Below are 576716 nucleotides of genomic sequence, written 5' to 3'. Positions count from 1 at the left end.
CCTGACCTTGTGATCCACCCGCCTTGGCCTCCCAAAGTGCTGGGATTACAGGCATGAGCCACTGCGCCCGGCAGACTTCCTCATTTTTAAAGTCAGTTTGAGTTGCACATTCCATTAATTGCATCAACATCAAGCTTTTATTAAGTAACTACCGCTGGGCACAGTGGCTCATGCCTGTAATCCCAGTCCGTTAGGAAGCTGAGGCGAGTGGATTGCTTGAGTTCAGGCGTCTAAGACTAGCCTGGGCAATATGACAAAACACTGTCTCTATAAAAAATAAAAAAACTAGCCAGGTGTGGTGGCACAAGCCCGTGGTCCCAGCTATTCAGGAGGCTGAAGTGGGAGGATTTCTTGAGCCAAGGAGGTCAAGGCTGCAGTGAACCAAGATGACACCACTGCACTTCAGCCTGCGCAACAGAATGAGAGCCTGTCACAAAAAAATAAAAATAAAAACAACTACTGTGTCAGGGACAATATTAGGCAGAGAGAATATAAAAATGAAGAAGACAGCCAATTGGCTCAAATATAAAAATGAAGAAAACAGCCAATTATCTCAACATAAAGTTTTTATTCTAAAGGAAGACATGAATACCTAAAGAAATAATTATGATATGTGCTATGAGCAAGACAGGTGTAATGTGAGCCTAATAGAAGAAGCATTCCTTTTGCCTATCTGGGACATTGAATCTGTTTCCCATAGTAGATTCCTCAAGGGCAGAGAATAAAATCATTTTCTTCTTCTCATTCTCAAAATTTGGCATAATTCCTTACACACAGCTGTTCAATAATATTTAATTAATATAGTATACTTATCAAAAGGATCAATTTTACTAAGTTCTCTAATGTGCGTGTTGATTTTTAGAGGGTAAAGTTGAGTCCAAACGCAATGCACAAATTCATTAATATTTCTACCTAGTTTGCCAGAAGTCTCCAGCTGCATCCAGCATGTATATGTGTATTTGGTGTATCCCCAAAATACGTTTAACATACCTTAAAATATAAAATACAGATAGGATTTAAACTGAAAATCACTAATCAAAGTGAAAAGACAAAATTAAAGTAAAAAGGAGGAAAGTGAAGAAATAGGAAAAAGGAGACATTCCAAAACGTCTTGGAAAATCTGAAAGCGGATGACGCCAGTTTGTTTTGTAAAGATAAAAATGCTTAATTACAAAGCTTGGAGTGAGAGACAAACTAAAAGCAAAATTACTAATTGTCTGTGCTTAAAGCGTCCTTTTCATTGCTCCCAACACACCCAACAGAAAATAGCTCACGCCCAGTGGATTCATCCATCATACTGTCAGTACATCTTGAAATCAACAGGCATTCCTAAGGAGATACATGGGCCACAGCTCCTTCATTCCGGTTATTTCCTTGGGTCCTGTAGTCCCAATATTTTGGGACAGAGTGAAGCAACAACTCTTTTCCCTGAGCTAAAACCTCCCAGTAGGTCATAATACATTTTTTTGAAAGATTTGGATGGAGAATCTTGTCAGACAAGGCTCCACCTGCCTGGATTAAGGCAACCACTCTCACCTCTAAAAAATTCTCACCTTCCAAAAAATTACCAAATTGTGTGAAAACCTGTTCTAAAGTTTCAACAACTGTGATTTACATTTCTAAGAAAGAAGGTATTTTTAAGGTTGCATACATTTTTTTTAAAGACTAGATTGCTGATAATTATGACTCTTGGATTGCAAATGAGACAAACACAACTTAAATGAGCTAAAGTAAAAAAAGTAAATGAATGTCTTAGAAGTTCAAATATAGCTGTATCCAGGGGCCAAACCAATATTGGCACTTCTCATCTTCTGTGTTTCCACTCTGCTCCCATGTGTTAGTTTTCTATTTATTTTTTTATTTTTATTTTTATTTATTTATTTATTTATTTTGAGACAGAGTCTAGCTCTGTCACCCAGGCTGGAGTGCAGTGGCGCAATCTCGGCTCACATCTACCTCCGCCTCCCAGGTTCCCGTGATTCTCCTGCCTCTACCTCCTGAGTAGCTGGGATTACAGGTAGCCGCCACCACGCCTGGCTAATTTTTGTATTTTTAGTAGAGACAGGGTTTGACCATGTTGGTCAGGCTGGTCTCAAACTCCCGACCTCGTGATCCACCCGCCTCGGCCTCCCAAAGTGCTGGGATTACAGGCGTGAGCCACCACGCCCTGCCTATTTTTATTTTTATTTTTATTTTCAAGACAGCATCTCACTGTGTCGCCCAGGCTGGAGTGCAGTGGCTTGATCTCAGCTCATTGCAAGCCCCGCCTCCCGGGTTCACACCATTCTCCTGTCTCAGCCTCCCGAGTAGCTGGGACTACAGGCGTCCACCACCATGCCCGGCTAATTTTTTGTATTTTTAGTAGAGACGGGGTTTCACTGTGTTAGCCAGGATGGTCTCAATCTCCTGACCTCGTGCTCCACCCGCCTCAGCCTCCCAAAGTACTGGGATTACAGACACGAGCCACTGCGCCCGGCCTAGTTTTCTCTTAATATAAGGCAGACTCCGTGTGGCTTAGGACAATTACTATGTGTGGTTGCATGCTGCATTCTAATGTAGCAACTTCTGCAGTGGAATCTTCCACCATTATCCATCCATCAGTTCAGCCAAGTCTCTGATTGGCCCTGCTTGGATCAATTGCCAACACCTGAACCAATCCCGGTATTGAGACGAAGAAGTTACCATGACTGGTCAAGCCTGAATCATGTGCTGTGATTAATAGCGAAATAAGTGAAGCCTGGAAATTGTAGCCCATCAGAATCACAGGATGTAGAGGAAAGACACTTCCTGAAAAGAAAGGATGCTGAACAAAAACAACAACAAAAAAGACCCACTACGTAGGAAAGCACAGAGTCACGATCTCTGGGGTAAATCATATTACCCCTAGAAGTGTTTAGGCAAATGTTTAAGGGGCCTGTGACAATGAGTGCTCTTCCAATTGGAGCGGGTTGAGGAGTGAGTTGGAGAAACAGTGGCCTTCTGCCCTAGAACTAGTAACCCCGCACCATGGGAAGTTGTGTCGTCTGAACCTTACAGTCTGCCTGCCCCATAGATCAACGCTTCTGTTTTGTTGTTGCCTCAGGTAACATGGTTAGCTCCTAGTCTATCATCTGTAAGAAAGGATAGGTGGGTCCTAAAAGGCATGCAGTTCTTTTCAACAGTACTTTTTGAAATCCTGGGAAGATGGGAGTTATGGCATATGCTCCAGTGAGCCTGTTAAGATTACTCATGATGACTCTAGGCTATGTTTGGAACTCCTTCTAAACCGAATAAACAGATGGCCAGCAGTGGCTAAACCTGAAAGTAGTTTGAAAAATGCTGAGAATCAATTGCTTTAATGCTCTCTGAGCTTAAAGGTCCTGCAAAAATGACTGGACAATATTTATTAGGAAACATGTTCCTTCTGGAATAAATTCAGCTCAAGGAGAACAGATGTGCTGTAATATTCTGAGACATGAATTCAACGTGATGTGAAAAAGAATTACATCCCTATCACAGAAGTCTTGAGGCATAGTTAATTGATGATGATTACTTCAGGAATATTCTGAGTCAAGACTTCACCAAAAAACAGAAATATTTTTCTCATTAACTTCCTAATAGCACATGTTAGTCACAAGAAATTCACAGGAATGGGCATGCTATATCTTGGAAAAAAGACCAATCTGGGAATATGCTTGAGCCAGAAACTGCAAAATGGATGGGAAAGGCAAGTTTCAGAGTATTGAATCCTAGAAACTATGCCAATAAGATTTTCTGAGGGCCAAAAAGGACAGCGAATCTGCCAGTCCAGCTGTGAGAACGCAGCTGTGAGATTTCTGAAGGAAATGATGAAGGAGAAGGCAAGCTCATAAAGTAGACACATCACCAAGCTGGGAGCAGTATTAACACACCGCAGGATGGAAACCAGTGCCTAAAATACCGATTTAAGATGATTCTGGCAAGTTAGAGACTTGAATCTAAGGGGGAAGAAAAAGAATAAATTTCAACAAGCCTAGTCACAAATTGGTGCCAAATGAGAATATACAGGACCAATATCAGGTTGTAGGCAGAAGGCGAGCAGCAATGGAAGAACATAGACTACACTCTAAATAATAGGTTATAAGAAGTAGGGATTACCTTGTCCAACTAATTCACTTTACAGGTGAAAAAAAGAAAGCCTTGCCCAGAGAGAATGTTTCAAGTGTTTCAATTATTTCTCACTATTTCACAAATTACTCCAAAAAATACTGTCTTAAATAAATGATTTGTTCACAATTCTTCAATTTGTGCAGGGCTTGGCAAGGAGAGCTTGTCACCGCTCCACATGGCGGCAGCTGGGATGGCGCAGCTATGACCAGACAATCTACTTCCAAGATGGCCTCATTCATAGCCAGGCCAGTGGATGCTAGCTGTCCATTGGAAGATCGGCTGAGGCTGTTGGCCAGGGACTTTGTTCTCCACCACATGGCTTCTCCATGTGGCTAGGTTGGGCTCGTGGAGAGGCCATGTGGAGGACAACTGCTCACAGCATGGCAGTCTTAGGATGGACATATTACATGGCAGCTGGCTTCCCCCAGAAAGCTGCTAGGTCTTCTTAAGGCTTAAGCCTTCCTGTGTGTTCTATTGGTTAAAGCAGGCCTCACAGCCAGTCCAGATTCAAGAGAAGACCACAGAGGGATATGAGTATCAGGAGACGTGGTTCAATCTGCTGCAGAGGAGATGTGACTTGTGCAAAGTTAATTACATGCTACTGTCAATTACAGGAAAATTTTATAACAAAAACTTTTTTCTTTCAAAAAAAGAAGAAATAGGAGAGTGGGCAGAAATAGTAAAAATAATCCTATTATAAGAAACATGGTCAAATCCCAGCTTCACAATATAAAAGAAACCTGGAAATCCTGGAGATAAGGTAGAAGAGAGCAATGATTATAACTGAAAGACAGGAAAATAAAACAGAATGAATTCTTATTTTTATTTTTATTTTTTTGACGACAGAGCAAGACTCTGTTGTCCAGGCTGGAGTGCAGTGGCACAATCCTGGCTCACTGCAAACATTGCCTCCCTGGTTCAAGTGATCCTCCCGCCTCAGCCTCCCGAGTAGCTAGAACTACAGGACTGCGCTACCTCGCCCAGCTAATTTTTTGTATTTTTAGTAGAGATGGGGTCTCATTATGTTGCCCAGGCTGGTCTCAAACTCCTGAGCTCATGCAATCTGCCCACCTCAGCCTCCCAAAGTGCTAGGATTATAGGCATGAGCCACTGCACCCGGCTGAAAATTTTTTAAAAAATAAAATTGTATAGCCTGGCGTGGTAGTGCATGCCTATAGTCCCAGCTACTTAGGAGGCTGAGCAGGGAGGAGATCACTTGAGCCTGGGAGTTGGAGGCTGCAGTGAGCCGAGATCACACCACTGCACTGCAGCCTGGGCAACAGAGCAAAACCCTGTCCCCGTCTTCAAAAAAATAAAAAAATAATAATAATAAAATAAAATTGTATAGCCTGGAGAGTGACTTAATAATTAAGCAAATTAATAATTAAGTCACTGGAAAGTAACTTAATAATGATCCTCAAAGCCTGTAGATGAACAGTCCCTATCAATTCCTATTCTCTAAGAAGAACAGAAAAGGAGGGTGTCTACTGAAATTGATTATGTAGGATTTAGGTTGAAAGAATTTCCTGGAAAAAAGGATGTATCAGAAAAAGGAGAATATAAAACTTTCTTTCCAAAAATCTTTAAGAGGCTGGGCACGGTGACTCATATCTGTAATCCCAGCACTTTGGGAGGCCAAGGCAGGTAGATCACTTGAGGCCAGGAGTTTGAGACCAGCCTGGCCAACATGGTGAAACTCTGTTTCTACTAAAAATACAAAAATTAGCCTGGTGTGGTGGTGTGTGCCTGTAATCCCAGCTACTTGGGTAGTTGAGGCGGGAGAATCGCTTGAATCTATGAGGTGGAGGTCGCAGTGAGTCGAGATTACACCACCGCACTCCAGCGTGGGCAGGCAGAGTGAGACCCTGTCTCAAAAAATAAATAAGTAAATAAAAATTTAAAAATAAAAATGCTTAAGAGAGGTTACAGTTAAATATATAGGAAAGAGGCCGGGCGCGGTGGCTCATGCCTGTAATCCCAGCACTTTGGGAGGTCGAGGCGGGCAGATCACGAGGTCAAGAGATCGAGACCATCCTGGCCAACATGATGAAACCCCGTCTCTACTAAAAATACAAAACTTAGCTGGGCGTGGTGACGGGCACCTATAGTCCCCGTTACTCGGGAGGCTGAGGCAAGAGAATGGCTTGAAGCCAGGAGGCAGAGGTTGGCACTCCAGCCTGGCAACAGAACGAGACTCTCTCTCAAAAAAAAAAAAAAAAAAAAAAAAAATATATATATATATATGAAAGCATTATCTGCCCTTCGAAGAATGGAAGCCTCCATGATGACTTTTATGAAGCTGTGAAGTTCCTAGAAAGTGGTGACACTATCTATAGTCAGTTGTCTACACCTACCCACCTGCATTATTATTCATCCTTTTATGCCCTCGACCTTGTCCCTGCCCTAAACCCCATCGAGGATTGGAGGTTCCTTGAAGGCAAAGATCATGTCTTGATCTTCTAATCTCAGAGCCTACAACTTGCTATCAACAGAGTATGGACTCAACAAAGCATTTAGATACCTTTGCCCATGCTAACTGATTAGATGCTAAGCATAGTGATTAAATAATTGTCCAAGTATTTAGTTCAATTGATATTTACTGTGCATTGACTCTGTGCCAGGTACTATGCTATATGCAATGAGATACTGTGGCCAGCAAAACAAACATAGTGTCCTTATAGTATAGTTTAAAAAAAAAAAAAAAACAAAGCCTGTAATCCCAGTTACTTGGGTGCAGCAGCTTGTGCCTATAATCCCAGCACTTTGGGAGGCCAAGGAGGGCAGATCACCTGAGGTCAGGAGTTCGAGACCAGCCTGGCCAACATGGTGAAACTGCGTCTCTACTAAAACTATAAAAATTACCCGGGCATGCTGGCAGGAACCTGTAATCCCAGCTACATATATATACATATATATATAACACACATGTATATATATCACGATATAGTTTTTTAAGGAAAACTATAGAATAACATGAGTGATTAAAATAGGAGACTGGCCGGGTGTGGTGGCTCACGCTTGTAATCCCAGCATGTTGGGAGGCTGAGCGGGTGGATCACCTGAGGTCAGGAGTTCGAGACCAACCTGGCCAACATGGTGAAACTCCGTCTCTGCTAAAAATACAAAAATTAGCCAGGCGTGGTGGTGGGCACCTGTAATCCCAGCTACTCGGGAGACTGAGGCAGGAGAATTGCTGGAACCCAGGAGGCACAGGTTGTAGTGAGCCAAGATCATGCCACTGCACTGCAGCCCAGCCAACAACAGGAAAATCCATGTCAAAAAAAATAATAATAATAAGAGGACTAATTTATCTGGGGAGATTGAATAGTAAGTAATTAGTAATTAATTAATTAATAGTAAGTAATTAGAGGCTCTGGGGTTGGACTGGCGGCAAGGGTTTTTTTTGGGGGGTTTTTTTTGTGTGTTTTTTGAGATGGAGTCTCGCTCTGTCATCCAGGCTGGAGTGCAGTGGCGTGATCTTGGCTCACTGCAACCTCCGCCTCCCCAGTTCAAGCATTTCTCCTGCCTCAGCCTCCTAAGTAGCTGGGATTGCAGGCGTGTGCCACCACACCTGGGTAATTTTTGTATTTTTAGTAGAGAAGACGTTTCACCATGTTGGTCATGCTGGTCTCGAACTCCTGACCTCATGATCAGCCTGCCTCGGCCTCCCAGAGTACTGGAATTACAGGCGTGAGCCACTGCACCCAGACCAACTGCAAGTTTCTTAACCCTGAACACTGAGTTTTTTTATCCGTAAAATGGGGATAAAAATAATATCTATCTTGTAAAAGTGTTACAAAATTAAGTCCATGGTATGTCTATTAAACTCATTTTGATTTTTAATTTTTTTTTTCTTTTTTTGAGTCTGGGCGTGGTGGCTCACACCTGTAATCCCAGCACTTTGGGAAGCCAAGGCGGGCAGATCACTTGAGGTCAGAAGTTCAAGACCAGCCTGGCCAACACGGTGAAACCCTGTCTCCACTAAAAATACAAAAATTAGCCGGGCGTAGTGCTGTGTGCCTGCAGTCCCAGCTATTCAGGAGGCTGAGGCAGGAGAATCACTCAAATCCGGGAGGTGGAGGTTGCCATGAACTGAGATGGCACCACTGCACTCCAGCTTGGGTGACATAGCGATACTCTGTCTCAAAAAATAAAAAATAACATAAATTTCTTTTTCGAGCTGTTCTATTTGTAAGGATTGACTTTTTCATAAAGATCTTCCTCTAGGAAGACTGACTTTGGTTTTACCTTAGAGCTCGTCAAAAAAAAAAAGAGAGAAATTTTGCTCTTTGTTTTTGAATGAAATTTTCTCTTATTATTTTATTTTTAATGTTTGTGGGTACATAGTAGATGTAAATACTTATGGGGTATGTGAGTTATTTTGATACAGACATGCAAAGCATAACAATTACATCAGGGTAAATGGGGTATCCATCACCAAGCATTTATCCTTTGTGTTACAAACAATCCAATGATACTCTTTTTGTTATTTTTAAATGTGCAATTAAATTATTTCTTTGTTTTTAATAGGCTAAAATGTATTCTATTTCACAATTGCCATATAGGTCAACTGGACCCTTATAAAAGCTAAGATAAATTATGAGATGTTAGTGATCTTGTTTTTCTCACATTTTGAAATATTTTACTGTTTTATTATCCTAGGAATTCGTTCACCATTTCTGATCAGTTTTTCTCAACTATGATTTTTTAAAAAACTAAAATAATAAGAAAATGGAAGAATTGTGGAATTGCTTAGAAGGATGATACAATAGTGAAATAAATTACCACTAATACATTAATTTCTAATTGTACTAACAAAGTATTAAGTCGTCTTTCAAGGAGGTATAAAAGATAAATGAAAAACTATCTGCATTTTTTTTCAGCTTTTGTTAAACACAGTCGAGAGATCTGAGTGTACAAGTGAAGTTCAGGAGATGAGAGAATTCAGAAAGGAGGAAGTAACACTTCATGTGATACACAAATATAACGACGACAGAAAAATGGTGAATAAATAACTAAGGTTTAGGAAACATTCCTCTTGATAATCTTGTGATCCCTCAGCTAGATTAAATGCACAGAAAACACTTATAATTTTCTTATTCCCCCAACCCTGGCTGTGCTGGGCTCACAGTATGTTTTTAATAAAGACTTGATTGACCATTTGAAAGGAATGTATTGAAATCAGTCCTTAATGTCAATAAAATGGAACGGATAGAGGCATGAATCTTGCAGTCCAATTAACCTGGGTTCTCATTCCTGCTCTGCACTCACTAGATGTTTGACCTTAAGCAACTTCCCCCTCTGAGCCGCAGTTTCATCATCTGTAAAAGAGGGTCAATAATATTATTAGCCTTGCCTGGGCGCAGTGGTTCGCGCCTATAATCCCAGCCCTTTGGGAGGCTGAGGAGGGCAAATCACCCGAGGTCAGGAGTTCGAGACCAGCCTGGCCAACATGGTGAAACCCCGTCTCTACTAAAAATACAAAAATTACCTGGGCATGGTGGCAGGAGCCTGTAATCCCAGCTACTCAGGAGGCTGAGGCATGAGAACTGCTTGAACTTGGGAGCTAGAGGTTGCAGTGAGCCAAGATTGTGCCACCGCACTCCAGCCTGGGTGACAGAGTGAGACTCTATCTCAAAAAAAAAATTTAATCAGCCTCTTAAGACTGAGAAGATACTTAAATGACATAATGCAGGTAAAATACTTAGTACAGAACTCAATAAGTGCTAACCTCTATTATTCATATTAGTATCATTTTTTCTAGTTAACAGATATTTTTCATCAGCATAGCAGTCAAATACAAAACCAAATGTCAACAGCAATAACAAAATAGTCTCACATGATTATTCTTCCTAGAGCAGGAGCCAAGTTTTTATTTAATATTATGACTTCTGATGGTGTTACATTTGTTAGGGGGATGAATTAAAAGCCTCGGCCTGGCTTTTCCCTTAAGCTGGGAAAGAGAGTTCCTCAGGAATCATTGAATGACACTGAATTCGATCTCATAAAAGCAAAAGGGAAGATTAAAATTTTCATTATCATGTGTAAAGGGATTAGCACTCATACTACAGGAAAACACCACCAAATTTGAAACTTTTTCAGGGCCAACTCGACATAACGTATGTACAACAGAAATGTAATAATATTCTTTTCAACTAGTATCAGATCTGTTTCCCAAGCTTTGTTTTTACTTGCCCATGCTTAATAAAAACAGAGCTTGGGAAACAATACCAGGTCTTTTCAAGACATCTGCTAAGTGAGAATAACAATATTAATAATTATAGTAGTGATAGCTAACATATAATAAACCATAAGTATTTCACATTTTCTCATCGAATTATCATACTGATACAGACTACATCCATTTTTAAGAGAAATAAAAGACACATAATGGTTTTAAACTCTGAGAAGCTGATCCCAAAAATCAGAACGGTGCGTGAGATAGGCATTGTGATAACCACTCAGAGGGGTCTTCAATGAAGGACGTGTTACCCAGCTGCTAGTTCTGTTGGCAGACAGCCTTACCCTGTGTTAGCAACTCGATTAGCCTTCAGCTGTCACATACTCACTTCCCAGCTTGCCTCAGAAGCAGAGAGCAACCTTGCCCAAAGTCACACCCTTTCCAGGGTGGCCCATATCCAACGACTGGATGATGAGAGAATAGAAAGATTTGACCATCTAAGGCCAATTTAGGACAACCCCAAAGGGCTATTCTAGCTTCAGAGCTTCTTGTGGGATTGGCCGAGACTGTGGCTGGTGTGCATCACAGCTGGATTTATCCCTCTGCTCCCTCCCCGTCGTGATCCCAAGGGCACTCCTTAATAAACATCCTGCATGCTAAACTCTGAGTCTGTGGCTGGGGAGCCCAATTTGCAACAATGCAAGTACACTACCAACAAAAGGTCATCTGGAGTCACACAAAATACATCACGTTGTTAATAATTTACATTACTAAATTTAGTCATCATGAAATACTGAATCTCAAAAAAGCTACATTATTCTTAGTCTTATTCTCCACACTTCTACAGCCTGCAGATTGGAGGAAAGATGGCCATGGAATATCTGTGCTTTTGATGCATAGAATACAGTGCTAGTTCCAGCATAGAGTTGTAGGTGAATATTGAGAAACAAAATTTGTCAGGCTAAAGGTGATAACTGATATTCTTAATCAAGATACAATCAAAATATAGAAAAGTAGTATCTTCTCCAGGAATAAAGAACAAATGCAAGAATATGCTGCAAGGGGGGAAATTTTAATTAGAGAAATGGTAAAAATAAAAAGGGAGGCCAGGTGCAGTGGCTCATGCCTATAATTCCAGCACTTTGGGAGGCTGAGGCAGGCGGATCACTTGAACCCAGGAGTTCGAGACCAGCCTGGCCAGCATGGTGAAACCCTATCTCTACAAAGAATACAAAAAATTAGCCTCATATGGTGGCACGTGTCTGCAATCCTAGCTACTCAGGAGGCTGAGCTGGGGGGATCACTTGAAGCCGGGAGGTTGAGGCTACAGTGAGCCAAGCTGAGATCGCACCACTGCACTCCAGCCCAGATGACAGAGTGAGACCCTGTTTCAATATTAAAAAAAAAAGGAAAGATATGACCCTTTCCTTACCTCAACTCCCATTTAATTCCCCAAAGGAAATAACTGTTGTACATTGTTTCCAGACCTTTCTCCATGAGTATTTGTGTATACGCTTCAACATAAATTTTTTATAAAAATGAAATTTACTATATGTATTGCTTGGCAACCCACATTATGGAAGGCAATCTGCTTTACTCAAAGCCTACTGATTTAAATGTTAATCACATCTAAAATACACCTTTACAGCAACATCTAGACTGGTAACCAAACATCTGGACACCCTAACCAACTTGACACATAAAATTAACCATCACAGGTCTACCCCTGGTCAATTTGGCACCCATAGACAGCTATTTAAACTCTACTTAATCTCCAAATAAAGATAGTAACAAGATTTTACTTCTTCCTAACCTGATACAACTATCTTGTATACAACTGAAATTGTACTAACTCTCTCCCTAGAGAAGAGGATACAAAGCCTTTGGGTGATATGCACTTATCTTGATACAATGTAACTTAAATTCTACAATGCAAAGTCAATACATCCTATGCTGTATAATAAGTGGATAAGAGAGGGGAAGAAAACAAAGATAGTTGTGTATATACATACACATATATACACACACACACATGCATAAACATATACATAATAAAGGAAGAAATACTCATGACACAGTTCTCATTTCTGTAACTGGTCACATGGTCAGAGCTGATTTTTATAACTACCTTCTTCCAAGACTTGTTCCGTGTTTCCTTTGCCTTTAGCAAGCACCTCAGCTGGCTGTGGCTCTTCAGCTAGTGGAGTGACTCAAACGTTCATTTCTGCAGGGTCTAGGGCATTAGTAGTCCTGCTGGATTGAGCTGTTGTAGTTTCCCATTGACCTTAATCACAGGACATGGTGATACTAAGGGGCACCCTAAGAGATCTCCCATATTCCAGACATACTCCTCCTCACCTCTACTGTGATCCATTTTCCCCTTGGTAGTGAGGATCAGTTACTCCAGCCAGCGCAGTTAACTCCTTTGCCTTTTGATTCAGAGGTCTGAGGAGTCCGCAGTGGCCAGGTAGCCATCTTAACTTCCGGTTCAATGAAATCATTATTGTGTCTCCTAGTGGAAGCATTTATCCCTTTGGAACTAGGATTTCTAGGCCAGCAGAGAAGGTCATGGAAACAGGAATAAAAAATTTTGCCAGTGGATCATTAGAGGTAATGGTAAGTGGCAGCACTCCCATTTTCACCCCTTGATACCTGGCCTCATGAATCCAGGCTATGGGAGAACAGCATCATATATTGGACACTGATTCAGAGCATGCACAGCCTCCTGCAGAACCTTGTCCCAGCCCAGCAAAGTACTGCCACCTGGCTGGTACTGTAACCAAGTCTTCAAAAGGCCATTCTACTGTTCTACCAAGCTGAGTGCTTCAGAATGATGGAGAACATGGTAAGAATCCCTTGAGCATGGGCCCATTGTGACACTTTGTTTGCTTTGAGGTGAGTTCTTTGGGCAGAAGCAATGCTGTATAAAGCACTATGATGCTGGGGTGAAGAGGAATTCTGTAAGTCCACAGATGGTAGTTTTGGCTGAAGCATTGCATGCAGGGAAGGCGAAGCCATATCCCAAGTAAGTGTCTATTCCAGTAAGAGCAAAATGCTGCCTCTTCCATGATGGAAGCAGTCCAAGGTAATCAATCTACCACCAGGTGGCTGGCTGATCACCCCAGGAAATGGTGCCACATCAGGGACTCAGTGTTGGTCTCTACTGCCGGCAGATTGAGCACTCAGCAGTGGCCATAACTGTCAGCCTTGAAAAGTGGAAGTCTATGCTGCTGAGCCCATGCTTACCTCCAGCCTTGCCACGAAGGCCACTATTTTCATGCACCCACCTGCCTCAACCTCCCAAGTAGCTGGGACTACAGGGACATGCCATCATGCCCAGCTAAGATTTTCTGTTTTGTTTTCATCTTTGGTAGAGATGGGGTCTCACAGAGACTGACCTCACGCAATCCTCCTGCCTCAGACTCCCAAAGCACTAGGATTAGAGACATGAGCCACAGTGCCCAGCCTCTAGTTTCTTTTATGAAGGACTTCTAAGTTTCATATTTTAGTGGTTGGTTATATTTCACTTGACTGAGCTGAGACTAGCTGTTTCACACACGGGCAGCTAAAGCGTCTACCACTATTTACAGTTCATTGAGTTAGTGGAGATTTCATCTCTAACACAGCAAAACTCCAGGCAAAGTGCCCTAAATCTTTGTCAATTTCAAAAGAAACCAATCCCTAGCCAGAAGGAATCTCTTCTTTGGTAGGTCTTCTATAAGCAGTGGTTGCTTGTTACTTATAATAACTTGCAAGTAAGCCATCTTGTGAAAAATGGCCTATTTCTCAAAAACAACTTAAATTCCATCATCTGAGATTTTATTTGGGGTCTATAAAGCCTTTAAGTTTACTTCAAAGAAATGTCTTAAAATGCAAATTCCTGGAAGAATTAACCCCTTAAGAGAGTAGCTATCATCTTCGTTAAACAACTTAGAAATGAGATGCAGGATTTGGGCAAGAAGATAAAACCAGGAGGGAAGAGGGCATAGGGCCAAAAACTTTTTTGGTCAATTTTATAATTTTACCTATAATCTACCGTGGTAGGATTTCAGGTAAACATAAACTTCTACTACAAGTTAGGCTTGGATATTAATTTTTCCTCTAAATACTTCAAAATATTGACCCGATAACTCAAGATAATATCTTTTATTTTTTATCTTTTATTTTTCTTTTTTTGAGATGGAGTCTCACCCTATTGCCCAGGCTGGAGTGCAATGGCGCGATCTCGGCTCACTGCAACCTCTGCCTCCCGGGTTCAAGTGATTCTCCTGTCTCAGTCTCTTGAGTAGCTGAGACTGCAGGCACCTGCCACCACGCCTGGCTAATTTTCATATTTTTAGTAGAGACAAAGTTTCACCATGTTGGCCAGGCTGGTCTCGAACTCCTGACCTCAAGTGATCCACCTGCCTTGGCCTCCCAAAGTGCTGGGATTACAGGTATGAGTCACTGCCCCCGGCACTAACTTTCATCCTTATCATGTTCTTGCTTTTCTTCAGTTTTACTCCTCATAAGTATATCCTTAAATAATATAGTTTAGTTTTGCCTACTTTTGACCTTTCTTGAATAGAATCATACTGTATGTATGCTGTTATTTCCTTTGCTTCATGTTGTTGCTGGCAACTGTAGTTTGTTTTCATTTCTGTATAATTTTCCATTTCATTTTTATTAATTATTTTTTTGAGACAAGGTCTCACCCTGTCACCCGGGCTAGAGAGTAGTGGCGTGATCATAGGTCACTGCAGCCTCAAACTCCTGGGCTCAAGTAACCCTCCCACCTCAGCCTCCCAAAGTGCTAGCATTACATGCATGAGCTATCATGCCCAGCCTCCCCATTTTATAAATATATCACAATTTATTCCTGCCTTGTACAGCTAATGGATATTTATGATGTTTCCATTTTGGAGCTACAATGAACAATGCTGTTATGAACACTGTAAAACACAAACTGTAATAAACATAAGCACACAGTATATACTTAGGAGTGGAATTATTGTGTCATAGGATATGCTTATCTGCAACCTCATTTGTTAATGCAAACTAATTTCCAAAGTGTTATGCCAATGTCCACTGCCACTAGAAGTATATGAGAGCTCCTACTGCTTCCTATCCTGGCCAAACTTTGATACTGTCAGACTTTCCAATTTTTGCAAATCTAGTGGGTGTATAAAAGTATCTGAAGGTTTGTGATTTGTTTTTTTTTTGTGTGTGTATGGTGTTTTTTTTTTTTTTGAGACAGAGTTTCACTCTTGTCGCCCAGGCTGGAGTGCAGTGGCACAATCTCAGCTCATTGTAACCTCTCTCTCTGGGTTCAGGTGATTCTCCTGCCTCAGCCTCCCAAGTAGTTGGGAGTGGCGCTCACCACCACACCCGGCTAATTATTGTATTTTTTAGTAGAGACAGGGTTTCAGCATATTGGCCAGACTGGTCTTGAACTCCTGACCTCAGGTGATCCACCCGCCTCAGCCTCCCAAAGTGCTGGAATCACAGGCATGAACTACCATGCCCAGTCCTTTGATTTGTTGTTTGTTCATTTGTTTTGGAAACAGGGTCTCGTTCTGTCATCTAGGCTGGAGTGCAGTGGCATGAACACAGTTTACTGTAGCCTCAACCTCCCAGGCTCAAGTGATCCTCCCACCTCAGCCTCTTGAGTAGCTGGGACTATAGGTGTGTGCACCACCATGCCTGGCTTTTTGTTTTGTTTTGTTTTGTAGCGATGAGGTCTCGCTATGTTCCCCAGGCTGGAATTGAATCCTGAGCTCAAGTGATCCTTTGACCTCAGCCTCCCAAAGTGCTGGGCTTACAGGACTGAGCCACTATGCCCAGCTGTGACTTGTTTAATAAATCATTTCTTACCCTTGAAGTACTTTCCTATATTATCACCTGAAATCTTTATAGGCCAGGCATGGTGGCTTGCGCCTGTAATCCCAACACTTTGGGAGGCTGAGGTGGGCAGTTCACTTGAGGTCAGCCTGGCCAACATGGTGAAACCTTGTGATATGGTTTGACTGTGTCCCCACCAAAATCTCATCTTAAATTCCCACATATTGTGGGAGGGACTCAGTGGGAGGTAACTGAATCACAGGAGCAAGTCCTTCCCATACTGTTCTTGAGACAGTGAATAAGTCTCACAAGATCTGACGGTTATATAACAGGAGGGAGTTTCCCTTGCACAAGCTCTCTCTTTGCCTGCTGCCATCCATGTAAGATGTGACTTGCTCCTCCCTGCCTTCCACCACGATTGTGAGGCTTCCCTCACTACACGGAACTGTACGTCCATTAAACCTCTTTCTTTTGTAAATTGGCCAGTCTTGGGCATGTCTTTATCAACAGCATGAAAATAAACTACCTTGTCTCTACCAAAAAATACAAAAATTAGCCAGGCATGCTGGTGCATGGCCAACAGCTAACCATAATAATGATATACAATAAAATATTTGTTAACACTGCCAAATAGCATTTTGTTCCCATTTTAAAGTGGTTGCAGTCCCAGCTACTCAGGAGACAGGTGCATGAGAATTGCTTGAATTCAGGAGACTGAGGTTGCAGTGAGCCGAGATTGCACCACTGCACTCCTGCCTAGGCAACAGAGTGAGACTCTGTCTCAAAAAAAAAAAAAAAAGCTTTATAGTTTTGACTTTCACATACCTGGAATTAATTTTTGTCTATGGTGTAAGGTTGAAGTCAGTTCAATGTTTCCCCGTATAGATACCCAATTGTTCCTGCACCACTTATTGTGAAAAGAACAAGAAGAAACTCTTCAAGGTTGTTTTTTATTTTCTTTCAGACACAGGAAATCTCTGGCCCTTGATTCAATTATTTGCAGCTCATAGAGAGGGTAATGAGAAGGAGTTCCATTTATTCCAATAGCTGCTAAAACCCAGAAGGGTTATTTTTGACATTGTCAGTCATAATAATCTAAAAAGAGGCTAAATGTAGAAATAGACTTTTCTATAAAAAATTGAGATCCACACTTGAGCTCAAGAGTTCAAGACCAAGCTGGGCAACATAATGAGACCCTTGCTCTACAAAAAAAAAAAAAAACCCTCAAGTCCAGCATTCCTTATTTTTTGAGATGGAGTTTTGCTCTTGTTGCCCAGGCTGGTGTGCAAAGGCGCAATCTCGGCTCACTGCAACTTCCACCTCCCAAGTTCAAGCGATTCTCCTGCCTCAGCCTCCCAAGTAGCTGGGATTACAGGCGTGTGCCACTATGCCTGGCTAATTGTGTATTTTTAGTGGAGACAAGATTTCTCCATGTTGGTCAGTCTGGTCTCAAACTCTCGACCTCAGGTGATCCGCCCACCTCAGCCTCCCAAAGTGCTGGGATTACAGGTGTGAGCCACCACGCCCAGCTCAAAAAGTTTTTAAAACAGCCAGGTGTGATGGCATGTGCCTGTAGTCCCCGCTACTCAACAGGCTAAGGTGAGAGAATCCCTTGAGCCCAGAAGTTTGAGGCTGCAGTTAGCCACAATCATGCCACTATACTCTAGCCTGGGTGACAGAGAAAGACTCCAACTCAAAAACAACAATAACAACAACAATGACAACCAAAAAAAAAAAAAAAACCCTCAAGTCCAGCATTCCTTATTTTTTGAGACGGAGTCTCACTCTGTCACCCAGGCTAGAGATGGGGTTTCACCATGTTGCCCAGGCTGGTCTCAAATTCCTGGGCTCAAGCGATCTACCCACCTCGGCCTCCCAAAGTGCTGGCTGGGTGAGATGGCTCACACCTGTAATCCCAGCAGTTTGGGAGGCCGAGGTAGACAGATCACTTGAGGCCAGGAGTTGGAGACCAGCCTGGCCATCATGGCGAAACCCCATCTCTATTAAAAATACAAAAATTAGGGCTGGGTACGGTGGCTCACACCTGTAATCCCAGCACTTTGGGAGGCCAAGGCGCGCAGATCATAAGATCAGGAGTTTGAGACCAGCCTGGCCAATATGGTGAAACCCTGTCTCTACTAAAAATACAAAAATTAGCCGGGCGTGATGGTGCACACCTGTAGTCCCAGCTACTCGGGAGGCTGAGGCAGAGGTTGCAGTGAGCCGAGATCCCACACTGCACTCCAGCCTGGGCAACAGACCAAGACTCCATCTCAAAAAAAAAAAAAAAATTTGGCCGGCATGGTTACTGGCACCTGTAATCCCAGCTACTTGGGAGGCTGAGGCAGGAGAATCACTTGAACCTGGGAGGCAAAGGTTGCAGTGGGCTGAAATCACTCCACTGCACTCCAACTTGGGCAACAGACCTCTCAAAATAAAAAAAGAAAAAAGAAAATTAATGGGCTTAATTATACTGAAAATGGGAAAATGGATAAAAATATTTCTGGGCTTATCACTTTAAGCCTACTCAAATTCAACAAACACTTAAGAAGTAAAACATATTATAACACTTGTTTTATGCTTAAGGTTGTATTAATACTTGTTTGATTCTGTACTTGTTTATTTTCACATTCTTTGCAAATAAGTTAAGTTTTGACTCTCAGGGTTTTGGCAGATTGAGGGTCTATCTTTGTCTCATAGACTTCGTCCTATCGTCATGGTATCTTCCTATTTGAATCTCCTCTACAAATGCCCCATGGTTTTACAATCGAAGAGCTCAATATTTAGCCAAAATTTGCCTGATCCCTATTACCTCCACTCACTGAACATTGTCTACTCAGAAGGCCCATCCTAAAGAAGCCTGATCTTTCTTTCTTTTCTTCACTCCTCTAGTCTTGCCTTTTTTAGACTCAACAATTCCAAGATCATTTAGTTCTTCCTTGATGTCCTAACATCATGGCCCCTTATTATTCTTGCTCTTCTGAAGGAATAGGTTGATGTTATGAGTCATAACATTGACCAGCAGAAAGCAGAATAAACTATCAACTTCCTTATTACTGTTGTAATACCTTCATTAACGTACTTGCCCTGGTGAAAGCCACTTTCCATTGCTATTTCTGTATGCAATCAACAGCTAGCCATAATAATAATATAAAATAAAATTTCTGTTAACACTGCCAAAGAGCATTTGTTCCCATGTTTAAAGTGGTTGAGTCTAATATTTTATATATATCTCTCTCAAAAAATAACCTCAATTATGTTGCTTATGTACTTAGAGATGATTCCAAATATATTAAAACACACGCACACACACATGCACACATATACATATTTGAAAGAAACTAGAACCACCTCTAATAAAGTATGTATCTAAGAGAGGTCTTATTATTATTATTATTTTTTGAGACAGAATTTCACTCTTGTCGTCCAGGTTGGAGTGCAATGGCATGATCTCAGCTCACTACAACCTCCGCCTCCTGAGTTCAAGTGATTCTCCTGCCTCAGCCTCCCAAGTAGCTGGAATTACAGGTGCTTGCCACCACGCCCGGCTAATTTTTGTATTTTTTAGTAGAGACGGGGTTCACCATGTTGGCCAGGCTGGTCTTGAACTCCTCACCTCAGGTGATCCACCCACCTCGGCCTCCCAAAGTGCTGAGATTATAGGCATGCGCCACCATGCCCAACCCTAAGAGAGTTTTATATCTTACCCTTTAACACTCAGAGGTAGAGATACTTTGGTCACTTTATTTTCTTCATTATTCTTTTCTCATAAGTAGAATGAGGAAAATTTCATGTCTCTGCTTATTCACAGTTCTCAGCATGTGATGGGACAACACCTTTGCCCCTGGATTTTTTCCTAGTGTAGCCAGTCATTATTTTGAAATCATTTCTTTATTTAAACCATAGGGTTTTATTTGTTTTGTTTTTTTCCTTTTTGAAGATTTATGACTAACAATCCAAAAACTCAACTATGCCTAGCAAAATCTCATTATCTCATTTCCCAACGGGTACTTGTGAGCCCTGCCCCACCAGCAGCCAGGCTCCACAAGAACTCTGTTTTAAAGCAGTTCCACATGGATGCCTATTTCTCCCCTGTGTTGTGTATGGCTGGGAATCACCTCTTTAAAAAGCACAACACCATGATGAATGTGCATTTTTCATTAAAACGTGACCTGTTTCCAGGCTGGTATCTCTGCTCCACATTCAACCAACCCTTTGGCCAAATGCACACCCACATATTTTGGTTATTCTTTTGCCCTAAAACTGCACCCAGAGCCTGGGCTCTGCACAAAGGATTAATGGGGATGGGGGAATGTGTGTGCAAGTAAGAAGCCAATCTAGCCACCGCACATCCTCATCTGACGCTTGTTCAGCCCACAAAATTACGGGACAACTATCAGCCAAGTGGAGTATATGGTTTACTTTAAATCTTAAAGCTTTTGGCTGGGTGTGGTGGCTCATGCCTGTAATCCTAGCACTTTGGTAGGCTGAGGAGAGTGGATCACTTGGGCTCAGGAGTTCAAGACCAGCCTGGCCAACATGGTGAAACTCCATCTCTACTAAAAATACAAAATACAAAAATTAGCCAGGTGTGGTGGTGCACGCCTGTAATCCCAGTTACTCAGGAGGCTGAGGCAGGAGAATCGCTTGAACCCAGGAGGCAGAGGTTGCAGTAAGCTGAGATTGTGCCACCGCACGCCAGCCTAGGGAACAACAAAGCAAGACTCCATTTCAAAAAAAAAAAAGTGTAGGTATTGGTATGAATATATCTTGAATTCTTAAAAACTACTGACATAACGAAGATACTACAGATCAATGACTAGACATTATTCTCTCATAAAATCTCCCAAGTTAAAAATCCTCAGCCAAATTTTCATTTTGTGTATGGAGTTAAATGTTCATAAAGATGACTAAAGAAGCCTCATCTGCTTTTGCCTAATGAGTTCAGAGAACATATAGAGAGAGAACTGCTCTCCATAAGCAAAGGTGTAACATTCCTCCCAATCCCTGTGCTGTACCCCAGGGCTATTTGTCACCCAGACTGGAAGGAACCAGCACCTTCAAACATGCTGCCATAGAACCCAGGGAATTCCTTTGACCAAACACTGAGGAGTCCCTATTCCTGCCTCCATATTGTGGCCATTTCTCCAAATGTCCTGTTGGTGACCTTGATGAGTTTCTCGTCCTTCACAAAATCATGTGCTTAGAATAGCTGATTGCTACTGATTGCCTCTCCCAAGTACTTGAAAACAGAATTGAGTTTTCTCTCCACCTCCTCACCCCACACAATTAGACAGGAATAAAACCTAAAAATTGGCCGAGCATGGTGGCTCATGCCTGTAATCCCAGCACTTTGGGAGGCTGAGGTGGGCAAATCACCTGAGGTCAGGAGTTCGAGACCAGCCTGATCAACATGGAGAAACGCCATCTCTACTCAAAATACAAAATCAGCCGGACATGGTGGTGCATGCCTGTAATCCCAGCTACTTGGGAGACTGAGGAAGGAGACTCACTTAAACCCGGGAGGCGGAGGTTGCAGTGAGCCAAGATCGCGCCATTGCACTCTAGCCTGGGCAACAGGAACAAAACTCCATCTCAAGAAAAACAAAACAAGACAAAACAAAAACCTAAAAATTGATTCATAAATGTGACAGAGGTGAGAATGAAATTACTTTGTAATTCTTGATTCCTATGCTTTTCCCCAAGGATGGGTTAACACAGATCGAACTTTGTAAGAAAGCAATTTCAACCATAGTGAATCTCTACAACATTGGCAGAAAGATATAGTTAAAATAATGCTACCAAAAAAATAACTAAAGTAAAGGACAAATGCAATTCCTTTATGGTTTTCCTCTCCTAACTCAGAAGAAATCCAGTGCAGCTTCAGTTCACTGTGACTCTCTCTTTTTTTTTCTTTTTCTTTTTTTTTTTTTTGAGGTGGAGTTTCACTCTTGCTGCCCAGGCTGGAGTGCAGTGGCACTGTTTTGGCTCACTGCAACCTCCACCTCCTGGGTTCAAGTGATTATCCTGCCTTCGTCTCCTAGTAGCTTGGATTACAGGGATGTGCCACCATGCCTGGCTAATTTTTTGTATTTTTAGTAGAGATGGGGTTTCACCGTGTTGGCCAGACTGGTCTCGAACTCCTGATCTCAAACTCCTGATCTCAGGTGATCCACCTGTCTCGGCCTCCCAAAGTGGTGGGACTACGGGCATGAGCCAATGCACCCGGCTCTAGTCTCTTATTAGATGTTGAGTTCCCCCATTTCTTTGGGAAAAGCATCCTAATTATTAATCTACAATCATCTTATACTAAAGGCACAGTACCAATCGCACCATAGCAGGGTTCCTAAAAGGTCAGCCCTAGCTGAGGAAGTCTGAGCCCTACAAAAGAGTTTTCAACGTTTGTCTTTTCCTTAGCAATCAGACACTGGTTGTTTACATTTTAAATAGTTTTCACTAATGTTTTTCATATTTTTAATGTAAATGGACACGTTTTGAAGATTAGTGAATACGGATGGGATGCAGAATTAATAAATGCTTGCCTTTTTTCAGTTAATAGAGCAGAAGAGACCACTGCTTTGCTGAAAAGTATTATCCCAGAGCACCCCCTTATGGTAAAATGCACTAAGGAAGTAAATCCACAGGAAAAAAAAAATCAGAAAGTGTTCTGATCTCAGAAGACAGATGCTGCTTTTCTACTCTTAAGAACTTTTCACCTTTTTTTTTTTTAGAAACAGGGTCTCACTCTGTCACCCAAACTGGAGTGCAGTGGTGTGATCATAGCTCACTGCAGCCTCGAATTCCTGGACTCAAGGGATCCTCCTGCCTCAGCCTCCTGAGTAGCTGGAACTATAGGTGCACGCCACCGTGCCTGGCTAACTTTTTCTGGGGGGGGGGGGGGGGGGTAGAGATGGGGTATTGTTTTTCAGGCTAGTCTTGAACTCCTGGCCTCAAGCAATCCTCCCACCTAGGCCTCCCAAATCACTGGGATTATAGGCATGAGCCACTGTGCCTGGGCTGAACCGTATACTCTAGATCCACTCAATATGGCAAACCTCAACTAACCTAGTTGTTAAATGCCTGATGAGCTTAATTCCCAGATGGATTTCTTCTACCACCAGCTGGACTTGAAGCATTTTGTAAAGTGTAATTTTTTATTAAACCATTCATACCCACTTAACTCCTCTTGGATGCCACTTCATAGCCAGCTCATGTTATGAACACTGTATGAACTGTTATTCACTAGTAACAGTAAGCTGCTATTCACTAAATAGGATCACTGATTTCTATTGTTAAAATCACGAATGGCCATAGCTGTAAACATGGTTCTCTGGAGGATTTTTGCTGCAGCTGGAAAGACAAAAAAAGAGATAATTCTGACCCAAGCAGCAAACGTCTATAATAATTTAGCACATCAAGAAATTAACACATAGCTTCTTTTTTCCTGTTACATTTTAACACATTGTTTAGACTTTTCAAGTGTTCTGTATGGCTTGAGAATAAATCTCTATGTTCTTGTCTTAGATATTCAAAAAAGGCATCAAATGTAAGCGTGCTTGGACAGCAACTAGTATGATAGAACTTGGTTTACTAGCATATTTAAGTGCTAATAAAGATAATAATATTAGATATTAAGTTCCCCTATTTCTTTGAGAAAAGCATCCTAATTATTAATCTACATTCACCTTATAGTGAAGGCACAGTATCAATCCCACCGTAGCAGGGTTCCTGAAAGGTCAGCCCTAGCTGAGGAAGTCTGAGTCCTACAGAGTTAAATGTGGTCTACATGTTAAGTAGGGGATCAACACCAGCAGTGGTGACTTGAAAAACAGGCTCACAGGTACAAGACTAAATACCAGGACACAGGGGACCAGGGCAGGAGGGACTGTTATTAGACAAAAGGCCCAAACCAAATGTCCAAACCAGGCCAGGCGCGGTGGCTCATGTCTGCAATCCCAGCACTCTGGAAGACCAAAGCCGGTGGATCACCTGAGGTCAGGAGTTCGAGACCAGTCTGGCCGACATGGCAAAACCCCCAACTCTACTAAAAATACAAAAAGTAGCCGGGCATGGTGGCCCATGCCTGTAATCCCAGCTACTTGGGAGGCTGAGGTGGGAGAATTGCCTGAACCCAGGAGGCGGAGGTTGCAGTTAGCCAAGATCGTATCACTGCACTCCAGCCTGGGCAACAGAGCGAGACTCCATCTTAAAAAAAAAAAAAGTCCAAACCAGCTGTTCCCCACTGTAAGAATGAGCCAGTTGCTGCCAGGGTTTGGTTCCTCATGACCAGAGCTGGAGCAGGGTATCTTCCTCAAAGCATCTAGGAGTAAGAACATTCTGAAAGGTAAAAGTCCAAGTTCTTAAAGAGTTCTAAGAATTCATTTGGGGTAATCAAGATCAGTGCAAGTTCAAATGGCAGGAAACATTACCTAGAGCAAGAAAAGGAACCAGGGTGGACACAGCCTGGGCAATATACGTGAATGGATCTTGTCTTTTTTTCTGGTTGTTGAGTTGGGTTGGATAAAAGGTACCGAGTTAGGGTGGGAGAGAAAAACAAAGACAGAGACTAAAAGATTAAGAAACTTTCATTTCCTTATAATCTCATTGCCCCACCTACATACACGTAGACACACTATGACGCACAGTGCCTTGCACACAGAAGATACTCAATAAAGAGTTGGTGACTGGGTGCGGTGGCTCACGCCTGTAATCCCAGCACTTTGGGAAGCTGAGGTGGGCAGATCACCTGAGGTCAGGAGTTCCAGATCAGCCTGGCCGACATGCTAAAACCCCATCTCTACTAAAACTAAAAAATTAGCCAAGCATGGTGGCAGGCACCTGTAATCCCAGCTACTCGGGAGGCTGAGGCAGGAGAGTCGCTTGAACCTGGGAGGTGGAGGTTGCAGTGAGCCTAGATCACGACATTGAACTCCAGCCTGGGAACAAGAGCTAAACTCCATCTCAAAATAAATAAATAAATAAAAATAAAAACAGAGTTGTTAAATTGTATTTTATTTGTTTGAGACAGGATCTCACTCTGTCACCCAGGCTGGAGTGCAATGGCGCCATCTTGGCTCACTGCAGCCTCTACCCCTCAGGCTTAAGCGATCCTCCTACCTCAGCCTCCCGAGTAACTGGGACCACTGGCAGGGGCCACCACACCCAGCTATTTTTTTGTATTTTTCGTAGACAGGGTTTCGCCATGTTGCCCAGGCTGGTCTTCAGCTCCTGAGCTCAAGCAATCAGCCCACCTCGGCCTCCCAAAGTGCTGGGATTACAGGCGTGAGCCACTGTGTCCGGCCACATTTTTAAAAATATCTTAAAACAAAAGTCAGTATCACTGGCCAGACACGGTGGCTCACGCCTGTAATCCCAGCACTTTGTGGGACCAAGGTGGGTGGATCACTTGAGCTCAGAATTTCAAGACCAGCTTGGCCAACATGGTGAAACCTCGTCTCTATTAAAAATGCAAAAATTGGCCAGGCACGGTGACTCACACCTGTAATCCCAGCACTTTGGGAGGCCGAGGCAGGCGGATCACCAGGTCAGGAGATCGAGACCATTCTGGCTAACACGGTGAAACCCTGTCTCTACTAAAAATACAAAACCTTAGCCAGGCACGGTAGCGGCACCTGTAGTCCCAGCTACTCTGGAGACTGAGGCAGGGGAATGGCGTGAACCCGGGAGGCGGAGCTTGCAGTGAGCCGAGATAGCACCACTGCACTCCAGCCTGTGCGACAGAGCGAGACTCTGTCTAAAAACAAACAAACAAACAAACAAAAATACAAAAATTAGCCGGGAGTGGTGGTGCACACTTATAATCCTTGAGCCCAGGAGGTGGAGGTTGCAGTGAGCTGAGATAGCACCACTGCACTCCAGCCTAGGCGACAGAGCGACACTCCGTCTCAAAAAAAAAAAAAAAAAAAAAGTCAGTATCCCCTAAATTTCCATCATTGACTTTCTTATCTTGTCACTGAGTGATCTCTCACCTTCACTAGTATTTTTCAAGTACCTCTCTTACACTAATGACAAAATCTCTATCTTCAATTCTAACCTCTTGCCTATTAGGTTCACCTGGATAACCTAGCAGTAACCAGATTTACCCTCTTCCAAACAGAATCCATTAACTTTAGTTGTGACTTCCTCCTCCAGACCCTCTCAAGTATTTGTGAATCACTCATTCATCCAGTTAGAAATTTGGAAGTCAGGCCAGGTGCAGTAGCTCACACCTATAATCCCAGCACTTTGGGAGGCCGAGGTGAGCAGATCACCTGAGGTCAGGAGCTCTAGACCATTCTGGCCAATATGACAAAACCCTGTCTCTAAAAAATACAAAAATTAGCCGGCATGGTGGTACTCTCTAAAAAATACAAAAATTAGCTGGGCATGCTGATGCGTGCCTGTAATCCCAGCTACTCTGGAGGCTGAGGCAAGAGAATCGCTTGAACCTGGGAGTTGGAGGTTGCAGTGAGCTGAGATCACGCCACTGCACTCCAGCCTAGGCAACAGAGCGAGATTCCATCTCCAAAAAACAGAAAAGATATCAGATCTCCCAGATGTACACAGTTTGACCATTCACTTATGGCAGTACTTGTTTTCTACATGATTCATGATGTATTCTGTACAAGTGCCAGTGTCATTACTACATCATTGCTGGTTAGCTTTTATTTGAGACAGGGACTTTCTCTGTCACCCAGGCTGGAGTGCAGTGGCACGATCACAGCTTACTGTAGCCTCAACCTCTGGAGGTCAAGCAATCCTCCCATCTCAGCCTCTGAGTGGCTGGGACTACAGGTGCAAGTCACCATATTCAGATAATTTTTAAATTTATTGTAGAGATGGAGTCTTGCTATGTTTCTCTGGCTGGTCTCCAACTCCTGGCCTCAAGGGATCCTCCCATCTCAGCTTCCAGCCCTCCTCCCCATCCCAGTCACAATCTGCATCACTTGGGGACTTTCCCAAAAGGCAAATGTTTATGTTGCTTTCCCACTTAAAATCCTTCACTAGCTCCTATCAGTTATAAGAAAAAAAACCCTAGATGCTGTAGCATAGCATAAAATCCCAGTCTGGCCTTTTTTTTCATTCATGCATCTATCCAACAAATATTTCTTTTTGCATAAACATTATATTACATAAATATTTATACGAGAGCATCTTTTGTGCTCCAGACACTGTGCTGATCACTGGGGATAAAATGCTGAACCAAGGCCAGGCGCGGTGACTCCTGCCTGTAATCCCAGCACTTTGGCAGGCCAAGGCAGGTGGAACACCTGAGGTCAGGAGTTCAAGACCAGCCTGACCAATATGGTGAAACCCCATCTCTACGAAAATACAAAAATTAGCTGGGCATGGTGGTGTCCACCTGTAATCCCAGAGACTCAGGAGATTGAGGCAGGAGAATCACTTGAATCCTGGAGGTGGAGGTTGCAGTGAGCTGAGATCGTGCCACTCCAGCCTGGGCAACAGAGTGAGATTCTGGCTCAAAAAGAAAAAAAAAATGCTGAACCAAACAGACCTGGTTTTTGCCCTTGTAGTTCTCATAGCCTACTATGTCCTGGAAAGGAATGGAAAACTGTCTTAGGGGGCTTTACACCTTGGTTCAGAGCTGAAGGATGAGTGGCGCATCAGCCAAAGAAAGGAGGGGGATGTTCCAAGCAGAGGGAACAGCATATGCAAAGGCTCAGAAAAGAGGTGATCTTGATGTGAGAAGAGGAGAAAGAATTAGGACTGGAAAGGTAGGCAAGGATAGAATCATAAAGGCCTGGAACTCAGCTAAAGGTGTCTGGAGTTAGTCCTAAAGGTCATTCAGTAGGTTTAACTGAGAGAATAACTTAATCAGATTTGTGTTTCAGAAAGTCACTCTAGCGGTTCAATGGAGAATGGCTTGTGGATGAGAGGCAAGACTGAAAGCCTGTGAACAGATATTTAAAGGTAGAACCAATAAGACCTGGTGATAGAGTGGATGGAGGAGGGAGGAGTGAGGAAGAGACAGAAGGCAGCTTGAATGGCCTCCAGGTTTCTGACTTCAACAACTCAGGATGTGGTGCTACCATTCTTCAAGATGGGAACCGAGGAGGAAGATGTTATTTTGGGCATGGTGGAGAGATGATGAATCCAATTTTGGACATATTAGTTTTAGGTTTGAGGCGCCTATGGAGTCATCCAAATGAAGATGTCAAGTGTTTTATACAAAGGTCTAAAGTTCAAAAAAACCCATCTAGACTAGAGATAATAAATTTGAAAGTCATAGTCTCAACTACTCGAGAGGCTGAGGTGGAAGGATCATTTGAGCCCAGGAGTTGAGGCCAGCCTGGGCGACAGAGCAAAATTCTGTCTCTTTGGAGGGGGTGGGGGGAGAGAGAGAATCAGCTATTTTTTATTTATTTTTATTTATTTCTTATTTTTTGAGACAGGGTATCACTCTGTTGCCCAGGCTGGAGTACAGCGGCACGATCTCAACTCACTATAACCTTCACCTCCTGGGTTCCAGAGACTCTCATGCCTCATCCCATAGCTGGGACCACAGTGTGCGCCACCACCCTGCTAATGTTTGTATTTTTAGTAGAGACGGGGTTTCACCGTGTTGGCCAGGCTGGTCTCAAACTCCTATACTCAAGCAATCTGCCCATTTTGGCCTCCCACAGTGCTGGGATTACAGATGTGAGCCACGGTGCTCAGCCTAAGAGTCAGTTACTATTGATTTGAATAAGAATGCCAAAAAGAGTACAAAGAATGAAATAAAGACAAAGATCAATACAAGATTAAAGCTGGGCAGAGAAAAGAGAAACAAAGAAAATTGATTTAGACTGGAGATAGGAATTTGGAAGTCAGCATAGAGATGGTAATGGAAGCAGTCAGGTAAGCATATGAGTGACGGCCCTCAGAAAGAGTGTACAGAAAGCAGAGAGAGGAGCTACACACAGCCCTAAGCTACAGGAAGAACTCAGAAGTAGGTAGAAGAGAAGCCCTCAAAAGAAACTGAAGTAGGCTGGGTGTGGTGGCTCATGCCTGTAATCCCAGCACTTTGGGAGGCCGAGGTGGGCCAATCACAAGGTCAAGAGATCAAGACCATCCTGGCCAACATAGTGAAACCCTGTCTCTACTAAAAACACAAAAAATTAGCTGGGCGAGGTGGTGCGAGCCTGTAGTCCCAGCTACTCGGGAGGTTGAGACAGGAGAATCACTTGAACCTGGGAGGCGGAGGTTGCAGTGAGCCAAGATGGCACCATTACACTCCAGCCTAGCGACAGAGAGAGAGTCTGTCTAAAATTAAAAAAAAAAAAAAAAAAAGAAAGAAAGAAAGAAAAGAAAAGAAAAAAGAAATTGAAGTCATTGCAGTGGCTCATGCTTGTGCTCCCAGCACTTCAGGAGGCCAAGGCGGGAGGATCCCTTCAGCCCAGGAGGCCAAGACCAGCCTGGGTAACATAGGGAGACCCTGTCTCAAAAAAAAAAAAAACATTTAAGTAGCAGGCATGGTGGTGTGTGCCTATAGTCCCAGTTACTTGGGAGGCTGAGGCAGGAGGATCACTTAAGCCGGGAGGTTGAGGCTGCAGTGAGCTGTCATTATGCCACTGCACTCTAACCTGAGTGACAGAGTGAGACCCTGTCTCAAAGAAGAAAAAAAAGAGAGAAAGACTGAGAAGTAAATGGAAATATAGAAAGAAACCAAGAGAACTTTATCTCTGAACACGCCTACATTGTACTGATTCTAGCCATACAGAGCTGCTTGTGGTTCCTTGGCTGTTTCATTCCTCCACTATGCTTTTGACAGGGTACTCCCTCAATCTAATAAATACAAACACCTAGTCTTTCCCCCAGCATGTTTTTCTTTTTTTCTCTTTTTCTTTTTTGAAACAGAGTCTCACTCTGTTGCCCACGCTGGAGTGCAGTGGCATGATCTCCGCTCACTGCAACCTCCAACCCCAGGGTTCAAGCAATTCTCCTGCCTCAGCCTCCCAAACAGCGCGGGATTACAGGCACGCGCCACAATACCCAGCTAACTTTTGTATTTTTAGTAGAGACAGGGTCTCACCATGTTGGCCAGGCTGGTCTCAAACTCCTGACCTCAAGTGATCCACCTACCTCAGCCTCCCAAAGTGCTAGGATTATAGGTGTGAGCCACCACACCCAGCCTCCCTCCAGTATTTTTTTAAAGACATTTCAACAATGACCTGTGTTGTCCATTAAAGTAGCCACTAGCTGCACGTGGCTACTGCATACTTCAAATGTGGCTAGTACAACTGAGGAACTGAATTTTTAATTTATTTGAATGAATTTAAATTTAAATAGCCACATATGGCTAGTGGTTACTCTACTGGACAACGCAATAGCCTACAGAAATGTTCATTCCTTTCTGATGCTGCCTCTCCCCCTTATCTCTCCCCAGGTAATCACGGCATTCCCGTGTCCCTATAGCACTTGATTGAAGAGCCTGTGAGAATTCATCAAATCGTATGCAATAATTTATTTGCTGGACATGATACTAAAAATAAAACTACCTCTCAGACTTTTTATGAAGATTAAAATAAATGTTTAGCCCTCAGCTGGAACTTTAATAATATTAGCTTCCTTCTCTTCCTCCCACCTAAAGTCCCATCACTCAGAACATAAAATGTGGAATATTCACTCCACTGCTTTTACCTAAAATGTACATCATGACTTCAAATTATTCTTACTACCTATTATTCCAAAGAGACCACTTCTTGTCCCCCAAAATCAGTTCAGTGGGTTGGTGTATTCATAAACTAATCCTTGGTCTTTCTTTAGAGAAATGTTAGTTCCAGGGTACTCAGAGTCTCTTGAAGCCACTTTGAAACAATGATGAATCTTGCTTCATTCAAATGTAGCCCCCTCAACTGCCGCAGACGTTGCATTGAAGCTGACCTTTTGCATACAAATAAACTTCAGGGTCCAGGATAACTGAACAGCAGATCTAATTTCAATAATCTGTCCCTCCACCCACAATGACAGCTCCTTATTCCAGAATTTTCTATAAACTACCAGGAAAGTCCACTAGAGGTCACTCTACTGCCACATGCAATGAATGGAAATTTCAGAGCTCCACTTCCTCTAAAAAGGCTACGGATTAACAGTGTTGGTGTTGATGTTCTAGGAAAGTATGAGAGCCAGTTGGAGAGTAATTACATATTCCCATGCCATGGCACACAGTGCTCCCAGATTTTCTGACATATGAGGCTGAAAGTGCTTATGAAAATTATGGAAAACTGAGAGGAAATCAGATTATTCCATCTCAAAAGCCACATTCACTACTGATGCCTTCACACTAGATGAGATCCCAGAACTCCAGAAGTATGCTAGCGCAGGCAGGAATCCTAATGTGCAGACAGTACATTCGTGGGTATCAGAAGGTCTGTGAGCCTCTAAAATTGTGTGCATTTTGCTGAGGACAGAAAGATCCTCGAAAAGGTTTAAAAGATGAGAAGGTCTGTGAACCTCTAAAATTGTGTGCATTCTGCTGAGGACAGAAAGATCCTCAAAAAGGTTTAAAAGAAAAGGGAGAAATCTGATTCAGGGCCATCTGACTCAGAGCCACCGTTGGAAGAGAACTTTTTTTTCTTAATCTTTTCTGACACCAAAGAAAATTCAAGGAAAAATCTGGACTGAGAAATCCCTCCAACTCTAAAACATCTTGTTAGTCAGAGACAGATCAAGGTACTGGTAAGCCCCAGTTTGTTTTTTGTGTTTTTTTAGAAAGAGGCTGAATGGCAGAACTGAAAGGCTAGCAAAGCCTCAGCATTCACCACCAAGCTAAAAGGAACAGAATAAATGATAATTGTCAGCAGTTAAGACAGAAAACAAAAGGAAGATAAATGAGAATGGCTCACCAGGACCTGAAACCCTAGGCACTTGGGACAAATGGGGATCATTGACATAGAAAAAGGGGTGGGACCCCCCAGTGTGATGCAGATTTGTTTGAGGCTGGGTGACCAGCCCCAGACACAGGAGTCCTCACTGGCCAGCCCTCCCCTCCCCCGCAGCCCAGCGCGAGCTCACAATTTCTCATCCTTCCGATGGCAGTCGGCTCCTAGGGACTTAAACTGATCAAAATGGAAAGCTTGGGGTGAGCAGAGCCTGCCACCACCCCGAAGCCTGATAGTTCAGAACAGTCTAAACTGAGTGGACAGGCAATGTTGAAGGGAAAGAGAAATCGGGGAACTGCGATATATTTCTGTTCCTTTAGAAATGGAAGGTTTGGGCTTTAATGTGAACTTAAGCCATTTGGGGGAAGTTTGGAGTTTAGGATGATTTGAAGAATAAAGGCCTTTGTTTTTGACTGACTGTTATTTCAGATCTTACCCATCTATCAATTAAATCTGACTTATTAACAGTATCTGGCAAAAAAATCTGTCCATTTAAGGATGGTGTAAGGTATCCTTGTACCTAACTATTCTCCCTAACCTTTTGGGAAAATGACCATATCCTTTTGCCTTAGCACTGGTCCCCCTCAGAACTTGTAAGGCTGCTTTTTTTTTTTTTTTTTTTTTGAGCCAGAGTCTTGTCTCACTCTGTCACCCAGGCTTGAGAGCAACGAAGTGATCTTGGCTCACTGCAACCTACGGGTTCAAGCGAGTCTCCGGCCTCAGCCTCCTGAGTAGCTGGGATTACAGGTGCACACCACCATGCCAGGCTAATTTTTGTATTTTTAGTAGAGACGAGATTTCACCATGTTGGTCAGGCTGGTCTTGAACTCCTGACCTTGTTACCCGTCCGCCTCAGCCTCCCAAAGTGCTAGGATTACAGGTGTGAGCCTCTGAGCCCAGCCAAGAACTTGCAGGGCTTAAGGAGAGAATTGTGTTTTCTATTATGTCTTAAAAGCCAGCAAACTGTAAATCCTAGAGGGGAATCATTTTCAGGAAACTAGAGACGTAGTCCTATCCCGGCCCGCTGGATCGTCACTGCAGGCCCTGGAAGAGGGGGTGGGAATTTGGGGAACAAGAGATACCAGAAATGGAGACAAGACAGTGCTCTGATCAAGTCTCTTTTAATGGCGGTAATGCAGTGCCTTATATACACTTGGAGGGGAAGGGGTTGGGCCAAGGCGAAAATGATCTCATCGCGGAGGGTGTGGCCAGATAGGTATTGGTTTCTCTGGTCGAACGTCATGTGGCGCCTGCGCTGTCAGGTAGCAATTTTCGCGGGAGCGGGAAAAATAGGTGAAGAAGAAGCAGGAAGAGCGCCATCTTTTATGAGGTATTAATACAGGGGAAAAGGCAAAGATAGGGAGGAGGTGTAAGGTGGAAATGAATAAAGCTCAGGCGTTTTTAATCGTCAATTATTATTCGCTATGGCCGGGGCGTGCAGCTCCGGACATAGTCCAGCCTCGGAGTAGCTTGCCATCCATACAGTCTTAAAAGTACTATCAATTTCTCTTTAAATCAAAGGATCAAACAGGCACCACTGTAAGGACTTGGGGCAAAATGAGCCCAATTGATGCTTCTTTTCAAGCAAGTAACATCTAGCAAACTATACAAGCAAATAGGAACAAAATCAAGAGACTATAAAACTCATTCCAGCTCCAAAACTAGTTCTGTGGCCTTCTGAAGTTTCTTAACTTTACCACAAATACGCCATGTGATCTGACACGCAGCATATTACAGTGAAAAAAGCAAGGACTTAAAGCCAAGGCATTCATCATGGGAATTTTTACTTTGTAGCTGAGTGATTTTAAAGAGTTATCTAACCACAGATTCCTCATCTGTAAAATGGGGATAATAAAATCTAAGTTGTAAGGAGTAGGGACATTGTAAATGTCCAACAAATAGGGTGTGTGCATATCTATATGTGTAAATTACCTCAGCCTCCCTCTGAGATGAGAGAGTGAGATAAAATACAATGTACTAGCCCAGGCACAGTGGCTCATATATGTATGTAATCACAGCACTTTGGGAGGTTGAGTCAGGAGGATCGCTTGAGCCCAGGAGCTCCAGACCAGCCTGAGCAACATGGCGAAACTCTGTTCCTACAAAAAATTCAAAAATTAGCTGGGCATGGTGATGGGCCACTGTGGTCCCAGCTACTCAGGAGGCTGAGGTGGGAGAGGATCTCTTGAGCCCAGGAGGTCAAGGCTGCAGCTGCAGTGAGCCATGATCGCACCACTGAGCTCCAGCCTGAGCGGCAGACAGAGCAAGACTCTGTCTAAAAAAGAGGAGGCTGGAGTGCGGTGGCTCAGGCCTGTAATCCCAGCACTTTGGGGAGAGAGCAGTGGGGATGATGAGGTCAGGAGAGATGTTGAGACCATCCTGGCTAACAAACCCGTCTCTACTAAAATATAAAAAAAAAAAAATTAGCCAGTGGTGGTGGTGCCTGTAGTCTCCCAGCTACTCAGGGAGGCTGAGGCAGGAGAATAAGCGTGGGCACACGGTAGCTGAGATCCCTTTCCACTGCCTCCAGCCTGGGCGACAGAGCAGACTCTGTCTCAAAAAAAAAAAAAAGGGCCAGTAGCCAGTTGTCAAGCCTGTAATCCCAGCAGCACTTTGGGAGGCGAGGCGGGTGGATCACAAAGTCAGGAGATCAAGACCATCCTGGCTAACACGGTGAAACCCGTCTCTACTAAAAATACAAAAACTAGCCAGAAGTGAGGTGGCCAGGCGCCTGCCTCAGTCCCAGCTCTTGAGGAGGGAGGCTGGGGCAGGAGAATGGCGTGAATCCGGGAGGCAGAGCTTGCAGTGAGCTGAGATCTGGCCACTGCACTCCAGCCTGGGCGACAGAGCCAGACTCCGTCTCAAAAAAAAAAAAAAGTATTATTAAAAATAACTACTGTATTAAGAATGTAATTTATAAATTCATAATAATAGAAAGCATACAGATTCACTTTGGCTATCACACACAACGAAAATTGGCTAAGTCTTATTTCAGATCTATTGAAATTGTTCTTTTAACCACTTGCAGGGTCAGTAAGAAGTGGCTGGAAGATTAATTTCCACTGAACAATAGGAAAAGTTACCAACAGTGGTTCTAAAACAGAAGGGCTGCTTCAGGAAACTGTGAGTTTCTTGTTACAAGGGTAGGACAGTATAGTGGGAAAGAAATGAGAGGGGCTCAAAATGTCCTGATCAACTACAGACCTGTACTTTATCAGGCCTCTTCCAGTCCTAGAAACACTGTGCTAGAGAATTTCAGAAGGAAATTCTACTTCAAAATGTTTCACCACTTTTGGCTGGGCATGGTGGCTCACACCTGTAATCCTAACACTTTGGGAGGCCGAGGCAGGAGGATCATTTGAGCCCAGGAGTTCAAGACCAGCCTGGACAATATAGTGAGATCCAAAATGGGCGTGGTGGCTCACACCTGTAATCCCAGCACTTTGGGAGGTTGAGCCAGGTGGATTGCAAGGTCAAAAGCTCGAGACCATCCTGGCCAACACGGTGAAACCCCAGCTCCACTTTTATTTATTTATTTATTTATTTAGAGACAGAGTTTCACTCTTGTTGCTCAGGCCAGAGTGCAATAGCGCAATCTCGGCTCACCGCAACCTTCACCTCCCAAGTTCAAGCAATTCTCCTGCCTCAGCCTTTCAAGTAGCTGGGATTACACGCATGCGCCACCTCGCCTGGCTAATTTTGTATTTTTAATAGAGACAGGATTTCTCCATGTTGGTCAGGCTGGTCTCAAATTCTCGACCTCAGGAGATCCGCCTGCCTCGGCCTCCCAAAGTGCTGGGATTACAGGCCTGAGCCACTGCACCCAGCCCCATCTCTATTAAAAATACAAAAATAAATTAGCTGGGCATGGTGGCGCATGTCTGTAGTCCCAGCGTGAGTGGCTGAGGCAGGAGAATCACTTGAACCCACGAGGGCGGAGGTTGCAGTGAGCCAAGATCGCACCACTGCACTCCAGCCTGGTGACAGAGCTAAACTCTGTCTCAAAAAAAAAAAAAAAAAAAACACACACACACACACACACACATTTTTTCCAAAGCTGGGTGAGGTGGTGCACGCCTGTGGTCCCCAGCTAATGGGGAGGCTGAGGCAGGAGGATCACTTGAGCCCAGGAGGTCAAGGCTGCAGTGAGTCATGATTGCGCCACTGCACTCCAGCCTGGGTGACAGAGACCCAAAAAAAAAAAAGTAAGAGCTTATGAAATAATAGCTACCATTAACACAGTCGCTCCTTATGGCTCCTTATGTACAAGTGATAGGTTTTGAATACAGCCCTTTTGAAATATTTAAAAGTAAAATTTTAGGATCATAAAGTGTGGAAATGACTAAAAGAGAATTTTTAAAGAACATTAATCCTCTCTAAACTGATTAAAGAAAATATTTGGTGTATTTCCTACAAGTATTTTTTCTCGCATACTTTCACCTACTGGGGATCACACGTTTACAGTTTGGTAGAATGAAAACCAGAGTGTACATTTGTGAGATTATTTGACATTTCTTCCAGTATCATAAGAGGAGCTGTTCCCACAGATACCACCTTGACAACCACGGCTTTCTCTCTCCACTATTTATTATCCTTTGTCTTTGGGAATTTATTATCTATTGAGTAAGGACATGCCCTGTGATCCCTAGCTTCTTAAATGTGAATTTTCTCACTTTCAAGTGTATATCACTTTCCCTACGAGCCTCAAGAAGTACCCTCTCCTTATGCAATTCAACTTCTCTTTCTCCTTTCTCTCCAATATCCAAGGTACTGGATTCAGTTCAACTCCACAATGCAGCCCTATAGAATCTCTCCCCTGGATGCAGAGTGTGATATTTAGAGATGGGATTTCTTCCTTCAAGCATTTCCTTTTTTTTTTTTTTTTTTTTTTTAAAGACAGTCTTACTGTGTCACCCAGGCTGGAGTGCAGTGACACGATGTCAGCTCACTGTAACCCCCACCTCCGCAGTTCAAGCAATTCTCCTGCCTCAGCCTCCTGAGTAGCTGGAACCACAGGTGTGCACCTCCACCCCCAGCTAATTTTTGTATTTTTAGTAGAGGTGGGGTTTCACCATGTTTGCCAGACTCATCTCAAACTCCTGACCTCAAGTGATCCATCTGCCTTGGCTTCTCAAAGTGTTGGAATTATAGATGTAAGCCACCACACCCAGCACTCAACATTTTTTAACTATACAGATTATATGCAGCTTCACAAATATAATTTCCCATTTGTCCACATACTAGCTATATGACAAATGGAACTTTAATCTGGAGAGTCAAGAAATTGGCCAGGCACATTGCAAAGTCAGCATTTTGGGAAGCCAAAGAGGGAGGATCACTTAAGGTCAGGAGTCTGAGACAAACTTGGGCAATACAGGGAGAACCTTTCTCCACAAAAATGTAAATTATTAGTGGGGCACAATAGTATGCACCTGTAGTCCCAGCTACTTGGGAGGCTGAGGCAGGAGGATCACTTAAGCCCAGGAGTCAGAGGCTGTGATGAGCTGTGATTGTGCCACTGCACTCCAGCCTGGGTGATAGAACAAGACTCTCTCTCTAAAAAAAAAAAAAAAAAAAACCAAAGGAGGCTGGGAGTGGTGGCTCATGTAATTCCAGCACTTTGGAGGCTGAGGCTGGCGGCTCACAAGGTCAGGAGTTTGAGGCCAGCCTGGCCAACATAGTGAAATCCAGTCTCTACTAAAAATTTAAAAATTAACCAGGCATGGTGGTGCGCACCTGTAGTCTCAGCTATTTGGGAGGCTGAGGCAGGAGAATTGCACGAACTCGGGAGGTGCCACTGCACTCCAGCTTGGGCGACACAGCGAGACTTCATCTCCAACTATACAAATTCCACTTGATGAATCCAACACACTATTCTGTCTGATTTAGTCAGTCATGTTTAAATACTTTATTTTCACAAGTAGAGAAATTGGGGGGTGAGAAGTTGTAATAACTATTCCTCAAAAAAGTCACTTCCATGCCATCTATAAGGTAAACTGTAAAAGAACAATGGCTGGTCATGAGAAGACTTGCTTTCTAATTCCAGATCTGATGCTTGCTGTGTAGCTTCAGACAAGTCACTTAATACCTTAATTTCCTCAGCTATGTAATACTCGGTATGAAGAAAGAGGATCTATATGAAAATCCTTTGAGAGGTAGAAATTGCTCTGCAATGAAAAACATCATTACTAATGCATAATTCTTCCTTTCCTCATTCTATTTATATTGGACTAATGCCATTAATATGTCTTTGAGATAACTCATAATTCTCTCTTCCCTCCATTGATTCATTCATGAAATGACTGAAGGCATTTCGGTAGATAAATAAAAGACAAGTGACAATAATCTGTTACAGGATTAAAGCCAAATGGCTGTGAAAAAAAGGGTACCTTAAATGATCAAATCAAAAACTATACATTTTCTATTTGTAAGACAAATACTGAGTCTTTATGGGTTTTCAGATCCATTGGTTAAAAAACAAAGTAGTGGTATAACATACTCAAGAGGTTTAATATAACATTAATGAAGGCTAACAACCATGAAAACCATTTATCTTTGTATTTGAACCACCAATTTCAGATGAAATTTAAAACACTCAATTCCTAATTGTTAGCACTGACATGCTAACAAAAAACTTAAGGAAATATTTTGTAGCTAGATCACACCATTGTTACACATTTGCTTGAGAAAACAAAGTATGTATGTAACTAAAGTATGTAACTAAATCCTACCTTATCATTACCATGGCTTCAATAAGATCCACTCTGCCAAAAATTGAACAATTTATCATATATAGTTTAATTTGAAATCTATATTGTCATCTGTCAAATTCTGATGACTATACTTCTTGATGTAGTGTATGTGGTTAGAGCATTCTCTGAATAAATCCAAGGTTGCATTGCCATTCTTACAGGAGTCTGATAACTTGAAAAGGAAAAAAAAAAAAATCAGTGGCATATCACAACTTGCTATCTAGCCACCTTCTGGTGAAAGTGATTCAAAGGTAACCAGATAATTGTAAATGGACAGCCTGGGTAGAAAAATTACTTGAAATGATTTTCCAAATGTACAGTACTTCCCGAAACTACAGATAAATGGAATAAAACAAACTCTACTTAATCTAAACATAAACAACATAGCATGCTGTGATCCAATGAGAAAAAAGCTTTTTCTTCTTTTCCATTGCAAAATCTAACATTTCCCAGAGCAGATTCTGTTCTGGTGTGTGAATTTGAACCAGTTAATTAAATTTTGAGCATGTTTCCTCAACTGTAAAATGGGATAATAATACCGATCTCCTTAGGGTTGCTGTGGAAATTCCAGTAAGCAGTGAAGGAAAGCTGACTGCTAAGTAAAAGCAGTAATAATTATAGTAGGAGCAGCAGCCACAGTTCACATCCTGTCCTGATGCATCGAGGATGATGTATGGTCTGACGGTGAAAATGAAGAGAATGTTTCAAGAAGAAGAGCATGATCAACGTTGGCAAATACTGAAGTAAAATCAGTGACTTTTGAATTTGACAAGAAAGGAATTGTTGGTAGCATTGTTTCAAGAGAACATTTCCAAAGCAGTAAGAGGGGAAGCCTCAATGTAGGTAGCTAAGAAAGAAACAAACGTAAAGAAAATGGAGGCAGCAGGTATAAACCGGAGGTTTTCAACATTTTGTATTCACCAATAACTATTATCGAGTCATGATTTTAAAATATCAGAGAAAGGCTGGGTGCAGTGGCTCACGCCTGTAATCCCAGCACTTTGGGAAGCCGAGGCGGGCAGGTCACTTGAGGTCAGGAGTTGGAGATCAGCCTGGCCAACATGGTGAAACCCTGTCTCTACTAAAAATACAAAAAATGAGCCAGACGTGGTGGCATACTGCTGCAGTCCCAGCTACTTGGGAAGCTGAGGCAGGAGAATCAGCTGAACCCAGGAGATGGAGGCTGCGGTGGGCTGAGATTGCACCACTGCACTCTAGCCTGGGTGACAGAGTGAGATTCTGTCTCAAAAAAAATTAAAAAATTAAAAAATTTAAAAAAGAGAAAAAAATGTATGTTTCTAGGCTTTTTATTAAAGTTCTCGTTTACAGAAAGTTACAGTATTGAGAAAAACACGACTGAGACAGTCTTATTGCCATGGCTGTAAGTCATAAACAAGAAAAATGTTCCATTAGTGGTTGACAATATATATAACTATTGAGGATATATTTTACTATCATGATTTCTACAGAGCCCATTGATAATTAATACAAACTGGTAAGTGAAGTGGGCAGGGGGAGGCAAGCCATATCTCTAAGTAGACTGGAGATGGAAAGAGAATGCATTTGTAGTGACTGATGAAACACCGTATGCCCACTACATTACTGCTATACCACTGAAATCTGCTGATACAGTTTTCTCATTGATAACGTAAGGAAGAAGAGAAATAATGTGGTTGAGACAGGAAGCGATCAGCCAAGCAATTTCTTTCAAGGTATGGATAAATATGCATGCTTGAAAGCCGAAGGTAAGGGTCCAGCGAACAGGAAGAGAACACAGAGAAAAGGAAGGGGATCTACTTGAGGTGATGTCTGCGGGTAAGGCGGGGGGAGAAGAGGAAGGGGGAAAGCTTAGCAACAAAGTATCTCATGTATTAAGACAGCATAAGTCTTTATTCAGTAACAGTAGCAACTCCGTGTATTCAGTACCATTGCCATATTAAAACGGTGTCAAATATCTGTCTTATACGTAGTAACGGGTAGTGCTTAAAAGGTAATTCACATTTTTAAAAAGTCTGTTTTAGGCCGGGCGCGGTGGCTCAAGCCTGTAATCCCAGCACTTTGGGAGGCCGAGGCGGGTGGATCACGAGGTCAGGAGATCGAGACTATCCTGGCTAACATGGTGAAACCCCGTCTCTACTAAAAATACAAAAAACTAGCCGGGCGTGGTGGCGGGCGCCTGTAGTCTCAGCTACTTGGGAGGCTGAGGCGGGAGAATGGCATGAACCCGGGAGGCGGAGCTTGCAGTGAGCCGAGATCACGCCACTGCACTCCAGCCTGGGAGCACAGCGAGACTCCGTCTCAAAAAAAAAAAAAAGAAAAAAAAAGTCTGTTTTATCATCAGAACATATGTAATTCACATTTGATTTTTACTGGTGTCAGTATAAGTCATAAATTAAGTAGTAACATCATTTATTCACCTTTTGGACTTAAAAATATACCTCAAATTCATGGGGCTTTCATAGTTTGCAAAACCTTTCACAGAATCCTCACAACTTTGTGAATCTGCAGAGTGAGTTGAGTCTCCCAGGCTGGAGTGCAGTACCACTCCACATCCGGGTTCAAGCAATTCTCCTACACCAGCCTCCCAAGTAACTGGGATTACAGACGTATGCCACCAAGCCCAGCTAATTTTTGCATTTTTAGTCGAGATGGGGTTTCGCTATATTGGTCAGGCTGGTCTCAAAATCCTGACCTCATGTAATCTGCCTGCCTCGGCCTCCCAAAGTGCTGGGATTACAGGCGTGAGCCACCGCGACTGGCCTATAATTTTCATATTAAGATAAAGAAATTGAGAATCATAAAGGTTAAATGACATGTGTGAGGTTACACAGCTAGTAAATAGGACAGCCAATATGCAAATCCACTGCTTTGAAATATCCACTCATTCTTCCTCTCTCCATTCCTCCAGCAATAAACTCTGATTTTCCCCACTTCAGCTAGCACCCCTGATAGAGAAGATGAAAACAGTAAGATATCAGTAAGACATAAAAATCAGGTTATTCCCACTAGTCAGAAAATAGACTTAGATTTTAGCCTGTAAAACAAGCTTCATTGATTCAAGACTAAAATGTAAATTATCTCCGACTGCACTATATCCACAGGCTTAGCAAAGGGATCAACCAGAATCAAATAGAGTGAATCTGCATTTATGTATTAAGTCTCTACCCTGTGTAATATATCTATCAACATGTAAAGTTATCTCTGAAAGTTTTAAATATATTTTTTTAACATATATATTAAATTGGCTGGGTGCAGTGGCTCACGCCTGTAATCCCAGCACTTTGGGAGGCCGAGGCGAGTGGATCACCTGAGGTCAGGAGTTCGAGATCAGCCTGGGCAGTACGGTGAAACCCCGTCTCTACTAAAAATACAAAATTAGCTGAGCATGGTGATACTTGCCTGTAATCTCAGCTACTCGGGAGGCTGAGGCAGGAGAATCTCTTGAACCTGGGAGGCAGAGAATGCGGTGAGCCGAGATCACGCCATGCACTCCAGCCTTTGCAACAAGAATAAATCTCCGTCTTACCAAAAAATATATATATATATATTAAATTATATATATGTTTAATTTGCCAATACTTTATTTTGAATTTTTGTATCATTATTGTCGAGTAAATTGGTATATAATTTACTTTTCTGGAAGCTGTATTTGGCCTTTTAAATTAGGCCAGGCATAGTGGTTCATGCCTATAATCCCAGTTACTCGGGAGGCTGAGGCAGGGAGAATCGCTTGAATGCAGGAGACGGAGGTTGCAGTGAGCTGAGATTGCACCACTGCACTCCAGCCTGGGTGACAGAGCAAGACTCCATCTCAAAAAATAAAATAAATAAATAAATTAATTAATTAAATGTACACGAGTTTCTTCATGTGAATTAGGAAGCTCTTTTACCTCACTCTATTATTTGTATTTGTGTAGCTTAGAAACGTCCATGCTTTGGCCGGCAGAAGATCTTTTCTGGCATTCTTTGATTCTTCTTCTGTTTATGATTTATATATTGATGTCCTCCTACATTTGTGGCTCTAAGCTTTTCACTCATGATTTCCATTAATAGGTTTCCTTTGTCTTTGCTATTCTTTTTTTTTTTCTTTTTCAACTTGTATTTTAGATTCAGTGGGTACATGTACAGGTTTGTTACCAGCGTATATTGCGTGATGCTGAGGTTTGGGGTACAAATGATCCCATCACCCAGGCACTGAGCACAGTAACCAACAATTGAGTTTTCAGTCCTTTCCTCCTCACACCCTCCCCCATCTAGGAGTCCCCATGTCTACTGTTGCCATTTTTTTTTTCTTTTCTTTTTTTTTTTTGAGACAGGGTCTCCCTCTGTCACCCATGCTGGAATGCCGTGGCATGATCTCAGCTCACTGCAACCTCCAACTCCCATGTTCAAGCGATTCTCCCACCTCAGCCTCCGGAGTAGCTGGGATTACAGATGTGCACTACCACAGCTCGGCTAATTTTTGTATTTTTAGTAGAGACAGGGTTTCACCATGTTGGTCAGGCTGGTCTTGAACTCCTGACCTCAGGTGATCCGCCTGCCTCAGCCTCCCAAAGTGCTAGGCTTACAGATGTGAGCCACCGCACCCAGCCTTACTGTTGCCATCTTTACGTGAATGAGTACCTGACGTTTAGCTCCCACTTATAAGTGAGAATATGCAGTATTTGATTTTGTTCCTGAATTAATTCACTTAGGATAAAAATAATTTGAAGAAAGAAAAATACGCATATTCAAATTTAACCATGGCTCTGTAACATGTTTAATAAGCGAATTTTCACATAAATGATAATTTATAGAGGATTGTAATCCTAAATGCATCTGTTGAAACTTAAAAAGCAGTTAGATGACATAATTAAGTCGGGGGGTAGTTTTACCCATAAAATGTTTGTCTATAAATTAAATCATGAATATGGCTTTGAGGAGTAAGTAGGCAATCTTACTCTGACTTGTCAGTTGCTTACTTATTGATAGCAAGCTATGGAGAAGCATAAATGTATTCAAGGATGCACAAATCAGAGTTATGACTTAAGCATCAAAGTTCTCCCAAAAGACAGGTTCGTGAACAAATTCCTTCCCCTTTATTAACACCTACGTCACTATTTGCTAGGTACCGTATACATACTGTCTCATCAAATTTTTTACCATACTCCTGGCTAAACAGATACAGAACTCAAGCCATATGTGAGAAAACTGAGCCTCAGAGAAGTTAAATAACTTGGTCTATTAAAACTTACTTTACCTAACAACAGAATTTGAGATTACCTCAAAACTTTCTACTGAACCATTCTGCCCCCACCCAAAGCACCTTACAAGGATGACTGCTTCAGAGCCAAGAATGACCCTGTTGTAAGAAGATACAGCTTGTTTTTTGGGATTCTATTATTTTAGTACATTTTTGGGGTAAATTTGAGCTTGAAAAAAGAAAATAGGACTGGGCGCAATGGCTCATACCTTTAATTCCAGCACTTTGGCAAGCCAACGTGGGCGGATCACTTGAGCCCAAGTTCAAGACCAGCTTGGGCAACATAGTGAGACCTAGTGTCTACAAAAAATACATAAAAAGAAAAATTAGCCAGGCACGGTGACATAAACCTGTGGTCCCAGCTACTTGGGAGGCTGAGGTGGGAGGATTGCTTGAGCCTGGGAGATCGAGGCTACAGTGAGCTATAATCACACCACTGCACTCCGGCCCAGGCAACAGAGATCCTGTCTAAAAAAAAAAAGAAAAAGAAAAAGAAAAAGAAAAGAAAAGAAAAGAGGAAACAGATTTGCAGCTATCATGCTACCACTATTGTAGGGCTTGCCAACTATGGATTTGGGGGAGATACCCCTAAAGCAAATCTGTATGTATAAATGAATTCAAGTACTTTTCACCAAGATATACTCAGGTATGTGGGAAAAGTAATTGGAATTGGAAGAAAAAAGTAAGAGAAATTAGTAATTGAGATTCAAATATGCATACATTACTTTTTTCCTATCTTTCAGGTTCATGGGAAGACAAGAGAGCCTCTGTAGAAATGTTTGGAAAATATATAATTCAGACTTTTAAAAAAAAATACCTGCCTAAATAAATGGTCACTGACATGTTCAGGGCAGATCTATTGAGAAGCAGAGATTCTGAGTGTACTAGACTGTAAGCAACCTAAAGACAGTCTTAATCCTCTTTCTACAGTATCTGGTAAATTACCAGGCAAGGTGGGGCACAGTGGCTCATTCCTGTAATCCTAGTCCTTTGGGAGGCTGAGGGAAAGGACTATTTGAGGCCAGGAATTTGAGACCTGCCTGGGCAACACAGTGAGACTAAGAATCTATCTCTACAAAGAATTTAAAAGTTAGCCAGTTCCACACCTGTGTTCTACAGGTGCACACCTGTAGTCCCAGCTACTTGGGAGGCTGAAGAGGGAGGATTGTTTGAGCTCAGTGAGATATGATCATACCACTGCAATCCAGCATGGGCAAAAGAGTGAGGCTCTGTCTCTTTAAAAAAAAAAAAAAAAAATTACTGGCTGGGCGCAGTGGCGGATGCCTGTAATCCCAGCACTTTGGGAAGCTGAGGTGGGCAGATCACCTGAGGTCGGGAGTCGGGAGTTTGAGACTAGCCTGACCAACATGGGGAAACCCCGTCTCTACTAAAAACACAAAATTAGCCAGGCGTGGTGGTGCATGCCTGTAATCCTAACTACTCGGGAGGCTGAGGCAGGAGAATCGCTGGAACCCAGGAGGCAGAAGTTGTGGTGAGCATAGATAGTGCCATTGCACTCCAATCTGGGCAACAAGAGTGAGACTCCATCTCAAAAAAAAAAAAGACTAGGCAAATAGAATGTACTCAACAAATACTTGTGGCTGGGCACAGTGGCTCATGCCTGTGATCTCACTTCAGGAGGCTGAAGTGGGAGGATCACTTGAGGCTAAGAGTTTGGGACCAGCTTGAACAACTTTGGGAGATCCCAACTCTACAAAAAACTTAACATTTAGCCGAGTATGGTGGTGCATGCTTGTATTCCCAGCTACTTAGAAGGCTGAGGCAGAAGGATCATTTGAGCCCAGGAGCTCAAGGCTACAGTGAGCTATGATCATGTCACTGCACTCCAGCCTAGGTGACAGAGTAAGATCCTGTCTCTTAAAAAAAAAAAAAAGGGAAAAAATGAAATAGGAAATACAGCAATGCCAAGTCATGTAGGCCCTTGTAGGCCACTGTAAAGGCTTTGAGATAAAAAGCATTTGGTCGGGTGTGGTAACTCACGCCTGTAATCCCAGTACTTTGAGAGTTCGAGGTGGGTGGATCACAAGGTCAGGAGTTCGAGACCAGCCTGGCCAACATGGTGAAACTCCGTCTCCACTAAAAATACAAAATAATCAGCCGGGCGTGGTGGCACATGCCTGTAATGCCAGCTACACGGGAGGCTGAGGCAGGAGAATTGCTTGAATCCGGGAGGCAGAGGTTGCAGTGAGCCGAGATCGCACCACTGCACTCCAGGCTGGGTGACAGAGCGAGACTCCATCTCAAAAGAAAAAAAAAAAAAAGGTTTTGGAGGATTTTAGGGGGAGGAGTGACATGAAAATGCCTACTGTATTGAAAACAGAATGTTGATAGATGGTGTCCAAGGACAAGAGAGGGAGAATATCACAGTACCTCTGATGATCATGGGACATCACCATACCTCTTATCTGGATTACTGTGATAACTTCCTACCAAAAAAAAAAAAATTAGCCAGGCACAGTGGTATGCACCTATATTCCCAGCTACTTGGGAGGCTGAGGTGCCGCCGCCGCCGCCGCTGCCGCCGCCGCTACTGTAACTTCTTAAATTATCACAGTAATCCAGGTAAGAGGTATGGTGCCTTGGACCAAGATGGAAGTGATGAGAAGTAATTGAGTTTTGGGTGTATTCTGAAAGTAAAGCTAACAGGATTTGCTGACCAGTTGAATATAAAGTGTGTGAAAAGGAAAAGCTGGGATTTTGGCCTGAGGATGGAGTTGCCATTTACTGAGATGGAGAAGACTCTAGGAGGAACAAATTTGGGTGGAAATGCCAATACCTTTTTGTTAAATACATGTAAGAGTTTAGTGAGCTACCATAACAAAGTCCCACAGATTGGGTGGCATAAACAATAGAAATTGGCCGGGCACAGTGGCTCACGCCTGTAATTCCAGCACCTTGGGAGGCCAAGGGCAGCAGATCATGGGGTCAGGAGATCGAGACCATCCCGGCTAATACGGCGAAACCCCGTCTGTACTAAAAATACAAAAAATTAGCCAGGCGTGGTGGCGGGCACCTGTAGTCCCAGCTACTCGGGAGGCTGAGGCAGGAGAATGGCGTGAACCCGGGAGGCGGAGCTTGCAGTGAGTTGAGATCGTGCCACTGCACTCTAGCCTGGATGACAGAGCGAGACTCTGTCTCAAAAAAATAAAATAAAATAAAAAATAAAAATAAAAATAAATTTATTTTCTCATAGTTCTGGAGGCTAGAAGTCCAAGGAGGTGTCAACAAGTTTGGTTTCTTCTGGAGCCTCTCTCCTTGGCTCTCAGATGGCCACCTTTTTACTGTGTCCTCACGTGGCCTTTCTTCCTCTGTGCTCACAAGCCCCTTGTATCTCCTTTTTGTGTCCAAACTTCCTCCTCTTAGAAGGACACCGGTCAGGCTGGATTAGGGTCCATCCTAAGGGCCTCATTGTAACTTACTCACCTTTTTAAAAGACCCTGTCTCCAAATATTTTTAAATCTCGCATCCTGAAGTACTGGGAGTTTGGGCTTTACGTATGAATTGTGAGGGACAAAATTCAGTCATAATATTAAGTGGGTTATGTGAATCAGTCTGAGGTACTCGTTAAGATATCCAAATGGAATTGTAGAGTAAGCTTTTGAATTGATGAATCTGGAGTTCCTGGGAGATGTCTAGGCTGAAAATAGTGTTCAAGTGATGGCTGTATAGATGGTATTTAAGATCCTAAGACTGGAAGAGGTCATCAGTGATTTCATTGATCACTGTGAGCGGAGATAGTGAAGAGAAAAACATTTAATAACTAAATACTGTAAGAATGTCTAAATGTCATAACATCTAATAAACAGCAAACTTTGTTATGACATTTAGGCCTTCTTACAACCAGGAGCAATTTTGCAGTGGCTAGTATTTGAGGAACCTAGCCAAGGATACCCCAGAAGAAGAGGGAGGAGGAAAATCAGAGGAGTGTGGTATGCTGGAAACCAAGGGAAGAAAGTATTTCCAAGAGGGCGTAATTATGTGTCAAAACATTTGTCACATTGTGGATTTACAATGTGGAGTTCATTACTGACCTCCACGAAGTAGTTTTGATAGCATTTTGATGATGAGAGAGGGTTCAAGAGAGAATGGGAGGAGAGGGAAGCAGAGAATGTAGAAATTAATTGAAAGGGGGCCGGGCACGGTGGCTCACACCTGTAATCCTAGCACTTTGGGAGGCCAAGGAGGGCAGATCATGAGGTCAGGAGTTCGAAACCAGCCTGTCCAATATGGTAAAACCCTGTCTCTACTAAAAAATACAAAAATTAGCTGGGCATGGTCGAACACACCTGTAATCCCAGCTACTTGGGAGGCTGAGGCAGAAGAATTGCTTGAACCTGGGAGAGAGGTTGCAGTGAGCTGAGATTGCACAACTGCACTCCAGTGTGGGCAACAGAGTAAGACTACACCTCAAAATAATAATAATAATAATAATAATAATAAATTAATTGGAAGGGATAGTGAGGGGTGTGTGTGTGTGTGTTTAAACATTTGTTTGCTGTTGGTAATGAGTCAGTAGAGAGGGAATATTTGATAATACAGAAGAAAAAAGGAAATTGCTCAAATAACATCTCTGAATAAGTAAAAAAATGTGGGATCTAGCACAAAATGGGAGAACTGGCCTTAAAAAGAAGCATAACTGGAAGTGGTGGCCTATAATCCTAGCACTTTGGGAGGCTGAGGCGGGCAGATCATCTGAGGTCAGGAGTTCAAGACCAGCCTGGTCAACATGGTAAAACTCTGTCTCTACTAAAACTACAAAAATTAGCTGGGCATGCTGGTGGGCGCCTGTAATCCCAGCTACTCGGGAGGCTGAGGCAGGAGAATTGCTGGAACTGGGAGGCAGAGGTTCCAGTAAGCCAAGATTGAGCCACTGCACTCCGGCCTGGGCGACAGAGCAAGACTCTGTCTCAAAAAAATAAAAATAAAAATAATTAGCCAGGTATGGTGGCATGTGCCTGTGATCCCAGCTACTTGGGGTGCTGAGATGGGAGAATCACTTGAGCCCTGGAGACGGAGGTTGCAGTGAGCTGAGACTGCACCACTGTACTCCAGCCTGGATGTCTCAAACCAAGAAAAAAAGAAGCATGGACAGTTAATGCATAGTAACAGCAGGATGGAAGGCTGAGTAGAAGACCAGAGAAGCAAGTAGTGAATATATGTGGGGATAGATGCCCTCTTGCTTCAATTTTCAAAATGAAGAAAGCCTATCACCTGAGCGTGAGGCTGAGAGAAGAACTGTGCAAATGTTGGTGAACGACTTGAAAGTATGAAATAGTCATCTAAGAAAACAGAAGAATACGTAAACTAGAGGTGTACAGGAAGATTTCCAGGCAGCACGATGGGTTCACTTAAAGTGGGATCAGTCATCACATCATGGTCGTTTTTCTCTAGCTTCATCAGCCTGCTTGGATGGAGCTATAGAGCAGGTGGGAGAGTTGAATTTAAAGAGGATACATGTTTGTCAAGAGAAAGGCACAAGGGAGTTGATGTATGTGTGAGAGTCATTGTAATAATGGATCATGGAAGTTAAACATACATATCACTCTCATAACATTTTCCACACTGTGCTAAAATTATTGTGCCTTTCCCACTGTTCCCAAAGCAGAAGCTGTGGCTCTTTGGTCCCTTAATCCACAGTTCACAAGCCAGGGATGAATGCACAAAATCCACCCCACAGTTGTGTTTTGTTTGACACGTAGAGTGATGGGGGAAAAAAATGGAGCAAATATTTGAAAAATAGTAAGTTTGACATCGATGAATTTATTTACATGAGCTTTTTCAGGGCATTAATACTTACACAATGTATACACAGTCACACCCAGACTGATTCACTCATTTAAATCACCTGCCTGTAGCCGAGTGTGGTGTCACATGCCTGTGTCCCAGCTGCTCAGGAGGCTGAGGAGGGAGGATCACTTGAGCCTGGGAGTTCAAGGCTGCAGTGAGCTATGATCATGCCACAGCACTCTAGCCTGGGTGACAGAGTAAGACCCTGTCTCTAAAAAAATAAAATCAATCATCTGCTTGGCACTGAACGAAAATTCAAATGGTTGGTTTTGCCAAAGAGAGGGGGTTAAAAAAAAAAAAAAAGTCTGGAGAACAAGATGATTGACAGGTTCGTATAAATTTTCCTAGGGTGGGCTCTAGGAAGGAACATATATTTTGACATGTGTAAATGCATAAAACTCCACCTCAGATAACTTTCACAGGAGGCTGCTCTTTTCCCAAAGCACAGAATTGATCACAGAGTCATTTCTCCCAGAGAACTGTTAGGTTGTTAGGTTTTCAGAAGATATTTAAAATGTTTAACTTCGAGACGGGTGGATCAGTTGAGGCCAGGAGTTCGAGAGCAGCCTGGCCAACGTGGCAAAACCTCATCTCTACTAAAAATGCAAAAATTACTGTAATCTCAGCACTTTGGGAGGCCAAGGTGATTGGATCACCTGAGGTCAGGAGTTCCAGATCAGCCTGGCCAACACGGTAGAACCCCGTCTCTACTAAAAATACAGAAATTAACTGGGTGTGGTGGCGGGAACCTGTAATCCCAGGTACTCAGGAGGCTGAGGCACAAGAATCGCTTGAACCTGGGAGGTAGAGGTTGCAGTGAGCCGAGATCGCACCACTGCACTCCAGCTTAGGTGACAGAGCAAGACTCTGTCTCAAAACAAACAAACAAACAAACTACAAAAATTAGCTGGACGTGGTGGGGTGCACCTGTAGTCCGAGCTACTTGGGAAGCTGAAGCAGAAGAATCGCTTGAACCCAGGAGGTGGAGGTTGCAGTGAGCCAAGATCACACCATTGCACTCCAGCCTGGGCGACAGAGTGAGACCGTCTCAAAATAAAAATAAAATAAAATGTTTAACTTCTTGAGCACAGGTAGTCCTAGATTAAAAGTTTCACATCTCACTCAGATCCCTCTTTCTATTTCTCCAAAGACACAGTGAGTGCCCCACTCTTGATCTGGCCTCCAACAGGCAGCCTACTACCCATACACCTTTCTCACCCTTCCTTTTCCCTCCCAATCACAATTTAACAACATGCTTCCAACTTTCTTCAGGACATGATAAACTTACCTAACTCACTAATTTGTACTCAGGTATTAGCACTAATAAGAGCTCACTAAGCCGGGCGCGGTGGCTCAAGCCTGTAATCCCAGCACTTTGGGAGGCCGAGACGGGCGGATCACGAGGTCAGGAGATCGAGACCATCCTGGCTAACACGGTGAAACTCCGTCTCTACTAAAAAATACAAAAAAAACTAGCCGGGCGAGGTGGCGGGCGCCTGTAGTCCCAGCTACTCGGGAGGCTGAGGCAGGAGAATGGCGGGAACCCGGGAGGCGGAGCTTGCAGTGAGCTGAGATCCGGCCACAGCACTCCAGCCTGGGTGACAGAGCAAGACTCAGTCTCAAAAAAAAAAAAAAAAAGAGCTCACTAAATTATCTCCTCCCAGATTTTCATTTTACCCTGAGACCTTAAGTTGTTTAGTAATATGGGCATTTTTGACCCCAAAAACCGAACCAAGGACATTTGGTCTCTCCTGGCATCCCATCACACCAACACAACAAAGGGCTATTGTGTAGGTTCTCTTGCAGGAGTAAGTCTAATCTTAATTACATGTAGACTGATATTTAACAAAACAATAAGGGGAAAATTATTCACTATGAGGCTAGGCAAAATTATAATTGTCTTGCACAGTTTAATTTTGTGACTAATGATAAGACCACGTTCATGTCTTAATTTTTTTTTTTTTTTTGAGACAGAATTTTGCTCTTGTCACCCAGGCTGGAATGCAGTGGCACGATCTCGGCTCACTGCAACCTCTGCCTCCCGGGTTCAAGTGATTTTCCTGCCTCAGCCTTCTGAGTAACTGGGCTTACAAGTGCCCACCACCACGCCCGGCAAATTTTTGTATTTTTAGTAGAGACGGGATTTCGCCATGTTGGCCAGGCTTGTCTCAAACTCCTGACCTCACGTGATCCACCCACGTCAGCCTCCCAAAGTGCTGGGATTATAGGTGTGAGCCACCGCACCCGGCCCTTTTATCTTAAATTAATTAATTAATTTATTTATTTTGAGACAGAGTCTCACTCTGTCACCTAGGCTGGAGTGCAATGGCACAATCTCGGCTCACTGCAACATCTGCCTCCCAGGTTCAAGTGATTCTCCTATCTCAGCCTCCCTAGTAGCTGGGATTACAGGCGTGTGCCATCACGCCCAGCTAATTTTTTGTATTTTAGTAGAGATGGGGTTTCACCATGTTGCCCAGGCTGGTCTCGAACTCCTGAACTCAAGCAATTCACCCACCCCGGCCTCCCAAAGTGCTAGGATTACAGGCGTGAGCCACCGCACCCGGCCCTTATCTTAAATTTAATATGATGTTATGGGCATAAGCAAATAAATATTTAAGTCATCCCTTATTACTACCATTGATTTTTAAGAAAAGATTATTTCATAGGCATTTAATGGTGAATTTATAGAAGTTTCCTTCTATGATCATTCCTGTGGCATTTTGGAGTTTTCATCCAAATAGACAAAATAAAACTTTATACTCGTGAAAAACATCCCATTACATGTCATATTTCAAGCTTTTTTTCCCCTATAATGCTTGATTCATCCTTCATTATTTTTTTAAAGATTAGGAGCCACATATTTAGGACATTTAAAAAATCCAAGGACCAGACAGAGTGGCTCACGCCTGTAATTCCAGCACTTTGGGAGGCCAAGGTGGGTGAATCACCTGAGGTCAGGAGTTTGAGACCAGCCTGGCCAACATGGTGAAACCCCGTCTCTACTAAAAATAAAAAAATTAGCTGGGTGTGGTGGCAGGTGCCCTGTAATCTCAGCTACTCAGGAGGCTGAGGCAGGAGAATCACTTGAACCTGGGAGGTAGAGGTTGCAGTGAGCCGAGATCGTGTCATTGCACTCCAGCCTGGGCGACAAGAGTGAGACTCCATCTCAAAAAAATCCAAGAAATTCATATCAAGTATTCATTATGCTTAATTCTTTAAACACTAATTTCAAAACCAAAAATAAAATGAAATAGATAGGGACTATCTACCTTACACACAACCTCCCTTCCCCCAGAGAGTTTCCCTTAGAAATGTGGCTTTCAAGGCTGGGTGCAGTGGCTCACGCCTGTAATCCCAGCGCTTTGGAAAGCCCACATGGGTGGATCATTTGAGCTCAAGAGTCCAAGACTAGCCTTGGCAACATAGTGAAACCCCATCTGTACAAAAAATACAAAAATTAGCTGGGTGTAGTGGCATGTACCTGTAGTCCTAGCTACTTGGGAGGCACAGGTGTGAGGATTGGTTGAGCCTGGGAGGTCAAGGCTGCAGTGAGCTGAGATCATGCCACTGCACTCTTGGGTGGCAGAAAAAAAAAAAATGTGTTTTTTCTAGGAGTTAATCACTGGTTAGCTAAGGAAAAGGGGCTTACAGACACTATTTACAGATTACTAAATCAATGATTGCTACCACGAGGTACTTTGACGTAAAAAGAAGCAACCTTAAGATGGCAGAGAAAAACAGGTTGATCATCCTAGCTCTTACACATGAAGAATTGTTAGCTCTTTTCATTGTACGCATACATCCTGAAGAGACAGTTTGTGGTTTCCTTTAAATGATGCAATATCACACTGCATTGAGGTGGTTTTCTATTTACTTTTCTTATCTTTTACAACCCAGGAGCGACACTGCAGGATTTCAATTTCCAAATGGTTTGGCAAGATGTAAATAATTATACAAACAACTACAGTTATCCATCTACACTTTCCTCATTCTACTATTTTTTTTAAAAAAAGAAATGGGGTTAAAAACACGTATACAGTATAAAAATAAAACTTTGGTACCCCAATAATCTCTCCCCCATGAAAAGTTACTAGTATCTTTTTGGCATGGTTTACTAAAACTTTAAGAGTTGAAATTTCTACCTCTAGTGCCATTCCTTTTCTCCCTCTGCCTTTCCAGATCCTTTCCCTCCCTACTATGAGACAGGGAAGCTAAAATATTATTGCCATGTTTCTCAGAGTAATAGAATTAATTTTAACCTTTATAGCACTTGTCCTTGAATTGACTATTACTTTAGTACAGAAGTAAAACTTGATTTAAGGGAATACTGCTTATCTATTCTGAGTGAGGTTCTGTATTAATTGCTATAGGGGTTATAAATATGAACAAAAGTCTGTTCCTGACTTCACAAAACTTTACAGGGTAATAGTAACCCTAAGAGAGAAATAATGATAAACACACTGACTTTTCTCCTTATAGTTTAGGCAGTTTCCATGGGCAAAACCTCATTTGATCCTTAAAACATTATTGTGAAGAAGATAGAATGGATACTATTTTCCAAACTCTACAAATGAGATAGAAATTTTTTAAATCCTGAAAGGATTGCAAATAACTAGACAAATTATTATAGCGAAATGAATTGTAATTATATATGTGCGTATGTGTATATATGTGTGTGCGTACGTGTATATATATGTGTGTGCGTGTGTGTATAGTGTGTGTGCGTGTGTATTCTGCTCTCATCACCTCCCATAGCTTATCCTTGGAAAGAAAGTACCTTGGCTTAGGAAAATATCTATCCTACTGATCTGTCACAATGTTTAAAATGTCATTTTAGAAATTCCATACTCTGGATGTCTACAGGAGGTTCCATTAGAACAGATTAGAACAGTCTTAGAGAGAAATGAAAACAAAAATACTAAACACTAATAATACAAAGTAGATAACTTAACTTCATAACTGAGCTCCTTAGATAATGACAGGTTGGGGCCAGGCATGGTGGCTCATGCTTGTAACCCCAGCACTTTGGGGGGCCGAGGCACTAGGATTGCTTGAGGCCAGGAGTATGAGACCAGCCTGGGTAACATAGGGAGAACCGCTCCCCCAACCCCCACATCTCTACAAAAAATCAATTAGCCAGAAGTTGTGTCGCATGCCTGTGGTCCCAGTTACACAGGAAGCTGAGGTGGGAGGATTGCTTGAGCCTGAGAGGTCAAGGCTGCAGTGAGCCATGATCACGCTACTGCACTCCAGCCTAGTGACAAAACCCTGTCTCTATTTTAAAAATAAATAAAAAGAGAGAGATAATGGAAGGATGGGGTACCTGTCCTGAACAAAACGGGAAAAGTTTTAATGGGAAGGAAGAGAGAAAGACTGCAGTAAAGCCCTGGACACAACAGCCTGAGGATCCCTATAAAAGTGAGCCTACAGTAGGCCAGGCATGGTGGCTCATGCCTATAATCCCAGCACTTGGGGAGGCCGAGGTGGGCGGATCACAAGGTCAGGAGTGGGAAACCAGCCTAACCAACATGGTGAAACCCCGTCTCTACTAAAAATACAAAAATTAGCCTGGCGCGGTGGTGCATACCTGTAATCCCAGGTACTCAGGAGGCTGAGGCAGGGGAATTGCTTGAACCCAGTAGGTGGAGGTTGCAGTGAGCTGAGATCGCGCCACGGCACTCCAGCCTGGGTGACAGAGTGAAACTCTGTCTCAAAAAAAAAAAAAAAAAGAAAAGAAAAGAAAAGAAAAAAGAAAAACTGAGTATAGGGTGGAGGTGGAGTGAACGTTTAAAAGGGGGAGAAATGGATTCACTTCACAATTTTGCTTCCATTAATACCTAAACCCTGGGGCTCAGGGTTTCAGTTTCCAGTAGGCCTACATTGGAAATTCACCTCCAAGGTACAAGTTTCCCTGACAGACCACCAAATAAACAATGATCTTTTAAAAACAAATCAACTTTGGTACCATCTACTCAGCTGGCATTTACCTTCCTTACCTGCTACCACCCTCATTCTTAAAGAAAAAAAGGCGAATTCTAAAGCCCCTGCTACTCACTTTCCTCCAGTAAGACTGTAGCTTACATCTGCTGTTCTTTTTTCCATACTACTCTCTCAAATCCTTTCTTTCATATTTGCCAGAAGTTTAAGGTCGTTTGGGTTCCTCTCATTTAAAAAGTTCAATTGAAGTGTGTTGCTACACCTTAATCAAAAGTCTATGGCTGAGTTCTTTAGCGTTTCTTTACCCACTTCCTCTGTTCAATCCTTCATCTCCTCATAACCATTGAAATGAATGCTATGAATATCTCAATCTCTTAGCATGGTGCCAGGCATGTAGGTGTTCAAAAAAATGTTAAACGAATCTTAGTTATTAGGTAAGAGCATTGTCTGTAAAACTGAAAAGTCTTAAAAGCAGATTCCTAAAATTTAATAAGCTCATAAATTCTTCAGTCTGCAATTAGGATTCCTGAAATATTCTTTGATTCATGAAAGACTGGACTAGGAAATTCTAAAAATCGACATAAAGCATAAAAAGCCACTCTGAGGTTAATGAAATTTATAATGTTTTGTCTTCTTTTAATTCATTCATACTTTTCTCTCAGGATACAAAGGGCAAAACTAGTCTGTGTAGTACCTCAGAATTGAGTAGTTACACACTCATTAGGTTTCAGAATCATTAAAATTTTATCTTATTTAGGATACTGCTTACCTTGGAAGGGCAAATTGCCATTTCTTTCCATCTGGGCATCAGGGAAACAAAGGAAATCCCCCTAAACATCACTTCCACACCCCTATATTATGCTAAGGAACTTCCAGTTGATTCATTAGGCATTTCAGCAGTGTTTTTGGCCGGTACTAGGAACTGTGGAGAGGTATAGAAAGGGAGCAAGTGCACAGTCCCGGCCCCCAGAGAGGTTACGATGCAAATAGAAGCAGGCTCAGAACTCGGAACAAAAGCAGTGACTGCATAATAATGCACTGCTGGGGGTGGGGGATGGGAATCTGCATGCCCGGCTGTGACTTCAGGAAAGCAGTTTCCAGGTGGTGAGAGTTTAAGCCAGACCTGAAAGGAGTTGATTTGTAATGATTTGCAGGGGGCCACTGGAGGCAGCGGCCAGTACTTTTCACTTAGGAGATCAGCATCTGCCCTGATGGAAAGTGGGCAATCCTACAGGGACCTCTGAGTTGTCCAAAGGCCGACCTGGAGAAAGACTGATTTTGAGGTTTTAACAGGTAAGTTTGGGGACATCACTGATGAAGGTGGGCAGGGGAGGAGGATTTTTTCTTTTTTTTAATGTTACAGTAAAAAGCTTAGATTCGATGACATGGGTAAAAAACAAATAGGAAAATGTAAGGAGAAGAATGATTATGATTGCTATGTAAAAATGAAATTGCAATAGAGAGGATCTGGAGCTCAGGAAAGGAGCTAGAGCATGGTATAACTTAGGCCTAGGTAGTGAAGATCATGAATAAAATGGTAGCTGAGGAAATTTCAAAGTTGAAAAAGTAGTAATAAGTATGAAGAAAAAGCTAAACTACAAACATCTGCTCTTTAATTACTAACACTAGTAATGAGAATTTCTTGTCTCCAGCCTCTTCCCTTCCCACTCCTCACCTCTTCCTAGCTTACATCATTGTATTAAGGCATTTTATTGAAGATACTATTCAGCACTCTCCACCTATGCTTTACACAGCTTGCCTCTGCTTTTCTTCCCATTCCACTCTTTCTCTTCATTTATTCACATCATTTTAGTCCTTAAAAGACCCCGCCCAATTACTAGACCAGAGGGAGGCAACTAAGACTCTTCATATCTCCCAAACGACCTTCCAGAATGGTTTTATGGCATTATAATAGGAATGAAAGAGTTTTGATTTTTCTATTATTAATATTTTACTTTCAAGGAATTACAGGAAAAACCATATTGCATGCCAGAAATACTTAAATTTTAAATATTTCATCTTAAGAGATGCCCTTATGTAATGCTTTTAACGCATTTGAGAAATTCAGGTAGTGGGCAAAAGTACAAGATAGAGGTTAGATGTTTTGAGTGGGAGAAGTGCACTGGGGTCATTATTGAATCAGAATTATTATGCACTTAAATATATAGAAAAAAGAACGAAATGAGTATTAAACTACCCAAATTCATCCCTTTAATCTTTATTTGCATGACTACATTTTATGCAGTTGTAACCTTCACGTACATATTTGGTATTTTTCAAACACGAATTGATTAGACATTGTTGCTATTTTGTTATCTATATTGTTAACATAAGAACTTCCTGTGTTACTATATCAGATGGTTTTTTTTTTCTTTTTTCTTTTTTTTGAGACAGAGTTTCCCTTTTGTTGCCCAGGCTTGAGTGCAATGGCGGACCTCGGCTCACCACAAACTCCGCCTCCTGGGTTCAAGCGATTCTCCCGCCTTAGCCTACCGAGTAGCTGGGATTACATGCGCCCGCCACCACGCCCAGATAATTTTTGTAGTTTTAGTAGAGACAGGGTTTCACTATGTTGGCCAGGCTGGTCTCGAACTCCAGACCTCAGGTGATCCACCCGCCTCAGCCTCCCAAAGTGCTGGGATTACAGGCGTGAGCCACTGCGCCTGGCCTCTATGTCGGATCTTAATTAGCCATTTCCTGTTAGAATCCTGCCCCGCTCCTTCTCGCCTTTTCCAGTGTTTGGATAATATGCTGTGAATATCTTTGTGCACTCATTTCTTTATTCAGGTCACACCACTGAAACATACTCCCCAGAATAAAATTGATGATGAAAAGATAGGAACAATTTTATAGCTTGTCTTACATATTGCAAGATTTTGCACTGCACTGATGTATTGTTAACTCTGCATGTTTGTCTTCTTTTTAAGCTCTCCTTGAAGAGTTTTTAAATTTTCAGTATACTCCACAGGGTGGCCAAAGTAGAACTGGCTCGTCATTGAGTATAGGTTCAGTTAAAAACAAAAATCTGGCTCAGAGTTGAGCACAAAGAATCCAATAAGTATAAATGGGTTAATTTTCAGGTACCTTAGCCTTGACTAGTTCCTGTTTTCCAGATGTCCCCTCCTTTTCCTTTTCGATATCTACTTCATTATTTAAACGGGCAATTTCGGCTTAGGCAGTTCTGGATAGCGGTGCCCCTCCTGTATCCGTTCTGGAACCTCTCTCGCCCTTCTGCTGTGCGAGGAAACCCAATTCACAGCCGTCATCCCCACTGAAGTTACACCCAGGGGTCGCTTCAAGAGGGAAACGTTTTCTGTAAGAATTTCTATGCCAGTAAATTGGGGAAGGTTTTAAAGATAACGGAATTTGCCACGCGTTTCTGCCAAACAATTCGACGTTGTGTAAATCGCAGAAATTCCGGCAAGGACTAACGACGTCCGTGGATGATTCTGCGGCTCACAGGCACACAGGACACTCAGGGTTTACCCTCCCGGGTTCCGACGGCACGACAGGTGCGAAGCCCGCCGGGGGAGGCAGTGCTTGTTGTCGGCGCAGACCCACGTGCGGCGCTGGGGACCGTCTGTGGCCCAGATCCCCCCACGAGGCGCGGAAGGCGGCCGCCGGCAGGTTCTCGGTGCCCGCGCAGAGCCGGCCCGGGGGCGGGGCTGTGGGAGGGGCGGGGCCTGCCGCGCGTCACTGCTGTCGTAGCCGCCGGACCGGGTCGCCGCGGCCGCCGAACCGGGGGGCGGGGGGCCGGGGGCCGGGGTGAGCGCTAAGATGGCCGCCCCGGCTCGGGCTGGTGAGTGTGAGCGAGGGCGCGGGCCGGGGTGACTGGCGGAGTGAGGACCCCTGCGGGAGCGGACGTGCGACGGCAGCCCCCGGGCCGGGAGGCACCTGGGAGAGTATTCCCGCCGCGCAAGGCGCTGGGGTCCTGAGGGAGGGAGAGAGAGACGGGGGCTACGGGGGCTGCGGGCGCGCGGCGGCGACGGGTCCGGCGAATTTTGAAGTGGCCCCCTGGGAAGTTTCGGTGGGTTCTGCGGTGCTCGGCCCCGTCCCGGCGGCCGCCTCACGAGTGCCCGGAGATGCGGCGGCCAGGGGCAGCGGGCTGGAGCGGGCGAGCTGGGGGAGAACCGGCGCGGGCGGGGGCTTCGAGGACGCGGAGGGGCTTCGCGCTGACCCCGGCACGAGCGTCGCGGAGAGGCTGGCGCGGGCTGGGTGCTGTGTGGAGCACGCACTGCCCGGGTCCAGCCGCATCCTTCCCGCTGCCCGGATTACAGCGAGGGGATGCTCGAAGCCCCGGGGCGCTTCGGGAGGGCGGTTGCGGCGCTCGGTTTACCGGCGTCTTGCCCGTCTCCTCTCCATCGATCGATCCCCGCGCTGCCGGCACCTGCTGCCGCTTAAAGATCTCAGTGCTTGAAAATCAGCTTCCTAAAGCCATTCCCGATGGCCTTCGATGGGAAAGAATGCCATATGGCTGAATTCATTATGGGGGATAAGAAATATGTCAGTGTGGGCGGAGGGGAACCTGTTAATACGTTCAAATTTAAGAGTAGGTAAGACACTATTCCCCGCCCCCATGAAAAAAGAAAGTGAAATATAGTAATTGTTTCAAATGCAAGTTTGAGCTGTTGTTAAATTCTACTGATAGCTGGATAATTTCTCGCATTTTTTATACTGCAAGCAAAACCATTTAGGAACCTTGGGAGGTTCACTTTCTCCTCAGACCAGTCCCCAAGTCCCCCACTCCCGCCACCTTTTAAGCCTTAATTGTATCTGGGCAAGTAACGGGGATTGTGAGATTTGCATGGAAATAAGACCTTCAGGTCCTGCACTTGAATTCTTTATTATCTGTTAAGTAGCTGCCTGTGGGGGTGAAGTAGGGCTGGTGACTTTTGGGGCCTGGGATTCCATTTTGAGTTGTGTTCACAACGAGCATTTGGTGTAAACAAGGAAAAAGAATGGGCTGTTCACTGTGGTGAAATTCGGAAAGCCAAATAGAAGTTAAGCACATGCTTATAGAATATTTCATAATCTCAATGAGATTCAATATTCAGTTGCCTTGAAAGAGATGAAAGTTTGTATTCTTGGAACTCTAATCGTTTTGTCCTTAATTTAGCATCTTGGGATATTTTAAAGAGCGTTTAAATGTTTTGGCACATTCAAGTTTTCTCTCCCCATTCTAGCTTTTTTCACACTAGCCATTAGTTTTGCATAGGTTCGATGTCAGATTTTTCAGTCCAGTAGTTATCACTGTGGACTATCCAAATTCAAATGTAGAGATATTCTAATATTGAACAGTTAGTCCAGTGCATACAGTTTAGAAAGTTGAAATATTTTGACTACTTCGTGTTTTTCTTCCCAAATGTTAATTGTTTGAGATTTTTTTAGCTTAAAAAATTTTAAGTGATAAATGAACCCGCATTTAGTATACTATACAATGGTACACCTTTTGGAATATTTAAAATGTAGAATCTGTTGAAGATTTGGGTTAGATATTTGAAATAAATTTTCTAGCCAGTTGTCTTTCTCCCTTTTCTACAGATTTATCTTTTCTGTACTACAAAAAAAGAAAATGTCATATACACTCTACCAAACTTCTCCTCTACACACTTGAATCTTACTATTACAGCGTTTTGGTTGTGCATAGAGAATTTTTCTGCTCATTGGGTTGAGGGCAGAGGCTGTGTTTTATATGTGTATCTTTAGTAGCTGACTAACTGCTTAACGTGGAGGAAAAACCGCTGTGTAAATTTGCTGAATTGGGGTTTTGAATGGTAGAGGATACAGAAATTTGGCTTCTTGTTAGCCAAAAAAACAAAAAAACAAAACACGTGCTTCGAAGTCTCTGTCTTTCCTGCAGTGTTAGGCAGAACAAACGTGGGTGCCAGATTCTAATGGAGTTGTCTGGTCCAGGGAGATTAGCGAGAGGCTGGGGCAGGGGCTCAGGAGTCTAATCAAGATAGGCAGGCCGGGCGCGGTGGCTCAAGCCTGTAATCCCAGCACTTTGGGAGGCCGAGACGGGCGGATCACGAGGTCAGGAGATCAAGACCATCCTGGCTAACACAGTGAAACCCCGTCTCTACTAAAAAAAAAATACAAAAAACTAGCCGGGCGAGGTGGTGGGCGCCTGTAGTCCCAGCTACTCGGGAGGCTGAGACAGGAGAATGGCGTAAACCTGGGAGGCGGAGCTTGCAGTGAGCTGAGATCCGGCCACTGCACTCCAGCCTGGGCTATAGAGCGAGACTCCGTCTCAAAAAAAAAAAAAAAAAAAAAAAAAAAAAAGATAGGCAATAAATCGTGTGCCCGAATAATTCTCTGAATTCAGTAACGGGGGACAGTTTTGCTATTAGGCCCAGCCTAAATAGGTGACAAATAGCTGAAATACAGAAGGATTCTACAAATAATGGCCTTATGGCTAAAAGATCATTGTAAAAGTTGTAACTGATATTCACAGCAATTTTAGACACCATAAAAAAGTTTATTAGGAAGAATTCATTTTTGATGGAGTTTTACACGTCATAGGAAAAAGGTAATTTGTAGTCTAACAATATACTTGCTAAATCAGCTCATAGATGTGCTAGAATGACATAGTCTAGGCATTTTACGCACAGAGTATTTGAATTCAATTTTTCAGACCCATGGTAGGATACTCAGTATTACTCTGAATGTTTCTCTCATTGTTACAAAGTTAGCTGCAGTAGATTGACGTGTAAATATGTTGATGTGACACGATGAGAAATGTTTTGGAACAAAATTACTTGTTAAGTAGGGATGGGGGTGAGAAATTCAAATAATCTGGAGACAGAAACTGCTTTCAGTAGCTTTATCTTACAACATGTTCAACTAGATTCAATCTTTGCTTCAGGAGAGGTATGTTAGAGACGTGAGGAAGGCCCAAGGGAAAAGGGTGTCCTTTATTGTTTAATGAGGAGTTTCAAGCGAGATCAGGGTAATTATAGATTCTAGATCTCTAAAGGAAGAAAGAATAACCAGGGCCTTTCTAGGGATAAAGGAAAGGAAATACATCATGATTGACATGGAGAGGTGCCAAAGCACACAATGGACATAATAGCATACCTAAGAGGGAGTAGGGAGGGTTTGAGAGCCCATTGTGTTCATTCGCTCAGTAATTTGTTCATTCAAAAATATTGAACCCCTTTCTGTGTACCAAGCACTGTGCTTGACCCTTGGCGTTTTACAAACTTTTCTTAAGAGGACAGAATACTATGGTGGTTCCGTGAAGTAAATGGAAAATGGAAAACTGCTTGTACGAGTGGGTAAGATTTACCCTAATTACTACAAACTATTGATAAAGTTGTTTTCATTCTTATCCAAATGCATTGTGGTGGTTAGTAATTCCTAAGACCTACTTCCTACTGAAATTACCATTTCCTTCTATCTTTTATTATGGAAAATAACAAATCATACAACTTTTAATAGCCTGTAGAGGATCTGTTTAGTTTGTTACTGTTTAAAGAAAAATGTTTTGTTACAAAAATTGTCTTCATTAAAATAGTCAACATATTCTCCCTCTGGGAGATTTCAATTTTTTTTTTTTTTTTAATGAGATGGTTACTGTGACACTTTTATTTTTAAATGTATTCTATTTTATGCCCAGTGGTACTTACATTTCTTCTTTAATAGAGTTAGAATGTATATGTGTTCGTGTAAAATATGAATGCCCGTTTCTTATGAAAATAGTTTATATCCCAATTATGAAGTTTTAAAAATTAAACATTCATAGTAAGATTTGTTAAAAACATCTTTTTTTTTTTTTTTTTTGGAGACAGTCTCACTCTGTTGCCCAGGCTGGAGCAGTGGCGCAGCCATTCTCTTGCCTCAGCCTCCCGGGTAGCTGGGACTACAGGCCCCCGCCACCACGCCCGGCTAATTTTTTCTATTTTTAGTAGAGACGGGGTTTCACCGTGTTAGCCAGGATTGTCTCGATCTGCTTACCTTGTGATCCACCCGCCTCGGCCTCCCAGAGTGCTGGGATTACAGGCTTGAGCCACCGTGCCTGGCCAAAAACATCTTAACAAAAGATGTTTGGGAAGTGGTTAGTCATATATGAGAGTAGAAAAGTATTTATTGTGGCCAGGCGTGGTGGCTCACGCCTGTAATCCCAGCACTTTGGGAGGCCGAGGTGGGTGGATCACGAGGTCAGGAGATCGAGACTATCCTAGCTAGCACAGTGAAATCCAGTCTCTGCTAAAAATACAAAAAACTTAGCTGGGCGTGGTGGCGGGCGCCTGTAGTCCCAGCTACTCAGGAGGCTGGGGCAGGAGAATGGCGTGAACCCGGGAGGTGGAGCTTGCAGTGAGCGGGAGATCGCACCACTGCCCTCCAGCCTGGGCGACGGAAAAAAAAAAAAAAAGTACTTACTGTTCCAAAGTTTAAAGGCTTTTATGTGCCATGTTAAGAAGTTTAGATTTAACTTGTGGTCTTTCAAGACTTTAAACAATCTTAATATTTATAAAATCGTTGCTATTTTAGAAATACCTTAATTTTTGTAAAATTGTGGTTATAAGACACTAAGACATATAAAATGTAAATATCGTATGATGATTATTTGACTAAGTATGAGCTATGGCGGGAGGAAGCTTCTTAATAGTGAATGAAAATGTTATTTCAGTGTCTATTCAGATTTTGACATATAGATTATTTTTTTCTTTGTTTTTCCACACTATACAGATGTATAGAATAATTCTTTTTAGGAATGTATTTCAGCCATTTCCCTCATTCTGTCACTTTATTAAATAGTAATTTAATTTGGCTTTTTTTGTGTGTGTTTATTCTTCATGGTAATTTCCTGACTTTCATTAAAATATTTTTTAAAGAAGGGATCCGAAAATTGAGCTACTAATTACACCAATTAGATCTATATTACATTATTCATACCATTGACCTTTGGTACCTGATATCCTCTTGTAAGAACCTCCAGGGCTTACAGCTGTATAGTCCCTTTCCATGCTTTCTTTCCAAGTATCTTCATAAACTGAGGTCAAAAGGGAGTGGCCGGCTGAAAAGTTTATTATGTCAAAGATAACTAAAATTTACAGTGGAATGTCATTTGTTTTTGTTTTGTTTGGTTTTTGTTTTTTTGTTTGTTTGTTTTTGAGACGGGGTCTCCCTCTGTCTCCCTGGCTGGAGTGCAGTGGCGCAATCTCGGCTCACTGCAAGATCCACCTCCTGGGTTCACGCCATTCTCCTGCCTCAGCCTCCCTAGTAGCTGGGACTACAGGCACTCGCCACCACACCTGGCTAATTTTTTTTGTATTTTTAGTAGAGACAGGGTTTCATCGTGTTAGCCAGGATGGTCTGGATCTCCTGACCTTGTGATCCGCCCGCCTCAGCCTCCCAAAGTGCTGGGATTACAGGCATGAGCCACTGCGCCTGGCCCGGAATGTTCGTTTTTGTGGTAAAAAAAAATTTAGCTACCCCTCTGATTTTTCAGTAATTCTTTCAGTAGCTTTCAAGTAGCTGGGGACTATAGTCACGCACTGCCACGTGTGGATTTTTTAAATTATTTGAATAGAGATGAGATCTCACTATATTACTGCAAAAACATCTCTCTTGTCTTTTTCTTCTTTTTTTGTAGAGACAGGGTCTTGCTATGTTGCGCAGTTTGGGACTTACTATTTTCTTTTCTTTTTTTTTTTTGAGATGGAGCCTTACTCTGTCACCCAGGCTGGACTCCTGCAGTGGCGCAATCTCGGATCACTGCAACCACCACCGCCTCCTGGGTTCAAGTGATTCTCCTGACTCAGCCTTCTAAGTAACTGGGACTACAGTTGCGTGCCCTCACACCCGGCTAATTTTTGTATTTTTAGTAGAGACAGGATTTCACCATGTTGGTCAGGCTGGTCTCGAACTCCTGACCTCAAGTGATCCACCTGCCTCAGCCTCTCAAAGTGCTGGAATTACAGCCATGAGCCACAGCGCCAGGCAGGACTTTACTATTTTCTTTTTCTTTTTTTTTTTTTGAGATGGAGTCTCGCTCTGTTGCCCAGGCTGGAGTGCAGTGACCCAATCTTGGCTCACTGCAAGCTCTGCCTCCCAGGTTCACACCATTCTCCTGCCTCTGCCTCCCGAGTAGCTAGGACTACAGGCACCTGCCACCACACCCGGCTAATTTTTTATATTTTTTAGTAAAGACGGGGTTTCACCGTGTTAGCTAGGATGGTCTCAATCTCCTGACCTCGTGATTCACCCTCCTCGGCTTCCCAAAGTGCTGGGATTACAGGCGTGAGCCACCATGCCTAGCCGATGACTTACTATTTTCAACCTGTTTTTTTTGTTTGTTTTTTTGAGATGGAGTCTTGCTCTGCCACCCAGGCTGGAGTGCAGTGGCTCACTGCAACCTCTGCCTCCAGGGTTCAAGCGATTCTCCTGCTTCAGCCTCCCGAGTAGCTGGGATTATGGGTGCCCACCACCACAACTGGCTAATTTTTGTATTTTTAGTAGAGACAGGGTTTTCACCATGTTGGCCAGGATGGTCTCGAACTCCTCAGGTGATCTGCCCACCTTGGCTTCCCAAAGTGCTGGGATTACAGGCGTGAGCCACCGTGCCTGGCCTCTTTTCAACCTCTGATTCAAATATTATAAAGAGGATGACCTGCAGTTAATACTAGTTGGTTGCTCCAAGAATATGGTAGCCTGAAAAAATATAGCTATACATCTATACAATCTTCATAAAGCCATGAGAGAATTTTTAGGTTAAAAGATGATGTTTGAGGCTGGGCACGGTGGCTCACGCCTATAATCCCAGCACTTTGGGAGGCTGAGGCGGGTGGATCACGAGGTCAGGAGATCGAGACCATCCTGGGTAACATGGTGAAACCCCGTCTCTACTAAAAAATACGAAAAATTAGCTGGGCTTGGTGGCGGGCGCCTGTAGTCCCAGCTACTCGGGAGGCTGAGGCAGGAGAATGGCGTGAACCCAGGAGGCAGAGCTTAGTGAGCCGAGATCGCTAGCCACTGCACTCCAGCCTTGGCAATAGAGCAAGACTCCGCCTCCCCAAAAAAAGATGATGTTTGGGATATAGTCTTTTTCCCTGGACTATATGATTTCCACCTAATAGGTGGTAGAGTAATACCAAGGATTCACATTCTTAAGTAAGTGATATAATGTTAGTAATAATCCAAAGTCCTTAGAGTTGTTCCATATCCCATGTCCCATTCACAACCCCAAGCACTTGGAAATAAGTGATGACCACCTGGAGACCAGAAGCCTGAGACCAGCCCAAGCAAAACCGACGAAACCCCATCCTCTGGGCTGTGCATATACCTTAGCCAGGCATTGTGGCACACGCCTGTAATCCCAGCTACTTGGGAGGCTGAAGTGGGAGGATCACTTGAGCCTGCAACAACAGGTTGCAGTGAGCTGAGATCATACCACTGCAGTCCAGCCTGGGCAACAGAGTGAGACCCTGTCTCAAAAAAAAAAAAAAAAAAATAGAGAAGATATTGTTTTTGACCAAAGAGTTTATGAAGGAGTTGGACCTTGGAGGATGAAGATGAGTTCTGAAAATTAGCTGGGGCTGACTTTTTGGCTGGCGTGCATGACAGGTAGAAGGGTAATAAGGTGAAGATAGGTTAGAATCTGATTGTGGAGGATTTTGAAAGGAAGACTGACAGATGTATATGTTTTTATTGAAATATTTGTCAAACTGTTATGAAATTAGTTGCAATCAGTAGTTTTTAAATGAAGCAGGAAATAGCATACTTTTTTTATTTTGTTTTTTTTTTTGAGACAAGGTCTTGCTTTTTTGCTGAGGCTGCAGTGCAGTGGCACCATCATGGCTTGCTGCAGCCTCGACCTCTCCAGGCTCAAGTGATCCTCCCACCTCAGCCTCCAGAGTAGCTGGGCTTATAGGCACACGCAACTGTGCCAGGTAATTTTTGCATATTTTGTTTCACTATGTTGTCCAGGCTGGTCTCGAACTCCTGAGCTCAAGCAATCTGCCCACCTCGTCCTCCCAAATTGCTAGGACTTTATATTCTGAGTGTGAGCAACTGTGCCCAGCCATAATTCATTATTCTTTTTTTTTTTTTTTTGGAACAGAGTTTCACTCTGTTGCCCAGGCTGGAGTGCAGTGGCGTGGTCTTGTGATCTCGGCTCACTGCAACTTCTGCCTCCCAGGTTCAAGCAATTCTGCCTCAGCCTCCTGAGCAGCAGCTGGGATTATAGGTGCCTGCCACCATGTTCGGTTAATTTTTTGTATTTTTAGTAGAGGCGGGTTTCACCATGTTGGCCAGGCTGGTCTTGAACTCCTGACCTCAAATGGTCTACCCACCTTGGCCTCCCAAAGTGCTGAGATTACAGGCGTGAGCCACCACGCCTGGCCCAGAATACATTATTCTTTTTGTTTGTTTGTTTGTTTTGAGACAGAGTCTTGCTCTGTTGCCCAGGCTAAAGTTCAGTGGCATGATTTCGGCTCATTGCCAGCTCCACCTCCCGGGGTCACGCCATTCTCCTGCCTCAGCCTCCCGAGTAGCTGGGACTACAGGCGCCTGCCACCACACCCGGCTAATTTTTTGTATTTTTAGTAGAGATGGGATTTCACCATGTTAGCAAGGATGGTCTCGATCTCCTGACCTCGTGATCTGCCTACCTCGGCCTCCCAAAGCGCTGGGATTACAGGCATGAGCCACCGCACCCGGCACGTTGTTCTTTTAAGGATTGTTTGTAAAGCATTTGTTCCAGAGTGTGTGTGTTATGTGTGTACACCTATTTACTGGGGTGTGAGGTAAAATTTTTGAGTCTCAAAGTTCAAAAGCCTCTGCATTATTGAACTACAGGGAACCATTGGAGGATTTTAAGTACAAGAGTTAAAGGTTCACACAAGCTGAGGGAGCAGAGAGTGGGTTATTATTGTGCCTATTAGGCACAGAGTTTAAGCTTTGCAAGATGCAAAGAGTTATGGAATGGATGGTTGTGCAACAAAGTAAATGTATGTAACACTACTATACTATACAGTTAAAAGTGGTGAAGATACATTTTTGTTATGTGTATTTTACTAGAATTTTTAAAAAATAAAACATTTTTTAAATTGCTACTTCTGTATGGTGAGATCAGGGGGAATTTGTTTTCTTCTCTTTCCCAATTTTTCTGTAATGAATATATTTTGCTTTCATAATGAGGAAATTAAAATTATAATTTTTTCATCAAAAAAGAGTTAAAGGCTCAGAGCAAACTTGAAGGTTAATTTGGTGGGATAGTATGGAGGAGAGAGCCCAGATGATGAGAGACCAGTTTGGAGGCTACCAAAATATTGTGCTCCAGGAACAATATAATAAAATCCATGAGAGTGATAGCTGTGGAAATGAAAAGTAATAGAGACTTAGGGAACAATAACCCTAAGTATATAGGAATAGAAAAGATGGGAGGGAAAGCAGGGTTTGGTGGCTCATGCCTGTAATCCCAGCACTTTGGGAGGCCGAGGGTGGGTGGATCACCTGGGTCAGGAGTTCGAGACCAGCCTGGCCAACATAGTGAAACCCCATCTGTACTAAAAATACAAAATTCGCCTTGCATGGTGGTGCATGCCTGTAATCCCAGCTACTTGGGAGGCTGAGGCAGGAGAATCACTTGACCCCGGGAGGCAGAGGTTGCAGTGAGCCAAGATCATGCCATTACGCTCCAGCCTTGGCAAAAAGAGTGAAACTTCAGTCAAAAAAAAAAAAAAGGTGGAAGGGAAGAGTAAAGAAAATCCTTAAGATTTCTAGCCTAGGTCCTAGAATGATAATATAGTATCTGTTAGAGAAAAATACCAGATAAAAAGCTAATTTGGGAAGGTAAGATACATAGGTAAGCTGACTTTGGGTTTTGCCTGAGACTGGTTCAGAAAGGTCAGGGCTAAGGATAAAGTCTGGGTAGTCAACTATCCAGAACTGATGATCAGACCTCTGTTGGAACCTCTGTAGGATGAGTTCGTTATCAGAAGAGGTTTGAAGAGCTACAAAAATACAACAGGAAGATATTATACTACATGCTAAACTCTGGGTTGTAGGTTACAAACGGCTATAATTTGAGTAGATAGAAATTAATTTCAGAGAGTCCTCACTGTGGTGAGTATAAGCAGTTTTATGCTGTCAAACTATAACAAGTTAAATATATTACCTATGATCTTATTTGATTTTGGAGTTTGATATAAACCATTGATTAAAAACCATTTAGAAGATCATCTGTTTCTCTCCTAATCATTTTAGCTTTTTGTTTAGTAAATGCTTCAATGATATAATAATTCTACATAAAATTAGTTTTCAATAAGTCAAATATAGTTATTTAACTTTAGAGATTTGCTGAAAGGAATTTTTAAAATGCATGCTCAGTCATAGGTATGAAAAGTATGAAGAGCTTGAATGGCTTTCTTTGAACAAATTAATTTTTTTATTGTCTTTTTGCACTGAAGAATGATAAAAAGCTTTTAGAATATTTGTAAATACATCTATTTTTAAAAATGAAAATAGTATACTTGGTGTTTAAAAAGCCATTTCATTGACAAGTCACACTGGTGGAAAAATAAAAAGCAGAAAAAGAAGCCATTTGATAGCTACTAATTTGGATTTCAAGTGTGAAACAGTTTTTAAATGCATGAGAATGATAGCGCAGATAGTTTTAATCCTTATAGATTCCATTCCAAGCATGCTATTTGTACGGTGCTATTATATTGGTACAGGTAATATTTTGTCAGAATCTGCATGAGGGATATAAAAATGTTTTGTCAGGTAATACCTCTTTGAAATGAATACCTCTTTAAAATGAATATGCTGCCAAAAATCATACATCCAATCTGCTGATGCCAGAGCTAATGCATAGTTCACAGCGGTGGATTAGCAAATGAAAAGAGGTGCTCTGAACCCAGTAGAGGAAAATAGAAAGTGTCAAGAAAATACTACCATCCTCCTTTCTTTCATCCAAGCTCTTAGATCTTTGTGTGGTGAGGCCCCTTTGGGGATACCCTAGTAACTGTCTGAGCTTCAGCTCCAGGCAGGAGTGCAAACTGGAGATCTCTGGGGACAGCAGCCTGGCTCTGCAGCTCCTGCTTTCCTCTGTGCCGTTGCCTCTGTTGTCCACCCCCTACTGATTTCTTTTGTAAGTAGACAGGGTAAGTGGGCCCCCTACCCTAAAATATTAATCTCGTGATCTGTCATTCCACTATGCTGGTTTCACGTCTTTCTATTTTTAAAAAGGTCTTATCTTTGAGAGACCCCCTTTTAAAATGCAAATACCCCTGGGAGAGGTCAGACCTTAGTTCTTAGCTAACATCTTGATTATCTCTTAGCACCTTGGTTGGTCTTAGTACACGTTTGGCTGAGAAGAAGGAATCCCTGGCTAAAAGTGATCAACTAGAAGGAAACTAGCATTTATAATAATAATTTATTATTATTTTATTACTATTGGCAGCTAAGATGTACTGAGGGCCATATTATTAAGTGCCAGGAGTTGTTCTAAGTTAATTCCCTGAACAACCCTATTGGTATTATTACCACTATTACTTTACAGATAAGAAAACTGAGGTATCTAGCACATAGTTTATGGCCACATAGTAAATCCTGTCAAGTGTTAAACTCGGGTATATAGATTCCAGGGTGTGCTCACTAACCGTTTTACTGTAATACCTCTCTTCTACCGTGATGTCTCTCAGATGACATCTAATCAAGATTTCACCCTTTTCACAATTTTGTATAAATAGAATGATGTGTTTAATTATAGATGCCACTTCTTTTGAAGGTCAAGTACTTTATTATCTAAATAGATTTTTTAGCAACAGCTTCAATGAAACAAGCACTTTTTTTGTATTCAAGGGAATTTATTTGCAGAGTAGAGAAAGGAGTAAAGAGGCTAGTGTACAATTTAACACATACATAACGCTATCTGAGTTGCTTTTCTTTAAAACGTTATTTTTACAATTTTGAAAGTATAGATTAATAAAGAAAGTACAGAATTTGCAGTCCCATTACCCAGAGATAACCTCAGAATAAATGTATGTATTATCACCAGACTTTTTTCTATTGAGCCTTTTCTGAAGGTGTTAACTCATTCTACATCTTTAAAATTTTGGAATGAAATGATCTTTTTTGAGAGTAAATGCTGGCATTTCCTTCTTCATCTCTGCAAGGATGTTGAACTAATAATTATTTTTGGCCTGGCATGGTGGCTCACGCCTGTAATCCCAGCACTTTAGGAGGCCAAGGCAGGCGGATCATGAGGTCAGGAGCGCAAGACCAGCCTGACCAACATGGTGAAACCCCATCTCTACTAAAAATACAAAAATTAGCTGGACATGGTGACGTGTGCCTGTAATCTCAGCTACTCGGGAGGTTGAGGCAGGAGAATCGCTTGAACCCGGGGGGTGGAGATTGCAGTGAGCCAAGATAGCGCCACTGCATTCCAGCCTGGGCAACAGAGTGAGACTTCGTCTCAAAAAATAAAATAAAAATTATTTTCTATGATTTACCAGAAACGTGTTTAACTAAATTTTCTCTGCGTTCTTTATTTTATCCATTTTGAATCAAAGGTAATATAGAGCCCTAGATTCTTTCCTTAACCTCCAAATTGAGTAAGTTCTCTCAACCAATGTTTATTAAGCACTAATTCTACCTCTGCCCCTTCTTCAAAACTGCTATACTCCTGCAGCTTTAATTTCCTTATAATTTCTGGACTGTTAGTCTCTCTTAACCACTCATCCCTTCTCCAGAGCTCTTTGTAATTCAGATTCCTCTGTAACCCACAGATCTGATCGTATCATTCTCCTCTACAGATTTCTTCAGTGGCTCTATGTTGCTCATAGGCCCTAGAAGCAAGCTTGGGGATGATTAGGGCAAGTAATTCTCTGAGTCCCAGGTACCAGCAAGTGGCTCTAGAAGGGGAGTTGCTGGTGTGTGCAGACTTCAGGTGGCCACATGTCCTTGGCCTTGCTGACTACACATTAATGGAGGAGGACTACAGCAAGGAACCCCTAAAGTGGTTATTTAGGTCTAGATGCAGACCGTGCTACTGTGTGTTGAGAGTAGACCATTCATGGCGGTAAGGACAGAAGTGCAGAGAACATCTGGGAGCCTTACTGCAGTAATCCAGGTAGGACTTGATTGTAGATTGGATCAGGTTGGTGGCAGTAGAGGCACTAAGTAAGTCAGATTCTCAGTATATTTTGAAGGTAGAGTCAACCATTTTTCCTGAAGGATAGATTTAGAGAGAGAGAGAGTCAAGGATGACTCCAAGGTTTCTTGCCTCAGTACAGAAAGGTATGGGATAGTGGAATATATTAATCACTGATGTCTCAATTTTACCATTAGCAACTATTGTCAAATCCTAGGTGTTCTAATAAAATAGCATATTTGACCCGATTTTAAACCTCTGGAAATTTTGAGAGAGAGAAGTAAATTTAAAATGTGCACTTAAAACGTGTGTGAACATGGGGGCCGGGCACAGTGGCTCATGTCTGTAATCCTAGCACTTTGGGAGGCTGAGGAGGGTGGATCAGTTGAGGCCAGGAGTTCCAGCCTGGGCAACATGGTGAAACTATGTCTCTACCAAAAATACAAAAATTAGCCAGGCGTAATGGCACATGCCTGTGGTCTCAGCTACCGGCAATGTTGAGGTGGGAGAATCGCTTGAACCTAGGAGGTGGAGGTTGCAGTGAGCTGAGACTGCACCACTGCAGTCCAGCCTAGGTGACATAACAAGACCCTGTCTCAAAAAAAAAAAAAAAAAAAAGAAAAAAAGAAAAGAAAAGAAAAAGAAAAAAAAGAAAGAAATGTGAACATGTGAGAGTTGGGACTGGTCAGTACCTGATACCTAAAAATTAAGGAACGATTATGAGATTTTACAAAAACAGGTGGGAAGGAACCAAATATCAACTGCTTTTGCAGTTTTCCTGAGGCCTGGAGGTGGCACTTGCAGGTACCATTGAAATTCACAGTTTCAACTGCCCTAAAAATTTAATGCCTTGGTCATGATACGTAGAGTGTTTTTAGTGTTCCGTAACTAGGTCTCCACTCAAACCCTGAAATTTGTCTTTGATTTGTATTAAATCAATGAAAAAGGTGTTTTGTGATCACGACTTTTTAAATAAGATTTCTGTTCATTACATGTAAATAACTTAGAGCAGAAGTGTTCCTGACTTTAACTGATAAAGGAACAAGTTCTGTGTCAAAAATCACGTAAGCTTCTTTTTTTTTTAAATAAGCTTATAATTTCAGATAGGCTTAGGCCTGCTAGAATGTGATAAAAGCTTATTGCTACCCTCTTCATATTCTTCTTTTTTTTCTCTTTATTTCCTTGTATGTTCCTGAGAATATTCAAATACAAAAGCACTTTCTCCTCTTCTGTCTTTCTCTTTCCCTAAAGCCATCTGTCAAGTCTGTTCAGCCTCAGAGTATGTTATAGAGCTATGAATTAAAGGCAATTATTGATTTACCCAATGGAAAAAAATAAGTTTAATGGTAATTAAATAGAATATCTAATATTATTTATTTAAATAGGGTAATTTGTTCGCTGTAGCTACAATTAAAACTACCATTTACTGAGCATTTACCGTGTGTCAGATAAATATTATCTCTCAGTTCTTCAACAATTCAATTGAAGTTGGTATGGTTTAGAGAAGTTAAAACATTTGCTCAAAATCATACATTTAACAGTGTGTGGCAAAGGTACAATTCAAACCTACGTTTTTCTGCCTTAAAACTCAGCCTTTCTTATTTGATTATGCTTTATTAACTCTGCATAGGGCTCAGAATGTTTATAAATATTAGTGAGATATATTTGGGTCTTGCCAACCCCAGTCTTTAAGAAAAGGGGCCAGGCACAGTGGTTCATGCTTGCAATCCCAGTACTTTGGGAGGCCAGGGTGGATAGATGACCTGAGCTCAGGAGTTCAAGACCAGCCTGGGCAACATGACGAAACCCTGTCTCTAGTAAAAATACGAAAAACAAATTAGCTGTACATGGTGGTGCATGCCTATAATCCCAGCTACTTGGAGGCCAAGACACAATAATCATGGGAGCCCAGGAGGCAGAGGTTGCAGTGAGCTGAGATTGCACCACTGCACTCTATCCTGGGCCACAGAGCAAGACTCTGTCTCAAAACAAAACAAAACGAAAAAGAAATGTAGTTTTGGAAACTGCCCTCAGACTACTGGGTAAAAAGGATAGATCTTAAGCTATTTCAGTGGAAAGTGATTACTACCCATTTTTCACCACTAGATGGTGGCAGAAAGTTAAAAACAAAAGTTAAAGGTGACTCATTAGAGAAAGTGAAGTGTCTGTGCTTTCAGAGCAAGGTGGATGTGAGATTAGGGAAGTCTAGAGCAAGGGAAATGTGAGAACTGCCAATGGTATTTTAACAGCCTGGAAATTGGGAGCAAAGGACACAAACCTTTATTATGCTTGGGAAAAATATGAAAAATATTGGCGTCTTGTTTTTATTAATACTTGACATTGTTCTGTTTAGTTTTCAGATGCTTCAAGTGTTGTGAACAGAGACTTGTTTGGATTATGCGTTTCTCAGCTAGACTAAATAAATGCTAACAATGGATAAGTGCAAACATGTTGGGCAGCTGCGGCTTGCTCAAGACCATTCCAGCCTCAACCCTCAGAAATGGCACTGTGTGGACTGCAACACGACCGAGTCCATTTGGGCTTGCCTTAGCTGCTCCCATGTTGCCTGTGGAAGATATATTGAAGAGCACGCACTCAAGCACTTTCAAGAAAGCAGTCATCCTGTTGCATTGGAGGTGAATGAGATGTATGTTTTTTGTTACCTTTGTGACGATTATGTTCTGAATGATAATGCAACTGGAGACCTGAAGTTACTACGGAGTACATTAAGTGCAATCAAAAGTCAAAATTATCACTGCATGACTCGTAGTGGGATGGTTTTACGGTCCATGGGTACAAGTGATGATTCTTATTTCTTATATGACGGTGCCCAATCTCTGCTTCAAAATGAAGATCAAATGTATACTGCTCTTTGGCACAGGAGAAGGATATTAATGGGTAAAATCTTTCGAACATGGTTTGAACAATCACCCATTGGAAGAAAAAAGCAAGAAGAACAATTTCAGGAAAAATTAGTAGTAAAAAGAGAAGTAAAGCGAAGACGGCAAGAATTAGAGTATCAAGTTAAAGCAGAATTGGAAAGTATGCCTCCAAGAAAGAGTTTACGTTTACAAGGGCTCGCTCAGTCGACCATAATAGAAATAGTTCCTGTTCAGGTGCCAGCACAAATGCCAGCGTCAACAGCAAAAGACAAAGTACTCTCTACCTCAGAAGATGAAAGATCTCAAAAAATCAATGACTCCTCAGTTAAACGAAAGCCAATAGTAACTCCTGGTGTAACAGGATTGAGAAATTTGGGGAATACTTGCTATATGAATTCTGTTCTTCAGGTGTTGAGTCATTTACTTATTTTTCGACAATGTTTTTTAAAGCTTGATCTGAACCAATGGCTGGCTGTGACTGCTAGTGAGAAGAAAAGATCTTTCTGTAAGCATCCACCAGTCACAGATACAGTATATCAAATGAATGAATGTCAAGAAAAAGATACAGGTTTTGTTCGCTCCAGACAATCAAGTCTGTCATCAGGACTAAGTGGTGGAGCATCAAAAAGTAGAAAGATGGAACTTATTCAGCCAAGGGAGCCAACTTCACAGTACCTTTCTCTTTGTCATGAATTGCATACTTTGTTCCAAGTCATGTGGTCTGGAAAGTGGGCGTTGGTCTCACCATTTGCTATGCTACACTCAGTGTGGAGACTCATTCCTGCCTTTCGTGGTTACGCCCAACAAGATGCTCAGGAATTTCTTTGTGAACTTTTAGATAAAATACAACATGAATTAGAGACAACCGGTACCAGTTTACCAGCTCTTATCCCCACTTCTCAAAGGAAACTCATCAAACAAGTTCTGAATGTTGTAAATAACATTTTTCATGGACAACTTCTTAGTCAGGTATGGATTTTTTTTAATCTTATTTTCATCATTGGGAGTTCATAAAGTGTAGCCTATAAAAAGGCATATTCTATGTACATCTAGTGTGTTAAGCTAGTACGATTTTCAGGTCAAAATAGATTGTTTTTATAAATATGTGTAGAGAAATCAGCTCACTCATTTACAATTCCTTCTTTCATGAATCATTGGAAGTAGTTTTACATCCATGGTATCAAAAGCTTTTGGAGGGAGGGAGAAATCAGGAGACGGAGCTCTCTAGGTTACCAGTATTACATTCATTATCTGAGGGATTGAGAAGAGGAGGGTTTAATCCCAGAGGGAACAGATTTAAAGATGCTGCTATACTGGGAATGGAAATGGTGCACATGGCCTGGCGCGGGGGCTCATGCCTGTAATCCCAGCACTTTGGAAGGCCATGGCAGGTGAATCACCTGAGGTCAGGAGTTCAAGACCAGCCTGACTAACATGGTGAAACCCCGTCTCTACTAAAAATACAAAAGTTTGCTGAGTGTGGTGGCAGACGCCTGTAATCTCAGCTACTTGGGAGGCTGAGTCAGGAGAATCACTTGAACCCAGGAGGTGGAGGTTGCAATGAGCTGAGACTGTGCCATGGCACTCCAGCCTGGGTGACAGAGCGAGACTCTGTCTCAGAAAAAAAAAAATAAAGAAATAAAGGAAAGAAAGAAAGAAAATGGTGCATACTTGAGCAATTTCAGGGACCAAGGAGTAGCCCTGGAGGACTTCCTATAAAACCAAAGGGTCATGGTCTGAAAGCTTTAACAATAGGTAGGGAAATTTTAAGGTAAACAAAAGTGATTCCATCTAGAATAATTTTAAATGATTTTCTTTTATTTTAATTACTGCTCAAAAGTTTCCTTTGTCATGATAAGGTAGACTACAAAACCAGAATCTTCTAAGTAAAGGTTCTCTATGCTGAGTGGACTTATTGGTGAAATATTAATAGACATAAGGCTCTCTACTTTCCCATAACACACAGATTTAAACAAATTTTTTTTTATAACTGAAGCTATTAGGCTTTTAGGTCATTTCCTTCCCCCTGCACACCTGCCTCTGTTCTTCAGTTCAACTTTCATTGTAATAAGTCCATCTTTTGTTTTTATAGCATACTTTCCTAGAATGTTGTTTAAATATTTCAGATGTAATTCTTCTTAAGGAATATCTATGAAGTTTATTTTTCAGTGTTTCAGAAATGCAAAGACTTTGAGTTAATTAGCAAATAAGAATTGTACTTGTGTTAACATGCAATTTTACTTCTCCATCTTTCTCTGTCATTTCCTTTTTATGCAAAAGTTTTAAAATACACTATTACAGAATGCAACATGTAGTTACAGGAAACCTATATAATATAGGAAATCTATATAGAAGAAAAGAAAAATCATTCTCTAATCCTATAACCCCACAATCCATAGGTAAAACTATCAATATTTTGGTATATTTTCTTCTAGTCTTTTTTTCTCCTGCACATATATACATATTTTTTCCCATAATTGATCATTTTGCATTTACCTGCTTTTCCCATTTAATATTGTAATGATTTTCCAGTAATTAAAAATATTTCATCATTCTTTTCAAAACATTTCAATGTTCATAATTTTTTGTGTTTTTTTGGTATATTTCTGCTGTTTAACATAATTTTTTTTTGAGAGAGTCTCACTCTGTTGCCCAGGCTGGAGTGCAGTGGTACAATCTTGGCTCACTGCAAGCTCCGCCTCCTGGGTTCACACCATTCTCCTGCCTCAGCCTCCCGAGTAGCTGGGACTACAGGCGTCCACCACCATGCCTGGCAAATTTTTTTGTATTTTTAGTAGAGATGGGGTTTCACCGTGTTAGCCAGGATGGTCTCGATCTCCTGACCTTGTGATCCGCCCGCCTCAGCCTCCCAAAGTGCTGGGCTTACAGGCATGAGCCATCGTGCCTGGCCACATTGTATGTTTATACCATAACTTAGTTAACCATTCCCTTATTGTTGACTGTTGTTAATTTTTTTCATTATTATAATGTCATCAATTAACTTTTTGATTTCCTTATGACAGAGTCCTGGAAGTTGACTTTGTCAGAGTAAGACTTCTGGATACTTGGTGACAAAGTTCTTTCCAGAAAGTGATTTTCTTTTCTATATATATATATATATTTCCAGTAGTATGAGAGTGGCTCTGTGCTTGTTTTTTCCATTATAAATGAATTTTGAAATTAATAAAAATTATTGTACCAGCTTTTTGCTTCTCTTTCTTTAATACACTCTTATGGAACTGGTTCTCAGGAGATTTAAGACAATTGGTTGCTGTAATGGCTTTTCCTTTTTATTTATTTATTTTTTATAGAGACAAGGTCTCACTGTGTTGCCCAGGCTGGTCTCAAACTCCTGGGCTCAAGCGGTCCTCCCGCTTTGGCCTCTCAAAGTGCTGGGATTACAGGCATGAGCCACTACACTCAGACTGGGATAGCTTTTTGTGTGTTTTTGCTTTTGTTTTTGTTTTTGTTTAATTCGAGAAAATCCTCAAAATGTCTGGCCCTGGCACTACTGAGTCTTAGACTATAAACACCAGGAGAGTTCTTTGTGTCAATTTGTGAAATCTAAAATCTATATTAGAACTGGCTTCTTTATTTCGTTGCCTGTGCCAGAGCAATAGCTTGTATGAAAGAGGTTCTTTATAATATTTCATATCATATGTGAATTGTTAGTTCGTGGAGTCTGTCTTCAGTTATGTGCAGTATTTGTTGGTATTAAATCCTGCGGAATGTTTCACTGAAGTTACTACTCATTTCCTTTCCGGTTGCTACGTTACCTGTGTAAGTTGTTAAAACAGCTCCATGGTTTTTGTGTTTTCTGTGTTTGGATGGAGATTTTAATGTGATGTTTGCTTCAAATAGGAGTATGACATCATCATTTATGTCATATGTCTTGTCTTTTGAAATTATCAGTTGTCAGGGTCTCAAAATCTGCCTAATGAAAAGATAGTATTTTACTTGTAATATGGTTAAGATTGGATTGGGTTAAGAGATTGTAGTATTTGGGTTTAGGAAGAAAAATCAGCAAAAGATGGAGAGGCCGGGCATGGTGACTCATGCCTGTAATCCTAGCACTTTGGCAGGCCTAGGTGAGCGGATCACCTAAAGTCAGGAGTTCAAGACCATCCTGGCCAACATGGCGAAAGCCCGTCTTTACTAAAAACAGAAAAATTAGCTGGGTTTGTGATAGCTGCGCCTGTAGTCCAGCTACTCAGGAGGCTGAGGCAGGAGAATCACTTGAACTTGAGAGCCGGAGGTTGCAGTGAGCCGAGATTGCGCCATTGCACCCTAGCACTGGGGACAGAGCGAGACTCCATCTCAAAATAAAAAAGATGAAGGAGAAACAGTGAGGAACCTCAAGCCTAATGACATAAATACATTAAATTTAATGCATGTGAATATACATCATATGTATGTTTCTATGTATACATATACATACTGTGTTTCTATTCAGTGTGTCCACAGTTTGGATTTTTGCCTAAATTTAATGCCCTTAGAGCTTTTTGAATGCCCAGTAGTTAAAGCAACCAATTCATGATGGCTCTGATACCAGTCTTTTGGAAGGAAAAATCATAAGGAAAGATTTCCTGACAACAATATAAGGCAGATTATTCAGAATTCTAATGGTGCATTTTCATGAGAAAAGCTTATTTACTGGCAATGATCTCTAGTGAAAAGAGTTAATGTTTTGACGGAAAGATTATAATCTTAGGAACTCATTCTCATTTGCAGGTTACATGTCTTGCATGTGACAACAAATCCAATACCATAGAACCTTTCTGGGACTTGTCATTGGAGTTTCCAGAAAGATATCAATGCAGTGGAAAAGATATTGCGTCTCAGCCATGTCTGGTTACTGAAATGTTGGCCAAATTTACAGAAACTGAAGCTTTAGAAGGAAAAATCTACGTATGTGACCAGTGTAACTGTGAGTAAAGACGGTGTGTTCTCGGTGCTTTCCTAGGAATGATAAAGAGAAACGCAGATGAGAGGAAGCTGAAAGAAATCTTTAGCAGTTATGAAAATGAACTTTTTTTCAGTTTGTCAAAAGAAACAGACATTTTCACTTATAATTGGCGTTTATGAACTATGCATTTGTTTGGCCATACTGATGGAATTTAAATTGTTTCTGATCCTGTAGACAATTTTGGGGAGAGAAGATTCATGACAAGTTTAAATATGATATGTGGAGCAGAATAAAATAGCAAAGAGGAATAATGAAACGAAAGCATGGCATGTAGTGTGAATGAAACACTTGTTTTATGAGCTTTTTCTTGCTACGTATCAAAATGATATGTAGATAAATGTATGTGTGTGTGTCTATACACATAAAATAGGAAATACCATATGCAGGACTCCTGCTGTGGAGATTGGCTTCGTCAAAACAAAGATTTATTCAAAACCATGCCCTGTCTGTTCTGTGTTAGTTATTCCCAGTGTCTGTAGGTACAGGTGAGATGCTGTCAAGGTGCTTACATTCTTAATGGAGGAGGCGAATAGACAGGATCCACTGTGATAAGTGCTCTAATAGAGGAGCGCATGGGAACCTGACACTGGGGGTGAAACAGCCACTTCAGTTCAAGAGAAGCGTTCTCGGCCAGGTGCAGTGGCTCACGTAATCCTAGCACGTTGGGAGGCCGAGGCGGGCAGATCACCCGAGGTCAGGAGTTCAAGACCACCCTGGCCAATGTGGTGAAACCCCGTCTCTACTAAAAATACAAAAATTAGCTGGGCATGGTGGCACACACTTGTAATCCCAGCTACTCGGGAGGCTGAGACAGGAGAATTGCTTGAACCCAGGAGGCAGAGGTTGCAGTGAGCTGAGATTGCGCCACCTCACTCCAGCCTGAGCAAGAGTGAAACTCTGTCTCAAACAAAACAAAACAGAAAAGAAGCATCTTCCTCCAAGGAAATGGTGTGTAAAACCACATCAGATCTGCTGTGTTGGCCAGGTGTGGTGGCTCACACCTGTAATCCTAACACTTTGGGAGACCAAGGCAAGTGGATCACTTGAGGTCAAGACCAGCCTGGGCAACATGGCGAAACCCCATCTCTACTAAAAATACAGAAATTAGCCGGATGTGGTGGAGTGTGTCCATAATCCCAGCTACTTGGGAGGCTGAGGCAGGAGAATCTCTTGAACCCAGAAGGCAGAGATTGCAGTGAGCCGAGATCGTGCCACTGCACTCCAACCTGGGTAACAGAACAAGACGCTGTCTCAAAAAACACACACACACACACACACAGATCTGCTGTGTCTTACCTCCTCTGTCAATGTATATATATATAGTGGGAGTTAAGCTATGAGGATACAAAGGCGTAAGAATGATCCAGTGTGGGCTGGGCATGGTGGCTTACACCTGTAATCCCAGCACTTTGAGAGGCTGAGGTGGGTGGATCACCTGAGGTCAGGAGTTCGAGACCAGCCTGGCCAACATGGTGAAACCCCATCTCTACTAAAAATACAAAAATTAGCCAGGCATGGTGGCGGGCGCCTGTCATCCCAGCTACTCCAGAGGCCAAGGCAGGAGAATCACTTGAACCCGGGAGGTGGAGGTTGCAGTGAGCCGAGATCATGCCATTCCACTCCAGCGTGGGCGACAGAGCGAGACGCCGTCTCAAAAAAAAAAAAAAAAAAAAAAAAAATAATAATAATAATAATAATAACAATGATCCAGTGGACTTTACAGATTCAGGGGAAAGGGTGGGAGGGAGTAAGGGATAAAACACTACACATTGGGTACAGTGTGCACTGCTCAGGTGATGGGCACACCAAAATCTCAGAAATCACCACTAAGTAACTTATTTATGTAACCAAATACCACCTGTTCACCACAAACCTATTGAAATTCAAAAAAAGAATAAGATATACTTACAGGCCGGGCGCGGTGGCTCAAGCCTGTAATCCCAGCACTTTGGGAGGCCAAGACGGGCGGATCACGAGGTCAGGAGATCGAGACCATCCTGGCTGACACGGTGAAGCTTTCCGTCTCTACTAAAATACAAAACTTAGCAGGGTGAGGTGGCCCGAGCCTGTAGTCCCAGCTACTCCGGAGGCTAGCAGAACAGGAGAATGGTAAGCCAGGGAGGTGGAGCTTGCAGTAGAGAGCTGAGATCCCGGCCACTGCACTCCAGCCTGAAGCGACCAAGAACCAGACTCCAGTCTCAAAAAAAAAAAAGATATACTTACATAGTATCTTACTATTTATATATATATAATATAAACATATGGTGTAGTATAGTATACTATATAGTAAACTATACTATGGTTTATACTAGTTTATACTATACTATATATATTTTTTCAGGTATTCTGCCTAATTTCCCTATCTCGCAAATAGATTCTAAGGCTTTAGATACTAAACTTTTAAGGTAAACAAAAAATAGGATATTCCCACATTGAAGAAATGTTTTATCAATTGATGGTTTCCTGGAATGACTTTAACACTTTTTTCTGAGTGCTGTCTAATGTAAACACATAAAGTAACCTTAAATTTATAAGGTGTTTTTTTTTTTTTTTTAAATAAAACTTTGTCAAAGTTGTTATGATGAAGTATTATTTTTTCTTGGACATAAATGTGATGAGTCCCACATGCTCTCCTCACCAAATTTGGGGGGTGATGTTATGAATGCAGAATATTGTTTTGTAGCAAATTTCTATGTGTTTACTAACGCTACCAAATACAGGCCTAAAAGAGCTACTTTAACACAGCAATGAAAATGTTTACAATTATACGCTGAGGAGTTGACATCCCCTATCTGGCTACCCTTGGACCAGATGTGCTAGGAGACAATCCAGAGGTAGGTCCAGGACATTCACCAGCAGCCAGATACCTGGATCGCAGGGTTAGACACCTGGAAGAAAGACCAGCGAAGATGGCTTAGAGCTCAGCTTCATGGTCGACTGAGCCTGCTTCCCACATGAGAAGCAGCTGCTGCCATGGCTGGAGTCGGAGCTCGTGTGCAAGTTGAAGGATAGCTCCTGGGCATCAGGAACAAACTGTATCCGATGGCCCAGCTGCAGGACAGTCCATAGGTGGACCTCTAGGGAAGCAGAAGGGACAAGAAGAATCCTGAGTTCCAACTGTCTAAGATCTGGTGCTGAAAGAGCAAAAGCAAAACGCTTGAGTGAGGGAGGCCTCAGAGCTGGTAAAGTCCTGCTTTCCTAAGCCATTGGCCAGGGCTGGGGTGGTCCCCAGGAAAAGTGGAGGGATGTTCTGGGTAATCAGGACCTTCCTCTGGGTTTCTGACTAGCCTTAGTATATGAACTGACCACACACATTTTTTTTTCTTATTTCTTTTTTAAATCTTTTGACCACAGACTTTTAAATTAAGAGTTTGGGGCCAGGCACGGTGGCTCACGCCTGTAATCCTAGCACTTTGGGAGGCCGAGGCGGGCGGATCACGAGGTCAGGAGATCGAGACCATCCTGGGTAACACGAAGAAACCCCATCTCTACTAAAAATACAAAATTAGCCGGGAGTGGAGGTGCATGCCTGTAATCCTGGTTACTCGGGAGGCTGAAGCAGGAGAATCGCTTGAACCCGGGAGGCGGAGGTTGTGGTGAGCCGAGATCGCGCCATTGCACTCCAGCCTGGGCGACGAGCGAAAACTCCATCTCAAAAGAAAAAAAGTTTGGGAAATGTGTATTAAAATGTTTACAGAATGTTGTAACTTTTCCTATTAATTGGTATGGCCAGTTCCATTTAAGAATACTATTATGGCCGGGTGCAGTGGCTCATGTCTGTAATCCCAGCACTTTGGGAGGCCGAGGCAGGTGGATCACGAGGTCAGAAGTTCGAGACCAGCCTGGCCAACATAGTGAAACCCTGTCTCTACTGAAAATATAAAAATTAGACGGGCGTGGTGGCATGCATCTATAGTCCCAGTTACTCAGGAGGCTGAGGCAGGAGAATTGCTTGAACCCAGGAAGCGGAGGTTGTGGTGAGCTGAGATCGCGCCAGTGCACTCCAGCCTGGGCAACGAGTGAGACTCTGTCTCTAAATAAATAAGTAAATAAAAATACTATGGCAGTATACTTTGTTCTATTACATTATATGCAAGATTATTATTAAATCATGTGCTTGATTACAGATCTAACTTGACTAGCTCATAAGTTTTTTGTTTAATTGTGGATCATGAGTTTCTCGAGGGCAAAACCCGTGTCTGTATCTCTAGCACAGCACAATGCCTAGAACACAGTAGATACTTTTCATTTCTGACTTAATTAAAAGAAGGTTCACTCAGCTTTTCCCTGCATCTTTAAATTAAATTTGATTTTTATTCTTTCTTTGATGTTACAGCAAAGCGTAGAAGGTTTTCCTCCAAACCAGTTGTACTCACAGAAGCCCAGAAACAACTTATGATATGCCACCTACCTCAGGTTCTCAGACTGCACCTCAAACGATTCAGGTCTGTAGCAGGACCAGTCGCAAAGTGATCATTCCTTGTGCTTATGATGCTTCAAAACTTAAAGAATGCATGTAATAATTTTTTCCCCTTTAATCACCTTTCTGACAAATGAATTAACTTTTAATACCATATACTTGGCTAGTAATGACTTAGATTTGCTTATTTATTTATTTACTTTGAGACCGAGTCTCACTCTGTCACCCAGGCTGGAGATGGGGTTTTACCATGTTGCCCAGGCTGGTCTCAAACTCCTGGGCTCAAGCAATTCACTCACCTTGGCCTCCTAAAGTGCTGGCTGGGCAAGGTGGCTCACGCCTGTAATCCCAGCACTTTGGGAGGCCAAGGGCAGGTGGATCACCTGAGGTCAGGAGTTCGAGACCAGCCTGGCCAACATGGTGAAACCCTGTCTCTACTAAAAATGCAAAAATGTAGCCGGGCGTGGTGGCGCATGCCTGTAATCCTAGCTGCTTGGGAGGCTGAGTCACGAGAATATCTTGAACCTAGGAGACGGAGGTTGCAGTGAGCCGATACCATGCCGTTGCACTCCAGCCTGGGCAACAAAGTGAGACTCCGTCTCAAACATACATACGTACATACATGCATCCATAAACATAAACATAAGAATAAAAATACAAAAATTAGCCAGGCATGGTGACGCATGCCTGTAATTCCAGTTACTTGGGAGGCTGAGGCAGGAGAATCACTTGAACCGTGGAGGCAGAGGTTGCAGTGAGCCAACATCATGCCATTGCCCTCTAGCCTGAGCGACAGAGCAAGACTCTGTCTCAAAAAAAAAAAAAAAGAAGAAGAAAAATGTTGAAATTACAGACGTGAGCCACCGCGCCTGGCAGAATATTTCTAATACCGTAGACGTCTCCTGTGCGTGCCTGTCAGTCTTGTTCCTTTCCCCTCTGCGGAAGCAAACCATTAGGAATTTTAGGTATAATATTATCTTATTGTTCTTCATCAGTTTATTGTATTTCTTTCTTTCTTTTTTTTTTTTTTTTTTGGTAGAGACAGGGTTTTGCCATATTGCCCAGGCTCATCTGGGAACTCCTGAGCTCAGGCAGTCTGCCCGCCTCAGCTTCCCAATGTGCTGGGATTACAGGCGTGGGCCACGGCACCTGGCTGAGAGATATTGGAAAAACCGAACTCAGTTTCTCCTACCATACTCTTACAACAGAGAATACAAATGTGACCTCTGCTTACCAAAATGTGTAGGAGATTTCTCCCCACCAAGCAGGTCATCAGCTCTGCAGTGAGCGCGAGCTGGGTATCCTCTTATTCAGCTCATTTCCAACCCTGTCTACCTGGAGGTAGCATCAGACCCCACAGATTGAGAGCTCAGTCCCACCAGACTAACCCCCACTTCTGACACCAGTCATAACTCTAGGTTTGTGGAAATTCTGACCAACCTGTTGGCTATACATTTAATGGGATTCTCACAAGCCACGCTCCCCTCGTTTGATCAATTTGCTAGAGCGCCCCACAGAACTCAGGGAAACTTTCGTGTTTACCCTTTTATTACAAAGGAGAGTTTCAAGGATCCATATGAACAGCCAGACGGAAGTCATGTGTAGGGCATGACTTGTGGGAAGGGGCGTATAGGTTCCACACCCTCCCTGGGGGTGCCGCCCTCCAGGGACCTCAGCATGGATAGCTCTCTGGAAGCTCCAGAAGCCCATCCTTTTGGGGTTTTATGGAGGCTTCAGTACATAGGCATGACTGATAACATCATTCAGCCCCATTCCCTTTGGGGGTTGGGGACGGTATTTGGAAGGAAGCCGAAAGTCCCAATCCTCTAGTCATTCCCGGGTCTTTCCTGTGACTTGCCCACATGCTGAAGCTATCTAGGGGTTGCCAGCCACTAGTTGTCTCATTAGCATACAAAAGACACTTTTTTTTTTTTTGAGCCAGAGTTTAGCTCTTGCTGCCCAGGCTGGAGTGCAATGGCACAATCTCAGCTCACTGCAACCTCCGCCTCCTGGGTTCAAGTGATTATCCTGCCTCAGCCTCCCCAGTAGCTGGGATTATGGGCATGCGCCACCATGCCTGGCTAATTTTTGTATTTTTAGTAGAGACGGGGTTTCACCATGTTGGCCAGGCTAGTCTTGAACTCCTGACCTCAGGTGATCCGCCCACCTCAGCCTCCCAAAGTGCTGGGATTACAAGCGTGAGTCACCGCACCCAGCCAAGACACTCCAGAGATTCCAAGAATTTTAGGAGATCTATCTTAGGAAACTGGAAGGAAAACCAAATATATTTTTCACAACCACACAGAGAGTTTGGAATATGACTTATGGTCCAGCAGATAACATAATTTGCATGGTTCATCTTTAGTTCCATGCCATTTTACACTGGACTAAGCATTTTCACATTTTCTTTTTCCATCATAAAACTGTGTTCCTCTCTCTCCGTTCTCTACCTGCTGTTATTTGTCTGAAGTTCATGTTTTAGTACTTTACTACTATATTTTTATCTATGTCTGCCTTGTCTCTGTACCATACTACCACAAACCGGATTATAATCTCTTGAACTACCACGTTACATTATTTTCCCCTCATAGGACCAACTCATTATGTGTATTGATAAACACATTGCTTGCCATGCTGAGATCCAGTAAGGGGAAGTATGAGCAACAGACTGAGAAAATGACAGGATAAGGGTGTTCTTTCAGTTCTGTCACCAGTGGGTGGTTGTGCTGACTTACACACAGCAAGGGGACACAGTTCCTGTTGTTTTAGTCTGAAAATCTCTGAAGTATTCTGAGGAATTAGAGGTGCCCTGTTTTGTTTTCCTCCATACCTTGCCAAGAAAGATCCAGATTGTAGCTCCCATCTGGGATACCCTCTTCATATCCTGGCAAGACAATAAGGAATTAAAAACCCTTTGGTGGGGCTGGGCACAGTGGCTCACACCTGTAATCCCAGCGCTTTGGAATCCAAGGCAGGCGAATCACTTGCGGTCAGGAGTTCAAGACCAGCCTGGCCAACATGGTGAAGTCCTGTCTCTACTAAAAATACAAAAATTAGCCAGGCATGATGGCGCACACCTGCAGTCCCAGCAGGAGAATGGCTTGAACCTGAGAGGCAGAGGCTGCAGTAAGCCAAGATCGCGCCACTGCACTCCAGCTTGTGTAACAGAGCGAGACTCCATCTTTAAAACAACGAAAAACAAAAAAACCCCAACCCTTTTGTGGCCTTCACTTTTACCTGTTAGGGGGTAAATGCCCCCATAAGGCAATACTTTCTCAAAAGTTAATTTTTTTTCCCTACATTATCATCTAACTACAAGAAGGCAAAATAAGCCAAAACTTCTCCGTTTATAGCCAACTTCAGCATTGAAATAATTTTATATTACATATGCTACTTTGTATTCCATACTGCCTGGGGTCATCTGTTACAAGTGTCTAGACCTAGTACATGGTTATTTTCCCTTAATTGTGTTGATAATTTCACACTGGTTTGTTCACAGGTGGTCAGGACGTAATAACCGAGAGAAGATTGGTGTTCATGTTGGCTTTGAGGAAATCTTAAACATGGAGCCCTATTGCTGCAGGGAGACCCTGAAATCCCTCAGACCAGAATGCTTTATCTATGACTTGTCTGCGGTGGTGATGCACCATGGGAAAGGATTTGGCTCAGGGCACTACACTGCCTACTGCTATAATTCTGAAGGAGGTATAGATAAGAAAAAGTATTTTATCTTGGGTTGGACTTGGAGGCTGGAGTTCAGGCTTTAACGATTTCTAAATTGACTACTAAATCATAAACAAAACTACTTGACCACTTACTTTCTTAGGGAGAATACCTCTGCAGATACTAAAACATGAGAGTTGATGCATGAAATATTTTCTGTAGGTTTTGCAGTACTTTTGACTAAGGGCTGGAAGAATATAATAATGAGGATAGTCTTGTTGCCAACTAAAAGTCAGAATGTTAACTTTTCTTAAAGACACACTTCAAAAAGCAGATCGTATGTTTACTGGTTTACTTCAGTTAATTTTGTTAAAGAAATAGCGCACCTAATGAACTGGGGGATCACAGATATTTGGAACAAGCACTGTTCAAGTTTAACATACAAAACTCACTTTTCCGTTTTCTAGGGTAGTCTAGTTCTAGCAAAAGTGATGGGATTGAGATTTCATTTTTTACTCCCCCCTCCCCACCTTTTTTTTTTTTGAGATGAAGTCTCGCTCTGTCACCCAGGCTGGAGTGCAGTGGCACGATCTTGGCCCACTGCGACCTCTGCCTCCCAGGTTCAAGCAGTTCTCCTGCCTCAGCCTCCCTAGTAGCTGGGACTACAGGCATGTGCCACCATACCCGGATAATTTTTTTTTTTTTTTTTTGAGACGGAGTCTGGCTCTGTTGCCCAGGCTGGAGTGCAGTGGCCGGATCTCAGCTCACTGCAAGCTCCGCCTCCCAGGTTCACGCCATTCTCCTGCCTCAGCCTCCCGAGTAGCTGGGAGTACAGGCGCCGCCACCTCGCCCGGCTAATTTTTTTTGTATTTTAGTAGAGACCGGGTTTCACCGTGTTAGCCAGGATGGTCTCGATCTCCTGACCTCGTGATCCGCCCGTCTCGGCCTCCCAAAGTGCTGGGATTACAGGCTTGAGCCACTGCACCCGGCCACACCCGGATAATTTTTTGTATTTTCAGTAGAGACGGGGTTTCACCGTGTTAACCAGGATAGTCTTGAACTCCTGACCTTGTGATCCGCCCGCCTCTGCCTCCCAAAATGCTGGGATTACAGAGGAGCCACCACACCCAGCCTTACTTTCCCTTTTGATACTTACTGTTGAACAAAGAATGAACTTCCAACTCCCCACCCCCACCCAACACACCCCAAACAGAAATAGGTGAGGACAAGAAGCCCGATAATCCACCAACGTAACTCCACACTGAACTACCAAAAACTACCAAGTTAGTTGTACACTATTGGCTTTTTTTGTTTGTTTTTGAGACGGAGTCTCACTCTTTCCCCCCGGCTAGAGTGCAGCAGCATGATCTTGGCTCACTGCAACCTCAGCCTCCCGAGTAGCTGGGATTGCAGGTGTGCACCACCACGCCTGGCTAATTTTTATATTTTTAGTAGAGACGGGGTTTCACCATGTTGGACAGGCTGGTCTTGAACTCCTGGCCATAAGTGATCTGACAGCCTTGGTCTCCCAAAATGCTGGGATTACAGGCATGAGCCATCATGCCCGACCCAATTTGCTTTTTAATACAGATTGAGTATACCTTGTCTAAAATGCTTGGGACCATATGTGTTTTGAATTTTGGATTTTTTTGCATAGACATTATGAGGTATTGTAGGGATGGGACCCATATACACCTTGTACACATTGCCTAAAGATAATTTTCTACAACACTTTAAATAATGCAAGTTTCGTAAGTTTGTGTACATTGAGCAATCAGCAAACAAAGGTGTCACTGTCTCAGACAGTCTGGTGGTTTGGCATCAGCATAATTCCTGGCTGATTTATATGCTAATGATAAGCAGTCATTAGCATACTTATGTGCATGTAATGTACATAAGTGCATTATACTTATGTGCACATAAGTTTCACAGTAAAAAAAGACATTAATACAGTGGAAAAAAATGTGTTCAGGGTTACTTATGACACCACGTTGGCACAAAAAGTTTTGGTTTTGGATTCTTTTTTTTTTTTTGAGACAGCCTATCACCCAGGCTGGAGGGCAGCTGCACAATCCTTGCTCACTGCAACCTCCACCTCCCAGGTTCAAGCCATTCTATTCTCTTGCTTCAGCCTCCTGAGTAGCTGGGAGTACAGACACGCACCACCACGCCCAGCTAATTTTTGTAATTTTTAGTAGAGACAGGGTTTCGCCATGTTGGCCAGACTGGTCTCTAACTCCTGGCCTCAGGTGATCCACCTGCCTCAGCCTCCCAAAGTACTGGGATTACAGGCGTGAGCCACTGCGCCCGGCCAGATTTTGGAATTAGGGATGATCATCCTGTATGATTAGTGGCAAAAGCATTAACTGGTAGATTTACACAAGGAATAAATAGTGTCAGGTACTCTAATCAGTCACATGCTGTGTAAACTTAAGCTACTTCTAGATTAAAGGTAGATAATTCCAAGGTAACACTACCCAATCTATATTTCTTGTTAAAGAAAAATGAATTGGCTAGAAAATTATTTTCCCTTCAGAAAAAGCTTCTCACTCAATTCCTACTAGAATTTTATAAAGTCCCTTCATAAGTGTATTTCTGTGCTTCACTCTAGGGTTCTGGGTACACTGCAATGATTCCAAGCTAAGCATGTGCACTATGGATGAAGTATGCAAGGCGCAAGCTTATATCTTGTTTTATACCCAACGAGTCACTGAGAATGGACATTCTAAACTTTTGCCTCCAGAGCTCCTGTTCGGGAGCCAACATCCCAATGAAGACGCTGATACCTCGTCTAATGAAATCCTTAGCTGATCCAAAGACAATGGGGTTTTCTTCCTGTGATTTATATATATACTTTTAAAAAGACTGATGTACCATTTTAAACTTTTCTTATGAATCAGTGTATATACTACATTTATACATTTTATATCTAACTACAATTTTTTTTTTTTTTTTTTTTTTACAAAGTATAAATGTGTATATCAACTGAAGGTAACTACTTTTTTCAAATATTTGGAGTTTTAAACTTTTGGTGTTTACCTCAGACTGATGTTACCTCTTTTATATTTTTATGTCTTAATTGGCTCGGATCATGAATTTGTGCAATCTTCTACCAACAAAGTTCGAGTGGCATCATTTTATATACATGTGTTATCTTTTTCAGGTATTTTCTATACAAATTCTTAATAGATGGAAAATTAGACTTTGCTTGGTCACTAATAGTCTTTCTTTCATTTGTATATTGAAGTTACCTTGCCCGTTGGAGTTATTGAAGTGACATGTCAAGTTATCACCTAAATATTCTTCAGTCACACTCACTGGTATTTCTGAGGCTTTGTGTGTTAACAGGCCTTGTAATAGACATTATTTTGGTTAATGTAACCCCAAAATTGTTTTAGTAATTGCTCTTTATTTTTGGCATAGTCAAACTATAAATGAAAATGGCAGCTTTACAAATAGTATATTTAAGTGACCTTTGGAACTATGGACATGAAAAAATGATGCCTGGGATTTATGATTTTTGTCTGGCAGCAAACAGGTTTGTCCAGAAGTCTAAAAATTAAGCAGTCATAAAAAGTCTGAATTTAGCAAACCAGTATATGATGTTATTCAAATAGTTTACCTTGGGAATGAGTTCATTTTATAATGTCTGATGACATTAGATCTCTTAAAACTTTATATGTATTTTTTAGTTCAAAGGAATAAAGAGTCTTGAAGAGAAAAAATTACAGGGCAAAAAAGTGTTCAAAATTGGCAACTGGACTATTATGTCTAGCATCTCATTCTCCTAAATAACTAAAGTTTGATTTACTCTTGCTAGGATTATGTGACTACTAGGTAGGAGCCTCTTAAAACACTGGCCCTGAGCATTAAAAAAATTAAAAGCTATCTAAACTTGCAAAAAAAAAAAAAAAAAAAAAAAAAAAGCCGTGAGTCACTCTTTTTGTTCTTCTCTGATAATCTCACTGGATTTCTTTAAAGTCCTGTTGCTGCTAACTTTATCTTGTTTGGAGAGGGCAGAATCAACTAATCTGCAGACCAGCTATGTATCTAAGCTCTGTTAACCACAGGAAGATCATGTATCCTTTTTTTATAAGTGGGTTTATTTGCAGGTTGAAGTCTTAGTGAAAGATAATATCCTGTAGAATGCTGTTCACCAGTAGTGATCATCTGTAAGTACAAACTTGAAAGAGATCTCTACCAGTAAATAACAAGTCATCTGGGTTAGCTGAAGTGCAATGAGACTTTTATCACTGAACAGACAAATCATTTGTGCCAAAAACACATCTGGAATATTAAATGGCTGTGTTTAAAATTGTTCATAATACCTATGCAAGTCGTTACCTCAACTGTTACACACTTAATACCTCATTAAAAATTTACGTGGTCAAGATACCAGCATCTACTCTTTCCTAGTTTCAAGGACTATTTTTAACATGTTATACATTTTAGCACGTCATTTTAATGGAATTATTGTAAAAACTCCTGAACTATTTGTAATGGTATCATTGCTTGTACTTATTTCAATATAAAAATATACAAGAGGCCGGGCGCCATGGCTCATGCCTGTAATGTAATCCCAGCAGTTTGGGAGGCCGAGGCGGGTGGATCACAAGGTCAGGAGATCGAGACCATCCTGGCTAACACAGTGAAACCCCATCTCTACTAAAAATACAAACAGAAAACATTAGCCAGGTGTAGTAGCACGCATCTGTAGTCCAGCTACTCGGGAGGCTGAGGCAGGAGAATAGCTTGAACCCAGTTGCAGTGAGCTGAGATCACGCCACTGCACTCCAGCCTGAGTGACAGAGCGAGATTCTGTCTGAAAAAAAAAAAAAAAAGAGAAAGTGACTTAACCCTTTACTTTTTAATCCCTTAAAACTAACACCTATGGGGGGAGGCTTGGAGAAGGAGGATATTATTGGGGGATATGGGAAATCTGTTAGTACTTTCCACTAAATTTTAGTGTGAAAAATATCTCAAAATACCAACAATAAAATTAAAACCTAAATAAACAGAAACTTAGATTTCTTACTATGTATCTTAAATCTCAGTGTGGATGTCTACATTCTGCTAAGTTGATCTAACAAAAAACAACATGTTTTAGTTGTAAAATAATTTACTAAAGGCACTATTGTTAAACATCAAACTAATAATTTGTTGCCAATAAGGTACATCGTTGTAAACATAACAAAATTTTAAGAGATACATGGCTAATAAGCAAACAATACAATTTAAGTGACGGCTTTCCTATTTACAAGATCGCGTCCCTTCCAGCCATTACAAGGGCATACAGTGATGCCACTGTTCCCAACAGTTACCTGGGAAGGGAGCTTGGAGCTCCTAATTGGTTTGAGATCATGACTGCCAAGATCTTTAAAAGCTCCAAAAGTCTTCACTCATAAAGGTCAATTCTAAAATTCCCGGGTTTAGAAATCAAGATTCTTGCTTTATGCTTCCGCATCAAAAGATATGGACTCAACCCCAAAGGAGAGAGCTGGAGGGCCCAGCCCTGACAGTATGTCCAGGCATGAACTGGCGAGCTCTGCTGCCAGCCACAGCATCACAGAAAATGGAGAAGTTAGTCAAATGTGGCTATTAAACATTAGCACCATAATAAATATAGCTCATACAGCTAAAACCTAGATTGTTTCCCCACAAGATAACATTCATTTATAGCTCTAATGCTGAAAGAACAGCTTTTTAATGTAACAGATGATCTAGGTACAGAAGTCATAGGTTTCTCTTCCTAAGATAAAAATGTTTAACAAAATACAAACTAAACAGCATCCCAGAGGCAATAAAATCTCATTGTACTGAAACATACACAAATTAAGGCTACCTTGGTATATAAACGATTTAGAAATTATGATGGAACATTCCCATAAAATTATTTACATATAAGAATTCAAGCAATTTGTTAAAGAATCAGTAGTGGGCCTCAGTTCAAACAAATTAATATTATGATTGTTACATTCAACTTAATACACTTAGCCGCTATAAGGAAAGTAACTGTCACCTCACTTCCTGAAATACCACCAGTAATGTTAAAAATCCAAACCTGTCAAAGGGCGACGTACTACAGCATTTGCCTCATGAATGAAAAAGTCCAATAATTTCAACTTAATTTTTCTAACTAGAACAAGATCCAAACATGGGAGTTTTTTTTTTCTTCTTTCCTTTTGTGGCTTTGATGCCCTTTTGGTTTTCTGAGCAAGCTCAATACACTCCCTGATAAAAAGGATCTAAACGTTGAGATTTTCACCAAATCAAGGTTTCGAGTTGGCACAATGTTCCTAAGTCAAGTTTCAATTAGCACATCTTTCCAATGTCAGGGGAAAAAAACACAAGGACTACTATGTCCTATAAAGAATGGTGAAATATTCCTAAAGCTGTGTATTTATGAAGAAAAGGTGTTTGTCCCTCTTTATGCATGTGTAGATCTTGTTTTAGCCACTATGCCACCAAAGTCTCAGTGTAGAGGTCTACATTTCAGATACATGTCTCTGCATTTGCCTACATTAAGTTTAGCTATTTATCCTGTCCAGAATTATAACCACAAACATTGAGATGTAGCTCTCAGATCTGAAAATGTCTTTATTTTTTAGAAAATGGATTCCAGGAAGGTTAAAAAGCAACACCAGAGGGTATAGGTGCAGAACTGGATGTAGTCATTCAAAGCATTCAAGTAAGAATATGGCAATATAAATATCCAAAAAGTATCTCTTAGGTATTCAAAACAAAACGTATAAGTCATTCCTAACTAACTTGAGCTTTATAGCATTGTCCTAGACAGGAAGGGGAAAAACAGTTAGCATTTAAAAGTCCTGAAAGCTTTTTCGTTGGTTAATTACATTAGATGGTTTGCCTTTGATCAAATTCCTTCTTTTTTAAATATGGATAAAAGTATTACATGGGTCCACTGTTAAAACAGACAACATGTTGCAAATTAATTCTGGTATAATGTTTTCCAACAAAGCTTAGAAAATAAAGGTGTTGAGGTGGCTTTGGACTAAGTTTAATAGTCATCTCCTCTGCTGACAACTTCTTTACATGTTGGACGCAACAGGATGGTATGTTCAAATTGCGCTGTATATGATCCTTTAATGTCACATAATGGTGGATATGGATCTACAATGCCCAAGTCACACAGATTCTTCAGAGCCATCAAGTATTTACTTTCTCCCAAGCGATCCAGCCATCTGCGGCAGAAGGCAAGGGTGCCAAAGTTTTCATTGATGACATTTAATAAGTGTTTTGTTCTTGGAAGCCTAAGAGGAGAAAATCCAAAATTAATTGTTGGCAAAAGAGTTACGAACTGATTTCCCTCATTAAGAAAAGCCCAGACCTTAGCTGTGTCTTAGCAGTTGAAGTCCAAAAACTTTTATTTAAAGTTGCTCTTTCAACAATCAAAAGCCAGAATGTATAATAGGCCATACCTAATTATAGATGGCAGCTGAATAGGACACCAGCTGGAAGCCATCTATCTTATAGTGTTTACATGTCTATGTGTGTTATATTCCCCAGTACAGACCTAACTACAGGGTATTACGGGAATTTCCTTTTGTGTGCAGCAAGCTCAAAGACCTGCATATAAAAGATGTAAATCCAGACTTCAATCATCTTCAAATGTTAAAAAAATTCAATGTAAATTGAAAGACATTGTAAATGGAAGTTTACCAATGGGAAAATATTAAACCAAAAACCTAGAAATGCTAGCAAAATAATCTCTGATATTTATGATTATCAGAAACCAGACTTGAAGACAGCACGTTGTGTGTGTGTGTGTGTGTGTGTAATTTTTATCTCAGTTAAAATGTTTAAAAGGCTATTTTTTTTTCTTACTGTTGGGCTACAGAACTCTACATTTAATGAATATACTATTTTGTATGCATGCCACTTTTTTAAAAAATGCTGTTAATTCAGAAGAGATGCTCATTAGCCACATAAATTCCACTGGCTCCTCTCTCACCTTATTGGCACATGTCCAACATCAAAATTTTTCATGTAATGTGAACATTCCATATCATCATGAACAACACCTTTTCCTGTACTACCAAAGGTTTCAATTGCATATACTTCTCCTTCCTGAAAAATAAGGGTCAAGGGGAGAGAAAGAAGAAAAATTCAGAACGAATCACAATTACCATCTCGCTCTCTCTTTTTGAGACAGAGTCTCTCTCTGTTGCCAGGCTAGAGTGCAGTGGTGTGATCTTGCCTCACTGCAACCTCCGCTTCCCAGGTTCAAGCGATTCTCCTGCCTCAGCCTCCCGAGTAGGTGGGACTACAGGCACGTGCCACCATACCTGGCTAATTTTTGTATTTTTAGTAGAGACGACGTTTCACTATGTTGGCCAGATTGGTTTCAACCTCCTGACCTCAGGTGATCTGCCTGCGTTGGTCTCTCAAAGTGTTGGGATTAACAGGCCTGAGGCACCGAGCCCAGCCTACAATTACCATCTCTTGAAGTTTCTACCTGATTAAACAGCAACATGAAGTAGCCCCTGGCAGTCCTTATCTAACCTTGCCTTGCTTTAGCTCCTTTGCACTTTTTGGTCCTTCTGCTTCCCCCTACGAACTTTGTTCACAATTCCACCCCTAGAGCCTACTATAAAGAGACTGACACCTAGGAATGCTACATAAATATTCATCAAATGTTGAACAAACAATCCTTTCACAGACCCAATTTCCACAACTGATTTAGTGCCAACTATATACAATTTGCAAATTCAAATGGCCCAATTCCTGACAGTGTGAATATGGATGATAAGCTAATTCTGGTCAGTATAATTATATATTTAACTATCACGACCTTCTGCTTGGAAGAAAAAAATGTCTTCCATGGAAGTAAAATGTTAGTGACACACATACCTCCATTCTTGTTGCCTCCCCTCCTTTCACAATCGGCACTGTTTTTCCAGCATGTATTCTATATTGCCCAATTGAATGTCCATTTAGATTACGGATTGGTTTCACTGTTATAAAAAATAGGGAAATAAAAGTTATTCAGGATCTCAAGAAGAAAAAACAGATCTTTTACATTTTGGTACAGAGTTCAAGCATTTATTCAAAAACCAGATATGGCTTTACTAAATAACCTTACATTAAGGTAGTTAAATATAAACTGGAATCTAGTAGAATATAAAATGTAGTTAGTTGCAGTGTTATTAATACTAGAAGTAGGCCAGGTGCAGTGGCTCATGCCTGTAATCCCAGCACTTTGGGTGGCCGAGGCAAGCGGATCACCTGAGGTCAGGAGTTCGGGACCAGCCTGGCCAACACGGCGAAACCCTGTCTCTACTACAAATACAAAAATTAGCTGGGTGTGGTGGTGGGGGCCCGTAATTCCAGCTACTCAGGAGGCTGAGGCAGGAGAATCACTTGAACCCGGGAAGCGGAGGCTGCAGTGAGCTGAGATCATGCCACTGCACTGCAGCCTGGGCGACAGCGACTCGGTCTCAAAAAAAACAAAAATGCCAGAAGTAAGGGAGGATGGAAGAAAGAATTACAGGATTAAGGGCATAAGGAAGGTCATCTAAGGAGGTACTGTTAACAACAAAGAAAATGCCAAGTACACAACTTATTAGAAGCATAAAAAATACATATTTGTATTGTTATGGACCAAAAGATAATGTGAAAGATACTATTAAGATGACAGTATTACAGAACTTTATATCAACATTTCAAACATTCAAAAAGAAAATCTATGTGGCTGAGACACAATAATTAAGAAATAGAAATAAGAAATAAGAAAGAAAATCTAAACATCCCACTGTCCTGAGAGCAATGACAGAATAGACAAATTGTGGCATATTCACATGAGGGAATAACATTCAACAATAAAAACAAAAAGCTAGGAATACATTTAACAACTGGAATAAAACTTCTAGCTTTTTTATTCTAGTTGTTTTAAAACAACTGATAAAATAAGCAGAAAAAGGCACAATTACATACATACTGTACAATTCCACATATATATAATAGTTCAAAATTAGGCAATAAAACTAGTTTAGGGATGCATAATTAGGTAGTAAAGACAAAGAAAAGCAAATGCAAATCCTTTCATACTTACAGTGCTGATAAGCTAAATATATTTTAAAATTCAGACATCATTACTATTTCTCTAAGACCTGGCGAACTGACCCCACAAGCCAAGATGGTGGCTCACTAGAGGCAGGCTGCTGTTTGGAAAGCAGTGTATTGGTTCTACGGTTTGAATGTGTCCCCCAAAGTTCATGTATTGGGAACTTCATCCCCATTGTGATGGTGTTGGAAGGTGGGACATAATGCGAGAAGTTTGGGCCATGGAGGCACCACTCTCATCAATGAATTCACGCCATTATCTCAGGAGTGGGTTCCTTGTGAAGGATGAGTTTGACCACTTCTTGCTCTCTCTCTCTCAAGCTTCTTATTGCCCTTCTGCCTAATGCCATGGGATGATGCAGCAAGAAGACCCTCACCAGATGCCAGTCCCTTAATCTTCCCAGCCTCCAACACTGTAAGAAATCAATTTCTGTTCTTTATAAATTACCTAGTCTCAGGTATTCTGCTGTAGCAGCACAAAACGGACTATGAAAATGAGACTGAGTGTCTTCTGGAATGCTGGCAATATTCAATTTCTTGAGGAGTGAGGTTATGTAGCTTCTGCAATTGAGAAGTTGAGTATTTACGCTTTGTGCATTTTGTGTTAATATTTCAAATTTTATAAAAGGGCTAAAAACAGCCAGGTGCAGTGGCTCACGCCTGTAATCCCAACACTTTGGGAGGCCAAGGCAGGACGATCACTTGAAGTCAGGAGTTCAAGACCAGTCTGGCCAACATAGTGAAACCCCATCTCTACTACAAATATAAAACTTAGCTGGGCATGGTGACACACACCTCTAGTCCCAGCTATTTGGGAGGCTGAGGCAGGAGAGTCACCTGAACCCGGGAAGCAGAGGCTGCAGTGAAATGAGATCGTACCACTGTACTCCAGTCTGGGCAACAGTCTCAAAAAAAAAAAAAAAAAAAGAAAGAAAAAAGAAAAAAGGTGGGGAGGGCCTTAAAAAAATGTAGGTCTATAGCGCTGGAATCCTCAGTATGAGCTACCTTTCTTCTAGAGCAGAATTAAGTAGTCTGAAGCAATGAACAAGTATGCTACAAACTCAGTGGGGTAGCAAGAAAAACAAATCAATTCGCTCTTCACAACAACCTTCCTATATAAATATGTCAAAGTTGTCAGACTCAAACAGAGCTAGGGAAAGCCATGAAGAGACGGTTCTCATGCTTATATGCCTGATAATGAAAATGACTGAAAACCATAACCTTGCACAAAGCCCACTGCAACCTCACACAAAAAAATACTTCTGCAAGGACATCTGCCCAACAGCTGCCTGCCCAACCTCCAACTGGCGTCACTCTTCTTATTAATCTTTGGAGCCAAGGATAATTATTTCAAAACAATTATGTCATCCTCATTTTCATCTTTAAAAACCTCTGTCTTCCTTAACTCCCTGAATATGCACAAGTTTACTATGGCATTCCCACTGCAATGCTCTATTCCCAAACATCATTTTCTTTTAGGGAGCCTGTGTTTGTTATTCACGTTGACAAGTAACAAGCTTATTTTAAAATTCAAACTTTGCAAACTGACCCTTACAAGCCAATCAATTTTTTTAAAGATGATTTTATTTTATTTTATTTTATATTTTATTTATTTTATCTTATCTTATCTTATCTTATTTTATGATGGAGTCTCGCTCTGTCGCCCAGGCTGGAGTGCAGTGGCCGGATCTCAGCTCACTGCAAGCTCCGCCTCCCGGGTTTACACCATTCTCCTGCCTCAGCCTCCCGAGTAGCTGGGACTACAGGCGCCCGCCACCTCGCCCGGCTAGTTTTTTATATTTTTTAGTAAAGAGAGGGTTTCACCGTGTTAGCCAGGATAGTCTCGATCTCCTGACCTCGTGATCCGCCTCGTGATCCGTCTCGGCCTCCCAAAGTGCTGGGATTATAGGCCCACCGCGCCCGGCGCCAATAAAATTTTTTAAGAAAGTTTCTTAGCCATACCAACCTAATATGTTAGTTGCACAGAAGAATGAACCACCAGGTCTGGCAGACTCTCTCAAGAAGGGCTGGGCACGGTGGCTCATGCCTGTAATCCCAACACTTCAGGAGGCCAAGGCGGGTGGATCACCTGAGGTCTAGAGTTTGAGATTGAAAGGACACAAAGATAGATGTGTACCCGCCCCCCCGCCCGCTACACCCTTTGTTCTGCTCTCTAATTTTTGCACATACCAGAGATTTCGTAAGTTCTGTGAGTACCTGTTTTTCTGCACGTACCAGAGATTTTGTAAGTTCTGAGGCAAGGTCACAAGACGTGTTTAAGTAAGATAAACTCTTGCTGCCATAAACCTGCTCTCCCGCCTCAAAGGTTGAACCGAAATATCAGAAATGGCGGGAACCAATCATAGTTAGCCAAATCGCCTTGTTCAAACACTAGCCAATCATATATCTGATTTGTATAATAACTCTATGCCCACTTTTCTTAGACTATATAACACTGCTCGGAGCTCAGTGGGGAGCTCTCCTGCCCGTCTCGTTTCGCGAGCGAGGGAGAGTTCCAGGTTCGAACCTGTAATAAAGATCCTTGCTGCTTAGCTTTGACTCTGGACTCTGGTGGTCTTCTTCGGGGAATAAACGGTCTGGGCATAACAAGATCAGCCTAGCCAACATGACGAAATCCCGTCTCTACTAAAAATACAAAAAGCAGCCGACTGTGGTGGCACACATCTGTAATCCCAGCTACTCAGGAGGCTGAGGCAGGAGAATGGATTGAATGGCTTGAACCTGGGAGGCAGAGGTTGCAGTGAGCCAAGATCACGCCACTGCCCTCCAGCCCGGGTGACAGAGCAAGACTCCACCTCAAAAAAAAAAAAAAAAATTAGCCAGGCATGGTGGCAGGCGCCTGTAATCCCAGCTAATGGGGAGGCTGAGGCAGAATTGCTTGAACCCAGGAGGCAAAGGTTGCAGTGAGCCGAGATTGCACCATTGCACCCCAGCCTGAGCAACAGAGCAAGATTCTGTCTCAAAAAAAAAAAAAAAAAAAATGTATAAGTCTGGTAATAAATTTCAGTATTTAGACATAAAAGAGGACTGTTACGTTGGTGGTAACTGTCTATATAGAAGGCACGGTCAGGTTCCAGAGGAAGAATCACTTCTGCTCTTGGTAGAAACACATAATGGGCAATAGGAAATGCAAAGAATGCTGAACGGTGTGAATTTACTGAGTAAGGGGCAAGAAAACAACACGAGAGTCTCCACTCAGAGTCTACAAAGAGAGACAGAATTCTGTTAAAGGAAATATAGAAAATATTCTATAAAGAAGTTATTAGAACAGGGTCACAGAGAAAAATGACCACAGATGAGGGAGGAGGATGGTGGCTGGGGGATGATCAGACAGACCTGGGAGCTGGAGGAGGACTGGACTGACAGAGATTAACGTACAGCACCAGAAAGCACAGGGGACTCTGGGAGTATATACCTGAGGTAGTCACTGGTAAAGACTAGAAAGCAAAGGGACTTGGGAATTAAAGTGATACACAAGGAACTGGCCTCCAAATTCTGAATGTGATTCCAAAAAACCACAGGCTAGGAGCAGTGGCTCACACCTGTTATCCCTGCACTTCGGGAGGCTGAGGCGGGAGGATCGCTTGAGCTCAGCAGTTCAAAATCAGACTGAGCAACACAGTTAGACTTCGTCTCTACAAAAAAATTAAAAATCAGCCAGGCACGGTGGCCCTACCCGGGAGGGCTAAAGTGGGAGGATCGCTTAAGCCTGGGAGGTTGAAACTACAGTGAGCCTTGGTTGTACCACTGCGCTACAGCCTGGATGACAGAGCAAGACCCTGTCTTTAAAAAACAAACAAAACCGGCCGGGCGCGGTGGCTCAAGCCTGTAATCCCAGCACTTTGGGAGGCCGAGATGGGCAGATCACGAGGTCAGGAGATCGAGACCATCCTGGCTAACACAGTGAAACCCCGTCTCTACTAAAAAAAATACAAAAAACTAGCCGGGCGACGTGGCAGGCGCCTGTAGTCCCAGCTACTCGGGAGGCTGAGGCAGGAGAATGGCGTAAACCCGGGAGGCGGAGCTTGCAGTGAGCTGAGATCCGGCCACTGCACTCCAGCCTGGGCGACAGAGCCAGACTCCGTCTCAAAAAAAAAACAAAAAAAAAAACAAAAAAAAAAACAACAAACAAAACAAAAAAAAACAACAAAAAAATCACAATGAGTCATCCTCAATGGCAAGAGACCTGGCTTCTCTCAGCCTTGATTTGACTAGTCACAGAAAACTGGCTGCGCTTTTTGGTTGCCCCAGGATATTTCCTTAGGTGTTTTCTTATCAGCTAACAGTGTGGCTTGGCAATAGTTTCCAGTTAGTTACAACAGTACTCCTACCATGCTCTAAGCAGGTCATTTCCCCTGTCTTCTTTCCTTGAATTCCCAAGACAGAAACATGAAGCAGCTGACTCAAAGAAAGCACTCGACAATAGTTTGTAAAATCAATTTCAAAATAAGATATATTAAAAGAATATACCTTGATATGTCTTCCCATCTATTTCAACTTCATAGGACTCCATAACTTCTTGGATGGCCTCACCAACATCACACAGACGAACATCAATTCCAGCACACTAAAAAAAGTGTAACATATGCTTTATTATTCAAAGTGCAAAATTTTCATAGCAACTTAATTTTGTAACATTTAAAAATAAGGGACAATCAAAAACTGCTTTGTACATAGTAATTTCCTGTTTAAAATACTGTGCAGAGGATTATGGGAGGACAGTGAAGTATTAAGCACCAGGAATCTGCTTCCCTAAATAGATAACAACTACACTGACAAAATCTGTCTAATGTAACTACTTGGGAACTTTGGAGTCTACTGAAGCCTTGCAACTTCCAGGGGAATAATGGGATGGTCAAGTGTGGTTAACTTCCATCCATTTCAGCTCTTAGCACAGTAGCAGCACTACTACACACTGTTCCATAAGCTCGTGGTTGGCTCATATTCCTGAAGCAACATGCACACAGCTTGGGGGTATGTGAGTGGGCAAAATAGTCTATGTCCTAAACATCAGGGATCTGTGCTTCGATACCTAGTTGCTGCTTCTGGTCACATAGGCCCAGATATAGAAGTGGCCACTGTTGTTGCATCTCCCTTCATAGTTGCAAACCTCGCCCCTACACACCCCTGTGACTGAAGTGACTTTCAGATTTAAATGGTGAGCACCCCTTTCCCCTCCACTCCCTCACACTCAGCATGGCCTCCAGCCCACACTCATTTTTATTTTTCTCCCCCTTCAGGGCCCAGATATTAAAGACTAGGTCATTCAAAAACAACTGCATGTACGAGAAAATTGTAAAAGTGGGCGCACATGCCCAGGGAAAGACCTGAGAAAACCTGAAGTTTACACCTCAGGTGGATGCTTGGCAGAGACTGGCTACAAGAATCAAAAACAAAAAAACCAACACAAAAAATCTAAAAGAAATGCTGGGGAAGGGGGAATATCTGATTTTCAGAATTACCACATTACACTGAAATATGCAGTGTTCAACATAAAGTCACAAGGCATATAAGGAAATAAGAACACCCATCAAAGGAAAATAATAAATTGACAGAAACTATCCTTGAAAAAAAAACCTGATGGCAGATCTACTACTAGACAAAGCCTTCAAAACAACTCTTCTAAAGATGCTTAAAAAATTAAAGGAAGACATTGAGAGAGCCAAAAAAAAAAGTATGAACAAAATGAAAATATCAAAAAAGAATAGAAAACCTAAAAGAAAAAAAAAATTCTAGAGCTGAAAAGTACAGTAACTGAAATGAAAAATTCACAAGAATTCAAAAGTATTTGAGCAGGCAAAAAAAAAAAAAGAAAGAACCAGCAAACCTGAAGATAAGGACAAGGGAAATCACCAAGTCTAAGAATAAAAAAGATTAAAGTGAACAGAACCTCAGGGACCTGCATATCAAGTAGACCGATATATGTATTATGGAAATTTTCAGAAGGAGAAAGGCAAACAATATTTGAAAAAGTAATGGCTGGAAACTCCCCAAATTTGATGAAATACAAGAATATAACATCCAAGAAGTTCAAAGAACTCCAAAAAAGATGAACTCAAAGAAACACACACACACAAAAACATGATAATCAAACTTGCTAAAGGACAGAGGGAAACCTGAAAGCAACAAGAAAGAAGTGATTCACTATATAGGAGGGATGCTCACTTAGACTTCAAGCACATTTCACACTAGAAACTTTGGAGGCTAGAAGGCAGCAGTGCAACATATTCAAAGTGCTAACTAAAAGAAAAAAGCTGTCACCCATGAATCGTATCTGGGAAAACTGTCCTTCAAAAGTGAGAAAGAAATCAGGCTAGGCGTGGTGGCTCACGTTTGTAATCCCAGCACGTCGGAAGGCCAAGGTGGGAGGATCACTTGAACCCAGGAGTTCAAGACCAGCCTGGCCAACAAAGTGAGACCCCATCTCTACAAAAAAGTTTTAAAAATTAGCAAGGTATTGTGGCACATGCCAGCTACTTGGGGAACTGAGGTGGAAGGATTTCCTGAGCCCAGGAGGTCGAGGCTGCAGTGAGCCATGATCATACCACTGCGCTCTAGCCTGGGCAACAGAGCAAGACCCTATTTCAATTTGAAAAAAAATATATTATCAAAAAAAAGTGAGGGAGAAATTATGATTCCCAGATAAAAGCTGATGGAGTTAATTACTACTAGACTGGGCCTGCAAGAAGTGCTCAAGAAATGCCCTGCAAAGGATACTACATAGTAACTTGAAGCCATATGAATTTTTAAAGTCTCAATGAAGTAAAATAAATAGTCAATTGTAACAACTAATATTATTCTAACAGTAGTCTGCAAACACTGTTTTCCACATGACTTAAGGAACTAATACATTTAAAAAAAAAATTTTTTTTTTTTTTGAGACGGAGTCTCGCTCTGTTGCCAAGCTAGAGTGCAGTGGCGCAATCTTGGCTCACTGCAACCTCTGTCTCTCTCCTGGGTTCAAGTCATTCTCCTGCCTCAGCCTCCTGAGTAGCTGGGACTACAGGCACGCCACCGTGCCCAGCTAATTTTTGTACTTTCAGTAGAGACAGGGTTTCACCATGTTGGCCAGAATGGTCTCGATCTCTTGACCTTGTGATCCGCCTGCCTCAGCCTCCCAAAGTTCTGGGATTACAGGTGTGAGCCACCATGCCCAGCCAAAATTATTTTTATTCTAAAAGCTAGTATTATTATAACTTTGGTTTACAATTCCATATTCTATTTTCTATATAACTCAAGAGACTAGTTCATTTAGAAGAATTATTAGGCCGGACACAGTGGCTCATGCCTGTAATCTCAACACTTTGGAAAGACAAACTGGCAGGATGGCTTGGGACCAGGAGTTCCAGACCAGCCTGGGCAATATAGCAACACCCTGTATCTAAAAAAATTCTAAATGTTATTTTATTTTTACAATTAGCTGGGTGTAGTGGTACACGCCTGTGGTCCCGGCTACTTGGGAGCTGAGGCAGGAGGTCTGCTTGAGCCCAGAAGGCCAAGGCTGCAGTGAACTGTGTTCATACCACTGTACTCCAGCCTGGGTAACAAGGGAGACCTGTCTCAAAAAAAAAATCCTGACAAAGGAAAACCTTGAACCTGATGGCTTCCACTGGTTAATTCTAACATTTAAAGAACTAATACCACTCCTCAAACTTTTCTAAAAACCTGAAGAGAATACTTTCTAAGTCATTACATGAAACCAGCATTACTCTGATACCAAAGCCAGGCAAAGACACTATAAGAAAATTACAGGCCAATATTCTTATGAACGCTGATGCAAAATCCTTAATAAAATATTAGCAAACCAAATTTAATTGCATATTAAAAGGAACACACACCATGACTTAGTGGGATTTATTCCTGAAATTCAAAGATGGTTCAACATAAGAAAAACAGATCTAATACACACATTAACAGAGTGAAGAAAAATAACCATATGACTGCCTGAATTGATGCAGAAAAAGCATGACAAAATTCAACACCCTTTCACAATGCAAGGCTCAATGAATTAAGAACAGAAGTAAACCACCTCAACATAATAAAAGCCATCTATGAAAAACCTACAGCTAACATCATACTCAATGGTCAAAGATGGAAAGCTTTCCTCTAAGATCACAAACAAGGCAAGGAAGGCTATCCACTTTTGCCGTTTTTACTCAACATAGGTCAGAACAATCAGGCAAGAAAAATTAAAAGGCATCTAAATTGGGATGGAAGTAAAACTATCTCTGTTCACAGATTATATGATCTTACCTGTGGAAAACCCTAAAGATTCCACACAAAAGTAGTATCAGAATAAATTAATTCAACCAAGTACAGGATACAAAGTCAAAACATAAAAATCATTTGCATTTCTACATACTAACAATGAACAATCTGAAAAGGAAATTACAAAAATAATTGCATTAACAATAGCTCAAAAAAAAAAAAAAAAACCACTTAGGAATTAACCCCAAGAAGGTGAAACACATTGAAACACATGTACAATGAAAACTATAAAATATTGCTGAAATAAAGACATAAATGGAAACACATCTGATAAGGTTTGACTCTGTGTCCCCAACCAAATCTCATCTCAAATTGTAATCCCCACATGCTGAGAGAGGGAGGTGACAGGATCATGGGCGTGGTTCCCCCATGTTGTTCTCATGATAGGAAGTTCTCATGAGACCTGATAGTTTTATATGCGTCTGGCATTTCCCCTGCTTGCAGTTCTCTCTCCTGCTGCCATGTGAAGAAGGTCCTTGCTTTCCCTTTGCCTTCTGCCATGATTCTAAGTTTCCTGAGGCCTCCTCAGTCAGGTGGAACTGTGGATAATTAAACTTCTTTCCTTTATGAATTACCCAGTCTCAGGTATTTCTTTATAGCAGTGTGAAAATGGATTAACATAACATCTCATGTCTATGAATTAGAAGACTTAATATCGTTAAAATGTCAATACCATCTGAAGCCATCTACACATTCAACACAATCCCTATCAAAATCCATTTGGTGGTTTTTGTAGGAAAAAAAAATGCTAAATTTATATGGAATCCCAAGACATCTTAGATAGCCAAACAATTTTGAAAAAGAACAAAGATGAAGAATTTACACTTCTCAATTTCAAGACTTACAACAAAGCTACAGTAATCAAAACAGTGCGGACATCAGGCGCCAATAGTTCGTGCCTGTAATCCCAGCACTCTGGGAGGCTGAGGTAGGAGGACTGCTTGAGGCCAGGAGTTCAAGACCAACCTGAGCTTGTCTCTATAAAAAACAAATAAAATTGATGGGTATGGTGGCATGAGCCTGTAGTCCCAACTACTTATGAGGATGAAGTAGGAGAACTGCTTAAACCCAGGAGGTACAGGTTGCAGCAAGCCAACATCACGCCATTGTGCTCCAGCTTGGGTGACAGAGCAAGACCCTGTCTCAAAACCAAAACCAAACCAAACCGAAAAAACCCAGTGTGGTACTGGCATAAAGACAGACATATAATCCAATAAAATAAAATGAAGAGTCCAGAAATAAACCTCACTTACAAAGACAAATGATTTTTTTTTTTTTTTGGACAAGGTCTTGCTTTGTCACCTAGGCTGGAATGTAGTGGCGTAATCTTGTCTCACTGAGGCCTCAACCTCCCGGGGCTCACGAGATCCTCCCATCACAGCCTCCTGAGTAGGTGGGACCACAAGGTGCACCATCACACCTGACTAATTTGTTTAATTTTTGGTAGAGATGGGGTCTTGCTATCTTGCCCAGGCTGGACTTCAACTACTGAGATCAAATGATCCTCCCACCTCAGCCTTCAAAAGGGCTGAGATTATAGGCATGATGCACTGTGCCTGGCCCAGATGAGCTTTGACAAGGGTGTCAAGACCATTCAAAAGCAAGAGAACAGTCTTAACAAATGGTGCTGGGAAAACTGGACATTCACATGCAAAAGAATGAATGTGGACTCTTACTTAACACCATATAAAAAATTAACTCAAAATGGATCAAAGACCTAAGTTGAAGACCTGAAACTATAAATACCTTAAAAGGAAATGGAGTAAATGCTTCATGACATTAGATTTAGCAATGATTTACTGGATATGACACCTAAGGCACAAGCAACAAAAGAAAAAATAGACAAACTGGGCTTCATGAAAACATTTTATGCTTCAAAACACAGTATCTGGAGTAAAAAGGTAACCTACAAAATGAGAAAAAATATCTTCAAATACTATATCTGATACAGGACTAACATCCAGAATCTATACAGAATTCCTAAAACTCAACAACAAACGAATCAATTAAAAAATTTTGGCAAAGAGCTGGGCACGGTGGCTCATGCCTGCAATCCCAGCACTTTGGGAGGCCGAGGTGAGGGGATAGCTTGAGCCCAGGAATTCAAGATGCTCCTGTGCAACACACCAAGACCCCCAATTTGAACCTTTTTTGAGACGGAGTCTCGCTCTGTCGCCCAGGCTGGGGTGCAGTGGTGCGATCTTGGCTCACTGCAAGTTCCACCTCCTGGGTTCACGCCATTCTCCTGCCTTGGCCTCCCGAATAGCTGGGACTACAGGCGCCCACCACCACACCCGGCTATTTTTTTTTTTTTTTGTATTTTTAGTAGAGATGGGGTTTCACTGTGTTAGCCAGGATGGTCTCGATTTCCTGACCTCATGATCCACCCACCTTGGCCTCCCAAAGTGCTGGGATTACAGGTGTGAGCCACCGCACTGGGTTTTTTTTTTTTTTAATTAAAAAATAAATAAATAAAAATGGGCAAAAAACTTGAATAGATATTTCTCCAAAGATATTTAAAAAACAAACAAACAAAAAAACTACCCAGAAAATAGTAAGTGTTGGCGAGGAAACAGAAAAACTGGAACCCTTCCTTGTGTACTGTTGGTGAGAATGAAAATGGTACAGCCACCGTGGAAAGCAGTAGAGAAGATACTCAGAAAGTTTAAAAAGATATAATTACCAGATGATTCCTAAATCCACTTCTGGGTATATACCCAAGAACTGAAAACAGACCTTGAAGAGGTATCTGTACACCCATATTCATAGCAGCAATATTCACAATAGCTAAAACATGGGAGCAATCCAAGTGTCCATCACTGGATGAATGGATGAAGAAAAATGCGGTATATACACACAATAGATTTTTTTTTTTTTTTTTTTTTTTTTTTTTTTTTTTTTTTGAGACGGAGTCTCGCTCTGTCACCCAGGCTGGAGTGCAGTGGCCGGATCTCAGCTCACTGCAAGCTCCGCCTCCCGGGTTCACGTCATTCTCCTGCCTCAGCCTCCCGAGTAGCTGGGACTACAGGCGCCCGCCACTCGCCCGGCTAGTTTTTTGTATTTTTTAGTAGAGACGGGGTTTCACCGTGTTAGCCAGGATGGTCTCGATCTCCTGACCTTGTGATCCGCCCGTCTCGGCCTCCCAAAGTGCTGGGATTACAGGCTTGAGCCACCGCGCCCGGCCCACAATAGATTATTTAGCCTTAAGTAAATTCTGACATATGCTACAACATAGGTGAACCTTGAGTATATTGTGCTAAGTGAAATAAACCAGTCACAAAATAACAAATACTATATGAGGTACTTGCTAGTCAAAATCATATATAGTAGAATGGTGGTTGCCAGCATAGGGGGAGAAAAGGAAATTGGGAGTTACTGTTTAATGAGTATAGAGTTTCAGTTTTACAACATGAAGAGTAAACAGAGCTGAATGGTGATGATGGCTGCACAATATTATGAATGTACTTAATACTAACGAACAATATACTTAAATATGGTTGGGCGCAGTGGCTCATGCCTGTAATCCCAGCACTTTGGGAGGCCAAGGCGGGCAGATCACTTGAGGTCAGGAGTTCGAGACCAGCCTCGCCAACGTGGTGAAACCCCATCTCCACTAGAAATAAAAAATTAGCCATGCGTGGTGGTGCGTGCCTGTAATCCCAGCTACTTGGGAGGCTGAGGCAGGAGTATCACTTGAGCCCGGAAGGCAGAAGTTGCAGTGGGCCGAGACTGTGCCACTGTACTCCAGCCTGGGCAACAGAGTAAGACCCATCTCAAAAAAAAAGAAAAAAGTTAATATGGTAAATTTTCTGTAATGTCTATTTTAACTGCACTTTTCTCCAATAAAAAAAAAAAAAAAAAATTGGGTGGGTGGGGAAAACCTGGGCTGTACCAGAGCTTGGTGGACAGAGAGGGATGAATCAGTTGAGCACAGAGGATTTTGGTGGCTACGAAACACTCTGGATGGGCCGGGCGCAGTGGCTCACACCTGTAATCCCAGCACTTTGGGAGGCCGAGGCGGGCAGATCATGAGGTCAGGAGATCGAGACCATCCTGTCTAACACAGTGAAACCCCGTCTCCACTAAAAATACAAAAAATTAGCCGGGCGTGGTGGCGGGTGCCTGTAGTCCCACCTACTCAGGAGGCTAAGGCACGAGAATCGCTTGAACTTGGGAGGCAGAGCTTGCAGTGATCTGAGATCGTGCCACTGCACTCCAGCCTGGGCGACAGAGAGACACTCCGTCTCAAAAAAAAAAAAAAAAGAAAAAAGAAAATACTCTGTATGATACTATAATGGTAGATGCATTTATATTTGTCAAACCCCTTAGAATGTATATTACTAAGAATGAACCCTAATGTAAACTATGAACTTTGAATAATTGTGATGTGGTCAATGTTGGTTCAAATGGTTTTAACAAATACACCTATGTGGTGGGGATGCTAACAATGGAGGAAGTTGGGGAGGGGTGGGAAATCACTGTACTTTCTGCTCAATTTTGCTATGAACCTAAAATTGCTCTAAAAAAGAACCACAAAAAAACCATTGCCAACTGACAGGCAAAAATAGATCCAAACTCTGTTTTAATAAAGTTTAGCAAAGTTCAAGGGTAACAAACAAAAAAACAAACAAAGAACAACCTTTGGTACACAATCATACAATTACCCGCTTAAAACCATAAGGGCAATGGATCAGTTTTATTTGTCTTAATTACCCAAAGACCTTAAACAGGCCTTAAAAGTGCTTAAATGCTGTTAAGTGTTTAAAAGACCTTAAAGTGCTCAAAATACTTGGAATGAAATGGTGCTTTAATAAAAGTTCACATACCTTTATTCCAGTGTTAGTAGCATCTTTTACAGCTTTTAATAATGTATCATATTTGGGATTAAAAGTGACAGTAAAAGCACAGTCAATAATCCTACCTGAAAGAGAAAATTCCTTTTAATTTTACTTATCAGCTAGTCAATTTATCTACTTTACAGCATTTAATCTATTAATCTTGCTAGTTTAACATAAAAATAGAATGAAGGCTCAAATGAAGGCTGCACTCCAAATACCCACAGATCATTCATAATCAAAGAGACAAAATGTAGAAGTATATAGAGGATTCAGAATAGAAAGAATTACAGGGTTAGTATATATTACTCCAAGACAGCACCAGTTCAGTGCTCACCCTGGCAGTTATACAAACATATAAACAGAAACAAAACAAATACAAGAAAAGACTAGGGAAATGAGAAATAGCAACGCAGGGCAGAGAGAGTATACGGGGCTCTGAATATAGTATTAATTTTCCAAGGTAATGAAACCTTAGGTAAGTATTTATTCTAAGCTTGCTTTCTCACTTGTAAGAAAGATAACAAGGTGCTTACCTAATCGGGTTTTGGCGAGAATTCAAAAAAGCAAACATGTATATAAAGGCTGATAAACTTAAATATTCTGAATAAATGTTATTATTTGAATAAAAGAGGTATGAAACAATGACCTGAAGATAGTATAATGTCTTTCATGCCTTGATACAAAAGGTAATAAACCTTAACCACCCAACAGTTTTCATTTTATTCCACTTAGTAGTATGCTTTCAAGTAAATCTCACAACTGCCTCTCTCTCCTTGTAAGTGCACTAATTTTTTTTTTAATCTGCCTCAACACACCTTTACTAATGAAGGGAGGAAGCAAAAACAAAATTTGGGAGTTCAGTATTTATCACTCCATTTAACAGAGACAAAAACTAGCTTTTCAGGAGCAGGCTGGGGTAGGAATTTTCTGCAAGAATTTACCACTTATATGTGTTCCAAAGTCTATTTTACAGATGTCATCATACTGTAATACTGTTGTGTCACCAGCATTGGGAGTATAATGGGCAGCACAATTATTGAGAGAACATCCAGTAGGAAATGCCAAGCCTGCATTTAATCCATTCTCTTTTATTAACTTGCGTGAACAGTCTTCCAACTTTTCACTAAAACAAAAAAGCAAAAGGAACTTGTTTACTTTTACATTCTTACTTTTATATATAATACCATACAGTTAATACCATAACTGTTCATCATACAGTTCTTACTTTCATCAAACATTCTTACTTTTATATATAATACCATACAGTTCATCAAGTCCAGAAAGTTTACCGAAAACCTTACTTTCTGAGAATGATCTGAGCACTTTCTGAATATAAATAACAGTTCTCTGATGCTATGAAAATAGCTTATCTTTAGAAGCCAAGGAATTTGATTCTGTTAGAAACAGAGAAAACACACTCCACTTTTAACTAAATTTACTAGAAAATAAGAGTATAACTTAGACCAATTTAAATGCTGATCTTATTTGTTCATGTTGTATATTTTTTAAATTGTAGGAATCAGAGAATTACATGTTATACTAATCATTTATCAAAAGGAAAAACTAGAGAAATAATTACTTGGTTTTGTTACTGTATTATCATCATGTTCTGTGTTTGGGCAATTGCTCCAATACTTTTTTATTTCTTAGTATGAATTATTAGATAGCAAAATAACATTTCCAGACAGAAAATAATCAGTAATGACTGCACACAAAATAGGGTGGCTGAGGTGCCAATGTGTACTCCTCTTCATGCTTTTCTCATAGTGACACTAAAATAATCTAGAAGACATTTCTATAACCTTTACTTAAAGATTTAGCAAAGTGGTAATGAAAGCCAAACATTATAATTGGAGAGTTTGTACTTATAAACATGTTTTTATCATGTTCTTACAAAAAAATATTCCTTTTACCAGATTTCTATCATTGTCATCCCAGGCTTGATCCAGCTCATTACGTATTTTCTAACTTGTCGATGTGCTTCTGCAGCTTCTCGAAAATCATTCCAAATCTCTTCACTTGCCTGATCTAATGCTTTCTTTTCTTCACTTGTAGTTCTCCAAGCAGCTGTTCGCCTTGAGTGGGCATAGCATACTATTAGTCATAAAACAGCAGAACAAGCATAAAAGCTGAGGGAGATACAACTATACTAAGTAATAAGACAGTTCAAATAAAAATACATTACATATTCAGTTTATGTCAACAAAGTTTCTGAAATACAAAGAGAAGTATTGCAACCAACCCAAATGAAACTAAAATCATTTTAAGACTCTAAGGGAGGAAAAAAATCCTCCTGTGAGATTTCATTCAGTCAGAGGAACTAACACCCTGACAACACAAAAAGATAACAAAAGAATCAGAAAAGTCTGAAGAGTCCTAGAATCAGAGTAGGTAGGAGTCATCCTTCCACTTGAGGTCTTATATACTTTAGAGACTTCAAAGGAGCACAACAACAATTTGCATTTAATTTTGCCAACAGGGTAACTAATAACCGAAGAAACTGACTTGGAAATCTGCACATACTTCCTCAAAACACGTATTACATGCATGTGCTGGGTTTTTCTAATTGTATATATAAATATAAGAGGTATTCTTCCTTGAAAGACATGGCTCACATTTTAAAACTGCCAGTGCTAACGAACTTCTTTTTTAAGAGACAAGGGTCTTACTCTGTCACCCACGCAGATGCAGTGATGTGATCATAGCTCACTACATCCTCAAACTCCTAGGTTCTTCCTGCCTCAGCTTCCCAAGCAGCTGGGAGTATACAGGTGCATACCACCACACCCAGCTAATTTTAAAAAACTTTTTATTTAAAGAAATGGGGTTGCTATTTTGTCCAGGCTGATCTCGAACTCCTGCCCTGAAGTGATCCCCCTGCCTCAGCCTCCTGAGTGGCTCGGATTATAGGCGTGAGTCACCCCATCTGATAGAAATTTTTATTCAGTATCTGGGAATGAGATCCATGACTCCCTGTAAGCAGGAAAAACATTAACTGCTTTAAAACGATATATTTTTTAAAAATCTAAACAACTTTCACACTTTCTTAAATACTGAATATACAGTTTGCAACTTAGTGATCACCAAGTATAAATTACACAAGTGTAAAAGTGATAACTTCAAGGTACTGCTATTTGCCTCCTCTGTTTTGTAAATAAAATTTTATTGCAACATGTGCCCACTCATTTATGTACTGTCTACAGCTATTTTCATGCTATAATGGCAAAGCTAAGTAACACTCAAGGCCTAAAATATTTACTACATGCCTTTCGAAGAAAAAGTTCACTCAACTCTGCCCTAAACTACAGACCCTGGCCAAGGTGGGAGGATCACTTGAGGCTAGTAGTTCAAGACCAACCTGACTCTGTCTCTGACTCTGTCTCTACCAAAAAAAAAATTAGCTGGGCATTGGGCTTATCCCTGTAATCCCAGCTACTCAGGAGTCTGAGGCAGGAGGATCACTTGAGCCCAGAAGTTCAAGGACACAGTGAGCTATGATTGCACCACTATACCCCAGCCTGGACAACAGACCAAGACCCTGTCTTTAAAAACATAAAATAAAAAATAAAAATAAATAATAAAGAAAAAAGAAACGGAATTAAAGAAATTCTTTTGCTCAAAGTCTCGAGTTCAAATAGAAAGTTATTAACAATACAAGAAACGTAGTGTCAGGGTCTATAATTCCAGACTCCCCAAAAATTCCTTATAAGTGGACTAAAAAATTTTTTTTAAATCTGCCTCACACCTTTACTAAGAATATTATTTTCCTACATTTGATCTTATTTTGTTCAGTCAATTAAACAAAAGTATAGCAATTAAAGCCAGGCACAGTGACTTACTCCTATAATACCAACAGTTTGGGAGGCCAAAGTGGGAGGATTGCTTGAGGACAACAGTTCGAGACAATCGAGGGTGACACAGTGAGACCCTGTCTCTACCAAAATATATACATACACACATATATATACACATGTGTGTGTGTGTGTGTGTATATACACATATAAACATAAACACACACACACACACAATAGGCCAGGTGCAGTGGCTCATGCCTAAAATCCCAGCCATTTGGTAGGCTGAGGCAGGAGGACTGTTTGAGCCCAGAAGTTCAAGGCCAGCCTGAGCAACATAGCAAGACTCCATTTCTACAAAAAGAAAAAACAATTTTAGCCAGGCGAGGTGGTACATGCCTGTAATTCCAGTTACTTGGGAGATGGGGTGGGAGGATCACTTGAGCCCCAGAGGTCAAGGCTGTACTGAGCTATGATCTCACCACTGCACTCCAGCCTGGGTGACAGAATGAGACCCTATCTCAAAAAACAGTAATGGCCGGGCGTGGTCGTTCACATCTGTATCCTAGCACTTTGGGAGGCCAAGGGGGGCAGACTGCATGAGCTCAAGAGTTCGAGACCAGTCTGGGCAACAAAGCAAAACCCTGTTTCTACTAAAAATACAAAAAGTTACCCAGGCATGACAGTGCATGCCTGTAGTCCCAGCCACTCGGGAGGCTCAGGCACAAGAACTGTTTGAGCCTGGGAGGCAGAGGTTGCAGTGAGCCAAGACTGCACCACTGCACTCCGGCCTGGGCGACAGAGTGAGGCCCTGTTTCAAAAAAATAATAAAAACAATTAAAATGTATGCGTATATCACATAAAGTCCTTCCTTTAAAAACTGGTACTTAAAGGGTAAGAAATAAAGCACATTTTAACTCTGACTACAAGAAGGAACTATAGTTGATTCCCAGTTGATAGAGAAAATTCTTACAGAATAATATCACCTAATAAATGTAGAAGGAATGAAAGAATTAAAAATCCACCATTTTGCCGTTACCAATGAAATAACCCATAAAAGCAAGGATCATCAATGGATATTAAAAGAATTAAGTGAAAAGTTGTTAAGAAAAGGATATTCCTTTCTTCTCAAGTTTGCATAAACTAAATAGGAAGAAAAGGAAGGAAGATAGATACTCCAAATGATACCAAAGTAGCCCCACAGATTACTTGGAAACTGCAAAAAGCAAAAAGTACCTTTAAAGGGGGGGAAAAAAAAAGAGTTGGCCATCACATTAATCAAGAGGTAAAACACAATAAAACAGTAGGATAGCCTGACATTACATCTAATATAGCAGAATATGGTACAATGTGAAGATCATAATCACTTATTTTATACCTCTGTCAAAAATGTTTAACCTAAATCTAATCTAAGCCCATTAACACCTAATTCCGGTTTACAGAAAACACAGAAATAGAGAAAAAAGTTCAACATCCCACAAGGAAACAATCGGAGAAATCCCACAACATGAGACGTTCTACAACTGCCTGATTGCTTCAAAGAGATGGGGCACTGAAGAGAAAAGAGAAAAAGGTGAGGCCTCTAACCATATGCAATGAGAACCTCAAGTGGATCCTGGTTTTAGAAAGTAAACAAACATTACTATAACTATTAAAAATTTGTTTCAAAACTACTTAGGAGGGTAAGATGGGAGGATAACTTGAGCCTAGAAATTGTAAACCAGCCTGGACAATACAGCAACACTCCATCTCAAAAAAAAAAAAAAAAAAAAAAGGTTTCAAGCTATGTGTGAGAAGAGTTCACAACAGTCGTGTGGATACACTCAAAACAACTACCCACAAGTTAATAATTACAAGAGGAAAAAATTAGTAACAATACACTTGAGAAACTGGCTAATACTTTAAACAAACGGTAAAAATCAAACATCACCAATAAGGAACAAATTGACATTGTATGTCTCTAGATATAACACCCTGAAAAGGATACTGTATATACATTACCTAGTATTACAGCCAAAAATGCAGTCTGATCTCAAATGGCCCAGAAAAAAAAATACTATGTCGGGTGTGGTGGCACACGCCTGTAATCCCAACACTTTGGAAGGCCAATGCAGGAGGACTGCTTGAGCCCAGAAGTTCCAGGCTACAGTGGGCTATGATCACACCACTGTATTCCAGTCTGGCTGACAGAGTGAGACCTTGTCTCAAAACAAAACAAAAAAAGAAAAAAAACTATATATATACAGACTCACCAGTTTAACATTTTTCACATTTGCCTTGTATCTGTCTTCCAAGGAGAAAATGGAATGTTATTTGTATATGACAATATGCATACTTGTTATATTTCACTGAGATAAAGAATAAAACAATGTGGCAAAACAAAGGAAATCTAGGTGAAAGGTATCTGGGAATTCTTTGTACTATGCTTGTAGCTTTTCTGGAAGTATAAAATTATTTCAAAATAAGAAGTTTTTTGAGTTTTTTCTGAGAGAGAGTTTCGCTCTTGTTGCCCAGGCTGGAGTACAATGGTGTGATCTCCAGTACACCACAACCTCCTCCTCCTCCCAGGTTCAACAGATTCTCCTGCCTCAGCCTTCCAATTAGCTGGGATTACAGGCATGCACCACCACGCCCAATTAATTTTGTACAAAATAAGAAGTTTTTAAAAATACACTTAACCTAGAGTAGTTTCAAAGGTGAGTTATTTGTGATAATTCATTCACTTTCCAATAAAAGTTTATTAATAAAACAATGAAGGAAAGATACAAACTATATCAAATCTGTAAGAATACTGAATCTGATCTATTTGCAAATAGTCAAAACTGGTTATATGAATGTAAAAAGTATTGAGTTTTATTAAAAAGCAAACACACCATACTATCTTATACCTATTCTGTATTTCTCCAGGATAACATACAATACTGCAATATTTAAGACAATTACTTTGAAAAGTATTGTAACATGTAATTAATATCTTCCCTTATTATTTCAAAAACAGAAGTTATTCTTATTTAACTTCAATAGAAGCTGAGAGTAAGGAAAAGGAAGTTTTTGAGGTTTACAAAAATCTCATTTTTTTCATGCATTAAATACCACTTCAAATGTTCCACAATATTCACATTGTTGAAAGTATTAACAATCTGTTAACAAGTATAAGAAATCAATGGCTTTCCTCCACTCTAGAGAAACAGAAATGGGATTAAAATATTTAATTCACATCACTAACAAAAACCATAAAACACTTAAGAATAAATTTAAAAAGGGCTAGAACCTACCTGGAAAAAAAAATTGAATTAAGTGAAAAAAAGTATCAAAAACATTCCATGACATTGGATAAGACAAGGTGATAAAACTGTCAATTTTCAGAAACTAATACATAAATATAAATGCAATTCTGATGAGAATTCTAACAAGGACATTTGTTTGTGTTTGTGTGTGTGTGTGTGTGTGTGTGTGTGTAAGACTACATGACTGAGAGTAGCTAGGTATTAAAGAGAATTGTTTGGGATATCAAATTAAAATGGTATTAGCATAAGAAACAGATCAGTGGAGCAGAGTAAATAATCCAGAAACTGATTCCATTACATACATGGGAATACAGCATGTGACAAAGGCAGTCATTCAATTCAGTAGGAGGGATTATTTAATAAACAATAAACTGACTCTGCACTGGAAAGAAAAATAAAATTAGTGTTCCCAACCTTACACAAAAAATTCCAGATTAAAGATGTCATAAAACACAAAATAGGTGTTCAAGAAAATCTAAGAGACTACTGGGAACTCGGAAGTATTAAACATGGACATATAATGCATTTAAACATTTACTTCTGGAAGAGCAAAAGATATCATAAACAAAGCCAACGATCAAAAGATGCACGAAATCACTAGTAGTATAAGAACTGGAAATTATTAATATATTCTTTGATTAATCAATCTCACTCCTAAAAAATTATTTCAGAATATAACTACCAGTATATGAGAGAGAGAGAGAGAGAAAAATACACTATATATCCAGCTACCTATTTACCTAAGGAGGTTTACTGCAGAACGGTTTATAGTGGCAATATTATTGCAGACAAAAGCAATGGCCATCAGCTAGAGAATGGTGGAATAAAGTGCGGTACACTCACACCATGGAATATTATGAAGCCATTCAAGATAATAATATAACTATTCTAACTGACTTGGAGGAACTTCCAAGGGTTAGCCCTGAATGAGAAAAGATGGAGGAAAGTGTGCCTATGATTCCATTTTTGTAAAACAAACAATGATCAAACATTCCCTTACATAAACAGACAGATGTATACATACATGAGCATAGAAAAAAATATGGAAGGCTACCTGCTAGGTGGTTAACATGGGTCTGGAAGGAAGGAAAAGAAGAGGGAACAAGCAAAAAAAAAAAAAAAAAAAAAATTAAGAGATTGTATTTAAAAATAAATGTGATCATATCATGTGTACTATAAGAATTTATTAATGTAAAATTATCTGTATCTGTGGCATTTTAAAAATAGGTGCTTTTAAGATAGGGACAACTGGCCGGGCGCGGTGGCTCAAGCCTGTAATCCCAGCACTTTGGGAGGCCGAGGCGGGTGGATCACGAGGTCAGGAGATCGAGACCATCCTGGCTAACATGGTGAAACCCCGTCTCTACTAAAAATACAAAAAACTAGCCGGGCGTGGTGGCGGGCGCCTGTAGTCCCAGCTACTCGGAGGCTGAGGCGGGAGAATGGCGTGAACCCGGGAGGTGGAGCTTGCAATGAGCCGAGATCTGGCCACTGCACTCCAGCCTGGGTGACAGAGCGAGACTCCATCTCAAAAAAAAAAAAAAAAAAAAAAAGATAGGGACAACTGATGATTTCAAATTCAAAGAAAAGAAGCCCATGCCATATAATTCCAAAATTTCACAGACTTATTCCCTAAGAACATTCATAACTGGAAATGAGGGAGCAGGTGGTAATGTAACAACAGTATGTTCTTTCTTCTTTTCTTTTTTACACTTAAAAAAAAATAATGGTGTCTTTATAGGCCAAGAAAACAAGAGCTACAGTAGAAGCTTTCTTAACCAATGACTGCAACCACTGGATTAAACAATACTCTTAATTCCCTCTGTAAAACATACTGATCAATGTCCACGGTATTATAAATACTGTGGGTGACAGGTTATTACTCTAAATAACAGGAACTAGGCTTGCTTTATGTTTACTACGCATCTACTCTTCCAAGTGCTATGTATATGTATCATTCCTCACCATGACCCCGCAGAGTACCCATTTTATGGATGAGGAGATAAAAGCACAGATGTGATAATTACTTGCCCAAGTCACAAAGCTAATAAACATTAGAACTGGGATTCAAATGCAGATAGTTTGGTCCCAGCTTCCATGCTCTCAATATGTCTGCATAATGCCACTTCTGCTAACCATGTGAAATGTATCCTTACAGAACACCTTGAAGAATCAGGTGAATTTGTTCCCAAGACTGTTTAAGTCATCTGTACTTGTTATGGTAATGATGTGATTTAATAATGTTATATTGACGGGGCGCGGTGGCTCACCCCTGTAATCCCAGCACTTAGGGGAGGCCAAGGCAGGCAGATCACCTGAGGTTGGGAGTTCAAGACCAGCCTGACCAACATGGAGGAACTCCGTCTCTACTAAAAATATAACATTAGCCAGGCGGGTGGTGCATGCCTGTAATCCCAGCTACTGGGAGGCTGGAGCAGGAGAATCGCTTGAACCCAAGAGGCAGACGTTGCAGTGAGCCAAGATCCCAGCACTGCACTCCAGCCTGGGCAACAACAGTGAAACTCCGCCTCAAAAAAAAAATAATAATAATATTTAAAAAACTGTTTCCATGAAAACTACCCTGATAAATCTCAATAAGGGTAAGTCATCAAAAAATACTTCTGTCAAATTAAGTGTAGGTAAGAACTATCAAAAGGTTTCAGGGAAAAAAAGTAAAGATATAGTAGACATCAACCCTTGTGTCACTCAGAAACCCCAAATGGAATTGTAGATAACGCATTATGAATACATATGAGGGGGGGAAGTACTAATCCACATCCAAATTTCAAGAGAGGTGAAAAACAAATTTAAGTTAACCTTTATCTACAAGAATTTTTATTTTGTGATCCTCAGTTTAATACACTTTTTAAATGACCAATAACCTGCTATTGGTCCCAATCATTTTGGATAAGAGGGCTTCTACTGTATCTTCTTTATGACAAATTTATAAGCATTTATTAAAGTAGTGGAGCAAAGTTCTGAGAAATGTCAAATCTGCTTTATTGCTAAGCTATAACTGTCAAAAATTAAACTGGAAGTGATTTGATGATCCTTACCCATCTTGTGTGGGTGGGTATTCGCATTCTTGTCCTTTGGGAAATACACCATTAGGATACAGGTCACATATTGGAACTGAGGGAGGGTCTGTTTGAACTTTTGCTGTGAGATACAAATAAAGCATTAACTTCTGTAGTTAAAAATAAAATTAAGCACTTATTAGAGTTTTCTCAGTTCCTAATGGTGGTTATATGTTCTGATTTTAAGGAACCTCCTCCTTGCTGTCACAGTTAAAAGCAGAAGATACTTCACGCTGGCTACCTCCTCACTGATTTATTGCTGCTTGGGAAAAAGAAATTTTTAACTCCTCAGAACTCCACTATGTATTTAAACAGTACGTGCCTTGGCAAAACGCACACTTCTAATGTTTTCATCTTCATTCACTATACTAGAGATGGAATAGCATAGAGAGGTTGGCTTTCACAAGTACAAACCAAAGTAATAAGAAGTCCTATAGCAATAAAATGAAAATATAAACCTAATATATATTAATAAAATAAGAAAAACTATTATTTCAAGAGTATATTAGGTATAAAAGTTAAGAGCATACATAATCAATTCTGGTTTTCTGAAATCTTGATTTTTGTCCAAGTATTTTATCACTCCAACTTTATCTCATCTACAAATCTGATAAAGATGCCTTTTATATTGTGCATAAATTACATGGTAAGGGACTTAAAAAGATCATTAGAGAAAAAATATACAATTTGTAATCAGAATATCAAAGTTAAAGTCTAGTCTTTACCACTTATTAGCTGTGACTTGAACAAATGGCTAAATAGTACGAATCCTCAGTTTCTTCATCTACAAAATGAACAATCAGATGAAATCCTGGATAACCTTTGAAAATTATAATGTATTACATCCAAGTCATTATATAAAACTGTGAATTATCTGTAATAACCTGTACTATAGTTATCATTAACTATCATTTATAATTTTCCCACTCTATAGATGAGGAAAATGAGGGCAGTGAACTGCCCATGATTATACTATTTGGCTTGTTCCAGAAATGATTCAAGAAGTCTACCAGGATATAAAAAATAAACAAATAAGAGACATTCAAAGTAAATTAGTAAAAACCAAAACAAGAACATAAAATAGTACCTGAAATGAGGCCAATATAAAAACCACAAATTTGGCTCTAAGCCCTTTAGTAGCCAACATTAAAAAATATATATATATTATTTGCACAGGCCACAGTGGTTCTGAGAGGAAACAGACTGATACTCAGAAAAAAACACAATTATCCTTGATACTAAGCAGAAAAAAAAAAGGAGTACATCATAAAGAAATATAACGAACAGTACATTCAGCAACATCCTCAGAGGAAGCACAACAAAGGTTAATGGCATCATACTTAAACATCTGTCAGAAGAATTCTATCAAGGGCAAATATAAAACAGTCTTCTAACAACACTCCTCCCTGCTGGTCTGCCTTCAGAAGGGTGCAATTTTAGAGTATTTGGAGAAATAAGTATCTCTTTTTTTTTTTTTTTTTTAAGAAATAGGTATCTTCCGGTAGCCAGTGGCTCAAGCCTGAATCCCAGCACTTTGGGAGGCGCGAGGCAGTAGGATCACAAGATCAGGAGATCAGAGACCATCCTGGTTAACAGGAATTGAAACCGTCTCTCTTAAAATACAAAAAAAAAAAAACAGCCGGGGAGGAGGTGAAGTGAGGAGGCGCCTGTAGTCCCAGCTACTCAGGAGGACTGAGCCAGGAGATGGTAAGCCGGTGAGGAGGAGCCGCAGTGAGCTGAGATCTGGCCACTGCACTCCAACCTGGGCAAGAGCTAGACTCCGTCTCAAAAAAAAAAAAAAAAAAGAAAAAGAAATAGGTATCTCTTAATTCATTCTCAGGTATGCTATTTCCTCTTAGCCAAACACAATAATTTTTTTAATGAAAAGAATCGGACATTACAGCCCCTGGAAGATTCCTGGAATGCAATTATCCTGTGCTCATCAAATAGAGACTCATGGGCACTCACAGGCTACAAGAATAGTTGACATCCTCTTCTTAGAGTAGAAGGATCTAGTAATGATGGATGCCTGAACGCAAAGAAGGCTATCCCACCTCCACCTGGAGACCAGGGGAATCACCATCAAGCCCCCAGAATTCTGATTCATAAAATTTTAGCCTGAAAAATTTTAAAGGAAGGCATAACCAGACATTCAGTGGTCTACAACAGCCCAAATGGCATCCAAGATTAAAACTTACATGTTGTCATTCTCAACCCAACCTTTCTTCCTCAACACTATGAAATCTCCCTTTAGTCTCCCTAATGTATTTTCAGGCCCCGATGATGTTTGGTTGTGGCACTTACAGAAACTCAAAACAAGTAGGATATTTTATACAAATCTGATAGTACAATATAAAAATTATTGTTAATAATAAAGTCTCACCATATGCACACATTTTAAATAATGGGACTCCTCATTAAATACTCATCAAGAATCTCATAATTTAAAAACTGGAAGGTAAATTACAAACAACATTTACCCTATCACCACAGTGGCACCACTTTGGCCATTCTTGACAGAATTTTTCTTTAAATTATGCAAGTTCTAAATCACAAAACTTTTAGAAACTCATCCCTAACTTGCAGTAAAATGCAACCAATTCATATTGATATCCCTTAGCTGAGTTAATAGCTAAAGAAAATACAGGATTGTCAAACCAGTTATTTTCTAAATAATTACTAGTTTCACTAAATTCTGCTTCTATTAAGCCTAAGTTTATTTCCCTAACATATCTTAGGACCTTAAGAAACTTCAAACCTACTCTTCAAACCTGTCAGTGAATAACCACTTCTTTTTTTCTTTTGAAACAGAGTCTCACTCTGTTGCTCAGGCTGCAGCGCAGTGGCATGATCTCAGCTTACTGCAACCTCGGCCTCTTGGGTTCCAGCGATTCTCCTGCCTCAGCCTCCCGAGTAGCTGGGATTACAGGTGTGAGCCACCGCGCCCGGCCGAATAACCACTTCTAATATATCAATTAACATTAACTTAAGACACTAACGTCCTCTCTTCTTCTTCTTCTTTTTCTTCTTCTTTCCAGTTGCTCCATCTCCATCGGCATCTCCATCTAAGAAAAGACATTTCAAGTATGTGTTCATTTAAACCTCATAAGCAGAAGGGCAAAGAAAGTACAAGAAGACAAGTATTTGTTCTATTCAATAAATGAATAAACATTAGTTTATCTTGTTTACATTTATTCTTTCACTGAAATAAGACATAGGCAGCAGCTGCCAGGTGTGGTGGCACACGCCTATAGTCCCAGCTGCTAGGGAAGCTGAGGTGGGAGGATCACTTGAGCCCAGGAGTTGGAATCCAGCTTGGGCAACATAGTGACACTCCATCTCTATAAAAAATTTAGAAACAGGAAGCAATAGTTTAGCAAGTGGGAGGTAACGTGATCTAGGACTTACGCAGGTTGAACTATATGAAAATGCCAATACTTGACCATTTTTGACTTACAAAATTGCCATTTCTTTTCTTTTCTTTTCTTTTTTTTTTTTTTTTTTGAGACAGGGTGTAGCTCTGTTGCCCAGGCTGGAGTGCAATGGCACAATCTCAGCTCACTGCAACCTCCGCCTCCCAGGTTTGAGTGATTCTCGTGTCTCAGCCTCCCAAGTATCTGGGATTACAGGTACATGCCACCATGCCTGGCTAATTTTTTGTATTTTTTTAGTAGAGATGGAGTTTTGCCATGTTGACCAGGCTGGTCTTGAACTCCTGACCTCAAGTGATTCGCCAGCCTTGGCCTCCCAAGTCCTGGGATTATAGGCATGAGTCACCATACCCAGCCTCAAAATCACCATTTCTTATGTTCAATCTTATGAAATTATCAGAAACCTAGCAAGCAGAAGAGAACAGCAGAAATACAAATATTAGGCTAGGTACAGGGGTTCACACCTGTAATCCTAGCACTTTGGGAGGCTGAGGTAGGTGGATCACTAGAGCCCAGGAGTTTGAGACCAGTCTGGACAACATGGTGAAACCCTGTCTCTACTAAAGTACAAAAAAAATTATCCAGGTGTGGTGGTATGCACCCATAGTCCCAGCTACTTGAAAAGCTGAGATGTGGGAGGATCACCTGAGCCAGGGAAGTCAAGGCTGCAGTGAGCTGAGATCCAGCCACTGCATGCCAGCCTGGGTGATGGGAAGGAAATCTTGTAACCTACCAACAACAAACCCAAAACACAAATATTGCTGACTTACTCATTATGGATTTTTAGATCCAAAAATCTAACAAAAAGCACCAAAAAAAAAAAAAAAAAAAAACAAAAATTATAATATAATTCACATATCATGCACTATTATGTTAACAGTAACTTTCTTCATTCTATTAAGTGTTTGTTGGGTTCTTAAGTGCCAGGCAATAGGGACAGAAAAATAAGACAGTTTCTGTTCTAGAGAAACAATAGTTTTTTCCAGACTAAAATTGGTTATGTATCTTGAAGTATTTGTTTTAGGTTGTGACTAGTGTATGTAGCACTATACTAGTGTATGTAGCACAACCTAAAACAAACACTTCAAGATACATAACCAATATTAAACACACACTAAAAAAATCTTTCCATCTGTGTGACCCTGGGCAAGTTATTTAGTCTCTCTCTACCCTGGTTTCTTCATCTTTAAAATGGAACAAAAAGGTCCTTCATGGATACTTCCATCCTTTTGAGGCTAATTACCTTATTTAATGTCCAATGTCTGTATTCAGTACAGAAAAACAGCCACCATTTATAGACCTTTGTGCCAGGATGGCAGAAGAGCCAGGATCTGAATATTAATCTGTACATGTTTATAGTTCCAACCATTATACCATGTTGCAATTTGTGCTTTTACATGTCTTTTCTTCATAGTATCCCAGCATATTCTTCATAGGCAGAGATGGTTGTTTTTATTTGTTTTTCTGTGACAGGGTCTCCCTCTATTGCCCAAGCTGGAGTGTAGTGGCAGGATCACAGCCCACTGCAGCCTCAATCTCCCAGACTCAGGAAATCCTCCCACCTCAGCCTCCTGAATAGCTGAGACTACAGGCACGCACCACTATACCCGGCTCATGTTTTTTAATCTTTTGCAGAGACAAGGTCTCACTAAGTTGCCCAGACTGGTCTCGAATCGCATTTCAGCCTCCCAAAGTGCTGAGATTATAGGCATGAGCCACCAGGCCCAGCCAGCAGAGGCTGTGTATGTTTATTTGTATTACTACTATGCCCAAATCAATTCATATCTGTTGAATGACAACTGGAAATCCATACTACCAAAAAAAAAAAAAAAGTCTCAAGCTTTTAAGCTTTGCCTTGCACTATCTAGAAACATTAACTCTAAATGAACCATAGACCTAAACGTACCAGCTAAAAATTTACAAAACTTCTTGGAGAGAACAGAGAACATCTTTGTGACCTTAGAGACAGCAATGACTTAACTTTTTAGACAGGACACAAAAAGCACTACCCATAAATTTAAAAAATAGAAAATTAAAACTGTCCTATAAGCAATACCATTAACCAGGTGAACAGCCATCCCATAGAAATATCTGTAAAACATATTATCTGATAAAGAACTTGCATCCAGAATATACAATGAACTATTACAATTCAATAGGATGACAAATAACCCAATAAAACATGGACAAAAGACGTGAACAAACACTTTACCAAAGAAAAAGGAAAGAGCAAATAAAAACATGAAAAGATGCTCAGTATCATTAGGGAAGTGCAAATTAAAACCACAATGACAAAGCACTACATACCCGTTATCAAAGACTAAAATTTTAAAACAGACACATACCAAGTCCTTACAAGGATACAAACAACCTGAAACTCTCAACCACTGCTGAGAGGAATGCAAAACAGCACAGCCACTTTGGAAACCAGACAGCTTCTTATGAGTTTAAACACATACTTACCATGACAGGCAACCCAGTCCTATTTACCCAAGAGAAATGAAAACATATCTACACATAGACTCATATGCAAATGTTCATAGTAACTTCATTCACAATAGACCAAAACTGTAAACACCCCAAATATTGTTCAATGTAAAAGGGTAAACATATCAGGAATACCACTCAGCAATAAAAACGAATGTGCTATTGATATATGCACAACTCAATGACTGTCAAAAGTACTATGCTATGTAAAACAAGCCAAACACACAAAAAACTACATACCAAATAATTCCATTTACAGGATACTCCAGGAAAGGCCAAAACTAGGATCAGAAAATGTATCAGTGATTGCCAAGGGTTAGGTATAGTGCAAGAGAACCGACTACAAGAGACACAACTTTTTCCTGGAGATGGAAATGTTACATGGAAATGGTCTGTATTTTAGGTTGTGGTAGTAGTTACACAACTGCATACTTTGTCAAAACTCGCCAAACTATACACTTAAAAAGGGTGACAAAGTGCTGTTATCACAGCACTTTGGGAGGCTGAGGCGGGTGGATCACTTGAGGCCAGGAGTTCGAGACCTGCCTGGCCAACATGGTGAAACCCTGTCTCTACTAAAAATATAAAAATTAGCCGGGACTGGTGGCGAGCACCTGTAATCCCAGCTACTTGGGAGGCTGAGGCAAGAGAATTGCTGGAACCCAGAAGGCAGAGGTTGCAGTGAGCTGAGATTGTGCTACTGCACTGCAGCCTGGACAACAGAGTGAGACTCTATCTCAAAAATAAAAAAAAAAAGAAGTGACTATTATTTTAGGGAAATTATATGTTAATGAGCCGGACTCAAAATGTATTGAATGAATTGCCTCCAGCACATTGTCAGATGCCCACAGGGTCAACTTTTTATACCAATACCCCAGTTTCCAATTCAGCACATCTAAAATTAAACTTAGTACCCTCTGCCTGCAAATCTCTCCCCCAATGTCTAACTGGCTCTTTCCCAACTTCACTATTTCAGCCAACAGCAGCAACATTCTGCCATCCAAGCTCAAACTCTCAGAGTCCACTAATGCCTTACTCCTGCTCCCAGAATGCAAGTCTCCAAGTCTTTTGAATTCTGCTTCCACAGTACGGTTCAATGGATCCATCCTCTCCATGCCTATTTATGACTACCAGTTTACATCTTCATTACCATATGCCTGGGCTATTTCTAAGAGGCCTCCAAAATGATCTCCTCCTTGCCTTTCCTACACACTTCCTTCTCCTAAACAACCCTGTGTATCAATAAAGCCTAAATTATTATTTCATAACATTCTTTTTTGTTTAGAGACAGGGTCTCACTATGTTACCCAGGTTGGAATGCAGTGGCCAGTCACAGGCGTTTTCATAGCACATTGAAGCCCCCATACTCAAAGATCCTCCCATCCCAGCCTCCCAAGTAGCTGGGATTATAGGCACCAGCCACTGTGCTTGGCTCATAACATTTCTTAAAAATCCTCCAAGGTGGCCGGGCGCGGTGGCTCTCGCCTGTAATCCCAGCACTTTGGGAGGCTGAGGTGGGCGGATCACGAGGTCAGGAGATCAAGACCATCCATCCTGGCTAACATGGTGAAACCCCATCTCTACTAAAAATACAAAAAATTAGCCGGGCATGGTGGCAGGCGCCTGTAGTCCCAGCTACTCGGGAGGCTGAGGCAGGAGAATGGGGTGAACCCGGGAGGCGGAGTTTGCAGTAAGCCGAGATCACGCCACTGCACTCCAGCCTGGGCAACAGAGCAAGACTCCGTCTCAAAAAACAAAACAAAACAAAAAACCTCCAAGGCTCCCTCAGTCAATCACCTCATATGGCAAGCTTGTATTATCACAATGCTTCAAATGCTTTCTTAACATTACCCCAACCCAAAATAGTTTTTTATTTGGTTTTACTCCAGTTTTATTCCTTCCAATGAGCCTTCCTTCAGCATTCAGCCCACAATTATACCACCAAATTTCAATAAATTTTATTACAGGTACCCAAATACCCTCTCACCTCTAGGTTTTGTCTGTCTACCATATCCTTAGTTTTCTTTTTTTCTTATTTTTTGAGACATAGTTTCACTCTTGTTGCCCAGGCTGAAGTGCAATGGCGCAATCTCCACTGGCAGCAACCTCCACCTCCCAGGTTCAAGCGATTCTCCCGCCTCAGCCTCCCGACTAGCTGGGATTACAGGCACCCACCACCACACCCGGCTAATTTTTTGTATTTTTAGTAGAGACAGGGTTTCACCATGTTGGTAAGGCTGGTCTTGAATTACTGACCTCAGGTGATCCACCCACCTTGGCCTCCCAAAGTGCTGGGATTACAGGCGAGAGCTGATGCACTTGGTCTCGTTTTCCATTAGGAGAAAGACTTTGAAACACTACCTTTCAATTTCCTCAAAGACTTAACAACAGGTAAGTAGTATAGACTGACTCTGATTACTGAAATAACTACAAATACTCCTAAAATCCTCTTTAACACATTGAAGATTTCCAACCTGACAGGCAACTTTGCAGAGATGTAACAGAACAAGATACACTTTAAGATTAGCACTGTGATTTTTTTTGGGGGGGGGCGGGGTGGGGGGTGGTTAGAAATGGGGTATCACTATGTTGCCCAGGCTTGTCTGGATTACAGGCATAAACCATCATACCCAGCTAGTATTTTTTAACTAGCCTTATAGGCCCAGGAAGCATTATGATATTGTATACATAGTGGGTCTACAGCAACCTATTATATTGCCTTGAATTTACAAAACATTTTCTTGTGAAGAGCTCAAAATAAGTTCATAATCTAAAGCATAAGCCAATGTAGAATGGAGGTTTAAGGAAGAGGAAAAGCTAATAATTCCCTTGAATCTTGGCACTTTTTTCCACCAAATGTTCACTATAAGCTTCTTGAAGGCAGAGTACATATCACTCTAAAGGAAAACAACTACTCTACATTACCCTAACACAATAATTAAAGTACAGCCCCAACTAACAGTTAAAGACCTAACCCCAGGCTGGTGGTGCTTGAGGTGGAGCAGATGTTCTCAGCAGTAGGCAACTACAAATAAAAAGAATGGGAAAGCCCCATTTTTCCTCTGCCAAAAGAGGGTGGAAAAAAGTAAGTTTTCTTACCTGTCTCTTCCTCCACTGTTTTACTGATAACATCAATTAGCAGCTGCTGTCTTAAAAAAAATGTTTATTGTACCCAAACACCCACAAGGAGTTAGGGTCAAGGAATTTACAATAAAACTTAGTGCACTCCTATATGATCCTTTGCAAATGAAAACAGGTAATTTTGGTATAGAGAGTAAAAGGAACAGGCTGGACACAGTGGCTTAGGCCTGTAATCCCACCACTTTGGGAGGCCGAGGTGGGCAGATTACTTGAGGTCAGGAGTTCGAGACCAACCCGGCTAACATGGTAAAACCCCATTTCTGCTAAAGATACAAAAAAATTAGCTGGGCATGGTGGCAGACATCTGTAATCTCAGCTACTTGGGAGGCTGAGGCAGGTTGAGCCTGGGAGGTTGCAGTGATCCGAGATCACACCACTGCGCTCCAGCCTGTGTGACAGAGCGAGACTAAGTCTCAAAAAGAAAAAAAAAAAGAGACAGAGAGAGAGTAAAAGGAACAAACGTGCAGTCAGGCACTAGGTTTGAAATTCTGGCTCTATTCTACGCATAGTAGCTGTGTCACTTTGGGTAAATCATGTAACTACCCCTTCCCTATCTGTAAAATGAGATGGCTGGGTAAAGCCATGAGAGGCTGGGTAAAGTCAAAATAAATAGGAAAAGATAGTTCATTACTAAAAAACAAAATGAATATATAAGCACAAGTAGGTTACTTTGCTTGACTTTGTGAGGTTAAAATGTGAATGTATGTGAATATAACCTAGGAAAGTATTTAGTACATAGTAATTCTTCAATAACTATTAGTTAAATAATCCCTCAATCTTACTAATACTCACTACTTTGCCTTCTACCAAGTATATTTTTAAAACTTGAGATCTGTCCTATCCGAACAGCTAATTAACACACTGAACTTTTTCAAGACTTATTAATAAACACCTTTTCCTTTTTAATCTGTGATATTAACTGAGGCTCTAACAAGTGATATAGAGAAAAGACTATATGGGTAAATTTTGATGAAGGAATATCACATTTTCTAGCTTTTCTTTTCTTTTCTTTTTTTGAGACAGTCTCACTCTGTTGGCCAGGCTGGAGTGTAGTGGTGCAATCTCAGCTCACTGCAACCTCCATCTCCCGGGCTCAAGCAATTCTCCTCCCTCAGCTTCCCAAGTAGCTGGGATTACAGGTGTGTGTCACCACGCCTGGCTAAATTTTTTTTTGTATTTTTAGAAGAGATGGGATTTTCACCATGTTGGCCAGGCTGGTCTTGAACTACTGACCTCAGGTAATCCGCCCACCTCGACCTCCCAAAGTGCTGGGATTACAGTATCACACCACGTCCAGCTACATTTTCTAGCTTTTCTAACCACAAAGATCAAATTAACCATTTACCGTCATCATCTTCATCTCTTTCTTTATCTTCCAATGCTTGTCTTTCCAACTGTCTTGCTACTTCATCCACTGAGGCTCCTGATTCTTTATCAGGTTCCTGTTCCCCTGCTGATCAAAATAAAATAGCAGAAATCGAATCTAATACAGACACTTTCCCACCAGAATATGCTCTAATGATCTTGGAAAACTTACAAATCCTTTCCTCAGGAAACAAAAACAGAAACATTATTGTGAACATAACAGAATTCGTTTAATGACAAAAATCTTCCATACGTACACAGTACTATCCATTCATTAATTTACTCAACAAAATATCCATTACACACACTAGCAGCTAAAAGATAAACAAAAGTGTGAACTGGTCTCTATCCTCAAGTAGTTTAACTTGTAATAGTGGTCAGCTATTAGACTCAACAAATACTTAAATACCAGATAGGTAATAGCAGCCTGGTTTCATGAAGAAGAATATCACGATGGGCTGGGTGAAGTCAAAATAAATAGGCAAAGATAGTCCATTACTAAAAAAGTAAAATGCTCAAATATCTAAGCACAAGACCAGGCCCCTGCTCTGGAAGTGATTATAACCTACCTATAGGAGCAATATGTTACATGTATTAACAGTAATAGTATCAGGTAGCACGAAATGAAGTGACATTCTGGCTACTGGAGAGAATTCATATTAAGAAATACAACTGTTAAAAATACATTAGGATCAGTCAGCTGAACACCTTACGAGACGAAAAGCAGTGTTTGAATTTCACTCGAAATCCAGGAACAGCCACCAGAGTAATAAATTTTGCTCTGGAAGAGTTCCAGCAATGCTACAACTCTCCTTCCATTCCCATCTAATCAAAATTTCAGAAAGATGAAGATTAGCTCTCTTTGACCTCTCTCAATTCCATCTTAATCGCCTCCGACTTCTCCATTTTTCTGTTTCTCTGGGGATTTTAATTAGAAACAAGTAAAAATAATTTTTCTTAAGATGAAGGAACTTGTGCAGCAAAAACAGACTTCTGAAAACATTTAAGTTCCTAGCTCATAATATCCAACTGTAAACTCTCAGCAGTTCTCCTTGCCTTACCAGTGGATTTAGAGGTTAAGACCTGAGAAGTTCCATTCTGAGCCACAGAACATCCTATCTGCACTGCGTGCAAGTGGCATCTAAATTCAGGTCTCAAGGCCCTAAAGGTTGGCGATGCTATGGGATTAGGTAGGTGAAAATTCGTATCACCACCACAAATTCTGCAATTAATGACACGAGTGCGCGGGCATACACAGATGTACAAACACCCCAAAAGTGCAGGCTGCAACAACCACCTCAACGTGAACCGGGATAGTGGGGGGAGGTGTGCTTTCCATTTTATTTGCCCACCCCACCCCCACCCCCAAAGAAAATATGTTCTAGCTTGCTCCAGCAAACCAGCAAAGACGCGGCAATACGGGTCAGAATTGGATTTTTGAGGCGGCGGCCAAATCGCGCAAAAGATGGTAGGGCTGTGCTCTGTGCACAATCTCAAGACCGTGCCACAATATGCGTGGGAGCTGAGTTCTGGTAATACAGGGGCTCAGGCCCAGAGACCCCAGAGGTACCACACGCCAACCTCTGGCACTTTTTTCTCCCCCACCAGCTCTCTAGTCCCACAGGAGGAGATGACGCCTCTTCTCAGACTGGGAATCTACAGCCCGGCTTTGCCACTCTGTCAGGCCTAAGAATCAGTCTAGTCTGGGGCTCCGGAGCCCCGTCCCGGCCCCCTCAACGGGCCTGAGCCAAACCGTTCAGCCATTCCCGGAGGGGACTGGGAAAACATAAAACTCTCTTTACCTGCAGAAGCCCCTTTGCTCTTCTTCTTCTTTCGTCTTTTTTTCTTGGCTGCTTCCTCAGCCGTAGAGGCAGCTCCTTCTTCCCTGTCGTCTGGATCCAGGTCGCCATTCAGGTGGCTCCCGGAGGCCGCTGCCTCTTCCACACCCGCCATGTTGCCCGAGAGAGCGCGAGGGAATGAGACAGAGCGGCGAGGGCCCGCTCCTTCTCCACCGCCTACACCAACCACGCCGGAAGCGGCTCTCGATGGTAAGGTCGCAGGGAATGCTGGGACGGCGGACGACTCAGCTGAGGGTGTCGAGCTAGCTTCGGGCCGGGCGTGCTGGAGTCTCGGCTTGGAGCCCCTCCTGGCGGGAGTTGACTGGGGCCAGACTCGACTGCTTCGTCCGGTGCCTCGGGCATTCCCAGTGCAAATCTGCTTGCGCAGGGTGAAGTTTAAAGGGGAGCTTGAGCTCTAGAGTCAGCTGGAGATGCCTGTGGAGGGGGGCAACCCGCAGGAGCAAGCGGCGTCTCTGCTGGAACGGAAATATTTTATATTTGCGTTTTTATAAATCACACAGGCAGTGGGGAAACGGGCTAAGAAATGTGTTCACTTGTACACTTTCCTATTGTCTTGACTCCACATATCTCTTAAATCTAAGATTTAATCAAATCTGCGTTGACATTCCCAATCACAGCTCTCCTGGAGGCTCTGTAGGCACTGGAGAGAATTTTGGAAGCTGGAGTTCCGTATCAGTTTCTTGTACTACTCAACCCCGGACGGTTCAAGATGGATGGGATCCCGTCACACTCCGCTCACTTTCCAATTCAGGACAAGAATGACAGGTTCTGACACACGGGGACACGGTATCTCTCATTAATGCAAAAGATCACACTCCATTTTCTCTGTTTCCGGTCACCTTTCTTTTGGATTTAGGACGTTTCACCAGAAACTAATTGAATTTTGCCCATTTCTTTAATTCTTATGTTTTGAGCCTCATGTTCAAACCGCAGTTTGAGATTTAGTTTGTGGCGTAAGTGGACTGTGATTGGCTGCCTGCACCAACTCCTCAATTTCTCCTGAATATGGCTTTGTCCACCTAGAGAGTTTAGGTGTTTTCATTAGTTTTAAACTAGGCACCAAGCTTCATGGGCATCAAAAATGTCTTTAAGAGCCTTCTTGCCAATGGGTTTACAGTAAACCTCACACAGGCTCTGACCGCAGCTGCATAAATTTACATTCTCTGTCTTAAAGGTTCAGGCTGCACCTATCCAATAATACTAATAAAAACTGCTTCTCTTATTCTTGTGCATATCTTTATTTATCTCTCTAAATCTATCCCTATTTAGATTTTAAATTGTTTTCCCTACTTGATTGCTAGCAATGTAAAAGTTGGTAAACCGGCCGGGCCCTGTGGCTCACGCCTGTAATCCCAGCACTTTGGGAGGCCGAGGCAGTCAGGAGTTCGAGACCAGTCTGGCCAATATGGTGAAACCCCGTCTCTACTAAAAATACAAAAATTAGCCAGGCGTGATGGCAAGCGCCTGTAGTCCCAGCTACTAGGGAGGCTGAGGCAGGAGAATCGCCTGAACCCAGGGAGAGGTTGCAGTGAGCCAAGATTGTGCCACTGCACTCCAGCCTGGGCGGCAAAGCAAGACTCCGTCTCAAAAAAAATAATAAAATAAAATAAACATAAAAAGTTGGTAAACCAAACATAATACCACAACAATAAAAATAGAAGTAGCTGCCATGTGTCCAAAATCCTTTAAAATGCCCAGCAAGATCCAGCCATACCTACTTATCCAGTGTCTCCACTCTCTTACTATTATAGCTCCAGCTCTCAAAGCTCTTTCTGACCTTGGAGCATTTCAAACTCACTGTTACTTTTGTCTGGGCTGCTCTTTGCTTGGCTGACATATTCACTCATTCTCTCATCCATCCATTTGTTGAATGCCTATTATAAATCCAGATCTGGCAATATTTAGAGAGCAAAAACAGAGATGATCCTTGTCATCATAAAGCCAGTTAACAAAAATAGACATCAAGCAATGATGCTAATAAAAGCAAATTTACAACTGCTGCTATGAGAGCATATTACAAAGGGACTTGCCTAGGTAGGATGGCCCGGTAGGGTTTCCTGAGGAAGTAGCAATTAGGCTGAGATCTGAAGGATAAATAGGCAAAGGGGAGAGGAAAGGTTTAGAGAGTTTTTTTTTTTTTTTTTTTGAGACAAGAGTCTCACTCTGTCAGCCAGGCTGGAGTGCAGTGGCCTGATCTCAGCTCACTGCCACCTCCGCCTCCCAGGTTCAAGATTCTCCTGCCTCAGCCTCCCGAATAGCTGGGATTACAGGTGCCCACCACCACGCCCAGCTAATTTTTGTAGAGACAGGGTTTCACCAAGTTGGCCAGGCTGGTCTCAAACGCCTGATCTCAGGTGATCCACCTGCCTCAACCTCCCATAGTGTTGGGATTACAGGCATGAGCCATTGCACCTGGCAGAGTGTTCTTGGCAAAGGGAAGGTAAAGAAAAAATAATTGTGTTTAAAGAGGAGACATGGATTCTAATATTAGAATGGTCATTTGGCTATAATTTTGTGACTCTGGACAGCTCACATCTCTTTGAACCTTGGTTTTCTCGTCTGTAAAACACTAGGGAGTATAACACATTTAAAGAACTAAAAAACATTTAGTATGGCTGGAATGCAAAAAGGTGGAGAAGGGAGTGAGTGTGATGAGATGGGACTAGAAAGGTAAGAGCCTTGGAGGAAGGAAAGGGTAGGAGAGCTGACAGAGCCTTTTAGATCATACTAAGGGCTTTATACTTTGTCCTAAGAACAATATAAATCTCTTAAGTATTTTATTTTACTTTTTTATTTATTTTTGAGACAGGGTCTCATTCTGTTGCTCAGGCTGGAATGCAGTGGCATGATATCGGCTCACTGCAACCTCTACCTCCTGGGTTCAAGCAGTTATCCCACCTCAGTCTCCCAAGTAGCTGGGACTACAGGCACATGCCACCACACCCAGTTAATTTTTGTATTTTTTGGTAGAGACAGTGTTTCACCATGTTGGTCAGGCTGGTCTCAAACTCCTGACCTCAGGTGATCCACCTACTTATCTTAAGTATTTTATTTTTATTTTTTATTTTTTTCTGAGATGGAGTCTTGCTCTGTCACCCAGGCTGGAGTGCAGTGGTACTATCTCTGCTCACTGCAACTTCCATCTCCCGGATTCAAGCAATTCTCCCACCTCAGCCTCCTGAGTAGTTGGGTCTACAGGCACGCGCCACCAGGCCCAGCTAATTTTTGTATCTTTAGTAGAGACAGGGTTTCACTATGTTGGCCAGGCTGGTCTCGAACTCTTGACCTCAGGTGATCCACCCTCCTCAGCCTCCAAAAGTGCTGGGATTACAGGGATGAGCCACCGTGTCCAGGTCCCTTAAGTATTTTAATGGTGAGGAGACAGTTAACCTGATCTGATGAGATTTGCAATTAACATGATTAGATTTTGAAAAGATCACGATAGGCCGGGCGTGGTGGCTCATGCCTGTAATCCCAGCACTTTGGGAGGCCGAGGGGGGTGGATCATGAGGTTATGAGATCCAGACCATCCTGGCTAACATGGTGAAATTCCCGTCTCTACTAAAAATAAAAAAAATTAGCCGGACGTGGTTGTGGGCGCCTGTAGTCCCAGCTACTCAGGAGGCTGAGGCAGGAGAAAGGCGTGAACCCGGGAGGCAGAGCTTGCAGTGAGCCAAGATCACACCACTGCGCTCCAGCCTGGGTGACAGCGAGACTCCGTCTCAAAAAAAAAAAAAGATCACCATGACTGCAGTGTACAGAGTAGAGTTGAGGGTGGCCAGAATGAAAGCAGGGAGATCAGTTTAGTGGCTTGAAAGGGAATGATGATGGGTATGACCAAAAAAATGAATAGATTTAAGAGATATATGGGAGATAAAATGGGTAAGACTTGGTTAGGAATTGTATAAGGGATTTGAGAGAGAAGATACCAAGGAAGCCCCTTAGGTGTGTGCTGGTGAAACTGTATTGACTGGTAATGTAATGTCAATGACAGCGATAGGAAAACATTTCAGATTTGAAAGGGAAGATTATGTGTTAGATGTGAGACATGCTGAATCTGAGGTGTCTCGGGGCATTAAACTGGAGCTGTGAAGAAGGTGGATAACTATAAGGAACTGGAGATCAAAAGAATAGTTGAGGCTGGGCCCCGTGGCTCACGCCTGTAATCCCAGCACTTTCAGAGGCCAAGGCAGGCAGATCACGAGGTTAGGAGATCGAGACCATCCTGTCTAACATGGTGAAACCCTGTCTCTACTAAAAATACAAAAAATTGAGCTGGGCATGGTGGCGGGCACCTGTAATCCCAGCTACTCAGAAGACTGAGGAAAATTGCTCGAACCTGGGAGGCAGAGGTTGTAGTGAGCCAAGATCCCGCCACTGCACTCCAGCCTGGGTGACAGAGCAAGACTCTGTCTCAAAAAAAAAAAAAAAAAAAAAAAAATGCTGCTAGTCCAAATTGAGTTATACCATAATTTAGAATACACACTGAATTACAAAAACTAAATACAAAAATACTAAAGTCTCTTAATAATGTTATATTTATTACTTGTTGAAATGATAATTTTTATATAGGGTTAAATAAAAACATCATTATGATTGATTGTTACCTGTTTCTTTTTACTTTTTAAAATGTGGCTACTAGAAATTTTAAAATTACGTGAGTGACTATTGGACAATGTAAATTGTCAACCTAAAAAAAAAGACACTAGAGGCTAGGCATGGTTTCTGACACCTGTAATCCCAGCACTCTAGGAAGATCACTTGAAGCCAGGAGTCAGAGACCAGCCTGGGTTACCAAGCAAGACCCCTCTCTACAAGGAATTAAAAAATTATCTGGGCGTGGTGGCATGTGCCTGTAGTCCCAGCTACTCGGAGGCTAAGGTGGGAGGATTGCTTGACCCCGGGGAAGTCAAGGCTGCCATGAATTATGATCACACTGTTACAGAAGGGCTGGGTTCCCAGCTAAACCCCACCCTTCAGCCTGGAACCATGGCCCTAAGTGAAAACAGCTGACCCCATTTTTCTGCCCAAATGTTGCTTTTTTGGCCTGCCCCACCCCTATCCTGTGCCCATAAAAGACTTCAGCTGACAAAGCAACACAAGCGGCTGAGTGGCAAGAAAAGAAACAACTAAGTGTCAGAGAGTAGATGCAGCTAACTTTGGACGTACAGCTTCAGAGAGGGGCCTGGCCAGAGATGGGTGGGCTTCAGGGAAAGATCATCTTCCCATCCCTTTGCAGCCTCCCTTTCCGCTGAGAGCCACCCACCACTCAATAAAGTCTTCTGCATTCATTACCTTTCAACTGGTTCATGTGACCTGATTCTTCCTGGACGCCAGACAAGAATCAGGAAGCTCCTGAGAGCACAGGGGCTGCCACCCTGACCCTCCACTGAGCTGATCGGCACTTGGCCATCCCTGGGCGTCAGAGCAGAAAGAGCATTGGTTGTAATATGCTTGAATGCTGCTGCGGGGCCCACCTAGAGCCTCCTCCCACCAGAAAAGAGTGACTGGCTGGTTCCAGCGTTAGTTCACTCTGGTTCCCACACTCGCTCCCTCGCACACTCCCTCCCATGAGGAGTGGCCAGCAGTGGGCTTAGTGAAACCAGCCACTCCACTTCCCACCCACCAAGGGGGTCAAGGGAACTATCCTGTCTCATCACCACTGCACTCCAGCCTCGATGACAGAGTGAGACCTTGTCTCAAAAAAAAAAAAAAAAAAGAAAGAAAGAAAAAAGAAAAAACGGCCGGGTGCGGTGGCTCATGCCTGTAATCCTAGTAAGCACTTTGGGAGGCCAAGGCAGGTGGATCATTTGAGGTCAGGAGTTCGAGACTAGCCTGGCCAACATGGTGAAGCCCTGTCTCTATTAAAAATACAAAAATTGGCCAGGCGTGGTGGCTCACGCCTGTAATCCCAGCACTTTGGGAGGCCGAGGTGGGTGGATCACGAGGTCAGGAGATCGAGACCATCCTGGCTAACACGGTGAAACCCCGTCTCTACTAAAAATGCAAAAACTTAGCTGGACGTGGTGGCGGGCGCCTGTAGTCCCAGCTACTTGGGAGGCTGAGGCAGGAGAATGGCGTGAACCCGGGAGGCGGAGCTTGCAGTGAGCCGAGACCGCACCACTGCACTCCAGCGTGGGCGACTGAGCGAGACTCCGCCTCAAAAAAAACCAAAAAAACAAAAATTAGTCGGACATGGTGGCACCTGCTTGTAGCCCCCAGCTACTCGGTAGGCTGAGGCAGGAGAATTGCTTGAACCCACAAGGCAGAGATTGCAGAGGGCCGAGATCGCACCACTGCACTCCAGCCTGGGTGACAGAGTGGGACTGTCTCTCAAAAAAAAAAAGCAAGAGAAAATTATCTCTAAACCTGTTGGGTTTATTTGAGAATAGAAATAAGGATTATAATCCAGAATGCTGGAAATGGCAAGCCTCCAGTGCACTCAGTGAGGGAAGGGGAGCTTTTATTAACAAAAAAGAAATTTATATAAACTGCTTAGAAATAGATCATTGTTTCTAGAGGCTCAAAGCCAGAGTTGTCAGTTCATTGGTGGAGATGCCTTACTGCGTAAGTGTTCTGAGAACATTTTACCTGAATTACAGCAGTCCTAAAAAAATGTCTAGTGATAGGCGGGGCGCCGTGGCTCACGCCTGTAATCCCAGCACCTTGAGAGGCCGAGGTGGGTGGATCACAAGGTCAGGAGATCGAGACCATCCTGGCTAACACGGTGAAACCCCATCTCTAATAAAAATAAAAAAAATTAGCCGGAGGTGGTTGCAGGTGCCTGTAGTCCCAGCTACTTGGGAGGCTGAGGTGGGAGAACAGCATGAACCTGGGAGGCGGAGCTCTAGTGAGCTGAGATCACTCCACTGCACTCCAGCCTGGGAGACAGAATGAGACCCCATCTCAAAAAAAAAAAAAAGAAAAAGAAAAAAGTCTAGTGATAAACCTTATCAAATCAGGAGATGCTTGAAAGATGCAAAAGAGCTTTTTGAATGTCCTTGGAAACAATTCTTAGACATGTAAGCATAGGCCTCCTCTCCTTTCAACCTTCCTGGCCCTATTTTGTCTGCGTCTGACAAAAGCGATTTCATTTTGGCATCTGCAACCTTCACAAAGTCGAGAGTAAGAAGTATGTAAGTTGTCAAAATCAAAATGGAGTCACTAGTGTTAAAAAAAAAAAAAAAAAAAAAAAAAACCTCAGACAAAAAGAGCTGAGGAAGGCTATAGAAAGAGGATTCTCACACTTGTATGCCTAATAACAAAAACTATCACAAAAGACTTCGCAAACACCACAACCTTGCATAAAGGCCCTCCCAACTGTACACAAAAGATACTTCTACAAGGACATCTACCTAGCAACTGCCTGTATGACTTTGGACTGGCATCACTTTTGTTATTGATCTTTGTAGCCAAGGATAATTATCTCAAAACAATTATCCTTCTCATTTTTCCTTTAAATATCTTTATCTTTCTTCAAACCTCCCTGGATATGCACATAATTTACCACATATGTTTTTCTCTTACAGAGACTCTCTCTGTTATTTAGATTGACAGAAAAAAAGTGAACCTGAGACCAAGCCTTGGGGAACATTTAATGAATGAGTTGGGGCAGATGAACCTTCAAAGACGACTGACGAGGTAACCAGAGAGGAAGGAAGAGATCAGGAGGCATTTATTATTAGAGAAGCCAAGGGAAGACCTTCTCAAGAAGGAGGGCATAATTAACTGTGTTAAGCGCAGCTAAGAGGTCACATAGAGGACTGTTGTACATAGTAATTTGGATGCCATTGGTGACCTTAGCAAGAGCTATTTAGATAGAGAGATGGAAACCAGACTAAAGAGTGTTGAGGAGGGTGGGCATGGTGGCTCACACCTGTAATCCCAGCACTTTGGGAGGCCAAGGCAGGTGGATCACAAGGTCAAGAGTTCAAGACCAGCCTGGCCAACATGGTGAAACCCCGCCTCTACTAAAAATACAAAAATTAGTCAGGCATGGTGGTGGGCGCCTGTAATCTCAGCTTCGGGAGGCTGAGGCACAGAATTGCTTGAACCCAGGAGGCGGAGGTTGCAGTGAGCAGGGATCGCGCCATAGCACTCTAGCCTGGGCAACAGAGGCAGACTCTGTCACAAAAAAAAAAAAAAGTGTTGAGGAATGAGTTGGGGAGTGGGGAAATAGAGAACCTCCCCATCCTTTAAGTTTCAGCTTAAGTGCCCCTTTTTCAGGGAATCCTTCCATAATTTTCTAAATCAGGTCCTCCTCTCACAACCTTTCATTGAATTCTTAACTTTTTTTTCATGGTACTTATCACAATGTGTAATGAATTTATTTATGTGGTTGTTTGTTTTATGGCTGTCTCCCCAGGAGCCCTGCATATTACATTTCTCTTTCCTTTTCTTTCTTTCTTTTCTTTTTTTTTTTTTTTTTTTTTTTTTTGAGACAGGGGGTCTCACTCTGCCATCCAGGCTGCAGCGTAGTGGTACAATCACAGCTCACTGCAGCCTCAACCTCCTAGGCTCAAGTGATTTCCACCTCAGCCTCCTGAGTACTAGGACTGTAGGTACATGACACCACACCCGGCTAATTTTTTTTTTTTTCTGTATTTGAGATGATGTTTCAACACTTTGCCCAGGCTGGTATTGAACCCCTGAACTCAAGCAATCTGCCCACCTTGGCCTCCAAGTACTGGGATTAAAGGCATAAGCCACTGCACCCAGCTCCTGCATATTTTCTTCACTATCACCAGCACCTGCCTAAAATCTAAGGCATAGTAGGAGCTCAGTAAATACTCACTATATAAATAGCACTTAAGCACCCAGCATATTATATTCATTATCTCATTTAATCCATTTTTGAGTTGAGGAAATTACAGAGAGAGTTTAGGCAACTTGCCCCAGGTAGTACAGCAAGTGAATAGTGGAGTCAAAATCCAAAGCCAGGTTATCAGATACCAACAGTTTAATGATTTTGAATTATACTGTCCCGGTTGAAATTTCAAATCAATTCAGTAAACATTTATTGAGGTTGCAGTGAGCCAACATCACACCACTGCACTCCAGCCTGGGCAACAGAGACTCTATCTCAAAACAAACAAACAAACAAACAAAAACAAAAAATGTTTTTTGCCTGTAGTCCCAGCTACTCAGGAGGCTGAAGCAGAAGAATTGCAGACTGGGAGTAATTTTGCTTTGTGAAAAACACAAAACTGAATAAGATAGAAGTCCGTACCCTCAAGAAAGTTTAGAATTCAATGAGACAGTTGTGTAAATAAATAAAATAAGATGCTAACACTTTCCTCATTTATTAATTCTTTTCTATTCTAAAATAGTCTATCACAAAGATGAGGGATTTTTCTTTTTTCTTTTTTTTTGAGACAGCGTCTCACACTGTCACCCACGCTGGAGTGCAGTGGTGCAATCTCACTCAACTGCAACCTCTGCCTCCCAGGTTCAAGCAATTCTCATGCCTCAGCCTCCCAAGTAGCTGGGATTACAGATGTGAGCCATCGTGCCCAGACAGCTGAGGAATTTCTCAAGGGTTCTAAAAGATCTTCAGACTCAGGGCAAGGATGTGGCTGGTCAACCTCAGGACAAATGTCAAAACTTTGGGGGGCTGAGGCAGGAGGATCACTTGAGTTCAGGAGTTCCAACCCAGCCTGGGCAACATAGCAAGACCTCATCCCTACTAACAAAAAAAAAAAAAAGAAGAAGAAGAAGGAGGAGGAGGAGGAGAAGGGGAAGGGGAAGAAGAAATTAACTAGGCATAGTGGTGAGTGCCTGTAGTCCCAGCTACTCTGGAGGCTGAACCAGGAGAATGACTTGAGCCTAGGAGATAGAGGCTGAGGTGAGCTATGATCGTGCCATTACACTCCAGCCTAGGCAATCTGTCTCAAAAATAAAAGAAAGAAAATAAAAAGCCAAATATATTTAAAGAACTGTCTTCTGCGATTATGGTACTTTTTATTTTTTGAAGTTAAATAGTCATTTTACATTATTAGTATAAAACGACAGTGAGAATAGACACCGTTTTTCAGTGCCTTGACAACATTTTTTAAAAGGCAACACTGTGTTAGTTCTCAAAACCACTTTTTAAACCTTTCTTAATAGTGACATCCCTAAGTCTGATGATCTCTATTCTAAATAAATAATTGGAGATGGGAGAGCCTAGTGTTATGAGAGAACTGCCAAATTATTGCTGATAACAATATTGATGGGAACTTATGCAAAAGCTGTGGTTAGGGGTCTAAGAGGAGAGGTTGCATCACAGAAACTGCTTTTTTTTTTTTTTTTTTTTTGAGACAGAGTCTTGCTCTGTCACCCAGGCTGGAGTGCAGTGGCACAATCTCAGCTCACTGCAACTTCCGCCTCCCGGGTTCAAGCAATTCCCCTGCCTCAGCCTCCTGAGTAGCTGGGACTACAGGCAAGAAACCTTTTTTTTTTTTTTTTTTGAGATGGAGTCTCACTCTGTTGCCCAGGCCGGTGTGCAGTGCAGTGCTGCGATCTCGGCTCACTACAACCTCCGCCTCCCGGGTTCAAGTGATTCTCCTGCCTCAGCCTCCCGAGTAGCTGGGATTACAGGCACCCACCACCACGCCTGGCTAATTTTTGTATTTTTACTAGAGATGGGGTTTCACCATGTTGGCCAGGCTGGTCTGGAATTCCTGACTTCAAGTGATCCACTTGCCTCGGCCTCCCAAAGTGCTGGGATTACAGGCGTGAGCCACCGCACCCGGCCTCCATAGAAACATTTCTAAAGTAGTATTAAGAGAACTTAATAGTGCATTGAGCAGAGAGAGAGAGGAGTTGAGGATGAGACCCAGGTTTCTGGCTTGGGTTTCTGGGTGGAGAGGGATACCACTGCCTGAGATAGAGAATGAAGGGGGAGGGGTAGGTTTTGGAAGAAGTGGAATGGAAGATAAGCTTTGGGCATTCTAAATTTGAGATGCCTGCAGGGCACCCAGGCAAAGATATCGGGTAGTCAGTTAGAAATGTGCATCTGGAGATACAGACCCGGGAGTAATTAGGCCCTCCATGTGGCAGAGGCTATGAACGAGGTCATTCAGGAAGACAGGAAAGGGACCAAAATCAAAACATAACCCACAAGGACTCTCATGTTTTGGGGATTTTGTTTGTTTGTGGGGAGAGTGGGAATTTCTGTTAAGGACATGACAAAGGAATGGTAAGACAAGAAGGAGAAAATGCTTTAGAGAATAATCACATGAAGGTTAGGAGATAAAATGCTTCATGAAATAGTTTGATCAGCTATGTCAACTGTTGTAGAAAGATCAAGTAGTACAAAGTCTCACAACAGACTGTTGACTTCAGATGGAGCAATTTTGTTAGGGGGCATCAAAACAGACTACATAGGAGAGATTGTGATGCACTTTCCCAGACACCAACTCAAGGGACAAAGTGTGAAAGTTGTCAGAATCATAAGGGAGTCACTTGTGTTAAAAACCCTGACAAGGCCGGGGATAGTGGTGCACATCTGTAATCCCAGCACTTTGGGAGGCCAAGGCGGGCATATCGTTTGAGTCCACGATTCAAGACCAGCCTAGGCAGCATGGTAAAACCCTATTTATACAAAACAGAAAAATTAGCCGGCATGGTGGCACATGCCTGTAGTCCCAGCTACTTGGGAGGCTGAGAAGGATGGCTTGAGCCTAGGAAGTGAAAGGTCAATGAGCTATGATTGTGCCACTGCACTCCAGCCTTGGTGACAAAGTAAGACTTTGTCTCAAAAAAAAAAAAAAAAACAACAAAAAAACCAAACAACAAAACCCTGACGAATAGAGTCTCAGAAAGCCATGAAGGCAGGATTCTCATGCACAAATGTCTGATAACAAGAATTACAGTAAGAGACTGCAAAAATGACAACCTTGCACAAAGGCCATAGCAATCTTGCAATACAAAACATTTCTGTGAGGACACCTGTCCAGCAACTGCTTGTCCAAACTCTGACTGGCTTCACCCTCGTTATTGATCCTTTTAGTCAGTGATACTCCTCATTTTTCCTTTAAAAAACTTCTCTTCCTAGGCTTGGCACATTGGCTCACGCCTGTAATCCCAGCACTTTGAGAGGCCAAGGAGGGTGGATCACCTGAGGTTAGGAGTTCGAGACCAGCCAGGCCAACATGGTGAAACCCCGTCTCTACTAAAAATACAAAAAATAGCTGAGCGTGGTGGTGGGCACCTGTAATCCCAGATTCTCAGGAGGCTGAGGCAGGAGATTTGCTGGAACCTGGGAGGTGAAGGTTGCAGTGAACTGAGGTCGCGCCATTGCATTCTAGCCTGGGTGACAGAGCAAGACTCCATCTCAAATAATAATAATAAATACAAAGCTTGTCTCCCTTTACTTCCTTGAAATACACTTTCTTTCTCAATCATAGTTGTATCCAATAACATCCTAAATTACTTATTTTTTTGTTTTCCATTCAAAGTGGCAGAACTAGAACTACATTACTTATTAATCTTATAATTTATCTCCTTTTGTAGTTAAAGTTAGATACCTAATAGTAGAAATTTACCTTCCCCGTAACCTTTACATGATGTCCATGTTTTGAGGTTTAGGCTTTGGGGAAAACATATATGGTTCAAAGCAATATTCTTATGCCCAAGATATCAGGAGTATCATTACCCACGTGAAAGTTTTCTTTCTTTTTCTTTTTCTTTTCTTTTCTTTTTTTTTTTTTTTTGAGACAAGCTCTTGTTCTGTTACCCAGGCTGAAGTACAGTGGCATGATCTTGGTTCACTGCAGCCTCTACCTCTTGGTTTCAAGCAATCCTCATGCCTCAGCCTCCCAAGCAGCTAGGATTACAGGCACATGCCACCACACCTAGTTAATTTTAGTATTTTTTAGTAGAGACAGGGTTTCACCATGTTGGCCAGGCTAGTCTCTAACTGCTGACCTCAAGCGATCCTCCTGCCTCAGCCTCCCAAAGGGCTGGGATTACAGGCGTGAGTCACCACACCCAGCCCTCTGCAAATTTTCAAGGCCTTATTGGTCAGGGCCATGTAGGATTTAATATCAAGTGTTCACGAAAGAAAGCTTAGAGCTAGATAAAATACTTTGCCTAGACTCATGGAGTCTTTCCCTGAGTATATTTCTGGAGTTCCTTCTCTCTCTCGCTCTCTTTTTTTTTTTTTTGAGACAGAATCTCACTCTATCACTCACTCTGTCACTGTAGTGCAATGGCGCAATCTTGGCTCACTGCAGCCTAAGCCTCCTGGGCTAAAGCAATCCTCCCACCTCGGCCTCCCGAGTAGCTGGGATTATAGGCGCATGCCACTGCAATCAGCTATTTTTTTTTTTGAGACAGAGTCTCATTCTGTCACCCAGACTGGAGTACAGTAGTGACACTGCAACCTCCGTGGCTCACTGCAACCTCCACCTCCCAGGTTCAAGCAATTCTCTGCCTCAGCCTCCTGAGTAGCTGGGATTAGAGGTGTACGCTACCACACCTGGCTAATTTTCCTATTTTTAGTAGAGATGGGATTTTACCATGTTGGTCAGGCTGGTCTCAAACGCCTGACCTCAAGCAATGTGCCTGCCTTGACCTGAGAAAGTGCTGGGATTACAGGTCTGAGCCACTGCACCTGGCCTGGAGTTTCTTTTCTGTGCAGTTTCTTTCTCTCTGATATGTCTCCTCAGCTCAGAGATACCACCATGCAGGAAAGTGTTTCCACACAAAGTGCTGAAGTGATTGTGAATCTTGCATCATTTCCCTGTCATCTAGTATCACAGTTCTGTGCTTCCTATTGACCGATGTCTAAAAGGACTTATTTCTTTTTCCAAGTTTGACAGCTGCGTGTAATGGGAAGTCTTGTCCAGTATCAGTCCTTTTCCTACATCAAGGCTGAAAGTGGAAGTACTTCCACATTGCAGGCTTTCTGTCAACATCTGATGAGCTTTGCTTGCCAGTTTTTATCTGTATTTATTTATTTATTGAGATGAAGTCTCACTCTGTCACCCAGGCTGGAGTGCAATGGCATGATCTCAGCTCACTTCAACCTCTGCCTCCCAGGTTCAAGTGTTTCTCCCACCTCAGCCTCCCGAGTAGCTGGGATTACAAGTGCTCACCACCATGCCTGGCTAATTTTTGTATTTTTAGTAGAGACAGGGTTTCATCATCTTGGCCAGGCTGGTCTCGAACTCCTGACCTCAAGTGATCCACCCCCCCTTCAGCCTCCCAAAGTGCTGGGATTACAAGCATGAGTCACTGTGCCCAGCCCAGTTTTTTATTTTTAAATGATGCAATAGAAACCTGACTGGGAACTCAGTATTTGTAGGCAGAGCTTTGTCAATTAGGAGGTTTGCTTTAGTGTGAATGGATGAAAAGTAGACCATATACTTTGGAAAATAGACATTGTTGGATACTTACCCAGAATTCATTTTTAGTTTTTCCTTTGCTAACATAATCCTTCTTTGGGTTCAGGTGTTCACGCTTTTCTGCCTAGCTAGGTGAACCTGTTCTTAACTCAAGGGTAAATCCTGATTTGGCTAAACTAATACACGAGAATTCCAATTCCTCTTGCCAGTGGTTTGCTTAGGCATCGGCTTGTGTTGCAATTTTGGTCAATGAAACATGGAGGGCCAGGTATGGTGACTTACACCTGTAATCCCAGCGCTTTGGGAGGCTAAGGTGAGAGGATCTCTTGAGCTCAGGCATTCGAGACCAGCCTGGGCAATATAGCGAGACACAGGCTCTGCAAAAAATTCTTAAAACATTAGCTGGGTAGTGGCACAAACCTGTAATCCCAGCTACTCAGGAGGCTGAGATGGGACGATCACTTGAACTCGGGAGGTAGAGGTTTCAGTGAGCCAAGATTGCACCACTGCACTCCAGCCTGCGTGACAAAGCGAGACGCCCTGTCTCAAAACACAGGGAGTAAAACCATTGGGAACTTCTGGAAAAAGGTTTTTAAATTAAAAAAAAAAAAAAAAGACAAAAGAAAATATAGTTTCTTTTCTTCTGTAGATGTTTTCAAGTCTACGAATAATCCCTGGGGATATGAAGAGCACAGGACAGAGAGGTGGAATGATGCTGGGCCCTTGATGGTGTCATTCAGCCATTGAATTAGAAAATCCTCGTCACTCTACATTCAAACATGTAATGTATCACATCTCCACATTTTTAGAATTAGAGATTTCTGATACCTATAAATAAAGTCATCCTAAGTGATACAAACTCCAGAATACACAGGACTTGGTGCTTAAATGTGAACTTCCTTTCTAATTTCCATAATGCTTCCAGATCATGTGTTCAATTTCTTAGAAGATAACTCTATTTTTTTAGTTTGTTGTTGTTGTTGTTGTATTTTTTCCTAGAAGATGGAGAAACACCAAAACTACAGACATTATACTTGTAAGAGTAGACTTGTTGACTTAATTCTTGATACGAACTTTAAGTTAATTCTTCCTTTTTAAGCCCCAGGTCCCACTCTCTTGCTTGCTTAGTGTTTCCAAGTCCTAAATTTCTCAAGAGGTTTTGCAGGGCTAATTGAGTCCCTTTTCAAAGCATCTTATTCTACTGACTTCTTGGCTGTGCTTTCTCCACACTATTTCATGATTTTTCTCTCCTTCATCAAATTTCAGTCAGAACTTTTATAACTCTTGTCCCCGGAAGCCCTGCTCCTATCTTATGTATTGTGGATTGATTTTTTTTAAAAAAAAAATCCTTTAGTATCATTTTAATAAGGTCCAGGCGAGAGGTGAGGCCAGCTGGACTTCCTGGGCCAAGTGGGGACTTTGGGAAGTTTCCTGTCTTACAAGAGGTTTGTAAAATGCACCAATCAGGAACTTTCCTGTCTTACAACAGGTTTGTAAAATGCACCAATCAGTGCTCTCTAAAATGCACCAATCAGCACTCTGTAAAATGCACCAATCAGCAGGAGCCTAAAAGAGGCCAATTATGAGGAGGATTGAAAAAAGGGCACTCTGATAGGACAGAAACGGAACATGGGAGGGGACAAATAAAGGAATAAAAGCCAGCCACCCCAGCCAGCAGCGGCAATCTGCTCAGTTCCCCATTCATGCTGTGGAAGCTTTGTCCTCTTGCTCTTCACAATAAATCTTGCTACCCCTCACTCTTTGGGTCCGTGCCGTTCTTTAAGAGCTATAACACTCACGGCAAAAGTCTGCAGCTTCATTCTTGAAGTCAGCAAGACCACGAACCCACTGGCAGGAACCAACTCCAGACACATCTTGTGGGCCCATCTGAGATATTGCCATGCGGTGAGTACCATCAGACCCCTTTCGCTTGCTATTCTGTCCTATTTTTCCTTAGAAATCAGGGACTAAACACTGGGCATCTGTCAGCCAGTTAAAAGCAACTAGCTTGGCTGCTGGACTTAAGACATGGGTGTTAGACTTTCTGGGAAAGGGCTCTCTAACAACCCCTGACTCTTTGGAGTCGGGAGTATTGGTTTGCCTGCAACCAGCTTCTGCTTTTCCTGCACTTCTGGGCTGAGCCGAGGGTTGACAGAGAGGAAAGCCATTCAGCTCCGGGGTCTGGACAAAAAGTTGGTTGATCCTGTAGCCATGAGCGGAACTCTCCAAGTTATGTCACCCAAGCGAGACTCACCCATCTATCGCCCATCTATCCTATCTATCCTGACCCTTGCCTCCTGGGTCCTAATGCCTGTCAGACAAACTTCCTCTCTCTTTTCCGAGGCTAGTCCTGATTCTAAAAAACACTCCCTGTCCCTGGTGTTCCTCTAGTTTCTCCTATAAGGATGATTTCTAATATAAATGTCGGGACTCTGCTCCCTTTTTTAGGCACCTGGGCTCACCAATCAGAAAGACATAATTTTTGCCCGAAGGAGGGGTACTATCTGGAATTTTAGGATCCCTTATCATTCTAGCAGGCCTAACAAAGGTTATTCCCGAAGCTAGGATATGGGGAGCCTCAGAAATTACAGACTCCAAAATTGTGGGGATGTCCTTCCTATTCATATGATGAGAACTGAGGACAAAAGGTGTCATTCTTCCAACCCTGGAGATCCCTTCCCTCCCTCAGGGTATGGCCCTCCACTTCATTTTGAGGCATATCATCTTTATAGCACAAGGATAAGGTCAATACCAACAGGAGAAAATGCTTAGGACTTTAACAGGTTTTTGAGAACGCATCGGTAAGGGCCACTAAATCCGACCTTCCTCGGTCCTCTTTGTGGTCTAGGAGGAAATCTAGTGTTTTCACTGTTGCTTCGGTGGGCACAACCATTCTGAACAGCAAAGTCCAGGGACCGTTGTGGGTTCTTGGGCGGGGGGACAAAAAGCAGATCAAAACCAGGGGTGGTTTTTTCTTTCAGATGGGAAACATTCAGGCATCAACAAGCTCACCCTTGAAATGCATCCTAAGCCATTGGGACCAATTTGACCTGCAAACCCTGAAAAAGAAGGGCTTCATTTTTTCTGCACTACAGTCTGGCCCCAATATTCTCTCTCTGATGGGAAAAAATGGCCACCTGAGGGAAGTATAAATTACAATGCTTTCCGGCAGCTTGACCTTTTCTGTAAGAGGGAAGGCAAATGGAGTGAAATAACTTATGTCCAAGCTTTCTTTTCACTGAAGGATAATCCACAACTATGCAAAGCTTGTGATTTATATTCCACAGGAGGGCCTCTCAGCTTACCTCCATATCCTAGCCTCCCTACAGCTCCCCTTCCTATTAATGATAAGCCTCCTCTAATTTCCCCCACCCAGAAGGAAACAATCAAAGAAATCTCCAGGGGACCACAAAACCCCTCGGGCTATCGGTTATGGCCCCTTCAAGCTGTAGCGGGAGGGGAAATTGGCCCAATCCGGGTACACGTCTTCTTCTCCCTCTCTGATTTAAAGCAGATCAAGGTAGACCTGGGGAAGTTTTCAGATGATCCTGATAGGTATATAGATGTCCTATAGGTTCTAGGGCAAACCTTCGACCTCATTTGGAGAGATGTCATGCTATTGTTAGATCAAACCCTGGCCTTTAATGAAAAGAATGTGACTTTAGCTGTAGCCCGAGAGTTTGGAGATACCTGGTATCTTAGTCAAGTAAATGATAGAATGACAGCTAAAGAAAGGGACAAATTCCCTACTGGTCAGCAAGCCGTCCACAGTATGGAACCCCACTGGGACCTAGACTCAGATCATGGGGACTGGAGTCGTAAACATCTGTTTACCTGTGTTCTAGAAGGACTAAGGAAAATTAGGAAAAAGCCCATGAATTATTCAGTGATGTCCACCATAACTCAGGGAAAGGAAGAAAATCCTTTTGCCTTCTTCGAGTGACTACAGGAGGCCTTAAAAAATATACTCCCCTGTCACCCAACTCCCTTCAGGGTCAATTGATCCTAAAAGATAAGTTTATTACCCAATCAGTCACAGATATCAGGAGAAAGCTCCAAAAGCTAGCCCTGGGCCCTGAACAAAATTTGGAGGCATTATTAAACCTGGCAACCTCGGTGTTCTATAATAGGAACCAAGAGGAACAGGCTGAAAAGGAAAAGCAAGATCAGAGAAAGGCCGCAGCCTTAGTCATGGCCCTCAGACAAACAAACTTTGGTGGTTCAGAGAGGCCAGAAAACAGAGCAGGCCAATCACCTGGTAGGGCTTGTTTTCAGTGTGGTTTGCAAGGACACTTTAAAAAAGATTGTCCAATAAGGAACAAGCTGCCCCCTCGCCCATGTCCACTATGCCAAGGCAATCACTAGAAGGCACACTGCCCCAGAGGACAAAGGTTCTCCGGGCCAGAAGTCCCCAACCAGATGCTCCAACAACAGGACTCAGGGTGCCTGGGGCAAGCGCCAGCTCATGTCATCACCCTCACTGAGCCCTGGCTAAGTTTAACCACTGAGGGCCAGGAAATTGACTTCCTCCTGGACACTAGCGTGACCTTCTCAGTGTTAATCTTCTGCCCCAGACGGTGACCCCAAGGTCTGTTACTATCCAAGGAATCTTGGGACAGCCTGTAACCAGGTATTTCTCCCACCTCTTTAGTTGTAATTGGGAGACTTTGCTCTTTTCACATGCCTTTCTTGTTATGCCTTAAAGTCCCACATCCTTATTAGGGAGGGACATATTGGCCAAAGCTGGAGCTATTATCTATATGAATATGGGGAACAAGTTACCCATTTGCTGTCCCCTTCTTGAGGACGGAATCAACCTGAAGTCTGGGCATTGGAAGGACAATTCGGAAGGGCAAAAAAATGTTCGCCCAGTCCAAATCAGGCTAACAGACCCTACCACTTTTCCTTATCAAAGGCAATATCCCTTAAGGCCTGAACTCATAAAGGATTACAGGACATTGTTAGACATTTAAAAGTTCAAGACTTAGTAAGAAAATGCAGCAGTCCCTGCAACACCTCAATTCTAGGAGTACAAAAACTGAATGGTCAGTGGAGACTAGTGCAAGATCTTAGACTCATCAGTGAGGCAGTAATTCCTCTATATCCAGTTGTATCCAACCCTTATACCCTGCTCTCTCAAATACCAGAGGAAGCAGAATGGTTCACTGTTCTGGACCTCAAGGATGCCACCTTCTGCATTTCCCTGCATTCTAACTCCCAGTTTCTCTTTGCCTTTGAGGATCCCACAGACCATACGTCCCAACTTACGTAGACAGTCTTACCTCAAGGGTTTAGGGATAGCCCTCATCTATTTGGTCAGGCACTGGCCCAAGATCTAGGCCACTTCTCAAGTCCAGGCACTCTGGTCCTTCAGTATGTGGGATTTACTTTTGGCTACCAGTTTGGAAGCCTCATGCCAGCAGGCTACTCTAGATCTCTTGAACTTTCTAGCTAAGCAAGGGTACAAGGCATCTAAATTGAACACCCAGATATGCCTACAATAAGTCAAATATTTAGGCCTAAACTTAGCCAGAGGAACCAGGGCCCTCAGCAAAGAACGAATACAGCCTATACTGGCTTGTCCTTGCCCTAAGACATTAAAAGAGTTGCGGGGGTTCCTTGGGATCACCAGCTTTTGCCGACTATGGGCTGGATACAGTGAGATGGCCAGGCTACTCTATACTCTAATTAAGGAGAATTAGAGGGCAAATATTCATCTAGTAGAATGGGAACCAGAGGCAGAAACAGCCTTCAAAACCTTAAAGCAGGCCCTAGTACAAGCTCCAGCCTTAAGCCTTCCCACAGGACAAAACTTCTCTTTATACGTTACCGAGAGAGCGGGAATGGCTCTCAGAGTCCTTACTCAGACTCGTGGGACAACACCACAACCAGTGGCCTACCTAAGTAAGGAAACTGATGTAGTAGCAAAAGGCTGGCTTCACTTTTTACAGGTAGTTGTGGCGGTGGCCAACTTAGTATCAGAGGCTATCAAAATAATACAAGGAAAGGATCTCACCGTCTGGACTACTCATAATGTAAATAGCATACTAGGTGCCAAAGGAAATTTATGGCTGTCAGACAACTGCCTGCTTAGATACCAGGTGCTACTCCTTGAGGAACCAGTGCTTCAAATACGCACGTGTGTGGCCCTCAACCCTGCTACTTTTCTCCCAGAGGATGGGGAACCAATCAAGCATGACTGCCAACAAATCGTAGCCCAGACTTATGCCACCCGAGAGGATCTCTTAGAAGTCCCTTTAGCTAATCCTGACCTTAACCTATAGACCTATGGAAGTTCATTTGTGGAGAATGGGATACAAAGGGCAGGTTATGCCATAGTTAGTGATGTAACAGTACTGGAAAGTAGGCCTCTTCCCCCAGGGACCAGCACCCAGTTAGCAGAACTAGTGGCACTTACCCAAGCCTTAGAACTGGGAAAGGAAAAAAGAATAAATGTGTATACAGATATCAAGTATGCTTATCTAATCCTACATGCCCATGCTGCAATATGGAAAGAAAGGGAGTTCCTAATCTATGGGGGAATCCCCATTAAATACCACAAGGGAATCATGGAGTTATTGCACACAGTGCTAAAACCCAAGGAGGTCGCAGTCTTACACTGCCGAAGCCATCAAAAAGGTGAAGGAGAAAAGGCAGAAGGAAACCGTCGGGCAGATGCTGAGGCCAAAATTGCCGCCAGGCAGAACCTCCCATTAGAAATACCTATGGAAGGACCCTTGGTATGGAACAACCCCCTCTAAGAGATTTAGCCCCAGTATTCCCCAACCAAAACAGAATGGGGACTTTCACAGGGGCATAGTTTTCTCCCCTTGCAGTGGTTAACGACAGAAGAGGGAAAGGTACTCATACCTGAAGCCAGCCAGTGGAAAATACTTAAGACCCTCCACCAAACTTTTCATATGGGTATTGCGAGCACTCATCAAATGGCCAAATCCCTATTTACAGGGCCAGATCTCCTCCAGACCATCTGACAAGTAGTAAAGGCCTGTGAGGTGTGCCAAAGGAATAATCCCTTGGTCCATCGTAAGGCCCCTCTGGGGGAACAAAGAATAGGGCACTATCCTGGAGAGGACTGGCAGTTAGACTTTACCCATATGCCTAAGTCAAGCAGATTTCAATACTTGTTGGTCTGTGTTGATACCTTTACAAATTGGATAGAAGCCTTCCCTTGCAAGAAGGAGAAGGCTCAGGAAGTGGTTACAGTCCTAATTCATGAAATAATTCCTAGATTTGGGCTTCCCTAAAGCTTACAAAGCAACAATGGTTCGGCTTTTAAAGCCACGGTAACTCAGGGAATTTCCAGGGCGCTAGGGATACAATATCACCTTTACTGCACCTGGAGGCCACAATCCTCGGGGAAGGTCGAGAAGGCAAATGAAACACTCAAGAGGCACTTAAGGAAACTAACACAAGAAACTCATCTCCCATGGCCTACTGTGTTGTCCATGGCCTTGCAGAGAATCTGAAATTACGGCTCAGTTCATATGAAATGCTGTATGGACAACCTTTTCTCACAAATGACCTCCTACTTGATCAGGAAATAGCCAACTTGGTCAAGGATATAACTTCCTTGGCAAAATAGCAACAAAACCCTAAAAACCTACCCGAAGGATGTCGCAGAGACAAGGGAACAGAATTGTTCCAACCGGGAGATCTAGTGTTGGTCAAGTACCTCCCCTCTACCTCCCCATCGATGAATTCCTTGCGGGAAGGACCATACTCAGTAATCCTCTGTACCCCCACTGCAGTTAAGGTGGCAGGAGTGGAATCTTGGATTCACCACACCCACATTAAACTTTGGACACCCCCTGAAGGACCTGTGGGACCGTCAGCTCAGGAGTTCCAAGATCAGCCAGACCAGCCGCAATACACCTGCGAACCATTAGAGGACTTGCATCTCCTATTTCAGAAGTAAACATCCCAGACTAAAAAGGCCCCTATAGCTGATCCTGAGGAAAAACCCCTTCCTACTTAAAAAGATAAGTGGACTGGGCGCGGTGGCTCACGCCTGTAATCCCAGCACTTTGGGAGGCCGAGAGGGGCGGATCACGAGGTCAGGAGATCGAAACCATCCTGGCAAACACGGTGAAACCCCGTCTCTACTAAAAAAAAATACAAAAATTAGCCGGGCGCGTTGGTGGGCACCTGTAGTCCCATCTACATGAGAGGCTGAGGCAGGAGAATGGCATGAACCTGGGAGGCGGAGCTTGCAGTGAGTGGAGATCACGCCACTGCACTCCAGCCTGGGCAACAGAGCGAGACTCCATCTCAAAAAAAAAAAAAAAAAAGATAAGTGAAAACCTACATAATCTTTAACACTTCTCCTTTCCCCTTTAATGGAATCCTTTTACTGTTTTATCACATTGTTAAGCAGTATACTAACCATACTCTTTGCAGTAGGACCATATACTGTAGCTTCTGCCGGGACAAAAATCCTAATCACATCAACCTTTTTCTATCATCCTTCCCTCTAACAGCAATTTACTCCTACTTTTAACTCAGATTGAATAAAATGACCTCATCTTCCTGGGGACCCTCTTTACCTTCCTACTAACTCTTTGCCTATCTATCCCTCCTGCTTCCTTGGATACCCCACATAGCCACCCCTCCCCTTCTACTAGCTCCTAATTACCTCTACAAGAGTCTCAACTTAACCCGCTCTCTGTTAAACCAGTCCAATCCTTCCCTGGCAAACGACTGTTGGCTTTGTATCTCTCTATCAGCCACTGCTTACGTTGCCACTCCCATTCCCGCAAAAAAAAAAAAAAAAAAAAAAAAAAAAGTTGTTTTACTAACTTAACCTACCACCCCCGTTATGAAAGAAGAGACCCTTTACAACTTCTAAATATGTAATCATTAGCCGACTTACTCATCTCTGATAGGACCAAAATTACTCTAATAGGATGTACAATCTAGCTTTTACGTCCTTACGTTTCCAACCTCACCTATTACACGAGCAATGAAAAGTCCATACACGGCCCTGTAACCACGAATACTGTCTTAACTTTCCAGGCCCCTTTATGCATCCAACGCAACCTGTTATCAGGCCTGCCCCTGGGGCGCCTACTATCCCATCAGTGTAATTACACCCTACAACTTCAAGCCCCAACTGATCATAGCAACTTCTGAGTCACCCAAACACCTCCATTCAGACGGCTTGTTCGCTTCTCAGGGCTTCCAAAAATCACCTCCTCCCTGCTTAACGAACAGTCCAGGTTTTGTAATGGCAAACATACTCCCTGCATGACCATTCACTCCTGGACCCCCTACAGCAGCGCCCCCACCACTAGTGAATGCCTTCTCATCCCCTCTTTCAATCACTCTCTCAAATGGTTCCTAGTAGATACAAAATGGTTTTTTTCTCCAATGGGAAAATAGAACACAGGGAGCCACTCAGTTTGCTCCTAACACCTCTTTCCAGCCACTCACTAGAGCTACCTTAGCAGGTACTCTAAGAGTATGAGAAAATGAAAACAACAAACTCACACACCTTTTTAACATACACAACCAGTTCTGTCTACCCAGCCAAGGCATATTCTTCTTACGTGGAACTTCAACCTATATCTGCCTCCCCACCAACTGGACAGGCACCTGCACCTTAGGCTTCCTAAGTCCCAACATTGACATTGCCACAGGAAATCAGACCCTATCAGTGCCCCTCAAAGCTCAAGTCTGTCAGCACAGGGTCATACAACTAATACCCCTACTTATAGGGTTAGGAATGGCCACAGCTACAGGAACCGGAATAGCCAGTTTATCTACTTCATTATCCTACTACCACACACTCTCAAAGGATTTCTCAGACAGTTGGCAGGAAACAACAAAATCTATCCTTACTCTACAATCCCAAATAGACTCTTTGGCAGCAGTGACGCCAAAACCACTGAGGCCTAGACCTCCTCACTGCTGAGACTCTGCACCTTCTTAGGGGAAGAGTGTTGTTTTTACACTAACCAGTCAGGGATAGTATGAGACACCGCCTGGCATTTACAGGAAAAGGCTTCTGAAATCAGACAAGGCCTTTCAAACTCTTATGCCAACCTCTGGAGTTGGGCAACATGGCTTCTCCCCTTTTTAGGTCCCGTGCCAGCCATCTTACTATTACTCACCTTCGGGCCCTGTATTTTTAACCTCCTTGTCAAATTTGTTTCTTCCAGGATTGAGGCCATCAAGCTACAGATGGTCTGACAAATGGAACCCCAAATGACCGCAACTCACAACTTCTACCAAGGACCCCTGTACCGACCCACTGGCTCTTTGACTGGCCTAGAGAGTTCCCCTCTGGAGGACATTACAACTGCAGGGCCCCTTCTTCGCCCCTATCCAGCAGGAAGTAGCTGGAGTGGTCATTGTCCATTTCCCAACAGCAGTTGGGGTGTCCTGTTTAGAGGGGGCATTGAGAGGTGAGGCCACCTGGACTTCCTGGGTCGAGTGGGAACTTGGGGAACTTTCCTGTCTTACAAGAGGTTTGTAAAATGCCCCAATCAGTGTTCTGTAAAATGCACCAATCAGCAGGATTCTAAAAGTAGCCAATCATGGGGAGGATTGAAAAAAGGCACTCTGACAGGACAGAAACGGAACATGGGAGGGGACAAATAAGGGAAGAAAAGCTGGCCACCCCAGCCAGCAGCAGCAACTCACTCAGGTCCCCTTCCAAACTGTGGAAGCTTTGTTTTTTTGCTCTTCACAGTGAATCTTGCTACCACTCACTCTTTGGTTCTGTGCCATCTTTAAGAGGTGTGACACTCACTGCGAAGGTCCGCAGCTTCATTCTTGAATTCAGTGAGACCACGAACCCACTGGCAGGAACCAACTCCAGACACACTGGGAGCAACAAGAAAGTTACGTGTGCTCAGTTCAAGTTTCTCATGCTCTCTTTTTGTAGAAACTGGGGTCTCACTATATTGTCCAGGCTGGTCTTGAACTCCTCACCTCAAGCAATCCTCCCACCTTGGCCTCCCAAAGTGTTGGAATTGTAGAGAGCCATGGCATCGGCCTTCAAGTTTCTCTTTTTCTTTTCTTTTTTTTTTTTTTTTCTGAGATGGAGTCATATTGGGATTCAATCAGGCTGGTGGGAAAAATATTAGTTATGATAGCCACAAAACCTTTTTGGAAGGCCTGAGGGTTTTCATATGACTTCAGTAATAGACCAAGCTGAAAGCAGCCTGGTCCCATTACCTTTAGTTAAATAAATTAGAGTAGTAAACAGCGGGATGTGGGGAAGTTATCTAGTTAACTTGTTTACTCATGTGGTCTTAAGCCTTTGATGTATGCTTTTTACTGGGGATGTCCACAATGTCAATTACCCTCTAACTGTGTTGAGTCAAGCTTTTGTTAACTAATCTTAATGAATTAATGCAAGCCTGCCGAGTTGATAGAGGCTGGGCCCCACTGAAAAACCTCTCTTGGTGTGCAGGCGGTCAGAGTTATCTGTGTGTCAGTGCACGTGCTATTCATCTGTCGTTTGGGCCAGGGTAATGCCCTCTTGTGGGGAGCAATACCTCAATTGGTGCCCCGTGTGAGGAAAGTCAGAGGTCTGCAGAAACAGACCCCCCCACAGTTGGAGCCCCTTGTAAGGCAACCTGTGAAGGAGGTGTGAGGAATGCGACGGACCCCTGATGGTGAAGAAGGACCGCGCGGTCAAGTCAGTGAGTAATCAGTAAGTTGTTGGTGCCCACTCTAGGTTACCAAGTTCTGGGGGAAGTTGGTTCAAGTTGAGTTTTCATTATGGGACAACAGTTATCAGCTCAACACAAAGTATATAGAAGTGTTAAAAGATTGTTGCTTAAGGCTACTGGAGCATCAGTTTCACAGGCTCAATTAAGGGACATAATAATACAAACTGCTGTAATCCCAAACCCATGGTTCCCAGAAGGAAGGACAGACGTAGAACTCTGGAACAAGTAGGGAGAAGTCTTAAACAACATCAGGCACAAAGGCAACAGGTCCCAGTAAAATCTCTAACGTTATGGTATTTCATTAGAGCAGCCCTGGCTCAGTTACACACAGAAGTGCCTAAAAAGGGGAAGGAGGAGGAAACGTCACTTGCCTTATCACCTCCTCTTCCCTGGGCCCTAGTATCACTGGGCGGAAATAACAAAGAGGAAACAGAGATTTTACCTGAGCCTCCTCCTCCAATAGATAAAAAAAAAAAAAAAAAAAATCAGGGATAGGCTACAGCTATCAGTCCCTATCTTAAGCAGGCCAAATTAAAAGGAGAGCTTTTAGCCTGCCCGGTAATGCAACATTAATGAGGCAATCAGGGACATAAAGAAACAAGAAAAAGCATTAGAGGCCGGAGCCGCAGGGCGAAGCGGGGAGTAGAGGGATGGAAAGGCTCAGCAGTAAGGAAGCTCGCAAACACGGAGCTGGGGGATGCTCCTGGGAGCTGGGCCTGCCAGGCGGCAGTAGCAGCGGGGAGCCAGGCCCAGTGCCGCTAAGTTAGCCTGTTGGGGTGGGGCAGCAGGCCGGAGCGCAAGAGTCCGCCCAGCTGGGGACAGCCGCGCCCTACGCAGGGGAAGGGGGCGGCACAAGCGAAAGAAGTGGCACAAACTCAAAGCGGCCGCTGCCTCAGGGCCCGCAGGCTCAGCTCTCTAGCTCGCTAGGCAGCCCAGGGCAAGATATTGTGTGTCCCTTGTATACAAAGGATTTTCCAGATTATAATTCTCTGCTAAGATTTAAGTAAAATGTGGCCGGGCGCGATGGCTCACGCCTGTAATCCTAGCACTTTGGGAGGCCCAGGTGGGCGGATCAAGAGGTCAGCAGATCCAGAGACCATCCTGGCTAACACGGTGAAAACCCGTCTCTACTAAAAATACAAAAAATTAGCCTGGCGTGGCGGCGTGCTCCGGTAGTCCCAGCTGCTGGGGAGGCTGAAGCAGGCGAATGGTGTGAACCCAGTCTGGGGGACGGAGCAAGACTCCGACCCGGAAGAAGAAAAAAAAAAAAAGTAAAACGTAAGAATTTGAAAAACCTGTTTCTGATCATGGCCACTGTTATCTCTCTCCTACCCTTAATGTGATTTTCTCAAAAACCAATTTAAGTAAAACAGTAAACTCTAAAGGGAGAGACATTACAAAAGGTCCATGAGTTAGTTTAGGAGCAATTAAAAGCAAACTTTGCTCCCCAGTAGAAAAAGGTTTCCTAATTGCAAGGTTATTCATTTTTTATTTATGTATTTATGTATTTATTTATTTTTTGAGACGGAGTCTTGCTCTGTCACCCAGGCTGGAGTACAGTGGCTGGATCTCAGCTCACTGCAAGCTCCGCCTCCCGGGTTTACGCCATTCTCCTGCCTCAGCCTCCCGAGTAACTGGGACTACAGGTGCCCGCCACCTCGCCCCGCTAGTTTTTTGTTTTTTTGGGTTTTTTTTGTATTTTTTTAGTAGAGACCGGGTTTCACCGTGTTAGCCAGGATGGTCTCGATCTCCTGACCTCGTGATCTACCCAAGGTTATTCATTTTATGGGTAACATTCTACTACCAGCCCTTGGAATTTACCTATTTTCATCATTCCCAAAAAGTCTGGTAAATGTTTTAGCTACAAAAATAGTTCAGTCCCCAATACCTAATGCTTTAACACTTGACTGATGGGTCTGGTAAACATGGAAAAGCGGCAGTCTGGTGGAGACCACACGATTCAATCACTCTATCTGGGTTTACTAGCACTCAGAGCTGAGATTGGGGCTCTGATTTTGGGCTTAGAAACTTTTTCCACTTAGCCCATAAATATAGTTAGTGATTCTGCATACTCTATTTCTTACAAAACCTTGAAACAGCTTTAATTAAGTTCACTTTGGAGCCAGCCCTGTTTGCCCTTTTTCTTCATCTTCAGTAATTGCTAGATCAATATATACGTCCTATTTTTTTTTTTTTTTTTTGAGACCGAGTCTTGCTCTGTCCCCCAGGCTGGAGTGCAGTGGCACGATCTCTGCTCACTGCAAGCTCCGCCTCCCGGGTTCACGCCATTCTCCCGCCTCAGCCTCCCGAGTAGCTGGGACTACAGGCGCCCACCACCAGACCCGGCTAATTTTTTTGTATTTTTAGTAGAGACGGGGTTTCACCATGTTAGCCAGGATGGTCTCGATCTCCTGACCTCGTGATCTGCCCGCCTCGGCCTCTGAAAGTGCTGGGATTACAGGCTTGAGCCACTGCGCCCGGCCCACAACCTATTTCTATTACATACATTCGAGCCCACAGCTCTCCCTGGCCCACTGGCTTATGGCAATGATCAAGCATACCTTCAGGTTATGACATTCCTGCTAGACCAAGCCACCCAATTGCATCAATTTTCCCACCAAAATTGGAGAAACTTATCTAAACAATTTCAACTTGCCCAGAGGCTGGCTAGACAAATTATCCTACAATGTCCAGATTGCCAGCTCACAGGCATGTCCCCTCCTTCAACAGGTGTTAACCCTAGAGGATCAGAACCTAATCAGTTGTGGCAAACAAATGTTACACACATCTCTGAATTTAGGAAACTAAGATATGTGCATGTATCCATCGATACTGAGAGGTGAAGCCAGCTGGTCTTCCTGGGTCCAGTGGGGACTTGGAGAACTTTTCTGTCTTACAAGAGGATTGTAAAATGCACCAATCAGCACTCTGTAGCTAGGATCGTAAAACGCACCAATCAGCACTCTGTAGCTAGCAAGAGGATTGTAAAATGCACCAATCAGTGCTTTGTAAAATGCACCAATAAGTGCTCTTTAAAACATACCAATCGATGCTCTGTAAAACGCACCAATCAGCAGGAGTCTAAAAGTAGCCACTTGCAGGGAGGATTGATAAAAGGGCACTCTGATAGGACAGAAACTGATCATGGGAGGGGACAAATAAGGGAATAAAAGCTGGCCACCCCCCCAGCCAGCAGTGGTAACCTGCTGGGGTCCCCTTCCATGCTGTGGAACCTTTGTTCTTTTGCTCTTCACAATAAACCTTGCTGCTGCTCACTCATTGGGTCCGTGCCGCCTTTAAGAGCTGTAACACTCACCATGAAGGTCCACAGCTTCATTCTTGAAGTCAGCAAGACCATGAACCCACCGGAAGGAACCAACTCCAGACACACTACCAACACTCATTTAATTAGTGCACATGCTTTGCCTGGAGAGTCTACTCGATATGTCACTAAACATCTTCTTTTAACTTTTGCATTTATGGGGCACCCCACAAAAATTAAGACTGATAATGGTCCAGCTTATACCAGCTCACAATTTCAATAATTTTGTCACATGTGGAATATCCAACATTCCACAGGCATCGTATATAACCTCCAAGTACAGGCAATAGTAGAACGAGCACACTTCACCCTTAAAAATATGCTCAAAAAACAGAAAAAAGGGAATATAGGTAAGTACCCTGCAACACTACTGGCATGAGCCTTATTCAACCTTAATTTTAAAAATTTAGATGACAAATTTCAATCAGCTGTAGAAAAGCACTTTGCTAAAACCTCTCAAGGCATAAAACCTGCAGTTTTATGGAAAGACGTAAACAGTAATAAATGGTGTGGTTCGAGTGAATTATTAACATGAGGAGGAAAGTATGCTTGTGTCCACACCTAGAGAGAGAAATAAAAGGAAAGAATGAGTAAGAAAAAGACTAGAAAAGACAGAGATCGGAGAAAGACACACAAAGAAGGACTGAGGAGAGAAAGTAAGAAGAAGGGAAAGAATATTAAGAAAGTTATAGATATAATAATGCACCTTTAGTAAGGAAGGTTATAAAACACAGAAAGGTAAGGCATGTTGAAGATTGTGAAAGTCGTGAAAAATGTTATAAAAAGGAATTTATGCAGGAAATGTGTGATTTTTGTTTTGAAGGTCTAAAGTTTTAAAATGTTAATTGTAAAAATATTCTGTGTGTTGCCGCGCGCGGTGGCTCAAGCCTGTAATCCCAGCACTTTGGGAGGCCGAGACGGGTGGATCACGAGGTCAGGAGATCGAGACCATCCTGGCTAACACGGTGAAACCCTGTCTCTACTAAAAAATACAAAAAAACTAGCCGGGCGACATGGCGGGCGCCTGTAGTCCCAGCTACTCGGGAGGCTGAGGCAGGAGAATGGCGTAAACCCAGGAGGCGGAGCTTGCAGTGAGCGGAGATCCGGCCACTGCACTCCAGCCTGGGCGACAGAGCGAGACTCCGTCATAAAAAAAAAAAAAAAAAAAAAAAAAAAAATTCTATGTGTAAACATATTGACTAAAGTTAAAAAAGTATCATCCGGTTTTTCTGTAAACTAGACATTAAAATAAAGCACAAGTTTTTCTTAAAGCACTCACCTGCTCTTTAAAGAATGTAAAAAGTCTCTTAGCACAGGCACCACCCCTAGGAGGCTAAACCAGATAATTTATTCATTTTTAATTCTCTCACTTTGCCTACTACATGTAGCTGCTACATTCTATTAAGCTCATCTCTTAAATCTGCCTTTTTTCAGCCCTGTTATCTAAGCAGTTACTCCCTTTCCAGCTTCTAACGACGTCACTGCCTGGCTGGAAGGAGTTAACATGCCCCCAGTGGGGTTCCTTAATAATGGCACACATCAAACTAAGATGCCAAGTAACACTACAGGTCACTCTTTGACTAGAGAAGAATGTTGCTGATTGTACTCACGATTGTTTTGTGTTGTTAATCCTAGAATGCAAAGCCAGAATAAGAGCAGTGACCGTCTTGTCTGACAAACCTATGGCTGCACATGTCTGCACTCTCCGATCAAAAAACTTGATGTAGAAAACAAAAAAGGGGGAGATGTTGGGATTCGATCAGGCTGGTGGGAAAAATATTAGTTATGATAGCCACAAAACCCTTTTGGAAGGACTGAGGGTTTTCATATGACTTCGGTAATAGATCAAGCTGAAGGCGGCCTGGTCTCATTACCTTTAGTTAAATAAATTAAGAGTAGTCAACAACGGGATGTGAGGAAGTTATCTAGTTAACTTGTTTACTCATGTGGTCTTAAGCCTTAAGCCTTTGATGTATGCTTTTGACTCAGGAAGTCCACAATGTCAATTAGCCTCTAATGGTGTTGACTCAAGTTTTTGTTAACTAATCTTAATGAATAAATGCAAGGCTCCCGAGCTGATAGAGGCCAGCTGCAGTGACAAACCTCTCTTGGAGTGCAGACGGTCAGACACTCAGCAGGACTGGCAACACAAAATATCTGTGTGTCAGTATCCTTTTTATTCATCCGTCGTTTGGGTCAGGGCCTGCGGGCAGACCCCCGCAGCTAATGCCCTCTTGTGAGGAGCAATACCTCAGAGTCTCACTTTGTCACCCAGGCTGGCGTGCAGTGGTGGGATCTTAGTTCACTACAACCTCTGCCTCCCGGTTCAAGCGATTCTCCTGCCTCAGGCTCCTGAGTAGCTGGGATTACAGGCGTCTGCCACCATGCCTGGCTAATTTTTGTATTTTTAGTAGAGACAGGGTTTCACTATGTTGGTCAGGCTGGTCTCAAACTCCTTACCTCAAGTGATCCACCCACCTTGGCCTTCCAAAGTGCTGGGATTACAGGCGTGAGCTACTGCACCCCGTCAAGTTTCTCTTGATCCAGAAATTCCAAGCTTACGCTTTTGGTGACTGAGGATCACTAAGACAAAAGGCATGAATGGAATCAACTGGTCTTGAGGTTCTGCATAGAACCCTGGTATAAAGCTGTTTGGGGATCAGAACCAACAGATCTCTAATATTCTTTGGTCTGAAAACTGGCAGCAGCTGGTGAGACAAAGGTAGGTAATTTTTAAGGTGCTCAGATGTTTTCGAGGAGCTGATCTTTGGCACTTCATATCTCTAGGTGGGTATGGGTGGAAGCTGGAACTGGCCGAGATTCTTCGGTACTCTTTTAAAACAGTTATGATAATTTGCATGTAAGGTTCACCATTTTAAAGTTTACAATTCTGTGGTTTTAGTATATTACAGGTCATACAACCATCACTACTACCTAATTACACAACATTTTCATCAACCCAAAAAGAAACCTTTTACTGATTAGCAGTGACTCTCCGTTTCTCCCTCCCTCAATCCCTGGAAACCACTTATTTACTTTCTGTCTCAATGGATTTGCCTATTCTGTATATTTCACATAAATGGAGTCATGCAATTTGTGGCTTTGTCTGCTTCCTTTCACTTAGCATAATGTTTTCAAAGTTCATCTACATTGCAGCATATATCAATACTCCTTTCTGTTTTGAGGCTGAATATATTCTGTTGTGGCCAGGCATGGTGGCTCACGCCTATAATCCCAGCACCTTGGGAGGCCAAGGCAGGCAGATTTGTTTGAGCTCAGGAGTTCAAGACCAGCATGGGCAACATGGTGAGACCCTGTCTCTACAAAAAAACACAAAAATTACCTGGGCATGGTGGTGCACACCTATAGTTGCAGCTACTCGGAGGGCTGAGTTGGAAGGATCACTTGAGGCTGGGAAGTTGAGGCTGCAGTGAGCCGAGATCGTGCCACCACACTACAGCCTGGGGGACAGAGCGAGACCATATCTCAAAAAGAAGTAAAAAATATGTATTCAATTATATGGATATGCCACATTTTGTTTATCCACTCATCAGTTGATGAACATTCAGGTTGTTTCTACTTTTTGACTTTTGAATGATATTCCTATGAACATTCCTGTGCAACTTTTGTTGTGGACATCTTTTCATTTCTCTTGGGTATCTATATAAGAGTACCATTGCTAGGTATCTTCATCTGTTTGGGCTGCTGTTAACGAAATGCCTTAGACTGGGTAATATATAAAGAACAGAAATTTATTTTCTCACAGTTCTGGAAACTGGGAAGTCCAAGGTCAAGTCACCAGCAGATTCAATGTTTGATGAGGGCTGAGAATAGTGGCTCACGCCTGTAATCCCAATACTTTGGGAGGCCGAGGCGGGAGTTTGAAACCAGCCTGGCCAACATGGTGAAACCCTATCTCTACTAAAAATACAAAAATTAGCCAGGAGTGGTGGTGCATGACTGTAATCTCAGCTACTTGGGAGGCTGAGGCAAGATAATCAGTTGAACCTGGGAAGCAGAGGTTGCAGTGAGCTGAGATTGTGCCACTGCACTCCAGCCTGGGTGACAGAGTGAGACTCCATCACACACGCACACACACAAAAAAAGTTTGATGAGGGCTTACTCTTCTTCAAACATGACACCTCGTGCTGTGTCCTCACATGGCAGAAAAGGCAAGGGGGATCCCCCAAGCCTCTTTTATAAGGCACTGATCCCCCTCATGATGGCTCTGCCCTAATGATTTAATCACCTTAAGGCTCCAGTTGTACTACGACATTGGCAATTAAGTTTCAACATATGAATTTTGAAGGAATACATTCAGACCATAGCACGGTTGATAAACCGCCAGACTGTTTTCAAAAGCAACTGCATGATATTACATTCCCACCAGCAGTGTATGAGGCTTCTAATTTCTCCATATCCTCATCAACGCTGTTTATTGTCTGTCTTTTTCATTATAACTATCCTACTGGGTATGAAGTGGTATCTCATTGTGGTTTTGATTTGCATTTATCTAGTGATTCATGCCATTAAGCATCTCTTCATGTGTTAGTGACCATTTGTATATATTCTTTTTTTTTTGAGATAGAGTTTTGCTCTTTCACCCAGGCTGGAGTGAAGTGATGCGATCTTGGTTCACTGCAACCTCCGCCCTCCAGATTCAAGCAATTCTCCTGCCTCAGCCTCATGAGGAGATGGGATTACAGGCACCCGCTACCATGCCTGGCTGATTTTTGTACTTTTAGTAGAGACGGGTTTTCGCCATGTTGGCCGGGCTGGTCTTGAACTCCTGACCTCAGGTGATCTGATCCACCCGCCTTGGCCTTTCAAAGTGCTAGGATTACAGGCGTGAGCCACCGTGCCTGGCCCATTTGTATATATTCTTGGTAGAAGTATCTAACCAAATCATTTGCCCATTTTTACATTTTACATTGGCTTGTCTTTTTTTTTGAGACAGGATCTCTTTCTGTTGCCCAGGCTGGAGTCCAGTGGTGCAATCACTGTTCATTGCAGCCTCTACCTCCCAAGGCTCAAGAGATCCTCCCACCTCAGCCTCCTGAGTAGCTGGGACAACAGGCATGCGCCACCACGCCTGGCTAATTTTTAATTTTTTTGTAGACAGGTGGTGGGGGGACAGGGGAGCTCTCACTATGTTTACTAGGCTGGTCGTGAACTCTTGGGCTCAAGTGATCCTCCCACCTCATCCTCCCAAAGTGTTGGGATTAGAGACATGCACCATGGGGTCAACTCTTTTTTAAAAACTCAAATGTTAAAAATGAGCACTAGTAGCAAAAGCTCCCTCCCCAGAATGGTGCACTCCATCTTCCATGGCTCTCTGATTCTGGCAGGTTTCACTTCCTTCCCTGCCCACCTTAAAGTTGACCTCACTGGCAAGGAGCTCGACTTCCATCCGCATTATCTCAGTACCCATAGGTTTGCATTTATATTCTGTTGATTTTTTTTTGTTCATATCTTCTGAAGCAGTCTCTGGCCACAACTGACTGCCTGGACTATCTTTCTCCTGCCATACCAATGAGTATTTTCCTTTTGTCCTCTGGTTACAAAGTGGCGTAAGTTTTCCATGGTCTGCCCTAACACTATTTTTCCTATAAGCCCTATTAATTTCAGTGCACACCATTTTGCAGGATGTGATGTTTTTCATGAATGCATACAGCATATTATTGCACAGATGCTTAAATTTACATTTTAATCGGCATTTTGGAGATATGGGATTCATGCAAAGTGGAATCTTCAGTTACAATGGCAAGACAATGAGATAGGGAACTTTATTTGTTTATTTGAGACAATCTGGTTCTCTTGCCCAGAGTGTAGTGCAGTGGTGCCATCTTGGCTCACTGCACCCTCCGCCTCCCAGGCTCAAGCCATCCTCCTATTTCAGCATCCCGAGTAGCTGAGACTACAGACATGTGCCACCATGCCTGTCTAATTTTTGTATTTTTTTGGTAGAGATGGGGTTTTACCATGTTGCTCAGGCTGGTTTTGAACTCCTGAACTCAAGTGATTTGCCCCTGCTTGGCCTTCCAAAATGTTGGGATTACAGGTGTGAGCCATAGCGCCTGGCTGAGAAATTTATTTTATTTATTTTTCCCTCTCTAAAGGTAGAAAAATTTAGATAAACAGAAGCTTTAGGTGTCCCTTCAATTTCATTTTAAAGCTCTTCCCAGGCCAGGCATGGTGGCTCATGCCTGTAATCACAGCATCTTGGGAGGCCAAGGCAGGAGGATAGCTTCAGGCCAAGATTTTGAGACCAGCCTGGGGAACAAATAGAGATTCTGTCTGTACAATGAGCACATATGCTAAAGTTGGAATGATTCAGAGAAGATTAGCATGGGCCCTGCACAAGGATGACACACAAATTCATGAAGCATTCCATTAAAAAGTAAATAAATAAAAGAAAAAAATAAAGTGTTCTCCTACTCCTCTTTAAGGAAGGGCTAGTTTAGTCTGAGCCTTAAAATTTTCTTTTTTTTTTTTCTTTTTTTAAACTTTTTTGGTATATTCACAGGAAATGATTATTATTAATAATCAAATAATTATTTTTCATTTGTTTTTTTTGTTTTTGTTTTTTTTTGAGACAGATTCTTGCTCTGTTGCCTAGGCTGGAGTGCAGTGGTGCAATCTCGGCTCACCACAACCTCCATCTCCCAGGTTCAAGCGATTTTCATACCTCAGTTTCCTGAATAGCTTACAGGCACACACCACCATACCTGGTTAATTTTTTGTATTTTTAGTAGAGATGGGGTTTCGCCATGTTGTCCACGCTGGTCTCGAACTCCTGAGCTCAGGCAATCTGCCCACCTCAGCCTCCCAAAGTGCTAGGATTACAGGCATGAGCCACCGCACCCGGCCAATAATCACAATAGTTAATAAGCCTCAGTTCACCATGTGTCCCAATCCTCATATTGTTGCTGCTGCCCCATCCTCCACTGTGTGGTCACTGCAGATCCCTAAGGCCATTTAGCTCTGGTTTAGCCAGCCCCAGAGTTCCTCTCCAATCACAGTCATGTGCTTTTCACAACCTGCTTAGTAAAATGTGTCCCTTTTTATTGTCTTTTTCATTATAACTATGCTAGTGGCTATGAAGTGCTTAGTAAAATGTGTCCCTTTGGTTAGGACTTTGCAAGCTTGAGTGTTCTCAGAATCCCGCGGAGGGCTTGCCCACACATAGATTCCGGGTGCCACCTGCAGAGATTCTAACATTAGGTCTGGGTAAGGCCTGAGGATTTGCATCTCTAACAAGGTCCCAGGTGATGCTGATGCTGCTGGTCCAGGGACCACATTTTGAATGTCACTGCTTTAATGATCCCGCCATCATCAGTGCCACCCATCCTCACAGACACCAGTTCCTCTTTTAACAAACCTTTTTTTTTGTTTTTTGTTTTTTGTTTTTTAGCCATTGCGCAGTGTTCTCAACCAGGGGCGATTTTGATCCCCAGGGAACCATCGGCAATGTCAGGAGACATTTTTTGTTGTCACAAAGGGGTGAGAGATTATGTTATGGTATCTGGCTTCTACAATGCACAAGGCAGAGAATTATCCACAGAGAATTATCTGGTCCAAATGGCAGTAGTGCTGGGGTTGAGACAGTCTCTATTAATATGCCATTATTGCTTTGTTTGCCAATAGCTTTGAGTTCTGATTGTTTCTATGGCAAGTCAATAGCATATGAAATAAAGATGGAGATAAAGGAACAGTGGCATCCCTCTCACCCCAATGTTTTTATACTTCAATGAAAATAAAACATTTGGCTGGACATGGTGGCTCATGCCTGTAATCCCAGTGCTTGGGAGGCTGAGGTGGGAGGATTGTTTGAGGCCAGGAATTTGAGATCAGCCTGGGCAACATAGTGAGACCTCAATTTTTTTTTTTTTTTTGAGACAAGGTCTCACTCTGTCACCCAGGCTGGAGTGCAGTGGCACAATCACAGCTCACTGAAGCCTTGACAACCTCCCAGGCTCAATTGATCCTCTGTCTCAGCCTCATGAGTAGCTGGGAATACAGGTGTGCGCCACCACGCCTGGCTAATTTTTGTATTTTTTGGGAAGACACAGGTCTCACTGTGTTGCCCAGGCTGGTCTTGAACTCCTGGTGTCAAGCAATCAGCCTGCCTCAGCCTCCCAAAGTGCTGAGATTACAGGCATGAGCCTTGGCACCTGGCTGAGACCTCATCTCTATTTAAAAAAAAAGAAGAAAAGAGTTAAACTTTCAAACTATCAAGTACTTTGAAATATCATCTATGAACATGCTCATTTGTCTTCAGATTTTCAATTGCTCTGTCTCAGGTCTCAAGGCAGAACGAAGGAATTTACCAAAGCCAAGCCAAGCCCTTGGACGCTGGGCCCATCTATTTCTTTGATCAGGTAATAATACTGCTCCTTCTCATCAAATTATAATTTACTTTTTAAAAATCAATTTGCTTTTGACCAGTGTTTTCCCCTATATTTTACTCAGAACATTTTGTTTTATTTTAGTTAAAACCTGAACAGAAAGATGGGAAAAGATAACCTGTGAAGAAAGTTATCCCACCCAAAATGCACCCCACTAGCCGGGTATAGGTAAAACGTTTGGAATTACTCTTTAATTGTTGGTGTTCCTTTACATCTTCAGAGGCTCGTAAGATGCTCAAGACCAATAGTTTCCCGTTCCCTCATCCCCGGAAAACCTATACCGAGGGGTTGCCATTTCAGATTTGACCATGATGTCATTCAGAGAGCTTTATTTAAGTCAGGCCAGTGGTTAATTTAAACATAATTGTTCATATTAACCAGTCATCCTGGTTTGCCAGCTATTTTGCAACAAACCCAGCGCTTCTCGTGCCTCAGGGAGTTTGCACTAATGTTCCTTCTGCTTTCTGCACAACTTTCTCCCTATTCCATTTAGCTCGTTTCTTAAATATTACCATTGCAGTACGACTCTATTTTAGATTTCTTTTCTTTGTTTTTTTTTTTTTTTTTTTGAGACAGAGTCTTTTTCTGTTGCCCCGGCTGGAGTGCAGTGGCGCAATCTTGGCTCACTGTAGCCTCCACCTCCTAGGTTTAAGGAATTCTCCTGCCTCAGCCTCCCGAGTAGCTGGGACTACAGGTGCACACCACCACGCCTGGCTAATTTTTTGTATTTTTAGTAGAGATGGGGTTTCACCATGTTGGCCAGGCTGGTCTTGAACTCCTGACCTCAAGTGATCTGCCCACTTCAGCCTCCCAAAGTGCTGGGATTATAGGTGTGAGCCACTGCATCCGGCCTCTATTTTAGATTTCTGTCCTGCTCCATGTGGCACTCCCATATCTATTCCTAACTTAATTTTTCTATTGCACTTATCACTTTCTAGTATTCTAAGTGATATACCTATTTATTTGTTCACCCTCTCTCCTCTTATGAGAGTATAAGTTTCACAAGGGCAGTATATATACATTTTTCATGTACTTGACCACTTCTCTATCCCCAGTCCCCAAAAACAGTGCTTGGCATATAGAATGCTCTTAATAAAGATTCTTTATTAACCACCATAGAATTGTATCAAGCCCACAAAAATGAATGAAATAAAGAGTTCCACATTTTTTAACCCTCTAGTTACTATTAGGTTGGCGCAAAAGTAACTGCGGTTTCAGACCATGAATTTTAAATCATTATAACTAGGCTCGCACACATCTTAGTTAATCAAAATAGGAACCATTACAATTTAACACATTTTTGCCAACAAGAAATAGGTTTGTTAAAACCTGTAGCGTAAAAATCCTTGCTTTGGAATTTGATGAACTCTTGGAAAGCATTTTCTGCATCCTGCTGGTTGTGAAAGCATTTTCCCTGCAAAACGTTATCGAGATGCTTGAAGAAGTCGGTTGGCTAGAGGTCAGGCGAATATGGCGGATGAGGCACAATGTCTAGCCCAATTCATTCAACTTTTGAAGCATTGGTTGTGCAATATGCGGTCGGGTGCTGTCGTGAAGAAGAATTGGGCCCTTTCAGTTGACCAATACCAGCTGCAGGTGCTGCAGTTTTCTGTGCGTCTCATGGATTTGCTGAGAATACTTCTCAGATGTAACAATTTCGCCAGGATTCAGAAAGCTGTAGTGGATCAGACCAGCAGCAGACCACCAAACAGTGACCATGATCTTTTCTCGGTGCAAATTTGGCTTTGGGAAGTGCTTTGGAGCTTCTTCGTGGTCTAACCACTGAGATGGTCATTGCCGGTTGCTGTATACAATCCACTTTTCATCACACATCACAATCCGATCTAGAAAAGGTTTGTTGTTGTTGTGTAGAGTAAGAGAAGGTGATGCTTCAAAAAGATTTTTAAATTTTCACTCAGCTCATGAGACACCTACTCATCAAGTTTTTCACCTTTCCAATCTGCTTCAAATGCTGAACAACCATAGAATCGTAGACACTGAGTTCTTTGGCAATTTCTCGTGTACTTGCAAGAGGGCCGTCTTCAGTGATTGTTCTCAGTTGGTCGTTGTCAACTTCCAACGGCTGGCCACTACACTCCTCATCTTCAAGGCTCTTTTCTCCTTTGCAAAACTTCTTGAATCCTCATGGCACTATATATTCATTAGCATTCCTGGGCTAAATGCATTGTTGCTATTTCGAGTTGTCTCTGCTGCTTTATGACCCATTTTGAACTTGAATACGAAAATCGCTCAGATTTGCTTTTTGCGTAACTTCATTTCCATAGTCTAAAATAAACACAAAATAAATGGCAAGTAATAAGTCATTAGCAAAAAAAGAAAAAAAAAGAGCAAGAAATACCCATTAAAATGATGTATAACATAACCACTTTTATTTAATAATGTATTCCAATTTCAAATGGCAAATTCCAACAATGCCAAAACCGCAATTACTTTTGCACTCACTTGTACAATTTCTTTACTTGTGAAGGGAAAACTAAAATACTCAAACCTGTCTTAGAACATATATCACAAAAGTATATCAGATTAAATGGGGCTGGGCACAGTGGCTCATGCCTGTAATCTCAGCACTTTGGGAAGCTGAGGGGGGTGGATCACGAGGTCAGGAGATCGAGACCATCCTGACTAACACGGTGAAACCCAATCTCTACTAAAAATACAAAAACTTAGCCAGGCCTGGTGGCAGGTGCTTGTAGTCTGAGCTACTCAGGAGGCTGAGAGGCAGGAGAATGGCATGAACCCAGGAGGTGGAGCTTGCAGTGAGCAGAGATTGTGCCACTGCACTCCAGCCTGGGTGACAGAGCCAGACTCCATCTAAAAAAAAAAAAAAAGATTAAATGTTGTCAGTTGTATCAGTGAATTGTCCAACAGGGGCAATTTTGTCCCACAAGGGACATTTGGCAATGCCTGCAGACATTTTTGGTAGTCACAACTGCTGGTTGCTATTGTCATCATAGGCAGAGACCAGGGATGCTGCTCCACATCCTACAGTGCACAGGACAGCACCCCACACTAGAGAATTGTGTGGTCCAAAATGTCAATAGTGCCAGAGTTGACAAACCTGCTTTACACTAATCTGTATTTGGGTTTTTTGGAACCTGCCATACCTTTCCTCAAAATCACTGCAACGATGGGCGTGGTGGCTCGCACCTGAATTCCCAGTGCTTCGGGAAGCTGAGGCAGGAGCATTGCTTGAGACCAGCCTGAGTAACATAGCAAGACCCCATCACTATTTTAAAAAATTAAAAATGAAAACCACTGCAATTTGCTTCTGTTTTTCTGTTTTTGTTTTTATTTTTATTTCGAGCGGTTCGAGCGATTCTCCTGCCTCGGCCTCCCCAGTAGCTGGGATTACAGGCACTTGCCACCACACCGAGTGAAGTTTTGTATTTTTAGTAGAGACAGGGTATTGCCATGTTGACCAGGCTGGTCTCAAACTCCTGACCTCAAGTGATCTGCCTGACTCGGCCTCCCAAAGTGCTGGGATTACAGGCGTGAGCCGCTGTGCCCAGCCCCTAATTTCTTTTTAAACAACAATTCAGCATAACTCGATCATTTTGCGTTTACATTGCTTGGCTTATCATTGACCCTCAATCTATGGGGTCAGCTTATATGAGCAGTAAGCAGGTCTGTGTATCCTAGAACTCCAGGGGCGTGCTGGATGCCATGTTTCTCATTTGATGCCCTCCTTAGGTCTTGAGCATTGCTTCTGCCCGCTCTGCTTGGAGACACCCCATTTCTTGTACTGATTGTCCTGCCGTTGCCATTGCACTAAGAATAAAATCCACACTTCTTACCTTGACCTGCAAGCCCTTCTGAGATTTCCTCCCCTTGCCTGCCTTCTGACTTCCTTGCAGGCAGTTTTCCCTTCCACTCCCTGCTCCCCAACTGTTCTGGCCTCTCTGTTTTTATTTTTGTTTGTTTTATTGTTTTATTTTTATTTATTTATTTATTTATTTTTTATCAACCAAGCTCATTGCTGCCTCAGATTCTTCTTCCTTCTTCCTTCCTTCCTCCTCTTCCTCCTCCTCCTCCTCCTCTTCCTGCTTCTTTTAATAATAGAGACAGGGTCTCACTATGTTGCCCAAGTTGGTCTCAAACTCCTGGGCTCAAGTGATCCTCCTGCCTCAGCCTCCCAAAGTGCTGGGATTATAGGTGTGAGCCACCGTGCCCGGCCTGCTTCACATTCTTTACATTTACTATGTGCTCTGCTTTGGATGTTTTCCACTATTTTATGGTCGGCTCCTCCTCCTCATCATCATTTGGGTCTCAGCTCAAAGGTGGCCTCCTCAGAGAGGGTGTCCCTGACTCCCAGTGCAAAGAAGCCAGACATTCATAGCTCCATCACTCTATTACAGTGACCTGTTTTATTTTCATCATTGTAGTTATCACTATCTGTAATTTTTTATTTTCCTTCCTTTTCTTTTCCCTCTCTCTCCCTCCATGCTTTTCTTCCTGTTTTTCCCTAACTGGTCCATGTAGGCAGAGATCTGCCCTCTTCACTCTGTCTCTGCAGAAGCTAGAACTGCGCCTGATGAATATTCATGGAATGAATGAATCATTCCTCTATATGTGCTAAGCCTAGAGAAGTGAGACTACTTTAAGACTGGGCCAGTCTTCATTCTTCTTCAAGTCCTTCATTGATGATTTTCTCTTGTTAAAAGATTGTTAAGTCTGGTTTTGAACTGGACAGTCCATTATTTGAGCACTCTATCTGAAAAATTAGCTGGCATATAAATATTATTTTTAAAAGTGCACATTAAATTTCTTAACCTTAAAACCCTCTGAAGGAGGTATACTTATTAGCCCCATTTTACATATGATAAAAGTAAGGCAATTGGCCCGACACACAGTGGCTCATGCCTGTAATTCTAGCACTTTGGGTAGCCAAAGAGGAGGGATTGCTTGAGCCGAGGAGTTTAAGAGCAGCCTGGGCAACATAGTGAGACCTTGTCTCTACCAAAAATAAAAATTAAAAATTAAAAAAATTAGCCAGGCACGATGGTACCAGCCTGTGGTCCCAACTATTTGGGAGGATCACTTGAGCCCAGGAGGTCAAGGCTACAGTGATCTGAGATCACACCACTGCACTCCAGCCTGGGTGACAGTGAGACCTTGTCTCAAAAAACAAACAACGACAAAAAGAAAAGAAGATGGAGGCAATTAATAAATAGTATCTGTTACTATTATTATTGTAAAAAGCACAGCCTTTACCACTGTATCTGAGTAATAGTTATACATGCATATTTTTAGGATGTTACAAATAATATACCATAAAATGGAGATAACACAATAAATGCCACATGGCATTAGCATTAGCGTTTGGTGAAATGATGTTCATGAGGGCAACTTTCAAATCTATAAAGAGATATACAGGCCAGGTGCAGTGGCTCATGCTTGTAATCCCAGCACTTTGGGAGGCCGAGGTGGGTGGAACACTTGTGGCCAGGAGTCCGAGACCAGCCTGGCCAACATGGCGAAACCTCGTCTCTACTAAAAATACAAAAATTAGCCTGTAATCCTAGCTACTGGGGTGGCTGAGGCACGAGAATCACTCGAACCCAGGAGGCAGAGGTTGCAATGAGCCATGATCATGCCACTGCACACCAGCCTGAACAACAGAGCTAGGCCCAGTCTCAGAAAAAAAAAAAAAAAAAAGGGACAGCAAGAATTTTTCATCTTTATAAATTTTTCATCTCTATGAAAAATTTTAAAACTTAGCCAGGTGTGGTGGCATGCACCTGTAGTCCCAACTAGTCTGGAGGCTGAGATGGAAGGATCACTTGAGCCCTGGAGTTTGAGGTTACAGTGAGCTATGATTGCACCACTGCACTCCAGCCTGGGCAGCACAGTGAGACCGTTTCTCAAAAAAAAAAAAAAAAAAAAAAAAGTACAAATAAATAAATACGTATTTCTTAAATGGGCTTTCTGTCTTTTAAATGTCAACATGAATATATAACCAATGCCCAATTGTCAAAGATTTAAGATTTACATTTAGAATTCCTTTTTTTATTTTAGAGGTGGGGTCTTGCTATGTTCCCCAGGCTGAACTCAAACTCTGGGGCTCAAGCAGTCCTCCTGCCTCAACCTCCTGAATATCTGAGACTACAGGCACATGCCAATGCACCCAGCTGTCATTTAGACTTCTTATGCTAACTCAAATACTTTTTGTTCTTTACACATTTTCTCTTTTATTTCACATTAAACACTTAGTTGGAAAACCAGTGTTGTTTTTCAAAGTATGCTAATGGAGCCATCATTTAGAAGAAAAAGACAAGTAGCTTTTTAGTGATGTGCACCATTTTATCAAAATTTTATTCAGGTGATGAAACTCCATCAAATGTCGAAATGTTTCACCACATTGGCTTGTGAAAGAAAACACTTTGAAATAGTGACGACTGGGGCAGCTGCCTTATTTAGAATTCTTTGAACAACTGGTTTGGAGAACATTTCAAAGGAGAGGTCATTTAAAGTTCTCTTGTTCATGCCTCAGGCGGTGCAGTGAAATCTTTTTTTTTTTTTTTTTTTCTTTTGAGGTGCAGTCTTGCTCTTTCGCCCAGGTTGGAGTGCAGTGGCACGATCTCGGCTCACTGCAAGCTCCGCCTCCCAGGTTCACGCAATTCTCCTGCCTCAGTCTCCCGAGTAGCTGGGACTACAGGTGCCCACCACCTCGCCTGGCTAATTTTTTGTATTTTTAGTAGAGATGGGGTTTCACCGTGTTAGCCAGGATGGTCTCCATCTCCTGACCTGGTGATCCACCCACCTCGGCCTCCCAAAGTGCTGGGATTACAGGCGTGAGGCACCGCGCCCGGCCGTGAAATCAGTTTTGGTTCCTTGTGCAATAGGCATTTGTTGAATGAATGAATGATAACAGTCGTCAGATTACGGATTTTAAGCTCCAGAAAAGAGAAGGACTGGCCGGGCGTGGTGGCACATGCCTATAATCTCAGCACTTTGGGAAGCCGAGGCAGACAGATCACTTGAAGTCAGGTTTGAGACCAGCCTGGCCAATATGGTGAAACCCCAGCTCTACTAAAAATACAAAAATTAGCTGGGCGAGCTGGCGCATGCCTGTAGTCCCAGCTACTCGGGAGGCTGAGAAAGGAGAATCGCTTGAGCCTGGGAGGCGGAGATTGCAGTGAGCTGATTGTGCCACGGCACTCCGGCCTGGGTGACAGAGCTAGACGCCATCTCAAAAAGTAAATAAAAGAGAGAAGGACCATGTTGTCCTTTCCTTGTAATTCATGTAGTGCAGTGCTCCCACCATGCTATCTTGATGACTGCTATAGTTTAGATGTTTGTCCCCTCCAAACTTCATGTTAAAATTTAATCTCCAGTGTCAGAGATAGGACCTAATGGGAGGTGTTTGCGTCGTCGGGGCAGATCCTTCATGAGTAGACTAATGACCTCCTTTGAGGGTGAGTGTGTTCCCACTCTATTAGTTCCTATGAGAGCTGGCTGTTAAAAACAGCCTAACACCTCCCCACTCTCTCTCTTGCTTCTTCTCTCATCATCTGATCTCTGCATACACAGGCTTCCCTTTGCCTTCTACCAGGAGAGGAAGCAGCCTTAGGTTCTCACCAGATGAAAGTGCCCAATTGTAAACTTTCCAGCCATCAGAATCATGAGCAAATAAACCTTTACTCTCCATAAATTACCCAGCCTTAGGTATTCCTTTATAGCAACACAAAATGGACTAAGATAATTACCTTCCTAGATTTTATTTATTCATTTATTTGAGACAGAGTCACTCTGTCACCCAGGCTGGAGTACAGTGGCGCTATCTCAGCTCACTGCAACCTCCACCTCCTGTGTTCAAGCAATTCTCCTGCCTCAGCCTCCTGAGTAGCTGGGATTACAGGTGCCTGCCATCACTCCTGGCTCATTTTTGTGTTTTTTGTAGAGACAGGGTTTTGCCACGTTGGCCAGGCTGATCTCGAACTCCTGACCTCAAGCGATCTGCCTGCCTCAACCTCCCAAAGTGCTGGGATTACAGGTGTGAGCTAACGTGCCGGCACCTTTCTAGATTTTATTGTGTCTAGAGGCTCAGGAGATACCGTTGATGCCGTTCAGTAAAATATATGCTTGGGATGTAAATGTTCTGTATCCAACTCATGGCTCTTGTCTTGAAGGAGAATTGTATCAGAGCAAGGCTTGATCTCACTAAATTCAGCTATCTGGTCCTAAATCATTCATTCTTTCTAGTACTTTTTTTTTTTTTCTGCCAACACTTGAAAATGTGAGACTATTCTACTACTTGTTGAGCAAATATGTGCTAGAGAAACAGCAGTGAACAAGATAAAGCCTGCTTCATGGAGACTTCATTGGAATAAAGGGAAACACATAAACAAGTAAATATAGGGCAACAAGTAGTGATATGTGCAGTGAAATAAAGCAGGATTAAGGAAATGGGACTGATGCTTTTTTATATACGGTGTTCAAATTGCCTTATTCCTACAGTAATATTTGAATGAAACTTGCTGGCTGTGAGGGCGTATGGGATGTGTGGGAAGGATGTGTCCTTGGTATGTTTGAGGACAGCAAGGGGGCCAGTGTGGCTGAAGCATAATGTGTTGAGAGAGGATAGTGGAATATATAATAAAAATCAGAGGAAGGGGAGAGGGTCAGATTATGAAAGACCTCAGAGACCACTGTTATACAAGTTTTTGTTGTTGTTGTTTTTGTTTTTTGTTGTTTTTTTTTTTTGAGACGGAGTCTCACTCTGTCACCCAGGCTGGAGTGCAGTGGCACAATCTTGGCTCACTGCAACTTCCACCTCCCGGGTTCAAGTGATTGTCCTGCCTCAGCCTCCTGAGTAGCTGGGATTACAGGCGCATGCCACTATGCCCGGCTAATTTTTATATTTTTAGTAGAGATAGGATTTCACCATGATGACCAGGTTGGTCTCAAACTCCTGACCTTAAGTGATCCACCCACCTCAGCCTCCCAAAATGCTGGGATTACAAACTGGGATTAGAGTCTGAGCAGAGAGGGGCATGACTTAATCTGAGTAAAGACCTGGCTGCTGTGTTGAGATTCCATTTTAAAGAGTGGAGAAATGGTCAGAATAAAGACTAAGCATGAGGCTATCTACAATAATGATCCTTGAAGGGTGATGGTAGGTCAGCCAATAGTGAAATAAGGTAACGAGATTGATTTCAGATATAGTTTACTGATTTGACTAGGGGATGGATATAGGGTGCGAGAGAAAGAGAGGAGTCAAAGAAAATTCCAGAGCTTTTGGCCTGAGCAATTGGAAGAATTATTGAAATAAATAAGAACTAAAGGAAAACTCATTTGAGGAGGAAAACCAAGAGTTCAGTTTTGAACACATTGATTATTTAAATATGAGATACCTGTAAGATACATTATATAGGAAGTAGGATATTTAAGTCTGGAGTGCAGATGAGATGTCAAAGCTGAAAATATACATTTGTGAGTTGTCAGATGGTTTTTAAAACCAGTGAATTGGCCAGGTGCAGTGATTCATGCCCATAATTCCAGCACTTTGGGAGGCCGAGGCAGGTGGATGGCTTGAGGCCAGGAGTCCGAGACCAGTCTGACCAACATGGTGAAACTCTGTCTCTGCTAAAAATACAAAAATTACCCAGGTGTGGTGGTGCACATCTGTAATCCCAGCTACTCGGGAGGCTGAGGCAGGAGAATCGCTTGAACCTGGGAGGCAACGGTTGCAGTGCCGCTGCACTCAAGCCTGGTTGACAGAGTGAGATGCCATCTCAACAACAACAACAACAACAACAAAGCCAGTGAATTGGAGAAGATCATCCAGGGAGTATAGGTAGAGAGAAGAAAAGAAAAGAGGTGTGACAGGGAGAAGTTGACCCATGGGTGAAAGCAGGGAAGAGCTGGAGAAGGAGTAACCAGTGAGGGAAGAAAACCAAGAGAAAGTGGTGCCCAGTAAACCAAGGGAGGAAAGAATTTCGATTGTGTCAAATGCTGTATGGGGATTGTATTATGAGTTGGGGGCTGAATAGTGACCTTTGGACGATGCATTATAAAGGACTCTAGTGACCTTAAAAGAGGTTTATCTGTGAAGTGGTAGAAAAGAATAGAGTGGGATGAAGAGAGAATGAGAGCAACTTTCAGAGTTTTCTCGTATACCACTTCACACCTGTTAGGATGGCTATTATTTTAAAACAAAACAAAACAACAAGTATTGGTGAGGATGTGGGGAAGTTGGAACCCTTGAGCATTGCTGGTGGAAATTTAAAATGGTGCAGTTGTTGTGGGAAAGAATAGGGCGGACCCTCAAAAAAATTCAACGTAGAGGCCAGGCGCAGGGGCTTACACCTGTAATCCCAGCACTTTGGGAGGCCGAGGTGGGCATCACTTGAGGTCAGGAGTTTGAGGCCAGCCTGGTCAACATGGCAAAACTCTGTCTCTATTAAAAATCAAAAATACAAAAATTAGCCAGGTACTTGGGAGGCTGAGGCAAGAGAATTGCTTGAACCCGGGAAGCAGAGGTTCCAGTGAGCCAAGACTGCGCCACTGCACTCCAGCCTGGGCGACAGAGTGAGACTCCATCTCAAAAAGAAAAGGAAAAAAAAACTAAACATAGAATTACCACATGATCTAACAATTTCACTTCTAGGTATAAACTCAAAAGAAGTGAAAGCAAAGACTCAAAACAGATGTTGTACACCCACGATCACAGCAGCTTTATTCATGATAGCCAAAAGGCGGAAGCAACCCAGGGTCCATCGACAGTTGAATAGATAAACAAAATGTGGTGTATCCATACAATGGATGATTACTCACTTTTAAAAAGGAAGGAAATTTTACAACATGCTACAACATGGGTGAACCTTGAAGACATTATGCTAAGCAAAATAAGCCAGTCACAAATGGACAAATGTCATATGATTCCTCTCATATGAAGTCCACAGAGTAGTTAAATTCATAGAAACAGGAAGTAGAATGGCGATTGTCAGAGGCTGGAGGAAACGGGGAATGGAGAGTTAGTATTTAATGCGTGCAGAGTTTTCATTTCGCAAGATGAAAATGGTCTGGGGGTGGATGCCGGTGATGGTTGTTCAACAATATGGATGGACTTAATGCTATAGAACTGTATGTTTTAAAATGGTTAACATGGTAAACTTACTGTTGTGTATATTTGACCACAATTTTTTTTTTTAAAGAGGGAGCAAACAGCCTGGCCAACATGGTGAAGCCCCATCTCTACCAGAAGTACAAAAATTAGCTGGGTGTGGTGGCAGGCGCCTGTAATTTCAGCTACTCGGGAGGCCGAGGTGTGAGAGTCACTTGAACTCAAGAGGCAGAGGTTGCAGTGAGCCGAGATCGTACCATTGCACTCCAGCCTGGGCAATAACAGCGAGACTCTGTCAAAAAAAAAAAAAAAAAAAAAGTTCCTAAAAGGTTATGGAGGAAGGAACTGAAGAAATTTGTAGAAGGAGATTGCTGGTAATGCATCTAAGGGAGGGTCAGCTGGAGTCTCACCTTCCTTTAGCCTCTGCATTCCAGATTCAGACCCTGTGCATCTAAGGGCCCAGAAGTGGCTCTTATCAAAGACAAAGGTAATCAGGACCTGGGATATGGACTCGAACTAACCAAAATATTTGTGGGACTGGGAAAGGCCTGTGGGTGCCAAGTCATGAATTAATTTCTAATTGTTTTGAAAAAATCTCTAAGGAGGCACGGTACTTACATATCACTGGGTCGGCAGCGCGTTCTCTCTCCTGGGGTAGGCCAGATCTTCATCGCAATCACTTTGGCAGCAGAGTTAAACATTCAGAATTCAGAGGGCCATATCAAAAGTCAACCGCTTTGGCATGAGGAGTTCCAAAACAATCCCTTGAGTGGAACTCTCAGGATAGCAGTGGCCATGGAGTCTGTTCCCTTTTTTAGAAATTTCACATTGGCATAAATACTAGTGCAAAGTACTAGTATAGATACAGCATAGCTCTTTATCTCTCTAGATGTGTTAATGCCACTGCCTGTCACAGCCTTAACATAACGACAGGAGGAACCAACTTAAATGGTATTTCTACTGTACAGGAATGCAGTCCATCCTTTTTTTTTTTTTTTTTTGTGAGACAGAGTCTCACTCTGTCACCCAGGCTGGAGTGCAGTGGCATGATCTCCACTCACTGCAACCTCCACCTCCCAGGTTCAAGCGATTCTCCTGTCTCAGCCTCTCAAGTAGCTGGGACTACAGGCGCACACCACCATACCCAGCTAATTTTTGTATTTTTAGTAGAGACAGGGTTTCACCATGTTGGCCAGGATGATCTCAATCTCTTGACCTCGTGATCTGCCCGTCTCGGTCTCCCAAAGTACTGGGATTACAGGTACAGCCCATACTTTTTAAAAATAAAACTTCCTTAAAAATTTTTTTGAGACAAGGTATTGTTCACCTTGTCTCAAAGGTCACCCAGGCTGGAGTACAGTGGCACAATCATAGTTCACTGTAACCTAGAACTCCTGGGCTCAAGCAATCCTTCCACCCCAGCCTCCCCAGTAGCTGAGACTACAGACGCACACCACCACACTCAGCTAATAAAATTTTTTTTTTTTCAAATGGGGTCTTGCTGTGTTGCCCAGGCTGGTCTTGAACTCCTGGGCTCAAGCAATCCTCCCATTTCAGCCTCCCAAAGTGCCAGAATTACAGGCATGAGCCACCATGCCCAGACCCATTTTTAAAGGGAAACCTGGAATGTAAATGTTTGCAGCATACTCCTAGTCCTCAAATGCTGGCAATAAATCCAATTTAAAAAAAATACTGTGTATACTTCACTAGACAGGCCAAACAAAATATATCTCAGGCGCCAGGTGCAGTAGCTCATGCCTGTAATCACAGTACTTTGGGAGGCCAAGGCAGGAGGATTGCTTGAGCCCAGGAGCTCAAGACCAGCCTGTGCAATGCAGTGAGTTTTTTTCTATAAAAAAGCAAAAATTAGCTGGGCATAGTGGCCTGTGCATTTAGTCCCAGCTACTCAAGAGGCTGAGGTGAGAGGATCGCTTGAGCCCAGCAGTTTGAGGCTATAATGAGTCATGATCTCACTACTGCACTCCAGCCTGGGTGACAGAGCCAGATCCTGTTTCAAATATATCCAATTATATATATATAAAATCTCAGGGATGGGTCCTGCCCTGGGGCTACTGGTTACTGAACTCTGGCCTAGAGCTACCCAGTTTATAGGATAGACAAAAACTTGTCCACTGTCACAAGTCCCTAGTGTTTAGGCTGGTATTTTTCTAAATTCATTTGACAACCTGAGTCCATTTTTCTTTCTTTTTTTTTTTTTTTTTTTTGAGATGGAGTCTCGCTCTGTCACCCAGGCTGGAGTGCAGTGGCCGGATCTCAGCTCACTGCAAGCTCCGCCTCCCGGGTTTAGGCCATTCTCCTGCCTCAGCCTCCCGAGTAGCTGGGACTACAGGCAACTGCCACCTCGCCCGGCTAGTTTTTTGTATTTTTTTTAGTAGAGACTGGGTTTCACCGTGTTAGCCAGGATGGTCTCGATCTCCTGACCTCGTGATCCACCCGTCTCGGCCTCCCAAAGTGCTGGGATTACAGGCTTGAGCCACCGCGCCCAGCCTCATTTTTCATATTTAACTACACTCTAGAAAAATGCTAAGAAAACTGAAGAGGCCCAGATCAGTGCCCCTCACTAAGACACTAATTTTTTTAAAATTAGTTTTGCTGAAAATGAGAAGTTTTTATCCTAGAAATAAATATAACATTTCCTCTTCAATAAAAAGAGAGATAAAAAGATTTACCATATGGGATTGTTGAAACACCTAGTCCAATGACAATCAGTTGTTATTAAACATTTTAGATCAATCACAGTTATTTAAGTAATACATAACTGAGTTTTGCACTCACATATATAGAATGCTATGTAATGGAGATAATGTAGCACTATCTAATAGGGTTATTGTGAGGGTGAGATAAGGTGGTATATGTGAAAATTCTTTGTAACTATAAAGTGATAAATACATTTATTGTGTTGCTATAGTAGTTAACAAGGATTGCCTGTCTTTTAAAAACCAGTATATAGCCAGATTTGGTGGCTCATACCTATAATCCCAGCCCTTTAGGAGGCGAGGCAGGAGGATCGCTTGAGGCCAGGAGTTGAAGACAGCATGAGCAACGTAGTGAGGTCTTGTCTCTATAAAAAAAAAAGTGTTTTTTTAATCAGCCAGGGGTGGTGGCCCATGCCTGTAGTTCCAGCTTCTTGGGAGGCTGAGGTGGGAGGATTGCTTGAGCCTGAGAGGTCAAGGCTGCAGTGAGCTATGATCACAGCCTGGGTGAAAGAGCAAGACCTTGTTTCAAAAAAAAAAAAAAAAAGAAAACCCAAACAGTATATAAAATTAAATATACATACATACAGATGTACAACATCTGTATGAATGTCTGTGTGTGCGTATGAATATATGGAGTAGGTCAAATAATATGTATATTTTAATTCATCAAAATGATTTTCCTTCATTTTATTCTTTTATCATTTTAAATTAATAGTGGATTTTGATAGCAATAAACAGATGATATTTTATAACCTCACTTCTGCTCAATTTTTCTTTCCATTCTTCATTATGACTTTTTTTTCTCTTCTTTTCTTTCTTTTCTTTTTGTTTTTTGAGGCAGGGTGTTACTCTGTCGCCCAGGCTGGAGTGCAGTGGCATGATCATGGCTCCCTGCAGCCTCAACCTCCCAGGCTCAATTGATCCTCCCACCTCTACCTCCCGAGTAGCTGGGACTACAGGTATGTGCCAGCACACCCGGCTAATTTTTTGTATTTTTAAAGTAGAGACGGGGTTTTGCCGTGTTGGCCAGGCTGCTCCCAAACTCCTGGCCTCAAATTATCTGCCTACCTCGGCCTCCCAAAGTGTTGGGATAACAGGTTTGAGCCACTGCACCTAGCCCAGCCCCCTGCTTTTTAGCTTTTTGTTGTTTCTGTTTACATATTATTGTACTGTCTGTGTCTTGAAAAGTTGTTGTAGTTATTATTTTTGACCAGTTCACCTTTTAGTCTTTCTACTTAAGATATGAGTAGTTTATATACCACGTTTATAGTGTTATAATATTCTGTGTTTCTGTGTACTTACTGTGACCAGTGAGTTTGTATCTTCCGATGATTTCTTATTGCTCATTAACATTCTTTTCTTTCAAAGGATGAAATAAACTTCCTTCGGCAAAGGATTGAAGAACGCCCTTTGGCATTTCTTGTAGGACAGGTCTGGTGTTGATGAAATCCTTCAGCTTTTGTTTGTCTGGGAACGTCTTTATTTCTCTTTTCTGTTTGAAGGGTATTTTTGCCAGACATACTATTCTAGGGTAAAATTTTTTTCCTTCAGCAATTCAAATGTCATGCCACTCTCTCCTGGCCTGTCAGGCTTCCACTGAAAAGTTTGCTGTCAAACATATTGGAGCTCCGTTGTATGCTATTTGTTTCTTTTCTCTTGTGACTTTCAGGATCTTTTATTTATCCTTGACCCAAAGGTCAAGGATAAATTCCTTTGATTGTTAAATTCCTTGAGGTAGTCTTCTTTCGGTTAAATCTACTTGGTGTTTTATAACCTTCTGATACTTGAATATTGGTATCTTTCTTGAGGGTTCGGAAGTTCTCTGTTATTACCTCTTTGAATAAATTTTCTTTCTTTCTTTCTTTCTTTCTTTCCTTCCTTCCTTCCTTCCTTCCTTCCTTCCTTCCTTCCTTCCTTCCTTCCTTCCTTCCTTCCTTCCTTCTTTCTCTCTCTCTCTCTCTTTCCTTCCTTCCTTCCTTCCTTCTTTCTTTCTCTCTCTCTCTCTGTCTCTCTTTCTTTCTTTCTTTCTTTTTTTTTTTTTTTTTTTGAGACGGAGTCTCACTGTGTCTCCCAGGCTGGAGTGCAGTGGCGCGATCTCGGCTCACTGCAAGCTCCGCCCCCCCGGGTTCACGCCATTCTCCCGCCTCAGCCTCCCAAGTAGCTGGGACTACAGGCGCCCGCTACCGCGCCCGGCTAGTTTTTTTTTTGTATTTTTAGTGGAGACGGGGTTTCACCATGTTAGCCAGGATAGTCTCGATCTCCTGACCTTGTGATCCACCCGCCTCGGCCTCCCAAAGTGCTGGGATTACAGGCTTGAGCCACCGCGCCCGGCCATTCTTTCTTTTTTTTTTTAAGAGAGAGTCTCACTCTGTCACCCAGGCTGGGGTGCAGTGGCACAATCTCGGCTCACTGCAACCTCCACCTCCCGGGTTCAAGCAATTCTCCTGTCTCAGCCTCCTGAGTAGCTGGGACTACAGGCGCACACAACCACACCTGACTAATTTTTGCCTTTTAAAAAAAAAAATTTTTGCATTTTTAATAGAGACAGGGTTTTACCATGTGGGTCAGGCTGGTCTCGAACTCCTGATCTCGTGATCTACCCTTCTTGGCCTCCCAGCATGCTGGGATTAAAAGCATGAGGCACTGCACCTCACCCCTCTTTGAATAAGTTTTCTACTTCTATTTCTCTTTCTGCCGCCTCTTTAAAGACAATAACTTTAGATTTGCCATTTTGAGGCTTTTTTCTAGATCTTGTAGGTGTGCTTTGTTCTTTTTCAATCCTTTTTCTTTTATTTCTTATGACTGTATATTTTCAAATAGCCTGTCCTTGAGCTTACTAATTCTTTCTTCTGCTTGATCAGTTCTGCTATTAAGAGGCTGATGTATTCTTCAGTATGTCAATTGCATGTTTGTTTTGAGACAAGGTCTCTCTATGTTGCCCAGGCTAGTCTTGAACTCCTAGGCTGAAATGATTCTCCCACTTCAGCTTCCCAAAGTGCTGAATTACAGGCATGAGCCACCATACCCAGCAAATCAAATGCATTTTTCCACTCCAGAATTTCTGTTTGATTATTTTTAATTATTTCAATCTATTTGTTAAATTGATCTGATAAGATTCTAAATTCCTTCTCTGTGTTATCTTGAATTTCATTGAATTTTGCCAAAACAGCTATTTTTAAAAATTTAAATTTTATTTCATTTATTATTTTTTTTATTTTTTTGAAACAGAGTCTCACACTGTCACCCAGGCTGGAATGCAGTAGTATAATGACAACTTACTGCAGCCTTAAACTCTGGGCTCAAGCAATGTACCCCACTGAATACCTGGGACTACACAGGTGAGCCACCACACCTGGATAATTTTTTTTTTTTTTTTTTTTTTTGTGAGACGGAGTCTTACTCTGTCACCCAGGCTTGAGTGCAATGGAGCGATCTTGGCTCACCACAACCTCCACCTCCCAGGTTCAAGTGAATCTCCTGCCTCAGCCTCCCAAGTAGCTGGGATTACAGGCACCTACTGCCACACCTGGTTAATTTGTGTGTGTGTGTGTGTGTGTGTGTATTTTTAGTAGAGACAGGGTTTTACCATATTGGTTAGGCTGTCTGGAACTCCTGAACTCAGGTAATCCACTTGCCTTGGCCTCCCAAAGTGCTGGGATTACAGGCGTGAGCCACCGCACCTGGTCAATTTTTTATTTTTTTATAGAGACAGGGTCTCACTATATTGCCCAGGCCGATCTGGAATTCCTGGACGCAAGTGATCCTCCCACCTTGGCCTCTCAAAGTTCTGGGATTACAAGCATGAGCCACCACACCAGGCAAACACAGCTATTTTGAATTCTCTGTCTGAAAGGTCACGTATCTCTGTCTCTCTAGGATTGGTCCCTGGTACCTTCTTTAGTTTATGTAGTGAGGTCCTGGATGGCCTTGACGCTTGTGGATGTTTGTTGTCTGGGCATTAAAGAGTTGGGTATTTATTTCAGTCTTCTCAGTCTCAGTTTATTTGTACCCGTCCTCCTTCTTGGGAAGGCTTTCCAGGTATTCAGAGGCACTCGGGTGGTGTGATCTAAGTTGGTCACTGCAGCTATATCTGCATTAGGGGGCACTCTGTGCCCAATAACACTGTGGCTCTCACAGACTTGTAGAGGTACCACCTTGGTGGTCTTGGATAAGATCTGAAAGAATTCTCTGGGTTACCAGGCAGAGACTCTTGTTCTCTTGCCTTACTTTCTCCCAAACAAATGGAGTCTCTCTCTCTCTCTGTGCTGAGCTTCCTAGAGCTGGGGGAGGGGTAACACAATCATTCCTGTGGACCACTGAGACTGTGCTGGGTCAGACCTGAAGCCAGCACAGCACTGGGTCTTGACTAAGGCCCACTGTAACCACTACCCAGCTACCACCTATGTTCGCTCAAGGCCCTAGGGCTCTATAATCAGCAGGTAGCAAAGCCAGCTAAGCGTGTGTCCATCCTTTCAGGGCAGTAAGTTGCCCTGGGCCCCAGGTGGCTCCGGAAATGTCATCTAGTAGACAGAACCTGGAGCTGAAAACCTTAGAAATCTACCTGGTACTCAAGTCTACTGCAGCTGGGCTGGCACCAAAACCATAAGACAAAGTCCTACCCACTCTGCCCTCCTCTTTCCGTAGGCAGAAGAGTCTCTCTCCATAGCCACCACTGTCACAGGCTGCGGGGAGTGGTGCCAGGCTACCACCAGTATTCGCTTAAGGCCCAGAGGCTCTTCAGTCAGCTTATGGTGAATGCTGCCAGGCCTGGGACTCACCCTTCAGGGCAGTGGGCTTCCCTCTGGCCCACAGCAGGTTCAGAAATGCTGTCTAAGAGCCAAGGCCTAGAACCAGGGGCCCCAAGAGCCCAGTTGGTGCTCTACCCCACTGTGGCCAAGCTGGTACCTAACCTGCAAGACAAAGTTCCATTTCCTCTTCCCTCTGCTTTTCTTAAGTAGAAAGAGTCTGTTCTCATAGCCACCACAGCTGAGAATGTGCTGGGTCACACCTGAAGACAGCATTTCTCAGAATCTCACCCAAAGCCCGTGGTATGTACCATCTGGCTACTACTATTGATTATTCAGGACCCAAGTGCTCTTTAGTTAGCAGGTGACGAATCCTGCAAGTACTGGGTCCTTCCCTTCAAGGCAGCAGTTTCTCTTCTGGCCCAAGATGTGTCTAGAAATGTCACCCAGTATCTAGGGCCTGGAATGGGGCCCTCGTGACCCTGTCTAGTGCCCTCTCCTACTGTGGCTGAGATGGTATCCAAGTTGCATGGCAAAGTCCTCTTTATACTCTTCTCTTTCCTCCCAGGTGAAAGGAAGGAGTCGCTCCTGGAGCTGTAAGCTGTGCTGCCTGGGTTTGGGGTAGGGGTAGTACAAGCACTCCCCTGGCTACCCTGGCTGTTGTCTCACTAGATTGAGTGCCTCCCAATTCCACAGGCTCTGAGCCCAGCACAGCACAAGGATTTGCCTAGGAGTTGCAGTCCTTGTGGGCTAGACTGCATTTCAAATTTATTTAGTACCCCTGAGCACTTTGGCCTGTAGCAGTGAGACTTGCCAGAATTCAAATTCCACCTGCTGGGATGGACAATTCCTCTCTGGCTAGGGCTGGTCTAAATGCTCCCTCCATGGTCATTGGCTGAGTTCTGCCCAATGTTGTATTCAGCTGTGACAGGGCAGCACTAAGTTCCAATGCAAAGTGCCATAGTCATTGCATTCTCCCTCCCCCAGGCACACAGGTTCTCTGCGCCACATGGCCACTGACAGGGGATGGGGTAGGGGCAGGGTTGGTGATTCGACTCTTTCTGATGCTCTTCAGTGTCTCTGTCAGTGATATGAAGTTAAAACCAGGTACTGTGATTGCTCACCTGATTTTTGATTCTTATGAAGGTGTTTTTTTTTTTTTTTTGACACGGTCTCACTCTGTCGCCAGGCTGGAGTGCAGTGGTGAGATCTTGGCTCACTACAACCTCCGCCTCCCAGGTTCAAGTGATTCTCCTGCCTTAGCCTCCCGCATAGCTGGGACTACAGACGCATGCCACCATGCCCAGGTAATTTTTGTATTTTTAGTAGAGATGGGGTTTCACCATGTTGGCCGGGATGGTCTTGATCTGTTGACCTCATGATCCGCCCACCTCTGCCTCCCAAAGTGCTGGGATTACAGGCATGAGCCACAGGCATGAGCCATGGTTCCCAGCCTGAATGTGCTTTTATATTTAGATAGTTGTTAAATTTGGTGTTACTGTGGGGAAGACAATCAGTGGAGATTTCTATTTGGCCATCTTCCTTCACCTCCTAGCCAAGTTAGCTTTTTGGTAGACATTTGCTTAGTATTTTTACTACCAGGTATGCATATATATCACTTGAGATCATTACACATATACAATTGTGTCTACTTTTTTTTTTTTTTTTTTGAGTCTCGCTCTGTTGCCCAGGCTGGAGTGCAGTGGCGCAGTCTCGGCTCACTGCAAGCTCCGCCTCCTAGGTGCATGCCATTCTCCTGCCTCAGCCTCCTGAGTAGCTGGGACTACAGGTGCCCGCCACCTCGCCCAGCTAATTTTTTATATTTCTAGTAGAGATGGGGTTTCACCATATTAGCCAGGATGGTCTTGATCTCCTGACCTCGTGATCTGCCTGCTTCGGTCTCCCAAAGAGCTGGGATTACAGGCATGAGCCACTGCGCCTGGTCTTTCTTTCTTTTTTTTTTTTTTTTGAGATGGAGTCTCACTCTGTTGCCCAAGCTAAAGTGCAGTGGCACAATTTTGGCTCACTGCAACCTCTGCTTCCTGGATTCAAGCAATTCTCCTGCCTCAGCCTCCAGAGCAGGTAGGATTAAGGATTACAGGCACATGCCACCATGCCCAGCTAATTTTTGTATTTTTAGTAGAGACAGGGTTTCACCATGTTGGTCAAGCTGGTCTCCAACTCCTGACCTCATGTGATCCACCGACCTCAGCCTCCCAAAGTGCTGGGATTACAGGCATGAGCCACCGTGCCCAGTTGTAATTGTGTATACTTTTTATATAATATTATAACATAATATCATATATTATATAAATATATTCTCAAATTATTAAAAGCAATTTAAAAAATAATTTTTTATGACTGCCCATTGTATGAGTATGGTATTATTTACTTAGCTATATCCCTATGCACTGTTAGGTTCTTTTAAATTTTTTCTCGTATCAAAACATGTTACAGTAAGCAATATTGTGCATAGATGTTATAAATCTTTTTATTATATTTTAAGATGAATTCCTAGAAGTTGTATTCCTAGGTTAAAGAGTATAAAAGCTCACATTTTGTTTTACAGTAATAAAAAGAAAACAAAGTTAAAAGAACGAAAGAAAGCAAGACTAACTACAGTAGCTGCATCTATGAAAGAAGATGAATTCCACTCACCAAGCATCTCACAACCTCCTCGTGTGTCCAAGTTTCCTTCAAAACTTAGATTCTCCAAAAGATGCCTGCAAAATAACCTATTTGAAGAATACAAACTCATTGCTCCCGAAACACTGTGTGAACCTGGGCAGACATTGCAGCAATGCTGAGCTTGACATTACTTTCCCTGAGGGAATTATAAATCTCATAAATTACAGTTGGAAAGATCTGACTGAAGATGCTTATGTGTGTGCATCCGAAAATTCAATGTGGATGCAAGACCATGCTCTGCAAGGAGGTTGCAATTCCATGACCATAGTTAAGTTGCTAGAACACAAAATCAGCAGGGGTTCAAGAGAAGAATGTCATCAGCAAAATCATCTACTTCAAAGCAAAAGAAGACCACCATGTTGCATCAACTAAATCTATGGAAAAAATAGGTAAGTAGAATTTACTGGTTAGATTTATAAATAAGGCTTCAGGATGAATGAATAAAAGCAGCAAGTAAGTGAGATATTGATAAAACATTATATTAGTGCTATTTGATTTGTGTTGATCACTTTAATAAGTCATTAGCGAATGTTAGAAGAAAGATACCAGAATTCATAGTGCTTTCAGCTAGATAAAGCATCAATTAGGCTTTTACTAGATTCCATGTGATAGGAAGTTTCTGCCTCAGGGTATCCTTGAGATTCTCCTACAGTAGTATGGTCCAATAGAAATACAATGCTGGCTACGTACATTTTTTTAGGGGTTGGGGGGCAGGGTCTTGCTCTGTTGCCCAGGCTGGAGTGAAGTGACCTGATCATAGGTCACTGCAGCCTCAACCCCCTGGGCTCAAGTGATCCTCCCATCTCAGCCTCCTGAGTAGCTGGGACCACAAGTGTATGTCACCACACCTGGTTAATTTTTATATTTTTAGTAGAGACAGGATTTTACCATGTTGCCCAGGCTGGTCTCAAACTCCTGGACTCAAGCAATCCTCCCACTTCAGCCTCCCAAAGTTCTGGGATTGCAGGCATGCACCACCATGCGTGGTCTCTATATAATTTTTTAAATTAAGCTTTTTAATTTTAAAATAATTATAGATCCATATGAAGTTGTAAGAAGTAATACAGAGAGAAAAATGGACATTTTACCCATTTTCTCTATATGGCAACATCACATCTCACAAAATTGTTGTAAAACATCACAACCAGGATATTGACACTGATACAGTCAGGATTCGAAACACTTCCATCACCACAGGGATCCCTCGTGGTGTCCTGCTACAGCCTGACCCACTTCCTTCCTGCCCTATCTTCTCTTTAATCCTAGCAACCACCAATGTGTTCCCCATTTCTATATTTCTATCATTTCAAGAATCTTATATAAATGGAATCATATGTAACTTTCAACGATTGCCTTTTTCAGTCAGTTTCATTCTCTGCAGATTCATCCAGACTGTTGCGTATATCAGCAGTTTCTTCCTTTTTGTTGTTGAGTAGTGTTCCATGGTATGGATGTACCACAGGTTAACTACTCACCTTTTGAAAGACATCTAGGTTTTGTTGTTGTTGTTGTTGTTGTTTTGTTTTGTTTCAGTGTTTGGCTACTATGAAAGTTGCTAAAACATTGAGGTATAGGTTTTTCTTTTCTCCTCCTCTTCTTCCTCCTCCTTCTTCTTCTCCTTTTACTTCCCCTTTTTTGTTTTTTATTTTTTGTAGAGATGGGGTCTTGCTATGTTGCCCAGGCTGGTCTCAAACTCCTGGGCTTGAGTGATCCTCTCGCCTTGGCCTCCTAAAGTGCTGAGATTATAAGCATGAGGCACTGCACCTGGTCAATCTTGAAGGTTTTAATTTGTGTTTTTTTCCTAAAAGTTTTACAGTTGTAGAAGAGAGCTAGGATGAAGTTAATTTCAATTGAAGTAGATTGAAAGCAGGGGCTCAGATATTTGTACACCAATGTTTATAGTAGCATTATTCACAATAGGCAATAGTTGGAAACAACCCAGATGTCCATCAGTGAATGAATGGATCAACAAAGTGTGGTGTATACATACAATGGAATACTATTCAGCCCCAAAAAGAATTGATGTCTTCATACATGCTACAACATAGATGAACCCTGAAGACATTATTCTAAGTGAAATAAGCCCAACACAGAAGGACAAATACTACTCTGAGAACTCCACTTACATAATTCTGCTTATAGAATGGTGGTTCACAGGGGCTGAGGAAGGGGGAATAAGAAGTTATTGTTAAATGGGCACAGAGGTTCAACTGGGGAACTACTGATATACCTGACAGTCTGGATGCACCTGCAGAGAATGAAACTGACTGAAAAAGGCAATCATCAAAAGTTACATGTTATGTGACTCCATTTATATAAAATTCTTGAAATGATAGAAACACGGAAGTGGAAAACACATTGAAAAAGTTCTGGCGATGGTGGTGGTGTTTGTACGATGTGCGTGAACTTCATACTACAAACTATACACTTCAAAATAAGTGAAATAGTAAATTTTGTTATGATATTTAACCACAATAAAAAATACTGTCTGGGTGTGGTGGCTTACACCTGTAATCCCAGCACTTTGGGAGGCCAAAGGGGGAAGATTGCTTGAGCCCAGGAGTTCTAGACCCACCTGGGCAAGAGAGCAAGACCCTATCTCAATTAAAAACAATTTCTTTTTTTGAAAGAAACATTTTCCTGGGCCCCTGGAAATATCACAGACCCTACACACTATGCCTAATGGAGAAGTCAGCTCTATTGTCTTCTTCCCTTGCCTCTAATGTCTGTTCTGCTCTCTCAAAATGTTCCATCCTTTTAAATACGTGTGATCTTTGCCTGATCTTAGCCTCTAGGTGTTTGTTATTGTTGTTGTTTGTTGTTTTGCTGTTGTTATTGTTTTGAGACAGAGTCTTGCTCTATCGCCCAGGCTGGAGTACAGTGGCGTGATCTCGGCTCCTTGCAACCTCTGTCTCCTGGGTTCAAGTGATTCTCCTGCCTCAGCTTCCTAAGTAGCTGGGATTACAGGCTCCCACCACCACACCTGGCTAATTTTTGTATTTTTTTAGTAGCCACGGGGTTTCACCGTGTTGGCCAGGCTGGTCTCGAACTCCTGACCTCAAGTGATCCACTGCCTCAGCCTCCCAAAGTGCTGGGATTACAGGAGGGAGCCACTGCTCCCAGCTGCCTCTAGATTTTTTTAAAGTTAAAATGAAGTTTACTATTTTTTTTTTTCTCCACAAATTGATGCTATTCTCAGATGCTAGAAACATTTGCAAATACCAAACCCAGGAATCTAAATAAAGGCTTAGTGATCTGAAATCTTTACCAATTGTAACTTCAGAAAACTTGATAGTTTCCAGGAAAAATGAGTGAGTGAAGCAGCTCTGTACAATTAAAGAAGGATGAAGAACCTCATCTGAGATTAGCACTATGCAATGAAGAGCCCTAGGAGACCCAGCTTTTCTCCCAAGAGTGAAACTTTATATTCAGGACTTGAAGATTAAAAGAACTGACATTTTCAATAAAATCATATTCACTTATAGTATTCCACAGATCACAGGGAGCTTTCTAGCTATTGTCTAGTTTAGTCATCCTGATAGCACTGTGGGATGATAATAGATTGTCTTTTTTTGAGACACAGTCTTGCTCTGTTGTCCAAGCTGGAGTGCAGTGGTGCAACCTCGGCTTACTGCAACCTTTGCCTCCCAAGTTCAACCAATTCTTGTGCCTTAGCCTCCCAAGTAGCTGGGATTACAGGTATGAGCCACTATGCCTGGCTAATTTTTAAATTTTTTTGTAGAAACAGAGTCTTGTCGTGTTGCCTAGGCTGGATTTCCATTTTATTGAGAAGAAAAAACTGAGATTCCAAGGGACTGAGTAACTTTATATGATTGCTGATAGAGCCATGACCCCAACCCTGGTCTCCTGACTCCCAGGATAATGTTCTTTCTGTAACTTTATCCCTAATTCCCATTCTACTTGCATATAATGAAAATGATACTAGCAATAATAAATGGTAGTTGCAGTTTTCCCTACAACAACCCCTCTGAGATAGGGAAGTAAGCTCATCAGTGGTTAAGCCTTTGCTTTTACTCAAATCCTGGCCCTGGCACTTGCTGGTGATACAATTTTGAACCTGTTACTTAGCCTTTCTTTGTCCCAGTATCATTGTTTGTAACATGGTGCTATGAATGGTGCTTCCTCCAGGGTTGTTCTGAATATTAAATAAGTCAACACTAAGGCATTTGGAAAAGTATCTGAACATAGTGGATATTACATGTGTTTATTGTTACTATTATCCCCGTTGTCTCATATGACCCTCATTGTTACCCTTGCTTATACTGGTGTTAATATTGGTTCCTGATGGCTCATGAGGCCCAATACATTTGCTTTAAGAAGATAATTCCAGCAGTAAGTTTTTTACATTATAAGAACGAGCTGGCCAGGCGTGATGGCTCACGTCTGTAATCCCAACACTCTGGGAGGTTGAGGCAGGCGGATCGCTTGAGGTCAGGAGTTTGAAACAAGCCTGGGCAACATGGTGAAACTACATCTCTACAAAAAATACAAAAATGAGCTGAGCGTAGTGGTGTGCACCTGTAGTCCCAGCTACTCAGGAGGTTGAGGCAAGAGGATCACTTGAGTCCGGGAGATTGAGGCTACAGTGAACTATAATTGTGCCACTGCACTCCAGCCTCGACGACAGAGAGAGAGAGACTCTGTCTCAAAAACTAAAAACATAAAACAATTTTACTATCACAGAAAGTTTTAGGAGACAACATATTTGTAAAACTGTTAGGTCCACCATCAAATAACTAGTAGATAAATTAAGCTTAAAAATTAAGACACATTTACTAGAATGGCTATAATTGGAAAGATAGGCAACAATAAGTGTTAGACAAGATATGGAGAAATTGGGGCCCTCATACATTGCTGACAGGAATGTAAAATAGTACAGCTGTTTTGGAGAACAGTTTGGCAGTTCCTCAGAAAATTAAACGGAGAGCACATGACCTAGCCATTCTGCTTCTAGGTCATATCCAAGAAAATTAAAAACATGTCCCGAAGAAATCTTTTGTTTTTTTTGAGATGGAGTTTCACTCTTGCTGCCTAGGCTGGAGTGCAATGGCCCGATCTCAGCTCACTGCAACCTCCACCTCCCAGGTTCAAGCAATTCTCCTGCCTCAGCCTCCCGAGTAGCTGGGATTACAGGCATGCGCTACAACACCCGGCTAATTTTGTATTTTTAGTAGAGACAGGGTTTCTCCATGTTGGTCAGGCTGGTCTTGAACTCCTGGCGTCAGGTGATCCACCCGCTTCAGCCTCCCTAAGTGCTAGGATTACAAGCATGAGCCACTGCACCCAGCCACATGGACTCTTATAAACAAATGTTTATAACAGCCTCATTCCTGGTAACCAAAATGTGGAAATAACCAAAATGCCTGTCAACTGAAAAATGGGTAAACAAAATGTGGTATACTCATACAACAGAATATTATTCAGTCATAAAAGGGAATGAATGAGGCCAGGCACAGTGGCTCATGCCTATAATTTCAGCACTTTGGGAGCCCACGATGGAAAGATTGCTTGAGACCAGAAATTAAGCACTAACCTGGGAAACATGGTAGGACCCCGTCTCTACAAAAAAAAAAAAAAAAGAAAAAAATCCAGATGTGGTGGCACTGCTTGTAGTCTCAGATACTCAGGAGGCTGAGATGGGAGCATCAATTAAGCCCAGGAGTTTGAGGCTACAATGAGCCATGATCATGCAACTGTATGCCAGCATTAGCCACAGAGGGAGACCGTTTTTCAAAAAAAAGAAAAGGAATGATTGAAATACTGGTATGTGCTACAACATAGATGAACATTGAAAACGTTATGCTAAGTGGAAGAGGCTAGTCACAAAAGGACACATATTATATGATTGCATTTCTTCTCTCTTCTCTTTCTTTTTTTTTTTTTGAGACGGAGTCTCACTCTGTCGCCCCAGGCTGGAGGCGTGGCCGGATCTCAGCTCACTGCAAGCTCCTCCGCCTCCCGGGTTCACGCCATTCTCCTGCCTCAGCCTCCAGAGTAGCTGGGGACCGCAGTTCTCACCTCACCGCCAGTTTTTGTATTTTAGTAGAGACGGGTTTCAACTGGTTAGCCAGGATGGTCTCATCTCCTGACCTTGTGGATCCTCTGCCTGCCTCCCAAAGGGCTGATTACAGGCTTGAGCCAATGCCTGGCCACTTCTCTCTTCTTTCTTTCTTTTTTTGAGATGTGGAGTCCCGCTCTGTTTCCCAGGCTGGAATGCAGTGGCGTGATCTCGGCATATTGCAACCTCCGCCTCCCAGGTTCAAGCGATTCTCTTGCCTCAACCTCCCAGTGTTGTACAGGCACACCTCACGCGTCTTGCTAATTTTTGTATTTTAGTAGAGATAGGGTTTCGCCATGTTGGCCAGGATGGTCTCAAACTCCTGACCTCAGGTGATTCGCCCGCCCTAGCCTCCCAAAGTGCTGGGATTATAGGCATGAACCACCACGCCCAGCATATGATCGCATTTCTATGAAATTTCCAAAAAAGGCAAATCAATAGAAACAGAATGTAGATTAGTGGTTGCCAGGATTTGGGGTGAGGGGGAATTGAGGAGCTACTGCTAATAGGTATGGGGTTTCTTTTGGGGGTAATAGAAATATTCTGGAATTAGATAGTGGTGTGATGGTTATACAACTTTATGAATGTACTAAAAACCACTGAACACTTTAAAAGGGTGACGCAGTCAGGCACAGTGGCTCATGCCTGTAATCTCAGTACTTTGGGAGACAGAGGTAGGAGGATTGCTTGAGTCTAGGAGTTTGAGACCAGCCTGGGCAACAAAGTGAGACCCTGTCTCTATAAATACATCAATAAAAATAAATAAGTAATGGATGCCATGGCTCACGCATATAATCCCAGTAGTTTGGGAGGCCAAGGTGGGAGGATCACTTGAGCCCAAGAGTTTGAGACCAGCCTGGGCAACATAGTGAGACCCCTGTCTCTCTTAAAAAAATTTTTTTTTAATTAAAAAAAAGTAGGGAAGCTCAGTAATCCTTAAAATAAATAAATACATAAAATGGTGAGTTTACAGTATATGAATTATAACCTAATTTTTAATGTATGAGGAAAAAAAAGGAAAAAATAAAAGCCTATGAAAACAAAATAAACTATGGTATTCCAATTCAAACAGACAGCATTTATAATAAAAACTTTTTTAGCCAAGAGACAGAATTCATAATCTCTAAAACTCCAGGCTCTGGAGGTGTTTTGGAATCTGTGGCGACCTATAGAAGGGGGTGGCTGTTGCTTATACTGAGAACCTTAGTGATTCTTGCAGAGTTTGAATGGAACATGGGCTTTCAGACTCCAAACCCTAGGCTAAATATATTCCATTCTTTTGCTTCCCTTTATCCAGTATGTGTGATTACAACAGCTGGCGATGGTTTAGGTTTCTGTAAAAGGAGAGTGAGGGAGAGAAAGAGGAAAACAGCCTTCCTGGAGGAATAGTCTTACCCCGCCTGTTGAGTTTTCTGTGGTCAGCTCTGCCCCTGCAACAATACTGTGACTGTGAGTTGGGAGAGGACTTTATTTTTGTCCTCATGATCTCTCAGGACCTGGCTTCTTGGCATTCTATCAGTGACTAAAAACAGACAGGCTCAGCAGCCCATAAGAAGTCCCAGGAACAGGAAATTTAGATATTTTTGTTTGTTTGTTTGATTGATTGATTGGTTGGTGCTTTCTTAAATTTCAATTTAGTGTTTTCCTTTTATAGATCCATGCTCTCTTTCTTCTCTCTGTCTCTCCTTTTTTCTGTCTGTTTTTTTGAGCCAGTCTCGCTCTGTTGCACAGGTTGGAATGCAGTGGCACCATCTCTGCTCACTGCAACCTCCACCTCCTGGGTTCAAGCATTTCTCCTGCTTCAGCCTCCCAAGTAGCTGGGATTACAGCACACACCATCATGCCCTGCTAATTTTTGTATTTTTGTAAAGATGGGGTTTCACCATGTTGGCCAGGCTGGTCTCAAACTCCTGACCTAAAGTAATCTGCCTGCCTCGGCCTCCCAAAGTGCTGGGATTACAGGCGTGAGCCACTGTGCCTGGTCGACTACTCAGTTTCTTCATGGCAATGATGAACTTGATAGTTATGAGCACCAGGGGGCTAAAGAAGCACTGAGTATTGTCTCTGGGTATATTTTTAATTTTTATAACAGCCAATATGGAGGGTATGGTGGGTAGAACCATATTCTTGGATCTAGAAAGACTCTAAAAGGTTTTGAATCTCAGCTCTACCACCAACCAGTTCTGTGAATGTGGGGAAATTTAAATCTTGATTTCCTCATCTGTAAAGCGAGGATGACTAAAGGTAGAATGTTGTTGGGAGAATTCAGTGATATTGTGCATATAGTTTTCTTGTATTATTTCTTTTGATGCAATCTATTTGTTATGGGAATCTGGACTTATGGATCTCCTAATTCATTTCTAAACTTTAAGAGGCTCTCATGAGCTTTGCTTTCTTTTCAAATGTGTCTCTTTTTTTCTTTTATAGAGCTTATAAAATATTTTTTTCTCGATAGGATGAATTCATTCCACTTCATAGATTTAATAAAGTTTCTTGTTTTAGATTTATATTTTAGCACAAAACTTAATAATGACACGGAGGGGCATTGTGTCCTGGAAGCCTTTGTGTGGGTGGGTGTGTGCTTTTACTGTTACTCAATTGCTAAAAGAAGGAATGAAAATAAAACATGAATCCTTTATGAGCACCCTCATGCAAAAGGGCAGTTCTTAGAACAAAAGCATAAACAAAACAGTCAAAAGTTTTAATAAATCAAGAAATTATGCAGCCAAGTTTTTAGTTTAGAAGCCAGATTCATTTCCAGAGCAAATAATACACATTTTTCTTTTTTTTTTTTTTTTGAGATGGAATCTCACTCTGTCGCCACAGTGGAGGGAGTGCAGTGGTACGATCTCAGCTCACCGCAACCTCCGCCTCCCGGGTTCAAGTGATTCTCCTGCCTCAGCCTCCCGAGTAGCTGGGACTACAGGTGCATGCCACCACACCCAGCTAATTTTTGTATTTTTAGTACAGACGGGGTTTAACCATGTTGGCCAGGATGGTCTCGATCTACTGACCCCGTAATCTGCCCGCTTTGGCCTCCCAAAGTGCTAGGATTACAGGCATGAGCCACCAGACCTGGCCAATACACATATTTAATGGGGTTATTTTTGATATTTATGGAAAACTTTGCTGATGCCCTGATAAGAATATTAAAATACTGGCAATTGGAGTTTCTGTCAATGATGCTCTTTTTCTCTCTTTGTTCATGTTCCCCCTTTTTTCCTAGCTCTTGTCAACCACAACCACAGTTCCCAGATCTCCCAGGAGAGCAGTTTACCTGTTGTCACCCACTTTTCACTGTCATCCAAGACCTATTTAGAAAATGGTAAGATCCCTTTACCCACCCAAATCAGGCCCCACTCTGATGAGTAACCAGAGAGTCATGCCCCTTCCCTGAATTTGGAATCTTCCCTCAGCCATCCTCTTGTAACGTCAATCAGAGCCAGACATTCAAGCTCATGAATTCCAAGTCATACTTTTCAAAGGCATCGCCCTCTGACCCAGCCCTCCCTGATTTCTCCACTGTATACCCTGGGAGTATTTTCTTCAAGGTCTTGAGAAGCCAAGACCATGGCTTTGATGACAATGACATTCAGGCGCTTGAAAGAGTGGCTCATGGCCCTTCTATCACAAAAACAACCCAGCGTGTTTCGAGAACCGAGGTTTCTGTGTTAAAAGGCAAAAATGTGTTCTTATATTTTTTAAATGTTATAAAGACTTCCTAGGGAAGATTATGGTTGCACAAATCTAGAAAGAATATTTTCTACCCCTGAATGAGGTAATAAAGGAAAAAACATATGGGCTAGTAGAAAAAGAGAACCTTGCCCTCCCTTGGAGCACAGGCATAAGAGAGCTAACTGCTGCATGGCTCAGGGAATGAGTGGGAGGTAGGGCTGACTGCTGTGGGTCTCATGGACTTGCTTTTCAGGACCTTTTCATCATAGATCTAACACCTTAAGAACTTTTGAAAGGTTCTTGCTTTTAGAGAATGTGCTTAGGTGTCAAGTGTTGCTTCCATACCTCCCCATCCCCAGCATATACTTCTGGACTTGAAGTAATGAGGGATCAGAATTTAGGACTGGAACTGTCTCACTGGGGCGTGGCAGATATTGAGGAAATAGACCCAGGTGCATATGCTAAGAACAAGCCCGGTAGACACAGCAAAATAGCAAGTAGAAGTGAAGTAAACCAGAAGGTATCCAGAGGACCCAGCATACAAATGCCTGGGAACTTTAATAGGTGGTCCAGGGACCGGAAGTCTCTTAGCAGCCGATCAAGTGGCAAGCAGGTGGTTGGCCCAGCAGGTAGTCTGTGAGCAATGGCAGGCCTTGGTCATTGAAGGGCAGGACTCAATCCCAGGCTGGGAGGCTGGGAACAATTAGGACATTATCCAGTCTTAAGGAAACCAGGATGGAGCTTGTTCAGCCTTCCAGTCTAAGGCTAGGATGGTTCTCATGATCCAGTGGGAGTGAGTCTGAATGTGATCACGATTGTTAGCTAGAGTTCTCTTGATGGTAAGTAACAAGAACTCAACTGACATTAGCTGAAGCAACAAGATAATTATTTGCTCATGTCCTGTGGGGTGGATTACAAGATTCAAAGAAGAACTGCAAGTACAGGGCCCAGGGCAGGACATGGGGACTCAAGACTGCAGTCTCTTCTCTGTCCATCTCCACATGGCTGAACTCTGCAGACAGGCTCTCTCCACATGTCGAGATGGTCACTGCCATCCCCAGATTTATGTGTCCCCTTCTTAGGGGGAAAGCGATTATTTTCTCCCAAAATCGTGTGTCAATCCCAGCTAATGACTGATTATGATTAGCTTTATTTGAATTAAGTACCCACTCTAGGCTGGGTGCAGTGGCTCATGCCTGTAATCTCAGCACTTTGGGAGGCCCAGGTGGGTGGATCGCTTGAGGCCAGGAGTTTGAGACCAGCCTGGGCAATATGGTGAAACCCTGTCTGTACAAAAAATACAAAAATTAGCCAGGCTTGGTGGCCTGTGCCTGCAGTCCCAGCTACTTGGGAGGCTGAGGTGGGAGGATCACCTGAGCTTGGTGAGGTCGAGGCTGTAGTAAGCTGTGATCACGCCACTACACACCAGCCTGGGTGACAAACCACGGTCCTGTCTCAAAACAACAACAACAACAACAAAATAACAGTAAGTACCCACTGTATGGGCCAATCATGGTTTGCCTGGAAGATGGATGATGGGTAATATTAATCAAACCTGGGCCATTGGCTCATAGGTGGAAGAGAGTGTAATTATCAGCTCAACGTGAGTAAGAAGTGGAGATAAAGCCTGTTCTTTTTTTTTTTTTTGGAGAGAAGGCCTTACTTTGTTGCCCAGGCTGGAGTACAGTGGCGCAAACACAGCTCACTGCAGCCTCAACCTCTTGCACTCAAGCAATCCTCCTGCCCCAGCCCCTCAAGTAGCTGGAACTACAGGTGCACAACACCACACCTGTCTATTTGTTCTGGTTTTTGTAAAGACAGGGTTTCACCATCTTGCCCAGGCTGCTGTCAAACTCCTGAGCCTAAGGGATCCGTCCACCTTGGCCTCCCAAAGTGCTGAGATTACAGGTGTGAGCCACCACACCCAGCCAAAGCCTGTTCTTAATCTAGGGCTAAGGTGGGAAATAAAGGTAAGAAAAAAATAGAGAGGAGCCACAATGCCCTGATTTAAAGCTTCACCTGGAGTTGTGGCTAAAATGAAGAGCTTACGGCAAAGGCAGAAGACCTGGATATAGAACACCATTTACCTTTTCTAATTACAACTAATGTTTTCCCTGCACGTAGGGCAAAAATTCCAGAAGGAGATACCCCAAAATGTTAGCAGTGTTTGTGTGATAGGATTCCATATTCTTTTTCTCTCTTTCATTTCATTATCTTCCAAATTTTCTCCTATATGTAACTTACTGGTTTATTGAATGGACTAGGCTAGATGGGATGAAATAAAGAAATAGCAGGTTTTCCTCTTCTCCTAAATTCCTGAGAGCTGTCTGTGGATCTTTCCATATGTTCACTATAAGGTAGGATTTTTACAAGAGAAGAATGTGAAAGCTAAGAGGGCCTCATAGATCATCTTGATTAGTTCTCTCATTTTACAGATGAGAAAACTGAAACACAGAGATGATTTTTTTTTTTTTTTTTTTTTTTTAAGACAGGGTCTCCCTCTGTCGCCCAGACTGGAGTGCAATAGCATTATCTTGGCTCACTACAGCCTCCACCTCCTGCGTGTGATCCTCCTACCTCAGCCTCCTGAGTAGCTGGGACTACAGATGTGTGCCACCATGCCTGGCTAATTTTTGTAGAGACAGAGTTTCACTATGTTGGCCAGGCTGGTCTCGAACTCCTGACCTCAAGTTATCTGCCTTCCTCGGCCTCCCAAAGTGCTGGGATTACAGGCATGAGCCACTGTGCCCGGCCTCAGAGATGTTGAGTACTCAGACTGGTTAATGGGAGAGTCAAAAACAGAACCCAAGACTATTATTGACTGATGAGAAAGTGTTTTCTCTGGTAGATGGGAATCTGTCTGAAACTGGGAGATGCTGAAGAGTCTTATCTGTAGGTCCACACAGTAAGTAGGGATTCTTGAAAGGCCTCAAATACTTGAGATGACATCATAAAGTTTTTTTTTTTTTTAAGAGATGGGATCTCACTATGTTGCCCAGGCTGGTCTCGAACTCCTAGGCTCAAGCAATCTGCCCACTTTTGCCTCTTGAAGTGCTGGGATTACAGGCATGAGCCACTGGGCTCAGCCCACCATCATAGAGATTTAATTACTTCAGGTTAAAGCTTCGATCCCATTTCAGTGCAAGTCCCCTTGAGGAGAGGTTATTCTTAGGCTGATCATTTGTATACTTTGATACAAATGGATTTTGGTTCCTTTTGCATGGAGGCTTTGGTAGACTGATGGCTGGGCAGGATTTACACAGTGAGTACTGAACTGGTATACATTTTGAAATATCCCTTTTATGTTTATTTATTTATTGTTTATATTCTTTTTGTATTTAATATGTGTGTCTTCTTTTTTAAGGTTGGCTCTTTCAACATCCTTACTCAAAATGGGAAATTCTGAAGTGGAAGACAGTCCCCAGTATAGCTGTGAAGAGACTACAAGTAGCCGTAATTCAAATGTAGGAAGCCCTCCATAGTCTTTATAATCATAGACTCTTATAAAGCATATGGTTTGATGGGCAAGAAGAAATGCAGAGCATGTGGCCCCCCAGACAAGTCACCTTATCACGATACCTGCCCATTGTATCTGTAATATGAAAACATATATACACAGCTGCACGCACAAACTCCTCTCCTCCTGGTAACTTACGGCAAATTCACTATATGGCACATGAACTTATCAGTCCATCAGCCTTGTCAGGTGACTGGTACAGGATTATATGTGAAAATAGTGGGGAGTAAAAACAAACAAACAAAAAAAGAAAGTAGTGGGGAGGAGGGAAGGAAGAAAAGCGGGAAGCCAGGGAAAGAAAAGTCAGTTGCAGGCAAAGCACTTTTCTAAGAAAACATAAATCCAGTCCCTATATTCAAGGAACTTATCACCCAGAATGGAAAACTAAGCATTTCAGCAAGCTAACAATCAACAGAGGACAAATCAATCAGGAGGTGTTAGTAACAATAGAAACCACTGACAAAGTACCTAGTCTGTGCTAGACAGCAGACCTGATGCTATAATTGGTCATCTGTACTCCTCACAAAAACTCCCTCAGAGAGGTCTGATGATTCCCACTTTACTGATGGCACCGATGTACCATAAAGTGTGGCCATTCGTTCACAGTGATACAGCTAGAAAGAGGCAGAGCCAGTGGTAAAACCTGGCTTTGTGTGACTCCTGAGTCCATTTATTTCTTTTTCTTTTTTATTTCTATTATTATTTTTAGAAACAGAGTCCCGCTCCATCCCCCAGGCTGGAGTGCGGTGACACAGCATGACTTACTATAACCTAAAACTACTGGGCTCTAGTGATCCTCTTGCCTCAGCCTCCTGGGTAGCTGGGACTACAGGTGTGTGCCATTACACCCAGTTAATTTTAAAAATTTATTATAGAGATAGGGTCTTGCTATGTTGCCCAGGCTGGTCTCAAACTCCTGGGCTCAAGCGATCTTCCTACCTTGGCCTCCCAGAGTGTCGGGATGACAGGTGTGAGTCACTTTGCCCGGCCCATTTTTCACCATGAATTGTTTCTATTCCAGTTCTTCACCTAGTGTCTGGTGTGAAAAAAACCACTTATTGTTTTTGAGGGTATATTTTAAAATTTTTCAAAAATTTAGAAAAGTGTCAGAAAGAGATTAAAATCACACGATATTTTCACCAAGAGAATACCATTTCACCATTTTGGCATATTTTCTTCCCAACTTTTCTCCAGTGTACATACACACCCACCGCACACATACATATAGTGAATATATACTATGTATTTGTGTGTGTGTGTGTATATATATAAAATACCCTTTTAATATGAACTAGTTTTTTTTTTTTTTTTTTTTTGGAGACAGAGTCTTGCTCTGTTGCCTGGGCTGGAGTGCAGTGGCCGGATCTCAGCTCACTGCAAGTTCCGCCTCCCGGGTTCACGCCATTCTCCTGCCTCGGCCTCCCGAGTAGCTGGGACTACAGGCGCCCGCCACTTCGCCCGGCTAGTTTTTTGTATTTTTTAGTAGAGAAGAGGTTTCACCGTGTTAGCCAGGATGGTCTCCATCTCCTGACCTCGTGATCCGCCCGTCTCTGTCTCCCAAAGTGCTGGGATTACAGGCTTGAGCCACCGTGCCCGGCCAATATGAACTAGTTTTTGAATACCATTTTTGTCCTGATTTTTTTTTCTTTCACTTGATCATTAGCATTTTCCTGTGATAGTAAGTTCTTCAGAAAAAAGATTTTGAATGGCTGCTTTGAATTCCACTGCATGGATGGTCTATGATTTTTTCGAACCATTCTCCTATGATTGAACATTTATGTTTGTACAACTGTCCTACATTTTTTTGTGTCTTTGGGTCCTTCCTAAAGCTAGATTCCTCAAAGTGAAATTTTGTTAAAGGATATGTAGATTTTTAAGGCTCTAGAGATGTACCGCAAAGTCGCTTTCTAAAAAAAAAAAAAAAAATGCCAGCTAACCTTTCATAGCAAAGTATGAGAGATCCCATTGCAGCATTCTTTTTTGTTTTTTTTTTTTTTTAAGAAATGGGGTCTTGCCATGTTGCCCACACTGCTCTCGAACTCCTGGCCTTAAGCCATCCTCCTGCTTCAGCCTCCCGAAGTACTGAGATGACAGGCATGAGCCACCGCGTGCAGCTCCATCACAGCATTCTTAGCACTGAACAGAATTAACATGCTTGTTCAACGTTGCAAAATTGATAGGCAAAAAATACTCTTTTAGGTGTCTACTTCTTTAATAATTAGAGAGATTTAACTTTGTATTTCTTGATCTTTTAAGACATTTCTGGCTGGGCACAGTGGCTCATGCCTGTAATCCTAGCTCTTTAGGAGTAGGTAGCATATTTTAATGGAAAGAAAACCAAACTTGCAGGGATTGTACAGGAAGTGTGTGTGTTTTCTGCTTAATTTTGCTATGGACCTAAAACCGTTCTGAATAATGAAGCTTTTTTTTTTTTTTTTTTTTTTTTTTGAAAGAATATAAAACCCTAGTTGAGGTCAGAACACTCAGGTTCCTTAGTCAATGGGTGTGGGATCTTGTGTAAGTTACTTGGACTCCCTGAACCTCAATGTCTTCAGTCAGTTAGGGAAAATAACATGTCTCTGTTTAGTACTGCAGGTTATAAAGTTGAAATCAACACCATATACATAAACATGTTTTGTAGACACTAAAGCACTAAGCAAGTAAAAGGCATTTTAAAAATAATAACTTAGTACCATCAGAGGTTTTTGTCTGTTTGTTTGTTTGTTTGTTTTTGAGATGGAGTCTCGCTCTGTCACCCAAGCTAGAGTGCAGTGGCATGATCTTGGCTCATTGCAACCTCCCCCTCCCAGGTTCAAGCGATTCTCCTGCCTCAGCCTCCCAAGTAACTGGGATTACAGGCTTGCGCCACCATGTCCAGCTAATTTTTGTATTTTTAGTAGAGACGGGGTTTCACCATGTTGGCCAGGCTGGTCTTGAACTCCTGACCTCAAGTGATCCACCCACCACATCCTCCCAAAGTTCTAGGATTACAGGCGTGAGGCACTGTGCCCGGCCCAGAGGTGCTTTCTTGAAACAAGTGGGTTTAGAACCAAGAAGAGATGACTTGACAGAGATGATGGAGGAGGAGAGTTTAGCTGGCACACAGCAGCAGGGATGAGTACAAGGCCATTATACATGACCCTTAATAACAAACTCTCATGGCAGTGGTTTTTGAACGAGAATTGCTAAAGTTGCCAGAATTCATTCCCAAGGGATCTGTCATACGTAGACTCCAAGCTTTAAAAACAGCACATGTAATTTTATGTGTATTATGAAACATTTCTGTAAGAAAAGCAGGAAAATCTTAACATCCCCAGGTTACTGGTATTAGAAATAACGTGGAGATTAAATTAATGCTTGCTGGGTGAATTGCAATTTTAGGCAAATCAGAACTTTCAGCCTAGTTGCCCTATCAAATATCTATGTTTGCTCAACATGGAACATTACAGAACTTTACTATTAAGTTGGGCCCATGGAAATTAAGGGCAGGAAAAAAGACAGAAGCTTCTCTAACTCCAGGGGCAGGTCTACCCCGGGATAGACTCTGTGGATTTATCACATGAAGTCTGTTCTGACAAACATAGTGAAACTATCCCAGACCAGTTCCCCGGGTACTTCTGAAAGCAGAGCTCATTCCTCAGGTAGGGTCTATGTGGATCTTTTGTCTGGTCCTGAATCAGATCTCTGGTCTGTAGTTGATGACACTCAAGTTCTCTGATTTTAGTCATAGTCACTGTTCCGGCATGGCGGTGCAAAGCAGGGGAATGATTCTAACCCTGATCCTACTATTCTTTAGCTGTGCGACCAGGGGTATAATAGTCAATATAGCATAAAGGTTTAGAACGCAGGCTCTGGAGTCCACGTGACTCTCCTTTGCCAATCATGGGATTTGAGACATTTAGCTTCTCAAAGCTTTACTTCCCTCATGTAAAATGGGAATCCCAATAGAATCTACCTCATAGGGATATTGAAAACATTAAATGAAATCATAAACTAAATACCTTAACACAATCTCTAGAGTATAGCAAATATTTGATAAGCAGTTAACTATTATGTTGTGATTATCGTTCTCTTTTCTGTATGTGGCTCCCTTATCTATAAAATTGGTTTAGATATTATCCAAGCATCCTTCAGCTCTTACATTCAATGAGTGCCCCTACCATATTGAATTTCGCTTACTATTAGATTAGAGCCGACCTGAGATAAAGATTGGCTGTGAGATGTAGTTTGAGATTTGAGATATACTTCCCTTTTGAGATGTAGTTCCCTTTTATTCCATCCTCTGTCTTACAGGGCTAGAACAATTGGGTAACTTGTGAGTTAGAGAATGACTGTTCCATAAGACCTGACAATGGCTTTCCCTGGGAATGACCAGCTACCTGAAACTTCCAATAAACCATTTTGTGCAAGTATTAGGGTACCTTTGACAAACGAATAAACTTGGTGATAATTGTCACCTGTTGGAGAATCCAGTGGTCAACTTCTGGCCTTCAGGCAAGAGGAAGGGAGGACAACTGCCACTGTCAACCTTGAGAAAAGGCAGAGAAAAGGCCGTCTTTGTTGGCATGCCAGGCTGATTGGCCTTGACACAATGACTAAAAGATTCTTTGTCTAGGGCATGTTAAAGGGATTAGAAAAGGAAGCACTGCTTTTACAAAGGTAATGGGGAACTTTCCCAAATTATAGCTGCCTACTCAATGTATTTGATTCATGTGGCATTTATAGAATGTGAGAGATTTTGCCTGGGATTTTTTTTTGCACAAGGGCTTTTGTATCTGAATTTTTGGCCTTGTTAGTAAGGAGGGGAAGTGTGCCTTTTTTCTCCCAATGATTATTGGTATTCATGCTTTAGAGTACTTAGCTTTCTTTTAAGAATAATCCAAAAAGTCCATTTGTAGAAAGTCAGAAAAATAGAATCCCGTGTAGGCATTGAATGAAAGGGCTGAGGTGTGGGCTTGGAAAGTGGTCCTAAGGCTTGGGCTTATACATACGTGTTGTTAGGCTGACATTCTGCCAGCCTTTGGTGCTTTTCAATGGAGTGGCATGCGTGTGTTCTGGGGTGGGGAAGAGTGGCAATCTATACGTGATTTGCTTTTGTCACATGGTTCAAAAATTCTGCCCACTCACCTCATTTGTGACAGTGGGATACATTTTCATGAGAATATGGGAAAGAAAGGAAGGAGAGTCAGGAGGAGGGAAGCAAGAAAAGAGACAAAAGGGAAGGGAAAAAGGGCAGTTGTTTTAACCAACCATTTCTATTTTCCAGCTACTCAGTGAGTGGCAGATCTGGCCCTTAGCCACCCTCCTAGCTCTAGTTTCTTCCCCAACAATGGTGTGGCTATTATACCTTTCCCTCCGTTCTTAATCAGCTATATTATTTCCAAGTACTTATTCTTAATCCTTTGAAAAGTTTCCTTTCAGCATAGCTCTTCCCACTCCCCAAGCCCCACACCCATCCAGTAAATGTGCCACACGTATACACACACACACAAAACACAGAGACCAATTCTCCTAAATACTCCAAAGCCTCCTTGACATATGCCAGCTCAATTTTAGGAAATTTTAAGTGCACCTTAAAAATGAAAACTACTGGCTGGGTGCAGTGGCTCACGCCTGTAATCCCAGCACTTTGGGAGGCCAAGGGGGGTGGATCACGAGTTCAGGAGATCAAGACCATCCTGGCTAACACGGTGAAACCCCGTCTCTACTAAAAATACAAAAAAAATTAGCCGAGCGTGGTGGCGGGCGCCTGTAGTCCCAGCTACTCGGGAGGCTGAGGCAGGAGAATGGCGTGAACCCAGGAGGCGGAGCTTGCAGTGAGCAGAGATTGCGCCACTGGACTCCAGCCTGGGCGACAGAGCGAGACTCCGTCTCAAAAAAAAAAAAAAAGAAAACAAAATTACTGGGGATTCCCAGTGGAATCTGCTCTGAATCTGAAGGAACTCTCCAAGGGTGGCTTCAGAGATTTGTCTTCACGCTGTTGCTGAGATCTAGTTGTTTGTTTTGAGCTTTATGTCCACATTGGAAATGCACAAACTGCTGTCTTCTTTGAGAAGAAGGCTCCCATGTCTCCTAACTTCTCCTAACTAGAGTCCTGGCACTTCTGGCTGTTCTCAAGGGTTGGTCTTCAATCTGCCCAGCTACATCCCCACACTGTGTCTTTTTTTTTTTTGGAAACGGAGTCTCTCTCTGTCACCCAGGCTGGAGAGCAGTGGTGCAATCTCAGCTTACTGCAGTCTCCCCATCCTGGGTTCAAGCAATTCACCTGCCTCAGCCTCTCAAGTAGCTGGGATTATAGGCGTGCACCACCATGCCCGGCTAATTTTTGTATTTTTAGTAGAGACAGGGTTTCACTATGTTGGCCAGGCTGCTCTCGAACTCCTGGCCTCGAGTCATCTGCCTGCCTTAGCCTCCCAAAATGCTGGGATTATAGGCGTGAGCCACTGCACCCAGCCCCCACATCTGTTTCAATGAGTGAGAAGCCCAGCAGCCTGCCTTTGGCTGCTGGGGCCAAGAAGTAGAGGCAGGCCAGCCAGTCCATGCAGATATTAAACAGGCGATGCTGGTGTCCAAGAGAGCTAAGCATGTCTCTGCGGTATATGACCTCTGCTTTCCCTGCTTGATTCTTGGAGGCTTCTCCTTTTAATTTTTATTATTACTATGATTTTTAGGGACGTGATCTTGCCGTGCTACTCAGGCTGGTCTCAAACTCCTCGCCTAAAGCAATCCTCCTGCCTCAGCCTCCCAGTGTGTTGGGATTACAGGAGTGAGTCACTGCACCTGGCCGAGGCTTCTAATGGGATGTTGCCAACAGCTACTGCTTGACATGCTTGGGTACATGAGTGCCTGTGGTTGTGTCTATAAGTATGTGCATACACGCATATGCACATGTGTGCATATGTGTTGGAACTGAAAAGCTGGGCTGGGCAAGAACTAGGAAGGTCTGCTTCATTAGCTTTATCCTCAGATACAGAGCCCAGGGAGGTCTAGTAATGAGTTTGGAATTGGGGTATGCATGACATTGAATCCTGGCTTTACCATGTAGCCATATAACTCAGGCACTTCTTTTGTTATGAGTCTTGCCTGTGGAAGACACCTAATGAATATTTGTGAATGATACATGGGTATTCTAAGAGGCTACCTTCGTATCAGGGTCTCAGTGTAAAACCTAGAAACAACAGGTATTTTTTTCCTTTACCATGTTATTATTAACAAATGTGTATATTCCTCACCAAATTGTAACCATAATAACTAGGATTTGTAGAATGCATACTGAAGGCGGGGGTCTATGCTTAGAGGTTTATATTCATTAATCAGAGAATTCTTACATTTCCAATAGGTATTAGCACCCCCATTTTACAGATGAAGAAACCAAGGCTCAGAGGAGTTTAGTAGTCTGTCTCATTCCTGCAGTGTGGGATTTACATGTAGTTCTTTTTTTTTTTTTTTTTTTTTTTTTTTAGACAGAGTCTTGCTCTGTTGCCCAGGCTGGAGTGCAGTGGGGTGATATTGGCTCACTGCAGCCTCTGCCTCCCAAGGTTCAAGCAATTCTTGTGCCTTAGTCTCCTGAGTATCTGGGATTACAGGCGCATGCCGCCACGCCCAGATAATTTTTTTTTGTATTTTTAGTAGAGACAGGGTTTCGCCATGTTGGCGAGGCTGGTCTCAAACTTCTGGCTTCAAGTGATCCACCCGCCTCAGCCTTCCAAAATGCTGGGATTACAGGCATGAGCCACCGCGCCCAGCCTCACACTTAGTTCTCATCCAAAGCCTGTGCTGCTCCGTGCTGCTCCTGTGAGCACAGGGACGATGCACTATTCCTTATATTTCCTACAGCCTCTGGTGCAGTGCTACACACACAGGAGGTGCTCAGTAACTGTTTAAAACCTGGAAGCACTCAATACACACTTGGCTAGGGACTCACGGTGAATCTATTTTTGAAATCCAGCTCTTCCGACTTAAAGAAGCTTATTACATCCATGTAAAGGTGAGGCTCCAGGGGCCTCAAACAGAGCCCCTGGCCCTCCTGCAGACCTTGATAAGACCAAGAAACAAGCCGTGTCTTGAATTCTCTTCTTTTGAACAGAAAAACAGAAGAAGCTAAGCAAAAAAAAAAAAAAAAGAGGGCGTCAACAAACAACTTACCGGCGCCACTATGAGGACCCGGAAGGCGTGGAGGAGAGCAGGGATAAGCAGTGCTCACGGTTTCCGGCTGGAGCTGCTGGAGAAGAAGCCTCACATGCCAATTGTCAGAAAGGCTGACCCCAACATGAAAAAATTCCATTAGGCTCTGGTGGACGGCTCCTCTCTGACTTAACATCCTTGTGAAAATCCCAGGTGGGAAGGAAGATGAAGGGGGCAGGTCATGATGGAAGGGGCCGACAGCTGGGGGTTTCCATTTCAGCAGAAAAAACCCAGGAAGGATTGGGAAAGGAGGGCTCAGACCTTGAGTTTGTTAATCCCTTTTTCCCAATGGTCCACATCCCCACAATCTGGGGGCAAGAGAAATCAACCCAAAAAAGAAGTTGGGGGAAGTTCCTCATTTTATAACCTTCCTTTTTTCTTTTTTTCACAGAATCCTGCTCTGTTGCCTAGGCTGGAATGCGATGGCACAATCTTGGCTCACTGCAGCCTCGGCCTCCCAGGCTCAAGCCATCCTCCCATCTCAGCCTCCTGAGTAGCTGGGATTACAGGCACATGCTACCGTGCCCGGATAATTTTTGTATATTTTGTAGAGAGAGGGTTTTACCATGTTGCCCAGGCTGGTCTCAAACTCCTGGCCTCAATTGATCCTCCTGCCTCGGCCTCCCAAAGTGCTGGGATTAAAGACGTGAGCCACTGCACTCAGCCCAACCTTCCTTCTTTTTAAGAGAAGCTCTGGTTATAGTGTATATATTTTTTTGCACGTTTTTGTTTGTTTTTTAATTCTAGTTTTTTAAACTTAATGTTTTAATATTACAAATAGAGACAGTATGTCACTATATTGCCCAGGCTGGTCTCAAACTGCTGGCTTCAAGTGATCCTTCTGCCTCGGCCTCCCAAAATGTTGGGATTACAGGTGTGAGCCACTGCACCCAACTGTCTAGCTGATATTTGTGTGAAGTGCCTGAGGGCTCAGGTGGTTCTGAGAAAACAAGCTGTCCTTGGTTTATTTTCCTGGTTAGAGAGAATGCCATGGGGGTTTAGCATCTAGAGAATCTAGCTAAGAAAGAAGAGAACTTTTATAATCAGTTCCTACAAATCCAAAATAAAAAAGTCCTCAAGAGTCCATCGCAGACAGTTTTGGAGAGGTCGGTACAGGTAGGTTTTGTGAAATTGTTCGCATATCTGTAACCATCCTCAGTCCCTCTTTACACCTACCTATCCACAGATGTTGTCAGGACACCTGATCCTCCTGCTCTATGCTGGAATGAGCTCATTAAGAAATACTAGGTCACAATGCACAGCTTTGGTTTCCAGCACTCTAGCCATTAACAGGACCAGTCTAACCAGACTCCCTTGTTATTATTCACAGATTGGCTTCAAAGAATTTAGGATTAAAATGAGGGTGCAGAAATATGCACGGATGCGAAGAACATGCTGCTGAAAGTCCTGAAGCCTGTGTGCTGGTCTGGCGCTACCATTATCACGCTCAGAGACTATGGGAGTGAGAGGCACCCTCTCTGGCCCTCCCATTGCCTTATCTGTAAATTCCTGATTATTATTTTTCCCAAGATGGAGTCTTGCTCTGTCACCCAGGCTGGAGTGCAGTGGTGAGATCTTGGCTCACTGCAACCTCCACCTCCAGGGTTCAAGCAATTCTCCTGCCTCAGCCTCCCAAGTAGCTGAGATTACAGGCGCCCACCACCACACCCAGCTAATTTTTGTATTTTTAGTAGAGACAGGGTTTTACCATGTTGGCCAGGCTGGTCTCGAACTCCTGACCTGATGATCTGCCCACCTCAGCCTCCCAAAGTGCTGGGATTACAGAGTCTCACTGTGTCACCCAGGCTGGAATGCAATGGTACGATCTCGGCTCACTGCAACCTGCACTTCCAAGGTTCAAGCCTTTCTCCTGCCTCAGCCTCCTGAGTAACTGGGATTACAGGCATGTGCCACCATGCCCAGCTAATTTTGTATTTTTAGTAGAGACGGGGTTTCAATATGTTGGCCAGGCTGGTCTCGAACTCTTAACCTCAAGTGATCCAACCGCCTTAGTCTCCCAAAGTTCTGGCATTACAGGCATGAGCCACCATGCCTGGCCTGTACATTGCTGATTAAAAAATAAAATAGGCTGGGTGTAGTGGCTTCAGCTTAGAATCCCAACACTTTGGGAGGCCAAGGCAGGTGGATCACCTGAGGTCAGGAGTTCGAGACCAGCCCAGCTAACATGGTAAAACCCTGTCTCTACTAAACATACCAAAAAATTAGCTGGGCATGGTGGCATACACCTGTAATTCCAGCTACTTGGGAGGCTGAGGCAGGAGAATTGCTTGAACTGGGGAGGTGGAGATTGCAGTGAGCCGAGATCACACCACTCCACTCCAGCCTGGGTGACAGAGTGAGATTCCATCTCAAAATAAATAAATAAATAAATAAATAAATAAATAAGGACGTGTATGACAGCTAACATCTTTCTATATAAGAATTATTGTTAATGAATATCAATTCCTTAACCTGGATTGTATCTATCCTGGGCACCTAGCTGTCTGTCAAAGCTATTCTGACCTCCCTTCGGGTGGTGTGTACAACAACATATTCAGTGACTTGCCAAATCCAGTTATCCTTGGAACCTTTACACCTTTTGGATGTGGCAGCATTTCTTTTCCTAACAGGTACATGAGATTCCAGACAAACTAGAACTTTGCGGTAAGGTAAGGGGGTGGGTATGGGTAGGGGGTGGCAAGGGGTCGGGGATGGGGCAAAAGAAAAGCTAACTCCTGACATAAGGGAAGTAATCTTTCTAATTCTCATTCTAGTTGGGAAAGCAGGTAAGGAAAAGGAAACGTACACACATGCCCAAGGCTGTTCTTTGTACAGATTTGCAAATTAGCTTAGGTTGGAAGACCATGGGCCTCAATCCAGTTGCACCACCTGTGTGGGGATCTGTGGCTCTCTAGTGCAGAGGGACCTGCACAAAGACAGGACCCTAGGAAAGCACAGGCTGGGAGCTGAACAGAGAGGCTGTCATTTCAGTTAGCCAGGTATCAGCCGGGCCTCCCTGTCCCTGAAGAACTAGATAACACTGGCAAGATCCCCCATTCCATGCCCCAAGGATAGTCTCACATCCTCCTTGACATTTTTGGACTGGGCGTGGTGCTCATGCCTGTAATCCCAGCACTTCAAGAAGCTAAGGCTGGAAGTCTGCTTGAGCCCAAGAACTCGAGACCAGCCTGGTCTCAAACTCCTGGGCTCAAGAAATCCTCCACCTCAGCCTCCCAAAGTGCTAGGATTACAGGCGTGAGCCACAACACCCAACCACATCTCCTTTTCTGACTCTCCTATCTGCTTTTCAGAAGGACCCTTGTGATTACATTGGGCCCATTCAGGTAGTCCAGGATAATTTCCCCACCTCAAAATCTTCAGCTTGAGAGGCATCCGCAAAGTCCCTTTTGCCATGTAAAGACATATTCACAGATTCTGGAGATTAGGGAATGGACTATTTGAGGGACGATTATTCCACCTACCACATCAAGTGAAGGCTATCAGATGTTTGTGTTGCAAAGCCTGCCCTTTTGACCATTACTTTTGGCTTTTAAAAATAGTACCAGTCTGCCTGCACCACAGTAGCTCACACCTGTAATCCTAGCACTTTGGGAAGCCAAGGTGGGAGGATCACTTGAGCTCAGGATTTCAAGACCAGCCTAGGCAACATAGTGAGACCCCCGATTTCACAAAATATTTTTAAAAAATAGCCCAACATTGTGGCCACATAACGTGGTCCCAGCTACTTGGTAGGGAGAGAGATGGGAGGGTTGCTTGAGCCTGGGACATCGAGGCTGCAGTGAGCCATGATTGCGCCACTACACTCCAGGCCGGGCGACAGAGCAAGACCCTGTCTCAAAAAAAAGAAAAAAATTTACCAACCAATGTGTGCTCGCACAGGTTCATCCAACGCTTGACCTTGATCCTTTAACCAGTCCCAGCCTTGACTAACCCATGCCTAATCCACAGTTCCTCCTGACATACACAATATCCCACAGCCTCCCCAACTCTAATCCTTCCCCATGTCATACTGCAGAGGCTCAAGAAGAGGAGGACAAGAGATGGCATTTAATGTTAGCGAGGGTCAGGATAAGGTCAGAGGTGGGCTGAAGGAGTCAGATGAGAATGTCAGTGTCCACAGACAACCACGTGCAGGTGGCAGAGGCTGCCGGGCTCTTCAGGGCTACCTGCAGCGGGTGTTAATTTACTGTATTTGTTTTGCAGGGCCGACGTGACAAATTACCATAAACTGGCCAGCTTGAAACAACAGAAATATATTCTCTTACAGTTCAGGAGGCTAGAAGTGAGAAACCAAGGTGTTGACAGGGTTAGTTTCTTCTGGAGGCTCTAAGAGAGAGAGACTCTTCCATGCCTCTCTCCTAGCTTCTGCTGGTCACCAGCAATGCTTGGCATTTCTTGGTTTGTAGACGCTTCGCTTCCATTTGCTTCTCTCTTCATTCACATTGCCACTTCCTCTATATGATCTTTGCTCTGGTCATAAGCACTTCAGTCATTGGATTTAGGACCCACCCTAAATCCAGGATGATTTCATCTCAAGATCCTTAACTAATTACATCTGCAAGGGCCCTATTTTATTTTTTTTAACTTTATTTTTAGAGATGGGGTCTCACCATGTTGCCCAGGCTGGTCTCAAACTCCTGAGCTCAGGCAGTCCACTGACCTCGGACTCCCAACGTGCTGGGACTACAGGCATGAGCCACTGCACCTGGCCCCTATTTTCAAATATCACATTCTGAAGTTTATGGTGGACATGCATGGAGAGGACCAGTATTCAACTCACTGTAATTACTATTTCTCTGTGTTTACTTTTCCTTAGGATATTACTTACCCCATACCTCTGCCTAATCCTCTTCCATGCGCTCACTTTCAATTTAGTAGATGATTCATATTTAAAGCTCCTTAGATGAAAAATGTAAAACAAAAACACCTCAAGCATATAAATGTAGCAAATGAAAAAAAGCAGGAAATGGGGGTTTAGAAAAACATACTCTGGCTTTAGGAAGATACTGACATTATAACTTATTCACAAGGCAGCCTCTCAGTGAACTAAAGCACCATGAGGATAAATTCACCCTCCAGATTTGCTGAATTTGAATGTATTGATTGAGTCCCAATCACATATTTCCCAACCCCTGTATTTTGACTTAAGTCTTCAAGATGAAGGGAGTTGAGAATCAGGTCATCCAGAGACCAAGAACCTTTTTTTTAAAACCAGTTCATAAATATCCTTTTGTGTGCTTCTACCATGTTCAGCATTTCATATGTGCTGACCATGCTCCTGGTGCTGACCATGCTCCTGGCCCCTTCTCACCGTTTCCCTTCCCTGGCTGTTTTTATGAGCCAAGTCACCTGTCAAAATGTATCAGCAGCCTGCCAGAAAAGAGTATAGGTCAGCAAAAAGCTAAAAGAAATAAAAGACTAACACTTGATTCTGAAGATCCAAATATATAGAGAGAGACAGATTAACAGGGTAGCAAAGTACCTGGATGTGCTACATGTAAACACCTGCCCGTGGTGTCGAAGAGTCTTTCCCAGCTTAGATGTTGAGATGAAAGGAAGATGACAGAATCTGGAAGCATTTCAAAAGTTGAGAAAGCATTTACTTTCAAAAAGTCTTCTCATCTCCCATCACTAGTCGTTCAACAGTTTCGAAAGACAGATGAGCAAACATGATGCAATTTTATGGCATTTTAATTGAACATCTTATTCTGTGACACTACAGACAAAATGGAAAAGTAATCATTGCTTTCATGAAGAAAAAATGAATTTCACTTGATGTTCCAGGGATTGTTAAAGTTAGGTTCTTTTGACACTGTTTCTGGTGAGCCTGATTCATATTTCACCCTTGTTAATTGCTGATATATAATCACTTTAATTTAGAGAGCACTTTCGCAGGTTATCTGATTTTCCCAGGAACGCTATGACTAGGTGTAATTCCAGAGAAGGAAACTGAGGCTCGGAGAAGATGGATACCTTTTCCAAAGCTCAGAGAAGAGCACTGAAGTCAGTTTTCAGACCCTAATTCCAATGCTTTTTTTTACCTTTCCAACTCTGAACATGTTGAGAGAAAGAGAAGCCTGGAGCTGAATATACACCAGATGAGCAATACGAAGAGATTGCTTGGCCAGGTGCAGTGGCTCACGCCTGTAATCCTAGCACTTTGGGAGGCTGAGGCAGGAGGATCACTTGAGGTTGGGTGTTTGAGACCAGCCTGAGCAACATAGTGAGTTTTTTAAAAAGTTTTTTAAAAACTAGCTAGGCATGATGGCATGCACCTGTGTTCCCAGCTACTTGGGAGGCTGTGGTGGAAGGATCACTTGAGCCCAGGAGTTCAAGGCCGCATTGAGTCGTGTTCATGCAGTTTAGGCTGGGCACTTTAGGTTGCACTTTAAGCTGGGCAACAGAGCAAGACTGTCTCAAAAAAAAAAAAAAAAAAAAGCCCTCTGGTAGTAACAATAGATAGAAAATTTAGTCATGTATCTGGCTATTGGCTAGAGCAACAGGGTAGCTGAGCCATGCGTCTCCAGTGTCTAGCAGGCTACCTCAGGCTTTTTCACATGGTGGCTGGGTTCCAAAAGCAGCAAGAGAGAAGATGAAGCCCAATGCATGAGCATTTTTCAAGCCTTCTCTAGCATCATGTTTGCTAATGCCCCATCAATTAAAGCAGGTCACATGACCAAACCTAGATTCGGGAAGTGGAGAAATAGACTCCTGCTTTTTTTCAGAACGCAGTAAAATATTGCAGTCATTTTTGGCAATCAACCAGAAGGGAAACAATTGAATCTAAATTATTCTCTGTCAACTTCACTGCCTTTTTCCACCTCCAATACTGTTGGAGGTTGGATAAATCATGCATAGGGGAATTTGAGAAGTGTAAAGATATATAAGATGGATGGATGATCAGGCCAATATTAGTGTGTTTATCAAGAATATTAATGAAAACTTGTAAGGATTGGTTGTCTTCTCTTTCCTGGATATTCTTATATTCTCACTTGGAATTCTGTTTCATCCTCTGATCTTTTTCTACATCCCATGCTGGTGCAACCTGGATTGCACCTTTTATCTCAGGTCTCAGATCTGTCACCTACAGCTACTCACAAAGTTCAGATACTATGAAGTCTGTATTTATATTGCTTTAGTGATTTCTCTTCCTGTTTGGTGTTCTGTAGGACCCAACACATTAACAACCTTCTAGAGGTGTGAATTCTTCATGAGCTGGCTACAGAAATTGATCTTTATGACAATAGTGGGAGTAATTTAATGAACTTCCCTGGTTATAGGCTAAGTGTTGTTTTAACTATTTTCCCTTTTAAAACTTGCTGATACGTCTTTTCTCCACGGTCAGGTGTTTTGCAGCTGTAAAATTTGGGGTTAACAGCTCTTCACTTGCTGTGCCATCCGTGGGTTTTGCTGTTACATATTTCATGTTGACCTCCATATGAGTGATACTGCCTGATTATAGTTTGTGTCTAAATGGAACGTGGTGACCTGGAAAGTTTCAGAAGACGCTGCCTCCTCTGGCCCCTTTTCAACCTTGTCTACCATCTGCCCCTTCTTTATAAGCCTTCTTTCTTTCTCTCTCTCTCTCTTTTTGTTTTTTTTTTTTTTTGACACGGAGTCTCACTCTGTCAGCTACGCTGGAGTGCGGTGGCACAATCTCGGCTCACTGCAACCTCCACCTCCCCGGTTCAAGCGATTCTCCTGCCTAAGCCTCCCAAGTAGCTGAGATTACAGGTGTACACCACCACGCCTGGCTAATTTTTGTATTTTTAGTAGAGACAGGGTTTCGCCATGTTGGCCAAGGTGGTCAGGGCACAGCTTGGTTTTATACATTTTAGGGAGACATGAGACATCAGTCAATATATGTAAGATGTACAATGGTTCCATCCAGAAAGGCAGGGACAACTTGAAGCAGGGAGGGGACTTCCAGGTCACAGGTAGGTGAGAGACAAATGGTTGCATTCTTTGGAATTTCTGATAAGCCTTTCCAAAGGAGGCAATCAGAATAGGCATCTATCTCAGTGAGCAGAGGGATGACTTAATAGAATGGGAGGCAGGTTTTGCCCTTAGAAGTTTCCAGCTTCACTTTACCCTTTAATTTAGTAATTTGGGGGCCCGGAGATTTTCCTTTCACAGGGTCCATCTAATTGAGATGTCAATATGTAATGACACTTGGGACTGTGTGGAGATTGTAAAGAATTGGTTGAGAAGATCTAAGCCTATAAACTACAGTGATAAACTCCATATTATAGGTACTGATATGAAGTGAACTGCCAGGGATGTTCAGAAGCACCTGAGATCAGCCTCTTCTTGTGGCACCATCCTTATAATTGGGTCTAAATCTTTGCTTAAGTATCATTTATTAATGTTGAGTCCTTATTAATTGATTCCTGTGTGATCCTCAACTTTCCTCTGACATGTTGCAAATACTGGCTCTGACTAAGGACTGCTACAGCTCTCTGCCTCTCTAACCAGAGAATTTACTGTTTACAACTTCTCAGTGAGAAAGCCCACTCTGACACGGGGTGAAGGTATAATGATTTTTGTATACATATATTTTAATAAAAGTAATTTATGCATGTGGTAAAAAAATTAAACTATGGAGTATTACATGGAAATTAAAATTTTCTCTTCCTGTCAACCTCTTATCCATTCTGCAAATATATCCATGGCAAAGAGTATTTTTGGCCAGGTGCTATGGCTCGTGCCTGTAATCCTAGCACTTTGGGAGGCCAAGGTGGGTGGATCAACTGAGGTCACGAGACGGGGACCAGCCTGGCCAACATGGCGAAACCCCATCTCTACAAAAAATACAAAAATTAGCCAGGCATGGTGGCCTATGCCTGTAATCCCAGCTACTTGGGAGGCTGAGGCAGGAGAATCACTTGATCCCTTGAACCCGGGAGGCGGAGGGTGCAGTGAGCTGAGATCACGCCATTGTACTCCAGCCTGGGTGACAGAGCAGGACTTCGTCTCAAAAAATAAATTAATTAATTAATTTAAAAAATCTATATAGTCTTCAAAATACAGTGGAGTTTATGGAGTTTATACCCACATACCCACATCTATATACACATATGTTTGCTTACTTTTCTCTTTCTTTCTTTTAAATTCCTGATGAAAAAAGTACTTCTTGTCCTGAAGTCTGAGCTAAAAACAGAGTCCCCATTTGTGAGGCCCTGTGATGATTTCATTACAGTACCATTAACACATCCTCAAAAGGAGCACTCAACTGACAAATAACTGATAACTGAAATGTGATACAGCCATACAGGGAAATATAATTCATTCATAAGACAGAATTAAGTATTGATACATGTTACAACATAGATTCATCTTGAATGCATTATGCTAAGTGAAAGCATAGTCACAAAAGACCACATATTGTATGATTCCATTTGCATGAACTATCTAGATTAGGCAAATCTATACAGAAAATAAGTAAATCAGTGGCTGCCAAGAGGCCAAGGAGAGGGAGCGATGTGGAGTCACTGCTGGTGGACACATGGTTTCTTTTTTTTTTTTTTTTTTTTTGAGACGGAGTCTTGCTCTGTCGTCCAGGCTGGAGTGCGGTGGCGCGATCTCGGCTCACTGCAAGCTCCGCCTCCCGGGTTCACGCCATTCTCCTGCCTCAGCCTCCGGAGTAGCTGGGACTACAGGCGCCCACAACCGCGCCCAGCTAATTTTTTGTATTTTTAGTAGAGACGGGGTTTCACCGTGGTCTCGATCTCCTGACCTTGTGATCCGCCCGCCTCGGCCTCCCAAAGTGCTGGGATTACAGGCGTGAGCCACCGCGCCCGGCCCGACACATGGTTTCTTTTTGGGGTGATAAAATATGTTCTAAAATTGATTATTCTGATTGTTGAACAACTCTGTAAATATTCTAGAAACCAATGAACTATATACTTTAAATGGTGACTAGTATGATGTGAGAACTATATTTCAATAACGCTATTATATAAAAAAGGGAAGTATTTTTAAAAACTACTGTTGTTCACGCCTGTAATCCCAGCACTTTTGGAGGCTGAGGCGGGCGGTTCACCTGAGGTCAGGAGTTAAGAGACCACCCTGGCCAACATGGTGAAACCCCATCTCTACTAAAAACACAAAATTAGCTGGCCATGGTGGCACACGCCTGTAATCCTAGCTATCTGGGAGGCTGAGGCAAGAGAATCACTTGAAGCTGGGAAGTGGAGGTTGCAGTGAACCGAGATCACGCCATTGCACTCCCACCTGGGCAATAAGAGCAAAACTCCGTTTCAAAAAATAAATAAATAAATAAATTTAAAAAATAAAAAAGAGAGACACAGCTCAATAAATTAATATATAATTTGCTGTCCTATATTGCATGGTTAAAGTAGGTGTCATTATTTCCCTTTCACCTAATAAGAAAATTGGACCTACACTGGTGTTTCTTGTTTGCGCCAATTTTATGAAATTTAAAAGAATTGTCATTCCAGGGATACTAAATTAAAAATAAAAGCTATACATGAAAAACTTAATAGGTAGTGGTTGATGCAAGAGTTGAGCAACATGATTCCTGAGATCTCCTTATGACTAATTGACAGTCTTAGAGAATTAGAAGTCAACAACGTTAAAATGGAAATAAAAGTACATCCCAAATCTTCACTTTCTAGGCAGAAGCTAGAATGTTCAGTGCCCTGATCAGACTTTAATATATCCCAACAGTTAAATTTACACTGGGAAATTGTTCCCTTTATTTGACACATAAAATCAAATGCCCAAGGTGAGAATTATATCTGTGAAATAAACAGGAAATGACAAAATGTTCCCCACTCGCCCCTCTGGGGTGGTTGCCTTCCTCACCCTCCCCCGTCTTCTTTGATAATAGCATCTAGGCCGATAAATGCAACACCATCTGCTGATGGTATTTTGGGAACTTCGCACAAGCCCAAAACACTAAGCCTCACCACTAAGTCCTGCCCCTGTGTAATGTTATCCTGGGCCTCACAGCCCATTTCTTGGCAGAGAGTAATGTCTACTTTCAGCAGAACTGAAGACTCTGGAAGAGACAAGGCAAAACAAACAGAAAGCTGCCTTTAAACGGATTTCAGTATTTCACTATTAATGATCTTTTAAAAGAATCCTCCTTTTGGGCATCTGTCCTCCCACCAAAGGGGGTCTTGGTGAAAAGGCTCAGCAGCCCACGCAGGTAGGAAGAGGAATAAAAGTGGGGTGTGGAGTGGGACCCCGTTGCCGGGATTCAGTGGATAGGGAAACACCGTGTGGACAGGGAGACAGCTGCTTTAGCCAAAGCTCCTACGGAAATGCACGGTGGCTGGGTAGGGTCTTTCCTGGGCTCCTGGTAGGAATGAGAACAGCTGAAGGCTAGACTGCCTGGGGTGAGTGAAAGGGTAAGCTGTTCAAGAAAGGAATGTGCTCTAGGTGGCCAAGACTTGGCACTGCTATTTCTGCCTTTTCTTTTTTTTTTCCCACTGGCTAGGTCGCTTTGCTCCTCCAGCCCAGCTTGCAGGCTCCTTGGTTAAGCCCAAAGCGCTCCTTTTATACTGTGTACTATTCTCATCCTTCTGGTAGAGGGTGAGCCTATCAAACTTTATATTAGGCTGCAGGTAGTTTATTAACTAACCTCTCTCAGCCTTCTGTTTTCTCGTCTGTGAAATGGGATTCATAATACCTATAGATGGGATTGTGAGGACTTAATCATGAAAGCCAACATTTTTATAGAACTTACAAGGTGCCTGGCTCTGTTTGAAGTGTTTTACACATATTAACTCGTTTAGCTCTCACAACAGCCCTATGAGGTAGATGCTATTGTTATCACCACTTTTAAGGCAAGGAAACTGAGCCACAGAAACACTGAGAAATATGTCCAATTGGGCCGAGCATAGTGGCTCACACCTCTAATCCTAGCACTTTGGGAGACTGAGGCGGGAGGATCACCTGACCCCAGGAGTTCAAGACCAGCCTGGGAAACATAGTGAGAGCGTCTCTATAAAAAATAAACAAAATTAGCCAGGCATGGTGGCATGCCCCTTTAGTCCCAAATACTCAGAAGGCTGAGGCAGGAGGATCACCTTAACTTGGGAAGTCAAGGCTGCAGTGAGCCATGATCATGCCACTGCACTCCAGCTTGGGCAACAGATCAAGGAAGGAAGGAAGGAAGGAAGGAAGGAAGGAAGGGAGGGAAATTCAAATCTACATAAATAGCATGTGGCAGACTGCCATGGTTACTACTTGAGACCATCACTATGACAGTTACTACTGTTACTACTTGAGACCATCATTACGAGACTGAATGAAGGGGGATGAACATAGAAATGAAAACTTAAGACAAAAGAAAGTGTTTTAAAGGAAGGGGCCAGCAGAAGAAGAAAAGAGCTCCCTGCTTCTAGTGAGCAAAGGCAGCAGCCACCCTGAGCCTCTACAGCCCTTCATATTTATTGGGTAGCAAGAGCAGGCAGAAGGAGGTAACAACTGGTCAGCTGCTTAATTGATCACAGGTTCACGTCATTGGTAACAGGCTTCAGATTTGCCTACTCACAAGAAACTCTGTGCTTGGGGCTTCACTGCCCTCAGCATTCCTTCTGGGCAGCAGACACAGTTTGTCAGTTTGCCAACATCCTGCTTTCATGAGAACAGTTTGCTGTTTACTCATACAGCCTCCAGTGGTATACTGAGTTGATTGCGACCCTCACTCTTTCAGCCTTCAACAAAAGCACACAGACGAGTCAGATTCAATGTCATACCAGTCTGGCTCTATAAGGTTTGGAACCACTAAGCAACACTACCTACTAAAAGCATGTAGTTAAGGCACTCAGAGCTTAATAGGCTGTATAATAAATGTTGTCTATCAAAATAATTACTACCTGAAGACAGAAAACATCCTGAGTGTAGAGAGAGAACTGCAATCAGGGCATCCCTGAAGTGCCTAAATAGTGTCCTACGTCTAATAATAATTCAAAATATATTGGCTTAACTCAATCCATTTTGTCAATGCGATTCAACAGACTTTCCTTAAGCTTCTTCTCTGTGCCAGGTGCTCTGCCCAAAAGAGAGAAGGCCCGAAGATGATTTCAACAGGGACTCATAGTGTGATGCTACTGATCCTGAAACTGATAAAATGCTTGGCTGCATTCACAGACCAAGAGAGTATAGGGGAGATAACATCAACACTTCCCTCTTATTCACCACCAAATCCCATCCATCCAAATCCTAGATGGTTCTTGAATCCTTACATGTGTCTCCATCTTTCTCACCTGTGCTCTCATCCAAGCTGCCATCTTCCCTGGACCACTCAGTCAGTCATGACCTCTTAACTGGTCTGCCAGCATTTACTGTGGTCCCTCCCCAATCCATTTTATCATGTAGGCTCCTTGCTTAGTTATTAAAACCCTTCTATTATTTTTTGCTCTTTTTTTCTTTTTATCATTATCATTATTATTATTGAAATAGAGACGAGGTCTTGCTTTGTTGCTCAGGCTGGTCTTGAACTCCCGACTTCAAGCAATCTTCCCACCTAGGCCTCCTGAAGTGTTGGGATTACAGGTATGAGCCATTGCACCCAGCCTGGTTTTTTGCCCTTAAGATAAAACTTATGCTATGGCCAAGGATGCCTGCTTATCTGACCACTACCTGCCAATCATTCCCATCTAATTTACGCCACTCTTGACCTTAGTTGTACTGTCTTCCTTTCAGTCCTTTGAATGCACTATGCCCACCTCCTCTCCCAAGTCCTTTTACACATTTGGGTGCATTCATTTGGAACACAGCTGCGGGTTAAATGTCCACCCCTGATTCAATCAGCCACAGCCAAGATAGCAGGCCCACATGGTATGATAATTGTGGCTGGCAGGATATATTCCTATGACCCTATAGATGCAAGGGGAGGGAAAGGGCATGCCTCAGAGAAGGGATATCTTAATCAGCTGAGTAGGTATGTATCAAGCTTCCTTCCAGAAAGATATTCAGGCAGAGAGAGTGACTATCCTCCAGGAATGTGACAGGAGAGATTCCTATGCTCTTAAAAGCGGTATCTTGGTGACTTCCATCACCTCAGCCAAATCAATGAGTGCATGAATTTTTCTTGTTCTAAATGGGTCACATTTCTGTCTTTTTTTGTAGACAAAAAGTAGCAAAGCTGTTTGACCAGGATGGAGGCCTGGTGATCAGCAGAAAAGGAAACATCATAAGGGAATGGATCTGGCCTTCAAAGGGAAAACTTGATAATCCAGTGGAAATTTCGGTATTATTTTACAATTTATCATTCTTATGGTTATTTTTTATGTTGCAACAATAATTTACTTTGGGCATCTAAAATATACTATTATGGGGCTGGGCATGGTGGCTCACGCCTATAATCCCAGCACTTTGGGAGGCTGAGGCAGGCAGATCACCTGAGGTCAGGAGTTCAAGACCATCCTGGCCAACATGGTGAAACTCCATCTCTACTAAAAGTACAAAAATTAGCTGGGCATGGTGGTGCATGCCTGTAATCTCAGCTACTCGGGAGGCTGGGGCAGGAGAATTGCTTGAACCCAGGAGATGGAGGTTGCAGTGAGCCGAGATTGCGCCACTGCACTCCAATCTGGATGACAGAGTAAGACTCCATCTCAAAAAAACAATAAAATAAAAAATAAAATAAAATATACTATTATGGGAAAACAAGGTTGAGAAGACTGAATTACTCAGTTTGCTGGCTATAAATTTTTTTTTATTTGTACAAATTTATTACATGTATATTTATTACCGAATATTATATGTATATAATATGTAGTGGTTAAGTCAGGGTATTTAGGGTGTCCGTCACCTGAGTGAAAAACAGTTTTGGGGTTTTCTGTTTCTTTTTTTATAGAGACAAGATTTCAGTAGGTTGCCCAGGCTGGTCTCAAACTCCTGGGCTCAAGCAATCCTCCAGCCTTAGTCTCCCAAAGTGCTGTGATTACAGGCATAAGCCACCATGCCCAGCCCAAGTACAAAACATTTTTGTTAAGTGTAGTCACCCTACTGTGCTGTCAAACATTTTATGTATTCCTTCTGTCTTACTGTCTGTTTTTACCCTTTAACCCCCTTCTCTTCGTCCTCCCCTTACCCCTGCCTCACCCCTCCCAGTCCCTGTTCTCTATTTTCCACTCTTTACCTCCATGTGATCCCATTTTTTAGCTCCCACATATAAGTGAGGACATGCGATACTTGTCTTTTTGTGCCTGGCTTATTTCACTTCTGATAATAACCAGTTCCTGGATGTGATACATTTTTACTTCAGTTCTTCATTTCACTTGGCAAACTATACTTGGCCCTTTTTTAATGGATTTATCTGTACTAAACAGCAGTTGCTTTAAACAGCAATTTTTAAAAAATGTTATTAGAAAAACATTTCATGCCTACTATAAAAACATTTCTAAAATAGGAGAGTATAGTGTTCAAAGTCAAAGTCTCCTCCGCCTTAATTTCACTCCGCAGAAATCAACCACGTTCACAGCATGGTGTATATAGGATCAAAGATTCCAAATTGAGATAATATGAGAGTGAGCCTGCCAAGTAGGAATGGCAGTGAACTGCAAGTGCCCACCTGAGGGGCACAGCCTCTACTCAGGGCCAGAAGATCATTGCCACATGGGAATATGGGCCTAGGGTTACTACATTTTACATTTTTTTTCCAGCTAGAAATTCAGATTTTTATGTGAAATATCCTGATATTTAACTGTTGACAATTAATTCAAACTTTGACAGGATTAATCCAAGCACTTCTGAGCTGCCAGTCTGAAACCTTTGCACCAGATTTTCTCACTTCATATATAGTTACTTCAAGTGTGTGTGTGTGCACGCGCGTACGTGCGCACGCACACGTGCATGTGTATACGTACAAAATGGGCTGCACTAGTCTAGGATACAGATGTGCAGGTGCCTCACTGCACAGCCAACCTTCAGGGCACCATTTATAGAGAGCTATGCTATCCAATATGGCAGCCACTAGGCATTCATGGTTATTGAAGCATTGGAATATGCTGTAAGGATAAAATACACACCAGATGTTGAAGGCTTAGTACAAAGAGAATAGAAGCTATCATATTAATAATTTTTATATGTAGTACATGTCAAAATGCTAATACTTGGAGATATTTGGTTACAAAAAGTTATTCATTTCACCTGCTTTTTATTCTAACCTGTCTACTAGAAAATTTAAAATTAGGCCAGATATGGTGGCTCACACCTGTAATCTCAGCACTTTGGAAAGCCAGGGTGGGAGAATCACTTAAGCCCAGTAGTTTGAGATCAGCCTGGGAAACATAGCAAGACCCCGTCTCTACAAAAAACTTTAAAATAAGCTTGGCATGGTGGTGTGCACCTGTAGTCCCAGCTACTTGGGAGGCTGAAATGGGAGGATCACTTAGGCCAGGAATTCAAGGCTGTAGTGAGCAATGGTTGTGCCACTGCACTCCAGCCTGGGCGATGGAGTGAGACTTTGTCTCTTAAAAAACATAAAATAAAGAAAGAAAATTAAAAATTACTCACTTGGCTTACATTTGTGGCTTGCATTATATTTTTACTGGACCGCACCATTATAGGCTATTGGATAGGGGATAACCTCTAGGTCTCTGTTCTATACAACCAACAAAATTATCTGTGGTAGCCACATGCTCTGCATAGATTATTTAGATGGTAACTTTTAAAAAAGTACTGTTTAACTCTGGAGACTTAGGGAAGTAGAGTAGGTAAAAAGGCTGTACCAGGATTCTATATGCAAATTTCCTGACACTTTAAAGTCAGAATTTCCTCACCTATTATCTAAAAAACAATCAGGATCACCAATGAAGTAGGTTATTTAGCTCAGATTACCTCCGCTAGTAGCCTTCTGGAAGCAAGGGAATGTAAACTATAACCGAACCAAGAGTCTTTGCCTGCTTAGAGCAGTTGACTTTATTAAGATGCTTTATTTACCAGAGGCCTTTTAAATATGCTCTATGAATCTGCCGATGTTCAAAGTTGTTCATTTATTGTTTCTTTCCCATTCTAGTCCTTTGTAAAATCTCTCCAACTTTAATGGGTTTCACAGGAAGATTAAGGCTTGTAAAACATCTAAGCACTTGGCAGCCATTGACTTTTCTCAACACCAAGGGAGTCAGATGTTGTCAATCGTATTTTACAGGTGAGACTGACTTTGTCTCAGGAGCTAGAATTAGGGCTCAGAAGTACCTGTAGGTCGACCTAGCATTTTTTCAATCTAAAATGGACCTGATCTTCTTTACAAGACACGGCTATATTACTTGCAAAATAGTTTCTCCTCCCTTGTCTTTTTCCCTCCGCAAGTCATAACAACACACAAAACTGCTGCACAAAACCCAAAAGTCAAAAATGTAATAGAATTAAATCAAGAGACTGTAGCTGTCTGTCAATGTCAGTCCCAAATTTCCATCCACACGCTATGCAAATATGTGATTTCCATCTGAATTATGAGAATGAGGATTCCATGAAGGAAATGACCCTCCTTTCTGTTACCGCCAGGTAAATAGGTTCATCACTGTGAAGATTTCTGGACGTTCTGCCACCACCTTGGTCTACAGCAGTATTCCCAAAGCCTGAAGCTATCTTTGGCACCTGTAAAACGCCAGCCTTTCCCTCCATGCCTACCCAAGGTGGTAGGTCCAGAGGTGTCTTGATCATCTTTATGCCACCATTTCGGCCGGACAGAGGGGGAGCAGTGTTGACTGATGTCATATTCTTAACTTTTAGTGTCACTTGGTAATTTCTACAATAAGGATACTGGAATCTTGCCTAGTTAGAAATCCTACCAGGGCTGTTTATGAACCTTACTTGTGAAATAACTAAAAATTTAGAAAGAGGAGCGGTTACAAGGTAAAGGTAGAATTGGGGAAAAAAATGAATACCTAGTTTATTCCAAGGCTGTGATTCCTAAGCTTTTAGAGAAAGGTTAGGAATCTTCTGGCCAGGCATGGTGGCTCATGCCTATAATCCCAGCACTTTCAGAGGCTGAGGTGGGTGGATTGCCTGAGTTCAGGAGTTTTGGACCAGACTGGGCAACATGACAAAAGCCCATCTCTACAAAAATTGGCCAGGGCGGTGGCTCATGCCTGTAATCCCAACATTTTGGGAGGCCAAGGCTGGTGGATCACCTGCAGTCAGGAGTTGGAGACCAGCCTGACCAACATGGTGAAACCCAGTCTCTACTAAAAATACAACAACAACAACAACAAAAATTAGCCGGGCGTGGTGGTGCATGCCTGTAATCCCAGCTACTCAGGAGACCGAGGTAGGAGAATCTCTTGAATCCAGGAGGTGGAGGTTGCAGTGAACCAAGATCGTGCTACTATACTCCAGCCTGGGCAACAGAGCGAGACTCTGTCTCAAAAAGAAGAAAAAACAAATTACAAAAATACAAAAATTGGCCAGGCATGGTGGTGTGCCTATAGTCCCAGCTATTCGGGAGGCTGAGGTGGGAGGATCACCTGAGCCTGGGGAGGTCAAGGCTGCAGTGAGTTGTGATAGGACCACTGCACTCCAGCCTGGGTGACAGAGTGAGGCCCTGTCTCAAAAACAAAACAAAACAGAAAACCCCAAGAACTTAATCAACATTAGCTGGTCATAATTTTTAAAAAGAGAGAATTAATTTCTTCCGTGCTACTTGGTTGAATTGTTTACATTTATATAATCTGTTATCTCAAGAATAGAAACAGCACAGGGCTTACATATTGTTTTATAAGTCAGGTGAAATTAAATCAATTTAAAGTTACTCTTTGGCCGGGCGCGGTGGCTCAAGCCTGTAATCCCAGCACTTTGGGAGGCCGAGACGGGCGGATCACGAGGTCAGGAGATCGAGACCATCCTGGCTAAGCCGGTGAAACCCCGTCTCTACTAAAAAATAAAAAAAAAATTAGCCGGGCGAGGTGGCGGGCACCTGTAGTCCCAGCTACTCGGGAGGCTGAGGCAGGAGAATGGCAGGAACCCGGGAGGCGGAGCTTGCAGTGAGCTGAGATCCGGCCACTGCACTCCAGCCCGGGCGACAGAGCGAGACTCCGTCTCAAAAAAAAAAAAAATAAATAAAATAAAAAAATAAAGTTACTCTTTTAAGACATTAGTAACATGCCAAAAAAACATGGAGATGTTAGAGCATTGTTAAAATTGTGGCCCAGAGTAACTTCTCTAAATAATCATTTTGTACTCACTAACCTCTGTTGAGAAAGTCTAGGCTAAAACCTTTGTTTGTCAAGAGGTGAAACACTAAACATGAGTATCTCTACTTTCATGTAGATAAGTAGTGAGCTAGCTTGATTGATTGATCAAACTTTTGAAACTTTTTTTTTTTTTTTGAGACAGAGTCTCGATCTGTTACCCAAGCTGGAGTGTAGTGGAGTGGTCTCGCCTCACTGCAACCTTCACCTCCTGGGTTCAGGTGATTCTCCTGTCTCAGCCTTCTGAGTAGCTGGGATTACAAGCATGAGCCACGACGCCCAGCTGATTTTTTTTTTGTATTTTTAGTAGAGACGGAGTTTCACCATGTTAGCCAGGCTGGTCTTGAACTCCTGACCTTGGGTGATCTGCCGGCCTCAGCCTCCTGAAGTCCTGGGATAACAGGCATGAGCCACCACGCCTGGCCAAACTTTGAAACTTTTACAAATGTTGAGTGCATTTATGTCAATGTGACACAACATACAGAAATAATATGAACACATACGAGATTTGTATTTTTAGGGACAGACATCAAAACTGTGTTACTCTTTAGAATTGCTGTGGTTGTTTTGAATATGCTGAAGTTACATACTTTTTGCCATGATTAGCTTCTTTATGTCAAGCTGTCTTGCCTCTGGGTTTTTATGATCCATGTCATCTGAAAAGACCTTACACTCTCAGCCATTCCCTGATATCAATTCCATCTCCGGAGAAGCCCAGGGAGTTGTTCAAGGCCTACAAAATGAAGTGCAAGCAACTGGGATGCACAACACAGAACTAAAACGTAAGTGTGAAATATTTGGATATTGCAGGCAAAGGAGGGTTGTAGTTTTCATGTTACTCGAGAGGTGGTTTTCGCTTCCAGTGTAAGCTGGATTTGTTTCAGAGAGCCAAAGAGCGAAGCTACTGAACACAGGTAGGCCCATTTGTATACTCACAGAAAGGAGCATTGGCTGACTTCTGTTTGTTTTTCATTTTGTTGTTGTTGTTGTTGTTTTTGGTATTTCATTTTTCCCCACTAACCATCGTAACAATTTTTAAGTGTATAGTTCAATAGTATTACGTACATTCATATTGTCATGCAACCATCACGACTATCAATCTCTAGAACTTTTTCCTCTTTTAAAACTGAAACTCTGTGCGCATTCATTAAACACTAACTCTCCATTTCCCCTTTCCTCCAGCCTCTAGCCATCATGATTCTGCTTTATTTATTTCTTTGAAATGGAGTCTCACTCTGTTGCCCAGGCTGGAGTACAGTAGCACGATCTCGGCTCACTGCAGCCTCCACTTCCTGGGCTCAAGTGAGCCTCCCACCCACTTCAGCCTCCCAGGTAGCTGGAACTACAGGCACACACCACCACGCCTGGCTAATTTTTTTTTTTTTTTGAGACGGGATCTCACTGTGTTGCCCAGGCTGGTCTCGAGCTCCTGGATTCAAGCAGTTCACACACCTCGGCCTCCCAAAATGTTGGGATTACAGGCATGAGGCACCATGCCTGGCCTTCATTTAATTTTTCACTGGGCTTTTTTGAGTTGAATTCCTATAACTTATTTGATCTTTACTATACTTTCCCAACCCCCTTCTTGACTTCATGATCGGCTTAATTTACAAACATATTGGGTGGGGTGAGGGGACTGTGAAAGGTTATGAACTTGGAAAGCAGCTTGCCTTTCGCATTGGGCTGCAAAGAAAGCAGACTGAAAGAAATGTTTGGGCTAGGCCCAGTGGCCTATAATCCCAGTACTTTGGGAGGCCAAGGCAGGAGGATCTCTTGAGGTCAGGAGTTCAAGACCAGCCTGGCCAACATGGTGAAACCCCGTCTATACTAAAAATACAAAAATTAGCTGGGCGTGGTGGCGCATGCCTGTCATCCCAGCTACTTGGGAGGCTGAGGCAAGAGAATCACTTGAACCGGGCAGGCAGAGGTTGCAGTGAACCGAGATCACACTATTGCACTGCAGCCTAGGCAACGAAGCAAGACTCCGTCTCAAAAAAAAAAAAAAAGAAAGAAAAGAAAGAAATGTTTGGCATGAAAAATCGTTTCCTAAGTGTCAGACATCTATCTGCAAATTATGCGTACGGCTCCAAAAGTAGAAGACTCAGTGAATACTTGCTACAGTTTTTGGTGTTTTGGTATGCCGGAGTTGGCTCATCAGCTATTCATGTGAAAGCTCACACTACTGGGAGAAAATTAAACAAACAAAAAACCTACCTTGAAAATGTCATGCCTTAGCATTCTCCTTTGGAAATACTGTGCAAAGATAATATAAAACATCTAAAAATAACTCATATTTTAAAAAGATTTGAAAAAATAATACATTTTCACAGTCTGAGAAGTTGATTCTTGCTATGCAAACTTGAACATTTATTTTTGAGAGGTGGGACGCCTGGAAAAATTGCAGATTGTAGGAGTTGTTTATGGAAATTACAAAAAGGGACTCTGATGATTATTTCATGCCATTTGTGAATGTGAGAGATAAATATGTCAATATTTATTATGAAAATAGCATAAGGAAGATTTCCACGCATATAGAGAGGGTGTCTGCATTCTCAGTCTTTGGAAAATGGTCAATTTCATGGCAGAAATGAGCATAAATTATGGCACTCAGACCTTTAGAACTGCAGTCCTTGGATAATTACAATGTTGTTTTCTGATTTGGTTTCTCTGCTAAATATTACCTATAACGTTTTCACGTTTGTGAGTTCCTTACACATTTCACAAATATCTTCTTTTCTCATTTCAAAAGTAATGTATTCAACACAAAAAATTAATTATACATTTTCCCAGTCTATGTAAATACATATAAGAATATTTTTTCTTTGACTCAATACAGAATCATATAGTACATGCTACCTTGACATCTGCTTTTTTCTCCACACTTAACAACATTCTATGAACATCAAAGGGCCTTTATGATACTACGTTCCTTAGAAGCTAAAGGCCATACATATGAAAAGGAAGCAAATTCCTCACACTGAGAAACCATGACTATAAGCATATTTCATCAATTTATAAACATTTAAAAAGTGTAATTTCTAAACATTGGTTTATATTAAATATCTTTTAAAAAATGATCACCAGTTTAACAGTGCCAAGTTCTCTTGACAACTTAAGAGCTGAAAACTGGCCAGGAGCGGTGGCTCATGCCTGTGATTCCAACACTTTTAGAGGCAAAGGTGGGAGGATCGCTTGATCCCAGGAGTTCAAGACCAGCCTGGGCAACATAGTGAGACTCCGTCTCTACCAAAAATTAAACACTTAGTTGGGCATGGTGGCATGTGCTTGTAGTCCCAGCTACTTGGGGAGCTGAGGTGGGAGGAGATTGCTTGAGGACAGGAGGTTGAGGCTGCAGTGAGCCATGTTTGCACCACTGCCCTCTAGCCTGGGTGACACAACGAGACCCTGTCTGAAAAACATAGGCATAAATCTTTACAATCCTGGATTCAGCAATGGTTTCCTAGACACAGTACCAATAGCATAAGTGATGGAAGATAAAGTATATCAATTAGACTTCAATTTTAAAACATTTGTGTTGCAAACAATATAATCAAGAAAGTGAAAAGAAAATTCAAAGAATGGGAGAAATTATTTGTAAATCATATATCTAATGAGGGATTTGTATCAAGAATATAAAAAGAACTCTTACAACTCAACAATGAAAAGATAACCCAATTTCTTCAAGTGGGAAAAAGATCTGAATAGATATTTCCCTAAAGGCATATAAGGGGCCAATAAGCCTATGAAAAGATAGTCAACATCATTAGCCATCAGGGAAATGCATACCAAACCCACAATGAAACATCACTTCACACCCACTAGAATGACTAAATTATTTGAAGTTACTATACTTAAAAAAACACGCAACTAGTTTTATTTATTTTTGTTTTCATTTTTTATTTTTTTGAGACAGAATCTTGCTCTGTCATCCAGGTTGGAGTGCAGTGGTGTGATCTTGGCTCGCTACAACCTCCACCTTCTAAGTTCAAGTGATTCTCCTGCATCAGCCTCCTGAGTAGCTGGGATTACAGGTGCCCACCACCACACCCGTCTAATTTTTGTATATTTAGTAGAGATGGGATTTTGCCACGTTGGCCGGGCTGGTCTCAAACTTCTGACCTCGTGATCCGCCTGCCTTAGCCTCCCAAAGTGCTGGGATTACAGGCGTGAGTCACCACGCTCGGCCCAGACAAGTAGTTTTTGTGAGGGTTTGGAGAAATTGGAGCCCTTATTCCTCATTAGTGGGAATACAAGTTTAGCCACTTTGGAAAACATTAAAAAAGTTAAACATGGAGTTACCATATGAACACCAATTCTACTCCTATATACCCAAAACAAATGAAAACATAGATCCACACAAAAATTTGCATATGAATATTCATAGCAGAATTATTCATAATAGCCAAAAAGGGGAAACAACAAAAATGTCCATCAACTTAGTAAAGGATGAACAAAATGTATATCCATGCAATAGAAAATTATCCAGCTGTAAGTGAAGTACTGATCCATGCTACGACATGGACAAACCTTGAAAACATGCTAAGTGAAAGAAGCCAGTGAAAAAAAGATGATAGGTTGAATGATTCCATTTATATGAAATGAAATGTCCAGGATGGGCAAATCTCAGGTTTGGGCCATAATCCCAAAAGACACGATGTGAGTGCTATGACCTGGAATGATCGAAATCCCTAAAGTCTAAAATCCCAAAACCCACAATCCCAAAATATCAAAATCTCAAAATTAGAATTCTTGAAAAAATAGGCTGGGTGCGGTGGCTCACACATGTAATCCTAGGATGTTGGCAGGCCGAGGGGGGCAGATCACTTGACGTCAGGAGTTCAAAACCAGCCTGGCCAACATGGTGAAACACTGTCTTTACTAAAAATACAAAAATTAGCCTGGCGTGGTGGTGGACACCTGTAACCCCAGCTACTCGGGAGGCTGAGGCATGAGAATTGCTTGAACCTGGGAGGCAGAGGTTGCAGTGAGAAGAGACTGTGCCACTGCACTCCAGCCTGGGCAATAGAGCAAGACTCCATGTCAAAAAAAAAAAAAGAAAGAATTCCAGAAAAAATAATTTTTAGAAAATACAAAGACATTTATTTACATTTTTAAAGAAGATTCATTTGAGAAACATAGGAAGACAACAGAATACACAATAAAACACAATAATAATATACATATTTTTAAGCATAAACATCTAGGTATACTAACTACAGCAAGAGTACAGTTATAAGTGGACAAAACATATTATTAAGGAAATAGATCAAAAAGCAAAATGAATAAATACATATCACTATGGTTGGTAATTGCCTGCACCCAGCTTTATAACCTCAGTCATCTGAAATACCGTGACCGGCAAACTAAGTTTTTTGATGAGACTGATCAAAAACCATGATGGGTCAACACCGCATATGCAGCCACCCAAAGAGCCAAGATCTCAAGAAGTTTTCTCTTTCACAAATACATGTGCACAGAAAGGACGTCTCTTCATCTATTGAGGAAGATTCAACATTTTTGCATATACACATGATGCTTACACAGAGTCAATGTGATAATGTACTTTCATGAAGTCAAATTTGTAAAAAACAAAATACATAAAATGAATTAGAACTCTAAAAGTCTTTACACAATTTATATCTCCAGTATTGAAATGATGCAAAGATGAAATCCACAGCATAGCAAATTGTAAAAAATAATGTTGACAATTTAAAATTGTGGGGAAGGGCCACTTGGTGGCTCACGCCTGTAATCCCAGCACTTTGGAGGCCGAGGCAGGCAGATAACCTGAGGCCAGGAATTCGAGACCAACCTGGCCAACATGGAGAAGCCCTGTCTCTACTAAAAACACAAAAATTAGCCGGACATGGTGGTGGGCGCCTATAATCCCAGCTACTTGGGAGGCTGAAGCAGGAGAATCACTTGAATCTGGAAAGCCGAGGTTGCAGTGAACCACATTTGGACCACAGCACTCCAGCCTGGGAAAGTGAGTGAGACTCCATCTCAAAATAGATAAATAAATAAAATAAAATAAAATAAAATAGTGGAGAAAATACTAAAAAAAGAAAAAAGAAAACTAAAAAAACTAAAAAGAAAATTCGGCATATGAAAAAGTTTATGGATTATGGGCCATTGCACAGAGGTTGTCCACAGAGCTGGCCAACTTTCGCAATCATTGACTATATTTGAAACCTCGCATTTCCATGAAGAGCTGCTTTCTTGTTCCCCTTTTAGGGCATGAATACATTCACAGAGAATACATTCACCTTGATTTTCTACGTGGCACTGCTCTTTTTGAAATTATTCTGAGTTAATACACACCAACATGAATATTCTTGTATAATGTTCACATCTTTTGTGCTATGCTTCTGTGTAATTTTGGGTATCCAGAAATCCACTCCACAAGCACTTTTATGCAGACCACAAATTTCACAGAAACCATGTTGTCGATCGAACTCCAACATGGTTGTGCATTATTTTATCCTACTGTGCACATGATTATTTTTGAACCAGCCAATAACTTTGCTGACTTCTTCAAGCAAATTTGGCTTTAATTCATTAAAAATTCCTAGAATTTCATCAGCTGGAAGCTGCCAGTGCAGACAAAGGACGCATTTTTATTTTCATTTAAAAAATTTTTTTTGAGACAGGGTCTCACTCTGTCACACAGGCTGGAGTGCAGTGGTGCAATCACAGTTCACTGCAGCCTCAACTTCCCAGTCTCAAGTGATCCTCCCACCTCAGTCTCCTGAGTGGTTAGGACTACAGGCACATGCCACCACACCTGGCTAATTTCCTTTATTTTTTGTAGAGTTGAGGTCTTGCCATATTGCCCAGGACTTGAACTCCTGGGCTCAAGCAATCCTTCCACCTTGGCCTCCCAAAGTGTTGGGATTACAGGCATGAGCCTCTGTGCCCAGTCAATGATGCATTTTTAAACGATGTTTTCATCACTGCATTATAATGTGGCCAATCCACTCACCTGAATTTTCCACCAAATGCAAATAAAGACAATGCATAACATGATGCAACTAACATGACGCAACTGTCCTAAATACAACCCAAAACGCATTAATTCCTTCCCCAGAATTCAGCTTTCTAAGATTTCAAAATTCAGGATTTTGATCTTTTGGGATTATGATTTTTGGAATTTTAGATGTTAGACATTTTAGACTCTAGGGATTTTAATGTTTCAGGCTTGCAACATTCAGGATTATGGCATTTGGAATTGTGGGATCATGACTGGCACTAGCAAATCTCTACAGGCACAAAGTAAGTTAGTGTTTACCTAGGGCTTAGGGGTTGGGAAAGAATGGGGTGACTGGTAATTGAAACAAGATTTTTTTTGGGGGAGTGACAAATATGTTTTGAAATTAGATTGTGGCAATGGTTGCACAACTCCATGAATATACTAAAAACAATTGACTTCTACACTTTGAAATGAAATAAATAAATTGTCTAGAATGTGAATGATATCTCAATAAAGTTGTTTTTTAAAAAAATCTGGCTTGGACACCTTTGCTTCTATTTATATAACAGAAGAGATAATCTGAGAAGCCCTTTTATTGCAAAACACCTGGATACTGAGTACATTATAACTAATAAAATTTTCAAAGTATTACTGAATTCACAAGAAAGTAAGGAAACTAGCCTTATTATTTAATAATTTTAATCATTCATACATAAGAAATAAAATAATGGTAAAAACAGAATAAAAACCACTAAAACCAAAATTGTAAATAATTTTCTTTTTGAGACAGAGTTTCACTCTGTCACCCAGGCTGGAGTGCATTGGTGCAATCTCGGCTCACTGCAACCTCCGCCTCCTGGACTCAAGTGATTCTCAAGAGATGGGGTTTTGCTATGTTCGTCAGGCTGGTCTCGAACTCCCGGCCTCAAGTGATCCACCCGCCTCGGCCTCCCAAAGTACTGGGATTACAGACATAAGCCACCACACCCAACCTATATTTTCTTTCTTTCTTTTTTTAATTTAATTTAATTCTTATTTTAATATGTTTTGGGGAAACAGGTGGTGTTTGGTTACATGAGTAAGTTCTTTAGTGGTGTTTCTGAGATTTTGGTGCACCCATCATCTGAGCAGTGCACACTGTACTCAATGTGTAGTCTTTTATCCCTCCGCGCCCCCAACCCTTTCCCCCTGAGTCCTCAAAGTCCATTGTGTCATTCTTATGCCTTTGTGTCCTCACAGCTTCCCTTACGCCCAGCTTTTATGGGGAGAGAGGGAACACGAATTGGGAGGAGTGCACCGAGGCCTTAAAGTCCCTGGCATTGATAATGTTCTCTTTATTTTGCTAGGCAGTGGGTACATGGGTATGTCTTTTATTAATAGTATTCTTTTTCCTATATTCTCTAAATTTCATTTTAAAAGTACACATTGCCAAGCACAGTGGCTTACGTCTGTGATCCCAGTGCTTTGGGAGGCAGAGGTGGGAGGATTGCTTGAGCCCAGGAGTTCAAGACCAGCCTGGGCAACACAGGAAGACCCCATCTGTACAAAAAAAAAAAAAAGCCAGGCCCGGTGGCACACGCCTGTAATCCCAGCTACCCAGGAGGCTGAGGCAGGAGGATTGCTTGAGCCCAAGAGGAGGCTGCTGTGAGTTGTCTTCCTGCCAGTGCTCTCCAGACTGAGCAACAGAGTGAGACCCTGTCTCAAAAAAATAAAAATAAAAATAAAAGGAAACATATATCCTGGAAAGCATGACATTCCTATGTACAAGATCCAAAGTAAAAATTTACAGTGAATTTAATAAAAAACCAGTAAAATATGTGTACTCAGGCTTTAGCCCATTTAAATCATTCTATACCAATATAAAGGTCATCAGTACTTTGGCCCAAAGTAGCAACTACACTTCATTTCCAAAGAAACTTCAGGGAACTTGATAAATTGGACTATGAAAAACAAAAACAAAAACAAAAAAGTCTTGAAAATAGTAGCGGCCGGGCGCGGTGGCTCACGCCTGTAATCCCAGCACTTTGGGAGGCCGAGGCGGGCGGATCACAAGGTCAGGAGATCGAGACCACGGTGAAACCCCGTTTCTACTAAAAATACAAAAAAAAAATTAGCCGGGCGCGGTGGCGGGCGCCTGTAGTCCCAGCTACTCAGGAGGCTGAGGCAGGAGAATGGCGTGAACCCGGGAGGCGGAGCTTGCAGTGAGCCGAGATTGCGCCACTGCACTCCAGCCTGGGCGACAGAGCGAGACTCTGTCTCAAAAAAAAAAAAAAAAAAAAAGAAAATAGTAGCAAGAAAATGGAAAGGCAAGCCACAGAAAGGCAGAAAATATTCATAATATACATGTCTGATAAAGAACTTGTATCCAATGAATTTTTACAACTCTATAATAAATCAAACAACCCACTAAAAAAACTAAAAATACTGAAAAAATTTGAACATATTTCACAAAAGAAGATATCACCAACAAGCAAACAAAAAAAGGTTCAACGTGTTCAGCATGAGATAAATGCAAATTACAATCACAATGAGATGTCACCTAATACCTCAATTAGAATGGCTATAAGTAAAAGACTAGCAAGACCAAGTGTTGACAAAGACGTGAAATAACTGGAACTTTCATACACTGCTGGTGGGAACAGAACATGCAATGGCAATATGAATAACATTCTGGCACTTTATAAAGTTAAACTTCTACCTACAGTGTGACCCAGCAATTCCACTCCTAGTTATTTATTTACTCAAAGCTGGACACCTGTTTTCACAGACTTCTACGTGAATATTGATAGCAGCTTTATTTGTAATACCCCAAACTGGAAACAATCCAAATGTCAATCAGCTGGTAAATGGGTACACAGAATACATGCATACACTGGAATATCATGCACCAATAAAAGTGAATGAACCACTACACAAAAACAGATCAATTTCAAAAGCATGCTGAACAAAAGAAGCCAGACATGAATGAGAACGTATGGTATGATTCCAGTTATCTGAAACTCTAGGAGGGATCCTGGGTCCAAAGCGGAGGTTCTCGCAAAGGAGGAGGAAAGTTTGGAGGCTGATGGAGGGGCTCTCGAACCTGATTATGGTGGTGCTTAGAAGGGATCAATATTTCACCAAATGATACACTGTATGATTTTTTATTTTGTTATATTTAGAGATGGGGTCTCCTTCTGTCGCCCAGGCAGGAATGCAGTGGCGCCATCATAGCTCACTGCAGACTCAAACTCCTGGACTCAAGTGACCTTCCTGCCTCAGCCTCCCAAAGTGTTGTGATTAGAGGCATGAGCCACTGCGCCTGGCCTGAATGACACACTTTAAAAGGTGTGGTCATTTATATGTAAATTATACCTCCAAAAAGTTGATAAACTGAAAAACACTTCAGGAAAGAGTGTAGATTCAGTGAAGGGTCAAGCAGAAGAAGAGATCCGTAGACTAGACAGGCTTCGAGCATCAGATGTGAAAAATGAAGCTGGGTGCAGTGACTCACCGCCTGTAATCTCAGAAATTTGGGAGGCCAAGGCAGGCGGATCACTTGAGCTCAAGAGTTCGAGACCAGCCTGGTAACATAATGAGGCCACAACCAGAAGGACAAAAGAAAAAATTAGGTGGGTGTGGTGGCAAGTACCTCTACTTCCAGTTACTTGGGAGGCTGAGGTGGGCAGACTGCTTGAGCCGGGGCAGTGGAAGTTGCAGTGAGCCAAGACCGTGCCACCGCACTCCAGCCTGGGGGACAGAGTGAGACCCTGCCTCCAAAAAAAAAGTGAAAAATGAAATTGTGCTGTATATGTGAAGAGACATGGACTAGAGAGTACTAAGGGATGCTGCCAAATCATAATGAGTTCTTATGTGTTGAAGTGGTTCAGACAAAATAAAGTGCAGTTGTTTTCTGTTATTTTATCCATTCTTCTTTTTATAACTGCTACCTCATTATCTTTCTGCCTCAGTCCGTTAATTATATAAAATCAAATAAACAATTCCTGGCCAGGCGCGGTGGCTCATGCCTGTAATCCCAGCATTTTGGTAGGCCGACGCAGACGGATCACAAGGTCAGGAGATTGAGACCAGCCTGGCCAACATGGCGAAATCCCGTCTCTGCTAAGAATACAAAAATTAGCGAGGGGTGGTGGCAGGTGCCTATAATCCCAGCTACTTGGGAGGCTGAGGCGGGAGACTCGCTTGAACCCGGGAGGCGGAGGTTGCGGTGAGCTGTGATCGTGCCATTGCACTCTAGCCTGGGCAACAGGAGCAAGACTTTGTCTCAAAACAAAAACAAAAAAAAGAAAAAAGAAACAATTCCTACAGGACCCAATCACCTGTGGAGGGAGATAGTCATGTTTCAGGAATTTGGGGGTTTCGTATATTTTTTTTTTTTGGACCTAATACTTGCATTTACTAATCATTTGGGGAAAAACTTTTTCTTGGTCCGTTTGCCTTTATATTTTTCAAAGATTTATTTCTCACAGATAGTGGTCATGTCTGCAAAACATCATATCTTGTCAACTCCATTTATTGTCTCTCTTTGATAGCAAATTGTGTTATTCAGGGAGAATTTTCTGTCAACTTCACTCTATTAAATTGACAGAAAATTAAAAGAAAACCTATCAAGGATTCACTTTGGTTGTAATTAACCAATTCAGTAAGCATGTAACAGGGAGAGCCTTTCAAAAGTGCATGCCAATGTGCGGGTTTTTGATGTTCAAGATATTTTTGTGCATAGAAAAATGCAATCACTTTGGTTTTAAAAGCAAAATTCATTTTATTAGCAACCCTATAAAAACCCTCTCTTTACTAAGTTTTAAGGCCATTAAAAATCTATTTATTTTATCTGTAAACTCTAAGATAACAATTGTCTTTACCTTTTCCTTAATAAATGTTTGCTTAACTCAAACTGAGCCAATTAAACTTTCTGTAAAGATTAGATTCATATACAGTTTAATGAATAACAACCCTTCATATATATATATATATATAGAGAGAGAGAGAGAGAGAGAGAGAAAGTAAGAGTGTGTGTGTGTGTGTGTGTGTGTGTGTGTGTGTGTACGTACAGGGTCTCACTGTGTTGCCCAGGCTGGTCTCCAACCAATTCTTTTTTTGTTTGGAGATGTAGTCTCATTTGTCACCCAGAGCTGGAGTGCAGTGGTGCAATCTCAGCTCACTGCAACTTCTGCCTCACTGGTTCAAGTGATTCTGTTGCCTCAGCCTCTCAAGTAGCTGGGAATACAGGCACCTGCCACCAGGCCTGACTAATTTTTGTATTTTTAGTAGAGTCGGGGTTTCACCATGTTGGCCAGTTGGTCTTGAACTCCTGACCTCAGGTGATTAGCCCGCCTCTGCCTCCCAAAGTGCTGGGATTACAGGCATAAGCCACCTTGCCCAACCTGGTTTCCACCTCTTGGGCTCAAGCAATTCTCTTACTTTGGCCTCTGAAAGTGCTGGGGTTACAGGTGTGAGCTACTGCACCTGGCCCCCTTCATATATTTTAAAGTACATTTATAATTTGAATATATTTTGTTCCCCTTTAAGTACTTCCCCTTTAAGTATTTATAACCCTAACGAGCAAAACATTCTCAAGTTCTTAACTTTTATAAAGCAATTAAATTAAATTTGAAGGAATCTCAAGTTTTCTTAAATAGTCCAATTATATTTTTGAACTTAGTCAAACTACCTCAAACTTTTAAACTTAATAATCACAAATCTAAAATCAGTTTACTCAAATTTAAGTTGAAAGCCCAAAGGAAATCTCTCACATTCTCTAACTGACTGAAATCTCTTTAATATTTCAAACATAATAAATACACAAGATTATCTCATAACTCAAAATGTATTCATATACATTAAAGCTTTCATATCATAGGATTAATTTATCTCTCTACTTAAATTTTAAACTTTTCTGAAGTTTATTTACCCACCAGATTTTAGAGGCTGAGACTCAGGAACTAATATACACACTTTTTAGTGATTTTTATCAATCTCACTAATGGGTTCTCTGAGTCTCTTTTGAATTCATTATGACAAGGAAGTTCAAGTCCTTGCCTTTCAGATGTGGTTGATTTTTCCGGGATTCAAGATAAAATCTCAACTTTTATTGCCTGATTTCTGTAGACCAAATTCCTCAAAACTCTCCCTATTATCCACTTCCATAATCTCTTCATGGGTCATTGAATCCTGTGTTCTCTTCATATTCTTCCTGGTTTCTGCACACTTTCCTCTGGGTCTGCTGTGACACGCCAAAATTATGCAAATTATACCTGGATAATGAGTTAAGTATACAATCATGCCTAATTTTATATGTAAGTATGTAAATGTCCCAGCCGAGGTCATGCCATTGTACTCCAGCCTGGGCAACAAGAGTGAGACTCTGTCTCAAAAAAAAAAAAAACCCGCAAAAAAACTAAATTGTCAACAAATTTTCTAGTCACATAAGCTCATCCAAATGTAAATAACGATATACCCAATATGTTTTGAAAAGATCACACATACTACTCACTATAACAATATACTTTAAAGTCTAATGTCTTCATGATGTACTTCTTAGAAACTTCTGCTAAACAGAAAGTCAACATCAGAAACATTAAATTTCCTACTTATGCTCTGGTAACATCCTACTTCCATCTAACACAGCACCTGTGCTGTATGGTGATTGTTCACCCAACCAGTTCTTCACTGACTGTGAGCTCCTTGGTGGAGGGAAATGGCTTTTTCTTCCGCCCTTTTTATTGTAGTCAGATAACACAAAATTTACCGTCTTAACCGTTTTTAAGTTTATAATTCAGTGGCATTAAGTACATTCATAAGGGAATGTTTTGTTTTGTTTTGTTTTGTTTTGTTTTGTTTTGGGATGTAGTCTTGCTCTGTTGCGCAGGCTGGAGTGCAGTAGCATGATCCCAGCTCACTGCAACCTCCACCTCCCAGGCTCAAGCAATTCTCCTACCTCAGCCTCCTAAGTAGCTGGGATTACAGGAGTGCGCCACCACATCCAGCCGGTTTTTGTATTTTTAGTAGAGATGGGGTTTCACCATGTTGGCCAGGCTGATCTCAAACTCCTAACCTCATGTGATCTGCCAGCCTTGGCCTCCCAAGGTAATGTAGATTTTATCTATGTCTTTAGTCCTAGCTTTTGTCACAGTACCTGGCCCATAAATGACATAAACATTTGTTGAATAACCTACCTAATGAATGAACAAGTGACAGAATTGATGTTTGCTAATCATGTATATAGTAGTCTCTCTCTATATGTGTGTGTGTGTGTGTGTGTGTGTGTGTGTAGAACACACATCTTCCTGTTTTAAAGCCTTCAAGTTTAACAGACCCAGTGGTTACAGATACATTTGATCCAGCAGTGGACATAAGCCCCATGTGTGACATTGCCACAGCTATCAAGCCAACAAGCCTGCAGAGAAAAGTCCAGCACATCCTCTTTCACTGGCTATAATCACTACAGATGTGCATTGGGTCAGTTATGTAATCCATTGTGTTGCTTCATAATAGCCTGCTCCCATCATTCAGACTTCCAGAGAACCAGAATTTAAACACCTCTTCCCTCCTTCCTGAGGTGGTGAGTTTGTAAACTGTAAAGCCCTATGCAGAAGGATTCTTGTCATGGATGCAGGTCACAGACTGTAGCAGGAAAATAGAAGCAAACTTGATTTTATTTCCTTTCTGTTTTCGAAGAAGAGAATATATCTGGCCACTTCTGTGTTTTCTTTTTTTTTTTTTTTTCTTTTTTTTTTTTTTGAGACAGAGTCGCCCAGGCTAGAGTGCAATGGCCGGATCTCAGCTCACTGCAAGCTCCGCCTCCCGGGTTCACGCTATTCTCCTGCCTCAGCCTCCCGAGTAGCTGGGACTACAGACGCCCGCCACCTCGCCCAGTTAGTTTTTTTGTATTTTTTAGTAGAGATGGGGTTTCACCGTGTTAGCCAGGATGGTCTCAATCTCCTGACCTCGTGATCTGCCCGTCTCAGCCTCCCAAAGTGCTGGGATTACAGGCTTGAGCGACCGCGCCCGGCCTTCTGTGTTTTCTTAAGGAGAGGTGCTTTCATACTCATTTTTTGGATTGGAAAATGCTCTCACCCCTCAACCATCACCCCTTAGCGTTCCCACCAAAACCTCATTCCTTGACAATGTCTTTGGTTCACCTGCTGTGTCGAGAAGGGGCCTGTGTTCCCACAGTGGAGTGTGCTATTGTAATGTCAGCTTATAGTTGGTGTTAACTACAGAGCCTATCACAGTTTCAGTTTTTGACTGATGGTATAACAAGTTTATTCTCGTTATTCATGGAAATTAGGTTCTGTAAAGTCTTGGCAAACACTAACTAAGCAAATACTGAACCATTGCTCCTAGGGGTAGCTCCCAGGGTCACAATATTTTCATCAATTGATCAATACATAACCTCGTTTTACATGTTTCTCTTTAAAGACATCTTATTTACTAGATATTGTTGATACATTAACATTGAATTTATGAACAACAGCACTTTCACTCATCCTGAAAGAAGTTTACTTAACACATGTATTTTTTCTGTAAGGCACATCACAGATTTCTTGAGCTTAGAACACTGGACAACACATCAGTATTACACTTGCAGGTCATTTGAAACAGCATTACCAACAACAGCACAGAAATGCAAAAAACATGCCACTAAATAGACCACCAAGAGACACATTTACAGTATCCCTGAAACAACAAGAGTGTAGGCTTGTTCGACCTCGGCTGGGAACATTCACGAGAGGCAACTCAAATTTTCACTGCTCTGCACCTATCTGTGAATGACCACAGAGTGCCACCAATACTGATATTGGGGTTTACAAATAAATTTTAGCAAGTAGTCAAAGTCATGAATACACAATCTGTGAATAATGCACATTGACTATATGCTAAATCCAAAGGCAAGCTTCTCCATTTGGGGAGGTAGTTTGCTATATACTGTGGTACAGAGTAGAGCTTCCCGAAGAGTGTGCCTCAAATGTTTTACACAGGAACTGAAAAGTGGACATTACCAGCCTTCAGGGCCACCCAGCTGGCTGGGGTGATTAAGCCACTGGGATAGTCGCTTCCACCCACAGGCAGCCTAGTAAATTTATCCCAGTGTGCCACACAAATACATCATATTTTCTTTCTTTCTTTTCTTTTCTTTTTTTCTTTAAAGACATGATCTGGCTCTGATGCCCAGGCTAGAGTGTAGTGGCTCAATGTCGGATCACTACAACATCTGCCTCCTGGGCTTAAGTGATCCTCCCACCTCAGCCTTCCGGTAGCTGGTACTGCAGGTGTACACCACCATGCCCAGCTAATTTTTTTTTTTTTTTTTGTAGAGACAGTGGTTTCACCATGTTGCCTAGGCTGGTCTCAAATTCCTGGGCTCAAGCAATCCACTCACAATGGCCTCCCATAGTGCTGGGATTACAGGCAGAAGCCACTGCACCTGGCCTGCTTTCTTAATACTACATTTTCTATGATAAGAATCTATATATATATGGGTTTTACAATTTACAGTTTCCCATGTGATGTTAAAAAGAAAAAAGGGAAGCACTGGTCTCTATACAGCATGGTAAGTAAAAGCTCAGTCTGGAATCACATAGGCCTGTCAAAATCCTGATTCTGCCTCTGTCTAGCCAAGTGACTTGAACTTAGCTGTGATATCATGAAAATAAGATTATTCAACTGATGGGGCGCTTCCTTCCATAGGATAATGTATTTAAAGTGCCTGGCTCATTTCCCGGTACAAGATAAGCGCAATCAAATTCCTATGGTTTAGATTTGTCGATAGCCTGGAAACTTTCTTTGTTTATTACATAGATGCCATGTGTCCTCTGAGTAGACCAAGAGGTACATTTAAAATTGAAGAACGAACAGAAAGGAACTTCTGTAAATGGGTGAAGGAGTGTCCAGACTATAGCAGCCAACTTAACCCAAACAGCTCAGCCTACAGATGCCCTTGGTCTACTAAGGCTGCTGGGTGGAATATATTTTGTTTACATTTCAGGAATGGAACCACAGCACATTTGCAAAATACCCAGGTTTCCACAAATAGTACCCAGGAAAGAGAACGCCTCATCAGCAAAAGTTTCTCTGAAACAAGGTGCAAAGGAGAAAGGCGAGGATAAGGAGTACCTTCAATGCCGAAATACCTTCCTAGAACAAAAAGGTTTGCCTCTTTGTCACAGCCAGAAGGCCCCAGCTGGCAATCAGAACTTCTGGTAACCAGCTTCCTTTGCCTTAATAATTCATAGCCCAGTTCATGTTTAGGTTAAGGAGTAGCCACTTTCATGCAATCAATTGAAAATCTTTCCTAAAACTGGGACAAATGTACGTGCCCAGATTCAAGCCTTCGAGCTCTCTTCAGTCTGCATCCTAAGAGGCTTCCTGGTTAGCAGTGGAGTCACATCAATCTGGGATCAAGACTCAGTTTGTTTTCGTTTCTTTAGTGAACACTTGTTCAAAACCTGGCCGTATGCTGAAAAGTCCTTAATCTATGCTTGGTGATAGTATATAAGCGCCACAAGTTCCTGCTTCTCTTGCCTTCTCATACCAACTCTCCTGGGGCAAATGTGCCCTTATTATCTTCATCAGCATAAAATGCCCAGTTCTTTCTGCATTTGTATCCAGGACTAGCCACCAAACAGAGCTGCTTCCTACCTCAGGCAGAGAAGGCCTTTGTCATTCTCCCCGGATTTAGGTAGCATGTGGGAGGGAAGGGCGTCGCTGCAGGAGCAGCTTGGTCTCTCTACTGTGTGGCAGCCTTTGGAAGCTGTAAGCGGAGCCTGGCCCTCTACCACCATAGATATTGTAAATTAGCTGGGCACACATCTTCTAAGACCCCCCTGGAGCTGAGTCTCGCTGGAGCTCCCAACCCTAATATTGCTTCAGTAACATTTGGTGCAGACCGTGCACTGAAAAAAAAGTTGTAAATACAATGAGGGCAATGTTTCTTGTATTCAAAGTATTACCATGATACTTTACTAATGCCACTAAAGCAAGCAGTGCTGTCAGCCCCTGACCGTGGAATGAATTCATGCAACCAGTGGCTGTTATCCGCTACTGACAGGTGTGTGGGCTAGGCCCAGGGGCAACATAAAGACTTGGCCCTGGTCTTCCCAGGGCTTCAAGGCTGCAGGAACATGTGTGATAGTGTATACCATTAATAAATGAAAAGGAAGGAACTGCTAGCAGAGCTGTATAGATAGAATAAACTGCTAGCAGAGCTGTATAGATAGCTAAAGAAGTTTTGGGGAAGGAGAGTATTTTTGGAAAGGATTTATTATTTATTTATTTTCATTTATGTATTTATTTAGAGACAGGGTCTTGCTCGGTCACCCAGGCTGGTGCAGTGGTGCAATCTTGGCTCATTGCAACCTCCACCTCCTGGGTTTGAGCGATTCTCCTGCCTCAGCCTCTCGAGTAGGTGGGACCATAGGCACCTGCCACCACGTTGGCTAATTTTTGTGTTTTTAGTAGAGGTGGGGTTTCGCCATGCTGGCCAGTCTGGTCTTGAACTCCTGGCCTCAAGCCATCTGCCCACCTCGGCCTCCCAAAGTGCAGGGATTATAGGCATGAGCCACTGCACCTGACCAGAAAGAAAGGATTTTTTTTATGGAGCATTTTTGACCAGAGTCTTGAGTGATGGAGAGAATTGGGATAGGCAGGTAGGGAGTGATGGTTATATGTTTACTTCTATTTTAACTAGCCCAAAGACCCAATTCGTGGAGGGCTGAGCCAATTTCTTTCTAGGACGTGGTCTGTGGATCCTCCTCACGGTAACTTTGTCTTTCCGTTCACTTCCGATAAACTCAGCACCTTCCACCACGATGCACATTTAAAGTTGAAGTTGCCGATACAACCCTCAAAATGCAAGTTTATTGAATAAACCCGAGCAGAGCAGTAAACAGACCAAAAATACCTTTATCCAAACTAACATTTATTTTTTGCCAACTTCAGTAACTGTTCCCACATGAGAAATCAATGCACAGGAAAATGCTGGTTTTATTGTAGTATTTAGATGTCTTGAAATGCTGAGGGCAATGAACAGACACACAAACACATTAAGGTTTAGCTACAGATCAATTAACAAACCTACGAGGTCCCTATGTAGTCACACTTTCTAGTTCCAATTGCTCCTTTTAGACCCAAGCAAGTTGCCACACTTTTCATAATGATTCACAGTCACCATTTATGGTATTGAAATACAGTGGCAAGGGTAAACATCCCTTCATTTCCAGAACCATCCATCCCAGTACGCAACATTGCTTCTAAGAATAAGGACAGAATTACTTTTAAAGCCCATTTGCTACTGATAAAAAAGAAAAAGGGTGTCTATGCAACACTGTGCAGGTGTTTTTTGATAAGACTAGAGCAGACTATAAATTAAAAGTGACATTCAGTCAAAGAACTTGCTTTGAGCACTGTCTACATAAGTGCTATTTGACAAAAGGAATACAGTCACTCATAGCGTGAGGCAACGCAGAAGCAGGGTATCAGGGAGTTTTACCTGCTATCACGGTCTATACAAATAACAATTTACAAGTGGACTAGTATTAATATATCCCTTTCCCTAACTTTTTATGCTTTGTTTCTAATTTTTTCAGAAAGTGCACATTTTAATTTATAATATTTGTGGTGACATTAGTAAATATTTGTTTTTCTTTTAGAGATGGGGTCTCACTCTGTCACCCAGGCTGGAGTACAGTGGCACAATTATAGCTGACTGCATCCTCAAACTCCTGGGCTCAAGAGATCCTCCCACCTCAACCTCCCAAGTAGCTGGGACTACAGGTATTCACCACCAGGCCTGGCTATTTTTTTTTTTATTTTTTGTAGAGACAGCGTCTTGCTATGTTATCCAGGCTGGTCTTGAATTCTTGGTCTCAAGTGATCCTCCCACCTCAGCCTCCCAAAGTGCTGTGATTATAGGCATAAACCACCATGCCTAGCCAACATTTTAAAAATAGTTTCCACATACAGCACTGAGTGAATATTTTTAATTACATACCTGGAGTCATTTCCATCTTCATCCTTCCTTATAGAATCCTGGGTTTATTTAGTCTCTGTCCATTCCCTCAATCACCCAGATGCATCGGGGGCAGTTGACCCCAGCCAAAGCTCCAGGGATGAGCCCTGGGATTTAAGGCAATTGAGAATTTTCATGTATCTGGCAACAGTCATTGGTCAGTGGGGATGGGGGTGAGCATGTGACACAAGGCACCCAGCCACTGGCGAAGGTGTTGTTGATTCTCTTGCTACTTCTTGTGGCCCACCCGTATTTTATTCCGAACCACACACTCTGAAAGGTCTTTTCTTTTTTTGTCATTGTCTCTTCAGGATATAAGATAGCTACTAGCTAACTCTGGAAATAGCATTAACACAGTGGGGTGAGGGGGAAGTGGAGGACTCATTTTATCAGATGTTAAGGCTTTTATGAAGTGATAGTAACTAAGATACTGTAGTATTGGCACCAGGCTAGTTAAATAGATCAATGGAACAGAAATAGAAAGATCTGACTGACCCAGGAACACAGGGAAACTTGATATACAACAGAGATTGAATTACAAACCAGGAGGAATGGATTATTCAATCAATGGTGCTGGGACAACTGATTATCTCTCTTAGATTCCTACTTTCCGTAATAAACTCCAGGTAAACAGCTAATCATGAAAAGCCAAATAATAAAACATTTAGAAGAAAACATCAGGATAATTTTTTTATCATCTTGAGGTAGAAAATAATTTTTTTTTTTTTTTGAGACAGCGTCTTGCTCTGTCACCCAGGCTGGAGTACAGTGGTGTGATCTGATCACTGCAACCTCCACCTCCCAGATTCAAGCAATTCCCCTGCCTCAGCCTCCCAAGTAGCTGGGATTACAGATTACAGGTACACACCACCACACCTGGCTAATTTTTGTATTTTTAGTAGAAACGGGGTTTCACTATGTTGGCCAGGCTGGTCTCAAACTCCTGACCTCAAATAAACTGCCCACCTCGGCCTCCCAAAGTGCTGGGATTACAGGCATGAGCCGCTGCGCCCGGCTGAAAATAAATTCTTAAACCAAATGCACACCAAAAAATCACAAACATAAGAGACAGGATTAATTAGTTTAACTATATTAAAATAAAAATCATCCATATAAAAAAGGACACCATAAGCAGAAGGAAAAGACAAGCCACAGATGGAGACAAATGTTAGCAAAATATATGATTGGCAAATAGACCCTTTGCTGAACAATACAGCAACATCTAGTAAAGTTGAAGATACGAGTAATCCAGAGAAATTCTATACCGTAGGAAATGTGCAAAAATTTCATTGCAGCAGTTTGCTGCAGTAAAAAATTGGAAATTATGTAAATGTCCATCAACAAGAGAATGTATCAATTTGTTGTGGACAACTGCCATTGGTTCTTATCATATAGCAGCTACACCTCCCTCCTAAGTTTGGGGACTCCACTACCTGCTGAGGCAGAGTCCTCTCCCACGATAAAAACCAAAAATACCATATTCTTTTTTTTTTTTGAGACAGAGCTCGCTCTGTTGCCCAGGTCGGAGTGCAGTGACGCAATCTTGGCTCACTGCAACCTCTACCTCCCAGGTTCAAGCAATTCTCCTGCCTCAGCCTTCCGAGTAGCTGGGACAACAGGCATGCACCACCACGCCCAGCTAATTTCTTTGTATTTTTAATAGAGATGGGGTTTCACTATGTTGGCCAGGCTGATCTCAAATTCCCGACCTCAAGTGATCCACCTGCCTCGGCCTCCCAAAGTGCTGGGATTACAGGCATGAGCCAGAACACCTGGTCCCATCTTCTTGATTTCCCAGTTTCCTGCAGCTAGGGCCCAGGCACATGACCCAGGCTCCGTGGATCTGATGCGCCTGCCCCAGACTTTCATGCAGCTGCAGGGGCTGCCCGGACTTCCTGGGAGGAAGAGCAGTGGCTCCGCTTGGCTTCTAGTGGCTGTAATGGCTGTGGTTCGGGCAGCCGTATTCTGGGTCAGGAGGACCAACAGTGCAAGCCGTAGGGTCTGTCCAGCAACCATTGTTGTAGTGTTGCTATTGGACACATTCTACAACATGATTAGGGACCTTTTCCCTGGCAGTGGAGCCTCCAAACCCGAGTCTTCCACTCTTGCGAAGGTCTTCCAAGTTATTTAATACATTCCTTTTGGTTTGTTTGTTTGCTTAAATTAACCAGTTTGTTTCTGTTGCTTGCAAATAAAAACCCTCATCCAAATAGATTATGGGTTATTACATACTTACATGACATACATGAGAATGACATACACCAAAATTAGGATAAAATGTTGAGTGAAATCAGGCAGGAGTCCTCAGGGACTTTCAGTTGTGTCTCAAATTGTAACAATGGAAAAAACATAAACATATATAGCAAATGGAGTAAAATATTAACTTGTATTAATATTTGATATTAATACAATAAAGCTGGGTGGTGTGCATGGGGGTGTTATATTATCTTCGTATTTTTATGAATATATTAACTACTCCATTATATGTACACATCAACATACACATGTAAACTTTTACTATGATTCAAAATGCACTATTCTGAACATTTCAAAGAAACAATATTCTACTGATATTATGTGTTTGTCTTTCCATGAAAGAAGATCCATTTCTAAGTTAGCCTGCAACTAAATTCACTAATAAACATTATGCTGAAAAAGGAAAAAACACATTGAAAATAGGTCTGGTGGGGCATTAAGGCAAATGCTGAAATAATGTATTATATTTGCATGCATAAGTTTTCTTATGCCAGATAGGTAGTGTAAATTACCGTCATTTCATAGAAATGCATGTCTACTGAGGAAAGGCATCAAGACATTTCAAAAAGCATAGCTTCAACAAACATAGCTGGTCATCCATCACACTAAGTTGCTTAGTGCATTTGTTTGCTTCAGCTGCTTTAACAAACTACCAGAGCCCAAGGGACTTATATGACAGAAATTAATTTTCTCACAGCTGTGGAAGCTGGAAGTCCATGATCAAGGTCCGTAGCGTCAGTGTCTGATGAAGGCTCTCTTCCCGGCTTGTGGATGGCCACCTTATTGCTGTGTCCTCACGTGGCAGGCAGCAAAAGCCAGCTCTCTGGTGTCCTCTTCTTATAAGGACACTAATCTTATCAGATCAGGATCCCACCCTTATAACATCATTTAACCTTAATTACCTCCATAAAGGCCCTATCTCCAAATACACTGAGGTTTGGAGCGTCAACATACAAATTTTGCGGGGACACATTGAGTCCACAGCACTCAGGTTAAGGGTAAAAAAACTGAAAACACCCAGCACTTTGGAAGGCCGAGGCAGGCGGATCACTTGAGGTCGGGAGTTCAAGACCAGCCTGGCCATAATGAAACCCCGTCTCTTCTAAAAATACTAAAATTAGTCGGGCATGGTGGCACACTCCTGTAATCTCAGCTACTAGGGAGGCTGAGGCAGGAGAATTGCTTGAACCCGGGAGGTGGGGGTTGCAGTGAGCCGAGATCGCTCCACTGCATTCCAGCCTGGGTGAAGAGAGCAAGACTCTGTTTCAAAAAAAAAAAAAAAAATGCTGGGCCCGGTGGCTCACGCCTATAATCCCAGCACTTTGGGAGGTGGGCAGATCACAAGGTCAGGAGTTCGAGACCAGCCTGACCAACATGGTGAAACCCTGTCTCTACTAAAAACCCAAAAAGTTAGCCAGGCATGGTGGCAGGCACCTATAGTCCCAGCTACTCAGGAGGCTGAGGCAGGAGAATCATTTAAACCCGGGAGATGGAGGTTGCAGTGAGCCAAGATAGCACCACTGCACTTCAACTTGGGTGACAGACAGAGACTCTGTCTCATAAAAAAGAAAAAAAAAAAGACACTGAAATCAGCAGTGACTATTTTAATGATTAAAAAATGTACTCCTGGCCAGGCACAGTGACTTATGCCTGTAATCCCAGCACTTTGGAAGGCCGAGGTGGGAGGACTGCTTGAGGTGAAATTTGAGCCCAGCCTGGGCAACATAGCAAGACCTCATCACTGTATTAAAAAATAAAAATAAATGACAGGTACTATTCTAGCTACCCAGGAATGCCAGTTTAAAATAACCTAATTAAAATATTATATTTCTAAACAAATTTCAACATCTCATAAAATTCTTTAAGCTAATTAAAATTCATGAAAACTTGGTTTTATATGCTTCATAACGCCCCGGAAGTTTTGTGGAAACACAAACTTACCTCTACATAATGGATGTTAATACTGAAGCACAAAGAAGTGAGAAAATTTACAATCACATTAAGAGTAAGTGACAGGACAGGCACAGTGGCTCGCACCTGTAATCCCAGCACTTTAGGAGGACAAGACAGGTGGATTACTGAGGTCAGGAGTTCAAGACCAGCCTAGCCAACATGGTGAAGCCTCATCTCTACAAAAACACAAAAATTAACTGGGCATGATGGTGGATGCCTATAATCCCAGCTACTTGGGAGGCTGAGATGGGAGAATCTCTTGAACCCAGGTGGCGGAGGTTGCAGTCAGCCAAGATCGTGCACTCCAGCCTGGGCAACAGAGCAAAAATTCTGTCTAAAAAAAAAAAAAAAAGTAAGTGACAGATTATGAATCCAAATTTAGCTTTCTGATTTCCACTCTAGCTGTTGGGCTACATGGTTTATTTAATAGAGACAATAAACCAACTCATAAATACCTTACAGGTATTTCAGGAGCCAGCAAGATAGCAGCATTACAGTAGAAAAAATATATACATGTGTTCAAATCATAGCTGTCATTTGCTGCTCCTGTGTTTTTAGTATAATTACTGAATTTTCAGAGCCTCAGTTTTCTCATCTGTAAGGGAATAAAAAGTAAGTAACTTACAGACCAGCCTCATATGCATTCTTCTCAGGTATGTTACAGTGCAATTAACATTCTAGTATTATTCTTATTGGTCAATTATTTGCAATCATTTGGATTCACTGGTCCTTTGAACACATATTTTGTGTTTGTTTCCGAGTCATTGGTGCCTGTATAGCTGAAACGGCTTACGTTGAACTCTTTTAGTGTATTGACAAATATTTTAGCATGTTGGCAAATAAAATTCTGTCCAGAATTAAATGTCAATGTTTTACTAATCACTTGTATATCAGGGATGTCCTTTCTGTCCTTTCATTTCTTTAATGCGATTTCTAACCATTATATTTCTAGGGTTCCTCTTCCCATTGAAAGCAAGGATACCTGGTTTGCTTCCGAGTTGGTTTGTCCCATGGTCCTAAGGAGAACACTGTGCAGGGACACAGGGCACATGTGCTGATATAGCTCTCACAGCATCCTGAAAGTGACAGACCTGGAGTGTGATCACCTTAGAAGCAGCCAGATGTCCTCTATGGACCAGGTCATCACAGACTATGTCTTCTCCTCCAAGCAAAAGGACAAGACTATCAAAGAAGTGGCCAAAGTATATAGGGAGCTATATGGTATGACATTCATATAGTAAGATCACAAGTCTTAAGGGTATATACTATAATGAATTTTTATGTATATGCACACCTGTGTAATCACCACCCAGATCATATATAGAATTTTTCCAGGCTTGAAAAATCTCTCTCCTACTCCTTCTCATTGTATAACCTACCCATTTGCCCACCCCCAGGAACCCACTATTCTGCCTTCTATCAGCATGAATTATTTTCATCTGTTCTAAATCTTCAGGGACTCACACAGTGTGCACTTGTTGATACACAGTTAATTTTAATGCTGCTTCTACCAGAGAATGAGAATAGTAAATACCAGCCATGAGCCAATGAGCCAATATTCCCCCATTCTGTGTCCACAGCAGACATTACTAATCCATCATTCTTTTTTTTTTTTTTTTTTTGAGACAGAGTCTTGCTCTGTTGCCCAGGCTGGAGTGCAGTGGCGTGATCTCAGCTCACTGCAGCCTCTACCTTCTGGGTTCAAGTGATTCTCATGCCTCAGCCTCCTGAGTAGCTGGCAAGCACCAACCACCTCTGGCTATTTTTTTTTTTTTTTTTTATTAGAGATGGGGTTTCACTGTGCTAGCCAGGCTGGTCTCAGACTTCTGGCCTCAAGTCATCCGCACCCACCTTGGCTTCCCAAAGTGCTGGGATTACAGGCGTGAGCCACCATGCCCAGCCCATCATTCTTTTCAACTGAGCCTAGACTGGGCCCTAAGCTCTTTTTTGCTGATTGCACTCCAAATAGCCACCACAGACTGATCTCAGAAGCCACTTAGGAAACTAAGTTTGGAATCTGTCACTGTGACTTTCATTTCCTGACTGTCCCTTCTTTCCAATCCCACTGCTTCTGCCTACTTCAGGCCTTCGTCACTCCCAACCTGATTTTCTCCAATACTCTAACTGGTTCTTGCTTCTAGTCTTGAGACCTCTAATATTTCCTACCCATTTCAGGGTGTCTTTTGTTTTTGTTTTTGAGGCGGAGTCTCGCTCTGTCACGCAGGCTGGAGTGCAGTGGCTCGATCTCGGCTCACGGCAAACTCCACCTCCTGGGTTCATGCCATTCTCCTGCCTCAGCCTCCCAAGTAGCTGGGACTACAGGCGCCCGCCACCTCGCCCGGCTAATTTTTTGTATTTTTAGTAGAGATGGGGTTTTACCGTGTTAGCCAGAATGGTCTCAATCTCCTGACCTCGTGATCCTCCCTCCTCGGCCTCCCAAAGTGCTGGGATTACAGGTGTGAGCAGTGCCCAGGTCTTTTTTTTTTTTTTGAGATGGAGTCTCATGCTGTCACTTGGACTCGAGTGCAGTGGTGCAATCTCAGCTCACTGCAACCTCTGCCTCCCAGATCGAAGCGATTCTCCTGCCTCAGCCTCCCTAGTAGCTGGGATTACAGGTACCTACCATCATGCCTGGTTAATTTTTTGTATTTTTAGTAGAGACAGGATTTCACTATGTTGGCCAAGTTGGTCTCCAATGCCTGACCTCGTGATCCACCTGCCTCAGCCTCCCAAAGTGCCCAGCACAGTGTTCTTTTTAATATCCGAACATATCTGCATCATTCTTCTGCTTATGTCTCTAAGGACTTCCCTTTAGGCCAAGTCCAAGTTCCTTAGTGTGACATGGAGGGCCCACTCCCACTGGGGTTCTCTTAGCCCTGCCTGTAGATGCCAAATATTTCTTTCAGATCTTTAAAGGTGTCAGAGTCTCAGTTAATCTTTCCTCTATCGGACAAGAGGAGGCCTCAGAGAAAGCCTTTTTCTGCCTGCATCAATGCAGATTCTCTGCAGATGCAAATCTCCCCCACAAAAGACAGCTCTGCAGGGTGACTTCTACTCATTGGCTCTCTGAACAGCCATCTCAAAATACGCCGAAGAAGTATATTTTGGGGTGAAATATTTTTATTTCCTTCAGTCCTCACTTTGAAACTTGAAAAAGTTTCACATCTGAAAAGCCAAGTTGATAGCTTTGCAGAGATTTGGGTGATAGGCTGCAGAGATAAAGATAGGCAAAGGAGTGGAAAAAAACAAATTTGGATAAGCAAAAATGGGCAAATTTAAATATATCGTTCCTATCTTCTTGAATCAGTCTCTTAGTCCTAAGAATAAATCAGCTCAGTTAAACATCTGTGTCCCATTCCAGGAGCTGGCATTGCAGCTGGGCTAGGCCTTTAGAGATGACGCAGGCAAACAGACAGATCTTTAATAAGAGGCACAAAATGTAAATTTTGACCAAGGACATATTATTTTGTACAACAGGGCTGACAGCAACCTTGCAAGGAGGTCACATGTCATTCTGTAACTCTGAAAGCTAAAGAAGGAGAATCTCAACAGCATTGGCTGAGTCCCCTAAATTTCCAGAAAGTTGATTATTTTTTAGGTCAGAAAGAGGAAGGGAATGATCCCATGACCAGAGAACCTAAAGAGAATACAAATAAGAATGAAGAAGGTTATAAAACACAAACAACTTAGCCAGGAACTCTAGTGTCCTCTGAAAGAGGTATGTGGCTGGATCAGGGCCTTAGCAATCTCTTAATTCTCTTTCATTCCACCTAACCAGGGAACCGCAAGGCCTGCATGGTAGTGAAATGATTGAGCTGTACCTGGAAGGTGAACAGCAGTAGATACTCTGGTGGAAGCATCAGGGTGTAGACAGAGCTCTTACAAGGGTGGCCTGAGCCACAGAGAGTGTGTGGTGGGTTCTGGGGAGTACAGGGAGGACAGCCTTACCTTCCCAGCCTACTTTGAAGTTGGCTTCCTCTGCCCCTAGGCTGGAAGCTTCTTGATGTAAGACTGTGTCATGTTCATCATTGTAGCCCCAGTCTCTATCCCTGGGCCCAGCTCATGGCAAACATTGAAAACATATTTGCTGAATGAATCAATGAACCAATGAATGAGTGAAGGGTCTCTCAGTCTGATGGCCATGGTCACTGCTAATTCTTTCTTGGTCTCATTGGAGGTGTTTTTAGGATTATGGGCTTATAAGCTGCTGAGTTAGGTTTCACCTACAGATACAAAGAAGCTGGTTCACCTGCAGATACAGAGAAACTGGGTGGATGGGAGGGTAGAATCACAGGTAAAAGGGGTCAGACTTCTCATTAGGACAGCAAGGTGCATCAAATCCCACAGGCTACGATATCTTTGGGTATAGAGAGGGTCTTATTTATGTACTCCCTTCTTTTCTTTCTTTCTTTCTTTTCTTTTTTTCTTTTTTTTTGAGATGGAGTCTTGCTGTGTCATCCAGGCTGGGGTGCAGTGGCGCGATCTCCACTCACTGCAACCTCCACCTCCTGGTTAAGCAATTCTCCTACCTCAGCCTCCTGAGTAGCTGGGATTATAGGTGCCCACCATCACGTCCAGCTAATTTTTATATTTCTAGTAGAGACAGGGTTTCACCGTGTTGGCCAGGCTGGTCTTGAACTCCTGGCCTCAAGTGATCGGCCTGCCTCAGCCTCCCACAGTGCTGGGATTAAGGCGTGAGCCACCGCACCCCGCATCATTCAAGGACCTTAAATAGACAAGTGATATGAAGAGTTTTTTTGTATTTTAGAAAGATAATTTTGGAAGAATGGTATGGAAAGGGTCCAAGTGACAGAGAGGCCTGCTAACCATTTAACCAGGAGGGAAATGATCGGGCAGTAACAGTGGGTGGGAATGAAAAGGACGCTGGGTACGAGTGACAGCTAGAAGTGAGACTCTGTAAGATCTGATATGTCAGTGAGGGAAGAATTTAAGGTATCTCCTTCTCACTTGGGCACTTAGAACAGTAGCACTATTTTTTGAGATAGAGAATTCAGGAGGAGGAGGAGAAGAAATGTTTTGTTATCGATTACTGCACAACAAGCCACCCCAGGCTGGGTGTGGTGGCTCATGCCTGTAATCCCAGCACTTTGGGAGGCTGAGGTGGGAGGACTGCTTCAACCCAGGAGTTCAAGATTAGCTTGGACAACATAGTGAGACCCTGTCTTTATTTAAAAAAAAAAACAATTGGAAGCTTAAACAACCACCTATATTTACTTATGACCCTGCAGGGATGGCCTGACTCTTTCATGTAGCACTGGCTGGGACAGTTTGAGTACAGCTGAAAAATAGCCTCCTTCACAGGGCTGGCACTGTGCCACTGCCATTGGGAGCTGAGTTATGACTGTTAGCCAGTGGGCCTCATTCTCCTTATGAAGGCCTCTCCACTAGCTGCTTGGATTTTCCCACAGCATGGAGTCTGAAGAAGGAAAACTCCAAGAGGTGAGGATGGAAACCATACATCTCTTAATGCCTGGCCTCAAAAGTTACACAGTCTGCTATTTTTCAACACCTGTCACAGGCCAGCCCAGATTCAAGGGGAACAGAAATAGCCCTCTATCTCTTGATGGGTACAGTGGCAAAGAATACACAGTCATCTTCAATCCGCCATAAGAACATTTGAAGAAAAAGATGAAAATTTCAGGTGGGACATGTTGAGTTTGAGGTACCTGAGTGACATCAGTGTGGAGATGTCAAGAAGTAGGCAAGTCCGTGCACAGGTCTGGTTCTCAGAGGAGAACACTGGCTTTGATAGACATTTGGTCACTTGACATAAATAGTGAGAATTATGTGTTATCCAAAGACTGTGTGAAGAGAGTGAATGGCAGGTGACAAGATGCAAGCTTTCAGTCCAGTAGATATTGGGTCAAGTAGAGAAAAAGTTGTGCATGAGATGAAGACTAGGAAGCAAGACCTAGAGAAACAGAAAGAAGACAGAAGAGAGAGTGGTCACAGAAGCCCAGCAGAGAGTTGGAGGAGACACTGTTCAACAATTTCAAATGCCACAAAGAGGTCAAGCAGGCCAGGTGCAGTGGCTCACACCTTAATCTCAGCACTTTGGGAGGCAAAGGCAGGTGGATCACTTGAGCCTAGGAGTTCCAGACCAGCCTGGGCAACATGGCAAAATCCCGTCTCTACAAAAAATACAAAATTTAGCCATGTGTGGTGATGCGTGCCTATGGCGCCAGCGACTAGGGAGGCTGAGATGGGAGAATCACCCGAGCCCCAGTAGGTCAAGGCTACATGTGTGAGCCATCATTGCACCACTGCACTCCAGCCTGGGCGACAGAGCGAGACCCTATCTAAATAAATAAATAGGTCAAGTAATATTAGAAACAAGAAAATGTCCACTGGTCTTGGCAATACAGAGGTCTTTGGTGAGCTTATGAAGGCATTTCTAATGGAGGAATGAGGATAGAGTTTAAAATTTTTGGATAGCTGAATGAAGCAAAAGATTTGTTGCCTGGAATTTAATATCTTTATAACTCTTTTTTCTTTTAGACGGGTTCGGATTCCTTTTGGTTGCTCAAATATAACATTGTATCTGCTTCTAAATTCATGGGCAGCAATTGTCCTCTTCTGGTTCAAAGGCACAATATCATCCCAGGAATTTTTTTGGTATATGCTTTGAGATATAATGACTCTTTTAACTGGGCTGTCGTCTATGATGTTTGCATGACTTGAGGATTATTCATAGGGTCAACAGAAGGCTACCAAAATAGCTCAGCTTAATCACAACCTTGGGATAACACTTGACTTCAGGTCTTCTTATAACTGCAGACCTTATAACTGTTACGTTATCCTTACTGTTACTCTAATGAATTTAAAAATTGAATACTCTGTTAAAACTGAGGTGGCCAAATCATTCGCCTCATGAGTTCATATGAAAATTAAGTGCTAAAATTTAATTCTCACCTTTATGAAGCTTATAACCTAGTTGAGGAGATATGGATACATAAAAAATCCACAGTGTAAGACCTAGTAGAATAACTACCGTAAACGAGACAGCCTAGTGTGGTAGAGAAAAAGCATGAACTTTGAAAACAAACACACTTGAGTTCAAACCTTGGTTCTACTATTTGCTTGCTGTGTGACCTTTGGTAAATTACTAAGCTTCTCTGAGCTTGTATCCTCCCTTTCAAAAGGGGGAAATAATAACCAACTCATAAAATTATTGTAAAAATTCAGTGAGATAATGTGCACAAAGTGCTTGTTTCAATTCCTGGCACATCATATGCAATAAATGCTAATTCCCTTCCACTGGTTTTTCAGGTCAACAAATGTTTATTGACCGTCTGCTCTGTGCCAAACACAAGTACTGAATACTGAAGATACACTCACTCACTCACTCACTCAGTCAATAAAATAAGCCACAGTTCCTTCTGCCAAGGAGCTCCTAGTCCAGTGGGGTGAGCCACAGCCTGAGGCTTCCTAAGAAGTGTCATATGTGCATAGCCACTTGTGTTTCCTCAGACATGGTGCTTGTTTGAAGAAGGAATGTTCCTGGCTGAGCACAGTGGCTCATGCAGTAATCCCAGCACTTTGGGAGGCCAAGGTGGGAGGATTGTTTGAACCCAGGAGTTCAAGACCAGCCTGGGCAACATAGTAAGACCCTGTCTCTACAAAATTAAAAAAATTAGCTGGGCTTGGTAGTGTATGCCTGTAGCCCAAGCTACTCAGGAGGCTGAGGCAAGAGGATCACTTGAGCCTGGGAAGTCAAGACTGCAGGGAGCTGTGATTACACCACTGCACTCCAGCCTCAAAATTTATGCGGTATGCTATTACTCATAATATGGGTTAAAGCCACCTGTATACTAGTCCCTAAAGGTAGGTAGGATTTTGACCGAGAGATGAGGAGAAGGAAGAGAAAGAGGTTCCAGGCAGAGGACATGTTGTAAGTAAAGGTAAGGTTTGGAACACAAGGAACCAGGTGACCTGATTTTTAGTCTAAGAACTTCCCCTTTAACCAGCTGTATTTGCTTGGGTTCATGTCATCTGGAAAAAAAGAAGACTGGGTTAGATTAGTGGCTCTCAATCACGGCTGATGCTTTGGATACATGAGAAAAAAAAATGACTTCTGGGCTTCACCCTCGAACAATTAAATCAGAATGTCTATGGGTGAGACCCAGCATTGGTATTCTCTTTATTACAATATAGTTTACGTACAATGTGATGCATTCATTTCAAGTGAGTATTTTAAGCGCCAATGAGTTTGACAAATGTACGTACTCATGTAATCACTTCCACGGTCAAGATAGAAAACACTACCATCACCCCAAAAAGTTTCCTTTGGCCCATTAGTTGCCAGTCCTTCCAACGTCATCCCCAGGCCACCACTGATCAGCGTTCTGTCACTATAGATTAGGTTTGTCCCTTCTAGAATTTCATCTAAAAGGATTCATATGCCTGTAATCCCAGCACTTTGGGAGGCTGAGGCAGGTGGATCACAAGGTTGGGAGTTCAAGACCAGCCTGGCCAACATAGTGAAACCCTGTCTCTACTAAAAATACAAAAAATTAGCCGGGCATGGTGGCAGGTGCCTGTAATCCCAGCTACTCAGGAGGCTGAGGCAGGAGAATCACTTGAACCCGGGAGGTGGAGGTTGCAGTGAGCGGAGATCACGGCACTGCACTCCAGCCTGGGCGACAGTGCAAGACTCCATCTCAAAAAAAAGAAAAAAAAAAGGATTCATACAATAAATATTATTTTGTCTGGCTACAATGAGGTATCAGTGTTTGTTTTAAAAGTTTCTCTGGGTGATTTTAATGAGAAGCAATGACTGGATGATCTCTCAGGACCCTTCCAGCTAAAAAGATGCCATTACTTCATCTGCTAGCCTAGAGGCACTTTATGAAAGTTGCATTTTGGGAATAATATATATGATAGGTATCACTGTAATAATTATGACAACGGTAATACTAATGTTTATTGATCTTTAACTATGTGCCCAGGCACTGCGCTAAGTTATTCATGTGTATTTTCTTATCTAAATCCCCACAGCAATCCAGGGGGTAGGTACTAATTTTATCCCTGATAATCGAGGTGCAAACTGAGACACAGGTTAAGTTATCTAGGGCCAAGGAGCTCGCATGTGGTGGGATTAGAATTCAAATCCAGATTTTCTCACTATGAACAGAGACTGCTTTTAATCAAAATTCTGCAAGAGTTTCTACAAGGTGAAGTCTCAGCCCCCACTTCCTCGGACATGCTCATAAGAAGTGTAAAGTGATCCCAGATGAATGCATTCAACTTATTGATGAGTTCCAGCTGGGGAGAAGAAATAATTCAAATGTACATTTAGCAAGAAGGCGCAGAACCTCTTACCTCAATATGCAAAGGAAGCCAGCTTGTTTCAAGTGTCAAGTGACAATTTAGACAAGAGAAAGGGACTCGGTACAAATGAGATGGGACAGAGGCTGCATCCCGTGCGTGTCTTCTGAGATATATTCAAAATAGGAAAGAAAAACTAACTCATCCACTGATTTCACCATAGTAATGCAGATTATCTCCTGAAATTTCAATACACAGATGCACGTGCGCGCAAACACACACACACACATATCTATTTTCAGTTTTCAAAATATTAATCACTGTCACTATGGACAATGAACAACTAGTCTTATTTTGTGGTGGAGTCTTCCCACAGTACCTGACAGGTGACCAAATATCACCCTGCTCCTGCAAGCCTATTTGATTCTGGGAGTCTTGACAGACGTGCTTGGTTTGTAGAGAATTTATAGAGTGCTTCCTATAAATTCACTGGTGGCTTTAAAAAAAAAAAAACCATCAGCACGATGAAAATATATGTCCTCCTTAAGTTGCATTCACCCATGACATCCAAATCAAAGGCTTGTCAGCTAAAGTTGTCCCAGTTCCTTGCAAGAGAATATTAACAATTAATCCTGATCACCCGAAACAAACAGGTTCCTATTCAAATATGGGCTGTCAGTATCTGACTGTCAAGCCAAGAGCAAGGCTAAGGCCTCAGCCTGCCTAGCTGTCTGCCCGCTGGGTGACAGTGTTGATCCATCTGAAATAAATGTGCTTTGTCTCTGGGCCAGAAAACACCAGGTCCCTAAAAGGAAAGACTGCAGCCAGATGGTGTTCTGAGGGCCTTGGGAAACGCTTTGCCTTCCTTCCCGGAGAGAAGCAGAATGGTTCTGTGTTTTCTTTTTCTTTCAAAGGAAGATGTGAGGTGAAGAATTGTTCTGATGTTACCATATTGGGCTAGGTTTCTCTGGGCAAAGTGCTACAGAGAACGATGTGATTATCCGTCATAAATTAACTTGCATTTTTCCTGCTAATTTAATGAGGGCAAAGAGCTTGCAATGAGCGTTGTGAAAACTCAGCTGAAAATTCATTTCAGCTGTTTATTCAGATGCACGTGGCTGGAAGGATTCTTTAACCAAGGTGTTCCTTTTTATACACATGTGCATCCAGGGCTCTGGGAAGGGACAAGATTGTCTCTGTGGAATGTTATTTCCAAATTGCCAGCTCATATATTTACATTATTCTATCTGTTCTGACATGATCCTTGACTTCAAGAGGAAAGAGAGTTACTGTTCAGATACAAATACTGTTCAGATACAAATAGAGGAACAGGCCAGGTGCAGTGGCTCACACCTGTAATCCTAGCACTTTGGGAGGCCGAGGCGGGAGGATCACTCGAGGCCAGGAGTTTGGGACAAGCCTGGTCAACGTGGTGAAACCCCATCTCTAATAAAAATACAAAAATTAGCCAGGCATGGTGGTATGTACCTGTAATCCCAGCTACTTGGGAGGCTGAGGCAGGAGAATCACTTGAACCCAGGAGGTGGAGGTTGCAGTGAGCCAAGATCGTACCACTGCACTCCAGCCTGGGTGACAGAGCGAGACTCTATTTCGCAGAAAAAAGAAAAAAAAATACACAGGAACAAATATTGTAGTTATAATCCCAGGTGACCAGTGGAAATGGTGGAAGTGTGTAGTGACACTGCAGTAGAGGAGAGAGAATGATGGAACCAACCATGTCTCTCCTTTAAAGGGACAAGACAGAAAATGAGTTGAGTGCTTCAGGAGGCTTTAAAAGGCTCGGTTTGGGCCATTTTTTGTTCTCCTCCACTGTACCTCTCCAAAAATAGAGTGAAGAGAATAGTAACTCAAAACATTGTGACTCTTCATCACAACGTTTTATGAGCAATGAAGCCATGTTAATTTTTTTTTAAGAGAGACAGAATCTCACTCTGTCACCTAGACTGGAGTGCAGTGACACAATCATAGCTCACTGCAGCCTCGACTCCTGGGCTCAAGGGATCCTCCCACCTCAGCCTCCTAAGTAGCTAGGACTGCAGGCACACACCATCACACGTGGTTAATTTTATTTTTTGTAGATTCAGAGTCTCACTATGTTGCCCAGACTGGTGTCAAACTCCTGGCCTTAAGTGATCGATCCTCCTGCGTCATCTTCCCAAAATGGGGGAATTACAGGCATGAGCCACTGCACCGAGCCAAAGTCATGTTTATGTGAGACTTTGTCCAAAATTCTTATAATCAGGTTGAAAGACTAAAATAGAATTATCCACTTAAGAAATTATATCACAAAACTTTTAGTACTTAGTATATGTGCTGCTACAGTGAGCACAACAAAACTTATAGTACTTAAATAGTTGCTTGGCTGGGCATAGTAGCTCAGGCCTGTAATATCAGCACTTTTGGAGGCCTAGACAGGAGGATTGCTTAAGGCCAGGAGTTCGAGACCAGCTTGGGCAACATAGTGAGACCCCCGTCCAAAAAAATTATTTTTAAGTTTCTTTTTTCTCCTTTGCTTTGTTTAATATTATTTGGTCCAACCTATTGGAGCCAAGTTAGTGCATTTATATTTTATTACATGCAACATAATAAAGGTTTGGGGTTTTTTGATAACAAAGGTTTTTGATATTTCAATTACACTACAACTGCAGTCGTATTTTCTAAAGGAGCGCTCCTTGAGTTCTGAGAACCTCAAATGAGGGTGAGGAATACAAACAGGTGGGCTGGGGGTTGGGTTTTTGCTCCCTGAGACTCACACAGACCTTGAGCACCACAGAGCCGAGGACCATCAAAGCCAGAGGGTGAAGCTGTTGAGCTGTGAGTCACTTCCCTGTCTCTCCTCTTTGGACACTTCAAAGCCTTTTCTAACTTTAGCTACAGAACACCCAGACAGCATGGGCCCACTTAGGGCAAACTGCAACCACACGCTGTTTTTTTTTTTTTAGAGGGAGTTTTACTCTTGTTGCCCAGGCTGGAGTGCAGTGGCATGATCTCAGCTCACCGCAACCTCCACCTCCTGGGTTCAAGTGATTCTCCTGCCTCAGCCTCCTGAGTAGCTGGAATTACAGGCGTGCACCACCACACCTGGCTATTTTTTGTATTTTTAGTAGAGATGGGGTTTCACCATGTTGGCCAGGCTGGTCTCGAACTCTTGACCTCAAGCGATCCACCTGCCTCGGCCTCCCAAAGTGCTGGAATTACAGGCGTGAGCCACTGCGCCCAGCTCCACACGCATTTTTATACCCTATTTGGCGTATATTAAGGATATTTTATCAGAGTTTCGGTAGCCTCTACCCATCAGGGGCCAACCACATGATCAGCAGAGAGGGTAAAAGGATTTATGAGGAGGCCTTGGGCAGCAGAGATTGAGAACTTTCTGGGACTCACCAGAGCAGAGCAGTTTCTCCTGGGAAGCAAACCCAACCTGAACATCTTCATATGGGCCTGCCTTCATCACCAGTGACTCACAATGGAAGCAACACTAAAAAGAGAATGGAATAGAGGTGTGTGTGCCCACAGCAGCTCCGGGAACGCCCGTATCTGTCTGTCTCTGCAGAGATTTGCACGGATCCACTCATCTTCCTATTTCTTTTCCTTTTTTTTGAGACAGTCTTGCTCTGTCACCCAGGCTAGAGTACAGTGGCTCAATCTTGGCTCACTGCAACCTCCACCTCCTGAGTTCAAGCGATTCTCCTGCCTTGGCCTCCCGAGAAGCTGGAATTAACTGGTGCCCTCCACCAGGCCCGGCTAATTTTTGTATTTTTAGCAGAGACAGGGTTTCACCACGTTGTCCAGGCTGGTCTCGAACTCCTGACCTCAAGTGATCCACCTGCCTCGGCCTCCCAGAGTGGTGGGATTACAGGCCTGAGCCACTGCATCCAGGCGACATCTTCCAATTTATTTTACCTTCTTAGTGTTCCAATCCTGAAGGTCTTTGGAGGCTTATATGACTGCTTTGTGAGAAGTCAGCACCATGGATTACCTGCAGAGAGGGTCTTCTGGTATACCTTGATTTTTGAAAATGCAGAAAAGCATAACAAAAGAAATCAAAAGCATTCGCACTTCCGCTACCTAGAACTAAGCACTGCTAATGGTTAGTTGTACGAGCACACCTCATTTTACTGTGCTTTGTAGAGACTGCATTTCACAAATATCGTGTTTTTTACAAACTGAAGATTTTTGACAACCCTGTGACCTCCAAGTCTATCCGCACCATTTTTCCAACAACATGAGCTCACCTCATGTCTCTGGGTCACATTTTAATAATTGTAGCAACATTTCAAACTTTTTTTTTTTTAAAGACAGGATCTCCCTCCCATCACCCAGGCTGGAATGCAGTGGCGTGATCTTAACTCACTGCAGCCTCCATTTCCCGAGCTCCCGCCTCAGCCTCTCGAGTGGCTGGGTGTACAGGTGCACACCATGACACTGGACTAGTTTTTTGTATTTTTAGTAGCTATGGGGTCTCCCCATGTTGCCCAAGCTGGCCTTGAAATCTCAGGCTCAAGCTATCTGCCCACTTTGGCCTCCTAAAGTGTTAGGATTAAAGGGGTGAGCCACAGAGCCTGGCCTCAAACATTTCATTATTATTATATTTCTTACAGTGATCTGTGATCAATGATCTTTGATGTTACTATTGTAACTGTTTTCAGGCACCACAGACCAAGGTCATATAAAATGGCTTACTTTTGATGAATATTGCTTGTATTTTGACTGCTCCGCTGACTGGCTGTTTTCTCAGTCTCTTTCCCTCTCCTCTACCCTCCCTATTCCCTGAGACACAACAATATTGAAATTAGTCCATTTAATAACCCTACAGTGGCCTTTAAGTGTTCAAGTGAAAGGCAGAGTTGGCCATCTCTCCCTTTAAATCAAAAGCCTAGCAATGGTTAAGCTTAGTGAGAAGGGCATGTTGAAAGCTGACATAGGCCGAGAGCAAGGCTGCCTTGCACCAATCAGCTTAGCCAAGTTGTGAATGCAAAGGAAAAGTTCTAGAAGGAAATGAAAATGCTACTCCAGTGAATACACGAATGATAAGAAAGCAAAACAGCCTTATTACTGATAGGGAGAAAGTTTTTGTCATCTGGATAGAAGAGCAAATCAGTCACAACATTCCTTAAGACAAAGCCTAATCCAGAGCAAGGCCCTAACTCTCTTCAGTTGTGTGAAGGCTGAGAGAGATGAGGAAGGTGCAGGAGAAAAAGCTAAAGCTAGCAGATGTTGGTTCCTGAGGTTTAAAGAAAGAAGCGGTCTCTGTAGTATAAAGGTGCAAGGTAAAGCAGCAAATTCTAAATACAGAAGCTGCAGTAAGTTCTCTAGATCTAACTAAGATCATTGGTAAAGGTGGCTACACTAAATAACAGATTTTTAATGTAGATGAAACAGCCATATACATATGTGTGTGTGTGTGTGTGTGTGTATATATATATATATTTTTTTTTAAAGTGAAAGCAAGTTTATTAAGAAAGTAAAAGAATAAAGAATGGCTACTCCACAGACAAAGCAGACCCAGGGGCTGCTTGTTGCCCATTTTTATGATTATTTCTTGATTATATGCTAAACGAAGGTTGGATTATTCATGCCTTCCCCTTTTAGACCATATAGGGCAACTTCCTGACGTTGCCATGGCACTTGTAAACTGTCATGGCACTGGTGGGAGTGTAGCAGTGAGGATGACCAGAAGTCACTCTCGTCACCACGTTGATTTTGGCTGGCTTCTTTACTGCAACCCGTTTTATCAGCAAGGTCTTTATGACCTGTATCTTGCGCCTACCTTTTAACTCATCCTGTGACTTAGAATGCCTAACCATCTGGGAATGCCACCCAGTAGGTCTCAGCCTTATTTTACTTAGTCTTTCTAGAGGATGGAGTCGCTCCGGTTCAAATGCCTCCGACATTTCCCCCCGTCTCTTTTATAAGAGAACCCTTAATCCTAAGCGTTGCAGAGGGCTGAAGATCCATCTTCTATAATTTCTTCAGGCTGAACAGGGGCAATGATATTCCTGCCTAACTACTGGGTCTCTTGCATTCGGGGTAGAGAGGAGCTCAGTCAAAAAGCATTAGTATGTTGAGGTGTATTCATAACTTTGAGTTCTGACCAAACGTGATATCTGGAAGATTAATAAGTGTTCAATTTAGGAAAATGTTGAGTAAGCTTATTCCGCATTCCTACACAAAGAGTACAGTAGCAATATGTTCCACAAGAGTAAAGCAAAATAAGTAAAATTATCCCAAGTAAACTAAATAAGGAGGCTTTCTATGAACTGGGCAACTGCTGGAACCAAACTGATATGGAGTCAGTAGTTGATTCCAATATGTGCCCAGAATTAGAATATTGATCTAGATTTTTTATATTACCCATCCCTCTTGTTTCCTCTGAGCTGCAGTCGGAGATCACTGATTGGTTCACAGGAATAAGCAAAGTTAGCCTAAATTGCAGGGGAAAAAACCCCCAAAAACAACCAATGAGACTAGAATCTAATAACAGGTGTACCATAGTTCTTGAAACATAAATTTTCTCCTCCAGTCTTCCATTTTTACTAAAGACAAATCATGGTAAGACTGATTTGCTTTATTATGCTTGGCTTGATTATTTGTATAAAGTAGAGCCAGAATAATTTTTTTTTTTTTCCATATAGGGTTTTAAAGTTGGCTTTGATGGAACTCTGTTCCATAAGGAATCTCAGATAAGACCTTTTTAAAGCTGAGCCGAGCCATGGGTTTGTATCCTCAAATACCTAGGAGTTGAGTAAATTCCTCTCCTCTTGAGGTCCCAAGATAACTTGCGGCTTCTGGGCCTGTTGGAAAGTGACATCTTTACTTACCATAGGTTAGGAATCCTGCACAGAAACAGCCTTGTATTGGAAGGACTTTTGTAGCTGTAGAGAAGTCAATGCTTGGCTTCTAAGCTTCAAAAGACAGGCTGACTCTATTGTTAAGGGCTAGTGCAGCTGGTGACTTTAAGTGGAAGCCAGTGCTCATTTACCATTCCAAAAATTCTGGAACCCTTTAGAATTATGCTAAATCTACTTTGCCTGCACTCTGTATAGAACAACAAAGCCTGGATGACAGCCCCTCTGTTTCTACCATAGTTTACTAAATATTTCAAACCCACGGTTGAGACCTACTGCTCAGAAAATAAAAGATTCCTTTTGAAATATTGGCTGGACATGCTGGCTCACACCTGTAATCCCAGCACTTTGGGAGGCTGAGGCAGGTGGATCACTTGAGGTCAGGAGTTTGAGACCAGCCTGGCCAACTTGGTGAAACCCCGTCTTTACTAAAAATACAAAAATTAGCCGGGCATGGTGGTACACACCTGTAGTCTCAGCTACTTGGGAGGCTGAGGCATGAGAATCGCTTGAACCGAGGAAGTGGAGGTTGCAGTGAGATGAGATCATGCCACTGCACTCCAGCCTGGGCAACAGAGTGAGACTCTGTCTCAAAAAAACAAAATTACTACTCATTGGCAATGCACTTAGTCACCTAAGATCTCTGATGAAATGACAGGAATATTAATGTTTTCATGCCTGCTTACAGAGCATGCACTCTGCAGCCCACGGATCAAGGAGCAATTTTTAACTTTCAAGTCTGTTTTTTTTTTTTTTTAAGACAGGGCCTCACTCTGTGACCTAGACTGGAGTGCAGTGGTGCATTCATGGCTCACTGTCACCTCAAAGTCCTGTGCTCAAGTAATCTTCCTGCCTCAGCTTCCAGAGTAGCTAAGACTACATGCATGGACCATGATGCCCAGCTAACTAAAAAAAAATTTTTTTTGTAGAGATGGGGTCTCGCTATGTTGGTCAGGCTGGTCTTGAGCTCCTGGCCTCAAGTGATCCTCCCACCTTAGCCTCCCAAAGCACTGGGATTACAGGTATGAGCCACCACACCTGGCCTCAAATATTATTTAAAAAATATGTGTTGTAAAGCTATAAGTGCCATAGATAGTGATTCTTCTGATGGATCTGGGCAAATATATTGGAAACCTCTGGAAATAATTTACTATTCTAGATGCCATCAAGAACATTTGTGACTCATGGTAGGAGGCCAAAATATCAACATTAACAAGAGTTTGGAAGTTGATTCCAACACTCAGGGTGACTTTGAGGGGTTCGATTCTTTAGTGGAGAAAGTAGCTACAGATGGGTTGGAAATAGCAAGAGAACTCGATTTAGAAGTGGAGCCTAGCCGGGCGTGGTGGCTCACGCCTGTAATCCCAGCACTTTGGGAGGCCGAGGCAGGTAGATCACCTGAAGTGGGGAGTTCGAGACCAACCTGACCAACATGAAGAAACCCCGTCTCTACTAAAAATACAAAATTAGCCAGGCATGGTGGTGCATGCCTGTAATCCCAGCTACTCGAGAGGCTGAGGCAGAAGGATCACTTGAACCCAGGAGGCGGAGGTTGTGGTGAGCTGAGATCACACCATTGCACTAGCCTGGGCAACAAGAGCAAAACTCTGTCTCAAAAAAAAAAAAAAAAAAAAGAAGTGGAGCCTGAAGATGTGCATTGCTGCAATCTCCTAAAACTTGAATGGATGAGAAGTCACTTCTTATAAATCAGCAAAGAAAGTGGCTTCTTGAGATGGAATCTACTTCCGGTGAAGATGCTGTGAACATTGCTGAAATGACAACAAAGGATTGGCATTTTATATAACCTTAGCTGATAAAGCAGCAGCAGGCTTGGAGAGGATTGACTCCATTTTTTTTTTTTTTTTTGAGACAGAGTCTCACTCTGTCACCCAGGCTGGAGTGCAGTGGCACGATCTTGATCTTGGTTCACCACAACCTCCACCTCCTGGGCTCAAGCAATTCTCATGCCTCAGCCTTCTGAGTAGCTGGGACTACAGTCATGTGCCACCATGCCTGGCTAATTTTTGTAGTTTTGGTAGAGATGGGCTTCTACTAAACCTTTTTTTTTTTTTTTTTTTTTTAGTTTCACCATGCTGTCCAGGCTGGTCTTGAGCTCCTGATCTCAGGTGGTCTGCTCGCCTTGGCCTCCCAAAGCACTGGGATTTACAGGCATGAGCCACTGCGCCCAGACAATTGACTCCAATTTTGAAAGAAGTTCTACTATAGGGAAAATGCTATCAAACAGCATTGCAGGCCACAGAAAAAACTTTCATGAAAGGAAGAGTCAATCAATGCAGCAAACTTCATCGTTGTCTTATTTTTAAAAATTGCCACAGTCACAGCCTTCAGCAATCACCACCCTGATTAGTCAGCAGCCATCAACATCAAGGCGAGACCCTCCATCAGCAAAGAGATTATGACTCACTGAAAGCTCATGTGATCCTTAGCAGTTTTTAGCAATAACGTATTTTTTAATTAAGGTATGTACCTTTTTTAGACAATGCTGTTGCATACTTTATAGCCTACAGTATAGTATTAGCATGATTTTTATATTCACTGGAAAACCAAGAAAAAACTGTGACTAATTTTATTGTGATATTTGCTTTATTGCAGTGGTCTAGAACCAAACCTGCAGTATCTGTGAGGTGTGCTTATATATCCTCCCAATATTTATACACACACATATACATACACATACATGCCAAATTAGGATGCTGGAGTACATAGAACAACATATTATAAGCATATTATAGGGAAATCCCTATATTATTAAGTATTTTTACTATATTCTTTCATAGTAGCATCCTTTGTGTGGACTGCATAATATTCCATTATATGAATATACCATAATTTATTATTTAATACATCATGTGTTGTTCGATATTAATTAATTTATTTATTTATATTTAAAGATAGAGTCGCACTCTGTCACCCAGGCTGGAGTGCAGTGGCATGATCATGGCTCACCGCAGCCTCGACCTCCTGGGCTTAAGTAATCCTCACACCTCAACCTCTCAAGTAGCTGGGATGGCAGGCACATGCCACTGTGCTCCGCTAATGTTTTCATTTTTTGTAGAAATGGGGCCTTTTTTTTTTTTTTTTTTTTTTTTTTTGAGACGGAGTCTTGCTCTGTCACCCAGGCTGGAGTGCAGTGGCATGATCTCAGCTCACTTCAAGCTCTGCCTCCTGGGTTCACGCCATTCTCCTACCCGCCTCAGCCTCCTGAGTAGCTGGGACTACAGGTGTGCACTACCATGCCCAGCTAATTTTTTGTATTTTTAGTAGAGATGGGGTTTCATTGTGTTAGCCAGGATGTTCTCAATCTCCTGACCTTGTGATCCGATCACCTTGGCCTCCCAAAGTGCTGGGATTACAGGTGTGAGCCACCGTGCCCTGCCTAGAGATGGGGTCTTGCTGTGTTGCCCAAGCTGGTAAATTATTTTAAAGAAGAATGTTTAAAAAATTAGAGTTGTCCAAATGTTGGAATGAATAGCCTTATAAAGCAGTGAGCTCTTTTTTCCAGAGGCTAGAATATAATTTTTAGGAGATATTCAGAAGAAATTCCTACCCTGAGGGGGTGCCTTCCTTCTATTCTCTGGGCCCCTTTTCTCTTGGCAGTTACTTTTCTTCCCAGGGTTCACCATCTTCCCCTATGCTTCAGTCTCCCCTTGACCTTATGATCCTGAACATCTCCTTTCCCCTCCTTAGAACCAGAGGCACAAAACACTGATTTTGCTTCTGTGTCCCCACCATAGAGTTTTGGAGCCTAGGAAGAAAGTCTCTTTCCTGGCCAATATGACCATATACACAGTCTTTAGGTCCAATAGCCTTTTTTGTTTAATAGTTAAGGAGCTCAGCATCATGTCATAAAAACACCATAGGCCTTTGGTGTCTTTAAAAATGGGATACCACTGGCTGGGCATGGTGGCTCACACCTGTGATCACAGCACTTTGGGAGGCCAAAGCAGGCAGATCACCTGAGGTCAGGAGTTCAAGACCAGCCTGACCAACATGGTGAACCCTCATCTCTACTAAAAACACAAAAAATTAGCTAGGCATGGTAGTGCGCACCTGTAATCCCAGCTATGCAGGAGGCTGAGGCAGGATAATCTTTTGTACTCAGAGTGAGACTCTGTCTCAAGGAAAAAAAAAAAAAAAAAAGGGCAGGGATACTACTTAGGATAGATGCAGAAAAGAGTTGGCTGAAGAAATGTAAGTGCATGTGAGGTAAGAAAAAAATAAACCCAGGAGTTTGAGGCTACAGTGAGCTGTGATTGCATCCTGCCACTCCAGCCTAAGCGATAGAGCAAGACTCTGTCAAACAAACAAAAAAAGGTAAGAAAATAGTCTTTCGGGGGATGCCGTCTTATCCAGGTTAGTAGCATTGTTTTATTCTTGTGAGATCCCAGTGTTGACTTTGATCACATTTGAGTAGAAACTCTGCTCTTCATATTTTTGTTCGATCCTTTACAGTAACTACAAAATCAGTATTTGTCTAGTTGCTTTGTGATGAAGAGTGAATCCCTAACTTTTTCAAAAGTGAGCATGGAGTTTTTATTTCCTATTTGAGAGGCTCCTGTTTAATCTACAGAAGTAAAACTAAGTCTGTAATTTAAGTTCAGATGAAGAAATCTGTTGGACATATTTCAGCAACTGTTATCATCAATCAAAGGGAATAAGCCACATTGTCATCGGGATGACATGTTTATAGAGGATTGTAAACACAGTTCTAAATGTTTCTGATCAAACACTGAATTACAAAGCTTCAGGCTGAAGCAGCTGGCAGACCCCAGCCACTGCTGCTTTCAAATGTGCCTTTTTGCCTTTTTCTCAGTCTCCGCCAAGCTGGCTGTAACTTAGCGCTTGTGCTTAGGAACAGCGTTCTTTATTTAGGGTCCAACTGCCTAGATTTTAGAAAAAAAGACCTTTAGTTCAAAGTCTTGGGCTGGACGCAGTGGCTCACGCCTGTAATCCCAACACTTTGGGATGCTGAGGCAGGAGGATTACCTGAGGTCAGGAGTTCGAGACAAGCCTGGTCAGCAGGAGTTCGAGACAAGCCTGGTCAGCATGGCAAAACCCCATCTCTATTAAAAATACAAAAAGTAGCCGGGCGTGGTGGCATGTGCCTATATTCCCAGCTACTCGGGAGGCTGAGACAGGAGAATCGCTTGAACCCAGGAGGTGGAGGTTGCAGTGAACAGAGATCACGCCACTGCACTCCAGCCTGGGCAACAAAGTGAAACTCTGTCTCAAAAAAAAAAAAAAAAAAAAAAAAGCGTCATTGCTGGACAATACACTTCTCTCCTTACTAATAAAGAGCTCTTTCCTTCCTAATACCTCAGAGTTTTCTCCTTTAGAGTTGGATTTGACTTGAATTTAGTATAAATGGCTAATAATAATTTACATCAAAGAACCTGTTTTAATTTATAAAGCATTTGGTGTGTATTTCATTTTGCATGTGTATCACATTTATAATAGTTTTGTGAGGTCAGCAAAGCAAGGGTCATTCCTCTCTTCCTGACTGGGGAGGCGGAGTCTGAGGAGTGAATTGGCTTACCCAGGATTATACAGGCAATCAGTCCTGACGCTGGGGTTGACAACTTTCAATCCAATCCTCTTTCTAAATGTTATGCACATCAAAAACTAAATAAATAAATGAAATAAGGAACGGGTAGGCCTGGTGCAGGGGTTCACGCCTGTCATCCCAGTGCTTTGGGAGGCTGAAGTGGGAGAATCACTTGAGCCCAGGAGTTCGAGCCCAGCAACATAGCAAGATTCCGTCTTTACAAAAAATAATAGTAGTAACAAGGAGCCGGAATGTAAAATGGTACAGCCCCTGTGGAAAACAGTACGGCATTTCCTCAATTATCACAGGATCTGGCAATTCCGCATATGGTTACATACCCAAACAGATAATTATTTCATAGCAGCATCATTCACACAGCCAAGAGGCGGAAACAACCCAAGTCTCCATCAACAGATGAAGGGATAAACAAATGTGGGGTGTGTGTGTGTGTGTGTGTGTGTGTGCAGACAATGGAATATTATTCAGTTTTAAAAGGGAATGAACCTCTGACACATTCAACAACACAGATAAACCTTGAAGACAACGCTAAGTGAAATGAGACAGACACAAAAGGACAAATATTGTATGATTCCACTTACATAAGGTACCTAGAGTAGTCGCATACATAGAGACAAAAACAGAACGGTGGTTTCCAGGGATAGGGGAGGGAGCATGGGGAGTTATTCAAAAGTAATTCTGGGAGTTTAGAATGATGAAAAAGTTCTGAAGGTGGATGGTGCTGATGGTTGTACAACAGTGTGAATGTACTTAATGTCACTGAACTGTACAGTTGAAAATGGCTAAAATGGTCAATTTTATGATACATATATTCTATCACAATATAGGAAGATTTCAAAAACAATAGAAAAGAGAGGCAGTGCAGGAAAAGCAGCAAACCTTGATGCTAGTCCTGGTCAGCCTCTGACTTATTGGGAGACAACAGATCCTTCACCTTTCTGGTCCTTAGTCTCTTTATCTGTAAATCAAGGGGGCCTGGAGTAAATGATCTCTAGGTATTCCTCTAATTCTAACAGTCAATCAGAAAAATGCCTTTTCTAAGGACAGAGCTGCAGCCGTATCAGGGGATTGCTACTGAGCTCCAGTTGCTGGTTGAACACTTCGGAAAAAACACATTTCTTGGTCAGGCATGATGGCTCGTGCCTATAATCCCAGCACTTTGGGAGGCCGAGGTGGGCAGATCACTTGAGGTCAGGAGTTCAAGATCAGCCTGGCCAGCATGGCAAAATCCTGTCTCTACTGAAAATACAAAAATTAGCCAGGTGTGGTGGCGGGCACCAGTAGTCTCAGCTACTCAGGAGGCTAAGGCAGGAGAGTCGCTTCAACTCAGGAGGTGGAGGTGGCATTGAGCCAAGATTGCACTACTGCACTCTAGCCTGGGCGACAGAGTGAGATTCCATCTCAAAAAAAAAAAAAAAAAAAAAAAGGACACGTTTCTTAGGCAAGTGATGAAGAAAAACTGACGCAATTATTTCCAGAAATAATATTCCAGAAATAATTGCTAGAGTGCTAGAGTTGCCAGGCTTATTAAAATACAGGCCTGTAGGAAGAAATCCAGACAAAATATCTAGATGCTTTCTGGTTGGAAAAAAACTTAGGCACCAGTTTGTTTATTTTTTCTCCCCTGACATCCCCTAGGCACCAGTTAGAGTCTAGAGAAGCTACAGAATAAAGTCGATGAAGTTAATTATTTCAAGCTTGGTGGGTAAAAATCAACCTGTTATGCAAATACAGTTTATAACTTTAAGTAAACAAACATCGTCTTAACAAATGCAGTTTGCAATTACAAATATTTATGGTCTCGTGGATACAAGTCAACCGTCTTGTTGACTTGGAACCATTACAACAAATCTTTCTATATCATCAGAAAGTTATTTGCCCTTCTTAGCAAACAATCTGAGAAAGACACCTTCATACTGACAAGCTACAGAGTAAGTATACACTTTATGGTAGCTTATATGTAAACATTTATCATCCTTTTTCTTAAATCTGTCTAAGAAATATTGGGTTGTTGAGTATTTGTCTTGATAAATACTCAGGTCTGCTGTTAAACCGCTGTGGCTTGCTTCAATCATAATTTATAGTCAGTGTTAAATTAAAGAACACAGGGCTTAGAATGTTGTGTCCTCCAAAAACCAGAAAAAGGAAGGATGAATTGCAAATAGGAAAACTAGTTCTTTTGATCTGGATCGTGAAGGGGTCAAGATATTCAAGAGACCATTCCTGGTTGAGGAATGCCCCTCCTGGATGTCACATGCCTCAGTGTTCTGTCTGCCATGAGTCCTCTTCAAACCATCCACAGTTTCCTGCAGATTTGATGACTAGTTCTTTATGCTGGTGACACCCAAATGTCCACCACCAGCTCAGACTTCCCCCTGTGCCTTGGACCCACATACCCAAAGGCATACTGGACTGTTCCACTTGGAGGTGTTCCAAGGACTTGAGTCAACATATCTGAATAAATACTATGTTGAGAGTGATTAATAGTCTAATAAAAATAAAGATAAGGAAAAAGAGGGATAGTGAGAAAGAGAGGCAGTAGAAAAGGGTGACCCCAAGGTGTTCCTTAGAAGGTTCTAGGCCTTGTTGTTATCCTGTAAAAATGTTTCTCTCTTTTTTCTTTTTCTTCCATCCTTCCTTTCCTTCCTTCCTTCCTTCCTTCCTTCCTTCCTTCCTTCCTTCCTTCCTTCCTTCCTTCCTTCCTTCCTTCCTTCCTTCCTTCCTCCCCTCCTCCTTCCCTTCCTTCCTTTCTCATGAATATATCCACAAGTCATTAAATTTCAAAATCATAAATTCTCATAAGATCTTAAAGGGAAAATCCTTCCCTCCCTCCCTCCCTCCCTCCCTCCCTCCCTCCCTTCCTTCCTTCCTTCCTTCCTTCCTTCCTTCCTTCCTTCCTTCCTTCCTTCCTTCCTCATGAATATATCCACAAGTCATTAGAGTTCAAAATCATAAATCCTCATAAGATCTTAAAGGGAAAATGATTCCAGGAGTGTCTCTACATATATAGAGAGAAAGTTATTGGGATGTATTTTGTATTTGATGAGAGCCTCACTAAGGGATATATATACATATTTTGAGACTGCGTCTCGCTCTGTTGCCTAGGCTGGAGTGCAGTGGCATGATCTTGGCTCACTGCAACCTCTGTCTCCTGGGTTCAAATGATTCTCCTGCCTCAGCCTCCCAAGTAGCTGAGATTACAGGTGCACACCACCATACACAGCTACTTTTTGTCTTTTTACTAGAGATAGAGTTTTGTCATGTTGGCCAGGATGGTCTCAACCTCTTGACCTCAGGTGATCCACCCACCTAGACCTCCCAAAGTGCTGGGATTATAGGCGTGAGTCACCGTGCCCAGCCTAAGGGCTATATTTTTAAAAGCCCTCTTGATGAACCTTGAAAACATTATGCAAAGTGAAAACAGACGCAAAAGGCCACATATTGTATGATTTCGTGTATATGAAATGTTCAGAATGGGCAAATCTATAGGGACTGACACTAGATTAGTGGTTTCCAGATGCTGGAATGAGGGGAAAATGGGAAGTGACTCCTAGTGGAAATAGGGTTTATTTTAGGGGCTGAGAATGTTCTTGAAGTAGATAGTAGTAATGGTTGTACAACCTTGTGAATAAACTAAAAAAACACTGAATTTTAGTTTTTATTTTATTTTTATTTTTATTTTTATTTTTGAGACGGAGTCTCGCTCTGTAGCCCAGGCTGGAGTGCAGTGGCCGGATCTCAGCTCACTGCAAGCTCCGCCTCCCGGGTTCACGCCATTCTCCGGCCTCAGCCCCCCGAGTAGCTGGGACTACAGGCGCCCGCCACCTCGCCTGGCTATTTTTTGTATTTCTTAGTAGAGACGGGGTTTCACCGTGTTAGCCAGGATGGTCTCGATCTCCTGACCTCGTGATCCGCCCATCTCGGCCTCCCAAAGTGCTGGGATTACAGGCTTGAGCCACCGCGCCCGGCCTGAATTTTAGTTTTTAAAAGGTTGAAAAAAGGACCTCTTCCCCAATGCTCACTCAAAAAAAAATTACCAAGAAGAATGTAGTCAGAGATCAAGGTTAAGAGTGTCATAAAAATTATTTTTGCTGTAGAGGAAGTGAACTGATTTTCATAGAGCTATACAAATAGCACACAAACTAGAAATCTGTATGGTTCAGCCAGTAAACGTTCCCGAATAAATTATTCTGTATCAAAGCTCAAAGGCTTCCTTCCTTTTTGAATTTCTAAATGTACCTTCTAATTATAAATACATTGAACAACAAGGAAGAGGTAGTGACAAAAAAAAATTGACGTTCTTCCTTCTAGTGTTATCCTCCACTCCATTTAATAGGCATGCAGGCCTGGGTTTTGTTTCTTAATCATCTGAGGATCTTTAGTTGCAAGCAACAGAAACCAGTTCTGATTAACCTAAGTGGGGTGTTGGTTTAAAGGATTTAGGGCAATTTACAGAGTCAAAGACAGGCTTCCTCAGCTCCTTGGTAAAACCCTGGGAGAGGTGGGAGCCAGAGCAGCCTCAATAATCTCAGCAGCAGACACTCTGCACCTTCTTTCCAGAGTGCTGCTGCCAGATGGCATCGACTTTTCATGTTGTCTATCTTGGAAGGTTTATGCTTCAGATGCAGCTCATAAGAGATCAAGTCTGATTGGCCTCACTAATAAAGTGAGACACAATGTGAGTCTGATTGACTCACATGTGCAGTCGCATGCAAAATCATGTGTTTAGCCATGAGCTCTAGTTTGGAAAAGTCTTCATAGGTGCACATCCTAATTCCATAGTGTAACATGAATAGAAAGGCGGAGCTGTTGAGAGATCAATGACTTTGAAAGTTTGCTTCCTATTAGGTTGGTGCAAAGTGATTGCATACTTTTAATGGTAAAAACTGCAATTACTTTTGCGCCAACCTAATATAACACTGCTAGTTAGGAAGGTTGGGTGACACTTCCATTAGGGCTTTTACAGGGGAAAGTATTGAGAGTGAAATTGATTGCTCTTTATTCTTCTAACTAAATTATCTTTTCACCACTTTGCCCTGCATGATAACAGAGAGAGTGGCTAGAAAAATAAAGGAAATGTGGCCGGGCACATTGACTCACATCTGTAATCCTAGCACTTTGGGAGGCTGAAGTGGGCGGATCAAGAGGTCAGGAGATCAAGACCATTCTGGCTAACATGGTGAAACCATGTCTCTACTAAAAAATCAGCTGGGCATGGTGCACACGCCTGTAGTCCCAGCTACTCAGGAGGCTGAGGCAGGAAAATCGCTTGAACCTGGGGGGCGGAGGTTGCAGTGAACCGAGATTGTGCCACTGCACTCCAGGCTGGGTGACAGAGACTCCGTCTCAAAGAAAAATCAAGGAAATGAAGCTTAGGACAGGGAGAATTAACACAGACAGAATATGCTTGAAAGTTAAACAGCAGCTTCACTCTTAACACCTTACCCAGTGACAGCCGTACAAGATGGGCCACAGAAATATACTTATAGCTATTTTTATGAGCCCCTAGTTCTCCTCTAAAAAACAAAATAAATACTGCATGGAGTTTAAGAAAAGAATTAATCTGGTCAGGTGTGGTGGCTCATGCCTGTAATCCCAGCACTTTGGGAGGCCGAGGCGGATGGATCATGAGGTCAGGAGACTGAGACCATCCTGGCTAACATGGTGAAACCCCGTGTACACTAAAAATACAAAAATTAGCTGGGCGTCGTGGTGCATGCCTGTAATCCCAGCTACTCGGGTGGTTGAGGCAGGAGAATTGCTTGAACCCAGGAGGCAGAGGTTGTAGTGAGCCAAGATCATGCCACTGCACTCCAGCCTGGCAACAGAGCGAGACTCTGTTTCAAAAAACAAAACAAAACAAAATAATTAATCTGAAGAAAACCAACTAATAATTAGACAATTACAAATAATTGAATTTTTCATTCTGTTTTCTTTCCAAGTCTAGTACCTCCTTCAGTGTGGCTTTGAACTCTTTAAAGTTCACTCTAAGTATGTGAGTCTGGTACCGTGGGGACCAGTACAATTATCTAGAAGCAGCTGGTTTGCGCATGTCTGGTTTGAATCTGAGGAATCAGAATGCAGGTTCTCCTTGGCAAGGAGGCCTGTCTTATAAGCTGCATTGAGAGGTTTTTCTGTGACTGTATGGCAAGTCAAGAGGGATGTGGTTATCAAAACAAGTTTAAGAACTTAGGGATCAAAGTCAATGGTAAAAAACAGAGATTTCATCATGCTGAGCTTTGGGGAATGGTCGCAATGTTAAAGGGGGGCTGGATGGTCACAGACAGAAGGGAAATGGAAGTCCTCTCTTAATGTGGATATACTTAGTAACTTCCCTCACCAAATCCCACCGGCCAAACTTGTAAGAAAAAGCTTTTCTTAGACTGAGAAGTATGAAAATGAGATTGAGATTGATGTCATGATAGTTTTTTTTTTTTTTTTTTTTTTTGTGAGACGGAGTCTTGCTCTGTCACCCAGGCTGGAGTGCAGCAGCATGATCTTGGCTCACTGCAACCGCCGCCTCCCAGGTTCAAGCGATTCTCTTGCTTCAGCCTCCCTAGTAGCTGGGATTACAGGCATTCACCACCACACCCAGCTAATTGTTATATTTTAGTACAGACGGGGTTTCACCCTGTTGGCCAGGTTGGTCTTAAACTCCTGACCTCAGGCGATTTGCCCACCTCTGCCTCCCAAATTGCTGGGATTACAGGCATGAGCTTTGATACAGAATAATTTATTCGGGAACATTTGCTGACTGAGCCAAACAGATTTCTAGTTTGTTTTTAAGATCAGGAATTCCCAGTGCACAGCTGTTCCTTATCCTTTATGTGACAGCTGTAATGGTTCTGTGCTTTAAAAGTTAACCTAGTTTAGCAGCCATTTTTAATTTTTTAAAATTTTTGTATATTTAGGGGGCACAAGTGCATATTTCTTACATACCTATATTGCATAGTGGTGTAGTCTGGGCTTTCAGAAACCCCCAATAATACTAAAATCTGAAGATGCTCAAGTCTCTGATATAAAAAGGCATAGTATTTGCATATGTCTATGCACATTCTCCCATGTACTTTAAATAGTCTCTAGATTACTTATAATACCTAACGCAATGTAAATGTCATGTAAATAGTTATACTGCATTTTTATTTGTATTATTACTTATTATTGATTGCTCTTTTTTTCCCCCAAATATTTTCCATCTGCAGTTTGTTGAATCCATGAATGTGGAACCTTGGATACTAAGGGCTGATAGTATTTTGAGGGAATGGGCGTCACACTCATATATGGAGCTCAGTCTTTACGACTTTGACTAGTGATGATGGTGGTAAACGTAGTGAGGTGCGTGTCTGTGTATGTGTGTGTGTGTGTGCATGTGTGTGTAGAAATGAGGAGTTAAATGGGTCCATTAGCTACATTGAGCCCCTGGTCTATTTTTTAAAACAGAATATCGCACAGGCAGGTAGGGTGGGGAGTTGTCTCCTCTTTGTTTTTATGTAAATGAGACTTTCAGGATCCTCAGGAGGGAGTGTTTTGGAGGTCTCTACTCTCTCTACTAAGACGTGCACCTTTTCCAGTCCCTACCTAACTGAAAGAGTTGCTCTCTGGAAGCTTCTTGGGAAGTTTCATTGAGTTTCATTGAGGTTGAGTGGCGAGTGCTTCAGAGCATTATAGAATCTGTTTGCTTTCACTTAGTCATTAGGTCAATATTTAGTCACCACAGGCTAATATATTTTGTTTGAGAACAAATCAGGGAGTGTTTGCTTGGTTTGAGTTGTTTGGAAAAGTCTTTTAATTCCACTCAATTCAATTCCTGGAACAATGGTGTAACTGGTGGGGTTTAAACATTTAACCTCTCACTGCAGTCAACTAGATAAAGTAGGCCAGACTGGATCCCCCAACCAGATATAAAGAAAACCTTTTCAGTTTACACAGTGCTTTTGCAATAGGATTCTCCCATTAACCTGACGAGTAATAAGGAATTTAAACATTGAGGATGGTGGCATGGGGGAGTGAATCCAAAGAAATGAGTTGAATAGTTTTAATATGTAAGGGAACAACACACAGAGAAATATATTGCCCACTTGATTAACTTCTTGTTTTTTTGAGATGGAGTCTCGCTCTGTCACCCAGGCCGGACTGCAGTGGTGCAATCTTGGCTCACTGCAACCTCTGCCTACCAGGTTCAAGAGATTCTTCTGCCTCAGCCTCCCGAGTAGCTGGGATTATAGGCACCTGCCACCACGCCTGGCTGATTTTTGTATTTTTAGTAGAGACAGGGTTTCACCATGTTGGCCAGGCTGGTCTCAAACTCTTGGCCTCAAGTGATCCGCCTGCCTCAGCCTCCCAAAGTGCTGGGATTACAGGTGTCAGCCACCGTGCCCAGCCTTGATTAATTTCTTTTAGGGGTCCTGTGATTGAACTAAATGTGGACTGGGGAATCGTTATGTTGCCTGAAGTGGTAATTAGGATTCCCATGCATGTATGTGAGCATGTCCGTGAATGTATGTCTAGTACAAGGAAGGTCATTCCATAAATGCACGTTGAATTAAATATTCTATTTGCTACCATACATTATTAATAAACAAAATATAAAATCATAATAGCTCTTTTGGCTTTTCTAAACCATTCAGGTATTCTCTATAGATTTTTTTACTCTATTTTCAAAATCTATTCATTCCTAAGGTATCTTAGAATATGTAACAAATCAAAAACAAATACAGACCGGGTGCGGTGGCTCATGTCTGTAATCCTGGCATTTTGGGAGATTGCAGTAGGCAAATCACTTGAGCCCAGGAGTTTGAGACCAGCCTGGGTAATATGGTGAAACCCCATCTCTACAAAAAAATTAAAAAATTAGCTGGGCCTGGTGGCACGTGCCTGTGGTCCCAGTTACTTGGGAGGCTAAAGTGGGAGGATTACCTGAGCCCGGGAAGGTTGAGGCTGCAGTGAACTGAGACTGCACCACTGCACTCCAGCCTGAGTGACAGAGTGACACTTTGTAAAAAAAAAAAAAAAAAAAAAAAAGAAAAGAAAAGAAAAGAAAAAGAAAGAGAAAAGAAATGTAAACCTTAAAAAAAAAAAAAAAAGGAATACACAGGAGCCAGACAACAGGGTAAAATCCAGACTAAATAAACATGACTTACATCCTCTGAAATGTGGCTTACAAGGGTGAAAGTGATCAGGACCGGACATAGTTACTTTACTGAAGACAACTTTGCTTTGGTAGCTGTAGGAACCCAGCAAGAGCACCATGTTTTGTTTATTCACCAGTAGATGAAATCCCCAAACAGAACACTCATGACCCACTTAATGTGCGTTCTCATAACTGCAACCAAAGCAGAGGGAACAAAAAGCTCCACTGATACTTTCAATGATAATATATAAGCACTTGCTTCTTATGGCAATGCTGAGGTTGGGTAAATGGCAATGCTGAGGTTGGTGACCATCACAAGCTATAAGGAATGCAGTGGTCCAGAAATTGGACCTGAAGACAAAAGTACTACTAAAAATCAGACAAGAACTTTCCATAGAATAAAACTGCAGTCAATATTGTTGCCAGCATTTGATGTGTAGTAATCTCATTTTATTATTGCAAACCTATAAGCCAAGTATCTGTAAAACAGGAATGTCCCACTTCACAGGTGCCTGTGGCTGGTGGGAGCTGGTGTGCTGGAAGATCAACAGTGTTCATTCCAGCAGTGTTGGAATAACAGAAGAAGGCATGGAGTCAGAAAGGAACCATGTATTGACCTTAATAATTAATGACTTAGTGTTATGCTTACTCTTCATTTTAACCTGTCAATGTCCTTGTGAAATAGGAATAATTGTTCTCAAAAAGGGAGGGAACTGGAGCTATGGGAGACAACCACAGAGATCAAGTGGTAAAAGACCAGATACTTTAACCCAGTTAAATCTAGTGTTCTCTCCGCTATGTCTCAGCGAAGTCCAACAGATTGTCTCATTTTGTAGCACCCTAAGAGCTGAAACAGCAGGAGATCTAGCTCTGGAGATCCGAAAGGGTCTAGCAACATTTCTTAATCCAGTATAATTTGGTGTCTGACCTGAACACCACTGTCTGACTTTTAAGTGTCATGTCTAAGTTTGCTTGTTTGCTTGTTTTTATAATCTTTGCAAGATTTGTGCTGTTGATCATGCGCTTCTTTAAACCCCTTCCTCCTCTGGCTTCTGTGTCACATGTCCTAATTCTATACCGCTGACCAGTGAGTTTTATACTGTAAGTTTAGCCTGGATAATAGCTAATATTTATGGAGTGCTTCTTATGTGGCAGGCACTGTCCCAATCCCTTTATCTGTATTAACATGTGTTAATTTATTTCATCAACATAACAAGCCTACGAATCAGATAGGATTATAGTCCTGTTTCAAAAAGATAAGGAAACTCAGCAACAAAAGACAAATAAATTGGACTTCAGCAAAATTAAAAACATTTGTGCATCAAAGAATACCGTCAAGATAGCGGAAAGACAACCTACAGAATGGGAAAAAATATTTGCAAATATCTGATAAGAGATTAATATCCAGAATATGTAAAGAACTACAACTCAACAACAAGAAAAATAAACAACTGAATTCAAAAACAAGCAAAGGACCTGAACAGACATTTATTCAAAAAAGATATACAAATGGCCCCATCTTTCTTGATGTTATGGCAGCTTTTGACATGTTAATCATGGCCTCTTTTATAATAAAATGTTATTCACCTTCTAGAACACCACTTCTTCTGTCACCAACTGCTCTTTTTCAGTCTCCTTTGCAAGTTCCTTTTTGTCTCCTAACCTCTGAAATGTAGATTCCCCAAGGATGTCAGAGTTCTGACAGTACTCCAACCTATGTTCATGACTTTGGTATTATTATTATTATTATTATTATTATTATTGTTTTGAGACAGAGTCTTGCTCTGTCACTCTGGCTGGAGTACAGTGGCGCAGTCTCAGCTCACTGCAACCTCATCCCCTGGGTTCAAACGGTTCTCCTGCCTCAGCCTCCCAAATAGCTGGGATTACAGGCATGCATCACCACGCCTGGCTAATTTTTGTAATTTTTTAGCAGAGGTGGGGTTTCACCATGTTGACCAGGCTAATTTTGAACTCCTGACCTCAAATGATCCACCCACCTCAGCCTCCCAAAGTGCTGGGATTACAGGTATGAGCCACTGTGCCTGGTCGGTATTATTATTATTATTTGGAGCCAGGGTCTCGCTCTGTCACCCAGGCTGGAATACAGGGGCATGATTATAGCTCACTGCAGCCCTGAATGCTTGGCTTCAAACAATCCTCCTGCTGCAGGCTATGTTCATGACTTTAAACACCATCCAACATGCTGACATTTACCAGTCTGGATCTTTCTCTCGAACTTGGACTCTTTTTTTGTTTTTGAGACGGAGTCTGGCTCTGTCACCCAGGCTGGAGTGCAGTGGCACGATCTCTGCTTACTGCAACCTCCGCCTCCCAGGTTCACGCCATTCTCCTGCCTCAGCCTCCTGAGTAGCTGGGACTACAGGCGCCCGCCACCATGCCCGGCTAATTTTTTGTATTTTTAGTAGAGATGGGGTTTCACCGTGTTAGCCAGGATAGTCTCGATCTCCTGACCTCGTGATCCGCCCGCCTCAGCCTCCCAAGGTGTTGTGATTACAGGCGTGAGCCACCGCGCCCGGTTGAACTTGGACTCTTATATCAAACTGCTTATCAACATTTCCACCTGATGATTAATAGCTATTTCATACTGAACCTATCCAAAACCAGCTGCCTGTCCCATCTCAGAAAAGGATCTCTGTTCTTCCAGATGCTTAGACTGAACACCTTAGAATCACTTAGACTTCCCCTTTCTCAGACTAGATTCATTACATCAGCAAACCCTCTCGGCCTTGCCTTCACCATATATCCAGAATTTGACCCTCCTCATGACCTTCACCACCAACCATCCTCCCTCACATAGATCACTGCAATAACCAATAGGTCTCCCTTCTCCCCACCCCTGTCAGACTTCCATGAAAAAGAATGCTTTTTAAACTTAATAATGCTTTTCAAACCTAAGTCAAATCATGTCAACTCCATTGCTTACAACCCTTCAGTGGCTTCCCATCTCATTAAGAGTAAAACCATATTCCATTCATTACAAGGTGCTCCTTGACCTTGCTGGCCCTGTTCTCACTGGGCTTTAGTCACTTACCTGTCACTACTTTTGGGAAACTCTTCTCTCTGTGGTATTTGTGGAGATGGTTCCCTCACTCCCTTCATGTCTGACCACCTTGTATAAAAAAGTATTCTTCATTTCCCCATAACCCCTCATGTTCAGCTTTATTTTCCATACAGCATTTACCATCACCTGCCTCTCAATATATATTTACTAACTTTCCCCTCTAGTATTCAATGAGGGCAGAAACTTTGTTCCCTGCTCTGTCTTCAGCACCAAACAGTGCCTGGCATGCAGCACACAAACTCTGAGTGGCCATTATGGCTTTGATTAATTTTTATTTCATTTTTTTGAGATAGGGTCTCACTCTGTTGCTCAGACTGGAGTGCAGTGGTGTGCAATCAAGGCTCACTGCAGCCTTGACCTCCTGGGCTCAGGTGATTTTCCCATCTCAATTTCCCAGGTAACCGGGACTACAGACATGTGCCATCACACGTGACTAATTTTTTGGGGGGGTATTTTTTGTAGAGATGGGATTTTCCCATGTTGTCCAGGCTGGTCTTGAACTTCTGGGGTCAAGTGATCTACCTGCCTTGGCCTCCCAAAGTGCTGGGATTACAGGTGTAAGCCGCCATGCCAGGCTGGCTTTGGTTAATTTTTAAAGGGGTGTGTGTGTGTACATGTGTATGCACGAATTATAGGGCTTTTAATGAGCGTAGATTTTGTGGTAGAAAGCCTTCAAAACATGACACCCACAGTGAGTATCATGGGTTCTTGGCTGTTAAAATGCTGAGAACCTCTGGGTTAGATTATTCCAGGTTTTGAAGTTCTACTAAAATTAAAACTCAATAAAACATCATCAGACTAAGCTATTCGTGCAAGAACTGAACACCACACAGCCCTGCCCTGGTTTCTCTAGGCCCCAGGTTAGGTCTATGAGGTGATAGCTTGAATATATACAGAATGGAAAACTTTCTTCTTATGGGTGAATATAAGCCCCAAATAAGAATGAAACATTATCAACATATTGAAAACAAATTTTTTTGAGAGTCTTGATATGTCACCCAGGCTGGGGTGCAGTGGCACAATCACGGCTCACTGCAGCCTCAACCTCCTGGGCTCAAGCAATCCTTTCATCTTAGCCTCCCAAGTAGCGGAGACTACAGATGTGTTGCCACCATGCCAGACTAATTTTTTATTTTTCATAGAGATGGGGTTTCACAATGTTGCCCTGGCTGGTCTCAAACTCCTGTGCTCAAGTGATTCTCCCATCTCAGCCTCCTTAAGTGCTGGGATTAAAGGCATGAACCACTACACCTGGTCCTTATCAATTTTTAAAATTTCATCTTTCCCCCCCAATTATACAAGTATTTCATGTTCATTTTGGGGGAAAAAGACTGGCTAAAAATCATCCTTATGTCACTGTTTAGAAATAATCATTAAGTTCTTCAGATCTTATAAAATATTCACATATGTATTTTGTATTGTAATCTTGTCATTGGCTATCATGAAAGTTCAAGCAAGATAAATTGCTTCATGGCTAATAGCCAGGCATGGGTGCTAAAGAACAGAGACAAACTATTTTAGATCAAGGAACCACACAACTCAGTTACAGCCAACAATGGCTTCATAGATGGTTCCAGACATGAAATAAGAAATAGATTCTTTTGTTTCAGAAATGAAGATAAGCCAGAAACTTGCATACCCACAAAGAAAACCTTGCAATAGGACATCCCTTCATAATGAGAAGATTATGCTATCTAAGGAGAAAGGAATAACATGTAATCACAGGGAGCTATTGTTCCTTTTGAATGTGTACACTTTACCTTTCAAGTACTTGCATTGGACTGCTTGAAAATATAAGGGTATACTTTGCCCTCAACAGTATTAAGTTCTGTGCTGGAACTAGCTACATTTTTTTTTTTTTTTTTTTTTTAACTAGGGTCTCCTTCCCCTGCCACCTTTTCTTACCGAGTCTCCCTCTGTTGCCCAGGCTGGAGTGCAGTGGCGCAATCTCGGCTCACTGCAACCTCCTCTTCCCAGGGTCAAGCAATTCTCCTGTCTGTCTCCCGAGTAGCTGGGATTACAGGCACGTGCCACCACATCCAGCTAATTTTTGTATTTTTAGTAGAGCCAGGGTTTCACCATGTTGGCCAGGCTGGTCTTGAACTCCTGACCTCAAGTGATCCGCCTGCTTCGGCCTCGCAAGTCCCCTCTTATTCTTTCTGTCCAACCTCTGACAGTTGAATATTCTCAAGTTATTTACTGTGCCTAAAAATAAGCTCTCTCTTGCAACTCTCTTGCACAGAAGGACAAACTTGGCTTTACCTAGTACAGTTGTATCGTTTTATTAAGAATAGAGGAACAGAGTTTTAAAAATGGAAGAGCAGCAGAGTGGCGCAGCGGAAGCGTGCTGGGCCCATAACCCAGAGGTCGATGTATCGAAACCATCCTCTGCTAACTGGCCGGGCGCGGTGGCTCACGCCTGTAATCCCAGCACTTTGGGAGGCCGAGACGGGCGGATCACGAGGTCAGGAGATCGAGACCATCCTGGCTAACACGGTGAAACCCTGTCACTACTTAAAAAAAAAAAAAAAAATGGAAGAGGCTTTCAGAGGTCTTTTTCCATTTATAAATCATAATGTTGTCTGTTGTTACAGGAGAAACTGTGGCTCAATATGGTTAAGTGATTTGCCTGAGTTTTAGAGAAGTAGTTTTTAATCCAGCATTCAAGTTTAATGACTTGCAAATTTAAGGGCTCTTTGCCTGGCACAGTGGCTCACACTTGTAATCCCAGCTATTCACAAGTCTGAGGCAGGGGATCACTTGGGCCTAAGAGTTTGAGACCAGCCTGGGCAACATAGTGAGACCCTATCTCTTTTTAGAAAAAGAACATGAAAAAACCAAATTCAAGGTATCTGTACTGTCTCCTAGAGGTTAGCTATAAAATGAAATGTATATACATAGGCAGTTTGTCATAACGATGAAGAGCAGATGTTGGTATCTCTTAGGATCTAATTAGGATACTGGTTCTGACACTTTGTGTGTGTGACTGAGTGAGAAAACTACTGAGTCTGTTTTCTTACCTTTAAACAATATCTTCTAGTAATATACTTCTAGGAACATGTATGATGACTATTTTATGTGTATACCATGAACATTTTCTCAAAAAGACACATTTGGAGATCTTCTTTTAAATAGGACTACTTTTTAATGACCAGATTCTGAAAATGTTCATTAACTTTTACAGATGTACATTCGGGCAAAATTACCATTTGCCAACTTAATTTTCAATGGCTATAGCACATCTGCTAAAGACCTTCAAAAGCAAATTGTGAAGACAAGGAATGACTACCATATGGGATATTTCCTACCCAATGACTTCAGAATCCAGTAATTACACATATTCTACCTTATCTCATACTTTTAATTAGAAAATTCTAGACAAGGGTCAAGTTTCAAAAATTGCCTTTATGGATATTTATTCCTTGCCTTAAATCTTTTCTGGAAAGAAATGGCTTATTAGTTAAAAGTCCAGTTCAAGGGAGGCCACTTTCTCTTTAACTAGCTTTAGTATACAGAGCTATTTTGGAGTTTCCGTGAATGTTCCTAAGAGTGTGGGTAAGCCTAGAAAGGTTCAAACCAATAACATTAATTTGACCTGTCAAAGTATGCTTCATCAGGTGTTCATGACCTTCTTGGTGTCAGTGTCTTTTCTGTCAAGGAGGTTATGTAAGTCAATAAATATAACATGCCCAGAACGTATTCAGTGGCTAACAATCACTGGGAATCACAAAAATGGAACTTTAAAATTTACGCTGCTGTTTTCACTGTGATAAATTATCATATGAGGCACTTACATGAACAAACAAAACTTGGAGCAATGAATCAATGGCTTTCCCAGACAACTGCCATATTTTGGCATATTAACAAATTCTGAAAAATAATGAAGAAAAACAGAGATGAAGAAAAAGAGATTTTTACCTTTTGGTACTAATCTATATGGCAAAGAGAAGAATAAAAAAGGCACACAAACAAAAAGATATAAGGAAGTACGGATTTTATTAGAGACTTCTTAAGCTTAGAAGGAACAACAATACACACATATATAAATCTATAGTTGGGTTATTGTAAAATCCTTTAAAATAATTGACAAAAAATTCCATATGATTAAATACAGAAAATAAAGTACTGTGTTAAAAAAATTATAGATATCTGCACAGTCATGTTTATAGCAGCATTATTCACAATAGCCAAGAGATGGAGGCAACCCAAATGTCCACCAACAGATGAATGGATAAAAAAATGTGGTAAATACATACAATGGAATATTATTCAGCCTTAACATGGAAAGAAATCCTATCACATTCTACAATATGGATGAACCTTGAGGACATTATGTTAAGTGAAATATGTCAGCTACAAAAAGACAAATACTGTATGATTCCATTTATATGAGGTATCTAAAGTAGTGAAATTCATAGACAAAAGTAGAATGATGGTTGCCAGGGCTGTGGGGAAGGGGAAAATGGGAGTTGTTTAATGGGTATAGAGTCTCAGATTTGCAATATGAAAAAATTCTGGAGATCTGTTTCACAATAGTGTGACTGAACTTAATCTCACTGAACTATACACATAAAAATGGTTAAGATGGTAAAATTTACATGTGTTTTTAAAAATCACAATTTAAAAGATGCAAAAAAAGAGAGTACTTTGCCTATCCCCCAAAAGGCTATAATCTCAAGTCTTCAGGTAGGGTAGGAAATGTACTACCCTAATATATAAAACACAATTGATCAAAAAGTAAAAATGAAAATACCTCTGAAGGAATATTCTTAAATGATATTTTTTAAAAATCACAGTTTAACGCTCAAGTAAGTGTCTGGATTGAATACGGACTTCAAAAACTATGTAAACAACTATAACTTTTTAACTCTTCACAAATTCCTATTTTCAGTGTTCATAAAGAACAATGTTTAAAAAAGTGGAAAGGCTCCCAAAATACTGAGAACATATATTGTATATAAATCAAGGACAGGTTCACTCATTTCAAACTATGTCAAGAAGTCTATGGGATGAAGCATGTCTGTTGTGATGGATATAGTACAGAACTAACTCCACAGCTGAGTTCTTCAGAGTGAGCCTCTGCAGGCTCACAGTCCTATTTTAAAGAATAACCTATTGACCCAATTTGCTGGTGTTATAAGCTTGGAGGAACAGCACAATTTCAAGTTCCTTTCACATGTGGAGTTTCTGATTAGTCTGTGGTTATTTCAAACATGGTCTATACCTACTGCAGAAGCAAGCATTATTAAAAACATACATTTTCATTGTGCACCATAACTTTTGGATTTGGGGTCCTTTCATACTTTTTCAGAAATATTGTCTTCTAAATTAAACAGAAAAACATGTATGTGACCATAGCGATGCAACAGTTGATACGAGACCATGTGATGGATCAACTAGGTCAGAATATTTTTAAAATCCAGAGTGGCAAGGCATAAAAATAGAGAAACTTACTAAAAATCTTCTACAAAATACTAATGTAAAATGTGAGGTATTAACCCATTTCTACTGTATCATTCTAGCTTGTTTTCATTAACCATAGCAGAACTTCTAAAAGTGAGCTCTAAAATGTGGCAAATTTGATAATAAATTAAGGAAAAAGTCATTAGTCTCCAGAAACAAGAATTTAAAATCATTTGGCACTGGAGCCAGATGGCAAAGACTAAATGCCCTTCAGAAACTATGAACAATTATTCAGTTACATGAGACTGATATAACAGTGTCAAGTAGAAAAACATTTAAGAAAACAGAAACCATTAAATTTGGGGGAGAGTTTAATTTGGAGGGAGAAGTTGATTTTTGGGGTTTTTTAGGGCTAAGTTGCTTCCGCTAAAAATATAGAACTTATAATAAACAAGAATAACTCTCTTCACTGGCAATTAATAATAACTGTATGGAATTTCTATTGTGAGAAATTACTATAATGCCATAGGCTGGTAAGACTTTGTTACCCAATGTCATCCCTCTAATTTTAGAAGGATTAACCAACCAATTTTTGCTAAAAGGTAGGCACACATACCAAAAAATGTGAATCTTGGTGAATATAGGATGTCTGGTAGGCCTCAGGTAATCTTCAGTCTTCACACTCTTGATGTTCCAGGAATGATGCGCGAGTTTAGGTTGGTTCTAGGATAGGCCCAGGGGCCTGGTTTGATCTGGGATCCCTGGGACCATACCTAGAACAAACCCAAACAAAACCAAACTCCTTGGGAGTGCTTTCAGCTCAGGTCGACTTCTGGGCTTTTCACTCATATGGACCTCCAAGACTGTACCAGAACCATACACCAACCTTTAAGGGATAGGAGTGATATTTCTGGAGCCTTCTGTACGTTGTCAGCTGCTAGTACTGTGCCTGAGTAAGCATTATTTAAGTCATGGTATGAACAGAAGGTAACAGATTGGTGCAATAAAAGTGCAGAAAATACTCTGATTTAGAAATGAAGTTAATTTCCTTAAGAATTTACTTAAGGAAGGGGAAAAGGATATGCTTTGTTTAGGATATTATAAAAGAGTAAACTTATAAAAGACATGCTTTAGGTTTAGAAAAATTCTTCAATAATATTCATTTGTAGGTAGCTAACCTTTAGGAAATGATATAAAACTAAAAAACATAAAGCCTAAAACAGTAAAATTATCCCTTACTTTAAGAAAATCTTAAGATATAAATAGGAGAGGAAATATATATATCCATAACCATATCTCATAGAATATACCCATTTTAAAGGATAATGCAGTCAAAAGAATATGCAGCTTAAATACTGTACTACTGCAATAATACATTGCTAAATGAAGTTCAATACATAGAGATAAAACTAATTTCATTGCTGATAAGCTAAAATACATTAAAATGTATAACATAAAAAAATACTATATGCACTTTAATTTATCACACATTTCATTTCATTTCTTTTTTTTTTTTTTTTTTGAGACTGAGTTTCACTCTTGTTGCCCAGGCTGGAGTGCATTGGCATGATCTCGGCTCATTGTAACCTCCGACTCTCAGGTTCAAGCGATTCTCCTCAGCCTCCCGAGTTGCTGGGATTACAGGCATGAACCACCATGCCCAGCTAATTTTGTATTTTCAGTAGAGACGGGGTTTCTCCATGTTGGTCAGGCAGGTCTCGAACTCCCAACCTCAGGTGATCTGCCCGCCTCGGCCTCCCAAACTACTGGGATTACAGGCATGAGCCACCATGCCCAGCCTGTTTTCATTTATTTATTTTTGAGACAGGGTCTCTCGCTCTGTTGCCCAGGCTGGAGTGTAATGGTGCAATCATGGCTCACTGCAGCTGCGGCCTCCTGGGCTCAAGTGATCCCCCTGCCTCAGCCTACTGAGCAGCAGGGACTACAGGCATGTGCCAGTACATCCAACTAATTTTTAAGTTTTTGTAGAGACGAAGTCTTGCTGTTTCTTGCCTAAGCTGGTCTTGAACTCCTGGCTTCAAGAGATCCTCCTGTCTTAGCCTCCCAAAGTGTTAGGATTGTAGGTGTGAGCCACTAAGCCCCAGCTTATCACACATTTTAGAATATCTATAAAATCAATTCCTCCTTATTCATGCTAAACTTTTACATGTGTGAATCTTTGAATCAATTCATCCTCTTTTTGGATGAATTACAGCAATTACACTGAATAGAATCATTTTTCTCTCACAACTACACTCAGAAATTTTCTTCTTCTATCACTAACCTGGCTTTGGCATCATGATTCTCTCTTCTATAATGGCAGTCTCAACTCAAGAAACTGGTTTGGACCACCTATCTTTTTTTTTTTTTTTTTTTTTGAGATTAAGTCTGGCTCTGTCACCCAGGCTGGAGTGCAATGGCGCAATCTTGGCTCACTGTAACCTCCATCTCCCAGGTTCAAGTGATTCTCCTGCCTCAGCCTCCTGAGTAGCTGGAATTACAGACAGGTACCACCACACCCAGCTATCTGCATCTTTAGTAGAGACAGGGTTTCACCATGTTGGTCAGGCTGGTCTGTAACTCCTGACCTCGTGATTCGTCCGCCTCAGCCTACCAAAGTGCTGGGATTACAGGCGCAAGCCACCATGCCCAGCCTGGACCACTTATCTTTTATGATTATTATACCACAGATCCCTTCCATTAGCATAGATAACTGAATGCTGACTGAGGCATGGTCATAAAATAAACAGATTGATTTGACAATTACTTTGTAATGAAAGCAAGAGTCAATATATGCTTACTAACACACAATCAGCATGTTGCTAAAAATAAGTTGTTTGATGCTAGGATATCCATTTCTACACAGATGTGACTTCTACTTGCAAATATTATAACATGCAAATTTTGTTTATTTTTCATTCAAGAGAGAAAAGTGATCCTGCTTAATTATTTAATATTAAATTACAATTTAATCATGCCAAGTACAGAATGACAGTGGGAATTTAGTCATTCAAATATCTGCCAATATCATTAGATCTAACACTGATAACTTTTGGTAAGCTTTTAACATACACTTACTATAGCTGAATAAAAATAAAGACCCTGTTTTTAAAACTAGCATAATCAAAAAATAAATTCTTTGTGGTATAATTGCCTATAGTCTATAAATTTTATTACTTCTCAGGTCTCTGTGACATTAATGGTGAATGTTTTCTTATTTTTCAGGGCTTAAATCTATTTTCATGTCTTGGAAATGAAGATATATTTCTCTCTTAAAAAAAAAAAAAGCCAGCTGGGCACGGTGGCTCAGGCCTGTAATCCCAGCACTTTGGGAGGCTGAGGCGGGTGGACCACGAGGTCAGGAAATCGAGACCATCCTGGCTAACATGGTGAAACCCTATCTCTACTAAAAATACAAATAATTAGCCGGGCGTGGTGGCAGGCACCTGTAGTCCCAGCTACTTGGGAGGCTGAGGCAGGAGAAGGGCGTGAACCTGGGAGGTGGAGCTTGCAGTGAGCCGAGATCACGCCACTGCACTCTATCCAGCCTGGGCGACAGAGCGAGACTGTTTCAAAAGAGCAAAAAAAAAAGCCGATGAAATTCTTAACAGCATGTAGTCTCCAATTCAAATAGAAAATACTATAGAAAATGCTAACTTGAGTGGACCAGTTTTAATCAGCGCCAAATAATTCCAGTATAGAACTAATTTTAGAGAAAGTAAAGTATGTAAACAAAATGGTTTCTTTTGTACAATAACAACTTTTCTATTTTGAGAGCAGGTATCTAATTTGGTAACTTCACTTATTTTAATGATAGCCATGAAACAGGTAGTAAAGTAACAGATGTCACAAAATCCATGCATTTAAGCATAATCCACTTCCTCAAGTCTTCACTTTGAGTTTATTTATTCTTACTTTACAGGTAAGTCTAATAAACTTAGTAATCTGGTCTCCAAAATGAAAGCAGATCAGAAGGCACATTATGAAGGTAGAGAAGGGCTACTGCTACAGGCACACTTAAGCAAGCAGTAATAGAAATGGAAAAACGACTGTTAAAAAACAAAGACATGAAAACTAAAACGAGCACAGCAGAATGGAGCCATTTCGATTAGTCTATCAGATTATAATAATGTTAATGATCATTTTGATACCAAATTAAAATACATTCATATACTATTTAAGAAGACAGTAATGCGTATCAATTTTATGAAGATTTCCTTCAGAGATTATTCCAAAAAATTTTAGTGCTGAAAGAGGTTCAAGCTCTGCAGGAAACTGGGGTATCTAGAATGACTCATTCCCCAAATATTCAAGTTAGCCAGTTCTTATCAAATTAGCCATCTTTAGTCTCATACCAATAGTTCTAGAACGTAAATCTTGATGAACGGAGTTGAAGTTACATTTATAGTGCCATAAGTTTTAAATCTGTGTACTGTACTAAGAACAATGAATGAGAACTATATATTTAACATTTTTCTCAAATATACACAATTATTTATTCAAAAATGATAGTCAAATTTCTCTTATAGTTGAATTCATTAATGGAAGTCCTAGAAACATCATTATATAAACACTGAATTAGAACTTCAAATATATGGCAATCATATATTCAGCCAAGTATTTGTTTTGGCAAGTTTTTAGTAAAGAACTAAGAGGCAAACAAAAGAATGCTAAGCAGTCAAACAGGTATCACAAAGTCCATGCACTTTACTGACAGAAAAGCCCCTTAGCTCTCTTTCAGTCTACTTACTCTTATTTTAGACACAATTCTAGCAAGCTTGGCAATCTGGTTTCTCAGTCCACAGCAGATTAGAAGCAGCAAATTAGGGGCCTATTGCAGGAGGCAGGCACACAAGACAGCGGCAAAAGTGACAGCTGATTATAAGGGAAGATAGAGAAACTGTGAAAAACAGACATAACTCAAAAAAGCACACCAACGTGAGGTCATGTTGTAAAGGGGTACCTGACATATATCTCAGTAGCCCCTGAGGATGAGTTTCTGTTTATCACCCCATGATAGAAACTGATATTCCTAAAGATGACAGAAAAAGTTAAATTATATTCTATATACTCTAGACAAAGTAGAGAAGTAGTGCATTTAGTTATTAAATTATTAAAATGGATTTTAGTTAGCTGAGAAGTTAACTTAGGCAAATTAATCACCTGTCTATGATGACAGATCAATGAATTGTTACTGAATTTTTTTCTATATTTTCTCTTCTAAAATATTTGTAGCTTTATTTTCTAATTAAATGTGAACTGCATAGCTATTTTCTTGTAAGTAGAATTGGAAAAATAAATCAATCTTTAGGCCTTGTGTGGTTGTCATTCTTAGTATAATATCTACTTTAGTTCAAACAATGATTTAGCCGAGCTATAACACACTCTTATAGTATTTAACCTGTTTCTTTGGTTTGGGTATAGGAACAATATACTATGATTAAACCAAATCAGTTGAACTTTTACTCCCATATGATTTCTCATAATTTGTCAAAAAAGTTTCATATTTTACATTATTGATGGGAAGTGAAGAGTTAGTCACCAGAGTGAAATGATCTGTAAGGTCACACTCCACTGACTTACAATTTTGTGGAATGTATCAGGACTTGATTTTTTTAATGCTTTAACACTAAAAGCTTTATAACTTTTCTTATGTCAATCAGAATATTGCTATTATTTTAAGAAAACTGAGTTTTAAATGAACTTTCCTACCTGGAGGTAGACAAAGGGTAAAAATTCTGTCTTCAAGAGTGACCTAAATAGACTCTCACATGCATTCTTCCATTAAGTACTAGGTTTGTCCTGGTAAAACAAACTACAGAAACATCTGTATTAAAAACTGTCAGGAAGATACTCCTGATAAGAATCATACTGTTAAAAATCATACTGTAAAACTTAAAAAGCACAATTGTAACTTTTCCCTGCAATGTTTTATTTTTTTCCCCAGAGGGGTTCTTCTGTATATAGGTAGCAGCTTTTTTTTTTTGAGACGGAGTCTCGCTCTGTCGTCCAGGCTGGAGTGCAGTGACATGATCTCGGCTCACTGAAAGCTCTGCCTCCCAGGTTCATGCCATTCTCCTGCCTCAGCCTCCCGAGTAGCTGGGATTATAGGCGTCTGCCACCACGCCCGGCTAATTTTTTGTATTTTTAGTAGAGATGGGGTTTCACTATGTTGCCCAGGCTGGTTTTGAACTCCTGAGCTCAGGAAATCTGCCCGCCTCGGCCTCCCAAAGTGCTGGGATTACAGGCGTGAGCCACCACGCCCGGCCAGGGTGGCAGCTTTGAAAGCTAGTCAAAAGCCTGCTAAGGGAAGTAAAATATTCTTAGAAAAGTAACAAACAAGAAAACCTACTTATATTGCATTGGTCTGTTTTTAAATACTTCCTAAGGTATTCATGGCAAGAAGAGCAAAGTCCTAGACAGAGGTTCCTAGATTTTATTGGACATAAACAATTATCTACGGCTCATTCCAAAATGACCAACTAAGAATCACTGGGAGTATGGTCTAAAATTTGCATTTTAAAAATAAGACTTTATTTTGATGTAGTTACCCCACTAATACAACCGAGAAACACTGACTTCAAATATTATGAGAGAAAATTACTCCAGGAATTTGTGCAGAGAAGATAATACTTTATCTAGAAAATATTTTAAATATTTTAAAAGATGAAAACTATACAAAAGAATAAATATTCAAATAAAGCTGCAAGATCTTTATGCCATAATTTCAATAAGTAGAGTTTTCACTGGATTATGTAACAAGTAGTGAATGAAACAGATCAGACTGAAAGACTGGAAATTCTTGATTAAAATTATTTAGTCTTTCAAAATTAAAAAGGTATCACCTTAGAGAGCACTGAATAAAACTGATACAATATTATGAAGATATTTCCCCCAAACTTTGTAGCTTTATTTTCTAATTAAGTGTGAATTGCATAGCTATTTCAACTGCATAGCTATTACAATTGTGTAATAAAAATAACATACAATAAAATAATTAAAAATTATTAAACTCTAATTCTTTCCTGTGTAAGGTTATAGGTTAAGAGAGCGATTACCAAGTTTTTCCATAATTGCCTCTTCTAAATCCAAAGAAAAAGAAAACAGTAAACTAAATAAGCGATTTAAATAAGAAAGTAAACCCTAAGTATTATTGAAGAATTTAACAGTTATAACACATAAAGATTTTTAAAATTGAAATTTAGCTATTTCTAAGTAGTAAAGCAAGGCCCAACCTAAGGTATTGCTCCTAAGAGGTTAATTATAGATAAGTTCCAGGATTTTGGCAAAAAGGCAAAATCACTTATAGTACAATAATCTCTACTATTTATATAAAGCAGAATCAAGTTTTTTCTCAGGTTAAAAAGTAAATTTCCTTAGATTCCTGAAAGAAAAAAAATCCCCTTCGGTATAAGTAAATTTACTCACTAAAAGTGATAAGTTACAGGAATTTGAATGTGTTTCTTTACTCTAAAGACAATCTAGATTCATCATGCAATTTCCTTTCTAGGACAGCAACATAAATTGAGTTATTCCTACATTTCCCCCAAATAATGTCTATAGAACTATGTACTGCATAGGAGCTACAGGTCTCAAAACTGTATACGCTGAAAATAATTACTCTTTGAAAATGCAATCACAACACAAGACAGATGAGATTGGCCAATTTGAAAAGCAGTCTCTGTTAAGAGGTAGTTTGTAAATGAAATACTAAGGAGGCAAGGATGCTTTCCAGCAGGCTGACAGGATGTTTCCTGAATCTCATTAAGGTGGACAGGGCTAGAAAACAGCAGCATTGTGACCTGTTTGTGTTAATGGTACCCAATTATCCAAGGTAAAGTGATACAAGGAACATTTTTCTGCTTGCTAAATTGGGGGTAGGGCCTTGGAGTACAAGAATCCCACTTGGACATCATCACTTTCAATTGCAGAAAGAAAGGTGAAAGTGTAATTCTAAAAAACCGTACAATGTTTTTCTTTTAAAGATCACTAGGACATCTTAAAATTAACTACTAAATATACACACGAACAAGGAAACATAAGAAATGTCATAACCCATGCACTGTTGAAACTACTTTTAGTTCCAAACCCCAGCACACATCAATTGTATCAATTAATTTTTTTATTCAGAACCTGGATCTTTGTTTTAAGACTGGTATAAACAAAAATAAAATACAAACAACTTGTTATTAACATAATAGCTGCAGTTATTAACTGCAAGAATACAGTAAAAAGGAGTCATACTAAATGTTAATGTTCTTGCAACAGAATTTTCCCAATCACCTTATGGTAGCAAATTCTGGCAAGAAATGATAATTCATTTCTTATTAAAAATACTTAAAGAATTTCCAAGATTGATCAGTTGTGCCACAAATAAAACAGCAGTTTATTCAAAAGAGCCCTTACCTTTCTCTTATTTTCCTAAAAGATCTGCCATTTACAGGTAACTACTACTTTCAGATCAGTTATTCAAACCAGGGTTGTTCCTGTAAATCCACATCTTAGCTTTATATATAGTAAACTTACACTCATATTCCCTTTCCAGTCTTGAAGCTAAACACTTTTGTAAAAGGAACAATCTAAAATCACTTCATATGAATCTTGGTTCTTACTTTTCTTCTATCTCATTTTTATTTTCTTCTATTATTTGTTCTTCCTCCTCATCACCAAAAGTCTGTTCCTGCATGGTGGTAAAGGAGAGAGATCTAGCAGCCACTTCTGCAGCAAGGCCAGCAGTGAAGGTAAAATCCGGTGACAGCTGTAGCCGTGCCAGCCTCTGCTTAATGGAGGGCTGTAATGAGTCTCTGGGAGTTGGAGGGGCAGTGGTCAGACCACTTCCATCTGCTTGCAGTTCATCTTCACTCTCACACTGGTAACACATTCTTTCTTCTGCTTCTTGGGGGAAGACTTCATTTGAAGAATTATCTGTATTTTTACCTTCTAGAGAGTTTTCACATAAATACTCAGTCCTACTTATTTCATTGTCTGATGTGGTGGATTTACTACTTTCCTCTTCAGTATCATTTTTACTGACTTTTCCCATATCTGAATTCACTGATGGTTCTGAATTACTTATGGGTTCCACTGGGTCTACAGGAGACAAGGATTTCAACACGGCTTCAAATAAAAAAAAAAAAAAGAAAAAAGAAAAAAAAATAACTAAGGACCTAGCAATGATTTAAACTTTTAATTCAAACTTTCAGTTTAAGTTTTTTCTTAAAAAGAACAATAAATAAATAAAAGCTAAATAAAACTTTCCAGTAAAATCAATGAAAATTTATAAATCCAGTAAACTTTGTAAGAGAGAAAATGCCTAAGAAATGAAATGAGATGGGGATTTGATGAAGGTTTTTAAGACACCTCACATATTATCTTATTTAAAATATTAAAGCAGTGGTTCTGAAAGTGTGTTCCCTGAACCAACATTATCATTTATCACCTAGGAATTTGTTAAAAATGCAAATTCTTGGGCCTGATCCCAGACCTCCTGAAATGGAAACTCTGGGAGTAGGGACCAGCTGTATTTTACAAGCCCTCATCTTGATTCTGATACACACTAAAGTTTGAGAACCACTGTATTAGGGAATGAGCAGCATGGTTTTCACTGATAATACGTCACATAAAAGGCTTAAAGTAATCTAGATAATAATAATATCTTCAACATGTATACATGTATATTTACAAGTTAAAACAGCATGGAAAAAATGCAACACACAATTTAACTTACTTGCCAACCACCTCACAAGACCCTAATGAAAGTAAAGCCATAACTTCTACACATTTTGTAGTACCACGAAAAATACAAATGAAATAAAGTCTTCATTCAAGATCAACTATTGTACAAAATATAATACATAAATATAACATATATTCATACGGTAGAAGTTGTCCTTGCAAGGAAAATGCAGTTTTATTTAGCCCCTCTTGATGTTAGTAGGCAGTGGGTTGCTTGCTAGGCAGTCGCTCATCCCAGCATGAGGGGTTAGTACAATACAATATAGTATGAAGCATGACGGAAGGAAAAAAGTGCTTCTCGAAGAGCTGGCGTGTATTTAAAAAACGTTTTTGTAAAACGTGTCCACTTCCAGGAACCATCCCTAAGCTGCAGTAACTCCACTAGAGAAGCAGCAACAACAGAAAAAAAATGGCCACAGCAGGTTCCAGTGCAGACTTTCCCCCTCTAATTCCATGCAGACTTTACCCCTGTAGGCAGAGATGAAAACAGCTCTGGAAGATGTACTGAAATTTTTCATGGGAAAAGCATTCTATGGTATCAGCAGCTTTTTACTTATTTTCACAAACTAAAAAACAGCATTATGACCCTTTTCAATGTAAACTATATCAAAAGCACATACCTGAAAAAGAGATACATTTCTCTCATTGATAAAATCTTTTCCCATAATGTCAATAGCATAACTTTAAAGCTATATGAAGAAAACACTAAACAATAAAAAAGGATACAAGTTTATATACAATGCTATTTTCAGTCTATGTACATTCTTAGTTTATAAATCTGTTAGCTCTTAAAGGAAGCAACATATATTAGAAGTTGGTTGATATTCACAATTATTACTAATTAAATGGGGGGGATATAATCTGTGTAATGAGAGGATCAACTGACCAGTGTGTTAGAATTTAAGCCTCAAGGCAGGTAGGAGGCTTTACATTTTATTTCTTGATCCGTGTGCTAGGGACACAGCAGAGACTCTAATGTATAACAAGTACTCAATAACTACTTGTTGAATGAGTAATTTGCTGAATGAATGCTGTGGGATAATAAGGCCCCTATTTAAGAAGACTGTAATTTTGTTACAGAGACACACAAAACAAAACAAAACCTTGAACATATAGAAAACAATAGTGCCTAAAATTAATCTCTGATGTATGTAGGCTCAGTATATGAATGAACAGATTGCAGGAAATCAATCTGTTAATCATTTCCCTTCTCTGCTATATGCTTTGGGGCTCAAGACTTCCTTTATCTTTCATCACAATGTCCCTCTAGTACAAGGGTCTGTAGTGTTAGGAGAGGTGGTAGAGCTGGAGCACTCAGAGTAGAATTCATGGAGAAGGAGAGACTAGTAGAGAGGACAGCTTGGTGGAGAAGGCAGAATTTTTGGCAAAGGGGTAAGCGTGAATTTTTTTTTTTTTTTTTTTTTGAGAGAGTCTCACTCTGTCGCCCAGGCTGGAGTGCAGTGGCGCGATCTCGGCTCACTGCAACCTCCACCTCCCAGGTTCAGGTGATTTTCCTGCCTCAGCCTCCAGAGTAGCCGGGATTACAGGTGTGCGCTATCACACCTGGCTAATTTTTGTATTTTTGGTAGAGATGGGGTTTCTCCATGTTGGCCAGGCTGGTCTCTAACTCCTGACATCAAGTGATCCACCTACCTTGGCCTCCCAAAGTGTTGGAATTAGAGGCGTGAGCCACCACGCTTGGCCAGCATGAAATTTTTTCATGAATAAAAATAACAAATTTGTGAACTATAGTTTAATTTGATAAACATAAGAAGACACCTATAGTAAAAACAGTAGAAAATATAATTGGATGGGTGAATTCTTATGATGAAGAGACTTGAAAACAGGAAGAAGAGTTCAGATTCAATACAATAAGGAGAAATCACTATAGGTTTTAAGATAGAGAGCCATCATCAATGCAGTGTTGGAGAAAAATCTGGAAAGAGTTTGCAAGATAGCTTAGAAGAAAAAGATACTGAAAATGGAAGTTAGCTAAGAGGCTATTTTAATGTACGAGGATAATCTAATGAGGACCTGGGCTATAAAGGGAGCCAATAGGAAGAAAGAGGAATGATAAAACTTAGAAACGTAGATCTGGACAGGGGAGAACATAGGGCTCCTGAGAGAAAAAAAAAAAAAGAGAACTGGAGGAACTTTCCAGAAGTATAGGTAATCTATATACTTCTAGTGAGGAGGGAAAAGGAAGGCAGTTGATTTTGAGGGTCCACACAGATACTCTAAAATAGAAGGGAAGTCGTACTCTACCTACTTAGAAATCCATAGGCATTAATTCAACTAAGAATTAGCTAGGTTGATATTGTCAAGTATTAAGCTTCCCCTGATTCCTTCCCCTGTCTCCCATGAATTTTGACTTAAGAAAAGAATGGTGAGAAACAGAAAGGAATTTAAGTCTTTTGCATCACCAGCTATCCCATTCTGCTGAAATCAGAGTATGGGGAGTGTGCCCACAGGCACCCCCCTCCCCTCCCATCTACTAAAGTGCTCAAACCACTTAAATAATGCTAATGATGTGGCTCACTGGTCTAGGTTTTAATTATTTTTTTCTTTTCTTTTCTTTTGAGATGGAGTCTCCCTCTGTTGCCCAGGCTGGAGTGCAGTGGCATGATCTCGGCTCACTGAAACCTCCGCCTCCCGGGTTCAAGTGATTCTCCTGCCTCAGCCTCTCAAGTAGCTGGGACTACAGGCACGTGCCACCATGCCTGGTTAATTTTTGTATTTTTAGTAGAGACGGGGTTTCGTCATGTTGGCCAGGCTGGTCTTGAACTCCTGACCTCAAATGATCCACCCGCCTCAGCTTTCCAAAGTGCTAATATTACAGGCATGTGCTGCCACGCCTGGGCCACTTTTTTCAATGTGAACACAGTTATTAGTTTTGTGCTTCACTGAGGTATTTTAAAATATTTTAACATATGGAGAACAAAGTTGAGAATCTCAAATTCACTAAATTTGAAAATAACATTTAAAATATCCCAAATTACTCAACTCACTGTCCATTCTAAAACAAATTTACTAAAAAATTAAATAACCGATATAAAAGTGTGACTTGGTATCTCCAATATGGTTACATTCCTACTCTTTTATTAATCAGATTGATTTAGCATCTAGAAGAAAAAGTACTATGCATACTGGTGGACCCTTATAAAACCCCAAGAATTCTTCAGCTAAAACAACATTAATGGTTCAAGAAAGAGAGAGTCTCCTACACTGAAATAACCTGTTACTTTAAAGTCAGTGCTTACCATGATCACTAAATAGAAGTTGCTTCCATTTCTGCCTTTCTGCCTCTGAAGCTTTAAATCCCAGCACAGATTTTAATTCTTGGAGCACTCTCTTGGATTCTTCATGCTCACGCTTCTGTCTCTCTTTGTCTTCTTGAGACAAGTAATAAAAATCATCCTTTCTGAAATCACTATCAATATCTATATCATCTACATAAGCTTCTAATTCCTGAAAATGAATAGAAGAAAAAGCACTTTACTTGAAGCAGACAATTCTCTAGTGAGCATTCATTTACTTGCACTTACTTATCTCTGAGATTAAAAAAAAGGACTTGCATTTGGCACAGGTCATTAAAGCAGAGCTAAGAAAAGAAAAAAGTAAATATATACCTATGGATAAATTGAAATCTTCAAAAAAAAACCTAACAGTTGATACTAGAAAGCACTGTGGATAAAAAAGTTTAACAACTTCAGTGGTTATTTTTCTACTCTGAGAACATACCATCCACTTAGTGTTACAGCCATTAGCTATATCAAAACCAATCAAAATTAGAAGGGCTGGCAGTTTAGGGAGGTGGTCAGGCATGTTTGTTTTCTTGTGGTTCTTTTGGATTTCCCAGGAAGTTTGAACACTCTTCCTAGGATTAGGGAACACCCCACCTTATGGTCCTCCCTATCTCTAAGACAGAGGGTAGGATGCTTGCTTACCCAAGCAGTATCCTTACAGTATAGGCTCAGGTAAATGACCTGGGATCCTCTAATCAGACGTACCAGCATCAGGTCAGATTTAGAAGTCTGTGATAAAAGAAGCAGGCACCAGCTGGGCGCGGTGGCTCATGCCTGTAATCCCAGCACTTTGGCAGGCCGAGGTGGGTGGATCACGAGGTCAGGAGTTCAAGACCAGCCTGGCCAAGATGGTGACACCCTGTCTCTACTAAAAACTACAAAAATTAGCCAAGCGCGGTGGCAGGCGCCTGTAATCCCAGCTACTCAGGAGGCTGAGGCAGGAGAGTCGCTTGAACCCCGGCAGCAGAGATTGCAGTGAGTCGAGATCATGCCACTGCACTCCAGCCTGGGTCAAAGAGTGAGACTCGGTCTCGAAAAAAAATAAAAAAGACGCAGGCACCAGGATGTTGCAGATATGTTTCTTGAGGTAGCACTTTTGGAGGTAATTTTTACTATTCAGCATTGATGGAGCAAGAGGCAATATCTCCACTCATTAACTTAGCAATGATATCTCCATTGCAACAGTTCTTTTGAGTGATTCGGCTGTTTACCCTAGCCTCATTCAAGCCTGCTTATCTGGCTCTCTGAAATACTCTGTAAGCTACCTAAAAGTTTAAATAAAGTGTCTGTTAAACTAACTAGGGTTGGTTTCCATTTGCAATTAAGAATACTGAATAGTAACTTGTTATTCAATATACATGAAAAAAAAATAATGAGTAGATAATATGACCTAAGGAAAAGAGGTTTTTCTTAGAATGAACAAAAGTAATCTTTGTCAATATCCAATGCGATTATAAAAAATTTGTTTTTAAAAGTAAGGTATATCAGTACATGCAGTCAAGTGCACAGGATTTTTACATATGCACACATACCAGTAACTGCTACTCAGATCAGGATAAAACCATTTCCAGCATCCCAAAAGGTAGCTCTGTACTAATTTTCAATGTGTTCAATCACTTTTGAAAGCCACTCAGATATGGACAATTAGCTATAAATAACAACCAAAAAAAAGTCTGCTGGCGGATTCAATGAATTTAGAGTTAAGCACTAAGAATTAATGATTTGATATAAATTCAATAAATTATGCTGTAATTTTGAAGCTCATTAGAAACATAAATCCAACAAGGGAAAGAACAGTAGTTTTCACCCTTACCTGCTCCTCTGGGATTGGATCTTTGTCTGCAATGTGTAGAGTAGGCTGCTTCAAAGGTACTACTGTACAATGTGGGTTTTCACATGCTATTTCAGGCTTGCCTTTAAAAAATGGGAGTAGGTGGGAATAAAGATAAGAAACAGACCACACAGAAACGAGTGAACATCTAATTAAAAATATCCTTGGGGCCAGGTGTGGTTGCTCATGCCTGTAATCCCAGCACTTTGGGAGGCTGAGGTGGAAGGATAGCTTGAGCCCAGGAGTTCAAGACCAGCCTGGAAACAAAGTAAGACCCTGTAGCTACAAAAACTAAAAAAGAAATCAGCTGGGCATGGTGGTGCACACCTGTAGTCCCAGCTACTTGGGAGGCTGAGGTGGGAGGATCGCTTGAGCTGGGGAGATCAAGGCTACAGTGAGCAGTGATCACGCCACTGCACTCCAGCCTGGGCAACAGAGCTAGATCCTGTCTCCCCGCCAAAAAATCCTTGGTACTAATACTTTGTCAATTTCATAGTCCAACTTGTTCTAATAATTTTTTATTTATAAAAAAATAAAGATATTAAAATGAAAAACAATAAATTAGTAGATTTACAACTTAACTTTAAGTCTTTAAACTCTGGGAGAAGAGGACCTGCCCTTCTCTCTTCACCTCACCACAGTATCTGGTACACACCAGGTACTCTATAAATACTTGTTGAACAAAATATTATCATTCACAGCATAGGAACAGTCTTAAGACAGACCATCACTCTTCTTCACAAAATACAAACTTCAATCTTACCCTGAGGCTATTTTAACTCTCAAAAGTTGGAATTGGAAATGAGTTCACAAGTAAATATCTTTACAAGAACACCCAAGTGAGTTTAACTTTGATTAATTCTTAAAATTTGTGTTTGGTATTTACTGACAGGGTTACTTAGTCTCATATCCGGCTGGCTACCATTCATCATTGCCTTTCTACTTATAAAAAAAGAAGTATAGTTTAAACTTCTTGATTTTAACTTTTCAAAAGTAACAATAGTTAAATGGTTTTAAAAAAGAAGTATTTTGGAAGTGTTACAAAAAAATAACTGGTTAGTTTGTAGGAAAGATGGCAGAATGATTAATAAATTAATAGGAAGCACTAATGAGAGACAGAATAGCATAGTGGCTAAGAGCTATAGAGTTAGTCACACCTGGGTTCAATCCCAGCTCTTGCTGCTTTCTAGTTTAAATTACAGTTAACTGGCCAGGCACAGTGGCTCACGCCTGTAATCCTAGTACTTTGTGAGGCCAAGGCAGGAAGATCACGAGGTCAGGAGTTCAAGACCAGCCTGACCAACATGGTGAAATCCCGTCTCTACTAAAAATAGAAAAATTAGCCGAGCATGGTGGTATGTACCTGTAATCCCAGCTACTCAGGAGGCTGAGGCAGGAGAATTGCTTGAACCCAGGAGGCAGAGGTTGCAGTGAGCTGAGACTGTGCCATTACACTCCAGCCTGGGCAACAGAGAGAGACTCGTCTCAAAAAAAAAAAAAAAGAAAGAAAAAGAAAAGGCCAGATGCAGTGGCTCACGCCTGTAATCCCAGCACTTTGGGAGGCCAAGGTGGGTGGATCATGAGGTCAGGAGTTCGAGACCAGCCTGGCTAATATGGTGAAACCCCGTCTTTAATAAAAATACAAAAATTAGCTGGGTATGGTGGCGTGCGCCTGTGGTCCCAGGTATTCGGGAGGCTGAGGCAGGAGAATTGCTTGAATCTGGGAGGCGGAGGTTGCAATGAGGCGAGATCATGCCACTGCACTCCAGCCTGGGCGACAGAACGAGACTCTGTCCCCTCAAAATTAAATAAATAAATAAATAAATAAATAATTACAGTTATCTGTAGAACAGTGGTGAAAATAATAGTACTATCTTGTAAGATTAAAAAATACATGAAAAGTGCTTAAAACAATGCCTGCTACAGATTACATGCTCAAAAACTGCTATTATTGCCTAATTAGCAGAACACAGATTTCATTATGTCAATGCTGACACCACAGATTGAGCTCTTTGAATGAAAAGAAAAAAAAAATCCGTAAGACTATTAATAGCAATAAACAAGTACATTAAACAGTGTGCTGGTAATCCAGCTCTCAAACAAAACAAAACACCCAATTTGCAGCACTTCCTGATTTCCAGTTCCCATGGTGTAAATGCACCCACTGTGACCAATTCTAAGCTACCAATGATGTTAAACTGACTCACAAATTTCTGAATATTTAACAACCTTTGGAGAGCTAGCTCCAGCATGCAATTCATTTAACAAAAATCTAGCAAGAGGACGGGTGTAGTGGCTCCTCAAGCCTGTAATCCCAGCACTTTGGGAGGCCGATACGGGCTGATCACTTGAGGTTAGGAGTTGGAGCCCAGCCTGGCCAACATGGCGAAAACCCATCTCTACCAAAAAACACAAAAACTAGCTGGGCATGGTGGTACACGGCTGTAATTCCAGCTATTCGAGAGGCTGAGGCAACATGATCATTTGAACCTGGGAGGTAGAGCTTGCAGTGAGCTGAAATTGCGCCGATGCACTCCACACTCCAGCCTGCACGACACAGTGAGACTCTTTCTCAAAAAACAAACAAACAAACACACACAAAAAGCCTAAAAAATTTTTTAAAACCCACCAGCTTTTTAATTACATGCTTGCAGTAATAGCTTTTACAAACAGCACAGAAGGTTATAAAGTGAAAAAAGCTCCCTGATGACCTTATCCCTCAATTCCACTGTCTGAAAGCAGGGGCTTGCCAAATCTGTCCCACTGCCTGTTCTTGTAAATAAATTTTTCCTAGAACACAGCCACACTCATTTAAGTATAGTCTATGGGCGCTTTCACACTACAACAGCAGAGTAAAGTAGCTGTAACAGACACACCATATGGCCTGCAAGGCAGAAAATCTTTAGAGAAAAAAGTTGCAGACCTTTATCTCAGAGCAATACTTCTCAAATTTCTCAGACTTTAATGTGGATACAAATTACCAGATCTTATTAAAATACAGGCAGATTTAAAGTCAGGGGTGCATTTGTAACAAGCTCTCATGTGATGCTTATATGCTAGTCTGGGGATCACTCTGAGTAACAAGGCCCTAGAGGTAATAAATGTGAAGTGTTTTAAAATGATGTGACACACATACATACACATGTGCATACACATATATTTTTGAGACAGGGTCTCACTGTATCACCAAAGGTGGAGCTCAGTTGTGCAATCATCGCTCACTGCAGCCTCGACCTCCTGGGCTCAATCAATCATTCCACCTCAGCCTCCCGCGTAACTTTTTTTTGTAGAGATGGGGTTTTGCCATGTTGCCCAGGCTGGTCTCAAACTACTGGGTTCAAGTGATCCTCCCTCCTTGGCCTCCCAAAGTGCTGAGATTATAGGCATGAGCCACTGCACCTAGCCTGTGATATTTTTAACAATGGGAAACTGTTATTAACTGGAGATTCTTTTCTATGGCAATCCTCGAGTAATGCCAAAGTTATAACCTATTCTCAATGATTTCCTGCGCTTACCACAATATATATGTAGATATATATGTGTATATACGCATGAGTGTGTACATACATTTTTATATAAATTCTATATAAAATATGGAATGATTCATGAATTTGTACATTATCCTTACACAAAGGACATGTTAATTTTCTCTGTATCATTCTAATTTTAATACATGTGCTGCCAAAGCCAAGTAACCTAATCTTGGTTTCTAAATGCCATTCTCCATTAAAAGGTTTTACAAGCCATTCCTCCCTCCATCTCCAGTTCCTTGCAACTACTGATCTGTTTTCTGTTCCTTCGCCAACTAAGAGTGCCTCATAAGTGGAATAACATTGTATGTAGTGGTTTGAATGTGACATCTTTCACTTGGCATAATGTATCAGAGATTCATTTATCGTATTGTATGCATTGGTAGTTCACTTTTTTTTGTTGCTGAGTAGTATTTCACTGTATGGATGGATGTAACAGCTTAGTCACATCCCAAAGCCTAGCTGCTTCTAGTTTTTAGTTTATGAACAACATATTTATGTATAGGTTTTTGTATGAACACTAAGTTTTTACATTTCTTGGTTAAATATGTAGGAATGATACTACTGGGTCATATGGTATATGCATTCATAGTGGTTAAAATTTTGATGAAGAAACCATATTTATAAAACCTCAGAGTATTTCTTTACAAAATAATTATCATGAAAGACTTTAAGGAAAAGGAGAATAAAGAGCATGACAACTGAACACCATACACAATCTAGGTCTAGACATATAAAAAATATTGGGACAATCAGGGAAATCTGAATGAGTTCTGTGGATAAAATGGTTGGTGTTCATTTTCTGATTTTGATGGTATACTGTGGGTACATAGAAGAATGTTCCTGCTTTACAAAAATATTTCAGACGTAATGGGGTTTCAAGTCTACAACTTACTCTCAAATGGTTCAGAGTAACACCACCATCAAAAGAATGACACACATATACAGATACATAGAAAGATAAGGCAATTGTGGCAGAATGTCAACAACTAGGGAATATTGATGAAGGAGACTTTCAACTATTGCAACTTCTCTGTACGTTTGAAATGATTTCAAAATAAGACCTTTTTAAAAAAGGATATGGCTAAAGTACCTGCTTCTTAAAATATTCAAATGAACATTTTAAAAATTTAAACCTGTGTAGTCATGGCCACTGTGAATTTTTTAGTGTGAAAAGTTTGCGAACTATTTGTGTCTTAATCCATATCATTATTACCTATGAACAAAAGCCACACATACAGAAAATAATTAGAAAATGGCTTAATTATGTATCTAATGAGGTGAAGAAAGTTTTCACAGTAATGGTTAACAATAACAGGTAAGTGTTAGACTAAGATTCAACATCTCAGAGTGTGCTAAAGGAGGGGTGAATGGGATGCATCTTTCTTTTTTTTTTTTTTTTTTGAGACGGAGTCTCGCTCTGTCGCCCAGGCTGGAGTGCAGTGGTGCGATCTTGGCTCACTGCAACTCCGCCTCCTGGGTGCACGCCATTCTCCTGCCTCAGCCTCCCGAGTAGCTGGGACTACAGGTGCCCGCCACCATGCCCGGCTAATTTTTTGTATTTTTAGTAGACACAGGGTTTCACTGTGTTAGCCAGGATGGTCTCGATCTCCTGACCTCATGATCCACCTGCCTCGGCCTCCCAAAGTGCTGGGATTACAGGCGTGAGCCATCATGCCCCGCCTTTTTTTTTTTTTTTTAACAGTGTCTTGCTCTGTTGCCCAGGCTGGAGTACAGCAGTGGCGTGATCATAGCTCACTGCAGCCTCAAACTCTTGGGCTTAAGCAATCCTCCTGCCTCAGCCTCCTGAGTAACTGGGCACTCAGCCACTCCTGTCACCATGCCTGGCCAGGATGCATCTTTTAACAACCAAAGTCTTCTGAGTGTTTCTGTTTGTCGAAAATGTACACAGAAGCTCTAGATGTCATATCAGAAAGTTTAATATGCATAAGTATTTGCATATATCAGAGTTTCTTGGTAGATTTATGCTTTGGAGAAAAAATTATTCACAGTTTACATCTGAGATATTAAGAAAACCTTCGGGTAATAAATCAGTAATTAGCATGTTAATATTTCCTTTGGAGAAAGTGAATACTTTTACTATCTAAGGATTTGTTCAAGTTTGTTTAAGACATTAAATAAATTATTACAAATTTAGCTGTAAACACAAAAATAACAGGATGGTAAAGCATTCATTATCTTTAGCAGCAATGCAAATTCTATGCCTAAGTCTGAGTAGCCTCATAATAAAGATCCAAGAGATAAATATGGTACTGGTTTGCAGCACAGTTTTCAAAAATTGATGTGCCAAAAATTGAAAAATGAAATCAGTGAGGTAAAAACAAGCATAAAATCGGAGTCACATAAAAGCAGCTTAGTGGAAAAATCTCAAGACTATTTTTTTTTTTAACTTAGTAGCACAAAGCATCTGATATATTATTAAATAATGACACAATGTGTTTAGATCTTAGTACTAAATATGCAGTGCCACCAATTATATCATTTGTATATTATTTTTGAATGACTGAAGAAAGTATTTTATCTTAAAAGAAAAACTCAAGTTCCTAGCCCCAGACTATCAAACTCATTCTTTTATTATCCTAACTGAAAAAGAGTTTCTGGAAGTTCTAATAATAGAAAAATACTATCAAAATTTATTCTCACATTTCAGTTTTTTTAAAAAAGAGATATGACTCACTGAACTTTCAAATCATATTCATTTTTAATTTATAAAATGAGAGTCAAGAATTGTATTCAGTGTCACTTTGTACATATAAATTCAACATTAAAAAAAAGTAAACTAAGAAATTTTGAAGCTAGTTTCATCATGAAGACAAGAAGTCCACCTAATAAAATCCTACCAGAGTGGAATAAGCATGTCTGTTAAGCATATGGCAAAGAAATCTCTCACAGGTACCTTTTTTATCCGTATTTCTTCGTAGCAGTTTGTCGACCTGAGAAATGGCCTCTTCCCAGCAATTGTTGCTTGCTTGAACGTGGGGCTGAATCAACTTTAATTTCTGTTCTAGGATGGGATAAGCCTCTGACACTAGTTCTTGTGTTTCTTTAGTACAAACAAGCTTTTCAAGTTCATCTTCAAGAATTATTACCCTGAGTCATAAAGAAAAACAGAAACAGATTTCTATAATATGAAATGAAAAATTTATAATTTACAAGGCTTATTTTAAAATAAGCTTAAATCCCAGCACTTTGGGAGGCCAAGGCGGGTGAATGGCTTGAGCTCAGGAGTTCAAAACCAGCTTGGGCAACATAGTGAAACCCCCTTTTCACCAAAAATACAAAAAATTAGCCGGGTGTGGAAGCATGTGCCTAAGGATGAGGTGGGAGGACTGCTTGAGCCTGGGAGGTAGAGGCTGCAGTGAGCCTCGATAGTGCTACTGCACTTCAGCCTGGAGGATGGAGTGAAACCCCACCTCAATTTAAAAAAAAAAAAAAAGAAAGAAAAAAGGCTTATAATAAGATGAAAAAAGTTCTGGAGTTGGACAGTGATATGGCTGCACAACAATGTGTATACACTTAATGCCACTGAACTGTACATTTAAAAATGATTAAATGATAAATTTTGTTATATATACTTTGCCATAATTTTTTAAAAAGCTTATAAAGAGTATTAAATATTTATTCAACAAATATTTCTTGCATACATACTAGGCATTTTATGGGCTAAAAAGAAAAAAATAAGCTCATCTGCTATTTATAAGAAATAACAAATGATATTACACATATATGTAAGTAAAATATAACATCCACCCCTCACACTCCTCCCTACCCTCACTTCCCCTGCCAACAACAGCTCCCTGGCTGCCCCCCCACTCGGATGTGGCTCGAGCTGGTGACACACAAGACTAGAGACACCACAGACCCACGACCCGGAGCAGCTTGGAGGCAGTGAATAATAACTCTTCAGGTCTGCAATAACAAATGGCCTCCAACAAAACCACGTTGCAAAAAATGGGAAAGAAACAGAATGGAAAAGTTAAAAAGTTGAAGAGGCAGAGCCTGATGAATTTGTGGTGGAAAATGTACTAGATCCACATGTAGGGAATGGGAAAGTGGAATATTTCCTGAAGGGATTTACAGATGCTGACAATACTTGGGAACCTGAAGAAAATTTAGATTGTCCGGAGTTAACTGAAGCATTTCTTAATTCTCAAAAAGCTGTGAAGAAAAAGATGGTACAAAAAGAAAATCTTTATCTGACAGTGAATCTGATGAAGCAAATCAAAGAAGAAAAGAGATGCTGTTGACAAACCAAGAGGATTTGCCAGAGGTCTTGATACTGAAAGAATAATTGGTGCCACAGACGGCAGTGAAGAATTGATGTTGCTCATGAAATGGAAGGATTCAGATGAGGCAGACTTGGTGCTGGCACAAAAGACAAATATGAAGTGTCCTCAAATTGTAACTGCTTTTTACGAAGAAAGACTAACTTGGCATTCTTGTCCATAAGATAAAGCCCAATTATTGTTCACATTGTATGTGTGTGTGTATATAGACACATGTATACACACACACACACACACACGCACACACACATACATATGAAATTTGCGGTTGGGCGTGGTGGCTCACATCTGTAATCCCAGCACTTTGGGAGGCCAAGGCTGGTGGATCACCTGAGGTCGGGAGTTCGAGACCAGCCTGGCCAACATGGTGAAACCCTGTCTCTACAAAAATACAAAAATTAGCTGGGCGTGGTGGCAGGTGCCTGTAATCCCAGCTACTCAGGAGGCCGAGGCAGGAGAATCGCTTGAACCTGGGAGGCAGAGGTTGAAGTGAGCCGAGATCACGCCACTACACTCCAGCCTGGGCAACAGAGTACCAGGCTCTGTCTCAAAAAAAAAAAAAAAAAAGGGCGGAGGGGAGCATCTTGGTTTTTTATTTACTAGTGTGACAAAATAACTACATTCTAATGAAAATCAAGTTTGATATGCTCATTTTGAAAGTAGTGTTGGGTTTTTCTTTTTTGTATCAATAGCACTGGTTACTTTGAATAAATAAAAGCTTTCTATAGTTGCTTCCTTTATCAGAAAAGAAAAAGACTACAATATCATAAATAATTAGAACTATTATTTTATTTCCATTTTACAGATAATAAGGAATTAGGCCCAGAGAGTTGGGGAAACTTGCCTAGAGTCAGAAAGCTAGTAAGATGTAAAACTGGGCTGAATACAGGCACAAAAGGATAATACCATAGAGAGACAGATAGTGTGATGAGAAATCAGAAGAAGGGAAAATTACAACCAACTGTAAGGATAGATGGCGAACAACTAAGGACGAGGTATTTTTGAGGTAGCATTGAAGGGATGGATAAAATTTGGGCCCATATACAAAAGGTGAGGAACGTTGTTCTTTTTATTTTTTATTTTTTTTTGAGACAGGGTCTCACTCTATCACCCAGGCTAGTGCAGTAGTGTGATTTCGGCTCACTGCAACCTCAACCTCCAGGGGTCAGGTGATCCTCCCACCTCAGCCTCCCAAGTAGCTGGGACTACAGGTATGTACCACCACGACTGGCTAATTTTTGTATTTTTTTTGTAGAGATAAGGGTTCACCATGTTGCTCATCTCAGCTACTGGGCTCCAGCAATCTGCTCTACTCGGCCTCCCAAAGTATGAGGATTATAGGCATTAGCCATTGTGCCTGGCCAGAAGCTTGTTCTATTAGATTGGTGCAAAAGTAATTCAGGTTTTTGCCGTTACTTTTTTTTTTTTTTTGAGACAGAGTCTCGCTCTGTCGCCCAGGCTGGAGTGCAGTGGCACAATCTTGGCTCACTGCAAGCTCCGCTTCTCGGGTTCACACCATTCTCCTGCCTCAGCCTCCCAAGTAGCTGGGACTACAGGTGCCCGCCACCACGCCCAGCTAATTTTTCTGTATTTTTAGTAGAGACGGGGTTTCACCATGTTAGCCAGGACGGTATCAATCTCCTGACCTCGTGATTCGCCCACCTCAGCCTCCCAAAGTGCTGGGATTACAGGCATGAGCCACCTCGCCTGGCCTGCCATTACTTTTAATGGCAAAAACTGCAATTACTTTTGCACTAACCTATAAAAGGACCATGGGAAAAGGCATTTATATAGTTTGGCTGGACTGAAGGAAAGGAATGAGAAATAAAGATAGAAACAGAGTGTAGTCAAGTTATGACAAACACTTCTATAGTATGTTTTGTAAAGACTTTAGTCTGAGCTGCTATGACTCCGAAACAAGTCAAGATTTTCAGTGAAGTGACAAGGCAAATATAAGCCTCAGCAACATTAATCTGGCCATACACACCCTGAAGGTGGGGAGAACAGTTAGAGATTAACGCCTTAGTGTAGGGAAGGGACAATATGGTCCCACACCGAGGCCCTGAGAGTGGGAACAGCAAAGGAGACAAGGGGGAGAGGTGTGAAACACAAAAAGAGCATTCTAAAATATGAAACACGAAACAATTATTTAGTTAACAATTTAAAAAGTTGTATGTAGCAGCACTACAGAGCAAATTGGATATGATTGTTTGTGACTGGTGTATTTTCTAGTGAAAATACTTAGAAAGGAGAGACATTAGCATATATGGAGTATTCCACTTTAAAACAGGACAAAAACTTCCTATGCATAACCCACAATTCCTACCCATGGTAAAAGCTCCTCTTTTTTGTGTTCATATCTACCTTGTGTAGCACGCTTTCTTCCCTGAGCCATCTTCCCTCACTCTAATGCATTCTAATATGTGCCGTATATTTCTGATTCTATTGCCAAAACTTACTTCTTCAGAGACTCTGGCTTTGCCTACAACCTGTCCACTGAAATCTTATTTTCCTTTGAGGACAATTCAACCTTTGCCACCCAGTCAAGTGGAGATGGCCTTATTGCCAGTTCCCTGTAGGAGGCAGGGCTAAGAAACTGGTTAGCATTTACCTGCTTTCTTAGAATAGCAGATATAGACAACTGGAATACCCTGAGTTCATAGTGTCTTCATTTTTCTTATGCCATAATCTTTTTTTTTTTTTTTTTTTTTTTTGAGACGGAGTCTCGCTCTGTGGCCCAGGCTGGAGTGCAGTGGCCGGATCTCAGCTCACTGCAAGCTCCGCCTCCTGGGTTTACGCCATTCTCCTGCCTCAGCCTCCCGAGTAGCTGGGACTACAGGCACCCGCCACCTCGCCTGGCTAGTTTTTTGTATTTTTTTTAGTAGAGATGGGGTTTCACCGTGTTAGCCAGGATGGTCTCGATCTCCTGACCTTGTGATCTGCCCGTCTCGGCTTCCCAAAGTGCTGGGATTACAGGCTTGAGCCACCATGCCCGGCCATGCCATAATCTTTATATCAGCCTTATATCAAGCCCATCTCAGGCCTTGAACTGATGGGTAAAAACTTAGCTTCTCAAAATGTCCTTCTGACTTTAAGTTCCTATCCTTGTATCTCTTATCCTCCCTAATTCCAGTGAAACTAGCCTTTTGATTTTGCTGATATGTCAGTCCTTTTGACCCATTTTTATTTACATAATTAAATGCTGCCTTCCCCATTCCACTTCTTGCCTTGTATCCCAGGGTCAAGTACACCAACTACAATCTTGTCAGCTCTTTAAATTCCTAGGACCTTCTTGATTACCAACACAACATGAACTCAACCATTCATTTGATCCAGTCCTACATGATGAATATTTAACTGTTACAGAAAAATTTCACTGGAAATGACTGTATTCAATTAAATGCCTTGATTCAATTTTTAAACTTGAAAACTTCGTAGAAATATGTGAAAATAGTATTTTCAGCTGAAGGTATACCGAAGTGGGACATAAAAATTTAGAAATTAAGGTAGAGTACCAACAATTTCATGCAAGGCAGGAAATGAACAAATATAAACTCTAGACTCTACATTTTGCTTTTCAACTGGTACCACAAAGCTTGTCCTGTGATACAAGAAAATTTCTACATCTGCTGTAATTTATTTAGTAAAACAGCAATATGTTACTCTTCTACTACATATAACAATGCCTCTTGTAACACACTGTTCCAATCTTGGTAGATATTTCTATTGGACTGCAGGTTCCAGTTGAAGAGCACTACCTTAAGAGAGTTAAAAGAAACTCATTCTTTATAACCATCTCCATTTCAGCTCTCAAAGAGAATGAACAACACCTGCTTTTACCTACCTTTCCAAGTTTTCTGCTGAACTAAGGAAAAGTAAAAACTGTAACTCCCTCAAGTTATAGTACTTACAAATTATTATTATTATTATTTTTGCTATATTTGTAGCTATAAATCACCCTTCATGCTCATGTCTCAACTTTGCTTCTTTTTTCTAGCTAGGACACAAGCCAACAACCACAATGGTACACGAATGAAGCTTGCTAATCACCGAGACCTTTCTTGGTATAATTTCTAAACTTACTCATTCAGTAATGCTTTCAGATGGAGCTGCAAGCTACGTACTGCTGTGTGAACATTATTCAGTTCTCTTGACTTCTGTTGAGTTTTGGATAAACACTGTGGTACTGACTGGTGCTGAGTTTCAAAGTACCGATAGAACTCATAGCTGCGCTTAAGCTCTTCCAAACAGGCAGAATGAGCGTGAGGTAGACCTTGAGTCACATCAGATAAGATACGATGAGGCAGAAGTGCTGGAGTAAGTAAGGGCCCAGGAGGTGAACTGGCTGTAGAAAGTAATAGGGCTAACCGTCTGAAGAACTCTGAACTCTGTGCCACCCAGAGTTGGAACAAAACCTAAAGAAAAAAGAAAAAAGGACTAGATCAATAACAAATATTGGTCAGTGTTCAAAGCAAACTATAAATTTGTTTATCTTAACTTCTGGTTTAAATTTTGCACTTTATCCTAAATAATAAATATAACTGAGCTTAAACTACCTTAAGATGAGCCAAGAATATGATTTCAAATTATGTATGTGGGAACCTGTTATTCCAATACAGCAGGTAACATCAATATATAATTTACTACAGTTCTGTCCTAGATGGGAAGTGTTGATGGAATGAGATACTTTAGTAAAAGTGAATCTTCACTCATTATTTAAAAAAAATTTTCACACAGAAAAGAAGACAGTAGGACTAGTGGATATATATATATTTCTCCAAAGAAATGAGTCACATGGATCAAAAGCTTGGGTTTCAAAATAAGACTATTACCTTGCCCTATGAATTAACTAAGAAATTAACATAAAAATCAGTCCAGGGCTAGGCGCAGTGGCTCACATCAGTAATCTCAGCACTTTCGGAGGTGGAGGCAGGGAGATCACTTGAGGTCAGGAGTTTGAGACCAGCCTGGCCAACATGGTGAAACCTCGTCTCTACTAAAAATATAAAATTCAGCCAGACATAGTGGTGGTGGTGTGTGTTTGCAATCTCAGCTACTTGGGAGGTTGAGGCAGGAAAATCATTTGATCTTGGGAGGCAGACGTTACGGTGAGCTAAGATGGTGCCACTGCACTCCAGCCTGGGTGACACAGCAAGACTCCATCCAAAAAAAAAAAAAAAAAAAATCCATTAAATACTCCAGGAATGTCTGACATGAGAAATTGCAAAACCTATTATTTTAATTAATTAATTAATTAATTTTTGCCATAGAGTCTTGCTCTGTTGCCCAGGCTAGAGTGCCCAATGGCATGATCATAGCTTACAGAAATCTCTAACTCCTGGGCTCAAGTGATCCTCCTGCCTCAGCCTCCTGAGTAGCTAGAAACACAGGCATGTACCACCATACTCAGCTAATATTTAAGTTTTAGAGATGGGGTCTCAGTATGTTGCCAGGATAAATCCCATTCTTCTTCTTCTTTTTTTTCTAAAAGCAGTCTGAATATGTTCATAGGCCCATTCCTGAGATACATCCTGAATCCTTGCAGCAAAACATTTCTCCAGATACAGTCGTATTCAAGATGAGGACAATATCTCCGAAACAAATGCATGAGGAAACAATGTAGTATGAAACAAGAGGTAGCAGGCAATAAAAAGAGGATGAAACCACTTTTGGTAATTTAGATTCCAATTATTCACAACCATGAAAATAGACATTATTTAGATGGTTTTATTAAATGAATTTTAAAATTATGCCAATAATGAATTAAGGTAATTTCACGTAAATCTACTTTACCATTAACTTGTTTATTTTATTTTTTTAAAGTGAGCAAGGCCAGATTTCCTAGTTGCTACAGATGCGATATCTAGGGATTCTTGACTTACAAGTTTACTTGCAAGTCTTCTTATTCAACTATTAAATTTTATGATTACAATGATTTTTATTATTTTATTTGTTCATTCAGAAATGATTTCTTGAGCACCCACAAGGTGCCAGGCACTGTTCTAGGTGCACATAAACAGCAGAGAGCAAAAATGAAGAGTCTCTACTCCGATGGAGCTACAAGTAGAGGGGCACAGATAATAATCTACAAGTAAAAGATACTATTTCCCTTTTGCTATAATGATTGTCCAGGAAGAAAAAGATAGTGTTTCTTGGTTGATGGGAAAAATACAGCAAAGAAGGGGAATAGAGTGTGTGTGTGTGTGTGTGTGTGTGTGTGTATGTGTGTGTACACATATGAAAGAGGTGGAGAGAGACAGAAAGCAGGAAGGAGAGAGGAGAAAGGGGTGGCTGGGGAGGTCTCTAAAAGTGTCACCTAAAGGAAGTGAGCCATGAGATCATCATCAAGGAAGAGAGTTCTAGGGAGCAGGAAGTCAAGTGCAAAGTACTGTTGTGGGAGCACACAGGGCAGATCATGGAACAAGAAGTTCAGTATGGCTGGGGCCAGGTAAACAATGGGGAGCCACTGAAGGGTTCTGAGCAGAAGCGTGACATAATCTGATTTATGCATTAACAGGCCCATACTGGCTGCTGAGTTGAGAGATTACAGGAAAATGAGAGTAGAAGCAGAGAAACCAGTAAGGAAGTTACTGCAATACTCCAGGTTAGCATTAATGAGACCACAGTGGTCAGCGGTAGAAGGTGAGCAGCAGATGGACTCTGGATCCATTGTGAAAGTAGAACCAACACAGTCTCTTGACTGATTGGTACTGAGAGAATAAGAGCTAACAAGGATGATTCCAGCATGCTGGATCAAGATAACTGCAAGAATCAAGTTGGAACAGCTTACTGCGGCTTTTAAAAAGACTAAAGGCCAGGAGCAGTGGCTCCCACCTGTAATCCCAGCACTTTGGGAGGCTAAGGTGGGAGGACTGCTTGAGGCCAGTAGTTGGGAGACCAGCCTGGGAAACATAGTGAGACCCCTGTCTCTACAAAATATTTTCTTAAAAATCAGCCAGGCATGGTGGCATGTAACTGATGTCCCAGTTACTTGGGAGGCTAAGGTGGGAGGATAGCTTGAGCCCAGGAGTTCAGGGTTACAGTGAGCCACGATTGCACCACTGCGCACCAACTGCACGACTGAGCAAGACTTTGTCTCTAAAGACTAATTTATTATCCAACCACTGTCACATTATCCATTTAAACCAAAACTCAGAAATATGTATTTCTTTTTTCCTTGGATAAGGAGATAACCATAGCCAATAGGTAAACAGAAAATTTGATTTAAAGCATTTCACAATGTGTGCATTTATTTTTCTAGAGCAGGAAACATATGACTTTATAAATTTTAAAAACTGGTTAAAAACTTAAAGGAAAAGAGAGGGATAAGGACTCCGTTCTAGGGACTGATTGAGTATCCCTAATCCAAAAATTTGAAATGAAATCCCAAATGCTCCGAAATTTGAAACTTTTTGAACACCAACATGGCAGTTAAAGGAAATGCTCACTGGAACATTTCAAATTTCAAATTTTCGGATTAGGGATGCTCAACCTCAATGAGTAATGCAAATATTCCAAAATCTGAAAAAATCCAAAATCCAAAACACTTCTAGTCTCAAGCATTTTGGATAAGAAATATTTAACCTGTATTTCATTTATGTCTCCTCAGGCTACAATTCAGAGGTTGCTTTTCTTTCCAAAGGTGCAATACTTGCTATCACAAAACTTTCCTGAGGGAAGATATGTTAACAATAAAAAATAAATCCAAAATGTATTTTCTTTAGAGGGGGCAACGCACTTTTAAAAATTTAACTTACAAAATCTATTTTTAAATTTCTTATCTGAATAATGATACAGTGGCAACTACAGAAGGGGACAATACACAGTTTTTGAACATTACAGGGGTTTTCAACAGTTTGCAAAGTCTATAGAGCTCCTCAAGATAAGGCTCCTTGCAGAGCCTGATAAATGCGGTAACTGTAACACAATTATTGAGTTTGGTTACAGGTTAGTTATAGGTAAAAATAAAAGAAATATAAAAATACTATTATACTTTGATTTGTAAAACACTGAGTGAGCAAAAAGAATCCAGCTATAATCATTGTTGGAAGGCAAGATGGGGATACAGCAACAGAGAACAAGTCTCACATTTCAGAGCAGGTCATATCAGATAGAATTTTAAAAATCAGCTAACATTTATTAATTGCTTACCCTACACCAGGCACTGAACTGACAAACATCTAATCCTTTGGAGGCAAGCATTGCAATTATCCCATTTTAATAAACACAGAAACAATGATTTGCTCGGGACCACACAGTAGTCAAATAATGGAGCTAGAGTGAAACCTGGAAAATCTGACTCCACAGGGTCCACAACTTCTCTTTGCTGCCTGTACTTAAGCTAGAGTACGATTCAGGATTTAATACACTTTTAAAAACAGTACATCAACAGCATAAAGAAAAAAATCTCCAAGGCATCTTGATGAGTTAACAAAAAGTAATTTAAAAGGAAATGAAATACTATAACTCTTTCTCCAAGTCCTTCTTAAAGAATAACAGCTATTACCATTTGGGGGTACCTGTTATATGACAAGCCCTGTTTGAGGTATTTAATATGTCTTCTCATTTAATCTAACACCTTATAAGGCAGGGATGGCAACTCCTTTTCACAGGTGACGTAAGTTTAAAGAATAACTTATTCAAAGGCAAATGGCTAGTCAGTCAGGGCTAAAATATAAACCTAGGTCTGCTCAATTTTCCACATTAAGAATCTCTTAAATTGTCCTTTGAAAAAATATTTATTTTCCTTAAAGAACAAAGCATGGTTAGGATATTAAATTTGAAAGAGGGTGAAATTACCTATAGTCCCACCACCCCAAAGAGTAGCTATATATATCTTGGTATTTTCTCCTCATTTTTTTTTTAAAACAGGGTTGTGGCCATATTGCATATACACTTATGTATCCTGATTGTTTCACTGCCAACAGATGTTTCTCCAAGTTTTTACAGAATTTTCACGAGCAAGCTGTAGCTGCTACACAATGGTTCACCATGTGGCTCTGGCATGACTCACGCAGCCACTCCTCTATTTTTGAACTTTCAGGCAGTGTTCCATTGTGCACTATTATAAACACAAAGTGAATAAGCAACTTGGTATATAAAGCTTGACTATGTTTAGAATAATTTCCTGCAGTTTGTAGAAGAGGAATTACAAATTCAAAGGATAAATCATTTAAAAGGCTCTTTACATGTCAAGTTGCATTCTGAAACAAATAACTTTAGAGAACTGAGGAAAGTACTGCAGCAGCCTAAGTAAGAAATGGTGGCTGGGACTAGGATGGTGGGGCTGCGGGGTTGGATATAGAAAAAAGTGGATGGGTTTAAAATACATTTTCAAGGTATAAGTAAGAATCTGCTAACAGACTGGATGTGAGTGGGCAAAAAGAGGGACAAGAAAGATGGTGTCCAGGTTTCTAGTTTAAGTTTTGAGGTGCCATTTATTGAGATGGGTTAAAATGGGAGTAAGAATAGGTCAAAGCAAATTTTAAGCAGGAGAGAAAGAAAACAAACAAGATAATTAGAACATTTATGTTGATTTAGAAAATGTAAAAGATACGGAAGTCAATACAGTCTCAAAACAAAATGGATCTGATAAATGCTAACAATACTTGCACTAATTTTCATGGTATCAAGGGAAATTTTAAAAACTAAAAACAAAGAAACATCTAAAGAGAGTTTACTAAACACTTAATAGGAACTTAAGACATTTGGATCAATGTCTTAAAAATACTACTGGAGGTTGGGTGAGGTGGCTCATGCCTGTTATCCCAGCACTTTGGGAGGCTGATGTGGGCAAATCGTTTGAGCTCAGGAGTTTGAGACCAGCCTGGGCAACATGGCGAATCCCTGTCTCTACAAAAAATACAAAAATTAGTTAGGTGTGGTGGTGTGTACCTGTAGTTCCAGCTACTCGGGAGGCTGAGGTAAGAGGATCACTGAGCCTGGGGAGGTTGAGGCTGCAGTGAGCTGTGACTAAGTCATACTGTACTCCAGCCTGGGTGACAGTGAGACTCTGACTCAAAACAAAAACAAAAAAATTTGTTTCCAATGTTGGCTGCTATGGTAATGTCATGAACATACTTTGGGTATATCTTTGGTTACTTTCTGAGATAAATCTGTAAGGGCAAATTAAAATTGCTAGAATAAAGCAATTTTGCTTCTTATACCTGTATGAAGATTGGTATTCAATGCTAAAGTGAACCAGTTTATACTTTCACCACTGGTCTGTGTGAGGTCTCCCTGAATTTTCAATGATAATGAAATTACCAACTTTCAATATCCTTGGCAAAATGGTCAGCTTATTATTTTTATTTGTGTTCTTTCATTACTAAAATGAAAAATTTGTATCATATTTATTGGCCATTTGTATTTCTTCTTTTCTTGTTTTTCCTTTTTAGGCTAGTCAAATGAAGTAGCGGGAGTGAGGAAGGAACAAAGAAATCTGTAACTGGTTGTGATCAATTCGTTGTAAAATACAACCTCACTGGGACTAGCCTGTGTTTCTTTTTTTGTGAACTGTCAGTTCAGCCAAATGTACCCTTTCATGTGGCTTTTAATGTATGAAAAAAAATCTTAAGAATTTTGGAGATAACACATTAGCCATGTTTGTTGAAACAAATGGCTAGTTATAAAATCACTCATATTGGCCTCCAATTAAAGTAAATTCACTTATCTCCAAACTCTAATTTAAGGCATTTCTTTAAGCATTTTAAGTATTTGGAGATCAAAATCTAAGGATCTCCTCTTCCAATCCATAATAAAGATTATGCTCTCAGCACTTAAAGACAGTGTTACAAACATCACCAGTGCATTTATGATGATGGCGTGCAGCAAACAATGAGGGGAACAGGCGCACCATTTACATTCAGAAAGCATAGACACAATCCAAGTGCATCTATCTTTTCTTCAGCCCTTCCCTTCCACAGATGGATTACCTTCAATGCAGGCAGGCTGAAGCCATCTGTAAAGTTATGTGCTTCCTCTTCTGAAATCTGCTCTTCACTAAGTCCAAGGCCCAGCTCCTTAAAAGGCACCACACAGATGTAGTTGGTTACATTGTCACTCTCAGAGTTCAGAGGGTAGGTTAAATTAGGTTAAGGCAATCAACAAAGCCTTTTCATGAAAGCATAAAAGATACAGTGAAATTGTCCTACATCACATTTACTAATCTTTATTCTGAACTTTTGGGTGAGGAGATTTACAGCAGTTTTTAAACAAAAATTAATTTTAAATATCTAATATATTAACATAATACCTCAGATATCTTGGATACTTGTGGATACAATTTTTAATGTCTAAAAAATTAAAAGTTCAACTCTTCAAAAGGGTTACAGTGATGTTATTTATTCATTTTTTTGAGATGGAGTCTTGCTTTGTCACCCAGACTGGAGTGCAGTGGCACCAGCTTGGCTCACTGCCACCTTAGCCTTTCAGGTTCAAGCAATTCTCCTACCTCAGCCTCTTAAGTAGCTGGGATTACAGGCATGCACCACCACACCCAGCTGATTTTTGCATTTTTTTCTAGGGACGGTGTTTTGCCATGTTGTCCAGGCTGGTCTCGAACTCCTGGCCTCAAGTGATCTCCCCGCCTCAGCCTCCCAAAGTGCTGGGATTACAGGTGTGAGTCACTGCGCCCGGCCCCATTATTTTTGACACCTACCATTTGAAGCTGTATTGAGCACTTTATTGTGTCATGGTTCAGGGTCCTCACTATGCTACAGTAAATACCCTTTTCCTCTCAGTCTGCATACTGCAGGACATTATTAGTTGAACGTTATCTGAAATACACAGACTGATATAAGTGGCACCAGGCCTGTCCTATCTAGCTTGTTTGACAAAGATTACTGTTAGGTTTCCTCTGCCCTCATCCTTACAGACACATCAAAATCAATAATGATTTTCCCTTTAATTGTTTCTCTAAATAATTACATCCATATAATAATTGATCGTGAACCATTTTTGTATTTCTAGCATATTCCTATTTGGTTATATTATAATAATCTTTTGATACAATCCAATATTAAATTTATAAACATTCCATTTAAACATTTTGTATCTCCATTTATGAGACTGGCCTACATTCTTTGTAATAAAACTGGTTTTTATTCTTTGTAATACAACATGTTTTGGTACTGAGATATTTTCATAAATAAAATGATATAGGGAAACTTTCTAACCTTTCCTATAGTCTGAAATTTTTTTTAAACTATAAAACCATCTGGATCTGGTAGTTAAAAAATTTTAAATTCACTTTGCTTTTGAATAGGTAATATATTCACAGGATTCAAAATTCATGAGGTATTAAGGGATACAGCAAAAACTACTTTCCACCTCTATGCCTTAGCCATGTAGTTCCACTATTCAAATGCAAAGGCAATTCCTTTTACCAGTACCTTCCAAGATTTTTTATGTATACATACATAAAAGCAAATTCAAATATAAATGTGTATCTGGAGATATGTAGGTATATACGCATGCATGTACACAAACACATACATACATATTTATCCCTGTAGAAACACACAGTCCCTTTTATGCACAAATTGAAGGATACGATAAATACCGATCCATGTACTTTCTGATTTTTTTTCACTTAATATAACTTGGAGAGCACTAAGAACTCTATCATTGTTTTTTAAAAATAGTTTCATATTTTCCATTGTCTACATATAAACCAGGTGTTTTCTTTTTAAAATTGAGTATTCTTTATCCCATGTCCAATCTCTTCAAGTTTTAAAATTCTTCCTAGGTCAATTTTGCAGATTTTTATTTTGATAAGAAATGAGGCTGGGCTCAGTGGCTCATGCCTATAATCCCAGCAATGTGGGATCCCTTGAGTCCAGGTGTTCGAGACCAACCTGGGCAAAATGGTGAAACCCTGTCTCTAAAAAATGCAAAAAAACTAACCAGGTTTGGTAGCATGTGCCTTGGTCCCAGCTACTCGGAAGGCTAAGGCAGGAGGATCGCATGAGAATGAGACTACAGTGAGCCGTGATCATGCCACCACACTCTAGTCTGGATGACAGAGTGAGACACTATCTCAAAAGAAATGAAAAGAACCATTTTCCCCTACATGTTTAAAGTTGTTGCTGTGGAGCTGCATATATAACATCCCCTCTTCCGTTATTTTAATGTCTTCTATATCCATGGTTACCACTGTGTTCTCATTACTAATCTTGTATATTTCTGCTCTTTACTTTGATCAGGCAAACAAGGGTTTACATATCTTACTGGTCTTCTTAAAATGATTGGTGGATTCTTTTTTAGTTAAATTTATTAAGGTTTCTTATATGGAGAATATGATCTGGCCCCTGGCTACCTCTGAGTTTCATTTCATACTCTAACCTCCAACTTCCTGTGCTCAACTCATGATGGTCTTCTTTCTATACTCCAATCATGCTAAATTCATTCCTGCCACAAGATCTTTCTACTCACTGGTCTATCTAACTGGCATACTCTTCCTCCAGATCTTTCCATTATGCAAACCTCAGTTTAAATGCCAGCTCCTCAAAAAGGCCTTCTCTTACCATCTAATAAAAAGCAGCACTCCACCAATCATTCTCTACCCTATTCCCCTGTTTCTTTTTCTTCATAATAACTGTTTTATCTGAAGAATCGCATCTGTCCATTTATTATTTTATTTTAGTTTATTTTAGACAGGCTCTCACTCTGTTGCCCAGGCTGGAGTGCAGTGGCACAAACACAGCTCACTGTAGCCTTGACCTTTTGGGCTCAAGGAATCCTGCTGTCTCAGCCTCCCAAATAGCTGGGACTGCAGGTGTGTGCCACCATGCAGCTAATTTAAAACAATTTTTTATTTTTATTTTTATTTTTAGAGACAGGGTCTCACTATATTGCTCAGGCTGGTCTCAAATTCCTGGGCTCAAGCAATCCTCCTACCTCAGCCTCCGAAAGTGCTGGGGTTACTGGCATGAGCCACCACACCAAGTCCATCTTTTATTGATTATTTCATCTACTAGAAGGTAAGCTCCACGAGAATAAGGATCTTGTCTATCTTATTCACTGCTAGGTCCCCAGTTTCTAGAAAAATGACTGGCACAAAGAACTCATATAATGTGTAGTCTTTGATAGGCTAACCCTATCACTCCCTAACCCACACTGAACTACAAGCTCCATAAGGCAGGGATCATGTCTATTATGTTTACCACTGTACGTCTAGTGATGAGCATATTGTGCGGCAGTCTGTGCTCAAAAAATACTGACTGAATGACCAACAGTTCACATGCCACACTGTCATCTCTCTATTTCTTTCCATGTGTTTTTGCTTCCTTCTACCTGGAATGCAGACTCTTATCCTCATGGCCAACTTCTATTCATTCTCGGAAGCTCAACTTAGATGTCACCTCCCTGAAAGCCTTCTCTGACCCCATAAACTGAGTATGTTGCCCTGCTATGTTGGAAGGCACCCATGGCACTTATATCAAATTATGAATACTGATTTCTCTATTGATCACATTCAAAAGTCTTTAGAAGTAGGTAGTACATATTTTTACTCAGTTTTCCTAGCACTTGGAAGAATGGTTGACCTATAGCAGGCCAGCATTTAGGCAATGGGGGGATAAAATGGACAAGTTCTTGATAAAAATTAAAATGCTTTTTCTCCATTTCATTTATATATATATATATATCTCTAGATATATATATCTAGATATATATATCTAGACCTATAAGTTTTGACCTATAAGATATATATATCTAGATATATCAGTTTTGTCCATATAAGATATATATCTAGAGATAAATATGAAATTTCCAAATATAGAGAGAGAGAAAGAGAAAAATGGTTTCAAGTCATAAGTTCTACAGTCAAGACACAACTTCATCTGTTATTAGTTCTATGATACTGCACAAGTAACTTAACCTCTATTTTAGTTTTCTCATAAAATGGAGACAAGAAAATCTAGCTATAAAGGTTTGTATAAGGACATGATAGAACATAAAGCTCCCTGTAAACTTTGAGTATTATATTTATCAGTGCTATAATACCCAGCATCCTGAAGTGGCAAAGTTGTCTTTTTGCCTTCTATTTAGTCAGGATTTAACTTATCTATATGTCTTTACTAAAATAAAGCTCTTATATGCCTTTTTTTTCTGGCTATTAGAACTAATTTCCTATTTTAATAAATTTAAGTGACAGACTTTACTGTCATACAGTCTTTGGGTGCTTACTATATGCTAGATGATGTCTGATCACTTTACATGCATTAACTCATTTGATCCTAACAAAAATCCAATAAGGAAGATGATGTTATTATTGCCAATTTAAACATGACTAAAGCAAGGTACAGAGAGGTTAAGAAACTTGTTTAAGGTCACTTAGGGAGTAACTGATACAGTCAGTGTTTGAACTTAGCCATTCTTCTCCTAGAACCTGCTTTTTTGAAAAGGGAAGGATTTCCAGTTGCCAGTTTATTAACATGCCATGATGCAAATCTGCCATGTTGAGAAATTTGTTTAAAATATCAGATCTAGCAAAGCCAGGCTCTTCTGACTTCATTCTTTGGATGAGTAAAGGAAGAGACTTCCAAGTTTTTTCCTTGTTTAAAAAGCAGCCACACAAGAACAGAACTTTCTTCCTGTCTGTTATTGTCATTCCCCCAGGAATGCATTTCCAGTTTTAACATAGAAGTAATGATGGAAATTAGTTTCAAAATAGGCAATCTCAGTTTACAGTAAACATTCAGAAGATACAACTATAATACCTGTATTCAGGACTCCAGAAACATTGCTTAGTTTCATATGTAAACAGAAAAGGATATTTTTTCAGCATATATAGGGTAGCTAGCCTTGCTGCTTGGAAGTTGGCTCTTAGAGTTCGGTAGACAGCTTTCCGAAGACCGATGAGATGCTGACTTGGATGCTGTCCAGCTTTATTAAATGGGCAAGCAGCACTGACCCTGTCAAGCAAACTTGAAAAGTAAAATGTGATACAACTGTACAGGTGTCCTAAAGTTTTTGTTTCCTAAATCCACAATTCTATTAAATGTAGAAAACAAATTCCTCTATCATTATCTTTACTAGAAAATGATTATGTCAACTCAGGTCTCATAAAATAGTCATTTCTGTGAATATATATATGCATATATATAGACAGCCACTTAAAAAAAAAAGACAAAAAATTAAAATCTCAAAGAGTAAAGGCTTCCTCTGATGTGGGGAAACAATGGATTTTGGCTGAGATATAACAGAAATGTAGAAATATTTATTAAGAATTCACATCTTTTTTACATAGACACTATGCTTGCTAAAATATATTGGAGAAAAGCTACTTTATATTCAGTTTTCAAAACCTATATCCACAGGAGTATGAAGACCTTAATTATAAACACTTTCAAATTATTAATATACATTTACATATGTTCATTACATATGTTCACTGATCATATTTTGGTCACTTGTACAGAAAAAATACTATATAGAAATACTTTCTGTACATTCATAAAAGTAGGGTAAAATTACTTACCCACCTGCTGCCACTGGCACTTACCTACTCAAAATGAAGTAGGGAACGTGGAAAGATAACAGGACCAGTGGCCAACAGGGGAATGCAAGTAGAAAGGCAAAGTAAGGGTTACTACATAGTAGCACAGCTACTCTCAAAGCTGTTCAAGAGGAAGCACATTTCATGGCACTTCCCATAAGATTAATGGGAAGTACCTAATTTGTAACAATGACATACAATATATTACATTTCATAACTTATAGTATGCATGAGTAAATACCTGGTTATCAGATAAATTTTTTCACCTAACCAGTAATCTTTCCCAACAGTAAAACAAAATACTGGCATTTGTAAATTCCTTATTCTATAACCACAAAGCTATAAAACAAGACACCTAATTCAAAACTTTAAAAATGTTAAGCCATACTAAAATGTATTCAGGTATTACAAATCTATAAAAAGCAAATTTTAAAAAATCTATAAAAAGCAGAGGATGATGACTGACAGGCTTATGTTAAGATAAGGGAATGAAGGCAAAAAAGGTTTCAATTATTTGTGAGAGAGGACAATTTGAGGCAGAAACAAAACAGCATTCATGATTTCAATATATGGCACTACTGCTTGTGCTCCATTATACTAAATCAGTTTTAAAAACTGTCTAATTTTGAAAATGTCTAAAAAATTATGATTCAAGATTTATTATTCCTCATTTTTCAACCCATTATACAGACAAAGGAAGCACAATTTCTTCCAACACTTCTTCTCCCCGTCTGTCATCTGAACGGGTAGAAGTCATAATCTGGAGGTAAATCAAGTCTAACTGGCCCACTTTACCTCTTCATGCAAATTCCATGGGGACAGATAAAGTTGGAAAATGACACAAGGCACAGAATCCTCTATATACGCCTAACCATTAGTTGAACACAAAGCCACTTTGTTTAACCAGTCATTCCTCTCAATAAAATACAAAGGAACTATTATGTATTTTAAGCGTGATTTTTAAAAACTTTTTAAAAATTTGACACTCAAACAACTTAAAAAAGTGCTATCCTTTAAGTCAATAAGAAGCAGACTTCAACTAATGGAAGGACAAAAATCAGTAGATGCTAAGGACTTTTATACTTTTTTTTTTTTTTTTTTTGAGACTAAGTCTGTTGCCCAGCCTAGACAGAATCTGTTGTCTCCAGTTCTGTTGCCCAAGCTGGAATGCAGTAGCATAATCTTGGCTCACTACAGCCTCAACCTCCTGGGGTTGAAGTGATCCTCACGCCTCAGCCTCCCGAGTAGCTGGGATTACAGGTGTGTGCCACCACATCTGGCTAATTTTTTATTATTTGTAGAGATGGGGTCTCACTAGATTGCCTAGGGTAGTCTTGAACTCCTGGGCTCAAGTGATCCTCATGCCTCGACCTCCCAAAGTGCTGGGATTACAGGTGTGAGACACCACGCCTGGCTGACTTTTATACTTTGAGAAGAAAGAGAAATTATAAAATCCATCTTATGTCTTGGGATTGTGTGTAGAACACAAGAAAGTAAAGAACAAGATAACTACTGGGATTCTTCCATTTCTCTGTTCCATGATTTTCTAGAAACAGTGAAGACTGTGTAGTGTTCTAGAGCAGAACAGAGTGAAGGATGCGATGGCTACCAGAGGTTCTTCACTCCCTCTTTTCATGATTTTCTAGATACAACTAATTAAGAGCCATGAATGTTCCTCACCATATGCTTACTTTCTCCCACCTATAGATTGTAAAAGTTATATAGGTTATATAAATTATTAAATATACTAGCACACAACTGTCATCTGGTAGTGTTTGGCAGGTGTCCAGTGTACTGCAAGCTGGGTTTAGAATCAGATAGAATGGATATGAATATTTACCATTTATCATTCTATGCCTTCAGTTGTATGCAAAAGTGACTAGCACAGTATATGGAATATACTTGGTGCTCAATAAATGTAACCTTCCCTCTAATAATAGACTAAGCAGCCAGTATATCCTATAGCTTAATATACTTACAGCTAGATTGGTGAATATTTAATTTCTTGTGAGAATGGAAAACATCATTATTTGCATGATACTCTGAGAATTTCGGTGCTGTAATATCTGCTAATATTTATCTAAACAGTTATTAGCACAAATCAAGAGTTTTCAAAATGCATTTATAGCAGATATGTCTATCATAAAGAAGGCATTTGAAACGGAGTAATGGGAGCAAGCATTTACTGGGTAACTACTGCATGTTAGGTTCAGTATTAGACACTCTCTATATATTATCTCATATAATCACATGGTAATATACAGAAATAATCAGGATCTCCAAAGTACTTTAGTTCCTCAAAGCAGATAACAGAATCATACTAGATAGTAAATCTAGCACATAATGTATTTATTCCTTCACTTAGCAATTAATTGACTTTAGTAAGTACTAAAGAGAAAAGCACTTTTTTCCTATAAATGCAACATAGAAATGAAAATAGGTAATAAATATTCTCCTTTACGGAGTAGAAAATAATCATTTAAGCAACAAAATAAAAAATGAACTCACAGTGTAAATCCTCTGGAAATCACTTCGGTTTCTTGAATGAGACGTAAAGCTTTTCTCACAAGGTTAGTAAAAGCTCGGCTGTTTGTGGCCATATCTTCCAAATGAATACTGTATTTTTTTAGGGTCACTTGTAGTTTGGCTGTCCTCCATAATCTCAAAGCTCTTATGACCAGATACACAAATAGAATAACTCCCCATACCAGCCAGGAAGACACAATCCACCAAGTAGGAAGCATAATGAGCAAGCTAATGAAGGCAAATAGCATTGAGAGATCCCTGGGAACAAGAAAGGAAGAAAATGATATGCATCAGATTAGAGAAAGAAAGATGAGTTACTTTAATCAGTAAAAACAAAATTTAAATTTAGGTTTACTAAACAAATAAAATGCTAGTTTCTTTGTAACGCATAACTTAAAAAAATATGACATTTAAGAAGGTGATGTGAAAGATTTTCAAAATACCTCGCAACTAGATAATAGTGCTTAGGTATTAACATCTGAGCTGATAAGTTTAGGTAAGAAAACAGGTGTCTTCTGGAATCACATAAAGCTGATTTCACAAAAGAAACTCAAAATTATCTGTAGGTGGTGACTGAATGCTGGGCAGAACCAACAAAAGGCCTCTACACTTCCTACATATACAGAATCTGGAGCTAGAAATACCACCTGTTGCCTGCAGGATAAAATCAAACTTCATTAGTTCAGTCTACAAAATCCTTCAGAAGTTGGCCCAGGTCATGTCTTGAGTCAGATCAGCATCCCAGCCCTCAACTCCAAGCATTGTAAACCAGAAAATCTCTTCCTTCTCTTTCCTTTTTGCCTGGTGTCATCTTATATTTAATACCACAATCCTATTCGTTCAAACCTTCCTCTGACACCAAGTCTTCTGTGACGATTTTACCAAAAGTTTGAAACAGTTACTTTTAATTTGAGCCAACCCCTCTTCTGTGACCCCAAAGAAATTGCTACATTTCTCTTTATGACATTAATAAAAATGATAATAAATATAACAATAGGCATCTTCTGAAACCACTTTTTAAAAAATATAAGATATGGAATCCTTAACCTAAAAAGCAAATTAGAGATTTTAAAACACAATTTTATAGATTTAAAAGTAAAAATACTATTTCAGAGATATTATAAATCCCTTTTCCTAAAATCAAACTTTATTTGCATAGAAACACATACTATATCAAGAATATGTACACATTTTTCCAATTAGAAATGATACACACTTGATGAGTAATTGTTTGAATAAAGTCCTCTAATTTTAAATAATCATCATTAATTTGGAATATACATACTTACACACAGACCATGATATGGACAAGGTTTGTACTTTTATACCGCTTTAATTGAAATAAAAATATGCACACATTTTTAAATTCGTATCAATTACAAGTCTAACAGACTAAAATACATCTTTAAAGCAATGAATGCTTTGGTGAAAATGTGTATATATAAGAAAGAGGCGGCCAGGCACAGTGGCTCATGCCTGTAATCTCAGCACTTTGAGAGGCACAGGTGGGAGGACCACTTGAGCCCAGGAGTTCGAGATCAGCCTGGGCAACACAGTGGGACCCCTTCTCTACAAAAAATTAAAAAATTAGCTGGGTGTGGTGGCATGTACCCGTAGTCCCAGCTATACAGGAGGCTGAGGTGGAAGGATCACTTGAGCAGGCTGCAGCAAGCCGAGATCACGCCACTGCACTCCAGCCTGGGTGACAAAGCAGGACCTTGTCTCACAAAAAAAAAAAAAAAAAAGAAAAGAAAGAGGGGAGTATAAGGGGGATGTGTCTGAGAATATCTGAAAAACATCAGCAATATTTGAAAAGAGTTATAATCATATTGCAAAGAAAATCACACACAATTTCTTATTAATATTTGCCCTGGCCAGGTGCAGGGCTCACACCTGTAATCCCAGCACTTTGGGAGGCTAAGGCAGGCAGATCACTTGAGTACAGGAGTTCAAGACCAGCCTGGGCAACATGGCAAAACCCTGTCTCTGCAAAAACTACAAAAATTAGCCAGCTGTGGTGGCATGCTCCTATAGTACCAGGTACTTAGGAGGCTAGGGTGGGAGGATCACTTGAGTCTAGGAGGCCGAGGCTGCAGTGAGCCAACATCACACTACTGTGCTCCAGCCTAAGCAACAGAGTGAGACCATGTCTCAAAAAATAAGTAAATAAATAAATATTTGCTCTAATTTCCTTTAGAATCCTTTACTTTTTAGATAATACTGGTAATACCATAAAGCAAAATCTCATCATATATTTTTATATATTAATAGTAAACTCTAAAATCATTTATAGGTCTCATAGTTGCCTGGTTATATTTGTGGGTAAAGGAAACTTAGTAAAGTAGCAAATTCTTAAAAACCTATAGTTCCTTCTATCAGCTCCTTAAATTCTCATATTTTTGAAGGATAAGATGCTTCACTTCTTCATGATCATATCTGAGTGACTGGAGAGTGAAGCATTTGTCAGTGTGACAGGGAAGACATAAATACAGAACTTTAAGGCCAATGAATGTAACTGCCTATATAACTTGAACAGTTTGAGCAGTGATTTAGTGTACTTCTTGATTCATTCCTCCCTTCTATGCCAAATTTAATAAAGCACTTTAATAGGAAGAAGAAATCAATAATTCTTTATATATAATCCCTTTTTGCTACACATTCTTTTTTTTTCTTTTAACAGATTATTGCCTGGGACTTCTGCTCTAGACCCAAATAGTTCAAGAGGTTGAAAAGTTTTAGGATGGTCTGAATCATCAAATCATGTTCCCTGTTATCTTTTCTCAGCCAACACAGCCAGAATCAACTGCCTACCTCCATGTCCCATCCTATTCTTGGTGTCTCTACAATATAGTTATGATAAAACCTATTAATTATAAAGAAACATAAAGAAGGATAGGCTTGCATGCACATATGTGCATAGGTGTATGAGTAAAAGAAATTCTTTTTTATTCCCCTTAGAGACAGGGTCTCGCTTTGTTGCTCAGGCTGGAGTGCAGTGGTGTGATCATGACTCACTGCACTCTGCAACTGCTGGGCTCAAGCAATCCTTCCACATCAGTATCTTAAGGAGCTAGGTCTACAGACATATGCCACCATACGCGAACACATTTTTTTATGTTTTGTAGAGATGGGGTTTTGCTATGTTGCCCAAGCTGGTCTCAAACTCTTGGCCTTAAGCAATCCTACCACTTCAGCCTCCCAAAGTGTTGGGATTACAGGCATAAGCCACTACACCTGGCAGAGTAACTTTTTGGCACTTGTTATACCCATTTGCTAGGTTGCTGGACACAGAACTAATTTTAGTGAGTTGGAAGTATATAATAACCAAATTGGATTTTTTTCCCTAGCTTCACTTTAAATGGTATTTATTTTAGAAAGGTACTTCCCCCCCCCCCATATTGTTACTTTAATTGTACTGCTAAATGTATAGAATGTTTATGCCTTTACAATGGAGAGCATGAGGATGGGTTTCCTCTGCTAATACTCTATATGTAAGCAGTCAAAGAATAGGTGTTTTCTGGACAGTACCAAATATTAGGGGTTGCCAGGGAGCAAAGTGTTGGAAGGTGTCCATTTTCCTGTTGTTGAGATTGCCCTGCAGACAGGATACTGGGATCAAGTAGCTCAATCAGCTCCACATCCTCTTGTAACAGGACTTCCTGTTGCAGGATGGTATGTAATGAGTCGAGTCGGAATCCAATATCCTTGCCATTAAAATACCAGAAGAGAGGTATTAACACATATATAATATTGCATTAAACGCTAAACTCCTAATGTACTAATAAAATTTAGTGGTGTTTATTTTCAGAAGATACTTCAAGAAGAAACAACAGTCCAATCTACCTTCAGTATGATAGATGAGTTTTATTTTCACTGTAAATGTGAAACAATAAAGATTGAGGTAGACATTATTGAGCCATCAGATGTAAAATATAAATTTTTAATAACAAGATGAAAAGTAATTACAGATTAACAAACCTGTCTAGTTAAGCCTAATTGATTAAATTGCTAGGGCACAACATGGAAAATATAATCCTATAACATTAAAGATGCTGTCCCTGAAGCTGTAACAATACAGTCAATATTTAAGAATTTTATTAGCAGGATCAAGGCCTCCTAAAAATGGATATTCAGATATTTAAAAATACACTATTAAGGAATGCAATGTAAAATCACACTAACATTTGCATAGCATTTTATAGTTTACAAAACGCCTTCACATATACCAGCTCATTTATTTCTCCCTCTCTTCTTTCTATTCATCTATCAAAGAATACCTTCCATAAGCCAGGCACCAGGCTTGACACAGAAGACACAAAATGAACAAGATATATTCTTAAAGAGTTCATACTTTAATGAAGAGACCTGAAAAGTAAACAGTTGCAATATAACATGCAAAGGAGCGTGATGAAATACACCTAGAGTACTATGAAAATGGCATAGAGGGACCAAGCCTGTAATGAAGTCAGAGAAAGTAAAAGAGGTGAAGCCTGAGCTAAGTTTTAAAGGATGAACAAGAATTAACCAAAGGAGTTGGAGAAGTGGGACGGTACAGGATAAAAGCCTTTCTAATTTGGGGAACTGTGAGTTGTCGGTACTAGCTGATATTATTAATAGATTGTGCACAGAGCGCACATGGTAGAGAGGTGAGAAATGAGGTAGCACTCTTAGGGCTGACAGGTGAATTCTCACGGTAACCCTGTGATGTACCTTATCATCCTCCTCTCCATTATATAGGGAAGAACACCAAAGCCCAAAGAAATTAAGTAACTTTCCAGAATTTTGATTTCAAATCCTACGCATTTGGTAGTTGTGTTTCCCTGCACATAGTCTGCCTCAAAAGAAAATTTAAAGTTGTATTTTGCATTAAATTTAAACAAACAGAGGCCAAGTGCAGTGGCTCACGCCTGTAGTCCCAGCACTTTGGGAGGCCAAGGCAGGCAGATCACCTGAGGTCAGGAATTTGAGACCAGCCTGGTCAATATGGTGAAATCCCATCTCTACTAACATACAAAAATTAGCTGGGCATGGTGGCACATGCCTGTAATCCCGGCTACTTGGGAAGCTGAGGCAGGACAATCTCCTGAACCCAGGAGGCGGAGGTTGCAGTAAGCCGAGATTGTGCCACTGCACTACAACCTGGGTGACAGAGCAAGATTCTGTCTCAAAAATAAATAAATAAATAAATAAATAAAAAACCAAAACCAGGCCGGGCGCGGTGGCTCAAGCCTGTAATCCCAGCACTTTGGGAGGCCGAGACGGGCGGATCACGAGGTCAGGAGATCGAGACCATCCTGGCTAACCCGGTGAAACCCCGTCTCTAGTAAAAAAATACAAAAAAATAGCCGGGCGAGGTGGCGAGCGTCTGTAGTCCCAGCTACTCGGGAGGCTGAGGCAGGAGAATGGCGTAAACCTGGGAGGCGGAGCTTGCAGTGAGCCGAGATCCCGCCACTGCACTCCAGCCTGGGTGACAGAGTGAGACTCCGTCTCAAAAAAAAAAAAAAAAAAAAAAAAACACCAAAACCAAACAAACAAATTTAGGACTAGAGTGATCCTACTATATGATAAAAATAAAGAGAACGATGGACAAGGCCATTAGCAATTAAAGTAAAACCCACTAGCTCTAGGGTGTGAAGGCAACAGGTTTGCTCTTAGTTAATTTAATCATTCCCACACCACACATTCCAGCCCTAGCTGATCATAATGAGGACTTCAGTAAGAATGTGGTGAACCATATATCAAACTGAGCCCATGACCTCTTGATCAGGGTTATATGCCACTTTTAGAGAATAAGATTTTTAATATTAGGTGCATTTAGATATATTTTATTTATCTTCAGTCCAAAAAGAGAGCATCTTCTCAAAGGAATGTTGATCTTTCTTTTAGCCTGATGTGGCTTTTTTTTTTACCATCTACTGACACACTCTGTATGTACCTCTGCAGCACTTTTATGTTTCATATTTGAACAATTGCCTCTTTTCTCTTCCTACAATTCCGATTCTAACATTAGGAACCACTTAATTTGACATCCCACCCCACTTTCACAAAGACAGAGCAACACAATTCCCTTTATACTATTGTTCAGAGGGGAGAAAAAAGGAGCGCAGGAGATGGGGCATGGTAGCTTTTCGAGTAATCTCTGAAATTGATCTTACTATTTGGTTCCCCAATTAGACACAGCCATATTCAATGCAAGTATTAAAAATCAAACTTTTGCTACAAAAACTTTAAACCATACCTTTTATGAGACTTCTATGTACATATATATAAGGTAACTTTGAAGAAGCCTAACTAGTTGAAGGCCAAGGCTGACAGAGACTGGAAAAGCCAGTAATATTCAACGGGAGTGCTCTCTCTTTACAGACACTCGGCGTAATCAGTTATTCACTTTCTTTAACACCATTCCCTGGCATCAGACTTACGTGTAAAACTGGGATAACACCTCCCCAAAACCAACATGCTTAGAGGAAGTATTAACAGCTTTAGGAATATCTGATTTAAGAATGTGACAAACCGACTGGGCACGGTGGCTCACCCCTATAATCCCAGCACTTTGGGAGGTTAAGGCGGGCAGATTACTTGAGGCCAGGAGTTCAAGACCAGCATATTAGCCAGGTTTGGTGGTGTGCACCTGTAGTCTCAGCTACTTATAAGGTTGAGGCACAAGAATTGCTTGAGCCTGGGAGGCAGAGGTTGTAGTGAGCCAGGATGGTGCCACTGTACTGCAGCCTGAACAGTAGAATGAGACTCAGTCTCCACAAAAAAAAAAAAAAAAGTGATCAACCAACAACCTACAATCATCTATGCACACAAATGAACTTGAAAGGCACCAAGACACTCCAAATAACCAAAACAGTGTTATCTTAGTGATTAGACTGCCTCATATAGAGGAAAAACTTGAACTATATTCTGATTACTATAGCTGTTTAAATTGAATCAGATTAATGAATTAAGTATCTTTCTTAAGGATAAAATGTAAAATTATATATTACTCTTTGATTACAAAAAATAAGAACTGCAGAAAACATGTTAACCGTGTTACAATGTAACAATCAAAGTACCAGAAAAATTGACACCCGCAAATTAAGAAACATGTCATGACAGTCCTATTTGGACTGGGAAGCCCAGATCCAGGTCTCAAACAAATGAAGAAACTGAAAAGGTGCTAATTCTGATCAATTTAAGTATTAGCAGGTATCATCGGCACGGCTGGAGGCTCTATGCTCCTGGGATGTGTACTACGTAAACTCTGGCACATTTTCAACAAGTCTGAGTGCCAAGACTTAGTGTCTAGCTTTATATTCTTGCTCCACAACTTAAGCATGTTAATAGGCTCTCTGTGCCAGTTTCCTCTTTGGCAAAATTGGGATAATAACAGTAGCTACTTCATAGGGTTGTTACGAGGATTAAATAAGTCAATATCTATAAAATACCAAGAGGAGTGTTTGGCTCATAGTAAGCACTGTATGTTAGCCATTACTGTTGTCACTATCTATGCAATAATTAAAACAATAAAGAAAAGCACATGTTGGATATATTACAATATAAAAACTTATAGAACACAACATAATTATTACCAGGTTGATGCAGAAAATAAGAGATACAACAGGCTGAAGTTTTGGGAAAACTTTGAGAAAAAGCTAGGAGTGCTTATTGAAAGATTCCATTGGATCAAGAAAAAAAAAAACCAAAAAACCAGAAAGAATTCCATCACAGTATAAAAGCACAAACACAGACATACAGAGTAAGTATGGAATAAAGGAAAATGAAGACTGGGTTCATTGATACAAATACTGGTGGACAAAGCTGGAAAGGTAGGTTAGGGCCAAATTATGCAGACTCTTTAGTACTGACGTGACAAATTTGGACTTGATTTGATTGACGAAGATCTTTCTAGAATCTAAATAGGGAAGTGGCATGAGAAAGTACTTAGGAATTCCTTTCTGCCTGGATGAAATGAAAGGTTATGAGAAGGCACAGATAAAAAAATTAACAGATTTTGATTTCTTTTTCCTTAGGGATGGAGAAGGAAACTTATTCATGTGTCAGTATTCTTTAAAGATCTTAATCACTGTGGAATATCATGGGGCTTTTGATATAAGGATCAAATGAGATAACATGTGTGAAGGCACTTTATAGGCTAAAAAGCACTTAAAAAGTGCTATTACTACTACCATCAAGGATTTTTTTAATTCTTAAGAAAAATACTATACAAATGAACAATAGTAAAATGTTCAGATATCACAGAGTAATTGCCAGTATTCTTATAAAAGAAATGAGGGCCTGCTTCAATATCTTCAAGAAAGATCAGCATTCCATTGAGATACTCTCTTTACTGAAGATAAATAAAATATATCTAAATGCACCTAATATTAAAAATCTTATTCTCTAAAAGTGGCATATAACCCTGATCAAGAGGACATGGGCTTAGTTTGATATATGGTTCACCACATTCTTACTGAAGTCCTCATTATAAAGCTAACAACATTTTAAATATGTCACAATCAAGGGGAAAAAGTCAAGCAATCTCACGCCAAAAGCCAACCTGGCAATTTCTTATTCCATTACTAGTAAACTATTCCTTAGGTATGTATTCTTATAGTTCTCCATAATGTAGGCACAAAAGGGATGCATACAGAAGCTGGCACTTTATAGTGAAACATCACATGAAACATGTGGCCAGTGACACAGAATCAGGAATGAAAAGACCAGGCCTAGGCAGACTATGACTAAATCACAGAAAAATGTATATGGATCCATATACCTTACCACAGTCCTAGTATCACTGAAGAATGAGATGGCTCCACCTGGATAAAAATGACATTCTATGTAGACGATAAGACACTTCATTGACCTTCTCAACACACCTTCAACAAAGATGAAACCCTGAACAAAGAACTTGACAATTTGGATTGCTAAAAAAGTAATTTTGGTCAGTCAAAAAATAATAATACTTGAGCTAGAGAGGTCGTATGCTATAGCAGAAAGAGCATGGCTTTGGATCCAAGAGACCTGGATTCAAATTCTGGCTCTATCACTTTCTAGCTGAATATTTTTAGACAATTCACTCAGTAAGTTATTAAAACAAAACTGAATTGTCTGAACCTTGGTTTTCTCATTAGTGAAGTAGACTAAATCTTATAGTGTTGTTTAGATTACCAAATCAAAATGTGAAAGCACTTTGTAAACAATCTCTTTACAAATGTTAATGTACAAGAATGATAATTCTTAAGGTCACAGGCCAGCAGAGATCCTGAAACCTGCTTTCTTGTAACTACATTACTCCTTTACTCCTTCTGGGAGCCATGAGAATCACGTAACTTGAATTTTTAGGCTATACTCCCTGGATTTTGTATTGTTAGGATGTCAGAAGGTTGAATTATTTCCCCTCTGGAGTTCTGTTACAGCAGAGAGTAGAAAAAAACAAAACCTCACAAAAATCACAAAGACCTTTCAGGTTGACTGTTTAGAGTCTTTGGGAAATTCTGTGATTTAACAGATTAAATTGATCCCACTAATGACATATTCCTTCACCTATAGAGAGGAATACCTGTCAATGGAGGAAGAGGGCAATAGTAAATTCACGATCTAACAAAGTTTCAATAACTATCAGAATATTCCATTCTGAGTGGCTAATAACCTCTTTAAAAGCTATAAATAATACAAGTAAGCCCAAATTAAAAGATCCTGAGTTACTGCAGAATCTCTAGTAAAAATCAATCACTGCCCAAATTGATAGCAAAACAAATTCTGATTCACCAATTCTTTCACTAATAACCTAGAACCCTGAAAAGTGACAAAAAGAAGTGACCACTTACCAATTTGTGAAGTAAGTCATCTTTCTTATTGCACTGAGAAAAAAAAATCCAACTTTTGATGGTTTCAGCCACTTTTAACAGGATACCTTGCTGAAGGAGACGAATGACATGGTATAAGATTATTAAAGCATACCCAAACAGCAGAAAAACTTCCAGTTACTTACCTCCAATCACTGAGAATTTTTATCAGAAAAGGGAGAAAAAAATTGTCCAGGTTATATACTTTGTCAATATGTCTCAGCCTCCTTATTAGTTCTTAAATTTTGTTGCATATCAGGATCACCTGGAGATTTTAGTTAGAAACATATTCTCAGGCCCCCAAAGATTGTGATTCGATACATTTGGATTGAGGCCTGAAAATCCGATTTTTACAGAACAGGTAGAAGTCATTCTGAAGCAGCCCATTTATCCTGGGAAGACTATGTACTATATCAACATGATGATAGTATTTATTTCAGAAAGAAAAATCTTTTTCTTTTTGAGAACCTGGTTACAAGTTCTCAAATATTAAGACCATTTCATTCCACAATACTAAGTCAAAAAGATACTTTGACCATTTTAGAAAAACTATCATATATTGATAAAAAAGTTTTACTACTGAATCAACCAAAAATTCAATTTACCTTAATAGCCCATTCCTTGAGCATGCCAGTAAGTGCAGTTTATATTCATTGAGTGATTACTATATCCCAGGTACTGCAAAGGGTCATGGGAAAAAAGATAAATACATGTAACTTTTGTTTTCAAGAACTTAGTATAGAAGAAGAGACAATATACAGAATTACAATCAATGTAAAGTCTGAAAAAGTATTGGAAAAGAAGAGGTCAGAGAGGAGCTAACACTGGAGCTCAGTCCTAATGGATGAGTAAGAATTCAACAAAGAAAGGAAGAACGGGCTGGGCGCGGTGGCTCATGCCTGTAATCCCAGCACTTTGGGAGGCCGAGGCGGGCAGATCACCTGAGGTCGGGGGTTCAAGACCAGCCTGACCAACATGGAGAAACCCCGTCTCTATGAAAAATACAAAATTAGCCAGGCATGGTGATGCATGCCTGTAATCCCAGCTACTCAGGAGGCTGAGGCAGGAGAATTATTTGAACCCAGGAGGCGGAGGTTGTGGTGAGCCGAGATCACGCCATTGCACTCCAGCCTGGGCTACAAGAGCGAAACTGCGTCTCAAAAAAACAAAGAGAGAAGAATACTTCAGTCAAGGGAAGAAGATGAAGGAAAGAGCCATGAAAACACATGCCACAGGGATGGTGGCGCACGCCAGGGCAGTTATGACCCAAGGGAAGAAGGAATTAGTAAGGAAGTTAAAAAGGTACACTGAGATAGGTTTTAAAGGATCTTAGTCTTATACGCTATAATAGTATGAACATTATCCTGTAGGTCGTGAGGAGCTACAAAAGATTTTTATGCAAGGAAGCGAAACAATAAAGAAAAATAATTGGCAATAGTGCAGAGGCTAAACTGGCAGGGAATGATTGTAGACAAGAAGCATGAGTAAGAGGATATTCAAGGCTGAGGGCGGTGGCTCCTGCCTGTAATCCCAGCACTTTGGGAGGTCGAGGTGGGTAGATCATGAGGTCAGGAGTTCGAGACCAACCTGGCCAACATAGTGAAACCCTGTCTCTACTGAAAATACCAAAAATTAGCTGGGCGTGGTGGCGGGCACCTGTAATCCCAGCTACTCAGGAGGCTGAGGCAGGAGAATCGCTTGAACCCAGGAAGCAGAGGTTGCAGTTAGCTGAGATCGCACCACTGCACTCCAGCCTGGGCTACAGTGCGAGACTCCATCTCAAAAAATTAAAAAAAAAAAATTAATAACCCAGCTAAATAACAATAAAGGCCTTTAAATTAGGTAATGAGTACAAAAATGATCATGAATAAGAGTTAAAGAGACATAGAAGCTGACCTGATGTATCACCTGATGACCAAGGCTATGTCAGCACGATTGGAAATGGTATGGTAACTGAGAGTATGGTGATTTGGGACTATTTAAAAGAACATTTTTTGTTTGTTTGTTTTGGGGGTATCTGAGAGGGTGGTGATTTTGGACTATTAAAAAGAATATTTTTTAGCTTGTTTGTTTTGGGGGTGTCTGAGGAAGTCCTATTTTAGACAAGTTGAATCTGAGCTTTGTGGGGCACATGCAGATGAAAATGTCTAAGAAGCAACTGGAACTCAGCAAAGACTGAAGAACGGACATAAGTGGCAAGAAAGTAGATGAGATCCCCAGAGAAGACACCAAGCCAACAAGAAGCCTGCTGCTAAAACTCTACGGAATGAATTTAAGAATAATCATAGGAAAAGAAACCAGAAAAAGAGACAGAATGAATATTCATAGTAAGAATATCAGGGCAGACTACTTAACAACTACTAATTAGCATATGCAAAAGTAAAGTTAAAAAAGAGGCTAAGGATGGTTTCATTAAGAACTCACAGAAAAATAGCTTTTCAGAGGAAATAATTGATACTTCATTCCTTGAAAAGAATTTTGGGAGCAATTGTAAACATACATTCCCTGACAATGAGCTAAACAATACAACAAGTTTTCTAAAATTTAGCTCTCCCCAAATTAGGAAAAAAATTGGTCGGGCACAGTTGCTCACTGCTGTAATCCCAGCAGTTTGGGAGGCTGAGGTAGGCAGATCACTTGAGGTTGGGAGTTCAAGACCATCCTGGCCAACATGGTAAGACCCTGTCTCTACTAAAAATACAAAACTTGGCTGGGCGTGGTGGCCTGTGCCTATAATCCCAGCTACTTGGGAAGCTGAGGCAGAATTACTTGAACCTGGGAGATGGATGTTGCAGTGAGCCAAGATCGTATCACTGCACTCCAGCCTGGGCGAGAGTGAGACTCCGTCTCAAAAACAAAAACAAAACAAAACAAAACAAAACAAAACACACGAAAAAAGGAAAAAACTTCATTTTAGAAAAACATAGATCCTACAGTTAAAAACTTGTCTTAGAAATGTGCAATATGGCTGGGTGTGGTGGCTCACACCTGTAAGGCCAAGGTAGGAGGATTGCTTGAAGTCAGGAGTTTGAGACCAACCTGGGCAACACAGTGAGTGGCAATTTTTAAATCTCTACAAAAAATAAAGAACAAAATTAGCTGGGCATGGTGGCACATGTCTGTGGTCCCAGGTACGTGGGAGGCAGAGGTGGGAGGATCACTTGAGCCCAGAAAGTGAAGGCTGCAGTGAATTGTAATCATACCACTACACTCCAGCCTGGGTGATAGGGGAAGACCCCATCTCAAATAAATAAATAAATACATACATACATAAAATGAAGACAAAACAAACTTTCTAGACATACGATAATTTTTTTGAGACAGGGTCTTGCTATGTTGCCCCGGTGGGTCTCCAACACCTGGGCTCAAGTGGTCCTTCCGCCTTGGCCTCCCAAAGTGCTGGGATTATAGACATGAGCCTTTGTGCCCAGCCTGGTAATTTTTTAAAACAACCTCTGGCTATGCTTTTTATTGTTCCTCAATTTCTGAGGGGATTCAATTTTAAACTCTCACTTGACTTATTTATAATCTAGCAACAACATTTCTAAATATAAAAATACTTGTCATAAATGACAATAATACCCATAAAACCCAAGTTTGTATCAAAACAAAACAAAACAAAAAATTAGAGGTAAATGACCATCTGCTGCTCTAAGACTATCCCCTGGCCATTCTTTGTTTTGTGTTGCCAAGTAACCTCAAATCCAACCTTATTAAATAGCCTATTATATACAAACCCCTTCCCAGGAACATTTATACTTAAAAAGGGCACAGGGAAGAAATGGTATCAATGGAGGACTAGGAAAACTGGTTCTGATCCATGCGAACTCTAATTCTAACTCTCACCTTCTGGGTGTTAGTCGAAAAATTCTCTAGTGTTTACTTGGCTGTTGTTACAAATGGGCCAGCTTGGTTACCTTACATTTTAGGTGTCTTTGTAAGAAGATTGGGGAAAGGATCCTTATGCCAATCCATACTTTCCCTGTAAATGACTAATTGAAAGCTTTACATGCTCTTCTCAATAGTGATAAAACCCTGATTAAACTAGAATGCTCAAGGAATGAGGAAATTTGGTTATATTTTTTCTATTAAATTACAATTCCTTTGGTTAAAACTAAAATGTAGTAGACAGGTACACAGAGGTTAAGAACATAAACTCTGGGAGTAAACTACAGGTTCTAATCCCAACTCCACCTCTTACAAGCTAAGTAACCTATGATAATTTATAATCCTCCTATGCTTCAACTGTCTTACCTAAAAACAGAGTAAATATTTTTATTTTTTTATTTTTTGAGACGGAGTTTTGCTCTTGCTGCCCAGGCTGGAGTGCAATGGCATGATCTCGGTTCACTGCCACCTCTGCCTCCCAGGTTCAAGTGATTCTCCTGCCTCAGCCTCCTGAGTAGCTGGGATTACAGGCGCCCGCCACCACGCCCAGATAATTTTTCTATTTTTAGTAGAGACAGGATTTCACCATGTTGGCCAGGCTGGTCTCAAACTCCTGACCTCAGGTGATCCACTCGCCTTGGTCTCCCAAAGTGCTGGGATTACAGGCGTGAGCCACCGCGCCTGGACCATAAATTTCTTATCTTAGTAAACATGGCTAGCAGGACATAAATGAATCTAGAAAATGCATTTTGTACAACATAATTAATGGAGATTTTTCTAGTATCTCAGCTTCACAATGCTGGACATCGACTATGAGATATTTACTGTATAAATGTATTTAATTCTATAGATTAAAAAAGGTACCAGAAGTTATACTCACTCCATTATATACCCCTGAAACTGTGTTTAAGAAATATCAATTTGCTTTCTTGTAATTCATACTTTGAAAAAAAAAAAAAAGATTTAAAGAGAAAAAATCCAGTTAGTAGAGGATTTCTATTAGTTGTGCTCTCATTAAAGTTTTAGTATATTTTTTCCGGTTCTGTTTGGAGAGCATCAATATTTAAATAAGTAATGTATTTTAATTCTCTACCAAATTATTTCCTCACTGGATATAAATTACCTACAAAATATTCCAAAGCAGTAAGGATTCATGTTTATCTAAAAAGAAAGTTTTGTACTATTGATGAAATAAATAGTCTTACCAGTGTGAGGGAGGATATGGAAGTGCTTAAGAAGTATCTAAATAGCCAGTAAGGTAAAGTGCAAAAGATTCAGCCAGAAAGAATGAGCATGCTTTCTTACTTTTGGTAGGACTCTTGTAGGAGGCTTTTGTTGTCCCTCTGTTGTGCATTTTTCTGTTTTTGGTGACAAAGAAGAACATATTTCAAAGTCTGTGTGTCCCAGATCCTGTAAGTATTGGTAAAGTGGAGAATTCTGAAAAATACATAAAATAAAGCATATTTCAAGATCATTACTATTTCAGAAGTTTCGGAGGCCAAACTTAATACCAGACCTTCACTATTGTAACCAGTATGTCCAAATTCTTTAAGGTTTCTTCTATAAGAACTGAATTATCTGTTATAATACAATGCCATTTAACACAAACAAATCAACAAACAATTCAACAGAGGAACCCAAAAAAGGAAAAACTCTAAATAAAACACACAGATTTCTTTCTGAGTGAGTACCAGCAAGAAAAAATGAATTTAGAAATGTAAATAGATTGTTAAGCAATTTCATTGCCCCAATTGTTAACAGTCTTAGAGTAAACTGCTTCAGAATAGCCAATGTTAGTTACAGATAACTCAAACGACAATGTTATTACTCAAAGCCAAGAATACTTAAACAATGATTACATTGTATGAATTATAATTTTTTTATCATCCCATCATATTTCTTAATTCATTCAAGCACAAATACCTATTATCTACCATATGCTCAGCACTGTGAACAAACTTAAAACTCTTCAAGAATGTTACCTTAGATAAGCTATATCTCACATACGAGCATATGACAAATAGGACACAGTATGGCTAACAAAAGCATTAGAACATAGAGGTTAAGAATACAATCTGCTGGGCGCACTGGCTCACGCCTGTAATCCCAGCACTTTGGGAGGACAAGGTGGGTGGATCATCTGAGGTGAGGAGTTTGAGACCAGCCTGGCCAACATGGTGAAACCCTGACTCTACCAAAAATATAAAAATTAGCCAAGCATGTGCCTGTAATCCCAGCTACTCAGGAGGCTAAGGCAGGAGAATCACTTGAACCCAGGAGGCAGAGGTTGCAGTGAGCCGAGATCACACCACTGCACTCCAGCCTGGGTGACAACAGCAAAACTCCGTCTCAAAACAAACAAAAACCAATCTACAGATTCAAATCCCAACTCTGCCTCTTACTAGCTAAGTAACCGGGAAATGTATAATCCTTTTATGCATCAGCTGTCTCATCTAAAAATAGCAGTAACAGCACTTAGTTCATAGAGTTCTTATGAAAATTAAATTAATATAAGGCAGCTGGAACAGTCCTTGCCACATAGTAAGCGCTCCATTTATACTTTTAACTATATATAAGCTATGTGGAAAGAGCACAGATTTTTGGAACAGACCCAAAAAAAAAATCACCCCAACTCTATTGAACAGAAATATCAATGTCACTACTGGATGAAAATCTACTGGACAACTATTTCTGAACAGCAAGCTTTAATTTTAACTTTCAACCTTCTCTAAAGCATACAATTGGTGACATGTTTAAAAATAAATCTTGGCTGGGCGCAGTGGCTCACACCTGTAATCCCAACACTTTGGGAGGCTGAGGCAGGCAGATTATCTGAGGTCAGGAGTTCAAGACCAGCCTGGCCAACATGGTGAAACTCTGTCTCTATTTAAAATACAAAAATTACCCGGTCTTGATGGCGGGTGCCTGTAATCTCAGCTACTCAGGAGGCTGAGGTGGGAGAATGGCTTGAACCTGGGAGGCGGAGGTTGAAGTAAGCCGAGATTACGCCATTACACTCCAGCCTGGGTGACAGAGCAAAACTCTGTCTCACAAAAATAAATAAATAAATAAATAAATAAATAAATAAATCTTGATTCCATTCAATGAAATATTTAAATCTCCAAAAAGACTGTAATTAGGTTTCAGAGATAAAACAACAGAAAAAAAAAAAAAATTCTTAACTAAGTATTTTACTTTCATCTTCTAGGTTAAGGTTCACAACAATAAAAGGTATTATTATCATCATCATTATTATTTTTATTCCAATTCCACAGATGAGGAAACAGGTTCACTCAGTTAGAAAAAGCAGGATAATACTATATTACTTAAAATAAGAAACAGTCCTTTCCATGTCTATTAAGGAAGATACCAAAAAGTTACTTACAGTTCAGTACAAATACAACCAAGCAAATTAACAATGTCAGGAAAGTATTTGGATACTATGAAAACAGGAGAGATAGCTAAGATAGACCAAGACATTTAGGGAATATATTCTTGCGTTCAGAAGACTGAGGAAGAGTGGGAATCTGCTGGACTGGTAGCAATTTGTGGAAAAACAATTTGAGAGAACAGGAATTGAATCAAATGCCTTTCTTTTAAGCTACGTTTAATCTCTTTTTTTAAGAAAATATTAAAAAAACAGTAATATAAGGAAAATATGTTTCTTATCCCTCTACCAGATTTAAAATTTCTGGCAGCACAAATGGTTAATCTTGATATCACCCATAATGTATATTCAAATATTACCTTGAATTACTGAATCTGCATTTTCAAAGTGAACTGTGAACCCCACCCTGCTCTTGCCCCAGTGGGGGCAAGAGAACAAGAATGCCAGTTCATTTGTTTGGGCTGACCTTACATACTTTAAAAAAAAACATTGTTTTTAAGGCAGTAGAACCCTTTCTTCAAATGAACTCCCATGGGGAAGAACAATAAATAAGATGGATCAAAGGGAAGTTACTCTAACTCTGGGTCAGCAGCCTTTTTCGGTAAAAGGCCAGATAGTAAATATTTCAACTCTGCAAGCCATATGGTCTCTGTCACAACTAATCAAGTCTGCTGCTGTAGTGAGAAAACAGACACAGCCAATACATAAACTAATGAGTATGGCTATGTCCCAATAAAACTTTATTTATAGACACTGAAATTTGAACTTCATATAATTTTCACATGTCACAAAATATTCTTTTGATATTTTCCCTAGCTGTTTAAAAACATTTTAAAAACCTGCCATACAAAAATGGGGGTACAGGTCACAGTGGCAAATCCAGCCCAAAAACCTTAATTTGCTGACTCCTGTTCTTTTTGTTTTCTTTTTTTCTTTTTCTCTTTCTTTCTTTCTCTTTTTTTTTTTTTTTTAGATAGGGTCTCACTGTATTGTCCAGGCTGGCCTAGAACTCCTGGGCTCAGGCTGTCCTCTGGCTTCAGCCTCTTGAGTAGCTGGGACTACAGGTGCAAGCCATCATGTCCTCCTCTTCTAATAAAAGACTCAGTCAAAACCAGGAGACATATTCTTGACTGCTAAGTGTTCTCGGCAAGAGACTTAGAGAGTTGAGATGAGTACAAACTTTTTATTGAGATTATAATGCCCTTTTTTACTGCACACATAGCTAATACTCTCATCACTGACCCTAATGTCCTTTCCTTTTTCACTTTATGTCACAGATCACAAAATAACAAAATATAGTATAGATTTTTTTTTTTAAATGATAATCAGAAGAGAAACAAGAATATTTTGTTCTTCAAATATGTTCTGTATATAAGCTGAGGGCACATATACATACTCAGTTCAGATCACCATAATCTGGAACACTTGCTATTTCACATTTCACAACAACAGCACATTAATCACTCACCTTGTATATCACAGATCATATCCAACAGTATCATGTGATACAGCAAATTCTACCAGTAGCTTATTCTGCCTTTTCTCCAAATAAAACTTCCCATTAACTTTTTGACTGGTTTCACAGGCTTCTTGTTAAAGGTGTAGCACATCCATTTGTGCTATATAACTATGAGTGATTCCTCAGTAGTTTTGGTTTCTTCCCCATCTTTAGTAACAGATCAGTTTTATCTCAGAAAGCACTGTTTTACAGTTCTGGAGAAATCTGGCCTACCAAGGTGATCACCATACTTTGTTTTATGACTGTATGTAACAAAGTATTTGACAAAGTTTCATAGAAGACAACCTTTGGAGACTGAGGTGAATGTATTGCAGGTTCAATAAAATGTAATTTCTAGTTATCTACTAGTTATATTTCATATTTGCATTTTTCTATTTTTCTATTTTCTACTAGTTATATTTCATATTTGCATTTTCTATTTTTGGCTGTTAGTGCAAATCACATCACTTCCTAACACATGTAAACCCAGATACTGTATGAACGCTATGAACACTCAAGTTCTATTCATTATGTTTACATTAATTCTTTAAAAATGTTTAGGAATAAAATTGCTATCAGTTTTTCTCTGAAACTGTCAAATAACTTGTGTATTATTTAATAGATCTCAGAAAACCATATCCTGACCAGTAGTTCTCAAATTTTTGGTCTCAGCTCTCCTTATAATCTAAAAAATTATTGAGAGCCCCAAAGAGCTTTTGTTTACATGGACATCTAATGATATCATATTAGAACTGAAAACTAAAATTTAAAAAAAAATTACCATTTTACTTGAAAATAGCAATAAACCTGTTACAATGTTAAACATATGTTTAATGAAAAAATTCTCCAAAATGAAAAAAATTCCTAGAGAAGAACAGATTGTTTTACACTTTTTGCAAATCTCTTTATTGTTTGGCTTAATAGAAAATTGCTGGATACTTATATCTGCTTCCGCATTCAATGTGTTGCAATTTATTGTTTTGGGTGAAGTATACAGAAAAATCAAGGCTTACACAAATAATATAGTTGGAAAGCCAGAAGTATTTTAAGTCTTTTCTGATCATTGTAGCATCAAAGAGGAATAGCCATACCAAAACAACAAGTAATAGTTTCAAATAGCTAAATGTTAATATAGAATATGCAACCATCTGATGAGCTTTTTGTACTCTGTACATGCACATGAGAATGGGAGTGAAAAAGGCAAATAATGTCTTATTATTAAAACCTGATCATCCAACATAAGATAATTTATTTTGACTTTTTTTTTCTTTTACAGCAAGGGGGGGCTCCCCATTGCAACTGTTCTGACCACTATATTTAGAGGTTTTGGGATATTAGGCTTATACACTAATAAATACAGGGAAATGTTTATTTTTCATAAAGTATTATATGGCAGTTTTAGAAAGGGGTGTTTTTGTGTGGAGGGTAAAGCAGAGTAGGTAGTTGTCTCTATTATGACTTTTCCTTGGTTCAAGCAAAATAAAACCACAAATGTTTTATTTAAGTTGTTTTTTTTGAAGAGAAATCATTAACACTGGACTCAAACTATAATTTCGAAGTATTGGAGAATGTTATTGATGCCAAAAGAAATACGAGTAACCTCAGACACAGCATGTGGGAGCTCCTCAGGAAATCTTTGTGGTTCACTATTCCTGTAAGTTTTAGCTGACAGAAAACATGTATCATAACACAAGAAAGAATTTTGCTAAATGAAAAACATCCAAGAAACTTTGGTTGTGCTAAGATTGTTCTGGTGGCTGAAACATTTTTGCAATAAAAATAAACAAAAATAGACAGGAAAACCCCAAATTTTTGCTGAAGAAAGCTCTTCAAGAAAATATTTCATCCAAGTCCTACACTACTGGCATTTCTTGCCAGTCCTACTCCCTGCAGGCCCCACATAAAGATATCAGATCCAGGTGGGTGCAGTGGCTCACGCCTGTAATCCCAGCACTTTGGGAGGCCAAGGCAGGTGGATCACTTGAGGTCAGGAGTTTGACACCAGTCTCGCCAACATGGTGAAATCCCGTCTCTACTAAAAATACAAAAATTAGCCAGGCATGGTGGCACACGTCTGTAATCCCAGCTACTCGGGAGACTGAAGCAGGAGAATCTCTTGAACCTGGGAGGTGGAGGTCACAGTGAGCTGAGATCCCGCCACTGTACTTCAGCCTCGGCAACAGAGTGAGACCCCAGCTCCAAAAAAAAAAAAAAGAAAAGACAAGACATCAGATCTTTCAGATGTATACAGTTTGACCATTCACTTATGGCAACGCTTGTTTTCTACATGATTCATGATGTATTCTGTACAAGTGCCAGTGTCATCACTACATCATTGCTGGTTAGCTTTTATTTGAGACAGGGTCTTTCTCTGTCACCCAGGCTGGAGTGCAGCGGCATGATCATAGCTTACTATAGCCTCAACCTCTGGAGGTCAAGCAATCCTCCCACCTCACCCTCTGAGTGGCTGGGACTACAGGTACAAGCCACCATACTCAGATAATTTTTAAATTTATTGTAGAGATGGAGTCTTGCTATGTTTCTCTGGCTGGTCTTTAACTCCTGGCCTCAAGGGATCCTCCCGCCTCAGCCTCTTGAGTCATTGGGATTACAGACATGAGCAGTTGTATCTGGCTACAATGCTTTTATTATTAGCTTCACTCTTTTAAACTGCTTTAAACTCTTATAGATAGAACAAGTTGTAAGCTTTCAGGTCTTGGGTCAGAGAAGAATGGGCCAAAGATGGCAGAATTAGGCAACTGATTCAATAATAAATACTTACTGAACATTTTCCATGTCAGGCAACATGTAGGCACAGGGGATAAAACAAAACAGGAAAAGTTTTTCCTAAAAAGTTTTATCTTGTGATACCTCTGATAAAACCATGGTTCATTAAGCTTTCAACATTACCAAGGAAATACTGAGTGCTCTGGTACTTTCTAGGAATGCTCTGTTTCCAGAAAAATCCTCTCCCTGTTTCAGCTTCCTTAAGCACAAAGTAAGAATGCTATGGGACTCCTAAACTTGTTCAGGTAGTAAAATAAAACTCACGACACTCTGAGAAACAAGATAAAAAAGTGGTACTTTTATTTTTTATTTTTTGAGACAGAGTCTCCCCGTGTCACCCAGGCTGGAGTACAGTGGCATGATCTTGGCTGACTGCAACCTCCACCTCCCGGGTTCAAGTGATTCTCCTGCTTCAGCCTCCCAAGTAGCTGGGATTACAGGCATGCGCTACTACGCCTAGATAATTTTTTGTATTTTTAGTAGATATGGGGTTTCATCATGTTGGCTAGGCTGGTCTTTAACTCCGACCTCAAATGATCCGCCCACCTCAGACTCCCAAATTGCTGGGATTACAGGCATGAGCCACCATGCCTGGCCAAAAGTGGTATTTTAAAATACAGAATTTTGTGCTAAACCAAATGCCATCTTATGCTACAATATAAGCTAAATACAGAGTATGGAAATCCTGCAGATCAAATTATTTAGTTCCCATGACTCAAGGACATATCTAAATAAATAATGAAATGCATTTGTCTTTAAAAAAAAAACACACACACACACCAAAAACAAATTATCAAATTTCTTCAACAAATAAATGACTTTTAAAACAGTGAGAGGTGGGAGACTGAGGTGGGAGGGAGGATGGTGTAAGCCTGGGAGGCAGAGGTTGCAGTGAATAGAGATCGCACCATTGCACACCAGCCTGGATGACAGGGCCAGATCTTGTCTAAAAAAAAAAAAAAAAAAAAAAAAAGAGGCAAGAGGGTGGGGTAAGACTAAAGGGACCTATCACCCAGTGCAGCATATGGACATTGTTTTCGATCCTGCTTGGAACAACTGTAAGAAGGCATTTTCGAGAATTTAAGGAAGCTCAAACACAGACTAGGTATTAGATTATTAGGAAATTATTATTAATTTTGTTAGTTAGATGAGATAATTATATTGGTGTTATCATTATTTATTTATTTAGAAACAGGGTCTCGTTCTGCCACCCATGCAGTGGCGTGCATGGCTCACTGCAGCCTCAAACTCCTGGGCTCAAGGGATCCTCCCACCTCAGCCTCCTGTGTAGCTGGTACTACAGGTATGTGCCACTATGTCCGGCTAATTGTTCTTTATTTTAGGGACAGGGTCTCACTATATTGCCCAGGCTGGTCTCCAACCCCTAGGCTCATGTGATCCTCCCACCTCGGCCTCCCAAAGCACTGGGATTATAGGTGTAAGCCACTGTGCCTGGCCAGTGTTATCTTGGAAAAGGAAAAAAAAAAGAGTTCTTAGTCTGTTTTGTGTTGTTATAACAGAATACTTGACACTGCATATTTTATAAAGAAAGAAGCTTACTTAGCTCATAGTTCTGCAGGCTGGGAAGTTCAAGAGCATGCCACTGGCTTCTGGTAAGGGCTCTGCTGCCTAGATATAATATGGTAGAAGGTCAAAAGGGGAGTGGTTATGTGCAAAGGGGCCAAGCACTAAGGATGTCCTTACTTTATAACCTGCTCTTTCAAGAACTAATCAATTCCCAAGAGAACTAATTCAGTTTTGAGAGAGCAAAAACTCACTCACTATTGTGAGAATGGCACCAAGCCATCCATGAAAGTGGAGCCTCGTGACCTAAATGCTTCCCATTAGGTCCTACCTCTTAAAGGTTCTACCTCCCAACATCGTTGCATGGCAATTAAATTTCAAATGAGTTTTGGCAGGGACAAACCACACCTAAATCACAGCAAGTACTTGTCTGTTAGAGATACATACTGATACATTTACAGGTGAAATTAGGTAATGTCTGATATTTGCTTTATTTTTATTTATTTATTTATTTATAACAGGACAAATGGGAGTCATATGGTATTTGCTTTAAAATACACCAAGAAAAAAGATGGGAGAGGGGAAGAGGAATAGATGAGACAGTTTGGTAAAATGTTAACAGCTGCTGAAGCTGAGTGATGGGTAAATGGAGCTTTTTTCTTTTTTTTTTGAGATGGTGTCACACTCTGTCACCCAGGTTGGAGTGCAGTAGTGCTATCTCTGCTCATGGCAACCTCCAAGCAATCCTCCTATCTCTGTCTTCCAAGTAGCTGGGACCACGGGTGTGCACCACCACCCCCAGTTCACTTTTTGCATTTTTGGTAGGGACGGGGTTTCACCAGGTTGCCCAGGCTGGTCTGGAACTCCTGAGCTTAAGTGCTGGAATTACAGGCATAAGCCACCAGGCCTGGCCATGGAGTTTTCGTTGTAGTATTCTCCCCCTTAAAATACAATTTTAAGGTCTATAATAAAAGTCTTTTAAAAATCAGATGCTAGGTTTTCCTAAAGTCTGGTATAAAAGGCTTAAGAAAATACTATGGAACAAAAATGTAAACTCGAAAATATTCAACTTATTATTATTATAATCTGGGGAAAAAAATCATTTTATTGTTTTTTTTTTTTGGTGAGATGGAGTTTCGCTCTTGTGGCCCAGGCTAGAACACAGTGGCGCCATCTCGGCTCACTGCAACTTCCCCCTCCCAGGTTCAAGTGATTCTCCTGCCTTAGCCTCTCAAGTAGCTGGGACTACAGGAGTCAGCCACCATGCCCAGCTGACTTTTGTATTTTTAGTAGACACAGGGTTTCACCAGGTTGGCCAGGCTGGTCTCGAACTCCTGACCTCAGGTGATCCACCTGCCTCAGCCTCCCAAAGTGCTGGGATTACAGGCGCGAGCCACCACGCCCGGCCCATTTAGATTTTAGATTTTAAAACACCGCATATGTAGTCCCAGCTACTGGGGATGCCTGCTTGAGTCCAGGAGTTTGAGGCTGTAGGGCCTATGGTCACACTTGTGAATAGCCACCATACTCCAGCCTAGGCAACATAGCAAAATCCTGTCTCTAAAAAACAAAACAAAACAAAACAAAATAAAAACCAGAAAAAAACCCATTAGAGTCTTACAAACTTCCATCTAATAGTCTCAGGTGATTTTATTTCTATTTTTTCTTTTTTAGAGACAGGGTCTCACTATGTTGCCCAGGCTGATCTTGAACTCCTGGCCTCAAGCAATCCTTCCACCTTGGCCTCCCAAAGTGCTGGGATTACAGGTGTGAGCCACCACGTCCAGCTCAAACTTTCATCTAGTAGTGGTACTTCCATAGCAGTGGTACTTTTAACCTCTACTGAAAGAGAATATGACAAAAAGCAAAAGTTAATATAGTTAAGATCTAAAATAAATTTATGAGTTAATCACATGTGTATCAACTAGTGTAACTTGTACACGTTATTTTATGTATTTATTTTAAAAATTCAGAAAATGATGAGCAAGTATTTGGACTTGTAAACTTCCTGCAACAATGTCTATGCTTTTTAATATTTTCACCGAGGTCAACAAATATCAAAGGTATCCTCTAGCAACATGATTTCAAGTTGCTAGTCTCAGTGAAGGCACAAGTAAGTGTCTACTTACTTGTCAATTTGAATTATTCACATTGTCTTTCCACAAGCTAATATAAAGTTCACGGAATAAACTATTCTCAATTATGTGATTTTTCTGAGCCATGTTTTAAAATCACCATTAAACAAGACAGTTAAAAACAAAAAGTAGAAACAAAAAAACTACTATGTTCTTATAAAGCAGTGGTTCTCAAAGTAGATCATCACTGCACAACTCCCCCTCCCCACATCTGGCAATTTCTGGAGACATTTTTCATTGTTAAAACTGAGGAGTGTGCTAGGCAGGGTAGCTCAAACCTGTAATCTCAGGACTTTGGGAGGCCAAGGCAGGAGGAACTGCTTGAGGCCAAGCATCTGAGACTATCCTAGGCAATATAAAGCAAGACCTTGTCTCTACTAAAAATAAAAGAATTAGCCAGAAATGGTGGTGTGCACCTGTGGTCCCAGCTACTTGGGAGGCTGAAAGTGAAAGTGAAGGACTGCTTGAGCCTGGAGCTCAAGGCCGCAGTAAGCCATTTAAGACTCGTCTCAAAACAAACTAACAAAACCTGTCGGCAAGGCATGGTGGCTCACACCTATAATCCCAGCACTCTGGGAGGCCAAGATGGGTGGGTCACTTGAGGTCACAAGTTTGAGACCAGTCTGGCCAACACAGTGAAACCTCGTCTCTACTGAAAAAAAAAAAAACACAAAAATTAGCCAGGCATGGTGGTGCACATCTGCAGTCCCAATGACTTGGGAGGCCTGAGGCAGGAGAATCGTTTGAACCCAGGAGGCGGAGGCTGCAGCCAAGATAGTGCCACGGCACTCCAGCCTGGGCAACAGAGCGAGACTCCATCTTAAAAAAACAAATCCCAAAACCCCCAAAAAACTGTGGGGTGGATGTGAGCAGTGCTACTGGTATCTAGTGCATAGAGATCGGGATGCTGCTCAACATCCTATATTGCATAGGACAACCCTCACAAAGAGTTATCTGGCCCAAAGTGTCAATAGTTCTAAGGCTGAGAACCTGTTTTCGAGCATTTCGAGTTCAATCAGAGATTGAAAAAAATCACAAAAAAATAAGTAGCCTAGCAGCTGCTTTCATTATTTACTTTTTATTTTGGGATGGTGACTGATGTGAAAAGCAGTGACCAAAATGGAAAATTAGTTGTTTTTCATGACTTGCAATGCTCAACAGCCTGTTGCAAAAACTCAACAGGCTTTCTAAGAGTGAAATGAGCTACCTTCAAAATAACTGCATTAGAATTCGTGCATTGGAATTTTAATCAGCTACTAATATAAAACCAAAATACTATAGCACTTCGTTACACTTAAAGAAGTATTGTGATGATCAATATGAACCTTTAAATAGGCTGAGAAATGTTATTACAGTATTAAAAATATCTGAGGAAAATAATTTTCTATATAACATCGTTTTACTCCAGTAGAGCCTTAAATTTTAAAAACTTTAAGAATAGCTGAGCTAAGCTGTTGGGAGATTATTTCTACATAAACTTCATGCTCATCTAACTGATATTCAGTCTTCCAAAAAAAAAAAATTTCCTTCTTTAAAAAATTCTGTTGGGGTGTCAACATAAGAAAAGAAGTGCAAATCTGACTATCTGGGCCACAGATATTAACTAGGAAAGTTAGATATCTCAATAAACCTAGCGTCTTCCACAAATGGCACTTTACTGAATGGTTTCTTTTGGATATTGACACACTAGTAATATCAATACTACAGGTCCACAATCCAGCACCTCTACTGGACTAAGAACAGTCAACGACTGTCTATCTTACAACTCAGTACTCGTTGCAATGTTTCTGTTTTTCTTCTATGTCTCTTTCTTTCCTTTCTTTCCCTTCTTTCCCTTCTCTTTCTTTCTTGCTTGCTTGCTAAGAACAGTCAATCTTTGTCTGTCTTCCAACTCAGTAGTCATTGTTGCAATGCTTCTTTCTGTTTTTCTTCTATGTCACTTCTTTCTTCATCTCTCTCTTTCCTTCCTTCCTTCCTTCCTTCCTTCCTTCCTTCCTTCCTTCCTTCCTTCCCTCCCTCCCTCCCTCCCTCACTTCTTCCTTCCCTCCCTCCTTCCCTCCCCTCCTCCCCCTCCTCCTCCTCCTCCTCCTTCTCTCTCTTTCTCTCTTTCTTTCTTTCTCCGGTCTGTTGTTCACGCCGGAGTGCAGTGGCACAATCTCGGCTCACTGCAACCTCCATCTCCCACGTTCGAGTGATTCTCCTACCTCGGCTTCCCAAGTAGCTGGGATTTAAGGCATGCGCCACCACACTTGGCTCATTTTTGTATTTTTAGTGGAGATGGTGTTTCATCATGTTGGCCAGGCTGGTCTCAAACTCCTGACCTCAAGTGATCTGCACTCCTTGGCCTCGTAAAGTGCTGGGATTACAGGCGTGAGCTACTGCGCCGGGCCCTATGTCACTTATTCTGTGTGTCTGAACCCTCCAAGCTCTTCACACTAGCCCTGATGCACCCTTGAGACTCTCTCCTTCCCTTTATCAGAAGAGCTGATCTCAGGGCCATATACCCTTTCAGAAAAGCAATTTGTAGTCTGCACTAACTACTGGCCAAATTCTGATTCTGGTCCCTCACACTATCTGTTCTCTCTTGCAGATGGCAATGACTGAGTGCTAACAGCATTCCAGTGTAAAGATCATCTGGATAGAAAAGGGATAATCATCATTTACTCCTTTATCACTAGCCAAATACTTATTGAGTGCCTACTCTGTGTCAGGCACTAGTTACTTGGGTAGTTCTCGCCCATTAACTTCTCTCTGGGGATATACAAGAAAAGTTAACTTATTTCATCTGTAAAAGGACACTAAGCTCAACTACTCAACCTGGGTTTGTTTGTTTTTTACTGTCTTGCTGCTTTTATACGAAAAATTTAAACAATACAACAAGATATAAAATGAGAAATAACTTTGTTTTTCCTACCCTAGTCCCCTAGTCTCTCATCCAAAAGGTAATAAATATTTAGCTCATGAATCCTTCCCCCCAAATTTAGTATCCACTTACATATGTATGAATAGCCTTCAAAATTTCTATACAAATGGAAATATACTATACACTTTTCTCTGCACTTGGTTTCATTGACTGTATTTTAGAGACCTTTCCATATTAGGACATATATTGTACCTTATTCCTTTTCAGTGTCCTTATACCATTTAAATTCCATGAATCTATCATGATTTATTTATCCAGTCTCCTATTGTTGGATACTTGGACTACAAGAGGTATAGAAAAATGAAAACATTTAATAAATGTGTTTAAGTATTAAAATCAAAATAACTTGATTACTGATTGAAAATGGTTGGCAACGGAGGGATCAAGATTAAGATTGCTGATTTGAAGAATCAGGTGGTGCTATTTAATGAAATATGAAACAGTGGCGCAGCAACAAATCTGAGGATGAAGGTGATGTATTAGAAGTGCCTTATGAGATAGTCAAATGTGAATGGCGTAGACCTAAAATGTCTGGAAAGTAGCCTACTGAATGTATAGATTCAAGTTTTTAGCATATAAATATGGTGGCAAACTCATATGATATACCAGTATAGAAACGTATGTAGTCTGTAAGATCAACTAGAGATAATGGTATGGGAAGACAGGAGGGCCCTAACAGAGTTACTATACATATTTTAGAAAACAGCAGAGCCAAGCCTGAAAAACAATGTAGTAACACTAAAAATAGTTAACATTTGCTGAGTTGCTTATTTAGTAGGCATTGAGTTAAGCACGTTTTATAATACCTCATTTAATTCTAACAACTCTATAAAGAGGTATTTTTATTATTACTCTCATTTTACAGATGAGGAAATGAGTCATAAAGAGGTATAACTTGCTTAAAGTCACCATCAGAACATAAACCCAGTTGGTCTGATTCCAAAGCTCATACTTTTAAACTATAATATAAAATTGTCTCTTTGAGAAAAATTGAGATGTAAAAGAAACCACCTCTCTCAAGTTCACCATATATATCATATGTTATATTCTATAAGGTTCAAAATGCTGAACCCTGCAAGGTATAATTTTTAATTCAATCATATTTTTGTCTCTCTTCAAGCTAACTTCATCTTAAATTGTCCCCTTCCATTGGTGGTTTTCAGTTTCATAGAAGCTATACAATCTGGGAACATACCAATACAGACTTTTTTCTCACGAGAATATTTTGGAAAATGCTCATATAAAATTGGTGTTATTACGATCTACAGGCTCCATGATTTTTATTCATCCTTCAGAGAGTGCTCTGTATTTATTAGCCTAAGGCTAATATAAAGTAGCAAATGGGAAGAAGTCAAGAAATTTTAAGGTATAAATTCAGAGAAGAGAAATAATCAGGAGGCAATGGATTACCAATTTAGAAATTTAGTTTCCAAGGGAAATAGAGCCATAGCAGGCACCAACATGAACAAGATAATGAAAACAAAACAAAACAAAATAATATTCCAGTGCTGTGTTTTCCCAAGGCTATGGGGCTATAAGTGGTGACTGTTTGATAATGGCTCTTGATCTTTTCCCACTGCCCATTTCTGAGTTTACAGCAAGTTTAACCTCTGGTTTGGTGATGTCAGTGGAGGCTGATAATTCTGCTTGATACTACCCAGATGCACAATCTTCTCACAGGAGGATGATCAGTGTAGTTCCTATCTGGTTGGTTGATTTATTTTCCACCCATCTCCCCACAAACAACAGCAGTACTAAACATTTATTGAGTACCCAGACAGGGCCAGGAATTAATCTAAGTTTGTTTGTTTTTTTTTTGTATATACAAGCCTGTCTCATCTTTGCAATAACCTTATGAGGCATGGCTCATTTTAGATATGAGGAAACTAAGGCACAGAGAGACCAAGGGAACTTGCCCAAAGTCACAAGGACAGATAGTAGTAAATAAAAGAAGAGGGATTTTTCTGGGTCGGAAAAACCTGATAGATTCAGTGCTGTTATCTACCCCATAATATTGTAAATAATTTTGAGTAAATAAGTTCATTAATTTGGTCTAATGTAGTACTGTGTATAGTTGTTTGTTTTACTTAACTAGAAACTAAACTTGTAATTTTAAATCTATTTAGCAGATTAAGTTAGAAAACTCAAAATAGGCTAGCATTATTCTCCTGATAATATCTACATTTATTCCCAATCCTTATTTTTGCTTCAGATGAGCTATAGCTCACATGTAAGAATTCAGTAAGAGCCAGGCACCATGGTTGATGCCTGTAATCCCAGCGGATCACTTGAGGTCAGGAGTTTGAGATCAGCCTGTCCAACGTAGTGAAATCCCCTCTCTACTGAAAATACAAAAATTAGCCGGGCATGGTGGCGGGAGACTGTAATGTGGGTTTATTGTAATACCAGCTATTCGAGAGGCTGAAACAGGAGAATCACCTGAACCCAGGAGGCAGAGGGTGCAGTGAGCCAAAATCATGACACTGCACTCCAGCCTGGGCAACAGACAGAGACTCCCTCTCAAAAAAAAAAAAAAAAAAAAAAAAAAAAAGAAAATTCAGTAAGAGCATTTGCCTCACGTTACACAAGGTTAGAAATTGGCTGCAAAGGTTCTTGGGGGCTACAGAAACAATGGTACTCTAGTCTTAAAAATTACTTTCAAAACTAGCTTAATGGGTTTCAAAAACAACTCATTGAAAATGGAGGCCCAGAGCGGTGTCTCTCGTCTGTAATCCCAGCACTTTGGGAGGCCGAGGCGGGCGAATTTTTTACAATGAGAACATATTCATGTGTTATCTGTGTGGAAAAAGGTAGTTAAAAAGAAAAGAAAAAAAGAAGGTACCCAATTACATGTGAGTTTAGTAAATGAATAAAATGAGCCAATACACTTTTCCATATAAAAACTAATGATGGGGTGGGTGCAGTGGCTCACCCCCGTAATTCCAGCACTTTGGGAGGTTAAGCCATGTAGATCACTTGAGCCAAGGAATTTGAGACCAGTCTGAGCAACATGGCGAAACGCTGTCTCTACAAAAAATACAAAAATTAGCCGAACATGGTGGTACACACCTGTGCTCTTAGCAACTCAGGAGGCTGAGGCAGGAGGACTGCTTGAGCTTGGGAAGTAGAGGATGCAGTGAGCTCAGATTGTGCCACTGCACTCCAGCCTGGGCGATAGAGTGAGACTCTGTTTCAAAAAATCCAAAAAATAAAACAAAGGAACAAAAAAACCCAAACCAAACCAACCCCAAAACTAACGCTCTACTTCAACTATTACACATTCCTTTATTTAAAATGTCAGTATGATATCTAAACCACATTATCAGGTTTGGCAAAATGCTAACTATTGTCAGATGTCAGATGTTATTTGGGCCTGCAGTCCATATTAAATACAAAAAGCAAGAAAACACAGGCACACTAGCTACTAACAGAGAAGGGCGTATAAGGCACAAAGCATTGGCACAAAAGCCCAAAATTGTGTAATGTTTGAGAAGTAACTTTGTTAACGCAGACTTCACACCTATATGAATCTGTGCTTATTCTGGTTCAAAGGATCAAAAAGCCTTTAATTTCCATTCCCAAGTTACAGAATTCACCAACTTATATGTAACTTTTCTTCAAGTTTGTACCAATTTGTAATTTCTCTGGGAAAAAAGTATTCTCTACATACTACCATGTAAATTACATATTTTTAAAAGTTTCTACCATGCCAACAGAACCTTAAAAGATCTTTAATTCAAAATAAAATCTCTAGGGAAAAGGTATCTGCAACTAAAGGGATTTGATGGGAAAATATGTGCCTGAAAATTATTATGTGTTATTTCAAAGCATTTAAAAAAATATTTTATCTTTGAATACAGCTTAAAGCTATAGGTCTAAATGTGACTATCACATGTAGAACAACAATATATCGTTTTTGGAAATACCACTGAAAAGGATTAAACTCCTCTTGTTAATTGCTATGATTTCCATGTTTTTCCAGGCTAGCTACAGAATATCACAAAATAAACTGATGAGTAAAACTGTAACAAATTATAAAAGGCAGTGATTTTTCTCAATTTTTAATGAGGAATCTACTTAAAAGGCTAAATCTCTGTCAAAATTAACAAAATCCCATGATGGAAAATAAATTTCCCCATAATTGTATTGCCAATGTAGTAAATTTCTATAGACTTTTCACTTATCTTAATTCAGTACACAATCACAAAGTATAATCTGAAATTAACTACTTTGTGCTTTTATCTCCCTTAAACCTTAGATAATATCAGGATATTAAGATATAAAATAATAGGAAATGCTTTTCAGAGCATTCACATTTCAACATAATTTCTAACTTAGTATACCAAAAGCCCCAAATTCAAGCATTAGTTAATTAATCAGCAAAGTAAAATCGAATCATAGAATTTAAAGAGATTAAGCTAAAAGGGTCCATTAAAATTGGTCCAACTGATTAAACTACTCACAGACAGCATGGTTCTAATTTCTCCAGTTGACCTAAATGAAAAATTTACTGCCTCTTGTCCATATTCTTTTTTGATCCATACATTTCTTTCTTTGATGATTCCCACTTGTTTCTCCAGAAGAACTACAGTACAAAATGGCCACTGAATTGGAGGGCGTGCCTCTGTCATTACTAAGCATTTTCCTATCAGAAGCAGACCTTTGAAAAAATATCTGAACATTATTTCTTCAGTGCTGTTATTACTCAGCAACTACAGACGAAGGTAATAGGAATACCGGAGTTTTAAAAATGCCTTCAAAGGATGTTTTTAGTGTTAGTGTTTATTTAAAAGTTTTTAAATAAACCAAGAAAAAGTGAGACACATATATTAATAAGTTTGTCCGGCTGTAGGCTTCTAATATTTTCCACTGAAATCCTATCCAATGATTCTTATATGAGATGTAATAAATAGCAAACATTTTAAAAAAGAGTAACCTTAAGATTTCTCTACACAACAGTACAAATGTACTTAAGTGCAATACTACCTAAGTCCAAAATCTAAATAAAAATCAAACATACCCATCAAACGACTAAGAGATACAATAGGAGAAAACTGACTCACACAGCTTTTATACTCTATTGACTAAAAAGCAAGGATAGCAGTGGATTGTCTTAACTAAGTGGAGAGAAGCCAGCAATGGTAGATTGGTATCTCCCTGGTTCTGATGCTACTTTTAATATTATTTGAAATCTAGCTAATTAACTGGCACGTATCAGTCACTTAAATGAATGCAGACCAGAAGCAAGGAGAGGAAGCAAAACTTCATTTTCAACTGCTTTAAGACAAAGGCCAGAAGATCAAACACAATTGGCAAAATATTGGATGTGAGGAGAGCATGGAGTAAACTTTAATATAATGTTTGGATATTATGAGATAACATCCAACTTTATTTCCCTTGCTTCTTATCCCAAATAAAAAAATAAAAAATAAAAAAAAAGGAAAGATAACGGGACACTATGGCTCACACAGGATGAGGTGAGAGGAGAAGATAGCTGGAGCCTAGGAGTTCAAGGCTGCAGTGAGCTACTATTGCACCACTTGTACTCCAGCCTGGGTGACAGAGTGAGACTGTCTCAGAAAACAGAAAAAAGAATAAAAAATCCATTTTAATACAGGTCTTAATGAGATATAATATTAAAAGTTGTGGATTAATCAGCAAAAACCTCAACAATAAGAGATAGGAGGCTATATTCTGTCAACTACATAAATTACAATGCAGATTTTAAAATAAAGGGTGTCCTCAAATATGTTATTTCAAGTAAAAAGTAATGGGCACACTGATTTGCTATAGTGGGAATAATAACAACAGGAAGTCTCAATGTATACTATAAATAATACTCAAAAAATCCAGAGGCAATGAAGTTAGTATACTTTTTTTTTTTGAGACGGAGTCTCACTCTGTTGCCCAGGCTGGAGTGCAATGGCGTGATCTCGGCTCACTACAATCTCCGTCTCCTGGGTTCAAGCAATTCTCCTACCTCAGCCTCCTGAGCAGCTGGGATTACAGGTGCCCGCCACCACACCCAGCTAACTTTTGCATTTTTAGTAGAGACACGCTGGTCTCAAACTCCTGACCTCAGGCGATCCGCCTGCCTCACCCTCCCAAAGTGCTGGGATTACAGGAATGAGCCACTGCACCTGGTTGGAGTTAGTACACTTTCCAACACTGTGCCCCTGTCGAGTACACTGAGCTTTGAACTTTTTTTCCTAAATCCTTAAGGCATGAATTGCTTCTAGGAACTCAGAGAACACCTGGTGCAGAACCAAGGAAAACTAAAATTGAGTCAGGATTTTTAATATAAAAAGAGACTGGAAATGAGTAGATTCTTTTCCTGTATTTTCTAATTAATGGAAGCCTCTAAGGGCCTACTCTCATTTATTCAATCCACTAGATAGTTTCCGATCCCCTAGAATGGATTTAAGAAAAATTTCATACCAAAGGATGATACGGTATAAAGGATGATCCTGGGAAACAAGTTCTAGAGAAATTAAATGATTTATTCAGAATCTCATTACTAATTTATGTTAGTCTCTTGACTCCTCATCTAGTCCTCTTTCCACAATGCTTTTAACAGAATGAAAACTTTCAATATAGCTGCACATAAAATACCAAGGTAACTACAAAAAGTAATGTAGGCACTGTGTGTGTCATAGCTTGAGACAAAGGGACTTACATTTTAATAAATACAATAAAAAATACATAAAAGAGAGAACAACTTCCTACTTTTCTTGGATGTTTAGACGTAAAAGAGAAAAAAATGTTTTAACTGGAGCCCCAAGGATCTGTGAAGAAGCCAAAACAGAAGAAATCACACAACATAAGCAGAAAAAAAGCAGACTTGTTCCCCAAGAATAATTTTTGTAATTCATATTAAACATGGAATTTCTTGGTTATAAACCGGAGTTAGTGTTTTGTTTTTGTTTTTGTTTTGAGACAGGGTCTCATTTCATTGCCCAGGCTGGAATGCAGAGCTGCAATCACAGCTCACTGCAGCCTCAACCTCCTGGGCTCAAGCAATCTTCCCACCTCAACCCCCAAAGCAGCTTGGACTGCAGGTACATGCTACCACACTGGCCAATATTTACATTTTCTGTAGAGACAGGGTCTCACTATGTTGCCCAGGCTGGTCTTGAACTCCTGAGCTCATGTGATCTTCTAACCGCTGCCTCCTAAATTGTTGGGATTACAGGTGTGAACCACCGTATCTGGCTAGACTTGGTCTTAATGGTCAATCTTTGATGTCAATAGAGTTGTGATTTAATAACACTATTAATAAATATTATTCCTATTATAGATAGTGATAGCATGAATTTTGCTATGCTTCTAATCTCAGCTACTACTTGGAACTAGATTATTTAAAATAATACAACTTTAGGGCTTTATGTTTGACAAACTGAAACTCAGGATATATTTAAAAAATAAAATGATATAATAATACTTTAAATTTTACATGTATAATTATTCTAGACAGAAAGCTCCATTATGAGAATAGCAAATACGGTCCATATATATGTTCACAGACAAAAACAATATTCTTCCATTAGTCAAATCAAAAATGCAAGTAAGAAAGAATCCACAATTATTACTTAGGGAAAAAAATGCTTTAATGTTTCTCAGAGATGTATAGTAACTTTTAAAAATACAAAGAAAGGGGAATCTCTCGAGGAAGAGAGAAATTTTTTAAAACTTCCTTTTAAATGTGAAAGGTTTTGTGAGAGTCACTTCCTTTCATTCAACTGATTAAGTGCTATGGGGGAAAAGGATGAAAGCTGAACATATGGCCAACAAAGGGTTAACATTTAAAAACTTACACAGAAGTATGAAAGAAGTTGGAGAAGAAAAAATCATGATAAAATGGCTAAAAATTATCTTTCTCAGCCAGGAACAAAAGAAAAGAAGAAGAATGAATTTAAACAAACACCAAAAACAGTAAAGAGTTCACCTACAGAGGATAAAGTACCAACTCAAGAGAGTTGAGTACAGAGGATAAAGTACCAACTCAAGAGATTTGAGTAAAAGATCCCTTTAATACAATATTGTCCCTAATAGAAGAAAGTTACAAAGGAATGGTTTAAATGAACTTCAAATGATGCAAAGAGGCAGAAAAATTAGTCTTTCAGATTTAAAAAGTCTTATTTCCAGGCACTCTTCCCTCTAGGAATAGCAGGGTTTAAGACAGAATAAATGACCTGAAGTTTCTGCAATTAAAAGTTAAGGTCCAGTGTAGTCGTTCATGTCTATAATCCCAGCACTCTGGGAGGTTGAGGCAGGAGAATTACTTGAACCTGGGCAACATGTCAAAACCCACTCTCTGCAAAAAATACAACAATTTGGCTGGGCACGGTGGCTCATGCCTGTAATCCCAGCACTTTGGGAGGCCCAGACGGATGGATCACATGAGGTCAGGCATTCGAGACAAGCCTGGCCAACATGGCGAAACCCCATCTCTACTAAAAATACAAAAATTAGCAGGGTGTGGTGGCATGCGCCTGTAATCCCAGCTACTGGGGAGGCTGAGGCAGGAGAATCACTTGAACCCGGGAGGTGGAGGTTGCAGTGATCCGAGATCATACCATTGCACTCCAGTCTGGGCGACAAGAGCAAAACAAAATTCCATCTCAAAAAAAAAAAAAAAAAAAAATTAGTAGGGCATGATGGCACATGCCTGTAGTCCCAGCTACTTGGGAGCTGAGATGAGATAATCACCTGAGCCTGGGAAGTTGAGGATGCAGTGAACAGTGATTGTTCTATTGGAGGCCAGCCTGGCGACCGAGTGAGACCCTGTCTAAAAAACAGTTAAGAAAGCAACATCAGAACTTTAACACCTTTCTAAAGTAATTGGAGAATTCTTACTCTCAAAACACTGTAATTAATGATGACGATAATAGAGTAAAACAACAATCTTGGTATTTCATGCTTATTTTGCTAATACTCATGTTAGACATAGTATCCATCATTTTCTAAACTTTGTTCTGTTGCTGTTTTAGCCTGAGTGGTCCAAGATGAGGTTATACCGCCCTTCTCAATTCAGCCTCTTAGAGCAGAATGATGATAGAAGATTCTGATTAAAACAAATGATCTTATAGAAGGAGGAGTCAGCCTCCAATATAATGGAATTAACCTTGAAAGTATGTAGGGAATCTAGCTCTGATAAAATGAAGGTAATCAGATTCTAGGGCAAGAAATGGGAATTGGGCCTGGGCACTTCACTTTTTCTTTCCTCCCTTAGTCCTTCTCTTATATCATCTTTCAGTGCACATCTACTCCTCTCAGACTAAGAGGACTCAATGTTATCACTGGAAGGAGAAATACAATGACCCAAAATATAATACTGTAAAATTTACAAATAATCCAAGAAATAGAAATTAAAACAAGATACCTCAAAGAGTTTGTTTTAAGGGAAGGGATGCTGTTGGAATATTTTCCAAAACTCTGCATGATTTAAATTTTTAACTTTAATGCAACATGTAATTCTCTAGGTAAGTCTCAAGACATGAATCAGTCTGCTTTCTGACTCTGAAGATCATTAAAATAACAGTATTACAATAAATATACCAAAAAAAAAAAATCACAGTTAAATTTTCTTAGGGGAAGCAAGGTTAGGCCCTAAGATAGATATGGCAAACTGGCTTGTTCAATCTCTATTCTATAATCCTTCTTCCAGTGTACCTCTTGTGTTACAGAGGCAGGAAAGCTACATCTGACATTTCCCAAATTATCTTGCAGCTAGGATTCTAGATATAAATTAGGGTTTCCCCAAGTAGGAGTGCTGTGTAAGAGATTGGGAAGGTGGAAGAGAAGCAGAAGTCCACTTTTGGCTCCTTTGGCTTTTGTTTCATCTGTTCTTTTTTTAAAAAAAAAATAAATAAATAAAGGCAAAGTCTCAATCTGTCACCAAGGCAGAGTGCAGTGGCCTCATCAAAGCTCATCACAGCCTTGAACTCCCGGGTTTAAGCAATCCTCCTGTGTCAGCCTCCTGAGTAGCTAGGGCCACAGGTGCATGCCACCATGCCCAGCTAATTCTTTAAAATAATTTTTTATAGAAGCAAGGTCTCGCTATGTTGCCCAGGCTGGTCTCCAACTGCTGGCCTCAAGTGATCCTCTGATCCTCCCACTCCTGGCCTTGTTATTTCATTTGTCCATTTGTTCTCTCATTCCTTCTCTTCCCTCCCTCCTTCTCTCTTTCTCTTTTTCTTTTTTTTTTTTTTCTATGAAACAAAGCCGTGAGGCAAAATGTTTCTATAGCAGTATTCCAATATGGGTTCTCCAGCTTCTTGGTAACACAGCTGCAGATGTGGTAGAGACAGTGGAGACACTCCAAGTTCCAATACCAAGGTATCACTTTGTTAGGTTATTGCGAAGCAGATGTGGTGATGGCTTCTGATTCCTGGACTGTAACTATGATCATGATCACGTGCTCTTGCCTTCATGAGAATAGTAACTTTGATAGAGCTTGATCCTGTAGGCCTTCCAATGATAATCTAACCACTAATTCCCTATGCTAAATTCCTTTCTGCTTATGGCACACGGACAGCTTTCTGTTTACTGCATTAACGGGGCCCCCAACCCCCGGCCCATACAGCACTGGTACTGGTCCATGGCCTGTTAGGAATACAGCCTATGGCCGGCAGGCAGGTGGGCCAGTGGGTGAGCGAGCATTACTATCAGAGCTCTGCCTCCTGTCAGATCAGTGGCAGCATTAGATTCTCATAGGAGCAGGAAACCTATTGTGAGCTGCGCTTCTGAGAGATCTAGGTTGTGTGTTCCTTATGAGAATCTAACTAATGTCTGATGATCTGAGGTAGAACAGTTTCATCCTGAAACCATCCTCCATCTGTGGAAAAATTGTCTTCCATGAAACCAGTCCCTGGTGCCAAAAACCAGTCACTGTGCATTAGGATGTATGGTTGACACAGTACTTAGTATCTAGAAGTAGGGCTGACTTAGCAGAACCTGAAATATGTTCCACTGGCTGAGTAATCAAGTGGTAGATGGCAAGAAAACATTGTGCCTAACAAGCTTTCAGCTCTTCAAAAGAAGGCCTTTCTCAGTCAGTGGCCTGAGATCTAAATGGAATGAAAGTGGTAACAGTGGTAGAGGGGGTTACAGGTCTCATAGGTGGTAAAGCACAAACGCAGGATATAAGATGGCTGCTCAAAGCCTTTCTCAAGAAGAATCCCCTAATAAGAGTTATAGTTTAGCTGGATGTGGTGGCACATGCCTGTAGTCCCAGCTAGTCAGGAGGCTGAGTTGGGAGGATCACCTGAGCCAGGAGTTGGAGGCTGCAGTGAGTTATGATGGTAACACTGCATTCCAGCCTAGGGAACAGTGCAAGATCCCGCCTCGAAAAAAAAAAAAAAAAAAAGTTGTGGCTTTAGGTACAGGAATGCAATCACTAACAAATAGTAGCCATAGAGGGAAAGAATTCAGACAAGAAACACCCAAACCTCTCTGGCGCTCTTTCCTCCATCCTTTGATCTGCAGGTCCTTCCCACTGGCCGAACCTAAATGGAACCCAGAGGACAAGGGAATACAGTGATGCAGTCCATAATGATCAAGATGGAATTATGGGTCTGAGGGATACATGGAGAAAAATAATCACCAACGATAACATCAATCCCTCAACTATACACTTGGGTATTAAATAAGAAATAAAAACAGAACTTACACAACTGTGAGACAAACTACATTTCAAAACTTGCGTGATACAACTGAAGCAATACTCAGGGAAATTTATAGCCTTACAAGTTATTTTGGGCATTTAGGTTTTTAACTCAAGAAGCTAAAGAAAACAGAACAAAAATAGCAAAATAAACACAAATAGATGAATGGAAATGGATAAAACTAGAAATTTTAAAAAATTTAAAACCACGAACAAATTCAATAGAACTGATCAAACAAAATCAACAACTATTTCTTTGAAAAGTCTACCTGGGGCCAGGCACGGTGGCTCACATCTATAATCCCAGCACTTTGGGAGGCTGAAGTGGGTGGATCACCTGAGGTCAGGAGTTCAAGACCAGCCTGGCCAACATGGTGAAACCCCATCTCTACTATAAATACAAAAATTAGCTGGGCGTGGTGATGGATGCCTGTAATCCTAGCTACTTGGGAGGCTGAGGCAGGAGAATTGCTTGAACCCAGGAGGCGGAGGTTGCAGCGTGCCAAGACCCTGCCATTGCATTCCAGCCTAGGCAATAAGAGTGGAACTCTGTCTCAAAAAAAATGAAGTCTATCTGGTAAGTTGACACTCCAGCGCATCTATGCAAAACAAAAAGAAAAACATAACAACAATCAGATCTAATTCATGCTCTAAATGAAACTAAAAATTAAGAGACTACTAAGAATATATCAATTATATTGAAAACCTAGATAAAAAGCAATTTGCTGGAAAAATTTAATAAAAGGTAACATTTACTGAGTGTTTACAATGTGTCAGGTACTCATCTAAGTAATTCACTTATATTAAATCATTTAGTACTGACAACTACCTTACGAGACAGAAACTGTTATTTTTATTTAATATGGAGAAAACTGAAGCTTAGACAAGTAACCTGCTCGAAGTCACATTAACTAATAAATAGCTAACCTAGGATTTCTTAGGTTATCCAGCTCCAGAGCCCATATCTTTAACTATATTACACTGCCTTTCAGAATAAAAAAGTTACCAAAATAGAAAATTGTACCTGAGCAATAACCATAAAAGAAATTGAACTGATAGACAACATTCAGTCTCTTTTCCCCAGGTAAGGCCAATTTAGCTATATCCTGAAGAAACAGAAAATTCTCATTTTGTAAAATCAGTCCCAGAGCACAGAATGAAATGGGAAGTTGCCTGACTCATTTAGAAGGCAAGTAATAAATGTTCATAGATTGGAAGATTCAATATTGTAAAGATGTTAAGTTTCCCCAAAGTAATTTACAGCTTCAAAGCAATTTCAATCAAAGTCTCAGTAGGTCTTTTTTTTTTTTTTCCCCCCACAAAAACTGACAGGCTGATCTAAAATTTATATGGAAATATAATGGGCCAAGAATAGCCAAAGGCAATCTTGAAGAAAAAATACAGCTGAAGGGTCTTATGGTATCAGATATTAAAACCTATTTTTAAAATTATAGTAATTAAAATAAAGTGGTATTAACACAAGAATAGACAAAATGATCAATGGCAAATAAGAAAGGGTACAGAAGGAGATTCACACATAAAAGGTTCCCTGATTTATGACAAAGGCAACACTACAGTTCAGTGGGGGAAAAAATGATCTGCTCAGTGATGGTGCCAGGTCAACTGGACATCCACATGGGAAAAAAAAAAAAAGTTGATCTTCACTTGTTACCATACAAAAATCAGCACCAGATGGATGACAGATCTAAATGGGAAAAGGTCAAATAAAGCTTTTAAAGAAAATATCTTTGTGACCTTAGAACAGGCAAATTTTTTTAAACAGCACTAATCATAAAAGAATAAGGTTTAATTGGATTATAATAAAGAGCTTCTGTTCATTGAAAGACACGATTAAAAGTGTGCAGAAGCCACAAATAGCCCAAGGTAAGATATATGAGGTATATACAGTTGTCTCTTTATTCATGGGGAATTGGTCACAGGACTGGGGCAAATACCCAGTCCATGGATGCTCAAGTCCCTTATATAAAATGGCATAATATATGCATATAACATACACACATTCTCCCACATATTTTAAGTCAGCTGTAGATTATTTGTAATACCTAATACAATGTGAACGCTATATAAATAGTTGTTATCCTGTAAAGTTTTTTATTTGTATTATTTCTTGAATATTTTTGAGTATTTATTTATTTAGAGATATGGTCTCACTCTGTCACCCAGGCTGGAAATGTAGCTCACTGCAGCCTCAAATTCCTGGGCTCAAGCAATCTTCTGCCTCAGGCTCTGGAGTAGCTGGCATTACAGGCATGCATCACCACATCTGGTTAATTTTTTTCTTTTTTTTTTTTTTTTAAGATGCAGGGTCTTGTTAATGTTGGCCAGGCTGGTCTCAAACTCCTGGCTTCAAGCAATACTACCGCCTTAGCCTCCCAAAGTGCTGGGATTATAGGCATGAGCCACGTTACTGGGCCTGAGTATTCCTTTTTTTTTTGAGATGGAGTCTCACTCTGTCACCCAGAGCAATGTCCGCCTCCTGGGTTCAAGCGATTCTCACGCCTCAGCCTCTAGAGTAGCTGGGACTACAGGTGCACGCCACTATCAGCTAGTTTTTGTATTTTTTAGTAGAGACGGGGTTTCGCCATGTTGGCCAGGCTGGTCTCGAACTCCTAGTCTCAAGTGATCCTCGTGCCTCAGTTTTCCAAAGTGCTAGGATTACAGGCATGAGCCACGGTTGGTCCAATCTGCAGATGTGGAACTCTCAGATAAGGAGGGCCAACTGCGTCTCTAACAAAGGGCTTGTATCCAGTGTAGGTAAAGAATTCCTTCAAATCAGTAAGAAAAAGAGACAACCCAATAGAAAAAAATGAAAGAAATTTGATGTGGCTTCACAAAATGGATATACAATTGGCTAACAAACACATTAAAAATCTTAATATCGGCCGGGCGCGGTGGCTCAAGCCTGTAATCCCAGCACTTTGGGAGGCCGAGACGGGCGGATCATGAGGTCAGGAGATCGAGACCATCGTGGCTAACACGGTGAAACCCCGTCTCTACTAAAAAATACAAAAAACTAGCCGGGCGAGGTGGCGGGCCCCTGTAGTCCCAGCTACTCGGGAGGCTGAGGCAGGAGAATGGCGTAAACCCGGGAGGCGGAGCTTGCAGTGAGCCGAGATCCGGCCACTGCACTCCAGCCTGGGCGCCAGAGCGAGACTCCGTCTCAAAAAAAAAAAAAAAAAAATCTTAATATCTTTATCAAGGAAATACAAACTAAAAACTTCAAGGAGATACCAAGACATAAACACTAGAATCATAAAAAGAAAAACACTAAAATTAGCAAGTGTTGATGAGAATGTGGGGCAAAGGGACCTCTCATACCTTCCTGGCTGGAGAATAAACTGGTATAACCACTTTGGAATAAAGTTTGGCAATCTCTACAGAAATATCTATGTATTTGCTATGACCCAGAAATTCCATTCCTACATACATATCCACCAGAAATATGTTTAACCAAACACATACGAAAAGGTTCACAGTAGCACTAGTTTAAACCTGGGAACTACTCAATGACCATCAACAGAAGAATGAATTTAAAAATGATCATATATTCACATCGAATGCTATGCAGAAATAAAAATTTTCATGTTAATAATATGGACGAATCTCACAAAGCCAGAGAGGAAAAATAAAAGTCAGAAATAAGAGAGTATATAAATAGAAATGCACAGTGTCTAAACAATAAAAATAGACAAAATTAATCTAGGTTATTACGTTTAAAGAGTGGTCATTTTGGGGTAGGGAATAGTGATGGAAAAGGACCAGGAGGGAGCTTCTGGTGTGCCGGTGATGTTGTTTCTTTTTCATTTTTTATTTTTTTGGGGCAGAGTCTGGCTCTGTCATCCAGGCTGGAGTGCAGTGGTGCGATCATGGCTCACTGCAGCCTTAACCTACCCAGGCTCAAGTGATTCTCCCACCTCAGCCTCCCCAGTAGCTGGGACTACAGGCATGTTCCACCACGCCCAGACAATTTTTGTATTTTTTGTAGAGATCGGGTTTCGCCATGCTGTCAGGCTAGTCTCAAACTCCTGGGTCGAGGGATCCATCTGCCTCAGCCTCCCAAAGTGCTGAGATGACAGGTGTGAGCCACCATGCCCGACCTGTCCTGTTTCTTGATCTGGGTGCTGGTTACATGGGTGTGCTCATCATGTGAAAATATAATCATCCGCGCACTTGTGATTTGTGCCCTGTCCTTCTATAAATTATACTGCAATAAAAATTGTGTATAACAAAAAGCAAACAAACAGCAAACTGGAAATTTTTCTGCAAGTATGCTAAAGGCTTAGTAATATATGAAGAACTCACGCAGGTCAATTTTTTAAAAGCTAGCAGCTAATAAGAAAATGAGCAACAAATATGAAGAGAAATGTTTAAAGAAATAAAAATGGCTAATGTACAAATGCACAAAATGTAAATTAAAACAATGGAATGTTATTTTTGCCTACCAAATTAGCAAAGATTAAAAGAAACTGTTAAGGCAGTTGTTGAGGATTTGGTGAAACCAATACTCTCTTATTTTTAATGGAAACCTGAATTGGTATAACCTATCTGTGTAAGTCTTAAATGTTCATATTCTTTGACCCACTAGTTCTACTTCTAAATATTATTCTGAAGAAAATCAGACTTGTAGTTAAAGATGGGCTTATATCACTGTTGATTACAATGGTATTTTGAAAAATAAAGGTTATATTATGATACACATGAGAAGATATTAATGTTTTCAAAGAATGATGAATGGGAAAAGATTCACGATAAAGTGAAAAATATATACAAAATTCTATGTGGTATACCTTTTATTCTAAAAAATATCACACACATATTGTGTCTTAATATAGAGGCTAAAACACTACACACACATAAACACACATTTACATACAAATAAAGTCTATAAGAACACATACCATATTGTTAATAGTGACCATCTTTGGGTGGTGGGATAATGGGTGATTTTAACTTGGGGGTTTATTTTCTATAATAAAATGTTCCTTGAGCATATATTACTATTACATTCAGAAGTCAAAAATAATGGATTAAAAAAATACATCCATCAGTTACCCTTACTCTAGAAATCTATTTCTCTCTCCTTCAGCTACCACATTCAATCTATAAACATTGAATCGATTTTAACTAACAAGTGTCTGTCCAAGCCATTATTCCATTACGTCTCTCATTTCCAAAATTCAGGCCCTTGTCTTCCCTAATGAACGCCTCATATCTAGACTCTTCATTTCGGTAAAATGGCCACATTTTCCATTGCTTCTAAATTGCAGCCACATCAAGCCACTTTACATAGCCACCCTCCACACCCCGCCCCCTAAAAATGCACGCCAGGTACTTTCACACTTCCCAAGCTTGGCATACTCAGTTCTCTTTCCCTGTAATACATTTTCCCCTGTCGGTTTTTCTAATCCAATTCATAGTTAAAGATTCACGTCGGATATCGCGTACTGGGTGTAGCCTTTGGGAGGCCGCAAGAACAGAAACTGATCCCTCAATGACGGTTTGTACATATTTCAACATTTAACATTCTGTCCTGTCTGTGCCACGCTCTCTCGCTGTATGGCATGGGTCACTCCATTTTTAAATTTTCTTAAAATCTAGTTGGATGAATGAAAGTAAAGCGTACACATGCAATACACGTATGTACAGGGGTGCGAGTTTTGACCTGTGTCTGATGGAAAAAATGGCATCAAAAACACTCGCCCGATTTTTTTCATTCAAGATGGCAGAGAACGTCTTAAAATAGTCCCACACAAAAGCACTCACATCTAGAGCCTCGAGTCAGAAGAACTGGCTACACCTAGCGCAACAGCAAAGGACAAAAGAATCGAATCTAGATGCTGAGACGCCCCGGCCCTAACCACCCACAGTAGGTCCCACATAAAGACTTTAAACCTTGTTAGAAAACCGGCACCTGCTGCCTTCATTCCGAGGGCCACGCCTTGACGGTACACAGTGACCTGAAGCATTTCTAGATACTGACCCAAAAAAATCGCGGATGGAAAAGGAGGAGGCTAAGTTGTGACTATCTAAAACGCACCATTCGGCCCCGCCCCAGCCGGGCGCAGTCTCCGCGCGGCACATCCATTCCTAGGAAGGAAGAGACACCGCTCCAGCCCAGGGCCTGGCAACTGGGCACCGTCTGGGAATTCTGGGCGGGCCCGAGATACAGGCCGGCCACGGGCAGGGCGCCTCTGGCTACACCTGTCAGGCGACGACGGACACTAGGCCCTGAAATCGCTGGGGTTCGGTAGTCGAGGCCAGCTGGAGCGCGTCACCGGATCCCTAGCCCCGGGAACGCCTTGCCTCCTCGCTTTCCGTCTCGTCCTTCTCAAACAAAGGCAATCCACACCCACCGCCATTTTCCCCTTACCTCAAAAACCACCTCTTCGTCAAACTCCGGTGTCATCCTTCTCCGCCATGCCACCCGCCTCAGCACGATGGGAAATGAAGGCGGGAGAACCCGCGGCACGGAGCTCCAGCTCCTGCTCGTCTCGTGGGTCTAGAAAACTACAATTCCCAACATGCCTCGCCGCCGACGCCCACTTTTCGAGCCCGCTTATTGGAGAAGAGCGTGAGCGTGTGAGCGAGAGAGGCGGGAGCGAGCGGAATCTCGAGCCTTCCGATTGGAGGAGACTAGGGCTTTTGTCTGCCTTTTACGGCCGCGACTAGCAGGGGGCGCCCGCAGCACTGCTGATTTTTGGAGCCCGAGAAGGGCACGCGCCAGTGGAGACGAAGTGAGCACTGCTCGTGCCCGCGCCTGGCCGTCCGCCTGGAGCTCTGCGGGGCGGCGCTCGTGCTCGCCCGCCCGCCCCCGGCGGCTCGCGCCCGGGAGCGCTGCAGGGTCGCTGGAGCCGGCCGCATCCTTTGTGTGGCGCTCAGGCTGCGCCGCGGGGCGGCGGGACGGAATGTGGGCGCTGTGGGGGCTTTTCTCTTCTGCCCAAACTGTGGAAACAATGGACTGAAAGGGGAACATGGATTGAGGGGCCGAGCGGGGAAGCGAGCTGCACCGGGGAATCATGACTTCAGCAGCCGGTAAGTGAAGGCGCTCGCGCTGCCGCTGGAAAGTTTGTGGCGAGCGCTGCTAGGCTTGGGCTCGCGAGCAACTTTCTCCGCCGGGATGGGCGAGTTGTGTTTCCTGTACCTTTGCCGAGCACCTCGGCAAGCTCGGAGCTAATGGGGTTCGCTCCCGGATTTCTCGTCTTTTCCTGCCCAGAGGTGGTGTTTGGAAACCCGGGATTTCTCGGGACCTCCCTTCCAAGGGGGATTCTGCTGGGGGCTCTGCACCAGGTGAAACGCGATGTGTGAAGGGCGTTCGCTCATCTCTCCAGCAGCGCGAGGACTTCGCCTTTGCATGTGAAAATAGTGTAGATTCCCAACTTTATAAATCAGTTATTATAGGCAAAGGCAGTGTTCTCAGCGTGTTCAATTTGGCCACTAAGTGAGTCGCTTTCAACCTTGTATCTGCTGGTAAACCTTTTACCCATTTTAAAGAGGCGTAGACATTGTCATCTCCTGGTGATTTTACCTCTGTTACCTGAGAAGCAGAGGAGTTGAGATTGTTGAGTTTTGTTTTTTTTGTTGTTGTTTGTTTGCTTGTCTGCACCGAATTACAGATACTTTGTTTGTTTCTACCTGATTAGGGTAAACAAAGCTTTATTTTCTGTCTGCCTCCCATAGTTCTTTCCCCTTGATCAAAATGACAAAGTCTCTATCTTTGTGTGGATTTTCAGCAATTCTAGACGTTGTGTTTCTGAACATTCTTAAGGAACAATTTCTATTTTACAAAATAATTACCAAAGTGGTGTTACGATCACTTTATAAGTACATAGGTTAATTTTTAAACCAGAACTTATGTATTAAGTAGAGTGTTATGGATTCTTTTACGTTTTTGTCCACGTTGAAACAAACTTTCGTTAGAAATTTTATAGTGAAATAGTTTAAAGCTTCCTCTCAAAGTTACTTCTAGAATCAGCACTTAAGTATCAGATTAAATTTTCATTGCTTTTCTTGGCATTTGTTTAAAATTCTTGCAACTTGAAACTGTCAAACAGCACTCAAATGTTCTGATTTGTATTATTTCTAAAGCCTAGATATATTGTAGTATTGCATTGCTCCGTGTGCTCAGATTACAACAAACGAAACAAGAAGTTAGCCAATAGAAGAAAGCAAGAAGTAGGTGTTGGGTGGGTCTTTCCTTTTTGATGTTATATGCACATATATGAGATATCTTTATAAACTCTCTTTTCTTTACCAAAGGGAGGCTTTATACTTACATAAGGTAAATTATTTTCATCCTAAATTTCTGTGCCTTACCTTCGTTCAAGAAATTGATTTAAATTAAAAGTAGTTGGAAATTTTAAAATCCTTCCAGCCAGTTTTAGTTCTTTCCTTTTTGGAGGTGTCAAATGTATTTAAAATAACCGTATCTTATATGTATCAGTTTTCAGTTCCAGTCTTAACAGTTTATAAGGAACAGGCACAGAAGCATGTAATTTGACATTTATGTAAACCCGATTTCCAGGGCCCAGACTGGAAGTTCATGATTCTTGCATTTGAATTATCCTAAAATAATGCAAGCTATTTTTGTATTTTATCAACTTTACAATTAAATAAATCCACAGAAATTTTTGTGGTGTTTAAAGTGGGACACTTCCTGTGTCTAGCAGAGTTGGTTGGTTTTTAGCATGGCTGGCTGAGAAGCATCAACTACTTTTTTGCTCACCCATCTGTTGGATTTATTATAATTCTTTCTGGTGTCTAGATGGGGAATATGGAAGAGAACTGGGGTTTTATTTCTGCCCATTCTTATATGTATACATAGTTCTTACAAGCTGATTATGGTGCTTTTCGGGAACAATAGTCAAATTCATTGAAACGTTTAGGAAGGTTATTTGAAGGGAGGGGATTTTTGTTTTTGAATCTAATCTGTGGTATTTGGAAGGGTTGGTTTAAGAAAATAAAAGGGATGTTGTAGAACATCTAGATTATATATATCCAGCAGAAAAGCTTGCTTTGTTTTTCTGCATCTATAAAAGAATCTGCCCTTGGTGGATATTTCAGAATTATTTTAAGCTGTATATGAAAAAGGAGAGGCTGGGTGCAGTGGCTCACGCCTGTAATCCCATCACTTTGGGAGGCCAAGGCGGGCAGATCACTTGAGGTCAGGAGTTTGAGACCAGCCTGGCCAACGTGGCAAAACCCTGTCTCTACTAAAAATACAAAAATTAGCCAGGTGTGGTGGGATGCGCCTGTAAATGAAAATTGCTTGAGTCCGGGAGGCAGAGGTTGTGGTGAGCAGAGATCGAGCCACTGCACTCTAGCCTGGGTGACAGAGCAAGACTCTGTCTCAAAAAAATAAAGAAAAAAGGAGAGAGAATTATAGGTATATATAGGTATATATTTTGTGTCCTTTTGAACATGTACAGGTCACTGTCTCATTGTCTGTGCTTTGCATTTTGGCTGGTCCAGTAGCCAGAGAGTGTACACGTGAACCACAGCCATCTGTGTGTAACAGATGACGAATATGTTTTTAATAGTTAGTAAAATGGTACTAGTGCTTTACTTTCTTACCTTATATTTCCCTGGAGCCAAACAGCTGTGTAAATAAAAGATTTGCTGCTTTGCTCTAAGAAGCTTTGGGTCTGACTGTTGATACAGTATTAAGATCCAAAGGTGCTGGATTTGTTGCCAAACGTCATGCACTTATTTCAAGAGTTTGACTTTGGAGCAGACCATAATATAATGGCTTATTATTTTTTGAGTTGTGTTTCTTCCAAAATAGAGCCATGAAAAAAAAAATAATGAAGCATTTTGGATATTGCTATACCAGTGACTTAGTTGAACACTTGTTGCCATTAATAATTAAGGAATTATTCCATAATCCTGTTGAAATTGATTCCTGCTAACTTTTCAAAATATTATTCTACATTAAAATGGATGTACGTTTTTGAATGTGGTTATTTTTAGAGAAGAAATTTTCTGTTATGGAGACATATTAAAGAGTATGTATATGTGGCAGCTGTGATTATTCCCAGGCCCTGTTGTTAGCACTGGGATACATCAGTGAATGAGACAAAGTGCCTGCCCTTCTGGAGCTTGCGTCTTACGCTGAACACAGACAAAGGTGCACTGAAAAAACATCAACGCAGGAGAAAGAGGCCATAGTACATAAGGTTCTCCTGAAATAAGCATTTCAGATATTATCATCTCAGATTCCTATGGGCTTTAGAGGCCTGTTCAACTCCCCCATTTATAAGGAAGGAAAGTGAGGCAGCCAGGTCTGCACAAGGCCCACAGTTAGGTTAGCCAGCTCCCTGAGTTATGTCTTTGACTTCTTTCAATACACAGTTAACTAACAGTGGCAAGCCCAAGTTCACAGTTATTAATTGAATTCAGTGAGTAGGCGTTGAGGGCTTTATGTACATGATAGGGCTTTGCTATATTTATTGGGAATCAACTCCAGCTCATACGTAGTTAATTGAATTTCTGTGACACTAGAACAGGAATTTATATCTCTTGGAAGCAGATTTGTGTACAAAACACATTTTTTAAAAAGAGTAAAATTGGTGCCAGAGATTTTTATAAAATGATACTTAAATGACCCTGAAGTTTCTGACAAGGTTCTAAGATTTAGAAAGTAAAAGATTAATTTGATGAGATGAAGTTTTCTTCCAACTGTGATAAAATAGCACATAAGATAAATTTACCATCTTACTCATTTTTAAATGTATAGTTCAGAAGTGTTAAGTACATTCACATTGTACAGCCAATCTCAAGAACTCTTTATTTTACGAAACTATTTTTTTGTTTTTCCATGGAGACGGGGTCTTACTGTGTTGCCCAGGCTGGTCTTCAATTCCTGAGCTCAAGCAATCCTCCCACCTTGGCCTCCTAAGGTGCTGGGATTACAGGCATGAGCCACTGTGCCAGGCTGTCAAAACTAATTTTTAAAAAATTCTTTTAAAAATCCAGAGGTAGGATGTTTTGATAATGGTTACAGAAATGAAATCAACTTGACAATCTGTCAGTTTTTATTGAGTAAGATGGGCAGTTGGGAAGAGACCTAAGGCATTCATACTTTCTTTTAAGACTTGACTTAATAAATGGAGGGTTTAATTTAATAGACATTTACAGCTAGGTTTCTTACTAGGATTTGAAGGGTTTTTCAGTTCTTTTCTGCCTAAAAAAAACCTCAGACAAAATTAACTATGCTTATTGAACAGTTAACTGAAATTATGTAATATAGGAATTTGTATTATTTTGAAAATAATTCTTTTTTTATTGATGATGACATTATACCTAGAAATTGAGTGAGCAGACATGTATCATCATATAATCTTTATTGCACACAAAGAAGTAGAGATTTAGGGAGTTCTTCCTTGATTGGTAAAAGGAAGTAGAGCACCCTACTCCTCTTTTTTTAAAAAAACTCAGTTCCGTGTAATAGCTTCCCAAGTGTCATGACTAATTTCCTTTGTTCAAAAGGAAATCATCACCAAATGAAATATCAGAGCTCCTGTCTAGTCAAGTAATTAAACAATGTCCAGCAGTCCTTTGCAGCAGATATTTTGAAAAGTTTTTTCAGTAAATTAAAGTTTTATTAAGTGTTAGATCCTGTCAAAGGAACAAATATAAACGTAAAAGATAAAATATTTTTTATCTCATGTCTCCTTGGGGAAATATGGTCAATAATATGACAGTGAAGGTGGAAGAACGTAAAGGAACTTACAGATATACAGGCTTTATTTATCTTTTCACTTTATAGGTCTTTTGTGTAAAGCTTTTATTAAGTTCCTATAGTATAGGAGCAGATCTGTACCGATGCAGCATTGTATAATAGGTGTTAGTTAAAAACCTTATATATAATGTTGAGGAAGAATTGCTAGACTAGAAATTGTGGTTATCTTTTAAATGTACTAGAACAGTGGATGTTAATGAGGAATAAACAACATAATCACCTGTGGAACTTAAAAGATGTACAGATGTCCCTAGAAACTCTAACTGGTTCACTCTGGGGTAGGGCCTAGACATGTGACTTTTTAAAGAATAGAGCTCGGTGAAGGAATATAACGAAAATTCTCAGCCAATTACTCTTGCAGAAAGAAATACCAGGTTTATTATGAGCCTTAAATAATACCAAAGAATTAATTTTCTGTTTTTAAGTTTAGAAAATTTCTGATTTCTGTCTTCCTTTTTAAAGATTGTTTTGGGGTTCTATCTATTTTGGACAGATCATTGATAAAAGGCATTTAGGCAACTCAATTATATTATCCTTGAGATAGAAGACTACTACTGCTTATTCACATGAGAATTTTAAAGAGTTGCATCCTACATTGAACTGAGGCAAATTCAACTTTCAGCACTTGGCAAATGAATTGAAGAACTACTATGTGGGTCCCAAACTGAAGTCAATTATTTCGTTTATTGTCAATGAAAGATAATGATGGGCTGGGCACGGTGGCTCATGCCTATGATCCCAGCACTTTGGGAGGCCGAGTGGGTGGATCACGAGGTCAGGAGTTCGAGACCAGTCTGATCAACATGGTGAAACCCTGTCTCTACTAAAAATACAAAACTTAGCCGGATGTGGTGGCGCACACTTGTAATCCCAGCCACTCAGGAGGCTGAGGCAGGAGAGTCACTTGAACACGGGAGGCAGAGGTTGCAGTGAGCCGAGATCGCGCCCCTGCTCTCCAGCCTAGGCAACAGAGTGCCAGACTCCATCTCAAAAAAAAAAAAGAAGAGAAAAAAAAGAAAGATATGGTAACCAGTTCCAAAGTTGGAGAAACAAACCATATTGGATTTATTTAAAAATGTACAATAGACCCAAAGCTATGTATGGAATTGAAGGACAATTTAAGGAATTTTCAGGAGTAATATTGATACTATATAGCGTAATATACTCAGTAAAAGGCAAGGTCATATTGGTAAAAGTAAAAAATGCTATCAAATTTAATCATGTATCATTTTGTGCTTTGATTGTTTTGACATCAAATTATTATTCTTTCCTTTCTAGAGATGAAGAAGCCACCAGTGGCCCCCAAGCCCAAGTTTGTTGTGGCAAATAATAAGCCAACTCCACCTCCTATTGCACCTAAACCCGACATTGTGATTTCTAGTGTTCCACAGTCAACAAAGAAAATGAAACCAGCAATAGCCCCAAAACCAAAAGTCCTGAAGAGCTCACCTGTTCGAGACATTGGGCAGTCGCCAACAAGGAAAATCATGTTGAACCTGGAAGGGCATAAACAGGAATTAGCTGAAAGCACTGACAACTTTAATTGTAAATATGAAGGCGATCAGAGCAGTGATTATATTTCACCAATGTGTTCCTGCAGTTCTGAGTGTATCCATAAGATGGGCCATAGAGAGAATTTGTGTGTAAAGCAGCTTGTTTTAGAGCCCGTGGAAATGAATGAAAATTTAGAAAATAGTAAAATTGATGAGACTTTGACTATACAAACTAGGAGTAAATGTGATTTGTATGGCGAAAAAGCCAAGAACCAGGGTGGGGTTGTTTTAAAGGCAAGCATTTTAGAAGAGAAGCTCAAAGATGCCTTAATACACCGAATGCCACCTTTTATTTCTGCACAGAAGCACAGGTCCACAGACAGCCCAGAAATGAATGGTGGCTGTAATTCAGATGGACAATTCAGAATTGAGTTTACAGATTTGTCACCTTCCCCATCCAGCTTTGAAAAAGTTCCTGATCATCACAGTTGCCACTTACAGCTTCCTAGTGATGAATGTGAAAATTTTGAAACTTGCCAGGATGACAGTGAAAAAAGCAATAATTGCTTTCAGTCATCTGAACTAGAGGCTCTGGAAAATGGGAAAAGGAGTACTTTTATATCTTCAGATGAAGTTAGTAAGAAATCAATAGTCAAAGACCTTGGTCCCTTAGAAATTCATTTACTACCATATACCCCAAAATTTCCAACTCCCAAGCCCAGAAAGACACGAACTGCTCGTCTGTTACGCCAGAAGTGTGTAGATACTCCTAGTGAAAGCACTGAAGAACCAGGGAATTCAGACAGTAGCTCTTCCTGTCTTACTGAAAATAGTTTGAAAATGAATAAAATCAGTGTTCTTCATCAGAATGTTTTGTGTAAGCAGGAGCAGGTGGATACAGTGAAGCTGGGAAATAAAAGTGAATTGAATATGGAATCCAACAGTGACGCACAGGACTTAGTCAATTCACAGAAAGTCATGTGTCATGAAGTATCTTCCTTTGAAAAGATGGCACCTTCTTTTGATACAGACTCTAATTTGAGTTCTGACAGCACAACTGTAGATGGTTCTAGTATGTCACTTGCTGTGGACGAAGGGACCGGTTTTATAAGATGTAGTACTTTATCTATGAGCCTGCCTAAGCAGCTCAAATTAACTTGCAATGAACATTTGCAATCTGAGAGAAACCTGGGAGTTTCTGCCCCTCAGATGCAAAAGGAATCTGTTATAAAAGAGGAAAATTCCCTACGAATTGTCCCCAAAAAACCTCAAAGACACAGCTTGCCTACTACAGGAGTGCTTAAAAAGGCTGCCTCCGAGGAGCTTGTGGAAAAAAGTTCTTATCCTTCAAGTGAAGAAAAAAGTTCAGAGAAGGGCCTAGAAAGGAATCACCTTCAGCATTTGTGTGCCCAAAACCGTGGTGTGTCATCCTCCTCTGATATGCCTAAACGGGCTTCAGAAAAGCCAGTGTGGAAGTTACCTCATCCTATATTACCCTTTTCAGGGAACCCAGAATCCTTAAAGTCTGTCACCTTATCGTCAAACAGTGAGCCTTCAACAGCCCTAACCAAGCCTAGAGCAAAATCGTTATCTGCTGTGGATGTGGAAAAGTGCACTAAGCCTTGCAAAGACTCTGCAAAGAAAAACTCTTTTAAAAAGTTGCTCAACATGAAACTGTCCATCTGTTTCATGAAGAGTGACTTTCAAAAATTTTGGTCCAAGAGTAGCCAACTTGGAGATACCACCACAGGCCACCTCTCCAGTGGGGAGCAGAAGGGGATTGAAAGTGATTGGCAAGGCTTGTTGGTAGGAGAGGAGAAGAGAAGTAAGCCCATCAAGGCATATTCCACAGAAAACTATAGCCTGGAATCTCAAAAGAAGAGGAAGAAGTCCCGGGGCCAGACCAGTGCAGCTAATGGTCTGAGAGCTGAGTCTTTGGATGACCAAATGCTCTCCCGGGAGTCATCGTCTCAGGCACCTTACAAGTCTGTTACAAGCCTCTGTGCACCGGAGTATGAAAATATACGCCATTATGAGGAAATACCAGAGTATGAGAACTTACCGTTTATTATGGCTATACAGAAAACTCGAGAGTTGGAATGGCAGAATTCCAGCAGCGTGGAGGACACAGATGCAAATGTGTATGAGGTAGAAGAGCCGTATGAAGCTCCAGATGGCCAGCTGCAACTTGGACCTAGACATCAGCATTCCAGGTAACAGGTGCCAGACAGACACTTTTGCATGCATCATTGCAATTAACCTTCAACAGCCTGGTGAGTTTGATATGCAGGGGGAAAAAAACACGTGGTTGAAGGAATAGTTTAGAAAATGTGTATTAAATTATTCTCAAGTGCAGCCTCCTTTTAGCATACAGTTGGAATGGATATTTGCAAATACAAGCTTGAAGTAGTTAATTTATTTTAGTAGCCGATTCAAAGAATTTGAACCAGTGGCAATGTAAGGTGCTACAAGGAAGGCGTGGAACAGAGAGGTCCTGGGCCTCCAGGCACCAGCTCAGAAGTCATAGCAGGAAACCTGGGGCAGGAAATTGGCCAATTCAATGACATTTATTTGCTAGGTGTAAGAAATCTGAAGTTACTGAAATATGCAGGCATTTACATGTGGTGCCCTTATCGGGTGAAACCTCCAAATTTTTAGAAGTTCACCACTTTTTGAAGATTGGTCGTTTTACCTGTTGATGCCTAATTGTCACCTCCAGTGGATATAGGAAAAATGCAGGAAACACGTAACTACTCTTTATTTCTCACTTTTAAAATAATTTAATTAATTATTATTATTATTTTTTGAGATGGGGTCTTACTCTGTCACCCAAGCTGGAATGCAGTGGTATGATCATGGCTCACTGCAGCCTCGACCCCCCATGCTCGAGCAGTCCTCCCATCTCAGCCTCCTTGAGTAGCTGGAACTATAGGTGCATGCCACCCTGCCTGAATAATTTTTGTGTTTTTTGTAGAGACAACGTTTTGCCATCATGCCCAGGCTGGTCTTGAACTCCTGGAGTCAAGCAGTGCTCCTGCCTTTGCCTCCCAAAGTGTTGGGATCACAGGCGTGAGTCACTGCACTGCACCTATTTCTCACTTTTGTATGTGCACTTCCTACCTGTGGAATACCTACTCCATCCCTCTTATTAAAATCGTGCCCATCCTTGATGATACAGCCCCTCAGTCTTTGGCTTCATGAAGCTTCTACAATTACCTAGTCAGAAGTGTTTACTTCCTATTGTGACCACCCAGTTATGTTGTGATATCCTTTCATCTCAGGCTGTCTTAGTGTATAACTATTTATCGGCATGTCTGATGTTCTGTATTTGGTTTTAAGCTCCATGAAGAGTTCTAGTCATCTCTTTGTCCTGGATAAAGCCAAGCAAGAGGCCTAGTAGAATCAGTAGATGTTGATTGGGTCTAAGGAGAATGAATGAAAATAGGCCAAGGGAGCAACCACTGCAGCGGCTTCCTTCTCCCTTCTCTCTCCATAGTCGCATAGGGAGCTTTTCCATTGTATTTCTAATATTTGTGTTTAACAAAAAAGCACATGGACCCTTTTGGAAATCTCTAGATTATTCTTAGTCCGCTAACTTCAGGTCTTTGAAATTCAAGTCTTAAAATGTGACTTTGTAGAAAATACTTGACATATAGTGGGGGGTATTAGTGCGTTCTCACGCTGCTAATAAAAACATACCCAAGATTGGGTAATTTATAAAGGAAAGAGGTTTAATTGATTAACAGTTCAGCATGGCTGGGGAGGCCTCAGGAAACTTACAGTCATGGAGGAAAGGGAAGCAAACACGTGCTTCTTTACATGGGGACAGCAAGGAGAAGGGCAGAACGAAAGATTGAAAAGCCCCTTATAGAACCATCAGATCTTGTGAGAGAACTCACTCACTATCTCGAGAACAGCAGCCTGGGGGAACCGCACCCATGATTCAGTTACCTCCCACTGAGTCCTTCCCATGACACATAGGGATTATGGGGACTGCAATTCAAGATGAAATTTGGATGGGGACACAGCCAAAGCATATCATGGAGGCTCAAAAAAAAAAAAAAAAAAAGCATTGTTGGGTGAATTGAATAAGTCAAATTGTCGAGCAAGTCAGCGTACCAAGTAAAGTAAATTATTTTAAGTTCCTTTAACTGTCAGATATTCTCATAGCATTTTTCTTTACTCGTAGTCAGTCTTTCCTGCCCTTCCTCCTTTTGCATGAAAAAGGCTACTTTCCTCCCTTGCCTAATTTTTCTCACAGCCAGCTGCATTCTGTTTTCATATTTCTGCTTCCTAAATATTAGTACCTAGGCAAAAAGCTCCTTCCTTGACATAAATACTTATTTTTCATTTTTTTTTTTTTCTCTTTGGAGAGAGGGTCCCACTCTGTCTCCCAGGGTAGAGTACAGTGGTACAGTCAAGGCTTACTGCAGCCTGGAACTCCTGGGCTCAAGTGATACCCAACCCCCTTCAGCCTCCCAAGTAGCTGGGACCACAGGTGCATACCACCACATCCAGCTAATTTTTATTTTTTATTTTTTGTAGAGCTAAGATCTCCCTGTATTGCCCAGGCTGGTCTCGAACTCCTGTGCTCAAGTAATCCTCCCATCCCAGCCTCCCAAAGTGCTGGGATTACAGGCATGAGCCACCATTCCTGGTTCTTGGCATAAATATTTCAAATTGTCTGTTTTCAGGATTGCTTTTCTCTGTAGAACCATTTTATTGGTAGTATCCTTTTTTTTTTAAATATGCTTTTCCATATTTGTTTTGTGTGTAATAAGTTTGATTGACTTCTTCACAATATACTATATCCTTGCCTAAGATAAATTTTTTTCTTTTTGAGTCACTTTATTTGTGAATGAGTACAATTTTTTCTTGAAATTGGAGGTTTGGCCATTGGGGTGTGTTTTCTGTTGGCCATCAGGTTTAAACCCTAAGAGCTTGCCATTATCTCTGCCAATCCTGGAACTTATTTTTTATCTGGTATACTTCTTAGGTTGTTAGGGCTCTGCTGCTTGACTGGGTGGAAGCTGGTAAGAAGGGGTTAATGCACGCAGCCAGCCAGTAGCATAAGGAGAGTTCTTTCTGGAGGCCACAGGAAACCAAGGGCGGCTTTGGACAGGTTACAGGCCTTCAAGTAGGGCAGCCTGGTAAAGGCTGGGTGAGCTCTGCTTTTGAATTTCGCTTTCCAAGGAGACTTTTGTTTAGGCCTGGAGCAGGGAGCCTGCAACAGGCTTGAGACTACTAAAATGTGCCGGAGGAATCAAAAGCCCTGAGTCATAGGGTCAGAATCACAGTATTGCCTGGGAGGTTGTTCCTCTTGTAAACAACATTGAATAGAGGAGAAAGGAAATTCAAGCCTTCCTGAGGAGGACACCTTGACACCCTGAGATCAAATAAATGAACAGTGAGGCATACATTTCAGGTCCTGTTTGGTAATCTGGCTGTTGAAAATACAGACCTGTGCCTTAGAATAATTAATTCAAAATCCAGTACATTGACTGGGGTTCTAAAATGATAAGAAACAATGCAAATGAACTCTGCTTAAGATTTTTCTGCTGGGGTCATCATAAGGGTGTCACAGTTTCTCAACCTTCAGGGAAGAAAGTCTGGGTCAGGGCTCTAATTCACTGAATCATGAATTTTATAGAGTCTACACATGTGACTAACCAAATTCTGGTTAGTAAACAGATTTTTGACAAGCTTGGTATAGCCCATAGGGTCGCTTTCTTTAGAATATGGGTGTTTCGTAAGTCCAGTGCTTACCATTTACTTTTTTTTTTTTTTTTTTTGAGACAGAGTCATGCTCTGTTGCCCAGGCTGGAGTACAGTGGCACAATCACTGCTCACTGTAGCCTTGGGGTTAAGTGATCCTCCCATCTCAGCCTCTCAGGTAGCTGGGACCACAGGCATGTGTCACCACGCCCATCTAAGTTTTGTATTTTTTGTAGAGATGGGGTTTCACCTTGTTGCCCAGGCTGGTCTCGAACTCTTGGTCTCAAGAGATCCTCCTGCCTCAGCCTCCCAAAGTGCTGAAATTATAGACGTGAGCCACCATGCCTAGCCAACATTTACAAAACAACATGTTTACAATTTATCAGGAAGTAATTGTAGGCAGTCCCCAATTCCTAATAGGACTGTGTTCTAAAAGTTTATGATAATTTGGAACTCAGAGTGTATTTCCCAAAGAAACAGTTTTGAAATGGTGGTAAAGTCCTCAGTTTAGTCCCCTGGTTATATTAACCATTACTGGCCTATCTTCCCCTCCACTCCTCTCCCTACCCCAGCCCAAGGGAGGTGAATTCTCTCTGTGTGTGGGTGGGTGTGTGCGCGTGCGTGCACGTATGTCCCTGTGATGCAAGCTGGGGCTGAGGTGGTAGCCAGGGTGGGGTTAAGCACCTGGGATCTCAGAGGAGCAAATCTACAAGGCCTGAGGCCCCAGGGTTTGTGGGAAGGATGAGATGACTAAGGAAGAATGAGGAAACTGGGGGCTGGGTGAGCTGTGTGGAAGACCGATAAGGAGTGATAAGGGGGAAGGGTGGGGTAGTGGCTGGGAATTAGTAGGGAGTGGGCTTCTTTACCTCCTTTTCTCCTTCTTCCAATCCCTTCCTTCTTTCCCTCCCCATTCTCCTTTGCTAACTGCATCATTTGGCTAATTTGAGTTTCTGATGCCTGGCAAAGTGAGTAGAAGAAACCGGAGGAGGAGACTGGATGGGGGCGTAAGGAGTGGCACTGGGAAACCCCAGAGGAGAAAGGACGAACACCAAAGCTGAAGATGAAGGAGACTGGAAGGGAAGTTCCCATGGCTGGAGAAACCATAGCTTTAGGTGTTCCACATAGGTCATCATTTAGTCACCGCTCTGGGTTCTCAGAGGCAGTTTTGTTGATAGTGCAACTGGGAGCCACTCTGGATTGTTCTGACATTTTGGGGTTATAATTGAGACATCTTCCTTGAAATGTTTCAGATATAATAAATATAAAACAGCCAGCAGGCAAAGGATCTTTCTATCTTATTGATACTCAGGTGATGGGTACCCATTTACTACTATTTTTATTTAAGAAGTTTGATGTTCAGAGAGAAGTTCCTGAAATTTGAGCCTTTGAGCCTTTGTCTGTAACCCTTATTTTAAAGGGTTATGGACAGATCAACAAAATAATCGTGTCCAAATGTTGGAATTTTCTCCTTGAAATTGAGGCAGATTTCTTGATTCTATAAAGAAAAATTTCCCTGGAAACATTCCAAGTTTTTCCTTTGTTTCAGTTTGTTCTTATTATAAACATTTCAAAGAAAAAGTATGATAATTGGGTTTTCCTAGGCAACCTAGCAAACCCTCGATCTATTTATTTCACAGATACCGACCATATGTCAAGCATTGTACTTTCAAAGGTGAAAAGTGATCCTGCTCCCAAGGAGCTTCTGCCCAGTGAGGTGACAGAAGTTTATAATACACGGTTTTACTAATTCGTTGTCTTTTTCTTAATTGTACCTGAACAGGGTATTAAAGAAAACATCACCTACATGGCAACACTTGAACCGAGTCTTTTTTAAGTGGGCATGATTCAATCTGGTGTTTAGGAGGTTTTTTTTTTAATGTTGGTGAGAACAGTTTTAGCAGTGCTGTTGGAGAAGGAGCCAGATTACAAACTGGGACTGAGAAGAGAGGAAGTGGAATCAGAAATGTGGATTGTTGTCCCTTGAAACTCTTCCCAGAAGTGCCTGTCATTTGACAGGTTTGGATTTATCTTTTGGTCCTCAAGCACCAGAATTCAAAGTAGATTGAACTTCAAAATTATTTCTTTTAAATGAATCAATATACTCTCATCTCTGATGAAAGAAAATACTAGGTTTTTGTTTCTCCCCATTTTAAATTTGAGACTGGTCTTGAAGAGCTGCTGAATGACATTACAAGTCCTGTTACGGGATTTTCATTGTACATCAGGAGACCTAGTCTAGAAGACCTCTCTCTGGTTACATTTACCACCTCGTGGTATTGTTGGATTTCAATATAAGGCTTAGAGTATACTCTAACAGCCTATGAACATTTCCATGTTGTCGTAGCACAGATGAGATTATGCACAGTTAGAGGGTGGGGGTTGGTACTGATAATCAACAGCAGCCCTTTCCTGTAAGTTATTTTCAGAGACAGCTCAGGAAATGTAAAAAATCTGTATGCCTCTTTAACTTTGTGTTTCTTGTTTAGAATCGGAGCCACACAGTTCTGGCAAATCCGTTTGTTTGCATACTTACCCTGCATTTGAAATTGCAGCAGAAGCATTGGGTTTTCTTTCTTGGCAATAAAGCTCTTCTTTTTTCCTTTTAATAAGGAATTAGGGGCCAGGCGTGGTGGCTTATGCCTGTAATCTCAGCACTTCGGGAGGCTGAGGCAGGAGGATTGCTCGAGCCCAGGAGTTCGAGACCAGCCTGGGCAACATGGTGAGACCCTATCTCTATGGAAAAAAAAAAAGAAACAAAAAAAAAATTTTTTAAAGGAATTAGGAATAAGTATTATGAAGAGTATTAATTAATATTAGGAATTAAATTGCAGTGTTTTGTCCAGCTGTATTACTTTGGTCTCATTTCCTGCCAAAGCAGATAAATGATATTTTATCTATATGCTTTTTTTTTTTGGGGAAATGGAGTCTTACTCTGTCACCCAGGCTGGTGTGCAGTGGGGCTATCTTGGCTCATTGCAGCCTCTGCCTCCTGGGTTCAAGAGATTCTCCTGCCTCAGCCTCCTGAGTAGCTGGGATTACAGACACTGCCACTATGCCCAGCTAATTCTTTTGTACTTTGAATAGAGATGGGGTTTCACCATGTTGGCCAGGCTGGTCTTTAACTCCTGACCTCAAGTGATCAGCCCACCTCAGCCTCCCAAAGTGTTGGGATTACAGGTATGAATCACCGCGACCAGCGCATATGTATGCTTTTGTATGGTAGATTGTCACTCTACACTTTTAGAGGCATATTTTTAGTCAGAGATAGAAGAAAAAAATATAGACTACAAAAATGTATGGAAGAAGAGTGTGTGTGTGTGTGTGTGTGTGTGTGTGTGTGTTTCTGTCCTGCTTAGTAAAACAGTTTTTTGAGATAGCTGAAATTTGCACACTTTGGGAGAATAAAAGGTTGCATTATTATTTTTAGAGCTAACTAGTTTTCCATTGCCATATTTTCATCAAGTTCTTGAATAATAAAAATCTAAAAATCTTAAATTTAGCCAAGGATATGATTATTTTTGTTTTTATAAAATTTGAGTTAGTTGGATCAGTGAGACAAATATTGCTTTGTAAAGTGAATTTCTGACCTAGGTCCTAGAGAAAAGTCCCCAGTGTAAATCTTTGGGGGAAGGGCAGAAGTGGTGAGGGTGAAAAGGAGGGCCCACTATGTTCTCCTAAGCATTTGCACTTCTTGTAATGACCTGATATATAAAGGTAATCAGACAGTCATCCTGCAGTCAGTGAATGGATGAAACCTTGCAGTAGGGTGTTTGGAAATCAGAATGCATTTTTGCAGTAGTCATAACTGAGTGCGAGTGACTTTCCCAGCCCACCTGCAAGAACATATTTAGCTTCTAATATATGAAAAATGTGATAGAAAGTAATAGGAAATGAGACTGTGACAGTAATAAAACAGCAGTGAAGTTAAATAAATGGCTTTTGTGACTCTTGCTCATATGATGGTGCCTTCAAGAAGGGAAAGGTTAGTGTGTTGAGGAGGGAAATAGCAAGGGGGAAGGGAACAGGATGAAGAGGTGGAGATGAACTTTTATCTCCCTCATCTTCCAGGTGGTTCAGGGGAATTCCAGATCTGGGCTTGTGTCTTTATGGAAGGCAATGAGTATGTTCATATTTCACAGATTCATTAAGTAATGCCTGTGCTTGTATATTACATTTGATAGCTTTTTATGTTCTTCTAGACATTTTTAAAGAATTCATTATCTATTCCTGGGATTGCATAGATAAATTTGGTCTTCAGGGAAGCCCTTTGGATTAAAAAAAAAAAAAGCAGACCAGACATGTTTATATCAGCCTATTTATTTTAATACTTTCTTGAAACTATGTTAGGTACAAAGAACAGTTCGTGTTATAGCACATTTGGGTGTGGGTAGCTACAAAGAAGTACTGGCCTTTTTTAATGCTGAGTGTCTTAAGTTCAGGAATGGAACTGCCTCGTTTCTTCTGGGTGGTATGGAAAAACTACTTTGGTGGTTTAGACTGCTTCTGGTAATTGTGTTTGTGGATCTCTGGAGAAAAAAGAAAGTGTATTTGTAAGTAGTTTTGACAGCAGGCAGGGATAATCTACCATTGGAGCAATAAAAATAGGAGTGGCCAAGTAGACTATCAGTGGAGTAAACATGATGATTGTATTTCTGGGAAGAACAGCTATCTTCTTTCAGTTTTCGTTCCCAGGTTTCTCAGCCCTTCTTGTTTGCATTTATTATAGGCCCCTCTTTTTGTTCCATATAAGCATGAATTGGAGTAAGGTTGCTATGTTACCCTTTTATATGCAAAGGAATTGAGTTATGGTGTTTAAGTGATTTCATGAAAAATGAACAGTGATGGAAATGCGATAGTTAGTGGTTCTGAGCCCTCATCTTCAAGGGTCTGTTTACCAGACTCTCCCATTTATCAAAGTATTTTGGTTTCTGATGCAGGAAAGGTGAAATAATAAACACTGAACAAAGAAAACCAGTTTCCCCCTAATGTTTCCATAAAAATAAAAAGGAAAACAAACACATTTAGGCTTTTTATGTTTGAAATGGTGTAACTGCTTGTTCTTTTAGCTCCTGTGGATTCAGTCGAAGGCTTCATGTTTTACTTAGATCATTTATTTTTTGAAGTCAGTTTTTCTTGATAACGTTTGTAACAGTTGACATACTTTGGCATATGTTAGTATCGTATGAAACATTAGAAGTTAAAGAGTAGATATGGTTTTTAATAAACTTAGAATAGCCTGTTTTGTCTTGTTTTATATCTGACAAGCAGTTCTGATTTTTTGAATTGTTTGCCAACTGTAATTTTAAGTCCAACAAAGTCGACAAAATGTATAAAGAAGGAATAATTTGTAGCTTATCCCCACCTTCCCTAACTTCGTTTTGGTCTTTTGATGTATCCCACAGTCTCAAGTAGAGAGAGATTTCAATGTAGAAGTGTAGCTTTTTGTAATCCCAGAATTTTGAGAGGCCCAGGCGGGCAGATCTCTTGAAATCAGGAGTTCGAGACTAGCCTGGCCAACGTGGTGAAACCCCGTCTCCATTAAAAATACAAAAATTAGCTGGGTGTTGTGGCACGTGCCTGTAGTCCCAGCTACTCAGGAGGCTGAGGCAGGAGAATTGCTTGAACATGGGAAACGGAGGCTACAGTGAGCTAAGATTGAGCCAGCCTGGGCAACAGAGCAAGACTCCATCTCAACAACAAAAAAAAAGTGGGGGAGCTTTTCCACTACTTAATTTTTCTTTCCATAGCTCCTCTAAAAACATGCAGATAAAGCACAGTCCATCTCTACTGCTCTTCTTACTGGGGAGAAAGGCAGGGATAGATAATTAAATCATTTACAAGTCCAGGTATGATTTGCTTGATAACGAAAGTTTCTGAAATCTTAGTATTTTAGAAGTCTGGGGGTAAGAAAAAAGTAAATAAGGATTTTTTTTTTTTTTTTTAAGTAATCAAGTGGTTTGAAAAAACTTAGAAATTAAAATATGTCTGTTAATGATTTTAAGTTAAATGTAGTCTTAGAATCATTAAAGTTTAGAACTAAAGGAATGATTATAAATCATGCAGTCCACTGTCTTCACTCACTGGTGCAACCAAAGCCCAGAAAGACTTGTTGACTTTGCCCACACCACAGCAATGGGAAATTCCAAAACCAGAGCTCCAGCCTGGAGCTTCTAATGCTGGGGTGGAAGCATTGTAGAGAAAGTGAGCAAAATTTAGAAGATGAAAGTGATCTTAGTTGTTGCACAAAGGTTTAGGTTTACTTGCATCATTGCCCTTTTTTCTCCTTTTATAACAGTATTGTTACTGCTGTCAGGAAGGAGGCCCCACACACAGATGCATATGAACACAGAATTATATGGCTATTTTTAAAATGGTGATTTCAGCAAGGTGAATATTTAAACTAGGCAGAAACTTTCAGCAAACAAATAATCTGATGCTACTAATACATGTTAACAAAACTTTCTTCCCCCAAACTGACTCCCTATCAATCCAGTTTTTTCTCTACCTTACCAAAAGTCTATAAACCAGAGAAGATGAAGGATTAGAAGTGCCGTTCACATAAATAGCATGAATTTTAGGCTTAATAGTAATCGTGGACGGGTGCGGTGGCTCACGTCTGTAACCCCAGCACTTTGGAAGGCCGAGGCGGGTGGATCATGAGGTCAGGAGATCGAGACCATCCTGGCTAACATGGTGAAACCCCGTCTCTAGTAAAAATACAAAAAATTAGATGGGCGTGGTGGTGGGCGCCTGTAGTCCCAGCTACTGGGGAGGCTGAGGCAGGAGAAGGGCGTGAACCCGGGAGGCGGAGCTTGCAGTGAGCCAAGATTGCGCCACTGCACTCCAGCCTGGGTGACAGAGCGAGACTCTGTCTCAAAAAAAAGAAAAAAAAAAAAGTAATGGCTTGAATTTACTCAAGATTTCCGATATGCCAGCATTATGCTAGGAGCTCTTGCACGTATCATTTCGTCCCTTTTATCCTTTAAGATAGATATTATTGTTTTCTTTTACAGATGAGGAGACTAAGCCTTAATGAGGTTAAATAATTTGCTCAAGGGCACAGAGCTAATGTGTAGATAAACTGAAGTATGGAACTAAGTTTTCTGATCCTGAGGCATACTGACATTTAATCAGAACATGTTGATGTTGTGCTTTGCTGTGAGCCATGGTTTCACTATTATTTTATTTTTTATTAGTAATATTGGTAGAGGTCTGTGAATCTTCTACCCAAGGGACCACAATGGACAAAATATTTCTGTCCTTAATTTGTTCACTATTTAGAGGGAAAACACAGAGACACTTGCAGTGATATAAATAGAAATTAATGGGCATTTTTAGAGACCCCAGATTTTTCATGCAAGAAGAGCTTGTTGATTGGAAAGCTTTTATGGTTAGGTAATAGGTGTTTCAAAGGTTGGAAACTGAATTCATTACGTCATATTTGCATTTAGTCCAGTGGGTGGTGGCTGCTATTCAAAGCAAGTTAAATATGGTTCCTGTCATTTACTAGTTACATGTGGATGTTGATTGCATGGAAAGGATTATGCATGTCTCATATTTCCCCACTGATTTACATGAGAGTTGCTTTTTTAAACCTGTTATCCCTGTTCCTCATTTTGTTCTCTCTGTGACGTACATTCTGACATCTAAAGCACTTTTATTTAATAATTGTTATGTATGGGTCCCCAAAGTAAATATTTCGTAAGGCTAAAATACTTTTTATAATAAGATAATACCCTTATTAACTTAAGGAAAAAATAGATTTAAATGAATGGTAGGGGTATATTTCCCCCCAAAGATGCAGGTGATATGTTCCCTCTAATTAGTTGAAGATTTCTTAGAGGAGGAAGGCTTTCTGGAGCCTTTTGGGGTTCTTTTTGTTTGTTTGTTTTTATTTTTTAGAGACAGAGTCTTGCTCTGTTGCCCAGGCTGTAGTGCAGTGGCATGATGTCACTTCAACCTCTACCTTCCAGGTTCGAGCGATTCTTCTGCCTCAGCCTTCTGAGTAGCTGGGATTATAGGTGCGCACCATCACAGCAGGCTAATTTTTATATTTTTAGTAGAGACGGAGTTTTACCACGTTGGCTAGGTTGGTCTCAAACTCCTGACGTCAAGTGATCCACCCACTTCGGCCTCCCAAAGTGCTGGTATTATAGGCATGAGCTGCCGCGCCCAGCCTGAGCATTTTGAATTGTGAGAGGGTATGACCTGGATACTGGATGATGGAGCATGTTCAGTCTGGCTATAAGTTGAGAGAAGTTCTTAGGCAAACCACTGCTAGCATTACTGGAACTACTGACGCAGGTTATAGTCATTGACCCTGTCTTCCCAAAAGGCTTGCTGAATCTGCTTCCAAGGTAAAACGGATTGCGATGCCTCTTTGTGACTTTTTAATTTGTCGTCCGGCTGGGTATGGTAGCTTATGCCTGTAATCCCAGCACTTTGGGAGGCCGAGGCAGGAGGATCACTTGGATTGAGGCAGGAGTTTGAGACCAGCCTAGGCAATATAATGAGACCCTGTCTCTACAAAAAATTTAAAAATTAGCCAGGCATGGTGGCATGTACCTGTAGTCCCAGCTACTTGGGAGGCTGCGGTGGGAAGATCACCCAAGTCTGGGAGGCAGAAGTTGCAGTGAGCCTAGATTGCACCACTGCACTGCAGCCTGGATGACAGAGCAAGAACCTGTTTCAAAAAAAAAAGAAAAAAACTGGATGTTTATTAATACTGTCTATGCTGAACTGAATTTGGTTTTCTTAAGTGAATAAATGCTGTAGTCATAGTATAGAAAGCATGTTTAAATTCATTCTGGCCAGGTGCGGTGGCTCACACCTGTAATCCCAGTGCTTTGGGAGGCTAAGGCGGGCGGATCAAGAGGTCAGGAGTTTGAGGCCAGCCTGGCCAACATAGTGAAACCCCGTCTCTACTAAAAATACAAAAAATTAGCTGAGCATCGTGGTGAGCGCCTGTAATCCCAGCACTTTGGGAGGCCATGGTGGGAGAATCACTTGAGTCCAGGAGTTCAAGACCAGCCTGGGCAACATAGCGAGGCCCTGTTTCTAAATAAATAAATAATAACTTCCTTCTATGCACAACCTGCTGTTACTGTACTAATTATGTAACAGGCTTCTGTAGAGCCAAACTGATTTAAAAAAACTGTACTTGGCTGTTAAAGGTAGATTAAAAAATATATGAAATTACTCAAACTGTTTGTTTTTTTTTTTTTTTTGAGACAGAGTCTTGCTCTGTCACACAGGCTGGAGTGCAGCAGCGTGATCTCAAGCTCACTGCAACCTTCACCTCCCAGGTTCAAGCAATTATCCTGCTTCAGCCTCCCAAGTAGCTGATTACGGATGTGCACCACCGCGCCTGCCTAATTATTGTGTATTTGGTAGAAACGGGGTTTGGCCATGTTGGCCAGGTTGGTCTCGAACTCCTGACCTCAGGTAATCTGCCTGCCTCTGCCTCCCAAAGTGCTGGGATTACCGGCATGAGCCACCATGCCCGGCCCTTTCAAACTGTATTTTATTTAAAATATCCTATAATTCTAACTTTTTAATGAATTGGTGATTTTTTTCCCCTCAAATTAATTTAAATTAAAGTCTGCCCACAAATAGCTACACAGTTGGCCTGGTTGCCAGGACATTTTGTTATCAAAGGGACTATAAGTATTGGCTTTCAGTTTTTAGTCTACAGGTGTAGATACATGTCAATTTCACTGCTTTACATGACTTGTTTCCTGCCTTTCCCTGTGTTTTATGCTAAAACAGAGGACGGACAAGGGATAGTGGTATGATGCTGCTCTGAAGGCTTTTGTTATAGAGCCTGGTGAAGTCCTGTGGCCTCAATCTGCCATTATTCTTTGCCTGAGATTCCTACCTAATGACAGTTGACTGCAGAGGTCTCTTCTTCTCATGTAAACTTAGTGACATTTTACCTGCTAGAGGGGATGTTGTCAGGTGATTTTAGTCCCTTGTAGCTAATCAGGTGCTTCAGAGAGATTTGGATTGTTAGAAATTATTTCTTAGAATTTATATGGCATTTTAAATATAGAATTTATAGCAAAATATAGATTTTACTTTTATAGAAGTCAGTAAACTTCATGTCCCCTCAGGAAAACCAGCAAACAAATAAATTACCTCTGATTATGTCCTTATCTGAGGCTGCTCTCAGCATTTGGAAGTAGAAGTGAAAAAACAGCATAGAAATTAAGGATAGTTCCTACCCACAAATAATTTGCAATCTGGTTTATTACTGTTTTTAATTGAAATGTTTATCGATATAACTGTAGATTCACATGTAGCAAAGAAACAATACAGAGAGAAACTAGTATACTTCAGCTAGTTTCCCTTAATGGTAACATTTTGTAGAACTGTAGTAAAGAATCACAACTGGTATATTAACATTGACAGAATCCACACTGATCTTTCGATTTCCCCAGTTTTACTTTTACTCACTTGTGTATTTATTTCTATATTATTTTATTAGATGTGTAAGTTTACATCTCCATCTTCACCGTTCCATCACCACCAGGACCCCTCTTGTCCTTTTATACCCACACCCGCCCCCCTCCTACCTCTTCCCTTCAACCCCTGGCAACTACTAGTCTATTTCAGATATTTTTGTTGTTTAAAAAGTTTATATAAGGCCGGGCATGGTGCCCCTGGCCTGTAATCCCAGCACTTTGGGAAGCTGAGGTGGGCAGATCACCTGAGGTAGGGAGTTCAAGACCAGCCTGACCAACATGGAGAAACTCCGTCTCTACTAAAAATATAAAATTAGCCAGGCGTGGTGGGACATGCCTGTAATCTCAGCTACTCAGGAGGTTGAGGCAGGAGAATCGCTTGAACCTGGGAGGCGGAGGTTGCAGTGAGCTGAGATCACGCCACTACAGTCCAGCCTGAGCAACAAGAGCGAAACTCCGTCTCAAAAAAAAAAAAAAGTTATCTAAAATGGAATCACAGCCAGGCGCAGTGGCTCATGCCTGTAACCCCAGCACTTCGGGAGGCCAAGGAAGGAATATCATTTGAGCCCAGGAGTTCAAAACCAACCTGGGCAACTTGGTGAGACTCCATCTCTACAAAAATTTAAAAACGTGTGATGGTACATGCCTGTAGTCCTAGCTACTTGGGAGTCTGAGGCAGGAAGATCACTTGAGCCCAGGAGGTCAAGGCTTCAGTGAGCTGTAATCACACTACTGCATTCTAGGGTGGGTAACAGAGTGAGACCCTGTCTCCAAAAAAATAAAAATAAAATATAAAATAATAAAGTAGAAAATAAAATGTAAAATAAAATAATAAAAATATAGAATCATATAGCATGTAGCCTTTTGGAATTGGCATTTAAATTCAGCATGGGCCGGGCACGGTGGCTCATGCCTATAATCCCAACACTTTGGGAGGCTGAGACAGGCGGATCACCTGGGGTCCAGAGTTTGAGACCAGCCTAGCCAACATGGTGAAACCCTGTCTCTACTAAAAATACAAAAATTAGCTGGGTATGGTGGTGCATGCTTATAGTCCCAGCTACTTGGGAGGCTGAGGCAGGAGAATTGCTTGAACCCAGGAGGCCGAGGTTGCAGTGAGCCAAGATCACACTGCTGCACTCCAGCCTGGGCAACAGAGCGAGACACCATCTCAAAAAAAAAAAAAAAAGAAGAATTAACCAGGTGTGGTGGTGGGTGCCTGTAATTCCAGCTACTCAGGAGGCTGAGGCAGAAGAATTACTTGAACCCGGAAGGCAGAGGTTGCAGTGAACTGAGATCATGCCATTGCACTCCAGCCTGGGTGACAAAAGCAAAACTCCACCTCAAAAAGAAAAAAAAAAAAAGAAATTCTGCATGATTTTCTGTAGAACCATCCAACTTGTGTATGCCAATAGCTTTTTCTTTTTTAAAGCTAAGTATTAATAGTATTTCAGTTAAAGGACATTTGGGCCATTTCCACCATTTGGCTTTTACAAATAAATTCACAAGTGAACACTCATTATCTTGGTGGTTTCCTTTTGTGTGAATATATTTTCATTTCTCTGGAATAAATGCCCAAAAGTGCAATTGGGAGTTGTGTGGGAATTACACGTTTAGTTTTATAAGAAGCTGCTAAACTGTTTTCCAGAGTAGCTGTACCATTTTGCTTTCCTACCAGCGAGTGATCCAGTGTCTGCACACCTCACCAGCACTTGGTGGTTGTCACTGTGTTTTATTTTAGCAGTGCTGGCAGTGTGCAGTAATATCACATTATGGCAGTCTGCCTTCCCAGTCTGATCATCTTATTGCCCATTGACACAAAACTGACCACATTCTACATTTCAAAACATGCTCTTCTCTCATGGCTTTGTTCCACTACCTAAAACACCCTTTTCCCGGACAGAGACTTTTTCATCTTTCTAGACCTAATTCACATGCTACCTTTTGTGGAAATCCTCCTCTTCCAATGTAGGAAAGGTAACAAAATACACTCCCCTCCCAGTCTACCCCGTTGCTCTCCATCCACTCGTCTCGTTCTTCCTAACACTTCCTCTTCTTGTCAGTATACTATCTACTTGTTTGCTTATGTGTCTCTCCTACTAGAATACAGCCTGCATGGATGGGGGATCCTAAATTTTGTTACACTGCCTTGTCCTCAGTGCCCAGAACAGTGCCTGATACATAGTAGGAGCTTAGTAAATATTTATTGAAAGAATGAATGAGGAAGTGAATTTTTGTACGTTGTGCCTCCACTCCCTTCTCTAGCATATTGCCTGGCATATCCTGTTGATGGTATAATAAAAATAGCTAACATTTACTATATTGATTTTAACTACATATCAAACAGTACAGTAGACTCCTTTCCTTTCTTCTACTATTGCACAGCACCAACTCATTGTTCTATCATAACACTTTGTTAACCTCCCTCTGCTTCCCCCCTAAAAAAATACATGTACATTCTGCTCTTTGTATTCATCAGTTGCACACCCATGGATTCACTCAACTGCTTATTGAAAAAATTTTGGGGGAAATGGATGGTTGCATCTGTATTGAACATGTACAGACTTTTAGACTTTTAGTTCTTGTCATTATTCCCTAAATAATATAACAACCATTTGCATAGCATTTATATTAGGTGGTTATAAGTAGTCTAACAGTGATTTAAAGTATACAGGAGGAGCCGGGCATGGTGGCTCATGCCTGTAATCCTAGCACTTTGGGAGGTGGATCACTTGAGGTCAGGAGTTCAAGACCAACCTGGCCAATACGGTGAAACCCCATCTCTACTAAAAATACAAAAAAATTAGCCAGGTGTGGTGGGGGCGCCTGTAATCCCAGCTACTTGGGAGGCTGAGACAGGAGAATTGCTTGAACCTGGAGGTGGAGGTTGCAGTGAGCTGAGACCGTGCTATTGCACTCCAGCCTGGGCAACAAGAACAAAACTCTGTCTCAAAATAATAATAATAATAATAATAATAATAATGAAGTATACAGGACGATATATGTAGTTTATATGCAAGTACCATACCATTTTATGTAAGGGACTTGAGCATCCATGGAGTTTGGTCTCTGTGGGGGGTCCTGAAACCAATCCCCCACAGATACCCAGGGACAAGTATGTAAGAATAAATATTGTGAGAGATTACAACACCTTTGTATCCTTGGCCCCAGCAGATACCTGGCACAAATTAAGTAGTCACATCTGAGCAAACAGTGGTCAGGTTAAACATTGCTTTTGCTTGTGTGAAGTCAGAATCCAGCTGCATTTTGAGTAAACCAGTGTCCCACTGACCAGGCTTCCAGAATGTACAGGAAACATCTGTTAATTTTGGAAAGCAGTTACACTGGTGTGGAGAATTACTGCTATTTGCTAAAACAAAGCTCCCTTGGAGAAGAGAAATTGAATTAAAAGACCTCACATGCATCTGTCTTTATTAGATACACAGTGAGCATCCTTCCATATTGTGGGATGGTTATGCAAGAAGCACTCCATTCCGCCAGCCCTCTCACCAAAGCTGCAGAAAGAAGGCATGGAGTCTAAATTCCCAGGCCAGTCAAAAGCAGTTTTGACAGTTTCTTGGTTAGTACAGGTCTTAACATATCCAAATGTGCTCTTCAGAAAATGCAAAGAAGATGTATCTCTTTAAAAAATCTAGTTTGATGGAACTGTAAATGAAAGAACTGTCCCTGTAATCTTATATGTAGTGAGACTGAAACTGAAAAAATCTAGGCAGTCTGTAGGTAGCTTTGGATTTAGCAAAAATTTACTAAAATGTTCTGGTGAAGGGTCTAGAGACTTTTTTTTTTTATTTTTTTTGAGACGGAATCTCGCTCTGTTGCCTAGGCTAGAGTGCAATGGCGCAGTCTTGGCTCACTGCAAGCTCCGCCTCTCGGGTTAACGCCATTCTCCTGCCTCAGCCTCTTGAGTAGCTGGGACTACAGGCGCCCGCCACCACGCAGGCTCATTTTTTGTATTTTCAGTAGAGATGGGATTCTCCGTGTTAGCCAGGATGTTTTCCATCTCCTGACCTAGTGATCCGCCCGCCTCGGCCTCCCAAAGTGCTGGGATTACAGGCGTGAGCCACTGCGCCCGGTCAAGTCTAGTGACATTTTTATGTATTTTTTAATTTTTAACTTTTTTTTAAAATCTAGAGACAAAATTTTACTATGTTGCCCAGGCTGGTCTCAAACTCCTGGCCTCAAGCAATCGTCCTGCTTTGGCCTCCCAAAGTGCTGGGGTTACAGGTGTGAGCCACCATGCCTTGCCCCAAATTTTTACAAATTTTACATAATTTTACATACAGAATGATTTGGCTATGGAAGACATGTTTTCCTTTAGAGGATGAATAATCCATATAATTACTTCAGGATTTCAACATATATTTTTTGGCCAAAGTATAGTATTTTAGACTCTGCTTTCTTGTCTCCATGTAACATATGGGTACGCCTAAATAAAATAAAGTATTTTCGGAGTCCTGGTATGGACTAATTAGGTATCTATATGGAAAAGATTTAAGAGTATTACCTAAGAGCTATGAAATATTTTAGAAAAATATTAATTTAGGAAAACATCTTGGCCAGGTGCAGTGGCTCACCCCTGTAATCCCAGCACTTTGGAAGACCTGAGGCAGGCAGATCACCTGAGGTCAGGAGTTTGAAACCAGCCTAGCCAACATGACGAAATCCCATCTCTACTAAAAATACAAAAATTAGCCAGGTGCAGTGGTGGGCACCTGTAATCCCAGCTACTCAGGTGGCTGAAGCAGGAGAATCACTTGAATCCAGGAGGCGGAGGTTATGGTGAGCCGAGATCAAGCCATTGTATTCCAGCCTGAGCGAAGGAGCGAGACTCCATTTCAAAAACAAAAGAAAACATCTTTTTATTCCTACTGTACAACAGATAAAATCCCATGTCTTAGCTGTTAAGAAGGCAGGTAAAATGCTTAAAGGATTTGTAAAGACAAACCGAAAACTATTTAATATATTACATCTTTTCTCTTAATATATTAAATACTCTTTCTAGTTAACAGGTACTTACTGCACATTCACTGTGTGTGGAGCACCATATTTGAATATAAAAGGAACTTTTACATTGAAAGTTAGTACTAACAAGAATATTAAAGATCTGAAAGGTGGAAGTTTTCTATGACTATTAAGGAAATCCATTTGGTCTTTTTAAAATACTCTGAGAAATCTTTCTGTAGGGCAAAAATTAAATACTGTGAAAATAAGCAAATATATTAGCTCTAGCTAGGTTAGGAGGTTTTTTTGGTGGTAAAATTAGTTTAAGTATGTTTTTATACCCAGTGGTTACTTGGTTAACTGTTGATGCTTCCCCTTTTCTTGAATGTGACCTTACTAGCTTATTTTTTTTTTCTTCTATGAGACAGGGTCTCGCTCTGTCAACCCAGGTTGGAGTACATTGGTAAGATCACAGCTCACTGCAGCCTCAACCTCCCAGGCTTAGGTGATCCTCCCACCTCATCTTCCCAAGTAACTGGGACTACAGGCCCATGCCACCACAACCAGCTAATTTTCGTATTTGTTTGCCAAGATGGGGCTTCACCATGTTGTCCAGGCTGGTCTCGAACTCTGGGCTCAAGCAGTCCTCCCTCATTGGCCTCCCAAAGTGCTGGGATTATAGACATGAGCCACTGCACCCGGCTAGATTGACTCTTGATAGCAGTGATTCTAAGCACCTTTAATTCTTATTGAGCCCTCACACAGTGTTAAAAAGCAAAAGTATTTTTTGTGTGCTCTTTTGTACTCTACAAATTAATGTCTTCTCTGCCTGGTCTTTGAAATCTTGGCCCCAGTAAATATCTGTGCTGGCTATGCAGCTAATACCCTGTGGATGGGTTCTGTTAAGTAAAATCTGTGACTGTGATCACAGGTGTGGGGGTGTATAGAAGCTTCCATTTTGCTATACATAATTTCCTGATGCCCAGGGTGAAAATATTCTTTGTTCACTGGGTTTACCTTACAAAGTACAGGGAATTTATTATTTTCAGAGCGGGGAGTGGTCTAGGGAATTAGAGAATTCATTTGGAGACTATCTACAGGAAGTAGACCAAAAACTATTGCTATAATCCACATATCAACGTGGTCAGATTTTTTTTCTTTTCTTTCTTTGCATTTTTGTGGGAAGAGCCGATGGGGATAGCTTTCTCTAATTCATCCTCTCTGCTTGTTTTGCCTTTGACCTTTCCTTACCAAGTATTTAAAAAAAAAAAAAAAGTGTTTTTAAGGAATACTTGAAATTACAGAGATTAGTAAACTTGGAGAAGAGAGAATGGGGATTTTCAGTTCTTTACATATTTGTTTGGTTATAAAAGTTATATAAAATAGTTGTCTTAAAAAAGAGTTAAATGTACATGAAGTGAAAAGTAAAATGCTCCCTCCTTTTCTTCTCTTTATCCACCTCGGTTCCACTGGAGAGATAAGGTTTTAGGGGTTTTGTTTGTTTTGATTTTTCACATGGAAAGTTTTAGAATAAATGGAAAGTTTAGGAGTAAACTCTGTCCCTATGAGGCTGTTGTTATCTTTGAGGTACATGAGAAAGACAAAGGCTCACAGCTCCGTTTTCCCCAGGGCAGGAACCTTGTGTCAGTGGTAACATGACACACACACACACACACACACACACACACACACCCCCCCACACCCACACACGGATGGTGCTTTGCCCATCTGCTTATTTCTCTCCTTTACCCTGCTTTACTTATTGTTTTCTGGTTTCTTCATTTCTTCTACTTCCCTCTTCTCCCCATTTTTTTTTTTGTGCCTTCAGCTAGTAGCTCAGAGCAAGTGATCACTGTTTTGAAATTGCATTCTACTGGGCTCTTTCTAGTTCAGTGCAATATGAAAATCTCCATTTAGAAAATAAATAGGATTCTTTGCTTCATATTATAAAATGAAGTTTACATTACCAGAGAAATCAGCAACTTTATTGCATACGTGAGGTATGCTTATCAGTGTCATTCATAGGCCTTCTTGGCCTTTGTCGCATCAATGTGATCATTATTAAGCAAAGAGGGACAAAGCCAGCTTTTCAAAACATACTTGAAAAGGTACTTTGAGATCTAGTGGAATACCTGTGAATTTGTCATTATATGTGACTAAAATTGTTTTAGAAATAAGAGAGAATATTGAGATATGCATGAAACTATAATTATTGTGAGCTTCAGGATATTACTGTGCAAGTAGTAAGCTACCGAAAATAAGCAGTGAAATTAAACATGGGAAATGAGCTCTAGGAGTAACCTGCTGCAAAACCGTGGCTCACATGACCTTAGTGTAGGAGTTCTTGACTCAGCCCTTGATGCTGGTGATGAGCCGTTTCACATGATTGATAATGCAGAAGCTTCTCTCTGAAGTCACTTTTTTTTTTTGGGACAGAGTCTCACTCAGTCACCCAGGCTGGAGTGCAGTGGTGCAATCTTGGCTCACTGCAACCTCCACCTCCCAGGTTCAAGTGATTCTTCTGCCTCAGCCTCCCGAGTAGCTGGGATTACAGATGCATGCCACCATGCCTGGCTAATTTTTGTATTTTTAGTAGAGACGGGATTTCACCATATTGGCCATGCTGGTCTTGATCTCCTGACCTCATGGTCTGCCCGCCTCGGCCCCCCAAAGTGTTGGGATTACAGGAATGAGCCACCACGCCCAGCCTGAAGTAACTTGTTTTTTTTTTTTTTTTTTTTTTCAGTTGGAGTCTCGCACTGTCTCCCAGGCTGGGGTGCAGTGGCACAATCTCGGCTCACTGCAAGCTCCTCCTCCTGGGTTCACGCCATTCTCCTGCCTCAGCCTCCCGAGTAGCTGGGACTACCAGCGCCTGCCACCTCGCCTGGCTAATTTTTTGTATTTTTAGTAGAGACGGGGTTTCACCATGTTAGCCAGGATGGTCTCAATCTTCTAACCTCATGATCCGCCAGTCTCAGCATCCCAAAGTGCTGGGATTATAGGCGTGAGCCACTGCGCCCAGCCTGAAGTCACTTTTTGTACAATTCTAGACTTTTAAGTATATACAGCAATGATTTGTTTTTCTTAATATTATGTAGATAACACTCTAAATATATATATGTAGAGAGAAACAGTGAGTGAGCAAATGAGCTTTCTATATACCGGGCACGTTAGTGCATTGCTTGTATTAATTTGTTTAATCCCCACAAAATTCTGTCAGGTAGGCAATATTATGATCCTCATTTTATGGAGGAAAAACTGAGGCACAGAGAGGTTAAAAACTGACTCAATTTCACCTACTTAGTATGTGGCAGAGCTCAGATTTGAACACAGGCGGTTTTGCCCCAAAGGAAATATACTACTACTTTTGGGTAATCTGCTATACCACCAAGGATCAGCAAACTTTTTCCATGAAGGGCCAGATGATAAATATCTTAGACTTTGCAGGTCATAGGTCTCTGTTGCATCTCTTCAGGTCTGCCAATGTAGTGCAAAAGCAGTGACAGATAGTACACAAACAAATGAGCGTGGCTGTTTTCCAAGAAAACGTCATTATGGACATGAAAATAATTTTCGTGTGTCACAAAATATTTTCTTTATTTTGTTTTTTTTTTTTTTCCACGATTTAAGAATGTAAGAACCAGGCTGGGCGCAGTGGCTCATGCCTGTAATCCCAGCACTTTGGGAGGCTGAGGCAGGAGGATCACTTAAGGTTAGGAGTTCAAGACCAGACTGGCCAAAAGATAGCAAAACCCCATCTCTACTGCTCAGAAGACTGAGGCAGGAGAATCGCTTGAACTCAGGAGCTGGAGGTTGCAGTGAGCCGAGATCGTGCCACTGCACTCCAGCCTGGGTGACACAGCAAGACTCCATCTCAAAAAAAAAAAAATACATATATATATACCATTTTTAGCTCATAGACCTTACAAAAACAGGCAGCAGGTTAGATTTGCCTAATCATGCTATACTATGTATGTGTGAGATATTAGGATGGATTCCATTCATTTGTTAATGCATTCATGCAAGAAAGGTATACTAAATTCTGGGATTTCTAGGGGGAACAAGAACAACTTTCAGTTTCTCTTGCCATTCTGCTTACTGGATGAACGATGATGTTGTCTCATTTCTCATGCCTGCTTTTTAAAAAGCTGTCTTTATTTCCTGTCCATTGCATAACAGATATATTCACATATCATTTAACCTTCATTGCAGGTGGTATATTATCTCAATTATTTTTTATTTTTATTATTTTTTTTTGAGATGGAGTCTTGCACTGTTGCCTAGGCTGTAGTGCAGTGGTGCAATCTCAGCTAACTGCAACCTCCGCCTCTTGGGTTCAAGCAATTCTCCTGCCTCGGTCTCCTGAGTAGCTGGGATTACAGGTGCGCACCACCATGCCTGGCTAATTTTTGTATTTTTAGTAGAGATGGGTTTCACCGTGTTAGCCAGGCTGGTCTCGAACTCCTGACCTCATGATCCTCCTGCCTCAGCCTCCCAAAGCGCTGGAATTACAGGCATGAGCCACCGCACCTGGCCTATTATCTCAATTTTATAGTATAGGGAAATGTAAACTTAGCCCAATTAACTAGCCAGTTACACACAGCCGTGAGTGGTGGACCCTGCCTTCAAATGCAGGTCTCTTAGGCTGAAAGAACTTTTTTTTTTTCTTCTCTGCTGCCTTTCCTTCCCTCTTAGAAATGTATGAAACTGTGATAAATGTTTGTGATCCTGTCAGAAGTGAATGTTTATTTCACTTGAATGCATGTTTATTTTCACTTCCCTTCCATTTTCCCTGACTCTAGCTTTCGAATATATAATCTGAGTTTGATAGAAAAGTAGTGATTTTTTTTTTTTTGGTTTCCCAATCAAAGAAGCTAAAAATAAATACAGAACTAGTCAGCAGTGTAACTGGTGTAAGGACTCACTGATGCGTGGGATTAAGAGTGGAGGAAGGGGCTGGGTGCTCACGCCTGTATTCCCAGCACTTTGGGAGGCCGAGGCAGGCAGATCACTTGAGGTCAGGAGTTCAAGACCAACCTGGCCAACATGGTGAAACTCTGTCTCTACTAAAAATACAAAAATTAGCTGGGCATGGTGGCTGGTGCCTGTTATCCCAGCTACTTGGGAGGCTGAGGCAAGTGAATTGCTTGAACCTGGGAGGCAGAGGTTGCAGTAAGCTAAGATTGCACTGCTGTACTTCAGTCTGGATGACAGAGTGAGACTCCATCTCAAAAAAAAAAAGACTGGGTGTGGTGGCTCATGCCTGTAATCCCAGCACTTCGGGAGGCCAAGGTGGGCAAATCACTTGAGGTCAGGAGTTTGAGACCAGCTTGGCCAACATGGTGAAATCCCATCTCCACTAAAAATATAAAAAATTAGTTGGGCATGGTGGTGGGTGCCTGTAATCCCAGCTACTCAGGAGGCTGAGGCACGAAAATCGCTTGAACCTGGGAGGCGGAGGCTGCTGTGAGCCAAGATTGCGCCACTGCACTACAGCCTGGGCGACAGAGCAAGACTCCGTCTCAAAAAAAGAGAAAAAACAGTGCAGGAAGAAATCCGTGTCCTTTCCTAACACCCTCTGCAGCTTCCCCAGGGTGCTGTCTCAGAAAGATGTGGATTCCTTATGGTTTTGGGGGGTTATTGATGATTTATAACTGGTCTAGAGTAGACCTTGAAGACATATCATTTGTGTGGATAAAATCCGAAGAAGAAAAATGACAAGCTTACTCGTGTGTAGTTTTACATAAGGAAGTGGACAGATTTATTCATGAACAATGACTAACCTCCCCCTCTGTGGCTCCTCATGGGCTCCCAAGAAGTCTTCCATCCTTTTTCCCTATGTTAGTGGGAAATCCCAGATGTGATTGTGGTTCCTACTGGAAATTGATACACTTAAATAGGTTTAGATAAAATAACATCTGGGAATGAAAGCAGATGTCCTTTGGTTTTAATTACTGGTTTCCTTATAATTTCCCTACCCTTTCATTATAGTGGGGTCTGTATATAATGTAACATTTAGCATTCTGTAACATGGAATATGCCACATTTCTGGAACATGTAAATTAATGCCTGTAACTTGAAAATGCTTGAGTATGTATCATGGCAGAGTCTAGATGTATATGCAAAATATACTTAGGTAAAAACAAAGCTGACTTTATACACCTCTCAATGTAATTTCTCAGGATAATCTTATTAAAATCTGCCAGTGCACATGCTTTGTACCTCAGGATCCCAGAGAATGGCACCTTTTTTGGAGGTTGTTTTGTTGTTGTTGTTTGATATAGGTTCTTGCTCTGTCCCCCAGCCTGAGTGCAGTGGCACAATCACTGCTCTCTGCAGCTTCAACCTCGTGGGTTCAAGCCATCCTCCCACCTCATCCTCCCAGGTAGCTGGGACCACAGGTGTGTACCCCCATACTTGGCTAGTTTTTTATGTTTTGTAGAGACGGGATCTCCACATGTTGCCTAGGCTGATCTCAAACTCCTGAGTTCAAATGATCCTCCTGCCTCCGCCTCCTAAATTGCTGGGAGCCACCACACCTGGCCTTGGAGGTTGTTTGAATTACCGCCTCTTCTCCCCATTCGTGAGGGAGGGATTTCTGCTTAGGGTTGCAGGGATGGCTGAGTACCTGATGTTCGACACTGGACAGGTGAGATCAACAGCAGTTTCTCAGTCACATGTAGTCCCAGCCTAGAGGAGGACACAGCATGCCACACCTGGCCACCCAGGCCTGTACTCAGGAACAACTAGGGGCTGCAGGAGGCAGGCTTTATAGTACCAAGAGGGTGGGGATCACTCTTGGTTCCCATGAGAGGATATGATTGGCTTGTTTAAATAACTCTGCTGGCTGGCAGGGAACTAAAACCCACTTCTAAGGGCTAGGCAGACACTGTGCCTGGTCCTTGTGACTAAGAGGGTGGCCAGGGGACTTTATCAGCAGAAGCACAGTGGAAGGGCAGTGTGTAGTGAGACCATTTGGAGCCCTCCTGATTTTCCCCAGACTTCAAGGCAGAATGTAATATTGGCCTTAATTTTCAGCCTTGCACTGCAATGGTTTTGTGCTGACTCACAATCAAGAGCATAGCCTGGGCCAGGTGGAGTAGTCATATTTTCCAAAAGGCTCACCACCTTTTCAGTGGCTGTTAGGATTATGATGACAAGACCTTAGATGAAGCAAAGGGGCGTGTACAGCTGACACCAGGACAAAGTGGTCACCCTATTAGAGAAGGTAGTCAAAGGGTGAGCTGTTTTCTCTCCTACCTTACTAACCAGTCTTGCCCCTCTTGAGTAGTTGGGATTACAGGCGTGAGTCACCGTGCCCAGCCAAGTTGTCTCTTTTTAGAAAGTGGTTCTTTCCTTTATCTTAAATTACTGTGGGTATCTGAATCCCTTCTGTCTTTATCTGTTTAAGAAGGTCTCAGTAGGAAAAGAAAGAGAAGCAGTCAATAGAATTTGCAGTTTGAACGTTGCAACTAATTCAATATTATCTTCTTCTGCCTCCTAAAATAGTAAATGAAACATAGTAGGCCCTTGATAAATGTTTACTGAAATAAATGGCATCACCATTTTTATATATTCTAAGTATTACAAAAGTATTTGTAAAAATGTATGTATAGGCTGGGCAAGGTGGCTCACGCCTATAATCCCAGCTCTTTGGGAGGCCAAGTCAGGCGGATCGCCTGAGGTCAGGAGTCCGACACCAGCCTGGCCAGCATAATGAAACCCAGTCTCTACTAAAAATACAAAAATTAGCCGGGCATGGTGGGGCACCTGTAGTCCCAGCTATTCCGGAGGCCTAGGCAGGAAAATCACTTGAAAACCAGGAGGCAGAGGTTGCAGTGAGCCAAGATCATGCCACCACACTCCAGCCTCCATCTCCAAAAAAAAAAGTATGTATACATATATATGTGTAAATATGTGTATGTAACTATGAAGTATTCCCTTGTAGCCATCCCAACCTCATTATTTATTTCTAATGGCCTTTATTTTTTCTGGCATCAAGTAGGTACAGACAGTATATTACATAATGAGGACATGAAGAGGAGAAATGATACTAAGTCAACTCTAACTTTGTCTTAAAACTTTTTTAGTTTTCAATAAGAAAAACATCATCTTTGGTGCAATGATGGAATTGGATTCAGAACTTGCCATATATACATATATATATATATTTTTTTTCTTTTTTCTTTTTTTTTTTTTTTTTTGAGACGGAGTCTCGCTCTGTTGCCCAGGCTGGAGTACAGTGGCGTGATCTTGGCTCACTGCAAGCTCTGCTTCCTGGGTTCATGCCATTCTCCTGCCTCAGCCTCCCGAGTAGCTGGGGCTACAGGCGCCTGCCACCATGCCCAGCTAATTTTTTTTTAATTATTATTTTTAGTAGAGACAGAGTTTCCTTGTGTTAGCCAGGATGGTCTCGATCTCCTGACCTCGTGATCCGCCCGCCTCAGCCTCCCAAAGTGTAGGGATTACAGGCGTGAGCCACTGCACCCGACCGGAACTTGCCATATTTTATTGGAGGCAACCTCAAGCTGTGTAGAATGCTTTTCTATTTGTATTAACAAGAAAGTTGTCCACATTTCGTGACGCGAATCCCAAATCTTTTTTTTTTTTTGAGACGGGGTCTCGCTCTGACGCCCAGGCTGGTGTGCAGTGGTGCGATCTCAGCTCACTGCAAGCTCCGCCTCCTGGGTTTACGCCATTCTCCTGCCTCAGCCTCGAATCCCAATTCTAAGAAAGCAAAATTGATGGTACTTAAATGTTGCAGATTTATTTTATGTAGTGCTTGTTTCAGGAGACGTTTTTGTAACAATTTATTCCTTTCTAGTTAGACCTGGATTCCCCCTAGCTGGGTTTGACCTGGATGCCTCCCAGCTAAGCTAGATGGCCAAGAGTGTCTGTTGGACTGTTTTCAGCATGGGGCTCTTCCTGTGTCGTTAAGATAGGACCAGGAACCCTGAAGCACATGATCATCTTTTCTTGCAGGTCAGGAAGCTCTCCCACAACCAGACGGAGAACTATGGGAGACGGACCCTATTATTATGTTGCTGTTCACTGTGGCGTAGTCAACAAGTTGTGTGGTTACTCTGTGGGCCCTGCAGGCTGTTGAACAATCCCTCTACTGACTTCTGTTTTTTCTTTTTTAAAGCCATCAACTGGCTTGCCAGATCTCCCCTTCCTACCTATTATTTAGAGACTTAGGCTTAAGATGCTCCCAAACAAACACCTACCAGCAGGAAGGGAAAGCCATAATTTATATATCTTATCAACTTAAGCAATAGTACAAAGAGATTTTTTTTTTTTTTTTTTGAAGTGGCAATCCTGAAAATGTTTACACAGACCTCCAAGTCTGGGGGCTAGGGGATGAAAGGGAAAGAACAGGAGAGAATATCTTTAATCTCATCATCCTGGGAAGAAAATAAACTATCCCTAAAGAGTTTATATGCATATAAAAATATATGTATATATGTATAAATACATATATGTGTGTGTGTATGTATGTGTAAATACATACAAGCTTTGAACCACCTTTTATAAAGCTTTTCAGACTCTGTGTGTGTTGGGGGGGTGGTCAACTTTGAAACAGTAAAAATGCATGTGATAACTTTTTTAAATGTACTGAAGGGCAAGTAATAAAATCTCTCAGCCAGGAGTGGTGGCTCACACCTAGCACTCAGGGAGGCTGAGGCAGGCAGATCACGTGAGCCCCAGGAGTTTGAGCCCATCCTGGGCATCATGGCAAAACCCTGTCTCTACAAAAGAAAAAGTATAAAAATTAGCCAGATGTGGTGGCACCCACCTGTTATCCCAAGTGCTTGGGAGCCTAAGGCGGGAGGATCATTGAGTCTGGGAGACGGAAGTTACAGTGAGCTGTGATCATGCCACTGCACTCTAACCTGGGTGTACTCCAGTCTGGGTAATAGAGCAAGACCCTGTCTCAAAAAAAAAAAAAAAAAAAGAGTCTGTCTTTTACTCTCAGGACTTTAGTCCCAGAGGCAACTGTACTTCAACTATATTTATCAGTTTTTCTCAATGTGTTCGGGGACAGCCTGGTATATGCCAGCATGTTTGTGCACACATACACAAATGTACATACTTTTTATATGTTTTTGTGTATATGTACTTTTCTTGTTACTTCTCTATACAAATAGGAGCACACTCTGTGCCTTGATTTCTTTTTAACCTAACAATATTTCCTGGAGAATGATCTATGCACAGTAGATCTACCTCTTTTTTTTTTTTTTTTTTTGCAGAGTTTTGCTCTTATTGCCCAGGCTGGAGTGCAATGGCAGGATCTCGGCTCACCACAACCTTGGCCTCCTGGGTTCAAGCGATTCTCCTGCCTCAGCCTCCCAAGTAGCTAGGATTACAGGCATGCGCCACCATGCCTGGCTAACTTTGTATATTTAGTAGAGACGGGGTTTGTCCATGTTGGTCAGGCTGGTCTCAAATTCCCTACCTCAGGTGATTCACCTGCCTCAGCCTCCCAAAGTGCTGGGATGACAGGCGTGAGCCACCAATCCCGGCATTTTTTTTTTTTTTTTTGAGATGGGGTCTCGCTGTGTTGTCCAGGCTGGAGTGCAGTGGCACAATCTCAATTCACAGCAGCCTCAACTTCCTGGGTTCAAGTGATCCTCTCACCTCAGCCGCCCAAGTAGCTGGGACCATGGGTGTATGCCACCATGCTTGACTAATTTTTTAGTTTTTAGTAGAGACGGGGTTTCACCGTGTTGCCCAGGCTGGTCTTGAACTTCTGCGCTTAAGCAATCTACACGCCTCAGTCTCCCAAAGTGCTGGGATTTACAAGCATGAGCCACCTCACCCGGCCTACCTCATTTTTTAAATAGCTCTTTAGTTTTAAACCTAGGGATTAAGAAAAAATAAACAAATAACTGTTTAGTAATTCATTATATGGATGTAACCCTAATTTATTTAACCAGTCTTTTATTAATGGCTATTGAAGGAAGATCCCTTTAAAACTGCTTCTTTATATTAAATCTTAATGAATGACTTTAAAGCCAATTACATATAAAAGTTGTAAGTATATGGGTAGGTACTCTTCTATTTTAAAGAATTTTGCATTCTATTTGTTTTTTAAACCATTTTCAGTGTTGTCTTGTGAGGACTGTGTTTTAAATAGCAGCCTCAAGGTACTGATTATGATTTTGGTCTTATTTATTTATTTATTTTCGAGACAAGGTCTTTGTCCCTCACCTGCTGGAGTGCAGGGGCATAATCATGGCTCACTGCAGCCTTGACCTCTCGGGCTCAAGTGATCCTCCCACCTCAGCCTCCCAAGTAGCTAGGTAGCTAGGACCACAGGCGTATACCACCATGCAATTTTTTTTTTTTTTTCATAGAAATGGGGTCTCTCCCTGTGTTGCCCAGGCTGGTCTCGAACTCCTAGGCCCAAGCAATCCCCCCACCTCAGCCTCCCAAGGTACGGGGATTACAGACATCAGTCACCACCCCGGCCCTGATTATGTCTTTAGTCAGTAGCGTACAATTCTAAGAATCCTAGTAATTACTGGGGGAAGGTGATAGGAATGGTATTTGCAAAGGTGGAGGTTGCTTCTGGAAAATGAAGCAGGCCTGTTTTAAAAATATATCCATCATTTGAAACCTGACATTTTACCCTAACAGAGTTACCCAGAGACAGTTTTAAACAGTTTCTGGTTTATATTTCAGGGAAGCTGGATATTTTTGTGTGATTTTTTTTTTTTGAAGCCATAGAACCCTAGCTTGCTAGTTTGAAAGTCTCAGTTGTTAAAACCTCTAAAACTTAAGAATGAAAAAATAAAACACTGATCGTGTACATTTTATGTTGTAAGTTTCTTCGTTTATTCATTTTTTCTGTCTTTCTTCCTTTGTTTTAAGTAACAAACTCCAGTGGTACTATCCCTTTAAGTATTTTAGTGATTTTATTTATTTTTATTTTGTGAATATTAAAGAGTTTAACTCAAAAAGTTTATATGCTACATATATACATTATAGGATTTTAAAAACTGAAATAGAGATAATAAAATCATTAATTTTTAAGTTAAAATTTGTCCTAACCTTTAATCAAGCAACCTCTCGAAAGAAGATTAAAAATTAATATATTTGATATCTTTATGATGCAAGGACATAAACAAAATTGATATATGTCCTTTTCTTTCCGGAGAAAGGATTTCTGCTATTATACTTCAATAAGAACATCAGCATCCATAGCCTTACGTATTACTGAAGCATTGATGTTTCTTTTTTGTGAAAGCGGTTAGGAGTGCAGAAAGACCGGCTGGGCGCAGTGGCTCACGCCTGTAATCCCAGCACTTTGGGAGGCCGAGGTGGGCGGATCACGAGGTCAGGAGTTCAAGACCAGCCTGACCAACATGGTGAAACCCCATCTCTACTAAAAATACAAAAATTAGCCAGGTGTGGTGGTGCATGCCTGTAATCCCAGCTACTTGGGAGGCTGAGGCAGGAGAATCGAGTGAACCCAGGAGGCTGAGGTTGCACCGAGCCGAGACCACACCACTGCACTCCAGCCTGGTGACAGAGCGAGACTCCATCTCCAAAAAAAAAAAAAAAAGGAGTGGAGAAAGACCTACTAGTTGATCTGGTTTACCTACTTTACCTACCAGCACTCAGGAGTCACACTGGTTGAACTTGATATTTGTTCAGTCCTGTCACCTGGCTCTGCACATACTTAAAATAATTGCACACAATCTTGTGTGTGAAAAACCTAAAAACACGATGTGAATATGTGACGATTGCTTTTTGGAGGATGCAAATGACCACTTATGTCTGTTTCACAAGTTGTGCCATGTTTCCAAACTCATTTTGGTAATAGATCTCAAGAACATCACCTGAGTAAGGGATGGAGAAAATTCTAGAAGTGCTGTGTAATTGAGAACACCTGAAAAGAGGAAGAAGAAGGATTTTTTAAGTAGGTTTTTGGGACACAGTGGCTCATGTTGTCATCCCAGCACTTTGGGAGGCCAAGGCAGGAGGTTCACTTGAGGCCAAGAGTTCAAGAGCAGCCTAGGCACTATAGGGAGATCCTGTCTCTACCAATAAGTAAAGAATTAAATAAATAGATAATTAAATAATTTTTTAAAATTGATTTGATTCATGGTTTTACTGTGACACTGGAATCTGCGGTCTTGTAAGGGAACTGAAGTAACAGAGGGAAACGTTTCCTGGTAAAACAAAATAGAAATAATTTTGTGGTGAAAACTGTATACCAATTTTATAGTTAGTGTACTATAATAACTATTAAATAACTTAAAATTTATTTTGCTAATTTAAAGCCCATAATGGTAGTTTTTTCCCCGCTCATTCTGTGATAAATATGAAATGTGCCAAAGGAACATGGTCACCAAGTCATAACGAGACAGCATTTGAAAAAAAATTATCACAACATCCTAAGGACAAACAGGTTTCTTAGGCTAGGGGTAGAAAGAAGAGGAAGAGAAAGATCACAGAAGTTGAGATTTACATGTGGTGACTTGGAAATGAGAAGGAAACTTCTGAAGGTGAGGGAATTGGAAAGAACTTTTTTCTTCAAGCTTGGGAGGAATTACATGAAACATTCCTTGGTTAAGGGGCTCAGAATAAAATCACAGGCAGGAGAAGAAAAAGATAACTGGAATTTGTCAACAACAGAGAAGCCATTCTTAAGTTAACTCTGCTTCTCCTTTTCTTCTCTCAGCCATCCTATCCCTTATCCCTTCTCCTTGCTGGAAGTTTTAATTTAGTTGGGGCTCGGAAGGATGTTTTTGTCATGAACCCTGGCAATTGCTATGCTGGGTCATCATTGTTCAGGGTTTCTGTTCCTAAAAACTCTTAGAGGAAATGGATTTAGTATTTTTAAAAAAGATAATTCCACTGGGCGTGGTGGCTTATGCCTATAATCCCAGCACTTTGGGAGGCTGAGGCACGTGTATCACCTGAAGTCGGAAGTTCAAGACCAGCCTGGCCAACATAGTGAAACCCTGTCTCTACTAAAAATACAAAAATTAGCTGGGCATGGTGGCATACACCTGTAGTCCCAGCTGCTCAGGAGGCTGAGGCGTGAGAATCGCTTGAACTAGGAAGGTGGAGGTTACAGTGAGCTGAGATCACTCCAGCCTGGATGATAGAGTGAGACTATAAAAAAAATAATAAAATAAATTAAAATTTAAAAAGGTAATTCCTTCTAAAAGAGGAGGACTTCACTTTAGATGTGACTTCTTACCTGAAAGAAAAATTTGATATGCTTCCAGTGGAGGATGTGCTGTAAATATAGAGAAACTAGCATATAGAAAAAAATAACTTGTAAAAAGTGATGACATCGTGTAGTCTTCACTTCAAATATATAGATTTAGCATGTGGAATTGAAGGAACAGTTACCCATCAGTAGGAATTCATGTCTGACTTTACTTGTTTGTCTTAATTCCAGTACACTGGAAACAAACTGATTTTCTAGAAACTGTGGCTCCTTTCAGAAGCAAATCTGACTTAGGGTGCCTGGGGAAGTAGAGCCCACTCTTTGTTCTGGTTGCTTTTGCAGCTTACTTTCCTTTTACTTCAGATATCAAATTATGAACTAACTAGGCAGGAAGATGTGGAGGAAGCCCTGTGTCCTGTTCCTTTACCCCACAAAGCAGACAGTGTTAGGATGTTATCATTTCGACAGTGGGAAGGAAATAAATTGAAGAAGAACTCCAAACTATACAACTGACATCAGTAAGGAGTCCTTGTTTCATTATCAGAAATCTAAAATTGGCTGCATATGGTGGCTTACGCCGGTAATCCCTGCACTTTGGCAAGACTGAGGTGGGAGGATCGCTTGAGCCTGGGAGTTTGAGATCAGCCTGGGCAACGTAGCAAGACCCTTCTCTATTTAAAAAAAAAAAAAAAGAAATCTAAAATTACCTAGGTAGATTCAAAGGCTGCCAACAATTGTGTGGGAAAATAGTGTAATTGTTTTAGAAATGAACATGTAAAATGTGGATCCTAGATTTTGCTGCTAAACCCATTATCTTTCCTTTAAAATCTGCTCCCTTGTTGTAATATTTGTTTCAGTTCACCCTCATTCTGCTGGTAACTTGGACTTGACACCTTGATGTCTTTCATAAGTGTTTCCTCCTCACCCATTTACCCTAAGTCCTGATGATTTTTCTTTTTTTTTTGAGACAGAGTCTCACTCTGTTACTCAGGCTGGAGTGCAGTGACTCAGTCTTGGCTCACTGCAACCTTCACCTTCCTGGTTCAAGCGGTTCTCCTGCCTCAGCCTCCTGAGTACTGCAACCACCGCCTCCGGAGTTCCAGTACTTCTCCTGCCTCAGTCTTCCTCGTAGCTGGGATTACAGGCACATGCCACTGCACCCGGCTAAGTTTTGTGTTTCAGAGCAGGTTTCGCTCTGTTGGCCAGGCTTGTCTCGAACTCCTGGGCTCAAGCCATCCACCCACCTTGGCCTTCCAAAGTGCTGGGATGACAGGCATGAGCCACCACACCTGGCCCTGATTTTTCTTCCTCTTATGTCCATCCCTTTCTCTTAGTTCCTGATGTAGCTACCCTGGTTCAGGCTACCTGCACCATTGAAATTCAACACCTGTTGCTTTCTGATACCATTTTCATTTATTTGGTGAAAAATTCTTGAGGGTCCATTGTGTGTCGGGCTGTATGCTGAGGATTCAGCTGGAAAACACAATTTCAATTTCCTTGTCTTTGGAAATTTACCTTTTAATGAGGAAACAAGTCTACCACCAAGTGCAGTTTAGTGAGACAGTTAAAGGATTCAGAAGAGACACCAAAATCTCTACTTGTTTCATGGCATCGTGTTTTGATTCATGTAGTTTTAATATTTAAAACTTTTTTTCTTGTTTTCAGATGTTCACTTTGTACTTTAATCCCTCTTCTATCCCTAATGGATGTGGCAACACCTAGTTACTATGTTCTTAATAATAGCCTTCCAAGTGATGTTTGACCAAGAAACACCTTTCACCCCTCTCTTCAGACAAAATAAACCTAATTTATTCACAGGTGCCACAGCCCTATTACTATCTGAATCTATTACACTTAGGAATCTAAAACAGTATCCAGATGGGCTGATTCAAAAAGCCTTTTAGAGCAGAGCTTCTCACACATAGACTGGGATTTTGTTACAGCATAGATCCTGATTCGGTGGGTTGTGGGCGGCCTAAGCGTGTGTATTTCTGAGGAGCTTCCGGGTGATGCTGCTGCCACTTGGAAATTGAACATGTGTTGTGTTAACAGGGTTTTAGAAGATGTAAAGAGATAAGGAATTAAAATTAAAAACAAGTGGGGGTACATTTTCTTCTAGCTATATGGGTGGATCCTGTAGTCTGCCCATCCTGTTAACTCTCATTTGCTCTCACTAATCTCAGTCAACAATCAACTACCCGGCGGGGTTGGCTCTTATCCCTGCACCCAGAGACAGTGAATCCTACCAGTGATCTAACCAGAAAGTTGCCATCCTCTATCCACCACTTACCCCTGGGGAGTTAGTCTCCTGCATGTCTTGGGGAGCTATGATAAGGTGTGCACCCACCCCCGGCCATTGAGTAATGGAAAACCCCGTCTTTAGCAGTGAGAGGTGTTCCTTTTGGCACTCTGCCTCTAGCCAACTGGTTTGTGTAACCGTTGGGCTCCAGGAATGCCTTCTGAGGCAAGTCTGTATCCTACCATGTATAATCAGGAATTGGCAGAAAATTTATCTTTAGCTTTTAAGATTCCCGTTAGAGAGTCGTAACTTGTAACCTTGACGGTTGAGTGACCTGCCTGTGACCGCTGAAAGAGCCTGCCAGAGTGGAGTGCAACTGTCTCCCTATTCTGCTTGAGTGTTTTTCCTGCTGATTGTGAATCTTTTACTGGCTCCACCTGTGTACTCTTCTATTCTGCAGATATTCTTGTAGACTGAAGACAGAAAAGCAGTTGCTACAGGCAATTGGCTCCTGAATCTTTACAGCCAATACTAGAAGGAATTCTTTTCATCTCTTCTTAGGAAACTTTCCTGTGGAATTCCCCCCACAGATTGGATTGCAACAATGGCTTTTAGATTCATGAGATCTATGTTAAAACAAACGGAGGAACCTTGATGATATCAGGCTGATGAGGAGGAACTGGTAAATGGCCTGGTTCTGTGGATTTTTCCAAGTTCAACTTGTATCAGAATCACCTGGAAAACATTAAACCAGCTTACTTGTTATTTGCTAGGCCATGTGCCCCAGGTAGTTGTAATTGCTGGGCAAATTGCTGGGCCCTGTGCCCCTCCTAGTTCTAATGCAGTGGGTCTTAAGCATAATCTGAGAATTTGTAACATTTCCTCTTCCTCCCCATGTCTTGTAAACAGAACGGTGATGACCATAGAGCAGGGTACGTGTTCACAATTGCACCTGCACTGTTGATTGTAGTCACCATCATTACCCCCCAATCCTCATAGATTTGTTACTTGGTTTTTGTTGTTGTTTTAACACTAAGCCCCAAGGAAACAGCAATTCTTCTGGTATACCTGGCAGCCTTTTGTGGTAAACCAGCCCGCTTTCTGTAAGGCTTCTTAGTTTATTCTAGGAGTAGAGACCTGATCTTCTTTGGGAGGGATATATAGAAGCATAGGATGGGAGCAGCTGGGAAACTTGCTTCCCACCCACCTTCTTATCATTAAAAATTCAAAAAATTAATTTGAGTTTTTGGCAGCTGAGACAGGGTGAAGGAAGGGAAAGTTGGCTGATCTGTGTTTTTTCATTCTTCCAAATCCCTTAGATATACCTTGTTTGCATTATGAAGATAAGATATTGATTTGGTTTTTGTTTTGCTAGCACTCCTTATTATTGAAGGTGACTAATACCTGCTTTCTGTTGAATGCAGTTCAGGAGCATCCCAGGAGGAACAGAATCATCTTGGTCTTGGTGACCTTCCCTCTGATGAGGAGGAAGTCATCAACAGTTCTGATGAAGATGATGTCAGCTCTGAGTCAAGTAAAGGAGAGCCTGACCCTCTGGACTATAAACAGGTATATTTTGATACTTAATTGCTTCTTGACCTCCCTCTATGCTTGGGAATGATATTTGTCTGCATGATAGGCATAGAAACCCTCATGAGTTTTCTTAAAACTCATATAACACTTTACAAATTTAAATTTAATTCCTGCTATAATGTGGCACCTAAAATATTCTCATGTTACCAAGTATGTATCACTTAGAGATTACTTAGTGATTTTTGAGAAATTATTATTATTATTTCGAGACAGAGTCTTGCTCTGTTGCCCAGGCTGGAGTACAATGGCACCATCTCAGCTCACTTCAACCTTCGCCTCCTGGGTTCAAGCCATCCTCCTGCCTCAGCATCCCGAGTAGCTGGCATTACAGACATCTGCCACCATGCCTGGCTAATTTTTCTGTTTTTAGTAGAGACGGAGTTTCACTATGTTGGCCAGGCTGGCCTCAAACTCCTGACCTCAAGTGATCCACCTGCCTCAGCCTCCCAAAGTGCTGGGATTACAGGCGTGAGCCATGGTGCCCAGCAAAGAAATTCTTTTTCCTAATGTCCAGTGGCTTTCTTTTTGATAACAGAACCCTGCCTTGGAATTGTTCCCATACTGCTACCAAGTTTTTGTAGATTTTTTTGAAATAAAAGAATTATATGCATCTTAGGCTCAAATTATTTTGGGAAAGAATAAAGATGACTGTTAATAGTACATCATCATTTGCTTTGAAATAATGCAGTGTGTGTATGAGTTTGCGGGCAGCACCGCATACATGAAGATTGTCCATGTGTTCAGAGTTGTTTAAGATGCATGAGGGCCGGGCACGATGGCTCACACCTATAATCCCAGCACTTTGGGAGGCCGAGGGGGGCGGATCATGAGGTCAGAAGATCAAGACCATCCTGGCTAACATGGTGAAACCCCATCTCTACTAAAAATACAAAAAATTAGCCAAACCTGGTGGTGGGCACCTATATTCCCAGCCACTCGGGAGGCTGAGGCAGGAGAATTGCATGAACCCAGGAGGCGGAGCTTGCAGTGAGCCGAGACTGTGCTACTGCACTCCAGCCTGGGCGACAGAGCGAGACTCCGTCTCAAAAAAAAAAAAAAAAAAGATGCATGATGCGGGGGTTCATTATAATGTCTCTCTAGTTTGGCATGAATATATTTATCTCTTTCATTTGAAACCACATTTTTAAAAAGGTGTTATTAAAGGGAAAAAAGTTAGTACATCACCAGTATCCCCAGGAATGTTACAGCAAGGTGGAATTTGAAAAGATCCACGCAGCATAGCAAGCCATGGAGAAAATTCGTGTGCCATAATTTCACCTAATTCCTGTGCCATAATTTTATCAATCTATTATCCTTCCTGTTTAATATTTTTGCTCTGTTTAAATTTATTTTCAACCTTAATGAATGGCCTGTGTGCAGCAGTCTGAATTTTAAGTCCCAGATCCATCAGCTATGATCTGGGCAACTTTGGGCCAATTATTTAACCTTTTGGTACTAAAGGGTATCATTTATAGATAAAAAAAGAATAGTACTCATAGAATTTTGAGGATTAAATAATTTGATACATGGAAAGCATTCGAATACTGATGCTATTCAGTATTATAATAGCTCATAATAGCCATTATGAGCACATAATAGCTCAGTGATCATTTATTTATAACTAGCAAGATTTCATTTCTATGCTCTGAAGTATTAAATCATGGTGTTGGGAGTAACCACTATAAATTACTTAGGCTAGTGAATCTGTAAAACCCCTAAGACAGATGAGTGACTCTTTTCTTAAAGACCCACAGCACTCAACCATGTATAGATTTTACTTTGACTATCATGTAATTCCTTTTGTGTCTTGCTGGTGTCTGTCTTGCTTTAATTTGAAAGCTCATTTTCCATGTTGCAGCTTCATGGACATAGATTCTATAAATATTTATAGAATTCACACTGTGTTCCAGGTACCACTGGCATTTACTAGAGATAAGCAGTACTCAGATTCTAAGCTTCTATGTAGCCCACATTCTTTTCTTTTGAGATGGAGTTTCGCATTTGTTGCCCAGGCTGGAATGCAGTGGTGCTATCTCGACTCACTGCAACCTCTGCCTCCCGGGTTCAAGCAATTCTCCTGCCTCGGCCTCCCGAAGAGCTGGAATTACAGGCACCCATCACCATACTCAGCTAATTTTTGTATTTTTAGTAGAGACGGGGTTTCACTATGTTGGCCAGGCTGGTCTCGAACTCCCGACCTCAGGTGATCCACCCACCTTGGCCTCCTAAAGTGCTGGGATTATAGATGTGAGCCACCATGCCCAGCCTCAAATTGTCTTCTTGAGGGCCGTAATTAAATCAATCCTGACTCTCTTTGAAAAGCAACTCCGAGTTTTTTCTTTTCCTAGCAGACACTCTTTTCTATTGTTTTGGTCTAGTTGTTTGTTTTGCCTGAATCTTTTCCCATTTCTTTCCATATTTCTTGGAGCACTGACCAAAATTGGTTTCCACATTCTATCAGGGATCTCACTGATATATCGTATAAAGGAAGGATTAATCTTTAACCCAGCAGTGTTATGTCTCTTTCCAACACATCCTGTGATAACACCGCCTGGTTGACTCATTCATTTTGTGGTCAGTGGAGACTCCCAGGGTTCCTTCCTCTGCGTTTGTGCCTGCCTTTCCTTTCTCTTCCTGTATTTATATTATTATTTTATGTTATTAGTTGTGCTGTATTGCAGTAGCCCTGTTAAATTTTTATCCTTTTTTTTGTTGTTGTTAAAAAAAGGACTATTTCTTTAATCATAGACATTGTTTTTAGTGAAACAATAGATAAGACTTTTTTTAGTGAAACAGAATACAAATTTTTTTCATCATCTCAAGCATTTACCAAGCCTTTATGTGATTGTGTTACAGACATTCCCGTTATACTCTTATTTTAAAATGTACAATAAATTACTGTACATGTTGACTGGTAACTCTATTGTGCTATCAAATACTAGATTTTGTTCATTCTATCTAACTGTGTTTTTGTACCCATTAAATATTCCCAATACCCTCCACCCCCAATCATGGACACTGAACATTTTTTACCTGATGCCGCTAGTACTAATAATTTCCCTCCTTTAGAATTCTCAGCCACGCTAATGAATTTTCTCTCTCTGTCTCTTCATCTGGAACAACAATAATAATAATAGAATAGTCTCTTTCTTTCTAGACACTTGTTAATCCATCTGGCCACAGCCTGGTGAATGCCTTTCTCTTAAGTAATTTGCTTTCATAGTGGTAAGAACACAGTCTTTGGAGTCAGATTGCCTGCATTCCCACCACTTACTAGCTCTGTGATCTTGAACAACTTACTTAATTTTACTTTGCTTTAGTTTCCCCGACTGTAAAAAGAGGAGGAATAAAAGTGGACACTTGACTTTATTTTCTAAGATTATTGTATTAAGTGATTATACGCTGTTTAGAACGGGGCTTAACACAAAGTGAATGCTTAGTAGATTTTTACCTATTATTGATTTTTTTTTTTTTTTTTTTTGAGACGGAGTCTCGTTCTGTCGCCCAGGCTTGAGTGCAGTGGCGCGATCTCGGCTCACTGCAAGCTCCGCCGCCTCCCGGGTTCACGCCATTCTCCTGCCTCAGCCTCCCGAGAAGCTGGGACTACAGGTGCCTGCCACCATGCCCGGGTAATTTTTTTGTACTTTTTTTTAGTAGAGATGGGGTTTCACCTTGTTCACCAGGATGGTCTCGATCTCCTGACCTCGTGATCCACCCACCTTGGCCTCCCAAAGTACTGGGATTACAGGCGTGAGCCACTGCACCCGGCCTTTTTTTTTTTTTTTTTTTTTTTAAGACGAAGTTTCTCTCTTGTCTCCCAGGCTGGAGTACAATGGTGTGATCTCGGCTCACTATGACCTCCGCTTCCCGGGTTCAAGTGATTCTCTTGCCTGAGCCTCCTGAGTAACTGGGATTACAGGCATGCGCCACCACACCCGGCTAATTTTGTATTTTTAGTAGAGACGGAGTTTCTCCACGTTGGTCAGGCTGGTCTCGAACTTCTCACCTTGGGTTATCTGCCCACGTCGGCCTCCCAAAGTGCTAGGATTACAGGCATGAGCCATCACACCTGGCTGCTATTATTAATTTTTATGAAAATAAGCAAGCCAAATCTTAAACATCTCAAGTCAAGCTTTCTGTAATCTTACCAATAAACATATTGTTTCTGGCTTGCCTTTTCTTATCTATGAGTAAATATGAAACTTATTTACATGTAAGGTAGTATTTTGTTTTAATGGGAAAACTTGAAATTTGGCATCCTAAGACCTGGGTTTTAGTCTTAGATTTGTCACTTACTAACTGTGTGACCTTGGTTGAGTAATTTTTTAAAGTCAGTTTATTTACACAAGTATCACTTCACAATTGATTTCAGATGACTTAAAAAAAAAATCTGTGTAATACCAAAAGTCAAAATGTTTTTTTAAAGAAATCGGGGTGTCAGCATATAAACCGTGCTGGAATCACTGGATATCCACCTGCAAAAGGATGACATTGCACCCCCTTCTTTTCAACATACACAAAAACTAACTCAAAATGGATTATAGACCTAAATGTAACAGCTCAGGCCCAGTGTGGTGGTTTGGCTGGGCACGGTGGCTCACATCTGTAATCCCAGCAGTTTGGGAGGTCAAGGCGGGCAGATCACTTGAGGTCAGGAGTTCGAGACCAGTCTGGCCAACATGGTGAAATCCCATCTCTACTAAAAATACAAAAATTAGCCCAGTGTGGTGGTGCATGCCTGTAATCCCAGCTACTCGGGAGGCTGAGGCAGGAGAATTGCTTGAACCCAGGTTGCGGAGGTTGCAGTGAGCCGAGATCGCACCATTGCACTCCAGCCTGGGTGACAGAGCTAGACTCCATCTCCAAAAAAAAAAAAGAAAAAAAGAAACTCAAACAGTAAGAAGATCAATCACCCAGGCTTAAGGATCTGAATAGACTAAAGAAGATATACAGTGACCAATAAGCATGTAAAAAGGTGTTCAACATCATAAACCATTAAAGAAATGCAAAGCGAAGCTTCAGTGAGGTACCACTGCACACCTACTAGGGTGTCCATAATCAGGAAGATGTACAGTAACGAGTGCTAGTCAGGATGTGGAGAAATGGGAGTCCTTGTAGGATCTAAAATGGTGCAGCCACTTTGGAAAACAGTCTGGTAGCTCTGAAAAGTTTAAATATAGAGTTACCATATGACCTAGCAATGCTACTCTTAAGTATCCATCCAAGAGATATGAAAACATATGTCCACACAAAAACTTGTAGAGGAATGTTCATAGCAGCATTATTCATAATAATAAAAAAAGTAGAAAGGGCCAGGTGTGGTGGCTCATGCCTGTAATCCCAGCACTTTGGGAGGCCAAGGTGGGCAGATCACTTGAGGTCAGGAGTTCGGTAGCAGCTTGACCAACATGGTGAAACCCCATCTCTACTAAAAGTACAAAAATTAGCCAGGTGTGGTGGTGCACATCTGTAATTTCAGCTACTTGGGAGGCTGAGGCAGGAGAATCGCTTGAACCCAGGAGGCAGAGGTTGCAGCAAGCCAAGATCATGCCACTGTACTCCAGCCTGGCCGACAGAGTGAGACTCTGACTCAAAAAAAAAAAAAAAGTAGAAAGAACCCAAATACTAATCAAATGATGAGTGGATAAACTAAATGTGATATATTCCTGTAATGGAATACTATTCAGCCATAAAGTAGGAATGACTGATAATGGGCATGGAGTTTCTTTTTTTTCTTTCTTTTTTTTTTTATTTGAGATGGGGTCTTGCTCTGTCACCCAGGCTGGAGTGCAGTAGTGCAATCATGTTCACTGCAGCCTCAACCTCGTTGACTCAAGCGATCTCTCGCCTCTGCCTCCTTAGTAGCTAGGATTACAGGTATTCACAACCATGCCCAGCTAATTGTTTTTTTTTAAAGACATGGTCTTGCCATGGTTCCCAAGCTGGCATCCAACTCCTGGCTTCAAGCAGTCCTCCTGCCCTGGCCTCCCAAAGTGTTGGGATTATAGGCATGGGCCACTGCACCTGTCCTGAATTGTATACTTTAAAAGAGTGAAAACATATTTTGTGGTGTGTGAATTATTTCTCTACAAAGCTGTAATAAAATAAGCCTTGCTGAAGGAAAAACAGTAGTGCTAATGGAAGATTTGTACAGAGTAATGTCTATCATGTAGTCCTATTCATTAGCTGAGGATGGGCCACAAATTTGGCTTTCTAGCAACTCAGGAAAAATCGGTGATATCAGGCTGAGTATGGTGGCTCACGCCTATAATCCCAGCACTTTGGGAGGCCAAGGAAGGAGGATAGCTTGAGACCAAGCTGGGCAGCATAGTGAGACCTTGTCTCTACGAAAAATAAATAAGATTAGCCAGGCGTGGCAGTGCAAGCCCCTGGGAAGTTGAGGCTACAATGAGCTATATTCAGGCCACTGCACTCTAGTCTGCACTCTAGTCTGAGCAACAGAGCAAGACCCTATTGTAGAAAAACAAAACAAAACAAAACAGAAAAAGAAAAAACAAGCCAGACGTGGTGGCTCACACCTGTAATCCCAGGACTTTGGGAGGCTGAGGTGGACAGATCTCTTGAACCCAGGAGTTCGAGACCAACCTGGGAAATGTGGCAAAACCCTATGCCTACAAAAAAAACAGACACAAAAAATTAGGTAGGTGCTGTGGTTCGTGCCTGTAGTCTCAGCTACTCAGGAGGCTAAGGTGGAAGAATTGCTTAAACTTAGGAGTTGGAGGTTGCAGTGAGTGGAGATCACACCATAGCATTCCAGCCTGGGCAACAGGGAGGCCTCATCTCACTTAGTTAGGAAAAAACAAAATTGGCCTGGCTCTGTGGCTCATGCCTGTAATCTTAGCACTTTGGGAGACTGAGGCAGGCGGATCACCTGAGGTTGGGAGTTCGAGACCAGACTGACCACCATGGAGAAACCAACCCGTCTCTACTAAAAATAAGAAAATTAACCAGGCATGGTGGCACATGTCTATAATCCCAGCTACTCGGGAGGCTGAGGTAGAAGAATCTCTTGAACCCAGGAGGTGGAGGTTGCAGTGAGCCGAGATCATGGCATTGCACTCCAGCCTGGGGTACAAGAGTGAAACTCAAAAAAAAAAAAGAAAATTGATACGGATCTGACATAGATACTGTTTTTCTTCATTTTGCATGAAGAAAAGGAGTTTTATACAAGTTAAGTAACTTGCCTTGGAACCCCAAGTTGGGGTTTTTAACCCAATCTGTCTCTACTAACAACCTGGTACAGCCATGGAAGCTGAATGATGTCAATGGAACATGTTGAGGTGAAATACCTAGCCATGCTGATTTGTCCTGTTGCCTTTTCTAAATTTTTATTTTTATATTTTTTGGTCTTTCCTTTCAGGGCTTAAATGCTTGTTTAAAAAGTAAGATGTATTCTACTTGTTTGTGGTTAGAATAATCATCCTCTTCATCTTTCTTATATATCGATTTCCTTGTTTTTTTAAAAAATCTTCTTTGTAAAGTAGCTCATATGATACATACTTTCATAAAGAAAGGTCAAAAACCTAAGAGAGCGTTGTTTAGAGATTAATCATGATGTCACCTCATTTTTGAAATAACTTAATGATAAAGAGATGTTTCTCAGGCAAGTCTGGATGTTAACATTTTTTGTTTTTTATTAGAACTCTAGAGTAGGATAGAAGAGGCCTTTTAATAATTCCATTAAAAAGTAATAGGCTGGGCAGGGCTCCTGCCTGTAATCCCAGCACTATGGGAGGCCCAGTTGGGTGGATCCCTTGAGGTCAGAAGTTTTGAGACCAGCCTGGCCAACATGGTGAAACCCCATCTCTACTAAAAATACAAAAATTAGTCAGGCACAGTAGTGTGTACCTGTAGTCTCAGCTACTCGGGAGACTGAAGCAGGAGAATTGCTTGAATGTGGGAGGCGGAGGTTGCAGTGAGCCAAGATTCCCACCACTGCACTCCAGCCTAGGCAATAGAGCAAGACTCTGTCTCAAAAAAAAAAAAAAAAAGGAATGGGTAAATTTCACTGAACGTCACTTGTAGTGAACAAATGTGAAATGATAAGAACACAATTAAGAATTTACAAAGCTGGGCTGGCATCAAGAGATCGGAACATAAAACTAGATTTCAGATCAAAGGTTCTGTTTTGGAATTTGTTTGACTTATTTTATGACCTTGACAGTTATTTCATTTGTTTGTGGCTCATGTTTCAACTTCCACAGCAGTGTACTTTTGGGAGACGCTGTTATTTAACAGGGAACTGCTTTGAAATGCAATGTAATTTAAGTGAGGATTTTCGTTAGCTGAAAAGTTGAGATGCCATGGGGTGTGTGTTTTTCCATCGCTGTTTGACTTGGGTCAGAATCAGTCATTGTTCTTACAAGTTGGAGATAATATAGAGCTTTTAATTTTGTTTTGTTTTGTTTTTTTAATTTATATTTGACTTTCTGTCCACTTTGAAGATAGTAATCCATTGACTTATTTCTAATAATTTTTATACCTCTTTATTTAGCCCTGTAGCTTTCCTGGTTTAGAAGGTAAAATAGACAATGGAATATATAGACTTCTAGAACCTTAGAATTGGAAAAGACCTTAATCATTTAGTCCAACCTCCTACTCTTTTATGTGATTAAAGCTTTTAGTTCATTTGAGTTTGCATTTTCATGTTATGCAACACATCTTCAAAAGCAGTGTGCTCTGTCTTAGATTCTGAGAAGGTGGCAGCCGTCCTTGTACACATTTGCTTATTCATAAATATTAATTGCACAGTGGACCAAGCAGCGTGCTATGTGCAGAAGGGTACAGGGTGAATTAGATCAGAGACTAGAAGGAATTCAGACATTTCGGCAAGTAAACACAGTCTACTGGGTTAAGTCCTACAAACATTACATGAACAAGAAAGTTATCTTGTCCTTTGATAGTGGGAGGGAAAGAATATCAAGGCAGCCATCATAAAAAAAAGTTGGAGTGTTGTCTTAAAGGATGTTTGGAATATGAAAGGCAGAAATCTTCAGGGAGAAAAAGTGATCCGGAAACAAGTCAAGGCAAAAGGAAAGGTATATGCTCAAAGGGACAGACACAGAAGGGCAGAGCACGGCTGGAGTTGCAGCGTGATGGGGTAGATAGTACACAGTGTGGAGGAGGAGGGAGGAGGCTGGTGAAGGTAAGTGGACACATCGTGAAATGCCTAATATACTTGGCAAAGGAAACTTGGATCTTTGTTATCCATCTGTGATAGGGAGCTGCTAACATTTAGCCTGAGAACTAACCTGGTTATATTTGCATTTTAGAAATATTCTAGTGGCAGTGTACAGAAGGGGTTGCAGTGGAGTAGACACAGAGCCAAGGAAACCTCTTAGGTTGCTGTAATAGTGAGGGCAAGACGTAAGGAGGCAACATCAAAGGAGAGGAAAGGATCGTTTAAGCTTTAAATCTTCAAGACACATTGACAGGACTTGACTCAGTTGTAATAAAAAAAGGTGACTGGGGACAAAAAAGAAGAGTCCAGGTTTCTGGCATTAATGAGTTGGTATCTGCAGTAGCTAGTATGGGAGTAGCTGATGGAGTGTGTTTAAACAGTGATTTGGAGTCATCAAATGCTTTATTCTTTGTGAAGCCTTTCCTGCTTGACACACCTCTTCCTGATTATGGTCTTTCTGTCCTTCAAGGTGGCAGCACTTTTCATAGTTGTGCTTATATATAGTTATTTGTATGTTCGGTTTGTTTCCCTTGTTCACTTCTTGAAGGATGGGGCTATTAATTTATTTACTCATTTTTCGACAGAGTCTCGCTCTGTCACCCAGGCTGGAGAGTACAGTGGCACGATCTTGACTCACTGCAACCTCTGCCTCTCAGGTTTAAGCGATTCTCATGCCTCAGTCTCCCAGGTAGCTGGGACTATAGGTGTGCGCCACCGCGCTCAACTGATTTTCATATTTTCAGTAGAGACAGGGTTTCACCATGTTGGCCAGGTTGGTCTCTAACTCCTGGCCTCAAGTGATCCACCCATCTCAGCCTCCCAAAGTGCTGAGATTACAGGTGTGAGCCACCGTGCCCGGCCAACTAGGGCTATTGTTACTTATCATAGTTCCCTGTAGCCTTGAACTCCTGGGCTCATGTGATCCTCCTACCTCAGCCTCTCGAGTGATTAGGAACTACAGGCATGTGCCACCATGCCTGGCTATTTTGTGTGTGTGTGTGTGTTTTTCAACTCTCACTATGTTGTCCATGCTGGCCTTGAATTCCTGGCCTCAAGTGATCCTCCTGCCTCCCAAAATGTTGAGATTACAAATGTGAACCATGGTGCCCTGTGTAATTCCCTCTTCTAACATCTACTTTTAATGCTGCATTTTAAACCTACACGATCAGAATTTCTAAGACAGTACCTGGGAATCTGAAATTTAAGATCTGCCTGTGATTCTAATGATAACTAATGTTTTCAGATTTATTTGTAGAGCAGTGAATGGGCTGGCGGTAGAACTGTTTTATCTTACTAACTTTGCTATCAAATGACGGAAAGTCAGTTACGAACTTCAGATTTTAAAATGAAAGTGTAAAGATGGTACTGACTTCTTTCTCTTGAAAATGATCTCAGAATAACAAGGAGAAGAAATACACATTCTGTGCTCAATGACATTAGGAGACAGCAGAAAACCCTGTCGACCTAATGGGAAAAAAAATGAGGCATGCTTAATGTAAGTACAGAGTTTATGTGGGCCAAATTTGAGGACTACAAGCCTGGAGCATAGATTCAAGACTCCTGTTAGGAGCAGTTACAAGTGGGGTTTTTGTTTTGTTTTGTTTTGTTTTTGCGACAGAGTCTCACTGTGTTGCCCAGGCTGGAGTACAGTGGTGCGATCTTGGCTCACTGCAACCTCTGCCTCCTGGGTTATAGTGATTCTCCTGTCTTAGCCTCCCTAGTAGCTGGTATTACAGATGCTTGCCACCACACCCGGCTAATTTTTTTATTTTGGGTGGAGATAGGGTTTCACCATGTTCGCCAGGCTGGTCTTGAACTCCTGACCTCAAGTGATTCACCTGCCTTGACCAAAAGTGCTAAGATTACAGGCATGAGCCACCATGTCCAGCCACAAGTGGATTTTTTTGTTTGTTTGTTTTGTTTTTGTTGAGATGGAGTTTCGCTCTCATCACCCAGACTGGAGTGCAATGGCACGAGATCTTGACTCATGGCAACCTCCACCTCCTGGGTTCAAGCAGTTCTCTTGCCTCAACCTTCCGCACAAGTGGAAGTGCACATACCTAAAAAATTAAAGGAAAAGAAGAGGCAATTCCTAAGCTGTTTATCAATAATTTTATATTAAAATATCATAAGCTATTTGATTGACTTTACATTGTTCTTTGTTTCACAAATTCTAGGAACATGGAGACTGGGTGGAGGCAGCTGGTCAGGGACAAAAATGCCTTTAAACAGTTGCACCTGGGCATGGGGGTTGGTACAGTACTGAAGTCTCATACTCATGTTTCTCTGGGCCTGATAAATTTTGCGTACCTCACATAGCTCAGATTGCTCTGAGCTGTTTTTCATTTCTCACACCGTATGAGTAAGGGCTACCGTGCCCGCCAACAATAGATAAAGGTTCCAGTAGGTCAACATCCTCACCAACACTAGGTATTTTTTTATTTTTTATTATAGCCATTGTGTGGGTGTGAAGTATATCATTGAGGTTTTAATTTGCATTTCCCTCATAACTAACTGTGTTCAACAACTTTGTATGTACTTATTGGCCATTCTTATATCTTCTTCGGTGAAATGTTTCTTCACACATTCACATCTTTTATCTCTTTTTAAAATTTTTTTTTTTGTAAATAGAAATGAGATCTTGCTTTGTTGCCCAGGCTGGTCTCAAACTCCTGTACTCAAGTGATCCTCCCACCTCAGCCTCCCAAATTGCCAGGGTTTCAGGCATGAGCCACCGCACACAGCGTTTTTGTTTGAGTTGTCTGAATTTTGTTTTGTTTTGTTTTGTTTTTGTTTTGTTTTGTTTTAAGAGCCAGGTTCTCACTCTGTCGCCTAAACGAGTGCAATATTGCAATCATAGCTCACTGCAGCCTCGAATTCCTGGGCTCAAGTGATCCTCCCACCTCAGCCTCCCAAGTAGCTGGGACTACAGGTGTGTGCCATCATACCTGGCTAGTTGTTTTCTATTTTTTTATTTTGTGAAGACAGGGTCTTGCTATGTTACTGGGGATGGAGTGCAGTGGCTCAAATCATGGCTCACTACAGCCTCAGCCTCCTGGGTTCAGTGATCCTCTTACCTCAGCCTCCTGAGTAGCTGGGACTACATGTGTGCACCACCATGCCCAGCTAATTTTTGTATTGTTTTTAGAGATGGGGTTTCACCTGTTGCCCAGGTCTCGAACTCCTGTGTTCAAGCGATCTGCCTGCCTTAGCCTCCCAAAATACTGAGATTACAGGCGTAAGCCACCACTCTTCAGCCCTATCAGAGTTCTTAATGTATTCTAGCTACTAGTTCTTTCTCAGAATCATGATTTGCAAATATTTTCTCCAGTGTATGGCTTATCTTTTTATCTTCTTAATGATGTGTCTTTTGAGTCATAAACAATTTATGAAGTTCCATTTATCAGTTTTTTTATCAGTTATGCTTTTGGTGTCATATCTAATAACTCTGTCTAATTCAAGGTCATAAGGATTTTTAAAAATGTATTCTTCTGGAAGTTTACAGTTTTCACATTTTTAGTTAATTTTTGTGTGGAATAACCTCCTCTACACAAGTCTGTGTAAAGCAGGCCATGGTAGAGCAAGGTCCTGAGAAGGAGAGGAAAAAAAGGTACAGAGTAGAGACCTATCAAAAGGAGAGTGATAAAAAGAGGAGAGGAAACAAAGGGTAGATGCCAAAAATAAATTAACAGCTACTTGAAATTTCTGTGTAGAGATGGTACACATTTTAGCTGACTCCAGTAATCAAATGCTTCTAAATCTATAGTGTGCCTGCATTTCTTTAAAGATACTGATGAGATCCCCTCTTGATCTTTAAGGGGTGTCACATTATTTGGAAATGAAGAGTCAGGGCTTCAGTTCCCTAAATGGTTTTGGTTTCTGTTTTTCTCATTTTTAATGCATTTGTAATTTTAATTTTATTTATGTTGTTGTTATTATTATTATTATTATTTTGACTAACGACATGGTCTTGCTATGTTGCCCAGACTGGTCTCAAACTCCTGGGCTCAAGCAATCCTCCCAACTTGGCCTCTCAAAGTGCTGGAATTACAGACATGAGCCACCATGCCAAGCTCATTTCTAATTTAAAATTTATACACTGTAGTTTGCAAACATTAAACTTTCTATCTGCAGATTATATGGAGAACCCCATTGTGATAGAGAAGTTTGGACTTGCTTAAATATTTTTTCAAAATAACAGTTATCTGTGTGTGTGTATGTGTGTGTAGACACTTATGTATGATTATTTAGTGCCTGATACATGGTCTACCAGGTCAAGGTCAGATTGTGCTTAAGACTGCAGTCTTCCTAAGGAATATAGAGCTATGTGTAGTTTAAAAGGTGAGTGATCACGCCTGTAATCCCAGCACTTTGGGAGGCCGAGGCAGGCGAATCATGAGATCAGGAGATTGAGACCATCCTGGCTAACACGGTGAAACCCTGTCTTTACTAAAAATACAAGAAAAAAATTAGCCGGGTGCGGTGGCACGTACCTGTAGTCCCAGATACTCAGGAGGCTGAGGCAGGAGAATCTCTCCAACCCGGGAGGCAGAGGTTGCAGTGAGCTGAGATCACACCACTGTGCTCCAGCCTGGGTGACAGAGTGAGACTCCGTCTCACACACACACACACACAAAAGAATTTCATTTCAGCTCCTTAGAATAAAACTGCCTTGACTCTACGAACATGTATCTAAAAGGGATTTTAAGGAAATTCGGAGATCCTCTGACTGTAGTGTTGACTTTTATTTGGTATAGATTGAAGAAGAGCCCTATTCAGACTATATTTAAGTTGTGAGTTAAAATACCTTAAGTTCTTATCTACATTCCTGTTGGATATTCACTAATTTCTTTTTTTTTAAATTTGTTTGTTTGTTTGTTTTTGTTTTTGAGACGGAGTTTCACTGTTGTTGCCCAGGCTGGAGTCCAATGGCGCGATCTCGGCTCACCGCAACCTCTGCCTTCTGGGTTCAAGCGATTCTCCTGCCTCAGCCTCCTGAGCAGCTGGGATTACAGGCGTGAGCCACCACGCCCAGCTAATTTTGTATTTTTAGTAGAGGCGGGGTTTCTCCATGTTGATCAGGCTGGTCTTGAACTCCTGACCTCACGTGATCCGCCCTCCTCGGCCTCCCAAAGTGTTGGGATTACAGGTGTGAGCCACTGCGCCTGGCCAAATTCTTACATTATTTGTACGCACCCAAATAACTCTTCTTCCGGTATCTATCTGTAAGGGGCCATTTTCCCTGTAGCCTTTTTAGTTTGTGACTTCCATTTTGAACCACTGATGGTTGTGTCCTAGCAAGGTTCTGTAACTACTCAGAGCAATTCATCAATCCAGCTATTGATGAATCCAGCTAATGACAGTGAAGATTACTGATTGCTCTCAGCTACTTCTGTGACATGGTTTATCCCTCATCCAGTTCTCTCTGTTTGCAATTTGAAATGTTATGTAGTATGAACTGTGTGCTAGTAGGAAACTTACAAGTATCAGAGTTAAAATTCGTGTCTGACGAGCTCATAACCCATCTTCATTATTCTTTTATGAGTTCATGCTCAGTGTGCTCTTATCCACAGGATGAAGATAATGGAATGAAAAGTAAAGTTCATCATATTGCCAAGGAGATCATGAGCTCAGAGAAAGTGTAGGTATCTAGTTTACAATTCAGAAGACTGTTTTTCCCCCATTGGCACATTTAAAACATTTTTTTCATTGCTGTTTTTTTACAGGTTTGTGGATGTGTTAAAACTTTTGCATATCGTAAGTATCTGCTAATATTTTTTTTTTGAAGTCTAAGAATATTCCCTTTTGTACTTTCCCTACCCCTAGAAGTTTTCAGCGTTACTAACTTAATGATAGACATTTTCTAAAATGTATGTATTTCATGTCTATGTAGATAAGATGATTTCTAAAAGAGTCTTAGTAGCTATATGTCCAAAGTCTTCAAACTTTATGTCTTCATAACAGTTTTTAAGGTGATAATATATTTTCTTAGGCATTTGCTGAAGATACTTGCTATTAGAGTTTTGAATTAACAATACATGAAGAATATCATTATCATTGTCCAAAAGTGTTTTTCTCCTATCTAAATAAGCTCCCAGAAACAGACTTGAAATAGACAATTTTCTTACTGTTTTTCCTTTTACCACCTCCATTTAGGAGAGATTAGAAATAGACATTTTTACAACTAAGTTTTAGTTGTATTTTCCGTTTTTTAAATGGTCAACTTTTTTTTTTTTTTTTGGTTTGAGATAGCGTCTCATTCTGTTGCCCAGTGCCGTCTTAGCTGACTGCAGCCTTTCAACCTCCTGGGCTCAGGCAATTCCCCCACCTCAGGCTCCTGAGCAGCTGGAACTACAGGCGCTCACCACCATGTCCAGCTAAGTTTTGTATTTTTTGTAGAGATGGGGTTTCAACATGTTACCCAGGCTGATCTCAAACTCATGGGCTCAAGTGATCAGCCCGCCTTGGCCTCCTAAAGTGCTAGGATTACTGTCCTGAGCCACTGCAGCCAGCCTATAATTGTCAACTTGAACAGACTTGTTAGGAAAGAATTATGATGTGTGTCCGGGTGCATATTCGTTTTTCTCTTGCACTCCTTTGTACTTGCAGGTTTTCACAAGTTTCATTATGCACTGGCAGTTAAAGTGCTTTTAGTGTTACTTTATTTCAATTATATTTAGGCAAGATGAGCCTATCATGGGGAGGGGGGAGGGGGGAGGGATTGCATTGGGAGTTATACCTGATGTAAATGACGAGTTGATGGGTGCTGACGAGTTGATGGGTGCAGCACACCAACATGGCACAAGTATACATATGTAACAAACCTGCACGTTATGCACATGTACCCTAGAACTTAAAGTATAATAATAACAATAATAATAATAAAAAGACTTAAGAAAGGGGTAAAACAAAAGGAAAAGGTAAATGAAACAATGAAAAAAGGAGTTGAAGTGACAGTTTACTTATGTGGTAGTATAATTATTAACATCATAAATTAGGCTTAATTGTGGAGAAATGAAAGGTTCATCAAATATACATCAATTTATGTCTTGGCAAACTATTAGTTTCAGGTTTTCTTTGAATGGATGCATATGAACATGAAAAGTGGGTTACACTTATGGATGATTCACATTCACTAAATGATTACCTGTGCTCTGTACTTGGTCCAACAGAAACCCAGGGGCCTGGCCTGGTGTGGTGGCTCACGACCGTAATCCCAACACTTTGGGAGGCTGAAGTGGGTAGATCACCTGAGATCAGGAGTTCGAAACCAACCTGGCCAAAATGGCGAAACCCCATCTCCACTAAAATACAAAAATTAGCCAGGTGTGGTGGCGTACCTGTAGTCCCAGGTACTTGGGAGGCTGAGGCAGGAGAATCACTTGAACCTAGGATCCAGAGGTTGCAGTGAGCCAAGATGGTACCATTGCACTCCAACATGGGTGACAGATCAAGACTCTGTCTCAAAACAAAACAAAACAAAAATAGGGGCCTGATTCCTATGTGAAAAATCTCTAGCTTTGGAAATTCTTAAAAAATTCTTAACCTTGCTAATTTGTTTTGAGAAAATACTTCCCTGTGAATAGTTTCTCATGTTGACTTTTGGCTGTATTGGTAATATTGGTAAGTTCTCTCTTTCTCCTTTTTTTTTTTTTTTTTTTTTAATGAGTCAGGATCTCACTCTGTCACCCAGGCTGGAGTGCAGTGGCACGATTTCCACTCACTGCAACCTCTAACTCCTGGGCTCAAGCCTCCTGAGTAGCTGGGACCACAGGCATCCACCACACCAGGCTAATTTGTTTTATTTTTGGTAGAGATGGGTTTTAGCCATGTTGCCCAGGCTGGTCTCGAACTCCTGAGCAATCTGCCTACCTCAGCCTCCCAAAGTTCTGGAATTACAGGCATGAGCCACTATGCCCAGACAGTTCTCTTTTGTAATAGATTTTCTTTTTTTAATGATAGGACAAAGCTAGGCATGGGTAGCACACACCTCTAATCCCACCTACTTAGGAGGCTGAGCCAGAAGAATCCCTTGAGCCTAGGAGTTCAAAACTGCAGTGAGCTGATTGCACCACTGCACTCTAGCATGGATGACACAGCAAACCCTTTTTCAAAAAAAAAAAAGGAGACATTATTTTGTTGCCCTAACAAATTTGTTGAGTGTCAAGCTTATTGTCATTTCATATAAATTATAATATGTCTGAAAAATAAATGACTTTTCAGAATGAATTTCTTGTATATTTGCTGCTGTTCCTTGAACATCCCCACCACACTGTAGACATGTGATATAATTAAGTACAAGTAATAGGAAGGTTTTTTTTGGTTGTCTTATTTGCTCTCTGATGGGAGCTAGACTTAGTAAATATCTCTATAAAAATATTACATAAATGTACGAATAGTATACATTTATAAAATATTTGGGCCGGGTGCGGTGGCTCACACCTGTAATCCCAGCACCTTGGGAGGCCAAGGCGGGCGGATCACTTGAGGTTGGGAGTTCGAGACCAGCCTGACCAACATGGGGAAACCCCGTCTCTACTAAAAATACAAAAATTAGTCGGGCATGGTGGCGCATGTCTGTAATCCCAGCTACTCAGGAGACGGAGGGAGGAGAATCGCTTGAACCCAGGAGGCAGAGGTTGCTGTGAGTCGAGATTGTGCCATTGCGCTCCAGCCTGGGCAACAAAAGCAAAACTCCATAAAAAAAAAAAGTGTGTGTGTATATATATATAAAACATATATTATATATGTTAAATATAGACAAAATATATATTATATATGTTAAATATATATAAATTATATATATTATATATGTTATGTATATTTGGAAGGGTTTTTTTTTTTGACAAAGATGGACTGACTATATAGTATTAGTAATGAAGCATCTTTGCTTCACTAATTTCTTTAGGTGGAGATGTACATCCCCTTGAAAATTTGAGAGGCTCAATAAAATCCATAGAGGCAGAGGCAAGGCTACCCTAGGCATCCAGATGTCTGTTACTAAATAGAAAAGATTTTTTTTTTTAATGCATTGTGAAGGAATAGAAGACTTTCTCAGTTCTCGTTTTTTTTTCCGTGTTAAAATCACTTCATCCTGTTTTACTGAATACACCCTGTCTTTTGAGTCTTGTGAACCATTTTCAGCATTTCTTCTTTAGTTGTAAAGAATCTTCCTCTAGCTTCTGTTGACATGGCTACCAAACCTTCACTCTGGAGGAGCTTCTTTCACGTGAGAACTGTCCTTCACTGAATGAAGCTCATTGTTCACAGTACCTTTGTTTTGCTGCTGAAGTGTTTTCCCTACCTTGGTTTGGTATTTCCTTCTCTTTAGATGCCTCTGTTTCACAGTTCTCTTTCCAAGCCTTCAGGGACTTGTGGAGAGAAGGAGGGAAGGTGACTCGTGGATCTTAAATGATGTTCATCTGATCATTTAACTTAACCAAATCTCCTTTAGTTAAATAAATGGTGTTCTGTTGAGTGCTCTCTATGTTCCTTGCAGCATGCTATGTTACATCAATTATCTGTTTTAACCCTCATAACAACCCTATCAAGTAGATGTTATTCCTATTTTTTTCGATGAAGAAAGTAAGCTGATTGTCAAAAATAACCCACTATTTAATAGCAAAACTAGACTTTGAAGTCTGGTCTGTCTGACCCTTCGTACTCAGTTGTTCTTTAGTAACTGATTGAAAATTATTATTTGAAATCTCTACCATGCTGTATAGAATATAGTGTATCTTTGGATATATTAGCTTGCTTTCAGAATTCTTTTAGTCGCCCTGGAAACCAGAGAAACTTGTTTTTCATCTTCTAAAGATGAAAATGAAGCTAGATCTTGGTCACTTAGAGATACTATGATGATTACTTGTTAGTGTTACTAAAGGAGATTGGAAACTAGACATAAAAGATTGCTTTCAGTTATGTTTTCTACAGTTTTGCATTGATTATGCACCGCTGATGATTACATACCGTATCACTGGGTCTACATATAGAGAGTGAAGAATAATTTCATTGGGAAAATATTTTCATTTTAAAAACAAAGTCAAATGGTTAATGTGGGGACTTTCCCACGTCTACTTTTACTTCATAGTTTCACACTGATTTCTGCATATTTATCATAGCTCTTTGACCCCCACAGCTGCTTTGCTTTTGCTTAAAGTGAAGTGATTCCTGGTGTCCTTCATGAGGACAGGGAACCTTGTAGAGCTCCATGTCTGTCCATATGTTCCTTTGGTCTTTGTAATTCACTGTGTCATGGTGGTAGTGCAGTAATGCCCTGAGGTCAGGCAGCTGGGTCAGGACAGCTGGTAATTAAGTCACATACCTCTTGTTGGTGCTGGAGATATAAAGCCTGACCCCATGAACAAGGCCATCTGTTTTGTGCTTCATTGCCTCAGATGCTCGTACTTGATTTTATTTGCATTGATTTTTTTGCTGAGGTCTTCCCTAAGTGATTCAAGCTGGCAAGGCTGATATGTTAATATCTGAAAAGAATTAAAGATCAACTTAAAGTTGATCTGATTCTTATTTGTAGGTTTTGGGGAATTAGTAAGAATAATATTATCATATGCTTCATAATTCAGAGGCCCATCTGTAGTTCTACAAATTCCACATTAAACAAGCGTTTGCTTTTTATGACCAGAAACTACAGTGTAGGTGGTTCAATTTTGCATGCAGAATATTTGGTAGGTTTTGTTGTAAGGATGAAGTCTAGGTACTTGATGCCAGCAAACTCTACAGCTAACTAACATTTTCACACTCTTAACTCCTCCTCCCACTACTTTAATATTTTTTTTTACCTGGCTTTTCTAGTGTGAAAAATTAAACTCTGGATCTAACTTTTGAAGGGCTAATCCTGCTGTCTTGCATCCTCACTGATTTCGTCAAGGAGGTTTTGGTGAATTTAGATTCTTCTGCCTCAAAATAGCTTTGCCTCTGGCTTTTAAGTGTCATCACACTTTCCCAAATTATCCTGGTTGTTAACATTTAGAAAAATAACCAGACATATGTTGTAATCATCCTTTTATTAAAAAAAGATGTCACCTCCTCCCAGTGGCACCAGTTTTGGCAGTGGTTGAGGTTCATGAAGAGCTGAGAAGTTCAAGATTCTGCTAGTGGTTCCTGTGTGAATTAGTTACATCTGGCAGTGGGGCCGTAGCACACAGCTGTCAGGAAATGGTGGCCCAAGAGGTGAGGGAATGAGACTGGGGCCAGGGCTGCTGCATGTGGTTATGGAGGCCATAACTGGGAGTGGAACCCAATTATTCGATGACACTTGTCGAAGCAAAAGCACAGTACGGCAGGCTTTATTCAGGACTATCACAGTAGGCTTAGGGGGCCTGGAGCAGGGGCTGATGCCTGTAATCCCAGCACTTTGGGAGGCCGAGGTGGGCAGTTCACTTGAGGTCAGGAGTTCAAGACCAGTCTGGCCAACATGATGAAACCCCGTCTCTGAAATACACTGAAAATACAAAAATTAGCTGGGCATGGTGGTATATGTCTGTAATCCCAGCTACTCGGGAGGCTGAGGCAGGAGCATTGCTTGAACCCAAGAGACGGAGGTTGTAGTGAGCCGAGATCATACCACACTCCAGCCTGGGCAACAGAGCAAGACGCCATCTCAAGAACAAAAAACAATAGTCGGCCGGGCGCGGTGGCTCAAGCCTGTAATCCCAGCACTTTGGGAGGCCGAGACGGGCGGATCACGAGGTCAGGAGATCGAGACCATCCTGGCTGACACGGTGAAACCCCGTCTCTACTAAAAAATACAAAAAATTAGCCGGGCGAGGTGGTGGGCGCCTGTAGTCCCAGCTACTCGGGAGGCTGAGGCAGGAGAATGGCGGGAACCCGGGGGGCGGAGCTTGCAGTGAGCTGAGATCCGGCCACTGCACTCCAGCCTGGGCGGCAGAGCCAGACTCTGTCTCAAAAAAAAAAAAAAAAAAAAAAAACAATAGTCATAGGGACCACTGCAATGGGATTTTGCGGTAGTGGAGAAAGATTGGGCTCAACTCCAAATATATTATGGGCAAGTGGGAATTTATAGCCAAGGAGGAGCAAAGTGGGAGTTAGTGGATGGAAAATTACTAAGAAGAAACTTCAGGAGGAAGGGAGATTCTGGCTAAACCAACTTAATGGGATTCTTGCAGAAGACGGACCAGCCAGGATGATCATACATCACCTGGGCAATGGTAGAGGATGAAGAACCCGAACAATATCAAGGGTGGGAGGTTCTTGCTAAAACTGGATTTTGCAAGAAAGTGCACAGATGGGCCTAAGAAAAGATTCAGGAACCTGACTAGTACAGAATCTTTGTCAAGTGCTTACTTAGAATATGTAATTCTCTGGCTGGGCACGATGGCTCACGCCTGTAATCCCAGCAGTTTGGGAGGCTGAGACAGGCAGATCACTTGAGGCCAGGAGTTCTGTTTAACATAGTGAAACCCCATCTCTACTACAAATACAAAAAGTTAGCCAAACGTGGTGGCACACAACTATAATCCCAGCTACTCAGGAGATGAGGCAAGAGAATGGTTGAACCTGGGAGTCGGAGGTTGCAGTGAGCTGAGTTCTCGCCACTGCACTCTAGCCTGGACAACAGAACGAGACTCTGTCTCAAAAAAAAAAAAAAAAAAAAAGGCCGGGCGTGGTGGCTCACGCTTGTAATCCCAGCACTTTCGGAGGCTGAGGCAGATAGATCACCTGAGGTCAGGAGTTTGAGACCAGCCTGGCCAACATAGTGAAATCTCCATCTGTACCAAAAAGTATAAAAATTAGCCAGGCGTGGTGGCGAGCGCCTGTAATCCCAGCTACTTGGGAGGCTGAGGCAGGAGAATCACTTGATCCCGGGAGATAGAGGTTGCAGTGAGCTGAGATTGCACCACTGCACTCCAGCCTGGGCAACAAGAGCAAAACTCTTTCTCAAAAAAAGAAAGTAAGCCGGGCGCCGAGGCTTACGCCTATAATCCCAGCACTTCGGGAGGCCGAGGCAGGCAAATCACCTGAGGTCGGGAGTTCAAGACCAGCCTGACCAACATGGAGAAACCCCATCTCTACTAAAAATACAAAATTAGCTGGGCGTGGTAGCACATGTTTGTAATCCCAGCTATGCAGGCAGGAGAATCGTTTGAACCTGGGAGGCGGAGGTTGTAGTGAGCTGAGATCATGCCATTGCACTCCAGCCTGGGCAACCAGAGTGAAACTCTCTCTCTCTCAAAAAAAAAAAAGTAACTCTCTGGGTTTCATGGCTATATAGTCTCGAAATTCTTATAGTCTTTATTAAGTGTACTTCTATTTTAATTATTAAATTTCTATTTTATTCTGACATACTACTTATAATTTAAAAGAAGACATCATGGGCCATCAGTCCATTCCGAGCTGCCTAAAAACATCCAGTAGTACTGGGAAAAGCAGAGTTTTGCCTGGTGTGTGACAGGGGCGTCCATTTAGAGGCAGCCATCTCACTGGTCAGTTCAGTTTGTATTTGGCTGGTCTCTGTTAAATGTGTCTTAAATAAACAAGTTCCCTTTTTGGCAATGGTGGCAGACATACGGAATGCAGGGTCTGGCAAAAGCTGTGTCAAACCAGGTCCTTAAGTTACTTAGCAGCTAACATCACTGTCACTGTCATGGCAGAGGAAATACCTTCCAACTGGGAAACAAAAGTTATCCTGCTGCCAGGAGACAAATATAGTCATCACTTACTCTACCAGAAGAAAGAGTGGTGCTTATTGCTTTGCTGAGCAAGGAACTCTTGCATCCAAATTATATCAGTCACTAAACTGGTCAAAACAAAAGCAAAAAAGATAACCAGAGAGGATGTTTAACTATTCTGCTTTGAATACATTATTCATGATGCGTAAATAAATGTATTCTATAGCCCTGCCTGATAGCAGATAGCCTAATGATTTTCAAAAGTGTTAAGTGGCTTTATTTTATCATAGTACATGTGAGTGCTGATTGAAGCAAGCTGTTGGGAGGTGAAATTTGGCTGATATCCATTTGGTTTCTGGAGATGTTCTGAGTGATTTTCTGGATTAGAGCTTATAATACTATGAGAACTAAATACTCTTATTTTATATGATACTAATTAGGTATACAAGTTAATCCTTTAGTTACTGGTGTGAGTAGTTGGCTTCTTTGGGCCAATGTGACTGTTGGATCAATAAACTTAGTCCCAGGTACTGAGTCCTAAGTGAAGGGATTTTTAGCATTGATTAAGCATAAGAGGATTGGACTTCTTCAAAATAGCCATCCTTTAGAAAAAGAATCCTTTCACATACTTTAAGTTATCTGTGAGGTTTTTGGCTGTCCAGAGTTTAAAAAAAAAAAAATCATGGTTAATATACATATTTTAGGGGCAGGTGTTGAAAAGATCAGTGGAAGGAACAGTATCTTTTTTGGTTGATTTCATTTGCCGGTAAATTCCTGAAGGGAAAGCAGTTGGAAATAAAGGTAAGGGAAGATAAGGCCTATTAGTCATTTACCCAAACTTTCCTTTCAGATTTAATTAAAACTGCTATTTCTAAAACGGAAAAAAAATCTTTGTTTTTGAATTCTCAAGGACTGTGGAACAGATTTCACTCTGTTTTACTTATGTCTTGAGGCCCACCCTTAGGGGACAATGAAATCTAGGCAAATACTTATCTCCTACCCCACCCTTTCCAAGTCCTCTGGAGTAATAGGGTGTGGTGATATTGACATATATTAAGACATGGTACAGATAGTCTAGAGAACAGTAAATGAAAAATAATATGTGAAGAGAAAGATTCTTTTTTTTAAATTTTTTTTTTGAGACAGTCTCGCTCTGTCGCCCAGGCTGGAGTGCAGTGGTGCGATCTCGGCTCACTGCAAGCTCCGCCTCCCGGGTTCACGCCATTCGCCTGCCTCAGCCTCCTGAGTAGGTGGGACCACAGGTGCACGCTGCCACACCTGGCTGATTTTTTGTATTTTTGGTAGAGACGGGGTTTCACTGTGTTAGCCAGGATGGTCTCAATCTCCTGACCTTGTGATCTGCCCGCCTCGGCCTCTCAAAGTGCTGGGATTACAGGCGTGAGCCACTGCGCCTGGCCAAGAAAGATTCTTATTTGTGAAAAGTGTAAACCCTGGTGAATTTATTGAGAGGTTGGCAAGCGGGAGGGGAGAATTTCAGGTCCAGAGTTAAAATGTTTCATTAATTCTATATGCCAAATGCATTGCAAAAGAAGTTTTATGTGCAATATCTAATTAAAGTCTCATAACTATTATACTTACTTAGCAGATGAGGAAAATCAGTCTGGCCCGAGGAAACACAGTAAATAAGGAACAAGGGCTTGGATCCAGGATTCTGATTATCAAGCATGTGCCTGCCAGTCACGGTGGCTCATGCCTATAATCACAGCACTTTGAGAGGCCCTAGTGGGAAGATTGCTTGAGCTCAGGAGTTCAAGCCAGTCTGAGCAACATGGTAAAACCTCGTCTCTACAAAAAATACAAAAATGAGCCTGGCATGGTGGCACACGCCTATAGTCCCAGCTACTCGGGAAGTTGCCATGAGCTGAGATTGGGCCACTGTGCTCCATCCTGGACGACAGAGGGAGACCCACAACACATGCCTCTCTCCACATGCCTCACCTAGGACGCGCCAGCTGTGGGGAAATGATAACCGAAAGTGGACAGTGGGACTCTTAAATCCAGAATAAAATTAGCTAAGGTCTCCTGGGGACTTTTAAAATAAATGGATTGTGTTTATATTGATGGTATTGGAATAATTCTAAAGACTATTTAGAATTTTGTTACAATTTCCAGACATCTGCTTAGTATAATTGCTAAGTTTAGAGATCAAACTAAAAGGTTTAAGATAAATATGATTTGGTATGTTTGAATATCAAAGAATCGTCTCAGCCACGATTTTTTATTTTTAATTTCCTATCTAGGTGAGTGGGGTAGGAGGAAGGGGGTACTTTCGATTTGTAATTCTGCATGGGAAATACAGCTGTGCAATCCGTATCATTTTAGGAAAAAGGGGGACTGGGGATAAAAGCTTGTTATCAAGTTATATGTGTATGTATTGTTTTTCCTGCTCTGGACTGTAATAGGATTTCCGGGATGCAGTAGCTCATGCTTCCAGGCAACTTGGGAAACCAGTGATTGAGGACCGGATTCTAAATCAGATCCTATACTACTTGCCTCAGCTGTATGAGCTCAACCGGGATCTCCTGAAGGAACTGGAGGAAAGAATGTTGCACTGGTAAAAATGGACTGTTTTCAGATTTTCCTAGTGTTTCCAATTTTAGATGAAGCCGTAAGGGCCCCACATGCGACAGAGATGTATTGTTCATTACATTGAGTTGCTTCAATATATTGTCTTTGCAGTTACCCATAGATTGATTTTGTTGTGTTTTCTTTTGTTTTTGAGATAGATTCTCACTCTGTCGCCCAGGCTGGAGTGCAGTGGCACAATCCCGGCTCACTGCAACCTCTGCCTCCCAGGTTCCAGCGTTTTTCCTGCCTCAGCCTCCTGAGTAGCTGGGATTACAGGCGTGTGCCACCACGCCTTTCTAATTTTTTGTATTTTTAGTAGAGATGAGGTTTCACCATGTTGGCCAGGCTGGTCTTGAACTCCTGACCTCAGGTGATCTGCCTGCCTCAGCCTCTAGTGCTGGGATTACAGATGTGAGCCACCGTACCTGACCAGATTGATTATTTTCAGTGGCCCAAAATTCACAACCTTGGCACACCAAGCTCAATACTATTATTTTGAACAAATCTTTGGTAATACTGCCTCAGAAGCAACATGCAGCCAATTTATATTTCTGTAGGTGAACTTGGGCAATCAAGGTTTTTGAGATTAAGTGTGGATAGATGCTGTATTCACATTGGAATAGTTTCTAAATGTTTTATTTACCTTCTGGAGCTGCAGGTCGTGAAACTCCCTTTCCAGTTTTGAAAAAGAGGCCATTCACTGAAATAATAGGATGGTTGTTTTGGAAAGGCAATTTTTTTTCTTTTGAGATGGAGTTTCACTCTTGTTACCCAGGCTGGAGTGCAATGGTGCGATCTCAGCTCACTGCAACCTCTGCCTCCTGGGTTGAAATGATTCTTCTGTCTCAGCCTCCTGAGTAGCTGGGATTACAGGCGCATGCCACCATGCCCGGCTAAGTTTTGTATTTTTAGTAGAGACGGGGTTTTATCATATTGGTCAGGCTGGTCTCTAACTCCTGACCTCAGGTGATCCGCCTTGGCCTCCCAAAGAAAGGCAAATTTATATATGTATGACATCCTTGTAGAAGCTGTAGATTTCAGAATAGGAAAAGAATACCAAAAGGTTAGTATTGGGAGCCACTTCCACTAGGCTAAAGAAAATAAGTACGCAGAGGCTTTGGTGACTTCTGTGGAAATAATGTAGAAAGATTGGTCTAGGAGGATTGAATTTATTGTTGAAGACCATGGGGAGCACAACATGATTAGAACAAGACAATAGTGTCACCTACTTTCACGATCAAAATTTCTCTAAGCTTTCTTTATATATAAACCAGAAAAGTACCTCTGCTTGTTTTGGAAATATCTTGCCTCTATATGTTGGGTAAATATGGCACATAAGCAATTTATACTTAGCTGTAGCCTAAGTATAAAATAACACACAATTAAGGACTGAGGATTGACTAAAATGTAGTCTTTAAAGGTCATGATAGGCCGAGCGTGGTGGCTCACGCCTGTAATCCTAGCACTTTGGGAGGCTGAGGCAGGTGGATCACTTGAGGTCCAGGAGCTTGAAACCAGCCTGGCCAATATGGCAAAACCTCGTCTCTACTAAACTTATAAAAATTAGCCAGACATGGTGGCAGATGCCTGTAATCCCAACTACTTGGGAGGCGGAGGCTGCAGTGAGCCAAGATTGTGCCACTGCACTCCATTGTGGGCGACAGAGCGAGACTCCTTTAAAAGAAAAATGTCATGATAGAAATAAAATATAATTTGCCAGGCGCTGTGGCTCACGCCTTTAATCCCAGCATTTTGGGAGGCCAAGGCAGGCAGATAAGCTGAGGTCAGGAGTTGGAGACTAGCATGGCCAACGTGGTGAAACCTTGTCTCTACTAAAAAATACATCTTTTTTTTTCTTGTTTTAAATTAAAAAAAAAAAAAAAAAAAAAAAACCCCACAAAAAATGGGGCTTATTTGCTTCCGATCTTTTTTTTTTTTTTTGAACAGAAGTTCCTCCTCTTGCCGAGCCAGGGGTTCAGTGGTGTGACCACAGCTCACTGCAGCCTTGACTTCGTTGGGCATAAGTGATTCTTCTACCTCAGCCACCCAGGTAGCTAGGACTGCAGGCATGTGCCACCATGCCTGGCTGGTACAGATTTTTGTAGAGACAGGTTTATACTTGTGTTTTGCGGCGATCTTGTGCTCCTGGGCTCAAGTGATCCCCTTGCCTCAGCCTCCCAAAGTGCTAGGGTTACAGGCATGAGCCACTGCACCCAGCCTCATTTTCTATTTATTAAAATATTTTTCTCTTAGGGTTCAAGTCAATACATATTCTTTGGTGTTAGTTGACTTTCTGAAATAACGTTTTTCCATTGACTTTTAACAACAATTGATGAAATATTTTATTTTCACATTCAAGAAGGTTTGCATATCTACTATGTGCTAGTCTGTGCTCTCAGTATGCAGAGGATATCACAGTGCACAAAACAGACATCCTGCTTTCATGGAGCAGACATTTAATAGGGGAAGGACCAGATAAATAGACAAGAAGCAGTTTCTGAGTTGCAGAGACCTGAAACAGGATGCTGTGGTAGCGAATGAAGCTTGGGTGGTCAAGGAAAGCCCTCTGTGAAGGTGGTGTATTCATTACAGTGACATCTGAAAGAAAAGGAGGAGCCAGCCAGGGTTCTATATTTCCAGGCATGTGGAACCATTAGTGGAAGTCTGCATAGTGGCAATTAATTCCATGTCTCCAAAGAAGATAAGGCCAGTGTGGTGGGAGATAAATGGGGAAGAGGAAGAGCAGTGTGATGGGTCAGAAAGGGCAGGCCTTTGTGTGCCAGGTAAGGAGTTTTTCTTCTTTTTCTTTTCTTTTTTTTTTTTTTTTTTTGAGGCAGAGTCTCACTGTCTCCCAGGCTGGAGTGCAGTGGCGCAGTCTCAGCTCAGTGCAACCTCCATCTACCAGATTCAAGCGATTCTCCTGCCTCAGCCTCCCGAGTACCTAGGATTACAGGCGCCTGCCACCACGCCCAGCTAATTTTTATATTTTTAGTAGAGACACGGTTTCACCATGTTGGCCAGGCTGGTCTAAAACTCCTGATCGCAAGTGATCTGCCTATCTCAGCCTCCCAAAGTGCTGGGATTACAAGCATGAGCCACGGCGCCCAACCAAGGAGTTATTTATTTATTTATTTATTTTTGAGACGGAATCTCACTGTGTTGCCCAGGCTGGAGTGCAGTGGCGCTATCTCGGCTCACTTCAACCTCCCCCTCCTGGGTTCAAACGATTCTCCTGCCTCAGCTCCCAGATACCTGGGATTACCGACACGCACCACCATACCCAGCTAATTTTGTATTTTTAGTAGAGACTGGGTTTCTCCATGTTGGTCAGGCTGGTCTCGAACTCCTGACCTCAGGTGATCTGCCTGCCTTGGCTCCCAGCGTGCTGGGATTACAGGTGTGAGCCACTGCGCCCAGCCCTGACAAACATTTTTTTAAGACTCTCTCCTTGTGCTGAAGAATGGTTTGGAGAGGGCAAGAATGGAAGCAGGGAAACCAGTGAGAGTCCAGGCAAGATGTGATGGTGGCAGTGGAAATGGTGAAAAGTAGGCATTTTGAGGTATGTTTTCCAAGAAAGGAAAAAAAGATAAGTTGATGGCTTAGATGTGGACTCTGCTTATCATTAGATATGTTAATCACTCTCTTTATATTTTTTGTGTATCTGTTCTCTGTCCATAGGACTGAACAACAAAGAATTGCTGATATCTTTGTAAAAAAGGGACCATATCTAAAAATGTATTCCACATACATCAAAGAATTTGATAAGAATATAGCCTTGCTGGACGAACAGTGCAAGAAAAATCCAGGTTTTGCTGCTGTTGTTAGAGAATTTGAGGTATTTGCTACCATCTAATGTTGAACACTTCTCTTTTTGTTGTTGAAACTTTAATAATAAGTTGCAGTCATGAAAACAAAGCTTGCAAACAAAAAAAAGTTAAAAAGTAATCCCTTCAAAATCAAAGATGGAATTGAACAATTTAAATGGTGGGAACTCAAGCAATGTACGTGGCTTAATTTTGAAAATCTATTATTGCACATGGGAATATTTTGACTTGGAAATAATTTTTTTTTTTTTTTTTTGGAGACAGAGTCTTGCTCTGTTGCCCAAGCTGGAGTACAATGGCGCATACAACGGCTCACTGCAACCTCCATCTCCTGGGTTCAAGCGACTCTCCTGCCTCAGCTTCCCGAGTAGCTGGGATTGCAAGCACGTGCCACCACACCTGGCTAATTTTTTGTATTTTTAGTAGAGATGGGGTTTCACCACATTGGCCAGGCTGGTCTCAAATTCCTGACCTCAGGTGATCCACCCTCCTCAGCCTCCCAAAGTGTGTTGGAATTACAGGCATGAGCCACAGTGCCTAGCCAGAAAGAATATTTTGATGGGACTTTTTTAACTGTGGTAAAATACATATAACACAAACTTACCATTTTAACAATTTTCAATATATAGTTCAGTAACGTCAAGTACTTTGACATTCTTGTGCAACCAGATCTCCAGAACTCTTCATCTTGCAAAACTGAAAACTCTATAGGCATTAAACATTAACTCTCCGTTCTCTCTTCCCTCCCAGCCCTTGGCAACCACCATTCTACTTTCTGACTCAATGGACTTGATTAAGGAACATTTCTTAACTTTTAATTTAACTTACTCTTTTATCCTAACAACTAACTTACGGTGATGGATGGGAAATAGAATTTATGTTTCCCTTTAGATAAATAAATAACATGGCTTTGGTGCCAAAGTTAAGAGAAAGTAATAACCTGTTTAGAGTATGTGTCAGCCAAAGCTTTGACTTTTGACTCAGAGCTGTGAGTGTGGAACACTGATTTAATTAGAGATAAAATCACAAGTTCCCTCCACCAATTTGGAGTAAAATTTGAGTACTGTATTTTAATACTTACTTGTTTTGAAGCTTAAAAGATCGGTGAATTCCAGTCACACAAAACTAGAAATAAAAAGAGTTTTTGTTTGTTTGTTTTTGTTTTTGTTTTGGGATGGAGTCTACCTCTGTCACCCAGGCTGGAGTGCAGTGGCGTGATCTTGGCTCACTGCAACCTCTGCCTCCCAGGTTCAAGTGATTTTCCTACCTCAGCCTCCCAAGTAACTGGGATTTCAGGCGTGTGCCACCGTGCCCAGCTAATTTTTGTATATTTAGTAGAGACAGGTTTCACTGTGTTGGCCAGGCTGGTCTCAAACTCTTGATCTCGTGATCCACCCACCTTGGCCTCCCAAAGTGCTGGGACTACAAAACCACCTCACCTGGCTGAAATGAAAAGTTTTTAAAATATTATGGTATTGCTGATTTCTGATTTGTGCAGTAGACAAATAATTAAACTTTAAAGTCATCTGTAATTTTTTCTTCTTTTCCTCTCCTCTGTTGTCTTTGTGCTATCAAAAAACAAAGTGTGATGTAATTGTGGCAAGTGATGATTGACCCAGGTTTTGGTAAGAGTCCAGTGAGTTGTTGTGTTACCTTGTTAACAAAAGAAAACAGGGAACCATAAGGCCGGGAGAATTAGCCATCTGGGTTAATGATGCTTGAATGAAAGACACTTTCTTAACATGCGTTATTATAATTTTGTAATCACTCTGTGTACCAGATAGTAGTGGTACATATTTAGAAAATGATAAAGGTCTGAGGAAATCTGACAAAACTTATCCACCAACTTGCACTATGTTAGAAGCATGACATTTTTTTGTAGTTCTTAGGATGCAGGGACATTTTCACTTGGCCTTTTTGATGCCACCTTACAGTAAACTCTTAGGTTGGAGAATGAGGGTGAGGCTCAGGAATGGGCCGAGATAGATGTCTGTTGTACATACTAAGAAAGAGAGGTTTCAAGGGATAACCAAATGTCTTTGTATTCAAGCCAAAATGTGGTTCCACAATCGATGTTCCTATAAACGCTGTGATTTGGGGGCTATCTTTTTATAAGGCCATTCATCTGCAAAAGACTTTTACGTTCTTCAGACTTCTTAAAGAAGGGAAACTTAGCAAGGCCGCTTTTCAGGTTATCTTCACTTTCTACAGTTCTCCCTGCCACCACCATTATTTTGACTATATTGACCACAAGGCTGTGATTGTTATTTGAATCCAATTCCTGGCAGTTGTATTTCTGCTGCCGTATTTTGGGGGGCCATGCATTTCTTTGGTCCATTGGGATTTGTTTGTATTTATCAATACAAGTGGGAGCTGCTAGGTAGGGTGGGCTCTAACTAGCCTAGGACCCGTACTGTGGCTACCACGCTCTTTGTGAGGGTTGTTAACAAGTTTTTCCTAGGAGCAAGTGATTTCAGGGACTGCCTACAGGAAAGGGTGGAGGTTGGTGGTCAATCTGGCTGGGGTTCACTCTCAGTATGTGTAACAGCTGTACCTTAAAATAAAAGAGAGCCTCTCTCCTAATCTCCTTCCAGAGTTGCTTGATGTTTAAAGTTTGGTTTCCTGAGCACTTGAATCCGGGTCCCTTGCTTCTTAAAAAACACTGTGTTTATTTTGGATGCCTTCTCCTTTCAGATGAGCCCTCGCTGTGCTAATCTGGCCCTCAAGCACTATCTGCTGAAGCCGGTTCAGAGGATCCCCCAGTACAGACTGTTGCTGACAGGTGGGCTTCTCCAGCATTTTGCCAACCACCCAGTTGGTTTATCCATCATCCAACTCTTCTTGCCTTTATGAAACTCTGCCTTTCCTAAGAGTGCCTCTCTTTGTATATCACACCAGTCACCATGTTGCCTAATATGTGGATTTGTAGATTGCTTATGTACCTCACACATACAGTTGCCCAAACTGAACAGCTTTCAGTTCTTTGATCATCCATCCATGTGTACATTTTCACTCCAGGGCATTCATATATGTAGCTATTTTTTATTCAGAACATCTTTGACCATCCCAAGCCCATACCCCTGCATCATTTTACCTGTCTAATATTAATTCCAAGAAGGTACTTTTGCCAGGTGCAGTGGCTCATGCCTGTAATCCCAGCACTTTGGGAGGCTGAGGCTGGCAGATCACGAGGCCTGGAGTTCGAGACCAGGCTGACCAACATGGTGAAACCCCGTCTCTAATAAAAATTCAAAAATTAGCTGGGTGTGGAGGCGCACGCCTGTAATCCCAGCTACTCAGGAGGCTGAGGCAGGAGAATCGCTTGAAAACGAGAGGCGGAGGTTGCAGTGAGCTGAGATTGTGCCATTGCACTCCAGCCTGGGTGGGCGACAGAGCAAGATTCTGTCTCAAAAAAAAAAAGAAGGTACTTTCCCCAATTACTCAAGAATGGAGTTTAGAGGGTCACTCCCACATATTTATATAGCACTATCATAGCCCTAGTTACTTGCCTCAGAAGGTCGTTATAAGGTTTGATTAATAAGCTAAATGTGGACAGTGCTTAGAATAGTACTATAGCTGGTGCAGTGGACACGCCTGTAGTCCCAGCTACTGGAGAGGCTGAGGTGGGAGGATCTTTGAGCCCAGGAGTTTGAGACTATCCTGGGCAACATAGTGAGACCGCTGTCTAAAAAAAACAGGAATAATGCTTTAATTATAACAAGTTCTCGGCTGGGCGGGGTGGCTCACGCCTGTAATCCCAGCACTTTGGGAGGCCGAGGTGGGCGGATCACGAGGTCAGGCATTCGAGACCAGCACGGCCAAGATGTGAAACCCCATCTCTACTAAAAATACAAAAATTAGCCGGTGGTAGAGGGCACCTGTAATCCCAGCTGCTCGGGAGGCTGAGGCAGACTCGCTTGAACCCGGGAGGCAGAGGTTGCAGTGAGCCGAGATCGCACCACTGCACTCCAGCCTGGACGAAAGAACGAGGCTCTGTCTCAAAAAAAAAAAAAAAAGGTTCTACTAAGTATTAGCTTCTACTATTATTAGTAATAGTATTCTTATCCTGATGGTTATTTCCTTATCATGATAATAGTCTATCTTCTACTAGACTATAAGCTTCAAGATTATAGAACTATGTCTGTTTAGTAAGGAAAAAAGAAGGAAAGAAAAAAGCAAAAACACTGTGTTTGAGTGAAGGAACATGCTGTAATCAGGCCTTTGTATTCACTGGCTCTTTAAATCCTTACCATAGCCTTGCAAATACCAGTTTAATCTTCACAGATGACATAGCAGGTTTATTGAGATTACGTGGTTTAGTATCACAAAAAGACAAGTGTAGTCTCAGTACTAAACATAGTTACCCAACACCTACTACTAGGTTCTCTGGAATATTTGCTGAACTGTACTGGATGTACAGTGACTTAATATGCGTATATAATATGCCTTAAAATTGTATCAAGACGGACAAGAACATCAAAACTGTGGCCACGACCGTAAAGTCAATGTGTTGTAATTTTCTATAAGTAAATTTGGAGGTACTTGGTTTCTGTTACTCTCCTTAATAAATGGTGTGTTTGGTTTTCTTCTTTACTTTGCTCTCTTAAGCCAAGAGCTATATTGGAGGTAATAGGCGAATCCTGAAAAACCAGGATTTCCTCATTTCTCTTTAGGCAAAGGTTTCAGCACTTCAAAGCTTGCCTAGTGACAGACTGCTCAAGAGGAAGACCTACCTTTTAGCCCCAGGACAGGCTGGAGTGCAGTGGTGCCATCTCAGCTCGCTGCAGCCTCCATCTCCCAGGTTCAAGCGAGTCTCCTGCCTCAGCCTCCAGAGTAGCTGGGATTATAGACATGTGCCACTATGCCTGGCTAATTTTTGTATTTTTAGTAGAAATGGGGTTTCACCATGTTGGCCAGGCTGGTCTTGAACTCCTGACCTCAAGTGATCTGCCCACCTCAGCCTCCCAAAGTGCGGAGATTATAGGCATGAGCCACCACAACTGGCCCTTAATTTAAACTTCTAACTATGAATCAGGCACTAGATTTCTCTTTGGAATGACATAAAGCCAACTGAATAATTTAAGGATATCCTGTCCCTCTGTACTTTCTTCTGCTTTTGGCAGAGATTTAGAATACACAGGACAAAGGGAAGTACTGATACACATGTTGTGTTTTTGCTAGATAAATTCAGTGCTGTCATAAACCAGCTATTGAATGGTGTAGGCTCTTTCCACAGCTGTCAAATGAAGTACTGTTTTCAGTGGCAAAAGACAGTATGGTTTCAAATGGGAGGGGAATGGAGCAAGAATCTGAAAATTTAATGCACAGATTAATTTTTACATTTTATTTATTTTATTATTATTTATTTTTAATTTTTGAGATCTAAGTCTCGGCCTTGTCAGCCCAGGCTGGAGTGCAGGCTGATCTCAGCTCACTACAAGCTCCACCTCCCAGGTTTATTTATTCTTCCTGTTTAGTGCCTCTCCAGCAGCTGACTACATGCCCACCACCTCAGCCTGCTGGTTTTTGTACTTTCTTTAGTAGAGATTGCCTCACCCCTGTCTGGCCAGGGATGGTCCTCGATCTCCCCACCTCAGATCTCACCAGCCTCCCCGGCTGGCCTCCCCAAAGTGCTGGGATTACAGGTTTGTTTCACCAGCCCGCCTATTTGGGATTATTTTTGGAGAGTAGAGTCTTGCTCTGTTGCCAGGCTGAGTGCAGTGGCCCACCTCACTAGATCTCAGCTCACTGCAAGCTCCGCCTCCTGGGTTTACGCCATTCTCCTGCCTCAGCCTCCCGAGTAGCTGGGACTACAGGCACCCACCACCTCGCCCGGCAAGTTTTTTGTGTTTTTTAGTAGAGACGGGTTTCACCGGGTTAACCAGGATGGTCTCAATCTCCTGACCTCGTGATCCACCCGTCTCGGCCTCCCAAAGTGCTGGGATTACAGGCTTGAGCCACCGCGCCCGGCCACTAAAATAGGTTTGAACAGGTTCAGTGGCCTATGCCTGTAACCCAGCAGCTCAGGAGGCTGAACAGGGAGGATTGCTTGAGCCCAGGAGTTCGAGGCTGCAGTGAGCTGTGGTCATGCTACTGTACTTCAACCTAGGTGACAGTGAGAATTCCATCTCTTTAAAAAAAAAGGAATAATTTTGTTCTATAATACCGACATCATGTGAGCTTGGAGTTATTTTTAGTTAGAGCTACCTCTTATTTAATCTTAGATTGGAAAATCTTTTCCATTATTTATTTATTTTTTAATTAATTAATTATTATTTTTTTTTTTTTGGAGACAAAATCTTGCTGTGTTGCCCAGGCTGTAGTGCAGTGGTGCAATTTCAGCTCACTGCAGCCTCTGCCTCCCAGGGTCAAGTGATCCTCCTTCCTCAGCCTCCCAAGTAGCTGGGATTACAGGCACCTGCCACCACACCTGGCTAATTTTTGTATTTTTAGTAGAGACATGGTTTTGCCATGTTGGCCAGCCTGGTCTCAAACTTCTGACCACAGATGATCTGCCCATCTTGGCTTTTCCATTCGTTAATTGATGCACAATACCTTATATATAGTAGGCCCTCAATACTGGTGGATTTGGGAGGGGGGGAAAGTGATGAATGGCCTGGTCAAGGCCACAAAATCAAGACTAAAATTAAAGAAAGGACACAGACTTTGTATTCTTCATCCTATGCCTTTTTTTCCATTGATTAAAATTCTTTCCTTCCTCCAAGCCTGACCTGAAATCAGGTCAGAAGTCCATTCACTTTGTAGCCATCTCTGATTGCTTCTGTTCTCCAACCTTGAGCTCAGGGAGCGTGTCTTATGTCTATGATTTAGTGGCCTCCAAAATATCTGAGTCAGTTTGGGATATGTTGAAGCTGTTCAGGAAATAATTTAGACTGGTTTTAAGCTAGGTTTAAAACATCTTGCCAGGTGTGGTGTCTCACGCCTGGAATCCCAGCACTTTGGGAGGCTGAGGCGGGCCGATCACCCGAGGTCAGGAGTTCGAGACCAGCCTGACCAACATGGAGAAACCCTGTCTCTACTAAAAATGCAAAAATTAGCCAGGCATGGTGGCACATGCCTGTAATCCCAGCTACTCTGGAGCCTGAGGCAAGAGAATTGCTTGAACCCAAGAGGCAGAGGTTGTGGTGAGCCAATATCATGCCATTGCACTCCAGCCTGGCCAACAAGAGCGAAACTCCATCTCAAAAAAAAAAAAAAAAAAATCTCATTAGCCAAAATGTTTTTAGTTCAAAGAACGACATTGAGACAACATTTTGGAGATGTAAGGTGTATTAGAGATATCTTCTCCTAAAAAGAAAGGCACAAGCAGAAAGGTGAAATGTCCTCCCAGGCCTACACAGCTTAATTGAAGCACCTATATTCCTAAAATCCTAAGGATATTCCTATAACCTTGCAGGTCAATACTAAAGATTGGCTTTTTTATTTTTGTATTTAAGTGATCTATCCTGTTAACTGATGCTTTTTATTTTTACTTAAAATTTTCTGATTTTTCTAATACTGATTTTTGTAATGTTCTGATTACTGTCTACTTTGCAAGATATGTCTACTGTTGCTATGAAAGTACTGCTGTCTGGGCCCTGAGATTTTTTTTTTTTAATAAATTTCATGTAGAAACAGGGTTTCCCCATGTTGTCCAGGCTGGTCTCCAACTCCTGGGGTCAAGTGATCATCCCACCTTAGCCTCGCAAAGTGCTGGCATCACAGGCCTGAGCCACTGGGCCCAGGCTGAGATTTTTTAAAGTTGGATTTTAAGTCTTAAATGTGCATCTTTCAAACATGTTAATTACTTTGGATAATAAAGCTCGAATGATTTAATCCTCCAACAACCTTGTGAGGTAAGTACTTTTATTTCCATTTTGGAGTTTGGATGGATTCCAAAAGCACAGTATATACAAGAGCAGACAGGAGTGGTACTTCATTCATTTGAGGCAACTCCTGGCAACTTTAAGTTTCAGGCTGAGAAGGGGAAGGAGTCAGTACTCCTGATTCAATGTTAAGTAGGTTTGTGCCTCCCACTGAGATAATGCATAGATGATAAGATAAGATGGTTTCTTCTGGAATCCTTTTAGAAAAGATCAGTGGAAATTCCCAGATAGAGCAGTCTATCACTGCTGTTCAAATAACCATGTTATTGTCTTGCAGCTTTTTCTTTCCTGTACTTACTTTAGATTTCTATAGGGTATTCTATTTAGGCAATCTCTTCCTGCATTGTAGTAAAAAACTTATACCTACATTCTTGTTAGTATTTTTTTAAGATCAATTCAAATCCAGATCTAAAAGAATGCATATAGTTGTATAACAAAATCATTGATTTATGTAATTTAAGCCTAAATATTTGTATGTTTTGGCTGGGGACGGTGGCTCATGCCTGTAATCCCAGCACTTTGGGAAGCTGAGGTGGGCAGATTGCTTGAGCTCAGAAGTTGGAGACCAATCTGGCCAACATGGTGAAACGCTTTCTCTACTAAAAATACAAAAAGTAGCTGGGCGTGGTAGCATGCGCCTGTAATCCCAGCCACTCAGGAGACTAAGGCAGGAGAATCACTTGAACCCGGGAGGTGGAGGTTGCAGTGAGCTGAGATTGCACCACTGCACTCCAGCCTGGGTGACAGAGCAAGATTCTGTCTCAGAAAAAAAAAAAAAAAAAACTTGGAAATTTTACTTTTGTATTGGCTGCTCAAGGCCGGTTTATCAGGCTGGATCCTATTTGAAGCTGGGAAGTAGGGGAAGAAAATAGACACTGCCATCAGAGCAGCCTTAACTTACACCATTGCTTATCTTTCTCATCTCTTCAGGGTAGAGACCATCTTTATTATCCTATCCCAGTGTCAGGCATAGATCCTGGAACACATCAGGGACTCAGTCAACTGAAAGGTGTAGTTAGGGAAAGGGAGAGTTGCTCTTTTTTATAAGGTCGAGAATCTCCATACAGTAGCAGCAATGAGTGCTGGATGGATGGATGGATGGATGGATGGGTGGGTGGATGGATGGATGGACGGATGGATTAATAAATGTTTAAAAGCATTCTTTCAGTCATCCAGTCACAAAATTATGGAAAGGACTGAAATCCTCCCCTTTTCTCTTTCCTCCCTGTAGAATCTGCCAGCAAATTTTCCTCCACCTCTAGTTTCTGCTCCTTCTATTTCTTTGTTATGCTCCAGGACAGGTCCTTCTAAACTCATGCCATTTTATAGCAATATTTTGCTGGTGGTCATGCTACCTCTTACCACACCTCCATGTAGCCTAGTACAGTTACTGCCTAATTTATCTTCCAAGGATACACTTTCATTCTGTTTATTAGAAAAGTTGAAAACCCTCTTATTCCTGGTATAAAGACCACAATTTATAACCCAGAATTACTTGAACCTTCTTTTCCTTTGGTCTAGCTATAGTAGGTTTCTCGCTGTCTCCTGAAAGCTGTCCTTCAAAACCAGAATCTCTCCTCCATTAATCACTCCACCAACAAATATTTATATATGTTGGTCCTGCGCTAGACACCCATATACACTGGCAGACAACGCAGTGGTAGCCGCTACCCTGATGGGGCTTACAGTCTTCCTCTTTGAGGTCATGCCCAGTCACTCAGGCCCCCACTGAGCTTTCTCCTTTGCAATTCCTAAAAATTGTATTGATCTTGCCCTTTGTCTTGTGACTGAATCTTTTAGTTGTTTAATTATACCATGGCTCTGTGCCTTATCTTCTCCACCAGATTGTAAACCCCTTGAAGGCAGAGGCAGGGCAGGGCATGGTGGCTCATGCCTGTAATCCCAGCACTGAGTTGGGAGGATCTCTTGAGCCCAGGAGTTTGAAACCTGCCTGGTCAACATAGTGAGACCCTGTCTCTACAAAAGAAAAATTTAAAAATTAGCTGGGTATGGTGGCACACGCCGGTCATCCCAGCTACTGAGGAAGCTGAGGCAGGATGATCACTTGAGCCCAAGAGTTCGAGGCTGCAGTGAGCTATGATCATGCCTGCTGTACTTCACCCTGGGCAACAGAGCAGGACACCCTATCTAAAAAATGAAGTCAGAGGCAGACTTTAGTGCAAGTAGCAGTCACAAAAGATACTCATTCAGTTTGAGAAAGTATATTCTGGTGATGTATTATTTTTGTAAGGGTCACTTTTTGTCTTTGAAGTGATCTTTTGTACATATAAAAATATTTAAGGATTATAAAAAAAATAAAGTCTCTTTGCATCTTCTACCATCCAGAGATGGATATCACATATCCTTTTAGTCTTTTTCCCTCTACCTGTGCTATATGTTGTATAATTTTTATTTATTTATTTATTTTTTTCCAGTAAAAAGCCTTTCATTTGTGGAAGGTTATTACATTGGTGTTGAGTCAGTAAGGATGCTGACAGAGAAAATATAAGATTGAGGAATTTAAAAATTCCTCTGAAAAGTCTTTTCCACTTATGTATTTAGAAGAAAAACAGTTCTTTGAACTTTGATTAAATGTGGATCAGGTGGTTTCTTTGATCTTGTTCAAAATATTTATGTTATATAAAAGGTTACTTTAACAACATACTATATTACTTTTTCTTGTTGTCTTTGCCTTTAGTCTAGGATGATGTTAACTGCCTCTAGGTTTTAGAAATCTAGGATTTCTCATGTTGGTAGAAAATGAGATATTTAAAACATCTGTTATAGTGTTCTGAAGCTATAAATTTGAGCTATGTACAGGCTAACAAGCACACATAAAAAAGATCATAATTAAATTAATAGATGACTTTTTTTTTTTTTTGAGATGGAGTCTTACTCTGTCACCCAGGCTGTAGTGCAGTGGCACGATCTTAGCTCACTGCCACCTCCGCCTCCTGGGGTCAAGCGATTCTTCTGCCTCAGCCTCCTGAGTAGCTGGGATTACGGGCACATGCCCCCATGCCTGGCTAATTTTTGTATTTTTAGTAGAGACAGGGTTTCACCATATTGGCCAGGCTAGTCTTGAACTCCTGACCTCGTGATCCACCCGCCTTGGCCTCCCAAAGTGCTGGGATTACAGACGTGAGCCACCCTGTCTGGCCGCTAATAGATGACTCTTTTTTAAAAACCCTTACGGAAAACTTCTGTTTAGCAAGTATTTATTTTAAAATCTAGGGTTAATTGTATGTATCAAAGTTATTTTAACACTTTCTCTAAGGCAGAACTTGATTTAAAAAAAAAAAGTAGGGCTGTCCTGGACTCCAGCCAAGGAATCTAGTTACCTGGTTTCTGACGAACCCAAAGGTCTCTGATATAAGGCAGTTCCATCCATGTAAATTAGGAAGATAATACTATTCAGAATTCAGAAATCATGTTGTAATTTGCTCTGCTCTTGTTCTGTTGCAATTCTTTTTTTTTTTTCTTTTTTTTTTTTGAGACCAAGTCTCACTCTGTCATCCCGGCCGGAGTGCAGTGGTGTGATCTCAGCTCACCACAACTTCCGACTCCTGGGTTCAAGTAATTCCCCCACCAAAGCCTCTCAAGTAGCTGGGATTACAGGTGCCCACTACCATGTCTGCCTAATTGTTATTGTTGTGTTTTTTCTTTTTTTCTTTTTTTTTGAGACAGAGTCTCACTCTGTCGCCCAGGCTAGAGTCCAGTGGTATGATCTCGGCTCACTGCAACCTCCACCTTCCAGGTTCAAGCAATTCTCCCGCCTCAGCCTCCCAAGTAGCTGGGATTACAGGCATGTGCCACCACTCCCAGCTGATTTTTTTGTATTTTTAGTAGAGACAGGGTTTCACCATATTGGCCAGGCTGGTCTTGAACTCCTGACCTCAAGTGATCCACCTGCCTCAGCGTCCCAAAGTACTGGGATTACAGGTGTAAGCTACCATGCCTGGCCTTTGTTTTGTTTTGTTTGTGTTTGTTTTTGTTTTTCAAAAAGAACCATATTACTTTTTATAATTGCCTCTTATGCTTTCTTGCCAGGTGCCTTTGGAGCAGGTGCTTTCTGGGCTGGAGCTTTTTGACCCTTCTGAGTTTTTGGAGGGGGTGCTGCATTCTGTCGTATGGCTTTCTGGGCAGGAACCTTCTGGGCTGGAGCCTTCTTGCCCACAGCGGTCATCTTTTTTTGCTGTAACTTTAGCAGCAGCTGCTTTTTTGGGAGAAGCTTTCAGGAGAGCTGCCTTTTGAAGCTTCTTTACTTGATGTTTTATTATTCTGTCTCTCATTTTCTTTGCCTTCATTACTTTAAAATGATCAGAATCTGTCATCTTGGCTTTCCTTTCTCTGGCTTCAATCTTTTTGGCCCATCTTGTGGCTGCCCATTTTGTATTGATGTCTGCCTTCTGCCAGGCTTGTGGGACATACTTCTGGCGGGAACCGTGTGGAAACTTGAGGATGAAATCAGCAAGCTGCATGTACTTGAAAGGCATGGCCTGCCTCCTCACTTGAGTGCAAGGTCCGCCAACCAAAGCCCTGTTCTGATCAGTAACCTATGATCACAATTAATTTTCCAGCATGAGGTCCAAAGGAGATGTAGGCTACCCAGCCAACCTCCACAAAGCGCCTGAACACCATCTTGGTGGCGTTTGGCGAGAAGGAATTCATTTTTAATTGTAGTTGTGAACAAAGTATTTTGAGAGATAGTATTGAATAAATTGTATCCAGGTATCCACAACATATAAATATGTATTTATTTATTGAGACATGGTCTTGCTCTATCGCCCAGGTTGGAGTGTGGTGGCAGGATCATGGCTTACTGCAGCTTCAACCTTCCAGACTCAAGAGATTCTCCCGCTTCAGCCTGCCAAGTAGCTGTGGCTATAGGCATGCACCACCATACCCAGCTAATTTTTTCTATTTTTTTTGTAGAGATGGGATCTCATTATGTTGCCCAGGCTTGTCTTGAATTCCTGGGTTCAGGAGATCCTTACACCTCAGCCTCCTAAAGTGCTGGAATTATAGGCATGAGTCACTACGCCCAGCCGTCCATGAAATATTTTAATGCTATGGAAAGTGTTTAGGGCATATGAGCTAAGCACATTTCATCATCACTTCTTGGCCTTTTGGCTAAGATCAAGGGTAGCACATTTCATCCACCTGTTTTATTAGCTTAGAGCTTTTAAATGTAATCTTAGTTTCTCTGTAGAACAGTGGTTCTTAAATTTTTTTGTGCCTGGATTCTTCTGGCAATCTGATATAGCCTATGAGCGCTTCTCAGAATAATTTTTTTAAAGTGCTGAAAAAATTACATAAGATTAAAGGGAAACCAATTGGGCTGAAGTACAGTTATTTAAAAAAATTTTTTTTTTTTGGCTATACCACAATCACAGTAATAAAATATTTTTTAATTGTGACATAGTAATTAATGCCTGTACTTCTTTAGTACTGCATTAAATAAGATCTGGTGGCAGATGTAATAACTACCATGATTTTGAGGTAGGGGTGGGAAGAGTGCTGAGAGGGGTAAGATGTCTGCCACAACTGTAATATGCTACAAAAATATCTGTGGTGATAAAGTCACAGATATCACAGATACTGTTGTGGTTTGCACCTCCATTTATGATGGGAGAAAATCCTATTTTTCACCTAGAGGTTAGTGAAAATAGGATGGATTTGTTTGTGTGCCTCTTTATGCCATCCAGATTTGCAGATACCCCGATTTCTACCCATGGACATTGCTACAAAGCCATTCTTTTTCCAATTCTAAGTGCAGATTTGACCCAGATTTCCTGCAAGTAGCCAAATGCCTCTGTTGCTGGGACTTGTCTTGGCAGAGCTATAGCAAGCAGAATGTGTTGCTAAAGTTTCTCTGGCAGTTTTTGTCAGAATCAGGGGCTCTCATCAGGACCTGTTTCAGTTGGAGAAAACACTGAACTTTAGTCAAATTTGAACTGTGGTACTTATATTTGCTTTATTCTTCGCTTGGCTGTTGGGTAATAAAATGTGCTTATCTCCCTAAACCTAAGTTTGCTTGTTGATACTCAGGGTGGTACAAACCAAATATGGGTAAGAACTTCTTTTAAGTGTAGCTTGACTGTGCCAAGGCCATTTCCGTACACTTAAGATTCCTGCTTAATAAACTGGCAGCTACTAGAAAAAGTATCCACTAAGAAGAGCAGTCTCAGGCCAGGCACAGTGGCTCACGCCTGTAATCCCAGCTCTTTGAGAGGCCGAGGCAGAAGGATCCGTTGAGCTCAGGAGTTCGAGACTAGCCTGGGCAACATAGGGAGACCTCGCTTCTTTAAAAAAAAAAAAAAAAAAAAATTAGCCATGCATGGTGGCACACACCTGTAGTCTCAGGCACTCGGGAGGCTGAGACAGGAGGGTAGCTTGAGCCCAGGAGGTCGAGGTTGGTCAAGGCTGCAGTGAGCCATAGAACTCCAGCCTGGGCAACAGAAGGAAACCCTGTCTTTAAAAAAAAAAAAAAAAAAAATTGAAGAAAGAAAGGCAGTTTCAGACAAGTCAAGTCAAAATAGTGTATATCGACTTTTGCAGTTTGCCTCTCCTTAGGACATTCTGGATATGCCTAGCTGGACTATCCCATTAAAAAGGGACGTAGGGAGATACCATCTATCATGAGATCTGTGTCAAAATTTTACCTTAGGATGAGCCTGGAGTTGGGTTTCGTTTGTGAGTTCTGTGGGGATGCCGCCTCAGGACCAGGGTTGTGTCAAAGTCTAGGATAGACCAGGGCTTCCTTACATAATTCTTGGACAAGGATGTCTGCCTGTGCTTCAAATCCAGCCTGCACTTTCCTTGCCATGTTTTGTTCTCTGGCGAGGGAGGGGGTGCATTGGCCCAGGAAAGGGACCTTTTCTAATTCACAGAAAGGCAACGCGAGAGCCCAGAAAGATCACATTTTCTTTCCTTTTTTTTTGACACAGAGTCTCACTCTATCGCTCAGGCTGTACAACCTCCACTTCCCAGGTTCAAGCGATTCTCCTACCTTAGCCTCCCGAGTAGCTGGGACTGCAGGCGCATGCCACCAGGCCCAGCTGATTTTTGTATTTTTATTAGAGACAAGGTTTCACCATGTTGGCCAGGCTGGTCTCAAATTCCTGACCTCATGTGATCTGCCCACTTTGGCCTCCCCAAGTGCTGGGATTACAGGCATGAGCCACTGTGCCCCTCCTGAGGTCACATTTTCTAACTTAGGCAAGCACCACCTCTATAAGAGGTGGCTCTAGGCCACATACATAGGCAAGGACTAGAATTGAATGAGTATTTGAGAAGCAGAAGAATTAGCGCCAAAGGCCAGAGCAATTTTTTTTTTTTTTTTTTTGAGACTGAGTCTCACTCTGTTGCCCAGGCTATAGTGCAATGGTACAATCTCAGCTCACTGCAACCTTTGCCTCCCGGGTTCAAACAGTTCTCCAACCTGAGCCTCCCGAGTAGCTGGAATTACAGACGTGATCCACCACGCCTGGCTAATTTTTGTATTTTTAGTAGAGACGGGATTTCACCACATTGGCCAGGTTGGTCTCAAACTCCTGTTCTCAGGTGATCCACCTGCCTCAGCCTTCCAAAGTGCTGGGATGACAGGTGTGAGCCACTGCGCCCGGCATACCAGATCTTGTTCTAGGTGCAGGGGCTATAACAATAATTAAAATCAGGCTTTCTGTCCTCAGGAAGGCCACAGTTTTAGCATTTGTGCATAAAATGATACCTTATACTATAGTACCATTTACTTAGCTTCTAATATATTCATGACGTTACATATTCTCATTATAGTTAACTTCGAATTTTGGAGTTTTATCATTACTTGTCAAAATGATGATGTGCATAGAAATAAATAGGATATGTACATTGTTAAATAATAATTCTGGGAGGCAAATGCCAGTCCATACATATTCTAAGGTGTCAACAATTAAAGTTACACAATACCACTGCAAGAATAGATCTATTGATTTTTTTTATAAAAGGAATTATTCTTTATGGAATAAGGAAGTAACTTGAAATTGACTGTGTTTATAGGAATCTAATGTATGACAAAGTAGGAAACCCAAGACAATATGAAAAGAAAAGATTGTTTATTGAATAACCTATTAATAATTTGAAAAATAGCCAGCATGGTACAACCTCATTTCTACTAAAAGTACAAAAATTAGCTGGGCGTGGTGACACACATCTGTCGTCGCAGCTACTGGGGAGGCTGAGGTAGGAGAATCCCTTGAACCCAGGAGGCGGAGGTTGCAGTGAGCCAAGATCATGCCACTACATTCCCAGCTGGGCAACGGGAGAGACTCCATCTCAAAATAACAATAATTTGAAAAACCAATCAAGATCCCTACATTAATATATATACTACAAATAGAATCAGAACTAAATATGAAGAATTACAAAATCGGCTATTTATTGAAACTCTAAAATGAAGACAGGAGGAAAGATAGTTTTGTAGGCCCAGAAAAATAAAGCAATTATAAAGGAATATATATCTTTCTTTTTTTTTTTTTTTTTTTTTTGAGGCAGAGTTTCACTCTTATTGCCCAGGCTGGAGTGCAGTTACGCGACCCTGGCTCACTGCAACCTCCGCCTCCTGGGTTCAAGCAATTCTCCAGCCTCAGCCTCCCTAGTAGCTGGGATTACAGGTGCCCACCACCACGTCCGGCTAATTTTTTGTATTTTCAGTAGAGATGGGGTTTCACCACGTTGGCCAGGCTGGTCTCGAACAACTGACATCAAGTGATCTGTCCGCTTCAGAATGCTGGGATTACAGGGGTGAGCCACAGCACCCAGCCTGTAAATGAAAATATTGACACTTTTCATTTTATTTTATTTATTTTATCTTTTGAGGCACCTTTGCACCATATAGTAACATTAAAATATTATAAAAGTTTAAAATATAGTCAAAGTAAAAAGGCAAATAGCACATCAGAAAATGTACCTTTAGGAAATTTTCATTTCACTACAAATACTAAAAATAGACATCTAGACTAAAAATATGAATAAATATGACTTAGAAAAAAAGCACATAATAAATATATCATGGTGTATCATGTCCTTCGAGGGATAAATATCAAATAAAACAGGTTATCAGTTTACTAGCAACAAAAAACTACAACACACAAAACTAGCATTTACTAAAACTGGTGTTCTCATATATTTATATTTAAAATTTTCACATCCCTTTAGGAAACATTTTTTTGTGATATGTATCAAGCACTCAAAAATAATTTAAAAAAAAATTTTTTTTTTTTTTTTTGAGACGGAGTCTCGCTCTGTCGCCCAGGCTGGAGTGCAGTGGCGCGATCTCGGCTCGCTGCAAGCTCCGCCTCCCGGGTTCACGCCATTCTCCTGCCTCAGCCTCCTGAGTAGCTGGGACTACAGGCGCCTGCCACCGCGCCCGGCTAATTTTTTGTATTTTTAGTAGAGACGGGGTTTCACCGTGGTCTCGATCTCCTGACCTTGTGATCCGCCCGCCTTGGCCTCCCAAAGTGCTGGGATTACAGGCGTGAGCCACCACGCCCAGCCTTAAAAAAAATTTTTTTTTTTTGGTTGAGATGGAGTCTAGCTCTGTCACCCAGGCTGGAGTGCAGTGGTGCAATCTCAGCTCACTGCAACCTGTGCCTCCAGGGTTCAAGCAATTTTCCTGCCTCAGCCTCGCGAGTAGCTGGGATTATAGGCACACACCACCATGTCCTACCAATTTTGTATTTTTAGTAGAGACAGGATTTCGCTATATTGGCCAGGCTGGTCTTGAACTCCTGACCTCAGGTGATCCACTTCCCTCACCCTCCCAAAGTGCTGGGATTACAGGCATGAGCCGCCATGCCCAGCCTAAAATTTTTTTTAACTTTAGTTTTTTTCTATGTCACAAATCATGAAGCAAAAAAAAATTATTCTCCTTGATCCCAAGGAAAGAATCTGAAATATGGAAGAAAGCATGCTTTGTTTATTTATTTATTTTAATTTTTGTTTGTTTGTTTTGAGACGAACTCTCAATATGTCGCCCTTGCTGGAGTGCAGTGACACGATCTCGACTCACTTCAACCTCCACCTCCCGGGTTCAAGCAATTCTCCTGCCTCAGCCTCCTGGGTAGCTAGGACTACAGGCACATGCCACCACGCCCGGCTAATTTTTGTATTTTTAGTAGAGACGGGGGTTTCACCATGTTGGTCAGCGTGGTCTCGAACTCCAGACCTCGTGATCCTCCCGCCTCGGCCTCCCAAAGTGCTGGGATTATAGGCTTGAGCCACTGCGCCTGGCCTATTTTTTAATTTTTATTTTTGTTTTTTTGAGACAGAGTCTTGCTCTGTCACCCAGGCTGGAGTGCAGTGGCACAATCTCGGCTCACTGCAACCTCTGCCTTCTGGGTTCAAGCAATCCTCCTGCCTCCATCTCCCTAGTAGCTGGGATTACTGGTGTGCGCCACTACCCCCAGCTCATTTTTGTATTTACAGTAGAGATAGGTTTTTGCCATGTTGGCTAGACTGGTCTCAAACTCCTGACATCAGTTGATCTGCCCACTTCGGCCTCCCAAAGTTCTGAGATTACAGGTGTGAGCCACCGCAGCTGATGGTACTAATCAGTGTTACTTATAATCCAAACCCATTAACTTACAAAAGTAAAAGAGGACAGTATTTATAATTATGCCTGGACAGCAGGTATAAGGCAAGATCATATGGGGAAATTAGGATGTATTGCCATCCTACTTATATAAATAGGCAAAACAAACTAAATGCACTAAAGAGCTAATAGAATATCTAAGCACTGTATGATATACCCCAGGATGGTTTTTAAGTCAAATCAAGCATTTATAAAAGCAAGGAAATAGTTTAGTAATCGTTTTTCTCAAAGAGGTGTTCATAGTTTAAGTTTTCCTCATTATTTAATTTTTCAAATTTTTCATTTTTTATTTTATTATTGGACAAAATATATTTCATGATATTTTAGAATGAAAACAGTTTTCATTCTTGTTCAACCTAGTTATTTTATGTATGAGGATATCAACACAAAAAAATGCTACGGGGCATGGCCAAAGTCCCATGCCTCGACTAGACATGGCTGGACCAGGCAGAGTAAGCATTTCTGTCTTTATTGTCGTCGTCGTCATCATCATCATCATCATCATCATCATCTAAAGACTTAGAGATGGGTCTCACTGTGTGCCCAGGCTGTATCCTCCCACAGTGCTGGGATTACAGGCATGAGCCATTGCACCTGGCCGTCTTCTAATTCCAGAGCAAGGGCTCTTGACCACTTCACCAAGCTGCCTTGAAGTGTCAGTATGTTTTGTAACTTGACACTTCATGCTTGTTTTTGGTATTTAAAATGATCAGTACTTTGTTTCACAAGTCAGGCTAATTTTAGGTTGTTTCTCACAAAATCTGAAACTTCGTAAAATTTTACAAAGGCATATTGAGTAGACTTACTTTTCTCTGGATCCCATAATTCTGTATGTGTTGCTGATCCCACTACATATTTATGGAGGAAAGACGAAATCTGAAAAATACAAAGCAAGACATGTTCTCAAATTCAAAACACTTGACTTTGGAATGTTATCCCTCCTATACACTCATTTCCTCTGTGCTTTGCTGCCAAACATTTCTCAGTGCACAGTCCAGGAATCTGACTGGGTGTTGAATGCAAAAAGTCCCAGATTCCCACAGATGACTAGTTTTTAGTAATGGTTAACAGTAATTCCGCCTAGTTTCTGCTCTAAGTTGGTTATTTATTGATTAGGTAATCAATGAGTGGTGGTAAGGCTCCCTGGGAACCCTTATACAGAAAACTTAGATCTCCAACAAGATATAGTATATATTGGGTCCTCATCCATTCTCTTTTTTTTTTTTTTTTTTTGAGACAGTCTCGCCCTGTCATCCAGACTAGAGTGTAGTGGCATGATCTCGTTTCACTGCAAACTCCACCTCCTGGGTTCAAGCAATCCTCCTGCCTCAGTCTCCTGAGTAGCTGGGATTACAGGTGCCCGCTACCACACCTGGCTAATTTTTATATTTTTCGTAGAGATGGGGTTTCACCATATTGGCCAGGCTAGTCTCAAACTCCTGACCTCAAGTGATCTGCACATCTCAGCCTCCCAAAGTACTGGGATTACAGGCATGAGCCACTACGCCCGGCCTTGGGCATTTTTTGTTGTTGGTGGTGTTCCTGAGACAGAATCTTGCTCTGTCGCCCAGGCTGGAGTGCAGTGGCGTGATCTCAGCTCACTGCAATCTCTGCCTCCCAGGTTAAAGCAAGTCTCCTACCTGAGCCTCCCGAGTAGCTGGGATTACAGGCATGCACCCCCATGCCTGGCTAATTTTTGTATTCTTAGTAGAGACGGAGGTTTCACCATGTTGGCGGGGCTAGTCTCAAACTCTTGACCTCGTGATCTGCCCACCTCAGCCTCCCAAAGTGCTGGAATTACAGGCATGAGCCAGCGTGCCCGGTGACCTTGGGCATTTTATATGAGAACAAAATTAACTTGTACTGGCACCATGGCTCACACCTATAATCCCAGCACTTTCGGAGGCGAGGGTGAGAGAATCACTTGAGTTCAGGAGTTCAGGACCAACCTGGGCAACATAGACCTCTTCTCTACAAAAAAGTCAAAAACTTAGCCCAACATGGTAGTACAGGTCTGTTGTCCTAGCTACTTGGGAGGCTGAGGTGTGGGACAACCACTTGAGCCCGGGAGATCAAAGCTACAATAAGCATTGATCACACCACTGCACACTCCAGCCTATGCAACAGAGCAAGACCTTCCTCCAAAAAAAAAAAAAAAAGTAACTTGCATATCCCTGAAAGTTGCACATAGTATGTTGTGTTCCAGTTAATTTTTTGCTGCTCATGTTTGGGTGATGGTGATGGAGTTCATTAACTTTTATTAATCAGTGATGCCACCTGGTGGCCAGAGAGTACATTTTGTAGTGTACCTACACACTGAACCAACATTTGCTTTTTTTCCCTTTGATAAAAATAACCTCAGTGGCATTTGAGGCAGTTTTATTAGTGAAGTTTTGAATAATGCTCAATTTGTTTTGGCAGGAACAGAAAGGTCATAGAATACTACCAGTCTAACATGGCAAACTGAAATGACTGCTCTCTTCGTTGTTATTAGGAAAGCTTCTGCCGCATACCAGGTCCTAAATGATAGGTACTGGATGGTTCCCTATGACCAATATAGGCGTGTCTGTCTGGTCTCCTTTCCTGGGTTTCACCTGGGTTATAACAGTCACTGGAGCCAGCTACTGGTTTCACTGTTCCTCCCATCTGACTCAGGGTTATCAGTCACATTCTTATGCTGCAGTTAAAGCCCCAGGTGATTCTTAACTGTTTAAGGAGATCTTGGTCCTGCTCTCTTTGCCAAGGTAAAAGTCCTCAAAAAGATGGATGGATGGATGGATGAATAAGTTGGAGAGTTGAATTTTGGAGACCAAAATTTTAAAAAATTGGCAAGGAGGGTAAACCTAACTCCATTACTTCCTTGATTAATAGCATGATGTTGCAACGTATTAATGGTGGGTTTTCTGCTCAGTGTATTTAAACTGTGTTCATTAAAGTTCATGTTTGAGTACAAGCAAAGAAAATGCAACTTAGAAGCTTATCAGGCTCAGCCTGGTGATTCTGAGGTCAGAATTTCCTAATATGGACATCTTCTGGGTAGCCCTTTTGGTTTAGAGAAGTATCTGTTTTCATTGGTATACTTCTGTATTAAAGAACAGAAATTTAAGACAAAATAGGAACTCGCCATGAGTCTGATATTTAGGTAAATCTGTGTTCCTTTCCACACTCTTCAGCTAACTAACAGCTTAAGGAAAATCACTTGATTAATGAGGTAGCTTAGGGTTTGAGAACATCTAATAGGGAGGGTAAGTTTGTCTCCCCAACCCTGTCAACTTTCAGCCATAGAAATGTTAAATGTTTGCACTGAGAAAACACAGCTTATGTAATATATTGAATGCATTCTGAGTGGGGTCAGAGTGAGAATAAGTTTATTTTCATCTCCAGATAAGGCTAAGTGTAACGTGTATCTTATGTGTTTTGTTAATTTGGGTTTTTAAATTTTTTTGTGTGCCTACTTCATTTTTCCTTTATATTTGGGGCGGATGCTCTCTTTGTTCAGATTAAGATCTAAATTGCTAGCGATGGTTTCTGGCAAGATAGAACCTATGCCATGGTGCAGGGAAGCTTAATATGTTTATACATAACATCTCACCATGGCATATTGCCAGTGCTGGATATTTATAATGTGCACGTCTAGACTCACACAGGCTCTTAGATCACTGTCTCAAAGATTTACGAAGTTTCAGCAGTTGGGCGTGTGCTTGTGTCATCTGTTACGTTTGAAGATCTGGCACCGATACCCATGTTTTCCTTTGTTCCTTTGAGCGTGATTTCATAAATCCATGAGGTGAAGTTGTATCTATTCCATAATAGTACTAACTAGCAGTTGGGTCTGATAAAGATATATTCAGTTTCTGAACACCCCTTTTCTCCTTTCATTTTCTCAGTTCCCACTGGCATTAGAATTGGTTTCAGCATTTATTGCCTTTTACCTCAACTAAAATACAATCCTAACTTAAAAGTAATATATTATTGGCCAGGTGCAGTGGCTCACTGCCTGTAATCCCAGCAGTTTGGTAGGCTAAGGCCGGGGGATTGCTTGAGGCCAGGAGTTAAAGACCAGCCTGGGCAACAAAGCGAGACCCTGTCTCTGAGGGGAAAAAAAAAAAAAGCAGACATGGAGGCACACACCAGTAGTCATAGCTATTTGGGAGGCAGAGGCAGGAGGATTGGTTGAGTCCAGGAATTTGAGGCTGTAGTGAGCAATGATTGCATCACTGTGCTCCAGCCTGGGTGACAGGGTGAGACTCTGTCTTGAATGAGTAAGTGAATTGTTTTTATTCAGTAAGCACTTGTTGTCCCTTTTGTGCAAAGCCCCTGGATAAGTGCTGTGTGAGAGAGAAAGATGTATCAGATGACTTGCTCACAAGGAGCTTTGAGTCTAATGAAAAAGAAAATAATAGAAGCATAAAGTGAGACTGCTGTGTCATGTGTTACTCAAAGGGAGAAGATGTTTCTTTCAAATGGAAATTTTGTAAGAGAAGTGGGATTTAAGAAGAGCCTTGAAGAATATGAGTAGAATTTGTATATGCGAGACAGAGAAAGGGATCGAGAAAAAGGGACAATTAGGGATAAAAGGTGTGAAGCCAGGGGACGCATGGGGAGTGTTTAAGGGGTTGCACAGAATCAAATTTAATCAGAACAAAGGGCCCATTTTAGGCAGTAGCAAGAGAGAGAGAAAAATTGATAGGGACTATGTAGCAGGGGACTTTAAATTCCAGGGAGGAATTTGTATTAATTTCACAGGTAATGGGAGACCATCCAGCATTTCTCAACAGAGAAGGAAGTATTGCCTTGAAATTCCATGACTGTCCTTGGTGTCAAAGATTTATTAAATATAGGTTCCTCTATTGCCTCAGTTTTTTTCTGTATTATAAGAACTACTATATACCACATTGCTTATTTACAGACTATCTTCATCCAAACCAAGGTTTCTCAACTTCAGGCCTATTGATATTTTTTGCTGTTGTCAGATAATTTTTTTGTTGTTGTTGCAGGGCTGCATTATAAGATATTTAGCAGCATCTCTGCCGGGTGTGTGCATGCGTGTGTGTGTGCGCGCGTGTGTGTGTGTGTGTGTAGTAGAGATGGGGTTTCCCCATGTTGGCCATGCTGGTCTTGAACTCCTGACTTCAAGTGATCTACCCCCTTCGGCCTCCCAGAGGGCTAGGATTACAGGCATGAGCCACCGAGTCCAGTCTGCATCTCTGACTTCTAACCACTAGCCACAGTAGCACCCCCTTTCCCCAGTTATGACAACCACAACTGTCTCCAGACATTGCCAGATGTACCCTGGGGGTCAAATTTGTCCCCATTTGAAAACCACCTGTTTAAATACATATATTGAGTTCCCTTGGTGTCCTGAGCATTGTTAGACTCTTAGATGAACAAATCCAGGAGTCTTTTAGGGATTGGATTAATGTCTTAGAACTTTATACTAGATGTATGTCTGATCTCAAGATTAAGGTACTTTCCTATGTGTTGGAATAAAAGCTGAACTGGGCATTAGAAGACCTGAATTCTCATGCTGGCTTTGCCACCAAGAAGTTATGTGACTTGGGTGAGATCCTTTGCTCAGTAATCTGATTCCTCATGTCTAAAATAACCAATGTTTCCTCCAAGATTCTTTCTAGCTCTGATGCTATGTCTTGATTTCAAATTGATCTCAGGGCTTTATTTTTTCACAAGTTAGCACAAGTTGGACTAGCATGTATATTAACCAGCAAGACTAACAGAAGTATTAAAAAGAAAGATATGTGTTTGGGGCTCACTGGTTTATTGTACTCAAATACTTTTTTTTCTTCTTTTCTAGATTATTTAAAGAATCTCATAGAAGATGCTGGAGATTACAGAGACACTCAAGGTAAATAACTTTTGTGGTTGCAGAGTTTTTATATTATGTTTATTTAGGTAGGGGACGAAAGTAAAAATATATTGATGACAAAATCTGTTACAAACTCTATTCATACGACTTGAAGGCCGGGTGCAGTGGCTCACACCTGTAATCCCAGCACTTTGGGAGGCCGAGGCGGGTGGATCACCTGAGGTAAAGAGTTTGAGACCAGCCTGGCCAACATGGTGAAACCCCTTCTCTACTAAAAAAAATACACAAACTAGCCAAGCGTGGTGGTGCACGTCTGTAATTCCAGCTTCTTGGGAGGCTGAGGCAGGAGAATCCCTTGAACCCGGAAGGCAGAAGTTGCAGTGAGCCGAGATTGCACCACTGCACTCCAGCCTGGGCGAGACTCTTTCTCAAAAAAAAGACTTGAGGCCTTCCTGAAAACTCCATTTTGAGCAGATTCACATAGAACCAGATAAGTAGTAAAGCAGTGCTGGGGATAGGTGAGATTATATGGACAGGGGAGACCCAAAGCCAGCCCTGCATGAGAACCAACCTCTAGCGACTGGCGGTGGGGGGAGCCAGCGTGGTGGCTGAGGTCAGGAAGCTTTGCCCTCCTGTGCTCAGTCACTCTGTGCTTGTGCCATATTCAGTTTCCCTAGAGGTCCATTTATTTGTCTTTCAAAAACAGGATTGAACCAGAACGTCTGCAAGGTCCTCAGGCTTCAAAATCATGAGTCCATGAAGTGACTAAACTACAAAGCAGGGATGAGTCTATAAAAGCATATTATTCTGGGACTGTTTAACAATAGGATATTAGCCTTCCCTCACCCATAGTAGTACTTAAGGGAAACAGTCCATTACATCATGAGGGACTCATAGCTAGTGGGATAATTGGAGTTCCTGTGTCTGTCTGCCTATCTGTGTCTCTCTCCCTCACAATCTCTCTCTCTCCCTCTCTTGCAGATAACACACACATATACACAGATTAATTCTGTTTGGGTGTTTCTGTTTAACCCCAACAACCTCTTTCAAATGTCACAGGTCTATCCCTTGTTCTTTTTTTGTTTGAGACAGAGTCTCACTCTGTCCCCCAGGCTGGAGTTCAGTGGCACGATCTTGGCTCACAGCAGCCTCCGCCTCCTGGGTTCAAGCAATTCTCCTGCCTCAGCCCCCTGAGTAGCTGGGATTACAGGCATGCACCACCATGCCCAGCTAATTTTTGTATTTTTAGTTTCACCTTATTGGCCAGGCTGGTCTCGAGCTCCTGATCGCAAGTGATCAGCCCGCCTCAGCCTTCCAAAGGCTGAGATTACAGGCGTGAGCCATCACACCCAGCCTGATCACATTCTTGTATATCCTTTACATTTGCAGAATAAAAAGTGAACATTTTTAACCCCTTTGATAGAGATTCTTATTTATTCTCTTAATCATTTCACTTCTCTAACATCTTCTGTTTGTATACATTATGCTTTTAAAGGTGGATTTTTTTAAAGGAAAAGTTTGTGGTTGGGGATCTGACAAGTTTCCTGTCTTCAGTGATCATATCTATTTGATGAAAAAGTTTATAATACCCATCAAATAAAGAACAAAGCAAATGACTTCAAAGTAAGGGTGCACCAAGCAGGACAGAATTATTTGGATGACAGAGAAAAGTATGAAGATTGAAGAGGCAGGGAAGCTTTGCAGGAAAAAGTAGGACTGGAGATGAGTGGGAGAATGGGGGATAGGAAAAATGAGCATTCCTGATGGCAGCCCCTCTCGTGAGGATACAAATTGTATATGGAACTTATAGAATAGAAAGAAAACATCTGTCCTGGGTCCTGGACTTCTGCCTTCAATGAAAGTAAATTATTAGGTCAATTTCACACATAAAACAAATTCAGGGTCAGAGATTAGGAGTTTATTTAAAGGAAATTACATGCTACAGCAAAGACAGATGACAAACCAGTGAACAGTGAGGCCCACTGTATGGCCAGAGGCACAGCAATCATATGGTGAGCAGTGGCTGGGCGTGGTGGCTCATGCCTGTAATCCCAGCATTTTGGGAGGCTGAAGCAGGTGGATCATTTGAGGTCAGGAGTTCAAGACCAGCCTCGGCAACATGGCGAAACCCTTTGCTACTAAAAATACAAAAATTGTGGGGTGTGGTGGTGCATGCCTGTAATCCCAGCTACTCAGTAGCTGAGGCATGAGAATCGCTTGAACCTGGGAGATGGAGGTTGCAGTGAGCCAAGATCCCACAACTGCACTCTAGCCTGGGCGACAGAGCAAAACTGTCTCAAGAAAAAAAGAGTGGTGAGCAGTGTGGATGAGACTCCAAGGGTGAAGGAAGGTGAGGCAAGTATAACTTTGAAAGGTAGGGAGAAGAGTTAAAGGAATAGAGGCATCAGGGCTGACATGGGGAAAGTAGAATCACAGAATGGACTGGGGAAGGTAGAGCTTGGGAGACCAGGTAACCGAGTAGCAGCAGCAGCCTTGTCATCCATTAAATCTTAAGGCATCTCTCCCTTGTCCACTGGGAATTCCAGCAGGCCAGAAAGCAGGAAATGTGTCTAAGGTAACCTCTTGAATACCTGCTGTGAAGAGGGTACCAGGCGCCGTAAATTCTGATACATGGCGGAGCACCGTGGCTCACACCTGTAATCCTAGCACTTTGGGAGGCTGAGGCGGGTGGATCACTGAGGTCAGGAGTTTGAGACCAGCCCTGCCAACGTGGCAAAACTCCGTCTCTACTAAAAATACAAAAATTAGCTGAGCATACTGGTGTGCGCCTGTCATCCCAGCTACCCAGGAGACTGAGGCAGGAGAATTGCTTGAATCTGAGAGGTGGAGGTTGCAGTGAGCCGAGATCATGCCACTGCACTTCAGCCTGGGAGACAGAGCAAGACTCTGTCTCAAAAAAAAAATTCTGATATATAGTCGGGGTCTCTCTGTAAGGAAAACCTGCTTTCTTTTAATAATAGCGATGATAATACATGTTGAAAGAATACAGAAACCTCCAGGAAGACTGTCCTTTGGTAGATTACAATAATTAGACCAAAACACCTCAACCCCTTTTCAGAAATTGATTTGTTGTTGTTGTTTTTAATTTTTTTTTTTTTGAGAAAGGGCCTCATTTTGTCACCTAGGCTGGGGTGCCGTGGTGTGATCTGGGCTCACTGCAACCTTGACCTCCTGGGCTCAAATGAGTCTCCCATCTCAGCGCCCCAAATTGCTGAGACTGCAGACATGAGCCACGACGCCTGGCTAATTTTTGGATTTTTTGTGGAAACAAGGTTTTACCTTATTGCTGAGGCTGGTCTCAAACTCCTGAGCTCAAATGATCCACCCACCTCAGCCTTCCAACGTGTTAGGATTACAGGCATGAGCCACCACACCCAGCCAGTCTTTTATTTAATAGTCCTTTTGTTGATGACCACTGTCACTGCCACAGCAGCCTCGGGAGGAGATGCTTCCCTTTCTAACACTCTACCAGTTTTCCTCAGTGGGAATGCTACTGTCGTATTGTACTGAGTAATCTTTGTGTGGGTTTCTAATGAGTAGTGTGTGGAATTTGGCATCCCTGCCTCCTACCCACTGAAGACCAGTGGATCTTCCTGGTCATTGTGAGAACCAAAAATTGTCTTTACACATGTTTATGTGTCCCTAAGGGAGCACTATGGCCTTGAGTTGAGAATAACTGCAGCCCCAAACCTGACAAAATGCAAACTTTTTCCTTTAGACCTAGTTACAAAGATAACAAGGCTGGAGTATGGAAAAACACTTTGCTAAAGGCAAAGGGTTAATAAAAAGAATAAAACACAGATCGGCCCATGAAGCTAATAACCCAGCTCACAAAATGACACTTGCAAATTCCTAAGATCTAGGATGCTTCCATGTGGCCTCTTGGAATCAGATTAAGAGACTGGGATCTGATCTTAGTCATTTCTCATAATTTTCATTTCCTATATCAAGATCCTTTTCCCTCACCATCCTTTTCTCCCAGATAGTTTATACTTGGATGGTCCTTATCTTCCAGGTGAAATCCCATCCTTAACCTTGTAAACTTGAATAGGATAATCAAATCACAGCATAAAACAACCCTGACATTCATACTGTTAATAAACATGGTCTACAGCGTCTCTTTAGAGTCTTCTTTTAGCTCATTATCTCTCCATATATTGTTTTGACCAGGTTTTTGGTGGTGGTGGTGCTGTTTGGTTTGGTTTGGTTTTGCCTTCATTGAACCTTAGTTGACTGCCTACTCACAGTCAACTAAGCTCTTCCAGAGGTTGGTTGCTATAAACTAGCTATCTTGTCCCCAGGAATTGCTTAATGTTGCAAACTGTTTGTTTCCATTGTAATTACTAAATGCACCTTTTGTTCCTGCCTCTTTCAGATGCCCTTGCTGTTGTTATAGAGGTAGCCAACCACGCCAATGACACCATGAAGCAAGGAGTAAGTGTCTTGTTATCAGTGGCTGGTGTGGTCTTGAACCTGAAAGTCCAGGCCTTCATATGCTTTCCATTGTTTTTCTGTAGGACAACTTTCAGAAACTTATGCAAATTCAGTACAGCTTAAATGGACACCATGAAATTGTGCAGCCTGGTCGGGTAAGCATTTTAGATTGCTTTTTGCAAACTTAATATGATGCATTTAGGTACCATCTGTATCTGTTTATCATTTCTGTTATAAAAATAGGTTGTTTTTGTTACTCTTCTCAGTCTTGATCACTTTATCCGTTCAAAACATTCATGATGTAAGTCACTGTGACAATTGAATTAGGAATAAGCCCATTCATGAAGTAAGTCCAATTCAATTAGGGGAGCGGCAAGGGACCCCACAGAGTATCTGATTTAATGGGATCGTTTTGTTGTGTAATGCCAGCAACCTCACACAGTTTTGAAGACAATTTCATTTAAAATCTTTAATGTAAGAGATGATGATGAAGGGAGGGAGGAAATTGGTATTTTGATCCTCCTCGGATAGCACAAAAGTGGCCTAGGGAATGAATTCAGGAAAGTTACAAAATGCAGTTGTCAGGATGTTGGATATGCTTCAGGATCAAGTACACGCTCAGTCAATTACGTGTCCCTCCATGCAGTATCCCTGGGGCCAATATTGGATTTATCCAACCCTGCTGCTTGTCCGATTCCTAAATGATTTAAGGGTTTAAAATTAACTATGACTGTAAAAAATCTCAAGGGAACTGTGGCTCCCCAGTCTGTCATGAAAAATATTCTCGGGAAAGAAAGTTGAAAAGGAGATTATATTGTCGTTGTGTTGTGATGGTAGGACTAAATGGGTGTTTGTTTGTATGAATCAGGTTTTTCTCAAAGAAGGAATTCTGATGAAGCTGTCTCGGAAAGTGATGCAACCTCGAATGTTTTTCCTGGTAAGAGGACTTGTGTAGCTCTGATTTGGCCGAGGTAGGGATAGTTGCTTAAGGAAAGGAGACGTTTATACATGTTAGATAAGCTTAGCACCTTCACATATCAGCCTTGGTGGCTTCTTTAACTGGCCGTACTGCTTAATTGAATTTCAAGTATGGGAAATAAAGTCTGCTATGATGCATAACCAGAAGATTATTTCCTTTTGGAATTTATTCCATTTCTAACTTGGAAAATTGTTCTAATCATTTTTTTAGGCAGACTGTAATACCTTCGTGGGATTTAGAATTCAAAAAACATTAAATCTGTTACAGAATTTGGAAATAAAGCATGTTTTCCAGAAATTGCCTTTTAAATTATATTCTAATAAAACATTCTAGGTAGTTCTAGTGTATATAGCAGAATATAAGTATTTTATTCAGAAAGCTATTAGCAAAGAGGTATTATTTATCCTTTAAGGTATTATTTATCCTTTAATCTTGTATCTTGTCAAAATCTTTGCAGTGGAAATGTGTTTCTTTACTTTGTCCTGTGAAATGTTTCTACTTTTCAGTTTAATGATGCCCTGCTGTATACAACACCAGTGCAGTCTGGGATGTATAAACTGAACAACATGCTCTCATTGGCTGGAATGAAGGTCTGTGCATCTGTTAGATGATTTGTTTTGTTGTTTTGTCTGAGACGGGGTCTCATTCTGTCACCCATGCTGGAGTGCAGTGGTGCAATCTTGGCTCACTGCAACCTCCACCTCTTGGGTTCAAGTGATTCTTCTGCCTCAGTCTCCTAACTAACTGGGACTACAGGTGCCCACCACCACACCTGGCTAATTTTTGTATTTTCAGTAGAGACGGGTTTCACCATGTTGGCCAGGCTGGTCTTGAACTCCTGACCTCAAGTGATCAGCCCGCCTTGGCCTCCCAAAGTGCTGGGATTACATAGACGTGAGCCACCATGCCCACCCAGGTGATTTGTTTTTAAACCCAAATAAAGTTGGGTGTGGTGGCTCATGCCTGTAATCCTAGCACTTTGGAAGGCTGAGGCCGGTGGATTACAAGGTCAGGAGTTCGAGATCAGCCTGACCAACGTGGTGAAACTCCATCTGTACTAAAAATACAGAAGAAAAAAAAAATTAGCCAGGCGTGGTGGCGCATGCCTATAATCCCAGCTACTCAGGAGGCTGAGGCAGGAGAATTGCTTGAACCTGGGAGACAGAGGTTTCAGTGAGCTGAGGTCGTGCAACTGCACTCTAGCCAGAGCAACAGTGTGAGACTCTATCTCAAAATAAATAAATAAATAAATAAATAAACCCAAATAAAGGCTGGGCACAGTGGCTCACACCTGTAGTCCCAGCACTTTGGGAGGCCAAGAGAGGATGATAGCTTGAGCTCAAGAGTTAAGAGACCAGCCTAGGCAACGTAGTGAAACCCCCATCTCTATTAAAAATAATAACAACAAATATGTGATATACTTAGAGAAAATTCCCTAAGATAAATATCTTTCTTACATCCTTTACTTTTCTCTCTATATATGTTACTGTTTATGCATTTGTTTTTTTTGTTTTGTTTTGTTTTGTAACAGAGTCTCACTCTGTTGCCCAGGCTAGAGTGCAGTGGTACGATCTCAGCTCACTGCAACCTCTGCCTCCTGGGTTTGAGAGATTCTCCTGACTCAGCCTCTTGAGTAGCTGGGACTACAGGCTCAGCTAATTTTTGTATTTTTCATAGAGATGGGGTTTCACTATGTCGGCCAGGCTAGTCTCAAACTCGTGACCTCAAGTGATCCACCCACCTTCGCCTCCCAAAGTGCTGAGATTACAGGCGTGAGCCAGTGCACCCTGCCTGTTTATGCTTTTGATTATTCATTCATGTAGTCATTTGTTCATTCATGCGTTAATTTATTCATAAGATATTTTTTGAGAACTACTATAAACAAAACATTAATAGGTTTGGTGGAAAATACGAAGATAAGTTGAAGCATGATTCTTATTGTCTTTCCTCCCCAGGGACTTAGCAACTAGTTGGGAAGACAGTACACTACACATAAATACCTATAAAGTAGACAGTAATGAGTATCACTATAAAGGCACAATTACAGTTTTGGGAGTTCAGAAAATAAAGAACTTGCAGTGTTTGATGATCATGGTGGGGACTGGCCTGCAGCTTTTGAGAGCAGCTAGGAAAGAAGGAGAAAAGAGAAAGAGCCAGTGGACCTTAAAGTATAGGTCACATTTGGCCATGCTGAGATGTAGGGGAAAGGCATTCCAGGTGGAGGGCATATTGTGAGCAAAGTCCTGGAGGTGGGAAAGGTGGGCCAGCGTGTGGTCTTTTCAATTCGTCTGGAGCATAGAGTAGATGAAGGAGAATAGCAGTAGAGAAAGCTGGATAGGAAGGTTTGTCGTGGATGTCAGAGCCAGGGCCATTGGACTTCAGCTCATTAATACGGTTTTCAGTAGGATGAGTCAGCTCAAATTGTTGTGCTTTCTTCCAGGTCAGAAAACCTACCCAAGAAGCCTATCAGAATGAATTAAAGATTGAAAGTGTAGAACGTTCCTTCATTCTCTCAGCCAGGTAAGTTTTTTCTTCTCTTTTTTTTCCTCATTCTGAGTCTGCTTGCTAGGCAATGTCAGGAAAATTTTGGTTTTTGGTTTTTTTTTGATACAACATCTCACTCTGTCACCCAGGCTGGAGTGCAGTGGCACAATCACGGCTCACTGCAGCCTCTACCTCCATGGCCCAAGCAGTTCTCCCACCTCAGCCTCTTGAATAGCTGGGACCACAGGCATGCACTACCATACCCAGCTAACTTAAAAAACATTTTTTTGTGTGCCTGGTGCGGTGACTCACGCCTGTAGTACCAGCACTTTGGGATGCCGAGCTGGGTGGATCACTTGAGGTCAGGAGTTTGAGACCAGCCTATCCAACATGATTTAACCCCATCTCTACTAAAAATACAAAAATTAGCCAGGTACGGTGACAGGCACCTGTAGTCCCAGCTACTCAGGAGGCTGAGGCAGGAGAATTGCTTGAACCCAGGAGGCAGAGGTTGCAGTGAGCCAAGATCCCACCACTGCACTCCAGCCTACGTGACAGAGAGAGATTCTGTCTCAAAAAAAAAAAAATTTTTTTTTGTAGAGATGGGGTCTCCGTATGTTCCCCAGGTTGATCTTGAACTCCTGAGCTCATGCAGTCTTCCCGCCTTGGCCTCCCAAAGTGCTGAGATTACAGGTGTGAGTCACTGTGCCTGGCCTATTTTAAGAATATATAAAAATAGATATTTGTCAGTATAACAGGGTCAGATATTGCCAGCACTTTTTGCATTTAGGCTAACTACTAACTTTTTGTTTCTTCTTTTTCTTCTTTCCCAATACCGTGCAGTTTTACTCTTGATTTACCATGCAAGGAAGTGGCTGAGAGCTGAGGCAATAGTATGCTAGAAGCACAGAGATTAAAATGTTCTTCTGAAGAGAATAATAATGGTGAAAGTGCTTTGCTGATCATTTTTTTAAGTGACTATTTCAGATTGTTGTTGTTGTTGTTGTTGTTTTTTTTGAGACAGAGTCTCGCTCTGTCGCCCAGGCTGGAGTGCAGTGGCCGGATCTCAGCTCACTGCAAGCTCTGCCTCCCGGGTTCACGCCATTCTCCTGCCTCAGCCTCCCGAGTGGCTGGGACTACAGGCGTCCGCCACCTCGCCTGGCTAGTTTTTTGTATTTTTTTGGTAGAGACGGGGTTTCATCATGTTAGCCAGGATGGTCTCGATCTCCTGACCTTGTGATCCGCCCATCTCGGCCTCCCAAAGTGCTGGGATTACAGGCCTGAGCCACCGCGCCCGGCCTCAGATTGTTTTTAAGAACAACTAGTGCTTTATAGGTTATTAGGAAATTTGTATGTGTCACTTAAAGTTTCTAACAAATCTATGAGGTAGGTGTAATCTCCTATTAAAAGTTAGGAAACTAAATTACAGATAAATGGAGTTGCTGTCTTACAGATACATAGTTGACACAGCCAGGATGCAAATTGAAGTCTTTTGCTTTAAATCCGTTGTTATGAGCTGGGTGCAGTAGCTCACACCTGTAGTCAAGCACTTTGGGAGACCAAGGCAGGTGGATTACCTGAAGTCAGGAGTTTGAGACCAGCCTGGCCAACATGGTGAAACCCATCTCTACTAAAAATACAAAAAAATTAGCTGGACATGGTGGCATGTGCCTGTAATCCCAGCTACTTGGGAGGCTGAGGCAGGAGAATCACTTGAACCCAGGTGGTGGAGGTTGCAGTGAACTGAGATCACTCCACTGCACTCCAGCCTGGGTGACTGAGTGAGACTCCATCTCCGAAAGAAGGGAGGGAGGGAGGGAAAAGAAATCCATTGTTGTTTATGATACCACCTTGCCCCATACCGGAACCTGCAGTGACTTAATATCTTACCATAATGTAATTCAAGTGCTAAGGAAACCTGAAACTCTATGACTCATAAAAATGCATTATTGAGTTACTGACTGAGTGGCGGAAGTGGGTATTTGGGAAGGTTTGACTAGTGAAGGGAGAGATGCCAATAGTCATAGCATGCTCCACTGCACAATCTAAATAATGAGACACGCTCTTCTCAGACTTAACCTTTGATCTAATAAAAATAGAAGCAAATGCTTTTGTAACACTTACTGTATGCCAGGCACTGTCATAAAGACTTTATGTGTAGTACTTCATTTCATCTTCACAGCAACCTGTTGAGGCAAGTTGCTGTTATTATACCCATTCTATGCTGAGAAAAGCCACTCATCTATACTAGCAGAGCCAGGATTTGAACCCAGGCAGTCTGTTTCCAATTGTCCATACCACTAAAATCAGCTAGGATCTTAGGAGCAGATGGAGTAGTGGCCAGAATCATGTATTACTCTGCATCAGTCACAGTGCCCATGTTCTGTTTTCTATTTATTTTCTAAGTTCCATGATAACTTTGTGGGGTGAGTATTATCTTGATCTTCTAGATTAGAAAAATGGAGGCTCAGAGAGGTTCAATAACACATCTAAGGTTACATGAGTAGTAAGCAATGGAGCTGTGATTTGAACCTAGGTGTTTCTGACAACCTTTATAATTTTGCTTATGTCCATGAATGTCAAGGACTCAAACCAAATGTCTGATTTCCCAAAATCAGAGGACGACAAGTCATCCTGGGGTGTGCTACTCCTCTGAAATGCAATAACCACTGCTGCCTGACATACATGATGACAGGAGAAGACAAACACCTGTGTCCAGGGTTTGTCAAATGCTGTGTGGCTACCAGTCAGAACAAGCAAAGCTTTTGGGGGTACCTGAAGCATCCACCAGATACCAATATTTAGAGAGTGCAGGTAAACTCTTGATCACTTGGCATTGTGACTTTTTTCTTTCTTTTGTTTTCCTTTTTTTTGAGACAGGGTCTCGCTCTGTTACCCAAACTGGAGTACAGTGGCACGATCTCGGCTGACTGCAGCCTCTGCCTCCCAGCTTCAAGTGATTCTTGTGCCTCAGCCTCCCAAGTAGCTGGGATTACAGGCATGTGCCACCACACCCAGCTAAGTTTTGTATTTTTAGTAGAGACATGGTTTCACCATGTTGCCCAGGCTGGTCTTGAACTCCTAACCTCAAGTGATCCACCTGCCTCAGCCTCTCAAAGTGCTGGGATTACAGGTGTGAGTCACCATGTCTGGCCATCTTTTTAAATTTTAAAATAGAGATGAGGTTTCACCGTGTTGGCCAGGCTGGTCTTGAACTCCTGACCTCAGGTGATCCGCCTGCCTCAGCCTCCCAAAGTGCTACAGGCAGGATTGCGTTCAGCCCTTTTTTCATTTTTGAGGGATAGAGGAGTTTGAACAAAAGTTCAAAGAACAAGGCCGGGCGAAGTGGCTCACGCCTGTAATCCCAGCACTTTGGGATGCCGAGGTGGGTGGATCACGAAATCAGGAGATCGAGACCATCCTGGCTAACATGGTGAAACCCCATCTCTACTAAAAATATAAAAATTAGCCGGGTATGGTGGCACGTACCTGTAGTCCCAGCTAGTCAGGAGGCTGAGGCAGGAGAATTGCTTGAACCTGGGAAGCGGAGGTTGCAGTGAACCAAGATCACACCACTGCACTCCAGCCTGGCAACAGAGTGAGGCTCCATCTAGAAAGAAAGAGAAAGAGAGAGAGAGAGAGAGAGAGAGAAAAGGAAAGAAAGAAAGTTCAAAGAACATTAAGACCCCCTGTGTATCATGTTCCCAGTGAGTGCTTGAGCTTGGTTCTTAAAATCAAGAAAGTTATTTTCAAAATTCCAAGGAGGAAATGCCTATAGAAAAGTCAAGTTTTAATTGCACTTCTATTTCCCAAGTAAAAATGAGCCTTGGTGAAAAACAGTAATCTATTTTATTAAGATTAAATAATTCAGGAAATTATAGTAAATGTTTTTCTTTGGTTGTCAGGTAAATACCTGGATGTTCATGATTTCCAGATCAGTACCAGACAGGTGTAATGGCTCTGATCAAGGTTTATATTTCTGTAACTTTTTTTTTTTTCCTTTTTGTGACAGAGTCTCACTCTGTTGCCCAGAGGTGCACTGACGCAATCTCGACTCACTGCAACCTCCACCTCCTGGGTTCGAGCAATTCTCCTGCCCTAGTGTTCTGAGTCACTGGGACCACAGGTTTGCGCCACCACACCTGGCTAAATATTTTTTGGATTTTTAGTAGAGACGGAGTTTCACCATGTTGGCCAGGCTGGTCTCGGAACTCCTGACCTCAAGTGATCCGCTCGCCTTGGCCTCCCAAAGTGCTGGAATTACAGCCATGAGCCACCATGCCCAGCAACATAACTATTTCCATTCTTCTTATCCATCAGGGTAAGCTGGAGAGAGAGAACTCTTCTCTCTTCTGCTGTCAGCTGGAGAGAGAGAACTACCCCGCGAATCTCATCCAGGTTGCTGCTAGTGGTAGCTGGGTAGACAGCTTCAGTTTCTTATCAGAAGCAAAAATAAACACCACAGGCTTTCACACCCATTCCTTTTCTTCCATCTCGGAAGGATCCAGCATGCCCAACAAGATGTCAAGGTCCTTCCTGATCCTTACCATCAATGATGGGAAAAGGGCATTTTTCTGTTGGCTCATCACTGTTGTAAGCATTGATATCCTTGCTCCAGGCAAGATGTTCCTCAGTACTGTCTGTTACAAGGGCAATCAACTTGACATTACTCTTGGTGAATTCTGGTGCCAGCTTTGCAGCTCTGCCAAGCTCCATGGTGTAAACTGGTGTAGAGTCCTGAGGGTGGGAAAAAAGAATGCCACAGGAGTCTCCTAGAAGGTCGTGGGAACAGATACAGCCAACAGTGCTGTATCAGCCAACAGTGCCTCAAAGTTGGGAGTCTTGTCCCCAAGAAGCAGCCCTCTGTGGATGGCAGCAGTAGTAACATGAGTGGGCGAGATGGTGTAGCCACGGCAGCAAGCGGCCAGCTGGTCCGGGCAATCCTGTTTGTCTTTTTGTTAGTAGTCTGGGGCTCAGTGATAAGCAGTGATAACTGAGAGCAATCATTGCTGAGTCTAACTTTAGTGATGAGAGGAAGTCATTGTTTGGAGACTGGCAGATGGAGAGCCATTAGGGAAGGAGACTGTCCACTATCGACCATTCGACAAATGTTTACTGGGCATCACCTACCCTGTTCAGGAGCTGGGGATGTGCAATCCCTGCCTTTAAGGCTAAGCCTTTATTCTAAAGTGGGAGATACACAATAATCAGGTTTATTTATATATATGCACATATAAATAATTTGGAGTGTTCAGTGTTATAAAGAAGAATTAAGTAGGCTGTGCAGATAGAAAGTGATGAGGTCAAGAACTTTTATGGGGTGAGGGGGGATCAGAAAAGTTATCTCTGAGGAGCATCAGAGACCAGAAGCAAATCCTAGATGGAAGGAACAGCAAGAACAAAAGACATACCGGGGAGGTATGTAAGGGTGTAGTCTGTTAAACAGCAAGAAGTCCAGTATAGGTAGAGCCTAGTACTCCGGGGAGAGCCTAGTACTCCCCTAGTACCAGGGGAGATTAAATGTGAGTTACAGTTTGGGGGCAAGAGCTGGGGGCCACCCATAGTAAGGTCATTGCATTTTTAAGAGTTTTTAGCTAAGTGATAATATCGACTTTATATTTGTAAAAGATCACACCGGCTTCTTTGTAGAAGACAGACCATCAGGAGACTAGAGTAGAAGTTGGGCAACCAGGTAGTGAGTGGGCAGTAGATGATGGTGTGTCTTGGGTTAAAGTGATGAACAATGGTATGAATCAGAAAAAGCCCAACAATGGGCTGAATGTGGGCTCTGCAGGAGAAATAATTGAACTGGAAAGTTCTCGATAAAGGAAAAATAAATTTCCAAGGGAGGATCAAGCTGGCAGGAGGGAAAGACAGCTAAGGCATATTGAATGTCATTGGTATACCATGCTCTCCTTTCAAATTCCTCCAACCAGTTAGTCTGGTACTGCATCCCATATTAAAGGGGGTAAGGAGGCCTCATCCCTATTAAGTCTCTCCATCCCCTCCCACCAACACACTGCATACTCTATCAGCACAGATCTGCGTGTGACTCCATGCATGCCAGCCAACTCCACCGCTGTCTGCCTTCCACAGGTGTCACTTCCACCTGCAGTTCATCCCTTTGTTCAGTAAGGAGTATGGCGCCTCTACCTTGGGCCAGGCATTGTGCTGGGCATCAGGACATAGTAGATTAAAAATTAAAAGGGTCAAGTTGGGTGCAGTGGCTCACACCTGTAATCCCAACACTTTGAGAGGCCAAGGCAGGCGGACCACTTGAGGTCAGGAGTTCAAGACCAGCCTGGCCAACATGGTGAAACCCCGTTTAATATTTTATACTAAAAATACAAAAATTAGCTAGGCATAGTGGTACACGCCTGTAATCCCAGCTACTCAGGAGGCTGAGGCAGGAGAATTGCTTGAACTTGGGAGGCAGAAGTTACAGTGAGCCAAGATCGCACTACTGTACTCCAGTCTGGGCAACAGAGCGAGACTCCGTCTCAAAAAAAAAAAAAAAAAAAAAAATTAAAAGGGCCCTTCCTTCACTGAGCTGACATTCCCTGGAGGAGGACATGCACTTAGCAAATATTAACACAATTAAGTATTGGGTGATTAAATGATGCACAGAAAAAGTACCAGAGGCTAGGAGGCTGTAAAGCAAAGGACCTTAAACTACAATGGGGGAGAGAGGGCAGCCTCTTCCCTACAACCCTTGCTGTTTATATTGACTTAGGAAAGATAAGTAGGAGTCAGAGGGGCAAAGAGGAAAAAGGAAGAGCCTCCTGGTCATTAGGAGCACTGTGTACAAAGGTCCTTAGGTGAGAAGGGGCATGACATATTCAGAGAATTGGAAGGCCAGTGTGGCATGAGCTCAAGAATGAGGAGAATGACCCAGGACAAGCCTGGAGGGACAGGTGACTTAGATGCTGCAGAACCATCTTGTGGGATTTGCTCTTTAGCCTAAGAGCCACAGGAAGCCACTGAAAGGCTTATACAAGGGAATGATATGATCAGATTGGCATTTTTTAAAGAGTTTACGGCTGCTGCATGGAATATGGTTTGGGAGGTGGCCTAAAGGAGGGGACTGATTGGACACAGGGTATAAGAGGAGTTCTTCAGAGGAGACTCCAGCATATACTATGAATTGGGAGGTGGTGCCATGCACTGTGACAGGGAGCACTGGGAAAGGAGCAGCTTTAAGGGAGAAATTGGGAGTTGAGTTTCAGGTGTGCATGTGGAATGTAAGGTGCCTATGCAACATCCAAATGCAGCCATCAAAGGGCAGTTTCTGTAAGGATCTGGATTTCAGAGGGAAGTTGGGGCCAGAGGCATGTATTTGGGCACCATCAGCTTAGAGATGACCACACCTGGCAGACTGAATGAGGGTACACAGAGAGACAGAGTGCCCTGCCAAACTCCTGTAACTCTTCAAGCCCTAACTTTGTCATCACCTTTGCAAAGCCATCCCTGCTACTTACATAGGGTAATTTACTACTTCTGTGTTATTTATCTACATTTGTTACATCATATGTTAATTACATGTTTCACCTCAATTCAGTGTGCATCCTTACAAGTGAGGTATATTTTGTGTGCCCAGTTCTTGGCTTAGGTCCTGACTTAGTAGGCTCCTAGTGAACATTACTCACAATGTTACTCACAAATCAAAGTGGTGTGGCCTTTGAACCTCAGAGGCATCCTGCAGTTAGTCCAAGTAGTAAATGGTATGGCATGGACGAACAACCCCAAATCCTTTCTATTGAAGAGTTTCTAACCCTTTTTTTTTTTTTTTGGAGACACAGTCTCACTTTGTTGCCCAGGCTGGAGTGCAGTGGCACGATCTCAGCTCACTGCAACCACCACCTCCCAGATTCAGGTGATTCTCCTGCCTCAGCCTCCTGAGTAGCTGTGACTACAGGTGCACACCACCATGCCTGGCTAATTTTTGTATTCTTAGTAGAGACGGGGTTTTGCCATGTTGGCCACGCTGGTCTCAAACTCCTGACCTCAGGTGATCTGCCCTCCTCAGCCTCCCAAAGTGCTGGGATTACAGGCATGAGCCACCATGCCTGGCCAGGTTTTTAACCCTTGGCAGTTCATCCCAGTCATTGGGAAAGTGGTACTTGACACAAATTTGCTTTCTTGTACTATACACATTCTATAAAGAAAATAATACTTGACTTAACAGTTTTTCAGTTTGAGGAAGATGCTGATTCTTCTGCTAATCATGTTACAAAAGGAGACTAGAATATCTCCACTGGATGCTGCGGGCAAATGTGTGTGGTCTGTGAGAAATGTGTTATCAAGAGCTGGTAAACATTGTCTTGGCAGAACCCCACACAGGAGAGAGCCAGGAATGATTAAATGAGAGAACAGCATATGTGACATGATTTGCACAGTTGAATCACATTCCACATGCTCCCCGGGTTCCAGAAGAATCCAACAGCAATTCTCAAATTTACCATCTGCCTCTCTGCTTTCTGTTACTCTTCTGGTGAGGAGTCGGGGAGGGAGGGAGAGATGGTAATTTTTATGAATGTTTGCTTGGAACCCTGAGCGTGTGTTCTCATCATGTAGTTCTGCAGAGAACATGAGCAGAGGCTAGCAATGACCTGGTGGTGAGAGGTTCAGTCCTTAACTACACTTGGGTTTAATATCAGCTCATCACTTAGTAGTCTGTTGTCTATAAAGCAAATTATGAAACATTACTAATTCTCAGTTTCCTAACCTGTAAATGGTGAAGGTGGGTGATGATGTTGTAGTTGGGGGCAGGGGGTGTAAGATCCAATGTGTATTCCATGCGGAAGCTCTGAGGGTGAGACATGGTGACATTTGCTAAGCATTTAGCAGAGCTGGCTGACGTAGTAACTGTTAAATGGCATCCAGTTTTGGCAGTAATGCTAGAATAGTAGCGGTAAATAAGGTGTGGTTTTGTTTGGTTTAGAGAGAAAGGGGTTATTTCTTTTTTGTTGTTCTTTGTATATAACGAAAATTTGAGAAATGTGTTTTAAAATTTTATTTGTAAACTGGATTTCTACCTTTTTTAATCCATGTGAATGAACATTCTAAATGGCACTCAAGCCATGGATTAGGGAGATGCTTTCTGAGAATGATGATTGTAGGCAAGGTGAGTGGTTTCTATTCTTGACCTGCCCTGGGTTCTCTGAAATACAGCAACATATGTCTATATGTACCATTATTAATGGTGGAATTTTTTATTTTAGAAACACTGTTTAAGAGTTCAAATAGGCCGGGCGCGGTGGCTCATGCCTGTAATCCCAGCACTTTGGGAGGCCGAGGCGGGCGGATCACAAGGTCAGGAGATCAAAACCATCCTGGGTAACACGATGAAACCCCGTCTCTACTAAAAATACAAAAAATTAGCCTGGCGTAGTGGCCGGCGCCTGTAGTCCCAGCTACTCAGGAGGCTGAGACAGGAGAATGGTGTGAATCCAGGAGGCGGAGTTTGCAGTGAGCCGAGATCGCGCCACTGCACTCCAGCCTGGGTGATAGAGCGAGACTCCGTCTCAAAAAAAAAAAAAACAAAACAAAAACAAAGAGTTCAAATATACTTAAAATTAGGGCAAATAATACCAAAAACTGCATATTCAGTCACCCAAACTAAAAATAATGATCACGATTTTGCCACTGATTTTCCTGTTTCATAATTTTCTATTTTAAAACAAATTGCAGATATCAGATCATTTTACTTCTGCCTTTTTTTTTTTTTTTTTTTTTTTTTGAGACAGTGTCTTGCTCTGTCACCCAGGCTAGAGTGCAGTGGCACTATCTCAGCTCACTACAACCTCCACCTCCTTGGTTCAAGCAATTCTCCTGCCTCAGCCCCCCGAGTAGCTGGGATTACAGGCATGCACCACCATACCCGGCTAATTTTTGTATTTTTAGTAGAGACAGGGTTTCACCATGTTGGCCAGGCTGGTCTCGAACTCCTGAGCTCAAATGATCCACCCACCTTAGCCTCCCAAAGTGTTGGGATTACAGGCGTGAGCCACCGTGCCTGGCCGATTTTACTTTTGTATACCTCAAAATGCCTCTCTAAATTAAACTACAGACCTTTTTTTTTTTTTTTTTTTAAACACAGTCACAATCCCATTCTGATCAATTTTGTTTTATTATGATGGAGTTTTAATTATTTATTAAAGTCTTTCTTTCTCTCGTTCCCTCTCCCTTCCTCTTTTCTGCTCTTTCTCTACTGTGTATGTATAGATTTATATATTTATTTTTATTTATAATACCTAACATGTGCCTCTCAGTTTTAAATACACACAAAAAAATGTAAACAGTGGTTTCATAAGTATGCTGATACCAGTAATAATTTGGAGTTAGCATGGTTTTGGGAAAGAGGCATGGCTGGAAAAACAGAAAAAAAAATACCCTTGTCTGACCAAGCTTGCCCCTGTTTAGCCCACTGCCATCTGGCGCTGAATGAAAAGATATTTCCTGATGAGCTGGATAGGGACAGAGAACTTGGTGGGTGAAATAGGTAGAGAAGCCCTAACAACAACTGCCGCCTTTCCCATGTGAACGGCTTTGTCAACATCTGCTTTCTAATACAAAAAAATATGTTCCCTTCACCCCAGTGCCCTTTCTAGAAAGTTTTAGTAATTAGCAATCTAAAGATATTTAGTATTCTATGCTATAAATTGGAATTTGAAACTTGACCTATTAGAATCTTTTAAAATTCTAGTATGATGTCTTAAGAAACTCCCTGGCTGTATAAATAATCATCATTATTAATTGTACAGTTATCCTTTAAACCAAACCAAAAGTATTTCCAAATTGAGGAGAGTTCAAAAGCTATTTAATATAAAGCAGAACTTTTGGAAAGAAAAAATAAGCATCGTATTTGCTAAAATGCATCATGGGTTCTTTGTTGTCTGTTCTGATGATCTGTTCACTAAACCTCAGAGTTGCTGCTTTTTTGACTAGTATTGTTGGAGGGTGGTGGGATCTGTTGCCATGGGAGAAAGAAAAGAAGAAAAAGGAAAAGAACAAAAGCTGACATCTGGTTGATGAAACCTTTTGCCCCCAACAGTTCTGCCACAGAAAGGGATGAATGGCTAGAAGCGATTTCCAGGGCAATAGAAGAGTATGCCAAGAAAAGGATCACCTTCTGTCCTAGTAGGAGTCTTGATGAGGTATTGTCTTCTTTTTTTTTTTTTCCCAGTGCATTTCAAAGTTTTTACCTTAAACATTTCACAGGGGTTTAGGAAAGCAACATGTGTTTCAGAGAACGATTGGACTGGACATCAGAGAGTTACTCTACAGATTAATGTCTAATTTCAGCACTGAAAGTTTATCCTCCTATTAATGTCTCACTGCAAGTCTGTGATAGCATCTAGCATATTCATGTATTTTCTCAGCTATAAAACTTCATTGTAGGAAATTTAGAAAATACGAAATAGTTTAAGGTTCAGCTAATCAGCTGCCATCCCATTACCACAAGCATCTTTTTAAGTTAATTTTGTATTAGAAGATTTTTAGATTGTAGCTAAACTTAGTATTCTGAGCACGTGAAAAATATAATAACCCGTATTTCTTTTCTTTTTTTTTTTTTTGAGACGGAATTTCGCTCTTGTTGCCCAGGCTGGAGTGCAATGGTGCGATAGCTCACTGCAGCCTCTGCCTCCTGGGTTCAAGTGTTCTCCTGCCTCTGTCTCCCAAGCAGCTGGGATTACAGGCATGCGCCACCACGCCAGGCTAATTTTATATTTTTAGTAGAGATGGGGTTTCACCATGTTGGCCAGGCTGGTCTCAAACTCCTGACCTCAGGTTTTCCACTTGCCTCAGCCTCCCAAAGTACTGAGATTACAGGCGTGAGCCACTGTGCCTGGCCAATAGCCCATATTTATTTCCTTCCTTCCTTCCTTCCTTCCTTCCTTCCTTCCTTCCTTCCTTCCTTCCTTCTTTCCTTCCTCCCTCCCTCCCTCCCTTCCTTCCTTCCTTCCTTCCCTCCCTCCCTCCCTCCTTCCCTCCCTCCCTCCCTCCTTCCTTCCCTCCCTCCTTCCTCTCTCTTACTCTCTCTCTTACTCTTTCTCTCTCTTTCTTTCTCTCTCTCTCTCTCTTTCTTTCTTTCTCTCTCTCTCTTTCTCTCTCTCTCTCTCTTTCTTTTCTTTCTCTTTCTTTCTTCGGACTCTTGCTGTCGCCAGGCTGGAGTACAGTGGCACAATCTCGGCTTACTGTAACCTCTGCCTTCCGGATTCAAGCGATTTTCCTGCCTCAGCCTCCCGAGTAGCTGGGACTACAGGCACGTGCCACCACGCCCAGCTAACTTTTGTATTTTTAGTAGAGACGGGGTTTCACCATGTTGGCCAGGATGGTCTTGATCTCTTGACCTTGTGATCTGACCGCCTTGGCCTCTCAAAGTGCTGGGATTACAGGCGTGAGCCACCTCTCTCAGCCAATAGCCCATATTTTATCCCCATCTTTTTTTTCTTGAGACAGAGTCCCACTCTGTCGCCCAGGCTGGAGTGCAGTGGCACAATCTCGGCTCATTGCAACCTCCGCCTCCCAGGTTCAAGTAATTCTCCTGCCTCAGCCTCCTGAGTAGCTGGGATCACAGGCACTGGCCCCCATACCCAGCTAATTTTTGTATTTTTAGTAGAGACAGGGTTTCACCATGTTGGCCAGGCTGGTCAGGAACTCCGTACCTCATGTGATGCGCCGGACTCGGCCTCCCAAAATGCTGGGATTACAGGTGTGAGCCACCGCACCTGGCCCTCATCCCCATCTTAGTGGTAGTGTGAGATGACACTGCCGAATAAAAAGGCAGGCAGTGTGCATGTAGATGATCAGAAGCTGTTCTTCTTCCGCAGGCAGACTCAGAAAATAAAGAGGAAGTTAGTCCTCTTGGGTCGAAGGCTCCCATCTGGATTCCAGATACCAGAGCCACAATGTGTATGATCTGCACAAGTGAATTTACTCTCACCTGGAGACGACACCACTGCCGGGCCTGTGGAAAGGTTGGCGAGGATAACACCCATCTCCATTGTGGTCTTCACTGTCTCCAGGCTGTACATAGTGAGGAAGCATATTTCCCCTCGTAAACCATTATAGTTCAAGAATAACAATAACAATTATGTTAATGGTAGAAAACATGAATGGTGTTTTCTCTAAATATTTAGGGGCAGGGGGAATCTTCTTAGTGAACTTCCACCCTCCTACTTCAGAGTTACATTAGAACATCAGTAATAAATAACTTTGATTCAAAAACAAAATCTAACAAATCCACAATTAAATCAGCCCTCACATTTACAGCTATTATTTAAACTGCATCTCTCTCGTACTAAGTATCTATAGTATTCAGTAGGGGGAATGTTCAGCGTTGAAGTTATCCCTAGTGATGTTTCTAAGCCTTCATGATCTCATTAGTAAAATGGGTGTAGAAACAGTGACATCAGAGAGTTACTCTAAAGATTAAATGAGGTTCTATTTAAAGAGCATTTAGTACGGAGCCCAAAAACTTGGTAGAGGAGCAGAGACGTGGTCGTTGCTGCAGCAGTGATGATTATGATGGTGACAATGATGGTGATTAGTATACCTCACAGGCTTTTTTGCATGCCAGGTACTGTTCTAAGCATTTTGCATGTATTAATTCCTTGACTTTATTATTTTATGTAGTCAGCTCTCTGTAAGTAATCATCTGTTGCCCCTTCATCTTTCAAGGGTGGTACCATGCATTAGTTCACTATATGCTTGAACTCCTTAGAGTTGTTATTGAGACAAAGTGAGACTCAGTGACTCTGAAACTGTTTTGAAAAGTGGATGGCACTGTAAATTGTAACATACTTTATGGTTTGGAAACACAAGTTATTCTAATGAAATTAATGGAGTAATTCCAATGTGTTTTCAGATTGTATGCCAAGCTTGTTCATCCAATAAGTATGGCTTAGATTACCTGAAAAATCAACCAGCAAGAGTATGTGAACATTGTTTCCAAGAACTGCAGAAATTAGGTAATATATAAGTAAAGATTTAACCGAAAAGTCCTTTATTCCTCAGATGTTTTCAAACAACCTTCTGACAGAAACACCTTCAGTACATTAGCAATATGATTGTTGATATTTATCTCCAAATTTATAGTAAGCTTTCTTAATCATATTTTGTTGTAATTCTGGGAGAGGTTGGGCTGAAATTTGGTTTTAGTCTGTATAAAAAGTTTTGCTAAGAAAACTGTAGAAATGTAATTACAGGGTAAAACACTTGAAACAGTAAAAGGGAACTTTAACTTTCAAGTAATTTTGAAGTCTCTATAGTTTCACATGATAGCATGCTCATTACAAATCATTTTACCTATATGTAAAGTAATTCTCTGTGGAAGCATATTAGGTGGCACTTCGTTAGCTTAATTCTAGTCAGTTGAACTGATTCAGTGAGATTTTAATGTACATCTGAATGTGCAGCTTTTTGACCAAACACGAAATGATACTTCCTATTTCCCTGCTCCTTATTTGTAGGTGTCCTCCAGTAAAATGAATGCAGCTTAGCAGGACTGCTCAGGTCTATGTTTTGGGAAAAGATTTTTAGTTAAATTCCTGAAACCTGTAGGATCTAAATTTTATTTATTTATTTACTTATTTATTTTGAGATGGGGTCTTCCACTGTTGCCCAGGCTGGAGTATAGTGACGCAATCTGCAACCTCCACCTCTCAGGTTCAAGCGATTCTCCTACCTCAGCCTCCTGAGTAGCTGGGATTACAGGCACACGTGACCATGCCTGGCTACTTTTTGTATTTTAGTAGAGATGGGGGTCTTACCATGTTGACCAAGCTGGTCTCGAACTTGTGACATCAAATGATCCACCTGCCTCAGCCTCCCCAAGTGCTGGGATTACAGGCATAAGCCACCACGCCTGGCCAGGATCTAAATTTTTAAAAGTCTGTTCTTCATTTCCCTGAAGGATAGCTTTTTATTAGCAAGGAGGAATTTCTAAGTGGATGACATGATATTTCAGAGTGCACATATTTCTAGATTAATAATTTATTGTCTGTATACATTTTCCAAGAAGACCCATCCATCTCTTCCTTTATGTTCCTCCCGTTAGTCTGGGTATATGGTATAAACTGCAGACATTCAAAATTCATCTTTGAATTCTCCTTCCTCATCACCTATACACATTTGGTTAGTAACTCTTGTCAATTTTATCGTCAAAAATCTTTGTCTTGATTTCTCCATCCCAGCCCTAATAAGGCCTTTGTTATCTCTCATCTAGACAACTATAACAATTTCCTAACAAGTTTCCCTGCTGTTAGTCCTTTCTCCTTAGTACTGCCAGATATAATCAGTTTTTCCAAATTTAATCTGCTCATGTCACTCCCCAGTCTAAAACATATAAACAACAGTCCAGTTTCCTTCAAACCAGCCCCCTTTTTTAATCTGGTCTCATTATTCTCCAAATAGATGATTTAATTTCATACCTCTCTGCCTTTGCTCACACTGACCTCTTGGTGTGCAGTGTTCCTCCTGTTTATTTTAACCTGGCAAATTCCTACTTATTCCTTCATGGCCAACTTTTATTTTATTTTATTTGTTTGTTTGTTTGTTTGTTTTGAGATGGAGTCTCGCTCTGTCGCCCAGGCTGGAGTGCAGTGGCGCGATCTCGGCTCACTGCAAGCTCCGCCTCCTGGGTTCCCTCCATTCTCCTACCTCAGCCTCCTGAGTAGCTGGGACTACAGGTGCTCACCACCACGCCCAGCTAAATTTTTTGTATTTTTAGTAGAGACGGGGTTTCACCGTGTTAGCCAGATGGTCTCGATCTCCTGACCTCTTGATCCGCCCACCTTGGCCTCCCAAAGTGCTGGGATTACAGGCGTGAGCCACCATGCCCGGCCAGCCAACTTTTATCTTATTATCTTCTCAGGTTTCCCTGAACCTCTACAATCAGAATTCATTACTTCTTCATCCATATCCAATAGCCCCTTTTTACTACTTTGTTCATTGGAGTTGGTCTAGTATCTAAACACTTAACAATACCAGGGTTCTTTGGGGTTTATGTCAGTAGGGAAGGTTTTTTGGATTTTTTTTTTTAAGTTGGTAGTATAGTCACGTTTCATAATTCTAAAGGCACGCAAGAGTAATCCTTTCACATGGTTTAAAGTTCAAAAAGTATAAAACCATAGAGAGTAGAAAGTCTGCCTTCCACTCAGCTCCCAGCCATCCATTGTCCTTTTCCAGGAGCTATCAATGTTGTTTCTTAGTGTCCTTCCATGGATATTTTATGCAACAGTATTATGGATTTGAATGAAATTGAATTGCAAAATGCTGAGCATTGCCTATAAAGTGTGCCTGGTTTGTTCTAGATCACCAGCACTCCCCTAGGATTGGATCTCCTGGAAATCACAAATCTCCTTCAAGTGCCTTATCATCAGTCTTACATAGCATTCCATCAGGGAGGAAACAGAAAAAAATCCCAGCTGCTCTCAAAGAAGTAAGTGTTTCCATTAAACTTGCAATGTGATAGAGGCTGAATTATTCATATGCATATAATACACTGTTTTTCTTTCATAAAGGAAGATGTCATTTCCCACAACTATTAAGTCATGAATTTTAATACTGATGATGGATGTGGCGGATGCCTCACAGTCTTGCTTGGTCTCCCGTCTGACCTAAGTCATTTAGAAAATGGCTGTTGAAAGGTTTAGAGAACATTTAATAGCAGTGATAGAAGGTAAAGATAAGTTGGACACACATGAATTTTTAAAAATGACTTTGAGCAGGACCCTTGCCAGAGGGAAGAAATCCAACAGAATATTTTGGGCATTTTGTTAGCCTTTACTGATCTGCACGGTTTATTTGTAGGCGTTGGTTGGTTATGCACAGCTGATATCACTGATAGTAGGTTGTCTTTCCTTTAAACTTCCTTTAAAAGAAAATTTTAAATAGTGATAATAGCCTGTATGCTTAGACCTGCTAATGGTGTAATCCACAGACATCGTTGATACCCTATCCCGGTTCCTCAAATTTAAGTGTCAAAGAACAAAGAGCATTGCCATTTTGGCTACTCCATTATGATCAGTTTATTAAGGAGGTCCACCTGACTGGTTTTGTGGCCAGCAGAGTAGTTTTTAATTTGGTTCTCTTGCTTTTTTACTGAGGAGGTGTTCTAGCATACGTAGTGGCAGGAAAGAACTCTAAAAATTTGATCAAGATCATGTTTCTTATGTAAAGTTACGAGTATATTCCCAGTTGAAACACAATGTTTTAGAGGTTCATGGAAATTATAGCACGTATCCATACTCTGTTTCTTGTTATGTCTGAATACTATTTCATTGTTTGTGTATACTACAGTTTATCCATCCAGCTCTTGTGGAATATTGGGTTGTTTCCACCCTTTGGCTATTATGAATTATGCTGATAGAAATGTTCATGTGCAAATTTCTGTGTGGACATATGTTTTCATTTATCTTGGGTATATACCCAGAAGTAGAATTGCTTGCTCATATGGTTATTCTATGTTTAACTTTTTGAGGAACAGGGAAGTTGTGTTCTTATTCTAGTAATGTTTAAAATATTTTTAGAAACTCCTCTTTTTAGAATTACATTTAGAGCCTCAGTACTCTCAGTAATGGCAGACTACATCTTTTGAGTTGGATTTTTTTTTTTCTTAATTTCAGTTGCTTTTGGGGTACCTATGGGTTTTGGTTACACGGATGAGTTGTATAATGGTGAAGTCTAAGATTTTAGTGCACCCATCACCTGGGCCTTATACAGTGTACCCAATATGTAGTTTTATAGTCCCTGACCCCCAACCCTGATTTACTTTGTAAATAATCAAATCACTGGAAGAAATGTTTTATGTATCAGGTGATTAAGTTGGTGAACACCAGTTTTATTTTTAAAAATATAGGTCTAGTCATGGCTGTTCAGTATTATGGTTGATCTTCTTGTGTGGCTAATAAACTGATCCTAAATTGGTATAAAGGAGAAATGTAATATATTTTGAGCAACATTAATAACAACTTAGATAAGAACATGGTAGGATTCCAATGTAACTATATTTTAAGCAAAATCTCATTTGAATGTTAAACATTTTAGTTGGGTTTTTCCTCTTTTTTTTCACTGAGATAGGAAACAATTCTAGTTTTTTAAATTACTTGGTAGTCTTTATAAAGATGTATTTATAGAAACTTGCTGTTGCTTAACAAATATTTCTAACTTAATGTTAGATCTTGAATTTTCCACTAAATATATAATTATTTTCATGAAATTTATAAGAAATTAATATAATTCATCAATTAATATGTGATTAAAGATATACTTTTAAAATTCACAGGGCCCGCCTGTATTAGTTTTCCATTTCTGCATAATAAATTACTACAAACCTAGCAGCTTAAAACAACATACATTTATTATCTCAGGAGTCCAGGCATGGCTTAGCTGGGCCTCTGCAGGGCTATAATCAAAGTTTTGGCAAGTACTGAATTCTCATCTGGAGGCTCATCTGGGGAAGGGTCTGTTTCTAAACTCATTCAGGTTGTTGACAGAACTCATTTCCTTGCACTTGCAAGACTGGGGGCCCTGGCTTCTTACTAGCTTTTGGCTGGAGGTCATCAGCTCCTTGCCATGTGGGCCTCTCAACATTGCTACTTAGTTGTTAAAAGCCCGCAAGGAAGAAAATTTCTAGAGTGTTTCCTAACAAGACAGGGCCATATATAATGTAGCATGATCATGGGAGTGACATCCTATCACCCTCACCAAATTCTTAGTTAGAAGCAAGTCATAGGTCCTGTCCACACTCAAAAGGAGAAGAATGTACAACAATGTGACTCTCTATGGCAAGGGTCATGGAAAGCCACCTTAAGCGTGTGCCTGCCATGCCATTACTAAGGTAGATCCCAATCTTTTTTTTTTATATCTCTACTCCTACATTTTTAAAAACACAACTTTGAATGACCATTATTAGAATCAATAGGCCAGGCACAATGGCTCACATCTGTAATCCCAGCACTTTAGGAGGCCAAGGCAGGCAAATCAACACCAACCTGGCCAACGTGGTGAAACCCTCTCTCTACTAAAAACACAAAAATTAGCTGGACATGGTGGTACACGCCTGTAATCCCAGCTACTCCGGAGGCTGGGGCATGAGAAGCACTTGGACCCAGGAGGTGGAGGTTGCAGTGAGCCAAGATTGTGCCACTGTACTCCAGCCTGGGTGACAGAGTAAGACTCTGTCAATCAATCAATCAATCAATCAATCAATCAATACTTGCTGTCTTTTTGCATAGAGATGAAAACATTTTCAACTTTTTATGAAGTAAAAATTAGCCTGTTTTCTTTCTGACTATAATTTGGGAAGCAAAGATTGATTCCTAAAATGAGCTTCCTTAATAGAATTTTCTGTTTATTATTCTGTTTGTATGGTTTTTTAGAAGTCCAAAACGTTTTTTAGGAACAGAATTAAAAATTCAAATAATTTTCCCTGATGCCTCAAAATAACAGCAATAAAAAACATACAGTCCCCAAATCCAGCTTTTAGAAAAGCATTTTAGTCTTCTGGAACTAATTTTCTTCACCTGCCAACCCAGAAAATACAGATGAACCCACAAAGAAACATACGCAAACGCGTGCAGGCACAGTTAAACCAAGTAAAATTCTATAACTGCCTCTAACATGGTTTTTTTTTTCTTTTTTATGCTCATGTTAATAGCAGAGTTCAATTTGTATAGTAGCACTTTGAAAATATATTTCATTCTGAAACATTCTGTCATTACAGTTATTGTTTTCAGCACCTATTGGTTACAAATAATTTGCTGTTATAATTTGTCTGAAAACCATTAAACTTTGCATGGGATTTCTTATCTAGGTATCAGCAAACACAGAGGATTCTTCTATGAGTGGCTACTTGTACAGATCAAAGGGCAATAAAAAACCCTGGAAACACTTTTGGTTTGTCATAAAAAATAAAGTACTATATACATATGCTGCAAGTGAGGTAAGATCTGAAATCTAAAGATGAGTAATTTGGGGTTTTCTAATGCCAACTGGAAGTAATTACAGTATTTTAAAATACGTTTGTTTTACATATAATTTTTTGCTTTGCTTTTGTATGGGGGAAGTGTTGTTGCTGTTAATTTTTAATGTGAACAGTGTTCTTGCTTTGTACCTGGAGAGCTCTTTCTCAAATGTGTTAGGAATTTTCTATATTATTAAAATACAATTTTTTGTGTGTCGTGTAACTACTAATTACTTTACTAAAGGCAGAGCTGCAGCCAGGTGCATTGGCTCACACCAGCACTTTGGGAAGCCGAGGGGGATGGATCACCTGAGGTCAGGAGTTCGAGACTAGCCTGGCCAACATGGCAAAACCCTGTCTCTACTAAAAATACAAAATATTTGTGGAGTGCCTGTAATCCCAGCTACTTGGGAGGGTGATGCAGGAGAACTGCTTGAACCCAGGAGGCAGAGATTGCAGTGAGCCAAGATCGCGCCATTGCACTCCAGCCTGGGCAACAGAGACTCTGTCTCAAAAAAAAAAAAAAAAAGACAGAGCTGTGTTTCTTTCTGCCAAGCTCTCTTGGGTGATATTCCCTTTACTGTCATCCTCAGATTGCATTGATCTGACAGCAGCATAGATAAGATAGACTTTTCTGGATGATAAACAATTTCTAGCAGTTTACTCTAATTCTGTCCTTTTGTCCTATCTGATCACCCTGTGTTCCACCATCCTATGAAAACACTGCTCTAGGGTCCACACTTTTCCTTAGTGGGATCCAGGTAAATAGCTTACTTTCTGCATCCATAAAATGAAAGTAATATAATCACGTGCCTTCCTTGGTTTAGTGAGGATATTGTGAAATTCAGTAGATGTGAACATGCCAAAAATTCTGTGCCACAGTGCCTGGCATGTAGGGTACTTAGGGAGGGAGTGGCTCAATGCATATTGTTGAGTAAATGAAAAATGAATAAGTTGTTAGAATTATTACCTTATATGTGAATAACTGAAATTAAATTAGAGCTATGTAGATCAAGAGTTTTCAAATCTGAATTTTGTCTCAATCTAAAAACGTTTCTCCATTTGTGTGTTTTTAAATTAGGACGTGGCCGCTTTGGAGAGTCAGCCTTTATTAGGATTCACTGTTATTCAAGTTAAAGATGAGAATTCAGAGTCTAAAGTATTTCAGTTACGGCACAAAAACATGTTATTTTATTTATTCAAAGCAGAGGATGCTCATTCAGCCCAGAAGTAAGTAATCTGGCCATATTTTTCTTTTATTTATGAGATTTCAGTTTTTTAATGGTTGCTTATAAAATGACCTACTTTAAGGCATGGAGACAACTCAAAATTTAAATCAGAAATTCTAATTAGAAAGATTTAACATATTATTCAAACTCTTCAGAATTGTTTTAAAGACAAGGCAAGGGTATCTGGAATATTTTCAGGAGGCAGAGGGGAAAAGAAAATAGGTAGTCCTATATAAAGTATTTTGTCTACACATGACTTCAGAGGAAGCAGCGTGATGCTGCTCTGCTGAAAGGAAGGAAAGCCAAGGCATTTGACCTCTCCTTCTATGAGGGTAAGAATCTTCCCTTGAAACATTCCAGGACTTTGGCAATCCAGCGATTCAATTGTGCCATGGAACAGCAGGAGTTTAAACAGCTGCTCGCTAACTTCTTTGGGGAAAAGGTCAAACACATTAAGAGACTCCCATGCTGTTCCTAGTGACTGAGTAAAAGGAAATGGCTATCAGTTTAGATGGCAAAGGCTGAAACAGTCTCTTCAGAATTCCAGCAAGAATCTTTACTTAGATGTTATTAGTTTGCTTAACATAGAGATGCATATCTATCTCTGTGAAATTAGGTCTCTTTCGAACAAAATAGTTCAGTTTATCTCTCTTTCATTTGACTCTTTACTTTGGCTTCACAAAATAATACATTTTTGTTTTCAGGAAGAGGTGTTTTCCACAAGCTTAAAAGTGCATGAAAATAAAAAAGAATAAGCAAGGCTTTTAGTTTCTTAAGGCAGTTAAGATTAATGTACCAGGATTGCACACATCCTGAGTACCAGCCAGGCACAATGTTACACACACTCTATAAGACTCTCTTCAGTCTATTTTAGGATATCCAACAGTACATAGCTATTCTTCCAAACATTTTCTTTTGGCTACTGGAGAATATTTTAAAATTATGTCACTTAACTATCTTTTCTATAAAAATTATTTAGACAAAATAGTAATTGCCATAAGATTCTGTCAGATATTAGCTTTCTTATAATTTTCATCTGTATTCATCAAACTGAAAAAAATTACCGCTTTTCAATATATGTCATCTTTTGCTTATGTCATTGAGTTGACAAGATAGAAATGCCACCAAGACAAAATTACGTGTAGTTGGGTAAAGGAAATCAGATTACTTGTAATTTAGATCGACCCAGGCTAAATTATAAGTTTCTCTTTATTAATATCATATGGATTGCTTTCTGAAACACATGACAGACTATTAAAATGTATTAATTTTAGTGGAAAATTTGGGGAGTTTTTTAAAGTCTTGCTATGGCAGTATAACATATGCTGTTTATGTTCAATATTAAATTTTTGAAAATTCCTTAAAATTTGAACTGAATCTGTTATAGGTTGCTTTTACTAATTAAACTGAGTGATTTCAAGTGTTCATAGTTCTCTGGACTCTTCTGTACTTTTTTTTTTTTTTAAATAGAGACAGAGTCTCGCAGTGTTGCCTAACCTGGTCTCAAACTCTTGGGCTCAAGCAGTCCACCCATCTCAGCCTCTCAAAGTGCTGGGATTACAGGTGTTAGCCACCATGCCCAGCCTACATAAAATAATAACGTACGAAATGAGATTTCCATAAGAAAGAAAAAAAAGTTCAGAAGCAATTACATTAGTAGTGAGGAAAAAGACTACTCCCAAGTATCTTCTGAATAATTGCAGCTATGTATATTGTCAGGTTAGACTTTGAGACTAAAGAATTTTGGAAAGACATCTGTGAAACTTTGAGAAGCTTTTTTTTTTTTTTAATTTTTTTATCTTTATTTTTATTTTATTTTTGAGACAGAGTCTTGCTCTGTTCCCCAGGCTGAAGTTCAGTGGTGCAATCTCAGCTCACTGCAACTTTTGCCTCCCGGGTTCAAGCAATTCTCCTGCCTCAGCCTCCCAAGTAGCTGGGATAATAAGTGCGCACCACCACGCCCAGCTAATTTTTGTATTTTAGTAGAGACAGGGTTTCACCATGTTGGCCAGGCTGGTCTCGAACTCCTGACCTCAGGTGATCTGCCCACCTCAGCCTCCTAAAGTACTGGTATTACAGGCATGAGCCACGGTGCCTGGCCTAGAAGCTCTTATTTTGCATGCAAACTTTTGATCAACACTAGATGCCAGATTCCTTTTAATTGTAAATATTGAAACAGATCTGGACTGGGGGATATACAAGGAAACTCTGGTTGCTAGAGTTAAGGTAGGAGGAGACAGGGAACTAGTGTTCCTAAAAGCACTGAGTCCGAATTTCAGATAAAAAAGAAGCTGTAATAAAGCCTTCACTGACATATCAACTTCCAAAATAAATTAATTGGTAGCATCAAGACTTCATAGAACTTTTACACATGAAATGGTCCCTTCCTCATGCCTATCAGAAATGAGAAGCACACTTTCCAGGCTAAATTTTGGACCAAATTACCAAATAAATGGTAGTTCTACGTATGCAGAAGGCCACTTTGCTACAAGAAAAGATGTTATTGGCGAGGCACGGTGGCTGACCAACATGGAAAAACCCCATCTCTACTAAAAATACAAAATTAGCTGGGCGTGGTGGCACATGCCTCTAATTCCAGCTACTCGGGAGGCTGAGGCAGAAGAATCGCTTGAACCCAGGAAGCGGAGGTTGCAGCGAGCCTAGATATAGATAGTGCTATTGCACTCCAGCCTGAGCAACGAGAGCCAAACTGTCTCAAAAAAAAAAAAAAATCTTACCTACGTTGTTACGGTAATGAGGTCCACAGGCCCAGCTGTCATTTATATGGTGTTCACATGTCAGATGATTAGGTTTTACAAATCTAACAGATTTCTCTTCTCAATAGGTGGATAGAAGCATTTCAGGAAGGCACAATATTGTAGCAGTATTGGTTTCATCTCTTCTGTGATTCCAAAGAGGTGGAATTTCATCAGAATGGAGTAAATGCAATTCGAAAATTGTTTAAAAATGAACACTGCCAAGATAAAGCCAACCAGACCCTTCATCAAAGAAATTGTTTTGTTAGGTATAAGCAATTTTTAAAAGGTGTTTGTTTTTTCATTTATGTTATTTATTAAAATTTTGATGTTTACTTAATGGTGAGAATTATTTCTGAGACACACTGAATTCTAAAGTACCATTTCTTTAGAAACCAGAAAAACTATCTTAATACTGTATACTATATTAACTATTTGTGACATAGTCCACACTGTTTTCTTACCTTACTTTGTAACATTCTTACTGGTGAAAAGTCTTTGTAAGGAAAAAACACATAGCAAGGAGCAAATTTCCGCAAAGTGCTTGGTTTGGGAATTGTGATTATTATAAAACTGCTGATGAAAAAATGCATGTCTTTGAATCAATACACTTGGGTGAATTTTTGTATCTTTTAGTGGAAAAACACGGCCAGCTTCTACCTCAGTAACTGAACTGAAATTTCAGTAAATTATTGAAAGTATTTCTATTGTTAGGTGCCTCTTTGGCAAGAGTTAATATTACATCATCAAAGAATTATAGCAAAGGGATAGAATCGAAATTGTTTAAAACTATGAGTAGGAGTGAAGATGTTTTTGTTTGCAGAATACCACAAATAACCAACTCTTGGGGCTTTTAAGTCTAATCTTTTAAAAAATCTACCACTTCAAAACAAACATAAATGTATCATTTTTTAAAACAGCAAAATATAGCAAGCATTGTTACACAATATTCCCTGCTATTATAAGAGTTCTGAGCCCAAGTCAATGATGATATTTGTCTCTAAAAGTAATGTTACATTTCCAAAAATATTTTGCATTACAAATGGAACTGGAATTACTATATCAGAAAAAGCACAATTATAAGCCAGTAATAACTGAAATTGTATAGTATTCATTTTCAAAAAAGTCCTTTTCTGCCACTTTGATATCCTCCCTCCTAATTTAAAAAAAAAAAAAAAAAATCCTTTCTCCCTTTAAGCAGCTATCAGCACACCTCCTTAGGAAAGATTTAGAGTCATAATTCTGGTGCACTTACTGTTTAACATATGCACTACCTTGTACATAAAATTGTTGATTAGCAGAACAAAATGAAATAACACGGTGATAAAAGCCATCCCTGATGTTGACAATATACAATTTATTAACGAAGTTTAAACTATAAATTACCTTAACGGTCATGAGCGGTGGCTCACACCTGTAACCTCAGCATTTTGGGAGGCCGAGGCTGCTGGATCACCTGAGGTCAGGAGATTGAGATCAGCCTGGCCAATATGGTGAAACCCCATCTCTATTAAAAATACAAAAATTAGCCAGCCGGGCGCGGTGGCTCAAGCCTGTAATCCCAGCACTTTGGGAGGCCGAGACGGGCGGATCATGAGGTCAGGAGATCGAGACCATCCTGGCTAATACGGTGAAACCCCGTCTCTACTAAAAAATACAAATACAAAAATTAGCCGGTCGTGGTGGTGCATGGCTGTAGTCCCAGCTATTCAGCAGGCTGAAGCAGGAGAGTCGCTTGAACCCAGGATGCGGAGGTTTCAGTGAGCCGAGATGGTGCCACTGCACTCCAGCCTGGACGACAGAGCAAGACTCCATCTCAAAAAAAAAAAAAATTAAACAGCAAGGTTATCCATAGAATATTTATTTAAAGGGTGTAAGAATTTTCCTTTCTACTTCTAAATAAAGGATTTCCTAATTCAGTGTGATCCTTAACAGCAACCATGAGGATTACTGAGTGCCTTTCTGGGGCCTTTTGAATGCTATTTGGTGCAGCACCAGAGTCCCTACTAGATCTAGAGTTGGCTGCTATAGTTTTTTGTGGCTATTTCTTGCCATGGAGTCATTTTAAATGTGTTGCAACCTCATACACAATCCTAACGTGCCATCCCCTTTCTGTCATAGCAGGTACACTACACTAAAATTTCTTTGTAGCTCAATTTTATATAATCAAGATCACATAAATAAGGCTTCCATGTTAAAATCGTTGCAGTTTTTAGTGTATTCTTTTTGGAGGCCAAAGTTATACCTTATAAAGTGTTTCTTTCTGCTGCATTCAGTCTGGCATTTCGCAAGACAAGTTATGTGGGTTTTCTTTCCCTCCTCTTGAGCTCTCAGCCTTCTGACTACAAGGTTTGGCGTAAGCCTTAGAATCTAAAAAATATCAGCCAGGCTATTCTACCTTCCAAGACCTGGCTGAATCATGAACCAGTTCTAAATCTAAAGAGAGTGAGAGAGGGAAGAAACCTGGCACAAACTTACAGTCTCTTTAATTACATGTAAAATGCATGTGATTGTATTTGCTATTGGCTTAGCCCCATGGAGGGTTTAGAAAAATGTTTAGTCTCTGTGGAAGCTATCCAATTTTCCTTCTCCCAAAAAGATGTTATTCCCCTGCCCCTTTATGAGTCCTTCATAACTTACTAAAGCCGATCAATTGTTATTTATGTAACCTGGCTCATTCAGTGTCAACTAAGAACCTAATTATATGCAATTTATTGTTTAAAAAAAAAACTATAAAAATATATTTTGATAGCTAATATTTTAGAGGAAAAATAAGTAGTATGTAGATTCCAAGGATACTGTATTTATTATACAGATAAGTATGCCTGTGCTTCCATCAAACACTTTTTCAGGTATCTCCTTTTAATTCATAAGGAGGAGAGAGTAGGGCCTTTATAAAGCTAAGCTAAAATGATGCTAAGCATAATGTAGATGAGACGCCAGGCTGAACCAGGGGAAAGCTGGCACTGTTAGTGAGTGTCCCCAACTAGTACTCCACCTTTATCTGTGGCAGCTATAAATGTTTAGGACCCATCAGAGTCCTAAGAAAATGAGAGTAACTATCTCTGGCATCATCCACATTTCCGAACCTCTTTCTAATAGCTTTTCCCTTTTTCTGTAATGTAGGCAGCATCCCCCTATTGTATTTTGGTTGCCCAAGATGCTTGATTCTTTTGAGTGTTTAGTTGCATTTCTTAAAATGAGATCAGACCAACCCTTGATTCACATGAAAGCTGTAATGACACAACAAAGAGAAGGCGACAGTTTTAAAGTATAATTGTCAGCCGACTGTGTATTTTATATTTGGTTCATAGAATATATCTAGACATGGGGAAAGTCTTCTATTTGGTAATTTAGTTAAAATGGAAATGTTATATATCACAGCAGATGTTGGTATGTTTTGGAGTGTGCTTCCATTGTGCTCAGGTTTTGAAAAGTTTGAGGTCCATTTTAGTCAAATGTAGTCAATGGGATTTCCAGAGATAAATATTCTATTTTTCTTATTGTACTGCACACTCCTTGAAGGCAGATAGTGTACTTAATATCACTGTCTTTCATAATACTGCCCTAGGTCTTTTTCATTTTTAAGAGACCGGGTCTCGCTATGTTGCCCATGCTGAACTCAAATGCCTGGGCTCAAGCAATCCTCCCACCTCAGCCTCTGGAGTAGCTGGGACTACAGGGGCATGCACCACCAGGCCTGGCTTTCTGGGTCTTTAAAGAGAAAATATTTGTTCAATTGAATAAAGGACAGGATTCTTGTCATCTACAACTCAACACAGCCTGAAAATATCCACATTGTAACCTGGACTTTAGACGATCTCTCTCCACTATCCTGCAGAGCTCCATTTGTAACTACTTTTTGGCTATCTGTATGAGTCCTCAAGCATCTCAGACTTTACATGAATAAAACTCAACTTTCTTCCCATTCAAATCTGTTTATTTTCTTCTGTAAGAGAAAGATACCATTTGAGACTCCAGAATCTGCCTCCAACTCTCAACAAGACTCTGCAATTACTCTTGTATCCTTTCCATCCTCATTGCCCTGCCGTTATTACATAGGCCCTAGTTCAAGTCCTTGTTACTTGTTCCCATTATTGCAATAACTTCTAATTCCAATGCCATTGTGTGATCCCATTTTAAACACTGCCAGAGCAATCTTCCAACAACGTAGCTCTAATCTAGTTTCATCCCCACTTTTACATGCTTCGGTGGCTTTCCCAGTGACTTGGCATGGAATACTTCCTCGGTTGCCATACACTCCAGCTTTGTACTCTGACCCAAACTTTCTCTGTTCACACAGTTTCCTTTTGTTTTCTTCATTCACCCATCCGCATCTCTGACTGCTTATCCAAGACTTCTCTGTGATAGCTGACCCTTGGTCTTTCTCTCCCCTATTCCTCCAGATTAGATCCTGTCTCCTTCCTGCAACCCCCACACAGCCTTTAGTTTATAATCTTTTGTATGGTGCTTAGCACCTTCTATCCCTAAGGACAACTTATGCATTTGAGATTTCCCCCACAGCATCTGGCAGGGTGCCTTGCATGCAGTGGACACTCAGTATTTGCTGAATTAAATTCCTTCCTATGGATCCCTTCTGATTTTTTTTTGAAGTACCTCTAATACACATATCATTCTGGGGCTTTTGCCACTTTTAATGTCATTTTCTAAAGGAAAATCTTATCTATGACATTTTCCCTTATAAGAGAGAATTGTTTTGAGTAGGGTTTTTTTTTTTTAAAGATATAGTAGGAATTTTTTTTTAAGCCTAAATATCAAATTCCTTTTCCTTTGGGGTGGGGGAAGGAATGAAGGGGGAACAACTTGCTCTTTCATATGAGTTGGTTATAGCATGTAAGAACCAATCTTGAAATAGTTTTTTTCTAAATGACTTATAATGTATTTCTAGAAATACTTTGTACTTAAAATGATAAGTTTGTATCTTTTTGTCCATATAAAGATACTTTATAAATAAAAAAAATAGCATTGTAAATAATGTTAATATGTATTATATTTATACAAAATAAATTTAATATATTTTGTTGGTATGACTTTTTTCCCCCTCAAGACAGAGTCTTGCTGTGTCGCCCAGGCTGGAGTGTAATGGCGTGATCTCGGCTCACTGCAACCTTCACTTCCTGGGTTCAGGCAATTCTCCTGCCTCCGCCTCCTGAGGAGCTGGGATTACAGATGTGCACCACCATGCCTGGCTAATTTTTTGTCTCCCTCAGTCTCCCTAAGTGCTGGGATTACAGGCATGAGCTACTGAGCCTGGCCAGCATCATACATTTAAAGATGAACTTCGGCCAGAGTCACACATGTAAAGATGAACTTCGGCTGGGCACAGTGGCTCATGCCTGTAATCCCAGCACTTTGGGACCCCAAGGCAGGCGGATCACTTGAGGTGAGGAGTTCGAGACCAGCCTGGCCAACATGGTGAAACCCTGTCTCTACTAAAAATACAAAAAGCCAGACATTGTGGTGTGCGCCTGTAATCCCAGCTACTCGGGAGGCTGAGGCACGAGAACCTCTTGAACCCAGGTGGCGGAGGTTGCAGTGAGCTGAGATCATGCCACTGCACTCCAGCCTGGGCAACAGAGTGAGCCTCTATCTCAAAAAGAAATAAAGATGAACTTCATTTACCTCTTTTCCTGAAGCATAATTAATGGAAACACTTCTTCACCTACAAATGATGTTCCCAAAATGGCTTCTACTTCCAAGTTTTAACAAGTCAACTTACAGTGACTTAAGTGAATTAATTGGGTGATAAGGGGTAACCACAAGCATCACTACAGGCATACATATTATCCACGAAGAATAATGAAGAGGTCTCAGATTGCCTGTATCCATTGGGCCTATAGTGCAATCGTGCACTGCGTAACAATATTTCAGTCAAAGGCCACATATATGATAATGGTGGCATAAGATTATAGTCCTCTATTTTTACTGCACTTCTTTTTCTTAAAGGACTTACTGTACTTTTTCTGTGTTTATATATATATTTAGATACACAAATACCTACCATTATGTTACAACTGCCTACAGTATTCAGTAACATGCTGTACAGGTTTGTCCTAGGTTTGTGACTTAAGAGCAACAGACTACATACAGCCTAGGTGTGTCTAGGCTAGACCGTCTAGGTTTGTGTAAGTACACTCTATGATGAGCATAAAATGATGAAATTGCCTAAGGACTCATTTCTCAGAACATGTCCCTGACGTGACTATACTTTCATAATTTTCACCTTTGGGACCAGCTTATGGTATTGATAGGGGGCTTCCCTTAACACCAAACCAAATACACAACAAATAATGCTCAAAGGTAGAGGTTGAAAAAAAAATAAAAATCTCACTCTCGCCCAGGCTGGAATGCAATGGTGCCAACACTGGACCAGACTCCTGGGCTCAAGCAATCCTCCCACCTCAGCCTCCTCAGTAACTAGGAATACAGGCCTGTACCCCCATGCCCTTTTTTTTTTTTTTTTAAGAGATGGAGTTTATGTTGCCCAGGCTGGTCTCAAACTCCTGGCATCAAGCAAGTCTCCTACCTCAGCCTCCCAAAGCTCTGGGGGCAGAAGCCACTGTGCTCAGCAGAGGTGGATTTCTAATGAGGCATAAAGCATATTTTTACTTGTTAGGGATTGTTTCATGCCTTGATCTCTGTTCGTCTGCCGAGTTCCAAAGAGAAATAACAGAGATGTTCTCATTCCCAGCAAACGTTTGTTTTTCCTTCCTTGGATTTCTGCCCTGAGTTTGTGGCTGCTTTCCTACAGTGCCGATCTAAGCTAGGTAAAATAGAAATTTCATGGTAAAACAAAGGAGATTTTTAAAAAAATAGAAATTTCAAGAATGCTTCAAAATCTAAAGCACAGAGTACTCTGCACACAGGGCATTTATTCCTGCCACACCTTGCTGCTACAGGTGGCCACTATTAGAATGCGATGTTCCATCCAATGTCTCTTCACTTCACAATTTGAAAACGTTTTTTGTAGAGGTAGGGTTTTGTTATCTTGCCCAAGTTAGTCTCCAACTGCTGGCCCAAAGTGATCTTGCCTTGGCCTCCCAGCAGCCACCTGCCTGGTTTTCGTTTCATACATCATTATTGATAGCAGGCATCGTCCTATGCGCTTGGTAATACATCACGGAGCAAAACAGACAATAAAACGGCCATTGAGGATTTCATATATATATATACACACACACATACACACACACACACTATATATAGAGGATATGGAAAAAATATATATATAGAGAGAGAGAGAGACTCATTCTGTCACCCAGGCTGGAGTGCAGTGGTGTGATCTTGGCTCACTGCCGTCTCGACTCAGGTGATCCTCCCATCTCAGCCTCCAAGTAATTGGGACGACAGGCACGCGCCAGGACCGGCTAATTTTTTTGCAGAGGCGGGGTTTCGCCATGTTGGCCAGGCTGGTCCCTAACAACTGGGCTCAAGTGATCCGTCCGCCTCGGCCTCCCAACTTGCTGGGATTACAAGCGTGAGCTACCGTGCCCAGTCTCTAGTGATTACATTCTTGCCCTGTTTAGCCATTATGTCTCTCTACCCACAACAGTTTATAATGAAACTTTGCCTTACCATTTGCATGAGTCGGCCTCAGCTTGTCATTATATATAAAGTTTAAATATGATTGGACTCTATCCAGGGCCCAGTTTTCCAGAAATTAGAAACAGATATGCCTAAGACCCAGAGGGTTATTACTCAAATCTGAAACGTTGACTGAAAACTTCCCCTAATGCCCACCTTTGGCAAACAGTGCTTAAACCTTTGCACGTGGCTGCAAAAAGTACCTGGCTGGGGACGCGTAGCTCTGGCGGGGCACTCTGCCTCCAAGCCAAAAGGGGGCAGTGGATTCACAGAGCCGCTGCTCGGCCCTCTGATCCCTCCACCCCACCCTGGGAACGTCACGACCTCCTCTCGCCGCTTCTCCCCGTCGCTAATGCGCAGGCGCTGGCGTGATAGCGCGCCGCCGAGCCAAGAAAGGGGTCACGAACTCTGACCCTCCCAAATACCCAAACACAGAAAACTCCCTCCGCCGTGAATCTCGATCCCCCCTCCCGTGGGCTTCCTTCAACCTCTCTTTCCGGAGCGCCCCCCAATCCAGCAGTGGCAACCGCGGGACTGTCGCGTCGGCGCCCGACGCCGGAGTCAGCGGGGCGCAAAAGCGCCGGTAAGAAGCGCTGGGTGGGGACACCAGCGACCGCGTCGGGGGCGGGGGACGGGGGGTGCCTTTCACCCCAACGGCCAACGGACGCGCTCCCAGGGCATCCCCCGGCCTGCGCCCTGCGGCTAGCGGGGCCGTTCAGTTTGGGCGCGCTGCTTTGGGCTGCTGGAGTTGGGCTGGGAGCGCGGAGCGGCGGCGCCGAATGCTCTGGGTCCCCGGAGAGGCGGGGCGGCGGGACGCGGGGCCGGACGCCGAGCGGCTCGGAGCACACAACTGCCTCTCCCAGTGCGCTCATCGCAGCGCCTCTGACCTTTAACCTGCAGGGAAAGCTTCCGCGGTGCCGCAGTTTCCCCCGCCCCGGGGAGCCGCGCGCAGCGCCGGGGCCTCGAAGGCGCACGGCTAACGCCGGAACGAGTGAGTCCCGGGAGAGGCCGACCCTCGGCTAGTGGCCGCAGGTCCCGGCCTGCATCCCCTGCCTAACTCTCATGCTTTCACGGGACGGACAGAATGACGCCCTCCACTTTCACTTTTCTCTCACGACAAATCGGGCCAGGGTCGTCGCTGCCTGTGGACCTGGATCTTTTCAGAAGATACGGAACGGCCCCGGGGTCCTCACTGCAGGGGGCTTGTCCAAGCTTCCGATAGATAGCTCTTTTGTTAAGAAATTCTTCTTTCAGCTCGTGCAGATACCATTTTGTGCAGTATGAATGTTGCCAAGTTGTCTCATAATCTTCAGTAAGTAGGTCAGTCTTTAAAAAAGTAACCGGAAAGCAAAAGCAAAAGACCTAAAATTAAGGCCTTTAGGGTTTAATACCTCTAGACGTTGTAAATAGACCTTCAATTTTGAGGTTTTTTGAACCATTTCTGCTGTGTGGTTGGTGATACTCGATGATTTTTTTTTTTTTTTTTTTGGAGAGGGAGTCTCTCTCTGTCACCCAGGCTGGAGTGCCGTGGCGCGATTTCCTCTCGCTACAACCTCCACCTCCCGGGTTCAAGCGATTCTCCTGTCTCAGCCTCCTGAGTAGCTGGGACTACAGGCAGGAGCCACCACACCCAGCTAATTTTTTTTTTTTTTTGTATTTTTGGTAGAGATGGGGTTTCACCATGTTGGCCAGTATGGTCTCGATATTCTGACCTCGTGAGCCACCCACCTCGGCCTTCCAAAGTGTTGGGATTACAGGCGTGAGCCACCGCGCCCGGTCGGTGATTGTTTTTAAACTGCTTTAAGTCCAGTTAGTAAATCTGAAAAAGCGATGTGTATTTCTATCATTAAAAGTGGGTCGTGGCTGGGCGCGGTATCTCACACCTGTAATCCCAGAACTTTGAGAGGCCTAGGCGGGCGGATCATCTGAGGTCAGGAGTCCGAGACCAGCCTGACCAACATGGAGAAACCCCGTTTGTAGTAAAAATACAAAATGAGCCGGGCGTGGTGACGCACGCCTGTGATCCCATCATCTCCAGAGGCTGAGGCAGGAGAATCGCTTGAACCTGGGAGGCGGAGGTTGCTGTGAGCAGAGATCGCGCCATTGCACTCCAGCCTGGGCAACAAGAGCGAAACTCCATCTCAAAAAAGAAAAAAAGGGGTCGCATGAAATGTTGCTAATCTTAGTCTTTCAAGGGGCATGTTAGTGTCTTCTAGGAAGGGTTTTTTTTTTGTTTTATACAAATGGTGGAGGGCCTCATTTTGTTGTCCAGACTGATCTCTGGTCTCAAGCTGTCCTCCTGCCTCAGCCTGTTGAGTAGCTGGAATTACAGGCACTGCATCCTAAGGAAGGATTTTGAGGGAGCAAACATCCCCAAAGTATCTACCATCTGGGTGTCTGCCACACAGTGTATAATCTCTACTCTTGGGGAATAAAAACAAAACAGCATACAATAAATAATAGGATAAATATAATTCGTTGCCTTTTTTCAGTCACAAGACCATCTGCAGCCTCTTAAAGTCTTTTATGAACTGTCTCTAGAAAAATGTACCTTTAGATAAAATTTACATACAGTATTAGGAGTTAACAGAAATCTATTTCTGAATCCTAGTTAACAACCTTAGTCTACACAATAAATGCTAGACCCTTGAAGAAAGACTAGGTGAAAAACTATGAACCAAGTTTTTTTTTTTTCCCCAGACGGAGTTTTGCTCTTGTTTCCCAAGCTGGAGTGCAATGGTACGATCTCGGCTGACTGCAACCTCCGCCTCCTAGATTCAAGCGATTCTCTTGCCTCAGCCTCCCATGTAGCTGTTACCACAGGCACCATCCACCACACCCGGCTAAATTCTTGTATTTTTGGTAGAGATGGGGTTTCACCATGTTGGCCGGGCTGGTCTTGAACTCTTGACCTCAGGTGATCCACATGCCTTGGCCTCCTAAAGTGCTGGGATTACAGGCAGGAGCCCTGGCTTGAACCAAATCTTAAAGGTCAGGTGGGATTTAAATGAGGGAGAAAGTAGGAATATGTTGGGGAATAAAGCACATGATAGTTTGACCTGAAGAGGCCCCCTCTTGAGAGTGACAGGAAATGAGAATGGGGGAAGTCGGATTATAAAAGAACCCTCCCTTGTGTTCACAGTGCCAGACACCTTGTGAAAGCATAATAAATATTGAATGAATACCAAGGGAAGGGATTAAAACTTTGTTCCTTTGCCATTAAAGCAGCACTGATGGTCTGAAGTTGAAGAATAAGGATGTCATTTAGTTCTGTAAGTCGTTCTGTGAATGCCAGGCCCATAGTAAGCATTCAACAAGTATTTGTTGAATGGAAGAAAATCGAATAAATTTTTGAGCCCGTGAATATGAACATTTTTAAGGCTCTTGGTATACATTGGCAAATGACTTCTAGGAAGGTTAAAACAGTCTAACCTTTTACTAACAGTATATAAAGAATGTGTGTGTTGGCTGGGTACAGTGCCTCATACCTGTAATCCCAACACTTCGGGAGACTGAGGTGGGCGGATCACTTGAGGTCAAGAGTTCGAGACCAGCCTGGCCAACGTGGTGAAACTCTTTCTTTACAAAAAAATACAAAAAGTAGCTGGGCATGGTAATGCATGCCTGTAACCCCAGTTACTCGGGAGGCTGAGGCAGGAGAATTGCTTGAACCTGGGAGGCAGAGGTTGCAGTGAGCTGAGATTGCACCACTGCACTCCAGCCTGGGTGACAGAGCAAGGTTCTGTCTCAAAAAAAAAAAAAAAAAACTTGGAAATTTTACTTTTGTATTGGCTGCTCAAGGCCGGTTTATCAGGCTGGATCCTATTTGAAGCTGGGAAGAATGGGAAGAAAACAGACACTGCTATCAGAGCAGCCTTAACTTATACCATTGCTTATCTTCTTTCTCATCTCTTCAGGGTAGAGATCATCTTTATTATCCTATCCCAGTGTCAGACATAGATCCTGGAACTCAACTGAAAGGTGTAGTTAGGGAAAGGGAAAGTTGATCTTTTTTATAAGATTGAGAATCTTCCTTCAGTGGCATCCATGAAGGAAGGATGGATGGATGGATGGTTGGATGCATAGATGCATACATAGATGCATGGATGCATGGATGGATGGATGGATGGATTAATAAATGTTTAAAATCATTCAGTCATCCAGTCACAAAATTTTGGGGAAAAAAAGGAATGTGTGTGTTGCCTTATCTTCGGAGTTAAATTTAGTCTTGGAAAATATATAGTTATATGTGATGGGGATGTGTTCTGAGAAATGCATCCCTAAGTGATTTTATCATGAATGAACATCATAGAGCATACTTACACAAAACTAAGTGATATAACTTACCATACACCTGGGCTATACAGTATAGCCTGTTGCTCTTAGTTTGCAAACCCACACAGCATGTTAATTTAGTGAATACTGCAGGCAGTTTTAACACAGTAGTATTTGTGGAAGTAAAAAATCTAAACATAGAAGAGGTACAGTAAAAATAGTGTTACGGGTGTAATCTTGTGGTACCGCTATTTTATATGCAGTCTCATTCATTGATTAAAACATCATGCAGTACATGACTGTTAATCTAGTGAGTCCCTGGAATTCATTCAGATAAACAAATAGTTTATCTTCCTAAGTTTTCATTATGAAGTGACTTCTTTGAGTCTAATGCACCAATGCACTGGTGTTGATTTTAGGATTTCTGGAAAAGATTTCTTACTTTTTATTACTTTAATTTTTGTGGTAATACTTGTATTTAAGCAAAATTTAAAAGCACCAAACACTTATTCAGTGAAAAATAAGCCTCCCATTCCTGTTCCCAAACTTACAGTTTCTTTCCTTGGAGGTAGTTATTGGAACCGTTTTCTTTCTTATGTGTCCTTTAAGGTGTAGTTTTTCTTTTTCTTTTTTTCTCTTTTGAGACGGAGTCTCACTCTGTCACCCAGGCTGGAGTGTAGTGGCGCGATCTTGGCTCACTACACCCTCCGCCTTCCAAGTTCAAGGGATTCTTCTGCCTCAGCTTCTCAAGTAACTAGGATTACGGGCACCCACCACCATGCCTGGCTAATTTTTTTTTTTTCTTTTTTTTTTTATGAGACAGAATTTCACTCTTGTGACCCAAGCTGGAGTGCAATGGCGTGATCTTGGCTCACTGCAACCTCCGCCTCCCAGGTTCAAGCAATTCTGCTTCAGCCTCCCGAGTACCTGGGATTACAGGCATGTGCCACCACGCCTGGCTAATTCTGTATTTTTAGTAGAGATGGCATTTCACCATGTTGGCCAGGCTGGTCTTGAACTCCTGATCTCAGGTGATCAGCCCATCTTGGCCTCCCATAGTGCTGGGAGTACAGATGTGAGCCACTGGGGCTGGCCCAAGTGTAGATTTTCTTGTCTTTTAGGCAGCATTTGAAAGTTTTATTTGCCTACCTAGATCTTGCATGTTTCTTGCTAGGTTTATGCCTGAGTGTTATGGGCTGAATTCAGTTCTCCCACAAAATCACATGAATCCCAAATTCCTGTGTTGATATCCTAACCACCAGTACCGCAGAATTGAGTATATTTGGAAATAAGACCTTAAAAGAGATAATTGAGTTAAAATTAGTTCATTAGAGTATGCCGTAATCCAAAATAACAGATGTCTTTCTATGAAGAGATTATGACACAGGCACTCAGAGGGAAGACTGTATAAACATCTAAAGATACATGGAGGGCTGGGGCTGGGTGCAGTGGTTCACGCCTGTAATCCCAGCACTTTGGGAGGCCAAGGCAGGTGGATCACGAGGTCAGGAGATCAAGACCATCCTGGCTAACACAGCGAAACCCTGTCTCTACTAAAAATACAAAAAAATTAGCCAGTGTGGTGGCAGGTGCCTGTAGTTCCAGCTACTCGGGAGGCTGAGGCAGGAGAATGGCATGAACCCAGGAAGTGGAGCTTGCAGTGAGCCAAGATCGTGCCACTGCACTCCAACCTGGGTGACAGAGCGAGACTCCATCTCCAAAAAAAAAAAAGATACATGGAGGGCTGGGCGTGGTCGCTCATGCCAATTCAATTCCAACACTTGGGAGGCCGAGACAGGAAGATTGAGCCCAGGAGTTTGAGGCCAGCCTGGGCAACACAGTGAGATCCCATCTGTACAAAAAATAAAAAATTAGCCAGGTGTGGTGGTGTATACCAGTAGTTCCAGCTCCTCAGGAGGCTGAGGTGGGAGGATCACTTGAGCCCAGGAGGTTAAGACTGCAGTGAGCTGTGATGGTACCACTACACTCCAGCCTGGGTGATAGAGTGAGGCCTTGTTTTTAAAAAAGAAAAAAAAAAGACATGGAAAAGGCAACCATGAACGGAAAAGAGACTTCAGAAAAAGCCAACCCTCCCACTTCAACTAGATTATTTTGAAGCAAATCTTAAATATCATATAGTTTTATTTATAAATTATTTAATAAAAGTGTTTTTGTGAATTTAATTATAAAGCATCTTTTTATTTTTGGCAGGACATCTTGGCAGTTAGATCATGGCAACCATAGAAGAAATTGCACATCAAATTATTGAACAACAGATGGGAGAGGTATGTCTAGTTTACAGTTGATGCACTGACCCACCAAACTTTTATAATTCATACTAAATGCATATACCAGGTTCTGGAGTTCCAGAAATAAAAGATATTCCCTAACTTAAGATAGCTTTTCAAGCTACTGAGAGATAGTTGAATAATCAGACAATTCATAGTAGAATGTGGTAAGTTCTGTGACAGGTCATTGTATCAGGTGCAATGGGAGCACAGAAGAAAAACAATTGAAAGGAATGAAGGGAAGGAAGGAAGGAAATTAAAGAGCTGTAGAGTGAGTAGGAATGCTTTTGGAGGGAATGCTTTTTAGAGGGTACAATCTGAGACCAGTTTTGGTGGGATCAGAAGGAGTTCAGTGTCAATACTGACATCTTCATTTTTTAAAATGGTTACCTCCTAATACTTAGTAATAGATACCAGATAATTTGGAAGTTCTCAAAGTATTATCTGGGGACACTTTCAGAGAATCAACCAGGTGAAGGCCATTTTTTTATAATACCGAAATGTTATTTGCCATTTCGGTATTGTTCTCTCCCAGGTATACAGTGGAATTTTCTACAGACTGTGTGACGTGATTATACTGTACGATATAATTTGTCAACATTTATAAGGTGTACATAACTCACTGAATCATTGCTTTCCAGATGACCAGTGTATAATGTTACAAAATTATGCATGAGTGAAGGATCCATTTAAATTGCAGGATAGACCAACAGATTTTAATATAGTTTATGACTCTACCTTGCAGCTAACCTTTGAAAAACTGCCACTTGTTGAGTTGATATAGTATCAAAGAACAACTTTCACAGTTTGAAAAGGGTATTAAAATATCCTTCCCCTTTTCAACCAATAAATATGAAACTGAATTTTCTTTACCATATATATGGTGAAGAAATATATTTCCGGCTGATTTTTTGTGACCATTTTCCGTGCTTACGTACCTGGCTAATGTTTTGTATATTTTATAGCAACAGAGTTTTGCCAAGTTGTCCAGCCTGGTCTGGAACTCCTGACCAGGAGCAGTCCACTCGCCTTGGCCTTCCAAAGTGCTGGGATTACAGGTGTGAGGTACTGTGCCCAGCCTCGTTATAACCAAAACAACATAGTCCAACAGATTAAATGAAGAAACAGATACGAGATTCCAACTTCTGTTAAACCAGACTTTATTAAAGCAATATGTAGGAATGTAAAACAAAGCCATTCTCTCCACTACATTTTTGTTTGTTTGGAAAATAAAGTTTTTAGTCATTAAGAAATAGGTTATAAAGGGTACCAAAAAAAATAGGATGAATGAATTAGACCTAGTCTGTGATAGCACAACAGACAGACTATAGTCAATAATTTTTTTTTTTTATTTTTTGAGACGGAGTCTCGCTCTGTTGTCCAAGCTGAAGTGCAGTGGCGCTGTCTCGGCTCACTGCAATTCTCCGCCTCCCTGGTTCAATCGATTCTCCTGCCTCAGCCTCCCAAGTCGCTGGGATTACAGGCGCTTGCCACCAAGCCTGGCTAAATTTTGTATTTCTAGTAGAGACGGGGTTTCAGCATGTTGGTCAGGCTGGTCTCGAGCTCCTGACCTCGTGATCCGCCCGCCTCAGCCTCCCAAAGTACTGGAATTATAGGCTTGAGCCCCTGCGCCCAGCCAATAATAATTTAATTATACATTTAAAAATAACTAAAAGAGTATAATTGATTGATTGTAACATACAGGATAAATGCTTGAGGGGATGGATGGCCTATTTTTCCATGCAGTTCTTACGTATTGCCTGCCTGTATCAAAACATCTCATGTACCCATGAAAATTAAAAATAAATTTTAAAAAATTATGTTAACATTTAATGGGTTGTTAATTTTTAAATGAATCAACTATTTTTAAAATCTCTCTTTGAATTTCTAACTCACATGCAGAAAACCCCATCCCTACTAAAATACAAAAAATTAGCCAGGTGGGGTGGCCGGTGCCTGTAGTCCCAGCTACTTGGGAGGCTGAGGCAGGAGAATCGCTTGAACCCAGGTTGCAGCGAGCCGAGATGGCACCACTGCACTCTAGCCTGGGCGACAAGAGTGGAACTCCGTCTCAAAAAAAAAACCTCTTCGGAACCCTCAGTAATATTTTAGCCTATAAAGTGGTCCTGAAACCTAAGAACTGTTTCCATTATTTACTACTCTTCTCTATTGAAGGCTCTTTGGATTGCCTAAATATTCAGTTATTATAATTATTATGCTGCAGTAATGTCCTTTTACTCATTTAAGCAGAATGTTTCAACCCAAGAGCAGTTGGACCATGAATGCGCTAAATGCTCTTCTCTAAGAAATCAGTATGAACTATTAGTCTTTTATCCAATACAACTTGCTTTAGGTAGAAACTGATTAGTGAATCAGAACTTTGTTTTAAATTTTGCATAGAAAAGAATACTGAAATAATTTCAGGAAAATAAAAATAGAAAAAGTTTGGTACAGAAGGAACAGGATTGGAATTTTGGAAAATTAGAAACAAACCAACTTTGCCATTTTAAAATTGAATCAAGGAATTTAATTGGCTTGATGATGTTTACTCTGTAATATATTTGCTGAATAACAGAAACTCTGAATGCTGAAATAGTTCTGTATATTCATGAACTTTTTCCTCCCCCCAGATGGCAGATGGCAGTTCTGTCCTCCCAGTTGCTCAAGCCAAAATTTTATAATCGTCCTTGACTCTTCTTTCTTCATATTCCACTTCAGTCCATCAGCATATTTTGTTACTTTTCTCTTCTTAAAATAAATAAATCCCAATTTAATTGTTTTTCACCCCCAGCTTGGCTACTACCCTGTTCCTGGCCAGTATTTCTGCCCATATGTCATAACCACATATTGATGGTATCTGCAATAGTGTCCTTTCTGATCTCCCTTAATTTTACTTCTGAACTTTTTTTTTTGAGACAGACTCTTGCTCTGTCACCCAGGCTGGGGTGCAGTGGTGCGCTCTCGGCTCATTGCAACCTCCTCCTCCCCGGTTCAAGTGATTCTCCTGCCTCAGCTTCCCGAATAGCTGGAGTTACAGGCACATGCCACCATGCCCAGCTAATTTATTGTATTTTTAGTAGAGACGGGATTTCACTGTGTTAGCTAGGATGGTCTCAATCGCCTGACCTCATGAGCTGCCTGTCTCGGCCTCCCAAAGTGCTGGGATTACAGGCATGAGCCACTGTGTCCAGTCCTTTTTTTTTTTTTGAGGCAGAGTCCTGCTCTGTCTCCCAGGCTGGAGCATAGTGATGTAATCCCAGCTTACTGCAACTTCTGCCTCCAAGGTTCAAGTGATTCTCCTGTCTCAGCCTCCCCAGTTGCTGGGATTACAGGCGCCCATCACCATGCCCAGCTAATTTTTATATTTTAGTAGAGACAGGCTGTCGTCATGTTGGCCAGGCTGGGCTTGAACGCCTGACCTCAAGGGATCCACCTGCCTCAGCCTCCCAAGGTGCTGATTATGGGCGTGAGCCACTGCACCCGGCCTGCACTTGAACATTTGCAGTCTGTTCTTCACACTAAATTTAGAATACTTTTTTTATACTTTTTTTTTTTTTTTGAGACAGGGTCTCACAGTGTTGCCCAGTCTGGTCTCGAACTCCTGGTCTCAAGTGATCCTCCTGCCTCAGCCTCCCAAGTAGCTGGGATTATAGATGCATGTCACTGTGCCTGTCTGATTCCTTTTTAAAAAGTAAAATCCTGTCACTCCTCTGCTCCAAACCCTCTGGTGGCTCTCTATTTCACACAGTAGGAAATCTAGACTTTCGTTTGGCCTATAAAGCCCTCTAAGTCCCAGCTGTCACTCAGATCCCATATTCTAGTGTAATCCCTGTCTTCCCTTCTTTCTTACTCATCATATATCTCTATCACTGTGCCTTGTGCCTCACATGTGTCAAACACCCTCCCTCCCTGGGACCTACTTATATGCTCTGTTTCCTCTACCTGGAATGTTCTTCCCCTAGGTAGTCGTAACCCTTGGTCTGTTTCTTCACTCAGGACTGTGCAAAAATGACACCTCCTTAGAGTGAACTTCTCTCGTTGCCCTCATTCTGTTACTGTCTCACCTTACCTTGTTTTTCTTCATAGCACTTAGTACCCCCTGACAATATTATTATTTGCTTATTTATTATCTGTCTTTCCCCACTAAAATAAAAGCTTCATGAAGGCAAAAGTTTTGTTTTATTCACTGCTACATCCCAGTATGCAGAACAGCTAATATAAATCACCCAATATATGTTTGTCTAAATGGAACATGGGAGGGAAGGGGAAGGAGGGAATCAAAATAGTGAAGTCAAAATGTTCTTACTATTGTACATTTGTTTGCACATTTGTTTATTTCTGTAGGATAGAATTTTGTGGCAATAGAATTGGTATTTTAAAAGGTACGTGTGTGTTATATTGAATATATATGAAATGATGTGTTTTTGTAAGAAGATAATTGTGTCATTAAAGAAAAATAAATGATTGAGTTTAATTGATTATTTTTCATGATTTTGTTAGATTGTTACAGAGCAGCAAACTGGGCAGAAGATCCAGATTGTGACAGCACTTGATCACAATACCCAAGGCAAGCAGTTCATTCTGACAAATCATGATGGCTCTACTCCAAGCAAAGTCATTCTGGCCAGGCAAGATTCCACTCCAGGAAAAGTTTTCCTTACAACTCCAGATGCAGCAGGTGTCAACCAGTTATTTTTTACCACTCCTGATCTGTCTGCACAACACCTGCAGGTAAATAACTATAGAAGTGTCTTTTCCTCTTATATAGATAAAAAGTTTTTTTAATCATAAGCCCTGCCATGAAGACTTTAGATCTACATATATTCAGTAGGAAAAAAATGCATAAAATTATGTGCAACACAGTATCTACAGTGATAGCTCTCTCCTATGAGCTACTGTACTTTCCTCACAGCCATATATTTTGGGGGATTATTTGTTGTGTACAGTAAGATCCACTCTGGCTATTGTAGCCAGGACGATGGGACAGCCTTTAATAAAGGATATAGAGAGCTTGCAGAATTGTTAGGAAGGTTGAAGAAACAGTTCTAGGCCAGGTTTTCAAGAATGACTATTGGAGCATGCTGCAAAACTGGCTTCTAAGAGACCTAGTACTTCTGCATAATTAGGAAATTGTCAACTCAGGAGCAGCTTTTGTAGCTGTATTTTCCAGAACCAAGCTGCCTGTGCTACAAATAGGAAGCTGCCAAATCAAGAAGTTTGGACTATAGCTGCTGGCATCAGCATTGTGCCTCCTTTGTTGTCTTGCACATCTTCATGAAATAGCAAGCAGTGTAGTCATGGTCTCCTGCTTTACTCTGAAATGAAGTAGTATATATTAACATTACATCATTTTAGTTTTTGCTAGAATAGAAAACTACACATTATTCTTCAAAAACTCAAAAACTTTTATACACCACATGCCTGTGGGGTTACGTCGATGGTTTCACTGCTGGCTGTTATGATCGAATACAAATATAATGTACTCTGAAGTTGCCTTCAGAAACTTTTTGAAGGGGGTCTACTTAAAATTGGGTTCCATCTTTTATGATGAAAAACTCAACGAAAGAAAATTCCTCTTTGATTGACAAACTGAATTCATAAAACATGAAATTTTGCCTATATATCCTGATATCATCTGTTCATCCAATGATATTTGTATTAGTTTTGGAAATAAAGGTAGAAAGTGGATACAGTCACAGATTTATAAGAAGTTATTTTATCAACAAGACAGAAGTCACAAAAAAAGTATAACATTATACGTACCTTAATTTCTCTTTCTTAAAGTAGTAGACTTGATTTTTTGAGTCTGGCGCCTTAGACCACTCGGCTATCCTGACACCCTGTAGACTTGATTTTTTAGAATAGTTTTAGATTTTCAGAAAAACTGAGCATATAGAACAGAGTTCTCATATTACTCCCCCATAAATACACACAGTTTCCCCTATTATTAACATTTTACATTCATGATATATTTTTTTTTTTTTTTTTTTTTTTTTTGAGACGGAGTCTCGCTCTGTCGCCCAAGCTGGAGTGCAGTGGCCGGATCTCAGCTCACTGCAAGCTCCGCCGCCCGAGTTTACGCCATTCTCCTGCCTCAGCCTCCCGAGTAGCTGGGACTACAGGCGCCCGCCACCTCGCCCGGCTAGTTTTTTGTATTTTTTAGTAGAGACGGCGTTTCACAGTGTTAGCCAGGATGGTCTTGATCTCCTGACCTCGTGATCCGCCCGTCTCGGCCTCCCAAAGTGCTGGGATTACAGGCTTGAGCCACCGCGCCCGGCCTCATTCATGATATATTACAATTAATGAGCAATACTGATACAATGTTAACTAAGTTTATAGGTGTTTAGATTTTCCTTAGTTTTTGCCTAATGGCTTTTTTTTGTCCCAGGATCCCATCCAGGATACCTTCCTGCATTGAGTTGACATGTCTCCTTAGGCTTCTCTTGGCTAGGACAGTTTCTCAGACTTTCCTTGTTTTTGATGACCTTGACAGTTGTGTGAGGAGTACTGGCCAGGTATATTGTAGGATGCCCCACTATTGGACTTGGTCTGATGTTTTTCTCAGGAACGTGGGCAAATCCCTTCATCTCTTAATATCTCCTTCCAGACTTAGGAATAATAGATAAAAGATCAGCAGCATTTGTAACAGGTAGGCTATTAAAGAAAAGAGTAATACTTGCCATAGATGCTTTTATAGGACATCTGGTACCAGAAGTTTTTGTTTTGTTTAAGTACTTATTGAAGACTGATTTTTGTGGTGATATAAGAAGAAATGATGCTATATATTACATAGTAAGGGGCAGTCATTTTAAGAACCATTCAAAGTTGGTAAAATCAGAAGTATTCCTGAAGGAGTTCAAATGCCATACCATTTTTTTAATTGAATTTATTTGTTCACATTTCAAGATTGAAAGAAAATGATGAAAAAGTTGAAAGATAAACCTAAAGGAAGAAACTAGTTTCCTTTTTTTTTTTTTTTTCTTTAGACGGAGTCTCGCTCTGTCTCCTAGGCCAAAGTGCAGTGGTATAGTCTCGGCTCACTGCAACCTCTGCCTCCAGGGTTCAAGTGATTCTCCTGCCTCAGCCTCCCAAGTAGCTGAGATTAACAGGCACACACCACCACACTTGGCTAATTTTTTGTTTTTTTTGTTTTTTTTTTTTTTTAGATTGGGTCTTTCCCTGTCCCCCGGGGCGGGGTGCAGTGGCTGGATCTCAGCTCACTGCAAGCTCCGCCCCCCGGGTTTACGCCATTCTCCTGCCTCAGCCTCCTGAGTAGCTGGGACTACAGGCGCCTGCCACCTCGCCCGGCTATTTTTTTTTTAGTAGAGACGGGGTTTCACCGCGTTAGCCAGGATGGTCTCCATCTCCTGACCTCGTGATCCGCCCGTCTCGGCCTCCCAAAGTGCTGGGATTACAGGCTTGAGCCACCGTGCCCGGCCAATTTTTTGTATTTTTAGTAGAGACAGGGTTTCACCACATTGGCCAGGCTGGTCTTGAACTCCTGACCTCAGGTGGTCTGCCTGCCTCAGCCTCCCAAAGTGCTGGGATTACAGGTGTGAGCCACCACACCCGGCCTTTTTTTGTTTTTTAAAGAAGAAACTAGTTTCCTTTGCCAGTATCTTATTAGCTGTGCCTAGTGATGAGCTTTTTAAGTCCATACTTTTGTATAGCAACCACATCTGCATGATTATAATTACCTCAAGGAAATTTATTTATAGCCCCTTTTCTATTTAAAAGGTTCAGAGTTATCTCTTTATGCTATTACAAGCTTATTTTTGTCACGTCATTCCACATGGAAAGGTTCTGAGCTCTTCATAGAGTACAAAGTTTAAAAATAACTTGTGAAAAAGAAAGCAACAAAGCAAGACCAACTGAATGTTCTTTAATTTTTTTAATAGAATGAGTGCTACTGAGTAACAACAGGTTTTTGTTTTGTTTTGTTTTGTTTTTTTAGCTCCTAACAGATAATTCTTCTCCAGACCAGGGACCAAATAAGGTTTTTGATCTTTGCGTAGTGTGTGGAGACAAAGCATCAGGTAACACTAAGAATAACCTCCTGAAAATAAAAAAAGAAAAAAAAATAACCTCCTATATGTGTCGTGTTGTTGAAATAACTACCACACTACCATGTTTCTTCTACTTAAAGTATGTCACTTTTATGGTTAATATTTGTAGCCTATAAAATTTAACTAATTTTTTCCCGAAGTTCTTTTTTTGTGATAGAGTCTCACTGTTGCTCTGGCTGGAATGCAGTGGCGTGATCTCAGCTCACTGCAGCCTCTGCCTCCTGGATTCAAGCAATTCTCCTGCCTCGGCCTCCCAAGTAGCTGGGGCTACAGGTGTGTGCCAGCACACACGGCTAATTTTTGTATTTTTGTTAGAGATGGGGTTTCACCATGTTGGCCAGGCTCGTCTCAAACTCCTGACCTCAGGTGATCCACCCTCCCCTCCTTGGCCTCTCAAAAGTGCTGGAATTACAGGAGTGAGCCACCGTGCCTGGTTCCAAAGCTCTTTATTCACTTATTTTTTTTTTTACTTCAGTGCAGTTTTAATTTGATTTGTAATGAAATAAAATGCATATTTCACTTTTGAAAGTGAATATGTAAAAAAAAATTTTTTTTTTTTTTTGAGATGAGTCTTGCTATGTTGTCCTGACTGGAATGCAGTGGTGCAATCTTGGCTCACTGCAACCTCTCCCTCATGGGTTCAAGCAATTTTCCTGCGTTGGCCTTCTGGGTAGCTGGGACGACAGGTGCGTGCCACCACGCCCGGCTAATTTTTGTATTTTTAGTAGAGATGGGCTTTCACCATGTTGGCCAGACTGATCTCGAACTCCTGACCTCAAGCGATCCACCTGCTGTGGCTTCCCAAAGTGCTGGGATTACAGGCATGAACCACCATGCCCAGCTGTAGAAAAATGTTTTAATGTGAAAACTAGAAATTTTGGCCAAGGAATCATTTAAAAATGATGACTTCTGATCTTTACTAATATATTACATTAGGCCAGGTGAGATGGCTCATGCCTGTAAACCCAGCACTTTGGGAGTGGAGGCAGGAGGATCGCTTGAGGCCAGGAGTTCAAGACTAACCTGGGCAAGATGGCAAGACTGTCTCTACAAAAAAAAAAATAACAAAACTGGTCAGGTGTGGTGGCACAAGCCTGTAGTTCCAGCTACTTGGGGATATCACTTGAGTCCAGTAGTTCGAGACTGCAGTGAACTGTGATTGCACCATTGCACTTCAGCCTGGGCCACAGAGTGAGATCCTGTCTCTAAAAAAATTACAACAAATAAATAAAAATAACTTCTAAAAATGTTTTTTATGTCAGGAGCTCAAAAATCAGTTTCACCTCATGTTGTTTAAAGGGAAGAAATTGGCTTATTTCATGTCTGTTCTGAAATAATGTGACTTTTATGTTTTCTTAAACATTTTATCTCTAGGACGTCATTATGGAGCAGTAACTTGTGAAGGCTGCAAAGGATTTTTTAAAAGAAGCATCCGAAAAAATTTAGTATATTCATGTCGAGGATCAAAGGATTGTATTATTAATAAGCACCACCGAAACCGCTGTCAATACTGCAGGTTACAGAGATGTATTGCGTTTGGAATGAAGCAAGACTGTATGTATTAGCTTTTAATTTAAAGATTCCAGCAAACTAGAAGAGTATTGAAATTAACAAATTAAAATAGGTCAAATATGTATACTTTTTAGTTTACAGTTTTCCAACTAAAAATATAAGAATACAGACATACGTATGTATTTTTTATTTTTTCAACTAATATTTATTGAATACCTGTGTAAAAAGCACGTATTTGTAGTTTGGCAGCAAGTTTAACTAGCTTAAGATACCAGTTTACTTTTTGATTAAACTACTCAAAGGTGATTAGTAAGATAATGACAATACCTAGTATTGATTGAGCTCGCACTATGCTAGACACTGCACTTAGCATATGTATTAACTTACTCTCACAGCAATTCTCTGCAGTAGGTACCAGGTTACCCATTTTACATTTGGGTAAACAGGTTGAGAAACCTGCTCAAGGTCATACAACTAATATAAGTGGCATAAGCTGGCTTTGAATTCTGGCAGTTTAACAACCTTACTGTACTATCTCCTAAGTGTTATGAGATAAAATTCTTACAAATACTATGTATTATATTTTAGAAAGGAAGACCAAGTAGTTGAATTACTTCTCAAAAATCTCTTGCCCTTCATTAATAAAAGATCTACCTTAGGCCTTTTTGTTCCTTTCAGTATTTTTTCAATGGATTAAATTTCACTTCATTTTGTTTAAAGCTCTCATATAGATAGGTAAGTGACTACTAACTTTAGTTCTTTCTTCTTGATGGTGAACTTTTAAAAAAGAGTTCCTTTTCATTTTTATCACAGGAATGGGGGAGCAGGGAGAGAAAAAAGAATGAGAGATGCAAATTGGTTAGTTTTACTAATCTAAAGCAACTTTGTTGAACTCGCACATAATTTCTAAAGATTGATGGTTATCTTTGGAGTTTAGTATGGTAGCCATGTCTCCTATTAGCAGCATTAAGCTTACCTACAGCTTACATTTATAATTGTCTGTAAATCCTATATTGTGATATAATAGTTTAACACATTTTTGTAGCTGTCCAATGTGAAAGAAAACCCATTGAAGTATCACGAGAAAAATCTTCCAACTGTGCCGCTTCAACAGAAAAAATCTATATCCGAAAGGACCTTCGTAGCCCATTAACTGCAACTCCAACTTTTGTAACAGATAGTGAAACTACAAGGTAAAGTAAAACAGACACTGAGTAGCTGGTCATTTTGTTTTTCTTCCCAATGAAACTCAGGCCAAAATGTGTGCTTATTTGTTACAGGTCAACAGGACTTTTAGATTCAGGAATGTTTGTGAATATTCATCCATCTGGAGTAAAAACTGAGTCAACTGTGCTGATGACATCAGATAAGGTGTGTTTAGTACAATTTAAAGCTTAGATTTTTTAAGCATTTTAAAATGTTTCCTAATCGCTTCCTTTGCTTTGGTAAATTGCTTTATTCTTAAATACTCCACATTACAAGATGCCTTTTTTTTTTTTTTTTTAACGTAAATTAGAAATGTTCAGCCGGGCACGGTGGCTCACACCTGTAATCCCAGCACTTTGGGAGGCCAAGGCACGTGGATCGCTTGAGGTCAGGAGTTCAAGACCAGCCTGACTAACATGGAGAAACCCCGTCTCCACTAAAAATAGAAAAATTAACTGGGTGTGGTGGCACATGCCTGTAATCCCAGCTACTCAGGAGGCTGAGGCAGGAGAATCGCTTGAACCCGGTAGGTGGAGGTTGCGGTGAGCCAAGATGGCACCACTGCACTCCAGCCTGGGCAACAAGAGTGAAATTCTGTCTCAAAAAAAACAAAAAATCAGAAATGTTCCTAATTTCACTAGGATGATTATCACTTCAACATGAAAGCAACAAACACCATACTCTTCCCTCATCTTGAAATACGAGTCCTCAGTAAAAGACATTTATAGGTGTAAAATTCTTAATATTTCTTTTATGTTCCCTTACAGATTTGTTAGTGCCAAAATACATGTTTTTTTTTTTAAGTGCCAAAATACTTAACATATTTAAATATTTCAGGTAAAAGGAAATTCTTAGCTCACCTCCATCAAAATACTTACTTGAGTCAAGAGTAGGAATAGGACTGCAAGAGCTCTTCTATCATGTATCCAGGTCATCCAGTTCTCTTAGAGATTGGAGCAGCTCTACGTTAGACCAAGGGTCTAAAGGAAAAACAGTTTGTTTATTTAAATTGAACATGAAGAATTTCTGTATTTCTCAGAAGCCCTTTGGGAGAACAAGAAACAAAAATTTCTCCTGAAAACTCATATCTGAAAACAGATTTTAGGTAGCCTACAATCAGGGTTTCTCTCAGCCTATGATCTGGGTTTTTTGTTTGTTTGGTTTTTAAACAGGGTCCCCTCTGTCACCCAAGTTGGGGGTGCGGTGGTGGCACAGTAATGGCTTGCCACAGCCTCATCCTCTCAGGCTCCAGTGATCCTCTCACCTCAGCCTCCCAAGAAGCGAGGGCTGAAGGCACATGCCATTGTGCCTGGCTAATTTTTCCTATTTTTGTAGAGACCAAGTCTCATTGTGTTACCCAGCTGGTCTCGAACTCCTGGGCTCAAGTGATCCTCCTACCTCGGCCTTCCACATTGCTGGGGTTATGTGCATGAGCCACTCTGCCTAGCCAGGATCTGATTTTATATAACTTATAAGATTATTTGTCCTACTTAGGCAAGATTCGTTATATATTTGTCACTTGCTGCTTTAAAGTACTCTAAATACTTAGGCTCCGAAATCAAATTTCATCTACCACTTACTAGCTGTATAACATTAGGCAAGTTATTTGACCTGTTAGTGCCTCACTTTCTCATCTGTAAAATAAGAGTAATAAGAGTATCTATCTTACAGATTGGGCTTTAGCATGTAATTGCTAGGTGAGGCAGTGGCCTCTTGCCATATGTTTTGGAAAACTTCACTTAGCCCTGTCTACATGATTCAAGGTTAGAATGATAATTGGTTTTATTGACATATTAACTCCTTCAGGAAAGGAAGGGAACTAGATTTCGTTGACAGACTACTCTGCTCAGACACTGTGCTCTCTTGTATATCTCTGTATGAAATTGTTAGGACAACCTTATGGTAAGCTTCTCTGACAAATGACCCCAAAACTCTGAAGTCACAAGATGAAAGTTTTTTATGTTGACTAAGAATCTTTAGGGGCAAAAACTTAAGAATCCAGTTAGATGTGTTGCTAGAGAGAAGAGAATATATAAACTAAGTTTTAGGTGAATATTAAAGCATTTAAAAATTGTAACTAATGTACTTTTTATTCAAATATAAGAAAAATTCTTGGGGCATTGCTTACATTGTGGGCTTTTCTGGGCACAGTGGCTCAAGCCGGTATCCCAGCAACTCGGGAGGCTGAAGTTGAAGAGCTCCTTGAGGCTAGGAATTTGAGACCAACCTGGGAAACATAGCGAGACTCTGTCTCTAAAAACAAAAAAAAATTATCCAGACATGGTGTTACATACCTGTAGTCCCAGCTATTTGGGAGGCTGAGGCAGAGGATTACTTGAGCCTAGGAGTTCAAGGCTGCAGTGAGCTATGATCATGCCCCTGTACTCCAGTCTAGGCAATAGAGTGTCTCTAAAAAAAAAAAAAGCATAGACTTTTGCAGTCAGCCAGTCCCACTTCTACTATTTGGGTCATTCTTCTGGTTGGCAATAGAGGAATGATGATTTCTATTTCACAGGGTTGTTATGGAGGTTAAATAAAATGCATGTATGGGTATTAATTATGTAAGAACCTAACTGGTAGGGTTTTCAGTAAATGATTTTTGGACCATAGATTAATTTGGGGAGGGCACAAAAATTGTTTTATTCTACTGATTCACCAAAATAAATCTCACAGAAACTGAATAATTTTTTTTTTTTTTTTTTGAGACGGAGTCTCGCTGTGCTCCCAGGCTGGAGTGCAGTGGTGTGATCTCGGCTCACTGCAAGCTCCGCCTCCCGGGTTCACGCCATTCTCCCGCCTCAGCCTCCCAAGTAGCTGAGACTACAGGCGCCCGCCACCACGCCCGGCTAGTTTTTTGTATTTTTAGTAGAGACGGGGTTTCACCATGTTAGCCAGGATAGTCTCGATCTCCTGACCTCGTGATCCACCCGCCTCGGCCTCCCAAAGTGCTGGGATTACAGGCTTGAGCCACCGCGCCCGGCCGAATAATTGTTATAATAAATGAAACATCATGGGAACATATGTGTTATTTTAGGATTAAGAACACCAAGAAGGGCGGGGCGCGGTGGCTCACGCCTATAATCCCACACTTTGGGAGGCCAAGGCGGGTGGATCACGAGGTCAGGAGATCAAGACCATCCTGGCTAACACAGTGAAACCCCGTCTTTACTAAAAATGGAAAAAATTAGCCAGGCGTGGTGGCAGGCGCCTGTAGTCCCGGCTACTCGGGAGGCTGAGGCGGGAGAATGGCATGAACCCGGGAAGCAGAGCTTGCAGTGAGCCAAGATAGCGCCACTGCACTCCAGCCTGGGCGACAGAGTGAGACTCTGTCTCAAAAAAAAGACAAATCGAAAGATCAGTATCTTACCTATATAGTTTTCAACTCCAGTAACGAAAAAGTGAAGAGAATAATGGGTAACTGATCTATTTCTTTTAATGTTTGTGTTTAACACAGTGCCTTTTAACACATTTAATTAACACAGTGTCTGGCAAAAGTTGGCATCTTAGGAAGTCTGTTCAACAATTCATTTGCCCTTTTCCCCCCCTTCACTAGTATTCTTTATATTCCATACAAGTTTATAGTTTGTATAGTAAGTTTTAGAAATTGTACTCAGGAGGCTGAGGCAGGGAGGATCACTTGAGGCCAGGAGTTCAAGACTAGCCTGGGCAACACAGCAAGACTCCATGTCTAAAAATGAAAAAACGAGCCAGGCATAGCAGTGCATACCTGCAGTCTCAGCTGCTCAGGAGGCCAAAGCAGGAGGATCACGTGAACCCAGAAATTTGAGGATGCAGTGAGCTATGGTCGTGCCACTGTACTCCAGTCTGGGTGACAAAGGGAGACCTTGTCTCTTAAAAAAGAAAGTAACATATACTGCCGGGCGCGGTGGCTCACACCTGTAATCCCAGCACTTTGGGAGGCCGAGGCGGGCAGATCACAAAGTCAGGAGATCGAGACCATCTTAGCCAACATGGTGAAACCCCATCTCTGCTAAAATATAAAAAATTAGCTGGGCGTGGTTGCATGTGCCTGTAATCCCAGCTACTTGGGAGGCTGAGGCAGGGGAATCGCTTGAACCCAGGAGGCGGAGGTTGCAGTGAGCTGAGATCATGCCATTGCACTCCAGCCTGGTGACAGAGCGAGACTCCATCTCAAAATATATATACACATATGTATAAACATTTCTTAAGAAATATACCTGATGTTTTTAAATTTGTATTTTCCTCAAGAAATTTCTGAAAGCTCAGAGCCCTTTAACTTTCCAGGTTTCATTTATCATGCTCTTCTTTTTTCTTGGCATATCATAATCTATAATTGGATATTTCAGATTGAAAAAAATACTGATACCAATTCACAGAATTTTAATACCCTTCTTTTTAAAGGCTGAATCATGTCAGGGAGATTTAAGTACATTGGCCAGTGTGGTTACATCATTAGCGAATCTTGGAAAAACTAAAGATCTTTCTCAAAATAGTAATGAAATGTCTATGATTGAAAGCTTAAGCAATGATGATACCTCTTTGTGTGAATTTCAAGAAATGCAGACCAACGGTGATGTTTCAAGGTAAGGTCTCTTTTGATTATCAATGTCCTTTTGTTTACATGCCTTTCAGTATTTCTTAAAACATTTTTATGTGCTATTTATAAAAGTTTCAGAAAACAAATACAGGTTGATTATCCCTTATCTGAAATGCTTTGTTCAGACCAGAAACATTTCAGATTTCAGATTTTGGAATGTTTGCATTACTCTGGGTACCATGCAGGCCTTTCTGACCTTTTCAAAAATATCTTTACACCACAAAGAAGAGAATATGCAAAAATCCACAGTGAGTAATGCACATAGATCTTGGCTCCTTATGGGGAATCAGGGGAACCTGCCATTGGCATGTCTGGCCTATAGTGGGTGTGCTTGCTTGGGGGAATCTGGGCGTGTGCAGAAAAGATTTATCTCAGCTGGGAGGGTCTTTTTTCCCTTTTGGACAGGGAATAAACTGTTATACACCTGCATTTTTACTGCAACCCATCATGAGAAGTCAGGTGTGAAATTTCCACTTGTGGCATCATGTTGGTGCTCAAAAAGTTTCTGATTTTAGAGCATTTTGGATTTTAGTATTAGGAATCCTTAACCTACATTTCTATTTTCACTTAGAAAAATAAAGGCATAGTAAGTTTTAACTGAAAACTTGCATTCAGTATGACAAGTTATATTCTAAATGACAAAATCAATAAATGAATATTAGAAGATTAAACATGTAGTTTTAAAACTTAGGAATTTTCTTCTTCTAAAGATGAAGATGTGTATGGAGAGTGAAACATTTGTCATTCTCAGCAATCATGTTGATCCTACTCCTCAATTTCTAGTGATGAAAATTAATGTAAAAGATTTAATCAACTACAGTTTTAAGTTACACTTGAAGAAAGTAGTATCAGAATTCTGTTTTTTATTCTGTAAATACTAATGCTTACGATATAGAAACAATTTATTCAGGCTTTTCCTACACTGAGTTTATCATTTAAAATATGAATAAGCTGAACACATTAGTGTATAGGAGGCTGAGGTGGGCAGATCACTTCAGCCTCGGATTTTGAGTCAACCAGCAACTAGACCCCATCTCTAAAGGAAAAAAAAGATACGATAAAAATACACTGAATTGGCCAGGCGTGCTGGCTCACGCCTGTAATCCTACCACTTTGGGAGGCCAAGGTGGGTGGATCACCTGAGTTCAGGAGTTTGAGACCAGCCTGGCCAACATGGTGAAACCCCATCTCTACTAAAAATGAAAAAAATTAGCTGGGTGTGGTGGTGCATGCCTGTAATCCCAGCTACTTGGGAGACTGAGGCAGGAGAATCGCTTGAACCCCGGAGGTAGAGGTTGCAGTGAGTTGAGATCATGCCACTATACTCTAGCCTGGGCGACAGAGCGAGACTCTTTCTCAAACAACAAAATATATATATTGAATAAACTACATTTAAGAGTCACAATAAGTAGTACTTGGTTGAACATGAGATTTCAAGAAACTCTAGGAGGCCTATTGAAAAATATGGGGAACTATTTTGAGTATTTAGTAACATTAGTTTGTTATTATTCTAATATCAAATTGTTACAGTTTAGATTTAGCTGTATGACCACACATTTTAAAATACTCTCTGCCCAGGTGCAGTAGCTCATGCCTGTAATCTCAGCACTTTGGGGGGCTCAGGTGGCATGATTGCTTGAGTCCAGGAGTTGGAGACCAGCCTGGGCAACATAGTGAGGCCCAGTTTCTACAGATAATTTAAAAGTTAGCTGAGCATGATGGTGCGCACATGTAGTCCCAGCTACTCGGGAGGTTGAGGTGGAAGGATCGCTTTCTTGAACCCAGGAGTTCAGGATTACAGTGAGCCATGATCATGCCACTGCACTCCAGCCTGGCTGACAGAGGGAGAACGTGTTTCAAAAATAAACATGAGTAAAGTAAAATGTTTTCTGAATTTTTAAATAAAATTTAAGACCTATTGTACTGTGCATAATAAAGTAAACATAAGTTCTTTTCCTTGTTCTAAGTAACTTTTGTATACAAAATACATAGACTGATAGTCTTGTAGTATCAAAAATATAATGTTTTTTAAAAATAATTCATTAACAAGAATTTTGTTTAATTGAGACAGGGTCTTGCTGTGTCAACCAGGCTGGAGTACAGTGGTGTTATCATAGCTCACTGCAGCCCTGCCCTCCTGGGCTCAAGCGATAAAAATATATAACTTTTAAAAGCATATTATTGTATGAAAATATGAAGATGTTTCTCCCCCTTAATTATACAAGATTTTAAAAAAGAGACTTTAGGCCAGGCATGTGGCTCACGCCTGTAATCCCAGCACTTTGGAAGGCTGAAGCGGACATATCACTTGAGTTCTAGACTAGCCTGACCAGTTTTTTTAGGCTTAAATCTTAATTCTAGAATCCTATGTAGAATTGTTATTTTATTGTGGTGTTTGGTCAAGCTCACAGCTTCTGATATCTTCATACAGGGCATTTGACACTCTTGCAAAAGCATTGAATCCAGGAGAGAGCACAGCCTGCCAGAGCTCAGTAGCAGGCATGGAAGGAAGTGTACACCTAATCACTGGAGATTCAAGCATAAATTACACCGAAAAAGAGGGACCACTTCTCAGCGATTCACATGTAGCTTTCAGGGTATTTCTATATGTTTTTTTAAACTTGCATGTTGTATTGCTTGATTTTGATCTACCTTTCAAAAATCAAAGTATGTTTGTTGTGCTTTTGAAGTCAGAAATATCCCTGATAGAATTTCAAAACAGCAGCTAAAACATACTCATCTGGGCCAGGCACAGTGGCTCACACCTGTAATCCCACCACTTTGGGAGGCCCAGGTGGGCAGATCACCTGAGGTCAGGAGTTCGAGACCAGCCTGACCAACATGGAGAAACCCTGTTTCTACTGAAAATACAAAAGTAGCCATGCGTGGTGGCGCATGCCTGTAATCCCAGCTACTCAGGAGGCTGAGGCAGGAGAATTGGTTGAACCTGGGAGGCAGAGGTTGCAGTGAACTGAGATCACGCCATTGCACTCCAGCCTGGGCAACAAGAGCGAAACTCTGTCTCGAAAAAGAAAAAAAACTCATCTGCATATAGAAACAAAAATTTTTTAGGCTTTTCTCTGCTGTTGATTATCAAGATACTGAATAAGCTGGGCATGTTAGTGTGCATCTATGCAGGAGGCTAAAGCCTTATGTAGGTAAGATAATGGCTTAATAAAGCATCCTGTTATTAAGTCAGTTATAATAGCAGTTATTGGGTTTAAATCTATAAATGTTAGCTTTTATAACTTTTCAGCACATTTTATTAAACTTTTAAGTATTGGCATTCATGATGTGTTGAATGGACTGCTTTTGTTCAATGCCTAGCTACTACTATATTGTAAATCAGTAAGACCCAGATAGTTTGTTCTTACCATAGTAATTACAAACTCCATTTGTTATGTATCACCTTAATTAGCTGGCTTCCAGCATTATTATAAGATACCAATTGGCCAGGTGCAGCTGCTCTCACCTGTCATCCCAGTACTTTGGGAGGCTAAGGCCAGAGGATTGCATGAGCCCAGGAGTTGGAGACTAGCCTGGGCAACATGCCAAGACCTCATCTCTATTATAAATAAAAATTACATAATAAAATTTAAAAAGATACACATGTAATATATTTTAACTTTTAGTTGTTAAGTTATACTTTTTAGCCATTTTGGAGAAGGTACATTTATAATTTATTTTGTTCCCATAAATAATTGTGGGTTTTGCCATTACTTTTAAGGCTGCAATTACTTTTTCACCAACCTAACTTTTTATGACAGAAACAATACATGCAGAATACTAGATATAATACATGTAGAAGACTAGAAAATCACTTTCTACCCTTTGATTTGTCATTCAAATAATGCTTGGACAGAGTTATAGCCATGCTCACTGTGGAGATCCTACGTTAAGATCCTGTTGTTTTGACTCCTCCATTTTAACCACTCAGCTGTGGATACTGTTAGCAAGATGTATGCAAAGGGATTGAATGCATATAGATTTCACTTAGCAATATATAGTAGTCCTGGAATACCTGAGGGTGACTGCTCATTTTACTATAGATTATAAAATTCCATGGATTTTTTTAAGGAGAATATGTACAGCTATCAAATAAATATGTGTATCAGTAGAAATTATGAGTGCAAAGTAATATTTGTATTTAAAAAATTTGACTTGGTAGAAATAGCCGCAGAGAAACTCTTTGGCTTAAAATAGTGTAATTTGATGTAGTCAATAAAATATATCAGTGAAGCCTATTTTTATGTAAAATTTTACCAAAGATAATATACATGGAAAAAATTAGAAATGTTTTTTTCTACACTCTACAGGAAAATTTTTTATAAGTGCTATAAGAAAAAGTAATTGGAATAATATTCTAAAAAATTATGATAAGATTTATGGACAAGGGTGGAGCAAGGCAAAAGTTGATTTTTTCCCATTGTTCTTTCTTATTCTAGATAAAAGACATTCTTTTGTTTTCTTAGGTTTATGTTCTGCGTTGGATTTAAATGGGAGGAAGGAAGAAATGAGACAGATGTAGGAACAGGCCCCACTATGAGGGAAAAGGACAGAGTGCTCTTTAGAAAGTAGGGGTAGTTTACCTGTTTATTGTTGATGTTAGTCCTCAAAGTTTTTGATTCCTTGAAATGTTTTGGAGAGAAGAATTTGGCAAATTACAACTTTTTTTTCTTCCTAGGATTGGCTTTTGTCATTCCATCTTCGTCTTCCTAAGTATCCTCACAGTCAGCACTATAAATTTTCTTACTCTCCTGAAAAGGACCGCTTCACTTTTCTCGGAGTCTCACTTACAGCCTTGTGAAGTCAAATATTTTACTTTTCAGTGATTTCCCTGCTTAGCTCCTAGAGTCTGGTAATTTCATGGTTCTCACATTGAAGTTTTCTGGTCATGGGTTTCAAGACCCTACATCTGTAATCAAACAACTCAATCCTCTCTTACTTGCTGAGCTGAATAGCATTTTGTTCCTCTGTTGCATTTCTATGTACACTGTAGTTTGCAGCATATTTTCACGTACACTCTTTCCTTTGGGCCTCACCACATATGTTGAGGTTAGAATTTTTAATTTTTTTTTCTTTCTTTTTGAGATAGGGTCTCACTCTCACCCAGGCTGGAGTGCAGTGGCATAATCACAGCTCACTGCAGCCTTGACCTCCTGGGCTCAAGGGATCCTCCTGCTTCAGCCTTTCATGTTGCTGAGACCATAGGCATGTGCTACCATACCCAGCTAATTTAAAAAATTTTTTAGTAGAGATGGGATCTCACTTTGTTGCCCAGACTTGTCTCATACTCCTGGCCTCAGGCGATCCTCTCACCTCAGCCTCCCAAAGTGCTGGGATTACAAGCATGACCCACCACCATACCTGGCAGGGTTAGAATTTTTATTCTCATTTGATGGATGAAGAAAGAGATGTAGAGATTTTTAGTGTCTTGTTCAAAGCAATCTTGATAGTAAGGAGAAGTAGTCTAATAATGAAACTTGAAGTTTTGATTTTGAAAAATCAAGGGCAATAGTAATATTTGAGATTTTTATTGGCCAGGCGTGGTGGCTCATGCCTGTAATCCTAGCACTTCTGGAGGCCTACGTGGGCAGATCACCTGAGGTTAGGAGTTGGAGACCAGCCTGGCCAACATGACGAAACCCCGTATTTACTAAAAATACAAAAATTAGCCAGGCGCAGTGGTGCATGCTCATAACCCCAGCTACTCAGGAGGCTGAGGCAGAAGAATTGCTTGAACCCGGGAGGCGGAGGTTGCAGTGAGCCAAGATTGCATCGCTGCATTCCAGCCTAAGTGACAGAACGAGACTCCATCTTTAAAAAAAAAAAAAAAGAAAAAGATTTTTATTAAGCTTCATAATTTTTGGTATGATTTCATGTACTTTGTTTCACTTGATTCTTAAAATCTCCTTAGAAGAATAATCATGGTAGATCATATTCCCATTTTAGAAATTGTATATATACAACAGAAGTGAGGTGGTTTTGGAAATTGCATATACTTATTTCTAAAATTTTATTATCTTCATATTAGAATCAGTCTTTCTGGTCACCCGTGTTTGCAACTTTAGAGGAAGTTATTCTCCCTAAGCCTCACTCCATAACTGAATTTTAACCATTCTATTGCTTGAATTTTCTCCCTCCCTTTTCATTTCCTTCACCATATTTTAGGCCTTTTAAAATTCCTTTCTTGATTTGTTACCCTAATATATTTGCTTCCAGTCTTTCTTTTCCATCTTGTCCTGTGTGCTGGTACCAGCGTTACATTTGTTAAAAATCAAATTATGTCACTCCACTACTTACCATCCTTCAGTAGCTTCCCATTGCCCATGTTATGAAATTAAGTCCAGTCTCTATAACTTGACCTTTTAGGGCCCTCCACATTCTGACCCAGCTGCCCATCATTTCTCACACATGCCATTAGCTTTCTTAGCCCTTTCTATAGCTCATTCATTCAGTTTTTATTTTATTCTTCCACTGAGACAGTAGCACTTACTGCTTCCCAGTGAACTCTAAGTAAATAGTTACTGAATAAATATGTAATCTAGGGTCATACTGGTAATTAGGCGAAGTGATTAACGAAAAGTCAGGAGCAGAATCCAGATCTCCTGACTCAAATGCTTTTTTTATATTTGTGTGGAGATGGGGTTTCACTGTGTTGCCCAGGGTGGTCTCAAACTCCTGGCCACAAGCAATGATCTTCCCACCTCAGCCTCCCAAAGTGCTGGGATTATAGGCCTGAGCCACTGTGCTTGTGCTCAGCCTCCAAGGATTTTTTTTTTTTTTTTTTTAAGACCAGCTCTGCAGCCCGGGCTGGAGTGCAGTGGCGTGATCTCGACTCACTGCAGCCTCTGCCTCCCAGACTCAAGCCATCCTCCCACCTCAGCCTCCTGAGTAGGTGGGACTACAGGCATGCACCACCACTCCCAGCTGATTTTTGTATTTTTTTTTTTTTTAATACAGACGAGGTTTCATCATGTTGCCCATGCTGGGCTCTATGTTACTCACGAGCTCCAATGATCCGCCCACCTCGGCCTCCCAAAGTGCTGGGATTATAAGCTTAAACCATCACACCCGGCCATGCAGTGATTTTTCAAAAGCTATGTCAGCGAAGCACGGTGGGTCACACCTGTAATCCCAGCACTTTGGGAGGCTGAGGCGGGTGGATCACAAGGTCAGGAGTTCAAGACCTGACCAACATGGTGAAACCCCGTCTCTACTAAAAATACAAAAAAAAAAAATTGGCTGGGCGTGGTGGCGGGCACCTGTATTCCCAGGTGGTGGGCACCTGTATACTCAGGAGGCTCAGGCAGGAGAATCGCTTGAACCTGGGAGGCAGAGGTTTCAGTGAGCCAAGATAGCACCACTGTACTCCAACCTGGGTGACAGTGAGACTCCATCTCCAGAAAAAAAAAGCTATATCATGCAGGCTGTTACAAGATTTCAGTACAGAAACTGCTAGAAAGATATGTAGAGGCATCTAATAACTTGTAAAATAGATTGGTCAGGTTTAGTTCTTGTCAAGGCTCTTTAAAAATTCAGCTCAATATATTGAACTTTTCTAATTTGAAAAATGTGTATAATTCGATTTATAAACCTAAAGATCTACAGGCATTTTGGGGAAGCTCACTCTCTCTATATGTAGGAATAAATCTTTGTCTTTTCAGTCTCAAAGACTTGTTAAATGGACTATTGTTTCTTCAGCCAGCGTTAGCTTTCTGATTCAGAATACTAGAGTTTTATTGAGCATGTAAAACAGATAGATTATGACACATTTTCTCTCTATAAGTTAACATGGTGTGTGTAGTAATATTTTAAATAATGAGTCCCTTTAGTGTGTGTTGTAAACTATTTACATTTTATGATTAAAGCAGCAGAAAGTTTTCAGAGTTACCACCACTGTTGTGTAAAGCAAAACCATTGTATCCAGTGTTTACACATTACAAGTATTAATATTTAAGTGCAATTTTAAACTATTTTGCAAAGGATTTTTGTTTTGTTTCGTTTTGTTTTTTGAGACAGAGTCTTGCTCTGTCTCCCAGGCTGGAGTACAGTGGCATAATCTTGGCCCAGTGCACCCCTGGGTTCCAGCTATTCTCGGCACTTCAGCCTCCCGAGTAGCTGGGATTACAGGCGCACACCACCATGCCCGGCTAATTTTTTGTATTTTTAGTAGAGATCTGGTTTTACCTTGTTGGCAGGCTGGTCTTGAACTCCTGACCTCAAGCGATCTGCCTGCCCTGGTCTCCCAAAGTGCTGGGATTACAGGCCTGAGCCACCATGCCCATCCCTACAAAGGACTTTTTTGTTGTTGTTTTGCATCTTAGTTGCCCCTTCCCCCATAACTAGTAAGTTTTGGTAATTCCCTTAGTTTTTCAGACTTTCTTTTTACTCACCTTGGGTAATTCTGAAAAGATATGATATATTGTGTTTTTTAAGATGTGGTCTTGCTCTGTTACCCAGGCTGGAGTTCAGTGGCACAATCCTGGCTCACTGCAGCTGCTACCTCCTGGGCTCAAGGGATCCTTCTGCCTCAGTCTGCTAATAACTGGGATTATAGGTGCACACCACCATGCCCAGCTAATTTTTTTATTTTTAGAGATGAGGTCTCACTGTGTTTCCCAGGTTGGTCTCAAAATTCCTAGGTTCAAGCAGCTCTTCCACCTCAGCCTCCCGAGCTGCTGGGATACAGGTGTGAGCCATCACACCTGGCTAAATTTTTAATTTCTTTTTTTTTTTTTTTTTTTGTAGATATGGGTCTTGTTATGTTGCCCAGGCTGGTCTTGAACTACCGGCTTCAATCAATCCTCTCACCATAGCCTCCCAAAGTGCTGGAATTACAGGCATGAGCCACTGTGCCCAGCCAAGAATTGTCTTAAATAATTGTATTTTAACTTACTGCTGTGATAAACCTTTCTCAAACATTCTTAAATATGTAAAAAATTTTCTTCTCACTTGCAGAATTTCAACTATTAATTGTCCTTTTCTTTTATTACTTGGTACCAAAATAGGTAAACCATTCTTGGCTAATAATGAACAAAGGCAGGATTTTTTTTTACATTTTTATCTAACTTTTCTTTGTTTCAAACCTCAAGCCTAAATTTTAGATAGAAGATACCTTTGAGGGGCCAGGTGCGGTATTTTAGCTAGAAGATACCTTTGAGGGGCCAAGTGCGGTGGCTCACACTTGTAATCCCAGCACTTTAGGAGGCTGAGGCAGGCTGATCACCTGAGGTCAGGAGTTTGAGACGAGCCTGGCCAATGTGGTAAAACCCTGTCTCTACTAAAAATACAAAAAAATTAGCTGGGTTGGTGGCACACGCTTGTAGTCCCAGCTACTGGGGCGGCTGAGAAAAGACACTCACTTGAACCCTGGCAGACAGCTGAGATCACACCACTGCACTCCAGCCTGGGTGACAGAGCGAGACTTCATCTCAAAAAAAAAAAAGATACCTTTGAGAATCTGATGAAAGCTATAATAGTCATTCCCTAGAAAAATGAATGTGGGCACATCTACCTACCCCACCCAGAGGTAGCCACTGTTAACTATGTGACGTGTTTCCTTCTGTACTTTTTAGGTATACATAAATATGTGCTCTTTAACATAAATTGGGTCATCTATTTAATACATACTGTTTTACAGTTTTTTCTACTTAGATGTCTGTGAGATTTTTTGTATGCCATTACATCTCAGTTTATCTTTCCAATTTTAATGCCCACATATGTTCTATAACATGGATTATTCTTTTCTCTAGAGATAGAAATGTGGGTTGTTGCCAGCATTTAATTTCATTGTTAGATGTAGAGCTGCAATGGACATCCTTACACATGCTTTTTTGTGCATGTATGCAAGTATTTTGCTGGAACAGAGATTTAGAAGTGGTACTGCATGTACTTTAACAATTTTGGTAGATAGTAGACTAATTGTTCTCCAAATTACCCCATGCTCGGTAGTGTGTACCCAGTTTTCTGTATCCTCACTATACTTGATACTATTGATCATTTCAGTAATTACAAAGTAGAAAAATTTTCAACAGTGGTCAGACATTTTAAAGAACTGGATCAGCAGTATAAACTGATCACTTGCTAGTAGTATGTCTACAGGCATACTTGTAATTTTTAAAATATATTTTTTTAAATTAGGTACCAGTTTGGGTTTTTTTGGGTTTTTGTTTGTTTGTTTGTTTTGAGATGGAGTCTCACTCTCACCCAGGCTGGAGTGCAGTGGCACGATCTCGGCTCACTGCAACCTCCACCTCCCTGGTTCAAGTGATTCCCCTGCCTCAGCCTCCTGAGTAGCTGGGACTACTCACCACGCATGGCTAAATTTTTTTTGGTATCTTAGTAAAGATGAGGTTTCAACATGTTGGCCAGGATGAGCTTGATCTCTCGACATTGTGATCCGCCCGCCTCCGCCTCCCAAAGTGCTGGGATTACAGGCACGAGCCACCATGCCCGGCCTGCCAGTTTTTTTTAAATAGGGAGGTTTCACACAGAATGTGCTCTTTGAAAAACTGAAAGAGCTGGCAGTGCTGAGCCCACAATTCAATATGTTTTCACTGCACTGAATTCAATTCACAGCTGTACCCTTTATCCAGGAAAAATATGCTCTTCCCAGTTGGTACAAGCAAGCCTGTTGCACTCCTTACTCTCCTGGTCTTGTAAGCATTTTAATTTGTTAACCCCTTACCCTAAATGAAAGAAACATTTAGCAGACAGGATTTTTCCTTAAACTGAATTTGTTGTATGCTATCATTAATAGAGAGGAAGAAGGAAAAGAAACACATTGTTAGACCAAGACAGGAAGTAACATAACCAGATAATATCATAGTTGATATTTATTGAGGTTCTGCTTGTCTGAATATTGGCTTGTCAGAAACTATGGGCTACTTATTTATCCTAAGCCCTGTTAGCTGTAAATTCTAGTGACTTGGATTATTTCAAGATTAGCTTTTTTCATGAATATATTAGCTCTCATTTGATGTGTTATGTTTACATTCAACTTTTTCAAAGAAATGATAATTTAGAACTTTTCAGTCATAAGATAATTTACCTAAATCCCTGTTCATACTAGCTCACCATGCCTTCTCCTATGCCTGAGTACCTGAATGTGCACTACATTGGGGAGTCTGCCTCCAGACTGCTGTTCTTATCAATGCACTGGGCACTTTCGATTCCTTCTTTCCAGGCGCTAGGGTGAGTGTTTTGAAATCTTGACTATAAATGTGATTTTGTAGCACAAATGTACATTAAACAAAACTTTTACTTTGGGAAGATTTGCATTAAAGGATAAAACAGTATAACATAGCTTCAAGTTGGGTCATTCATATGACAAATCATGGCAGCTAACTAGTATTTTCTTTGTATTTATGTGGAAGAGTATCCATATTTTGTAGTTTGACTAAGTTAAGAATTTGGATGGAACAGAATCAGTAGAATTGATAGATTATGGCTAGCATTTGTAACAGGCCTTTCATTGGCTCATAGATAGAGAGACTGTAAGACTGCCCTAGGTTCTTGTTTTTCTCTCATCACTACTATTTCAGTGTTCATCCCAGGCATGTTACTAAAGGGCTGAATTTTGCCTACAGTGGTTATGTTAAAAGTATAATTGTTTTCCAATCATGCGGTTCAAAGAAAAAAAAAGAAAATGTAAACCCCCATAGTACCACTACAGTGACTTAGAGGGTTAGTCTTACCACTCAAGAGTACATCTGAAGCTGGGCATGGTAACTAACACCTGCAATCCCAGCATTTTGGGGGGTCAAGGCAGGAGGATGGCTTGAGGCCAGGAGTTTAAGACCAGCTTGGGCAACAGAGCGAGAAACAAAATGTTTTAATTAGCTGGGCATGGTGATGCACACTGGTAGTTCCAGCTACTATAGAGGCTAAGGGGGGGCCAATCACTTGAGCCCAGAAGTTCGAGGCTGAAGTAAGCCATTATCACATGGCTTACTGCACTCCAGCTTGGGACGAAGCTAGACCCTGTCTCTTAAAAAGAAAAAAAAGAGTATATCTATATTCTGTTCTGAAGAAATCAGATGAGCTAGAAAATGGCCTACTGTAAGAAACTCAAGCTTTACCTAAAGTTTGCCAAATTTATTTAAATTGTTTTAAAATAACTGGTGTGTTTAAAGGCAAAACAATGGAAAAAGTTAAGCCCATAGTTAGAAAGTTTTTATTCAAAGTTAGAAAGTTTTTATTCAACTCCTAGGACCCTACTCACCAATATGATTTTGTAAACAATTCGCTTTCACATCCTGTATACCTGTTCTTCTGTTTACCAAGTGGGAATAATAATTGCCCACCCCTTATCCTTAGAGACTATTTTGAATATAACAAACATGTGAACATGATTGTAAAAGGCATACAGAGAATTGAATAAAGGTATATTTAACATTATAATTTCGTTTATTAATCAGCATTATACTATGCATTAAATCATGCTCAAGATATTATAGTTACATAGACTAAAAGCTTGATTTAGAATAGTTAACCTTTAAAATGATGGTCAGTCCTTTTTTAACATTCAACTTTCAGAATTTCTCTAGTTTTGTGGGGTTTTTTTTGTTTAAGAGATGAGTTCTTCCTCTGTCATTGAGACTGATCTGGAACTCCTGGGCTCAAGTGATCCTCCTGCTTTAGCCTCCCATACAGGCGTGCACCACCTCGCCCAATGTTCAGTGTGTTTGTTTGTAGAAAAAAGGTAATGTAAATTTGCATATTGGCAGTTGATTTTTTTATTTAGTTGGGAGTCTTTTTTCTGCTTTGTAATTACTGAAATGATCAATAGTATCAATTATAGTGAGGATACAGAAAACCAAGTACACACTACCGAGGGTGAGGTAATCTGGAGAACAATTAGTCTATTATATACCAAAATTTTTAAAATAAGTACTTATACTGGAGTGCAGTAGCATGATCTCGGCTCACTGCAATCTCCACCTCTCAGGTTCAAGCAATTCTTATGCCTCAGCCTCCTGAGTAGCTGGGACTACAGTTGTGCACCACCAAGCCTAGCTAATTTTTGTATTTTTAGTAGAGATAGGATTTCGCCATGTTGGCCAAGCAGGTCTCAAACTTCTGACCTCAAGTGATCTGCTCACTTCGGCCTCCCAGAGTGCTGGTGTTGTAGGTGTGAGCCACTGTGCCTGGCCAGCAATTAATTTTAAAATATTAAGTGTAGTTCACTCATCTTGTAACTCACATTTATATGTCTAAAAAGTAACCTCGTGACATTTTTCATAATAAGCTATCAGTTATAATAAAACAACAAAAGGGAGGAATTTTGGGGAGTGGTTTGAACTCGTTGAATTATTTACACCACCATTGATCTTAAGTACTTCTATTAAATTGAGTATAATTATCCTATGGAAATAACGCAGATGTTGAAGAAACCAAAAATAAGGCTTCAGGAAGTGTCTGTTTATGAAATAAGTCATTTTTATAGTGGTAGCCACATTTTCCTGTGATCTGTATTGAGAATCAGTTTCAATGTAACAACCACAAGATTCTTTGTAATTAGAATAACTTGATCTAGCAATCAAGGCCATTATGCAGAGTCTTATTTTTTATCCCCGTCTAGATGATTCATAGATCTTATTTATGTGTTGACTTAATCATACGGATATAATGATGGAAAAATTCTGTTATATGGAAATAAAAGCTATTCTAAAAGTAGAAACTGGCATTAGGTTGCATTTTTATCTAAAAATATAAAAGTTGGTGACAAAATTCTAATTTTACAGAGAGAAACAGATAAGCAACATTAATCATTTTCCAAAATCAAGATTGTTTTGATCACTTACTTTAATTCAAGGCAACAGTAACTTAAATAATTTTACTCAACAGTGCATGGTTAGCAGCTTTGTATTTTACAAGGCTTCTGTATTTTACAAAGGTATTGATTTTCTGTTTTAAGATTTGTAGTTTCAGTACTTAGAGTAATTCAGTTGTGGTTTTAAGTTTTCCCTGCAAAATTTAGGTTAAGTGAATAGTGGTAGATTCCACTGTGGGGTAGTGGAGAGTACTTGTCATGATTTGCCTGGAGTAAGTATGGCAGCAGTCATCTCTACCTAGATCCTTACAATATAACCAAAAGCTCCAAGCCACCACCATTTACCACAGGCAACTTTATTTATTGAATAATGTAATCAGTAGCCTTCCATTAAATGCTAAGCCAGAAAGCTGAATCTTTTACCACTGAAAGATAATGTAATGTTTCCTGTAACTTTGTGGTTTTGAAACCTGTAATTTTTTGGGTTCATTGCAGTATCACTGATACTTTTCCCTGAGGACTGGTGCCTTCAGTATTACCAGATATAAGTGGCTCAAAAGTTATATTCCTTTATGAAAGTAAATAGTATAAACAATTATATAACCTCTAATTGTGAGTCCTATATACGTATTTTAATGAATATTAACAATGTAGGCCAGGCGCAGTGGCTCATACCTATTATCTCAGCACTTCGGGAGGCCAAAGCAGGCAATCACTTGAGGCCAGGAATTCAAGACCAGCCTGGCCAACATGGCAAAACCCTGTCTCTACTAAAAACTCAAAAATTAGCCAGGCATGGTGGCAGCCGCCTGTAATCCCAGCTACGTGGGAGGCTGAGGCAGAAGAATCACTTGAATCCAGGAGATGGAGGTTGTAGTGAGCTGAGATCATGCTACTGCACTCCAGCCTGGGTGACAGAGGGAGACTCCACCTCAAAAAAAAAAAACAAAAAAGTAAACCCACAATATAGTGTAGTAGTTAGAGAAAAATACCTGTACCTATTTGTAAAAGAAATTAACATATTTAGTGTTTTGCAAGTTAATGCTTTTTTAAAAACTAGAGATGGAGGTCTCACTATGTAGTCCAGGCTGACCTCGAACCCCTTGCCTCAAGCGATTCTCCCAACTCAGCTTCCCAAAGTACTGGGATTACAGGCATGAACCATCATATCCGGCCTTTTTTTTTTCCTTCTAGATGCCTTAGTGATAAACTTAACTACAGTCTCTACTCAGCTTTTTTTGCTTCTTAAAGGAAAGATGTTTTGAACATAAAGTACAACAGTCATTTATTTTCCTAACAGGAAAAACTGGTAGCAAACATGCCCTTAACATCCCAAAATATTAACGTTAAATGGAGGAGTCTCTACTGAGAAATTTGACTTTTGCATTTTACTTGCTAAATTGTGTAAGGAGGTATAAAGGAGCAAAAAGATTCAAATTCTGTTTTTATGCATCTGCTGGCTTTTGTGTCTTTGGACCAAGTAACCTAAATGAGGCTCAGTGTCTGTAAATTAGGAGCAGAAATGCTTGATTATGAACTACATCACATAGGTGAGATAATGAATGTAAATGTATCTAAGCCATTGCCTACTGCTAAGTAGATAATAAAAGGTAATTTTTCTTCATTCCTTAAAGACCATCTTTTTAGAGTAGCCTTGCTGTTTTTCTTTCCTGACATAATTGAACTTTTTAAAAAAAATTTTATTTTTATTATTATTAATATTTTATTTTTTTATTATTTTTATTTTTTAATTTATTTTTTATGTTTTTTGTTTTTTTTTTTGAGATGGAGTCTCGCTCTGTCCCCCAGGCTGGAGTGCAGTGGCCTGATCTCAGCTCACTGCAAGCTCTGCCTCTCAGGTTCACACCATTCTCCTGCCTCAGCCTCCCGAGTAGCTGGGACTACAGGAGCCCACCACCACACCCGGCTAATTTTTTGTATTTTTAGTAGAGACAGGGTTTCACCATGTTTGCCAGGATGGTCTCGATCTCTTGACCTCATGATCCACCCACCTCGGCCTCCCAAAGTGCTGTGGGATTACAGGCATGAGCCACCGTGCCTGGCCTCATAATTGAACTTTTTAAAAACATAACTAGCTATACCATCAGGGTTTTTGGTTTGGGGTTTGGATAAATGTAAATAGATATCTTTCTGTAGTTGGTTTCTACAGTCCTTTCACTTTTCTTTTAGAAACACAATAATCTGGTAGGTTATTTCTCATCTGCCACTTGTGTCTTTTTTCCTTAGTAATAATTTTGGTATTCTTATCCTTTGCACTTATACTCCTTTTTTTCTGAGCTTCTCCAACAATGCCAAGGTATTTTCTTATTACAAGATGCATAGCATAAGCCAGCTCTGATTTTTCTCCATTTATTTTTCCTTTCCTGTGTGTACTAGTAAACTACTTTGGTTAGCTGTTTCCTCCTTAAAACTTTAGAATCAGTTAAAAGTGAAACTGAATTTACTCTAACTTCCGTCATGTTAGTTTTTAACTTTTTTTTTAATGTTTAATAATTGAAGTATAGGATTATAAAGTAAAACCTCACTCACCAGAGGTAACTAACCCCACTATTAACGGTTTGGTGTCCTACTAGAATTTTTCCGTGAGATATTTATTAGACAATTAAATACATACACATATTTACACATCCTATTCTTTGCCTTGCTTTTTACACTCATAGACTTCTTCCTATGTTAGTACGTGTAAATTTACCCCATTTGTTCTCATGGCTTCTATTATAGTATTCCAGTTTATACACTTATTCATTCCTTATTAGTAGACATTTGGATTGTTGCCAGTTTTGTTATTATATCCAGTACTACAATGTGCATTTTGTGGCATTGTATATGTATTTTTGCCCACTTTTGTTAGTATAGTCATGTTAGTATAGGCATGCGTTGCTCATTTAACGATGGCTATGTAATCTGAGAAATGCATCATTAGGCAGTTTTGTCATTGTGAACATCATAGAGTGTACTTACACAAACCTACTACACATCTAGGCTATATGCTATAGCCTAGTGCTCCTAGGCTACAAACCTAGGACAAACCTGCATAGTGTGTTACTGTTCTCAATACCATATGCAGTTGTAACACAACAGTAAATATTTGTGTATCTAAATATAGAGAAGTTTCCATAAAAATATGGTATTTTATTGTATATGTGGTACATTGTTGACTAAAATGTGCTATGCATGACTGTATTTCTATAAAATAGTTTCTTAGAGGTGAAATTGCTGGGTCAAGAAGGTGTACATTTTAACTTTTGATGGGTACTTCCAAATTGTTCTCTGAAAAGATGTTGATCCAGTTTATGCTCACGTCAGCAGTGTATGAGGATCAGTGCATATTTCCTCACCTCTTCCTCAATTCTGGATTTTATCCATCTTTAATGAAAATACTATCCTTTATTTTTATCTCCTTTGATTTTGTTTAAGATCGATATTTTTAACCCTTTTCTATATGAAGATTATAAAATACTGGTTTTCTTTGCATTTAAACTTTACTTGCAAATGATAGGCAGTGTCTCATGGCAAGTGATCCTTCTCGGATACTGAATGGAAAAGAGATCAGCCTGAAGTTAAAATGTCATATTAATAATTCTCAGAAAAAAACTTGCTGTGACTAAGTCGACAGTATTAGCATTTCTTTCAAGTATGTTCAATTATTTAATAAAATGTAATGTCATAAAGAAGGCTGTAATTCTTAACAAATGATTTCTGTTAAACACACTGATTATCCTAATTTTAAAGCTTTATTAAGGAGAAAAATAAAGAAGTACCATTCATTAGGTTGGACATGTTTCCTATCAGAATGTTCTTACCAACTTAAATCTCTCCAGAGATTTAAGGAAAGAAATCTTATAGCTTCATCATCTTATTTATAATAAAGTCTGTAGGTTTGGTTTAAAGATTGTTTAATTGTAAAAGGCCTATGCCCACAGCTCTTCTCTGTCTTTTCAAAGTTCTCACTTCTGCCTGTTCTGTACTCCCTAAGATCAGAAATCATTTGCAGAATTCTGTGTACCATGTACTGCACTGGTCGCTGAGATCTAGAAATGCACAGGGAGTCTCCGCCTTCAGTGAGGATGCGTGTATGCATGACACTGAAGGGGGAATGATTAACTATGTTGAGAGAGGAATAATGTTCCTTCTAGAAAGTGAACGCTGAGCTGTATTTTAAGGGATCAGTAAGTATTAGCCAGGAAAACAAGACTAGGAAGGGACCTTCCAAGACAATAGGATAGTATTTAGTAATTCACTCAACAGTTTTTATTGAATACTTATTGTATGCTTGTTCTCACCTTAGCACATTTGCTCTTGTTCTCCCTGGGATACTATTCCCCTAGAACTTTCTGGTTTTTGGTTTTTTTGTTTAACTCTACCATCTTTCTCCACTCAAATGTCACCACCTCAGAAATGCCTTCTCTAACCACCTTACCTGAACCTTCCCATTTTCTAATATACATACTTTATAGTAATGCAGAATTTTTATTACCTAAAGTTAATGTATATTATTCATATATATGTATATTATTTATATAAAATATTTGAAATTATATATTTGTTATTTCTCCTCTTTTTCATGAAGGCAAACTTAATCTCTTAATTGCTATTTCTCTAGTACCTGGCATATACTTTCTCAAATTTTTTTTTGTTTTTGAGACAGAGTCTTCCTGTGCCAGGTTAGAGACTGGAGTGCAGTGTCTCTTCACAGATGCAATCATGGCGTGCTACCCCTTCAAACTCCTGGCCTCAAGCAGTCCTCCCACCTCAACCCTCCTGAGTAGCTGGGACTACAGGCATGTGCCACAGCACCCAGCTAATTCTCTCTTTTTTTTTTTTTTTTTTTGGGGATAGGGTCGGTCTCTGTCACCCAAGCTAGAGTGCAGTGGTGTGATCACAGCTCACCAAAGCCTCGACTTCCCCAGGCTTAGGTGATCCTCCCACCTCAGCCTGTGTGAGTAGCTGGGACTACAGGTGTGCACGTCCACACCCAGCTAATTTTTGTATTTTTTATAGAGATAGGGTTTCGCCATGTTGCCCAGGCTGGTCTGCAACTCCTGGGCTCAAGTGATGCATCTGCCTCAGCCTCCCAAAGTGCTGGGATTACAGGTGTGAGCTACCGCACCCAGCCCCAGCTAATTCTTACATTTCACCTCTTAATAACTCTGAGCAAGATATAGGACGTATAGTGTCTCTGCATTTTATATCATTAGACAACCTGAAACCTGGAAAGTTTATTTGCCTAATTTCAAATGGATAAGTAGGTTTAAACCATGGTGCTTTGACTCCTGTTTAATACTTTTTCTACTCTCTTATGCTGCTGAGATAACTTACTTAGAAATTCAAGAAAGAACTTTTTACCTTTCTAATCTCTTGTTATTCATGGTAAAATCCTGGATATCTCATTTATAGGGATTCTATTATCTCATCTGAAACATACAGTGAACCATTTTTCTCCTAAAATTGGTTGCTTGCCTACTATAAAATAATTCTAGAGGCTGGGAGCAGTGGCTCATGCCTGTAATCCCAGCACTTTGGGAGGCCAAGGCAGGCAGATCACCTGAGGTCAGGAGTTCAAGACCAGCCTGGTCAATGTGACAAAACCCTGTCTCTACTAAAAATACAAAAAATAGCCGCATGTGGTGGTGCACACCTGTAATCCCAGCTACTGGGGAGGCTGAGGGAGGAGAATCGCTTGAACCCAAGGAGGCAGAGGTTGCAGTGAGTGGAGATCACGCCATTGCACTCCAGCCTGGGTGACAGAGCAAGACTCTGTCTCGAAACAGTAAAATAATTTGAATTGCCCTTTCTTTTAAAAGGTATTTACCTCTATCCAAAGCAAAAATTTTTTTAATATATGCTTTTGCTTTTTTTTAAGAACAATCTTTATTCCATTTCTATGAAATGTGAAGTTAAAGCCCCAACTCTTTTAGTTTGAAATATTACTTGCAATTGTTCTTATAAACTGGCTGATTGATGAGCTACTATTTAAATGTCTAAGCATTCCTCATTTCTCATTTTGTTATCAGCTATACAAAACACAAACTTGATCAAATCTTTCTAGAGTAATTTTAGTTTAGTAATATGTTATTTTTAAATATTTGGACTAGCTGTAAGGTTTATAAAACTTGTTTAATAATATCTGATTTGTGCTTTTATTACTGTTTTTAATAGGCAAGAAAACAGCATATCACTGGTGAAAGCTTACTGGAATGAACTTTTTACTCTTGGTCTTGCCCAGTGCTGGCAAGTGATGAATGTAGCAACTATATTAGCAACATTTGTCAATTGTCTTCACAATAGTCTTCAACAAGGTAAAAAGCACCTTCCTTACTACCTTTTCCAGGATGTAGAAGGAGGCATGAATTTCATTAAATGTTATGACTAAAGATAGTTAATAATTATTATATTCGTGTTTTAGGTACCATTGCTCTTCTTTAGATAATTTTTACAATTTTATAAATTTACCAATATTCTAAAAATGTTTTTTAAATGGAGTGCAACAAAATTGAAAACAGTATGCTTAAGTCTGACAGGCTATTTCTGACGAAGTCTTGTGAATTTTTGTGCAACTATCAAAGAATCCAGGGTGAGCTTATGTACAGGTGGTCAAATATTTTAAAACATACACTACTCAGCAATTTTTAAGCAACCTTTCTTTATTATAACCCTTTGAATCCTAAGATAGGTTGATTTTATATCAATTCATCAGGGTGTATTCTCTCACCTAAATAGTTCTGAAGAGTCAGGGAACAATCCTTTTTATTCTGTTTTTCTGTTCCTAGAGGCCAAGGTATTTGCAGCCCTCATTCATTTCACGAGACAAGCAATCACTGATTCATAAGTGCTTAACTATAGAATGGCTTATGACTACCCGAAACAGTGCCTTATCAACAAATGGGGATTTGAGCTCAGGAATAATTTATAAATTGGTGACTACCTTTTAGTTCCTTAGCATATTCTATCATTGTTTTATACAATTTTTAAATCATTTGCTTCCTCCTTATATTTAACAGCAGAGGGGTAATCACCTTAAAATGTCATCAAAAATAGATCTACTAGAAGGCAGCATCACATTCCCGTCTTACTTATGGACTCCTACCCCTGGTTCATGTCTTATATGCCTGTAATGGTTATAAAGCCTATCTTCAGGAAAGCTATGGTTGACTAATTACTAATGGATGGGTTTTAAACATGTCCCTCTAAAATAAATTAAAGTCTTTATTGTAAAACTTTATTCTGCTTCAGTTTTTTTCTTCTTAACAGTGTTTTTACTAAATATTTGTTTTTATTATAGTAGTCTTGGTAGTGAAGCATGTAGATGGTTTTGCTCATTTTTTCCCAACCAACATAAACTTAAATAAAATCCTATTACCAAACTTTGAGTCTTATGTACTTTTAGTTGTCTAGTGTTTCAAATGGTTATCTTTACATCCTATCTTCTCAAAGGTATATCTTGAAAGCAAACATTTCAGCCAGGTGGGGTGGTTCACGCCTGTAATTCCAGCACTTTGGGAGGCTGAGATGAGATTGCTTGAGCCTAGGAGTTCGAGACTAGCCTGGACAACATTGTGGTACCCCACCTCTACAGAAATTTTTAAAAAATTAGCTGGCCATGGTGGTGCATGCCTGTAGTCTCAGCTACTTAGGAATCTGAGGCAGACAATTACTTGAGCCCAGGAATTTGAGGTTACAGTGAGCTATGACTGCACCACTATACCCTAGCCTGGACAACAGAGTGAGACCCATTTCTTTAAAAAAAAAACAAAGGGCGGCGGGGGGTGGGCGCGGTAGCTCACACCTGTAATCCCAACACTTTGGGAGGTCTAAGAGGGTGGATCACGAGGACAGGAGTTCAAGACCAGCCTGGCAAACATGGTGAAACTCCGTCTCTACTAAAAATACAAAAAAAAATTAGCCGGGTGTGGTGGCAGGTGCCTGTAATCCCAGCTACTCGGGAGGCTGAGGCAGAGAACTGCTCGAACCCAGGAGGTGGAGCTTGCAGTGAGCCGAGATCACGCCACTGCACTCCAGCCTGGGCAACAGAGCCAGACTCCATCTCAAAAAAAAAAAAAAAAAGGAACCATTACATTTACGTTTAGAGTTTTTTTTTTTCGTTTTGGGTTTTTTTTTTTTTTTTAACAAGCCAAGTAGCATAAACATTCAAATAATCCATTTTTTATATATAGTTTTTTCCCCAAAAGCAATTACCATGAGAAAATAATTCATTTTTTAAAAGTACTTTTACAACATCAAAATAATTGAGATGAAATATAAACCTGGCTGGGCACAGTGGCTCACACTTTGGTAGGCTGAGGCAGGCAGATCACTTGAGGTCAGGGGTTCAAGACCAGCCTGGCCAACATGGTGAAACCCCATCTCTACTAAAAATACAAAATATAGCCATTCATGGTGGAGCGCACCTGTAGTCCCAGCTACTCGGGAGGCTGAGGTGGGAGAATTGCTTGAACGCAGGAGGCAGGGTTGCAGTGAGTTGAGATCGCACCACTGCATTCCAGCCTTGGGCGACAGAGCAAGGCCCTGTCTCAAAAAAAAAAATAAATATAAACTTTTCTACTTAAAATGTTTATACAGATTATACTAACAGCTTGTTGTTCTTGAATGAACAATATCTTAAGATGATTAGTTTTAGCCATAATTGCAGAAATACTGAATTTTAAACATTTCTACATTGGTTATACTCAAAGCTTGAAATTCATGAGAAGAAGGCCAGGCACAGTGGCTCACGCCATAATCCCTACACTTTGGGAGGCACAGGTGGGCTAATCACTTGAGCTCAGGAGTTCAAGACCAGCCTGGGCAACATAGTGAAACCCCGTCTCTACAAAAAATACAAAAATTAGCTGGGTGTGGTGGCATGCGCCTCTAGTCCCAGCTACTTGGGAGGCTGAGGCAGGAGAACTGCTTGCATCCAGGAGGCAGAGGTTGCAGTGAGCCACGATCGCCCCACTGCACTGCAGCCTGGGCGACAGGAGTAAAACCCTGTCTCAAAAAAAATTTAAGAATTAAAAAACTTTTCAAAATTCCTGAGAGGGAAATATATTGGATGAAAGTAGTTGTTCATTTTAGACAAAAACTAGATTTGTTTTTGTCAAAAAACAATTTAAAAATTTTGTTTATTTTTAAAGATAAAATGTCAACAGAAAGAAGAAAATTATTGATGGAGCACATCTTCAAACTACAGGAGTTTTGCAACAGCATGGTTAAACTCTGCATTGATGGATATGAATATGCCTACCTGAAGGCAATAGTACTCTTCAGTCCAGGTATATAAACATTTACTTTTTATTCAAAATAAAATGTTTCACGATGTGGAGAAATAGAAGCCCTCATATGTTGCAAGTGGGAATGTAAAATGGTGCAGTTGCCTTGGAAAAGAGTTGAGTAGTTCTTCAAAAGGTTAAACATGGAGTTATCAAATGACTCAGCAGCTTCACTCTTGTCAGCCCAAGAGAAATGAAAAATATATATCTATGCAAGAATGTGTATATGAATAGTCATAGCAGCATTATTCATAATAGTCAAAAAGTGGAGACAACCCAAATGTCAGTCAACAGATGAACAAATAAATGTAATATATACATACAATGGAATATCGTTCAGCCATAAAAGGAAGGAAATTCTAACACATACTACAACACAGATGAACCTTTAAAATGTTCTGCTAAATGAAAGAAGCCAGTCATATTGTTTGATTTCATTTATATAAAATATGCAAAATAGGCAAACCTGTATAGACATAAAACAATTAAGTGGTTGCCAGGGACTAAGGAGAAGGAAGAAATGGGAAGTGACTGCTAATGGGTGGCGTTTTTTTTTTGGAGTGACAAAAATGTTCCAAAATTAGATTGTGGTGATGGTTGTACAACTCTGAATATAATAAAAACTATTCAACTGTATACTTACTTTTTTTTTTAGACTGAGTCTCGCTCTGTTGCCCAGGCTGGAGTGCAGTGGTGCAATCCCAGTTCGCTGCAACCTCTGCCTCCTGTGTTCAAACGATTCTCCTGCCTCAGCCTCCCCAGTAGCTGGGATTACAGGCATGCACCATCACACCCAGCTCATTTTTGTATTTTTAGTAGAGACGGGTTTCACTACGTTGGCCATGCTGGTGTTGAACTCCTGACCTAAGGTGATCTGCCCGCCTCGGCCTCCCAAAGTGCCGGGATTACAGGAGTGAGCCACCGCGCCCAGCCTGAATTGTATACTTCAAATTGGCGAATTTTAAGGATGTTAGATATTTATGTGGGTATGAAAAGGGAGGTTGAGAAGTCAGTGAAATAATATGATAGACTTTGGCAGGGCTCAGTAGCTCATGCCTGTGATCCTCATATTTTGGGAGGCTGAGATGGGAGGATTGGTCAGGAGTTTGAGACCAGCCTGGGCAACATAATGAGACCTCTTCTCTGCAAAAATCACAATAGAAAAAATTAGCTGGATGTGCTGGTGCGCACCTGTAGTCTCAGCTACTTGGGAGGCTCAGGTTGGAGGATCACTTCAGCCTGAGAGTTTGAGGCTGCAGTGAGCTCTAATCACGCCACTGCATTCTAGCCTGGGTGACAGAGGGAGACCCTGTCTTAAAAATAAATGAAAATGTAAAAAATATTATAGACCTTTATTTCTTTTGTCACATCAACATTTGAATTCTTAGTTGTATTTTTTTAGCCATTACTAAATGGCAGAATGAGAGATGACTATTGCTATGTTGATGGGCTACATTTCCAAACATCTTATATGAGTTACCAACAAATAAAAAAACTGGTTTCTTGTTTTCCTGCCAGTTTACAGTTTTCACAGATGGTAAAATGATGGTAAGCTCTCAATGGTCAATTTCTGAATAAGAGAAATTGACTGTTCTCTTAGGTTCTGTATTTTTCATTCTAATATATGTTTCTGTTCTTGTGCATCATAATAAGATTACCTGAGGAAACCTGTTTCTTTCTGTCAGTGATACCAGTAAGAACATGAAAGCTTGTACTATTTCTTCTAACGTTTCTTATGAGTTAGTAACGTATGTCTCTATTCTTAGCACAATTTGTCACTTTCATTTTCCTTAGGTGAAAATTGAAAGAACAAAAATTTGAAGTTTAAATTCTAATGTAATTTTATTTTACTATTTTTAGGATTTTCCATTTATTACTTTTTAAAATTTTCATCCATGAGAACAGAGCTTTCCATAGTCAACATTTCTTAAGCTATGCATAATTTTTATGAAGTTCTTTTAGTATTTCTGTTTTTGTGTAATGTTATAGTGACCATTGAAATGCTTATATAGATTTTTTCATATTTCTGTTATTTTTCTGATAGAGATGATATTTATAGTTTCATAATTTCTTACATACCTTTTTACCTAAAAATAATATAATTTTTGACTTATAAAAATAGGGCACAGAATATAATCTGCAAATATTTCATGGATTTAAAATGCCTTTTTTTTTTTTTTTTTTTTGAGACAGAGTCTCGCTCTGTTGCCCAGGCTGGAGTACAGTGGCACGGTCTCAGCCCAGCGCAACCTCTGCCTGCCTCCCAGTTTCAAGCGATTCTCCTGCCTCAGCCTCCCAAGTAGCTGGGATTACAGGTGCCTACCACCACACCCGGCTAATTTTTTGTATTTTTAGTAGAGACGGGGTTTCACACCATGTTGGCCGGGCTGGTCTTGAACTCCTGACCTTGTGAGCCACCACACCCAGTCTTAAAATGTCTTTTTAGGCTGAGTCATTTACCTTTTGCTCCTGTTAAAGGCAAAGTTATCAAATGCCTTCCTACTACTTTTGGAATGGCGAGAAAGCTGTTTATAGTTGTTAGCATATGTATATGAGATTAAAAATTTTAAATATATAAAATATAGTGCTTGGTATATAGTGGGGTGGGCTCAATCAATATTTGTGGAATGAATGAGCCACACTTTTTTTTTTTTTTTTTTTTGAGACGGAGTCTCGCTCTGTCCCCCAGGCTGGAGTGCAGTGGCCGGATCTCAGCTCACTGCAAGCTCCGCCTCCCGGGTTCACGCCATTCTCCTGCCTCAGCCTCCAGAGTAGCTGGGACTACAGGCGCCCGCCACCTCGCCCGGCTAGTTTTTTGTATTTTTTAGTAGAGACGGGGTTTCACTGGGTTAGCCAGGATGGTCTCGATCTCCTGACCTTGTGATCCACCCATCTCAGCCTCCCAAAGTGCTGGGATTACAGGCTTGAGCCACCGCGCCCGGCCTTTTTTTTTTTTTAAAGACAGAATTTCACTCTTTTTGCCCAGGCTGGAATGCAATGGCGCTGTCTCGGCTCACCGCAACCTCCGCCTCCCAGGTTTAAGCAATTCTCCTGCCTCAGCCTGCCTAGTAGCTGGGATTATAGGCATGCGCCACTATGCCTGGCTAATTTTGTATTTTTAGTAGAGACAGGGTTTCTCCATGTTGGTCTCGAGCTCCTGACCTCAGGTGATCTCCCCACCTCAGCCTCCCAAAGTGCTGAGATTACAAACCTGAGCCACTTCGCCCGGCCTGAGCCACACATTTTATGATGGGGCTTCTGTTTTGACTAACTATTCTTTCTGTCTCTTCATATTCACTCTGTCTTAAATGAACATTCAGAACTAGGGTACCAATGTTTTCTTTAATGTTTCAGATCATCCAGGCCTAGAAAACATGGAACAGATAGAGAAATTTCAGGAAAAGGCTTATGTGGAATTCCAAGATTATATAACCAAAACATATCCAGATGACACCTACAGGTATCTACAGTTAAATTCCATATAATTAAAATAATTGAAAAACCTTTTGTGGATCTGTTATCTCATTGTTTCTACTCTCAGAATAATTAAATGTTTTAGGCAACCTTAACTTTGAAATAGTAATGCTATAAAAAGCAGTATTGCATTGTTGCAAGTACGTTACATAAAATATTTCATCCAGTTCTTACATTTTTATATAAAAGGAGACTTCAGCACAGAGAGGTTAGCTTTGCTCAGGGTCACACAGTAAATGATAGCACTTGACTGTGAACCCAGGTAGTCTGACGCTAAAGTCCAAACTCTTTTTCTTTGGATAAAATAATGAATTTTGTTAGTAAAAGGAGAATAAAAAGTAATCAGAGACCAGCCTGGACAACATGGTGTAAAACCCTGTTTCTACAAAAAATACAAAAATTAGCCCAGCATGGTGGCGCATGCCTGTAGTCCCAGCTATTCAGGAAGCTGAGGTGAGACTGCAATGAGCTATGATTACATCGCTACACTCCAGTCTGAGTGACAGAGCAAGACCCTGTCTAAAAAATAATAATTAAAAAATTTTAAAAAATCAAATACCATTAGATTAGATTGTTTTATAATTAATTTTGAAACATGGTTTATGAAATTCCCTCCAAGCTATTTCTCGCCAATGTTCTTTGAGAAAAGTTCTTTTTTTATGAGAGCCACTTTCTTTAAAGAGGGACATTATAGCCGAGGGGTTAAGCACCTGGTTATAGAGCCAGAGCACCTGGATTTGAATCCTGACTCCAGCTCTTGCTAGCTTCATACCTTGGGCATGTTTCCTCCTATAATGGAGATAATAATGGTATCTACTTTTTACAATTATTTTAAGGATTAAATCAGTTAATATATGTAAAGTGCTTAGGACTGTGCCTATCATATAGTAAGGGCTATATAAGTGTGGTTGTTTATAATAAATAAAACATTTTGTTAATTTAGCATACTTCAAACTAGCAAAATAACATTTTTACATATAATTTTTTACATATACTAAATAATTTAGATTTATAAGCCAGTCTCATCTCAAATATCAGCCTTATTTTATCTAACTCATTTTCGTATCCTGCTTTCTACCAGTTCTGTAAAAGCTGAATAATTTGATGTGGATGCTGAGTAATTTGAGGAGTAGAGCACACAGCTTCAGGAAGATAATCCTGGGGGCTGCTGTTCTCATTTGGTCTGAAGTGTTAGAGTGCAAGGCCTTAGGACAGAAGGATAAACCCACCACAGTCTTTTTGGAAAGGTTTTGTTGTGGTGGTTTTTCAGCATTATCTTTAAGTTTTAAAAGTTACTGTATGCCTCATTATACAAATAAATACAGTATTTAAATTTTTTTCCTTTGTGATTGCAACTTTCTCAGTTTTTTACATTCTTGGTTACTTAAAAATAATACATTATCCTTGGATAATAGTTTTCAACTTATAAGGCACTTTCACACAAGATAGGGTCCTGCCCTAAGGAACCTCACTACTTGGCAAAGAAACTGGCAGGGATCATTTCATTCATCCTTACAACAGCACTGTGAGAGACAGTAAGTGGCAAGCACACATTTATATAGGTAGTGGGCAGTTCAATCAAGATTTGAACCCAACGGTCTTGATTCCACATTCCGTGCTCTTCCCAGTAATAGCGACTGTTGCCTATTTCCAGTAGTTTTTTGCAGAGCAAAACCAAGAAAATGCCTTATGTCCTGATAACACAAAACATTGCCATTTTTAAAACCTGAAATGAGTTGCTAAGCCATTCTTTTTCTTTCTTTCTTTCTTTTTTTTTTTTTGAAGCAGAATATTGCCCTGTCACCCAGGCTGGAGTGCAGTGGCATGACCTCGGCTCACTGCAACCTCCGCCTCCTAGGTTCAAGCAATTCTTGTGATTCTGTTGCCTCAGCCTCCCAAGTGGCTGGGGTTATAGGCATGTGCTACCGTGCCTGGCTAATTATTTTTTGTATTTTTAATAGAGACAAGGTTTCACCATGTTGGCCAGGCTGCTCACGAACTCCTGACCTCAAGTGATCTGCCCACCTCGGCCTCCAAGAGTGCTGAGATTACAGGCATGAGCCACTGGCACCCAGCCGCCATTCTTAAATGTATAACTTGGCCCGGCACAATGGCTCACACCTATAATCTCAGTATTTTGGGAAGCCAAGGCAGGAGGATTGCTTGAGCCAGGAGTGTGAGACCAGCCTGAGCAACATAGTGAGACCCTGTCTCTACAAAAAATAAACACAATTAGCCAGGTATACTGGCACACTTCTGTAGCCACAGCTACTTGGGAGGCTGAGGCAGGAAGGATCACTTGAGTACAAGGAATTGAGGCTGCAGTGAGCTCATACCACTGCACTCCACTTTGGGCAGCAGAACAAGGCCCTCTCTCAAAAAAAAAAAAATAGTATAACTTGATGTGTTTAACAGCTCAGTTCCATAGTCCTTACAGCCAAGGGGAGGCAGTACAGTGTAGCATTAAGAGCAGTGCTTTCCCCTGTGGAGTCTGTCAGACTGCATTAATACCCAGGTAACTGCCATATGCTCTAAGGCTTGAGAATACTAAGGTTTTGATTTTAACTTTTGAAAATGATATATTTATTAAATTAGGCCACATGCAGAAATTACTTATACTTTTCTACTAAATTTCTTTCTGGTTTACAACCTTGTTCCTCTCCCTTTTTTCTTTCTTGTTTTAGGTTATCCAGACTGCTACTCAGATTGCCAGCTTTAAGACTGATGAATGCTACCATCACTGAAGAATTGTTTTTCAAAGGTCTCATTGGCAACATACGAATTGACAGTGTCATCCCACATATTTTGAAAATGGAGCCTGCAGATTATAATTCTCAAATAATTGGTCACAGCATTTGAAAGCTGCAACTGCAGTGCTGTAAACTTAATTGTTCTTTGCCAGAACCCAAGACACCAAATTGAACTCATTGCTTTTGGGGCATCTGGAAATTTTTACTTCAAAAAGTAACCAGAATCCAAGGTATTTTTATTTTAGCTTCCTTAAGAATTTTTGAAGTGACTGGGCCAACAGCAGAAATTAAATGAATTTTTCTTCCTGATTCCTTTAAATGAACATGAAACACTACAAATTTATTCTTGGTGAAGATGATACCTGAAGCTGTCACCTCTTGATTATCTAAACTAAGCTCTCATTCTATTTTATAAAACAAATAAATTAGTCTCTTTTTTCTGAATTGTGTTCTAGTCATATTTAACTTCATTAAGAACTAGTAAAAATACTTAATGGTCAGAAATCCCTAAGGAGGAGTTAGTTCCTTGCATTTTTCTCTGCCATAATAATTTTTGTTTGTTTTAATTACCATATCAAAATAAGATCATTTTATGCTTACTGGTATAATGACAATATTAGAATTATAGGAAATTGAATATATATTTTTTGTCTTCTGTAAATATCATGGTGTCCCTTAGCGTATGTATACCACTCTCATTGCTGGCAGTGAGACAGGCCATTCATGATCTTAAGATTGACATTTTTAATGTATATATTAGTTACAAGCACTTTATATAGCAGAAAATTGTTTTTGAGAATAAGCTAGTGTTGATATTTTAATATTTTTAGCTTACTGCTCGTGTTTTTGTTTTTGTCTTCATTTATAGAGGTGGGTTTCACTATGTTGCCCAGGCTGGTCTCAAACTCCTGGGCTCAAGTGATCCTGCCTCAGCCTCCCAAAGTACTGGGATTACAGGCATGTGCCACTGTGCCTGGCCTACTGCTATCTTTGAAAGTAATAG

The 576716-nt window shown here is 41.2% G+C and overlaps 5 protein-coding genes, 1 long non-coding RNA gene, 2 other non-coding genes and 4 pseudogenes across 41 annotated transcripts; 6 read left to right on the top strand and 6 right to left on the bottom strand.

The window, feature by feature from the left end:
- Positions 1-37764: 37764 nt before the first annotated feature.
- Positions 37765-56720, bottom strand: LOC103875986. The gene is made up of 3 exons (XR_635017.4): positions 56522-56720; positions 38742-38934; positions 37765-38177 (listed from the first exon to the last, which is right to left on the bottom strand). It is a non-coding gene; the product is annotated as an uncharacterized LOC103875986 (long non-coding RNA).
- Positions 56721-56821: 101 nt separating this feature from the next.
- On the top strand, positions 56822-93338 carry USP44 (ubiquitin specific peptidase 44). 4 transcript variants are annotated; one of them, XM_003906976.5, is made up of 6 exons: positions 56823-57045; positions 75210-76707; positions 80470-80665; positions 85041-85149; positions 88624-88829; positions 91399-93338. In XM_003906976.5, exons 2-6 carry the CDS (start codon positions 75280-75282, stop codon positions 91596-91598), a joined length of 2139 nt encoding a protein of 712 aa, XP_003907025.1. In that variant the 5' UTR covers positions 56823-57045; positions 75210-75279; the 3' UTR covers positions 91599-93338. The 4 variants fall into 4 exon arrangements, with proteins under 4 accessions (XP_021778495.1, XP_003907025.1, XP_003907026.1 ...); XM_003906977.4 differs by lacking the exon at positions 56823-57045 and adding an exon at positions 59471-59551; XM_021922802.2 differs by lacking the exon at positions 56823-57045 and adding an exon at positions 62013-63029.
- Positions 93339-93888: 550 nt separating this feature from the next.
- On the bottom strand, positions 93889-135184 carry METAP2 (methionyl aminopeptidase 2). Of its 2 annotated transcripts, none has more exons than XM_003906973.4 (11): positions 134379-135184; positions 132557-132664; positions 125152-125217; positions 122132-122234; positions 113911-114072; positions 112939-113120; positions 111986-112080; positions 103362-103458; positions 97659-97762; positions 96760-96875; positions 93889-96058 (listed from the first exon to the last, which is right to left on the bottom strand). In XM_003906973.4, exons 1-11 carry the CDS (start codon positions 134527-134529, stop codon positions 95806-95808), a joined length of 1437 nt encoding a protein of 478 aa, XP_003907022.1. In that variant the 5' UTR covers positions 134530-135184; the 3' UTR covers positions 93889-95805. The 2 variants fall into 2 exon arrangements, with proteins under 2 accessions (XP_003907022.1, XP_009179713.1); XM_009181449.3 differs by having other exon boundaries at positions 95359-96058; positions 132557-132661; positions 134379-134620.
- A 34901-nt stretch (positions 135185-170085) lies between these two features.
- LOC116268987 lies at positions 170086-170186 on the top strand (annotated as a pseudogene).
- Positions 170187-294541: 124355 nt separating this feature from the next.
- Positions 294542-294613, top strand: TRNAM-CAU. Its single transcript has one exon. It is a non-coding gene; the product is annotated as a tRNA-Met (tRNA).
- A 10670-nt stretch (positions 294614-305283) lies between these two features.
- On the bottom strand, positions 305284-385530 carry VEZT (vezatin, adherens junctions transmembrane protein). Of its 22 annotated transcripts, none has more exons than XM_017946127.3 (14): positions 385393-385528; positions 378787-378843; positions 354387-354518; positions 349176-349265; positions 342886-343061; positions 339340-339615; positions 336110-336259; positions 331265-331412; positions 324414-324745; positions 318941-319134; positions 312476-312576; positions 310618-310825; positions 307978-308062; positions 305284-306739 (listed from the first exon to the last, which is right to left on the bottom strand). In XM_017946127.3, exons 1-14 carry the CDS (start codon positions 385426-385428, stop codon positions 306691-306693), a joined length of 2034 nt encoding a protein of 677 aa, XP_017801616.1. In that variant the 5' UTR covers positions 385429-385528; the 3' UTR covers positions 305284-306690. The 22 variants fall into 22 exon arrangements, with proteins under 22 accessions (XP_017801616.1, XP_021778485.1, XP_009179705.1 ...); XM_021922793.2 differs by lacking the exons at positions 307978-308062; positions 378787-378843 and adding exons at positions 348127-348164; positions 349799-349871; XM_009181441.4 differs by lacking the exons at positions 307978-308062; positions 378787-378843 and adding exons at positions 349799-349871; positions 362315-362383 and having other exon boundaries at positions 385393-385490.
- On the bottom strand, positions 316081-316183 carry LOC116269012. The gene has a single exon (XR_004176338.1). It is a non-coding gene; the product is annotated as a U6 spliceosomal RNA (small nuclear RNA).
- LOC101005423 lies at positions 319966-323615 on the top strand (annotated as a pseudogene).
- A 235-nt stretch (positions 385531-385765) lies between the features above and the next one.
- FGD6 (FYVE, RhoGEF and PH domain containing 6) lies at positions 385766-518053 on the top strand. 5 transcript variants are annotated; one of them, XM_003906969.5, is made up of 21 exons: positions 386039-386054; positions 392038-394465; positions 431244-431388; positions 446188-446255; positions 446341-446371; positions 456687-456838; positions 460531-460687; positions 463371-463458; positions 485008-485058; positions 489416-489474; positions 489558-489629; positions 490343-490411; positions 490960-491043; positions 492894-492973; positions 503991-504093; positions 505771-505917; positions 506808-506910; positions 509254-509381; positions 512757-512885; positions 513988-514136; positions 516981-518053. In XM_003906969.5, the coding sequence occupies exons 1-21, from the start codon at positions 386039-386041 to the stop codon at positions 517015-517017; spliced, it is 4296 nt and encodes a 1431-aa protein (XP_003907018.1). In that variant the 3' UTR covers positions 517018-518053. The 5 variants fall into 5 exon arrangements, 3 of the variants coding, with proteins under 3 accessions (XP_021778483.1, XP_003907018.1, XP_021778482.1); XM_021922791.2 differs by lacking the exon at positions 505771-505917 and having other exon boundaries at positions 385768-386054; XM_021922790.2 differs by lacking the exon at positions 512757-512885.
- Positions 472489-473203, bottom strand: LOC101004489 (annotated as a pseudogene).
- LOC103875982 lies at positions 497131-501758 on the bottom strand (annotated as a pseudogene).
- A 6774-nt stretch (positions 518054-524827) lies between the features above and the next one.
- Positions 524828-576157, top strand: NR2C1 (nuclear receptor subfamily 2 group C member 1). Of its 5 annotated transcripts, none has more exons than XM_021922786.2 (14): positions 524833-525079; positions 530983-531056; positions 535560-535790; positions 539014-539095; positions 540500-540679; positions 541683-541830; positions 541918-542008; positions 546227-546408; positions 548854-549019; positions 557497-557618; positions 566380-566519; positions 569355-569492; positions 572844-572949; positions 575648-576157. In XM_021922786.2, the coding sequence occupies exons 2-14, from the start codon at positions 531003-531005 to the stop codon at positions 575820-575822; spliced, it is 1815 nt and encodes a 604-aa protein (XP_021778478.1). In that variant the 5' UTR covers positions 524833-525079; positions 530983-531002; the 3' UTR covers positions 575823-576157. The 5 variants fall into 5 exon arrangements, with proteins under 5 accessions (XP_021778481.1, XP_021778478.1, XP_021778480.1 ...); XM_021922788.2 differs by lacking the exon at positions 524833-525079 and adding an exon at positions 525368-525487; XM_021922787.2 differs by lacking the exon at positions 524833-525079 and adding an exon at positions 525497-525808.
- Positions 576158-576716: the final 559 nt, after the last annotated feature.

This window comes from Papio anubis, chromosome 9, assembly GCF_008728515.1.
Source record: "Papio anubis isolate 15944 chromosome 9, Panubis1.0, whole genome shotgun sequence".
Classification (NCBI taxonomy): domain Eukaryota; kingdom Metazoa; phylum Chordata; class Mammalia; order Primates; family Cercopithecidae; genus Papio; species Papio anubis.
The sequence above is the reverse complement of the archived record's forward strand: the minus strand, read 5'-3'. Positions and strand labels throughout refer to the sequence as shown.

Excerpts from the sequence above, each read along its gene's own strand:
- USP44 (XM_003906976.5), top strand. The coding sequence starts at position 75,280 with ATGCTAACAATGGATAAGTGCAAACATGTTGGGCAGCTGCGGCTTGCT. Across the intron at positions 76,708-80,469 it reads ATGGACAACTTCTTAGTCAG|GTTACATGTCTTGCATGTGA; the intron begins GTATGGATTTTT and ends TCTCATTTGCAG. Across the intron at positions 85,150-88,623 it reads CTGCACCTCAAACGATTCAG|GTGGTCAGGACGTAATAACC; the intron begins GTCTGTAGCAGG and ends GTTTGTTCACAG.
- NR2C1 (XM_021922786.2), top strand. The coding sequence starts at position 531,003 with ATGGCAACCATAGAAGAAATTGCACATCAAATTATTGAACAACAGATG. Across the intron at positions 546,409-548,853 it reads ACCAACGGTGATGTTTCAAG|GGCATTTGACACTCTTGCAA; the intron begins GTAAGGTCTCTT and ends ATCTTCATACAG. Across the intron at positions 549,020-557,496 it reads ATTCACATGTAGCTTTCAGG|CTCACCATGCCTTCTCCTAT; the intron begins GTATTTCTATAT and ends TGTTCATACTAG.
- METAP2 (XM_003906973.4), bottom strand. The coding sequence starts at position 134,529 with ATGGCGGGTGTGGAAGAGGCAGCGGCCTCCGGGAGCCACCTGAATGGC. Across the intron at positions 112,081-112,938 it reads CTTTGGAACACATATAAGTG|GTAGGATTATTGACTGTGCT; the intron begins GTAAATTCTTGC and ends TTTCTCTTTCAG. Across the intron at positions 96,059-96,759 it reads GTTGGACATGTGCCAATAAG|GCTTCCAAGAACAAAACACT; the intron begins GTGAGAGAGGAG and ends TTCTCCTCTTAG.
- VEZT (XM_017946124.3), bottom strand. The coding sequence starts at position 385,428 with ATGACACCGGAGTTTGACGAAGAGGTGGTTTTTGAG. Across the intron at positions 331,413-336,109 it reads ACCCTATATATGCTGAAAAA|CTACCCTCTGAACTCTGAGA; the intron begins ATATCCTTTTCT and ends ACCTAATTTAAC. Across the intron at positions 310,826-312,475 it reads ATCCAATCCCAGAGGAGCAG|GAATTAGAAGCTTATGTAGA; the intron begins GTAAGGGTGAAA and ends ATTCATTTTCAG.
- FGD6 (XM_003906969.5), top strand. Across the intron at positions 489,630-490,342 it reads AAATTGTGCAGCCTGGTCGG|GTTTTTCTCAAAGAAGGAAT; the intron begins GTAAGCATTTTA and ends TGTATGAATCAG. Across the intron at positions 509,382-512,756 it reads TCCCAGCTGCTCTCAAAGAA|GTATCAGCAAACACAGAGGA; the intron begins GTAAGTGTTTCC and ends TTTCTTATCTAG.